Here is a 576,716-nt window from a genome sequence, read left to right as displayed (position 1 = left end):
ATCTCAGTAAGAGGCTACCTGGGGTCATATTCTGTATTAAGCAGTTTTAATTTGTTAAGACACTGAATTATGGCATGAAAACGAATTTATTTTTTATGGTTAATGTGAAGAAAAAATGCAATCACCCACAACTTATACTAACCGAGTCAAGAGTAAAGACATTTCGATGGAAGTGAACAGAATGTGGCTAAATACAATACATTTTGTTCAAATTTCAAAGAGTATAAGTTATAGAAAAATACAAGTAGAAGAAAATATTTACTTTTAAAGACATTCATTTGAAGATGTTGAATTAGCAACGAACTCAGAAGTAATGATTAGAGTGACTTTGAATAATAATCTCAATTCTCTGACCCTCACTTTCCTCATTGACTAATACTTTATTTTATTTTTAAAATCAGGTTAAAATGAAGTAACAGAAGTAGTGGAGCACCATTAAAATATTATGTTAGATAGTTTCTGAAAATTAATTTAGTTTATCAATAGTGATATGCCATGTGTTTGAGAAATCTTGTCTGAACCTCATACTAAACATGTTATCTATATTCAAGCAGAAAATAATCCTATTTTTAGTTAACTGTAATTTGTTGCTGAACTAGATATCTTGATGGTAGCTATCTTGTCATAGCTACTACCTTTTTGTTTCTCATTCTCTGTTCTCTCAGATTTTTCATCCCTAGAGCCCACTGCTCATTTCTAATTCCAAAGTCCTATGGAAAGGTCACCAATTGACTTACACTGATAATCTATCCAACTGTGATCCAATTAGCCATGTTCCAGATCTAGTTCATGTTTTGCATGATGATTACCAGGCCCCTACCAATGTTGGTAAGAGGGAATGGTGCTAGAGCTTTAGAAGGATTTTTTTTGTAGTGGTTGAAAGTTGGGGCTATGAAATCAGATCATCTGGATTGGTTTCCTGACTTTGCTGTTTCCAAGCTATAGGAATTTGGTCCAGTCATTTAGCCTTTCTGTGTCCTAGTTTCCTAATTCATGAAAAGGGATAATAATAGCCAAACTTCATGGAGATGTTGTGGAGATTAACTAAATTATTCATGGCAAATGCTGTGTGAAATGTCTGGCATATAGTGAGGACTCTGTAAATGGTGACTGATATTGTCATCACCATAAACCGGGGAACATTATTTAGATATTAATTTCTTTGTTCTTTCACACTCTGTTTTTCTTACACTGGATTAATCACATTAGTCATGTGTTAGTATTCCCTTTGTATTACAGTAATAGATGCAGAAATTATTTTCACACAACTTGAATTTTTGCCATGGGCTTGAAGGAATTAATAAACTTGAAGAGATAGTATTTTCAAAGACAAAATGGAGAAAAAGATTCCCAGAGATGAAGAAGCATTAAAGAAATGGAAGTGTATATTTCTGCTACACACATGCTTCTTGGATATCTTCCTAGGAGTGAAATAGTGGAGCACAGAATACAGTGGGATTCATCTTTTTAAAAAAAATTCCATAATATTTTCCCAAAATTGTTCTGTGGATCTAAACTCACATAAGCCACTTATAAAAGTCTTTCACTTGTATTCTCTTCACCTTTTGGTATATCAAACTCCTATTTTTCTAATCCACTGGTTGTTAAGTGGCCTCATTAAAGCCATGATTTGTGTTTCCCTCATTACATACTTTCTCATATGTTTATTGGCCATATGTGTTTTCCATGGCATGGAATGCCGATTTATGGAATGATATTCTAACCATTTAGCAACTGACACAGGAAAGGCAACAACCAATATAAATAGATACCAGAACAATCACAAAAGAAGCTAGATATAATGGATAAGGAGCTTATATTTTTGGGTACTGGCTGAACATTAACCCAAGATTTTCATGGTCCCCCCTCTCCGTTACCTATAGTGTAATATGCATTACCTATCAATTTTGATCAGGCCTTTGTATGACAGGTACTCTTTCCTAGGTGCAGCTTACTTGTTTCCCCACAGATTTTAATTTTACTATAGTTAAATTTAGCAATATTTTATTAAGACCCATGGTTTGGTGGTGTTGTTATTGTTGTTTTTATCCTTTGTTTAACAAATCTTATACCAAGGTCTAAAAGATATTCTTCTTTATTTTCTGCTAAATATTTAAAACTTTTCCATTCGATTATTAAATCTTTAAATGATCTGGGTTTCAATTCTGTGCATATGTTTGAATTCCGTGCCTATGTGAATTCTGTGCATATGTGCATAGCATGAGATTTATTCTCCTGCTTTTTTTTTCTTAATGGATAATGAGTTTTCCTATTTGTTTAGTCTGTCCTTTCCTCAAACATCCCTGTACCACTGTATATATATATATATATATATATATATATATATATACACACACACATACATATTATACCCTCATTATTTAATTGATCTTTTCCTATACTCATGTGCCAATATCACAATCTTAATTACTTTAGTTTTAGAATAAATCTTGATATAAGATAGGGCAAGTCTCCTGTAAGAATGGTCTTTTATAGCTTAGGAATTTTGCTTTTTAATATTAACTTTAGAATATACTCTTATAATTCTGTCTGAATTCGTATTGCTATTGTGGTTGGAATTTTCTTATAGCTATGGATTATTTAAGGGAGATTGACATCTTTATCCAATCAAGTTTCTTTGTACAAAGTGAGTCTTAATTTGCTTAGGTCTTCATTAGCATATTTCAGTAAAATTTCATAATTTTCTGCATATAGATATTCCAGACATTTGTTAGCTTGAAAAAGCCTAACAATGTAAAAGGGTATGATTTTTATGATAATCTATATTTGTGGAGTAATGTCAGTATAATACAATGAGAAGCTGGGATATTTTCATTGGTTCTTTCTCCATATTTTTTATACACTCTCTCTGAGTATTGTTCATGTTTTTTCAGTTTGAAATCTCCCTTCAGAGTGTTATCTACATTAATTATATCTCTCCTTAAAATTCTGTTGCATTGGTATTTTTAATATTTTTTTAAAGATTTTTACTTTTTTATGTAATCTCTACCCTCAATGAAGAGCTCAAAGTCAGGACCCCAAATCAAGAGTCACATGCTCTACTGAGAGCCAGCCAGGGTTCCCATGTATTTTTAAATTTTTAAGTTGAGAGTTACACATCTCTCTATCTTTCTAGTTTCTTCAGTATCTTAAGTAATGTTTTTCAACCTACTGGTTACAGAAACTAATACCTGTTTTAATAAGTCTTCCTATTCAGGGTGCCTGGGTACCTCAGTAAGTTAAGCATCCCACTCTTGATTTTGGCTCAGGTCATGATCTCATGGGTTTGTAGGATAGAGTCCTGCATAGATAGGACTGCACCTACAGCACAGAGCCTGCTTGGGATTCTCTTTCTTCCTCTCTCTTTGCCCCGCCGCCACTGGTGCATAATCTCTTTCAAATAAAAAAAAAAAAAAACATAAACATTTAAAAATATATAAGGCCTCCTATTTAAAGATTTTTGTCATGCGGTATTTTATCTATGTAACTATTACAGGCCTGCTAAAACTTATAAAACACTTTAATTGCTTTAAAATAATTATCCTATACTTAAAAAGTACTTGTTCATTTAAATGAAAAAGGCAAAAGACAAAAAAAATCTTAAACTCCAAATATCTAAGGACAGCCATCATAAATTAAAATATCATCTAAGTGGTTTATCTATTCGTATTTAGTATGTCTTCTGAAAAGTATATATTATATACTTACTTGAAATATGATTTAAAAATATATTTTAAGCAAGTCATTAGTTGATGATTAGATTGATTAGATGACCACTTATCTTACATGTGTCACAATTTATTTAGCCCATCCTTTATTGCTGGCTAGTCAAATTATTCTAAGATTATTATTTAATGATTTTTAAAATCTAAGAAATCTACAGGAAGAGTTTAAGAGTCTCCTAAATTTCAGTTTCTCACACTTCTGGATCTGCTGATTGAATCCGTTTTTGTAACCATTTGTCTTAATCAGTATGTTTTAATTATAAAGTTAAAAATTTAATTCTAAAAACTAAATTATTAAAAATTATACATTTTTATTTTTACTTTTTTGTATTTTGATCTTTTACTTTTCCAATATTGTTTTTTACCTAGGAATATACTATTTTTGTAAGATATTTAAATCTTTAAAATACCTTAGAATAATAATTATTCTTTGTATTATTTCTGGATATTTCTTGAGAATTTTATTTTTAGATCATTTTAATTTTTATCGCTCTTACTCAAGTGCTTATTACATCAGGAAACAATTCATTTTGCATGTATATATTTAAATTGCTTTTTACTGAATTGACATTTTGTTTGAGTGGATCATTTTGAGTTTTCAATGTAGTCTAGTATGCCACGAAAAATGATGATTATTTTTGTAAAACGTTCATTTATTTATTTTGAGAGAAAGAACACATGAGTGGAGGAGGGGCAGAGAGAGAGGGAGACAGAGAATCTCAAGCAGATTCCACGCTGTCGGCGGGGAGCCAGATATGGGGCTCTATCCCACAACCATGAAATGAGCTGAAATCTACAGTCTGATGCTTAACTGAGTGAGCTGCTAGGGTGCTTCCCCAAAATGATGATACTTTCATTTCAGTGGCTTATCATGTGTCTTTTTAAATTATACTGATTAATATTTTCAGTGTAATGTTTCACAATAGTTTTAGTGGGGTCAGACTTGTTCTAACTTTAGTATGACTGCTTCTAGTGTTGCATTTTTCAAAGCTTCACAGTATTGTTATTTTAAGATAGTATTCATTATCATTTTATACAAGTATCCTCCAATTCTCAGTGCTTAAGATGTTTAATCAGAAATAACTATTGACTTTCATAAAAATAGCTTTTCAGAGATGATAGTGGTCCCTAATATCAGTTCTCCATCATGGTAATAAAATCTTTGATCCTTGGTTTTCTGAATAAGATTGGTATATCTTAGCACACCTCTGTGTATGACACTGTGACTAAATACAGGTCTTAAAAATATGAGGTAAAAGGTGTGTACACAACATCCAGTATTCTCCCTTCTTCATGCAGTCATGTTGCATGTTTTTCCAGTGCTGCCTGTACCTGCATGGAGTCAGGACATGATAGATCCCCCATCATGACCAAGAGTCTTATCTTAGAGAGAGCCACAACTACAGCTCTGAGATGTGTGCATCTTGACTATTCCATGCAAAAGAATTTTTTTTTACTATTTTTTAGGAATATCTTTTACAATCAGCTATACTCATATCTTAATAAAATACTATGGGTCTTTCTTAATTTTATCTATTGATTTATGATATATCCTAAGAGATTTCTTAGATTCCCTTAGGTTAATTTATTATTGGACTCTTGGAATAAACATTTACAAGTGATGGTCTATATTCCTTTGCAAAGTACTGTCCTCATCTTATCACTTATAAAGAATCTCCATAGTTGCTATTATCTGTAGGTTTTGTTAATGTGTATAGGGAAGGTATGATTTTAATAACCAAATAACACTTGGTGCTAGTCAGCACCAAGAAATGTTACATATTTTCTTCATTCTGAAAATGTGTAAATACCATAGTCATTATGTTCAATAAGCTTTGCAAGAATGCAGCTTTTTAAAATGTCTAGCTACAACACTTTCTGTGGAAGTATTGTCTTGAAAAAAATTTTTATCCATATATAAATATACTATAATGTTCATATGATTTTTGAGTGAATTTTCATAACTTAAAATTTCCTGGAGTAAACAATTTATCAGAAAGTCATTTTTCAGTGAATCAGACATTTTAGTATAATCATATTTTTATCATTTTGTAAAATGTTATCATTTGGAAAAAATACACTATTTAGGGACAAGTATTATATCAGAAGTTTGTTATAAAATTTTAAAAACCAGCAGAAAATAAAAAAAAATAAAAAAGATGATAATTGTTATCACCATTGAATTTAGGGATTATGTTATGATGATTCATTTAAAAATTAATTCTACTTTATATATCTGTATTAATATAGGTTACATATAGATACAGTTACAGATATAATCTAGATACAGGTAGATACAGATAAATACTATCATTATAAGAAGAGAAAAAATAATAGCAGATTTAGGATCAAAAAGAATGAGAGCACATTACTTTGATCCCAGTTCTTCTGGTTAATCAGGCATTCTTCCAAGAGTTCTAATAAAGTACACTTTGTGACATGAAATAGTCCTTAACATTCATTTTCCTAAATTATTACATGTATTAGATGTTGCAACAATGTTGTGCAACAAACTGCCTCCAAATTCAGTGATTACCAAAAAGAAAAAAAAAAAAAAAAAGGTTCTCTTTCCTGTATCAGAGGGTAGCCTTTAACTCTACTAGTCTAGGTGGGAATCAGATGGGCTGAGCTATGGCTATGGGTTAAGTTCTGCTATACTTGTCCCCTCATTTTATTTGAATCAGTGACTACTTGTGACTTAGTCTTGTTATGGTAAAAGGTGCAAGTGCAAGAGACCTAAGTCCTACAAAAATATTTACTGACTCTGTTCTTAATATTTCAGCTACCACTTCTTTGCCAAATCAAGTGACCTGCCCAAGCTCAGCATAACTGGAATGGAGAAATATACCCAAACGTCAGTAGCAGTAAGTAGGGCTGAGCATTAGGTGAAGGAATGCGTGTAAAAGTGAAGGGTGGTGAATCTTAACTCCTGCATTATTTACACTTGCATATTTTCTCTTAGTTTAAGTTACCTTTCATTGATTTGAAATTTACTTTTTTACTTTTTTAATCTCAATTTTTGATTAGCTTTGCAAGGATTTGAACTGGTAGCTCTTTAAAATTATTATTTGCTATCTTATTCAAAATTATATGATTTTCCTGTCATGTAAACAAATTTTTGAATTGAGCTTCATTAACTTTCTGTATTTCTTAGAATTGTAATCATTTAAAATATTAACTAAAGTTTTCAATTCACTACCTATTTTTTCATTATCACTTATTTAGTAATAAAAATATTGAAATTTTTCCATTTTCCCTTAATTACATATTTTAAAAACTGCATTTTATATGTTTAGTAACTTCTGTTGGGTCATTTTCTAGTGTTCCTAATTTAAGTATGGACTTATTCCTTGGAGCAAGATTTATTATTTGCTTTAAGATATAATTGAGTTTGATTTCCATCTCCGGCTTTGTTTTTGTCATCCTGTATAGCTGAAATGTAATGTTTGGGCAAATCTCCATTCAGGATCCCCCCTTTTATCTCCTTTTCCTTGGCTTGCTTGTAACTTTTACAAGGCTTACATTAGGGCGAGTCATGGGTTGATGATATAGCTGGATTGATCATTTTCATTCCTCCACATTGAATTAATAAGTGTTCATATTCTTGTTTTGTCCAGACATTTTCCATTGTTAACAACCGTTCTGGACACAGAGAAATTCTGCAAAACATCCGAAATCATTTGGGTAGACATGGCACACAGCCATTTTTAATCTCAGCTGAAAATGCTTCTGTTGTGTCCTGATGTGAGGGTGGATGCTGTTTCGATTTTTTGTTTATTGAGCAATCTATTATCCATTATTGTACTTTGGCAAAACCTTATAACCTACACAATCTTTTCTCTGATGGGTTCATGGAAAAATAGTCTAATTATGAAAATGATATATGGGTCATTAAATATTTTATTGCTCTTTATAATTAAAGTTCTAATAAGAAAATAACTTTAATAACCATAGAGGTAATTATTTTTAATAATAATATTATTCACATTACTTATATTTTAGCATTGTTTTTTTATCAAGTACTGAAAAATATATTAATATCCTCTTCTGCTGTTTTGTTATGGTTACAATTTTTTTAGGAATTTAGGTTTTCCCTTATATTTCAGATGAATGTTATTAAATGTTCAAAACAATTTTATCTTCATTGCATATTTTCAAAATGGTCTCTCTTCTTTAGGTTGAAGCCAAGGTAAGGTTTATTGTTGTCTAGCTTCATGTATCCTAGTGTTAATTGAAAAATGTTACCTTAGTGCTTATTTGTCTGTCAGCCTTAGCTATTGGTTGTGAGATGGACTTTTGTCATGATCTGTATCTCTACAAGAAACTGAGTGGAACATTAATAGATGATTCAGTGAAATGCTCAGATACCAGATACCATTTTTTTTTCAATATATGAAATTTATTGTCAAATTGGTTTCCATAGCAGATACCATTTAAACTTCAGACACCAATATTTGAAACATTCACTAATACTGTACTCTAATAAATCATAGCTTTTATTTTATACCCCGAATGACTTTTACTTGTCCACATGGACAAGTAAAGTTATGCTTCTTCAGTAAATTAAATCAATTATCCATTTATTCTCATCTTGATATTTGTGTTTAAACCTTGTCCCTACCCATGTATTTTACAGTTCCGTTAATTTGTTTTCCAGTCTTTGGTGTAAGACATAGTGACATTAATTTTTATTATTTATTTATTTATTTATTTATTTAAATATATTGTCAAGTTAGCTCACATACAGTGTATACAGTGTGCTCTTGGCTTTAGGAATAGATTCCCGTGATTCATTGCTTAGATATAACACCCAGTGCTCATCCCAACAAATGCCCTCCTTAATGCCCATCATCCATTTTCCCCTCTCCCTCCCAGCCCCCCCCCTCCCCGCCATCAACCCTCAGTTTGTTCTCTGTATTTAAGACTCTCTTATGGTTTGCTTCCCTCTCTGTTTGAAACTATTTTTTCCCTTCCTTACCCCCATGATCTTCTGTTAAGTTTCTCAAATTCCCCATATGAGTGGAAAAATTTGTTATCTTTCTATGCCTGGTTTATTTCACTTAACATAATACCCTCCAGTTCCATTCATGTTGTTGCAAAAGGCAAGATTTCATTTTCTCACTCTGCCAAGTTGTATTCCATTGTATATATACGGCATATCTTCTTTATCCATTCATCAATTGACGTATATTTGGGCTCTTTCCATCATTTGGCTATTGTTGATAGTACTGCTATAAACACTGGGGTACATGTACTCCTATGAATCAGCACTCTTGAATCCTTTGGATGAATTCCTAGTAGGTCTATTGCTGGGTTGTAAGATAATTCTATTTTTAATTTTTTGAGGAACCTCCACACTGTTTTCCAGAGTGGCTGCACCAGTTTGCATTCCCACCAACAGTACAAGAGGATTCTATTTTTCCACATCCTCGCCAACATCTGTTTCCTGAGTTGTTAATTTTAGCCACTCTGACCAGTGTGAGCTGGTATCTCAGTGTGGTTTTGATTTGTATTTCCCTAATGATGAGTGACGTTGAGCATCTTTTCGTGTGTCTGTTGGCCATCTCGATGTCTTCTTTGAAAAAGTGTTTATTCATGTCTTCTGCCCACTTCTTCAATAGATTATTATTATTTTTTTGGATGTTGAGTTTGGTAAGTTCTTTATAGATTTTGAATACTAACCCTTTAATATGTCATTTGCAAATATCTTCTCCCATTCTGTCGATTGCCTTTTCGTTTTGTTTATTGTTTCCTTTGCAAAAATGAACTATTGGGACCTCTTCAAGATAAAAAACTTCTACACATTAGTTTTTAATTGTAAGTATATTTAGATCAGCTTTTCTTTCCTACACTTCCCCCTTCATTCTTAATACATTTTCCCCTTCCAAGAACTCTAATGCTTTATTGGTTTAATACATCTGATTGTTTCAGAGACATCATGTTGTCTTTCCTTCACAAGATATACTTATTAAAGTTTGTCTGAATAGACTCTTTTAAAGGATAATGGCAGTTCATCTTTCACATTAAGTATAAATAGTCTTAGTAAATTGTGCTCTGGAATTATATATATAGGACCTATTATTCTGTATATTCTATGTATTAATTTTAAGACAGCAAAATTATTTTAAAATTGCAATACCTTATTTTTCACTTAGGCTTTCATAATTATTTACTACCCACTAGTAGTAAAATTAAAATCCTTAACACAATTTTCAACACAATTTTCCTGACTTTTAATATAGTGTTTAATGAACTGGTAACAAAATAGTAAAAGCCAATTTTGACCTCAGTCCTATCTTTCAGTGGGATACGCCCTTTTGTCAATTGTTAACAGAGTTTTTGGTGTTTAAAGTCAGGCTGCCTTGTAAATGCTCTGGGATCATGAAAAAATAACCCACACACACAAAAAAGCAAATGTCAATCTTAAATTGGTGACATATGTCACCTCAAAATGGCATTCATGTGACCTAAAATAATTAAAACAGATTTCCCCCAGTTTAATATAAAGGATGCATGTCATAGGAAATCCTGTATTGATGAATAAATTTATTTGGTATATGAGGGAAAGAAATGTCTTAAAGAATTATCCTGGAGTGATGGTCCTGGTTACATGCCTTCCACAATTTTTCAGTAATATATTGGTAATTGATATCTTGTCCAAAAAGAACAAATGGCATAAGAACAGAATTAAAAAAAAAAAGGCAAAACAAAACAACAGTCACAAAAAGGTATTTACATAATAGCTCATTAGAAGTTTTGTTAAATGACCTGGGCATTATCCCTCACTCTGGCCTCTGTGTACCCTGAGGCCAATAATTTACAGTCTAAAAGACTATTTTTGTACTGGAGGAATCATAAAAAACTAAAATCTTTAGTCTACTTGCATGGTTTTATCCTGAGATATGTGGTTTAACATTTAGAAAGCATAGTCAGAAAAGAGATTATTACAACAAAACTGTTACCACCTCAGATAGTTACTAATATGCTATATAATACAACCATTGATTAACGTTAAGATTTATTTGGTATGAATTGATATGACTTTTACTGGTTGACAGGTTTACTGATGGCTGATCAGAAAGTCAGATCATCAATGACTCCTTCTACTTGTTGCAGTCAGTACAGGCTCTGACCATCCATTGCTTGACAATTAATATTTGTGACTGTTACAATAATGACAATGCTTGGGTTTACTATTTAACCCTATTAAAGAGGAGAGAGGAGACTTCTCTTTCAACATGCAAAGTAGATTTATGACCATGGTTTAGTGGAACTCTGAGGGCTCTTGGGCATTGCCCTAGAAGTGGTTGGATAAGGTAGATCTTAAAGGGTGTGGCTATATTGTGGCATTAGAGAGGTCTCAAGCATCAGAGCTCCATTCTCGGTAACAATTTTCTGTTTTCCACTGGTGAAGCAAAAACATACAGAAGCCATAGGAAAAAAGATCAGGGAAACTTATATAAGGTTTCCAATAACCATGTTGCATCAGCTATTAGAGATCCTTCCTCCCTTTCCCAAGCAGAGATTGGAATCTCCTAGACCTTTCCAGGTCCCCAAAGAGTCAAATAAGATTTAACAGGGCCTGAGATGCATCTTCCTGTCAGTCCAGTCCTATGGTCTCTGTATTGGACATAAATTACTTAAGCACAATTAAGAAATGCAATATTTGTTTCGCAATAAATCTGAGGGTAAATGATGTCTACTTCATTTATTTGGCATGTACTGAATTTTACTCGATTCAACTACTACCTAGAAAATAACAGGAATGATTCTGATTCAAAAGCTCAGGGTATGGAAATGAAGAAAGTACTGTTAGGTAAAGAAAAAGATACAGGAGACAGTCTATAATGACTTGCATCATCTGAGCCAAGGGATGTAAGTTATGCTCCCGGGAAGTTCCTGCATATGTTTATCTCTCTCCAGGTTCACCACATGCCATGCCCCTTTCAGACTCAGTCTCTGTGTAGACATCTCCACCTCTTTGCCACTTCATCTTCGTTTTTATCGCCCTTAGGATAGCTAGAAGATTGGTACAGTCAGTGAATTCTGTTTATATACTGCAGTAATGGGACATTTCCAGTAATAAATGAAAAGCCTTAAAAATTACCTCATCAGTCTGGAAGATCTACGTATACCACGTGAATGGGACCCACCCTTTTGCGGAAAGTCAGTACACTAACTCATACTCTTTCACATGAGATTAAAAGACCTGGGTCTTTCAAGTTCGTATTCAACTGAGGTCAGAATGAATCAGTGTAAGAGTAAAGAGGGAACAGGAACAAAAATGCTAGATATCCACTTGTCTGGTTAAGTTCCTTGTGTGGATGAAATTTTGGTAAGGATATGATATTTAGATATCCAGGGAGGTAGGTGCTTTCCTCTTCTTTAAAATTAAAGGATTTTGAGTACCATCACAGTGGACTTGTAAGTACCCACATTACAAGTGTAGGATACCAAACTCATAGAATTTACAAGGAATAGTGTTATTTCTCCAAAGAACTCAGTAGCTCGTACAAGTAATCAGCTCAACTGATTTATTATTCAGTGTGACTTAAAATTAGATAGAAAAAAAAAGCAGGGCATGATTGTTTGCCCATCTATGATTATATTGAATTTTGTGCATAAATCACATATTGTTAGCATGTGCCCATTCAGATAGATGCTTTTGATCTTATAGAATATACTGCATTTTAGATTTAATTTTTACATAAATTCCAATACTATTTAAAAAATATGCCTCAAGGGGCGCCTGGGTGGCGCAGTCGGTTAAGCGTCCGACTTCAGCCAGGTCACGATCTCGAGGTCCGTGAGTTCGAGCCCCGCGTCAGGCTCTGGGCTGATGGCTCAGAGCCTGGAGCCTGTTTCCGATTCTGTGTCTCCCTCTCTCTCTGCCCCTCCCCCGTTCATGCTCTGTCTCTCTCTGTCCCAAAAATAAATAAACGTTGAAAAAAAAATTTTTTTTTAAAAATATGCCTCATGATCTATATAGATGCTTTGTCTTTTTTCAGAATAAGGCGTCAAAATCAGATTTCTCTGATTAATTGTTACATGTTATGAATTATTCATCATTTATTCATTATAAACCAAATAGGCTGATATTAGAGAATTCATAAAACAAGGTAGTGATGTAACACTAAATCAAAGACAGCCAGTTTAAAGGCCCAGTTACTTTGCTTACATGTTTCTTATTCTAGAGATGATGTCAACTGGTACTCCAACATTTGTATCAAATAAAAAATCAGATAGAAATTTACTATACTATTTTTCGTATTGTAGTTTATCATGTACTCCAAATGTCACACTTCAAAATCCACTGAGCATATAGCTGCATAGAAATAAGATAGCTCTCTAAGCCAGAAAAGTATTTTAAATAATTGTATAAGTGTTTTATGAGCAGTTGAATTTCTGGTTCTTTTTGCTTCTCAAGTGAAAAATTGTACACCACATGTTTATTTATTGTTTGTTATGCCTAAGTCATTGATTTTAAAGAATTTTGAAAGTACTTTTCTAATAGCAGCATAAGAATGTGTACTGTCTCCTAGGTTAAAGGTTGTGTGAGCTTCAATGTGCAGACTCAAGCCTGGGAAAGCTACATACACAGAATGGGGCTGGGGCTTAGTAAACTGTTCTTTTCAAGAAGATGACTTTTAGGGGCACCACGAGGGGCTTAGTTAAGCCTCCAACTTTGGCTCAGGTCATGATCTCACAGTTCCTGAGTTCAAACTCTGAGCCTTGCGTGGGGCTCTGTGCTTACAGTGTGGAGCCTGGAGTCTGCTTTCAGTTCTGTGTCTTCTTCTCTCTGCTCCCTCCCCTGCTCATGCTCTGTCTCTCTCTCTCAGTCAATCAATCAATCAATCAATCAATAAACATTTAAACAATTAAAATAATTTTTTTAAAAAGATGGATTTTAGGGGCACCTGGGTGGCCCAGTTGGTTAAGCATCTGACTCTTGATTTCTGCTCAAGTCATGACCCCACGGTTCATGAGATTGAACCATGAGTCAGACTCTAGTGAGAGTGCGGAGCCTGCTTGGGATTCTCTCTCTCCTTCTCTCTCCCTGTCTCTCTCCCTTTCAAAATAAATAAGTAAACATAAAAAAAGATGATTTTACACACTAGCAGGGTCAAAGGGACAGGCAGGACCCTGGGGAATTCTAGACATGCAACTTTTCAGAGAAAAAACTTCATTGACATGAAAACACTCATTGGTATGAGTATGCATATAGGCATAGGTACCAGAATGTATTTATATACTATCTCATTTCAAATAATTTGAGATTGCCTAAAAATTGTATAGTATACAGATTATTCAAAAATTGATTAATAGTTAAAAATTATTGAGCAGTTACCAAATGGTAGGCATCAATCTTTATGTGAATTAATTAACTTAATCATCCCCAAACTCTAGGAGGCTAGTGGTTTTAATGAAAACTTTACAGATCTAGAAACTAAGAACTAGAGAATATATGCAGCTTGACTGATATTGTTCAGTTGAACATTTATATTAAGATTGCTGAAAGGAAAATACATAATTATAAAACATTATTTTATCTTATTATAAGAATTTTGATAACAGTGAAGACGTGGAAACCCTTGATAACTATTATGTTGAAATTTGGATTTGGATTAGTTGTTTAATGTCATGCCAGCTCTTCAATGATTTTAACTTGATGATTTTTAAAATATTTTGATCCAAATTTATAAAGTATTCTCAGTACAAGTATTGCTCCCACTAGTCCTGTCCACTATTCTTACAAAGGGGGTCCCAATATGTATTTTCCGTGTATTCCACTAAAGACAGATCCCTTTTCTTTGACATTTATCATAGAAGAAGTAATTTTTGGCTTCCCCTTGTAAAGAAAAAGAAAAAAAAAGATTCCAGAATAGATCACATTCCATCTCTGCACAGCGAAAGTACAAGAGATACCTGCTGAATACAAAGATTTACTTCAAATAATAGTTCTGAATTTCTTTCAATAGATGTCCAATAGGCAATAGATCACTCTTTTTGAAACTACATTCCCTGAGTAGCTAAAAGGTTTCAGAACTTGCCCCTTTTTTAGTTATGAAGTTCAGCTTTCATGTAGAATTCTATTTGAGATCAAATTGAAGAAAGGAATTTACTAATGAAAAAGTTAAATAGCTTGAAATCATCTTCCACATTCTCTGAAGATGGTGATTGGAATGTCTCCTGCCTTGAATCTACTCCTAATGCCACCTACACTCCTCTCCTGAGTGAAGCAACCGCCAGTTTTCTTTAGCAGCTGAGACTTGCAGTGTGAAAAGGTAGTCACTGATGTAGTGAGGTCTTTACTTTAAAAGTTTTGTAGGTTCTTTGATCTCTGGATTATGTAGGGTTTTAGGAGCTGAGGGAACACTGAGAATGAATATCTGAATGCAAGGCTTCTGGGAAGGCCTTGGCTCAGAAGCCCCTGGACTTCACTGGAGAAGTGGGATATTTTCCCTTTTGGTATATCTGGTGAACTTCGGTCACAAAAAGCTGAGAGGAAGCAAATCGGATGGCCTGAAGGTGCCCCTGCCAATTAGAAACGGGCCCGAGAGAGGAGAACCTTACTCCTGGTATCTATAAAATTGATTAAGGATTAATTATTAACCTAAGGATTAAACCATTGATGGAGAGATCATTGTATCTCAAGCCATTGCAGGATATTTGCAACCTTAGGTACTAGGGCTGCTCCGCCCAAACCCCAAAGAAAAATAATATATATAAGTGCTCAAGAAACACTAAACAGAGTTTTTGGGAAATGTCACTAATGATCACAGCAGATAAAGTTCAAGGGGAAAATAACTTGATCATGCACAGAAATTCAAGGACAGCACAGAAATATTTTCTGCAACTGAAATATACACTCTATTTTTTAAAATGAAAAGATTAATTGAAGGGGATGGTCACGCTATGGATACATGATTTGAAAGACTTCAAACATCAAATGGTACTTGTGTCTCAAAGTACTAAAATAAATACAAATAATATTTGCCACTGAATATGCATTTCTTTTCTCCTTAGTAATGGAAATCTCATTTTATTTAAAGTCAGAAAGATACCCATTTTAGAGATTATTTTCCCCAGCTTCTATGTAGGTAGGTATGGGCATGTGACTCAAACTGGACCAGTGGAATGTAAGCAGAATTGTGTGGGATAATTTCTGGAGTAGAAACATGATGACCAGAGCCTCAAAATACAATCTGACCATGAAAGTAAAAACTGACATTAGCATGATAGAAAATGAGCCTGGCTCCCTCAAGACTCTAGAGTATTAATATCTGAGCTGAACTACCTACCTTTGATCTTCTTTTATGGGAAAGAGAAATGCATTCTATTTTATATAAGAAACTGTTCTATAGCAAAAACCATTTGGCCTTATACTGATGACAGTGATAGGAGAATTGTAATAGACTTGGAAGAAAATTTCAAGGGACAATAGTGTGAAAAATCAATCTTGTGTATGGAAAAAAATGGGAGACAGGAAGATGTTTATACATTATAAAAGATATTCCAGCTTCAATCTTGGCCATTTTATTCTCTCCGCTTCCACTCTCTGTCCTCTTTGCTCTTTTCTTTCTTCTCTTCTCCCCTCCTCTTCTCTCCCTGCCCTTCATTCTCTCTCTCTTGGACCAATCATCAACCCAAGGCTTAATAAATTGTGACCATACTTTCTGGCTATAGGACACAAATCACAGCAATACATACCATTTGGTGAGACAAACATTTTATAAACCTAGGCTTCACCCAGATGGGCTATAATTATGGGGCAAGATTCAGATGAGGATGAGGTCAAATAAATCTAATAACAGAAGAATTTCAGAAACAAGAATAGAGCTTTGTAAGAGCAGTCTTTGAGTCCCGTTCTTCTTAATCACATTCCTATGCCACTTCCCTGAAGTTTTATTCATTCCAATGAGTGGTGTTTTATATGTGAAATCTTTTCCCTCTTCAAAGTGATTTAACCATTTCATTATTTTCACTTTTGTTCTCACTCATAATTTACCTGTATTTTATAATCGAAAATTTTATTGACACATTTATCTTTCAATTAACTGTAGCTCAGAATCAGGGCAGTGTTGTTCCTAATGCCTTCTTTGGATCTGGCATATAATATATTACATACATTCTTTTAACAAAATAAGAGATGACATCAAAGAGGTTTGAAGCAAAATGTAGAGACACATCCATGAAACTCCAGCTCAGGAACAGAACTCCAGGTTTTGAAGGGAATAGTAAAGACGGTAGGGCTCCACAGGGAAAGGACATAAATACAAGTCACAAAATATAAAGTAGGGGTTTTTGTAGAGAAGAGTGTAGAAATCCAAAGTCTGCGAAGAAAGTTTGATTAACTACTGAATCATGTGAATGCAAAAGTAGAGTCATTTAGAACCCTTTTACAAAAGGACAGTATCGATTTCAAAAAATTCCAACGGGCTGAGCTTAGCTATAAGATTGGCAAAAAAGAATGCTACATGTGACTAATTATGAGCAGAAGAAGTTAGAAATAGAAATAAAATACTAGGACCCTAAGAAATATAGATCCGTACAATAGAGAATATTCCCTCTTTTCCTATTATATTAAGGTTTTTTTAAATAAGAATAACATAATTTAAGCCTTAAAATGTGCAATATGTTTCTTTTTCCTGCAACATATTTTAATTCAAAGTGAACCAATCATAAATTCTTATTTTGACTCTCATCGAAACATCCACCTGGAGGGTTGCCTGGGTGACTCAGTTGGTTAAGCAGCTGACTTTGGCTCAGGTCATGATCTCAGTTCACGGGTTGGAGCCCTAGATCGGGTTCTCCGCTGCCAGTGAAGAGCCCACTTAAGATCCTCTTTCTGCCCCCCTCCACCTCACACATGCATGCTCGCTCTCTCTCTCTCTCTGTCTCAAAAATAAATAAACATTAAAAGCTATAATTACCTGGAAAATAAGCTTTTTGTGTGTGACAAAGTACAGAAGGCTTCATACAATTAAATTACTAAGAACTATAAAGAAATACTGTTGCAAGCCCTAATCAACATTAATTACATCCATAAAAATTTTCTCACTGTTCATTGTAATATTTCCCAGTGTAATTGCTGCATGGCTGACTAGTAGAGCATGGAAATAAAAGCAGATTTAAACAAAATAAAGAAAGAAAACCACAAGTCTAAAATGGTTCAACAGATAACTGCAACTTAGTAATCATATTTATGTTATTGAGTTTGTTACAATAAATATTTTTATATCTTGCAGTGTATGATTTAACATTTACCTGATACAAGCCAAGTTTAAAATTAGCAGCAGAGATTTCAAACATGGAAAGATTTTGTTACTACAGTAACATATTTAAGCACCCTAAAGGGAACAAAAACTTAAATATCAAGATATTTGATAAAATATAATTCACAAATTAAAACAATATGTAATTATGCAACCTGGATGTCTTGCTGTGTTTTATTTAAGAGAATATTAAAACCAAATAAAACTGGCTAAATGGCTGTAAAGAGGGTGTGCAGTGAGGTTTTGAAAAACAGATTTGATTAGACTTTAGACTGGACCTGAGGTCAAGCAGAATAAATTAATGAAGATTAGAATAATTATTTATCATTAGCAATTTTCATGACTAAAAATAGTTTTTCATTCCTGTAAAACACTGATTCTTACAATTCACTGAGACTTTTAGTGATGTCCTTTCTAGGTTTTTTTGCTTTTTGTTTTTGTTTTTGTTTTTTTACAGGTAAAGTATAGAGAATGTATATATTTGCACATACACAAGTGCTTTTATTTCCTAGTGCCCATATTTGCAGCCCCTTGTTAACAGAATGCTCTAAAGGCATGGGTACCGTCATCTGAGTATTCCCTGCAGGTGTCTGTCCCCAGTCTCACTCTCCTTCACATTTCCATCCAGAATAACAGAGGGAATTCATTAGGTGGTTGTTTGACATTTGATGAATCTCACATGTTGAAAAGGCAATTTTTGATGCGACTGAATCTAAAAAGTATTAAATGTACATCAGACATTTCCCTCTTCACTGGCATTGTCACACTTCTTCAACCAGTTTGAAATAGACAATATACTGTTCTTTACTTTTGGCATTATCAGTATGTTTATATTTTTTCACTCTTCCCCACCTTCTTTCACCTGTTAAAAAAAAAATATCACACCATGGCTGGGGCGCTTGGGTGGCTCAGTCGGTTGGGCGTCCAACTCCAGCTCAGGTCATGATCTCACAGTCTGTGAGTTCAAGCCCCACGTTGGGATCTGTGCTGACAGCTCAGAGCCTGGAGCCTGCTTTGGACTCTGTGTCTCACTCTCTCTCTCTGCCCTTCCCTTGCTCAAGCTCTGTCTCTGTCTCTCTCAAAAATAAACATTAAAAAAAAAATCACACCATGGCAAGCTTTTCTATACTTGCCATTTTCAGTATAACAAAACATTATTTTTATTACCTCTTAGTTTGTGTACATTTAAAATGACTACTTTTTTTTTAAATTAACGAACTGCACTAATGATCAGGGAATAGCAGAAAGATTACAGCTTGAAGTACATGTATCTATGTGATGTGTGTGTAAATAGACTCTGTTTTCTTAATCATTGAACTGAATGACATTCATTTACTGCAAGGGACAGTTGTTTCCTAGTGTTCCCACTCAGATTTTAAATCAATAGATAAGTTTCCTTGTCAGTGATTTGTGGTTGGTAATGGTGATGGATGGTACCAATGACAATTTGGGGATTTTTCATTCAGTCTCTAAAAGCATGAGAGTAGACAGAAACTTGCTGAAACAGCACTTGCAATTTAAAGGATGACTCTGGGTAAAACCACAGAGTGCAATAAGAGCCACTTTGCATTTTATTTAGTGAGCATTACACTCCTAAAATATAGTTTAATCTATCTTTTAAAAAGAGGCATAAATAACTGATTAGATCAATGGGTAACATTTTGAAAGTTTTGATAAACCAAAACAAATCCTCCTTTCTCTGAAGGACTCATATAATAGATTGATAGACTTCGCATCAAAATAAGTATGGGAAGTGTTTAATTCCATCTGATAAATGTTGAGGCAAATTAGAATTGATTAGAAGATAAACAGCATATTATAGACACACTCCGTCTTCTTGCTCAGTCTCACACTTAAATTTTCTTTATTACTCTATTAGAACTTATTATCTGCATACTTACTGCTTTGAAGAAATGGTCTTTGCATATCTACACTAAAAAGTCTAGGTTTAGCATTTGATATATTTATCTATTAATATTTTCCTTTTTCCCCTTGAAGCATAGAAACACTTACATCAAATTAATTGAATGAATGTATTTCAAACCTAAAGTTTAATGTCACATCACAAAGGAAGGTGAAAGGAAAATTACATTATGGAGATAGACCTTCCTGTTCTGATAAGTGTTGAAAGAACTTTGAAAACCCAAATGGTAAGATCTCAAGAGCAGTTTATTATCATAGCAGTAAATATTAATATATTCATTTTTCAAACTCACTTTTCACAAAGTTTTTGCTACCTCCCATTATAAGCACAAGAGTCATTTCTACTAATTTATGTACTTGACAGATATATGTATCCCATAGTACAAAGCATTGTTTCCCAATTGTGTGTACTAGATGTGATTGGAAAAGGGCTCTGTTGTGCAGTAAGTTGAGAATGCTGTTTTCTGCTTTACAGAAGTTCTCAGAATGTTTAATATGCTAATTTTCATTTTGAATCTCAAAATATTAAAAAAAGGCATTCCATGTGTCATAAAATTTGTTTGGCCAAAGGCATTTCACTTGAATATTTTTGTGTGAATGAACTTGAAGAAATGATAAGAATTTTGAGCTCAGAGTAATAAATATAAGGCTTTTAGTTTTAATTTTAAATACTCCCTAGTTTTACTTATATTTTTACATGTCAAGTTCATATGTTATTACAAAAATCTTGAAAAGTGTAATTTAGAAAAATAATTCTACATTATTACCACTTAGAAAAAAGTAACAAATTTTGGTTTTTATTTTTGTCATTATATATACTCATACTCACATCCACAAACACATTTAAGCTTCATTCACTCAGAGAAGCTTCATTTATAATAGCCTCAAATGGGAAATAATCCAAATGTCCATCAGCTTGTGAAAGGATAAACATATTGTCATATATCTCTATGATGAAATACAGTTTGGGAATAGAAAAATAAATTTCTTGGGGTGCTTGGGTGGCTCAATTGATATAAGTGTCTGACCCTGGATCTCAGCTCAGGTCTTAATTTCAGGGTTGTGAGTTCAAGCCTTGCACTGGGGCTTTTTATATATACATAATATATTATATATATGTTTTATGTATATAAAATAAACTTCTTGTGTATGTAATAACTCAGACATATATCAAAAGCATTATGCTAAGTAAAAGAAGCCAACAGCAAAAGATGTCCTGCCATGAAATTATTGTGACAAGAGACAGCATTTGTGAGTGTTGAGGTGAAAAATTGACTGAAAAGGGGCAATCTCTTTTTGGGGGAGGTATTATAAATATTCTATATCATGACTGTGATATTGTTAATGATTGTGAACATTTGTCAGAAGTCATAAACTTATTTACTTATTATTGGTTATTTTTTTGTAAATTGACCTCAAGAGTGATGTTCTATTTAAAAAATAAATTCTTTTTCATGTGGCAGACCTTAGCAATGCATCCCCTATATCCTGAACTCCTATTGTACCACACAGAGAGTTCTTTTTATTGTATTTACTTCTGTTCTAGCCTTTTGAAAAAAAAAAATGTTTATTGGTCCCCACTAGGTTGGCATTTTATTTATTTATTTATTTTTTAAGTTTATTTATTTTTGACAGAGGCAGAGTGCGAGCATGAGCTGGGGAGGTGCAGAGAGAGAGAGGGAGACACAGAATCTGAAGCAGGCTCCAGGCTCCAAGCTGTCAGCACAGAGCCTGCCGTGGGGCTCGAACTCACAAACTGTGAGATAATGACCTGGGCCGAAGTTGGATGCTTAACCAACTGAGCCACCCAGGTGCCCCTAGGTTGGCATTTTAAAGAACGAAAAGTGTTCCATCCATCTTTCTATGCCTAGAAAGTTTCCTGGCAATAAATAGTCCCCTAACACTTCAGGGAATAAGTAACTCAAAGAAGGAAGTATTTGATGGCATATAATGTTGTGCTTATTGGAATGATGGATTGAAATTCCAGAGGAGTTTTAGAGATCTCCAAAGACGTTATTGAGAGAACAGGACACACTAGTTAGGTGTGGTCAAATACTTATAATACCGAATTGTGAAAACCCATCTCAAGATTTGCTACATTGTTACAGTTTCTTAAAGTGTATATATTTATTTTTGAGAGAGAGAGGGTGTGAGAAAGGGGCAAAGAGAGGGCAAGAGAAAATCCCAAGCAGGCTCCATGCTGTCAGTGCAGAGTTCAATGTGCACCTCAGTCTCAAGAAGAGTGAGATCATGACCTGAGCCAAAATCAAGAGTTGGATGTTTAACCCACTGAGCCACTCAGGTGCCCCAACGCAATTTTTAATGAGGGTCTACTTAAGTGTATTTATGATTGAAGGGAAATGTACAAAAACTTTGTTACTCCTTGAGAAATATCAAGAACTAATCCTAGAATTTCTATAACAACAAGATACTGTTTTAAAAATAATCTTAAATAATAAATAAATAAATAAATAAATAAATAAATAAAATTTGTCAATGAGCTTGAAAACAAATGCAACTGTTTATGCAATGATATCAATTGCTTGATATATCTAAATTCATCTCTCCTCAGGCCAAAGATGAAATCTGGTTAAGTCCAAGGGTCAGCATTTGCTTCTAGTTTGTTCCTATTTCAGAATGAAGAGAAATTGTTTTTCTATTTTCTCACATATATGAATGCCAGTTTAACATAGATTATGTATGTCCTTAGTTTTGCTCAAGGTTAACCTTTAAACTTAACTTTGCTTTATCAGAAGAATAACATCCATAATATTAACAACTATGGTAATGAATTTTTGTGAGCACAACACAAGCAATTACAGTTAAGCTATATTAATAATGTAAAATTGTATACAGTGGTTTAAATAAACATGTGTACACATGTATATGTGTATGTGTATATGTATGTATGTGTATATATACATATATCATAATAATAACTAATAATTATTTAACCTGAACTTACAAGGCACATAGAATATACCACAGTGTTATGTGCTATAAGCATATAGCAAGGGAATATTTTTAAATAGTAGCGAAATTATTTTTCATTCTGGATAATTTCCCTTCCATTTCATTGCTTTTTGCTATTGAGATGAGGCCATTAACCTGAGGCTTATTCCCATGTGGACTGAAGAGAGAGATGGTATTTGGAATAAAAAATGTCTTTCTTTGGTTTTGGTTTTTACATACAATCTTTCTAACCTTAGTAAAATAATAGCTTTAAATTTCAGAAGAAGAGAGAGAATAATGTTCTTGAGACCCTCAAATTCAGATTTTAAATATTAAGAACTAGAATATAAAGGAAAGATCAATGAAACCCATAACATAGGAGAGCTGAAAAATATCATACAAAATATATTTCTGCTTCATTGGGACAGTTCTGGGGGAAAGTCCCAAAGGAACAAGATGTAGAATGACAAAAAGTTAACTCATGGGTTTTTCCACCCCTTAGGTTAGAAGTTATTAATATACGGTGCAAATATCCAGATATATCTCCGGAATTTGGTAGTACATTTTTTATTTATTTATTTATTTATTTATTTATTTATTTATTTATTTATTTATTTTTGAGACAGAGAGAGACAGAGCATGAACAGGGAGGGCCAGAGAGAGAGGGAGACACAGAATCCGAAGCAGGCTCCAGGCTCTGAGCCATCAGCCCAGAGCCCGACGCGGGGCTCGAACTCGCGGACCGCGAGATCGTGACCTGAGCTGAAGTCGGAGGCTTAACCGACTGAGCCACCCAGGCACCCCCCGTACATTTCAACTCTTTAAAGTTTGCAAGGTTTTCAGAAAATGCTCATAGTTTTTCTTAAATCTAACATGGCATATTTATGGGAGAGTACCAATGGCTGTGGAAGGTACTAAGTAGATTGGCCTGGTTAAAACCTTTTTAGGTTACACATTCTCAGTGTAGAACAAGCTGCAGAATGTTGTCCCTGGAACCCCAAGGGAAAAGATTTTGTGATCAGAAGAGCCATGGATTTGGAAGGAGGTGACTACAGAGTACAGGGATTTCCCAACTGGAGTCAATAGCAAGTACACAGTAATTAGCAACAGTGTTTGGCCCCCAAATGCAAAAGGCCTCATGGGACTTGGCACAAAACAGTATATAAAATGCAGAATGCCCAGTTATTCATTTGACCAAGATCTATCAGAGGGAAGAAAAAAAGGAAAAAGCAAACAAATAAAAAAGGAAGCCAAAGAATGTAAGCCAGGTAGCATTAAACACTTTAACCAGAGTTCAGGGAGAACCAATAACACTCAGCCAATATCCATGTGGACGTGACAACTTCTCTTTGCTGCCATTGAAGAAAGAGGGTCAGGGTGGACCTCTTGAAAGAAGGAGGCTTCCAGAGAAGTCTTTGTTTTAAGCAACACACACATACATTTAAGCAGAATGAAAAAACATTCCTGCCATTAGTGAAAATGGAAGTCTGAGATCAAAAGAGTTGCAGGAAATGCAAGTTTGGCCTTATCTGATTTCTGAATGTATGATTATTAAATAAGATCCTTACAATAAGCTTGACAAGTGAACATCCTCTTCCTCCTGTTCTTGATACAACAAACAGCAAAAGTTCAGACAGGTTGACTGGTTTTCCTAAAGTATCAATGCAAAGTGAGAGGCAATGACAAGATTAAAATAATTCCTGCCAGGCTCTGAATTGTACACATTTCAACTGCTTCTCAGTGTCTTTTTCTCCACTTTCTCTCAGCAAAGAAGCTATAATTAGTGGCTATGCTAACATTCTGTGATCTTTCCACTCTGTGGAAATATCTGACAGAATCTTTGCAGTAAAATTATTGTAAAAAGATTATTTCTGCCTGCTTTCATTAAGCCTCAGGCTATGTGGTTTGGGATTCAAATGATCATGCAAAGACAAGAATGCCTTGGATAGTTGGGATTCATATTTTGCTTCTAAGATTTACTGTTTGGAAATCTGAATTTATTTATTAAGTCTTTGACTTTCTGGGGCTATAAACCTTGCATAACACCTCTGAGACTTAGGTTGGTTTTTTTTGTTATTGTTGTTTTACTCTGCAAACAGAAGATGACCTGTCTATTCCACAGTCATTACTTGGAATAATGAACATTATTTAGAATAATGTATGTAAATGAGTTTTTGTGTGCTTTCTTTCTATATATATCATATATTTACGTATATATATGTATTATGTATTTATGTATATATAGGTATTATGTTTTTTTTAATTTTTTTTAATGTTTATTTATTTTTGAGAGAGAGAGAGACAGAGCATGAATGGGGGAGGGGCAGAGAGAAAGACACACACAGAATCTGAAGCAGGCTCCAGGCTCAGAGTTGTCAGCACAGAGCCTCATGCAGGGCTCAAACTCATGGACCATGAGATCATGACCTGAGCTGAAGTCGGACGCTCAACCGACTGAGCCACCCAGGCACCCCTAGAAGTACTATGTTTTTATTATATATGTGTACATATATATATGTATATATATACACATATATATATACACATAGGTATATATATATTTGTAAAAATAAATATATATACTTGTGTAAATATGTGTGTATGTATTATATATATATATTTGTTTTATATGTATTACAATAATCCAAACTTGCTTGGTGGAGTTAATCAAGCTAAATAGTTGAATATATTGAAAAAGTAAGTATCTTATGAAAATTATTTGAAGATACATTTCACTTATAGAAATCCATAATATTAAAGAATAAATTGCGTGAGATAGCCATGATATATTATAATTAATTTACACTTATTTGTATACAAATTATATGATAATTAAAATCAGTACCATAAGTTCTAAATATGTAGAACTTATTACAAAGGACAGATTTCAAGTTTACCTGAGTTCAGAAAAGGCCTTGTAAAATATATACTCTCCCTTGAGGCCTTACTGCAAATCAGATTCCCACAGCACCTGTAAGACAACTTGTTAGCTCTCTGAATGATATTTAGACTAGTTCTAAGAACAGTGTAAAAGTCTATTAACAAAATAGGTAAATCCTACTTGAAGCCGAGAAGTTAGATTAAACAATCACTAGGGTATCTGGCAAGTCCCTTTATTACATTATTTCTGTGCATTGTTTTTATTTTACTTAGAGAAGAGTATAAAACCTTTGAAGATGAATATAAGCAATGTATTTTCAATTAGTGAAGTTATTTTCTAAATAAGTATAGACTGAAATTCTAATACATTTAAAGTGAATATATGAATTCAGAATTTGTCTAAAATACAACTAAGAAGAGTAATTTTGTGTTTATGTCCTATACTTCCAGAGTTTACCACAGTTTCTGACAAAGACTCAAGGAAGTTTTTTGTTGTATGAATAAATGAACAAATAATTAAGCCGCCTTTCGGCATTTCTAATTTTAAAATACTTTACAATAAACACCATTTCTTCTGTAAGATCATATTCCTATTCTTATTATTGTGGATGATATTCAGGACCTTACTTGAGAATAAAAAATAGATATAGAGTAGGGCCCATGCCCTGGAAAAATAATAGACATCCAAATTTTGGTTATAAAGTCCTTATGTCTTCTGCTGCTTTCCCTGCTCTATATTTACAGATTTACTTTTGTAACCTCACTTTCTCATGTTGGAGATGAAAGTTTTTCCTTACCCTTCAAGATTCTTCTAGCTTGTCTAAGAATTAACTTGACATGAGAAGATTAACAGGAGAAAACAAACAAATAAAAAAAACTCCACAAAGTTTAATTACTTATATACCACAGCCCAAAACCAAAATTGAGATCTTAAGAAACGAGCAAGGCCAGCAGCATTTATATTTTTTGGACAAAAAAACATAAATCTGTCAGGATTTGACAGGACAGCAAAAGCTCTTTATGTTCAGGAGTTTCAATTAGTAATGAATTCTATGCAGAATTATTTGGGCTTGGGTATTAAATTAGTAAAAGTAACAAGGTTTGCTTATTTGGATTTCCTAGGCCCTAAATTCCCTCTCTTATGATAAGAATGTCTCTCTACCTCCTCATACAGGGATGGTACCTTTATATGGGAGATTTATTTCCTGTTTTCTAGAGACAACGTATATGTATGGGAAGGAGGTCATAGTGTTTTTCTTGCAGTATTTCTTAAATAAATTTAACTCAAAATAATCACAATGCCAACTGGTCCATTTTGAGGTAGACTGCCCTAGGCCTCTACCCTCACATGGCTCCTTAAAGAATGTCAAAATTTGGGGATATATATATGCAGGTCAATAAGCATAATTTGAAAAGCCAAGCATAAAGAAAGTTGTACATACCTCTTTTCTTCTTAACACTTAAATAAGATTACCAACGTATCATTTATTAATCTACCATGGAAACATTGATTAGGAATTAGTGGAATAAACATTGATTTAACTCATACTATTTGACTAAACTCTGATCAGTTCTGGGTTACAAGGATGAAAGTCATGGTACTTGACTGAAAGATTTTAAAAATCATGTAGATCATATAGTTAAGTGTGTCAGTTATGATACCAGTAGGAAAAAAGACAGCACACTCACACAGGGTAATTGAGGAAAGATTAATGAAGTTTTTCTTTAGAAAAGTGTATGCAGGTCTAAAGGAAAGCAAAATGAATGATTTGCAATGATAGGGATTCTGTTAACTTTAGCGCCAGAGGACTGAACAAATGGACTAAATAGTTACTGAAATCTAGAGAGACTTCTAACGTCCAGAAGAACCAAGGCCTTCAGCAGAGAAACATAGACACTGTAACTCTGTGACCTGCCAGATATCCTTATCATATCCTCAATTTCCTGGGGGAAAATATCAGAATAGGCTATCTGTTTTCTCTGTGCCTCCATTAGCTGAACCAAATAGAAGACAAAGAGCAAGGGAGTTCTAGTAGTGCAGCTTATAGAAATGAGCTCTCCTTGGTGTAGAACACAGTGGAGGAGGTTAAACAGTTAGTTGGAAGGGATACATGGACAATATCCAATGATTCAAGAGAACAAATAATTGTAAGTTCTATGTGATAGATTTTGTAATGGAGATATGGAAATGATGGAGATTGTATACAAAAGAGAGTGCATCAATTCTTATCCTGAGATTCAGGGCAAACTTTATACTTGAAGTCATATATTCATGGCATCATGGTTGAGGGATATTGAGGACAAGCTCTGGACAAGACAGATGGCAGCTACATTTGTAAGGCTTATAAGTTAGTAGTATTTGGAAAGCTAACTGTTCTTGATTCTTCTTCGAATAAACTCTCAATATCTGTGCCCAGTATTCTCACCATTGCATAACTACTGTCCCCTGGAACAAATTAATTTATCTTCCAAGTGAAAATGGGGGTAAATTGGTTTCATAATTTTCATATTTTATTCAACAAAAATGTTTCTCAACACTGTTGTTTTGGGGAACCATGTACATGCATGCAATATAAGGACGGGGAATAAATTTAGCCTGCCCTCATAGAGTTCACATTTTCTCTGGCTTCTTTCCCATAATTTTCCATTCTTTAAGTAAAGGAGTGGCTGAAAAATTCACAAATGCATTTAAACCATGATATGTTGGCAGTTTTAAATGAGCATGATGAATCACATTTGCTTTAGGCTATGTGCAATACTCAGTCATTTTCATGGTGATTGTCTGGAGATGAGCTTACTGTGATTATTTCAACAACTCTCAGCACAAAAATATGATGGTGGGAATGAGAGACCTGAGAATATCTTTTCTGTACTCATTTACCACTGGATAAGGGAAAGGAATATCAGAAAATGGCATACATATTCATTTTGCTTCTCTCAAATTTATCATTTTCAGACAGAGAAAGCTTGCCAGGTATGTTTCTGATTATCCATATTGGTTTTAATTTCAGGTGCTAAATACTTTAACTTCTTCCTCTAAAAATGTTTTTATTTGCGTGTGCTTGAAACACAATGTTATGTTAGTTTCAAGTGTATTACATAGTTCTACGTCCACTTCAGGATATTTTCTTCCTTAAAATTTCGTTGAGGGGGCGCCTGGGTGGCGCAGTCGGTTAAGCGTCCGACTTCAGCCAGGTCACGATCTCGCGGTCCGTGAGTTCGAGCCCCGCGTCAGGCTCTGGGCTGATGGCTCAGAGCCTGGAGCCTGCTTCCGATTCTGTGTCTCCCTCTCTCTCTGCCCCTCCCCCGTTCATGCTCTGTCTCTCTCTGTCCCAAAAATAAATAAACGTTGAAAAAAAAAAAAATTAAAAAAAAAAAAATTTTAAAAAAAAAATTTCGTTGAGGATTTATCTGTTTTGGGAAAGATGCATGAGCTCTAATGTTGATTGAACACTGTAAACAAACTACATGAAATGTTACCGAAAAATGAGATTTGTAGTTGCCTTGCAAAAATATTATGATGAGTATTCTCTTTTTAGTTTTTTTAATATTTATTTAGAGAGACAGAGGGAGAGAGAGAGAGAGAGAGAGAGTGAGCTTGCATGCATGCTAGAGCATGTGGGGAGGGGCAAAGACAGGGAGACAGAGGATCTGAAGCAGGCTTTGTGCTGACAGCAGAGAGCCCAATGCACTCACAAACCTTGAGATCATGACCTGAGCTGAAGTCGGTTGCTTAACCTACTGAGCCACCCAAGCACCCCTGATGGGTATTCTTTTCAATCCATTTTTATCCATTTGCTTTAATATGAAAAAATATATATTCTTTTATGTGCATCACATCTCACATAATCTACAGGGCTTATTCCAGATTTTTCTATCACAGTAAGACAAAATTTATAATAATACAAATATAAGGGATACATAAAGTTTTCATTTACCAAGAATTGACTTTTACAAAATGAATATATTAGGAATGGACTCAAATAGTGAGTAGTCATTATTTTCAATACCGTGTCTGAGAGTTTAGTAATGCTGGGTCTTCCTTTGTAGTTTTCTTTATAGGCTAAATGTTTGTATTTCTTCTGTTAAAAAGTGCTAAAGAGAAGTGGGGCAGTAAAACTTAAATAATATATCCAGAACTCTTACAGTGTTCCTTTTCAAAGTTCAAGCTTACGCATATTGAAAGCTGTTATATTTGTAACTTTAGTTTGGGAAATGTGTATGGGGACGTACACTTACATATATATTTTTTTAATTGTCCAAGTAAACCATTAATATATCACCATAGCTAAAATCAAAATGATAAATAACTATAAAGAATGATGTATGGATTTAATCTTCTATTCTCCCTTTCAATATTGCTGTCTTTGGTCATCTGTTTGTTGTGTGTGTTTCTATTTCTTTTTCACATGTATTTAAATGCACATGTACGTTTGTGTGCATACTGTTTGTTCTCTTTTATTAAAGAAAATGTGTGGTGATATGCTATTATTCTATGACTCATTTTTTCCTAACAGTACATCTGCAATCTTTCAAAACTTTGTCTCATTCCTTCCTATGCACACATAATATAAATCCTAATATTAATAGATTGGTATATTTGTATGCATAGAATGGCATCACTATTAGTAAACGTGCAGATTGTTTAAATATTTTTAATGACATACTTGTCATTACATTTTACAATTACCATTTAGCTGACAAATGAATGTGAGACAAAGAGGTGATATGCAGTTGAATTGTAATATTACTTAAAGAAAAAAGGACTACACAAAGCTAATTGTCTAAGCTTTGTTTTTCATTTCTATGTTTGTGTTTTGTCTTTCTTTGCTGTCCATATTAGTCTAGTTAGTGATTTCCAAAATTTGCTAAGAAACACTTCATTGTTCTGCAGTAAAATAATGGGGGGAATACGTTTTCAAATTACCTAAGAAACAGGGGGAAAATGTGTGTTTGTATGTGTGAGTATGTAAGTAATTAAATGAACAAGACTGAGTCTCTTTGTGAAAAGATGTACCACCTGTCATGAATTCCTTTGACTTTAAGCTATAACCGAAGAAAGGACAGAGAAGACGCTAAAAACAGTCTTGTATTATAGGTAATATAGTCAAGAATTGTCCTTTATTACAGAACTCAACTATCTTCCCCTGGTTATTGTATTTAAACCTGGAGCTGAGGTTTCTCTGTATAAAGGACTATAGCTTTACACATGATCATCAAAGTCAAGTGGGGTTAATTCTAGGATGGCTTGTAATCTTCAATATGGCTTCTGTGAGAACAGTAGTTTTGTAAAATTTGGAATAAAAACACTTATGTCATAGGTCACCTGGGTTTCTGACCTGCTGACTACCTCCCACTGGGTCACCAGGACCTCATGGTGACACAATAAAACTGGGATAGTATTGGCCGCCAATTAAACCAGCTAGAAATTTATAATAACTGTTTACGTAATCCAAAGTTTGTAACTATTTTAATCTCTTAATTTTGTTTTGAAGTTTTTACTTTTGGATTAAATCTTGAAAAATACAGGGAGAAAATAATATCTCAGGCCTAGACTCTCAATTACAATGTGGATGCAAATTTACAGATGTTTCCTCCTTCTAAATCAAGATTATAAATGAAGAAAGTCATTCTTTCATTCATATACTAAATTAGTCTTGTAATGCCCAATCCTCATAAGTTAGTCCAATGAGTACAGTGATTACCCAAGGCAATGGAAACAACAGATGCAAAGCCCAAGAATTTTGAGAGAGTACAGGACATTTTAGATATTAAAAGCATTTGGTATTTCTAGAGTGAAGTGTGGGGATGATATTGGAGGTGTAGTCAGGTCCAGTCTGGTGATGTGTTAAAAGAGTTTGGACTTCCTTCTGAACAATGAAATCACTTAAATTTTATGCAGGAGAAAATCGTGCTTCTCCCTAGAGAGGGAATGGATCTTAAGTAGAACGTTAACTGCAGGTAAGTCAAGTTTTGAAATTACTACAGGAATTCAGTAAAACTTGACAGTAGCATTGACTCAAGTAATATCAGGAAGATGCAGAGAAACGTTTCGAGACCTTACCAAGGACGGATGAATTTAGTTTACTTTTTGATATTTAGACAAGTATTAAATGTGTCAGTGGTTCTCTTAGAGATACATATTCTCTTTTCAAACCGTAAAAGTGTTTTCTAATGATCAGACTTACTAAGGGCCCTGGGAGATGCAATTTAATTGTTATTGTTCTTTACCAATCTAGAAAACAAATCAAGAAAAATTTTCTTAACCAGGAAAAAGACTTGAATTCTTTAAATATACATTACTGCATCTCCTCTACTTGAGAATTCCAAATGCTATGTTATTATAACTGTTTTGAGAGAAATGTACTATGACTGGCATTTTGACTATTAGATTCCAGATGCTTGTGGGAACTCAAATTACAGCAGAAAATAATGATCTGAATCAATTGAGGGCAACATTCAAAGTTCACAAACTTCATCTCTAAAATGAAGAAAAGAATATTCACTTACAGTCTCTTTGCCATGTGGTCAGGATGAATAAGTCATTGGTTCAAAGATGCTGGTAAAACAAAAATTGTTTTGTGATAAATGACAATAATTGTATTAGTCAAGACTACTAGCTTTTTCTGTACTTGAAGAAACTTTTGTTGTTAGGATTGCTGAAATAGTTTATTTAATATTATTTAAATTCTGGCTAATGAAATAGCAGCCTGAATTTTTATAGCAGTGTGAAATAAATTTCTTTAGAAAAATCCAGTGGCAGTAAGTACATGGAAATACAGTACTTTTTGTTCTTGAAATATGTAAATCAAAGCAATGTGAATAAATGTTATAGTTGTAACATAATCAGGATTTATTTCCAATACCAGGCTTGGGGCCAGCTATTACTAAAATCATATTGTCGGGCTAAAGCCTCATAAAATCATTAATAATGTTTAGAACTTTAATTAGAAATATTATAACTTAGGCATATTAAAAACATTTCCAGGTACAAAGTTTTTTCCTAAGTTTTTTCAAGTTCTTTCCAATAAAGATAATTTAAAGGCGTGGAACTTCATGGTCTATACCCCCAGATGACTTTCTACAAACTTATGTTATAGTGTGGCTTTATAACAAAGGGTGTCTTATTATCTACAAAGCATATTTTCCTCTTGTGTATATCATTATTCTTTAGATTAATCAACATTCATTAAACCATTATCTTTTTTTAACATTATCAATACAGTGGAATATTTGTACCTTCTTTTTAGTGTATTGAATGACTACATTATTGATTTCAGATGCTTGAAGAATCGCACATTTACTCTAAAGGACTCACAAATGAATTTGTCCCATCATCAGTAGCTACTTATGTCATATTGGGGGTTAATAAACTATTAAAAAGTGTTTCTGGTAATCAAAAACAAAATGTTAGGAACTATTGTCCTAAAATTTCATTATCTTCATCACCATGAAGAGTTATCCCCCAATACCCATCTCTTTTTCTTCTTTAGTGAAAGAACTACATTATTTAGTTGAGAACAATAATGTCCAGAAGAAAGACAACATTTCTTCTACTCCTTTACAGCTAGTTATTACAAGGTTATCAACTACTGGTCAGCAAAGTATGTATGTTAGCAGACTTCAGGAAGTTCTGTCTAGAAAGTCAATGCAACCGTGAATGGTGCCTACAGTTCCCTACTTGCTTGCCCTAAACTGTGGCCCGGAATGTGTGTGATTGCTAATCTCTAAAGCAGAAATCACACAATGTAGATGGAGCACCCAATAGACAGAAGCGGATCACTAATGATACCACAGAGCTGCCCTAAATTGCCTAACCAGAGATTTCTGTACTGGTAAAAAGAAACACTTCTAGCTAAGACAAGGAAGCTTCTATTTTCTTCTCGCAAATGATAGTAGTAATCTTGCCAGTCTCTGGAACAATGCGTTTAGCTGAAATAACTTAAAATCATGACACAAATTTCTTATATAAAAAAAAATATTATCTTACCAGTTGAAGTCTAGAGGTAAAATTGGAACTTGGCATTGTATGATCAGTGGCTTGTTGATGTAACAAGGGGTCAGGTTTACTCAGTCTCCCAGCTCTGCAGTATTCAGCTCTGCTCCATATCAGAGGGAATGCCTCTTCATGACCATCAGATAGCTACCAGTGGTGGTTAGGGCTGAATTCTTACTTTTTCTTGTCAAACAAGGGGAGTCAGGAGGAAATGAGGGATAAAGACATTTTGCTCAAACTTGTAATATAAAAATTCCCTTAATCTGCACCTACATAAGCCACATTCCCCCCATTTTGAGTGTCAGCAGTCACCTGGGACATGTTTTTTTTTTTTTAATTTATTTTTTATTTTTTATATTTGAGAGAGAGAGAGTGCGAACGGGGGAGAGGCAGAGAGAGAGAGAGGGAGACACAGAATCAGAAGCAGGCTCCATGCTCTGAGCTGACAGCACAGAGCCCAACATGGGGCTCAAACTAACAAACCGTGAGATCATGACCTGAGCTGAAGTCAGAGGCTTAACTGACTGAGCCATCCAGGCGCTCCCCCCCGCTTTTTTTTTTTTTATTACACCTGGTACATGTTGAAGACTGACTGGCTAAAACTAACCAGCATCTATATCTGGAGCTGTAGATGAGTTTCCTTTCCTCTCAGTTACAAGGGGAGACACAGGTGTCTGAATTGATTTGTGTCCTACTGGGAAAAGAGTTATGTCCTTATTTCATGTCAGTGATAGTATATTAAAGATTGCTTGCCATTATCTTGAAGGTTCAAACTAAGCAGGATATTTTTGAGAGCTTTGAACAACTGGAATTGCAAGAAAATGAAGGCAAGCAGACTTAATTACACTTCCAAGTGATTGGCCTTTGAAAATACCTTTTTCAATATGAAGTATTGACCCTTTAAATAAGCAGATTCTATCAAACAAATCTAGACGTTTAGAAATTTCAATTATGCTCCTAATAGTTTATGTTGTGTTATGTCAATATTGTAAAATTCTGACGGTCTGTGTTTGGGTTCAGTATTAATTTCCAATGAGAATGTTTATAATCTTTTAAGTGAAGCAGGCATGTATGCAAGTAGCTATAATCAATATGCGGTGGAAGTTTAGAAAAGAGAAATGTTCAGCATGAACTGAAAAATGTTTTATGTTGAAGGTGAGACTTGTGATGAAGAGAAGTCACATTTTATGACATAGAATATTGGAGGGATTGAAAAAGAGGTTTTAAGAATAACAAGCAAGAACAATAACACAAACATTAAATATGACAAGCTTTTCTTACTTTCTAGTTGCGTGTTTACAAACTTAGGCAAAGCAATACAATGGTATTATTATTAATTATTGTTAAACTTTAGTAATAACTGTACTACTCCTCATGCTTGCTGTTTATCTAGCTCCTGTGCCATATCAGAAATTGTGCCAAGCAATTCACATTTATTTCCTTCAGACTGTACCTGAAAACAACCTTAAAGAATGATTTTGTATCTTCATTTTACAAATGGATTCTCTAAGACTTAGGTAAAATTACATTTCCAAGTATTCAAATGAAAAGCTAGAATTTCTGTACAGAATTTCTGTACAGATTTGTTTAACACTAAACAACAACTTTGTTGTGTCCCAGAAAAAAATATTTACACTAATTTATTTAGTGTATTTATTTAATTTCAATAGTCTTACTAAACAATTTTATAACAAGCATTGTGTTTTCTTTGCAGAATTAGGAAACACATTTTTAATGTTTGATATTAAACTATAAAGTGAAACACAGCTTTGACTCTCTGATGTATAATGAATCATTTAAGTGTATATTATTTCTTTAATTTAAATTAAACTTTAAAAAATTAAAACAGCTATTTTCATTTTACTGTCAAAGTAAATCTTTACTCTAGAACCTAAATTGTATCTTAAAACTTGGAAGCACCAATGTTTTTCTGCTAAGGGTTAATTTAAAAATTGCTTTATTAACAATTTTCGAATAGGAACATAGTATTTTTCTGTTTGAGATGTAAAAACTTTACTGCTGAAAATAATAGTAAAGGACATGAATGAGTGCAGAATAAGAACATGGAAATTAATATTGAACCCGAACATATGCCATTGAACCCAAACATAGGATATTTATAATATTGACATAGCACAACATAAACTACTAGGAGCATAATTGAAATTTTTAAATGTCTAGACCTGTTTAATAGAGTCTGCCTATTCAAGGGGTCAATACTTCACATTGAAAAAGGTGTTTTCAAAAGCCAGTCACTTCAAAGTGTAATTAAGTGTGTTTGCCTTATTTTCTTGCAATTCCAATGATTCAGAGCGCTCAAAATTTTCTGGCTTAGTTTGAACTTTTGAGATAATGGCAACCAATCTTTAATAACACTCACTTATGTCTTTTGTGCTTAAAACGATCAAATGCAGAACTCAGTCACTCAAAATTTGATCTTAAGTAAGTCCCCCTCTCCTTTTAGGCTTGAGGGCAATATTCCTTTCCAGTCAAACTTTCTAGACTAAACATACACAAAACAGATGATGTGTAGCAAATTCTCTCCAGTGCATCAAAGTTAACAGAATCAAACACGAGAGAGGGAGAGAAGAAAGAGAAGAAAAAGAGAAAAACTTAGTTTATCATTTAACTATATAAGAAAGTACCAAACTTTTCCAGATGTTTGTACAATCATCATATGAGAGTATAGAGCTGCTCCGAATTCTCATCAATTTTGGCTATCTGTATTTTTAATTGTCACCATTCCAGTATTGCCACTAGTTTTGGGTGGGGCCATTTAACTTGCATTGGCCATTGGTATGTGATTGCCCGTGACTTATGCCATGTAAGAGCTGATGGTTGAAGAGCTGAGTGTGTATTCCAGTTCTCCTTCCTTTTTCCTCTTCCATAAGAATAGTATGTTCTAAACAGGAGCTGCTCCCTCATCCTAGATTCTGGAATGAAGAAGATAATGTGGATTCCAGGCAAAGTATGGTATAGAACAAAGCCACATCCTTGGGCAAAATCACAGCCTAAGACAGAGCCAGGGCCAAACAAGAACAGATGTTAGTTAAAAATAATCTCTGTTGTTGCACGCTGCTGAGATTTTGAGGGTGGTTTGTTATCTCAGCCTATCATAGAAAAGCTGGTTAACATATGATCCATGAGGATAAAAAGGTGTTCCAAGCCTTTGGCAAGAAGAAATTAAAAAATGTTGAGCATCCATTTCACACTATCACATTTGAAATGATATGAAATTCTATGGGGCGCCTGGGTGGCGCAGTCGGTTAAGCATCCGACTTCAGCCAGGTCACGATCTCGCGGTCCGTGAGTTCGAGCCCCGCGTCGGGCTCTGGGCTGATGGCTCAGAGCCTGGAGCCTGTTTCCGATTCTGTGTCTCCCTGTCTCTCTGCCCCTCCCCAGTTCATGCTCTGTCTTTCTCTGTCCCAAAAATAAATAAACGTTGAAAAAAAATTAAAAAAAAAAAGAAATGATATGAAATTCTAATTCCAGCTTTCGAAAACATACAAAGTATAGAATACTGAATAGTCTTGAACATGCTAATAAACAAAAAATTAGCAATCTGTTTCTAGGTGTTTACCCTAAAGAAATTATTTTACATGGGCATGAGTAAGAAAAAATAGTCCATAAGGCTTTTCTGTATTTGAAAGACATCATTTCCCTAACCAAAGACATTAATTTAACTACAAGAGTAAAAATTAAGGAACAGTATGTTGAACAGAGCCTTTCTCATAGAATTGATTTTTTTCATTTTACATTCCTTTCATTTTATCTCTGTCTCCTTTCAAATCTTCTGAATGTGGACAGCTAGCATGAAGGAAAATGAGAGACCTTGACCACCTTTTCATTAGCAACTCTAGGCAGTATTTTCCATGTTTATTATTTGTGTCCTGTAATCCAGCCAAAGGAGGAACAGACAATTTTTTTTGTACTTTGCCCTTTGTAAAGGTAAGGTAAGGATTGTTGCGACCTCCCAGTCAGGTGCAAGTTCCATTTGCTTGTAAAGGATAAAATCTCTGCATGAGAAACAAGAGTCTATTTTGGAGATAAATTTAGACCTATTCCACATGATAATGCATTCCACGTCAGGCTGGATATCTGACAAATGTGTGACTATAAAATATGTTGGTTTAAAAACTATGCTGATGAAACATATGTTTTCTGTAAAATCAGAAAATTGTGCAAAATTAATTAAATCTCAAAAAATTCCATCTGGTTTACTGTTGAAGGTATACTTTAAAAAAATTAAAATCCAGAAAATGTGTTAGCTTTTTGTAAACATTTTCAATCTGTTAATGTCAGTGATTAGAAATGTAACAATTGCTGTTAGTTAATACCTAAGTAAGGTCCCCTTTTTTTTTTTTTTTTACTTTTTGTTGATAAAAGTAACTTATAGTTGTTTTCACAGATAGAGGAATGGGGATACTCTTACTCTAAAATCCATAAAGAGTAGTTAAAAGATAAAAGGAAAAAGTCACTCTGTTCAGTGAAATGAATGAACAGATTTAATCCCAACTGCACACTCTGACCACACATGGTCTGAGTGAATGGGTCAGCTTTTGTTCTTCTCCTTTGTTTATTTTGCTAGTAAATTCCTCTCCAACTGCATCCTAATTCACTAATGTGGCTCAAGTACATAGAATAGTGCCTTGTACATCAAATACCTTCAGTAAAGATTTGTTCAATGATTGAATAAATGCAAAAGGTTTCATATAGTATCATAAGAGAAAGCACCCAAAAAGTAGCTATCACAAACAGTTATTATTAGTCTAATTGCATAATTTTCATTAAAATGGTATTATATTAGTATTAGAAATTCATGAACTAGAAATTCATTTTCTAGAAATAAAATGTAGCAGATACGCTTGAAATTGAAAATATTTTTCCACGTGTGATATTTCTGCAAAAATAGAAAAGAATTCTTGAAATATTTTCGTCTTGAAATTGCTTTCTGCTAATTTTATACATAATTATTAAATTTGTTATGAGCTTTGATATATAATTGTAAACATGTAAATAATTGTTTGCATTTAGCAAATATTATATAGATGTACATATATGTGTATATATTATATACACATAAACTTCTAAATATGGGTTAAATACTAACAAGTTAAGTTTTTTACAAAATAATTATATTGAATAAAACTCTTAACTTGCAGTACGTTTCACATGCAGTACGTTTCATATTAGTGCAATGTCCTGTGTGTGCTTCTATGTTTAGAAAATATAGCATAAGCAAAGTAGAAGCTTTAGATTCCTGCAAATGAACCATTTTCAGTCTCTTAACTCCAATGTTTCTAACTCAGGAACTAAAAGAATTACTGTTTAGGTACATACTATCAACAACCAATGAATGGAAACCAATGGTTCTACCATTTACTTCTATATTTAGCATTTTCCTGGCTGCCTGGACAATGAAAAGTCCTGGTCACATACTGTTTTATGGGCAGAAGGGTGCATAATTATTTAAGAAATATATAAATAATAGATTACAAATATATAATATATAAAAATATATATTTATATATATAATAAATAAAATATAATTTTATTATTACAAGAAGGCAAATAAAATACTTCCAAGTAGGCAAACATCATATTTTTATTTTTTGTATTAATATACAAGGCTACAAGTAAGTGATACCTTATATAGATGACTGGATTGTCTGCACCAGAACAGCTGTGTTACAGCCTCTGCTCTGATTGGTCTGAGTCAATGACGTGCTGACTGTTAAACATTTTTAATGTCACTTCTTTAGGTAACTAATATTCTAAATGTTTTCGATATAACTGAGACTTTATTGTGCAATTAGGTCTATTGTGTGTGTGTATATGTGTGTATGAAGACATTTGTTTGAAGGAGTGCTCTGGATTTTATAAAAGAGAGATTAAGAAAGGTCATTTGCAAAGTGGGGTATTATAATTTCAGTACAATAACTGCTTGGAAAATAAATTGATCTAGTTGTTTATAATTCCTGCCCATTATTATTTAACTCAATCTCTTTCTCTTTGGATTGTATATTGTGGCTGTCAAAAGGCCATTAAGCTTTTAATGCATATTTTTTCTTCATTTGCCAGATACCCTTAATCACAGGCAGTACTGGAGGAATTAATTGCAAAATTAAAGTAAAAGAGAAAACCACTGATAGAACATTATTAAAAGGGATAAGAAGAGTCATTATGAAATATTAAGGCAGGAAGAAGTAAGGATTTGAAATGCAGCTCTGTCTTGTATATTCTTCAGGGCAAATCTTACCTCTGCCCAAGGATTACATGTTCTGTTATATACTGATTATTAGTTTTAATAAAATATGGCATACACATAGGTCATAAATCTCATCTTATTTTTAAAATTTAGAATATTTTAAACTAAGCAAGTTAGGGAAGATTTTAGTTAAGATAAGGTAAGATCTAATTTAGTTGCTATGTTACCAACGTGAAAGGATATTAAATAAAATTGTGTGCTATCTCAATGTGTACAATTCTTTTTTTTTTCTCCAATGTGCACAATTCTTTTCAGAAACAAGTGGAACTTGAGAAGTATATAATTCCAGGCAAGTGATGAAATAAAACAAAGACAGACTCTGAACACATGTGCAGTGTTTCTGGAGAGATGATTATAACTAGAGCTCCACAGACTCTCAGAGGAATAGAGAGAAAGATGAAACTAGAAGGTGGAGCTTATAGGTGGAACTGTAGTAATTTCACCACTCCCAAAATAAGCGTAGTGAAGACCAAGGCATTCTGATCCCATGAAAATCTGCGTTGCTAAGTACAGCTCTGAGCACAAAGAGTATGTTTTACAAAGACTTATTGAGTGAATAATTTGTTCATTATAGGTTTTAGCATACATATATTATGAGGCAATATTATAAGTATACCTTTGTTTTCACAAACGTTAAAAAGTTATATATGTATAATACAGCCATATTATTCACAATTACATAATCACATGGCTAAAACCACATCTACAAAGAAAAGTGGTTATATATAAAGTGGCCAAGAATAAGAAGAGTAATCTATTTTAGTTAGAACCACAATACTGACCACCTACTCTAAGGAAATTTCCAAGGTTTAAATGAAGGTTATCAAACACTTTCTTAATAAAATAATTTCCAGTTTGAATAAAGTTAAATATAATTTAACATATTTGTATCATTAGACTCCTTACTCCCACTGACAGTATTTACAAGAGATTAACAGGCTATCATGTAACATAATTAAATAAGTCTAAGCAGAACAGAGAATTATAAATAAAATATAAAGCAATTTTGAAACTCCAATAGTACTAAACTTTTTTTTTTTTTAGAAATGAAAAAAATGTAATTTCCCTTTAATGGGTTTCCAAATCTTAAAGTAAAGTGGATTTAAAAAGTCCTGTTTTTCATTTGTGGAATGAATTTTGATGGGATAAGGTGCATTTTTTCTTTTTTTCAGTAGGCTTCATGCCCTGTGAGAGCCCAATGCAGGGCTTGAACTCACGACCCTGAGATCAAGACCTGAGCTGAGATCAAGTAAGACGCTTAACTAAGTGAACCAGGTGCCCTGGTTGCATATTTTTAATACAGATATTTACAGTGTATAATTTTGAAAAATACTAATGGGCTAGAGCAAAACCCAAGTCAAGTAGATATCTTATCTACAATGTCTGCATTGCTCTCATTTGTTATTTCATCTTTCAAGAAATACTTCCAAATTTTAAGCAGCATCCTAGATTTTATTTCATTAACCAAAAAGGAAGATGGCTCTGGAATATTTAGATTTGTTTAATAAACAAAAAAATGTGAGTGACAGAAGAGTTTATTTGTATGCAGAAATAAATTCCCAAGCTATACACCCTTTCACTTGTATCAGCTGTTAACTGTCTATATCAAAACTCACAGAATTAAGTATTACTTGTCTGTATCAAAACTCACAGAATCACCTTCACAATCATGGTCAAACCAGAGAAATGTCAAAAGATATACTTAAAATATTTTATCTATGGGTTTATATGTATATAGATTTCCCAAGTTTGAAGTGAATCCTTTGGACCAAAGACCTGTCTGGGAAACTCTATCTGTAGTTTCATGAGTATCATCTGCAAAGGATGGGAATTGAATTTTCAGAAATCAGCATCTTATTATTTAATATTAATGAGACATTTAGCATCAGGCTTTTGGGAATGATCGTGATTATTTTGTGATTGCTGGCTTATGTAAACTTTTGGTTTCCCCTGGATGCTGAAGTACTTATTTAAAATTGCCTCACTTGTTGCCATCATAAAATGTAACATGTCAATCTTTGAGAATGCTGTGAAAAGTAATTAGTTTTAGACTGTTAAGGACATTAAATTGAAAAAAAAATCAAGAATGACAAGAAGTATTATTTATCTTAATTTATATGAATTTGCAGCAAATAAGAAGGGCTGCTTTATTATGTGTCAATTAGGATTCATTCCTACGAGTATAAATCAGGTTTTGATTATCTTGCATATCAGGTGAGGAGAGCTTTCAAATTTGCAGCAAGGAGGAAGTTTGTTTGTCAGGTTTCTCTGCCTTGTCTTTTTAAAGTTATTTCTTGCAACATATTGCAAGTCAGGGCTTTGGAATACATTAGTTAAACCCTCTGAGACAAAGGATTAAATCCAACAGTTGAAACAGTAGAAATAGGACTAACATTTCAATGTGAAAAGTATACAGGATTGAGCAGTATATTCAATTTCCTTAACAAAAAAACTAGTTGGATTAAATTCTGTCCCATAATAAATAAAAACACTTCACTCAAAATTGATTTTTTTTATATATTTCCACTTAAAGGTGAATTTAACTGTACGTTTTCAGCTGACTTTGCTTCTGTTTCTGAAACAGCACAGCTTTCAAGAATACTTTTAAGGGGAAATTAATGCTTTTAGCTGTGTGTATTTTGATGACTCAGCAAGAATACTGCTGAGTGCATGACACTTTCTAGAGCTCAAATCCAGTATTTAATGAAGTCTTTCCTAATCTCTTGGCAAGAGGAAGAATAACTGAATGTTCTCCTAAATTAACAACATAGGAAAGTGGAAGATGGTTCTTCCTTTATTGTGATTTCTACTCAGATATATTTATGTTTTTATGTATAACTCCAACATATTTTAAAAAGATTTTACAATCTACTTACAAATATTGGATATTGATAAAAATTTTTCTTCACCAGCAATATTATATAGCTATGGGAAATTCCTTTATTTTACAAGTAGACCAGTTATTTAAAATGATGATTCACACTCTATCGTTAAAGAATCAATATTCAAATTTTTACTAATATTGCATATAAATTCCTTGATAGTTGACTATACATGCTTAAAAATTTTGTCAAATTTTTAGCATCTCATGAAAACTGGCATGTCTAAGATAAAACTATAGTATTGCTTTATGTAACACTTTTATTTGAATTGAATGTGAGTCATGTTTGGTGACCACTTTAAATGGAATTGGAAGGCTTTGTTTATATTCCACTTAGAATAATGGCAATCACCTCCTGTATTAGACTACTTTACCATGCAAAGTATCATTTCCATTTGCTTTAAGTTTGCTTTCATGTATCCATTCACTCACTGAGCATATACTGAATACCTTACTAAAACAAAATACTATGAAGGAGACATACACATGGCTAACAGACACATGAAAAGATGTTCAATATCACTCATCATCAGGGAAATAGAAATCAAATCTGCAATGAGAGACCACCTCACACCTGTCAGAATGGTTAAAATCAACACCACAGGAAACAACAGATGCTGGCTAGGATGTGGAGAGAGGGAAACCCACTTGCACTGTTAGTGGGAATGCAAATTGGTGCAGCCACTCTGGAAAACAGTATGGAGGTGCCTCAAAAAGTTAAAAATACAACTACCTTATGATCCAGCAATTGCACTACTAGGTACTTACTAAAGGATACAAAAAATACCTATTTGAAGGGGAACATGCACCCCAATGTTTATAGAAGCACCATCAACGATAGCCAAATTACAGAAAGAGCCCAAATGTCCATCGACTGATGAATGGATAAAGAAGAGGTGGTTTATATATGTATATGTATTTGTATGTACACACACAAACACATACACATACTTACATACATACATACATACATACATACATACAATGGAGTATTACTCCGCCATCAAAAAGAATGAAATATTGCCATTTGCAATGACTTGGATGGAGCTAGAGAGTATTATGCTAAGAGAAATAAGTCAGAAAAAGTCAAATACCATATGATTTCACTCATGTGGTACTTGAGAAACAAAACAGATGAACATAGAGGAAAGAAAAAAAAATAGGATGGCAAACTATAAAAGAGCCTCTTGACTGTAGAGAATAAACTGAGGGTTACTGGAGGGAAGGAGACCAGGGCAATGGGCTAGCTGGGTGATGGGCATTAAGGAGGGCCTTCATTGCGATTAACGGTGTGTGTTATATGTAAGTGATGAATCACTAAATTCTATTCCTGAAACCAGTATTATACTATATATTAACTAACTAGGATTTAAATAAAAACTTGAAACAAGAACAGCAAAACAAAAATCCCAGAATGATATTAGAGTGCATGCAAATCTGTGTCTAATGCTGTCTTGCAGGGATAAGAAGAGTAAAATATAAGCCAGGTATTTATGACTTTCCAGGTTGAGCAGAAGTGCAATGGATAGCTCTGTGAAGGAAAAACAGTAATGAAACAACTGGAAGAGTATGAGGAATGAGAAGACTTGAGGGAGAGGCTGGTAAAATACATCTGTAAGATGATCAGGAATTCAAGAGATAAGTTTCATACCTTGAGCCTTAATGGCCATTTGTTTTCTTCTGTTCTTTTTACCAGTAGCAACTATTTCAGGACTTTGAGATGAGGAATAGAGGGTGGCAATATTTTATGAACTGTTCCCTCCTCCTCCTCCTCCTCCTTCTCCCTCCCCCTCCTCTTCCTTCTTCTTCTTCTCCTCCTCCTTCTCCTCTTCTTCTTTTAGTAATAGCAGCCTTGTGGAGAATGAATATGAGTTGAGGAAACCACTAAAAAGAGAACTGGAGAACTTGTGTGAGGCTAGGGTATGCTATGGTTTAAAATATATAAGAAAAACCACCAGATAATTTGAGATGAACAAAAAATAATAATAAACCAGTAAAGAATATTAAATGTTCTGGAAAATAAGAAGAAAACTAGGAAGGGTAATATTGTCTCTGAGGCAAAAGAAATTTTGATCCAGAAGGAGTTGTTGCATAACGTACTTAGTTAAGTAACCTACTTGCCACTTAAAAGTCAACAAAGGTGCTTACAAGAGAAACCACTGGTCTTAGGAAATAGAACATTGCATAAGACTACCACAGGAGACATTTCCATAGAGAGGTAGGGGCTACATGGCTATTGAAGCAACTGAAAGGTGAAGAAATATAAACAATGAATATGTATTATTTCAATAGATTTCACAGTGAAGTGCAAGTGGTAGGTAAATCGATCTTAAAGACGACATAAAATAGAATGATGTTGGATTTTTACATGAGGGAGATTGGAACGTGTTACTAACTGAGAGGTGAGAGAAGGAAAGGTATTAATGCATGAAGTGATTACTTAATTGCTTGGATTTACAAAAGCTAAACCTCAAAATTCTAAGTCTGTAAATTGCCTAAATCTCACTTTTCATTACTGAGCATATGCACTTGTTATTAAGAGGAAAGGTATCCTGAAAATAATTTACCCTAAAATATACTTGTATATATTTATGTGTCTGTGTGTATGTGGGTTTCCATTCAGACTTTTATTTATTCATTTTTATTTTTTTAATGTTTTTATTGTTTATTCATTTCTGAGAAAGAGAGAGAGAGAGAGAGAGAGAGAGAGAGAGAGAGCCCAAGCAGGGGAGGAACAGAGACAGGTAGAGGGAGACACAGAATCCAAAGCAGTCTCCAGGCTCTGAGCTGTTAGCATATAGCTCGACACGGGGCTCAAACTCAAGAACCATGAGACCGTGACCTGAGCCGAAATCGGAAGCTTAACCAACTGAGCCATCCGGGCGTCCCAACCAATCAGAATTTTAAAATATAATTTATAGGGGCGCCTGGGTGGCTCAGTCAGTTAAGCTGCGGACTTCGGCTCAGGTCATGATCTTGCGGTCCGTGAGTTGGAGCCCCGCGTCAGGCTCTGTGCTGACCGCTCAGAGCCTGGAGCCTGTTTCGGATTCTGTGTCTCCCTCTCTCTCTGACCCTCCCCCGTTCATGCTCTGTCTCTCTCTGTCTCAAAAATAAATAAACGTTAAAAAAATTTAAAAAAATAAATAAAATATAATTTATAGTGACTTCATGAGGATCTTGGATATTATTGTAGTGCACATTATTAGAATAATGTTACATTCTATACATGCAAGACTTGTCTTTGTTTTAAGAAAACATCTTCCCCCCCCCCCCCCCAAAGAACAAACATTAACCATTATATTGGAACTGTTTAAAGAGTTTCTGTTGGGACACCTGGGTGGCTCAGTCGGTTGAGTGTCCGACTTTGGCTCAGGTCATGATCGCACAGTGAGTTTGAGCCCCGACGTTAGGCTCTGCACTGACAGCTCAGAGCCTGGGGCCTGCTTCACATTCTGTGTCTCCCTCTTTCTCTGCCACTTCCCCACTTGTGCGCGCTCTCTCTCTCTCTCTCTCTCTCTTTCTCTCAAAAATAAATAAATAAACATTAACCAAATTTTTGAAAAGATAATAGAAACTAAAAAGTTTCTGTTAATTTCCCATATTTGGCTAAAGACAAATGTTTACTTTCACTTGACAGTAAAGATTCTCTAAATGAAATACATATATGTTTTAAAAACTTGAAACACCTTTTCATGAAAAGATTGGAAGTAATATTCAGATTTTATTTTATGGGAGAATATTTTTCACCCACTGGTTAATGATTAACTCAAAATAAATGGTAATCATAGCTTAAATTGATATTTCCTAACATAAGGTGACTGATAGCTATTTTAAAAAAAAGACTGAGTGAACATTTTCTTTCCATGCCACCTATTTATGTCAAAAAACATTTTTAGAATATTTGCTGTGCACACTGAAAATACAAACTTATGCTTATATTCTTTCGCAAAGAGAAATCTGTTAAATTGTTTCAATAACCGCATTGCTCCTCAAGTTTATATGAGCTTAAATATGGTGAAGTCTTCATCTGTAACTGACTTTTTATTCATGATTGATGGGTTTGGGTTTCAGTGTAATGAACTCGTACCTACACTGAAAGAAAATAATTTAGTTAACTAGCATGATACCCAATTCTTTCACTTCTTATCATGTTCCAATTTATATCATTTAAAAATTAAGGACTTTCTCTTCCTTGCCCAAGATTTAGAAGAATCCTCCCAGTAGAAGTGAGATTATGTTCATCAGTAAAAACAATTGTCGGGATGTGTTTGGGAGAAAACAAGCAAACATAATATATGTCATTTACTTATCTATTTGGTTTAGCTTCTTTTATTGTTTTAGAAACAGTTTTACAAAGAAATTCTGAATACTGTATACAATAACAACCAATATTGCCTTATAGTGAATCTTTGTCTTCTCCTCACCTTCCAGGTGAAGCCATATCCATGTGATAGTGGCAAAGAGGGCAAACCAAACAGCAGGTTTATTTGTAGCTCTGACTCTCCTACCTGGATCCAAGGAATAAGAACTTCTACCTTCCATTCCTGCTCCCTGATTTCCTGAACTCCACTTCCAGCAGCCATGTTGTGGCATACACTGGGCAAGAGTGACTTTAAATTACTATGTGTCTTATTCAATTCCTTTCATAAGCTTTCTATGGTTTTCAATGTACCGATCTCTTACCTCTTTGGTTAGGTTTATTCCTAAGTGTTTTATGGCCTCGGGGGCAATTATAAATGGGATTGATTCCTTGATTTTTCTGTCTGCTGCCTTATTATTAGTGTATAGAAATGCGACCGCTTTCTGTACGTCGATTTTATATGTGATTTTGCCGAATTCATGTATCAGTTCTAGTAGTTTTTGGTGGAATCTTTTGGGTTTTCCATGTATACTATCATGTTGTCTACGAAGAGTGAAATTTGACTTCTTCCTTGCCGATTTGGATGGCTTTTATTTCGTTTTGTTGTCTGACTGCTGAGGCTAGGACTTACAATGCTTTATTGAACAACAGTGGTGAGAGTGGATATCCCTGTCGTGTTCCTGACCTTAGGGAGAAAGCTCTCAGTTTTTCCCCATTGACGATAATATTAGCTGTGAGTCTTTTGAAAATGGTCTTTCTGATCTTGAGGTATGTTCCTTCTATCTCTACTTTCTTGAGGATATTTATCAACAAAGGATGCCGTATTTTGTCAAATACTTTTTCTGCATTGAGAAGATCATATGATTCTTATCCTTTCTTTTATTAGTGTGATATATCATGTTGACTGATTTGCACATATTGAACCAGCCCTGCAGCCCAAGAATAAATTCCACTTGATTGTGGTGAATAATTCTTTTAATGTATTTTGGATTTGATTTGTTAGTATCTTGTGGAGGATTTTTGCATCAGGGTGATTGGTTTATAATTCTTTTTAGCAGGGTGTTTGGTTTTTAAATCAAGGAATGCTGGCCTAATAGAATGAGTTTGGAAGTTTTCCTTATGTTTCTATTTTTTTGGAACAACTTCAAAAGAATAGGTATTCACTCTTCCTTAAATTCTTGGTAGAATTCCCCTGGGAAGCCATCTAACCCTGCACTCTTGTTTGTTGGGAGATTTTTTTATTACTGATTCTATTTCTTTAGTGGTTATAGGTCTGTTCAAATTTTCTATTTCTTCCTGTTTCAGTTTTGGTAGTTCGTATGTCTCTAGGAATTTGTCCATTTCTTCCAGATTGCCCAATTTATTGGCATATAATACTCATAATATTCTGTTACTATTGTTTGTATTTCTGCGTTGTGGTTAGGGATCTCTCCTCTTCCACTCATGATTTTATTTATTTGGGTTTTTTCCCTTTTCTTTATGATAAATCTGGCCAGGGGTTTATCGATTTTGTTAATTCTTTCAAAGAACCAGCTCCCGGTTTTGTTGATCTGCTCTACTGTTTTTTTTTATTTCTGTATCATTGATTTCTATTCTAATTTTTTCCCTTCTTCTGTTGTTTTGGGGCTTTATTTGTTGTTCCTTTAGGAATAAGGTTATCCTTTAGGCATAAGGTTATGTTGTGTAGCTGAAGACCTTTCTTCCTTCTTTAGGAAGGCCTGGGTTGCTATATACTTCCCTCTTAAGACCACTTTTGCTATAATCCAGAGGTCTGGGACTGGATTGGAATAAGAAATGTTGTTAAAATATTGATTCTACCCAAAACAATCTACACATTCAGTGAAATTCTTATAAAAATAACACCATCATTCTTCACAGACCTATAACAAACAATTCTAAAATTTTTACGGAACCAAAAGAGACCCTGAATAGCCAAAGTAATGGTGAAAAAGAAAATCAAAGTTGGAGGCATCACAATTCCAGACTTCAAGCTGCATTACAAAGCTGTAATCATCAAGACAGTATGGTACTGGCAAAAAAAAACAGACCAAAAGATCAATAGAACAGAATACAGAACACAGAACTATACCCACAAATGTATGGCCAACTAATATTTGACAAAGCAGGAAAGAATATCTAATGGGAAAAAGACAGTCTCTTCAGCAAATGGTACTGGGAAAACTGGACAGAGACATGCAGAAGAATGAACCTGGACCACTTCCTTATACATGCACAAAAATAAACTTAAAATGGATGAAAGACCTACATGTGAGACAGGAGACTATCACAATCCTAGAGGAAAACACAGGCAGCAGCCTCTATGACCTCAGCCACAGCAACTTTTTCCAAGACATGTCTCCTGAGACAGTAAAACGAAAGCAAACATGAACTATTGGGACTTCATGAAAATAAAAACCTTCTGCACAGAGAAGTAAACAATCAACAAAACCAAAGGCAAATAATGAATGGGAGAAGATATTTGCAAATGACATACAGATAAAAGGTTAGTATCCAAAATCTATAAAGAACTTATCAAACTCAACACACAAAAAACAAATAATCCAGTGAAGAAATGGGCAGAAGACCTGAATAGACACTTTTCCAAAGAAGACATCCATATGGCTAACAGACACATGAAAAGAGGCTCAAGATAATTTATCAACAGAGAATACAAAACAAAACCACAATGAAATACGACCTCACACCTGTAAAAATGGCTAAAATTAATAATTCAGGAAACAACAGATGTTGGCAAGGCTAAGAAAAGGGGAACGATTTTGCACTGTTGGTGGGAATGCAAACTGGTGCAACCAGTCTGGAAAACAGGATGGAGGTTCCACAAAAAGTAAAAATAGAACTATCCTACGACCTAGCAATTGCACTACTAGGTGTTTATCCAAAGGATAAAAAATGCCGATTCATAGGGAAACATGCACCCCAATGTTTCTAGCAGCACCATCAACAGTAGCCAAATTATGGAAAGAACCCAAATGTCCACCGACTGATAAATGGATAAAGAGGAAGTGGTATATGTAAGATACAATGGAATAGTACTCAGCCATCAAAAAGAATGAAATCTTGCCATTTGCAACAACATGGATGGAACTAGAATGTATGCTAAGTGAAATAAGTCAGTTAGCAAAAGACAAATATATGATTTAATTCATATGTGTAATTTAAGAAACAAAAACAGATGAACACAGGGGAAGGGAAGGAAAAATAAGATAAAAGTAGAGAGGAACGCAAACTATAGGAGACTCTTAAACAGATAACAAACTGAAGGCTGCAGGAGGGGTGCATGGGCTAAATAGTGGGAGGATGGGCTAAATGGTGATGTCAATGTCCTAATAAAATTGCTTGAAAACAGTGATAAAGTTTTAAAAGCAGCCAGAAGAAAATGAAATCTTTACATGCAAAGAAACAAACAAATATAAAAAGTAGTATATATGCCTTGTTAGATTTTATGGAAGCAGAAGACAATGGAAGAGAATCTTAAAAGTACTAATAAGAAGAAAACAAAAGCAAACACAAAATCAGTCAAGCTCGAATTCTATACCCAGAGAAGATATATTTTGCAAATGAAGACAAAAATTCTCAGGGTTAACTCCCTCTTCCAAATGCTACTTATTTCAAAGTTAGATTAGTGAAATATTGATTGAAGATATGTGTTTGGATTAACAACTAAAAAGAATATCAGGAATTTCGTGGCATGTAAGGCTCTCTATCCTGAGATTCACACCATTTTCTTTTCTCACATCACTGGGGCTCATAAAGACGAGGACCTCGTTTAAACCTTTCCACAGGACAGATTGCCAGACAAAGTAAATGATAATATCAGGTAAAATTGAATTTCCAGACTAAAAAAATAGACATTTGTAGAATAATGCTATCTCAAAAACTGTTCAAAAGAAAAAAAGAAAATCAACACAATAGAGAATATATATCAAGTGAACTAAAATTAGTAGAAAGAAAAGACCTAGAATTAGAAATAAATACACACAATGTAAGAAAACAGGAACAGATGCTAGCAATATCAAACAAGAATAAGAAGTTTTTTTTTTTTAAATCAAGATAAAACAATATGGGAAGTTATTTAAAATAAAGCATCACATGGCTAAGTGAAATAGTAGTATAATATCAAAACAGCACATTAGTGAGGTAGATGATCAGATTAAGGAATTTTAAGAAGGAAGCACGAAGGGATGTAAAAGTATGTATAAAACATGGAGGGTATAAAAAGGAAGTTTCAATTCCTTGGTCGAAGACTTCCTAGAAGAAAAAAACGAGTAGGGGTGATGGAGAAGGAATTTTTTTTTTAAATAAATAAATAAATAAATAAATAAATAGCCATATGATTTTAACCTTTGTTTAAAAAAATTCCATCACAGTTCAGTGAAAATATATACTTGGTATATGGGATTACGGTGGGAAATATTGACCTGAGAGGAATTTGTAATAGAGAAGTAGGTGAAAAGATACCAAGCATAGTTACTAGAAGTACCCAGTTAAAGTACAAATCCAGAAGAAGCTGTCCAGGTCACCCAAAACTGGTGAGCAATGAGAAAAAGAAATTAAGGTAAGAGGGACAAAGAAGGAGAAAAAAAAATCTTCAGAATTGGGATATGGATTATATTCTATTCCCAATATGGTAACTGTATCTAATGGTATAGGAGGGTATGACAAAGGAGAGTTTATCTTTAACTCTACCAGGTGCCATGGACATGATCCACTTCTGGTGTTCCTGCGAATAGAATATAATTTTATAGTAATCTCTGTATAATAAAAAATATAGGAATTTAAATAAATAACAATGAGTGAACTCCACATTGAGAGAGTATATGAGAAGTAATTTAAGAGTAGTATGCAATATAGACAGCAAATGAGATCATGAAAGAAAAACATTTCTCTGAATAAAGTTTTAAAAAATGAACTTGGATTTGAAAGCTTCAGAGAAGAAAGCATAACATTTCTGTATCCCGATGAAGAACCCCTTCTTTCAGGCATTAGAGCCTTCCACTGCTTGTTACCCAATGTCGGAAAGCTAGTATATATTTGTTTTCTATCTGTTTATAATGGTGGGATAATTCATCTAGTAGTTAACCAATTATGGAAGTCTCAATGAAAATTTTTAAGAGAAATGAGTGGAGAGGCAAATTTTAAGAGGCAACTGATCAATTCTGACCTGTATTCATGAGTGTTTCATGCCAGTAAAAGTTTGTCCTGATCTGATGTCACCCAACCCCCTCACCAGCAGTTAGGTCTAAGATATTTTACATACATCTAATTTCTGTGATAAAAAGATAGCAACTAAAGGTTATATCAAGCAATGCAGAACAAAAATGATTCTTTAGGGAAGGGAATTTCTTTGATATAGAGGAAATTAGTGTTTATCTCAAAGCAATGGAAAAGAAATGCATAGCAAATTAAAATCGACTTTTTCCAATCTACCTTTTCCTTCCTACCACCTTACCTTCCAGGTTGTACTCATTCATCCGACGCCATTTCAAGTAAATCTTCTTAGATATCCTCAAAGAGTTTTATTATCTCTTTGTGCGATCCATGCCCACTCTTCTTCAACACTTCTCTAGGACTGATTTTGGGGAGGGAGATGACAGCTTTTCCTAGTTCACCATTGTGGCAGGAAATTACCGTGTTTTTGTTTTTTTTTGGTTTTGTGGTTTGTTTGTTTGTTTGTTCTTGTTTTCGTTTTTTCGTAATTTCTTTTAATATTTTTTCTATAGCCCCTTTTAAAATCAGCCTGTTTATATTTCCCCAAAATTCATATGTTGAACTCGTAACCTCAAAGTGTGCTGATATTAGTAGGCGAAAGTCTTGGGGAAGTGATTAAGTCTTGAGGATACAGCCCTCATGAATGGGATTAGTGCTCTTACTAAAAAGGCCTCAGAGAGCTCTGTCCCCCTTTCAGCCATGTAGGGATCCAGTGAGAAGTCAGGAACCAGGAACAGATCCTCCACGAGAACATTAGGATGCTGACATCCTAATCTTCGATTTCCATTCTCCAGGACACTGATCAAAAAATGTTTGCTTATAAGCCACCCAGTTTGTAGTATTTTGTTATAGCAATTTGAATAGACAAAGACAATGCTCAACATTCTATTTTAACTCCATCCATCATCCATCTTTGTAGATTTCTTTCAGCCTGCTACTGCAGTTTAACTTTATTTTCACAATGGTTTGCAACCAAGAAGAAGTGGTTGGCTAAGCTTTCAATAAAAAGGACTTTTATGCAGAGCATGACTTTCCCAAAAGATACATGGTGAGGTCTGAGTCTATCAGGAGATTTACTATAGATGTACTAGCATATGAATATTAAGAAGTAAATTTACATTGGGGCACCTGGGTGACTCAGCCGGTTGAGTGTCTAACTTCAGCTCAAGTCATGATCTCATGGTTGGTGAGTTCAAGCCCCACATCGGGCTTGCTGCTGTCAGCCTATCAGTGCAGAGCCTGCTTCAGATCTTCTGTCCCCCTCTCTCTGCCCCTCCCCTGCTTGTGCTGTCTCAAAAATAAATATTTAAAAAACAAAGAGGATAATTTACCTTTAAGCATAAGTAGTATTTTAAGGCACTTTTGAGGGAGAATGACTGATTAAGTTGACATTTTAGACAGATGTCTCTGGATTGTATGAAAAATGATTTGAGAGGAGCTGAATTAAAGAAAAGAGATCAGGAGGCACCTGGGTGACTCAGTTATGCGTCTGACTTTGGCTCAGGTAATGACCTCATAGTCCATGAGTTCAAGCCCTGCATCGGGAACTGTGTTGACAGCCCAGAGTCTGCAGCCTGTTTCAGATTCTGTGTCTCCCTCTCTCTCGGCCCCTCCCCTACTCGTGCTCTGTCTCTCTCTCTCTCAAAAATAAATAAACATTTTAAAAACTTTTTTTAAAAAGTACTTCATTAAAAAAAGAAAAGAGATCAGTTAAGTTGATGAGTGGTCACATGTAGTTAAAGCAAAAAGATATGGAAGAATGGATTTAATTTCTGAAAAATGATTGATTAATTCATCAGAATTTGTCAATGATCAAATGTGAAAAATAAGGTAGAGAGAAAAACAAAAATAACCTTTGTGTTTTTAATTTGGATATTAGGATGCATAAGGGAGGTATCATTTGAAATAGAAAATACAGTACTTTTTATTTGTTGAGTTTAAACATCTGTGGAATATACAGGTAGAATCTTAGCCTTGTGGTTGCAGGTGGAAATTCAGATAATTTTGAGTTCAGTTATGACTCCCAAAGGATGTATATTAATGATCTTGCTATCTTATCAGGTTATTATTACCTAATCTTACTCTCTTAAATTCAGTATCCATTTTTTAAATGTTAAAATAGATAAGAGGAGATTAATGTTATACTTTCGTATTAACTACAACCAAATAAAAATATTTTGTATTTCTGTAATGAAACACCATTGTTTATGGTCCAAGATGAAACTAATTTAAATTTAATTATCTTGGTGTATTCTGGGAAGATGGCGGCGTAGGAGGACGCTGGGCTCACCGCGCGTCCTGCTGATCACTTAGATTCCACCTACACCTGCCTAAATAACCCAGAAAACCGCCAGAGGATTAGCAGAACGGAGTCACCAGACCCAAGTGCAGACGAGAGGCCCACGGAAGAGGGTAGGAAGGGCGGCGAGGCGGTGCGCGCTCCACGGACTGGCTGGAGGGAGCCGGGGCGGAGGGGCGGCTCCTCAGCCAAGCAGAGCCCCCGAGTCCTGCTTGCAAAAGCGGAGGGGCCTGACGGACTGTGTTCCGACAGCAAGCGCGACTTAGCCTCTGGGAGGTCATAAGTTAACAGCTCTGCTCAGAAAGCGGGAAGGCCGGAGGACAAAGGGAGGGTGAGCTGCGGAGCCCCCGGACAACAGAGCTCAGTTTGGCGGGGAACAAAGGCTCTCGCCAGCGCCATCTCCCCCGCCCATCCCCCAGCCAAAATCCCAAAGGGAACCGGTTCCGGCCAGGGAAATTGCTCGCTCCGCGCAAACACCCAACTCTGTGCTTCTGCGGAGCCAGACCTCCGGCAGTGGATCTGACTCCCTCTGGCTGCCACAGGGCCCCTCCTGAAGTGGATCACCTAAGGAGAAGCGAGCTAAGCCTGCCCCCCCTGCCGCCGTGCACCTTGCCTTCCCACCCCTGCTAATACGCCAGATCCCCAGCATCACAAGCCTGACAGTGTGCAAGTAGCCCAGATGGGCCACGCCACCCCACAGTGAATCCCGCCCCTAGGAGAGGGGAAGAGAAGGCACACACCAGTCTGACTGTGGCCCCAGCGGTGGGCTGGGGGCAGACATCAGGTCGGACTGCGGCCCCGCCCACCAACTCCAGTTATACACCACAGTACAGGGGAAGTGCCCTGCAGGCCCTCACCACACCAGGGACTATCCAAAATGACCAAGCGGAAGAATTCCCCTCAGAAGAATCTCCAGGAAATAACAACAGCTAATGAGCTGATCAAAAAGGATTTAAATAATATAACAAAAAGTGAATTTAGAATAATAGTCATTAAATTAATCGCTGGGCTGGAAAACAGCATACAGGACAACAGAGAATCTCTTGCTACAGAGATCAAGGGACTAAGGAACAGTCACGAGGAGCTGAAAAACGCTTTAAAGGAAATGGAAAACAAAATGCAAACCACCACGGCTCGGATGGAAGAGGCAGAGGAGAGAATAGGTGAACTAGAAGATAAAGTTATGGAAAAAGAGGAAGCTGAGAAAAAGAGAGATAAAAAAATCCAAGAGTATGAGGGGAAAATTAGAGAACTAAGTGATACACTAAAAAGAAATAATATACGCATAATTGGTATCCCAGAGGAGGAAGAGAGAGGGAAAGGTGCTGAAGGGGTACTTGAAGAAATCATAGCTGAGAACTTCCCTGAACTGGGGAAGGAAAAAGGCATTGAAATCCAAGAGGCACAGAGAACTCCCTTCAGACGTAACTTGAATCGATCTTCTGCACGACATATCATAGTGAAACTGGCAAAATACAAGGATAAAGAGAAAATTCTGAAAGCAGCAAGGGGTAAACATGCCCTCACATATAAAGGGAGACCTATAAGACTCGTGACTGATCTCTCTTTTGAAACTTGGCAGGCCAGAAAGAATTGGCACGAGATTTTCAGGGTGCTAGACAGCAAAAATATGCAGCCGAGAATCCTTTATCCAGCAAGTCTGTCATTTAGAATAGAAGGAGAGATAAAGGTCTTCCCAAACAAACAAAAACTGAAGGAATTTGTCACCACTAAACCAGCCCTACAAGAGATCCTAAGGGGGACCCTGTGAGACAAAGTACCAGAGACATCACTACAAGCATAAAACAGACAGACATCACAATGACTCTAAACCCGTATCTTTCTATAATAACACTGAATGTAAATGGATTAAATGCGCCAACCAAAAAACACAGGGTATCAGAATGGATAAAAAAACAAGACCCATCTATTTGCTGTCTACAAGAGACTCATTTTAGACCTGAGGACACCTTTAGATTGAGAGTGAGGGGATGGAGAACTATTTATCATGCTACTGGAAGCCAAAAGAAAGCTGGAGTAGCCATACTTATATCAGACAAACTAGACTTTAAATTAAAGGCTGTAACAAGAGATGAAGAAGGACATTATATAATAGTTACAGGGTCTATCCATCAGGAAGAGCTAACAATTATAAATGTCTATGCGCCGAATACCGGAGCCCCCAAATATATAAAACAATTACTCATAAACAGAAGCAACCTTATTGATAAGAATGTGGTAATTGCTGGGGACTTTAACACCCCACTTACAGAAATGGATAGATCATCTAGACACACGGTCAATAAAGAAACAAGGGCCCTGAATGAGACATTGGATCAGATGGACTTGACAGATATATTTAGAACTCTGCATCCCAAAGCAACAGAATATACTTTCTTCTCAAGTGCACATGGAACATTCTCCAAGATAGATCATATACTGGGTCACAAAACAGCCCTTCATAAGTTTACAAGAATTGAAATTATACCATGCATACTTTCAGACTACAATGCTATGAAGCTTGAAATCAACCACAGGAAAAAGTCTGGAAAACCTTCAAAAGCATGGAGGTTAAAGAACACCCTACTAACGAATGAGTGGGTCAACCGGGCAATTAGAGAAGAAATCAAAAAATATATGGAAACAAACGAAAATGAAAATACAACAATCCAAACGCTTTGGGACACAGCGAAGGCAGTCCTGAGAGGAAAATACATTGCAATCCAGGCCTATCTCAAGAAACAAGAAAAATCCCAAATACAAAATCTAACAGCACACCTAAAGGAAATAGAAGCAGAACAGCAAAGGCAGCCTAAACCCAGCAGAAGAAGAGAAATAATAAAGATCAGAGCAGAAATAAACAATATAGAATCTAAAAAAACTGTAGAGCAGATCAACGAAACCAAGAGTTGGTTTTTTGAAAAAATAAACAAAATTGACAAACCTCTAGCCAGGCTTCTCAAAAAGAAAAGGGAGATGACCCAAATAGATAAAATCATGAATGAAAATGGAATTATTACAACCAATCCCTCAGAGATACAAACAATTATCAGGGAATACTATGAAAAATTATATGCCAACAAATTGGACAACCTGGAAGAAATGGACAAATTCCTGAACACCCACACTCTTCCAAAACTCAATCAGGAGGAAATAGAAAGCTTGAACAGACCTATAACCAGCGAAGAAATTGAATCGGTTATCAAAAATCTCCCAACAAATAAGAGTCCAGGACCAGATGGCTTCCCAGGGGAGTTCTACCAGACGTTTAAAGCAGAGATAATACCTATCCTTCTCAAGCTATTCCAAGAAATAGAAAGGGAAGGAAAACTTCCAGACTCATTCTATGAAGCCAGTATTACTTTGATTCCTAAACCAGACGGAGACCCAGTAAAAAAAGAGAACTACAGGCCAATATCCCTGATGAATATGGATGCCAAAATTCTCAATAAGATACTAGCAAATCGAATTCAACAGCATATAAAAAGAATTATTCACCATGATCAAGTGGGATTCATTCCTGGGATGCAGGGCTGGTTCAACATTCGCAAATCAATCAACGTGATACATCACATTAACAAAAAAAAAAGAGAAGAACCATATGATCCTGTCAATCGATGCAGAAAAGGCCTTTGACAAAATCCAGCACCCTTTCTTAATAAAAACCCTTGAGAAAGTCGGGATAGAAGGAACATACTTAAAGATCATCAAAGCCATTTATGAAAAGCCCACAGCTAACATCATCCTCAACGGGGAAAAACTGAGAGCTTTTTCCCTGAGATCAGGAACACGACAGGGATGCCCACTCTCACCGTTGTTGTTTAACATAGTGCTGGAAGTTCTAGCATCAGCAATCAGACAACAAAAGGAAATCAAAGGCATCCAAATTGGCAAAGATGAAGTCAAGCTTTCGCTTTTTGCAGATGACATGATATTATACATGGAAAATCCGATAGACTCCACCAAAAGTCTGCTAGAACTGATACATGAATTCAGCAAAGTTGCAGGATACAAAATCAATGTACAGAAATCAGTTGCATTCTTATACACTAACAATGAAGCAACAGAAAGACAAATAAAGAAACTGATCCCATTCACAATTGCACCAAGAAGCATAAAATACCTAGGAATAAATCTAACCAAAGATGTAAAGGATCTGTATGCTGAAAACTATAGAAAGCTTATGAAGGTAACTGAAGAAGATTTAAAGAAATGGAAAGACATTCCCTGCTCATGGATTGGAAAAATAAATATTGTCAAAATGTCAATACTACCCAAAGCTATCTACACATTCAATGCAATCCCAATCAAAATTGCACCAGCATTCTTCTCGAAACTAGAACAAGCAATCCTAAAATTCATATGGAACCACAAAAGGCCCCAAATAGCCAAAGGAATTTTGAAGAAGAAGACCAAAGCAGGAGGCATCACAATCCCAGACTTTAGCCTCTACTACAAAGCTGTCATCATCAAGACAGCATGGTATTGGCACAAAAACAGACACACAGACCAATGGAATAGAATAGAAACCCCAGAACTAGACCCACAAACGTATGGCCAACTCATCTTTGACAAAGCAGGAAAGAACATCCAATGGAAAAAAGACAGCCTCTTTAACAAATGGTGCTGGGAGAACTGGACAGCAACATGCAGAAGGTTGAAACTAGACCACTTTCTCACACCATTTACAAAAATAAACTCAAAATGGATAAAGGACCTAAATGTGAGACAGGAAACCATCAAAACCTTAGAGGAGAAAGCAGGAAAAGACCTCTCTGACCTCAGCCGTAGCAATCTCTTACTCGACACATCCCCAAAGGCAAGGGAATTAAAAGCAAAAGTGAATTACTGGGACCTTATGAAGATAAAAAGCTTCTGCACAGCAAAGGAAACAACCAACAAAACTAAAAGGCAACCAACGGAATGGGAAAAGATATTTGCAAATGACATATCGGACAAAGGGCTAGTATCTAAAATCTATAAAGAGCTCACCAAACTCCACACCCGAAAAACAAATAACCCAGTGAAGAAATGGGCAGAAAACATGAATAGACACTTCTCTAAAGAAGACATCCAGATGGCCAACAGGCACATGAAAAGATGTTCAGCGTCGCTCCTTATCAGGGAAATACAAATCAAAACCACACTCAGGTATCACCTCACGCCAGTCAGAGTGGCCAAAATGAACAAATCAGGAGTCTATAGATGCTGGAGAGGATGTGGAGAAACGGGAACCCTCTTGCACTGTTGGTGGGAATGCAAATTGGTGCAGCCGCTCTGGAAAGCAGTGTGGAGGTTCCTCAGAAAATTAAAAATAGACCTACCCTATGACCCAGCAATAGCACTGCTAGGAATCTACCCAAGGGATACAGGAGTACTGATGCATAGGGGCACTTGTACCCCAATGTTCATAGCAGCACTCTCAACAATAGCCAAATTATGGAAAGAGCCTAAATGTCCATCAACTGATGAATGGATAAAGAAATTGTGGTTTATATACACAATGGAATACTACGTGGCAATGAGAAAAAATGAAATATGGCCTTTTGTAGCAACGTGGATGGAACTGGAGAGTGTGATGCTAAGTGAAATAAGCCATACAGAGAAAGACAGATACCATATGGTTTCACTCTTATGTGGATCCTGAGAAACTTAACAGGAACCCACGGGGGAGGGGAAGGAAAAAAAAAAAAAAAAGGACGTTAGAGTGGGAGAGAGCCAAAGCATAAGAGACTGTTAAAAACTGAGAACAAACTGAGGGTTGATGGGGGGTGGGAGGGAGGGGCGGGTGGGTGATGGGTATTGAGGAGGGCACCTTTTGGGATGAGCACTGGGTGTTGTATGGAAACCAATTTGTCAATAAATTTCATATAAAAAAAATAAAAATAAAAAAATAAAAAAAATGAACAAAAAAAAATAAATTTAATTATCTTTCATAGTAAGCATGAGAGCAGGAAGATATTACTTTTCAGATAGCTAGTGTAAAAATTATTTTTATTTATATTAAGAAATATTCTATTTTTCTGAACATAAAGGGACAGCCATTTTGAAAACCTTGTAACACAGGTCACCAACAACCTTATTCAGCCAAGACTTCCAATCTTCTCATCTATGGATCTTTTTCATGTGGTCCTTAAGATGAAAAAAAAATTATTATAAATTGGTTAGGCTTTGATTCTGCTTCCTGACATATAAAATGGCCCCAGAAGCCAATGGGAAAAAATTTAAAACCTATATAATCACATGTAGAAAATTGAAAGACAGTATACCATGAAAACAATAGTGTTTACTCCATAACATAAATATGGTTTCAAAGGCGAACTGCGTTATTGAAAGGTAAGTAAACCACAGCTCTTTTCTTTCTTTCTGCATGAGAAAATCTGATGGAAAATAACATAGCTGAAAAGGGATAGTGCTCTATTAAAAACATTTTCAAGATTCCTGTCTCTTTAACTTCAGTCCATCCTGACACAGCATACCCTTCAGAATAGACCCTATTATGACTTTTCTGACACTGTGACATTACATCTTGCTTCCAGCTGTTTTGAATATTCCAAAAGAATATTTTTAGAGATAAGATACAATTAGTAGTGCCAGAAACTCTCTCCACATGTAGGCAGCATAGATTATAGCTGAAGAAAGGTGGGCCAATCATAGTTTAGCTGTATCATTATCTAGGCCTCAGGGATAGCTACAAACCTGAGAATCTCATTGACAATTTAGTTACAGAGGACTTTGTTATGAGTTTAAATTGGCCAGGATAATGTACATGACAAGTCTTTTTAGCTAAATGTTTAAGCTCCTTTAATCACAGAGTATGAGGAATAATTCCAGTATGTTTAGAAACTCAGTCTGGAAGAAATACTGCATTTTGCAATGTATTCTGAGGGCAAAAGCTACATGACCAGATTAATGAAAGCAGACAAGCAATATTCCTATATATTCAGAGTCAAAAAAAGGTTTTATTTCCTTCTCCCTGCCACTGAAGTAGCTTGTCAATGAAAGAATAAAAAAATAAATTAATTAATTATTTTTAATCTTACATATGAAGTTATTTGAAACTACAGTGAATACATTTACTGCTTATCATCCACTGCTATTCCTTTAAACTCCCCTAAACTCTGCAAAAATTCATCTAGACATTAATTCAAGAAAAATTTAAACAATTTTGGAATATCAAGGAATATTAAGAATAGAGTTATTAGAACAGGAGACAAAAACTCTACTTGTATTTTATATCTTATTTTCTTAGGATAGGAAATGCAGCAGGCAGAAAACATTAATGGGGAAAAATGGAATTATTGCTAGAAGGCTTTGTTTTAAGGGCCAAGTCCATAATTTACTAGCTGCTTGCATTCAACAACACAATTTCTAAAAATCATAACTTGATTTTTATCAGAGTATTGCTGTGAAAACCAGGCAAGATTCTGAAAGTTCTTTTCGATAACAACAAAATGTAGAAATTTAATTACTATTAACAAGTATTTTTCCAAGTGCCAAAGGAACATTAAATTTCCATTATACCTTATTTCCTAAATTTCCTATTCATACCTAAATATCCATTCCACCTTATAATGTTGTTTTTTTTTTTGCCTTTCTTCTATTATTCAAATACAATGTGTTTTACTGGTTACAAAAAATTAATATTAATTTGCAAAACATTACTGCTTATTTAAAAACTTGGGAGGATTTTGTTACCACTATCATATTTGGAAGCATTTTATTTCCTTTTTATTCCTTTCTTTCTATGATATAAACCTTTCATTAGTTGGCTAGGTATTACTTTTATGAAATTCTATTAACACTGCTGGCATAATTTCTAGGCAAGAGATACTTATAAAGAGTTATCCTTGTGTTATTCTTCTGCAATGCTTGCCCCCACCAAGTAATGCAATAGTTTAATGCAGTGCAATAATGGCAAATTGCAAGTGTTTTTATTCTAGTTCTTGTGAAAATAAGTGCAGCTTATATCGAAAATATCCCCTGGAGATTGTCTTGGAAAACTTTTATTTTTTCTGTTTTATTTTTATCATGTCCTTATAGGAAATGGCAGTAATAATCATAACAATAGCAGGCAATATTTATTGAACATATACTATGTGTTCATACTCTTCTAAAGGCTTTGTATATATTGCTCATTAATACAAAAGACTACATGATAGAGAACCAAAAACTGAGGTTTAGAAAATTTAAATTACTCAAGGATATAATCACTTAAGAGAGAGGATTTTATCTAAGGTCCGTCTGATTCCAGAATCCTTGTGCTGGTAATGACAGACTGGCACGCATAGGAGACACATATCTTTAATGGAATTGAAATGTGATTGGTGGAAGTTCATGAACACATAGATCAAACTACAAGGGTAGTAATGCTTTATCTATCAAATTGAGAAAGGCCAGGAATTTAAAAAATGTGTTATATCAAATTTACCTTGAGTATGATATTTCGATATCTTTCAGCATATTCTATTTTAGTACTGTCCCTCTCGTCTTTTTCTATCTTTAGAATTTAGTATGGTCCTTGCCACGATGAGTAGTCAGTAACTGTTGTCAAATCAGAACTTGATGTGCTGGTTGCTCTCATTTCTCCTGTGAGAAAAATACAAAATGTGCTGAGGTGGATAGAAGGACAACACTAAATTGAATACCTACTAAATTGCAAGCACATGTTACACATCATTGCATTTGGTTTGCATCACAGGCAGTGAGGTGGTTATTTTGAAACCTCATGTTATATGATGAGTCATTTGCTTAAGCGAGCACGTTTGGCTATTGAAGGAATCAGGATCTGGATCCAGGTCTGTTTAATTACAAATCTAATAGTTGTCCAAGTAGTCTACACAAACTTGTAGGAGTTAAAGTGTTTCTTTGCCTCACTGGCCTGTTTTTGTCTCTATGCCGTAGCTGATGGAAAGTTCACAACCCTTTATTCTTCTTTCAGGTGACGGACATTTTGAGGATAGATGGGAGGGTAGTATCCTTGATGCACGCACAGTGATCTCTCCCTACAGTGTACATATTTCTTACTTTTGCTAACATGGAAGACTTTCATTTGTGGATGTAGCCAAGTCAGCTTTCCAACTTGAAGGTCAGAAAATCAGACTTGTCTTTTAGAAATGGGTCTGCCTGCCTCCCTCAGCTTTGCTTTGCTGATAAGGCATGATTAACTTTCACAGAATCACCTACAATGATTTTTTTTTTTTTACCCATTTCAGTAAAAATAAGTCAAATAATAAGGGGTTTTGGTTATATTTTCTGAGAGGATTTCCACAATTATTCTACTCATGCCTAGCAATAACTCCCCACCCCTTTTTCTTTCTTTTGGCTCAGGAGTCACATTTCAGTGAAATATTCAGAATATCTAATTAGAAAAGCAAACTGCTTTCATAGATGTGAAAAATCTATGGCATATTTTCTCTTGGGATATAAAATTTAAATTACTGTGCTGAGGTATGTGATTCTTGCTCTTTTATAATAAGCAGGTTATGTGCTAAAAAGAAAAGAGCAAAAATCCCTGAAGATTGACCTTGGTTTGGAAAGTTTTTTTTTTTTTTTTTAATATACAAAGTATCATGCTATACCATGTAATTTTATGGAAATTTGATACCAGGCCTTATTTAATTTATACACTAAGTTATGGTAACTCTAGGCTTTCTAGTCTGATTTATGCTGGAGGAACTGTGGGAAAAAAGGACATTATTTTGTGGTCATGCTCAGTAATTGCTACATGCTGTAAAGATTGTGCTATGGTAAATCGAAATAATTACAAAGTTATCTATACAATATGACATGCTTTTTATTCTCCTGGGATGGTGCACCAGACCAGAAATTCTAAAATTTCACTTAAGCTGATAATATCCCTCCAATTAATTGTGAAATATATTATCACCAGACAAGAGAGAACACCAAAAGTGCAGTGAAAGAACTATGTCCTAGATTTGTGAAGCGTATGATGGATGAGAAAAGACTCACCTTGCCTGACCCAGGAAAGTGCGATAGCTATTAGGATATATGGGAACTTGTCATTCTGTATCTTATATTAACTAATATGTAATATATGTGTCTCTGGAGAAATTTCACACAAGAACAGTAAAATTATGAGACACTGTCAAATCTAGCAGAGCAAAGGTTGTAAAAAATGATTGTTCTAAAGATTTTTTCTTTTTTTCTTTTTATCATTTTTACTGATATTTCTTTCACGTGTTTGCCATTACTTACACCTGCATTACTGATTACTTAATTGATGAACACATTGCTTTTCCAAGTGTTTATTGATATTTCATAGGTCAAAATAGGATACACAAATTTTCCCATTCTTGATGACAACATATGGTATAAATCTATATGTATATATATGTGTTTATATATATATATGTATATATGTGTGTGTGTGTGTGTATATATATATATATATATATGTATATATTTTAGAGAGAGCATGAATGGGGGAAAGAAGCAGAAGCGGGGAGAGAGAGTGAGCATGAATGGGGGAGAGAGGCAGAAGGAGAGAGAGAGAGAGAGAGAGAGAGAGAGAGAGAGAGAGAGAGAAAATCCTAAGCCAGTTCCATGCACAGCATGGGGTTTATTGCAGGGATCGATCCCATGACCCTAGGATCATGAACTGAGCTGAAATCTAGTGTTGGGCACTCAACCAACTGAGCCACCTAGGCACCCCAACATCTATATTTAAAGAAATATTTACCTGGAATCAAGCTAAATCCAATGGTAAAATAAGTATTTAGGTACACACACACACACACACACACACATCCAATGAAAATTTATTTATGCGGTCCATATCATTCCTTTCCTCCAATGCCCATTTCTGGGCATGAGATTTATAATCATTACCAAGGTTTACAATGCCTGTCTCCAATCACACCTTCTTCCTCTCTTCTCCATTTCTATGGTTCATCCAATCGTGTTTTTTCTAATGGGTGAACATGCCAATATATTTCCTTCCATAATATCTTGGGTCTTGCTGTTCTCTCTGCTTGGAAAACCCCACTCCAAAAGTTTATATGGTGTGTCCTTCCTGTCATTCAATTGTCAGTTCATCTACTACTTGCTAAGATACACCCAACTTAAGTTTGCCTTCCATCATCCCATGACATAATTTTTAAAAAAAGAATTACCGTTATGTATTATTTATAGTACTTATCACTATCCTACATCCTCACCTTTGTTTTAGTTGTGGATACACAATTAGACTTGAGTCTAACACAACACAAAGCATTAAATACTTATATCAGTCGCTTTATGTCAGTAATCATTGATGGACACTAAAATGTGTAAGCAAAATTTTGATGAGATACAGGAGAATTATGGAGACTCAATCTGTCCCCTCACAAATTAATTATTGATCTCAAAGAGACAAAATGTCACATCACCAGTAATAGAATAGACTGGAATTATGATCCTCCTGATATGATGCACTGAGAAGGATCAAATACCATTTTGATGTTGCTTCAGCCAGAAATGTATAACCTAAATCTAATAATGAAGAAACTCCAGATATACCCAAATTGAGGGACATTCCACAAAATTGGGTTCTGTAAAGTCTTGAAATACAAAGAAGACTGAAGAACTGTTGCCAATTAAAGTAGATTTAATTGAAAGATAACAGTTTTCTAAAGAAAATACGGATACTGAATATTAATCAATTTTGCCTTTGGTTGGCTACCCTGTAGACCAGGACTGGTAGTCCAATATGAGAAAGCGAAATAATTGAAGAATTGCTGGCAATTAATGGATCTGACAATTATTTACTGGGCGCATTTGCTTATCTCATTGACTTCAATTTAACATCATCAAAATGTAATTAAGTTCCAAATAGAATGTATGTTGAAAATTGTGGGAGACCACGTGTTTTCGTGCATGAGGAGGTAATTCTTCTCTCATGGAACTTAGAATATACTTCTTTTATTTATCTCATCAATTATTACAATCTTATAATCGTAATAAATTGTATGCTGTTTTTCTCTTTGGAAACATTGAAGACTAATTAGTTTCAAATTCTATGGTGTGTGATATTTGGAATCTAGAGTTTCATTCTAAAGAAGATGGTAGTATAGTGGGAACGATAAGTAAGATTATTAACCATTAAATAGAAAGCCCACTGAAGTCGATGTCACTGCCAGCATCTTCTTCTGCAAACATTTTCAGGTCCTATAGGCCTGTTTCATTTTTTCTCATCATTTCTGATACTAACTGACAAATCTCTTGTTGGATTTTTAAGATTAATGGATCAATCATTATGTGAATTATGTACATAAAGAACATATACATTGCTCTCACATTTTGTCTCATTTCATCCCAGGTAAATAGTTCAGAGTGAGAGACAAAACTACAACTTGATCAAGTGCTTACTGTACAAGATTTCAAAGACCTGAGCTGAAAGATTTTTCTGAAAGCAGAGGCTTGATTCTCTAAGACTAGTGATCATAAAGCAAAAGAAAGGGCAAGAAGCGAGGTCAGAAATGGAACAGGGTGAAAAAAGATGCTGAAGTACCTTCGTTGAACCCTTTTTGCATCTGGACCTAGAAAAAGTGACTTAAGCTCACTGAAGCCAACCATCAAGCAGAGATTGAGAAGTGGCCTGGAAAGCGTCTGAGAGTGTTGGGTGGTTTAAGAGGTAGCAAAGCAAATGGGAGCAAGTCTGTAGCAGTGAAAGGACGGGTCACTTTTGGTCTCAGAGCTACTAAAGAATCCTTAGGATGAAGAGGTGCTGACTCCAGATTAGTTAACATCTATAATGAGGACAATTAATCAGACACTAATAGGCATTACATTGACATGGATCAGTTCCCACAAATGTAGAGCAACAACCAACTTCATAAATCAGAATGGAAAATATCTACATGAGCTGCCAAAGAGATTTAAAAAAAAACATGTTTCTCTATAACTTCTTATTATGACAAAAATGTATGCTAATATTTCTATTACAACATATTTAAATTTAATTTTTATTTAAAATTTGTTGTGTTTCGATGAACAGACTGTTAACTCCCACTAGGCAGAGAGGGAGGCTTCTGCCTCTTTTAGAATCTTTCACAGTGTTTTAAATTTGTTATATAGCCTTCTAACTCTCCTCCTTATTCTACTCTTTCCTCCTTTAACCTGTTCTCCATATGGCCCAGTAGAATAATTCTTTTAACACATGAATGTTTCATTCCACTCTCTCTAATTTCAGATTTCAGGTGTAATGATCTACACTTCCTATTTTGACCTGGAGGTAGGGCAACCATATAATTTATCATTCAGACCCAGGGCACTTTTGAGAGAGAACAAAGAAGCCATTGAAAATTGTGAAGGCGGGAGACTAGGAAGATGGCGGCGTAGGAGGACGCTGGGCTCACCGCGCGTCCTGCTGATCACTTAGATTCCACCTACACCTGCCTAAATAACCCAGAAAACCGCCAGAGGATTAGCAGAACAGAGTCACCGGACCCAAGTGCAGACGAGAGGCCCACGGAAGAGGGTAGGAAGGGCGGCGAGGCGGTGCGCGCTCCACGGACTGGCGGGAGGGAGCCGGGGCGGAGGGGCGGCTCGCCGGCCAAGCAGAGCCCCCGAGTCCGGCTTGCAAAAGCGGAGGGGCCTGACGGACTGTGTTCCGACAGCAAGCACGACTTAGCGTCTGGGAGGTCATAAGTTAACAGCTCTGCTCAGAAAGCGGGAAGGCTGGAGGACAAAGGGAGGGTGAGCTGCGGAGCCCCCCGGACGACAGAGCTCAGTTTGGCGGGGAACAAAGGCGCTCTCCAGCGCCATCTCCCCCGCCCATCCCCCAGCCAAAATCCCAAAGGGAACCGGCTCCGGCCAGGGAAATTGCTCGCTCCGCGCGAACACCCAACTCTGTGCTTCTGCGGAGCCAAACCTCCGGCAGCGATCTGACTCCCTCCGGCTGCACAGGGCCCCTCCTGAAGTGGATCACCTAAGGAGAAGCGAGCTAAGCCTGCCCCCCCTGCCGCCGTGCACCTTGCCTTCCCACCCCAGCTAATACGCCAGATCCCCAGCATCACAAGCCTGGCAGTGTGCAAGTAGCCCAGACGGGCCACGCCACCCCACAGTGAATCCCGCCCCTAGGAGAGGGGAAGAGAAGGCACACACCAGTCTGACTGTGGCCCCAGCGGTGGGCTGGGGGCAGACATCAGGTAGGACTGCGGCCCCGCCCACCAACTCCAGTTATACACCACAGCACAGGGGAAGTGCCCTGCAGGCCCTCACCACACCAGGGACTATCCAAAATGACCAAGCGGAAGAATTCCCCCCAGAAGAATCTCCAGGAAATAACAACAGCTAATGAGCTGATCAAAAAGGATTTAAATAATATAACAGAAAGTGAATTTAGAATAATAGTCATAAAATTAATCGCTGGGCTGGAAAACAGCATACAGGACAGCAGAGAATCTCTTGCTACAGACATCAGGGGACTAATGAACAGGCACGAGGAGCTGAAAAACGCTTTAAAGGAAATGGAAAACAAAATGCAAACCACCACAGCTCGGATGGAAGAGGCAGAGGAGAGAATAGGTGAACTAGAAGATAAAGTTATGGAAAAAGAGGAAGCTGAGAAAAAGAGAGATAAAAAAATCCAAGAGTATGAGGGGAAAATTAGAGAACTAAGTGATACACTAAAAAGAAATAATTTACGCATAATTGGTATCCCAGAGGAGGAAGAGAGAGGGAAAGGTGCTGAAGGGGTACTTGAAGAAATCATAGCTGAGAACTTCCCTGAACTGGGGAAGGAAAAAGGCATTGAAATCCAAGAGGCACAGAGAACTCCCTTCAGACGTAACTTGAATCGATCTTCTGCACGACATATCATAGTGAAACTGGCAAAATACAAGGATAAAGAGAAAATTCTGAAAGCAGCAAGGGGTAAACGTGCCCTCACATATAAAGGGAGACCTATAAGACTCGTGACTGATCTCTCTTTTGAAACTTGGCAGGCCAGAAAGAATTGGCACGAGATTTTCAGGGTGCTAGACAGCAAAAATATGCAGCCAAGAATCCTTTATCCAGCAAGTCTGTCATTTAGAATAGAAGGAGAGATAAAGGTCTTCCCAAACAAACAAAAACTGAAGGAATTTGTCACCACTAAACCAGCCCTACAAGAGATCCTAAGGGGGACCCTGTGAGACAAAGTACCAGAGACATCACTACAAGCATAAAACATACAGACATCACAATGACTCTAAACCCGTATCTTTCTATAATAACACTGAATGTAAATGGATTAAATGCTCCAACCAAAAGACATAGGGTATCAGAATGGATAAAAAAACAAGACCCATCTATTTGCTGTCTACAAGAGACTCATTTTAGACCTGAGGACACCTTTAGATTCAGAGTGAGGGGATGGAGAACTATTTATCATGCTACTGGAAGCCAGAAGAAAGCTGGAGTAGCCATACTTATATCAGACAAACTAGACTTTAAATTAAAGGCTGTAACAAGAGATGAAGAAGGACATTATATAATAGTTACAGGGTCTATCCATCAGGAAGAGCTAACAATTATAAATGTCTATGCGCCGAATACCGGAGCCCCCAAATATATAAAACAATTACTCATAAACAGAAGCAACCTTATTGATAAGAATGTGGTAATTGCTGGGGACTTTAACACCCCACTTACAGAAATGGATAGATCATCTAGACACACGGTCAATAAAGAAACAAGGGCCCTGAATGAGACACTGGATCAGATGGACTTGACAGATATATTTAGAACGCTGCATCCCAAAGCAACAGAATATACTTTCTTCTCGAGTGCACATGGAACATTCTCCAAGATAGATCATATACTGGGTCACAAATCAGCCCTTCATAAGTTTACAAGAATTGAAATTATACCATGCATACTTTCAGACCACAATGCTATGAAGCTTGAAGTCAACCACAGGAAAAAGTCTGGAAAACCTCCAAAAGCATGGAGGTTAAAGAACACCCTACTCACGAATGAGTGGGTCAACCAGGCAATTAGAGAAGAAATCAAAAAATATATGGAAACAAACGAAAATGAAAATACAACAATCCAAACGCTTTGGGATGCAGCGAAGGCAGTCCTGAGAGGAAAATACATCGCAATCCAGGCCTATCTCAAGAAACAAGAAAAATCCCAAATACAAAATCTAACAGCACACCTAAAGGAAATAGAAGCAGAACAGCAAAGGCAGCCTAAACCCAGCAGAAGAAGAGAAATAATAAAGATCAGAGCAGAAATAAACAATATAGAATCTAAAAAAACTGTAGAGCAGATCAACGAAACCAAGAGTTGGTTTTTTGAAAAAATAAACAAAATTGACAAACCTCTAGCCAGGCTTCTCAAAAAGAAAAGGGAGATGACCCAAATAGATAAAATCATGAATGAAAATGGAATGATTACAACCAATCCCTCAGAGATACAAACAATTATCAGGGAATACTATGAAAAATTATATGCCAACAAATTGGACAACCTGGAAGAAATGGACAAATTCCTGAACACCCACACTCTTCCAAAACTCAATCAGGAGGAAATAGAAAGCTTGAACAGACCCATAACCAGCGAAGAAATTGAATCGGTTATCAAAAATCTCCCAACAAATAAGAGTCCAGGACCAGATGGCTTCCCAGGGGAGTTCTACCAGACGTTTAAAGCAGAGATAATACCTATCCTTCTCAAGCTATTCCAAGAAATAGAAAGGGAAGGAAAACTTCCAGACTCATTCTATGAAGCCAGTATTACTTTGATTCCTAAACCAGACAGAGACCCAGTAAAAAAAGAGAACTACAGGCCAATATCCCTGATGAATATGGATGCCAAAATTCTCAATAAGATACTAGCAAATCGAATTCAACAGCATATAAAAAGAATTATTCACCATGATCAAGTGGGATTCATTCCTGGGATGCAGGGCTGGTTCAACATTCGCAAATCAATCAACGTGATACATCACATTAACAAAAAAAAAGAGAAGAACCATATGATCCTGTCAATCGATGCAGAAAAGGCCTTTGATAAAATCCAGCACCCTTTCTTAATAAAAACCCTTGAGAAAGTCGGGATAGAAGGAACATACTTAAAGATCATAAAAGCCATTTATGAAAAGCCCACAGCTAACATCATCCTCAACGGGGAAAAACTGAGAGCTTTTTCCCTGAGATCAGGAACACGACAGGGATGCCCACTCTCACCGTTGTTATTTAACATAGTGCTGGAAGTTCTAGCATCAGCAATCAGACAACAAAAGGAAATCAAAGGCATCAAAATTGGCAAAGATGAAGTCAAGCTTTCGCTTTTTGCAGATGACATGATATTATACATGGAAAATCCGATAGACTCCACCAAAAGTCTGCTAGAACTGATACATGAATTCAACAAAGTTGCAGGATACAAAATCAATGTACAGAAATCAGTTGCATTCTTATACACTAACAATGAAGCAACAGAAAGACAAATAAAGAAACTGATCCCATTCACAATTGCACCAAAAAGCATAAAATACCTAGGAATAAATCTAACCAAAGATGTAAAGGATCTGTATGCTGAAAACTATAGAAAGCTTATGAAGGTAATTGAAGAAGATTTAAAGAAATGGAAAGACATTCCCTGCTCATGGATTGGAAAAATAAATATTGTCAAAATGTCAATACTACCCAAAGCTATCTACACATTCAATGCAATCCCAATCAAAATTGCACCAGCATTCTTCTCGAAACTAGAACAAGCAATCCTAAAATTCATATGGAACCACAAAAGGCCCCGAATAGCCAAAGGAATTTTGAAGAAGAAGACCAAAGCAGGAGGCATCACAATCCCAGACTTCAGCCTCTACTACAAAGCTGTCATCATCAAGACAGCATGGTATTGGCACAAAAACAGACACACAGACCAATGGAATAGAATAGAAACCCCAGAACTAGACCCACAAACATATGGCCAACTCATCTTTGACAAAGCAGGAAAGAACATCCAATGGAAAAAAGACAGCCTCTTTAACAAATGGTGCTGGGAGAACTGGACAGCAACATGCAGAAGGTTGAAACTAGACCACTTTCTCACACCATTTACAAAAATAAACTCAAAATGGATAAAGGACCTAAATGTGAGACAGGAAACCATCAGAACCTTAGAGGAGAAAGCAGGAAAAGACCTCTCTGACCTCAGCCGTAGCAATCTCTTACTCGACACATCCCCAAAGGCAAGGGAATTAAAAGCAAAAGTGAATTACTGGGACCTTATGAAGATAAAAAGCTTCTGCACAGCAAAGGAAACAACCAACAAAACTAAAAGACAACCAACGGAATGGGAAAAGATATTTGCAAATGACATATCGGACAAAGGGCTAGTATCTAAAATCTATAAAGAGCTCACCAAACTCCACACCCGAAAAACAAATAACCCAGTGAAGAAATGGGCAGAAAACATGAATAGACACTTCTCTAAAGAAGACATCCAGATGGCCAACAGGCACATGAAAAGATGTTCAGCGTCGCTCCTTATCAGGGAAATACAAATCAAAACCACACTCAGGTATCACCTCACGCCAGTCAGAGTGGCCAAAATGAACAAATCAGGAGACTATAGATGCTGGAGAGGATGTGGAGAAACGGGAACCCTCTTGCACTGTTGGTGGGAATGCAAATTGGTGCAGCCGCTCTGGAAAACAGTGTGGAGGTTCCTCAGAAAATTAAAAATAGACCTACCCTATGACCCAGCAATAGCACTGCTAGGAATCTACCCAAGGGATACAGGAGTACTGATGCATAGGGGCACTTGTACCCCAATGTTCATAGCAGCACTCTCAACAATAGCCAAATTATGGAAAGAGCCTAAATGTCCATCAACTGATGAATGGATAAAGAAATTGTGGTTTATATACACAATGGAATACTACGTGGCAATGAGAAAAAATGAAATATGGCCTTTTGTAGCAACGTGGATGGAACTGGAGAGTGTGATGCTAAGTGAAATAAGCCATACAGAGAAAGACAGATACCATATGGTTTCACTCTTATGTGGATCCTGAGAAACTCAACAGGAACCCATGGGGGAGGGGAAGGGAGAAAAAAAAAAAAGACGTTAGAGTGGGAGAGAGCCAAAGCATAAGAGACTGTTAAAAACTGAGAACAAACTGAGGGTTGATGGGGGGTGGGAGGGAGGGGCGGGTGGGTGATGGGTATTGAGGAGGGCACCTTTTGGGATGAGCACTGGGTGTTGTATGGAAACCAATTTGTCAATAAACTTCATAAAAAAAAAAAAAAAAAAAAAAAAAAAAAAAAAAAAAAAAAAAAAAGAAAATTGTGAAGGCATAACATAATTAATGGGTATCTTAGGGAAACTGAATGTGTGTCCTTTCCAACCTCATCTGCTGACAACCTCTGTCATTCTGGTGTCACTTACCTAGTAGCTGCCATGTTGTGGGCATGCCATTGATAAACAGCTGTTAAATATACGAGTGAATAAGTAAATATATTTTAAGTCTGTGCTGAAAGACTATGGATTCCAATTTTCCAAAAACATCACTTAAGTTATTTTAAGCTCGTCTTCAGAGTCTTTTAAATTTATTTTTATACTTTCCCTCCAGACCTATATTTATCTATGTGCATATTAGTTTCTTTGTTTCCAAGTTTTTATTTATTATTTATTTATTTAAATCCCGCCCCCAAGTTTTTATTTAAATTCTAGTCAGTTAACATCAGTGTAATATTGGTTTCAGGAGTAGAATTCAGTGATTCATCAATTACATATAACACCCAGTGCTCCTCACAAGTGCCCTCCTAGTTTCCAAGGCTGCCGAGTGCCGCAAGCTGAGGGTCTTACACAACAGAAATGAATTATCTTACATTTCGGAAGGACAGAAAGAAGTCAGAGATCAAGGTGTCTGCACAATTTGTTGCTTTGGAAAACTCTGAGGAAGAATCTGTCCCATGCTTCTCCCTAGCTTCTGGTGATTTGCTGGTCATCTTCGGCACTCCTTGGCTTGAAGCTGCATCACCCAATTTTGCCTTCCTCCTCACATGGCCTATCCCTATATAATTATCTGTCTCAGTGTCTAAATTTACCCTTTTAATAAGAGCATAATTATATTGTAGACAAACAAGCAAACAAACAAACACACAAAGAAACATGGTCATATAGGTTTAAGGCTTACTGTAATGACCTTAACCCATAACTTGATGACCTGCCAAGTCCCTAGTTTCATATAGGGCATTACTCACAAGGCCTGAGGTTAGGACTTCAACATCTTTGTGGGGACACATCAACCCATAACAATATGCATACAACTAGAGTATTTTTTTTATTTTAAAAATAGTTAATCTTGATAAGAAGAACCGTTGGAGTCAGGGAAAAGTTTATTATGTGCTATTTTGCGCCGGAATCCTTTGTTTGCAAGCCTCAGATAGCAAAGTAAGACTACATTTATTTTAAATAAATATGTTTTCATATGTGTATGCGTGCTTTGAGTGTATGTATTTTGATTTAGGGGATCCAAGTAGTAAAATTAGCTTCAAGTAGAGCTCAATCCAGAAACCGTCAATCTGTAGCAGTCGACAAGGAGGTGAAACACAGCTCCTTCCTTATTTAAGGCTGACTGAAAGGGGTACCTGGGAGGCTCAGTCAGTGACCTACTTTGGCAGGCCATGATCTCATGGTTCATGAGTTCAAACCCTTCATCAGGCTCTCTGCTGTCAGCACAGAGCTCACTTTGGATCCTCTGTCTCCCTCTCTTTCTGCCCCTCCTGTGTGTATACTCTCTCAAAAATAAACTTAAAAAAATAAGGCCAACTGAGAATATACTGTAGTCCTAAGGCTATTGAGACAGCTATAACTTACCTCTTTATTAGGAGATTTTCTGTATGTTCCCTTTTGTACCAGAATTTGTGTATTTGTATACATGGGTACACTTTAGTTTCATTAAGATACTTGCAGAGTTATCTTTAATTATGGCAAAAGGATTACCACCAAATTCTGAAATAAGACCTTAATAGGTTTTGAAGGGGAAACTGGGAAAATAAGGCAATACACCTGCCTTTGCTTGCGTATTTCCTTGTAAGCTGGTCAAAGAAAGACATTGTTTTTATGTGTGTCCTCTGCATGTATTTTCATGTGATTGTGCCAGGGGTCAGGGAGTGGAAGTGGGATTTGATGGTGCACTGTGGATTACTGGGGTGTGAGAGAGTACAGAAGAAGGACATAAGTAAGATAATAAGAAAAGAGGAACAAAATACAGATAGGGAGTGCTTACACCAAACCTCACTGGATTGATTCCATTTAGGACTGTTTCCCTGAGTTCTAGGCTGTGTTATATATGCCCCATGGAGTCACATCATGCATGCCATCTCTGATTTGAAAGCTTTATAAAGGGGAAGCAAATTAGTTGAGGGTAAGGAGACCTTTTTTTTCTCTCTCTCTCTCCCTCTGTCTCTCTGCCTCTGCCTCTGTCTCTCTCTCTTTTTTCCCCCAGCTGCCTCGCCCTCATTACAACTGGGCAGTACCTTACAAAGAGTAGTGGCTGGTAATTGCTTATAAAATTACATTTATTAATTAGTGTAAGCTTTCTTTTTTTTAAGTTTATTTATTAATATTGAGAGAGAGAAAGAGAAAGAGAGAGAGAGAGAATCCCAAGCAGGCTCTGTGCTGTCAGTGCAGAGCCGGACGCAAGGGCTTGATCTCAGAATCTCAGGAAACTTGAGATCATGACCTGAGCTGGTATCAAGAGCTGGAAGCTCAACCAACCAAGGTACCAAGGCTCCCCAGTGTGGTCTTTCTTAAGGAGGAATTTAAATCTCATAAACTCCTTAAAATTAAAATTTTGTGTCACAATATTTAGTTGTTTCCTTAAAAATTACTTACTAACAATTTAATTAAAGGCCACACACACACACACACACTCCCAAGCATTGGTGTGCTGGAAGCAACTTGTACTGTTATTAGAGCCAGAGCTGTTTGTCGAATTGTCAGATATTTGTGGGACAGTTGTTAAACACAGCTATTATAAAATTTGCATGAAATAGGTTATACTTAAAACAGTGATGATAAATACTCAAAATCCATCACTTTATAATTATTTCCCACATACTGCTCAAAAAGACTGCAGATTCCTTAGTAAACATCACGGGTAGTAACTTCAAGAGCTCTGATAATACATTGAAATTCTCACCTGTGATGTTCACTAAGGAAGTTCCAGAATGCTCCACAGGAAGTATCGTGATGCTGTGAGCTGGATGACTTGAGGGTAGGCATGGGAGGAATGATGTGTTTGTTTTTCTTTATTGTTTGTTTTATGTCTACAAAAACAATTAGAAGAAAGCACAGAGAGTTCTCATACACCCAGGCACACAGATTTCCCTATTAGGACAATTTTACATTAATATCCTACATTTGTTATCATTAATAAGGCAACATAGATACGTTATTATTAACCAAACTCCGTAGTGCGTTTATACCTCTTTAATTTTTACCCATTGTGCTTGTTCTATTTCAGGATCCCACTTAGGATACCACATTATGTTTAGTAGTCATGTCTCCTTAAGACTCTCTTTCCTATGACATTTTCTCAGACTTTATTCTTTATGACCTTGACAGCTCTGGAGTACTGGTCAGTTATTTTGCACAGGATGTTGGCCTACTGGAATTTTTCAAGTGCATTTGTTAAGATATGGCTGGGGTTATGAGTTGGGAGAATGCCAGAGTAAATTATCACTTTCAACACATCATATCAAGGTTATATATTATCAACATAATTTATGGTTTGATCATCTCAGTGTCAGTTTTGCCACTGTAAAGTTATTCCTTTTTATCCCTTGGAATAGTGCTATTCCTTGAAAGGAAGTTGCTATGTACTGCACTGATCTAAGAAGTGGGAGCCATGTTCCTCCTGGTTTAACACAGATTTTCTACATTAATTTTTGGAATTTTTCTGGATGGCAGAATTGTCTTTTATGCATATTTATTTATTTATTTTATTATTTATTTGTATCAATATGAATTCATTGATATTTGCGTATTTTATCCTTAAGATAATAATACAGTATTGTTTCTTTTATATTGTTGCTCAAATTGTTGTAGCTTTGGCCATTGGAAGATCTTTCAGATGGCTCCTGTGTGCCTTTGACATATCCTGATCAAAGTGTGTGTGTGTGTGTGTGTGTGTGTGTGTGTGTGTGGGTGCATGTGCATGTGCTTACACTGAGCCCTCCTTAGTTTCTGACACCACATGATACTCTAGGCTTATCTTGTGTGTTGTTTGTTCCAACATTAGAATTAGCCATTTCTCCAAAAAGACCAGTTCCTTTTATTGGAGAATGGTATTAGAAAAATAAATTCATGTTAGATGTGCTTAGCTATTAGGCCACTGTTTCTTTTAAGATCTCTCAATGGACAGAGAAAAATATAACTGTATTTATACTAACCTGTGTATATACAGCTATCTATGTCTCTAATCACCTGTGTCTATTTTAAGCTAAAAATGACTTCACACTAATGTTTCCAACTCTAACCAATTACTACCTGGATCATTTTAGCCTCATTCACTTGCTGAAATGAGTTGTTTTATAGTTTAGATACAAACAAATTTTGGTTTTTATTTCTAAATGAGGTTTAAAGTACCTAACTATGGTATAAAGGGTTCAGTTATTGGATGTGACTGAAGCAGTTAAAGGAAAAGACAGCCTCAATATCACAAATACATATTTTTTTCTTTAAAAGTCCATAAAAGGGGCCAAAAGTTACTTGGCGGATCACATTGAGTACCTAAAATTATATGATAATAACCAGAATCCCAGAATCTTAAATATAAGAGAATCCAGACTGGAACACCATCTCCACTACTCAAATAAACATTATTTTTTTATTTTACCATTTAGGAAACTGGTATCATACCACACAGAAAACCTGTAAATAATAGATACTAGTGTATAAATTATTCTGTGTGTATAAATATATATATGTATATATATATTTAAATATATATATATATAAAATATGTGTATGTATTTGTGTATGTTCAGGCAATTGTGTGTGTGTCATTTCAGAGACTGTGCCTTATTTCAATAATTCTTAACAAATCTTTTATCATTTTTATAAATATTATAGTTACTAATTATCAAGCCTCCCCAGTTATAATAATATAGGAATACACAGTTTTATCTATTACAGTATTTTGATTATCAGAATAAAAAAGGTCAAGTAAGGCCCCTAGAGAACCATAGATTAGAGAGGATTATTTCTGCCCATATGTGCTACATACTTAATGAGCAGGATTTACTATGGGGAAGTAAAATATTTGGACTCGAAATTAAGAATTTAATTGCATTAACACTTTAGTTCCTCTGGGCTATGGAGATTATTCTAATATGTAAAATATCAGCTACATCTGCAGAACAAGCTTTCCCCCTGTATGGTTCAGGGTATTAGGGGATCATGGACTTGGCTTGTCTAAACAAGAGCAAACAAGGAAAAATTAGCAGCCTTGTTTATTTTTATCTAGGCATTCACTGAAATAAGAAAATTGTGTATAAAAAGGCACTAAGTAGTAAAATGCTAAGTGATAGTAAGCAGCTTATATTTGTAAAGGGAAGGGAACCTATTAATTTTTCACAGAATAATGCATATAATTAAATATAAAAGTGGTTGTCCTGATTACAAAATAAATAATATATTTAATTAAACATTTTAACTGAATTTTGTCTAAATTATTTGGATTTCTGAAAACCAAGCTAAAGTGGAAAATTATGTTACTCTCATAAGATCTCATCTTCCTTATTATCATATAAAAATTGCATGCAGAGTAAAGATTATATTACTAGATTATTGAATCACTGCCTCTTTTAAATTCTTACACCTACTTCATATACACACACATACATACACACACACATACAATCCACATTTAGGAGAACGATATATTATGATATTGATTCCTTTCAGCCTAGAGAAAATAGCATGGAGAAAAACGTGAAATGGTGTACAGAACCAAGAATTGGAAAATTGAAACATTTTGTCATATGTTTATGAATCCAAAAATGAATAGGTGGCTCTATAGAGGGTCTCCGTGTTTAATACATATAGGCTTTATGTACAAAAACAGGGAAGCTGCCTACCCCCAATGTATCATCACCTCAGATTCATTGCCCTGAACAGCATCATACTTCCTGTGAAGCACCATAAAATTTCCTTTAGAAACTTTTTAAGAAAAAATATTCTAGGCGCTCCTGAGTGGGTCAGTCAGTTGGGCGTCCAACTTTAGCTCAGGTCGTGATTTCACAGCTCATGCGTTTGAGCCGAATGGAAGACTTGTGTTGACAGCTCAGAGCCTAGAGCCTGTTTCAGATTCTCTGTTTGTGTGTGTGTGTGTTTCTCTCTCTGCCCCTCCCCTGTTAGGGGTCTGTTTCTCTCTCTCTCTCTCTCTCTCTAAAAATAAGTAAACATAAAAAAGAAAGAAAAAAACTCTAAGGAATGCCTCAGAACTTTGTCTATATTAAACATTTCACATGGGTGGGCTGAGAGGTCAAATGGGTGAAGGTGGTCTAAAGGTACAAACCTTCAGTTATAAAATACATTAAGTCATGGGGATGTAATGTATAACGTGGAGACTATAGTTAATAATTTGTATTGCTTATTTGAAAGTTGCTAACAAAATAGGTCTTAAAAATTCTCATCACAAGAAAAATAAATTCTGTAACTATGTATAGAGATGGATGTTAACTAGACTTATTGAAGTAGTCACTTGACAATATACACAGATATTACATCCTGTTGCACACCTAAATTGATATAGTGTATGTCAATTATATCTCAATTTTAAAAATTTCACATTTAAAATTGGGACGATTTTATTTAGACTGTAGAAGACAGAATATACTAAAAGAGAAGAAAGCAAATATTACAGCTCTTCAGTGACCATAACTATGGTGTATGAAAGAAATGATCATTGTGATAGTTTCTTATCTGGAATTTCAAATTGTTTTCTGTTGTCTCTCTAATCAATCTCCTCCTCTCTGGTAAATCAAACCTATAGATGTGTTCTTTAAGATGAGACTTACAATTAGTACTAAACTTAATGCCTGACTGTGTCCTATATAAATGGGTTGTCTAAGTCTCTTAAAAGTATCAGTTTTTTTTGTGTTTATTTTTAATTGCCCCACCATAATTGGTCATTGTAACATAAGCCACATGAGTCCTTTGCCAAGTAAGAAAATTAACACCCACACATTATTATCCACATTATATTTATGTATTTACAATATTTCTATCGTGTCTTTTATGAAAGAGAATCTCAGAGTTTCCAAAATCTACTGAGCACTGATTGTAGATCAAAGTACTACGTCCCTCTTTTACCCAATTTTCTACTGGGTGTACTAGATCTAGAGTAGGACAGCATTAACTGGAAATGGAATGGAGATCAGGACACGGTTTCCAGGAAGTAGCTTTCTGGTCCAAAATTTTAAAGAGGGTAAATCTCATGTTAAGTATACTTTCCACAAACAAAACTAACACAACATGTAGACACACACACACACACACACACACACACACACACAGGGACTCAAGGAAACTTTTGGAAGTGATAGATATGTTTATTACCTTGAATGTGAAGATGATATCATGGGTGTATGCATATGTTAAGTGCATCAAGTTGTATACATTATGTTTTTGTTGTTTAACAACTATATCTCAATAAAGTTGTTAAAACAAAACAAAGTAAGAAGATATGGTTATGTAGAAATTGGCCTCTTTTGTTCTTATCAGAACCTTCTGACTTATTGGAAGATTACTAAAAGGAGGCTGCATTACAAGCAAGTCAAGACACACAAAACTTTTGATTATAATAGAATGCTATCTTAGTATTGAAAGTTACTATATTATTTTGTATTCCTCGTTCTAGCAGCCCTCAGTTCCTTCATTTTTTTATATTGTCCTAACTTTCCCTTAGGGATGTACGATTTACATTCTCCTTGAATAACATTAAAATTGTTGGTCATGGGGTAAGCCAATATATTTTTTCTTACATCATTAAGATGAAACTGTGGGCTCTATAAGTAATTATAGTAGTGGCACACTGAAAAAAAATTGTTTATGGTTTTTGCTACCCAGATTAGATTAAGGAAGTCAAATATCATTTTCCATCCTATACAATGTTGGTTCAAATTTTCTCTAAATTCTGTTATCTATTTCATACTATGAGTAAGCTTCAATACATTTTTTGTTTTAATTGAAAAAAAAATTCCTGACATATAAGGCCCAAAGTATCCTATAGGTGGCTCACTGCATGAACTGTGTTGAAACCTTTGAAGATTTGGGGCACTTGGGTGGTTTAGTTGGTTAAGCCTCTGACTCTTAATTTTGGTTCAGTTCATGATCTCAAGGTTCGTGAGATCAAGCCCCACATCGGGCTCTGTGCTGACAGCATAGAGCCTGCTTGAGATTCTCTCTCTCCTCTCCCTCCCCTGCTCATGCTCACTCTTTTTCTCTCTCAAAATAAGTAAAATAAATATTAAAAAAAAACTTTAAAATTTTAAAAATATAAATATGTAATTAATCATTAAATTTTTAATCAAACTCCTTTATTAAACTATCTGCTTTCCTGAATTTTATCTGCCATCAAGAAATCTTTTTCACAGATCCTTGGCTTAAGTTTGAAATATTTGGATTTTTCATGGACTTGATTCTTTCCTGACTCTGGCCAGTTCCCATTCTGGTATTTTATCCTATAGTTTTGTCCTTGGATTGGTGTTCCCTGTCTTAACTCCTTACTGTTTCCCTGTGACCAGCTGCTTGTACGGACTCTTTGGTGTTGACGCTTAACATTAATACCCATGTTTTGTTGCCACTGCTTACAACCTTGGCCTGTTCTCTCAGGTAGCATTTGGGACACCAGAGTCAATCTCATACATTTTTTTATGACCCTTTAAATAAATTCTAGAAAAGCTGAGCTCCTGGTTTATGGTTCTTATAAAATTCTCAAGCCTAAGTTAGTTAGGAAGAAAAAGAAAATAATCTTATGGATGGATTTTAATAGCAAATGGTAAAATAAATGAATTTACTCATTTAATAAAGCATACTTTAAAAATTGTTATAATTTCTCATCTATACATGTGGTACTAAAAGTAAAGGCCTGAGGCACCTGGGTGGCTCAGTTGGTTGAGGGCTGACTGGCTCAAGTCATGATCTCCCAGTCTGAGTTTGAGCCTCCAGTCAGGCTATGTGCTGATAGCTCAGAGCCTAGAGCCTGCTTTGAATCCTGTGTCTCCCTCTCTCTCTGCCCCTCCCCCCACTTGCACTCACTCTCTCTCTCTCTCTCTCTCAAAAATAAAATAAATATAAACCTTTTTTTTAAAAAAAGTAAACTCCTATGAGCAAAAAGTTTATCATGCTTTCATGAATACCTGTTCTGAGATGTATATGATATAATGGCAGACTCTTTGGATCAGACTGTCCTTCAATTCTTGAATCACAGTGAGCCAGAAATTTTAAGATGCCCACACACAGAAATTGATTCCTTATTAAATGAAATGTAAAAACCATACCTAAATTGTATCCAGATTGAATATTGCTTTAATTCCTTCACCTAATTTTTTTACAAGTGTTGATACTGTCCTGATCACTAAGCTAACAAAATGTTCATTCGTGGTTGGTAAAGGACAGTTTGAGGGTGGGCATGTTCTATAGTTGAATCTCCAAAAATTTGGAAGTAGTGTTTTTACTTGGTCTTCTGGGATCATTCCAGAGCTAAATCTCATTAGTCTTTGCTCAAGTAAAGAAAAATTTTAATGATATTGAACAAAAGGTTAGAAAGAAAGGGCTATCTAAGCAAAGGCAAGGCTTTTTATGTAAGTTTTCAATTCAAATGTAAAACACATAAAATGATAATGTTGCAAGATGAATTGCAGTGGCTGATTTACCAAACAATAGCCAAAAATTTATCAAGACCCTTGGTTCCTATAAGTCATACATTTAGGCTAACAGGAGATTCACTTACACATGATAATTCTTTCAGGAATAAAATAGTTAAAATGAAATTATATTTCTGAAGACCCTTCTTCATTCACCATTATATTACTATATTCACATCTTTATTAATTCACACATGATTCCATTGTTAAGAGGAGACATAAGAAATAAAGAAGGCAAATATGCAAATTTTATCTTAACGGCTTAGTGAAATAGTAAGAGAAGATGCCTTGGCCCTATCTAGCTTCTATCTAAGTGAGATGAGGAAAACCTCCATCCCTGCACCACCACATGCCAGCCATTACATATTATGAGGAAGGACATAAAATATTGCAGTTCTATAAAAAAGAAGTTAGCAGAGAGAAAACTGGATCTCTATCATGGACAATCAAGGACAGTTTGGATTGTTTAGGGGAGATAAATATATGGCAGACAATATAGGGACATCACTATGAAATACAAACAGAATGTGTGTGAGGTCAATAATGACAGAGAATTTTGCAGAACTTAGTAGTAGACCATACTCTCCCTTTATAATGTCTGATTCGGTTCTGTGCATCCAATTGCTCCTCTGGATGGATTGTCAAAGAGATGGTGACAGTTTGGGGACATCATCATATTCTAGTGCAATTATGGAATTTAATTTTAAAATTCTCAAAACCAACATTCCAAAGTGAGAATGAAGAAAATATTTTAAAGAATATATAACCCAATGGAATTTATTTATTGGTTAAGGAATTAAAGCCAAAGAAGAAATGAATGATCAACATTCTAGGAAGATAGATACTGGCACTGCATTTCTGGAACCACTTCGCTATGTAATAATTCTCAGTACACCGATAAAATGGATGAAAGTTAAAACTTAAACTTTTAGTTAGCTAATATTTATTAATTGACCAGCTTAGCATTCAGCAAACATTTTCTGCAAAGAGCCAGAAAATAATAAATATTTTAAACTTTGTGGATCATACAGTCTCTGTTGCAACTACTTAATTCTGTATTGCAGCATAAAACACCCGACACAAGATGAACAAATTGACATGTCTATTTTTCTGTAAAAGTTATAAACAGAGGCCATGCACCGTATTTCCATATATGGCCTAAAGGGTGCTATAGTTTGGCACCACTAGACTTGTTTTGTTGTCATTTATATATATATATATATGGCTATATTTATGGTTATATTTATATAAATGTATATATATGTTTATTTTTATATATAAACACTTATAAATATATGTATTTATGCCTACATCTTCTTAAAATATTATATTATAGTTTATTATATACTTTATATATATTATATACTATACATTGTATATACTGTATTATAATAAAATGTTGATTTTTTTTGTCAGTATGCCTTATTTTTACATCTGTCTTAAGGAAACACTTTTAGAGAAAAGTTGGTTGGCAAGATAGGATTTGTGAATTCCTACATTCTTTGGTCAAATATTATCTAAAAGCATTTAAATGCCATCATTATTTCCAACAGGCCCACTCATTAATAATACCAAAATGCACTTGGCATTATATATATATATATATATATATATATATATATATATAATTTTTAAACAAATTGCTTGAGTGAGGTAAGGTAATGATTTAGACCAAATGATTTTGGAGTTTTATGCTGCCTGACAGCAGCTGAGAAAGGTCAAAATCACTGAGTTTTATAGTTTGTGTTCTCAATTTAATTATATTTACACAATCAGAATTTCTACTTGCCTCATATTGTTAAGACAGTATGATATTATAGATATATAGACCAATGGAATAGAATACAGAACCCACAAATGGAATAGAATTGGGCCCACAAATGTATGGCCAACTAATCTTTAACAAAGCAGGAAAGAGCATCCAATGGAAAAAGACAGTCTCTTCAACAAATGGTGCTGGGAGGACTGGACAGCAACATGCAGAAGAATGAAACTAGACCACTTTCTTACATCATACACAAAAATAAACTCAAATGGATGAAAGACCTAAATGTGAGACAGGAAACCATCAAAACCCTAGAGGAGAAAGCAGGCAACAACCTCTTTGAACTCAGCTGCAGCTATTTCTTTCTCGACACATCTCCAAAGGCAAGAGAATTAAAAGCAAAAATGGACTATTGGGATCTCATGAAGATAAAAAGCTTCTGCACTGCAAAGGAAACAGTCAACAAAACTAAAAGGCAACCGACGGAATGGGAAAAGATATTTGCGAATGACATATCAGATACAAGGCTAGTATCCAAAATCTATAAAGAGCCCACCAAACTTCACATCCGAAAAACAAATAATCCAGTGAAGAAATGGGCAGAAGACATGAATAAACACTTTTCCAAAGAAGACATCCAGATGGCCAACAGACACATGAAATGATGCTCAGCCTCACTCATCATCGGGGTAATACAAATCAAAACCACACTGAGATACCATATCATGCTGGTTAGTGTGGCTAAAGATGCTGGCGGGGATGTGGAGAAACAGGAACCCTCCTGCACTGTTGATGGGAATGCAAACTGGTACAGCCGCTCTGGAAAACAGTGTGGAGTTTCCTCGAAAAATTTAAAATAGAACTACTCTATGACCCAGCAATAGCACTGCTAGGAATTTACCCAAGGGATACAGGAGTGCTAATACATAGGGGCACATGTACCCCAATGTTTATAGCAACACTTTTAACAATAGCCAAATTATGGAAAGAGCCTAAATGTCCATCAACTGATAAATGGATAAAGAAAATGTGGTTTATATATATAATGGAATACTGCTTGGCAATGAGAAAGAATGAAATCCTGCCATTTGCAGCCATGTGGATGTAACTGGAGGGTATTATGCTAAGTGAAATAAGTCACTCAGAGAAAGACAGATACAGATACTATATGTTTTCACTCATATCTGGATCTTGAGAAACTTTACAGAAGACCATGGGGGAAGGGAAGGGGGAGAAAAAGTTACAAACAGAGGGAGGGAGGCAAACCATAAAAGACTCTTAAACACAGAGCAAAAAACTGAGGGTTGATGGGGGGTTGGGGAGAGAGGAAAGTGGGTGATGGGCATTGAGGAGGGCACTTGTTGGGATGAGCACTGGGTGTTGTATGGGAGCCAATTTGACAATAAATTATATTAAAAAGAAGACCTGTCTTTTTATTTATCAGTTGGCATCTGACCAACTAACAACAAATCTATTATGGAATCATATCTACCTGAGGATATCCTTTATGGCAGCAATTCAGTAACTTACTTGAAATGAATAAGTATGAAGTGATTAATAAGCTAATGGCTCACTTTATAGGTCCAACTACCAGACTGTGAATATATACCATATCAGAAATGTTGGAAATTATAGGTACCTGAATATCACAGTTTTAAAAATCAGTTCTATGAAAACCATGAATAGCTGAATTAAATTAGACTTGATACCTGCTGGTGTAACAATCTGGGCCCATTATCCCAGCTCATTAGAGCTTGGTGTTAATGAGGCCAAGGTCAGGGGTTCATTCCCCATATGAGACAGCAAGCTTCATATAAAGACAGCCATTCTGTTCCATGAATTTACACTGTCCACCTTATTCTCCCCATATGTTTCATGAATAATTACAACTGGCCATAAGCAGAATAAGGAAATGAATGTCTAGAGCTCACTTCATCCTCACTACTAGTGGAAAGGCTAATAAACACATCTTTCTGAAGGAAACTGGATTATATTCATACTAAAGAATGCTGCATTGTATTAGTATACATAATAATAGATAGAGAACATTAATTTGGCCTGATGATTTATTCTACTTCAATGTCAATCACATTTGTCTGTGCACTTATTTGTCAATTATTATGCCATTTCCTGGGAATATAAAAATCAATAGGATTGCAATAACCTGACAGTGGGTGTAACACAAGATACCAGCTAAGTGCATTTCGGTATTATTGAGTGTGCCTATTGGAAATAATGATGGTATTTAAATACTTTTAGGTAATATTTGACCAAAGCATGCAGGAATTCCCAAATCTTATCTTGCCAATCAGCTTTTCTCTAAAAATGTTTCCTTAAGAGAGATGTAAAGGTAAGACACACTGACAGAGAAAATCACCATTTTATTATATTACCAAGGAGATTTAGGCTTCCTTACAAAGCAATATAGAAACCCAACAAAGTCAAATCACTGTGGCTGGACTATATTGGTAAAGAGTTAAAAGACCTCCTATACCTTCCCCACATTTCCACCAAAAGACTTAAATTCAAAGCTATTCATAAATTTTGCACACTCCTATCTCCTATCTGCTGAGTCCTAGGTGGTCTAAACAGGGTAGTACTGATTGGAGTGCTCCCCTGTCAGGTTCTAAGAAAGCATCAGATCAGTTTACCTTTCTAGTTGTAAGAGTTGGAGAGAAAAGAGAGACAGCCAAACCTGTTAATAACCATCTAACCAGCAGACAATGTAGGAGCAAAGCAGGCTCAATTAGTAACCTGCAATTTGGTTGAGTAAATTAAAATTGCCTTCTTCTTGAAGATAGGAAGAGTATAAGCTTATTCAATTTTCTATCAATTCACATTTTGGCTTCATTATGTCCTCTTTGCGTCAGCATACACTAGTCACCTAGCCACACAAAACGTTGGGAGCCTCAGATGTATTATAGGAACGATATCATGCATCAGATAACCAAGTACTTTACTAGGAGTGCATTAGTTCCTTTTCCTTCTCAGAATAGCAAATGTAAAATTTTGGGTTGTCAGAATTAAAAGAGGGAGATAAAGCTGGTGAAAGGGAATCCCTCAATGAATAGCTGATGTTGATCTAGATCATGATAGAATTTTACCAGAAAGGAAGGCTATTCTGTAAGGTGAATAAAAACATAAGCGAAGGCACAGTAGTAAGGTTGCATTGAGGTCTTTGGGGGAACATAAGGAACTTAAATTAAGTCATAAAATGCTGAGGTGGAATAAACATTGAAATTGAGCACTAAAATCCACAGAAAAGTGATCTTGTTCAGTTTTTGGCTTTAAATAGGAAGTCTGACATCCATAGTTCATACAGTTTTTCTAATATCTAATGTGCTGTAAGTGATGATTAATTGCCTAGCATCAAATTACAAACATATGAAAATATTTGTAACACATACAAAAATAGTCCTAAAATTATGAATATATATGAACTGTGCCTAAAGTAAACAATCATACCAGTAAACAGACTTTTATATACTGTAGGAATAGATCAGACCATGAAAGGAAAGCTTAATTTTCCTTTATATGTGTCTATTTTAGTTAACATAAAAATATGGCTTCATAGTAGCAACAGGGAGTGCTTTCAAATGTAATGTAAATTATGAAAAATGACTTCTAGAGGACGTACTACTATCACAGCCAACACTGAACTGGTAAAATTCCATTTTCTCTACATTGCTACAATCTGTGGTTAAAAGTCCCAGAATAGAATGTTTAAAGAGAATAGGTAATCAATACAATGTGCCACGGTTCTATCAAGACTTAGAATAAAAAGGTGGGAAGGCACAAGGCAGGAAATGCTGTGGCTTTATCTTATCTATGTCCTGGATGCCATCTCCCTAGGGGAAACTTGAATTGAAGCCTCTGAAGGAGAGCCTTTGTTTCTTACAATGTAGCTTAAGTCTCAGGAACAAACAACACCTTTAAAAAGAAATCTGAAACATGGTTCCTCTTATAATGATTTCCTTCAATACAAATTTTTTAATTATTGATTTTTGAGTTAAAATGCTACCGTCACTTACTCTCTCTTTTCCCTTACATACAGTCTAGATATGGTGAAATGAAATCAGCACAGAACATTGATTTGAGTCACACCTACATTTGTGTCCTTAGCTGGTAAGAGTGCAAGTATGGTAACATATTTTCAAGCATATTAGTGCCAAGTATCCCCACCATCACCACCAATTTGTTATCAGCTTACTTCCAAAGGAAACCTTACCCTTTCTCCCAGGGCTTGTGCCAGCTGTCTGACTCTTGGAACTGTCTCAGTGTTTGGACTGATCTCAGATAAACATGCATTTGCACTCCAAAGCTGCATAATGCATTCACTCTCAGCATGGGGACATGCAGCTGTTATATGCTAAGGGTGTTATTTATGTTCTTAACAGTTTTGAAAAATAAAACTTTCCTTCCAACGCTCAAATTATCCTTCAAAAATAATTCAAATCCTAGATTTGCCTTTTCGTCAATGAAGAATCCCCTTCTTTACATCTTTTGCAATGCAGCGTTGGTGTTGTTGCCAAAAGAATTCTGAGAAGAAACAACACCATTACATTTTCAGCAGAACACTTTCATAAGTGTTCTATAAGCAGCTAAAAAGAATCATGGTCCTGCTCAAAAAATGATTGTATTATGGTTGCATTAGTCACTTATGTTTAGTATATGATTTCCCTTCACCCATAAAGCCTGTCCCTCTGCAGAAGCTGGCAATAGGGAGAAGCTAAATACCTTAGAAAACAAAGCAGAATAAGAGGCTCCTTCAGCAATATTGTGAGCACATGGGGCAATCATATATGTACTGTCATGTGATGCATATGACGGCTTTTTCTACAACAAAGGCTTAACTTTTTATGGCAGGTTAACTCCAAAATCCATCTAATTGTATCTTTAAAATCTATAATGCAAGGTGTTTAATTTTGCCCTGGCGCACCCTCATTTTAGGTTCCACATTCAATTCACACCAGGATTCAGTTGCCTTCTTGCTTCTGTAGGTTTTCTGAGTTAACTTCTGAAATCTATGGAAGTACTTCTCCCATCTGTGGCATCTCTGAGTTTGGGTTCAAGGGAAGGAATCACAGGTATGTTTTAGTTAGACATTTTATCTGGAACACAGCCTTCTTCTTGCTAAATTGTCAGTAATTTGTGTCTGTTTTTATTCATCATTGGATTGGATCTTTCTCCTCTTAAAATTACTTTCTGTAGCTAGAAGCCAATGTAGAGTGGATCATCTATAAATATTTTGAACTAAAATTAATAAATGCTGGGGTTTTAAAAACTTCAGAAAGAAAGTCTAACTGGTAAATTATATTTGGATCAAAAGAATAACACTCTTATGTACAGCCAAGGCCATCAATGTTATCATACTAGAACAAGGGAACATGGAGACAAAATGCAAACAGACTTAAGGTGTCCCTGGGCTTTAAGCCATGCATATGCCTATGTGTTTCTGTTTGTCATGTATGTTGCATGAATATTTATGGGTCTTCCAATGGATTTTTATTACTTTAAGAAGGTTCTGTGAAATATAATTTCCTCATTCAATTGTAATTAATCACTAAACGTCTTGGTTCAGTAAAAATATTTGATATAACAAGATGGTATATGTATCTTTATTTATTCACAAACTCAAGATTTAACTATTATGCATTCAGACAGCAGGGTGGTTCAGTGTTTTAAATCTCCAAATGAAGTTGTGAATTAGCACACTATTGGTCTATCTTGTCTATGATAATTATCTTAATGTTACTGAAATACATTTTTCTTTATTCAATGTATCATTATCATTGACAAATGGTTCATACAATGTTGAGCTTCAGATGCAGGTTGATGAGGCCTTTGACTCTGTTTCTCTGCAGTTCTTATGGTATTGAGCTCATCTAGGTACTCTGGTTGAAGGATTGCACATTTCCTCTTTCACATCAATAGAAAGAAAAAGACCCCTGCTTCACACAATAATTATATAAAGGTCCTGAGTTTCTTTTCATTTGACCACAAGGAACGACAATCACAGAGATTAGGGAGTGCCATGAATTTACTGGCTTAGGCCTGGAACTTAGCCCTTCTTCACAACATTGCTGCACAAGGGGATGTGGAACTTACGCTAGTCAGAGCCCACTGGTGGAGTCAGGCATGGATGTGTTCTATACAAACTGCCTGTGTGTTTCCCAGCAGGGGAGAGGTAGTCCCTCAGAACTATAGCAGTGCACTATCAGGAAGGGGAAGCAGGGGATACTGGGTAGACAAGTAACAAATGTTCATTTTACCTGCTAATGGTCATCCTTCTTTGTCTTCTCCAACCTGCTTGATTTCCAGTAAAACGCACTACTAATTGTATCTTTCTACAGCACCGATATGATAATTTCATTTTCTTTGATGAAGTTTTGCATAACTTCCCATTGTTGATGAAGTAATATTCAAAAGGCCTTTTATAGTAAGAATCCAGTATATTTCATTATTTATTTATTTATTTATTTATTTATTTATGTATGTATTTTAAAAATATTTTTAAAGGTTTATTTATTTTGAGAGAGAGACAGAAATAATGAGCGAGGGAGGGGCATAGAGAGGGGAAGAGAGAGAATCCCAAGCATGCAGACACAATGTGGCGCTCGAACCTATGAAATGTAAGGTCATGACCTGAGCTGAAAACAAGAGCCGGGCACTTAGTTAACTGAACCACCCAGGTGCCCCAAGAATCCAGTATATTTTAGGGCATTATATCTTTTAACTGTTCCTGTACAACTTTTACTTTTCTTCACAAAATCTGGCCAGGAACTCTCACATTCCTATGATTTTATTCACACGGTGTCCTCATGCTTCCTTCTCACCTAGTGACGTCCCACTTATATTTTTATGTCTATCTCCATATCATCACCTTTGTGAAATCTCTCCTGACTCCATGGGTTTCCATAGTACTTTTACTTCCCTATAGTTCTTTCGTGTTTCCTACACTGCTTTTTTCTAGTATTGATTTGCTTATACATAGTTTTTATTCATGTGTTCTAGTCACTTTACACATAACATTACTATTTCTGTTTGGCATGTACAATACACATATAAAATACGTGCAAAGAAACAACTAGACATTAAATTTTCTGGATAAGTATTAATTCCTAGCCTTACTTCATTCCTTACGGACCTATAGAGATGATAACAGTATTAATGTATTAGACTATGGATGAAAAGCCAGCTACTGGCTAATTGCTGCTCTTATGAAGTTACAAAGATCCATTACTGACCAAAGTGGCTAAAACTTTCAGGCTGGACCAAGCCAAATGGTGTATGATCATTATAAATAATACTAGTCTATTAGTGTAGGAGAAAGATAACACTGCAATGCCTACAACATTTTCCAAGTTTGTTAACATATATCAAATATTCACAGAAGTGTCTGGCACATTTAGATGTTTAATAAATACAAGCTGTTATATTTATACTTTTATTATGAGATATACTGGTAGCTATGACCACCCAGAAGACAAAGACTACAGTAGATCTTTGTACAAAACAACATTATAACAGTTCACAAGTTATCTCTTGAGAAAAAAAAATACAAGGAAACATGGGGAATAATAAATAAGAAAACAACCACCTAAAATTATCTTATATATAAAATGGTATAAAGGCATAAAAAGGATGTTTAGAGTTAACTGTAACTAAGTAAGCATTAAGAGAAAAATCAGTGAATCATTTAATGCTAAACAAAATTGTTTTTGAAATGTGTTTGGTTATTTTAGCTATTCTAAGGCAGTTTTTTAAATTACATTTGAAATATCTAAAGTTAAGGAATATTAAAATATTAAGAGATAGCCCATAAATATGATATGAAAACAATATTGTTTTAATGGTATGTTTAGCCACATACCCCTAAATAACTATTAGGAGGGGAAAAAAAAGAATAAAGAGCATGAATTTACTGGTAAAGTCAAGCCAGGGTAAAAAAGGGTAATCCATGAAAGTATACACTGTTGAAGAGAAATCTTTTTCACTTATCATCAAAAGACAGAAAAAAATTATTTTCTTTTATCTTGAAGATTTCATTCAACCCAGGAACAGGAAAATAGGTCTAAGGGAAAACAGAGAGTTCATAACCATTAGATTTTGTACCGCAAGTACAATTTCAGAATAAAGCATTCTATTGTGTAGCTGAATTTTACAATTTTATATGAGGAAATATGAAATATTCATTCCTTTTTTTCTCATCCCCCAAATGAAACAAAGAGATTAAGACCTCACAGAAGACATACAGTTCTATAATTTTTTATTTGCAAGCTTACATTAAACTGATAACACTTCCCTCTGGACTATGTTTTATAATCTTGATAAAATGATTTGAATGGCCCCACAGTGATGCTGTGAGTTTCACTATAAAACAGGTTAATATGCCTATAACAGTATGCTCCTACATTCTCTAATAGCATGAGTATGACCAATCTATTTTTATTGAAATTATTTAATTTTGGAGGCCTGAGTTAATACTGCCTTGCCTCAGGAGGATAATATGATGTTTATGCTTAGGAGCCAGAGATGATAAATTTAGCCATTAGACTCAGCCTTTACATAACCATGCATTACCTTTTAGTTGCCGTGTTGCTTATCAGAGCCTTGAGCTATTTCTCTAAAAAAACAAATATATCCTACATTTACAAACCATTTTGTCCACGCTATGTTCTTAATTTGTGTATTAGAAGTCACAATATATTTAGCAAAGAAGGTAATTAATTTAGTAATACGTAAATATTACTTATTGCTTAAGTCCTATATGCCAAGCCCTGCGCTAACCTTGGGGAATCCGTAATCAAGAATGGAGATGTTTGATTCTGCCTTCACAGACCTTATGTCAGACAGACTTATGTGAGGCAGCATGCTAGGAAGTTGGCTCTCACAACATGGTGCGTTAAGTTAAATGCACTGGTAAAACTGGCCAGATTAAAGACTTGGGAAAGTCAGCAGCCACTGTTACAATTGGGATGTCTGAAGAAGCAGCTCGACAAAACTGATCTAGGATTCTAGAGCAGCGGTTCTCAACAGAGGAAAATTTTGTGTTCCCCTTTCTTCCCCCTAGGAAAAAGCTATTTGATAATACCTGCTGACAGCTTTTCTTGTCATGATCCAGAATCTGGCATCTAACAGGAGAAGACCAAAGAATTTGCCAAATTTTGTACACTGTACAGAAGAGTCTCTGACCCCCCATGCCCCAGTACTTGTCTCAAAATGTCAATAGTATCTAGATTGAGAAATCTTATACTAAAGCAAGTATAAAGAAATCTAAGGACTGAGCCATTATTTTGCTCTTTTGAATAGCTTCAAATTTAAGTTGCTCAATTTAGGACAATGTAAACAGAAGTATATTTTATCACCAGTAAAATGTCCAATTACTAAATACTAAATAAGGTGAGTAGTTAGTTTAATAGATGCCCTTTAACCATACTGCTTTCGTCTCTAAAACGTAATTAAAGGCATAGGCAATGTTTTGTTGTCTTTTGTTTTGTTTGCTATCCTTAGAAACTCTAGCTCACTGTTCCAGAATAACAAATTCAGAATGATCATAAAAAGTTCTAGGTGATTCCTTTACTATGTACTCTCTGTCTCTCTGAACTTAAAAAACTGTTGGAAGTTTCCCTTCTATTTGTCTCTGAACTATCGCTAGTAAACTAAATATCTTTTAGTGTTATTTTAACTAAACTAACATTTCAACTAAAATGATCATTGAACAAACATCCCACAATGGGCCTCATGTCTTGACCATTTAACGTCTTCTTCTCCATGTTGGCATATGCCCAAAGATATTCCATTCTCTTCAGTCAAATCCATAAGGATTACAGTTTTCCCCTATTTGGTTTTCAGTTGCTTGCTTGGTATTGCTAGCTGTTTCATTCAGTCATTGTACAGTCTTGTAAGGTACTTCGAGAGATGCTTTTGAACGATAAAGTACTGTACATGTAAAAGTGATTGCTGATTTTGTCGCCTACTTCCTGCAGGGGCTCTGACATGATAGAATGCCTGGCTTGTAGCTGCCAGTTATCCCTGCCAATCATCAGTCACAGTATATCTCTGTCGTCTTCCAATACCATCAAATTATGGCAGGTTCAAAACTTGTTTTTTTATAAAATCCTTTTGAGGCCAATTATAATTGTCATTCATATTTATTTCAGTTACAAAAAAGCATAAGTCTATGGAACCATTAATAACATGAGGTAGTATTTTCAAAAATTGGAGTAATATGTCTGACCTTGAAATTTCAATTTTTCCATCCATTTGTTTCTAGTTCTACAAATAATAGCAGGAAGGGGGGCGTATCTGTTGTAGAAAAAACTACAATAAAACAGTATCTTAAAATGAATATGTATTTTAAAATACTAAGTGCAAAGCATTGCATTAGATACTGAGAAATATTAAAAAAAAAATCTACTCTCTTGCCACACTGAATTGCCTATGATCTAGACACCAAGAAGCCACTTTCTCCAATGGCCTTTGACAGGTACAAAGATGGGATACTGAAATGTTGCTGCAGCATATCTCCACATTTTTTCCATCATTACATGCCAGCCAAAAACTGGCAAAATCAGCAGAATTAAGGGGCAGTTAAAAAGGGAGTTAAAAAATGAAGTTAAGAGGGTAAATCGAACTGATAGCACACAGAACATTGAAACTCATGCTAAGGTCAGACTTTTTCCTGAATTCCTCCTGATGGTGTCACTTAAATACATGAACAAGGGAAGGGCACTTGGGTGGATCAGTCGGTTAAGCATCTGACTCGATTTTGGCTCAGGTCATGATCTCACAGTTCCTGGGATAGAGCCCCAGGTCCAGCTCTGAGGTGAAAGGTGATTGCTGAGTCCTGAGCATGGAGACCGCTTAAGATTCTCCTTCTGCCTTTCCCCTGTTTGCATGCTGTAAAATAAAATTAAAAAAAAAAAATTTAAATGAGCAAGGGAGAAGGGTAATAGCTATCTAAATAGGTCTGTGGCCATTTTTCAACATGACCTTTGACAATTTTACATAACTTCTCCAAGCTTGGAAATGACATGGAACAAACACAATGAAAGCTGCTTAACACAAGTATTTAGGATTAGACACAGAAATAATAAGTATATGTGTAAGAAGAGAAATTATTATTTCAGTATGAAACATATTTTTCAAAATCTTTGGGTCACTGGCCAGCTGTGATTCTACCTAACTCTGTAAGCACTCAGTGCATATCTTTTCAGATTCTAAGAATGGCTTTGCCATCTATCCATATGAAGACTTAAGCAAGGAAGTTTGAGGGATAATTAAGAGTATAGTTTAGCCCATGTTAATATTGCAATTTTTCTGTTACGTTATTAATCAGTATCTAAATAATACTATTTAATGTCAAATAACCAAATGGGGGACATAAGCGAATTTCAGGGGAGTGGGGCACTAGTGTAGAGATGGTTTTTACAGACATGACCATACAGGAGATTGCCAAAGAGGTGAGTGTAAATGGTAAAGAACAAAGGAAAAATGAACAATTTCTGGGGCACTGTGCCAAGTGTAGAAGGCTACAAAAGAATTGTTCTAATACAAAAGAAATGGTCCAGAGAGGACTCAAAAATAGAAAAGTAAACCACTTTTAGAGGTTTCCCACTGTGAAATTTGAGTAAATGAAGGAAAAAAATGTAAAAAAATGAAATACTGCTAATAGTGTATTTGGTTTAGACACCAAGCCCTTCTCCCCTTGTTATCACTGTCATGTTCTGACCTCCTGGCAAATCACGCTTAGTCACTGAAAAACCAGTAACTCATTGATAGTTTTCCTGTTTGTTCACTTTTCTGCCATCATCATCAGCAAGCTCATAGTCATTATCAATAATCCATCCGATGGTCTAGCCTGCTTACTCCCAAGCTCACTGTTAGCCACTTTCACTCTCATTGTGCTACATCCACCCATTGCCAGAGTCATGTTTTGGATCTTGCCATCACCAGAAGCTGCTCCATTTCAGAAATCTTTACCTCTTATCCCATCCTGGGATAATAGTTCCTGTAATAAAATCTAAAAGTAAAGTTCCCTGAGGCGCCTGGGTGGATCAGTCAGTTGAGCATAAAACTCATGTTTTCGGCTTAGGTCATGATCTCAGGGTTGTGGAATCAAGTCCTGCATCTGGCTTTGTGCTGACAGTGCAGAGCCTGCTTGGGATTCTCTCTCTCCTTCTCTCTCTCTGCCCCTCCCCTTCTTGCATGCATTCATTCTCTCTCTCAAAATAAATAAATAATAAAAACACTAAAACTATAAAAATAAAAGAGTGACCCAAAGTTTTTCTGTAACAATGAACATAACTAAAGCAAACTTGAATTGTTTTATGGATAGCTTTATAGTCCTGTGTTTCTAATAAATTATAGCTATTGTAATTTCAATTGTTACTATTATTTATTGTTATTGTTGCTATGTTGCTAGATTACTATGGCTAAGTCTCTGAAAAACTTTTTATTGTTAACATCTTACTAATTTTCTAGTAATAGCCTGTATTACGGATTTATAGTTCCTTTTGCCCAGCTATTAGGGCTTCTGGTTTAGGACCAGAACCACATCTTATAAAGGCAGTTTAGTACTCAAGCCACAGTAATATTTTATATAATATTGCAATGTAGTCCCTGATCCAGTGGGTGACCTGGTTCAGTTCTTTATTGTAAAGTTTATGTCTGTGTCATTGTAGTTTGGCAGCTACTTGTCCAAGGTGACAGTTTTCTAACAATTTTCTAACTCTAGAAAGTCTAATTTTTCAGTTTATTTTCTGAAAACAGTGAGCTAAGTCCTGTTCACCTGTCTGAAGCTACTACACAGGGACCAAACTATCTAAGCCTTGCACCTAACGGACTGGTGGCCTTGACCTCCTGACTGTTTGGCATTTCCTCCTGTTTACAGTTGGCAAAGATATCTGTCTTGCATCTTAGCTAAACTTATCATTTTAGAGAGTAACTACCCTTGCTATTTCTTGGGAAGTTACAAAGCCACTTTATACTTGCAACATCCACAGAATCTAAAATATAAAAACAAAACCAGCAGCTCAGCAAAATAACTATTTTTGATTCGTAAAGGAATTATTCTCATGGATTCTAATGAAAAGGATGTTATGTAATGTGGGAAGATAATGTCAACAATAGTAGAACATTAAATGTAGCAGGATTCTCAGAGCACTTTTCTTATAACATCCACCAGTATCAATCACTGCCATCACATCTAACCACAATCCAGAAAAAATAAGTAATTTTGCAAGAGGCCTCTAAGATGCTGTTAGGGTCCCCAGTTTTCAGGGCACTACATAATTCTTGGAAAAAAGATTAGTGTAAAACTACCACAGGAACAACTTAGTGAATTTGAATTAATTTTAAAGACATGCAAGCTTGTTTTAAAACTATCTGCTTCTTAAAGATAAAATGTTCTTCTCATATTTAAGGGAAACTGTACTAATTCAGTAGGTTATATAACAGGGTTTGGTTCTTAACGAGTACCTGAGTTTCTTCCAAGTCACTTAATTGATGAAAATTTCAGCTAATTACACCTTGATTAATTTATCCATTCTTATTGTGGATAGGTCATGTTTCTCTAGAATTCATTCCTGGCTTTCATGTCACCACAGGGAAGCAAATTTCATTTGGACATTATTAATTTTCATTTGTACCATACTTTGCTGATAACACATTTGTTTGCACTATAAATGAAGTTTTCTGAGGTATTCCAGTTCCCCATTAGTGGCCTTTAGCTTTTTGAAGCACAGAAAAGCTTGATGATTTTTAAAAATAAGCACAAGAGTAAAAATGGAGTATTTGAAATGGGAAGAATATTGCTATGAATCTCAAATCTTAAAGATATATTGCTGTCACACAAGATCACCTCTATGTGCATCCTTCTCCTTGTTTTCTCCAGAAGTATTTTTTATATAAATTACCTCTTGTCAGACTTGTATCATATTTTATTCCCTAAAAGTGTTTGGCAGACCTTGCAGTTGTAATAAATAACAATCACAAGATATTGCTAAAAATAACCAACTACAAATTTAAGTGTTTAACTAATAGACTCCTCCTTAAAGACTAATGCTCTGTTTTCCTAGGTTTGAAGTTTGAACAAACTTGAAGTTAATTTAAAAATATTCATTATTATTTTGGCAGAAGCAGTTTATTTTTTTGTGAACTGAGGGTGATCAGTTTATTCATCCTTAATTCGTATGATTCTATTTAGAATTTACTATTAGAAGAATAAGGGCACCTGGGTGGCTTAGTCGGTTGAGCGTCCGACTTCAGCTCAGGCCATGATCTCATGGTTCGTGGATTTGAGCTCTGTGTCGGGCTCTGTGCTGACAGTTCAGAGCTTGGAGCCTGCTTCGGATTCTGTGTCCCCCTCTCCTTCCCCCTCCCCTGCTTGCACTCTGTCTCTCAAAAGTGAATAAACATTAAACAAAAATTTTAAGAAAGAAGAAAAAATACATTCTCTTTGTAAAAACCTAAATTTTATTAACATTGAGCACTCTCCAAATCTTTACATATGAAATAAGGAGTACTTACATGTTGCTACTTCATTTTCCTACATCTACAACCAAATTCTAGAAGGGGTAACACAAAAATTTGGGGAGAGATAGTAAGAAAAATGGCATTTTCTTATGTTATCTTATGTTTTATTTTATCTTATATTTTATATTTTATCTTATGTTATCAACTGTTTATTCTTTATCTGCTAACTTGACAGCTTTTTATCTATTGGGTTATGAAGAATGGGTTACCATGATGTTTAGTTGTTCTAAAGTAGCTTTTTCTAGTGTCTCATGGGGACCTCTAAACCCATGGATGTATTTACTGCCTCCAGATTTATTTAAATACAGTATAACCTTGGTTTGTGAGTATAATTCGTTCTGTGAACATGTTTGTAATCCAAAGCACTTGTTTATCAAAGTGAATTTCCAAGAAGAAATAATAGAAACTCAGATGATTTGTTCTACAACCCAAAAATATTCATATAAAATGATTACAATACTGTAATGTAATACAAACAATAAAGAAAAAACAAAATATAAAGAATAATAAACAAATTAACCTGTACTTTCCTTTGAAAACCTATATGGCTGGTGTGAAGGAGACAAGAGAGAGGATTATTGTTTAGGACAACTTTCACTATCACTAATGGGATCACTGCTATTGGCTCAATGGAATCTTTTTCTTTTCGTGCAACTTTAACAAAGAACTTATCCAATGACCTAGAATGAAGCAAAGCATTCCTAAGCTTACTTTTGTATGGGTAAGCAAGGGATTGTACACAGGTGCTTTGAAGTGACAAAAATCCCTTTTTTGTGCTAGTTGTGGGCAACTTCCCACATTCTGAAAAATCAGTGATTTCTGCCAAACACCGCAGCCTGAGACTGAGGAGCCGAGCATGGGAGAAGATCATCCACAACCCCACAACAATGGAGAGAGAGAGGGAGGCGGAGAGAGAGAGAGAGAGAGAAAGAGAGAGAGAGAGAACCATTGGCTCAGTTGTGATCATGTGACATTTGGTGTCATGTACTACTCATATTGCAGGAATTTGCTCATTTATCAAGTTAAACTTTATTGGAAATATTTGTTCATCTTGCGGAACACTCACAGAATGAGTTACTCTCAAGCCAAGATTTTATTCTTCCAAAATAATTTTTGAGAGAAAATCATGAGAACCTAGTTATCCTCAGAGTACAATTTTGTAATATGTATTCAGGTGGTAAGTAGATAACTTTCTCCTTTTTTTCCCTAGATACCAAGTGATAGGTTCTCTTGATCAGTTTGCTTTATGTCAAGACCACAAGCCTCTATTATTAATTCATTACAATAAATCAGCTCTTATGGTGAGAGTAGAAGTTTCATATCTCAAATCCCAAATTGAGCTAAGAGTCTGCTTCTAGAAAATACAGAAATATGCACATCAAAAGTATTTTTTTAGTATCTGTCTATTGGATGTTGGCTTCTTTTCCTTTTCCTTTTTGTCTTTAAGAAATTCTATGGTATCCTACATATTTGGTCCATATTTGTGCCTACTGCAAACATTCACTGGGAAGGTTTTATGTATAAGGCGCAGTGCAGAGTGATGGTGATGTGGACACAAGAGTGATCCAGCCTAGCTTGTAAGGAGTTCTCATCCTAATGGGGAAAAAAAAGGCTTCTGAATAAACACAGAAAACCAAATAAAAACTTAAATGCAACTCAGTGCATGCTTTTATAGAGTTGTGAAAGATTCTATGAGAACAGAGAAGTAACCAAATTATGCCCCCTATGAAAATAGGACCATATTTTAAAGTTATAGTACCAGTTTGCCCTAGATGCACAGTTCACCTTCATCACTACATATACAGACTCTGAGTAGGGGGAAAAAGTACAACTTAAGCAGAGTCATCTACTTAATTAGTACCAATCCAAGGCTTAAATACTGTATTAAAAGTCCTCTTCTGCAGCAATTTTTACTACATTTCTTTTTTTTTCAAAGATGTGTTAAATTCAGTTTATGTTTTCACCAATGAAGAGGCACTTCCAATTTATCTATGGACAGATTTATTCTTTTTCTTTGAGTAAAGGTTAGCATCATGAATTTTAAAATGATTAGTAGGTATTTATAATGGGAACAAATTAGTGCTAAAGGAACAATCAGCATTGTGTTTACTCTGTGATTACAATGTCCTGATATGTAGCCAGTTATTTATTTATGACTGAATAAAGTGAATAGTTTCAGGGACCCATATTGTAAGAACTAAACATCTAGTAGTACTATCATTAAAGTCCCATAAAGAGAGGGTAAGAGACTACAGCTGAAATTTCTTCATTACTGAGGAAATAATGGCTGAAAAATTTGTAATTTGGTGAAAGACACAATCCAGATCTAAGAAGTTGAGCAATTCCCATACAAGATAGACCCTGAAGAAATCTATGCCAAGACATATAGTATTAAAGTCTTAAAAACAAAAGACAAAGAAAAAACTTGAAAGTACCCAGAGAGAATTGATGCTTTTCTTATAAGAGAACACAATTTGAAATGACACTTGATTTCTTACCAGAAATCATGAAGGCCAAAAGAAAGGGGCACACTATTTTTCACATGTTGAAAGATAACATTTCCTGTTTTTCAGGAATCAAGAGTCCTCAGATGAAAGAAAACTAAAATAATTTAGTTCTACCATACTTACACTTACAAATTGGCTGGAGGAAGTTCTTCAAAGGAAAACTAATGATAAAAGAAAAAATCTTAGAGCATCATACAAGAAAAATAGTAATATGAATAGTAAAGAATAGTAACATGAGCAAAAAATAGACTGCTCCTTTCCACATGTTATTTTTTAAATCATATTTGATGATTAAAAACATTTTATACTCAAAACAATGATATTTAAAAGTGGGGAAGATAAAAGGTAGAGATAGCAGTGAGAATTCCACACATTATTCAAAAGTATAAAATATTAGCATAAATAGATGATTGGTTATAAATCACATATATATAGGGTAATACTCAGAATGACCAGTATAAATGCTACACAAAAAGATATACTCAAAAACACTGTAAACCTTGGGGTGCTTGGGTGGCTCAGACAGTTGAGTGCTGACTTCCACGCAGGTCATGATCTCACAGTCCTTGAGTTTGAGCCCCACATAGGGCTCTGTGCTGACAGCTCAGAGCCTGAATCCTGCTTCAGATCCTGTGTCTCCCTCTCTCTCTCTGCCTCTCCCCTCCTCATGTTCTGTCTGTATCTCTCTCAAAAATAAAATAAACATTAAAAATTTAAAAAACAACACTATAAACCTAGGTGGATTCTTTAAAAAGTTTAAGTCACTACAGAAAGACAAGAAAAGAGAAGCAGAATAGTGAGGCCATAGAAAATGAATAGAAAATAAAATAATAAAATGGCAGACTTAAGTGCTAATATATCCATAATTTCCTTAAAAGTAAATATTTGAAATACAGCAGTCAAAACATATTGGCAGAGTAGATTAAAAAAATAAATAAATAAACAAAACAAATGCAAAGAAACTTGGCCCAGTATATGCCGCTTTAAAAAATCCACTTCATATTTATAACATTGGTTGATTGAAAGTAAAAGAATGGTAGAAGATATACTAAGCAAATATTTAAAAAAGAATAGTTATATTAATATCAAAATTGATTGCACAACAAATAAAATTATTGGAAAGCAGTACATTATTGTATAATGATAAAAGGAAAACAGTTTGCCAGAAAGACATAATGATCTTATATGTGAACACATAAAACAAAATAGCTTGGAAATAAATGAAATGAAATGGAGAGAAACATACAAAACCACAATTATGACTGGGGACTTCAACATCTCCTTTTCAGCAGCTGGTAGAACCATTAAATAGATCAGCAAAGATACAGAAGATGTCAACAACACAATCAGCAAAAACAAGATCTAATTGACATGTATAGAACAACAATGTATAGAATACACACTTGTCAAGCAGCCCTGGGACATTCACCATGAAATACCATATCTTGGGTTAAAATACAATTCAACAAATTCAAAGTAGTTTACACTATGCTGTGTAGGTTCTCTGGCAGTAATAAAATCAAACTAGAAATCAATAGCAGAAATATAACAGTAGAATCTCAAAACATGTACAAATTAAAAAAATATACTACTAAAGAATCAATTGGTAAAAAACAAAGAAATCTCAAAGGAAATTAGATAGATAGATGATATATAGATGATAGATAGGTAGATAGATAGATAGATAGATAGATGATAAACAACAAAAATGAAAATGAAATGTGGAATGAAACTAAAGTGGGTGTGAGAGGCAAATCCATAACACTAAATGCTTACATTTAAAATGAGTAAAACTTTCAAATTAATAATCTAAGTTTCTACATCAAAAAAAAGGAAACTAGAAAAAGAAGAACAAATAAATCCAAACAAGCAAAAGAAAGAAAATAATAAAGATAGCTGAAATCAATATAATTGAAAATAAGAAAATAGACTGATTTAAAAAAGTTAATTCTTAAAAAAAGTAATCAAATTGAGGAGTCTCTGTAAGACTGACAAAAATTAAGAGAGAAACACGAATTACCTATCTCAGGAATGAGATTGAGGATATAACTACAAATCCTGCAGCCATCACAGAGAATAAGGGAATAAGGGAAACAGTTTTATAATCATCAATTTGAGAGCTTAGAAAAAAGAGACAAATTTTTGTCCACACACTACCAAAATCCACAAGCTACCAAAACTCAATAAAATAGACAATATGAATAGCCCTACAACCATTAAAGAAATTTTGATTTAATTTTTTTTGATTTTAATTTAATTTAAAATCTCATAGAGAAAATATTGCACTCAATTGGCTTCACTGGTATAATCTACCAAACTTTTCAAGTAGACTTGAAAATAATTTTATGCAATCTCTTCCAGAATGTAGATGGAAAGCTTTCCAACTCATTACATGAGGCAAGTATTACCATGACACTAAAACAAGACAGACAGTACCTAAATAAATAAATAAATAAATAAATAAATAAATAAATAAACAATAATGATGTAAGCCAATATCTCTCATAAATTTAGATGGAAAAATTCCCCCAAATTTTAGCACACAAAATCTAAGAAATATGGCCTTTTGTAGCAACGTGGATGGAACTGGAGAGTGTAATGCTAAGTGAAATAAGCCATACAGAGAAAGACAGATACCATATGGTTTCACTCTTATGTGGATCCTGAGAAACTTAACAGGAACCCATGGGGGAGGGGAAGGAAAAAAAAAAAAAAAGAGGTTAGAGTGGGAGAGAGCCAAAGCATAAGAGACTGTTAAAAACTGAGAACAAACTGAGGGTTGATGGGGGGTGGGAGGGAGGGGAGGGTGGGTGATGGGTATTGAGGAGGGCACCTTTTGGGATGAGCACTGGGTGTTGTATGGAAACCAATTTGTCAATAAATTTCATATATATATATATATATATATATATATATATATATAAAAAGATAAGCTTGGCAAAAAAAAAATCTAACAATTTATAAACAAAATACAAATGACAAAGATGTGCAATACTTTTTACCATTCAAATATCAATCAAAATTAATAGTATCAATAAAGTAAAGAAAAAAATCAGGGATTCCTGGGTCGCTTAGTTGGTTAGCATCCAACTATTGATTTTGGCTCAGGTCACGATTTCCCAGTTTCATGAGATTGAGCCCTTGGTCGGTCTCTGCACTGACAGTGTGGAGCCTGCTTGGGATTCTCGCTCCCACTGTCTTTGCCCCTCCCCCATCTCAAATTAAATAAATAACCATTTAGTAAAAAAGAAGAAAAATCACATGATTTTATCGGCTAAGATAGGCATTTGACAAATCCCAACAACTGATTTATAAAAAAAAAGTTGACCAATTAGCAATAGAAGGGAATTATTTCAACTTGATAAAGAACATTTTTAAATTGCCCTACAGTTAATATACTTAATAAAGAAAGATAGCACATGAAAGGTGAAAAATTAAGTATTCCTCTGTAAGATCAAGGATAAGGCAAGGATGTCTGCTTGCATCATTTTCATTCAAAAGGACCTTTCAAAAGGACCAAAATGAGATTAAAGGCATACAGATTGGAAGGGAAGAGACTAAACTCTTATATTTGCAAATTATATGATTGTTTAAGTAGAAAATCCAGCAAAATATCTACAAAAGTTCTCCTATGATAAGTGAGTTCAGCAAGGTTATGGGATACAAAATCAACACAAAAGAGCGATTGTATTTTTTAAGTTTATTATTTTGAGAGAGAGAGAGAGATAGAGCATGAGTGGGGAGGGGCAGAGAGAGGGAGAGATAGGATCCCAAGCAGGTTCCATGGTGTCAGCCTACAGCCTGATGCTGGGCTCCAACTGACGAAACATGAGATCATGACCTGAGCCGAAACCAAGAGTCAGATGCTTAACCAACTGAGCCACCCAGGTGTCCCAGAACAATTGTATTTTTACATGCTAAGAATGAACTAAAAATTTAAATACAGAATAATAATAATTATTGCTCCAAATAAAATAATATACTTAAATACTTACAATATTTAAGAATCTGTATGCATGCTGAAAATTTCAAAATACTGATGAAACAGTTAAAAGAAGACTTTAATAACTGGAGAGCTACAATGTGGTCATGGATTGGCAGTTTCAACATAGTAAACATGTCAATTGATCTATATATCTAATGCAATTCCTATCAATATTTCCATTTAACTTTTTGTAGACACAGACAGGCTTACTCCAAAATTCACATAAGAAAAAAAAAAACAAAGAAAAAAAACCCCACAAAATTTACATTGAAAAACACAAGCCATAATATAACTAAATCAGTCTTGACATAGAAGAATAAATTGAGAGGAATTCCTTTGCTTGATATTAAGGCTTACTATATAACCATAGTAATCAAGACTGTAAAGTATTGATGAGAGGACAGACACAGATTAATGGAAAACAATGAAAACCCCAGAAACAGACTTGGTTATGATGGACTGATATTTTTGCCAAATTTTAAAGCTTTAATGGTATTTCATGAGAGAAAGGATAGCCTTTTCAACAAGTGGTATTGAGCAAATGGAATTCTGTAGGCAAAAAAACAAAAACAAAAAACCCAACCCCCCCAAAAAAAAGGAAAAAACAAAAGGAACCTTGATCTAAACCTCACATATACAGAAAAATCACTCAAAATGGGTCATAGCCTTTGAGTCCTGTAAAACTTTAAGACAAAAAATATGAAACACTTTGAGAAACTATGAGTAGGCAAAGAGATATTAGACCTGATGCCAAAAGCTAAAAGCATTTTCAATGACAGAAAAACTGATAAATTGGACCCCATGGAATTAAAAACTCCTGTTCTGCAAAAGCTCAGGAGGGAAAAATGAAAAGACAATCTAAAGACTGGTAGAAAATATTTGCAAACATATATATATATATATATATATATATATATATACATATACACACATATATATACATATATATACATATATACACATATATATACAACATACATATATACATATATATATGACAGACCACTATCTAGTGTGCATATATATATATTATATTATGTAATATATATTATATTACATATATATGTATATATGTATAATATACATATATGTATTACATATATATGTATAATATACATATATGTATTACATATATATGCATATATGTATAATATACATATATGTATATATGTATATATGTATAATATATATTATATTATGTAATATATAATATATATATTACAAAACAATATATTATGTAATTATACAACGTATAAAAATTCATATAAACACTAAAAAGGGGAAATAGAGTGATAGAATTGCTCCATTCAGATAAAGACAATTAAGAAAAACAGTAAGCAATTTATATTTAGTATCTCAGAATTTCTAGCTGATAAGATATATAATGTGCTTTCTATTGGTTGATAAAAGACAGTGTTGATTAGCCCCACTTAGCTCTCTCCAAAGCTGGGCTTTGTGGACTGGCAGATAGTTTATTTGGCATGATTGTGATGCTTTCTCAAAGAAACAAAATCTAAATCTTTTGGGCAAATGAAATGAGGAACTCGCCCTCCTTCTCAGGTAGATCATGTCTCAGTGTGAAGCAGATAAGTAGTATCTGTTGAGAAAGAATCATTAAGTACAGTTCCTTGTAAAATATTTTGGAACCAATATACTTAGAATACTTCTAAGCCACAAGTAAAGAAGAGCCTAAAGGGACATTTATGGTTTAGAAATATATGTATTTTCTAGAAGAAAAAGAATTTAATAAGATATTTCGTTACTACCATTCTCACTCCATATACATGCCCTATACACTGCACCAGCATATTTCAGGTGAGATTTTAATCAACTACATTAAAATCATTTAGGATACTGGTTTTAAAATGCTGATTCCTGGGTGACTTTCAGATTCACTGAACTTGAATTCATGATTTTACTTTATGCTGTTATGTTTTGATGGTGAGTATGAATTCAGGAACTTGTGTGAAACAAGCCCAGCTAGAACCAATGTCAGCATCACTGCTATTTTGTTTTTGTTTCTGTTTTTTGTTTGTTTGTTTGTTTGTTTGCTATGATGGTTTTTAACAATATGCCTCTTTTCTAGAAATTCAGGTTGCATGCTCAAACCTACTATTTGTATTTACCCACAGGGGCATGTTTCACATGCTCACTTGCCTCTAAAGTTTCACTAATAACTTTCAGGAAGAAGAAGAAAAACAAGGAAGGTAGAGAAACAGTTGTTCTTTCATGAATTGAAGATCTCTTACCGCTCTCCACTCTTCTCATAGAAACAAAAGCAAAGGGAAATAAAAATGTCTGTCTCTGCTGCTGCCAGCAGATTGTGCCATGAAGTTTCTGTTTCACTGGCTGTTAGTCACACACTGATACAGATTCTCCCTAGTATGAGCTCCAAATATGTACTCCCAAACATCCTTGAAGCTGTGAGGTACCTAAATCTTATTTCCTGGCTATGTGCATTAAGCAATAGTGCATCCACTGCATTTTGAGGTTGTTTATAAAGATCCACGTAATAGAGAGGTGTCCACTGCTCCCTGTACTACCTGGGTGACTGATGAGGTGAAGTGGAAAGTGGTTAGAATCTAATATTTGCTTCCCTTCAATCATTCAGCAAATTGTCTTGAGTGTCTACAGTGTGCCTGGGAATATATTAAGGTCTAGAGATGAAAGAAAAATAAAATACTGCTGTCCTTAAGGATATGGCAAGTTTTATTGAGGAGACAAACAGGAAGACAAGTAAAATACAGTGTAGAAGTATGAGGAAGCAATTGGTGTTAAGGGAGTAAAAAGAGAGACAGGAAACGGCCTCCAGGAGCAACAGCCCAAGATTGGAATATAACTTGGTGGAGTGATCATAAATAAGGAAGAGAGCTCTCAGGTCTGGACACATAGCAATCATGTGAACCTTATGCTAAGTAGTTTACACTTTATCTTGAGGTTAACAGGAGCAATGTGATCCTATTTGCCTATTAGCTAAGGTGCTGAGGCTGAAGTTATGGAAACCAGGAGGGAGGATGTAGCAATAAGGATAAGAGAAGTGAGTGGTTTCAAGAGCTGTTAGTGACGTACAATTAAAAGGACTAGTGATTAATAAGATTTGGTACTTATGAACAATAAAAGTTAAGAAATCCTCATTTTCTCTCGGGCATTTGAGCAGATGGTTGTGCTTTTCATGCAGTTAGGTCACCGTTGGAAGACAGATCACAAAGGTAACATTGGAGGAGTTGCAGTCCTGCAAAATGCCAGGTCCTTCAGTACTTGGACCTGGATTCCAGCAGGCCCCTGTATAATCAGGGTCATTCTCTGCCAAAATGCCCAATGATAAAAGACAAGTGGGGAAGAATGTGTACTTTATAAAAAGTGGAAGCTGAGAAAGTTTTAAAAATGTCTAGGTACAACTTATAACATTAAATTATTGATTTTGCTTGTTTTTACTTTGTCCTCTAAAGCCAACAAATAACTTTCAAATAACTAATATGAAACATATTCTAAGACTTCTTCATGGAAAAGACTTATTTACTGATACCTTTTTCTCTCTCTTTTGCTTCCATTACACAGAGATCAACTGCATTGCCCATCTCTCCTAAATAAGATTAGGATCATAGGACTGAGTACTGGCCAATGATATATTAGCACAAATGATGTACATGGATTCTAGGCTTGCTCCATAGAACTCTATTGTGTACTGTATCTTTTTCTCCTTTGAAATTCCATAATGATCTTGAACATCATGTGTTAAAGGTAATGGTCCCATAAGATAGAAGGGGCTAGAATGCCTAAATTACTGCAGGAATAGAGCCCCCTTGCAAATCACAGTGGTTTGTCACATGATCCAGCTACTAGGTTAAGCCACTGAGATTTGGGGGTTGTTTCAAGCAGTCAGCATTCCCTGACTGATTTAGTTTCGAAAATAGGAATAGTGTCCCACTGTTGCAAAAATCTTCACTATACAACATTGTTTTTGTGAAGAAACTGAATTTCAAAGCTGGAAGATTGGTATTCCATGTTACATTGTGGCAAAACTTTTAGTGACATCATCACCTGCAATAATAACCTGGAAGAAAGTTCATGCCAGGAGCTCTAGGGGAAGTGGTTGGAAAGAATTAAAACCTTATTGTGTGCTGACAATTATTAGCTATATTTGACAAGAAGGATTTAAGTTCAGAGACCGATACACCCAGTACACTAGAAAAGAGAAAGGAGTCCAGAGGAGAAAATAGTCTGGGGATTTGTGGCATTGAAGTCTAAGAAAAAAATCTGTGTGCATTTAAGCAAAAGAAAAATGAAATAAGTTTGAGAAAACAGCAAAGGCCTATTAAGATCCAGGATTTTTGTTTTTTTACTCAAACTAGATAGCCTCGAGGTAGCAGCCATTCAGTTAATAGAGATAAATGTCAGGCAAGGATGCAAAGAATATGCAGATTTAAGAAATATGGCTATATAAGTGTTTATATGTGGTTATTGGCACCAGGAACCAACTGGAAACAAATAGATCAGGAGCCCATTAAGTTCTGAGGAGAATTATATTGTCAAAGGAATTATAGTCCACTTTCTAACATTCTATTTAAAAAAATCCACAGCATCCAAGACCCATTCCAAATGCAGTTGAAGCAAATTCACTCTCCCCACCCCCCACCACACACACAGAAGTACAGAGCTAGGATTTATAAAAACAAGGGAGAATATGTCTTTTCAAATAACTGAAGCAGAATTAATCAGAGAACATCCCCCACTGCCAGCACAGGGACCCAATGTTTACCCCTAAAGATCCCACCGATTTTGTGGAACTACTGAAAGCCTTCTCATCTTCTTCCAGTTGGAAATTTTGATGACAGTTTTTTATTCCTGTATACCATAACATATTGGGGAGATTTGGGGGGATACTTTTGAGATCATGGGTTGATCAAACCAAGAGGAATCACATTCTGACATTGTGGTAAAAGTACCACATGTTCTCCTAGAGATCTAGGACCATGACTGAATGCAGTTACTATATGCTCGCATTTTAGGTTTTCTCCATTGTTGAGGAGTCACTGTGCTCCCTACACGGAATCAAAGATGAAGTGGATATTTGGTGGCCCCAGAGCAGACTGGCAGGGACTTCTGGTGCTAGATCAAGTCCACTTCTTTCTCTGATTCATGGACTGAGCCAGCCTCCGTTTGCCTGCTATTTTCTCTTCCACTTTACATTAGACACCATGTAAAAGCAGGTGGTGCCACAAGGTGGAAAGCATCTTGTCCTTGATTGCAAGGAGCTGAAACTCTTTGCAATCTACCTGGTAAACTGACTGAAGCCCCAACCGTATGTTATAGATATTAACCTATCCTGATAAACGTATTCCTTTCAGGCAGCTTTCTGATCTCAACTAGATGTGTGGTTTAGAGACAAACTTTTATACAAATGTCAGTTATTGTATTTTTTCCCCATTACAGTGTTCACTGATATGTTTGGTTAATCAATATTTAGAGATTTTCCTAAAAGAAAAGACATTGAAGAATGAGGTTAATAATTTTCACATAATTATACATTAAATATCTAATATGCCATTAATTTCAAGAATGAGAATTAGCCAAATTAATATATTCCTTTAATTACATTAGGTAATTAAATCTCACAGTTTAAAATGATAATTAGTACATTATTCATGTAATAGCCTTTTGAAAATTGCTCCTTTTAGATCAGAACAAAAAGTATAGTATGGTTAAAAGAAAAAATTAAGGGTGGCCTTCATTCTTGTCTGTTACTTGCCAATTTTGCAACTATTAATAAGTAATTCTTCTCTCATACCTGGTGTTCACCTATATTAAAAATGGAATGAGAAATACCTATTTTTCAGTGGTTTTGTAATGTTTAGATAATTTCATCAGTGAAAAACTCCTAGCCTTACAGATATTCAACAAAAAGTACCCCAGGAATGGTTACAATTATAAATCAAATTAATTTTTATTAAAACCATCCCCCCCCAAAACAGATGCAGCAATGTTGACAGTGTGAAATTACAGATAACAGTGTATTTGTTTAAAATGTGAGCTTTTGGGATAGGATGAAAATGATCCATTCAGAATCAATTCTGCCTATGATATGATAGTCCACATTTTACCCCTAATACTTTGCACTAATTTGTATCCATTAAATAATTTATTTGTCTTACAGTATTATTGAACAGTTTTATGTGTGCTAGGGATTTTCGTCAGAGTTTAAATGTACATTTGGGAGTCATCTGACGAGAAGTGATGATCGTTAAAAAAGAGAAAGGATGGGATCACTGAAGCAAGAAATGTATAGGGAAGAAAACAAAATAAAAATAGGACATTTAGAGCCTAGTAATGAAAACAGGATGTGAGGTGCCAAGGATGTAGGAAAAGTACAAAATGATACATTCTTACCAAAGCCAGATGAGCTTTAAGAAATAGGAATAAACAACAACAACAAAAATCAAATATGGCAGAGATTTTATGGAGCATAAGAAGAAAGATATCAAAAAGGCCAGTTGTATGAATGTTTCACAAATAAAATTACCTTTGTGAATAACAAGAAAAATACTCTAAAAAATGTATACATGTTATGCTTTTCAGACTTCTACGCTATCCTGGAATTTTCCCCAACTGCTCCAGACCACATCAAGAGGGCCATTTTGATAAGTGTCAGTACTGTATATTATACTGTAAGCATATACTCCCTTTTCAGGATATTACAGATTTGGACTTCTTCTTGACTCTTCTATTTTCTCATCACTTGCACATGTATTATTAATATATTAATTATTAATTTCCAATTGATGGAGACATTTTACCCTTGGACATTTGGCAAAATCTGCACATATTTCAATTATATTTATGAAACAAGGATTATTTCTTTTTTGTTAGGGTCTTTATAAGCAACTTTTATAATCTGCCCTTTCTTTTGAAGGTACAGATTCACATACCACTGCAGAGTCCTTTTATTCTGTTCTTACCAAAAATAAGACACCCAAGCAAACAAAAACACATTTCCCCAGTTATGATTTAGAAGAGCCACCTATTATTATTATTTAAAATTATATTCTGTGTCTCCCTGTCTCTCTGCCCCCCACCCACTTCCACTCTCTGCTCTCAAAAATAAACATTAAAAATTAAAATTATATTCATGCGAACACTGAAACTTTTGAATTAATATTTGACTTTTATCAAGTGTATATAAAAAGTAAAAGTAAAAAAATAATCTGAATTTATGAGAAGAAGCATTTTCCAGCCCTTATTCTTTCTTCCTCCAATTTCTGTTTAGTTACTTGTTATATTATATACCTCATATTTCTAAATGGCATGCTATGTTGCTATTTATTGGGGGGGTGTTATTGTTTTGTCTTTTTTGAAAATATTTTGGTTGTTGTCTTAGTACTTCTTATTATAGTGGATTTGGCTCTCTTATAGTACCACTCTTAGACCCAGGAAAGTGAGACTGTTGCCTTTGTCCTGCACTTCAGTGGGCCTCATGTTTTGGAGTGCCTTCCTCAAAATTGTCTAAATGACTTTCTTTGCCTTGGACTCACCTGAGCCAGCAGTGCCTTCCAGGTGAGGTACTTCAAGCCAGGCCCAGGTCTCAAGTGAACATAGGTCTCAGTTTCTCCTCTTCATGTTTTTTACTAATCTACATTTGTGTCTAAGGTCTATCAAATGCCCCACAGTTTCAGGACTCATGTTTATAAAGTTATCTCAGGACCCAAAGCTAGACCTTGTAGTATAAGGCTGTCCAGGAATATAGATCATGCTTACTAGCTGAAGTGGTATTTCTTTCTGGGTCGTGGGACTTTGAACTGCTAGATTAGTCTGATGCACTGATTTTCGATGACCTTCAGCGCTTTGGGCTACCAATACTCTAGAACCCTGAACCTCAGGATTGAAGGTCAACTTGGGCTTGAGCTGGAGGGTGTGATTGCATTTATCAGCTCTTGCCTACCTATGCTTGAACCCTAGTACTACCTCTGGTTTACAGCTTCTGATAGTGGTGGGTGGGACCCACGGGGAGGTTACCTTGTACCTCTTCATGCTCTGCATCAGGGGCCAGACAGTTTATTAGGAGTGGCCATCCCTATATCTTCTGAGAGTCTTCATAAATGTTGCTTGGCAGTTTCAGCAGGCCCTACTGATCAATTTCCTCTCTTGCCTCCAAATTATATGGTGCTGTTGTGCTTTCAAGGGTTGGTCATAGATTTGAAAAAAAAAAAAAGACAATTATCACATCAATAGCACCACCCACTTCTCTCACATTTCCTTGCCTATTGTCCCCACTGATTGTTATGTGGAAGGCAATGGTGTCATCAACATTGAAAGAGATCATATTCTAGGAATGAAGGGACTGGGGCTTAAAGAGTTCAAAAGGACACTTTCAAGGACTGAAAACAATCTGACATTTTTTTCTACTTCAAGCTAATAAGTTAGTTTGCTACTATTTCAAGGATGACGAAAAACAAAACAAGACTTAGGTCAGAGATAAAAGTCTTTATTACTTATAGCCAGAAGTGTGAGTAAATGCATATTTATGCCTAGTCATAATTCTGCCTAGTCATCTAATTCTCTGCCTAGTCATCTAATTCTGACAGGATGCATAAAGAAGACCAGATAGCACCTGCACACACATGGACTGCAGACTTTTTGTAATCAGCAGCAAGTATCCAGGCCCTTTGTTCCAAAGGCAGACAATGTTTCTATCTCCCAAGATAGCTTAATACTGTGTTCTATATCTACGACATAAAATTCCAAACAGCAACTTTGATACAGAGGAGAAATTTTTATTTATGTTTTCTTTTCTTTTTTTACATTTATTCACGTTTGAGAGACAGAGAGACAGAGCACCAGTGGGGGAGGGGCAGAGAGAGAGGGAGACACAGAATCCGAAGTAGGCTCCAGGCTCTGAACTATGAGCACAGAGCCAAATGCAGGGCTCGAACTCACGAACCGCGAGATCATGACCTGAACGGAAGTCAGAGGCTTAATTGACTGAGCCACCCAGGTGCCCCTATGTTTTCTTTTTGGGTGAGACTTGCATTTGTGGTCAGCATTAAACCAAGTCAGTAGTAATTGTTGGGAGAGTCATTACATATCAGTATTTATTGGCAGAGACATAGATGACATAGTATCATGAGTAAAAATGTAACCAGTATTAAATAATCGGTATTAAAGACATGTAGATGCAAGAAGGTTTACATTGTTGCAATAAAAACGGATCCAAGGAGCCATAGTATTGCAAGTAATAGTAGTGTTGCACCATTTTCTTGTGTTACAACTATGAAATTAACCAGGAGGAACACAACTGAAATTAGATAAGAGTAAGATATTTGATAGTAAGGAAAATAAAGAGATGGTTCCTGGACCTGAGCAAGTTCTTCAAGTGCACCAATTAGATGGTGAACAGTATGTAAGTACTCATTATGTAAATATTCATAGACTGTAACATACATGGGTCCATGAATTGTATATTGCCTTATTGTTTTATTCAGTCAAAATTAATTTAGGTGCATTCATATATTTATCATACTTACGATATTTGTTCCCACATCGTGAGTCCTCCATTATAATGTATTTTCTTCAGTCTGAAGAACATTTTTAAGTGTTTTCTTTATTGTGGATCTGTTGGTGATAAAGTCTTTTATTTTTTGTCTGAAGTTGTATTCATTTAACCTTCATCCTTGAAAAGCATATTTTTGTTCAATTTAGAATCTGAGGTTGGCAGCCATTTTCTTCAGCATTTTAAAGTTGTTACAGTATATTCTGACTTCCATTGTGTCTGTTGGGAATAAGCTATCGGTATAAATTATTTTTCCTTGAAGCTAATCTGTATTTTTGGTTGCCCATAGAATTTGGCAACCAAATTCCTCTGATTTCCAGGAATTTATCATGACATGCCTAGGTGTAGCTATATTTTAAGTTATTTTTCTAGGGGTTTTCACTGATTTTGGAATCTGTGGCTTGATGTCTTTCATTGGTTTTTTAACTTTCTCACGAAATACATCGTCAGACTTTACTTCTGCCCCCTTCTCTCTACTTGCACCTATTATGTATATGTGAGAGCTTCTCCTGAATCTTTTCTGTCTGTTACTTTGATTTACTCCTTTATTTTTTCTTCTTCCTTTATTCTAGACATTTTGTACTGATCTAGTTTTGTTCACTCATTTTCTTTTATTGTACCTAGTGCAAACTGAAATACATCCTTTGAGTTCTTAGATTCAATTATTTAATTTAAGTTACAAGATTTTTTTTCTGTATGTATTCTTTTCTTTCTGAGTTCTTTTCCTGATGTAAATATTGTTCTTTATATCATTTGACAAAATGATCAGAGCTTTTTAAGTCCTGGCAATAATCCCAACATTGCATTTCCCTGTGTTGTTCATCTCCTTTCATTACTTTTGCTGGTTTCTATTTATGTCTTTAACCTTATTGTCTTATTGGTTATTATTAATTTGGGTGGGGTATTACATTCCATCATTGTAGGAATAATTGAGGCCAAGGATGATATTATCTCCCACCAGGAAGAATTTAAATTGGTCATTATAGATGATTCTCATGGCTTTCTCCATGCTCTTCTGACTGCCCATTCTCTGTCCCACTTACTAATTTCCAGTATAAAACAAGAAAGGAAGGGGGAGATGTATATATGCACACATGTGCCCTTTTAACTAAAAATAAACCTACAAGGAAAATCTTCAAAGAAATAAAACTAGTGCAAAAAAAGTTCTAAGCTTTGAAGTAAGGGAAAGATTTTCTAAAAAAATTTTAATGGTTGTATTCATTTTTGGGAGAGAGAGAAAGAGAGAGAGAGAGGGAGAGAGAGAGAGAGAGAGAGAGCGAGCACAAGTGGGGGAGGGCCAGAGAGAGAGGGAGACACAGAGTCTGAAGCAGGCTCCAGGCTCTGAGCTGTCAGCGCAGAGCCTGATGTAGGGCTCGAACTCATGGACCACGAGATCATGACCTGAGCCGAAATCAGATGCTGAACTGACTGAGCCACCCAGGTGTCCCATCAAATAAGGAAAGATTTTTAAAAAGCCTGGAGAGGCAATAAAATCATTTATTTATCTAAGAGAAACTTACAAATTGAAAACACATACTCATGCAATTGCTGGATTGTAGTGTAGTTCTATTTTAACTTTTTGAGGAATCTCCATACTGTTTTCCAGAGTGGAGGCACCAGTTTGCATCAACAGTGTGAGGGTCCCCCTTTCTCCACATCCTCACCAACATCTATTGTTTCCGGTGTTGTTAATTTTAGCTATTCTGACAGGTGTGAAATGATATGTCATTGTAGTTTTGATTTGTATTTCCCTGATGATGAGTGATGTGGAGCATCTTTTCATGTTCTTTTAGCCATCTCTATATCTTCTTTGGAAAAATGTCTATTCATGTCTTCTGCCCGTTTTGTAAGTAGATCATTTATTTTTGGGGGGTTGAGTTTGATAAGTTCATTATAGATTTGGGGTACTAACCTTTTATCATATATGTCTTTGCAAATATCTTCTCTAATTCCAAACCTGCCTTTTAGTCTTGTTGATTGTTTCCTTTGCTGTACAGAAGCTTTTTATCTTGATAAAATCCAATAGTTCATTTTTGCTTTTATTTCACTTGCCTCCAGAGACATGTCTAGACCTAGTAAGAAGTTGCTGTGGCCGAGGTCAAAGTGGTTGCTGCCTGTGTTATTCGCTAGGATTTTGATGGTTTCCTATCACATTAAGTCTTTCATCCATTTTGAATTTATTTTTGTGGATGGTGTAGGAAAGTGGTCCAGTTTCATTTATGTGCCTTTTGCTGTCCAGTTTCAACACCATTTGTTGAAGGGACTGTCTTTTTTCTTTTCTTTCTTTTTTTTTTTTAATTTTAGAGAGAGAGTGAGAGAGTCAAAGGGAGGGAGGGAGAGAGAGAGAGAGAGAGAAGAGGCAGGGGGTGGGGGTGGGGACAGAATCCTAAGCAGGCTCCACATTCAGAGCAGAGCCTGACACAGGGCTCGGTCCCGTGACCCTGGGATCATAACCTGAGCCAACAATCAAGAGTCAGATGCTCAACCCGCTGAGCCACCCAGGTGCTCCAAGACTGTCTTTTTTACATTGGATATCTTTTCTGCTTTGTTGAAGATTAGTTGACCGTATAGTTGTGAGTTCATTTCTGGGTTTTCTATTCTGTTCATTGATCTATGTGTCTGTTCTTTTCTTTTTCTTTTTTTTAATGTTTATTTATTTTTGAGAGAGAGACAGACAGAGACAGAGACAGAGACAGAGCATGAGCAGGGGAGGGACAGAGAGAGAGAGAGAGAGAGAGAGAGACACTGAATCTGAAGCAAGCTCCAGGCCCTGAGCTGTTAGCACAGATGTGGGGCTTGAACCCACAAACCATGAGATCATGACCTGAGCTGAAGTCAGATGCTTAACTGACTGAGCCACCCAGGTGCCCTCTATGTGTCAGTTCTTGTTCCAGCACCATAACTATCTGATGATTACAGCTTTGTAACATAACTTGAAGTCCAGAATTGTGATGCCCCCAACATTGCTTTTCCTTTTCAAGATTGCTTTGGCTATTTGAGTATTTTGTGGTTCCATACAAATTTTAGGATTGTTTATTCCAGAGGATACAAAAATAATGATTTGAAGGGATACATGCACACTGATGTTTACAGCAGCACTATCAACAATAGCCAAATTATGAAAATAGCCCAAATGTCCATCGATTGACGAATAGTTAAAGAAGTTGTGGTATATGTATACAATGGAATATTACTCAGCCATAAAAACAGAATGAAATCTTGCCATTTGCAATACCATGGATGGAGCGAGAGTGTATTATGCTAAGTGAAATAAGTCATCAGAGAAAGACAAGTACCATGTGATTTCACTCATACATGGAATTTGAGAAACAACACAGATGAACAAGGGGGGGGAAGACGAGAGGGACAAACAATAAAAAGACGCTTAAGTATAGAAAACAAACTGTGGTTTACTGGGGGGGGGGGAGATGGGTGGGGTGATGTGATAAATGGTAATGGGCACTAAGGAAAGTACTTGTGATGAGTACTGGTTGTTGAATGTTAAGTGATGAATCACTAAATTCTACTCCTGAAACTAATATTACACTATATATTAAGTGACTGGAATTTGAAAAAAAACTTAAAGCAAACAAACAGGATAGTATCTAAATAAAAGTAAATAAAAAATAGCAAGAAAAAATGAAAACAATTTTTAAAAAGGGTATTTTTAAAACACAACAATTTATGATAGAAATAAGTGTATATGGGGGTTCCCGGGTGACTCAGAGTTAAGTGTTTGACTTCAGCTCAGGTCATGATCTCACAGTCCATGAGTTGGAGCCCACATTGGGCTCTGTGCTGACAGCTCACAGCCTAGAGCGTGCTTCAGATTCTGTGTCTCCCTCTCTCTCTGCCCTCCCCTTGCTTGCTCTCTGTCTCTCTGTCTCTCTGTCTCCCTGTCTCTGTCTCTGTCTCTCTCTCAAAAATAAACATTAAAAAAAGTTAAAAAAATAAGTGCATATGTTTTAGACATCAACAAATATGGCCTCTACATATACACACATATATAATGCAAAAAAGTCGTAATTTCATTATAAATTGGGAAAATCCAAATAGTATGTCATATTTTGATACACATTTCAAAACATGATAGATGAATATAGCAAGGTTATGTGAGATTTCATCTAGTTAATTTAACACCCATATAATATCTATACCTATAAGTGCAAATTCATGTCATTGAAATAAATTATTGATTACAAATTTCATCTCTTTCAAGATATAAATATAATCTAAATTCCTTTAACCACAATCAAATTAGAAATCTTGCAATCTATTTTATTTTTGCTGGTAAATATTCTCTGTCCTTTCCTTTAGAAAAGATTATACCTGCTGATTACTTAATTGCAAATTTTGCTATTTGATTTGCTTTGGGGAATTATGTACAAACAGAATTGATATGTGACATTACAAATTTTTGAGAGTTTCAAACTTTACATTACAGACTTTTGAGAGTTTCCCCTAGCTTTATTGGTATGTAATTGACATATAACATCATATAAGTTTAAGGAGTGTACTGTAATGATTTGTGTATCAAATCACATGTATATTACAAAATGTGTATATTTGATACACATGTATATTGCAAAATGATGACCACAATAAGGTTAGTTAACACATCAATCAACTGACAGAATTACTTTTTCAGTGTGTAATGGTTAGTCTCATACAAAAACAGCAGTCTACAACCTCTTAATTGTTGGCTTTCTCTTTTCGGTATAAGTAGCCATGAGTTCTTATCCTCAGTAATCAAGGAATTTAAAAAAGTGACATTTATCTCAGAATCTACTAGTTATTTGAAAAACATAATACTTATTTCATTTAAAAATCTAATATTTTTGAGATAAGATAAATTTCAAATAGCATAAACTCTTCTATATTTCGATAGATGATTGTGTTAACAATTTTTGTAGATGGCTTATCAAACTCAACACCAAAGCACATGCCATTTATTGACCTTAATACAGTACTAAAAATCAGACAAATATTTTGTTCCCAAACACTCATATTTATTTATATATTTATATAAATTTCTGATTCTTATCTATAAAAGCAAAAAAAAAAAAAAAAACCAACCAGGAAATCAACTATCTCTTGAAGAAACAGTTACTTTGGTTTTTTCCCTATTAATCTAAAGTTATGCTTATGAGGGTTTTAGGCAATTATTTAAAATATTGCCAACAGTTTCCTAGTTACAGTATGTTCTGTTTTGTAAACCATGAATATCTGCTACACTATATCAAATTGTAACCTGAAAACAAATAAAAATATACTTTCAAAGTAAGAGATACCAAAATGTTGGATAATTCCTCAAGGCATAAACAGCATGATTTGAATTGCTTCATGAATGAAAGATAATTTACTGATAGGTATCAAAATTTTAACTGGTTTTAAAAGTACCACATTTAGAGTTAAGAGAGATACTCACAGACTAGTAAGTAAATACTTGTGAAAAAATTTAAAGAAGGTAAAAGGAGAGAAATATAGGCACATGTGAAACCAATTCTTATCATTTTTCAACACAATAAATATACTTTAAATAATCAATTAACTAGTATTAACAAAAGTACTGATCCAGTATAGCTGTTCTTGTAAGTCAATTTTAGGAATACTAACTACTTCAATGAACTTTTTTCAAATAATTAAAGGATTAACTAAGAACTAATCACATCCTTTCAATTTATTTCACTCAACAGGGGTGTTGGGTCACAGTTGTTTAAAAGGAGACTATTAGAGGCTCTTTTTGCCTCATTTATTTACAAACATAAACAGAAATTTTAAAATGGATTGTAAAGCTTAGAAAGAAATGCATGAAACAGTATGTTCATTGGTCCCTGGATAAGGAGAAACGTATTAAACAGTAATTAAAAAATGGAATTCTTATAATGTGTTGAGCTGTTTATTCTTAAATAAGTTTAAAGTCTTCAGAGGAAAAAAAAAAACATTACCAAAGAGAGTGATAACCTTAAGGTTAAAGAACCTTAGGGTACAGATTCAAAATTATGGTGTATATGGTTAATACTATCAGAGGGAAAGAGCTTATGAGCATGAGATAAAATAACTCTTCTTATTAAAGAAGGGCCCATTAATGAGATTAAGTAGTATTTTATCATATTCTTTAAAATACTCCCCCAGTTCCCATGTTGGGTTTTGGCTTCTCAAATAGCTTTTCTATTTGTATATGTTCCTATATACAAATTTGTATATATTGTCTACATTTTAATTAATGGAATGAAGTAAATATTTCATTAATTAAAGGGAAAGCATTATCATTATTTGTTTGACATTTCCTCTTTTATCAGTGTCTTTTCACTTATTTTTCTATATTTTATTTTATCATATGATGATTTGCCTCAGTTCAAGTCCAAGATTGACTACTGAAGTAATTATGTTAATAAACATATGAATATTTATTTTATTCTGTTATGGATTTGACTGTACTGAAAAATTGATGATTTTGCTTCACTATAGCTAGAGAATTTAAATCTATCAAGTATCTAAATATTGGTAACTCTTCTGGGATAATAGGGACTACATAGAAAATAGTAAATGTAACAAATAAATGTCCAGGTAAAATATGACAAGTATTAAGATATTTTATACCCCCAGGGTGCTTAGGTGGCTCAGTCAGTTAAGCCTCTGACTTTGGCTTAGGTCATGATCTTGCACTCCATAGTTCGAGCCCCACATCGGGCTCTGTGCTGACAGCTCAGAGCCTGGAGCCTGCTTTGGAATCTATGTCTCTTCCTCTCTCTGCCCCTTGGCTCTCATGCTCTCTCTCTCTCTCTCTCTCTCTCTCCCTGTCTCTCTCCATCTCTCTCTTTCTCTCTCAAAAATAAATAAAAATTAACAAAAAATTTTAAAAAAGGATATTTTATATCACCCAAACCTGTCACCTTGCAAATAACTAATTAGAATATATTCAGTGTCAACATGGATATGAGGAAGTAGGGAGTTTTGAAATTAGACATTTTATTTTACAATGGAATGGTAAGGTGGTAGGAAGTGAAATAAAAGGAGTGTATATACAAATATGTAAAAGAATAAAGAAATGACAAAAATGCAAAATGCATTACAAATGCATATATTCTCCAAATAGAATAATATGAAAAGAAATTGTAGGAATTTACGAAAATCAAAAGATGGAGTAAATAATGCAAGATGTCAAATGTTGAATTATAAATATTTTACAGAAATGCAGCATGAATTTTAATAGTAAACTGTTTAATTTGTTGTAAATTAAATATTTCACTAGACCCAAAAGATTGGTGTTCAGAAATAAACATGCTATTTTTCCTATTAAATAATCTATAAGAAAATTTGATATTTGTTTTAATATATGTGCAAATTGTGTTATGTAAAATCATGTTCATAAGGAAATAAAAATATGTAATAGACACATGAAACAGAAAAAATAGAATTCAAGTTGTTTATAATACTCAAGAAATTATTAAGAATCATGGCAACTATATTATTCCTGGAAGAGTTTGATATTGAGAGCGATTGATAATTGTTTTTCTCTATAATCTGTCTGAAGCATTTGAGTTTAAAATTAAGGTATAAATGGACTACATGATAGATGTTAGATTAGATAGGTGTATAGGTAGGTGATAAAGATGATAATTAGATATTACTGTTTCTTTTTTTTTTAATGTTTATTTTTGAGACAGAGAGAGACAGAACATGAATGGGGGAGGGGCAGAGAGAGAGGGAGACACAGAATCGGAAGCAGGCTCCAGGCTCCGAGCCATCAGCCCAGAGCCCGAACTCACAGACCGCGAGATCGTGACCTAAGTTGAAGTCAGACGCTTAACCGACTGAGCCACCCAGGCGCCCCAAGATGATGATTAGATAAATAAATGGATGGGTAGATAGATCAGGTGACAGAGCATTCTCAAATAATTTTATACTTGAAAAACCCATTATTTTAAATAGAAAATTTGATCAGTAATGATGTGGTGCTGTTCATCACTTCAGGTTAATACATTTAATCACTTGTTTGTCAAAAATGATAAACAGGTCAATAACTTATAGTTTATATTCACAGGAATTTGAGTACAATATCATTTGAACAAATTATAATTATCTTAATTATACTTATAATTATATAATATAATTTTATAATTATCTTAATTATAATTATAATATAATTATATAATATAATTATATAATAAGATAATTATAATTATCTTAATTATAATTCCTTTTTAAACTCATATCATTTTTTCTAACTTGAAATCAAATAAATTATGATAGCATAAGTACACAGATGTTTAGAATAAGATATAAATTTAAATATTTTCTAGTTATATGTAAGGTTATTAAAAATATGAGGGACACATTAAAGCTCTGAATAGTCCAATGAAATGCCAGTTGTCATAAAGCATATCTGTTAAGACTGATCGTCATAATCTCCTTGCCACTGGTAAAATAGGAAACAAACAGTATCACAACCACAGCCTTCAATATTCACGTACATTGGAGACAATTGTGAATATATACCTTAAATCACAATTCAGTCCTCTATTTTAAGTTCCTTACTTTATCATGAACAAAATCCAGGGAGTGAATTGATTCATTGATTAAACAGTGATTCATTGACTTTATACTATGTGCCTGATACTAGGACAGATGGTGTAGTTAATCTTATGAGATGAAAGGAGCTTTTCATGGAAGACAATGTTTTGGAAAACAAATAAATAAATAGATAAATAAGACTAGAATTTTATCAGGCAGGTGTAATGGTGATGACATATGCTTTGCAAAAGGAAGGGCAGGAAAGGAAGTGTGTGGGGGTTTGTGGGAAAACTTAGGGATAGGACATCTGTGGAGATCCTCAGGGAGATCATGTAGTTGCTGTGATTTTCATAGGGGGTTTCAGAAAAAAAACAAACAAAAACTAGGAAATGAGTCTTAAATATTAAAACTTTTCAACCTAGTCTGTTGAAATATTGAAACAAATTGAAATAGTTTACTATACAATAAAAAAATGTTACTATAGTAAACTCATATATTCTGAAAGTTTTCACAATAAATTTTATAAAAGAGTCAAATTTTTAATTTTCTGAAATTAATTTAAAAAACTCTCAAAGGAAAAATAAGTTATAATTTGAACTCATCTGCTTTTAGGACTTTCTTTATCCATATAACATTCTAGTTTTTGCAGTGTGCATGCACACAAGTCTGTGTGTGTGTATGTGTGCACATTTGCTCTGACTGGCTATCCTGCTCTTTATGGAGAGGTCTTCATTTCTTTTTATGTTAGGTATCCAAGCTCTTCAATCATAGGTAAAATATCGCATAGCATGTATATAGCATTGGACTCTGGCCAGTTCTCTTTCTATAAGTCAGTTTAAGAATCAGAATTATCTCTTCATTGTGTCCTTATTTTATTCTGGCTCCCATTATCTATCAATACTTTAAGTAATGAGTTCTTGGAAATTGAAGGGCACAGGGATATTAAGCAGTGTATTTGAATTTAAAGTACTTAAATGTAAAACATGTTCCAAGCTTTTATATGAGATTACCATCCAAATATACGTGGTAAAGACTTTACAGAAGCCAAACTGAAACTGATACAAAGCCATATTAATAAAATGTTGATCCTAAACACACTATGGGTAGATTAAGGTTTTCAATAAATCTGTGTTGCTTTTTGTGCGATTCACAACAAAGGGCTGCTTCTATTGAAGCTTATATACAATATTGATATCAACAAAATTTTGAGGACCAAAGCTTTCTGTCTGCACTAACTCAGTTAATGCGTAATAACAAGGTGTATATAGCCTCTCCATCTTTGTTGGTTTGATACTTTTGATAACATTACACAAGATATTTTAAAGGGAAAGCGAGAGGATGGACAAAGGACTTTGCTCAATAAGGTGAATCCATACCACTGACAGGTTTTTTTGTAATATTCCTGACAGCTAATCGAAGTCCTAGATTATACTGGTATTGTTTTATGAGGAATCAATTTTATATGACTGTGAAATCAAAACTTAAGTAATTTTAAATGCTATGTAATGGGGAATATCATAAATTCTCATTATTTTAAGATTTTATTCCAAAAAATTGGTCTTTTTTAAAAATTTATTTTAGAGAGAGAGAGAGAGAGTACAAGTTCAGGAGGGGGGAAAAGGGAGGGAGGGAGGGAGAGAGAGAGAGAGAGAGGGAGAATCTTAAACAGGCTCTATGCTCAGCACAGAGCCTGATGCAGGGCTCGATCCCATGACCCTGGGATCATGACTTGAGCCAAAAATCAAGAGTTGGATGCTCAACAGACTGAACTACCCAGGTGCCCCCAAAGAAATTTTGATTATGGTAAAGACTTTAGGTTATTCATTTTCTTCCATCATCAGAATCATACAATTGCTTTGATGGAAAAATTGGAAGTAACTGCTTATCATAAAGTAAATCACAAAGAGTAGAAGAATGAGACTTGGAACACCTGGGTGGCTCAGTTGGTTAAGTGACTAACTCTTCATCACAGCTCAGGTCTTGATCTCAGGGTGATGAGTTCAAGTCCTGTGTTGGGCTCCCTGCTTGGCATCAAGCCTACTTAAAAAAAATAAGAGACTTGAGAAAGAACTTATTAATCTCTCTCAGAGAAGGGATTATGAAAAAGATATATAAAAACTACATACTTTGTTCTGAAGTCTCACAATTATTAGTGGTCCAAAACTTCAAGCTAGGTGTCTAATGTTAGGATTTAAAGATTCTTTTGATGGTAGGACACAATACCATGACATTTGAATAGATGAAAGACAGAGCTCTTTGAGAGAAGGCTGAATCCAGACCACACAGGGGGTTGCACCTGGAGACAGGGCTACAGCAAGCTAGAGCTGTAGGGGGCAGCTTAGAGTTGGCAAATCATGTGAGGTTCATGGGCTTTCTATGGATTGGTTTATTTGAATAATTTTGCAGCCTCTGCAACATAGGCTCTGTTCATTGTTGTTAGATTCTAGACTCTGAGGGTGATTAGGGTGGGTGCAAAATAGTCTGGTGTATGATAGCATTAGAAGGGAAGTCACTGGGTGTGGGCTTAATCAGTTGTTCAAATAGGTGAACGAAGCCAGTCCTCCCACCTGAGTCAGGACAGCTTTTTTTTAAACACTCTAAAAAATCACCTCATACCTGTCAGAATGGCAGAAACACAAGAAAACACAAGAAACAAGTGTTGGCAAGGATGCAGAGAAAAAGGAACCCTCGTGCATTGTTGCAAACTGGGGCAGCCATTGTGCAAAACAGTATGGAGGTTTCTCAAAAAAAATGTAAAAGTACAACTACTATAATATCGAGATATTTCACTACTGAGCATTCACCCAGAGACTATGAAAGCACTAATGAGAAAAGATATATGCACCCCTATGTTTATTGCAGTATTATTTACAATAGCCAAATTATGGAAGCAGCCCAAGTGTCCATCAATAGATGAATTCATAAAGAAGGTGTAGTATATACATGCAATGGAATATCACTCAGCCATACCAAAGAATGAAATCTTGCCATTTGCAGCAACATGATGGATCTAGAGAGTATAATGCCAGTGTCAGAGAAAGAGAAATACCATATAACTTCACTAATATGTGGAATTTAAGAAACAAAACAAACAAAGGAAAAAAGAGACAAACCAAAAAACAGACTTAACTATAGAGAACAAACTAATGTCTACCATATGGGAGGTAGGTGGGGGTGGGGTGAAATAGGGGAAGGGGATTAAGAGTACACTTCTCACAATGAACAATGAGTAACATACAGAATTTTTGAATCATATGGTACAGCTAAAACTAATATAACACTATAAGTTAACTATACTGGAATTTAAATTAAAAAAAGAAAAAGGACAATTCCCTCCCAAAAACTAATTTTAAAAACTCCTTTATTTACATCTAGGACCAATTCTCTCATCCATTATGTTGGTGGGATAGACATGATGCCAATAAAAGGTGAAGATCAAAAATCTCAAGAATTTAGAATCCGCGCATTAAACGGATTTGAATTAATGATTAAAGGCATGCTTTCAAATTTTAACATAACTGATGTCATAAATATTAAAATCTTTATGTACCTGGAAAAGGGAAACCTAGGAAATAATTTCCTTTATTTTCTAAATGAGCACTCTTAAGATCATAAGCCACATTTTTATTAACAATTTAGCATTTTTTAAAGTTTATTTTTGAGAGAGAGCATGAGTGAGCGAGGGGCAGAGAGAGAGAGGGAGAGATAGAGACTCCCATGAAGGGCAGAAAGAAAGGGAGAGAGAGAAGAGAGAGAGAATCCCACATAGGCTCCACACTGTCAGCACGGAGCCCTAAGGGGGGTTCGAGCTCACCCGATGTGGGGCTCAAACTTGAAAACTGTGAGTTCATGACCTGAGCCAAAGTCTGATACTTAACCACCTGAGTCACCCAGCGCCCCAGCCACATTTTTAATTTTTTTAAGTGTTTTGTGTTTGTGTTTAAAGATAATAATAATGAAGGACTCCTAATAATCATTGTTGCCATGTCCTTATAATTTTCATAGCTACCTATGGTAAAAATCATTTGTAAGCTATAAATTATTAACATATTTTACATATGTATACACATATATATGTATAAATATATATGTATGCATGTGTGTGTGTATATATGTATGAAAATAGGAAATTTTTCTCAGGAAGTCTATATATATATATATATATATATATATATATGCACACACACACACGCACACCACACACACACTATTGACTTCAATATATATATATATATATATATATATATTGAAGTCAATACACACACACACACACACACACACACACACACACACACTATTGACTTCCTGAGAAAAATTTCCTATTTTCATATCTGTAATGTTATTTAGTGCCAGATATGGGAAAATAGGTATATCTCTACTCATAACAGGAATTGATGCAATATAGCTTTTTCTTTTTTTTCTTTTCTTTTCTTTTCTTTTCTTTTCTTTTCTTTTCTTTCCTTTCCTTTCCTTTCCTTTTCTTTCTTTTCTTATCTTTTCTTTTCTTTCTCTTTCTTTCTCTCTCTCTTTCTTTCTTTCTATCTTTCTTTATTTATTTCTTTCTTTCTTTCCTTCTTTCCTTTTTTTATTAAGAGGCCAGTATTGTCTGACCTAGGCAGAATAAGTGAGAACAATTGGAAAAAAATTTTCTTTTTAAGATTCAGATTTCTAGGGTCACCTAGGTGGCTCAGTTGGTTGGGCATCCGACATCGGCTCAGGTAACAATCTTGCAGTTCGTGAATTTGAGTTCCTGTGTCTGGCTCTGTGCTGACAGCTCAGAGCCTGGAGTCTGCTTGGGATCCTGTGTCTCCTCTCTCTGCCCCACCCCTGTTTGTGCTCTGTTTCTATCTCTCTCAAAATTAAATAAACATTAAAAAAAGGATCAGATTTCTATAATTTAATTACTTTTTTATTTGAATCAATTGTTATAAGTTGCTTCAAAATTATGAAAATTAACTTCTCACAAAGAATAATTTTAATGGATAGTATCAGATTTGTGCTTTGTCTAATGTTTTAGGAGTAGAGGAAAATTTATAATCCTTTCCTTACTCATATACCCAATAACAGACTCATAATCAGAACATTCCCAGTGTAATGAATGAGGATGACTTAATGGTTAAAGCAAATTCACCCATCATAGTTAATAGAACTATAATATATAAACATTGGGATATATAGGTGTATAGGACTATCAACATTTGATCAAAGTTTGCCTCCATAAACAATGAGCATAGTTTAAGAAGCATCTATATCCAATCCTGAGTTACACTTATTTAGTTAACATTTTCCTCTACTATTAAGATTATAATAGAAAGCAAAACTCGGGGTTAAAGAAAATTCAGTTATTTTTAGTATTGTTACTGATTTTTACATATAGTTGGTTAATATATTTACTTAATCTAATAGGAAATAAAGATTACAACTTAAAATAATTAATTAGAGGGGCAACTGGGTGGGTCAGTCATTTAAGCATCTGACTCAATTTCGGCTCAAGTCATGATCTCACATTTTGTGGGAAAGAGCCCCATGATGGGATCTTCACTGGCAGCATGGAGCCTGCTTGGGATTCTCGCACCCTCTCTCTCTGCCCCTCTCCTGCTCACATGCACTTGCACACACACACTATCTGTCTTTCAAAGTAAATAAATACTTTAAATTTTAAAAAATAAGATAAAATAGTTAGAAACAATTATTCATGATAATGTAATGGTGGGTACATATCATCATGTGTTTGCTGAAGATCAAAGAATCATGAGAAACAAAGAGCAAAATTTAATGTAAACTACTGACTTTAGTTAATAATAATGTGTCAGTGTCAGCAAATGTTTTCTAACAATTGTACTACAGTTCTGCAATAAATTACTAGTCAGGGAAGCTGTTTATATGTTAGGCTGATAGGTATATAAAAATTCTATGTACTATCTGCTCAATTTTTCTGTAAATCCAATACTATTTTTAAAAATAAAATATGTTAAAAAAAAACAGAGGAAATGTGTTGAAGAACCATTGTATGTAAGCTGGAAGGGAATGTTAAGTGTTGAGTGTTCTAAAGGACCAGTCACTTTGGAAGAAAAAGATTATCAATTAACTCCAAACAGAAAAAGTTGAAATAGGAAATGCCAATTCCTAATAATTTCCTAGATTTTTAAACATTATGTACCAAAAACCCTGTCTTACGACTTTTTCACTTCTTTAACTCTAAGCACTATTCACATGATTTAATCCAATTGTATTACTTTACATTCCATCTCTCTGTACTTACAATTCCCAAATTTATATCTCTGGCCAAATAGCTGGAGAGGAATCTTGGAACAGTCTTTGAATTTTCTCTCTATATAATGTCCCACAGTCAATCTATTTGCATTTCTTATTAGCTCTACTTTTGAATCTAAAAATTTCTCACTCCCTTTATCACTACTACCTTCAGCCAAGCCACCATCATCTGCCTCCTACTTCTTCCTGTTTTGGCACTCGCGGTACAGCACAGCAGCTAAAGTAGCTCTTTCCAAATCCAATATAGATCTTTTCACCCTGTTCTGAAATGTCTCCCAATTACTTCCCCCATCTCCTCAGTAAAATCCAAATCTCCATATAATCTGAAAGTTCCAGTTTGACCTCACCTTTCTCCTCAAATTCTCTGACATCACTTCCTGTAATTCTCCCGATCTCTCCCACTCCTCTGATCCACTATTATCCTTGCTTTCCTTAGAATATACCAAATTCACTCATGACTTGATATTTTGTTTCTTCTGTCAAGAATGATTACTTTCCAAGAAACCACATGGTACCCTCTTTTTCCTGCTGCAGGGTCTGTTCAATGAGGTCATTACAAAATTATTTAAATAGCACCCTCCCTTTTACTGCCAACATCTCTTCCTTGCCTTATTTTTCTCTGTGGAATACACACACACACACACACACACACACATATATAACATACATATATATATATCATATATATATATACACATATGTATATATGATATATATATATATATATATATATATATAACATACTTATTTATCTCCTTTATCCCCCTACTATAATGAACACTTCATGAGAGAATATTATCATATTTTTTTAATTGCTATATGTCCAGTTCTTAGAACAGTACTTGTTACATAGAAGGTACTTAGCTATTTGTTGCATGAGTGAATTTTTGAATAAGTGAATAATAAACAAGGGTAGTGTATTGTGACTCCAAATTAATTCTCTAAAGAGATCTGCAAAAATTCAAGTATTTTCAAAACAATCCAGTGAATTTTGGGTATCTACGTGGCTTTCTCAAAAAAAATAAAAGAAGTTTATTAATATTTGAAAGACAATTCATGATGTGCCTGGGTTTGAAGTTCAGAATAACACAAACAACATAAAATTTATGGAGTATCCTATAAAAGAAATGTGGGGGTTGTACATTATTGAGGCAGATGACTCATTACTTTTTGGTTGCCTTTGTTTTTTAACATCACATGGTAAGAAGACTAAAGTCCATTGTAATTTTACTTTGAACTAAAATATTTTTCATAAAATTGACAAGTGGTTAAAAATGTCTTTGATAAAATCTTCAAATAAATATAGTACTGAAAGCTAGCACTGAATGTACAAATTAAAACAAATAAACTGCAAGATAGAACACCTCTCAATTTTCTATAAAATAAATTTGGTTAATAGTGCAGAATTTAAAAAATAACATATATATATGCACTATATATATATATACAGTATATATATATATATATATATATATATATATATATATATGTGTGTGTGTGTGTGTATCCTTAATATATATACTATGCCACTGAGAAAAAGAGAATATAAAATTTGATAAATGTAGGTTTGAATATCAGCTCTATTTCATATGAGTTGTGTGATCATAGATATTTATTCTCCACTCTAATTTAAGTGGATGATTTTGATAATCTGATGGCATATGCCCAGAAAATCGGTACTGGAAGTGTTGACCCTAATCCAACGAGTAAATCATAGTTCTCTTTTTCCCATTGACTTCCCTTCCATCTTGATTTTGCAACATTGAGTGCTGTGATTTTTACTAACATACATTGGGTTGCCGATAAAAATCCATATATTCTTAGATGAATCAATGATATGAAATATGACATCTATTGTATTCTTTTTAATGGATAAAAACCTACATATAGTAATTACTTACACAGCAGAATTTGTTAATAAAAATACATGAATTATTTGCAGTATAGTCAGCACTATTTTAAATGCACAATATCTTTTTTTTTCTGATAGATTTGTATTATGAAAAAGAAAGACTGATGAATTATTATAAACTTTACATAAAAGAAAAGAAGTGGTGGGAATGCATCCTAAAGTAGGCTTGCCATTATTTTTTCATTGCTGTTTATGATTTTTTAGTTATATTATTTTATCCTACCTTACCCATTCACTTGGATAATGTACTCTTGGTGGCCTTAGAAATTATTTAATAAGTATTTCTCTAAGTTTGTAAATACAATTGCATCAGATTTTGGAAGAGTGTAATTGATAAAAATAAGTATCTAAAATAAAATATCAGATAATGTACTTCTAACAAGAAAAATAATGTGCCTATTTTTTTCATTCATGATTAACATCCAGATAGAAATATTGTTAATTAGAATTATGTTCAAAGAAACCAACTCTAGGACAATTCAAGAAAATCCTTGCTAGTGAACACTGGCTTTGACTTATTTGTTGCTCAGAATTTTTCAAAAAATATGCAATTTTTAGAGATTTTGGACCAAGTCATTATATTTTCTTGAATTACTTATGCCCTTGGATTATCTCCCTTGTAATCCATGGAGTTTGAAATTTAATTTAAAGGAAAATTATATTTTGTCTTAACTCAAAAGGTTTTCCCCCAGGAGGTAAATGATGAGATGTTCTGACACAAATTTTAACTAATCCAAATGCCCATTTGGGAGAATATTACCAGTTAGGTTCTACTGGTTTCTACCACAAAGCTTTCACGCCTCCTCACTAAACAAGCAAAGATAGCACATATTGGCTCGTTACTAGTGTTACTATTATGTTAAAAATAGAGCTGGGGGCATGTGGGTGGCCTAGTCAGATAAGCAACTGACTCTTGATTTCCGCTGGGGTCATAATCTCCTGGTTTGTGAGTTTGAGACCTGCACTGGGCTCTTCACTGACAGTCCGGAGCCTGCTTGAGATTCTCTCTCTCTCTCTCTCTCTGTCCACCCCCCCCCCCCCGCCACTTGTGTGCTCACTTGCTCTCTCTCTCTTTCTCTCTCTCTCTCTCTCTCAAAATAAATAAAAACTTAAAAAAAATAGAGCCAAATTTAAATTCACTAGTTCTTAGTGAATCTCTACATGGTCATTAAAAGAATAACCACCTTGGGGCACATGGGTGGCTCAGTCAGTTAAGCACCAGACTCTTGATTGCGAATCAGGCCATGATCCCATGGTTCCTGAGAGAGAGTCCTGCATGGGGGTCTGAGCTGACAGAGCGGAGCCTGCTTTGGATTCTCTCTGTCCTGCTTTCTCTGCCCCTCTCCCGCTTGCACGTGCTCTCTCTCAAAATACATACATAAACATCAGGAAAAAAAAATCCACCTTACTCCCACTTCGCTCCTCTCTGACCCACTCCTGCACTTGAGTCTTCTATTTATTCATCAAATACTTCTTGAACAGGACCAGAGTAGTTATTGGTTTAAGAACAGATGTTAATATTTGAACCTCTAACTTGAATTACAGTAGTCTGTATTAGCTCTCTGTTCTATTGAAAAGAAATCCCTGATCATCTTTCTGTCTTTTTATGTCCCTTTAAAAAGCAATGAAATTTGCTCCCAGTTAGTTTTAAGTATGGTAAGATAAGTTTTTTAACACATTGGCCTTGAAGCATGTTAAACACTTGACATTTCCTAGTGTTATGTCTATTGGAAAAATATTGACATTTACTCTCAAAAACAATGTTTGCTACTGATAATATGGATAGTAATTTCAATATCCATCTTAAGAATGTATCAATTTCAGTTATATCCTAGTTTTGAGCAAATAGACATTATCAATAGAGAAAATGTCTTGCAGGTTAGTAAACTTACCTATTCTATAAATCTGTTGGTAAAAAGTTAGTTTTCAATCTTTACTCACCTAGCTTAAATATGAAGAACCATAATGCACTGGTGGGAAAATAATGAAATTCTATACATATTGACTTTTTTAATATGTCAGGAGATTTATAAACATCCAGAGGAATACTTAATGTTAAACGGTAAAATGTAATATATACAATGGCAATTTTATTTATGTAAACAAATAAATCACATATTTTATGAGCAAACATAAACTGTGCACACATTTACCATTTTGTTTTTTCTTTCCTAAAAACAATAAAACCATCTTGAAGTTCTATTTCCAACATTATATGATTTTTTTTTGTTTCGTTTTAAGAGCTTTATTGATAGTATAACCGACATAATAAGCTGTATATATTAAAAACATGCAATTTGATATGTTTTGACATACATATATACACCCATAAAATCATCACCATAATGAAGACAGTAAATACATTCATCACAAATTTCATCTTTCTCTTTTTTAATATACTTTTCAAGTTTAGTTAACATACAGTGTAATATTATTTTCAGGTGTACAATTTAGTGATAATATCACTTTTCTTATTCCTAGTATTGGTAGTTTAATTTTTTCCTAAGAAATCTAGCTAGAGTTTATCAATTTTATTGATCATAAGTGAAGTATTTTTCATTGATTTTTCTCTATATTTCTGTTTTCTAGTTTATTGATTTCTGTTCTGATTTTATTGTTGCTTTTTCTCTACTTGGTTTGGATTTAAGTTGCTCTTCTGTTTCTCATTCCTAAGTTAAAAGCTGAGGTCATTGATTTGAGACCTTTCTTCTTTTGAAATATGATCTTTTTTTAACTTAAAGTGACATATATATGATTTTCATATTGCCTAGATAATCCTAAAACCCATAATCCTCCTCACTATTTATGAAATATTTTCATATGATCTTTAATGTGAACTATTTGCTTATTCCAAAAGAAATGGTCAAAATATGTCCTTGAAATTACTATAAATTGTAATTTCTATATGTATAGTGGAGTATAAAGAGATTCTGACTCCTTTTATGTGAATTCCAGTATAATAAACAGCTATTTTTATAAATACAAAAATATTAGTGATTGCTGGGACATTTGTATTTTTCTTCCCTTAATTTTGTATATTATTTTTTTACGTAACAAGTTTTAATTTTTACAAAGACATATATATATATATTCATAATTAAATCTTTCTGTGTATTTACAATAAAAAATTTGAAAAACTATCCTCGCAATAGCTGAAGAATCTTTGCGATATTTTATCTTGTTGGTTTTATATTTTGTGTTTAATTATTTAATTACTTAAATCTAGTTGTTTTAGGAAAACTACATACACTCAACTTTCTTATTTTGCCTAATACCTTATTTTAAAAACACCATTCCATATAATGAACATCTTACCCACTCATATGTCTTTATCATGTATTAACTTTTGACTTAACCTATTTCATTTAGCTCTGGAAAGCAGTGTGGAGGTTCCTCAGAAAATTAAAAATAGACGTACCCTATGACCCAGCAATAGCACTGCTAGGAATCTACCCAAGGGATACAGGAGTACTGATGCATAGGGGCACTTGTACCCCAATGTTCATAGCAGCACTCTCAACAATAGCCAAATTATGGAAAGAGCCTAAATGTCCATCAACTGATGAATGGATAAAGAAATTGTGGTTTATATACACAATGGAATACTACGTGGCAATGAGAAAAAATGAAATATGGCCTTTTGTAGCAACGTGGATGGAACTGGAGAGTGTGATGCTAAGTGAAATAAGCCATACAGAGAAAGACAGATACCATATGGTTTCACTCTTATGTGGATCCTGAGAAACTTAACAGGAACCCATGGGGGAGGGGAAGGAAAAAAAAAAAAAAAAAAAAAAAAGGACGTTAGAGTGGGAGAGAGCCAAAGCATAAGAGACTGTTAAAAACTGAGAACAAACTGAGGGTTGATGGGGGGTGGGAGGGAGGGGCGGGTGGGTGATGGGTATTGAGGAGGGCACCTTTTGGGATGAGCACTGGGTGTTGTATGGAAACCAATTTGTCAATAAACTTCATAAAAAAAAAAAGATACTGTATCATGTTACAAACGCCAAATAATACTGATTTTTAAAATAGGGAAATTTACTGCTCACTTGCATAATAGTTCTTACATAAGCAGCTCAGAGCTGATATGACATCTCTATAATATTGGACACCCAATCTCATTATTTTGTTGCTCTGCTATCCCAAGCAAACAGCTTCATACTGAAAGTCTAAGACAACTATTTCAAAGAAGAGCTGTCAAGCTTCCTGCCTTTTAAGCGTACAACCCACAACCTTACGATTCACTTCTGCTTAAAATTCATCAACCAGAATCTAGTCACAGATATAGGTCTAGCCATAGAGAAAAACTGAACAACCATGTACCTAAGTAAAATTCTTGGTGTAAAGGAGAATCAGAGAATAATTTTTGGAAGGAAAAATAGTAATCTCTACCAGACAGACCGAATTAACTATTGTGGCTTTGTGTTTTGAAATCTAGTAAAGAAAATCTTTGCTTAATTCTTTTCAATACCATATTTATTTTCACTATCCCTCCCTCCATTTCCTCTGCCAGGGAAATTTTAATATCATTTAAAATAATATGAGTGGATATTTTATTAGATTTTTATAAATACACAAATTATTTTGGAAATAATTTATATCTTTAGAATAAGATGTATTCTAAGTAGATATGACTTAATATTTATTGAAGACCTATATGCAGCTCTTGGCAGTTTTTCCTCTTTTCTTTCCTTTTTAATTTTAGTTTGTTCATCAAAGTTTCTTACAATTTTTCTAAAATCATTCCTATATATATTTTTTGTTACTTGAGGAGTGAAAGCAGTTATTGTCAAAATTTAGGACAGCTATTGATATTTCTGTATTTAACATATATACTGCTATTGAATATTCATTTACCTTAAAATACCTCAGTTGTATTTCTTCATTATGTTATCCACAAATAATATTTTTTCTCTATTTGGATCTAATTTTTGTCTGGTTTATATCTCTTCACTTACTTAACTGGCAACCATAACTAATATTATGCTAAGTATTAAATGAGAAAGGTGGTATTTATTCCTCATTTTTGATATTATGAAAATGACTAGTTTTTAATTTTAATTATGTAAAAAACATTGAGATAAATGTATTATCTAAGAAAAGAAAACTGCTACTTATAATCTTAATACCTTTATCGAAAAATACGTATTGAATTTTATGTATTTCTCATGACTAATTATATAGTCAATTTTTAGTTTTTCCATTGACTTCAATATTGTAATAGATTTTCTTGTATGTAGCCATTTTCATGGAAAACATTTGTAGATCTTTTGTTATATGGCCCAGTTGTGCTTGTTAGAATTTTATTTCAAACATTTGAAACAACAGCTTTTGCTATTTCTGATCCATAGTCTTAAATTCGATTTTTGTTTGATTTCTGTCTTGCCACTAGGCCATAATGCACATGTATGGATAATGTTATTTGGAGTCAAAACAAATCACATACTTACTTATTGGCCTAGCCAACAACCTACATCCTGAGACTTAAAGCAGAAAACCAAAGGATTAATAAGGAATTAAAAGGGTAATCTATGTATAGCATGTAGACCAGATGTGCATGAAGAGACAGAGAAGCTAGAGAAATTTGAAAAACCCTGAGAATATGTCTGATTTAGAGACAAATCCCTCTAATGCATTGCTGTCCAATAGAAATATACTGAGACTAACTTGTGCAATTTTAATTTGCCTAATAACAGCATTTAAAAGGTAAAATAATAAACAGGTAAAATTTATTTTAGCAGTGTGTTTTGTTTAACCTGATATAGCCAAAATATTATTTTAATATATAATCAATATACAAGTTATTAATGAAGTATTCTTTCTCTGCCCCTCCCTCCCTCTTTCCCTTCCTTCCTTCCTTCTTTCCTTCCCTACTTCATTTCTTAGTATGCCTACAAAATTAGGTGTGTGTTTTAAATTTGTTAGACGTGGTAATGTGGACTACTACCTGCATTTCAAGTGCTCAATAACCACTTGTGGCTAGTGCCAACTGTATCATTTTAGGGTTTGACTCACAGGTATGCTTATCAATGTAATAGTTTACTTCTGAACCCATTCACATTGCTGTATATATTCAATCTCATTTATACCTCTGGGCATATGCTTTCAGAGGTTCAGAGTCTGGAAATAGCCTCCACATGAACTCCCAGATCTATGACTGGGATTATTATTTAATCTATAGATCACCTGGAGTCTGGCAATCATTGTTGGTTTTGATGGATATCTGTGAATTATTTTCACATTCCACTAAATATTTCAGAAATAATTCAGCCCTTGGGAAAGTGGATGTGAATTTCAATAACATTTCCACTTAGAAGCAGTTAGTTTCACTGAAGTGGTTTATTTACTACCTATTTATCACAAAAATATCAGAAGGAATCATCTAATAGGATCTTTCCTGGGACCTGCACCGCTGTAATGGGACATACCAGAAAACACTTACTGTGGCAAGATACAAATCCAATGTTAGCATTATTCATCTGAACACACACACAATTTACCTGTATGACTGTGCCCAAGGGACTCATAGTCCAGACATGTCCTCCATGTGAACTCACCACTAAGTACCCTCTAAGAGTTTTTCACCATTTTCTGTGCACCTAAATAATTAGCATAGCATGGGGATAATTCATTCTATGAAATGGTTTGGCAGAATTCTCCAGGAAATTTCTGGGTATGATATTTGGTCAGATTTCATTTTTTATCTCTCCCATTTTGAGAGACCTATGGAGTTCACTGTCTCTTCTTGTTTGAATTATGACATTTTCATGAATATTTTATAATAGAGGAGATTTTATGATACAAAATAAATATGACAACTTATGAAAAACTGCATTTTCAAAACTATTTTATTCAGATTTTCAAATCTAGTATAATAGACTTGGTATTCAATATTTTTTTGTTTTTTAAGTAATCATTCTAATTTTACTTTTTAAAACATTTTGTCTCAATTATCAATTCTATTATTGTATATTTTTAAAATTATTGTTGACCATATTTTTAAATTCTCCTTTTTTCCTTATGCAATTTTTCCAATATTTTATTAGAATATATTTTTCTTTCATCAGAAAATTTTATTTTAAATTACTACAAATTGAAGTTAATTTGTCATGCTAGATTTGTTAGAGTTTAGCAAAGTATTTTTGTTTATTTGTTTTTAATCCACCTATTACTTTTATGGAATAAATGCCTTTTTTTGTGGACTACCTCGGGGCAACATGTTGCAATACACTGTGACTACCAGAGATCGTATTGGTTTATGAACGTAAAACTTTCATATTTATCAATAATTTTGCATTTGGTTTCACTGAATATTGGTTTTGCAATTATTTATACCCTCTTTTACATGTTTATTTAAACCTTGATAGGGGCGCCTGGGTGGCTCACTTGGTTAAGCCTCCAACTTCAGCTCAGGTCATGATCTTGCGGTCCGTGAGTTCCAGCCCCACGTTCGGCTCTGTGCTGACAGCTCAGAGCCTGGAGCCTGTTTCAGATTCTGTGTCTCCCTCTCTCTCTGACCCTCCCCCGTTCATGCTCTGTCTCTCTCTGTCTCAAAAATGAATAACTGTTAAAAAAAATTAAACCTTGATAGATAATACCTATATATTGAGATAATATAACCAAATTATAAGTTTTAAAAATTGTTCTTTGTGGGGTGCCTGAGTGCCTCAGTTAGTTGCGTGTGTTACTCTTGATTTTGGCTCATGTTATGATCCCAGGGTCAAAGGATTGAGTCCTGAGTCAGGCTCTGTGCTGAGTATGGAGCCTGCTTGGGATTCGCTCTCTCTCTCTTTCTCTCTCTCTCTCTCTGTCTCTCAATCTCTATCTCTTTCTCCCCCCCCCCCCGCCTCTCTCCCCTGCTTGCCCTCACTCTCTCTCTCTCTCTCTTAAAAAAATTACTCTTTGTGATTCTAAAAAGGTTTTTAAGTTACACTTGGAAGTAAAAAAAGTTTTTTTTTCTTTTTTTTGCGGCTTTTACATTTTATAAGTTTTAAAATACTCTTTGATTTTAATTAAATTTTTCTTCTCTTATTTATACTTTCAAATATTTGCCTGGAAAATTATTTCCAATCCATTTGGGGAGCTCTTTTTTTTTAAATACTTTCTTTTTAGAAAATTTTTCCTCAGTTAGTCTGAGATTTGTCTTTTATTAGAGACTTTATCCATTTACAGTATTTAAAATTAATATATTTAGAACTTAATTTACACATCTACTGTATTCCTTTCTTACCTGTTTACTAACATTTGTTATGCATTATTTGCTATTGTGCAGGGATTTGGGAGATTTGTGAATATTTTTCATTCTGCTCTCTGACACTACTCGGTGTTAAAGAACAGAATATGTCATCAATTGCAGGAATGAAATGACTGTCCTCTCAGTTTAATTTTAGAAAGCAGAAAATTAAACATTTTTTCCAATTCTGTACTAAGAAGCTCTTTCTAATTATTTTGTGCCTCCTTTTCACATATTCAGGATAATAGTCATTTAAATTTTTTTCACAATTTATTCATAGTGCCTTACATTTTGTTTCTTGTTTAATCATTTTTAAAGGCTTATAGACCTTTCAGATCCAATATTTGTTATTTATAAAGAATTTGAATTCTATCCATCTTTTTTTTTAATATACATGTAGGTACTGCTAACATTCTTTACTCAGCTTTCCATCACTGGGTTTGAGGATATCCTTTAGGGCAGGTAAATAGGAGAATTTTAACTGCTTAAAATGATTTATCTAGTAAAGAATCTGCTAGGGCAATCTCTTTTTCTCTGTATGTAAGATACTCAATTTCTTGACAGTTTAAAGCAGTCTGTAAGCAATTTTCTTTTCTCTCCCTTTTCTCAGCTTTATTGAGATAAAATTGACATTTAACACTGCGTAAGTTCAAGGTGTTACACTGTAAAGATTTGATACATGTATATATTGCAAAATGTTTATCACAGTAAGCTTTAGTTTGCATGTCCCTTCCCTCACATAATTACCATTTTGTTGTTGTTCTTTTCTCATAGTAACTATCAAATATGCAATACAGTATTGTTACCTATAGTTACCATGCTGTACATTAAATCCTTGAAATTTATTCATCTTAAAACTGGAAGTTTGTACCCTATGACCAACATTTGCCTGTTTCCCACCCCCCGCCCCAACCACTGGAAAGCACTATCCACCAGAATATCTAAACTATACCCTCTGTTTCTATGTATTCAATTTTTTCTTTAAAGATTCCACATACAAGTAATACCATGCAGTATTTGTCTCTCTTTGTCTTGCTTACTTCACTTAGCATAATATCTTCCAGGTCATTCGTGTTACAGAAAATGGCAGAATCTTCTTTTTTTTATGGCCAAATTATATCACATTATATATGTTCATGCTTACATATGTGCATACAACATTTCCATTATCTATTCAACTATTTGGATATTTCCATGTCTTGGCTATTGTGAATATTGCTCCAATGAACATAGGAGTATAAATACCTCATTGAGATAGTGAAATTATCATTTTTGGATATATACCCAGAAGTGGGATTACTGGATCAAATGATAGTTCTATTTTTATTTTAACAAGACACCTCCATACTGTTTTCCATCATTTCCATTATTCCCATCAATAGTGTACAAAGATTGCCTGCTCTCCACATCCTTGCAAACATTTGTCACTTGTCTGTTTGGTAATAGCCATTCTAACATGTGTGAAGTAATAGCCCAGTGTTGTTTTGATTTGAATTTTCTGGTGAGTAGTGATGTTGAACAATTTTCATGTACTTCTTGGCTATTTGTAAGTCCTTTTTAGAAAAAAAAATGTCTATTCAAGTCTTTTGCATTTTTTTTAATCAAAGTTTTTGTTTTTGCTTTTGTTTTTCCTTTATAGGGAGAAACGTGAGCCATATATATATATATATATATATATATATATATATATATATAATCTTTTATCAGATATGTGGTTTGCAAACATTTTCTCCCATTCAGTAGGTTGACTTTTCATTTTATTTATTATTTCTTTTTTCTGTGCAGAAGATTCTTTGTGTGATATAGCCTGACTTATTTATTTTTTATTTTTGTTTGTGATTTTGATGTCATCAAAAAATCATTGCCAAAATCGATGTCAAGCAGTTTTTCCCCTAAGTTTTCCTCTAGGAGTTTTATGGTTTCAGGTATTATGTTTAAGTCTTTTTTTTTTAAGGAATTGTTATGCTCTCTTTTTTGTAATGTTCATATATTTATTTTGAGAGAGAGAATGGGGAGAGGGGCAGAGAGAGAGCAGAGGGAGAATCCCAAGCAAGCTCTGCGCTGTTAGCACAGAGCCTGATGCAGGGCTCATCTCATGAGCTGTGAGATCATGACCTGAGCTGAAATCAAGAGTTGGACACTTAACTGAGTGAGCCACCCAGACTCCCCTTATGTTTAAGTCTTCAATCCATTTCTATTTAATTTTGGTGGATGGTATAAGATAGGGGTCTAGTTTCTTTCTTTTTTTCTTTTCTTTTTTGTTTTTTACATGTAAATATCTAGTTTTCATTATATCTTTCACTAATTGAAGAGACTATCCTTTTCCCAGTTGAGTAGTCTTGGCTCCTTTGTCGATATTAGTGAACCATATAAGCATGGGTTTATTTCTATGCTCTCAGTTCTGTTCCATTGGTCTTATGAGGGTTTTTTTTTTTTTTTCCCCAGTACCATGCAGTTTTGACTACTGTGGTGTTGTAATACAGTTTGAAATCAGGAAACATGATATCTCCAGCTTTGTTTTTCTCAAGATTGCTTGGGCTATTTTGGGTCTTTTAAGATTCTGTATGACTTTTAAGATGTTCCTTTCTATTTAGGTAAAAATGCCATTGGAATTTTGGAAAGCATTGCAGTGAATTTATAGATGTTAATGAGTAGTATAGACATTAAAATAATATTAACTCTTCTAATCCATGAACACTATGAACACTGAATATCTGTTTATTTATTTGTCTCTTCTTTAATTTTTTTTCATCAGTGTCTCATAGTTTTTATTGTGTTGATATTTATCTTCTTTTGTTAAATTAATTCCTAAGTATTTTACCGGTTTCAAAACAAGTTTTTTTAAGTTTATTTATTTATTTTGAGAGAGGAGAGAGGGGGAGAGAGAGTGAACATGAGCAGGGGAGGGGCAGAAAGAGGGAGAGAGAGAGAATCCAAAGCAGGGTCCACACTGTCAGCACAGAGCCTGATGCAGGGCTTGAATCATGAACTGTGAGATCATGACCTGAACTGAAATCAAGACTCGGGCACTTAACTGATTAAGCCATCCAGGCATCCCAGTTTTGAAACTATCATAAATGGGATAATTTTTATTTCTTTTTCAGATAGTTCATTGTTAATATATAAAAATGTAACTGTTTTTTTACGTTGATTTGTATCCTGAACTTTGCTGATACTTTTTATTAATTCTAAGACTTTTTGATAGTATCTAGAATTTTCTAGATTCAAGATTTGATCATCAGCAAACAGAGGCAATTTTACTTCTTCCTTTAATTTGGATGACTCCTATTTCTCTTACTTGCCCATTGTTTTGGCTAGGACTATAAGTGTATGTTGAATAGGAATGTTGAGAGTTGCCACTCTTGACTTGTTCCCGATTATATAGAGAAAACTTTCAATTTTTCACCAATGAATAGGATGTTAGCCGTGAGTTTGTCATATAAATCCTTTATTATGCTGAAGTATGTTTCTTCTACTCCAAATTTGTTGAAAGTTTTCATTCCCAAAATGGTGTAGTATATTGTGAAATAATTTCCTATATCTATTGAGACTATCGTGTGATATTTGTCTCTCATTCTATTTATGTGATGTATCATATTTTTATTGATTTTTGTATGTTGAACCATTCTTGCATTCCAAGTATATATCCCACTAGGTCATAGTGTATAATATTTTCAATGTGCTGTTGAATTCAATTTGCTAGGTTTTTTGTTTGTTTGCTTGTTTGGGTGTATGTGAATTTTTTCATTTGTATTTATCAGGGATATTGGCCTGTAGTTTCATAATCTTTTTGTTGTTATCTAACTTTAGTAGCAGTGTAATATTGGTCTCATAAAATGAATTTGAGAATATTCCCTCATCTTCAGTTTTTTGGAAAAATTTGGGAAGTATTGTTGTTAAATCTTCTTTAAATGTTTGGTAGAATTTGTCCATAAGGCCATCTGGTCCTGAGCTTTTCTTTGTTGGGACATTTTTTATTACTAATTCAATCTCTTTATTCATTGTTGGTTGGTTGAAATATTCTATTTCCATATGATTCACACTTGGTAGTTTGTTCCTGTTACCCATTTCTTCTAGATTGTCCCATTTGTTGGCCTATAATTGTTCACAATCATTTATGATCTTTTGTGTTTCTGTGGTATAAATTGTAAAGTCTCCTCTTCATGTATAGTTTTATTATTTGAGAACTTTATTTTCTTGATAAGTCTAGTATAGATTTCTCACCTTTGTTTCTCTTATCACAAAGCTTCATTGATCTTTCTATTGCTTTGTGGACACTGTTTCATTTATTTCTGCTCTGAACTGTGTTATTTCCTTTCTTCTGCTAAATTGGGCTTTATATATATATATATATTTTTTTCTTGTTCCTTGAGAAGTAAAATTAGGTTGTTCATATGAGATCTTTCTCTTTTTGTAATGTAGACTTTTATCATTATAAATTTTTCTCTTACAACTACTTTGGCTGCATACCATAAGTTTTGGTAGGCCATAGTACCAATTTAATTTAGTTTCTTTTTGATTGATCTTTTTATTTCTTCTTTGGCCTATTTGTTTTTTAATAGTGTGTTTAATTTCTATATATTTAGATTTTCCAGGTTCCTCTATTAATGATTTCTAGTTTCATATCGCTACAGTCAGAATAGATATTCAATATGATTTCAATTATTTTAAATTTGGTAAAACTTGTTTTGTTATTTAGTATATAATTTTATTGCTATATCTTTTTATATACATTTATTGTCTACCTCTTTGTATCTTTACCTTATAAATGTGAGTCGTGAGGCACCTGGGTGGCTCCATTAGTTAAATGGCCGGGTCTTGATTTCAGCTCAGGTCAAGGATCTCATGGTTCATGAGACCAAGTCCCACATTGGGCTGTATGCTGACCATGCAGAGCCTGCTTGAGATTCTCTCTCTCCCTCTCTATCTCTCTGCCCTTACCCTCCCCACTCATGCTGTCTCTCTCTCAGAATAAAAAAAAAATGAAAAAATGTGCATTTTTGGCAGAAGTTTTGGCTCTTGTTTTTTTTTAATCCATTCTTTTAATTGCCTTATTTAAACATTTTTATCATTGTCATTTAATGTAAATATTAATAAGATTAGATTTGAACTCTTCTTAATATTTGTTATTAGTTTTTTGCCTGTGTATTTTGCTTATTGCTTAGTTTCTCAATTTTTCCCTTCCATGTCCTTTTGGATTATTGACCTTTTTAATGATAGTTTTGTTTTTTCTTCAAAGTTTACTTATTTTGAGAGACAGTGAGTGAGCAGGGGAGGGGCAAAGAGAAAGGGAGAGAGAGAGAATCCCAAGCAGGCTCCACAGTGTCAGTGCAGAACCTGACAAGGGGTTTGAACCCAGGAAGTGTGAGATCATGACCTGAGCCAAACTCAAGGGACAGATACTTAACCAACTGAGCCACCCAGGTGCCCCCAAAATACTTTGTTTTTTTAAACTTTTGCACCTTTAGCTCTAACCTTTTGTATTCAGTGGTTGCTCTAGAGATTGCCCTGTACATTGATGACATTTGATTCTACTTATAGTTAACATTGTAATATTTCATATAAAAAAAGGAAAATTTGAAACTTTATAGTCCTTTTTATTTCTGTTTTCCACCATCCTTTTTACACAGTTGGCATATGGATTTTATTTATATACATTTTTTATCCTCACCAGTCATAGATATGAGTTTGCCTTTAAACAGCCATATGCATTTTAAAAAGATAAGAGAAAAATTGGCTTTTCAATTTCTCAGATACTTACTATTATTATTCCTTTCTAAATACCTGAGTCTCACTCTACTATTATTTGTCTTCCTCTGAATAATTTGCTTCACCACGTCTATTATTGTGGGTCTGGTAGTGAACCTTGTTCACAAATTTTCCTTATGTGAATTTTTTTAAATTTATTATTTTAAGAACTTTTTTTTCTGGATATCAAATTGTGCTTTACAGGTACTTTTTTCTTGTTTTCTTTCTTTCAGCATTTGAAATATATTATTCCACTGTCTTCTAGTTTCCATTGTTTCTCATGAAAAATATGTGATGATTTTGTTTCCCTGTAAATATAGAATAGTTCTATACCTCTTATTGAGGTATTTTGTTCATTTTTTTAGCAGTTTGACTCTTCTTTTTTTTATACTTGAAATATATTTCATAATTATCCTGTTTTAGGTTTCTTGAACTTTTTGAATCTCAAATTTCATGTCTGTTACCACATTTGGGAAGTTTAGAACCATTATTTCTTCCCATATGTTTTGGTCACATTCTCTATCCCCTCTTTCTAGGGCTTAAATAAACTATGTATTTGATCTTTGATTGGTCTCACAGATCCTGAGAGTTGGTTTATATGTCTTCTTATAAATTTTTCTTAAAATTGGATAATTTTATTAATATGTCTTCAAGAGATGTCTTTACTGACATCTTTAGTCCTTTGGTGAGTTCATATGATTACTTTAAAATTTCATATATTTTTATTTCTAATATTTCATTTTTTGTGTGTGTGTACATGTATATACAGATCCAAATATATACATATATATGATATATGTATATGTAATAATATAATATATTCTATTTTTCTGCTGAGATTTTCTATCTTTTCATTCATTACTAATTTATCTTTCTTTAATGAAATAAGCATAGTTATAATGGTTGTTATAATGTCCAGGTCTGATAATCCATTATTCTATCATTTGAATTATTCTGATATTGAACTCTGTTGTCTTTTCCCTTCAGAAGTGTTCATCTTTTCCTGGTTCTTCATCCAAATTATTTTATTTATTTTATTTTATATTTATTTATGTATTTATTTTTGTCAGCTGCTTTTAGTTTGCACTGGATATGTAAATATGTCATTGAGTTGGGATTCTGATATATAATATTCTAAATTATATCAATTTTTTGCTGATGCTTAACTTTATTATACTCAAACATCATAATGTATAATACCTGTAGTGACCTTTGGTTTTAATTTTCTTCACATATATGTGGTTCAGGGTTACTAGAAATTGAGCAGAATTTGTGCTCAGAATTTAGCATTTCCCTTCTTTGACACTGTTCCTTCCAAAATACCTTCAATATCAAGTAGCTCTGGTTGTTTCAGACTCTGCCTGATTTTTCTGAGCAGAAAGATGTTAGGTTTTTTATTGGAGATTTAACTGTTCTCTTCTATAGTTGCTATGGCTGTGTCTTTTACAAGGAAAGGCAAAAAAAAAAAAAAAGAAATTATATCATGATGGTAGCTTTCTTCAACTTTTGAGTCCAGTCCAGACTGCTTTTGTTCACTCTAAAATTATTTGGTAGTATCAATTTTTGTACTCAGTCTAGAGTGTACAGTTGTCTATTAAAATGACTGTTAGTAGCCTATGCTTTGGATCAACTACAGAACATCCTGATTTATAGAATTTTGATGGATTATTATGGCTGTGAGGTGGGTGTCTGGACTAGGCAAAAGAATAGCAAACAAAGGCATGGGGTTTTAATTTAGGAGAACGGCAAGTGTAATGTTTGTAAAATAAGATACAATTGAGCCCTGAACAATGCATAAATTAGCGGTCTGACCCCCCATGCAGGTAAAAATCCATGTATGACCTTTAATTCCCCCAAACCTTAACTACTAATAACATACTGATGACTGGAAGTGTTACTAATAACATAGTCATTTAACCCATATTGTATATATGCATTACGTAGTGTATTCTTACAATAAAGTAAGTTAGAGAAAACAAAATGCTATTAAGAAAATCTTAAGGAAGAGAAAATATATTTATAATACTATGCAAAACTTCACATGTAAATGAACCCATGCGGTTCAAACTTAATGTTGTTCTAGTGTCAATTGTATCATATTATTATTATTATTATTTTATCATGAGCTATTATTTGCATGTATAGAATCCTATATTATAGAATTTCTGCAGTATAGGTTCCCTACACAGGTCAATATTCCTGTAGGATTATTATTCTTATTATCTTAAGATATTATTAGATTATATTAAATTATATTTATTGGAAAACAGGTATAAGACAGATTATAGATTATTTTGTTGGTGGGCAAAAAATGCAAGTTATTGAAATTTTTTCCTAAAGACTATGGCATGATCAGAACCATATTCAAGAAAGATTTTGCCAGTAATAATGTGTAGGACTCATTGATTTTATAATAGCCAGAGATCAATAAGTATAGGCAGAGCTAACTCAATAGTCCTAGGGAGAAAGAAGAATATGTACTAGAATATAAGGAAATAGAAATAAAGTCAGGAATGATCGAGTATCATATGGTAGATATGGGAGTAGTATATTTGTTCAGTGGCACTATTATAGTTTATGTTGCTAATACAAATGTTAATCAACAATTACACATAAAGTCTTTATATAATAAAACCAAAATTAGGAAAATACAAGGAAGTATTCATAATAATTCTCATATTATAGGCTGAGTGAAAACAAATGGTGATGACGTTAACTTAAAAATAGGAAGCAGACTATAGAACTAACTTACATTAAACCTTTAAAATTTTGCCCTCTGGTAAGAGCCCACACTGTTTAAGGTAGCCATTCCAAATGATTTGAAGTTATTTAAGAATGTCATGCTCATTTATGCCTTCAACATTATTTATAATGTTGGTATGATAATAGACTACTCTTTTTCATTTTTGAAGAACAATGTAAATACAATTATTACAGAACACTTAATTAGAATATCAATCAAAACTAGCTGTCTTCCATTATTTGCATAGGTCTTTGACAATAATTATATAACCTCTCATTACTCTCATTGATTAAAATATAATCAGATAATTTTTAAAACCTTAATCTTAATAGTCTTACAATATTTCCAAAGGGAAAATAACAGAACAAGATATTGAAAAATAAATGGATTGTAGGATAGTTTTATTTTTAACTTTTTGAGGAACCTCCATACTGTTTACCAGAGTGGCAAAATAAGTCAGACAGAGAAAGGCAGAAAACATATGGTTTAACTCATATGTGGAATTTAAGAACCGTAATAGATGCACGTAGTGGGGAGAAAAGAGAGAGAGAGGCAAACCATAAAATAGATTCCTAACTAGAGAGAACAAGGTTGCTTGAGGGGAGGGAAGGATGGGGGATGGATTAAATGGGTGATGGGTATTAAGAAGGGCACATGTTGTGATGAGCACTGGGTGTTATATGTAAGCACTGAATCACTAAATTCTACTCCTGAAACTAATATTACACCATATGTTAACTAACTAGAATATAAATAAACACTTGAAACTCCTCCAAAAGAAAAAAGAAAAAGAAAGGAAAGTCCTCCCACCCACTATCATTGCCCAGTGCAAATACCATATGGATTTACATAACTTTCAACCAAAATAGGTAGGAAATATATATTCTAAACTTATATATTTTCATTCCAGTATCATAAGTAAAATTTGATCATTGAAAATGAATATGCCAAATGCAAGAGTTCCAAGTCACTATTGCTTTTGCTACTATAGCATTCAAAACATAAGGACTGAGATATTTATAAAAAGTTTTTTATCTCTGAATTCAAAAAATCTATTTTTTCTTCCATGTGAGCAGCAAAGAACACTTTCTCCTTCAGATTCAGTTATGTTGTTTCTCCAGGATTGGCTGTGATATTGAGATACCATAGTTACTACTCATGTAGAATATTCTTTTAAATATAACTCTATGTAAAAATATGGCAAAATTGTATATTTCAATATAAAATGTTTTCTTATGCTCTGTCTCCTATTATCAGAGATTAAACACGAGCATCAAAGCCTACATGCACTCTTGATGACAAAATTACTTTTATAACTAGGATACAAACACAGTTATTTATTCTGTAATTCTTGAAGCTCCATCACTGAAACAGGCTTTGCAATCTTCCTTTAAAAAAATCTTTCAACTAAGAACATCTATAACAGGCTTAAGATATTTTCCCAGTATTGCATGCGACTTTAATTTTAATGTGGGTTTGAGGTTGTGCCTTAATATTATTGAAAATATATAAAGTATATTGATGTCTTGAGTAGGGTCAATCTGAATTTAAATTTTGGCAACATTTAGAGCACTGAGATAATTTTAAATTAAACTGTCAATATATTAGTCAATATGTTATTCTATAAATGAACGGACTATAGAGAACCTGTCTTGAAACTGCCTCTGCCTAAGATATAAGACTTAATCTTGTCCTTTGTCATCAAGTTTATGTTTTCAAAAACTCCTCAGAAACATTAGCATAACTCTGCTCTAAGACATGCTACTTTGAACAGAATTGTAAATCATTCTCCAAAATTAACATTGGGGCCAAAATATACTTCTACATTTATTATTTTTTTCCACTAGGCTTCATATTTCCTTCAGTTATCAAAAGTATTAGGCCTATCCCATGGTCAGAACAGTATTTATTTTTTCTATACTTTTATTTTAATTCCTTATACCTTCTTTATTAAATACAAATAGCTTTAAGTTTTAGAATCTACTTAATTATTAACTGCTCTACAGTTCATACCTATAAATGTATACATTAGGGAAAGACATATCTCAAATAACAACCTAATATAATCAATGAACTAAGAAAATAAGAGGAAACTAAGCATGATGTTAACAGAAAGAAGGAAACAATAAAGATTAGAGGAGAAATAAATAAGATAGAGAATAGAAAAACAATAGAAAACATCAACAAAATTAAAAGTATTCCTTGAAACAAAATTGAAAAAACTTTAATAGAATAACCAAGAAAAAAAGAAAAGGACTCAAATAAATAAAATTATGATCAAAAGTGGAGACATTACAACTGATACTATAGGAAAACAACAGATCATAAGAGACTATAATAAATAATTAGATACTACAAAATTGGGCAACCTAAAAGAAATGGATAAATTTCTAGAAACATACAACATACCAAGATTGAACCATGGAGAAATAGAATGTCTGGAGAGAGCAATAGGAGTAAGCAGATCAAATTAGTAATGAGAAACCTCCCAACAAAGAAAAGCCCAGGAGCAGAGAGCCTTGTGGATGAATTATACCAAAAATTTAAAAAAGAATAATGCCAATTCTTTTCAAAGTCTTCCACAATTGAGAGGACAAGACACTCCAAAAGTCATCTTACAAAGCCAGCATTACCCAGATACCAAAACCAGGCAAGGTCACCATAAGAAACGAAAACCATAGACCGTAACACTGATGAATATGGAAACAAAAGGCCTCAATAAAACATAGCAAACTGAATTAAACGGCACATTAAAAAGAAAATCATACACCAGGGTCAAGTGGCATTCACCCTGGGATGCAAAGATGGTTCAACACCTATAGATCAATAAATGTGATACACCACATTAATAGAAAACGAATGTACTTCAGCATAAAAAAGACCTTATGTGATATGCCCAGACATCATTCAGTGAAAACTAAAAAGCTTTCCCTTTAAAATCCAGAACAAGACAAGAATGCCCCTCGTTACCACTCCTATTCAACATAGAAATAGAAGCAATTAGCCAAGAAAAAGAAGTAAAAGGCATTTAAATTGTAAAGGAAAATGTAAAACTGTCTCTGTCTACATTTGACATGACCTCATATATAGAAATCCTACAGACTCCACCAAAAAACTGTTAGAACTAATAAATGAATTCAGTGACATTGCAGCATATAAAATTAATATACAAAGATCAGTGGGATTTCTATACATTAACAATGAACTATATGAAAAGAAGCTTTTAAAAATCTCATTTAAAACAAGATCAAAAATAATAAAATATTCAGGAATAAGTTTAACTGAAGAAGTGCAATATTTACACACTGAAAACTTCTATTGAAGAAAGAAATTGAGACAGACACAAATAAATGGAAAGTTAGCCTGTGTCCATGGGTCAAAAGAATTAATATTCTAAATGCCCACACTACCCACAGCCATCTACAATCAATGCAATGTCTATATGTTGACATTTTACCTTTCATTTTACAATTTCATTTGCAATAATTAGATTACATCTATGTGCACTGGGGATATCTTGACCAATAACATTTGGTGTGCTCATGTCTATAAACATACTAACTCTGCCTGTATATAGCTATGTGACTTACATCTTAATAGCTGAAACATATTTTCCTACATGTATATTCATAATTTTAAACCTATTTCAATCTTGTTACTTGAGGAATAGAAAACCAAGGTGTTAATTTACCAACTTCAGTAATAAATGCAAACTTCCCACTTAAAATAAAAATAGTGCATTTCAAACAAATAAATCCACTTCTTTATTAGTCATTCAGGTTTGGATTTGGACAAGACTGCAAAAATAATATATTTCACAAATGAAACCTTTTAATCCCTTAGTGCCTCAGTAGTTTTTTCACGGTCCTCCTTGGCCAAAAGAAATGTCTAAGTATTTCCTTTTTAAAGTACTTATGTCCAAAGGACATAATAATATTAATTTGTATGGTATGCAAAAGATGTGTTTTATTCCCATAAAATTTAAGTATAACATGGTGTCACTGTAAGTTTCCTGAGGTGCCATAGAGCTCCTCAGGACACTGTTTAGGAAACATAAATCCAGCCTCCCGTGTGTTTTTTGGTATAGATTGAGCAGCAAATATATACAAGTCTCTTTTGTAGGCAAATAAAAAGCCAAATTTAGTAGAAATCAAGTGATTACTCAATTTGGTTGTATAGGTATGCTTAGAATATAGTTTTCATGACATACAAGCCTGTGAATTTTTTTTTAATTTTTTTAACATTTATTTACTTTTGATAGACAGAGTGAGACAGAGCATGAGTGGGGGGAGGGACAGAGAAAGAAGGAGACACAGAATCCTAAGCAGGTTCCAGGCTCTGAGCAAGCAGTCAGCACAGAGCCTGGTGTGGGGCTCGAACCCATGAACCATGAGATCATGACCTGAGCCAGAATCTGACATTCAACTGACTGAGCCACCCAGGTGCCCCAAGCCAGTGAAATTTTTATATCAATCCATACGATCATTCTGACTAGTTCATGTATGGCTCTTAAAATACACTGTGTCATTATAAAGTATGTTTTACATATTTTTAAAATATTTATATTTTATTCAAATTAAGCTTTACCTCAATATTTTACAGTAACATGCTCATATAGTATTAGTGTATGCATTGGGTTGCATTCATTATTTATGGCAGTCCAAGTTCTTTAATTTGCAAAGGACACATTTCTGTTTGCTGACACATTCTCAGTAATCCATTTATAAATGTTGTTGTGGTTTTTCAAATTACAGCTGTTGTGCTTTGAACTGACCTTACTTAACTCTTCTTTAAACAACTAGAATTGGTTCTTTAAAACTATTTGCCTTAGAGAAGTAGTTCTTCTAGAATGCTTATTCTTTTTCATGTATATGCATCCTGTGTTTGTTTTGTTTTCTCTGTAGTAAGACCGAAAATGACCAAAGTATCTCATCAATAGCCTCCTGCCCATTTTTTAACTTAGATTTACTGCTTGACGCACTCCCATCTGCTTTTGAGCAACCTTCCTGGGTGAAACTCTTGGACTGCTTTCAACAACTTTTTTTTTTAATGTATATTTATTCTTGAGAGAGAGAGAGAGAGAGAGAGAGAGCATGAGCAGGGGAGGGGTAGAGAGAGAGAGAGGGAGACACAGGACCCAAAGCAGGCTCCAGGCTCTGAGCTGTCAGCACAGATCCCCATGAGGGACTCAAACCCAGGAGCCCTAAGATCATGACCTGAGCTGAAGTTGACACTTAACTGACTCAGCCACTCACAACTTTTCATTTCACCAGTCTTTTCAACAATGTTTTATTTAACCAGTCTGTCTCCTGCAGCAATAAAATTTAGCTTCGAACAAGAAATACACAGAAGCACAGAGTGAATGAGACAGCATAGTATACTAAAGATATAAATGGAATAGGAATCCACATGCCTTATTAGTTTTTCTATATTTTTCAAAAGTATTTATATTAATCTGAGCCTAAATCTCTCTACATTACTGTCCTAACTGTAGCCTGAATTGATTGGATATTTGACCTATAAGGTCTTTATTAGCTCTAACAATGTCTGATTGGATGGTAAATTGTTATATTCTTATAATTTTTCTGTAAGATATTATATATGAAACTTTCCTGTGGAATGGTTAAATATAGACCCTATAATTATTTACTACCAAAAAAGATGCTTAGAGACGTGTAATAGACTTTCACTTGAGTTATTTACTTAGCCTATTATTTCTAAGCCATTTGTCTCACTTGCTTATTTCTAAAGAATGGGCTTTGTTGCACTCTTCTGCCCATGTGGTTACCATCAGCAAATATGCTGTTTTTAAAAATGAATGCCATGAAGGTATTGCAAGCTATTAACTTTGGAGACTCCAACTATTTACTCCTTTTCCTTCTTTAAAAAAATTTTTTTTTAATCTTTATTTACTTTTGAGAGAGAGAGAGCAGGGGAGGAACAGAGAGATAGACACAGAATCCGAAGCAGGCTCCAGGCTCCGAGCTGTCAGCACAGAGCCAAACATGGGGCTCAAACCCACAAACCATGAGATCATGAACTGAGCCGAAGTCAGGCGCTCAACCTACTGAGCCACCCAGGCGCCCTTCCAACTATTTACTCCTAAACAAACTGACTTGGATAGGGGTGGAATCCTGTTTCTTGTATACGTGTGCCATTGCTTCTATACCCATTTCTACCACAGAAATGTTAAGTGTATATTAGACATAGTCTAATATAAATGTAAAACTCTTTACAAAAATTTTGCTCACCAAAAGGTCAAAGTGTAATAGCATTGCTTATTTGACTAATTTGTACATATATTAAAGTAATATTTCTTTGATTGAAAGTACTGCATCGCATATGAACCCTGAGAGTCAATAGTATGAATAAAAAATTGATTTAGCATCCATATTTGTCATGGTAAAGTTGTAAATTATGGAACATTACTTTTCCAGTTTTTCCCTGCTCTCCTTTAGGCTAGATATGGTCAATACATATACGTTTATAACTCTGATATTTGTATATTTCATCTTTTGTTAACATTTCTTTCCTTTTTCAAAGTTACTGTTGTATTTAAGCAATAATTTTCCAACTTTAGGACAAAAATCATAATACCGTTCAATTCTGAAATGTTCAGCTTCAAGTCTTTACAGTGTACTTAGTGCATGAAACACACAATTAGCTTGTTACTTTCTCTCAATTATCTGAGAGTCCTGACTTCAGAATGTCAAAGAATCCTTGTCCCAAATTTCACATTGACATACGTCTTTTATTAAAACTACTCCTTTTGTCATTTTATTTACTAAAGCATTAAGTACATCCATGTGTCTTCTGTGTGTGTGTCCGTGTGTCCATGAATCCAGAATATATAAGTATGCATGAAGTATGTTAGTTATTTTCATCCAATGATGGCAACACTAAAATATGCTAAAAATTCAAAACATTTTAGCTATAACATATTTTAAATATAATTTCTGTGTCATTCTTTCTCTTTGTCTCTTTTTCTCTGACTGTACTGCGTTATGTAATTCATTGTACCACTATTTATAGTTAAAAGAGAAGAAGGATAATCTCTGAGGCCAGCCTACCTGTTACATAGGGTCTTAGCTCCACACTAAAGCCTGAGGGGTGTGGCCTGGAGCACAGAAGGAAAGGAATTGATAGATACATGTGACACCTGCCAAAGTGGAAGCAAAGGAAATATCAGGAGCTTTTAATAATATTTTATTGTTATTTTTATTTTTAACTCCCTTATGACTAAAGGATTCACTGCTTTGTATCCTATATTGAATACAAGGATGGGAAAGAAGCATGTGTGTTTGTAGAAAAAGAAAGTGAAGTCAGAGAGCATGTGCAACTTGTCCAAGCAAGTAATTAGTAGAGACAAAATTCAGACTCGGCTTCTATTATATGACAACTCAATCTGTAATTAATAATTGATAATAGAAATAACAATAATACTTTAGAAATATTTATTGAATACTCACTATGTAGCAATTAAATTATGAATTTTCCAATTAAACAAACAAAAAAATTGATATTTTTAACTCCAAGACATTCCTTTTCTTCAACTAACCTGGTTTAATTTATTTTAACTTTTGAAGGCATTCATCAAAGTATATACTTCTGCAGATTTGCATAAGAAAAATGACAAGTGGGGCACCTGGGTGGCTCAGTTTGTTAGTGTCAAGTGTCTGACTTCCATTTAGGTCATGATCTTGTGGCTTGGCTCCTGGGTTCAAGCCTGTCTTAGGCTCTGTGCTGACAGCTCAGAACCTGGAGCCTGATTCAGATTCTGTGTCTCCCTCTTGCTCTGCCCCTCCCCTGATAGCTCTCTGTCTTTCTCTCAAAAATAAATAAACATAAAAAAAAGAAAAGTAAATAAAATAAATAAATAATAAACAAACAAACAAATAATTAAAATAAAAAAACAAAAAAGAAAAATGACTAAAATAATAAAATTGTGTGAAATTTAAACATCAATTTTCATTTTCACTTGTTTTTTTCATTCTGTTTAAATGTAGGGAAATTCTATTGTTTGAAAATTATTTTTGCCCACACTTCTTGTTTTTTTTTTCCTCTTAATGCCTGCATTCTGGTCTTTTTTGTTTGTTTGTTTGTTTGTTTATTAGCACTCATCTAGAAAGGGAACTAAGGGCATGAAAGAAACTTAAAAGTCCAAATCAGCCAAGTAAGTGTTTGTACTCAGGGCTGGCATGCAGTTTGGCACACACACTACCAGTGTGACTTTTGGCAATGCACAGCCATAGCACTCCACTTGGATAAAGCTTTAATTTTGAACTTCCTGACCACAAGTTAACATAGGATATTTCCTTCAGGTTATTCCATGCACCCACAGAATGGGCATTTTGATTTCCTCAAAGCAGTAACTTTAAAAAAATTTATTCAAAATCTCTGGAATAAAATTTTGAACTGTGACTAAGTAATTGATGTAAATGTAATTGGAAATCAAATCACTTTTAAAAACCATTACATGTATCAATTTACACGAGAAAGGAAGAATGCATAGCATAAGAGATCATCCAAGTTAGCATAATCATTAGCGCTATGGAGGCATTTATTGAAGTGGAAATAGGAGGGCTCCTTTAGTTGCCAAAGAAAAATCGCACTGTAAACAGTTAAACAGGCAAGGAATTCTTTATTCAATACTATTGCAATAGGGAAGAGAGACTTAACTCAACTGCCCTGAAACAAAAAGCTGGATGGATGACCCTGGAGTGAACTAATGAAAGAATACTGCAGACATTAGGGAAGATGCTAGCAGTGCTATTAAGCCATCAGTGTTTGCTAATTGCCCCTTATAAGCTGTTACCCTCCCACAGAGACTGGGATATAGGGTCACTATTTCCTTAGATGATTCCACTTCTGAAGGATGGCTCCCAGGTCTTTCAAAAAGACATTCCTGGGTTATAAATGTGGCCAGAGGAGGGAAGAAGATTTATATCTCAAAAGGCAAGAGAAAGAATGTTCTAAGAAAAGGGAGGTCAGGGGTTGATAGCCAGGAAGAAGCCTGACCAGGGTTTATTCAAGCTTCGTCAATATTCCCCTAAGAGTATTGAGATACTCTTGGTCACAGTGTATATAAAAACACTGAAAAAAGTTCCTGAAAAGATAGGGATCATTAATTTTAATCCGCAATTCAATAAAGTCTAGTCACTTTAACCTGATTCCACGACATCAACTTGAATTCACAGGTATATTATCTAATTTGACCTAAGCTGCATGTTAGTAGAACTTGATGCAGCCATATATAGGTATTTTTACTTAATAAGTCTAACAGGCAAAGTTTTGCTCAGCAGTCCATCCCTTGATTTTGCAAAATATACTTGTGTTTCTTTTTCATATTCATTCCACTGTCACCTGAGCAAAGACAAATACGTTCTTTTTAAAGATTTGTGGTGCACAGTTCAAATTACAATATGCAATACTACAGAATCTTCCAATAATTCAACAGCTGAAAATAACTTCAGAAATGTTATCCTTTGACTATTTATGTCTTTGGCAAAGAAAGTTCATTTAATACAATTACCTATTCTTTACATGCAATACATCAGTCTCCAAACTATTGTCCCTTGGCAGTAAATTGTAAATTCCAGGAAGCAGATTTTTTAAAAACTTTCCAAAGAAGATTTTGCGACTAACAGTAGGCTGTGGGCCATCAGCTATACCTAGGTGTCAACTCTTCTTTCTAGTGATAGTGAAGTAAATGAAGTCAGTAAGGTTGTCAATGGACTACTGCAACTTTAAATCCACTCCACAGTTAGAGTTGAAGAATTTCTTATCAATCCATAAACTTTTAAGTTATAGAAAAGAATGTTATATTTTAACTATAGAGATCACAAAATTGTTTTTAAAATATTTTTAAGTGAAAATAGCATTGATATATATATATATATATCGATATAGATATATAGATATACTTATATAATTAACTTATCTAGTTAGTAAGAATTTTTCACACCAAATTCACAAATACATGAAGAAGACTGCATTTTTTTTTATTGTGTAGGGTGGAACCCTAGTCAACTAAGCTTCAAGGAAAAAAAAAAAAAGGAGGAAACCTAGCTAAAAGTAATTTAACCCAAAGACTGAAAGAATGATATTATCAAAATATTAGCAAAACAAAGATTCACTAAACATGCAGACACTCTAGAGATCAGACCTCTCCTTCCCAATCCCCCATGGTATAGAGCTCTCCCTCTGCACCTGGGCATGTAATCATTGACATACTGGCTGGAAAAAGCATAGCATTTCTCCCTGAGTTGTTTCCCCCCATCGTATGGACATTCTAGGTTGTTTGCTATGACATATACTACTTATTATTTTTTTTTGAAAAATGAAGGTATAATAAGTGACTTGTCTCCAAAACATTAGTATTTCCCCACCCGGCCAGTTTGATTCTTTACACTGGAAATACGTAGTTTGCAGATCTTCCTCATGCATTGAGTTTCAGAATGACTATAGTTTCTATCATCCCTTGCTTTCAGGGCTCCTTTTTATCTATTCTCTCTCTGTTGCACCTTTGCCAAAGAATACTTGGTTCCATTGCCACTACAGTGACATACTAGGTATGTCATCTCCAAATTGTTACTGCAGAAAGAAAGAATTTAATGAAGCTAAAAGTAAGGACAGGGTGGATCTTGGGGCTAGGGCACACTGAAAGAGCAAAGGGGTCGCAGGCAATTCTGGTTGGATCAGAAAGTAGTTTCTGTGCATTTTGGTAGAGTGGGTGGCTCTTTATTGTTGTCATTTGTTTTCACTGTTTGGGATTTAAAGGCAGACTATGGAATCAGTCTTACTACTTGGATTAGGTTCACCTACTTGGTTTTGTTTCAGAGGATACTGACCTCTTAGACCAGGACTCTTTCTTTCAGATCAACATTGTCAATATACTATAATGAAACTTCATTCTTCCCTAGATGGTAATGATCAGCTCTGCATTTTAAAATTTTTATCAAGTATTTATTTCAAATCATCACACCTGGGGAAAAATATCTAGACAATAAATTCCAATTTTCACTGAGCAGCTTGCATGCCTTAAAATTCCTTATTTCTATATTATGATTTATGATGTATAATTTATGTTTATGAGTTAGAACGTCTCTATTCTCTTGCCAGATTTAGGGTCATGGACCAAAACTTGGATTCTCTTGAGAAATCTTCTTCCAATCATCAATGAAAACATAAAATAGCAATATTTTAACTGTAATTTTGTGTTTTTTCAAGAAACCATATATTAATCCAGTTTGGTCTAATAATATTAAAGAATTTGTTTAATATCTACCTTGTCCTTAGTATTTCCTAATGCTATGGAAAATATAAAACGTGTTATAAATATCTTGTACCAGGAAAGACCTCAGGAGACAAAAACATGAAGTAATGTATGTTTCATGCAAGGGAATTTATAATTGAAGGCAAAATTCAGAGAAGTGATGGAAGTGGGGGATAAATTCAGAGAATAAAGAAGTTAATAATGCCAGGATTAAACATTTATGTACTGGAACTATGAAAAGATTAATAGAACATAGGCATTACTCTTGAAGAACACATCACATAGTGTGCAATAAAGAAGCTGTATTATAATTGCAAAAGCACATGATAAATACAAAGGAACATAAAAAAAAACAATATGGTACAAGTTTCCTCTAAGGGATGTTACATAGAAGTATACAATGCAGTTAGTTTTGGAGGATGAATAGAATTTTTTTAGATAGAAAAGGCTTTCACTAAGGAGATTTCCTGCAGGAAAAACAACTTATGTAAAGGTCTAGATATATAAAGAAACTTACTTATCGCACTTTGGAAAAATTAACTAGCATGAGAAGTGTAGTGAAACCTAAACATCCGGATCCCATTCCTGTTGTGAAGGGAATTGTACACTGTTGTGAGGAATGTGGTCTTTTTAAGTAAGCAATGGAAAGTCATTGAAAGTATTAAGCAAGGAAATAATATGAACACATTTGAATTTTGTATAGCTATAGGATAAATTCTGGCTTCAAGAAGAATGGTACAACAGATAGAAAATCAGATTAATCCAACAGATGAGAGATAGTCAAAAACTGTATTCAGAAAGGTAGGTCAGAGTGTTGTGGAGCTACAGAATAGCCCTATAGCATTCATGCTTACTTTCCAGATGGTGTAAAATAATGGAGGTGAGCTAAATAGTGATACCCCCAAAATATCCAAATCCTTATCTGTGGAGTCTGTGAATCTGTTAATTTACATGGTAAAGGAGATTTTGTAAACCAGATTAAGTTAAGTATTTTAAAATGGTAAAAATCCTGGATTATCCATTTGGGCCCAGTGTAATCACAAGGTTTTATAAAAGGGAGGCAAAAGGATCAGTTAGAAAAAGGAGATGTGTTAACATAAGCAGAGGTTAGTGATGCAAAGTAAACCAAGGAATCAAAGCAGCCCATAGAAGGTGGAAAACTCAAGGTAATAATTCTGTCTTGAAGCGTCCATAAGATTCACCTTGATTTTGGATTCTTAGCTTCCAGAACTGTGAGAGAGTAAATATGCATTGTCTGAAACCACTACTTTTGTAGTTATTTGTTAAAACAACATTAAGAATAAATAAAGTAACCTACCCAGTAAGTGATACATTTAGGATTTGAAATAAGAATCTTCTATCAATACCATTGCTCCTTTCTGGCAACCTGAGACTTAATTTCCTTATACTTAAAGCAAGTTGATAATACTACATGATTTCTGAAGTCCATTCCAACTCAAAATATGTATGCTTATATAGGACTAGATTATTGTAAATGAGCAAGTAAGATTTTGTGTACTCTTTTATATATGTGACTTTTTAAAATGGTTAAAATATATTATCTGCAGCAAATTTCCGCTAGATCCCCTGAGACTCCAGATATGCTTACTGATTAACATATCTTCTTAAAATATGTAATTATACAAGCAGAAAAACACTGAAAGCCAGAAACCTGCTGTGACAAAAGGGAATTGTGGGTTCAATCAGTTTACATTTAGAATAACAGATTGTGAAACCACGGGTGGAAAAAAAGTCTCCTGAGCTAATTTTATCTCTAATCTATAATCCATAAAAAGGGAACAAATTATATGCAATCTATCACCTTTTAATTGAACTGTGAATTTAACTGTTTTAGAAACAATTAAATGAAATCCATTTGCACAATTATCTAAATGTATAGTTTCCCTTATGTGACAAAAATTATTGTTTTGTGGGGTGATGAACATGAACAATTAATTGTGCTGTTAAATATCAAAACCAAGTCTTAATATTCTACAAAATAATTTATAACCATATAATTATAAAATTATTGTGCTATGACTGCTTGGAATTATTAATGCTGAGGGTGCTTCTCTGAGAACGATTAGAACACAGTAAATAGTTATACCTTTGCAGCTTTAAATATTCATAAGTTGTACAAGGACAATTCAACAGGCACAAGGGACACTGTTTTTATCTTTTGAACTTAGATATTCTTAATATGCTAAATCCTCATACTGATCTCCATCAAGTTGCCTTTGAACATGAAACGATATTGGGGACAATTAGCTATTGCCAAATTAATATAACTAATTATGTTCTCATTTATCTATGTGCATAATTTATGTTCTGGTAATAATTCTGGGCTTAATGTTGAAAGGACTGGAACCCTAGAATGTGTTCATTTAAATTCAATCAATTTTTTTAAAGTATAATGAGGATAGAATTTGTTAGGAAGACAAATAAATATAAGGCACAAAATACAGTCCACCTGAATAATTAACTCCTCTATGATCTTCATAGAATAGAGTTCTTGATTTCACATACTAAGGTCATGAAGAACAATGTAAAATACAAGGTAGTCAAATTAAAACCTAAGAGAAAAACCAGATTTTTCAAAGTGTAATTTTCAAATATAGCACTCTCTACTAGCATCAAACATTATGCATGCTCTTAACAGTGGATGACATATTCATATCATTTACTTTATTGTCATATCATTGCTAGAGGTAATCAGTACGGCAGAATTTCTTTCTAGTGTCAATTTCTGTTCATAGAATTGGTTATTTGAGATATGCAGTATTATCATGATTATAATTTCACAAGTAATAAACAAGACCTGATACAATAAAAAAGATCTATAAACAGAGGAAGCTACACAAAGGGCAAACAGTTTCTATAAAAGAAAGATTTTGTAGCTTATTATCATTTTAATCAAATCCATTGGTTGGCAAGCATTTAAGATGAGAATCTTCTTGAGAACTCATCTTTTATCTCAGGAACATCCAAGAACATATGAAAGTCTTTTACCTGTGGAACATAGAGAAACATTTATACCCAGTGTACAATGAAACATAATGCATGTTTCCACGTTTTCTGATACCCTCCCCAGCATTCTCTAAAATATGTTTGAATATATTGGGGCACTTGGGTGGCTCAGTTGGTTAAGCGTCCGACTTCGGCTCAGGTCATGATCTCGTGGTTGAGTTCAAGACCATGTCCTGCTCTGTGCTGACAGCTCTGAGCCTGGAGCCTGCTTCAGAGTCTGTGTCTCTCTCTTTCAGCCCCTCCCCCGTTCATGCACTCTCTGTTCTCTGTCTCTCTCAAAAATCAATAAACGTTAAAAAAATTTAAATACATTTGAATATAAAGGGAAGCAGCTAATGATGCAAAAGCAAATGTGGAAAGTTTATATCACCTCTGAAGACAATCTTACTTTATAATCAATGACTAATGAAATGTATTGAAAGTATATGCCTTACAAAAATGACCAGCAAAGAACACATACAACCCTGGAATATCCACACCAAAAAAGAAAGTTACAATAATATATGACTTCACACATTCATAATTAAAGGTACATTCCACTCCCTATAGCCTCTGCCTTTTTCTAGCGATAAGACATTGCCCAAGACTATCCTTGTCACATGATGATAAGCAATAAAACTATATTGAATGATTAAATATCAAATTAATATTTCTTTCTTTCTTATTTTCAATGTGGAACATGCTGTTTTATTTGAGTGTTACCTTTAATTATACTATAAGGAAATTGGAAGACTCTAAGTTGTGACAGAGACTTGCTGTCTTGGAATTTGTCATGCAATAAGTGTTCTTTTGTGTCTAGCTTCTTTTGCTCAACAAAAGGTGTTTTTTGTTTGTTTGTTTTTATAATTCATCCATGTTGTTGCAGATATCAGTATATGGACCTTGTATTGCTGTGTAGGGTTCTACTGCATGAATATATGAATTTATCACAAGTTGACATTTGGGCATTTCCGATCTTTGCTTATTATAAATAAAGCTATTTTTATGAAGACTATTTATGAAAATATAATTTAATGTCTAATATGTAAGTATATGGGAATGGGTTTGCAGATAATATGGTAGATGATTTTTTTTAATTTTTTAAATGTTTTTATTTATTTTGGAGACAGAGAGAGACAGAGCATGAGCAGGGTAGGGGCAGAGAGAGAGAGAGAGGGAGACACAGAATCTGAAACAGGCTCCAGGCTCTGAGCGGTCAGCACAGAGCCCGATGCGGAGCTCAAACTCACGGACTGTGAGATCATGACCTGAGCTGAAGTCGGAGGCCCAACCAACTGAGCTACCCAGGTGCCTCGGTAGATGATATTTTTAACTTTGCGCAAAAATGTTTAACAACTTCCGGACATATTTAGACTACTTTACACCCCATGAAAAATGTATGAGTTTCGGAGCTCCCGGGTGGCTCAGTCACTTAAGCAACTCTTGATTTATGCTCAGGTCATGATCTCAGTTTGTGGGTTCCAGCTGTGTGCGGTCAGTGTGGAGCCTGCTTGAGATTCTTTCCCTATCCCTCTCTCTCTGCCCCTCCCTCGCTCATGCTCGCAAGTCCCTCTCTCTCTCTCTCTCACTAATAAATAAACATTTAAAAAAAGGTTATAAGAAATGTATGAGTTTTAATTACTCTACAAAGTTGTCATATTTAGTATTGTTAATGTTCTTCCTTTTCCTATTCTAGGAATGAGTATTACAATATATTGCAATTTAAATTTTTGTTATGCAATTATTATTGAGCACATTGTCATATGTGTATTGGCCATTACTATATCTTCTTTGGTGAATTGCCTTTTTAGATCTTTTGGGCAAGTTATAGTTTTGTGTGTGTTTGTATCATTGACTTATAGGCATTTTTACATGTTATGTATATATCTCATTTGTGAAATATAAGTCCTGAGGATATTTTGTCTTTCAGTAGAACTTACCTGTTCTATTTTTAATATCTTCTGGGAATTAGGGAATATCTTGCTTAAGTACAATGTATCATTTTTTCTTTTATGTTATTGCTTTTTGCTATTGTTCAAAAAATATCTTTGCTTGTTCCGAGATCATAATGTCATGCTCCTGTGTTTTCTTTAGCATATTAATGGCTCTGGTTTGGTTCAGATCCATGATCCACCCTGAATTGATTTAAAATTTTTAGTATCGAGACAGGACTCAAGGTTTATTTCCATATGTGTATACCTGGTTGGTCCAACACCATTTGTTGAATTGATTTTCCCTTCCCCGTCAAATTGCCTTAGTGCATATCTTGGAAATCAACTGATGATATATAAGCAGGTCTACTTCTGATTTTTTTATTCTGTTCCATTGAGCAATCTATCTATATTATGCTAATAAAATACTGTCTCAATTGCTCTATCTTTACAGTAACATGTAAACTAAATGTAAATCTGCCAACATTGCTCTTGCTTCTTAAGCTTATTTTGGCCCTTATAGATTCTCTGCATTTCTATATAAAATTTAGAATCAGCTTGTTAACTTTGACCAGAAAAAAAAGTCTACTGGAATTTTTTTTTATAGATTCTGTTAAAGCTACAAATCATTTTGTGGAGGATAGATACCTTAACAATATTTGCACTTGCAATTTATAAATGCCGTATGCGTCTGTATTTATTACTGTAGTTTAAAATATTTTTCATTCATGGTTTTTGTCAGTTCAGTGTAGAAGTCTTGTATTTCTTTTATTAGATTTTCCCCCAAATTTTAATAATTTTTGATGCTTTTGTAAATAATATTTAAAAATTTAATGTCCAAGAGTTTATTTGCTTTTTGACTATAGTAATAAAATTAATTTGTAGATAATAACATTGTATTCCTAGGCTTTGCTGAGCCCACTTATTAGTTTAAGATATTTTGTAAATATATGGGGTTTTAGACAGATACACAAACATATACAACATACATACATATGAACATATACATAAACATGCAATGAAATTGCATTTTAAGTTTTCCTACTCCTTTCTCATCTTTATACTTTTCATTTAGTTGTCTTTTTATGTACTAGATAATACTTTCAATGAAGTGCTAAATGGATATGATGAGAGTATTCAAATATTGTTGTCTCTAATCAGAAGGGTAAAGCATTCAATATGTTCCAATTAAGTATGATGATAGCTGTAAATATTTGTGGAAGCTTTTTGTGATAGAGAGGATACCTGAAAAAAATCATATGTGTATATATACATATGATATATCTTCGTATATATGTATGTGTGTGTGTAAGATATATTTTCCTTTGTGTATATTATCTTATATATAATTATAACCTGTAGCCTTATATATGCATGTATTCTTACATATGTGTGCTGAGGATATGAATGCATATGTGTGTATGTATGTATTTATTCTTAGCAAATTTCTCCAACATATATTCGTATATATAAATATCCGAAGTTCAATCCTGTGAAAACTGCTGGCCATTTTCTCTTCAAATATTTCTTCAGATCCTTTACTATTTAATCTCTTCTCATTTTCTGTGACTTTAATTACATATACTTTATTTATTTTTTTTTTAATTTTTTTTTCAACGTTTATTTATTTTTGGGACAGAGAGAGACAGAGCATGAACGGGGCAGGGGCAGAGAGAGAGGGAGACACAGAATCGGAAACAGGCTCCAGGCTCTGAGCCATCAGCCCAGAGCCCGACGCGGGGCTCGAACTCACGGACCGCGAGATCGTGACCTGGCTGAAGTCGGACGCTTAACCGACTGCGCCACCCAGGCGCCCCTACATATACTTTAAACGTGGTGTTGTCCCCTAGATCTCAGACCTACCCTATTTTTATGTGTATGTGTTTCAGTTTGGTTAATTTTTAGTGACACATTTTTAATGTTTAATTTTGAGACAGAGAGAGAGAGAGAGAGAGAGCGTGAGAATGAGAAGGGCAGAGAGAGAGGCAGCGGACACAGAATCTGAAGCAGGCTCCAGACTCCAGGCTGTTCAGCACAGAGCCAGACACAGAGCTCAAACCCACAATCTGTAAGATCATGACCTGAGCCAAAGTCAGACGCTTAACCGACTGAGCCACCCAGGTACCTGTCAAGTTCATTGCCTTTTTTATTCCTGTTGTACCCAGTCTCCTATTAGCCCATCAAATGAATTCATCCTTAAATATTTTATTCCTTTTTATAATTTGATTTTCTACTGTAGATGTCCCATATTTTTACACATGTTGCATAAATTGTGTACTAGGTTATTTAACGTATTTATATTAGTTTCCTAAAAGTTCTTTTCTGTCTATTCCAATTTCTGCATGCTGGCTTCTATTGGTCATGGTCTCATTTTTCTATTTCTCCACATATTCCGTGCTTATAAAAAAACATAGAGACTGAAGTAGAAAATATTTACAGTTTCACTTCTTTCTCTGTCGGGCTGTGTGGAAGAATAAGTCAATTTAACTCAGAGTTGAGTTAGTGTTTCTTTGCTTTCTGTATTTATTTTGATTCTGTTAATCACTGGCTTCAAATTCTTTGAGAGGGAATCAAAACTTTCTTTTCAGGCAAAGATTGGAATCTGAGTACTGGCAATACTCCAGTGATCTCTCTTTTCTTTACGACCCAGTCACCACCCTTTGGAGCTGCTCAGGTATTTTCTTTATGTACTTCGGGAAGGCTCTCTTAATCTCCTTGCCTTTCCACAGCCTTTATTGGGTACTGTATTCAGTTGCTGAAGACTTCGTGTGCTTACTGGGATTTGTCTCAGCTAGCTTGGTCTTTATACTCCCTTCTTCTCTCCTTTGCTCTGAGCTCAGCAAAGTCCCTCTGTTCCTTTGGAGGATCTCTCTCAGCTGTGTTTTTCTAGCCAGTCACTTTCACACAGCTGCCATGCACTTAGAAAGGGCCATTGCATTTTAGGTAATTTATTTCAATCTTCCTCAGCCTTCGGTGAGCAATTGCTGTGCATTCATTAAGGACTCTTGTGTACCATGTCAAGTTTCCGTGAGCTCTTCTGACCTGCCTTCAGTTCTCAATAGGCTGCTGCCTTCTTCTTGCAAGATGCAACCAGATATTTCTGTCAGCATTCCCACTGTGCCCAAAGTCTTTGACCTCCTGCTGACCTTCAGTTTGCAAAGACTTACCTTCCCAGGTTTGTTTGTTTGTTTGTTTGTTTGTTTGTTTTCCCCCTGAGTCCTACTTCCTTACATCTGCTTTTGATGTACTCCTGTTCTGCACTCAGTGAAGGTCCCTCAGGACAGCAGTCGCAAGTGAGTTCCTGTGATTGGGATTCTTAAGATTTCTGATCGGTCAGGGCAGCCCTGACATGGCCATCAAAAATTTGTTAAAAGTTACACTGGTGACTCTTTACCCTGATCTATACAGTTGACTCCTCAAACACTTAACTACTGATAGCCCACTGTTGACTGGAAACCTTACCCATAACATGAACAGTTGATTTTCGTCTATTTTGTATGTTATATGTATTATATATTCTTTTCTTACAATAAAATAAGCTACAGAAAAGAAAACGTCAAAAAATGGTAAGAAAAATACATTTACAGTACTTTACTGAATTGAAAAATATCCACACATAAATGGATATGCACAATGCAAACTTGTGTTGCTTGAGGGTCCGCTGTATACTGTCGGTTTCTCTTTGCACCATGCTTACAACTGTTAAAAGCCATAGACTTCTTTCTTGGAATTTATTTCATACTTTTTATGCATGCTCAGGTCTGATTTTTTTTTCTTCAGTGGATAGCTTGTCTTCATTGTTAGTGTGGCAATGATGGTCTCTTGCAAATTTCTATTTTCTAATCAGAATGGAAAGCCAAATGGTATGAGTTTTACCCTCTGCAATTTTTGCTTTATGGACTAAGTGCTTGAAAGAGGCGAGTATTATTATTTTATAGGTTCATCTACTATTAAGCTGAATTTTTTAAAAAAATTATTCCCACATTTATGATGCCTAATGAAATTATATATGCTGATCCTGGCATATAGCAAATGAGAACAATCTTGAGTAAATTTTTGATTGGAGAAACATAAAATTAACAATTTAATTTATTTGAGCTGCAATTAGTAATCTGTTGCTGGCTCTTTTCCCATTTTACATTCAGTGGCTCTTAACTTAATAAAATGAAATAAAACTTGGGCTTTTTATCTGTCATTGGGGCTTTTCTGTTACAGTCTATCAATGAAACACTACTACTGTTCTGCCTATATGTAATGACTTTCTCTACTCTTACTTTTAAAATACCAATTGAGGGGCGCCTGGGTGGCGCAGTCGGTTAAGCGTCCGACTTCAGCCAGGTCACGATCTCACGGTCCGGGAGTTCGAGCCCCGCGTCAGGCTCTGGGCTGACGGCTCAGAGCCTGGAGTCTGTTTCCGATTCTGTGCCTCCCTCTCTCTCTGCCCCTCCCCCGTTCATGCTCTGTCTCTCTCTGTCCCAAAAATAAATAAACGTTGAAAAAAAATTAAAAAAAAATAAAATAAAATACCAATTGATAATAATGTCCTACCATAGCGTATCATTAAAACCAATTATTAGAGGAAAAGAATCTCCCAAATATATATTACTAGAGACAGAGCTATTTGTTTTTTAATTTGCTGAAGAAGTAATGTATTTTCACATCAGTCAACTGGTAAAATTGTGCCCCCTTTCCAATTCCAGGCCTTACATTTTTTACAAGGCAAAGTGAAAGCTTTATTACCAATATACACCTAAAATCCATTAAAAGTCATTAGACTTTGCCCTCACACTGGTTTTTCTGATATAATTATGATCTTACCCTTATACTCTTACTCTATTAGATAGGAAAAATATTGTTTTAATATTTTCCAGTTACATTAATGTAATAAATATTCTTGCCATGATTAATGGGGGCCATTGATTTTACATTCAGACTCAAAATGGTTTTCTTATTTAAATGATGAGTGCCACTTTCCAAGAATGCCTTTGCTTATTGAAGGATAACATCTGAAATTTGAATTTAACCAAAGCAGACTGTACTATGAGAAAATAAGGCAAATAATAGAAATTTATTTTCTCAAAACAGTGTTTTTCATGTAAGAAGTGTAGAAACTTGATGATGCTTTAGGAACTGTCCAAATCAGTTCTCAAACTTTTGGTCTTGGATCCCTTCACACTCTTAAAAGTTAATTACTTTTACTTTTACTCAATGGTTACCATATTGAAAATTAAAAGGATTTTAAGTAACCAATTTTTATTTATAGTATAGATTTTTTTATAATATATATTTCATCCAAAAATAACAAGTTAGGCACATTGCATGTTAACAAAAGTATATAAAATATTTTCCAAAATATTTGTCTATTCTTTTAAAGTTTGACTTAATACACATTAACTAAAATTTCATATCTCCTTTTTCATCCTATGTATTGCAAGATCACACGTAGTATAACATCAGGAAAAGTCTACAGTGTACTCTTTTTTAATGTTCATTTTATTTTTGCGAGAGAAAGAGAGAGAAACATGAGCAGGGAAGGGGCAGAGAGAGAGAGAGGGAGACACAGAATCTGAAGCAGGCTCCAGGCTCTGAGCTATCAGCACAGAGCCCAATGCAGGGCTCGAACCCACAAACCAGGGGATCATGACCTGAGCCAAAGTCAGATGCAACTGACTGAGCCACCCAGGGGCCCCTACAGTGTACTTTTGAATGAGTGAGAGTAAAAAGGCAAATTATGTCTTCATTGAGCCATTGAGTAAAACACTAAAATATATTTGGGTAAGTACCTAACAGTTTGAAGATAATCTTCCAATAAATCTAAATGATTGATACCTCTGTTTATCTCTTACGGATTTAAAATTTCCCCAAAGGACTGGCACCATAAAAGTTCTATAGCCTGTTTGGCAAAGGTATTTGCATCATATAATATGATGTCTGTAAACCAATTTTGTTGTCTACTTTTTTTCTATTAGTTTAATATTTATATGGCTAGGACCAAAATGATACATTGTAGCATTTTTTACACTAAATAAATGTAGAGATTACATTTGGGGTAAGAATAAAATTATGTGTAATTTTTGATTCATCCCATCCTGGTGCATGACAGATATCGAGTCAATGTTTGACTCAGTTTAAACATCTATCAATTAAGACTTACTTGGTGTGGTAGGCAGCTTCTGACATAACTCCCAATGACATGCCCCTCCTAATATTTATGTCTTTGTCTTCTTCCTTTAAGTGTGGGCTGGACCTAGTAACTTGCTTCTAACCAATAGAATACAACGTAAGTGATGAGATATCACTTCTGTGATTAGGCCACAAAAGACATTTTCTTGCTAGCCCTCTCTCTCTCTCTTTTGCTGTTACTGTCTTGGGCCTCTTGCCTTGTCAGATTAAGCAAGTTGCCATGTTATCAGATGCTCTATTGAGAGGCCCACATCGCTAGGAACACAAGGACAGACAACAGCTTGTAAGCATCTGAGGTCTCATTCCAACAACCCACAAGAAATTGAATCCAGACAACAAACACAAGAGTCTAGACTTCCCAGTCAAATCTAGAGTTGACTTGCCTCTGTAAGAGACCCAGAGTCAGGAGATTCAGCTAAGACGTAGTCTGGTTTCCGACCCTTAAGCACCTGTGGAAATAATGCCTGCTGTTAATTTAAGACATTTAGTTTTTGGATAATTCATTATGTTAAGCAATAATAAATAATTAAAACAGTAAGTACTGTGATGGGGATAAAAACGAACGGGCAGGAACATTGCCCTAACATGCTCATAGACATTTAGAGAAGATAATTCACAATAAAGTTATTTGTAGTTTTATAAAGAACCAACTCAATTCTAAAAGCCAAATTGATAAAAACTCCTATTAATCAAGTTCTTTGAAAATTAAATATTTTACATCATTTTGTTTTTATCTTAAACTTTTAATTTTATGACATTTTTTACAAATAAGTGTATTTTAATATAATATGCTGTTATACTTTAAAGCTTTTGTCATCATTTTAGTATAATCTTCAACAATATCTGTTTATCCCCCACCCCTATCCCTATATCTCTATCATTTATCTACATAAATTTAAATTTAAAATATTTTTTATTTCCTTTGATCAAAATTGTTTCAGCATTTTAAAAGCATTTTCTGGAATTGGGCAGCATTAAAATTGTGATTAGTATGCAACAGACATATTACATTTTGGTGAATAATTATTGAATATAAATAATTATGAAACTGCATATTATTGAAGGAAACAGAGCTCATTTTCATATTATTTCACATATATAGTTGTTATTTATTATTGCTTGTGAGAATAAGACAAGATTCAGCATTATTAGCTGTTTTTATTTTCTATAGTGTACTTGTTAAGAAATCTGGCTGAAAAGAAAAAGTAGAAAGAACTGAAAAGGTTTGTTATGACCGTATCACTCAATTATTTGATCTCTTCCTATGTTATATGCCCCAAATTTCATATATCCTACTTGAGGACTTTAGAATTCAAATAATTAGAAACCACACAACTATCCAGTTATTATTATTCATTTTCTCAACCCCAACACTGATATTTCAGATTATACTTTTAGTCCCTAAAATATAAGCTACATGAGACAAGAGGATATTTTTTTTCTATTTTGTTCACTTATGTATCTCTATAGTAATGGCACCATAGTAAGATTAAGGACATATGAGAGGTTTGGATGCCTGGGTAGTGGCTCAGGTCATGATCTCGCAGTCCATGAGTTTGAGCCCTGAGTCGGGCTCTGTGCTGACAGCTTGGAGCCTGGAGCTGCTTCAGATTCTGTGTCTCCTTCTCCCTTTGCTCCCCCCATGCTCATATTCTCTCTCTCTCTTTCTCTCTCTCTCTCTCTCTCTCTCAGAAATAACTGTTAAAAAAATTTAAGAACAGAAAAGAAGTTGCTTCCTTCCTTCCTTCCTTCCTTCCTTCCTTCCTTCCTTCCTCCCTTCATCTCTTTCTTTCTTTCTTTCTTTCTTTCTTTCTCTTTCTTTCTTTCTTTCTTTCCTTCTTTCTTTCTGTAAAAATAGGAGAAATTAAGTATGGAAGGAAGTACTTTGCATTTTATCTAATGATTGGCCTTTTCTTGGGTGGCCTCTTTTATGAATGAGTACAGTGAAAATATTTGAAGATTGGCAAAATTAAAATGGTTGTGCATCCTTTGCCCTGCAGTGCATGGATAGTCTTGCATGAAGGCTAAGATTTCATTATGACTTTTTCTTTCTTCCCATGCCAAAAACAATTCACTGTTGAGATAATTCTGGGACCTATAAAAGCCTCTGTACTTTGTCAAACCCTGAGAAATTCTACCTAAGATCCTGAGATCTTTTAAATCGTTGATTTACGCCCCAAAATTCAAACAGAATTTCAATCCTCATTTATGTGTATCTCTTCTGGTACTTCCAGTCTTAAAATAATAACTGTATGCTATCAACTTAATTATACAAGCTGGAAATCTTGAAGTCATCTTAAAACTACAACTCTACAGAGTCCACTATAATAAATCATCATGCTAGATCTGTTTTACTACCTATTAAATTGGTAGACACTTCAGGCTTTCTTTCTGTATAGATCCACCAACAATGCTATATATTTCAGTAGGCAATATCTTTCCCTGGCCTTCTGTAATTGTTTTCTAATTGTTTTTCCTTCCTTTAACCTTTCTGCCATACTAATCTACCCTCCAAAATGTTGCTCATGTGGTTGATATAACAATCATTTTTGATCACATTCATTTTTTTTCTCAAAATTCCTCAATGGCCACTCATTATTTAAATGAGAAAAGCAACATTAATTAGCCTAACTTTGTAAGACTCTTCATGGTATGACCTTCCTGTTCTGACAGATAGTGATTTTTCATTGCCTTGGGTTTCCAGTAATAAAACAATACTCTCATCTCATATACTCATCTCTCCATTTACTCTGCCAGCAATACACAGCCAACAGTTTTTCCACAATGCTAAATTTCCTATGCATCTTCCTTGCTTCCCTCCGAACCCTTTCTAGCATTTTCAGTCACCGCCCCCCATTCACTCCATGCACTTTTTAGATAACAATTTTGAAGTGTCTGCACTGTGACCATTGCAATGTTAAACTAAGTCACTGTCTTGCCTTGAAGAAGTGTACAGTTTAATGACAATGGGTAATGTTTTTCTCCCGATTTTATTTATTTTTATTATTTTAATTTTTATTCATTTCATTTATACTTATATTTTAAGTCTCAACTTAAAAGGGTTCATCTTTTAGGTTAACTTGACCTTTTCAGGCAAAAGCAACTGTTCTTTTAATTATGATCAACATAGGTCTTTTAAATGCATCTAGTACATATATCATTTGAAATACTGCATATTAAATGTTTGTATATTTAATATCCTATTAGGCTATAAACATCTTCAAGTTGGTAATTTCTTTTTCTTTGATTTCCAATCCCATCTACTCTGAAGATTTCAGCATGTAGTATATGTTTAATAATATCCGCCAAATTAACAAGTGCTTGAGTGCCAATCCACTGAAAACTATCGATATATTTGGAAGCTGTTTTCTTTATTTTTAGATGATGTAAAAGTTGTTGGACTATGCTAACATGTAGCAGAATTTGATAAAAACAATGCTTTATTCATGAAAATCAGTTGCAACACATATCCACACCCTACTCAGTGTGAAAGGCTGTATAATTTGAACGGAACCAAAAGCCATCTAGTTGAACCGAAAGATTACACCAAAAGAAGTCTCATAAAATAGAATGGGAGGGGTTCCTGGGTGGCTCATTCAGTTAAGCACTGGACTCTTGATTTCAGCTCAGATCATGGTCTCATGGTTCGAGGGATCAAGCCCTGCTTTAAGCTCTGCTCTGGCAGCATGGAGCCTGCTTGGGATTCTCTCTCTCTTTCTCTGTCCCTTCCCCACTTGCATGCTGTGTCTCTCAAAACAAATACATAAACTTAAAAATAATAAAAATAGAATGGGAAAGTGAGATGTATGACCAGTATCTCCTGACTTCCAGGTCAATCAATGCTTTCCTTACTGAAGAATACTATTTTTCTTTTTGGTTCATAAGTCTCTATCTTCAGCTAAAGAACACCTTCCCCCCCACCCCCATCCTGGCTCAGTCACTTTACCAACTGTGGGAAAAAAATTAAATGGACATAGATTTGGCTATCTAGGGTATATTTACCAGTTCACAATGTGCTCTGTCTTCAGAAAACAGTTTAAAGTGATCACCATTGCTGCATAAATAGTAAGCGCCCCCTATGTAAATCGGCATTTGCTTTTCTGCCCATCATTGATTTAAGATTATTTTAATTCCAAAAAATAGAAAACTCAATTCAAACTTATTTAAACAATAAAGAGAATGTATTGACTCTTGTAATTAAAATTGCTAGGCACAGTTTGCTTAAGGCTCTGGCACGGTTTGTTTAAAATTCTCTGAAATTGTGATACCCCTGTACCAACTTCCTCTTCGAATTGGCTTCTCCCACTTTAGCAATTACAAGTCTCCAATTAACAGACCATCTTGTGCACAGCAAGATTTTCAGTGAATGAATCATGGATGGACTTAAACCCTCTAGCCAGGGATACCATGCACTAATCATTTTAAGTTTCGTTTAATTGGAACAATCACTATGGTAAGGGGAATGGGATTTTATTAAGTGATTTATGACTCACACAATGTAACTACCCCATAGGAAAATGGTGGAGTGAATGTGTAAATATAATTACAATAAACAGTATAAACTATCAGAGGGAAAAATTCTTTTCACTTATATGGTTAGAAGAATTGACAAAAGGTAGTTATTTAATATGTTGGCTACCATATACTGTATCCAGCTATGTATCTCATCAATTATTCTCCCTCTACTGGTTGAATCTTTCCATCAGCATGCAAAAGTGCTGCCATTTATCCCATGTTTAAAACAAACAAACAAACAAACAAACAAAGCTTTACTTTTTCCTCCAAATACTGCCTTATTTCTGTCTTTCATTTGATATCAAAACTCCTCAAAAGAATTTTCTCTGTATGTAATTCTAATTTCTCTTCCTTCATAGTTTTCTAAACCCATTCCAATAAAAGTTTGTCCCTATTCATTTTTTTAAATTTTTTAATGTTTATTCAGTTTTGAGAGAGAGAGAGAGCATGAAAGGATGAGTGGCAGACAGAGAGGGAGACACAGAATCTGAAGCAGGCTCCAGGCGCTGTGCTGACAACTCAGAGCTCGAACTCACCAGCTGTGAGATCACGACCTGAGCCAAAGTCTGACACTTAACCGACTGCACCAGCCCGGTGCCTCATGTCCCCATTCTTTTTTTTAAATTTTTTTTTCAACGTTTATTTATTTTTGGGACAGAGAGAGACAGAGCATGAACGGGGGAGGGGCAGAGAGAGAGGGAGACACAGAATCGGAAGCAGGCTCCAGGCTCTGAGCCATCAGCCCAGAGCCCGACGCGGGGCTCGAACTCACGGACCGCGAGATCGTGACCTGGCTGAAGTCGGACGCTTAACCGACTGCGCCACCCAGGTGCCCCTCATGTCCCCATTCTAATTAAGGCTACTAGCAACCTGTATGTTTCAAAATCCAATGGGCAATTTGTATTGCACATCTTACTTGACCTATGAGGAACATTTGATCAGGTTGAACTCTTCCTCTTTCATGAAATGTTTACTTTACTTGGCTTCCAGGACACTATAATCTGATTTTTCCCTACAAATGCACTAATTACTTTTTATTTTCCTTTATTAGTATTCTCATGTCTAAGAATTGTTAGTACAAAAAGACCTTGAGTCTTTTTTCTATCCATGCTAGCATTTTTTTCCATCTATGCCAGCATCTTGGTGATTTCATACAATTTCACAGTTCTAAACACCATCCTCATGATGGAAGCTTCCAAATAAATACATCAATAATTTGGTTTTCTCCTATTAGTCATAGATTAATAATAATGATATATTAGAAATATCCATTTAACTAAGTGGAATCTCAAACTTAGTATCCTTAACTTACTCCAAATTCAACTCTGAATACCCCATACAGAAAGAGGCCTGATATTCCCTATCAAAATATGGGAGAATTACATCTTTCTAATTATTCATGGCAAAAACTATGGCACATGTTTTTTTTATTTCTCTACTTATGACAAAACCAGATGTAGATCCTCCAAATTCCTATTTTTAAATGTATTTATTTAAATTCAAGTTAGGTAACATACAATGTAGTATTAGTTTCAGAAGTAGAACCCTGTGATTCATCACTTACATATAACACCTGTGCTCATCCCAACAAGTGCCCCCCTTATGTCCATCCCCCCACGTGCATCCCCCCCATCAATACTCAGTTTGTTCTGTGTATTCCAAGTCTTTTATGGTGTGCCTCCCTCTGTATTTTTATCTTATTTTTCCTTCCCTTCCCCTATGTTCATTTGTTTTGTTGCTTAAATTCCTCATGTGATTGAAAACATCTGATATTTGTCTTTCTATGCCTGAGTTATTTCACTTAGCACAATACATTCTAGTTCCATCCACGTTGTTGAAAATGGCAAAATTTCATTTTTTGATCACTTAGTAATATTCCATTGTGTGTATATGTGTGTGTGTGTGTGTGTGTGTGTGTGTGTGTGTGTGTACATGACATCTTCTTTATCCATTCATCAGTTGATGCACATTTGGGCTCTTTTGATAATTTGGGTATTGTTGATAGCACTGCTATAAACATTGGGATGCATGTTTGTATGGAACAAGAAAAGACCCTGAGTAACTAAAGTAAGGTTGAAAAAGAAAACGAGAGCTTGAGGTATCACGATTCCAGACTTTAGCTGCATTGCAAAGCTGTAATCATCAAGAGACTATGGTACTAGCACAAAAACAGACACATAGATCAATGGAACAGAATACAGAACCCAGAAATTGACCCACAAAGCAGGAAGGAATATCCAATGGAAAAACGACAGTCTTTTCAGCAAATGGTGCTGGGAAAACTGGACAGCAACATGCAGAAGAATGAAACTAGACCACTTTCTTATACCATACTCAAAAATAAATTCAAGGGCATGTGGGTGGCTCAGTCCGTTAAGCGCCTGACTTTGGTTCAGGTCATGATCTCACAGTTTGTGAGTTCAAGACCTGCATCAGGCTCTGTGCTGACAGCTCAGAGCCTGGAGCCTGCTTCGGATTCTGTGTCTCCCTCTCTCTCTGCCCCTCCCCTGCTCATGTTCTGCCTCTCTCTGTCTCTCAAAAATAAATAAATGTTAAAAAAATTTTTTAATAATAAAAAAATAAATTCAAAATGAATGAAAGACCTAAATGTAAGACAGAAAACCATCAAAATCCTAGAGGGGAACACAGGGCAACAACTGCTTTGATCTCAGCCTCACCAACTTCTTACTAGACATGTCCCCAGAGGCAATAGAAAGAAAAGTGAAAATGAACTATTGGGACCTCATCAAGAATGGGAGAAGATATTTGCAAATGACATATCTGATGAAGCGTTAGTGTCCAAAATCTATAAAGAACTTAACAAACTCAACACCCAAAAACCAAATAATCCAGTGAAGAAATGGGCAGAAGACCTGAATAGACACTTTTCCAAAGAAGACATCCAGATGGCTAAGAGACACATGAAAAGATGCTCAACATCACTCATTACTAGGGAAATACATATCAAAACCACAGTGAGATACTGCCTCACACCTGTCAGAATGGCTAAATTAACAGCTCATGAAACAACAGATGTGGGTAAGGATGCGGAGAAAAGCAAACACATTTGCATTGTTGGTGGGAATGCAAACTGGTGCAGCCACTCTGGAGAACACTGTGGAGGTTCCTCAAAAATTAAAAATAGAACTACCTGACTACAATCCAGCAACCACAGTACTAGGTATTTATCTAAAGGATACAAAAATGCTGATTCAGATTCCCATTTTTGGGGGGGTGGGCATCTGGGTGGCTCAGTCAGTTAAGTGTCCCATGTAGGCTCAGGTCATGATCTCACAGTTCATGGGTTCGGGCCCCACATTAGGCTCTGTGCTGACAGCTTAGAGCCTGAAGCCTGCTTCTGGTTCTGTGTTTCCTTCTCTTTCTGCCCCTCCCATGCTCACGCTCTGTCTCTGTCTCTCTGTCTCAAAAATAAATAAAACTTAATTTTTTTAATTCCCATTTTTTAAATTCAGTATTTGCTGAACTTTTTTGTGTCCACTGATCAATTAAAAAAATAATACTTTTAACTAAATTTTGGTTAACATTATCTCCTTTCCCCAGACCCTGAACATGCTATTTGTTACCTAATAAGAGTGGGAATTAGAGACAAATAAATAATAAATGAGGACTTTGATTTTAAAATGATGTTGTCTATTCACAATGTAAACTGCATCTTCAAGAGAAGTTAATCAGGGGCTCCCAGGTGGTTCAGTAGGTTAAGTGGCAGAATTCAGTTCAGGTCATGATCTCATGGTTTGTGGGTATCTGAGCTGACAGCTCAAAATTCTGTGTCTCCCTCTCTCTCTGCCCCTCCCCAGCTGTGCTTGCTCTGTCTCTCTCTCTCTCAAAAATAAATAAATAAACTTAAAAATAGAAAGGTTAATCAAAATATGCTTTAGAATTCAGTTACATAAAAGTTGTAAATTAGTTGTAGTTTGGGTTTTCAAAATCTTATTCATGAAATCATTAAAACAAACTGCTCCAGTGGTTTTTATCATTAATTAAAATTGTCAATGAACTATTTTTTAATGCTTGGTTCCATTCCCCAAATCATGCAATCAGCTTGTTCTTTCCCTAGTACACTTATGTAATTGTTTTAGTTAAAAGCCTACAGTTTATACTTTAGACAATTAAATGACACAAAGATGGATTGCTCTAAGCAGCCATTCATGGTAATTGAAACAGTGTCATTTGCAGCATGTACGAACTATTGCAGAAGTTTGAGCTCTGGGTGCATAACCTACTCTTCACCCTTTGTAGAAAAATTACCTGGTTCCTAAGAATATATTGTGTTCTCTATTCTATCTTGTGATTTTCATTTTCCATGAAAGCATGATGAATGCATTATATATAAATTCCCAGTCCTTCTAGTAAACGCAGGGCACAGCCATTAATTAAAATGTGACCATTCCAGTCTATAAAGCATAGCTTCAACCAAACTGGCAGATGTTACCTGCTTCGTCTCTCTTTGATCCAGAAGGTAACAAGAAAAATAATTAACCTTTTCCTCACTGCATCTGTACAATTTTATATCTCCTTTATAAAACACTTACATACACACACACACACACACACACACACACACAGTAAGCCAAACAATTACATGAGCAAATCAATACACTAGCGTGATATAAATGTAATCTTCATGTGAAAAACATATTATTAAACTTTACCAGTATAAATATCTGATATTCCAATAAGTATAGTTTAAATATATGTAATATATTACCATTAAAACACATAGAAGATTTTGCTACTTATGAGAGCTCATAAAAATGAGTCAATTACAAAAAAAAAAGAATCTGTCTTTAAAAAAAAAGGGGGGGGGCGCCTGGGTGGCTCAGTCAGTTAGGTGTCTGACTTCGTCTCAGGTCATGATCTCACGGTTCGTGGGTTCGAGCCCTGCATTGGCCTCTATGCTGACAGCTCAGAGCCTGGACCCTGCTTTGAATTCTGTGTCTCCCCCTTTCTCTGCTCCTTCCCCACTCATGCTCTGTCTCTCTCAAAAATAAATAAACATTAAAAAAAAGAATCTGTCTCTAAAAATGAGTCAATTACACATTTACATATATTTTAAAAATGTTTCCAGTAACTTAGGTAAACAGTTCAAATAAGCAAAAATTGCAAGTGTTACAATTTTTTCTGGTTCAGAGGCAGATAATTGCCAAATTTTTGCCTATAGCTGTTTTCACCTACACTTTAGTCAGATTCTACTAATAAAAAAATTGTATCACATTCTATTATTGTATAGAATTCTAACAAACTGAAGAAATATTATATCTGAATAATTTCATATAATGTTAGCCATGCTATTGATATTGAAATTAACAGCTGTCCTTTAATCACTGAAAACCAAATACTAGTTAACAGTAAGAAATAAAATAGTGGATTTTAGCTCTTCACCACTTATTTCAACTTTAATCCTATTGCAATTCTAATGAAAATGAACTGTATTAAGTTTTGGCCCAGAAATTATGACATTATATAACTTTATAGAAGTTTCTTTTTTTTTCTTTTGCATGTGAGTTTCTATCATTTTAATGATGCGTGAGAGAGTGAGATAGAGTGAGAATGTCTATGGCATTAGAATTTTTTTTTTATTTAAAAAAAATTTTTTTTCAACGTTTATTTATTTTTGGGACAGAGAGAGACAGAGCATGAACGGGGGAGGGGCAGAGAGAGAGGGAGACACAGAATCGGAAGCAGGCTCCAGGCTCTGAGCCATCAGCCCAGAGCCCGACGCGGGGCTCGAACTCACGGACCGCGAGATCGTGACCTGGCTGAAGTCGGACGCTTAACCGACTGCGCCACCCAGGCGCCCCAGAATTTTTAAATCAATTGCAGGTTTGTATTATTTTCCCCAAAATAGTTAGAATGTGAATCTGAAATTGTTGGTTGTTCCCAAATTTAACAATGGATTTTTAAATCTTGAAAATCTTGTTGGATGAGTTCTTCACATCCCAGAAGGAAAGAATGAATATTAAGTACCTTCTATTAATAAAATGTATAACTTACCTAACAATTAAATGTAAAATAATTATTTATTCTATTGTATCTCACTTCTTGAGATAAACTTAAAGCAGGCGAGGAACTAAATCCAGTTTTGTGAACTCTTATTCTAAGTAGATCTAATATCAAGAATGGTCAGTTCTGTCCAATGTCAGTCCTAGATAATAAGTATATCAATAATTAATGGCACTAAGTCTACCTGACTGTTTTTCAGTTTTTAATGATTATATTTAATAAATAATAATCTGGTTCAATTTTTTTTGCATCTATTCTTTTAGAATAATTGATGTCTCTCTTAACCTTCTATAGTTTTATTTTTATAATATAGTTTTACTTACTCATCTTCTGTCCTTTTTAAGAATATGGCGACTCTGAATTTTGACATAGACATTAGGTAGTTATTATACCCATGTGTTAATCAGTTCAGGCGGCTGTTATAGTACCGTGGATGGGGTGACTTATACACAACAGAAATTTATTTCTTGTGGTCCTGGAGTCTGGAAGTTTGAGAGCAGGGTGTCAACCTTATTAGGTTCTGTACAAATCCCTTCTGGGTTGCGGGGTTCTTGCTGTGTCTTTACATGGTGGAAGGGATGAGAAAGCTCTCCAGGGTCTCTTTTATAAGGGCACTAATAGTATTCGTGAGGGCTCTACTTTCATGGCCTAATCATATCCCAAAAGCCTCACTTCCCAACACCAGCACAGTGAGGGGTAGAATTTCATCATATGAATACGGGGACACACAAACATTCAGTCGAGAACAAGCCATAATTAGTTGTATCTTTGTAAGTATTGATTAATAGAAGTATGACACTCACTTCCTTAACTACATGTTAGGGATAAATAAGCCCCCATTCTCAGACTGAAATCTTGGGAGAAATTGCACTATCTCCAATATGCATGTTTCTTTTTTTATATATATTTTTTAACGTTTATTTATTTTTGAGACAGAGAGACAGAGCATGAACGGGGGAGGGTCAGAGAGAGGGAGACACAGAATCTGGAACAGGCTCCAGGCTCTGAGCTGTCAGCACAAAGCCCGACACGGGGCTCGAACCCACTGACTGCGAGATCATGACCTGAGCCGAAGTCGGCCGCTTAACCGACTGAGCCACCCAGGCACCCCAATATGCATGTTTCTAATTGATGAATGTGAAGGATGCCATGGCATAAGAGGGCTGAGCCGATCATAAATTGCTTGCCTAATACTTTAAGGTATAACTTAGATTTTCTCTGACTTTGTTGAAAAACAATGTCCAAAAGGGAAGCTTGAGACTGATCAAATCAAAGTCTAGGAAGGGCCACCAACGTAACATATCTTTCTTACCACCTCCCTCCCAGAGGATTTTGTTGCTGTGGCAATTTAGGCTTTGGATCAAATAAAGTTAAAGGGATGTGCAATTATACCATTTCTCTTTCTCACTTTTGCCTATAGCCACCCCTTTTTAAAGTGGATTTTACAAATTACCATTATTGAATACATGAGAGTGGGCTCTGAAAAAAATGAAACAACCCCATCTCAATGTGAAAAGCATCTTCTCATGCTTCATGATCCAGTTCTTCAAAATTTGAAAGTTCATGGACAATCTCAAGCTGTCCCTTTGTTTTCACCCTAATAACATAATATCACCCTTTGTTTTCTCCCTAATAACATATAGATACTTACCACATTGCATTAGTTTTATTGATTTATATGTATGTCTCTTACACTAGATTATAAACTATCATAAGGAACTTCTGTTTACAATTCCAAAAAAAAAAAAACAAAAACAAACTGATTAGCAGATGAAGGACACCCAGTAAATTTTGATGAAAAACCAGTGAATGAATGAATGAATGGTGAGATAATTTTTCTAACTTACTTTACAAAATAATTTTAGTGCTTTCTTATGAAGCATTTAACATCCCCATGTGCAGTGTGTCATTTTAATATTTCAGAATCTGCTTCCACTAATATGAAATAAGCCTTTCACTGAGTAAATACTGGTTGAATAACTCGAACAACCTTTGAAGCAGTTCATTGCAAACTATTAGGTACTATTAAGTGGAATCTTACTTCAGCCATATTTATCATGTTATTTTGAGTTAGAGAAAAGTCAGTGGACTGTAGTGGACAAAACAAATGAAGAATTTTCACATTTGGGATCCCACTGGATAATAGAATGATCATTTGTTTCCTACGTGGTTTTGCTGTGTCACTTACACATAATAAATACCATTCTCTCAATTGCTTAAATAAATTGTTAATTTGATGAAGACAGTTGCGTTAGGTGTACATTGTTACTGCAAATAAAGAAAATTCTGACATACAGTGAGGAAAACCACTTTATGGAAATGTGAATGGCTTCTTGAAATAATTTTACTTATACGGGGTCCATTTCATGCACAAAAAGATACTATTCCACAGTAACTGTGTCAAACAGTTTGAAAAATTACTTGAAAGCTGCTTTTGTTAAGTAATTCAAAGTTTTGCTTCACTATTAATTTTATAGTTAGAGGTTAAATTTTGGACTCCAAATAATGATAGATAATTTTAATAACATGTCCAGCCCTCAATATTCCTGACCAAAAACTTCCAGAGGTAAAAGTGAAAATGCTATAGTTCTCATATGGTATGAAAATTATGTAAAAGAAACCAAGAAAGTATGAATACACTTTCAGTTTTGATAGTAGGGAAAATTAGTTTTTTCAACAATAAACACACTCGCTGTTCAATATAGTAGTTGAATGTGATTGTATCGTTGTTTTGAAATATGTTTCTGTCTTTGTGTATATTTCTTTTGTTTTCATTGCCAAAGACTAAATATTGTTTGAATGGCCTTGAAGCAATGGTCATTTATATCTTGTGGGAACAGGCCTTTAGAGAATACAAGTGTATCAAACTGCAATGAAGAAGGAAACAATTTTCTAATCTCATATACAGTTCTGTATTTCCAAGGGCAATCAGATAAAACATTTGTGACCTTCTATCTTTATTTTTAAAAATGAACCATGATTGAAACATTTATATATAATACATTCTTTAGAAGAGACCTTGCTGATAACAGGGTTCTAAAAGATTGATGCTCAGAATAAAAACAATTTTGACCTTCAATTCCTAACTACACAATGCCTTTGAAAAGAAATCTTTGAAATTTCAATAAAAACTTTAAAAACCATATTTAACATATACAATATGTTGACTGGGAATATTGTTTTATTGCAAAGACAATATTGGGTAGAACCTATGCATGTTTGATATTTGCAGTTACTATTTAGTTCAGTAAAAAGTGTGGTCACAGACAGCATAGGCTGACAGCCAAACTTTAAGGACGCAATGAAACATAACTTCAGCATTGTGCTGGGGAAGAGCTACAGCCTACTGAGAAATGATAGAGGAAGAAGAAAGTCCAGCAGAGAGAGATAGCAATCAGAAAGAGTCCAGACTTTTCTGGCAGAAAGCTTTGGGCAAATTCCAGGTCCATGACAGTCAAAGAGGAACCAGAATATGAAATAAAGTAAAAAGCTTATGTGTTTTTAGAAAGAAAGAAACTGGAATCACAATTTCTTCAAAAATCCAACCTTTGAAATAGCCTTATATTATGAATGAAAAAAGAAGAAAACATTTATATGATATAATAATCCTTGTTACGAAGCCAATTTTTTTTAAAGTGGAAAAATTTAACTTTGCAAAGTAGCTAGTATTTCTCAAGCTCAAGAATCAGAGATCTACTTAATCATATTACATATCAACTATGACCAACCATATACTGAAGGACAAGATAACTAGTCAGTATGAAAGGTGGTACAGGTTGTAAATTCCTAGATTTATCTGTCAAGCAAAGCCAAGGTCAATCTTTACTGTTTTCTTGATAGTTCACTCGACTATACCTTTTAGAAGCAGGTCAGTTTTGGTGACTGCCATGATGGTAACCCTCATGTAAGGAAATTGCCAAACTCACAGCCTTGATTAAGGGAATGTCTCAGAGGGTTCTCTGGGGATAGGTAGTTATGTTTTTAATCACATGAAAAAGCCACCTTGGTAACAGCTGACTGAATCGGAAATGGTCCATCAACCCAAGGCAGAGAATCTATGGGCTTGGCAGTGGCCTGTAAGCACTGCTTGGCAAGAAAGCTTTACAAAAAGGGATCACAGTTTTAACTGAGCCAATCTCATTCTCTTCAAAATGTAAATTGGAGATGTGAGGAGAGAGAGAGAAGAGAGCTAACAGTGGAGATGCCTGGGTAGAAACAGAGAAATAGATTCTGAGAATGTAGCTGCAATACAGCAGTGACTAAGCAAACATGCTACTGAGGAGTTCAGAATACAATCTAGACTTTGGATCTTGTTTAAGTTGTTCAGTCTTTTAGCTGCAAATCTATCTTCCTGTCTTCACAAGTTCCTTGCAATTCCTATTGCCAACAAAAGTCTGACAATTGGGTTATTAGAGTGCATATCTCTTTTTTATAACATTGTTCTTACTTTCCTTAAATCCCATTACCGTTTTAGGACCCATTTTAGCACTTAAGAACCTGCAATTTTATTCTGTACTGTTTCATAACCTTACCCAAACCCTATCTTCTGTAGTGCATAATGAGTATCGGCCACTCCAAAATTCTCAGTAAGGAACCTATCACACAATTAAAAGATATTATGAAAATTCAATGATTTTCCAGCTTATAAGAATTTCATTTTTACACATAGTATTTACTTTGTTCTGCACAACATCTCTGTGTTGAAAGTAGAGTCTGATGATTCTTCAACATGCTAAGGCCAGAGATATTAAGGGTATACAAAGAAAATAAACTATCTCAAGGATGTAAGCACGGGTTTGCAACTCCAAACTCAAATCGAATATCCCTTCCCATACACCACCATTCATAAAATAATATGTATTCAATAAATTTTTAAATGTATATATTTAGAATTTAACAAGGAAAGGTTTTCAATTAGTAAGCTGCTTCCACATTCTTTCTTCCCATGAATTTTATTTTCTTACCAGTCTTATACTGAACAAAAATTAAACCACACTGAAGCTAGTTTGATGATTTCTAAGAAACTCACTGTGTGTTTATGGTATAAAAATGGTTTATATCTACTAACTTTTAGATATCTGAAGACACAGAAAAAACTGAAGGATTTACTTGAGCACAAAGCTAGTAGTGTAATCAGAATTAGAAAATGATCAACTCTTGAATTGTAACATGAATACATATCTTACCCACATGATTAGATTGAAGGAAATGTGATAGTAGGTTGGGAACAAATTTCTTCAAAGTTATAGAAAAATCTTATAATTGCAGTAATAATGAAAGTTTTTGATTTGCTTATCATTTGTGATAGAATGAATGTTTGTGCCTTCACCCTCCAAATTCATATATTGCAACCCTAACCTCCAGTATGATGGCATTAGGAGGTAGGGACTTTGAGTGGTAATTAGGTCATGTGGGTACAGCACTCATGAATTGGATTATAGTGTCCTTATAAGAGACAGACCAGCTTGTGATGCTATCTCTTGTGTTCTTCCTTTCTCCCTCCTACTCTTTCTCCGTCTCTCCCCCTTTCCCTTCCCATTTCCCTCTCCCACTCCCACTCCCTCTCCTCTCTCTCTGCCATATGAGAATACAAGCAGAAAATGGCCATCTGTAACCCAGGACAGAACCCTCACCAGACACCAGATCTGGTACTGCCTTCATCTTAGGTTCCCCAGGCTTTGAGAAATAAATGTTTGTTTTTTAAGCCATCTGGTCTATGGTAACTTATTACAGATGCCCAAGATGACTGAGACATCCATCATCTCAACTGTTCACATACACAGTCCTTGTTCTTTAGAAAGAGAGAAATGTTACGACATATGGATTATAAAAGAAGCCATATAGAACCATGGCTTCCCAAGAAATTTCATAAGGGCTTTTCATTCCCCACCCTTATATGTCTTAAGAAATTTCCATCTGCCCCTTCCATGATGCCCAGGTATTATGCCTGCTATGATAATGCAAAATAAACATAAACCCCTTATCATTCCATTCCACCTCTTTCCACATGTATTTTCTTGTGGGCAGTTGATCAGAAGATCCTCCTACATATAAATTCTGGAGAAAAAAACTGCAGTGCAATATTCGAAAAGAACTTTCCAGAATTGATAAGATGTCCTCCAAGAATTTTAGGTATTTTAGGGTGAGATGATCATGCTGAAGAGAAGGTGACTGATATAAATGTTGATGCTGCTAAAGTTTTAATCTGGAGCTTTTCCTTCTGAGAAAATCTAACCTTGCAATCCACAATCTATCTTCTGATGAAACCTTGATTAATCTATTCTGTGAATATTGATTGTTGTTTATTTTAGTGATGTTTGGTTTCTAAAACTGCAATTATAGGATTGTAGGATAATTGTATTTTATGTATACATTTCTCTTTTAAAATCTAAAAAATTGAAATTCTGATATTCTTACTGAATTGAATCTTCTTGGAGGACTTGCCATGTGGGTGAAAGAAACTAGATCCACACAACTTTGTGATTCCTTGAACGTGAATCTATATAATTATCCTATGAGACTCAATGACATTTCGGGAGCTGCATTTTATTTATTTATTTACTTATTATTTTTTAGTAAGTTACATTTTAAATGTCTTGGGTTTTTTTGGTAAACTTTGGAGACAACAGAAAGACAATGATAGTTAAATTTGTCTTATGTATTTCAGCTGAATAGTTTCCTCATTGTTTTTGACTGCATTCTGATCAGTATTGCTAGATATGCATGGGAGAATTAAATGTATGTCACCTGCTTTTACATGATAACAAAATATTACTTTCTACTGAGGGATAATTTAACAGCACCGAAGAATGTCTCTGTATGGAAGAAAGCTGGGTTTCACAGTTTCCTGTCACGATATTTGGTATTTTCAGATTAGTTTGCTAGCTCTGTGTATATGAGATCTCTGCAGTAGCTTTCAGAGAAGAAATAGCAGTGTTAGTGAATTGTAAAACCACTAAAGAAAACAAACCAGATTTCACCCTGTGTTGTATTATAAAATTCCTCCCCAATGTTATATAAAATGCAAATCTGACTCCATTCACTTCACCAAATGTCTTTATTTAAAATGATTTTATTTTCTTTATAAGAATAGATTTATAGAATAAGTGAGAAAACAATAGAATAAGAAAATAAAAATCAAAGGAGAAGACTGAATAGGCAATGAATCTGTTCCATTAATATATCTCTCTGCCTTGTTCTTGGTTTAATTGTTCTCTTCTGAAGCAACATTAAGACTACTCTTATTGATCCCATCTTGGAAGATTACTCAAAATGTCTCTGTCTAGGTAGTTAGATATTTTATGGTTGTTCACAATCTCTGTCTGAAAGCTACTCATGTTTCATTTGAGCCTTTTCATTGTGCAATTTATTGACCTTCATTTAGTTTTCATTAAGTTTATTCACCTTTGTACTCTCTATGATATCACTTGGTTATTTTTCTTTGTTAACTTCCATTCCTCTTCCCCCTTTCTGGCAAATACTTTTCCTCTAGCTCATTTCTTATTATTTTCTTCACTGTGTAGACTTTTTTGTTTGTTTGTTTGTCTATGTACTGTTGCTGGGAGTGAGAATGACTGAAAGTTCTAGCATCATCACCAGGAACACAGTATTATACCCTTTGTATGTCAGGAAAAACAAACAAAATCTTTATTTTATGCTCATGACTGTATCTCTATGGTAGTAACATTTCTGGATTGAAATGACCTAAGCATTAAAAAATGTGTTGTCCAAGTTAGAAGTAGCCCTAAATTAGATATAGCTCTTCTGCTTTGGAGTAAAAGAAATATAATCAACAATCTTCTGCCTCAAATTCTTCCTATATATTCATCAGATGAAAGTTTGAGCTGGACTCAAAGATTATACATAACTAGAATCTGATTGGTTTTACCCTGTTTTCCTCTCAACCTGACGGAAGAGTTAATGAGATCCAATAACATGTACTTGTGTATATGCTTCATTATTATTATATTATGCATACAAAATCAACATATTTATCATCTCAAATCCTTAAAGAGTGAGAAAAAAAAAGAGGATACTTTGAGATTAATTATTTTAAGTGATCTAGGTTATTACCTAGTTGATACTCTTATGCAAAAGCATACACATCTGGGGAATAACAATGTCAACATGGAAAAAACAGTTTACTATGTAACTTTGTCTATTGCATTTATTTGTTTTATACTGTATTTCACAGAGAAAATATTCAAATTATCTGTTGAATATAGATACAAATTTCAATGAAAAATTGTTTGATAAAACTCTGTCATTTAAACGTTCAGAGAAGATTAGATACAAGTTTGAGTGGTTGTGGTAGTACAATTTATTGTACGGAAGCTAGTGACTATCAGTGTCTCAGAGACCTCAACATCAGACACAGATGATTGACAGTCTATGTGTGGAGCTACATAATCCAATAATGTTTTCAGTTCAATACTGTATCATGCTATTGCAAAGAAAGAAGACAGGGGAAGTGTAAAAGCGTTGAAGATTCTTTAAAATTAGGAGATAAAGCATGCAACTGTTAAGATCCTGACAGAAAAGAGTTGGCACACTTCAGTGTGCTTGGGTGGATCAGTCATTAAAGCGTCTGACTCTTGATTCAGCTCAGGTCGTGATCCCAGGGTCATAGGATTGAGCCCTGTGTCAAGCTCTGTGCTGGGCCTGGAGCCTGCAGGAGATTCTCTTCCTAGCTCTCTCTCTCTGTCCCTGCTCTGCTCATGCTCTCTCAATCTGTCTCTAAAGAAAAAAAAAGGAGTTGGCACACTCAAATATTTTAATATATTGTAAGAATGAATATAGAATATAGAATTCTATAGAATATAGAATTAAGAGAACCAGTACAGCTTGGTCATGCACTTAACAACAGTCTAGACAAAACCACTGGTAGTTTATTTAAATTATTAAATATTTCCAATGTGCCTAAATCATGGAAATAGTTTAGTGCATAGGGAGAAATTATAGAGGTCATCAAGTGCAAATCTCATTGTAATGCACAGCATTAAAGCATTTCCAAAGCCAGCGCATTCTACATCAATTTTAATTATTATGACATCCTTTTTCATGGTTTGATGAAATTTCTCCTGCTACAACTTCTACTCTTTGCTCCCACTCCTGCACTATGCAGCCTAAGTGAGTTATTTTGTCCTCCAGTTGGGGAAAATATATGTAGAAATATTTACCCCAGAGTCAAATATTTGAGGAGTTAAGGCACTTTTAAACTCAAAACTAGTTTGAAGGACATGATAGTCTTTCTACCATTTCCCATTATTGGATATGACAAGCTCATTTGCATAGTACCTCCTCTGCTATTACTATAAACTTCCTATGCACCTAGTTAAGGCCACTTCTTACATTTGAAACTGCAAACTATGCTAGAAATTGCTCTAACATTTTTTTTGAAATTTTCTTTAAAGTTTATTTGTTTATTTTGAAGAAAAGAGAGTGTTTGAGCAGGGGAGGGACAGAGACAGGGAGAGAGAGAATCCCAAACGTGCAGAGGCCAATGCAGTGCTCAATCCCATGAACCATGAGATCACGATCTGAGCCGAAATCAAGAATCAGACATTTAATCGACTGGGCCACCTAGGATCCCCTCCAACATTTAAAAAAAATCTCTTAGGTGTCTTTCATTTTGTCTTTCTACTAAAGTATTCCCACCAGGCTGCAAACATACTGCTATCTCTCTACATTAATATACATGGAATACTTTGTCTTCCACTTCCAACTTCAACTGACTCTTACAGACACTCTTTTAGTCTTACTAACTTTGGATCAAACATTATTAAAATATACATCCATAACACTGTCTCCTATTCTCTCTCTCTTAAACAACTTCCAATTAGACTTTTGATCCTTTCTTTTCACCAAAGATATCAAACATATTCAATGTTACCATGTCAGATTCAATGGTCATTTATGATACTCATATTTTTTGACTAATCAGAAGCAGCGTTTGTCAAAGTTGATCTTACATTCTTTCTTTTGACACCCTTGCTTAACATGCAAGTTCCCATAACTTGTCATTTTGCCGTCTCTAATCACTTTCCTGTATGTATGTATGTATGTATGTATGTATTTTTTAATGTTTATTTTAGAGACAGAGAGGGGGGGGGTCAGGAAGAGGCAGAGAGAGAGGGAGACACAGAATCCGAAGCAGGCTCCAGGCTCTGAGCTGTCAGCACACAGCCTGACATGGGGCTTGAACTTACGAACCACGAGATCATGACCTGAGCCAAACTCATACGCCTAACCAACTGAGCCACCGAGGCGCCCCTCTCTAACTACTTTCCTGATCATACTGGCTTAATCTTCATACAGTCTTTTTCCTATTCCAACCTCCAAATGTTTGAAAGTTCTTGGGCTTAATTCCTGAAACCTGATTCTTTGGGTGTTTAAATAGCATCTTAATATATCTGAAACTTAATTCCTGATGTTCACCAACACAAAAATTATTCCTCTTTTAATATTTCTAGCTTCAGAAAACAGAGACTCCATTGTGCTCTAGCTAAAGTGCTCCAAGTCATCTGTCTCACATTGCCTCACACTCGCTGTCCACCTTTCCAGTTCTAAAGGTTATGACAAATGATACATTTACCAAATACTTGAGCATCAGTAATATGAATCTTTATCTTCTTAGGTTTTAACAAGTGTTTCTTTGCTGCTCACTGCCCAACCATTAAGTCAGTATTTTCTATTTGGATTGTCACTATGATAGTAAAAACACACTAAAATCAAAGTAGCTTAGTATCACAAATGTTATTTCTCACACAAAGAAGAGTGCTGTAGGTGATAGGTTCTCTTCCAACATGAAGCTAGGCCATCTATAACAAAAAACCCCAAGGGTTATTGAAGAAGGAAGGAGTGAAATGGAAATGGCAACCCACATCTTAGCTGTCGCAACTGAGAAGTGGCTTTCATAGTTCATTGGTCAGAACTAATCACATGTTCTTCACAAAACTGCAAGACTTGGAAAGGCCAGGTAGCACGTAGACACTGATGTATATGAACAATCCTTTCCATACTTATTTTTTGCCTTGTAGCCTAGTTTCCCTAAAAAGTAATAATTGGGGAATGCCTGGGTGGCTCAAGTCAGTTGAGCTTCTCACTCCAGCTCAGGTCATGATCTCACAGTTGGTGAGTTCATTCCCCATGTCAGTCTTTGGGCTGACAGTGTGGAACCTGCTTCAGATTCTCTGTCTCCCTCTGTCTCCCTCTGTCTATGCCCTTCTCCCACTTGCACACCCTCTCTCTCTCAAAAATAAACATTAAAATTTTTTAAGTAATAATTTTTACTTCCTAAGACTTTACATTTATATAATACTTAAAAACCAACTCAGACATTTTTTTTAATCCCTACTGAAAGTAGAAAGTTGCCTAAATTGGGTGCTTTGTAACTGTCATTTTGCAATTTGCCTTATTTGTATAAGCACGAGATATATTTTGAAAGCTTCAAATTGCTATCTAAAATGTTTCGTCAAAAGTTCATATTATTGCAAAAACGTGGTGGCTGATATACTATTATTTACTTTTTCAATAATACTGCAGTCCATATATAATAATGATTTGACATTAGTAGAAATCATTAAAATAATCTCATTAATATTCAAAAGTCTTAATTCTCTTTAAACTTTATATTTCACTTACCTCACAGACTTCATAGTAATCTAACATATATATTTGAGAAAGAGAAAGAGCACTCTAGTGGAGGAGGGGCAGAAGGACGGACAGAGAGAATCTCTAATAGGCTCCATGCCCAGCACAGAGCCCAAAGTGGGACTTGAACTCACCATCAGATCATGACAGGAGCCTACATTCAAGCCAAACACTGAAGCAACTGAGCCACCCAAGTGTCCCCACAGTAATGTAATGTACTTTTATGATGGTAAATCGTTAATTAGGTTCCCATAATATTTTTTGCAATAAAATAGGTAAATAGATGGAAACTTATTTACTTATGTATTTATTTATCTTTTTTGTTTAGATTTTTTCTAATGTTTATTTATTTATTTTGAGAGAGAGAGAGAGAGGGATAAAGAGGGAGCAGGGGAGGGGCAGGGAGAGAGAGAGAGAGAGAGAGAGAGAGAGAGAGAATCCTAAGCAGGTTCTGCACCATCAGCATGGAGCCTGATGTGAGACTCAAACCCACAAACCATGAGATCATGACCTGATCTGAAATCAAGACTTGGCTGCTTAACTGACTGAGCCACCCAGATGGTCCTTTTTTGTTTAGTCGTTAAATTTTTTTCTAGATTGAGTTACCATTAATATTACCATGACTAAACATTTGAACCTAGCATTTTAAAATACGGCAAATATTGATGTCTTAAATATAAAATACAGATGTTGGGTCCCTGGGTGTCTCATCATTTAAACGACTCTTGGTTTTGGCTCAGCTCATGATCTCACAGTTTGTGAGATTGAGCCCTGCTTTGGGCTCTGTGCTGACAGCATGGAGCCTGCTTGGAATTCTCTCTCTCCCTCTCTCTCAGTCCCTCCCCTGCTGTCTCTGTCTCTCTCAAAATGAATAAGTAAACTTAAAAGAATTTTTAAAAAATTAAAAAAATACAAATCTTATTAAAGATAAATAAGTAGAAAAAAATTAATAATATATATAAATAATTAAAAATAAGTGATATTATTGTATTGGTTTTGTATCACTATTATTGCTACAATAAAACATTCAGTATATTTATATTCTTGTTTTTGTTAGGTACTATTATTTAGAAATTGTATTTATGGGTATAAGTAGATGGGAACTAAAGGATTTCCAGGATAGCAATGGTATTCAACGTTTTCAGCTGGTTCCAATTCATGCCCTCTTCCCTTCTAAAAAAAATAGAGTAGAATTAAGTCAAAATGTATTGTTTATTTTTGATGATAAGCTGACAACAAATTAAGTCTTGTTATTTTTTTATTCTTGAAATAAAAGATATAAAACCATCTTGATTTTCAAAAAAATATATTACTTCTCCAGGGTTACTCATTGTGTATATGAGAAATATATCAAAAATATTTCACCGATACTTTTAAATCATAATGTATTATATTCATTTAACTTGATATAATCAGAAAGTGTTGGGAAAATTTTTTAACATTTTAATTACAATTTACAATTACAATTTACAATTACATATTAAATAATATATTATTTGTTTTTATGATTTTAGCTTTATGTCATACTTTTAATTCAACAAAATCTTATAGCTATGTATTCAGCTATAACAATCTTTAAGAAGTTCGATCAGTTCGGGGAAAATAAAAATCATTTATAATTGCATATGCCATTTGTACACAATGGAAAATGTATGCTGAACAAGCAGTGCTCATTGTTAAACCAAACATCAACTCATGAGTCCTTTTGTCAGAAAAAATATGATCACAGAAATTCTAAATTTCTAAATTTATGATAGAATAATAAACCAGCTAGGACAAGTAATGTAGGTGAAAAAAAGCTGATTCAGTCTGTTTTCATACTTTATTAAAAACTATACCTTAATACTTTGTTAAGAAATACAATGTAGGGGCGCCTGGGTGGCTCAGTCGGTTAAGCGTCTGACTTCGGCTCAGGTCATGAAATCGCGGTCCCTGGTTTCAAGCCCCGCGTCGGGCTCTGTGCTGACAGCTCAGAGCCTGGAGCCTGTTTCAGATTCTGTGTCTCCCTCTTTCTCTGACCCTCCCCTGTTCATGCTCTCTCTCTGTCTCAAAAATAAATAAATGTTAAAAAAAAATAAAAAAAAAGAAATACAATATATTTCCATTATTTAATCTGTAATAACACTGTATGGTATTTAACTCAAAGTTGGTATTTATGGAGTGAGGTCTACCATGTAAGGCCTTTTCTATGAAGATGCAAACTTGTGCATCAACCATAGATGTTTAACTTTTGGGTAACACGGCACAGATAGACATTCAAAAAGACACTCATTTCCTCTCCCACCTAAGAAACATTTCCATCCTGGGTCTATCCCTATATAATTATTTAAGTGACTACAATGGAATAAAACCAGAATATGAAAATTACCTTCCCTATTAAGCTTCTATAAAATAGATCAGTCTAATAATAATTGAATACTTTAATTTTTGAATATTCAGTGATACAATTAAAAGATAAAAGAAGGTTCCATTTTTTCACGGAATTTTTAAAACACAGAACTCATTGTTAATTCTTGTTACCTGAAATATGACTTTGATGGGAAGAAGCATCTTTATATTGCTTAGAATGTCAAAGAAGTTGAAATTTTATATCACACTGTAAAGCTCATTTTCTTATCTACTTGCTATGTAAAGTGGCTTACATAATGAATTCTACATAAAGTCATATATTTGTAGCAATTAAAGAATTTTGCAATGAGCAGAGAACCTATAGCATTACTATCCTAATTTTGCAGCTAAATCCCAAAAGAATTGAAATTTGGTTTCAGCTTTTGTTGTCACACAAACAAACCTACCTAAGAGATACATCTGTTGCCTTTTTCCTTAGCTACTTACCGTCTACATTTTAAAATGACTGTTTCCAGCAGTTATAATTATTTGGAAGAGGCTGACTTCCAATAAGTTGGATGCTGTCATAAACAGAAGACCCAAACTATTTAAAAAAATGACTTAAAATAATGAAATGGTTCTGGTGAACATTATTATAATACTAAAAATAAAACAAAAATTAAAAAAAATTATTTATTCTGTTCTTCTAAGTCACAACATCTCACATTGCATGCAGCCTCTAAAACAAATTCTGATATAACTTTATTCTTGACACAGAATTAAGCATATCCATGATTATACAGTCTGCTTTAATAGGCATTTTATTGTTAAATATCACCAGCTCCCAAGATTCTATTAGCAGAAATAATAACATTAATTTCATATTTAACTGATATCCATCTTATTGAGGGAAATGTACTCATTATTTTATTTGCTCATTGTGCTAATAACTTATTTCTGAATGTGTAATTTAATCAAAATGAAGGGACATATTCAAGCACGTCTACTTCAGATAATAGTTTATAATATTTTTTAAAATTTAGAGATTTTTTCTCTTTACTAATTTGGATTATTAAGATATATTGTTCACATTACAAAAACAGGATCTTAAAAATTGGAATGTTATATAATTAATAATAATCATTAATATAGAATATTTCACCTCCCTTAAATATCAAAAATTTAAAGAATCTAGTGTCTTTCTCTTTGTAAATAGATGGATGATAAATAGATAATCTTTCTATGTATATGTCTAGCTGTATATATACATGCATATATATGTGTGTATATATATATACATATATAATATATATACATATATCTATGTATACACAAAAAGAGAGAGAGAGAGAGAGAGAGAGAAATAATGCCTCATGTCCAAACTATCTTCCTAAATTGTGATACCTATTGTCAATCTCCTGAGCTAAGGTAATTTAAGAAAAATATCAATGATATTAATATATTTACTGATTGAAACCAAGGTACTCCTCTGGCATGTAATGTTGGTTTAATCTGGAAAAACAAACAATAAATGTATAAATAAGCTGGAAAAAGTTTTTTTAAATAGAACTTACCTTCTTACTTTATAGTATTCATTATGTGATTATTTGAGTGATCACAACTAAAAACATGGATGAGTTTAAAAAAAATATTTTATCCTGAAAGCTGGGTGAGACTTGAGGTAGAAATTATAGAATTTGAAAGGTTTGGTCTGAAAGGCTTTGGACAATGCCATACAGAAGGTACTTGATGGTAAAAGAGAAGTTTGAGCTGGAAACCGCCTTGAATGATCTGGAAAATAAAGGAGTTGGGGGAAAAGTACTAACCTGGATATGACCTTTAAGAAGGACAAAATATTTGTCTGTGTTTGGGTAGCAGGGCTATGTAATTAATTTTATCTACCTATCTATCTGTCATCTATCTATTTATCTATCATCTATCTATCCTCTTGAGCTGGTATTCAAGTAACATTGTGGCCAGAGAAAAACACAACCATGTTAATTGGTCTTATTTTAAATTCATTCCCAGAAACTTCAGTGGTGACTGGGTATTCTAATGTTTTCTTTAGTCAACTAACTTTCCTATTTTTCCCCACAGTGTCTTTTATCTCTTCAAATGTACTCTACCGCTTGCTTCTGCTCAGCTTTAGATGGTAGATGTGTTTGCAAATATCTTGATGATACAGAGGAAATTAGAAAATTAACACTTACATTTTCTTTCCTTTAAATCTATGAACTAGGCTGTGTCTTTTCCCTGGCATTCTAACTCCCTCCTGTGAGAATGAACAGCCATGTTGGTCTCTGAGGGCAATAACATATGTACATTAGATTCAACTCCTTTCTTCCTATCCATTCACTGTCTTTGTTTGTTTTGAGATATAATTGACATAATACTTTGTGTAAGTTTAAGGACTACAATATGTCTGTTTGGTACATTTTGTAATATGGTTACGACTTTGGCATTATTTAACTGACCTATCACATCACATAATTACCACTTCTCTTTTTGTGGTGAGAAAATTTAAGCTCCAGTGTCTTAGCAACTTTGAAGTATATAATACAGTATTGTTGGGTATAATCACTATGCTGTGCACAAGATGTCCACTTGTTAGAATGGCTATCATCAAAAAGGCAAGAGATAGTGCTGGAGAGTATGTGGAGAAAAGGGAACCCTTGTGTACTGTTGGTGAGAATGTATATTGCTTCAGCCATTATGAAAAACAGTGTGGACATTCATCAAAAAAAAAAATAGAACTAACATATCACCCAGCTATCCCACTTTGGGGTATATATGAATACAAGATATCAGAGAGACATCTGCAACCCCATGCTTATTGATTGCAGCATTATTCACAACAGCCAATAATTATTGACTTTGTACTTGTGACTACTCAGTGTTTCTTTGTCATAATTTGCTTTTCTCTTTCTCCTCATCCTCATCGGGATATAAACAGGCTTTAATATTGCTCACGTTGAGGGGAGCCTGGGTGGCTCAGTTGGTTAAGTGTTCAACTTTGGCTCAAGTCATGATCTCACAGTTTGTGGGTTCGAACCCCGCATTGGGCTTTGTGCTGACAGCTCAGAGCCTGGAGCCTGCTTCGGTCTGTGCCACCTTCTCTCTCTGTCCCTCCGTGCTCATGCTCTGTCTCTCTCTCAGAAATAAACATTTAAAAAAATTAAAAATATATTGCCCACGTTGAAACTAAACAAACACCAAAACCTTGTGTGAGCCTTTCTCTATCTCAGATACTCTACACTCTTCTGTTCCCTTTCAAGTAAATTTCTTCTGAGTAGTCTGTGTACAATCATTATGCCATCAATCTTCCCATTTCTTTAAGAAGATACTCCAATTTAAGGACACCATTCTCTTTTGTTTGCTCTTTTAGTGCACTGAACTCTCAGGCTCTTTTTCGTATCCTATTCATTTTTACCTGTAAATTTTGGTACACTGTGGAACTCACTACAGATCTCCTGTTTTCTCTATATAAATACACTTTCATAGGTAATTTCATTTGATTTTATGGCCATGCATGTCATACAAGTTTTGGATAAATACCAATTTATTTATCTCAGACTTTTCCTTAAACTCCTAACGTGTATGTCTGTTTACTCCACATACCCACTTAGTTCACAACCTTAAAATGTGCTCCAACCGCAGGCTTCCACATTCATTAATGACCATCTATTAGTTTAGTTCTTCAGTTTAAACACTATCTAGTCATCTTTGAATACTTTTTTTCTCCCATAAAGAATTCATGAACCAAGCCTGATGGATCTTTTTTTTTTCAAAATATATTCAGAATCTGATCTCTTACCCTCACCTCCACATTCCAACCACTGTATGTTCTTTGCTGAGCTATTATACTAATAACCTTCTAACTCCCCACTTGTCTACACACACACACACACACACACACACACACACACACGAGTATTTTCTGTATCTCACTCTAAATAGGTATACGTTCTCAACATGATAATGAGAGTGATTACTGACATAACATATAGCATCTGGGCTAAAAACTCCAATACTTTTCATCTCGCTCAAAGTAAAATGTAAAGTCTTTGTTATGCTTTGACTCCGTGATACTATTGATATTAACTCTTTCCACAACTTAATGTGCTTACTCTCCACCAGTCTCACAGATTCTTTGATGCTACTAACTACCCTAAGGACTCAAGGACATTTCATTCTTTTTTTTTTTTTTCATCTTTAATGCTTATTCCTAGATATCACCACTCAGACTTCTATTCTCCCAGATCTTTGCTCAAATATTCCCTTATCATATAGGTCTTTCCTGAACACTGTTTTGAAAACAAGACTCCCTGCACTCTCTCTGCTTTTATGCACAATTTTTGTTGTTTATAGCACTTACCATCATCTGACAGTATTGTGTATTTGTTTGGTTGCTTATTGTCTGCTTTCCCTTCCATATTATAAACACTTTGATAGTAAGAATTTCATCCTGTTCACTTTGCCCAGGATAAGACTTGGACATAGTAACACTCTATAAATGTATTTTAAATGAGCGAATGGATATGGATTAAAAAATAAGTAAGAACTTTATGTGAACAATAAAACCAAAAGTATGTACCAAGGTAGGGTCCTGGGTTGTTTAGGCAATGTGGACAAGCAGTGGAATCCTGGTGAGTGATGAATTCATTTTGAAGTACCAGTTTGAGTCCCATAGATATGCCTCTTGGTGCCCTTGTATTTATCAGAATCTAGGTATAGTGAATTCTGACACCAATTATATGGCTATGAGGCTGAAGAGCTATTTAGAGCACAGATGCTTCATTACTGTAAAGGATTCTATTTAAAATCATGATTTTAGACATGACAATAACAGTAACTTCAACATTATTGTTCTTCACAAATGTAGATGATTTTTATGGAATAACAGTTTACTATCAAACAAGAAATTCAGAAAACTAGTAATTTTACCTATTTTTTAAATATTTAAATTTTAACACTGTATTCCCAAATTTTAAGAAAGTAGCATAATAATTGGTAAGGAAGATAAAGTATTTAAAATAATGTTATGTCTCTATCTGTGTCTGTATCTGTATCTCTATGTGTATCTCTTTGTATAACTCTATAGCTATATCTGTATCTTTATCTAAATCTTTATAAAGAGCCTGGCAAATGTTAATAAAAGAGATAATTGGGATATTGCTGCAAACATTTCCTCTTCTAATTTTAACACATATACACAAATACAAAATAGCAAAGAAATTAATACACCATCACCAACCACATGCACACATATACACAGAAAAAATATGGCTAAAATTTCAGAATATGCATAGTTTTACTCTGTTTACCACTCTGAATACCAAGCAAATAATGAATTAAACAGAGAGGGGAAAAAAAGTAAAGAAGACATTTCCAAAATTCGATAAAACTAATAACCAGCCATAGCCTCAAACTGTAAACTAATAAAACTAGCTTTTAAATGCTCTGCTGTGGGGCATCTGGGTGGCTCAGTCTGTTAAGTGTCTGACTCTTGAATTCGGCTTAGGTTATGATCTCATGGTTTTGTGGTTTCAAGTTCCACGTCAGGCTCTCTCCTGACAGCACTGAGCCTGCTTGGGGTTCTCTCTCCTTCTCTGTCTGTCCTTTCTCCACTCTCACTGTCTCTGTCTCTCCCAAATAAATAAATGAAACAAACAATGCTCTGCTGTTTGGACAGATTAAAGGACAATGCTGAGTATAAATGCATTTTTCTGCGGCGCCTGAGTGGCTCAGTTGGTTGAGTGTCCAACTTTGGCTCGTTTCATGATCTCACAGTTCATGGGTTTGAGCCCCCCATCAGGCTCTGTGCTGACAGCTCAGAGTCTGGAGCCTGCTTCGGATTCTGTGCCTCCTCTCTCTGTCCCTACTCCATTCACACTTTGTCTCTCAAAAATGAATAAATGTTAAAAAAATAATTTAAAATGCATTATTCTGCAGGTTATATATAGCAATAAGAGTTTTGCATACATAGATAAAACATGCTGAACAGAAGCAAAAAAACTCTTGCCGTTGTAGGTGCATGTACGGGGAGATGGTAGATTGGATGCTGGACCCTGTATTTGCTAAATCTCTCAGTTTAACTGGAGAAACAGAGTATAAAAGGGGGGAGAGATGTGGAGTAGAAATTAATGGTTCAGCTACTAATTATTGTCAGCTGAATAAATCAGTGTAAAGACCCTACATGAAAAGGGGTTGGCAAAGGGGTTATGTTGTGAACTAGGAGCACAACCAGCTGGCGCAAAGCAGTCAAATCTCCAGGACAACAGGTAGTGAGAAAGTGAACTCAGTAATACACATGATCCCAGCAACTCTTTGTTCAAGCTTCTGATCTCTGCTCTTTGTCTAAACAAATCTTGGAGAAAAGCCATGCAAGAAAAAGCCATGCATGCATTCAAAAATAACTAATGATAATAAAGCAATCACAGTGTCACTATACCATATCTAATGCAAAGACAAAGGAAAGGAAAAAATACACAGAAACAGTTGAAAAAATATACATCAAAAATGACATTATAAAACTGAAGAATTATACATAATGTAACTGAGCAGTGGATAAATATTTGCTCCAAATATAGAAATATGGCTTTTCTGAAATAAAAGGTCAAAGAAGAAACTCAGGAGCCCAAAGAGAGCATCACAAAATAACACATTTGGTATCTACATATTCTTTTAAAGGAACATAATATGATACTAATAAAAGCACAATATCTGATACAATTATCAAAGAGTGAACAGTGAAAATACTTGATGTTCAAGTGAATGTTATTTTAGGCACAGTGCTTATACAAAATGAAAAATTTCTTCTCTCATTCACCATATTCACAGAAAAAAAAAGATTTATAACTTGTGTTTAATTTGATGGACTTAAAAGCATCTTATAAAATTCAGCATCTACTCCTAATTATAAAAAGAATAATATAAGATAAAGGACTTTGTATCCATATTTTACACAAACATGAGTATAAGAAACAAAAATATTTTTAAGGAGAAATTACTAATCACTCTTCATTCACACTTAGGTAAAGATGTTCACTATCGTCATGTTGTTTTTGATATTTCTGGAAATGCTTGCTTTAGCAAGTTGACAAGACAAACTCTAAGGAACATTTCTATTGGAAAGGGATAAGACAAAGTATCATCATCTTCGGATATGTTTATATACCCGAAAACCAAAATAATCATAAAATGAATTTCCTGTTTTCTCCTGAATTATGTGAATATATTTTTTAAAATTCTTTTAATTTGCCTATTGGAATTCGACTTTTACCTCTTACAGTAGATTGAGAATGGTTGCTCTAGACATTACAGTATAATTCCAAAAGTTTTCATTATATTCTCAAAATTAATATTAAACCAAATATGTAAAACATAGAAATATTTGGTCAAACAGCACAAAATGCTTTATTTATTTATTTTTTTTATTCTAGAGAGAGAAAGAGAGCATGAGTGGGGGATAGTGGCAGAGTGGGATAGTGGCTCAGCATGGAGCCCGAGTTGGGACTTGATCTTATGACCCTGGGATCATGATCTGAGCCAAAATCAAGAGTTGGGCACTCAACTGACTGAGTTACCCAGGTGCACAAAGCTTCTATTTGTACGGTTGTTTGGGGAAACTGATGTACAGAATCATGGTAATAATTAACAATGCTGTATTATATACTTGGAAGTTACTAAGATAATAGATTCTAAATGTTCTCAGCCCCCTCAAAGGTAATTATGTGGGATGATGGATGTGTTAACCAACCGTACTGTGATAATCATTTTTGTGATATATATGTGAGTCATATCATCACGTTGCACTCCTTAAACTTATACAATGCTGTATGTCAATTATATCTCAATGAGCTGGAGAAAATGAACAATACAGGTCCATTTGCTAATGCATTCTAACATCACTTTATTCATACATTGTCACAAGTATTACATCTTCATAACCTATTAATATCACTGGAAATATTATACATATTTCCTTAAACATTCATTTAGATTTAAAAAGGAATTAAGAAGATAATAGTTTTAAATAATTTCCATAAATATTCACTATATTCAGTGTTCATTTCTTCTTGAAGGTCTGTTTCTACTTGAAATTATTTCCCTTCAGTCTGAAGAATTTCCTTTACCATTTCTTGTAGTATACAGTACTTCTATTGGTGACAAATTGTCTTAGATGGTTTCAATCAGAAAGAGGTTTAATATTGCCTTCATGCTTGATGGCTATTTTCACCACATAGAGATTTCTGGGTGTTGGTTATCTTTTTTCAGCACTATATAGGTATTGTATCTTTGTCTTCTATCTTAGTGGTTTCTGATGAGAAATCTATGCTCATTTAAATCATTGTTCATTGTGGTAACGTTCCTTTTCTTTTTCTGGCTGCTTTCAAGAGTTTCTATTAACTTTTACTTTCATCAGTTTGTCTATGATGTCCCAGAAATAGCTGTTTTCCTATTTACCCTTGTTGGGGAATTTCATCAAACAGATGTCACTGCCAATTGCCCTGTGAGCTGGACCTGGGCACTTGGAGGCTCCGCACTGCCTTCCCCGTCCTTGGAATGTTGGTTCTGCTTGTCTTATCCCTGGAGACTGCTTCAAAGACATAGCTTGAGATAGTGAGGTGGTTGACAACACCTATATAGTATGTGACTAAACCCAATTAAAACCTCTTTACAAATTGTTAAGATTTGATGAGGGGGTATGGGATCCACTCACCTTGCTGTGGTCCACAATAAGCCTTGTATGTAAGTTCCCTTTGCTCATTAAAACTGCCACCTACCCATCTAGAATGACCTGCTTCTTTCTACAGTCTCTCCCTGCCCTCTGAGTACAGCACCATTTTCAGATTCTACTTGTGAAGCTCCAAGAGGGTTTCAAACCAACAATATTCTTTGGGTTCACTGAGCTTCTAGAAATTGTAATTTAGGGGCACCTGGGTGGCTCAGTTTGTTAAGCATCTGACTTTGGCTCAGATCATGATCTCACAGTTCACGGGTTTGAGCCCCACATTGGGCTCTGTGCTGACATCTCAGAGCCTGGAGCCTGCTTCGGATTCTATGTCTCTCTCTCTCTCTCTCTCTCTCTGCCCCTCCCCTGCTCTCTCTCTCTCTCAAAATAAATAAACATTAAAAAAAATTAGAATTTGTAATTACTAGAATTTGTGCTTTACTAAATTTAGAAAGGTTCTGGCCCTTATTTCTGGAATTTTCTTCTACTAATATGCTAATATTTGCTTAGGGCAAAGAATCTAACATTTAATATTTCAGCATTATTATATGTAATGTATTGGCTTTCAGACCCATCCTAATGAACCATGCCATAAGCCTGCCCCTCAAAATAAGGTAAACTAAATGTTTTTAGAGAACACCATGCTTTTCTGACAATATATGAGTTACAAAGACCCTCTGGCCCAATTACTGATGAAGGAAAATGAGATTAAATATGTGAAATTTGACAAGCCATTGATATGATTGATAATTATATCCTGGATAATCATATTTTAATAATTATTTAACAACCTACTCTACTTTTTTTTTGAGTTTTGATCTCCTGGGCAATAAAATAAGGAAAGAAGTGTGAAGGAAATAGTTGTCCTCCTGTTTAACTCATAGATTTTTTGTAATAATCAAATAAGTTTATGTATTTAAAATTATAAAGATATACATAAAAGAAACACAGCATTCAGAATCTTTAGAAATGATGATGTATTACTAAACATGTACATAATTCTTAGATTTCAAAACATCCTTTGAAAATCAGGTAGATTATTTACCTTGTTTACATTGTGTAGAAAAAATAACATCTCATCTAACATTTTGATAGTATCTTATGAATTTTTTCCTTATTTAGTTCATTTTAAAATTAGATTATTTTTCAAAACTACTGTGTTGGCTGTAGCATTTAAAAAAAAATCAGACATTAGTGCATAGCACTAAAATAATTTGTCTAGGTTATTAGTCTTTTTTCTCCTGATATATCAAGGCCAATTTTGTAGCAAACACACTTGGTATTTCCAGAAATAAATGGAAGCCCAGTATATGTAGATCAGCATTAATCACCATGGTTACATTACTTTTGGAAGCAGCAGCACGTGTCATGTGAATACACTAAAAACACCTCTTAGAATATTTGCTTCTTTACTTTATAATGTCTTTCTAATCTGGCTTTTCATTTACTGTTAAAACTTTCCTATGTCAACGTCCTAGGTTATCAGAGTAAAAAGTTCCAAAAAAAATCCATGGCTAAATTTTTATAAATATATTCATTATTTAAAATTAAGTTTGAATTACAAAGGAAATAAAGTTTTAAAAACACACAAATTTTATTTTCAACCTGTTTTATTCTATGTTCTGTGCATTCTTACATATGTTCCTCTTCAGTTAAATACACAATTTCTAGGGGCGTCTGTGTAGTTCAGTACATTAAGCAATTAAGAGTCCGACTCTTGATTTTAGCTCAGGTCATGATCTCATGGTTCATGGGATCAAGCCCCGTGTTGGACTCTGTGCTGATGGTACAGAGCCTGCTCAGGATTCTCTCTCTCCTCTCTTTCTGCCCCTCACCCATATGTGCTCATGTGTGTATGCTCTCTCTCTCTCGCTCTCAAAATAAATACATAAACATTTGAAATAATTTCTTTTTTTTTTTTTTCAACGTTTATTTATTTTTGGGACAGAGAGAGACAGAGCATGAACGGGGGAGGGGCAGAGAGAGAGGGAGACACAGAGTCGGAAACAGGCTCCAGGCTCTGAGCCATCAGCCCAGAGCCCGACGCGGGGCTCGAACTCACGGACCGCGAGATCGTGACCTGGCTGAAGTCGGACGCTTAACCGACTGCGCCACCCAGGCGCCCCATTTGAAATAATTTCTAATTGACATTTATAAGATAATATGTGAAGTGGAGAAGTCAAACATATTTCATAGTCATATAAAATATCATTTTAATGATTTTTTCATTTGATGTGTTACAGAATCTGATAAAATTTATATTTTCCCTTTAATAAATGCATATAGTCATAATATTTTGGATATGATTTCAATCTACTAACTTCCAGATCCTGTAAAAACATTTCATGCTCTCTTGTTTTGGATTTCAAGGGTTCTTTATCCTTTATACAGAATCACACAAAAACATAAGGTTTCACTGGAATTAACAGTCTAACGTCTGCTCTGAACCTTCAAATAAGTTTTCTTTAGAATCAAATCTCACTAACAGCTTATTTGGAAATAGCTGGAATGAATATGAATTCCTTCTGTTTATTACCAGGCATCCATTCATTTATTCTTTCAAAGGGGTTTAACTCAGTCCTTGCTATGTTCTAGACAATCATGAAAAGTTTACAAGAAATCAATTTGATATAACTCCAAGCCATTAATGGTGAGATAGAAGTCAGAGATATCATGATAAAAATTCCTAGGGCCTAATTCTCATAATCAAAGCCATCAGAAATCTAATGAGCATCTGATCACTACAAATATTATAGTGGACAAAATATAGATTGCAATAATTTTTGTTTCCAACAATAGTTAGCTATATACAGGATTTTAACTTAGAGCAGCTCACCAGTAAGAAAGATGATGTTAGTCACTTGCATTTCATATTTTGTTTAGAGTCTAATTAAAGTTTGAAATTAAATAAGAATTTTAAGACTTATTCTTTATGAATAGGAGATATGTTTCTACAAATATCTCATGAATGGAGGTAGTCAAGGTTCAGGTAACTGAATTATCAAAATCTTTGGCAGGATTTGTCAGCCAATTTCAATTCGTGTTAAATTTCTGTTCTTGACTTCTGCAGGCCTATATTTCCATTTTAGAAACAACCAGCTAATTTTTGGTAATTTACAATCACTTGATATAACAATTAGCAATGTGTATACTTGATCTAGTAAAATAAGCCAAATGCAGCAATCATTATTCAAGACAGCTTGTCAGGGATAGGGGTAACATCAAATCATTTACACTAAATGCATTTTTTTAAAGGATATCATTATTTAAAAATAGAAGATTAAATTCGTAGGTATATTTATGTTTTGTTTTTCATTACGGGAAAAAGCCATAATATTTTGAAACCTAAATAATATTTACTTTTCAAAAAAATCTCAAATAATGTCATACAAAAAAGAAGAATATATTGAATATATTTCCTATTGAAACCTCCATTTTGTTGATTGAGCCATAGTAACATATAACCATCTAATATTTTTGGCTTTTGATTATTTTATTTAATAAATACTCTGATTTAAAGTAATTTCTGAAATGTGTTGTGCCTTAGTGCTTTCTAGTTTGAATCCTTTCAATGTTTATTTACATTAGATTATTGATTAAATACTTTTACACATTTATTTCCTCTGTACATTTTCTATCTAGTATGAACTCTTTGAGGATCTTAACATGTATATTTTGGACAATGATTTTTCCATGTCAGTTATATCCAGAGAGGTTGTGGGGTTTGTTTTTGTTTGTTTTTGTTTTGAACTGCAAAAGACACCAAATAGCCAAGCAATCTTGAGAAAGAAGAAGGAAGTGGGAGGCATGGTTTCTGATTTTAAACTATACTACAAAGCTAAAAACTCAAAATAGTATGATATTGGCATAAAAACAGACACATAGATCAACAGAACAGAATAGAGAGCCAGAAATTAACCCACCCATAGAGAGCCTAGAGATAAACCCACCCATATATGGTCAATTAATTTACAACAAAAGAGGGGAGAATGTACAGTGGGGAAAGGACAGTCTCTTCAATAAATGGTATTGAGAAAACTGGACAGCCACATACAAAAGAATGAAATGGTATCACTATCTTACAAAATTCACAAACATTAACTCAAAATGAATTAAAGACTTGATCAAAAGACCCGAAACCATAAAACTCCTAAAAGTGAAACATAGGTGGTAAACCCTTGACTTGGCGTTGGCAATGATTTTTTTGGATTTGACACCAAAAGTAAAGCAGCAAAGGAAAAAAGTAAAACAATTGGGACTAGAAAACTAAAAAGCTTCTGTACAGCAAAGGAAACTACCAACACAATAAAAGACAACCTATGAAATGGGAGAAAATACTTGAAAGTCATATATCTGAAAAGAAATTAATGTCCAATTTATATAAAGAATTCATACAACTCAATGGCAAAAAAAAATCCAACTGAAAATTGGCAGAGGATCTAAACATATGTTTTTCCAAAGAGGACATACAAATGTCCAAAGGTACATAAAAAAGTGCTCACTATCACTAATCATCATGAAAATGCAAATGAAGAAAACACAATGAGATATCACCTCATGACTGTTATAATGGCTATTATCAAAAAGACGAGAAAACTCTTTTACCTTGGCCACAGCTGCTTCTTACTAGACATATCTCCAGAAGCAAGGGAAACAAAAGCGAAAATGAACTATTGGGACTTCACAAAGATTAGAAATTTCTGCACAGCAAAGATAACAATCAAAAAAACTAAAAGGCAACCTTTGGAAGGGGAGAAGATATTTGCAAAGGACATATAGGATAAAGGACAAATATCCAAAATCTGTAAAGAACTTCTCAAACTTAGACTCAAACAACAAATAACCCAGTGAAGAAATGAGCAAAAGAAATGAACAGATATTTCTCAAAAGAAGACATACAAATGGCTAACAGGGACAGGAAAAAATGCTCCACATGACTCATAATCACAGAAATACAAATCAAAACCACAATGAGATACTGTGTCACACCTGTTCAAATGGTTAAAATTAACAACTCAGGAAACAATAGATGTGTGAAGATGTGGATAAAGGGGAGCCCTCTTACACTGTTGGTGAGAATACAAACTGGTCCAGCCACTCTGAAATGCAAACCTCCAGTATGGAGGTTCCTCACAAAGTTAAATAGAAACTACTCTGTGACCCAGCAATTGCACTACTAGGAAGTTATTCAAAGGAAACAAAAACACTGATTCAAAGGGGCACATGCACCCTAATGTTTATAGAGCCAAATAATGGAAAGAGCTCAAATGTCCATCAATTGATGAATGGATAAAGATAAAAAACAAGGAAATCTGCCAATTGTGACAATATGTGTGGATGGACCTTGAGGGCATTATGCCAAATGAAATAAGTAGATATAGAAAGACAAACATGGTATGATCTCGCGTCTATGTGGACTCTAAAAACAAAAACAAAAACAAAGAAACAAAAAACCCCAAAAGCAAACGAGCAATTGAACTCGTAGATACAGACAATACATTGGTGGTTTCCAGATGTGGGGAGGTAAAAGTGGGCAAAGTGGGTGGAGATAGTCAAAAGATACAAATTTCCAGTTTTAAAATAAAGAAGCCCTGGGATGTAATGTAGAGTATGGTGACTGTTGTTAATAATACTCTATTATATTTATAAAAGTTGCAAGAGAGTGAATTTTAAAAGTTCTCATCACAAGAAAATAATTTGCAAACATGTGTGGTGACAGATATCAATTAGACTTATTGTGATAATCATTTTACAACATATACATATATTGAATCAATGTTTGTATACCTGAAACTAATAAATATTATATGTCAATTATAGCTCAATAAAAATAGGAAATATCATTATTTTAGAAAATACCTTTTAAACATAAATAAGAGTCTAGAGATGAAACATATAATGTATGAAATATAAAAGACACTGGATGGAATTTAAAAAATGAAAAATTACAGAGAAGGGAGTATGCAAACCTGAAGATAAATCAAAATCAAGAGGAAAAAAAAGTTTGAAAAGATTGAACAGAATCTCAGGGACCTGTTAGATAATATAAAACAGTATACCATACATGTAGTTGGAGTTGCAAAAGGAGAAGAGAGAAATCAGAGCAGGGAACAAAAGAATTTTTTGATGGTAGGACCAAATGCAATGGCACAATAGACAGAATGCAGAACTCTTGGTTACTTGCTTTGAACTAGAGAAGGCTGACAGAGAAGGCAGACTTAGCATATACACACATTATCACTACTGATTCCATGAATGTTAAAAGGATAATGAAGACATATATGAACAGTATGCCCACAAATTTGATAATTTTGGGAATACAATCAATTTCTCGAATACTTATATATGTGGATATACTTGGCTTAGTATATACTCATATATGTTTCTTTGATCTGTCAGCTTCCAAGGCCTAAAAACAACAAACATGATAGTAGCAATGAGTATAGTTGGCTATTAGATTTCCATTTCTAATACCATTCTCCAATGAAAGGAATCAGGACTCCTGGATGAATGGCTGGTTCTCAAAACGGAGCAGGAAAAATTCAGGGTAAGCTTGGAGCCCCTTGTTGTTCCAGAAAGTAAGGAAGTGCTAAGTAAACACTAGACACACACACACACACACACACACACACACACACACACACACAAAGTATATTACAGAGAAACTGAGAAGTTTCCCAATGGTCAAATATGGAAAAGTCTGAGCAAAACAAATAATGTAGTGTTGGGTTAAAATCCCAAGTATAACATAAATATCCAAGAGTCCATGTTGACATAAATAAATGACTGGGTAAATAAATAAAGGGGGAAAAGACAAATGTTTCATGAAGAAGAATCCCAAGTAATCTAAGATATTCTGTTCTCAAGGATTTGGCACATAACTCCCCATTCCCAAGTGTGACCTGTGCATCTTGATTTCTTTCCAAAGAGTACAGTATGGGAAGGGGAAGAGGAGTAACTACAATGGAGAAATCTGACAAATACTACTTTAGCCCGGTGACCAAGATTAACATCAACAGTTAATAAATCATGTTGATAGTATGTATCTTAGATGTGATATAATGAGAACAGCGGTTTTCCTATGTGATCTTTCTTTTAGAAAACTATAAAATCAGTATTATCATAAGGAAAACATCAACTAAGGGACAAAATACCTGCTCAAGTCTACTCAAAACTGTCAAGGTAATCAAGCAAGGAAAGCCCAAGAAAAATCCCATAGTAACAGGCTTTGAAAAAGACAAGACAACTAAATGTAAAGTCATATCCTGGATAGGATACTGGAACAGAAAAAGGACATTAGGTTAAATACTAAGGATATTTGAATTAGGTACAGAATTCACTTAATAAAAATGTCTCAATATCGGTTCATTCATTGTAACAAATGTACCATACTAATGTAATATGGGGTGTAATAATAGGAGAAACCGGGCGAAGATACATGTATATATATATTATTAAAGAAGGCATGAAAAATGTCACAAAATGAATATATTTATACATCACTTGAGAGAAGAATGAGAAATGTTTGGCTGCTAGTGAAGGATTTTCTTTATATATAAAAGTTGTACAGGGGCGCCTGGGTGGCGCAGTCGGTTAAGCGTCCGACTTCAGCCAGGTCACGATCTCGCGGTCCGTGAGTTCGAGCCCCACGTCAGGCTCTGGGCTGATGGCTCAGAGCCTGGAGCCTGTTTCCGATTCTGTGTCTCCCTCTCTCTCTGCCCCTCCCCCGTTCATGCTCTGTCTCTCTCTGTCCCAAAAATAAATAAACGTTGAAAAAAAAAAATTTAAAAAAAAAAAAAAAAAAAAAAAGTTGTACAGCATTATTAATCATATATATGTTTTTGTCTTCAATGAAATTTTATTATTGGTATTTTGACTAATGTGTTAAAATATTTCCATGGGACTGTGAGATACGATATCTCATTGCTTCTGAAAGGCTCTAATACTTAATGAGAAGACTGACATTTGAATACCTAAATCTGGGTCAGTTTATTTATTGATTTAAAAGTAATATGCACACAGAAAAGTACACACTTGTTAACTGTATGTATGGTGACTGCAATCTGCATTCACATCAAGAAAAAGATCGTTACCAGCATTCCAGAAGCCCTTTTTAACACTTTGAAGGAAGATGTCAGGGGTCATAGAAGTCTGCATGAAGAAAATAATGTTTGACTGGATCTTGAAGGAAAGGTGAATTTTAGAACCTGGATATGAGACACAGTAGCAGGGACATCATAGGAACAGATGATTAAATGAGCAATATCACCCATATGCATTTCATCTGCTAGACTCTTTAATACACAACGAATATGCATGCTTTCAAACTCAAAGTCATTTTTTGGCTAATTTCTTGAGGGCTTTGATATTTGTATTGTATTTTGTTTGGTAGACAGGGAAATTCTAAAATGTTTTAAGTTGGGAAGTGACCTCCTCTAGGATAATGCATCATAAAAATTGCAGAGTGGATTATCAAGAAACAAGAGGCAGAAAAACCTAATGGAAGGCAATTACTCCTTAAAGTTCAGTCTCTGATGCCTCCTAATATGGCCACTAGTACCAATAACCCTGTCAATCTTGTATATCGTATTCTACAGAGTGTTACATGCCTTTGGGAGAATTTGATATATCTTCTCATCCTCTCTAAACAAATACATGCAACTCTTGAGAATGTGTCTACAGGTGCCCCTTCCATACCCCTGACTCACACAGCTCTAGATAAAAGTGGATGATAACTTTCTTTTATCAAGAGGATTTTCCTAGTAAATAACGCATATAGTACACATAAAATTATAGACATGAATCCTAGAGAACACAAGATATTCTTTAAAATTCTCTCATGGTGCAATAAGGGCTATTATGAAAAATATTACTTGAAAGAAATAGACAAACTACACAAGAGAAGCCAAGAGAAGCAAATACATATTTATACAGTTTCTTCTATGTGTTTTGCATGATTCTGCCATGGAGAATACTAAATTTTAAGACCTAGTCAGTCCTCGGGTAATTGATGAATGGAGAAGAGATCCAGTTATAGAAAACGACTATGCATCGTGCATCATTTTCAAATGTTATAATTGATTGTATAGAAGCGTAGAGGGGTAAAATATATCTGTGAGGCATCTGAGGAGTGGTATAGAATAGAGGTAAAGGAGCAGCATCCCAAAGTAGTGGAAAGGAACATGGAAAACATTTTAGGTTTGAGGAAAACATGGAGGAAAAAAGCATTTCCACAGAAAAAGGAGGAAAATCATTGCATCCAAGAAAGTTATTACCCAACGTACACAAAAAAATTCGATAAAAAACTTCATCAGGACAAAATATGATATGATGCTGATTTTGTAGAATAGTATCCACAGTCCAAGGCTGTTTTTGGAGAGAAGTTCTGGTTGCTTTGCACTCATATTGGCTATACCTTTAGAAAAACAGCTCTAGGTATCGCCAACAGGAAGAAAACCATGGATTCCTTTTATAATCAACACACTGCCAAAAAACACATCAGGTGTTATTTGTTACATAACTCTTCTCTCATTTAGATGATTAAGTAACATGTAAGAGAGAGGAGCAGATGACATTGCTTCCTCTCATAGCAAAATGTCTATTTAGTGGTTGTAGCTACTATAATCTTGGAATCACATAAATGGTACAAATCTTGTTATATCTTGGAGACTTGAGAGATTTTATTGATGTTAATAAGCTTAAGGCCTTATAAAAGCCATGCTATAAATTTCTTCCTGCTTAGCTCAACTGGATATTCTTGTGTAAGAAAGAATTTGGCTAGCCCTGTCCGTAGTTCCTGGGAGGTGGCATCCAGATCCTTGGAATTTCCTGAGTGACAGGAAATTATTAGAAGCTAGAGTATGAATGTAACTATGTGACTAATGATTCAATCAAGCATGCCTCTGTAATCAAACTCCAATCAAAACTGAACACTAAAGCTTGGGTGAGCTTCCCTACTTAGCAATCCTCTGCATATGGTCACACATCAATATGCCAGGATGGTTACATATCCCCACTACACAGAGATAGGACAATGGAAGCCTTTACATTTGGAAACCTCCCAGACCTCTTCTTTTGGCTGGTTCTAATTGATATCCTTTTGCTATAGTAAAACTGTAATCATAAGCATAGTGTTTTTATGTCTCGTATAAGTTATCCTAGTGAATTAACAAACCAGAGAGGGTAGTGGAAACTCCCAAATTTGGGGCTAGTTGGTTTGAAGCAAGGAGAGTCCTAAGAACCCCCATCTGGTAGTTGATGTCTGAAGTGAGGGCAGTCCTCCTGTGAAGGACTATGAAGTTTGGCCTGACTCTGGTGGTTTTTGCCAAAAGTCATTGCAAGTATTTTTAAAACAAAATTTATAAAAGATACTCACTTTTATCAACTAAAATTTTTAATTCCTTCCTTTTTCTCATCTTGCATCATTACAAAAAAGGATATTATCAATCTATCAATCAGCCACTAATTTTTTTTAATTTTTAATGTTTATTGTTTATTTTTTTGAGAGAGAGAAAGAGAAAGAGAGAGAGAGAGAGAGAGAGAGAGAGAGAAAGTGGTGGAGGGACTGAGTGAGAAGGAGACACAGAATCCAAAACAGGCTCCAGGCTCTGAACTGTCAGCACAAAGCCTGATTTGGGTCTCGAGCCCATGAACCCTGAAATCATGACCTGAGACAAAGTCAGACACAACCGACTAAGCCACACAGGCACCCCTGCCACTAATTCTTAGTACATGAGTATTTCTTGATTTCTTTCTTGTGGCTTATATAGAGTATCTTGAACAAATAAAATTACATTGAACAAATTTATTTTTAAGTGAAAGGCAAGCATCATGCATTTTAAGACAGAGAACTCACTATTAGTACATAGCTCTGCTTAATAATTAAAGAAATAAAATAATAAAGACTCCAATATTAGCTCATCTTGCATAATTTTGAGGAAAACACATCAACCATATCAGCTTTGACTCAGATACCACATTTTATTCAGAGAATCTAGAAAATGGTCCCAAGTCTAATTAAAACCACAGAATCAATATAAGCATTTAAGAACTCTATCTCCAAAGCTGAATCCAAAGGCTAGAGTTAAGTTCAATAAGTTAACTGACTTGTATTTCAGCTGTGATTCTCAGTATTAAAATAGTGTTGAATACACTGTAACCCGCAATCATGCTTCCTCCTTCCATCCACCTTCACACTCCAGTGACCAGAATGCCTTGACAATTTGCAAATTGATAGACACTTTCTTAGACTGTTGTTATTTTCTGATGACACAAAAGTGCTTCCCTGGCCAAAAATAGAATTAAACAAACTACACGAGCAACCTAAAGACATGCAATTCAACGTTTCTGTGTAAAATAATACAGATCAACTCAATCTTTTTTTTCTATAAATGTTATGAAATTAAAACTGCTAAGAAAAAAGTAATTGGAACACTAAGAACTTAAACTGTGCATAATTTAATTGAACTCTTTTAGAAATTATTGAGCAGAAGTTCAAGAAATGAGTCATTTAAAATATGCACTGAAAACAATGCAAAACAGTAAAATGGCATTAGGTCCAGCTGAGGTAGAGTTATTCAGAACATCTTGTGAAATCTTACTCATCACTTTCAGATTAAATTTAGATTTGAAACACACTTAAAGAACAAGCTATATTTAGAGATATAGTAATAGCCACAAAACCTGGAAGTAAATAAGCTTATTTAGCATTTATGTATATAGGAAGTAAAAGGTATTTTATTACAAGTAGAGGAAAGTTTGCTAGTCTAAAAAGAACTAGACTTTTAAGTCAGTAAAATAAGAAGAGAAAAACCTTGTAAAATTTAATGTCCACTAAGTGATTTGAGAATCAGCTTTCTCTTGCCAAATATAATCATATTACTTTAGTTAGAGGTCTGCTGCATTTTTAAATATAATGAAAGGTGAATATTGAGATAACCATTAAAAATAGGAAGATATATTTTGACTTTGGAAGACAAGCAAAACTTTGCATACATTTTATAATCTACCTTTCAACTAATTTCTTGCCTCCCTCCCACATAAATCCTAGTCCTCAGGAAGACAATCCCCTTAAATATGCCCTGTGTTGTCAAGCTTCATGCTCTTGCTAATCGAGTGGTCTCACCTCGATGAAGTTCAATTCCTTCTTGGAATTTGATAAAGGATGTCTTAGAGTTGGATAGGGGGCTGAACCTAAATGAAGGGATCCCTGTGGCTGAGTTCCACTCTCATTATTACAGTCTTGCCTACAGAAGCTCAAACTATCACCAGAGAACTCTGTCTACAGCTAATTGATCCAGGAAAGTAAGGGCACAGCAGTAGGAAATGGTGATACAATCTTTAGAATAGAAGGAGAATTTAAAAGTATAAACTTAGGAAGATATCAGACATGATTTAAAGTTATCACACACAAAAATGTTTATGGTAATTATGCTCATTGAAATGTGAGCCATTTCTACTATCCTAAGAAGAATAAAGTGCTTGAAGTCTGAGTCATTTCAACATTTACCAATTTTAGTTTCTAATTGTACAAGGAAATATAAAATGACTTCATACATTTTTATTCATGTGTTAAAAATCGTATTTAATTCAATTTAATAGGGAAAATAGATAGATGAAACAATCAGTTCAAAGGAGAAGTCAGGAAGCACAGGTTTGTATGTAGTATAGACGGTTGAAATTATGTATAGATAGACATAAAACTGGATTTCTTCATGCAAGAAGGAGAAGTAAATTCAATATCCCTCAAATAATTGATTTGCATGTCCAGAGATGAGAATTATTTTGCTTTGCTGTAAGTTTCCTGCACCATAAAGATTTATAAAATAGCCCACCAGTATAGAAAGGATAGAGTCACCTATAAGAGTATGTTCTAAACAATGCAGTTTTCCAATAAAGATATCTAGTGTTTTAGTGGGTCTTTTTTTTTTTTTGCTTATTTCAATTTTCATTGCAATGTCCCTTTTGTAATTAAAAATATTTCAATGGAAGATTAATTATTATCACAAATTAAAGCTAGTTTCATTAGATTTGGCCTCATTATTTACATAGGTGCAGCCAGAATGTTTATATACTAGATGTGTCTTCTTAAACTTGCTTTGCTAGAGGTTTTTAATAAGGAAACAGACTGGACTTAGAAAAGATCCCCTTATTTACTCTCTTCATTCTAAGAAGACAAATCCAAAAATCTCTGTCTACCATATTTTCACCTGTGATACCTATAAATTTAGGAGCATTCTTTTCAGAGTCCCTAAAATACTCAGGTCTTGCCAGGTAGAATGTGACCTTTCTCAACACTTATAAAGCTAGGACTTTGCAAGCCATGCTAGTTTTTCTGAGAGGGATTTATGAGTATATAAGTATTGGCTCCAAATGGAAGACCTTAGTCCCTTAGTTTTTCCTGATTAAATGGGCACCATTCTCAAATGTGATATTACATTTAAAGCCTTTGTTGCATAACCTACATTTTCCATTATATTCTGATCAAAAGAAAAAACTCTTATTGAATCTATGGAAATAAATATATTGAATATAAAGAGACCCAAGGAGAGTTTCTGATTTGGGAAACGGGTGGTCAGTTAGAATAAGGTATCATTTAAAGATGTTTCATTTAAAAAACTGAGTCTACTAAGTGGTTATGATTTCCTTATAGCTCAGGAAGCATGAGGAACATGCTTGGAAACACATTTGGAAAATAAAACATTAAAGTAACATCAACAATGTACCAAACAAGTTAATATAATCATCCTTTATCAGTCCAATCAATGAAGTTGTCTGCTTCTTGAATAAAAACTTCTGGGAAATCCTTCATGTGTCCACTGGAACAGTCTGAAGATTTTCTAAATGATACCATCAGTGTGGCCTATCCTAAGAGTTATTCTTTGAAGTGTCAATATCTTGAAATATCGGGTACAGTCCTTTTTCACAGGGCCCTATTTGTCCTGTGGAAGACAGTCTTCTTTATTGAAGACAAATCCTGGCTTATAGCTGATCGCAGAATTTTTATGGAAGCATGAGAGGAGAGCAAATCCTATCTGTAGGTGACAGAGGTTTAAGATGTTGTGATGAATTTATCTGTAGTTATTTCCAAATGTAAAAGTTCTGATGAGAGTGATGACAAGACTAGTGTTACTGACAAAAAGATGTGACAGTGTCTATGGCATATGAAATAGGCTGAAGCCATTTCAAAAAACATTTCAGAAAAGAAATATCTAATTATATTCCAAAGAACACAGAGAGTACTTAATCTCATTTCAAAGAACACAGAGAGTATGTAATCTGATTTATGAAAATGGAATAACATAATTTTTAGAGAGGAAAAAGTTGATGTATAACATGCAATAATCCTGACACATTACATAAACATCTATAAGTTATACTAAATTACATTATAAGTACACACCAAGAATATAATTAGAATATTAAGGAAAGAGAGTCAACAACACTGAAGTAAGGCCTCGATATTTATATTTTTATAAAACTCCATGGTTAAGTGTAATGTGCATTCTATAATTGAAAACCACTAGCATAGAAGATGCTAGAATCAAATTTTCAAAGTAAGGCTAGTAAACATTTTGACTAACTGAAATTTTGACTTACAATACTATGCCATGGTTGCCTATTATTAGCACCAGCTCTGAAAAATATAGGAAAATTTTATTTTTATAATTTTTAAAGTTTATTTAGAGAGAAAGAGAGACACAGAGAGAAAGAGAGAGAATGAGCAGGGGAGGGGAAGACAGAGGGGGAGAGAGAGAATGCCAAGCAGGCTCCACACTGCCCATACAGAGCCTGATGTAGGGCTCGAACTCAAAAACCATGAGATCATGGACTGAGCCAAAATCAAGAGTCAGACACTTAACAGACTGAGCCATCCAGGCACACCAAATACAGAAAAATTTTACTGAGTGTTCATGGTAACTATATCAGTGTTTTCTCTGAGTTTAAAAGATATAAGAAGGGAGGACATTGACAAATCTCTAGGGACTCTTATAAAGCATACCAGTTTAAATTGCTATCAATAACATTTTCCCTATACATACGGCTCTAACCTAAGGAAAGTTAAATACATCTTCTGATCATCTTTTCCATTCAAGTTCATCAGTAGAAACATATCAAATAGGTGTATTTCTAGCATCCCTCTCTTTATAGTGTGAAAGAGCAAAGCTCTGTGATTTTATTCCAGGGGACCATGGACATTATCTCAAAATTGATCTTTGATACAAAAAAATTATTTCTTTTTTATTTCATTTCATTTCATTTCATTTCATTATTTAATTTCATTTCCTGTCCTTTGTTCTATTGTCAGGATCTAATCTGGAAAAGCAAAAAAAAAAAAAAAATTATCAGAGGAGATTTGGACACTTGATTAAAATAGAACCATGAGTATTTGAGAAACAATACATGCTTACTTATTTTATTAATGTGATCATAAAATATTTGAGAGTAAACATACAAAGTAACATATTCATAAAAAAATTAGCTCTTTCTTGACTGAGATATTGTCGTTTCTTTAAACTATCAAGGTCATTAAGTGAACGCAAAGAATAGGCAATTACTATGGTAAAACACAGAATCTAGGCAGATCACACAGAAAAAACGATTATTCACTCATATTGAAAAGGCAATAAACAACAAATCATGGAAACAGCCCACTAAGATTTTAATACATTCCATGACTTTTTAGACTTGAATATTATAAATAAGTAAATAAAATTCATTTTCAAATGCAAATAAAAAAATAAAATTGATATTTTTTGCTTTGTTCTTTATGATAGTCATTCATACTGAAGACTTACTTTTTTTTTTATTTTTTTTAATGTTTTATTTATTTTTGAGACAGAGAGAGACAGAGATGACTGGGGGAGAGTCAGAGAGAGAGGGAGACACAGAATCTGAAGCAGGCTCCAGGCTATGAGCTGTCAGCACAGAGCCCGATGCAGGGCTCAAACTCACAGACCGTGAGATCATGACCTGAGCGGAAGTCGGACGCTTAACCGACTTAGCCACCCAGGCGCCCCTGAAGACTTTAAAATACATCTCAGAAGCCTGTGAATTTATACTGATTCCATAATACCAAAGATTATTAATATATGATGCATTTATTGCTGCTATATTCATGTGAACCAATCAAAATTTTTAACATTCTATTTTAGTTTCAACATATAAATAATGTTTGTTTTTCCCACAAAGACAAAAAACTGGGGGACTACATTGTCAAAATTTTTGACAATATACAGGGATCTGGAGAAAAATGTGTGCGTGCACAGGCACACACACACACACACACACACATCTTTTCTTTTTATTTATTTATTTTTTAATTTTTTTTCAACGTTTTTATTTATTTTTGGGACAGAGAGAGACAGAGCATGAACGGGGGAGGGGCAGAGAGAGAGGGAGACACAGAGCCTGACGCGGGGCTCGAACTCACGGACCGCGAGATCGTGACCTGGCTGAAGTCGGACGCTTAACCGACTGCGCCACCCAGGCGCCCCTCATCTTTTCTTTTTAAAGTAGAAAGCGAGCATATGCAATTTTACTTATTTGTTTATTTATTTATTTATTTATTTATTTATTTATTTATTTTTATTTCTATACCGCTATTGCTACCAAGTTTAGACTCAACCACTTACATTGATTACAGCTTTTAACAATGTAATTCACTATCAGTGGGGTGGCTGACTTCCTCTGATTTGTCTGGGTTTTACCACTGAAAGTCCCACATCCAAGACAAGAATTCTCTCAGTCACAGGCAAATTGGGAGGACAGAGGAGGAACTGAAAACCATCTGTCATACAGCACCAGCATGTTAGCAGACTCACAGAACTATTAACACAAGTTTCTACACCTACAAACTTCTCAAAATGACAAAATGAATACGTTCATGAACATAACTCAAAGATCTAGCCTTTTTGTAGTATGCAAAAATAAGATGCAAAATCATGTAACTTAAGAACTAGGCTTGGTAATCAATGTTCCCATATTCTTTATTACTTAAAAATATTCTCAATATCCAATGATTATCTATTAACTGAAGATCAGTCCAACATTTCAAGTTATCTAAAGATGAAAATTGTCTTCAAGCTGACCTATTACAAAATATAATTATTGCTGATACTGAAAAAAAAAAACCTGTCAAAATGTTTATTCAATTTAGTTAAAAATCAATTTGCTTTTTTGTCATATTAAAAATTAATAGGATGAATGTTACCTTATGTGACCACTAAACTTGTATGTGTTTAAGAAAAGCATACCCGAATAGATTTGTATTACACCTGATAAATCAGAGGAGGTATAGCTGGGGTTTTTTAGCTGTTTCTGTTAAACTAAAATTAAATTAGCCTTGTTTGCCAAAGTTTAATCTAATTTATGTGAACCAAGATTCATAATTTATTTCTAAATTAGTACTTATAAAAGTTAAAGTATATTTAAAGCACACTTATGTTTTAGAAATTAAGTTTCCTTATATTTCTGGGAATTTTAGGATTATTTAATTTACATAAACAATTGTTTCCCTAAGTCATTCCAAACAAACTCTTTTTAATTTAACAGACTTTGTCATCTATGTTATTAATAACCTCTGGAAGAACAAAAACATTACACATTCATTTAATTAAAGATAAATGCCTTTCTGAATTACTGACACACAGACTAACAAACACAGAGAGGTTTTAGAGCTTCAATTCCATAATTTCCATCATGGGTCAAATGTGAATAAAAATATTTATTTTACCAGATATCAAAGAGCTCACCTCCAGCCCAGTGGCATAGGATTCTCAATTGATTTAAGTTTAAGTGGATAAGTAAACAAACAAAAAAGACTAACAGCAGACATTTCATTGCCTTTCATCCAACAGAGAATAGATGTCTATGAATCCTTATTACATTTAACAAATACTCAGAGTATGAAATCAGATTCCAATCATTGCTGCCACCAATGTGAATAACTTAAAAATTAATTAACAGAAACAAAACCCCAAACTAAAGCAAAATCAAAGCACATTATAGAAAGGAAAATTTTTAATTAGAAAACAAACAAACAAAAACAGGTTCTATCACCACTTCGGATTCACCATGTGGCCAAGAAGTGACAGAACTTGTCTTCAACTGCTCACATGCAGTGAGTCTGCCCATGTCTCATGGTTGAATTCTTTCAGTATCTTGGTGGAAGACCTCCCAAATAGGTAATAGATATATTTTTCTAGTTTTATGAAAATATAATCGACATACAACATTGCATAAATGTAAGGCATACAACATAATGATTTGACACGTGTATATATGGTGAAATGATTACCACAATAAGTTTACTAACATACATTACCTCACATTTAAAAGTAAAATATGGGGGCACCTGGGTGGCTCAGTCGGTTGAGCGACCGACTTCGGCTCAGGTCATGATCTCGCGGTCCGTGAGTTCAAGCCCCGCGTCGGGCTCTGTGCTGACAGCCCAGAGCCTGAAGCCTGCTTTGGATTCCAGGTCTCCCTCTCTCCTTGCCCCTCCCCCCAAAAAACAAATAAGGATTAAAAAAAATTTTTTTTAAGTAAAACATGATTCTTATACAGATAAAACATAAACACCTGTAAAAGATTTAACTTCTTATTAAGGAGAAAACTTGGCAGATATCACAACCAATGCCACAATATTTGAGTGTAAATGTGTTGTATATTAAAATATATCACATAATGTGCTTATAATGATATTTTGTAGTTAACGACATTTATAAATTAATGTTTCTCTATTTTTCAAATTTAAATTTAATTCAGTTTTATATTTTACTCCCAAAGAGATGTTTGATCTTGTTGTGTGTATCTTTCAGTTTGGGACAATTTTATCTATGTCCTATATTCTTTTATTATCAGTGACTTCAATTTTCCTGTTAGTGACCCACTTGAAGTTGAATTTAAAGTTATCAAACTCTTATCAACAAAACTAAAAGGCAACCGATGGAATGGGAAAAGATATTTGCAAATGACATATCAGATAAAGGGCTAGTATTCAAAATCTATAAAGAACTCACCAAACTCCACACCCGAAAAACAATCCAGTGAAGAAATGGACAAAAGACATGAATAGACAATTTTCTAAAGAAGATATCCAGATGGCCAACAGATACATGAAAAGATGCTCAATATCACTCCTTATCAGGGAGATACAAACCAAAACCACACTGAGATACCACCTCACACTGGTCAGAGCAGCTAAAATGAACAAATCAGGAGACTATAGATGCTGACAAGGATGTGGATAAAGGGGAACCTTCTTGCACTGTTGGTGGGAATGCAAACTGGTGTAGCCAGTCTGGAAAACAGTGTGGAGCTTCCTCAAAAAATTAAAAATAGATCTACCCTATTACCCAGTAATAGCACTGCTAGGAATTTACCCAAGGGATACAGGAATGCTGATGCATAGGGACACTTGTACCCCAAGGTTTATAGCAACACTTTCAACAATAGCCAAATTATGGAAAGAGCCTAAATGTCCATCAACTGGCGAATGGATAAAGAAGATGTGGTTTATATATATAATGGACTACTACTTGACAATGAGAAAATATGAAACCTGGCCATTTGTAGCAATGTGGATGGAACTGGAGGGTATTATGCTAAGTGAAATAAGTCAGACAGAGAAAGACAGACAGATACCATATGTTTTCACTCATATGTGGATCCTGAGAAACACAACAGAAGACCATGGGGGGAGGGGAAGGGGAAAAAAAGTTACAGAGAGGGAGGGAGGCAAACCATAAGAGGCTCTTAAATACTGAGAACAAACTGAGGTTTAATGAGGGGTGGGAGAGAGGGGAAAGTGGGTGATTGGCATTGAGGAGGGCACCTGTTGGGATGAGCATCGGATGTTGTATGGAAACCAATTTGACAACACATTATATTTAATATAAATAATGTTATCAAACTCTTTAATCCAGAAGACATTTATTTCCATTCCTCTTTGGGTACTTGTAAGTATGAACAAAACCTGGACCTGGCCATTCAGCATAACTGCTGAATTGACAAGATTTCACATTTTAGTTTTCTCACATTGGACCTAATCTTCATACTCTATATGATGATTGAAACTCATAGAATGAAATCTGGTACATATTTCCAAATTCAGCCTAGTTAACTGAGACACTTCTGCATACAACCTCATATACTCCTTTGCCCATGTGGGTTAAAATCAAACCTGGAAGGTGACTTTTTTTCTCTTAGAACCATGCCACTAATCTCAGTTCTACCATTGCCAGTAATGGTCGTAGAGCCACACAAAGATAGACTACAAGCAAAGACAGCAAGGAGAAGAGAATATTTTTTAAAGAATACCCATATCTAACTCGGCTTAAGACTATTTGACTTGAACACTAGATACTGGAAAACTGCCAAAGGATGAATTAATGGAGTCACTTACTGTCTCAGTTCCTGGAAAGCATATCACAGAATCCACTGCACCTTTACTAATGGCTATAGTTATCTACCTGTTATTATTTCTCAATTTCACCTTGTTTAACCCAATAAATAGAAAACAAGTTGGAAACATTGAAATATTATTCATTTCAACACACATTTGTTAATAGATATTTCTATGTAAACACATTTTATTAAAACATTTTCTCATATATTACAAAATATAGCCCCTTTTGCTTATGAAAAATGCCCACCATATAAGTAAATTGGAAAAGCCAATCTTGCTTCCAACCAACCTCATTTAGTTAGGAAAACTCCAATTTAAGTAGGTATACTAATTTTTAACTTAAATAGGTACACTAATTTTTTTTAAGAAATTTTATAAAATGCATTGAAAACAAAAGTGTTTTATGACATATTGTTGAAAGCATTCAAGCCATGATGAATATGTTTTAACAATTAAATTGAGCTGTATAATTTGTCATCTAAATCCGAACAATTATTTCATTATTTTGTGAAAAATATTAAAAATAATAAAACAAAATTGAAAGCAGAAATGAAGCTGAAAGAAAAATGCAAAATTATTGTATTGGATTAATATAATGAAAATACATTAGTTCTTCTTTTTTAAGTTTTAATTTAAAATCCCAGTTAGAAGGTGCCTGGGTGGTTCAGTTGGTTAAATGTCCAATTTTGGCTCACATCATGATCTCAGGGGTCCTAAGTTTGAGCCCCGTGTCGGGCTCTGTGCTGACAGCTTGAAGCCTGGAGCCTACTTCAGTTTTGGTGTCTCCCTCTCTCTCTCTGTGCCTCCCCTGCTCACAGTCTGTTTCTCTCTTTCTCTCTCAAAAATAAATAAACATTAAAAAAAATTAAATCCCAGTTAGGTAACATACAACGTAGCATTAGTTTCAGGTGTACAATTTAATGATTCAACACTACCATATAACACCCAGTGATCATCACAGCAAGTGCCCTCCTTAATCCCAATCAATTATTTAACATAACCCCCCCACCCACCTCCCACTCTAGTAGCCATCAGCTTGTTCTTTATAGTTCGATGTACGTCTCTCGGTTTACCTCTCTCTCTTTTTTCCCCTATGCTCCTTTGTTTATTTCTTAAATTCTACATATGAGTGAAATCATATGGTATTGTGTCTTTCTTTGACTGAATTATTTTGCTTAGCAAAATACTGTGTTTCCATCCATGTGATTGCAAATGGCAAGATTCATTCTTTAAAAAAATTTTTTTTTCAATGTTTATTTATTTTTGAGAGAGAGAGACAGAGCATGAGAGAGGGAGGGGCAGAGAGAGAGGGAGACACAGAATCCAAAGCAGGCTCCGGGCGCCAAGCTGTCAGCACAGAGCCTGACATGGGGCTCGAACCCACAAACCAAGATCATGAGCTGATCTGAATTTGGACGCTTAACCAACTGAGCCACCAGGGACCCCAAGATTCATTCTTTTTATGGCAAAGAAATATTCTATTACACATATATGCGTATAATATTAAATATTTATATTAAATATTAAATATAAATTAAAATTAAATATAAAATAGAATATATTCCATTATATTTATATATATATATATATACACATGTATATTCCATTATATATATGTGTGTGTATATATTCCAAAATATTCCATTATATATATGTATATGTATATATGTGTGTGTGTATAAATAAAATGGAATATAGATATATATATTTCATATATACATATATATATATGATATATGTTCCAGATACAGTAGCTGGATCGTAGGGCAGTTCCATTTTAAGCTTTTGAGGAACCTCCATAGTATTTTCCAGAGTAGCTGCACCAGTCTGCAATCCCAGCTACAGTGCAGGAGGGTTCCCCTTTGTCCACATTCTCACCAACTCCTGTTTTTTCCTGTGTTGTTAATTTTAGCCATTCTGACAGTTATGAGGTGATATCTCATTGTGGTTTTGATTTGTATACTGATGATGAGTGAAGTTGAGCAGGTTTTCATGTGTCTGTTAGTCATCTGTAGGTCTACTTTTCAGAAAATGTCTATTCATGTCTTCTACCCACTTTTAATTGAATTATTTGTTTTTTGGGTGTTGAGTTTTATAAGTTCTATATATATTTTAGATACTTACCCTTTATGAGATATGTTATTTGCAAATATCTTCTCCCATTTCAAAGGCTGCCTTTTAGTTTGCTCGTCTTTCCCTTTGGTGTGCAGAAGTTTTTATTTTGATGAAGTCTCAATAGTCTAGTTTTGCTTTAGTTTCACTTGCCTCCAGAGATGTGTCTAGTAAGAACTTGTTATGGCCAATGTCAAAGAGGTTACTACCTGCATTCTCCTCTAGGATTTTAATGGGTTCATGTTTCACATTTAGGTATTTAATCCATTTGAATTTCTTTTGGGTATGATGTAAGAAAGTGGTCCAGTTTCATTCTTTTGCATGTTGCTGTCTGTACGGTTGAAGAGACTGTCTTTTTCCTTGGATATTCTCTCCTGCCTTGTCAAAGATTAGTTGGCTATATAGTTGAGGGTTCATTTATGGGTTTTCTGTCCTGTTCTATTGATCTATGTATCTATTTTTGTGCCAGTACCATACTGCTTTGATCACTACTCCTTTGTAATATAACTTAAAGTCAAGAATTGTGATACCCCCAGCTTTACTTTTCTTTTCAGGGTTGCTTTGGCTCTTCGGGTTTTTGTGTGTGTGTGTGTAGTTCCATACAAATGTTAGAATTTTTTGCTCTAGCTGAACTCTGTGAAAAAGGCTGGTGGCAATTCCTAGGTGTCTTATTGTTTTTGATAACTGTAAATGGGATTGATTACTTAATTTCTCTTTCTACTGCCTCATTATTGGTGTATAGAAATGTAACATATTTGTGTACTTTGATTGTATATCCTGTGAATTCACTGAATTCATGTATCAGTTCTAGCAGTTTTTGGTGGAATCTTTCAGGTTTTCTATATCGATTATCACATGTCATCTACAAATAGTGAAAGTTGACCTCTTCCTTGCTGATTTGTATTCCTTTTATCTCTTTTTGTTCTCTGGTTGCTGTGGCTAGGACTTTTGCATTAGTCCCTTTTTTGAGGTTGAAAGTCATATCTAAATTGCTATAATTTCTGTTACATTCAAGTAGCAGTGTTAAAAAAAAGATAGTTTAAATCTAATTAAATGTGCTATACACTTTCCAAAAAGAGAGCATGCCTTGAAATTAAATAATTATAGTTAGCATTTTCAAAGACTGACCTTAAAATATAATTTCCTCTTATTCTAGTGTTACTCAAAATTACAAACTATGCCAGGATGAAAATCACACTTATTACATGGGCATTACTTTTTCTTTGAGACATCTGGCATTTATTTATTTATTTATGTATGTATGTATGTATGTATGTATTTTACTTAATTCTATTTCGTAAAGAAAGGGACTATATTTGTTATATATATATATAACTTATAGTGGAACTTATTTGCTTTCAGTAGAGACCACAGGGACTGCCAGAATGGGAAGGTTTGTTTTCTTTCTCTTTTGTTTTGTTTGTTTGTTTAGTCATGAGATGTTAAAGAACATCTCACAGAGAAGAGCAAGAGATTAAATTATAAAAATGAATGTGAAAAGTAATTGGTCGATAATTTAGGACATCTGAAACCCTAAATGGTAATTAATAGCATTTCCTGAAACACATCAGATTATCACATCTTCATTGTATAGTTTTAAAAATCTTGTTAAAATCTCTTCAATAAAGGTCTTGTACCTTGCTTGCTTATTCATTGCAACTAATTTTTAAAACTAATGAATTACTGTCCACCCTATGTAAATGACTAAGCTGATGGACCAGTTATCCCAAGATTATTATGAGATTGCAGATGTAATTGTGTAATTTTCTTCCAAAGTAGGAAATGATCTTTGTCACATCATGGGAATCTTTAAAAAGAACATTTGAAAACACTATGCTATATATTTTTCTTTTACTTCTCCAAATGCAAAAGTGAATGAAGAAAATACTTACAGGATTTTAGATGTTTATATCACCTATTAAAGTGAACTCAAATTTCTATTACGGTAGGGATTAATTTCCTTGACAACTTCTGGGTTTTGTGACTTTCCAGACACTGGCCGGAAATGATGCTGACTGAAATGACCTCATGCCGATATCAGTACAGTGCTCACCATCAGTAGTGCCACTAACATTTCTCTGTCTTTGAATCATTGACTTCTTCTTTGGCTTTCATACCTGAAGCCTGTTTTTTTTTAATGTTTTTATTTATTTTTGAGACAGAGAGAGACAGAGCATGAGCAGGGGAGGAGCAGAGAGAGAGGGAGAAACGGCATCCAAAGCAGGCTCCAGGCTCTGAGCTGTCAGCACAGAGCCCTACGCGGGGCTTGAACTCATGGACTGTGAGATCATGACCTGAGCGGAAGTCGGACGCTTAACCGACTGAGCCACCCAGGCGCCCCATAAAGCCTGCTTTTTTTAAGTTTATTTATTTATATTGGGGGTGGGGGCATGGGCAGAGAAGGAGCAGAGAGAAAGAGAGAGAGAGAATCCCAAGCAGGATCCACGCTGTCAGCACAGAGACCAATGACACAGGGGCTCAAACTCACGAACTGTGATATTATGATGGAGGCAAAACCAAGAGTCAGACACTTAACTGACTGAGCCACCCAGGTGCCCCATATCTAAAGTCTTTTACCTTGCCTGTGATTATTTTACTTGTACTGTGATTATTGAAGTTAATAAAAGTACTATCTTTACCTTTATAGGTCATATTTACAAGCATTAATTTTCAAATTTAATATAACTATTTTAAATGAATTTAAATATAAAATTAATCATTATGCAGAAGGTGAGTTTTTAAATAAAAGAACATTAGTTAGCTAGATGAAGTAAACATGAGAGTATTCCTTTTTCCTTCATTCATCCACTCCTCCCTACCTTTATCTCACAAAGTTCTACTGTTTACCAAGGCTAGTGTATGAAAGATACAAAAGGAAAAAAAAGTAAAAATTGGTCTATTGTGTTAAGAATAACAGCAGTCAGGCACAGCAATGCCAAATTCAAAATCTAGACTTTACTTACTTTTTTAAAAGTACATTCACAGCATCTACAATACTTACTATTGCATATTTCGGTATTTGGTTTTAGACCCACATTCCAAATGGCTTTTTACAGCAGGTGTAATAAAATAATTGTAAAGACATCATATAGCTGAGTGAAAATGTTAGAAATGTAATAATGAAAGACAGCCCAAAAAATGATAGTTAAGCAAAATTGGAGGTAATTTTTTTTTAGACAAAACTGTGCATTGAAATTACACACACACAAACACACACACACACACACACACACACACACCCTGGTTCCCAGATCCCTCCCAAACATTTACCAGAATCACCTTCCAAATAAACTACTTGTAGTCAAATAAATAAATAAATAAATAAAAAGATAAAAAAAAGAATGAGCTAAACTCATTCTAACAAAAAATCAGCCACCAGTTAACTTACTATTAACCAATGTTGTTGACTTTGGAAGATCAATAGTTTGTCAGAACCAACTCAGTAATCAATTGATTAGTATGTGTACAAGAGCCCTCCCAAATCTCTAGTCTTCTCTGATCTTCCTATCTTTGTCCCTCATGGACTGAGTGGTATAATAAAGATCACAGGCTTTTCTTTTAACATTTCCTGCGAATACATTGTGGAGAGAAAGACTGGAGTTTTGCTGTAGAATAGTGCTTGACCTAGTCAACCATATTATTCAAAGGAGCTCAGAAGTGGAAAGATTTTATACTCATTTCCATGGTTCCTCCTCACTTATATGATATTGGGTTCAAAATCTAATATTTTAACTTATATGGTGTTTGTTGTTAGTCAATAATTTTAAAATAAGAATTTACTAAGATCTACCCCCAACCCCAAGAGCACACTGTACACACCGTATGTTAGCCAATTTGACAATAAATTATATTTAAAAAAATAAACTGAAATTAAAAAAAAGAATACTAGGAGTATTGTTATTGCCAAACTTCATTACAAATAAATGCTAACTCTTTGGATTGGCTTGCTATATTTTCAAGTATTGAAAGTAAATAGTATTTTTATTCTAAAGAGATGTCTAGTTTTACAGTACTTTTGAGTAAAGTTATATATCAGGTGCCATGTGGTAGGTGGAATTCTAAGATGTCCGACAAGATTGCTGTGTGCAAGCCTGTGTACTTCCTTCCCCTTGAGCTTGGGAAAACCTGTGAACATGATGTGATGTCATTCCCATGATTAGATTACTAAATACTTGACTCAGAGTTATTCAAAAGGGATATTATGGGTGGGTCGGACCTAATCAGGAAAATTTTTGAAAAAGAGATGCCTTTACTGCTGCCCTTGAAGATGCAGCTTCCATGAGTTATACAGTTTCAAGGTAATGCATTCTTCCAAAAACATGTGAGCTTAGGTGTGCTCCAAGACTCAGATGACACCCCATGCCCTGTAGATACCTCAGTTTCAGCCTTGTGAGACCCTGAACAAGAAAAAAAAACCTACCTAAGCCTTATCCAGACTTCTGACCCACAGTACTGTGACATAATAATTGTCCTTGTAAGCCAGGGAGAATGTGGCAATTTGTTACACAACAAATACATATCTTAAAAAAAAAAGAAGCTTAATGAGATGATTTGGGTCCAAATCACTATTTATTGTAGTACTAAATATCAAATTTAGAGGAATTGTTTTCTTTTTGTAGGAAAGGGGTTATAGACTTTTGTAGCTTCTTCAGTATGAAAGGATGCCTGGAACATACAAAGAAAATTCACACATACACACGCGCACACACACACACACATAAACACAGTCTCTCATATACATTCACAAAAAAACTAAAACAAAATTATATTGGAACACATTCATTTGTTTTCATGATTTAACAAAGCTGGTACCATATTTACTTCAGATTTCTTTTCCATTTTAACTAGTATTCTATGCCAATTTGCAAAAAAAAAACTATAGCAATTTTAAAATATTGTTTTACTGCATATATTTATGAGATTTACCACCATAGGAACTGGTAGCCACTCAGGAAATTTTTTTAATAAATAAATTTCTTTATTTATGTTATTTAAGGGAAGATAATTACCACAGTAAATATCTGAATATTTCCTTTATGTGAAATGAGATTTTTATTCCTCACTGAATATATAAAATATCTTTCTCATAAGAGTGCTAAGATTTGAATATCCTAAACATAAACCTTCATTGTACGCACTATATTTCAGTAAAAGTTATGGCCCTTATATATTTTGAGATCTTATGTGTCTCATCTACTTTTATGCCTTGTTCATATTAGGCACCCAATTATTGCTGGCTGATGTCTATTTGAGCCTGTATTTACTTACCTCTTTTTATTTAAATATCTTAATGAAACCCTCAAAACACATATGAATAAGATAAAGGGACGGGCCATTAATGGCCAGAACATTTTCAGGGATTTTGGAAGATAAATACAAAGAGAAAATAGTAACCTTACAGTGGAGAAACATGGAAGTTACCACATTAGAAATGCAATCAGCAAAACTAATACTACAAACAATAAGATATAGACATAGTATGTATCTCTGATATAATGCATTGAAAAAGGCAAATTGTTTCTTCTTGTCAAAATGAATAGCCTCAGTCTAATCATGAGAGTACATCATACAAACACTAATTGAGGGACCTTCTGCCAAATGAATTGTCTAGACATGTTAGAAGTGTGAAGTTCATGAAAGACAAAGAAAGGTGAATCACAGATTACATATCAAAATATATTAAAGATATGACAACAAAAATGCAACTTGGGATCCCCCCCCCCAAAGGGTATTTGTGGGAAACTAGAAAATTCAAATAAACTCTATAGATTAGGTAAAAGTTTTGCAACAAAGTTAAAGGTCTTAGTTCCTGAAATTGTATTATTTCCATGTAAGATGTTAACATTAGGGAAAGCAAGTGAAAAGTACATAGGAGCTCCCTGTATTACTTTTAAAACTTTTCTAGAAGTCTAAACATACTTCAAAATAAAGAAAAAATAATGCAGGGGGCAACTTTCTGGAAATCAATATAGAACACAAAGAGTAGTCTAGATACATTGTGATTACATTTCTATTTCTAAGAACAAAGAAAGAATATGTAAGTTTCTTGACTGAAAACCAAACGGAGCCAAGTAAGATATCTTAAAAATAGAAAAAGAACCAAATTAGCACTACTTCATAAACATGAATTCACTAGTTACTTTTTAAAGAGTTGTGAAGAGAAAAACATGTGTTTTTAAAAATATATACTTGCAGGCAACCTTTCTGCAATAAGTTTCTAACTGCTTTCATGATCTCATGCCATACAACCCAATTTCTTCTCTTCCACTATGTTATTTCTCAAACGCAATTTTGTTATTTTATTAAAGTCTTTCCATTTTACTATTGGCCAAAAGTCCAGTGTATCAAGTCATTGTTATATGGCTCATTCTGTGGACAAAGATCATGACTTGTGGCTGCCCAATGAATGAACACACTTTCTGTGTGCAGAGAATTTCGCTATCCTCTCTTCATGATAGTGCTGAAAACAAACTGTCCAACCCTTGCTTTCTCTTTCATGTTCTTCCTCACCCTCCTTTGTTCTGTCATATGTGACCATTATCTGCTAATGAGATGGACTAACTGTAATTACAAATCTGAAATAAATACACCAAAGAAACAATGATACTCAGAATCTGTTCTGCCGTGGATGGTGATAGCCCCATCCCTGCTCCACAAGGCACAGTAGAAATAATTGTCAGAGAGCCCAGGGCCCACTGTCAGGTGAGTTCGTGCTTGTGCTCAATGGCAGCAGCAGTGTCTTATCAGACAAATTCTGTCTCTGACTCTGCTGTGTCCGGACCTGATTGTTTAAGCCTCCCAAAAGTTTGGTACTTTTAAAAATACATAATATCTGTTATGAAAACATCCTTCTCTGCTTGCATTAGCCTGATTTTGCTTGTTGCTTGCAGCTAAGATTTCAGACTGTTTTAACTCTCCCCATTGTGCTTCTGAAAGATACTTCTTCAGAAGCATGTCAAAGATTTGAATTAGCAAAAGCATGTGCTCAAAATGTGATAAAAACTGTCATGACTTAGAAACAATGGCTCAGGTTTAAAGTGAATTACCCTATTTTCTCTATATAAAACTTACTTTTCCACATTTTATTTTAATATATTTGAAATACAATTAGCATGTGAATTAACTTCAGTATTTTTCAAAAAACCCTTTGTAATTACAATAATGGCAAAATAAAATTTTGATAGTATCTTATTGTAGCAGGATTCTTGATCAGAGAGTAGTGAACTAAGGCTTTTCTTTCCAGGAAGCAACTTTATTCATGCCAGCACCACTCAGTTGGGTTTGCACCCAAAGAACCGAGCCCCAAATGCCACATGGCATAGTTTACTTAATATACATTTTACTTCTTTGTCTCCCATATATGGTAACATACAAAACATGCAGTCTGATTAACTGGTCTCATGTTACAAGGTCATGAGGGATGCCATGCACTCACATAGCCAGGTTGTCTTGAGTTTGTTTTGTTGTTGTTGTTGTTTTTCATTCCTTAGGGAGGGGACCTACCACATTACTAGCAGGGAAATTTTGTGTATCTGTAACAATCCTGACTTAATGTCTATATAGTTTCTGTGTTTTGTTTTGTTTATTGTACTCCATAGGGCTCTCATACTGTCGTTCCTTTCAGAATACTAAGTTTGTACAACTGCTTAGTCAATAATATACATTCATTTTTCTAACCTTGCTAACTGTAAACACTTAGCAAAAGGACCTTAATTAGTAGGCCAGAGGGAAAATAAAATAAAACAAGAAGTAAAGGAATGGATTTTTTAAACATAATGTCTACAATTTGACACTAAATAAATTAAAAAAAACATTTTTAATGTTTATTTTTTGAGAGAGACAGAACATGAGTGGGGGAGGAACAGAAAGACAGGAAGACACAGAATCCAAACCAAGCTCCAGGCTCTGAGCTGTCAGCACAAAGCTCAATGTGAGGCTTTAATTCACAGACCGTGAGATCATGACCTTAGCTAAAGTTGGACACTTAACCAACTGAGCCACCCAGGCACCCCGACACTGAAAAAATTTTAATTGAATGGTTGTTGGGACTACTAAACCTGGTTTCTTTATTTATTTAAACCAAAATCTATGACCAGGAAAATAGAGGGATAACTATTTCCCTCCAGGTCTGCTTCTGTGCTGTCTCTGGATATGCTTACCCAGGTAATTTAGTTCAAAATGTATTTTACTGCCACACTGTATTTTTTGGGTAATTCTCAAATTCAGCTCTTTCCAGAATTTCTTATGTGGGAAAATTTACTTCTTTTCTGGATGCAGATATTTCTTCTGGATTAGCAGACCCTGTGCTTATTTTACAGATACCGTTCCCCCCATTTTTGTCTCTAATTCCTTTTGTATCTATCTCTCCAGAATTCACAATTTCAGTCTAACCTGTACACTTGGCTTCCAATATATTTATTATTTGGTTAATGCTTAAAAATTTGCTGTCCTTTGGTAAAATCTGATTGAGTTTCATATCAGATTGGCAAATGGACCTCATCTTTCCAGCAAGCAAATAACCTCTCTGACTCATACACTCCTTGGATCCATTATATCAAGTTCTTCAAAAGCTCAGAGATTTTTTTGTGTTTTCTTATTTTAATATTTCTTCCATTTTGTTTGTATAGTATTTCACTGTATCTTATTTTTTATATAGATAATATAGCTAATCCTCAGATCAGTTCAAGAATTTAGACCATAGTACTAGATAAATTAGAACATTTCTGTGGGCATGGATTATTTGCAGCACTGGCCATGTATCATTCATTGCCCTTGGGATTTTCAACATCACTATGAAATAAGTATTGCCTTTACTTATTTCTTGGTGTTGATGAGGATAAAGATCTTTCCTAATTTTTTAAATTTTTTATATTTTTGAAAGAGAGGGTGCAAGTGAGTGAGGGACAGTGAGAGAGGGAGAGAGACAGAATCCCACACAGGTTCCACACTGTCAGCACAGAATCTGGAGCTGGGCTTGAGCTCCCCCAATGCAGGACTGGATGCTCACATACCAGGAGATCATGACCTGAGCCTAAATCGGATGCTTAACCAACTGAGCCACCCAGGCACCCTATGAATATAAAGATCTTAAAGAGAATGAGTTTCTTGAACAGAGATAAGGGGTAGATTTTCTTTTTTAATTCCAAAATTTTCTCTATTTATTTTCTACTCTTCCATGAGGATCAACTTCCACAATCTGTCTCAAGGACTATGAAGAGTCGGTCAACAACCATCACTCAAACCACACCAAGGAAGTCTACTTTCACTGTGGTGTAGCACAACCCGCCAAATAAAATCAAAGACATAGGTTTTGAGAGATAACAGACATTCTTGTTTTTCTTAGAAGCAAGCCCCAAATTTAGGCCTCAGCAGACCACTTAGTGTTGGGAATCTACTTGGTCAGAGATACCTGGAATCCCAAACTAATTGAAATTTGCACCTCTTTAGACTGAGATAAAAGGATGGGAAAAGAGAACCATTCCTTGGGAGTCTACCTTATTACAGTAAGAATAATTTATTTCACTACCTACTAGCATAACCTAGATGATTTCATGCTGATTTCATACTGCATCAACAAGTTTGCCTAAAGAGGATTCTGTGCAGTGGGGCTTGTGGTAGCCCACCACACTGTTGTTCAATGTCTAAATATTTACTTCTCACACAATTTTCTCATTATCTCATCATTATAAAAGTGAAAAGAAATAGGGTCACTTGGCTGGTTCAGCTGGTAGAGCATGTGACTGTTGATCTTGAGGTCATGAATTTGAGCCTCATGTTGGGTGTAGAGATTACTCAAAAATAAATAAATAAATTAATTAAGTAATTAATTAATTAATAAGAAAAAATGTTCTTCTACCAGCCTAGTTACCTAATCCCATTCTGAATTTTAAAAAAATAAACAAATATCTTTGGGCCCGTGGGTGGCACTTGATTTGAGAATCTGACTCTTGATTTCATCTCAGGTCATGATATCAGGGTCCAGAGATCAAGCCCTGCCTTAGGGTCCACACTGAGCATGCAGCCTGCTTAAGATTCTCTCTCTTTCTCTCTCTTTCCTCCCCTCTGTCCCTTCCCCACTCATGCACACACACTCTCTCTCTCAAAAAAAGTATGTATCATTAAATATTTTACAAATGGTAGTATGCTATTACTGTACATATTCATTAATGCAACATATCTTTAAAAATCCAATATCTAAATGATTATATACTTATGTAATTATTTTAAAGGTTTTCTAACATTGCAATTTATAAAAATAGGTATAAATATTATTAATTAATGCTTTCCTACTAATGAACATTTGACCAACTGTGACATTAATTTCCTTTTACATTGAAAATTTTCTATGCACCTGTTTGTATATATTGCTACATGTGGTTGGAACTCATATTTTTTAATAAACTAAACTCCAGGATTTTGAAAATTGTCTCATAATTTAAGAAAAAATAGTATATGTTAGTTTAGGCTTGTAATTCCAGCATCTTTTTTTAAATTAAAATGTAAACTTCTTCTAGTGAACAAAAGTATCCCTACCCGAAATAAATGGCATTTTCTCTTCAGTTTATCAGTTCTACCCACTTGCCACTGTCAATTTTAAACATTTAGCTATATCATGTAGTTATTCTTTTCTTTTTAATTTTTTTAATGTTTATTTATTTTTGAAAGAGACAGAGCACGAATGGGAGAGGGGCAGACAGAGAGGGAGACACATAATCTGAAGCAGGCTCCAGACTCTGTGACTTCAGCACAGAGCCTGACGTGGGGCTTGAGCTCATGAACTGCAAGATCATAACCTGAGCTGAAGTTGGACACTTAACTGACTGAGCCACCCAGGCACCCCAATCATGTAGTTATTCTTACAAAAGTTGTCATCTAGTATCCCAAAGTCATAATTACAGAAATTTGAATGAGAATATTCAATAAGTAAGTGATTCTTATAAACCCCTTGATATCAATCAATTGAGTTTCAGCTTATTTATTTAACATTGATAAAATAGTTTTTAAAAAATAGTTTGGCAGTTTTATCAAAGAATAGTATAAAATAGAGTTACACTGGAAACAAGAAAGCCATGGAGGAAGAGATTTCCATGATGTACCTTATAGAGTTCTCAGAGCCTAAATAAAAGATCTGCCCAAACCTAGAAAACGAAACAAAACAAAACACTAAATGAAGTTTAATTTACACTCAAAACTTTTATCTTCATTTAGGCAAAAAGTATTAAATTTTTATTATATGAAAGAAGAAAACATGGCATCACCAAGAAATAAAGGGAGAAGCTATCAAAATCAAGTTATCTCCTGGTTTTTGATTAAGGCATTATGTTAAGGCATCTATTAATATCTATTACATATTTTAATAGAAACTATTTAAAACGATGAAAATAAAGTATCTCCTTAAAGTGTGCATTTAATTTAAATATTATTTGATAAAACTATCTTACTTTTTGAACACGCTTTTTAAAATTGTTTTCAGAGCATACAGCAATTTTATATATTATGTTGTATTGTCTTTATACAAGGCTGGTACGTAGGTAATGAAGGTAGTAACTGCTTTTCACAAATGAATTAACTAATATACTTAGATACTAATTTGTAATAGCTTATTAAAAACTAAAAATAAAATTAATTGTTTTCGGAGGAAGGATTACACCATGTGTTTTGTGCACTCAGCCCTCAAAATTTGTCAACAAACCATTTCATCTCTAACGATAAATCACTTTTTTTAACTTTTCGTGTTTTTTTTTAAATTTATTTCAATTCCAGTTGGTTAACATATGGTGTAATATTAGTGTCAGGTGTACAATATAGTAATTCAAGACTTCCATACAATACCCGTGGTTCATCACAAGTGCACTCCTTAATCTGCATCATCTTTTTAAGCCCCGCCACCACCTTCCCTCTGGTAACCATCAGTTTGTTCTCTAGTTAAAGGTCTGTTTCTTGGTTTACCTCTCTGTCTTTTTTACCATATGCTCATTTGTTTTGTTTCTTAAATTCCAAGTATGAGTGAGATTATACCGTATTTGTCTTTCTCTGACTTATTCAGTATAATACTCTCTAGTATAATACACTCTAGCTCCATGCTCGTTTTGAAATAATTTTAGACTGGGGCACCTGGGTGGCTCAGTTAGTTGAGATCCAACTGTGGCTCAGATCGTGATCCCACAGTTTGTGAGTTTGAGCACCACATTGGGCTCGCTGTTGCCTCGGATCCTTTGTCTCCCTCTCTCTGCACCTTCCCTGCTCCTGCTCTCTTTAAAAATGTAAAGAATAAAATGAAATACAATTTAATATAATTTAATTTAAAAATAAAATAATAATAATTTTAGACTTACATAAAATTTAAAAATAAATTATAAATAATTGTTATATATAATGACTTTTAAAATATATTTAATTTTTTAGAATAGTTTTAGGTTACAAGAGAATTTCTAAGATAGTACAGAGATTATTAATACCTGGAAGCTAATTTCTTCCAGTATTAACAACTTATATTATTGGTATGGTGCATTTTTTATAATTAATGAACCAATATTGATACATTATTATTAAATGAAGTACATCCTTTATTCAAATGTCCTTAGTTTTTATCTAATGTGCTTTTTCTTCCTGGATCCCATCCAGGAAAATACATTACATCTAGATGTCTTGTCTCCTTAGGCTCCTCTTAGCTGTGACAAATGACCAGACTTTCTTTTCTTTGATGACCTTGACAGGTTTGAGAACTAATGGTCAGGTTTTTGTAGAATGTCCCTCAATTGGGATTTGTCTTATATTTTTCTTATGATTAGCCTGTAGTAATGTGTTTTTTGGGATGGAAGACACCCGAGGGAAAGTGTCATTTTCATCATATCATATCAAGGGCACATGCTATCAACATGACATATCACTGGTGGTATAAACTCATCACCTGGCTGAGGTACGCTTTGTCAAATTTCTCCACTGTAAGGATTACTTTTTTTTTTTTACCCCCTTTCTACCTTATACCATTTGGAAGGAAACCACTATACACAACCCCCACATAGGAAGTGGGACATTATGCTTCACTCCTTAAGGGTAGAGAATTTACACAAATTATTTGGAACTTTTCTGCCCAGATTTGTCTCTTCATCCAGTTAATTAATTTCTTAAATTACTTATTTATTTAGTATTGATTTCTAAATATTTACCATTCGGGTTTAACCCAGTACTATTTTGTTTCATTATTCAAATTATTTCAGCTTTGGTCATAGGAGGCCTTTGCAGTTCACCCTTTGACATAACCATCAATATTTGTTGTTTCTCAGCTTTTCTTTTCTTTTTTTGAGGTGGGTTGACTTCTTCATTTTTGGGATACTACAAGATAATTAAGGTAGTAACTCCTTACTTGTATATTTTCTGACTGGTTCTAAAATCAGACTGAATCCCACGAATGTTTGTGTTTTATAACTTTACTATGCTTTATCACCTCCTCTCTTTCACCTTCTTCCTCTCTACAATGCTTTTAACAATGTTTTTAATAATCTGCCCAACAACTTCTATAATGTACTTCTCTCTCTCTCTTTATACACACACACACACACACACACACACATATATGTATTCCTCAAAATAAATATCAACATTTTTATTTGAATTGAAAAATACCATCACCTAATCTGCAGACCTCCTTCACAATTTCAAATCATTCCTTTATTAACTTTTACAGCAAAATTAATATTTCCTGGTTCATTATCTAATAAAGAAACACTCATCACATTGATGTGATCATTCTTGTTAGTGAACTTATATTGGGAGCAGTTTCACAGTTGTTTTTGGATTTCGTTTCTTTTTTCTTTTTTTTTTTGTCATTGATGACCTTGCATTTTTGAAATATATGAGCTTTTATTTCATGGATTGCCCTCCAATTTGGGGTGGTCTTATTTTTCCTCATGATAAGATAATGGTTAACAATTTTGTCAAGAATAGCACAGAAGTAATGCCTTATATCCAGAGTTACATGATATTGATTTGGTTCTTTACTGGTGATACTCATTTCAATCAATTGGTTAAGGTAATACCTATAACATTTCTTAACTGTAAATTTACCATTTTTCTCTAGGTAGTTAAAAACTACCATATAGCGAGATAACTTGAGACTATGTTATTTGTACCTAAATGTCCATTTACTAGTTTTAGCAACCATTAATGATTTTTTTGTCCTGAAACTCATTAGTATGATGATTTACAAATGGTGATTTTTAAAAATTCCACTAATCTTTCAATATTATGAATTTCATTGTAATGAAGAGTTTTCCTTCTCTTCTATGGTTTTGTTAGATTATATCAGTATGGACTTATGGATTGGTAAAAATTAAATGGTTTAAAAACCAGTACTGTTTAATTTTAATGTTAGATGTTGCCCTGGTTTGTGAAGTGGAACCTCATCCAAAATACTTTGTAAATATTTTAAGATGTGAGTTGATTGGTATATAAGTAATAGTATCTCAAATGATTTCCAAGAAGATAGAAAAACAAAACTATCATCAAAATATAAATCTTCCTCTGTTCTATAAATCAGTAAATGTTTGAACAACACAGTAAGAATAGAATGTTAAGCCAATTTTTGACTAAAAATAATTGCCAGAAAATTTTTAAATAATTTTAGTCAACATAGGTATACTAGCTAGAAGAGTAATTTTCTTTAGTTTTCTTTTTCTTCGAAAACAATCTTAAATGGATTGAGATAATAAAATTAGATTTCAACCTGAGGCTACGTTTTACTATGAAAGCTTCAAATGAGGGTTGCATGAGTTTCTTCAGCCTGTGTTTATCAAGCTTAAATTTTTCCAGACTTCATCTAGAAATGATTCTGCATAGTAACAATTTTTGAACTTGCCTGGATATCTGTAATTTCTGAAGGTAATCATCACTCCTGTTTTAGTGCCTCCCTGCTGTGTTCAATGAGTTAAGAACAATAGGTGATGAGGGCCAAATAATTAATTCTCTATTAGAAATCTGAGTACTTTTTTCTTTGTTGTTGTTTTTGTTTGTTTAAATTGATGTACAATTAAATGATTATGACAAAGAAACCATGGAGAATCTTATACTTTATTGCAAAAAAAATGTTTATCAATTTTCATCACTTTTATGTCTTTGATATTATGACCAGTGTTCTGGTTGAATATTATAACAAAAATACAAAAGTAAAAGTTTGGGAGATATTTATCATGTTTGTTTTATGTTAGACTTTCAATAAAAATATGTGTTATTTTAATAGCTAGACCCTCTAGAAACAAGACATCTGTTCTTATAAAAATAATTTCTAAAGATACATATTTATATATAATCTCAATATTTTTAAGCAACAACAAAAATTATGATAGTCTCGTGAGTCGAAGAAATATGCCTCCTGTAAAGCTTGAACTTAATCTAACTTTTCCTGAGGAATGTTGAAAGATGTGACTAATAATATATATACTATCAAGAGCAATCATCCATGGTTTCTGATAAAGAACTAAGAGCAAAAGGTTAGAATAAACCTGGTAAAAAATGTCAGAGTATTTCAAATGTAAGTGAAATCATATGATATTTGCCTTTCTCAAAGAAACAAAAACAGAAACAAAGTCATAAATACAGAGAACAAACTGGTGGTTGCCAGAGAAGGGGGCGGTGGAGGGGTGGGCAAAATTTGTGAAAGGGATTAAGAGGTGCAAACTTCTGGTTAGAAAATAAATAAGTCATGGAAATGAATAGTACAGAGTAGGGAATATAGAGGAAATAATGTTGCAATAATGTTGTATGATGACAGACAGTAACTGCACATAAGAACTTTAACATTACATAATGTATAGAATTGTTGAATCACTATGTTGTGTACCTGAAACTAATATAACACTGTATATCAACTACACTTCAGTAATAAAGGGAGAAAATGAAGGGAGAAAAAAGTCAGGGTGAACTCAATATAAAATACTGACCAGCATAACTACTATTTGTTAAAAGTAGTGTAATATGGGTGATGGGCATTGAGGAGAGCATTTGTTGGGATGAGCACTAGGTGTTGTATGTAAGCGATGAATCACAGGAATCTACCCCCGAAACCAAGAGCACCCTGTATACACTCTATATTAGCCAACTTGACAATAAATTATATTAAAAATAAATAAATAAAGCAGAGGTGGGAGCAAAGAGGGAAAAAGTAGCATAATATATAACTGTAGCATAAACTCTATATAAATAGAGCTGTAAATTCACAGCAGGTTTGTGGGCACTTTCTCATTATCTGCATGCATTCAGGTTGTCTGCTTGCCCAATAATAAAACCGGTTAATTTGACATCTATAAATTAGTATGTTCTTTGTCTGTGTATGTCTTCTCTCCCCCTCTCCCCCACCCCACACATTTCATGCAAACTTACTCTTAGCAATTGGAACCTTTAAGAATTGTGTGAATTATATTATACTATGGTTTTGGGTTTGTGAAGCCAAATCAGAAACACAATCACTTGGAATTTTTTTCTGAATGTGCATCCGTAAGATGTCTACCATGCAGTCATTCAATGATGCATGTTAGGAATGCAGTTAATTTCAAAGTTTTCTTTTGCTTAAATATAAAGTGTTATTGATGACTATTCTGTTCTGCATCACTGATAAGGCAAAGAATGGTGGGGAATGTTGGTAATCATCTGTTTTCTGATATAGACTACTCAGTGAGATTCTTTAATGAAGCTTCCAACTTAGAGATAGGGCCACAAAGTTGGTGTTTCTCCCTTTGCCTCTCAGAACTCCCAAGCAGTAAGGAGAATGAAAAAGAGACATGTAAACTTTATCTTCAGTGAAATCCAGAGAAGCCTGAACCTGCAAGCCACAAAATAGAAAAAAAGATACGTGAGAAGGAGAGATTATTAAGCCAAAGAGTTGGAGAAAAAAATGCCAATAGCTGCTATTCTCAGAAAGCTCCAACATAATACACCTTTCACAGGTGAAGGGTGAAGGAGAAGTAACAGAACCAGTATTGCAGTAGAATTGGGCATATACTCTTTACATGAGCTCCCCTGGTTCCGCTCTGGTCTGCAATGCAGAGAAGGCAGCGATAATTTAAAAGGTATGCAGACAATCTGTAATTTCAGAAGTAGTGTAGCTATTGTATATGGTATTGAGGAGAAGAGATAAATGGCAATGAGAACATTCACACAATTTTCTATTTCCATTGGCTAATTCCATTCAATTATACAAACATGAAACATTATAAAGGACACAGCTTGGGAAAAAAAAAGACTTCAGCAATTAGAAAAGTAAATTGATGCCAAATAGATAGTAAGAATGTATCAAAAATGCTGCCATAGAGCAGAGATTGGCAAACTTTTTCTCTCATGGACCAGATAGTAATAATTTTAATTATGGGGGTCATATAGTCTCTGTTGCAACAACTCCATTTTGATATTGTAATGCAAGAGCTGTCATAAACTATACATAAAAAATGGGAATGGCTGTTTCCCAATAAAACTTAATTCATGGACACTGAGACTTGATTTACATAATTTTCACATATCATGGAATGTTAGTCTTCCTTTGAATATTTTATTAAAAAAACTAATGTTTATTTTTTAAAAAGAGAGAGTGGGGGACAGGCAGAAAGAGAGGGGGACAGAGAATCCCAAGCAGGCTCCCCACTCTCTGTGCAGAGCCTGATTTGGGGCTGGAACTCATGAACTGTGAAATCATGATCTGAGCCTGAGCTGAAGTCTGTTGCTTAACCAACTGAGCCACCCAGGTGCCCCTCCCTTTGAATACTTTTAAGCAACACGAAAATGGAAAATGCTATAGGCTATAAAAAAAAACAGGCGATGGAAGATATTTGGCTTGAAGGCTATAGTTTGCTCATCTTTGCCATAGACTATATAAAAATCATGAGCAAATATTCTTTCAAAAGTTAAGTACCAGTGAATATATCAAAGTCCTTGCCAATATTAAATAGTAGCATAAAATAGAGACATTAAAAAAATGTCTTTAAAAAAAGACATTTAAAAAAAAGTAAGTAAATTTAAGCTTGTAAAGTTCAGGAAAGAATTGTAAGAAAAATATCATATAAGCATTATGTAAACATAGTAATGGTACAAACAAACATAAATATAACTTGCTGAGAATATTAAAAGGCATAGATAAAGTTTTCATAGGAATATGAAAAGTCAAGAAAAAGCAAGAAAAAGGAGTGGGGAAGTAGTAAAGAAAAATAATGGTTATGAGGGTCTAGGTAAACACCATAAAGAAAGAATATGGAATAATGAGACAGGAAAATATTTTTGTGATGATACAATTCTGGTAAACTTTCAAGGGCAGAACGTGGAGGGTCCAATAGGTCATTATGGTGATTTTCGCTCCTACTTTATTAAGATAAAGACAGCACTCATTGAAGCTAGGTGTTGGCCAGAGCGATTGAAAGGATGGAATGACATCAGCTGAAATCCAGAAAATAGTAATCACATTAGTTGAGGGGGGAGGGGAAGATAGGAAGCTAACTTTTCAAATGCTTATTTGTGCATATATATGTTCATATTTTATTTTTAAGGTTTATTTACTTATATATTTATTTTAACTTTATTTTTTATTTTTTTTTAATTTACATCCAAATTAGCATATAGTGCAACAATGATTTCGGGAGCAGATTCCTTAATGCCCCTTACCCATTTAGCCCATCCCCCCCCTCCCACAACCCCTCCAGTAACCCTCAGTTTGTTCTCCATATTTATGAGTCTCTTCTGTTTTGTCCCCCTCCCTGTTTTTATATTATTTTTGTTTCCCTTCCCTTATGTTCATTTGTTTTGTCTCTTAAGGTCCTAATATGAGTGAAGTCATATGATTTTTGTCTTTCTCTGACTAATTTCACTTAGAATAATACCCTCCAGTTCCATCCACATAGTTGCAAATGGCAAGATTTCATTCTTTTTGATTGCCAAGTAATACTACATTGTGTGAGATATATATATATATACCATGCCAAGTAATACTCCATTGTGTGATATATATATATATATATATATACCATGCCAAGTAATACTCCATTGTGTGATATATATATATATATATATATATATACCATTTCTTCTTTATCCATTCATCCGTTGATGGATATTTGGGCTCTTTCCATACTTGGCTATTGTTGATAGTGCTGCTGTAAACATGGAGGTGCATGTGTCCCTTCAAAACAGCACACCTGTATCCCTTGGATAAATGCCTAGTAGTGCAATTCCTGGGTCGTAGGGTAAGGTAGTTCTATTTTTAGCTTTTTGAGAAACCTCCATACTGTTTTCCAGAGTGGCTGCACCAGCTTGCATTCCCACCAACAATGCAAAAGATCCTTTTTCTCCACATCCTCACCAACATCTGTTGTTGCCTGAGTTGTTAATATTAGCAATTCTGACAGGTGTCAGGTGGTATCTCATTGTGGTTTTGATTTGTATTTCCCTGATGATGAGTGATGTTGAGCATTTTTTCATGTGTTGGTTGGCCATCTGGATGTCTTCTTTAGAGAAGTGTCTATTCATGTCTTTTGCCCATTTCTTCACTGGATTATTTGTTTTTTGGGGTGTTGAATTTGATAAGTTCTTCGTAGATTTTGGATAATAACCCTTTATCTGATATGTCATTTGCAAATATCTTCTCCCATTCTGTTGGTTGCCTTTAAGTTTTGCTGACTGTTTCCTTTGCTGTGCAGAAGATTTTTATTTTGATGAGGTCCCAGGAGTTTATTTTTGCTTTTGTTTCCTTTGCCTCAGGAGACGTGTTGAGTAAGAAGTTGCTGCGGCCAAGATCAAAGAAGATTTGCCTGCTTTCTCCTCGAGGATTTTGATGGCTTCCTGTCTTACATTGAGGTCTTTCATCCATTTTGAGTTTATTTTTGTGTATGGTGTAAGAAAGTGGTCCAGGTTCATTCTTCTGCTTGTCGCTGTCCAGTTTTCCCAGCACCACTTGCTGAAGAGACTGTCTTTATTCCATTGGATATTCTTTCCTGCTTCATCAAAGATTAGTTGGCATAGGTTTGTGGGTCCATTTCTGGGTTCTCTATTCTGTTCCATTGATCTGAGTGTCTGTTCTTGTGCCAGTACCATACTGTCTTGATGATTACAGCTTTGTAGTATAGCTTTGGTTTTCTTTTTCAAGGTTGCTTTGGCTATTTGGGGTCTCTTCTGGTTCCACAGAAATTTTAGGATTATTTGTTCTAGCTCTGTGAAGAATGCTGGTGTTATTTTGATAGGGATTTCATTGAATATGTAGATTAGTGTGGGTAGTATAGACATTTTAACAATATTTGTTCTTCCTATCCAGGAGCATGGAATCTTTTTCCATTTTTTTCTGTCTTCTTCAATTTCTTTCATAAGCTTTCTGTAGTTTTCAGTGTATAAATTTTTCACCTCTTTGGTTAGATTTATTCCTAGGTATTTTAGGGGTGCCTGGGTGGCTCAGTCAGTTGAGCCTCTGACTTCGGCTCAGGTCATGATCTCACAGTCTGTGAGTTTGAGCCCCGTGTGGGGCTCTGTGCTGACAGCTCAGAGCCTGGAGCCTGCTTCGGAATCTGTATGTCCCTCTCTCTCTGACCCTCCCCCGTTCATGCTCGGTCTCTCTCTGTCTCAAAAATAAATAAACATTAAAAAAAATTTTAAAGAAGCATGATATTAGATTTATTCCTAGGTATTTAATGGGTTTTGGTGCAACTGTAAATGGGATCCATTCCTTGATTTCTCTTTCTGCTGCTTCATTGTTGGTGTAGAGGACTGCAACCGATTTCTGTGCATTGATTTTATATCCTGCAACTTTGCTGAATTCATGAATCAATTCTAACAGTTTTTTGGTGGAATCTTTTGGGTTTTCCATATAGAGTATCATGTCATCTGCGAAGAGTGAAAGTTTGACCTCCTCCTGGCTGATTTGGGTGCTTTTATTTTTTTGTGTTGTCTGATTGCAGAGGCTAAGATTTCCAATACTATGTTGAATAACAGTGGTGAGAGGGGACATCCCTGTCTTGTTCCTGAACTTAGGGGGAAAGCTTTCAGTTTTTCCCCTTTGAGGATGATATTAGCATTGGGTCATTCATATATAACTTCTTTGATCTCGAGGTATGCTCCTTCTATCCCTACTTTCTTGAAGGTTTTTATCAAGAAAAGATGCTGTATTTTGTCAAATGCTTTCTCTGCATCTATTGAGAGGATCATAGGGTTCTTGTCCTTTCTTTTGTTGATATGATAAATCATGTTAATTGTTTTGTGGATATTGAACCAGCTCTGCATCCCCGGTATAAATCCCACTTGGTCGTGGTGAATAATTTTTTTAATGTATTGTTGGATCTGTTTGGCTAATATCTTGTTGAGGATTTTTGCATCCATGTTCATCAGGGAATTTGGTCTATAGTTCTCCTTTTTAGTGTGGTCTCTGTCTGGTTTTGGAATCAAGGTAATGCCAGCTTCATAGAAAGAGTTTGGGAGTTTTCCTTCCATTTCTCTTTTTTGGAACAGCTTCAAGAGAATAGGTGTTAACTCTTCCTTAAATGTTTGGTAGAATTCCCCTGGAAAGCCATCTGGCCCTGGACTCTTGTTTTTTGGCAGATTTTTGATTACTAATTCGATTTCCTTACTGCTTATGGGTCTGTTCAAATTTTCTGTTTCTTCCTGTTTCAGTTTTGGTAGTGTATATGTTTCTAGGAATTTGCCCATTTCTTCCAGATTTCTCATTTTATTGACATATAATTGCTTATAATATACTCTTATTATTGTTTTTATTTCTGCTTTGTTGGATGTGATCTCTCCTCTTTCAATCTTGATTTTATTTATTTGGGTCTTTTCCTTTTTCTTTTGGATCAAACTGGCTAATGGTTTATCAATTTTGTTAATTCTTTCAAAGAACCAGCTTCTGGTTTCATTGATATGTTCTACTGTTTTTTATGGTTTCGATAGCATTAATTTCTGCTCTAATCTTTATTATTTCCTGTCTTCTGCTGGTTTGGGGTTTAATTTGCTGTTCTCTTTCCAGCTCCTTAAGGTGTAAGGTTAGGTTGTGTATCTGAGATATCTCTTCCTTCTTTAGAAAGGCCTGGATTGTTATATACTTTCCTCCTAGACCTTCTTTACTGTGTCCCAGAGGTTTTGGGTTGTGGTGTTATCATTTTCATTGACTTCCATATACTTTTTAATTTCCTCTTTAACTGCTTGGTTAGTCCATTCATTCTTTATTAGGATGTTCTTCAGTCTCTGAGTATTTGCTACCTTTCCAAATTTTTTCTTGTGGTTGATTTTGAGTTTCATAGCCTTGTGGTTTGAAAATACTCATGGTATGATCTCGATCTTTTTGTACTTAGGGCTGATTTGTGTCCCAGTGTATGGTCTATTCTGGAGAACATTCCATGTGCACTGGAGAAGAATGTGTATTGTGCTGCTTTAGGATGAAATATTCTGAATATATCTGTTAAGTCCACCTGGTCCAGTGTGTCATTCAAAGCCATTATTTCCTTGTTGATTTTTTGATTAGATGATCTGTCCTTTGCTGTGAGTGAGTGGGGTGTGGAAGTCTGCTACTATTACGGTATTACTATTGATGAGATTTGTTATGTTTGTGATAAATTGATTTATTTATTTGGGTCCTTCGACATTTGGTGCATAAATGTTTACAATTATTAGGTCTTCTTAGTGGATAGACCCCTTGATTATGATATAATGCCCTTCTGCATCTCTTGATACAGTCTTTATTTTAAAGTCTAGATTGTCTGATGTAAGTATGGCTACTCTGGCTTTCTTTTGTTGACCATTAGCATGATAGATGGTTGTCCATCTCCTTATTTTCAATCTGAAGGTGTCTTTAGGTCTAAAGTGGGTCTCTTGTAAACAGCATATAGATGGATCTTGTTTTCTTATCCATTCTCTTACCTTCTGTCTTTTAATTGAGCATTGAGTCCATTGACGTTTAGAGTAAGTATGAATTTATTGCCATTATGATGCTTGTAGAGTTGGAGTTTCTGGTGGTGTTCTCTGGTCCTTTCTAGTCTTGGTTGCTTTTGGTGTCTCTCTCTCTCTGTCTCTCTCTCTCTCTCTCTTTTTTTTTTTTTTTTTTGTCTTTTCTTCCCTCAGAGAGTCCCTCTTAAAATTTCTTGCAGGGCTGGTTTAGTGGTTACAAACTCCTTTAATTTTTGTTTGTCTGGGAAACTTTTACTCTCTCCTTCTATTTTGAATGACAGCCTTGCTGGATAAAGAATTCTTGGCTTCATATTTTTCTGATTCAGCACATTGAATATATCCTGCCACTTCTTTCTGGCCTGCCAAGTTTCTGTGGATAGGTCTGCTGCAACCCTGATCTGTCTTCCCTTGTGGGTTAGGGACTCTTTTTCCCTTGCTGCTTTCATGATTCTCACCTTGCCTGAGTATTTTGTGAATTTGACTATGATATGCCTTGCTGATGGTCGGTTTTTGTTGAATTTAATGGGGGTCCTCTGTGCTTCCTGGATTTTGATGTCTGTGTCTTTGCCCAGGTTAGGAAATTTTTCCACTCTGATTAGCTCACATAACCCATCTAGCCCTATTTCTCTCTCTTCTTCTTCTTGGATCCCTATGTATTCTGATGTTGTTCCTTTTTAATGAGTCACTGATTTCTCTAATTCCTATAACGTGCCCTTTTTCCTTAATCTCTCTCTTGTTTTCTGCTTCATTATTCTGCATAAGTTTGTCCTCTATATCGCTGATTCTCTGTTCTGACCCATCCATCCTTGCCGCCGTGGCATCCATTCGTGATTGCAGCTCAGTTATAGCATTTTTTATTTCATTTTGACTAGTTTTTACTTCTTTTATCTCTGCAGAAAAGGATTCTAATCTATTTTCAACTCCAGCTAGTATTTTTATTGTCGTGATTCTAAATTCTGGTTCAGACATGCTTGTATCTGTGGTGGTTAAATCCCTGGCTGTCATTTCTTTGTGCCCTTTCTTTTGGGGTGAATTCCTTCATTTTGTCATTTTAAAGGGAGAAAAGGAATCAATGAAGTAGAAAAATTTAAATTAAAAATATTAAAATTAAAAAATTAAAAACACATGCACACAAAAAAATGGAATAAATGATGCTAGTTCCTAGGTGCGTTTTGGTCTGGGTGTTGAAAGTGGTTTGACAGATTAGAAAAAAAGGGGTGGGGAGGAAATCTGAAAATTTGAAAAAATGAATACGCTGAAGTAGACTAAAATGAGATGACGTGATTAAAATAGAATTTGAAAAACTTACACAAAAGTAAAGAATATAGTAGAAAAAAATTAAAGAATATTTTTAATAATTAAAAAATAAAATGAATTTTTTCTGTTTCTGTAGTCAAGAAAAAGAAAACCGAAAAAGAGAAAAAAGAGGAAAAATAAGGAAATCGTTTCAAAATTAGAAAAAGTGAATACACTAATAGAGTAAAATAAAATGAGGAAAGTAAGATAGAATTTTAAAAAATTTATATAAAAGCACAAAATATAGTAAAAAATTAAAAGAAAAATATTTTAATAAAAATTGAAAATGAAAATGGAATTTTTCTCTTTCTTGTTCAAGAAAAAGAAAAGAAGTGGAAAAGAAAAAAAAAGAAAATTGAATAGATGGACCTGCTAACAGATTGAAATAGGACTGAAATTACTTCATTTTCCCATAGAAGTCAGACTATGAAGCGCTTTATGGTCCATAAACTAAGCAGGCGGAGAGACTTGTGTTCTTGAAGAGCCAAGTTGGCCCAGTTGGACTAGGCTCAGTGTAATGGCTCTGTTCTCCACTAGATGGCGCTGCTAGCCTACTGGGGTGGTGTTTGGCGTTTGTAGGTGCCTATGTGCATGCGCCAGAGCGGTGAAAATGGTGTCATCCAGCTACCCAGTCTCTAGTATCAGAACTCTGTTCTCCCCGATCAGCAATTGTGCACCCCTCCTCTGTCTTCAGCTTTTGTCCACTCCCCACCCTTTCACTGTCCATGACCACCCCCCAGGCAGTACCTCTCTCCCGAGTTTTGTCTTAAATGTGGCAGTTTTCCCCGGCCCCTTACATCTGAAGGACTTCAGCTTTGACCCATAGCGCCCCTCTGTGGGAGGGTCTCACCGACCAATGGACGATTGAGCAATGGCTGAATATCAGCTGCACCCAGGAACGCTCACCGGACCCTGCTGCTGCCGGTGCTCCGAGACTGCAGCCAGGTGCCAGCCACCCAGAAAAAGTTCGCGAGACAGTGTAGCAGCAGTGTTTCAGGGATTATGGAAAATCACAACACACATCTGGCACCAGGCTTCACCCTTAAAGACCTTGCCCCAGCAACAGCGAATGTGGCCATCTTCCAGGGTCTACTGGGACCAGTCTCTACCAAATGTCCTTCCAGCAGTGGAACCGCTTTTCTCCATGTGTCCAAAAAACCTCCCGGACCCCACTCCATTCCTGGGGATTCGCCCTTCCCAACAGAGCATTGCCAGGTATCGAGCTGCAGACTTGCAGCCTTGGCACTCCCCTTGTTTACAGTCTTAATAGAATTTAAACCCTCTCCTTTCTCCCTTCTCCTTTCTCCCTTTTAGCTTAGTCCCTGCGGCTGTTTCCAATTTTCCACTTTCTCTCCAGCTTCTTTTGGGGAGGGTTGATTTTCCCATATTCTCCCCACCCCCATCTCCATTCTTTCTCTGCCCGCAAAAGCACCTCCCTTCCCACAGCTTCTCACTCCCCAAGTTCACATCTCTGCACCACGTACCTGCTGAATTCTGTGGTTCAGGTTGTGCAGATTGTTGTGTTAATTCTCCAACCAGTTTTCTAGGTGTGCAGGATGGTTTAGTGTTGGTCTTGCTGTATTTCATGGATGTGAGACACACAAAAAACCCCCATGCTGTTCCGCTATCTTGGCTCCTCCCTATATGTTCATATTTTAAATTCATCCCATGAAATCATGAAATCCAGTTAGGGTCATTTCTTTTTTGATAATACTTTATTGGAGAAAGAATACTTTGAATGGATGTTGCCTTTGAATATTCTATTGAAAGGAGTTAAAATTATAGAATGTCAAAAAACCATGGAAACTGAGCCAATATATATGACTACTTTTTAACACGATAGTGATTTAAAAAATATTGTCAATAACATGAATGTTGGCAATAAGTCATTAAACACATTTAATTTCCACAGATAACACAGCCATTGAAAATATTTATTCTTGATGAGTTTATTTGCATATTTTTATCAAAATCAATTTTATTAGAAATATTGTAAAATTTCATGTAAAATCTATTTCTTGAAAATCACTTACATTTTCTAAATGGATGAGTTTAAATCAACAGTAAGGGCATATTGAATCAATACATCTCATATTTAAACAATGTCACCTAAAAGTATGAACAATAAAACTTCTGAAAAGTTTTCTGTTACCTATTGATCTTAAAAATCATCCCATAATGACATTACAGGTGCCATTTAAAATAGAGAAAACTTTAGATTGATGAGATTTAAGATAGTTCCTTTTACAGAAATCCCCCTTCATGGAAAGTAGAGTAGTAGCTTGTTCCTACTGATATTTTAGAGATATTGTTTCTACTGATATATTAGAGATAGTATACATTGAACAAAGGCATAATGACAGACTAAATTAAGATAGATTGAATGGATAAATAAATTAGTAAATTTTTGGAAATGAATTTTAACTCAGGTAACAGCAGTGTGAATTCAATTTTTTGCAAAAATATAAACTTCAAATATGGAATTTCCAAAATAGTAATATGCTAAGATAATGGAAAAATAGATTAGATTTTGTTAATTTTTGCCTATACATTTTCTACAGATCTCATTCCTTTTCAGTAATATTTTTTATAAGATTATTAAGGAATTTTCTTTCTCTCTCTCATTTATAAATCAGGAGTGTAGAGACCTATCTTTTTTTTCTTTCCATCATGACTCTTAATCCAAATAGGTGATTTTCACATAAAGATTAACAAATTATAATTCTAAAATAAATGCTTTTTCTGTACCAATAATTAAAATTTAAGAAGACATTTGGCATTTAAAATTGCATTTTGTGAATTACACAAAATTACACAATTGTAATTGTGAATTACAAATTGATTTTGGTTTTTAAAATTACCTACTTACCCCCACAATACAGATTTGGGGTATATATCAGTTTAAAAATATTGTGGTGTGTTAAAAGCATGGTGTATAAAAATAAAGATCTCTTTTTATAAAGTCAAAATCTATGGGCTTAAAATATAATTAGAGAAAATATGTCACCTGAAGCTTAGATTGTTATGCTTGCTAGTGTTAAAATCCAGAGAAAAATTAATAGTAGCAGAAGTCTATGTTGATGGCAGAAGCTCTTTCAAGTTCCCAGAATAATTTAATAATAACATGACTAAGTAATTTTTGTTTTTTAATGAGGACCATGTTAATGATCTGGAATTTCAAATACATCAAGTATCAAGTATATGCATTGCAAGGAAACAAATAAAATATCAGGTGTGTGTGGAACTAGCAATTATAGCAGTGGGATCTAAATCAAGTCATATTGACAAAACACTGAAAAATACAGCATATTGCTTAAATGAGATTACACTTAAGACATCAAAGCAAAAGGAAAACATTCAAGCAGTTTAAAATACATTTGATAGGAATTATGTTTTCTAAGTTGTGTACATGAGTAGCCTGAGAAATAATACCTGTGGTTCTTATTTTATCTTGAGTATCTCATATAGTTATGCTTGGGAATTTAAGCAAAAATATAAAGAAAATAGGGATTCAGTGCCTGACGGTCTGTACACTTTTAGCTTCCAATTTTATTAGCAGGCCTAATATTTTTCTATACTAGTGCTTTTTAAAAACATATTTATGACAACTTAGTTTTTCAGCAAGATGATCCACTATGTCATATGTGCATTATTTGGAGGGAGAAAAGACCATTGCATTGGGGAAGGAATTTAAGCTATTTCAGAGAGTGAAGGGAAGACTGTAATCTAGCACAGCCTCGTTGACTTTTGATGCACATTTAGATAAACTCTTAGCAAAATTGGGCCCCTCTATTGGGACTATTGAGTCCCTCCTAAGAAACATGATTTGTTCATTTATTGGTACAATAGTTTGAACCTTTCCTTCTATTACTTAGACTTTTCTCTTTAAAATTATTTATTTGAATATGACACTATGATTCATCATTGATAGATTCAGAAAAACAATACCAGTATTTTATTGCATTATAACATTGGTCCCAGGAGAGTCTGAGAGTCTGGATTCATTTATTAATTCTTCTCCCATGTCAAACTGTCTCCAGAATCTAGTTCCATGAATTAATGTATTGGAAAGCATTTTCTAGCCCTGGTAATAACACACTATTTTCCAGTACCTATACTTTTTAAATTCCATCTTCACAATCCTGAAATTAGATTCAAGGTAATACAATCTATCTACAAATATACTTTAAAAACAAATAATAGGGGTGCCTGGGTGGCTCGGTCGGTTAAGCGTCCGACTTCGGTTCAGGTCATGATCTCACAGTCCGTTAGTTCGAGCCCCGCGTTGGGCTCTGTGCTGACAGCTCAGAGCCTGGAGCCTGTTTCAGATTCTGTGTCTCCCTCTCTCTCTGCCCCTCCCCTGTTCATTCTTTGTCTCTCTCTGTCTCAAAAATAAACGTTAAAAAAAATAAAAAATAAAAACAAATAATAGAATTGTAACACAAAGGAGAAATATGATGAAATACAGTTACAGTGAACTAATATGTATTCAATATATAAATGCTTGGGCAAAACTCCACAAAAGACATAATGAGGTAGTCAAATGCCTGCATCAGTATGCAGTTACCATATGAAAGATCCACAATTTCAACAAATGTGGACAGATATAGGTTTGTTGTATTGGTGACTCTCATGCAGTAAACATTGCTATTCATGGCATGATGTTTTTAAAGATAAGTATCCAAAGAATACTCTTAGCTATAGTTCATTGTATTTGTTGTTTCTTTAAAAGATCATTGATTTTTAACAACTGGGCAAAATACCCTGTTTATTGTAAAATGTGGCTAGACTATAAACTTCAATATACATAAACAGACTGTTCACTGATCTGAATGTCCAGCAGGACATATGAGAGTCACATGGGTTGAGGGGTGATTCTTTGTTTTACATGACATTCTGTAGTCCTCCCTGTAGGTTTCTGCTCAAATCATTGTGATAAAAAAAATGCCACTACTCAAAAATTGTCTGAGAAATCCCGGGCAAGAAGCAATAGCATATGTGCACCTGCCTTGCAAGATGTTTTGTGGATGAGGTCTGGGGATAAAGACAGAAGCACTGGAGAGAGCATGGAACTGTCTCTTGAAAAGATACCAGAGTGAATTTATGCTTGTGAAGATAGAAGATGATGTTACCAGGCTGAACTTACAAACAAGATATTCTTGAGAGAGAGGGCCATCAGCAGTGCTTATTTATGGCTCAGATGACAAGTTTGGGCACAGTGGGACATTGATCAATCTCTCTATTTCTCTGAGGAAACTCATGTTGCTCCAACACAATGACAACAGAAAGGAATGAAGTATTCCTCTGGTGCAGAAAGGACATTGTGGCCTTTAAGAATGGTACTCTAAGGGAGCTAGTACTCTGGGAAGAAAATTGGGCATTCTATAGTCTAAAGTGACTCCATAGGGTATAGAAATGAAAGAGAAAGTCAGAGAAAAAAGAACCTCAGGAATATCACAAAATAACTGAGAGAGACTTTAAACTAGCTTGAGGAACATTAAGCCAATGACAATTGAGTATTAATGCTAATATGGTTTCATATATACTAGAAGCTGATAGTTTGGATAAAAATTCCAATAATGTTGGTTTAAGTAATTAAAAAACCTATTAATTTCTATTAAGCATCCTGTGTCCTCAGGAGATGAATTCTGGTGGATGTTCTCCCACAGTACAACAAACAAAACAAGTACAAACAAAATCCCTGTACCCTAATTCCAGAGATTTTAAAATCCATATGATAACAACAACAACAACAACAACAACAAAAACTCGGTAATGTAATAATACCTGTTTTATGAATGAAGATTAAATGGGTCATCAGGAAATATTTAGTGTCTCTGGAAAAGATGAACATAAAACTAGATCAAGGAACCATGTGGGGAGTGCCAAGCTATGAAGTCTAAGAGTGATATGACTCAGAGAACATGGAAAGTTGTCTGAGAAGGTCCTAATGCTTTTCACTTAGAACTTGTACTTGATCAACAGACAGTAGGAACTGTTAAACAGATGGCAGATCACGGAGCAGGGCAAGGAGATTGTTAAAATACATAAATTAACAAACGGCCTAGCATCATGCCTGGTACTGAACATAATTTCAATACATTGAATTAATGAAATATATAGTATATAAAGATGATTTTGGTAGCTGAGCATTATATACATTGTAAAGACTTTTTTTTTAATTTTTTAAGATTTATTTAAGTAATCTCTACACCCAACATGGAGCTTGAACTCCCGACCCCAAGATCAAGAGTCACATGCTCTTTCTACTGAGCCATCCAGGCGCCCCAGCATTGTACACTTTGGAAGGAAGTTACTATGTACAGAACACGCCTAAGAAGTGGGAATTGATGATCCCCCTCCTTTGGAGCAGAGTTCTACTTAAGTTGTTTGGAATTCTATTTGGGAGATTTGCCTACATACATACATACACACATACATACATACTCTTTTCCTCCATTTATTTATTCATTCCGTCATTTATTTATATCAACATGAACTTATGAATACATACTTTATACTTTGACTTATATATAACCCAATACAGTTTTACTTATTTTCTTGCTCAAATTATTACAGATTTGCCCGTTGAAACCTCATTCAGTTGGCTCTTGTATCCCTTTGACTTAATTCCATCAACGTGTGTACGTCCTTGTGTGTGTGTTCATCCATGCAACGTGTAGGTGCCAGGACTTTCTTAGTCTTTGGCATTACAAGATGTTACAGGCTTATCCTGTATATTTCCTGTTCTAGTTTTAGAATCAGCCATTTCTCCAAGAATCTCTGGTTATTTTCATTGGAGAATTGTATTAGAAACCAAGGCACTAGCTGTAAGGTGTCTTCTTTTGATGATAATTAACACTCGTGTCTCACATATAGCTGGAGTATAACAGGCAGCTCTCGGGACGATCCAGAGGCTTTTCTGGCTTTTAAACACTGCAAAATTCACAGACGTGCTATAATCTTTGATTTAAAGCTTCTTCTGGTTATTGAATAAATTTCCAGGTAGCTCCTGTTTTAGAGAGTGCTACATAGTAGCTAAGAACATGGGTCGCCAGAGTCTGAATTCCAGTTACATCACTAAATGGCAGGATATTCAATCTATGATTCTTTCCTTACCTATAAAATAATAATATCAATACTGTCTTAGTTGTGCAATCATAAGGATTAAATTATACATAAAATTTTAGAACCTTGCCTTGTATATAGTAAGCAATCTATATAATGCTAATATTATCTACATACTTAAAGCTAAGAATATTATTATTTGATTATATTAATATAATATATTAATTATTAGGAGCTAGACCTAGACGGGTATATAAACACTCAATAGTGGTTTATTTTCTGTTTTGATATTTATTCATCCAACATGTATTTATTGGGAGTCTGGGGAGCTACTGGAGATACAATGATAAACAAACAAAAAAAGCCTCTAAAATGAGGATTATGAAGAGTTCTAAGTTAGGTTTTTACCTACTTTTTGTTATGTACTACATTCAATATTTTAATCTATTGGCTTCTCATCATCAGTAGGACATCTAAATTGTGATCCCCAAAGGTACTTGAATATATGATGACTTGGAAAAATGGCAGGATAAGTCTGGATGCGAGGCACCTTTATGTTTTAATTTTAATTTAACAAATTTGCACACTACAGAATGCAATGGTTCTATTATGGACATATATTGTCTTTCCACTTATTTCTTCACTTATTTCTAACAGGTAATGAGAGTCTAAACTTTGGTTAATGAATTTTCTTATTAATCCAACCTAAAATAACTAACAAATTCATCTAATTAATTTTGAGTCTATGAATTTTTAAATGGATAAAAATATTGTATTTTATCAGCTCAAATATTGGACAAAAAAACAAAATAAATTTAAATCATGTATTTGACTTCACCAATCAATTTAAACAACTGAGTGCTCAGTTAAATCAGTATTCTAATTGGGTTTGTGTCCACAGCCCTGAAATCTCTGTCCTGTCATTAAAATCTTTTTGGAAGCGTGGGCTTGAAGCACATTTCTTGGTATACTTATGTATATATCTGACCTTTTAATATAGTTTCCTTTTAATTTGCTTCATTTGTCTTATTTTATCTCTTTCGGTTTTTCTATTTAGTCTCTTTTAAGTTAAAATGTTTACACCTGAATTTTTAATATAAGACCTCAGTTCAGAAAGTGTTCAGGGTAGGGGGCTGGAGGGACTCAAGCTTGGGTAGTAAAGGGCAAAACTTGACAAACAAGTTTGTCAAGCCCCTGGAGGCTACACAGCACGTTTTGACCTTCTTTCTAAATCTCCTACTTTGCAAAATTGGTAATATTGTTATTAAAAGAGGATTCCTTTTTCGTGTTCTTTTTATGGCCTCAGTTTCATTAGCTTTCATTTCCCTACATTGAATTTCAAAAGCCACTTAGCTACCCAGGCTCCTCGTTTATCCAAGTCATTCCGATTTTTACTATTCAGCTCCTTTGCAGTGATTGGCTCACCTCTCCTTTCCAAAAATCAGCAGATTTCCTCACCTAATGCACACTCTTTGTACCAGGTCGCTGTGCGTGCTCCCATCCCCTGACAGTGCCTGTGAAACACTCCATCTCCCAACTGCTCAGCAAGTTTTTAAATCCACTCACAGATTAACCTTGACTAGCCTATATTTTCTAGTGACTAGAACTCAATAGAGTTCTTCTAAGAGTGAGATAAATCAGGGATCAGTTTTTGTGTCCTAAATACTGAGAATTCATTCTCTTCATTTTTTTCCCTTTGCTGCTCAAGAGTTGTTTATCGAATTGTGCTGAATGTACAATCTTATTAGGTATTAAAATACACAGATACACACATACACATACACATTAAAAACTTTCCTTCATCATGACTCCACAAAAATTTGCTTGGTTTTAGAAGCAGAATATATTAATTAAATCTTTTAATGACTTACCATTCAAATATTTCTTCTATTCAGACCCATCTGCCACCTATTTAGGGCACAGCAGGTTGTTTCCCAGCCCATTTTAACCAGTGACTTCATCTGAAGAGCTATTTTGTGTGTGTATGTGTCTGTGTGTGGGGGGGGGGGGGGGCGGGGGGGGTTGGTCTTTGTTTTTAATACATCTTTCCCATTTTTAAAATTACACTATATTTGGTTTGATAATTTCAAAAGAATCATAATAATGCTAATGCATTGGACTATAGACTTAAAATACAATGTGTTTTACAATGTATTTTAAAAAATATTTTTAGTGAATTTGTAACCCAGCTTCAATAAATCTATTATGACTTATTCAAAACAATGAAGTTTTAAAACTGCTGCCATCAATTAAAACAATGAAGTTTTAAAACTACTGTCATCAAAACTCAATGGCTATTTAATTAGTGTGATATACCACCAGCGTGCTTTATTTTAGAGAAGCATGGAATAGGTTATTGGTGGACTCTACAGAAAAAAACATAACCCCATATGTAGCCCCTTTTTAATAAAATATCAATTTTTGTGTAACTTTGTAGAGAATGTATTCAGGCTTTTGCTTCCATACATCTACTTCAATATGGTTCTCACATTTCAAATACTCAATTTGTATTAAATGCAAGCATGCATATGGTATTTGAAGAGCCCTCTGAACTCGCCTTCCTATACTCAATGTGAATTTTATGTATTGGCTGTTTCTCACACATTCCACATGCTGTCCCTAACCCATACTTCAGTTTTATCAATGTTTATCACTTTTTTGCGCATGCTTTTTGGTGTAAGCATGGGTTTTTGTGTATTTTGCTTCTCTTACGTTATGGAAAACTTTAAAACAATTATATGACTTTAAAGTCTTTATATTTGTGATCCTACCATTTAGATAAATATAGAAATCATTGGGCATGTCCAAAGTTCTGACACTTAAGCCTTAATTAGATCCTTTTTAAATATAACCTGCGGGGGGGTGGGGGGGCGCCTGGGTAGCTCAGTCGGTTAAGCGTCCGACTTCGGCACAGATTATGATCTCACAATCTGTGAGTTGGAGCCCCTCATCGGGCTCTGTGCTGACGCTCAGAGCCTGGAGCCTGCTTTGGATTCTATGTCTCCCTCTCTCTCTGCCCCTCCCCCACTCATGCTCTGTCTCTCTCTGTCTCAAAAATAAATAAAAACATTTAAAAAAATTAAAATAAAAAATAAATAAATATAGCCTGCCATTTGTATTCACCTATGGATATAAAAACAGAACATGTAAAACACTCTAGAAATATACTGTAGAGAATTAGTTTCCTCACTATAGTAAATGGCTTTCAGATCCTTTATACAACACATGAGGTGCCCTGTGACTAAGTATCCAATGAAGGCTTTTCTTATACCTCTCTTTGTACTAAAAAAAAGAAACCCAGTCAGTTTTTTCTTCACTAAATGACAATTTTTAATCATCTCAATTTCCTTCAAACTTTAGATTATTTTATTTCATCAAAATAAATGTCACTGTATTTCAATTTTGTATCCATGTATTTACATGTCTGGTCACAAGATGAACATCTAATTATAATGTGGCATTATTAAATGGAGTATTGACTTAAAAGTGGGGTTTATGGTGATTAAGATGAATAGATGCCTCTAAAGCAAATTGATTACACTCTAAATAGCTGTGCACATTTCAAAAAGGGGATTGCTCAAGCTAAAATATAATCTCAACAAAAGCAGGTCCATTTACAGATTCTATCCTATTACTTTGTTTGGAATAAACATGCAAATAATCACCCTAACCTGCAATGAAGTATTTTATGGGATTCATAAACACACCCAGATCATGACCTGGTGTATCATTTCTGACTATTAAAAAGCTGGTTCATTTTCTGACTATTTCATCTTGGGAAATGGGCAGCTGTATCCAGTAATAGCATGAATACAGCAGACATAAAAACAGTTCAAAATATGCCTTGTTGGGGCTTACTATAAACTTCAAATAGAGTCGCATTTTCCTTCATCCATTTCTACATGGTGCTTGAATATGTAGCAAAGTTTTGTTAATAAAATCACTGGGAACTTAATATGAGAAAACCTTAAACTATTCTTCCAAGTATGTGATGGCTCAGATTGTTTTTAGGTGCACCAAATGGTTCAGCTAAGTAAATATTATTTAAATAAATATTTGGTCTAAATAGCTATACAAAGTGTGTTTCTCTGATCAGTTATGCATCACTGTGGAGTTTGCTGGAAATGCAGAATCTCAGGTTGGTTTGTATACCTTCTGTTTCAGAGTGAGCATCGTCAAAAGATCCTGTAGATGATTCTGATGCATGTTAATGTTTGAGAAGTCCAGGTCTGTTTGATTATCATGTAATTAGAGTTCAAACCTAAACTGTATTTTTCCAAATCAACATCGTTCCCATTCAACTGTGCCTGTGTACAGCTAAAGAGAGGATGACATCAGAGGTTTGTATCTTTTAACATATATTTAGTCGGAATGGCTTAAGTACTAGGATGAGCCAGACTCTGTGCTAGGTTTGGACTGTGCAAAGGTGGCAAGAAATCAGCTCATGCACTGTAGGAGTGCCATGTCTGGTGTAAGGACAGATAGAGAAATAATGGCAGTTTGGTGTAACAAGCTGGAGTTGAGAAATTCACTTCCACGTTGCAAAGCGATTTTAAAAAGAGGTAGAAGAAATTTCATTGGAAGGCCTGTTTATACATTGCCTTCTAACACTAAACAAATCTTCCCAGATATTTGACAGAGACTATGTTTAGCAAATTGCACTATCAACCTGACTTATCCATACATCTGCATATATATGTATATAGTGTAATTTATATATAACTAAAATATAAATAATCTAACACCTGCATTTTGTATATTCCACACACACATTTTAAATTTACATTTGCACATAACAGACAGGGTGATTAAGAACAAAAAGGCAAAATAATTACCCCAAGGTCACAGGATGAGTAACAAAGCTAGAAATCAAGTTTATTTATGCAAATAAACGTTTTCCTCACTAGATCTAACAAGAAAGCATTTAAGGAATTGACTTTGTAATATTTCCTTCTTTTGCAACAGTTAATTGTTGTTGTTGTTATGTTGCTGACAAAATCTTTGATTTAGGAACGGGCATGCTTTTTTGACCATGTATAATATAGATGATCAGTTAATCTCATTGCGGACATACCATAATCATGACTTAAAAGTACTTTCTTGAAGACATTCATTTCAGTGGAAAATTAATGAGAAACTTAAAATCATCTTCAATTGTTCTGAATTCCACGATACTGGACCTATAATCTTTTAAAAATATTTTTTAAAGTTTCAATTTTATCTTTTATTTCTGATCAGCTTTTGAAACATCAAAAGTATGGCTTTCTATATATTAACTTTTTAGGGAGATTTTAACTGGTTATATCCAAGTAGCAATGGTGCAAGCTTGAGCAGTTGAGCCCTACTAAAGGAGCAGATGGCCTGTCTGAGATTTTGCAGCTCAAGTAGTAAAGCCTCATTTAAAAGCAGCCAGAAACCAATGGACAGTGTTCAAACTCTGAATGCAGAAGAATAAACACTTTTTCTAGGGTTTATTTGGAAAACTCTGTGACAGTTGGGCATCTGGATATGGTAGAAAGAAAAAAAAATGTAAAGCTATAATTGAATCCTGTCCATTTGAATTAGATGATCCATTCTCTGTAATTAAGACTAAGTAGTGGGTATCTGTCATGAGCCAAATTAATAGAAATTAATTCAAAAACCTTGGAAGGGACATGCCATGCTGATCTGTGTAGCATGACCCTGAAGAGGACATTTTATTATATGAGTAAGATTTCATTGTCAAAAAGAAATGTCACTCTGGCAAATGCTGAATAAGGCAAGTAAGTTTTTCAGAGGGTAAAGTGCTTATTAATTAGATGTAAATTAGCATGCTGAGGGTGCCATTTGATAAATGACTGCTTCCCGAAAACTAAATGGTACCCTCTTGTATGGAAAAGTCACTCACTCAAGGGTGAGGACACTACTTTTAAAGACCGGTCTATTTCTTTTGCAATCTTGTTTCCTCCTTAGTGTAAAGAATGGTGTAGTGCGGTTAAAATACAATCGTTTTAGGTTTGTGAATGCAAAACTGTGAGGAACAAATCACAAATGGTTTGTAGTAAAGATTCTAAGGAATGTTAGCTTAGTATCTTTACTACAAACCATTCATGATTCATCCACAGAGGTGGAGACCAGGAGGCTGATCCAATTAATGATATTGATATACCATAGTTTCTAGAAGCTTCACAATCATTACAGGCTGCAGAATGAAAGGCTCTAGAAGCTGTGGTTCACACAGAACGGTTATGTATCTGTTTATGCAATTCTAATGGACTAATCACCTGTTTTTTTTTATTTTTATTTTTTTATTTTTGAGAGAGAGAGAGTGCAACTGGGGGACGGACAGAGAGAGAGGGAGGACAGAGGATCCAAAGCATGCTCTGCACTGACAGTTTCACTGCGGACAGCAGCAAGCCTCATGTAGCGCTTGAACTCACGCCTGTTATTTTTTGCGTTATTATTTCAGCTTAGCTCTAGCAACATTATACTCATATTTTGTGTACTAACAATTATCTGCATGTGAGAATGAGATAAATTAGAATATGATTCCTGCCTTTAAGAAACCTTCCAAGAAACAATCCTCATCTACTGATTTTGGATCCTAGCCTGCATTTTTCTCCCCATTTTTACTTTCTCTTCAGCTGTGCCTTCTGATATACACTTATTTTATCTTTTTAAAAATAATTACGGTATTTTAAAAGTTTTTTCAAGCTTTGTTAAGATATTATTGTTATATAATATATGTAAGTTTAAGGTGTACAATGTAATACTTTGATCACTTGTGTATGTGGCAAAAATTACTATAATAAGGTTAGTTAACACTTCCATCCCGTCACATAATTTCTATTTTTGTGTGTGATGGTAACATTTAACATTTATTCTCTCCACAACTTTCAAGTATATAATGAGGTATTTTTAATTATAGTCACCATACTGTACATTAGATCCTCGGAAATTCATGTTATGCCTAGAAGTTTGTACCTTTTGACCAACATTTCCCACTCCCCCCGGCCGCTATGAGTTCATCTTTTTTTAGATTCTACAAATAAGTGAGAACACACAGTATTTGTCGTTCTGTGATTTATTTCACTTAGCAAAATGCCATCAGTGTCCATCCGCGTTATTGCAAATGGCAGGATTTCCTTCTTTATTATATGTAATATTATTCAACCATAAAAAAGAAAATGTTATATATACATAAATATATGTAGTATTTTCTTTAGCCTCTCATCTGTTGATGGACAGGTAGATACGGCTTATGCTTTGGGAATGCATATATCTTTTAGTTAGTGATATCATTTCCTTCAAACATAAACCCAGAAGTAGGACTGCTGGATCATATGGTAGTCCTATTTTTAATTTTTTGAGGAGACTCCATGCTGTTTTCTATACTGGGTGCTCCAATTTACATTCCCACCAACAGTACACAAGGGTTCCCTTTTCTCCACAGCCTTGCAAAATGTCTCTTCACAGCCTTGCAAAAAGTCTCTTCTACTTTTGTTATAGTAGCCATTCTATTAGGTGTCAAGTGGTACCCCATTGTGGATTTGATTTGCATTTTCCTGATGATTAGTGATGTTGAACATTTTTTCAGGTACTTGTTGGTGTCTATATGTCTTCTTTTAGAAATTTCTGTTCAATTTCTTTGTCCATTTCTTAATAAGAGTTTTTTGGTTTTTGGTGTTTTTTGGACATTAACCTTATCAGACAGGTGGTTTGCAAATACTTATTTCTCATTTCATAGGTTGCCTTTGTATTTTGCTGATGATTTCTTTTGCTGTGCAGAAGCTTTTTAGTTTGGTGTAATCCCACTTATTTTTGCTTTTGTTGCTTGTGCTTTTGGTGTCATATCCAAAAACTTATTGCCAGGACCAAAAAATCAAGGACTTTCCCCTATGTTTTCTAGTACTTTTAGAATTTGGGGTCTTACATTTAAGTCTCTAATGCATTTCCTAGTTAGTTTTCGTGAGTGAGATAATATAGTCCAATTTCATTCTTCTGCATTTGGCTAACCATGTTTCCCAAAATCATCTGGTGAAAGAGATTATCCTTTCCCTATTGAGTATTCTTGGTTGAAAATATATATGGGGGTTATTTCTGGCCTCTCTATTCTGTTACTTTGGTGTATGTGTCTATTTCTTTGTCAGTACCATACTGTTGTATTTACTATTGTATTATAGTTTTCATATTATAGCATTGTAATATAGTTTGAAATCAGCAATTTTGATCCCTCCAGCTTTGCCCTTCTTTCTTAGTATTGCTTTGGTTTGTCAGAGTCTTTTGTGGTACCATATAAATTTTAACATTGTTTTTTTTTTCTATTTATGTAAAAAAAATTCCATTGGGATTTTGATAGAGATTGTACTGAATCCAGAGACGGACTTTGGGTAGTATGGACATTTAATAATATTAGTTCTTCTGATCCAAGAACATGAGTTATCTTTCTATTATTTGTGTCTTCCTCAATGTCTTTCATCACTATCTTATAATTTTCAGTGAAAAACGTTTTATCTCCTTGACCTGCAAGGCTTCTTCTGAAAAATCTGCTGATAGCCTTATGGATATTTTCTTATATGTGATAGATTTTTTTTTCTATTTCTACTTTTAAAATTCTCTCTGTCTTTGGTTTTAGACACTTTTATTTTTAATTTACCTAGGAAAAGATCATTTGGAGTTGACATTGGGGCAACCTATTAGTTGTGTGTAATTATGTATCTAAATCTCTCCCCAGATTTGTGGAGTTTTCACCCATTATTTCTTTCTTTCTTTTTTTATTTTACATTTATTTATTTTTGAGAGACAGGGAGAGACAGAGCACAAGCAGGGGAGGGGCAGAGAGAGAGGGACACACAGAATCCAAAGCAAGCTCCAGGCTCTGAGCTGTCAGCACAGAGCCCAATGCAGGTCTCGAACCCATGAACCATGAGATCATGACCTGATCTGAAGTCAGACGCTCAACTGACTGAGACATCCAGGCACCCCATAGCCTTTATTTCTTTAAATAATCTTTCTGCCCCCTTTCTTCCTCTCTTCTTCTCTGGGATTCCAATAATGCATAGATTGCTCCTTTTAATGGTATCCTATAATTCATATGGGATCTTCTCATTCTTTTGTATTTTTTTTTCTTTTTGGTCCTCTGGAAGAATGATTTCAAATAACCTGTCTTCGTATTCATTAACTCTTTCTTCTGCTTTGTTGAATTGGCTGTTGAACTTCTCTATTGAATTCTTCAATTCAATCACTATATTCTCAACTCTTGGATTTCTGTTTTGTGTGTGTGTGTGTGTGTGTGTGTGCTTTCTCTATGTTTGTTAAACTTCTTTTGTCCATGCATTTATTTCTTAATTTTGTGTAGTTGCATATCTTTGTTTTCTTATGGTTCACTGAATTTCATTAAAAGGATTATTTTGGGGTGCCTGGGTGGCGTAGTCGGTTAAGCATCTGACTTCAGCCAGGTCACGATCTCGCGGTCCGTGAGCTCGAGCCCCACGTCGGGCTCTGGGCTGATGGCCGAGAGCCTGGAGCCTGTTTCCGATTCTGTGTCTCCCTCTCTGCCCCTCCCCCGTTCATGCTCTGTCTCTCTCTGTCCCAAAAATAAATAAACGTTGAAAAAAAATTAAAAAAAAGGATTATTTTGAATTCTTTATAGTTTGTAGATCTTCATTTCTTCATGATCAGTCATTGAAGTTTGATCCATTTACTTTGGTGGAGTCATGTTTCCTTGATTATTTATTATCCTTGTGGTCTTATGTTGGTATTTGCATATTTGACAACCAGCCACCCCTTTCAGTTTTTATGGCTTGGCTTCAATAGTCAAAACTTTTCACCATTCAGCTTGTCCAGTTATTCTGATGGGTCATCTGATGGTGTCTGGGAGTGGGCTGGCTGTGGAAATCCTTGGGTGGCCTGGTGCTGAGGCGATCAAAACTCTGATTCTATGGTATTGACCCTGACACTAAGTCCAGTTGTGATTCCGGGTTCATAGTGGTCTTGTAGCTTGGCTTCACAGGCGATGACTGGGAGCCTGAAGTCACAGAATCTACCCAGCACTACAGGAGCTAGATGGTGTTGGGATTTGTTGGGAGATTGAGTAGGTGGAAGCCTGCTGAAATCCTGGTGCCATAGGAGCTGCCCAGTGCCATGGGAGCAGGCTGGTGCTGAGGTTAGCCAGAAGCTTGAGTTCATGGGAGTCAGCTGGTAACCTGGGTTTGTGGGTGCTCATTGGCAACCTGGGGCCACAAGAGTCACGTGGGTCAGTGCAAACTGACATATTCTGAGATGGATTGAATCTTTGTATGTTCAGAAGCCCTCTCAGAACTTGGAGCAGAAGAAGCCACTGGGTCACCTGGGGCAGCTGGGGTTGACTGGTGCCCAAATAGGCCAGGGTCCTGGATACACAGAGGTGCCTAGGAGCCTGGAGCTGAGGAAGCTGCCTGGAGCCGTGGGTACTGCCTGGATCTGCTAAAACTGGCAGGCATCAGGGTAACTCAGTGGCCTGGATTAACAAAGTTCTACTGGGGCCAGGTGACAATTCTTTATACTATCTTTGTCTCACGTTTTTGTCTTTTTGACCTCTGATCTCACTTGCTGTATTTTAATATTTCTATCTCCAGCTTCCTGTCTCACTGTCTTGCCCTCTTACTTCTATTCTTCCCTCCCTCTTCCAGCCTATTTATCCCCTTCCTTTGTTCTTTACCTCTTATTCTTTGTCCACTCTTGAACACTCCCCCTCTTGGCCTTCCTTTCTTTACCACCACCCCTGCCCCCTTTTGATGTGTATTATCTCTCTGTTGTCCTCTCTTTATCTGATCTTCCTAATCCGGGATGATTTTTATCCCAATCATCCACCTGTTTTAAATATCTTATCATGGGTGGACTAAGGAGTAGGGGTTCATTGCTATCTTACCTATCTAAATATGTGGAACACAGGGCCCTGGTTAGAGTTTTGTTGCTCTTTTTGTGTATTTTGTCACTGTTTCTTGTTAGGTGGAACCTATTATTGCTGCAAAATTATATAGTTTTACTTTGTTTTGTATAATGGGGAAAAAACAACTAAATTAACCTTCTTGTTTATTCTTAAATATAGTGTAACTGTCTCCAGGTAGTTTGGACCAATTGGGAGGTCACCTGGGTAGCTTAGATGAGCTTCTGACTTTGGCTCAGGTCATGATCTCACAGTTCGTGAATTCCAGTGCCGTGTCAGGCTCTGTGCTAACAGCTTAGAGTCTGGAGCCTGCTTCAGATTCTGTATCTCCCTCTCTCTCTGCCCTTCTCTCTCTCAAAAGTAAATAAACATTAAAAATAAACCAATTTGTAAAAATTGCCCCAGAGAAGGGAAATATAAGGGGGAAAATGCCATTTCAACTCGTTTTTCTCCCCTTCTTCCTGGACTGTGAAATAATTCCAGATCTTGAATATTGGTGGAATGCAGATGAACCTTGTACAATTACACAGAACATCTAGATACCTACTCACTACTCCACAGTTTGAGTTCATCCACATTTCCCTTAAAAATGATGACTTGTTTAGTTACACAATCTTGGATATAATTTTAAACAAATTTCAACACAACACATGAAAATTCAAATATGAGGATATCTTTGTAAGATTGAATTTACAGGTTTTGTTTCAATATTTCCTAAGGGTAATCAATTCCTGATTAGCTACATTACTGTAATTAGTTACATTGTTTGATAAATCTAACTTAATTAATTGAGATCATTTCATATTGAAATTCCAGGGCATGACAATTTTCTTTTGGTAATCTTATAAACGTATTGTTATCTTTCATTAATTGTTCCAAATACTTCTCCCATGAGTTAAAACCATCCCTTGGGTTCATAACCATGAGAATATTTCAAAGATAAGGAAACTATGCCTGAAAATTCAGTGGAATAAGTACCAGTGGTGTTAAGGAGAGCATGTTAGACTGGCAGACTGTTAGGAAATATAGAAGAGTACCATTAGGACATGAATGGAAAACTAGTTGGTGATGAAGATTTAATGAGATATTTTTCTTACAGTTCTGAGATTTTATAATTATTTGGTTTACCTTCCAAATGGGAACACTCAGTAATCATTACTTTCAGTAGTCAATTCGTGCTTAAGGTTTCAAATTCAAATTAGAAGTCTGAATACAGACAATTAATCATGTATGTGTATGTGTGTCTACTTACTTTTATAATTTTATCAGCTGTTTCTACTCCATGTCTAGGTAAAATTGTCATCTTAATAAATTAGAAAGGATAGGGAGAAGTGGAGAATGAAAGGAAGCTTTAGAGGATCAAAAGAAGCTTTGCTAGAGGGTCCTTTGGGGACCTAAAAGACAATATATAAGAAATTGTCAGTTTTTCTGATTTATATTGTTTCACTATTCTGGGATTTTCTATTTGTCCTGGTATTCCTTTACTTTTACTTTACATATGTAACTTTTAGTGTCAGTGAAATCTACATATATATATGTGTGTAAAAAAATAAAATGTGTAAAAATATACATGTATACACACACATATATATGTATACATATACATATATATCTATGTGTGTATGTGTGTGTATACAGGTTGAAGAAAGGATTAAAAGTTGTGAGCAAGAAGAAGAATTGCACAAATTCACAAATCCAAACTGGTTAATAGTTTTCCTTTGAAAGGTTTTTAATGTATTGGTTTGAAGTATCCAGTGTAACAAAACTTGAATTAGTTAAGCTTCTTTATTCTCCTTTATAGAGTAGAACCTGTACATATCACATATATTTGAAATTAAAACACATTATCTTTCATTGTTCAGTAGTTTGTTTCCTTTCAACTGTGGTAAAGTATATAGAACATAAAATTTACAATTTTAACTATTTTAAGGGTATAGCGAATGTGCCCGTGAAAGCAAAGAAAGGGAATAAGATTGGGCCGAGCGAAGTTGCACTGTAACGCAGTCTCAGTAACAGCCTAAACTCACTCCATAGAGCCCTCTGTTGCTGTCCTGAGCTGAGGAGAGAGGCCAGGCTTTTATATACCTGTAGCTCCTTGTATTTGGATGCACACTACCCTGAAAATGGGGTGGGACCATGGACCCGAGGAATCTCTGCAGCCAAATCTGACTGTTAAGGGCTGTCTTGTGGCGACGATCCCACCAGTAAAATAAATTATTGTTCTAGAAATGAAGGGGCATCTGAGAAGCACATGACAGCCACAACCTCAGCATTTTCCCATAAAGAATGCTCATTTGAGCTAGTAACAGTGCAAGATAACCAGGGCGAGCATTAGTAACCATGATGTAAGTTAATACTGGAATTTAAAGTTTACACTACACAAGAAGCTTATTTATTTTATTAGATACAGTATTAGTTATGTACCACTAGCAAAGAGAGATAATGCAAAAGCATGTACTTATTACTTTTTAACTTGTAATACATGTAGGAATGATTTTGAGTAATTCGATGCTAAGTACAAAGTGGCACAGAAAACAAACAAACAAAAAAACAGAAATAAACTGATGAATATCTGATGATTGACAGGGAAGCTCAATTTCCTTGCTGTGAATTAACATTGACTCTAGCTAATATATGCATTTAAATGTTTGTAACGCCCCTTAGTATGAGGTAACTCCGCAGTAAGATGGCTCATAGAGATTTTTCTTTGTCAATTATCTTTATTTTTTCCACTTTTTTGTACATTTTTGTGTACTAAACCTTCCAATAGTCTCCTGCTGAGAAATGAAGGTAAGCACAGTAGTGGATCATGTTTTTGACAGCCCAAAGCTTGGTGACCCATGCACAATATACTTCCCTGCCACCTTTTTGTCAACATCTTGACAAGGGCATCATGCATTAAACAGAAACATTCACACTCTAACAATCTAATGCTCACTTTTCTTGAAGAAAGTGTGTAAAAAGGTATAATTTTAACACATCACAATCATTTCTGACTACACAGTAGGCAGTTTTGTTCATTGTAGTGAACTTCTTGAATGCAAATACATCAATCAGAAAGTAAAGTGTTCTGAGCAATAGAGAAATGTCTTTGAAAGATGTATTGGTTGACCTCTACATATCATTGTGGCTTAACTAAACCAGGTGTTTTCAAGCATCTCTAGCTACAAAACCCTTTCATTAAACAAAGGCTTAAAATAGAGTTATCTATCTATCTATCATCTATCTATCATTTATCTGATCTATCTAGATGTAGTAATTTATCTAATTTATCTATATATAGGTCTCTCTCTGTCTCTCTCTTTGTCTCTCATCTATCTATCATTTATCACCTATCTATATATCTAGGGTTTGGATGCCAGTTCATTTACCTCTCCCTCCACACCAAGCATAACTAAGACTTTAATCACTGAGGATCCTAACAGCACTCTAAGGAAAATTTTGAAAATTTTCTAACTACTGTCAAAGTTTAGAGGATATTAGGAGATTAGATACATTCCTAACCCCCCAGTGACCCATTATGAACATTTATTTTAGCACTTAACATCTTAACATCTGTATGAGGCTAGCTTATACATACATATTATCTCCCTGTCTATATTTTGATTCAGAATTATGTCTTTTTTTATTTTCTAAATATCTCTTTCTACATTAACTGAATAAGTTTGGCACAATTGCATTGGATAGAACAGAACCAAATTTGATAAATATTATCTTAATATGGCTATCAAATCCTTCATAGGAAATAAAATTTCTGTATTAGTATTCTAGCTATAAAATCCTAATACTTATGTGGAGAGAATATGAGCCAAAAGCTGTAATTACTATATATCAGAATCTTTTCTTGGCCTTTTACTCTTTTTTCTTGGCCTATAAAGCTTAATATCTGTCTGGGGTACAATTTCCTCAAGGTGATAAGTCAGACAAGAATATCATGGATGAAAGGCACAGGACAGCCAAAAGGGGAAAAAAGGATATACAGTAAAACCTTGGTTTGTGAGCATAATTTGTTCCAGAAACATGCTTATAGCCCAAAGCACTTGTATATCAAAGTGAATTTCCCCATAAGAAATAATGGAGACTCAAATGATTCATTCCACAACCCAAAAATATTCCTGTAAAAATGCTTACAATACTGCAATATACTACAAAATAATAAAAAAGTACAAAATATAAAGAAAAATAATTTAATCTGCACTTACCTTTGAAAAACATTGTGGCTGATGTTGGTTTTAAATGTTTTATATGTTTTAAATGTTTGTATAAAAGCAGATCCTTAAAAACAAGTACATATGCAATGAAACAAAAACTTTACAATTAATGACAGCACTTTTGTTACTATTTTGTATTTCATCATTCCTCTTGAAAAGCTGTTTGGCTCCAACAGAGGTATGCCAACCCACACTATGAAGGACCGCAATGGCATTTATGTAGACTTAAGACTGTTCACCAGTTCCTCCAATAAACATTTATGAAGCACAGAACATTTCCAGAATTTTGCATAGAACATGAAGAAGACTGGGTGCACACCCCACTGAGATTCTGTTTAAGTTTTCTCAAGGAAACTTACTATTCCTCACTGTTCAAGGAATAGAGAAAAACAAAGGAATCCCAAACCTAAAGGACTGGGCTTCAGGAAATTTAGCTTCAAAGCTATTTACTTTACAGAGGGTAGCAGCAAGTACTTAGCTTCATGCATATGAAGTACAATTCAATTTCTAAAATGACAACACCGAATTGACATTGAAGACTCCGTTGCTTTTGTTTCAGATATTCTGCTTATGTGTGCTTTATACTGAGGCTGCAAACTGTTGATGTTGAAACTCTTAATGTGCTGTCTTTGAGTTAAAGCAGACTCATTTGAAAGCAGTCTGCAACTTGAAAAATTTAGTGTCTTCCTTAAAAAAGTTATTTTATAAATATAAGCCTAGGACAGACTTGGTCAATTTGAAAAAACCTCTTACACATTTATGTAATAAGTATGTGGTCTACACACAAATTCACATTATAATACCTCATTCAAATTTTGATGCCATTGAGTTCAATGATCTTAAAAAGTCAAATATGCTCGGGGTGCCTGGGTGGCTTGGTCGGTTAAGCGTCTGACTTCGGCTCCGGTCATGATCTCACGGTCCGTGGGTTTGAGCCCCGCGTCGGGCTCTGTGCTGACAGCTCAGAGCCTGGAGCCTGTTTCAGATTCTGTGTCTCCCTCTCTCTGTGCCCCTCCCCTGTTCATGCTCTGTCTCAAAAATAAATAAACGTTAAAAAAAATTTTTAAAAATAAAAAAAAGTCAAATATGCTCATCCCCTTTCTTAGAAAAGAGTATGAGAATAAAGAATCAAAAATCAATAGGAAAATTGGAATTTGACCTAATTTATTTTATTTTTTATGTTAAGTACCAATAGATTTTCTTCTATACCATTAAGCAATAGCAAGAAGAATGAATACCAAAAATTCAAACTTTTAAATTGTTCTCATTTCTATGACTTGAAAATGCAGTAGTTATTAAGCATTTATTCTATAAAAAAAAAATAGATAAAGTTCCACCCTGGCTTGGTCCCAGGTCACTACTCTGGCTTGGCTCTCACCGGTCTTGAGGAAGGATAAGCCAGGAGCAACTGAGCCAAAAGGAACATCCAGAGAATCATTGTCATCACAACAAGGCTAATAATGATAACAGCTGCCAACAGGAAATACAACAGTGATGATAAGGGTGCCAAGCACTCAATAGTTTTGTTGAGTCTTGGAAGTTATGCATAAAATTCTGTGTGATCACAGTGTTGTACCACTGGGAGAATATGGTGTGTTTAATCATCCCTCTGGCATACTCTAGCTTGTTTCTTCTTTGTCAGTGTCATACTTGCCTAGTCTTTTAAAGATTTCAGCTCTAAGTAAGAAAAAAAAAAAAAACAATGAAAAAAATGTAAAAGCCTGCAATTTTGCAAGGACTGAATTTCTAATGGAATGACATTATAATAGTTCAGTTTCAAGCAATGGTAACAGTTAAAATTAACCAATAAACCTGACAGCACATAGAGCAATCTTTAAGTACAAGTAAATTCACTACTAGCTGTCATCCAGGCACAGAAAAGCTGCATTGCTAATGCTCTTTCTGAACTTAATTCAATATTTTATAAAACTATGTCTCTCAAAATGACAGCAAGCAATAAGGAGCTGCATAATGTTTTACTTTCACGATTTAAATGGGACATTTTTAAATGAAAAAAAAAATCCCTGACTCAAATAAATGATATAAACCAGCAGTTTTAATTGCCTTTGGCTGAATATAAAACTAAAACCTATAAAGCATTATTATATGGTCAACATTTATAATGATAAGCTCAAGAAAGTCAGTGTCATTTACATATGCTTTTAAGAAAACTGTGAGAGTCTTTGAGCACGTTTATGATTGAGATTCGAACAGAATTTTGGGGCCAGTAAAATGGCAGCTAGCATAAAAGAGTATGCTAGTAATAAAGCAACACAGGCACTCATATTCCTATGAAGATTCAGTTGCCTATGCTCAGAAGAATGGTTCTAAAGTGTGTGCAATATGGCATATAGGAAAAAACCTTATAGAACATTAGATGTGTTTCATGTTAAGATGAGCATAGAAGGGCATGCCGGAGTGTCTGTTCAGGAGTAACTGAATTATATAAATTAACAGAGTATTGCAGCCCATTTAACTGAATCTTCTATTTAAAGGTGAGGAACTTAAATCCTCCAAAAGCCAAATTATTTCCCCCCAAACTCACAAAATGGTACATGAAAAAGTAATCAAGTCTGAAATGTTTTTTAAATTATAGGTATTTATTTATTTAAAAAAATATTTATTTTTAAATAATCTCTACACCCAACATGGGGCTCAAACTGACAACTCCGAGATCAAGAGTTACATGCCCCCCTGACTGAGCCAGCCAGGCGTTCCTGATTTCTTCAATCTTAATCCTTAACATTTTGCATATATAACTCGTGGAGGGCTAAAATCACAATGCAATTCATTCAGTGAATATTTGCTAATTTGATTAATTAAACTGAGGGCTAACTTGAAAAATACTGTATAGAAGTTAGATGGCTGGTAAACAAATACCTGATTTGTTTTCTTCTTGAGTTTAACGTTACTCACATTTCACTTACATCTAACGTAATTGACTGCTTCACGATTTTTTAAAATTTTATTTATTTATTTTGAGAGAGAGAGAGAGAGCATGAACAGGGGAGGGGCAGAGAGAGAGGGAGAGAGAGGATTCAGACTGAGCCAACCCGGTGCCCCGCTGACAGCTTCAAGATTTTTAAATCACAATATTGCTATCAACAAAATGACAATAACCTGATGACGTTTCACAGATCAATTTCATTTGCCACACAAGAGATTTGATATTATCAATATACGAAAGAGAATCATGCGTATAAGACACTTTTTTTTCTAAATTTTCGTTTATTTCATAAATCTCCATATTTATACTCATCCCACAATCAAGGCATATATATACTACTACATATAGTGGATTGGATATGACAGGAATAAGAAGTAACTACTTTTTAGAGGGACGAGGGAAAAAGTTGTTAAATATATCTGTTAATTCTTGTATGCCACTACAAAGTCTTCCTTGCCTCTCTCCATGGACTGTTGTGATAGCCAATCACACAAAAGACTTCAATCTGTTTCATGCAGGTGCAGTGTGACGGTGCCTTCTCCCCGGACCCATATGGCATACAACTAGCTTCTTGCTCTGGGTTTCTCTGATGCTGTAACATGCGATGACTAAGGAAATCAGCCCCGTGCTGATAAACAAACATCCCTCACACATGTACAAACTCTATTTGTGGCAGAATTAATGTTCATAACTTGACCAATGAGGTCCTGGAGTCAACAGATAAGCAATATCCCCCTTTTCTGTTGTTCTGAGTAGAAAGCCTGAAAACACGGTTCACAGTTTTCTCCAAAGATCTCACAGGGTCAGGTATCAAGGGACTGTATCAGCTAACTTTATAACACACCTTTCTATTGACTTCTATATGACTTTTCTCTCTTGTACTTGCACTTCCCCTAGTTCATTTCACAATCATCTTCTTCATCCCTTACACTTGATGTAACAAGTAACAGTTCACAAATACGCCACCTGTGTTAATGCCTGTGTCTTAGGCTGTCTTCAGGAGAACCCAGACTAAAACTTGGAGATTTTTTTTAATGTGACTAATTTTACTTACTATGGTTCACTCATAACTATGGTTATGGATAGGACCAACTTAAGTACCCCTAATTCAAATGGGAGTTCCAGCAATGTACATCTGTACATACCATGTACATTCTGCACACCATAGATCTTTGCAGTTATTCATGGAAAGTTGAAATGGCAAATATTTATGTCAGTAACACCACAGTTCTATTTTTAATTCTAGTAAATTGACAGAGTAATTCAGGCATGGAGAATTATCTGAATGTGTTGTAGAACTGTAAACAGGAAACTTTCAATTAGTGGATTTTTAATTGGACTCAGCTGCAGCCAGTGGCAAGCATACTGATAATATTTGTAGTTACCTCTAGCTATTAGGAAATACCACCACTAGCATTACCTTATTTGACTGCAGTTTTAAGCACAGGCAACTGGACCTTTGGAGTGTATGCTCTTTCCCTAAGATATAATGAAAAATGCAGCATTAGAAATTGACCTCCAAATCCTATTCTCTTGCCTTTAAATCATATCACTCTTTATGTTTGCCATCTGCTTAACTCTATAGCTTTGTTAAGAAGACCTATGTGAACTGGATGGAGCAATCAATTAATAGTGCTCATTGGCTAATTTATGATTATATATTTGCATCATCTACACATGAGTAGATATACCATTAAAAATCTGTGCTTGAACACAGTACACTTTAACTGAAAATATTTTCATTTATATGTAAAATTGATCTGGATAGTGTTTGAGCTAACAATGACTTGTTCTTAATTAGTGGGTCATGTGGTGAACTCAAGTAAAATTTGTTCACATGTTCTACTCAGCTACGGTACACATTGGATACATTAGATAACGAACTGCAAAGGGAATATAACACCTTAGCCATAACTCACACTGTAAGCTTTCTCCTCCAACTGCATATGAATTGGTTACTCTTCATGCCAATGGAAAAAAACAACAACAACACTGGTATTCTTATATTCAAAATTTTGTTCAAATGAAATTCCAATTAAAAAGAAAAATAATTGGGGTGCCTGGGTGGCTCAGTAGGTTAAGTGTTCGACTCTTGATTTAGGTTCATGTCATGATCTCATGGTTCATGAGTTCAAGTTCCACACTGAGCTCCATGCTGCGCCTGGAGTCATCTTGGGATTCTCTCTCTCTCCTCTCTTCCCCTCCCCTGCTTGTGTTCTCTCTCTTTCTCTCTCTCTCAAAATAAGTAAATAAGCATTTTGTAAAAATCTATTTTAAAAAGAAGAAAAACTAAGAACCTAGTGGAAATAGGAAAAAGTATGATTTATTGCACTAAAATTTCTAACATTTCAGGGCTGATTTCCTTAGGTAGATTCAGATTATTTGAAGATTATTTTTGTGATTACTGTCATACGCAGACATCTATACCTAAGTATGGCAGCATTTACAATGAGTGACCTGGCTGTTAGGGATTAGGGTAACAGATAAAGGTAAACTGGGGACATGCTGAACAGATTTTATTCTCCACTCTTGTAGTTTGAAAATGAAAATGTTATCTTGGAGAGAATACACAGAAATCTAATTTGAAGATATTTAAAATATATCCTTTGGCAATTTAGCAGTTGTGAGTACCAAGTGCTCCTAATTATATTCTCTCTGCTACTTAAATTTACTCTTGAAAAAAATATAATCTTTTCAGCACTTAGGACATTTTCTGACTAAGCAGATAAACATTGGGCTGACAGATCTAAGTTTCAATACATAAAGGGAAATGCTATGTATCATCTGCTCCCTTCCAATTCATCCTCTGTGCTGCCCCACGGGAAATCTTGCCAAATGTGGATATTACCCATTTTATGCATTTCTTTAATATTCTTTAATTATTTAACACAATAGAGTTGCCAACCACATATCTTCTCATATGGCATTCAAAAATATTAATTTTGGTTCTTTGGAATGATGTGACAGGAAGGGTTCTGAGGCCATAGGATAATCAAGAGAAAATGTGCCAGTTTTACTTAATGATATCTGTTATATAAAATGGAGCAGGAAATCTGAATACTTTTAAATGTGTATAGGGCAACCTGGATGGCTCAGTAGGTTGAGCGTCTGACTTAGGCTTGGGTCATGATCTCACAGTTTGTGAGTTCGAGCCCTGCATTGGGCTTGCTGCGGTCAGTACAGAGCCCACTTCAGATCCTCTGTCCCCCTCTTCCTCTGCCCCTATCCTGCTCATGCTCTCTTCCTCAAAAGTGAATAAACACTAAAAAATAAAATAAAATAGTGTAAATTTGTGGTTAGCAGCTCTCTGGCAAGCCTTCAGCTTTAGCTCTTCCTCCTCCCACTGTCCTATAAACACGTGACCATAGAGTTCTGAGAAGCTCTGAGCTTTTGTTACTCAGGTTCTTCATTCAGCTTGGAGTTCTATGCACTGCATAAATCAGGCTGGCCAGCTTCTGTACCTTGGAAGAATGAACCTCATCATCTCTGCTACAAATAAGTCTCCCCTGATTTATGTAAGCACAGTCAATTCTGCTTCTTTGCTGCTTCTGTAACACTTCATTCATGCACTCATTTATTTATCCTTCTTTTACTCAACAAATATGACATCCATAAATGTGGTAGTCTATGCAAGGAACTGTATGTATGATTGTGAATAACGTAGAAATACTTACATGAATCTGTTTAGACAGTCTTATACAGCTTAGGGTTTCTGTTAAATATTTACAACTATATTATGGGCATTTATTTACTTCTGTCTCCTATATTAAAACACAAGATCTTTGGAAGACTGATTAGAGCATATATTTATTTGTATTCTGAGGATTTAGTATAGTGCCTGATATAACGTAAGTGTGTAAAATTTTTTAGTGTGACTACATTGATTTAATAATACATTGGGAGAGTAGCCCCTAATTGTATTTATTTTCTTCAGCTCAGTTACCCATGCCTGGATTACATACTTACATGACTTTACAGTACAAGGTCTAATGTGGATCATGTGGGGAAAAGGTGAGGAGGCAGGTCTAGTATAGTGACTGACAAATCCTAATGTTAACACCAGGAATACTTATTACCAGAAAAGGCACAATATTGTAACCCATTAAGTAAAGAAATATGAGTCCTTTGTTAGAAATTGAAATGAGTCTTTTTACTTAAAAGTATGACTTCAAAATATTTTAAGCAATTTTAAGCCTTTAGAAAGAAAAATAGATAACTGAGAAATAATATATAATGTATCCAGAGAAAAATAGTAATATTAATCTATCAACAAACGTCAGTGGAGAAAACTCAACTCACAGCTTCATATTATCAATATGCTTTCAAAACATAGGAAATGTCTATTTATAGGATCTAAAATTGAACACAGATATCTCTTTTCCATTTTTCCATTTAAGGCATTTAAAATACATAAAGTACTATATAAAACAACTTAATAGAACTGGATCTGTCAAACTTCAGACTCCTAAACTGTTAACATTATTAATTAATGAATTATTAGATTATGCTGGTTTTTTAATTTAAGCTTAAAGGTATAGCATGTAAAATAAAACACTGCCACTTAAAGCACCATACTTTGTATAAAAGAAGCTTATTCTTTAACGCATTTCATTTGTTTTTACTTCATCAAAATTATTTTTAATTAATTTGTTAGGAAAAGGATGTTGATATAAGATATATGAAGGGCCAAGATCATGGGAAATTTGTAGACTGTGTCAGAGTAGAAATTGACAATGTTAAACTTGAACTATTTAATGATTTCCACGTCAAGCAAAACACTTTGAAATACAAAATATATCATCAATTACAAAATGTTAGTTTTATAATTGTCAGTGAATTGGTTGTTTGTACCAAGAACATGAGATATAGGACAAAATTACAATGCCAAGTAGGGAGATACATTTTGCATAGTTATAGGTAAATGTAGGTGTAGGGATAAATATAGGCACAGATATAGATATAGTCACCATCGTACATGTGGATTTAGATATAGAGGATGATATAGGTACATATGTAAAATGTTTACAAGCTTTGTCTGTTACACAAAAATCTATGTAATATCATAGGTCACTTATTTCAAGGCACTCCTGGTACACAATCCCCATAGATGGCCTCAAAATTTGCTTACTATAGGATTGCCTCCTAAAATATATGTATGGTTTCTATTAAATACGTAAGATTGAAAATATTTTTAAAACTAAATTTACATAATTTATAAATTATTTAGCCATGAGCTATATGTCTGCTTATTAAATTTTTATGAAACCTGTATCACACATTTTAGAAGGTCCTATTTCCTTGATCAATTGCATGTGAGATATTCCACAAGAAAGTTAATGCTTTTGAGTCTTGTTGCTTTGTGTCAAAAGTGGCAGGTTTGGTCCAGATGATCTGCAACATCCGTCTAACTGATAATGTAAAGTTTTACTATTCTGTTAATGTGATTGGCTGAATTCATGAATGACTTTTGATATTTGTGAAGGGGAAAATGGTGTTTGTTTCTGAAATTTTTGAAAATTCATATAAAACTCCACTCCCCCGTTCTCATTCTCCTTCTTTCTCTGTAATACTATTCATGGTAGTGACAAGTCCCCATGAGACTTCATATTTCCCCTTCCTCTTGCACTTATCTTTTACCATTGACATCGCTCTAGAACATTTTTAACTTTTAAAAAAATTTTTTTCAATGTTTATTTAATTTTGAGAGACAGAGAGAGACAGAGTGTGAGTAGGGAAAGGGCAGAGAGAGAGGGAGACACAGAATTCCAAACAAGCTCCAGGCTCTGAGCTGTCAGCACAGAGCCTGATGCGGGGCTTGAACCCACAAACTGTGAGATCATGACTTGGACCGAAGTCGGATGCCCACCCGACTGAGCCACACAGGCGCCCCATAACTTTTTTTTTTTAATTCAGGATGTCTCTGTATCTCAGGCTTCCTGATACTGACTGAATCATGTTATAACTCTTGTTGCTGTATAGTTACCAATATTGACTCCTTACACTTGCAAGAGCATCCAGGTTTGAATGATCAGTTGCATAAATGCTCTATCAATAAGCCTTTATTTTTAAATTTCACTTTAAATAAATTACCCAAATCCTGGCAAGATGTTCCTGCCACTTCCTTTGTTTCACTGAAACCAACTCCACTTGAATAGAGATTTATTTCTGACACTCTCCTCAGAAGAAATGCCTTTCCCTCATAAGGCTGGATAGACAGGAGAAGAGTTGATATTTTTTACCTTTGAATTGCCACTTTCAGGTTGCTCTACTGTCCTATAAATTTCACAGCTGTGAGGCTCAGGCAAACATCTAAATCTATACCATCATTCTACCTTTCCACAGTAGTATTATCTCCTAACACTCTGGTTTCTCTCAATTTTTGAAAGATGGGTCCAAGATGGGATCCATTCCTGCTGACAGACTGACTGTGGTCTGGATTGCCCAGTTTAGAAGCCTAGCCACAGAATTTGTCACCCTCACAAGAGGAGATCTTATTTTCACTCAATTATTGTGAAATTATTTCCAAACTCACATTTATAATATTAATTCTCTCAGAAAGATCCCAAGTCTAAAATATTGAATTATAATACCAGGCACTCTGACAACAAATGCACATATTTTTTTCACTGTCTTGTATTTGTTTCATTTTGAGAACATCAAGCACAATACCCTTCCATTTTGTCCTCCTGTTTTATTTCTCTCATCTCCCCTTTTCTTTCTTTCCACATTGGTTCCATTTCCTCAACCACTGTACAGTTTGGTTAAAGGTGAATTTGAACACCAGCCTCTTCAGGTCATTCAACTATTCTTTTCTCTTCATATTCAACTTCCCACTCTACAATTGCTTGTTCTTTTCAATATACAAATGTACTCAAGCATCTCCCCAAACACCAAAACAAAAAAATAAAAAGGCTAGTATTTCATAGCCAACTCTAGCTATCTTCCTTCTTCATTTTATTCTCAAATTTCTTAAGAAAAATAACTATCAGTGGATCCATTCTTACCTCTTTACTCTTCAGTATACATCTCCATCCCTATAACCTTTCACTAAATTTAACACAACCTAAGCCACTTCTTATCTCTTGATTACTAAATTCGGTCTTACCTCTGGGCTGTATTTGATACAGTTAATCACTTGCTCACTGAAATCTTCTCTCTGTTTCTCTTTCCTTAATTTGATTATATCACGCCTGCCCATTGCTTCTTAGGTAATTTTATGGAATTTCCTACTTTCCACAACACTTGAAACTCAACAGTTCCCAGACTTCTGTTGTCAGTCTGCTCCTTCTTCTTCTCATAGTCTTCTGTTAAAACTGTACATTTCATTCAGAGTAAAAGGCAAAGTCTTTACAAAAACCTACAAGGCTGTTCAATGCTGTGATCCAAAGCTACGCTTTAGGATAAAAGTAGTCATTTCACTCACTGTTGTTTTCAGCTTTCCCATCTTCCCAGAAAGTGCCCCGAGGAAACAGTAGGCACAGCACACCTCCTATGACTGGATACAGGAATATGACATCCTAGTAGCCTTCTCAAAGAGGAACAACTCTGAAGGGCCTTCCCACCACCAGTGCCCCCCTCCCAAGTTTTCCCCACGCATTTAACCATGCCTCTTAGCTTTCCTATAACAGATTTTGGTCCTGAGAGCACTTGCTAATAAACTTTCTGTGTGCTAATCTACATCTCAAAGTCTGCTACTCAGGGAACCCAACCTGTGACATTTGGAACTGGAGTTATCTTAGAAACAGGTGCTTAAATGGGATTTTGGAGTTGAATTACCCACAATAAGGATTCCTTCTGGTGGAAGCACATACAATGCATACAGCCCCTTAGTAAGGTAGCATTATAGTTGTTAACACTTTTACAGTATCAGATTAGAATGTTTTACCAGAAAATAGAAATGCACTAGCAGGATATACCAGACATTGTTTAATTCGGGAGAAATAGAAATTGTGAAGACAGTTGAATTAAATGTGGTTGTAGGGGAAAGTGATACTTTAAAAACTGCGTATAATTAATAATAAACTAAAAGCTTGTGTGAAAGCTAGAGAGGGCCCTTGACAGCTTGTAGAGAGACTCTAATCTCATGAACCTAAAAGGCAAAGAAAGCTGAGCTCGAGAGATTCTCAACACAGACAGATCTGCTATGCCACGGTCAGGAAAAAAACTGGGAAACAAATTGGACCCTGGGACATGGGATAAGCATATGTAGGATGAAACACTTGGGTTGCACTCCTTCCTATTGAGGGCTAACACTTTTACCTTGTTTGAAATGATCACAAGCCTCTATCCTCCAAGACAATATATGCTCCTTCAGGATATTACCTTCACTGACCTTCTGTCCACTTATCTATAGCTTGGGTCAAATAATATAACTGACTGCTGAGACCTACTAAAGAAGGAAAGGGGCAATATGAAGAAGTTGCTGGAGGATCAGACAAGGGGGTATATAAAGGACCGGATGCTGGGGGTGCCTGATCAAAGAAGGCAGCTCACAAAATTAGATGAGGAAGTCTTTATTGATTTGGGAGAAGTCTCCTGATACACCGAATTAAATGCTCTGGCAATAACTCAAGGAAATGATGCTAACACACTCTTAAAAAGGCTGTTGAAATGATCACGCTCACTAAGGAAGAAAAGTCAGACTTTCGATAGAAGACAGTGAAAATGGGGACAAAAAGCTTCACAAAGTAGTCATGGTATTATACATATAATGCATAAGACTGAAAAACCCATATTTTGACTACATGTTTAGGAGAGTCTAGAGGAAAATATTTAATAAATAATTAAGAAACCTACACTGATATAACTAAGAATAGTAGTGAAGCTCTTTTGTGAACCAGGTGGCAATAGGCTACACACTTCAGGACTGGACTAACTAACAGTAATATGAGAATAATTTGACCCTGGAGCTAGAGGCCAGAGAGCAACACTTAACCCTTAGTTGCCAAGTAGGTATAATTACGGTAACGGACAGCAAGATTAGAGTGGCTACCAAGGATATTAACATACCAAGAGCTACGGTGGTACATAAAGGAACCCTGCATCCACAAAGACTAGACAAATGGGAAATTAAAAGAGTATCCCTGAAAGAAGTTGGAAGCAGAATTTCTGGAATTAGAGACAAAGGAGATAGGGGAAAATGTTCTCTAGGAAATGAGCAATTTATGTGGTGATTTTTTAAATCATTTGACATCCCTTGATATTTTCCTAAAGGCATAGAGCAAAGAAAGAATTATTCATTCAGGAAAATCTACTAAATGCCATTAAGAACAATGAATCTGTGGCATCTTAGCCCATGGTTTCCTGTCTTACCCCATAACCCCACCCCCAGCTCCATTTTACTGTCAGCTCCTAGTTCAGACTATAGTTTTACTCCTGAAGGAAAAGGCTGCCAGCAGTATTTCCATCCACTTTCTCTTGCTTCGTGTTGCAGGAACTTTATTCCAGGCAGACACTGACCTGTTCAGCAGCAACCATAGAACAGAAGTTTTTCTTCAGACGTCTTGGATCAAAAATACTGGGGACATGATCCTCTTACTACTAACTTGCTCACAGGTTGGAGACTGCATGTCAGGAAGAGCAAGCCAATTTGATAAGCATCTGAAAATCCACCCATTGCTTATTCACAGATTAGGGTAACACCCTGGAATAAACAGTCCCCATGCCCCAGCTCTGATACAGTGGTGAAGGGATTCTTTCCAGAGGTAAAGACAGGTCATAATATGAAGAGCTCTGTGGTTCTGGGTGAGGGAACTGACTTATTTGGAACAGAACATGAAGACTACTTATGTAAAAGTATTATTAAAAACAATGGGAGATCTTGGTGGAGAGTAATTAAGAGAAGGCTGCAGTTCCATGAAACAAGTCAAATGAGTAACCATAACTTTAATAGAGTAGTTAGGGAAAGAGGCACTCAAGAGTCCTCCTAGGATCACATTCAAATCCAGGAGGCTGGAAGGCCGTGTATATGTGCTAAGCTACACCCACTCAGGAGCGATGAGAGCAAGACATGGGGCAGACTTAAAAGCATTTCCCAGGTCTCATTCAGGTCCATCAACTCAGAAGGTAGCCTCACAGGTACAGGTGAGGTACACCTCATGGTGAATTCTCTGGGTCTATACTTATCACTTACATATATGATGGTCATATATCTGATCTCCAAAATTATAAGTGGAATGGCACAATTCCCACATTGGTTCCTTGGCTGGGGCTGGTGGGGGGTAAAAAAATTTACAGTAAGAAATGCCATATTGAAACCTCTGAAATTGTTTTCTCTTCTTTTCTCAGCTTGGCCAGTATACTGTATCCCAAGGGAAATGAAAGACTAATGTTACCCTAAAAACCTAAAAGATGCAGAGGTGATGATCCCCATCACATTTTCATTTAACTCATCAGTTGAGCCCTTATAAAAACCTGAAAGATGCTGAAGAATAACTATAAATACCACAAACCAAGTAGTAGTCCTAATATCAAATGTTCAGACAATTGTAATGTCTTTGTTACAGCAGATTAATATGGCTTCAGGTACATGATATGTGGCTATTAATCTGGTAAATATGTTCTTTCCTATCAGAAATGTGGATCGAGGGGAACCTGGTTGGCTCATTTGGTTAAGCGTCCAACCCTTGATTTTGGTTCAGGTCATGATCTCACGTTTCATGTGTTTGAGTCTCATATCAGGTTCTGGGCTGACAGCATGTAGTTTGCTTGGGATTCTCTTTATCCCTCTCTCTCTGCCCCTCCTCCACCCTGTAAAAATAAATAAATAAACATTAAAAATGAAATGTGAATCAAAAATAATAGAAAATATATGTTTATGTGGCCACCACTGAACATGTACACATTGGATTCCTTGTACCAATGGATTAGCATACAAGAAGAAAAATATGACACCCATCAGGGATAGCTGACACTAATTATCAGTATAAGGTAATGCTAATGTTACACAATGGGGCATGGAGGGATATGACTCAATCTTAAGTGATTCACATAGGTGCCTGTGGGTATTCCCTTGCTCAATTTGATGGTAAATGGACAAGAGTCTTGCTCTGAGAACTAGAAGAACCAAGGTCTTAGACCCTTTCAGGGGTAGGGCTCTGGGTAATTCTAGCATGTATGCTCACTGGTCCAACAATGATGCTGGTAGACATTGAGGGTAATCTGGGATATATAATAAAGGATAGAGATTTTGTTCATCTGCTGAGACATCAATCAAGTTCATCTGCACTGATGTGGGCTTAAGTTCATTTCAATAACCTTCTTACATTATTTCCCCAGAAAATGTTTACAGTAGAGTACTGAAAGATGCTCCTAGAATACACATGAAACAAGAGAATATCTGAAGACTACAAGATTTGCATTATTGTAGACACTGTGCTGCACAGCCTTGATTTCCCCCTCAGGAAAGAGGGGTTTATTCTTCCAACTGCTGGAAAAGTATTTTTGCCTGGCAACTTTCATATGTCAGAATTCCATAGGAGGTACCTCAGCTAAAGAGAATTGCTTCACCCAATGTCACATTCTAGGGAAAGCCAGCATCCAATGAATGGCTGATGTGGGGATATAAAGCAAGTCTTGCCTTCAATGAAGGACTACTCTGATGGTCCATGGCAGCTTTCCCGCTCCCAATAGGGTTGGCCAAACCCTTTTAGTGACTGCACCACAGCCCAACTTCTGTTCAATTCTGATTTTGTCACTTAAATCATACAGATGTTTGTAAACATCCTGATAAATATCTGTCTCTTATCTCTATCTTATTTTCAGATTCTCAAGGATCTTAGCCTGTGACAAAGTCACCCCTTACCCATTTTACTTTTTAACTTATTCTGTAACACTTTCTCACTTGTTCACTCTGTCCCAATCAATTGTACTTCCTCCCTGCCCTCCTAGAAAGAAGACAGGAATATTCCAATTTAGTCTTTTTCAGTGTCTTTAACATCTGAGGGACTTTCCTCCATCAGCAATGGACTGCTAACCAACTTAGGTCTCTGGTAAAATTGTCATTTCTCAATTTGTTCTACCCTGAATATCCCCACCCCACACACATACACTCACACACACAAACACATACACACAGCCCAAGCAGGCACTCCTAAATCCCTTTCATTCTTTTTCATTCCCAAAGAATTTACCAACTTTTAATAAACAGTACATTATCTATTTATTGTATTTATTGTTCAGTTTTGCTTCCACTCAAAAAATATAAGCTCAGTTACCTGTCCAAATTATCACCCATGATTACCTTTCCAAATATGGATCTCCTTTCATACTTCTTATATATTAGTAATGCACTAATCTATCTGGAAAGCCAGTAGCTATCCTGAGGCATATTTATTTATGTCAATTACTCTTCCAAATTGTCCCCAAATTATCTTCAATTCCATAGTTATTTTCTTAACATTAGCTCTCACATATTTCACGGATTAAATGTGTTCTAGTTGCTCTCTTTGATCTCAAATTCAAACCTTTACTAATTCTTTCTGTACAGACGGAAATGTCCGTGTTGACTCTTACCATTTGCCTGCTTAAAACTCAATCAAGCCAAATCTTTTCTCTTGCTAACTCATCTGTTTTTCCCTGAAAAAGTGTGTAATCTCATCGTGTATCAATTAAGATGTCTGTGGCTGCAAGAAACTGATAGCCAAATGTAGTTTAAAAGCTAGGCATTTCATTATCTCTCATAATACAAATTTGGAGATGATCGATTCCATGTTTAGTTCAGCCATTCAAAAATATCAGCAATTACCCAAGTGCTCTCAGCTTTCTGATTTATCATCCTTAGCAGGTAACTTTTTGTTCTTAGTTTTGAATCCCCATGCAAAGAAGAGTCACCACATCACATGAAAATAACCTATGGGAAAGATGAGGGAACAGCATTAATAGGGGCCTGCCCTCATCTTATCAGGAAAAGTAGCCTTTGCTAGTAGACATGTGTAGCTTCTCCCTCACATCTATCACATGCCTATATCTACATACATCATGTACAGGGGAGATCAGGAGTGCTAAAATATGCTTAACTAAAGACTTTCAAAAATTCTTCTGACAAATTTTGGAAAAACACTTATTTTCCATTATGATCTTGATGAAGAAATACTTTAATATTATTCATGCATCTGAGACATTCTATATATAATGTTATTATGTATTATAATATCAATACTGATACACAATATATATAGATACAGAATGTCAATCTAATATATATATAATTGGTACAATATTATAATTGATTATACTCTGTATTAATATATTATATATGATAAAATGTTTTATAATATATATTTATTTATATGAAATTCTAATTTATATATCCTATCCTATCTACTTTAGTTAAATGCTGATCATGATCCAAACAAATGTTTTAACAACTAACTGAGTAAATACCTGTGCTTTTACTAACAGTGGGAAAGAATCAAACTGAATTACTTCTGGGGGGCAGGGGTAGAGTGGAAGAGTAACTTCCTGGTGTATGCCCCCATGCACTTTGTTGCTTGAGTGGTATCCGAACAAAATGGAGGTTCTTTGAACAATGAAGAAGGGGGATATTGACTGTTAGATAAAGGAATCTACAGCACAAGCTGGTTTTTGTATATAACCTATATTTTTGTTATTTCTTGGTCTATCTTATTAAAATCATGTCAAGGTCTACAAGCTCCCCTTTCTGTAAGAAGTTGTACTTGATTACCACAAAATGGATTAACTGTCTTTCTTGTGGTCTCTCACAGTAAATTTTCTTTATCTTGATCGTGTCTTGTATGAACCTTTGGTGTAGTTGTTAGTCTAAGGTCATACTTTCTTTTTGTTGTGTTCTTTTTTACACCAGACTGTGAGATTCTCCTGGCTTTAGCTATTGTTTAATCATTTCTATTCTCTTACTTCCTAATATATATATATATATATATATATACATATACATATATATATTCTCTCACTTCCTATATATATATATATATATATTTGATGTTTCCTGGATGATGGAATTAATATAATTTGAATAAACCTTCAACATGAAATATCTAAATTTTTCATAATTTTACTGTGTGTTCATAGTGGACACTTTAAAGTATAAAAAATAATTTTCTTTAAATATGGATAAAATTTTAACTTATAAAATGATGCATACCAAGTTTTCTGTCTTGATATACTAAAAAGTGCATTGGTCATAGCAGCTCTCACTAAAAAACTTCTGATGTGTAAAATGAATTAGCTATCATTTTTGTGGTCTCTCATGCTATATTTTTCTTACTTTGACTATGGTCTGTTTGTATGGCAAGTACTATACGGAAGGGAGAAATAGAACATTATTTTTACAGTAAGATGTTTATATATCATGAGGAATGGGAGGAGAGAGATATCTGGAAATGCTCAAAATCAAGCCTTTGTTATATCAGATACATCACAATTTCATATTCACAAACACCTTGCAATCTTCATATATTGCAATTCCAATACATATGTGTGACTTACTTTTTTGTTTTGTTTTACTTTGTTCTAATTAAAACCTGAACAAATGTATCAGTTCTTACATTCTGAAAACCATTTTCTTGAAATTTTAGAATGGCTTCACTTTCTGGAATAATTTATATTTGATTTAATAGAAGTTTAATACACAAATATACATGTACATATAAGAGAATTTTGTGCATTGAAAATAACATGCACTGACATGGTGTAAATAGGGCCAGTTAATTAACTGGCATTTTGTGGCATTTGAAGTTATGGAAATGAAGCAAATATCTCTGCCTTCAAAATGTCTAACACAATTGTTTTATTTTTTAAATTAGTTAAATCAGAGTTAACTAGAAAATTAAAATGTCTGAGTATACCTAATTACCTAAGTACTCTGGTGAGTTGGGGTAGATGCTGAAGAAAATAATTGGTCTTAATTATATTCAGAATTCTCTAAAAAGAATCAGTACTTAGTGGTAGCTATGCTTTGTTCAAAGACAGAAATTGAAATATTTATTGGATGGCTTTTTTTCTTGTGGATTTTTTCCTCCTACAAAGGGAAAATGGACTAAAATAAACCTTTTTTAAAACTGGGTTAGTGTTGGGGAGCCTGGGTGGCTCAATCGGTTGAGCATCCAACTCTTGATTTTGGCTTAGGTCATGATCCTGACCAGGGGTCATGGGATTGAGCCCCACGTTGGGTTCTACTCTGAGCATGGAGCCTGCTTGAGATTCTCCTTATGCCCCTCTCCCCACTTCCTTCTCTCTCTCTCTCTCTCTCTCTCTCTCTCTCAAATAAAAAGCAATAAAAAAAATTAGTATTTACTTATTTTCTCTGTTTGACATCCTTTTATGTATCTATTTTTTATTCAATATAAGCAATATATTTTAAATAAGTAGACAGCTGTCATTGCCAAAATATTTTCATGTATGAACTTCAATTAATAGATAACACAAAAGTACTTATTATACATCTTTGTAAAAACAAAACTTTATTTTGCCTAGAAATTCCTGCGGCAACACATGACAAAATGTATGACATATCTAATCTTTCAATAAAAATTATCTTTTCCTATATCATACTCTGTTTAACAAATATATTGAAAAAAAACAAATATATTGAGGAATGGCATAAGACAATGGTTCTCAAAGTTTTTGAATTCAAAAAAATATGAACAAATTAAGGGAGTGTAGAATATAACTGCCAAAATTTCTTTTATTGGATCAAATAAAAAGCAAAGCAAATAAATGTTTCAAAGAAGAGAGGAGGCAAACAAGAAGGAAGGAGAAAGTGAAGGAGAAATGATGAAGATACAGGGAAAAAAAAAATGTCATGTACCAGCATTTGGATCACCAGTCAAGGAATTTGTTGGCATTTTAGGAATTTCATCTTGGGGTAAAAGAGAAACCTTCAAAAAGTTCTGCTCATTTGGAACTATTGCTAAACAACAATGGAAATACTGTCTTCAAATATATTTATATTTATATTTTATTTATATATATATTTATATATGTACTTATATATTTATGTTTTTATATAAGAAATATAATACAGATAAATATTACACTTTTTCACATATCACAAGTCATCATCAAAAAACTTTCTACTGTGAAACTTTGTGAAATAAACACTACTTCATTTACTGAAACTACAAATCACAAGTTTTGAAGCATATTTATTTGCAGATACTTTATAGGGCACAACAAAAAGATACAGGCAGAATTTGGAATTGTTTATTTTGGGGGAAAGAAATTAAGAAAGACAAGCAACAAACATATAAATATCTCTCCCTGATCAATATATGATTAAGTATAATATATGGTTTGGTACACAGACTCACCAATGAATGGGTCTGAAGAATTTTCACACTTTGTTAATGACACTGGGAGGCCATGTGGAAGGAATTAGGTGGACTAAAACTTCCTCAATAAGACAATATCTGGAGAAGTAATATTTTGAAAGGAAAGAGATAAAAACCATTTAGATGATAAGTAGGGATGTTAGGGATCATGAACTCTTTCTATCTCCAGCATCACCAAGAGTGAAGAGTGTCTCTAAGTATTTCTAAAGAAAACTGTTCCTTTCCTGCTCTAAGCCTATAATTTGCCACATTAGACTAGCATAACTTAACATTAAAAATGATCCATTTTTTCCCCTTCATTCTGATTTGATGCCATGTAACAAACTTTCTGATAGATCTTGTCTTCCGATATATTCTTCTACAGGGAGAACATTCACTGATCACTTGGAACTACCTTACAGTCACTCAAGCAGTTTGAACTTACATTGCAAAAAAGCCAGTTTATTTCATTTGTATCTGACTTTCATTTGTATCTGAACTTGATGTTCTCTGCCTACTAAGATAAAAATCTTTCTGTTGGCATAAAGTAGTAACATTGAAAACACACCTGTGTAATAGTTGTTTTTTTGGGGTGTAAAGTCAATCTCTTAATAATTGAAATTGACGTTAGCACCAATATTTTACAGTTGGGAAATTTAAATTCCAAGGCATGAAGATAGTGCTTAACAGACACAAAACAGGCTGAAAAGCAATAAATTAAACCCAATTGCGTTTGATTTCAAAGTCTACCTTTTGTTTCTACCATTTGTTTCACATGACCTTCTCATACTTGTGGTACTACTTGCTGACATAGTATGATAATTAAAGTTTACAATATGCTCTTTAACAGTACAATTTCATTATTTTTATGTGTTTGATAGTTTTGGTTTAAATGAATTATGAGTTTGCAAGAGGGCAAGGAACACATATATACTTGTACATTTTCTGGTGTGCTTCCTGAGGATTTAGGCAAATGGTCATAACCTAATGTGTACCAATTGGTGGTTTTTTGCGATTTCAGGACATTTTGTGTCACTTAAACTCAAACTCATTCTTTTTGTTTTTGTAAGCTATAATGCCAAATAATTGCCTTGCCTCAACTTTTCACTTACAAACTAGTTATAATTGCCTTGCCTCAACTTTTCACTTATAAACTAGTTATTTTTTACCAACTTTAAATATAATTTATAGAACAAAAGAAAAAAAAACTTCACAAAGGGTAATTCACAATGAAAGCCATTTATCATTATGGGGTAATTAAAATTTTGCAGCTTTTTCTCATTAGCCTTTTCCCTCAACTTAGTTTCTATTGATTTTGTCTCAAATAATTGAGGGAAAATTATTACAAATCTTATGCACTCTTGAATACCAAAGCCTAATTACTAAATTTTAGCTCCTATATTCATCAGATTTACCTGTGCTTGCCATTATTTTTCTCTCTTGTAATTAGGTTCTGTCCAATATCATCAACTCATCTTAAAGACTGGAGGAAAATTCTTGTGTTAATTTTTTTAGTTCTCCATCAGATAAGCAAAGAGAGTTTAAAAAACAAAGAAACAAACAAAAAACCAAAAAGTACTGTCTTGAGCAAACAGACAATAGCCTAATATTTTGCGCAAATAAAGAACACTTACTACTACTATACATGAAGAGTTGCAAGTATTATGAAATACTTATGTTGCAAGGATGTTTAAATATTGTCTAATATAATTACACATCTACAGTTGGAGTTCCTTCTAACATCATTACCAGGTCTATCCTCGATTCCTGGTTGAATACTTCCAGTGTCTGGAAAAAAGTTCTTTCAGAGAGCTAATTATAACAGTTTATAGCATAACAACCTATCAGACTACCTTAAATAAATAGAATTTTAATCTTTGTTTTTCAATTTTATGGTTTCCAGTCAAATGGATGTGAAACTTCAAAATAATTGTAATATAATTATGTTACTAACCTTCCTATTAATACCAGAATTTAAGTCCAAAATTGAGCTACAGCTATTTTCCTTATAATAAAGTGACATATACTCATGTACTCATCAAATGTTTGTTGATGTTTCCAGAAGAAAAAATGCTCAGTCTGTTACATAAAAATTATTCATGTTTGAATGACAGTTTTCTGGTCTCCATAGATGGTTTCAGAGGGATTGTCACCTCGTCTCTTGCTCATTGTAACATCAAGCACGAAATCTGGTTTGTATCAATAATATACACAGAATTCACAACTGGGCTTTTACAAATTTGGTATAGAAACTGTGGGGACAATCTAAACGGTGAACTCTCATTTCCCTTTTTATCTCTGCCTTCTTTACTCTTCTTTTTGTGGGTGGCTAGAAGGGAAGAAAGAAGTATTTGGATATGAAATCTACAGTGAAATTTCTGATGGAATAAGGAAACTGACCTCAAGGTTTAGAATATGACAGATAAATATACATATATTTATATTTATATAAATATATATCTTTATAGATATAAATATATATATTTATCTGTCATATTCTCAAAATATATATATATATTTTTTTTTCTTCATCATGTTCTACAGAATAATTCGCTTAATATTAGTCATGTGCTATGTTTTCTGTTTGATACACATTTCAAAAGACAAAGTGTACCTTGAGTTGTTGTCTGGAAATGTTTTGCAAACTAAACTAAAGGGGCATTGTTTTGGTTAGCAGAAGTATGAAATTGACCAGGATTTGGATAAAATGCTCTGAGGGCAATACAAATGTATGCAATGTGGCCATGACCTATAATTTATTTTTTCAAAGATTCTCAAGGAAGAGAAACACACTGAAGAGGATATGAAAGTTAGGTATTTAGTATTATAAGTCAGTACAAGTACCATGTAATGGTTTACACAGAGTTTTCTATCTATCTATCTATCTATCTATCATCTACATATCACATTCTATTAGAGCTACTGACAATCTAATCTTCCCTACCAGACTATGAGCTCTTTGAAAGTTAAAATTTTCCTTTCTTCCATTACTATATCCACTCCTTGGCCTAATGTCATACATTTGAATAGAACTAAAGACTCAATATACCAAATGCTCCTGAGTAACTGCTTGTATAAATTGAGTATTTGTATCTATCAATTATTTGCCTCATTTGGAAAATAACAAAAATTGGAATACATAAATATGGTAAGTCGCATACCATGTCAACTCTTTAAAATAATAATATTGCCCTTATTCCTCTAAAAAGCAGTATTACAGCAATAGCATTAAAAACAATACTGAATTGGGGCGCCTGGGTGGCGCAGTCGGTTAAGCGTCCGACTTCAGCCAGGTCACGATCTCGCGGTCCGTGAGTTCGAGCCCCGCGTCGGGCTCTGGGCTGATGGCTTGGAGCCTGGAGCCTGTTTCCGATTCTGTGTCTCCCTCTCTCTCTGCCCCTCGCCCGTTCATGCTCTGTCTCTCTCTGTCCCAAAAATAAATAAATGTTGAAAAAAAAAAACAATACTGAACTTAGATTAATTTTTTAGTTGTATTTTTCAATTAGGTACCTTTAATGTTCTAAAAGGAAAAAAATTTTGAAATCATAATTTCTCCCCCAAGTAGTTTATTTAGCAAAACACACACACACACACACACACACACACACACACAAACTTTTTTTACACTTACTTACACAATTGAAAAGAGACTGTAATATCACACAGTAAGATAATGATGGAAGCTTATAAATGATTTAATTTGGACATTTCACCCCCCCATGAGATCCTCTGTAAATACTAGCTACAGAAATGATCAAGCTTGACTGCATATCCTATATCCAGGATGTTGCTGACACACTGATTAATAGTATTTGAGGAGAACTATTAGCTTGAATGATAACATAAGTTAAGTGCATTTTCTTTTGTGTTTTGCATATAGAAGTTCAGCTGAAGACAAGAAGCAAGGTGCCCCATTATTTGCGGAAATTGGAGGAGACTTAGTTCTCCTCTTAAATTAAAGCTGCAGTAGCGTATTAAAGTCTTCCAGATTTTCTGTTATTACATTCATATTAAAAATTATTTTTTTGCCAGAAAATGTTCTTGGAATGCAAAATTCAAAGCATTTACAATCCTAAGAGTTCTAAAACATTACTGTATTTTCTTATTACTGACTAAAATGATGTTTAATTTTGAATCACCCGTGAATGACAAGCATTTGTGGATGTAATCTTTCTAGAGTCACCTTGAACACCTTATGTTTTAATCTGAAAATATATCCTTTAGCAAATTAGAAAAGAATCACCCCAAGGATGATGTGTGTTTGGGCTTATGTGATTTCATTGTAAGTTCTTTACAAAATATTCCTAAATCAAGCTCATACTTAGGAATTATAGTGCTGAAGACAGTTTTACAGCATCTATATAATTGTTCTGTAAAACGGATAACATTTTTTAATTTAATAATAAATGGACTAAAATTCGCTTGTAAGTGATTTCCCCACACCTCTTTCTATTTTTCTTTTTGCTAATAAATAAACTTTGGTGTCACTGTCTTAAGCAATAATATACATTGGATATGATTTCAGTGGTCAAACTCATTAACCTTAAAAATGGAGTTGAAATGGAAGCTAAACCAAAATAAAACTTACCAATAGCATATGATTGATCCTTTACTTTTTGGTTTTGCTACATAAATAAAACATGCTAAATATACATTTATTATGTGTCAAACATGACTTTGGAGAGTGTCCTCTATGGTTATTCAGTAGCAAATACACAGCTTTGTGGATCTATCCAGCTTACCTGTCTCTACCATTCTTTCCATTGGGTCTGTGGCAGTAACAGTTTTTCATAAAAACTCAGCTTGTGAGTTATGATCAGAATTCTTCTATTATGTCATTTAATTTCACAAAAATTCCTTTCAGCTGTTTTTCCTTGCGGCAGTAAGATTTTCCGTGTATGAGGGGTCACCTTCTCAAAGTTTAAGAGCTATTTATGTTCTAAGTATTTAACGAGTTTGGTAGCCTAACATTGGTAGTTTTCCAATGATAGCTGAAAAGCATAGCTTTCTGGAGGAAAATATCAAACTGCACGGCTCTCCGTTATCATTTTATGCTTAGAAAGCTTGTGTGCATTAAGATTTCTAAAATAAACTCAATTATTTTCACCATTAATCACTTCTACGCTCCATCGAAACACATTATTTATGACTAGAGTTGTCTTAGCGTTACCCCAAATATTTATTGTGAAGCATATGAAAATAGCTTTACTCTTGAGAAAAGTAGCTCTTCTCCCCTTTTCCAGCCTATTAGTGAGAGATTTCTTTGTTGTTTTTTTTTTTTTTTTGAAAGTAGATTTCCTGCAACTCTCTTCCTCAGGGTCAATTTTCACTTACTTTACCTTACAATGTTGGTAGTGTTACAGGATGTTTCCCAGGGAAATTCTATTCATTATCTTCTGGAGATAATGTAGCTTAATTCATAAATGATGCTAAGCAGGCTACTCAGGCCAGGAGAGATTTGAGAGCAAACTTTTATGAAAGATTATGAAAAAAGGCTTAATTCAACTAATAATAAATTGTATCTTCGCAAAAATGGGGACATCTTAGAGAATAAATTGAATTCATTAAATATATGGAATATCAAATTTGAGGGAAAAGGAGTTCTGCTTCTTTGAATTTATTCCTTGTAATTTTTGTGACCAGAGCCAAGTCAGAACTTGAAGTCATTTCTCTCTTTCTCTCCCTCCCTCTCTCTCTCCCCCCCACCCCGTCTCTGTCTCTGCCTCTCTCTCTCTCTCTCTCTCTCTCTCTGTTGGCTTTTCTGTTTGTTTTGTTATTCTCATTTTTTTGTTGTTGATTGGTTGGTTTTTAACCTCAGGAACAGAGAGTTGTTAATCACACTACTTAACTCACAGCAGATTGTTCAATTAGTCCATTCTGTTTAAAGACTTTCACAGGTTTCATTAATTGTTTATTCTCTCTTAACAGAACTCTTCATTTCCATTCCCAAGCCCATAAGCAACATCCTAATTGGGAAGTTTGCTGTATGGGTTCACAAAAACATAGATTTACTTTTATTCATTCACTTTTTAAAGAAAATGAACAGAGAAGTGTACGTCATCAATATACCCATTTAATCTGCTCCCAGATCAAGAAATAGGATACTAACTGAAGCCTAGGATCTCTCATCATTTCCATTCCAGTCAATATCCTTCAAGAGTAGGATACTCAATACTGATGTTTATTGGCACAAATTAGATTAGTCTATTTTGGAACTTTACATATGTAGAATCAAACAATGTATACATTTTGTGGTTGGCTTCTTTCATTCCCTTAGTTCCTAAGATGTGTATTTATAGTTCATTAATTCTCATTGCTGTGCAAAATGTCATTGCATAATATAACAAAATTTACTCGTGGGCATGTTGGCTGTTTTCAACATTTGGCTATTACAGATGCTTCTAAGAACAATATTGTGTATGTGTTTTAGTCCCAATAAGTACGTATCTGGGGGAAGTTGTTCCTAAGAGTAGAAGTGCTGAATGATAGTATACGTATATATTCAGCTTTAGTAAATAATGCAACATAGCTAGCCAAAGTGGTTGTATCAATTTTCCTGCCCCTAAGGAGTACATGAGAGATTTAATTTCTCCTCATCTACAAGAACATCTGCTATGATATGCCTTTTTTATTTTAGTTTGTCTGATGTGTATATGTGTGTGTGTGTGTGTGTGTGTGTGTAGAGACAGAGACATACATACATACATATATATACACACAAACGTATATGAATGTAGTTAGCTTTTTTATTTGAGGGGTTATTTAAATTTCCAGTTCATTCAAGAGTACCTGGGTGGCTCAGTCAGTTAAGTGATTGACTCTTGATTTCGCTCAGGTCGTGATCTCATGGTTCATGAGACTGGGCCCCGCGTAGTGTGCTGCACTGACAGCTGACAGCATAGAGCCTACTTGGGATTCTCTCTCTCTTTCTCTCTCTGTCTCTCTGCCCCTGTCCAGCTTGCATATGCTCTCCCTCTCTTTCAAAATAAATAAAAAAGCATAAAAAGTAAATGTCCAACTCATTCAATTCAGGGGTTAAATCAGCTGCTAGAAACTGACACTACCACAATGTCTTGAACCAAGTCATCCATAGATTGTAACACAACATAACGACACAGAGTCTATAGTTATCCAGAAGCAGCATAGAAGTTTCCAAGTATAATTGGAAAAAATAAGCCAGCAAACCTTAATTCAAATTTAAAATTTAAAAATAAATTTGTTACATTTTAAAGTAGATATATTACTATTATGCTCCCTTTTAGTTTTTAGTCTTTATATTGTAATGCACACATAATGTAAGCATATGATTCATTAGTATTGAAAACTGAATAAAACCAATGAATTCTTCATTCCAATATAAAACATTTCAATAGCTGTAGAAAGTTGCACTTCATCCCATTTTGGTCAATCCCCATCCCTCAAAAGGTAAAGATTGTTTTGACTTTTGTCACCATGGATTAGATTGCCCTGCTTTAGAATTTCATATACACGAAATCGTATAGTACATATTGTTTACTTTCTTGTATCTGGCTTCCTTTATCAACATATGTTTTTGAAACTCATCTGTGTTTTTGAGTGTAGCACTTGTTCATTGTCTTAAATTGCTAAGTAGCACTTCAGTATTCTGACATACAAACATAGCATTCTCCTCTAGATAGATATTTACACTGTTTCTTGTTTGGGGCTATGATTAATAAAGCTGATATAAAAATTCTTTTAATGGTCTTTTTTTTTTAACCTAGAAATAAAATTACTGACTCCTAAAATGTACATTTTTTTTTTATAAGAAACAACTAAATTTCCAGGGCGCCTGGGTGGCTCGGTTAAGCGTCTGACTTCGGTTCAGGTCATGATCTCACAATTTGTGAGTTTGAGCTCTGCATTGGGTTCTCTGCGGTCAGCACAGAGCCCACTTCAGATCCTCTCTTTCCCTCTCTGTCTGCCCCTCTCCCACTCACTCATTTTCTCTCTCAAAAATAAATAAACAAACAGAAAAGAAACAACTAAACTTCCAAAAAACTGTAGCATTTTGGGTCTCCCACCAACAATGTATGGAACTTGTAGTTGCTCCCGATGTCCTACAAAAATAATATATGTATTTATTTTTTTAAACTTTTTTTAACGTTTTATTTATTTTTGAGACAGGGAGAGACAGAGCATGAACAGGGGAGGGTCAGAGAGAGAGAGATACAGAATCTGAAACAGGCTCCAAGCTCTGACCTGTCAGCACAGAGCCCGATGCGGGGCTCGAACTCACGGACCACCAGATCATGACCTGAGCCAAAGTCGGATGCTTAACTGACGGAGCCACCCAGGCGCCCCGAATATATGTATTTATGATATATATATCATATGTATGTACATACATATATAAAAGTAACAAAAAATCATATATGTGCATATTTATATATACATTCACACAGAATATAGATACACATGTATATATGTTAAATTAAAATAAATTAGACATTTCACCAGTCACATTCTCTGATAATAATTAAAGACAGGAAATACTAGAAAAAATACTAAAAAATGTCACCTCATTCTTTTCAAGTTTATTTACTTATTTTGAGAGAAAAAGTGCAAAGGGGTAGGGGCAGAGAAATAGAGAATCCCATGCAGGCCCTGATGAGGGCCCGAACTCACAAACTGTGAAATTATGATCTGAGCCACAGTTGGATGCCTAAGCGACTGAGCCACCCATGAGCCCCTAAAAAATGTCATTTCTTAGTACTTATGAAATGGTGTTGTATATAAACTCTGTATCAGAAACTGAAATTAAAAATTACCTACTAATTAATGACATTATAACCCATACATCTAATGACCATATTAACCAAAAAGTTGGTGGATAGCAGTTAAAAATATAACCAGAAAATGATTTATAGCTTTGATCTTCTGAATTGACTCATTCATTAATTTTTAATGCTATTACTATTAAAAAAACACTGAAAAATCATCGAGCTAATTATTCATTTTAAAGAGACCAAGGAAGAAACAACTAAACAAATAAAGACTACAAAAGTATAAGAAGAAATAATTATCAAAGCTAAAGTTCACGTAATATTGAAACAAGAAATAATAAACCAAAGCTAAGTTTTTGAAAGGTCTGAATAAATGAATGCTTAGCAAGCATGATCAAGAAATTTTGTATATATTTCTTCTGTGAATGTGAATATGTTCAGGCCGTTTTATTAATAATCTACAAATATCTCAGAAAAATCTAAATACCTATATCTATTGACTTATCAATAGCACTTTCAGAAATATAGTCATATATATAAAGCACTCATTTAATGGACATATGCACAATGATCCTTATGGCAGCATTGTATGTGGAAGCATTAAAAAATAAATGATTGAAACATTTATGATGTATCCAACCTAGGGAATTTTATGCAGTTATAAATAGAATGAGCTAGATCTATATATATTTTCTTATAGGAAATCTATTATGTATAGTTAGGCTTAAATACATAGTTGCAGACTAATGAGTATATTGTGATTCTATTTTTGAGAGAAATAACTTTTATCTGTATGAATTTTCTATATGTTTGCATTTGCATAAATAAATTTTGGAAGGACACAGGTTGAAATGTTAAAATATCTCAAATCAGAGCAATGGGATTTAGGGAAGTTGTGGCAAGATCATTAACTTTTTAAATAAAATCCTGCAATGCCTGGTATGTTAAAATAAACAAGCAGCAATCACGTGATTTTAAAACCAGTAAGTAAAAGTAAAACAAAGCATTTTTTAAGAGTGGAAGAATATGTAAAACTGAAGTCCCCTGCCTGAAAAAACTGAAATATTATGGGAGGACATAGAAAAAATAGATAATCTATTTTGCTTTATCTATACTGGAAAGAAAATTTAAATTTTTTTAATGTTTATTTATTTTTGAGAGAGAGAGAGAAAGACAGATGGGGGGCAGAGAGAGAGAGGGAGACCCAGAATCCGAAGTTGTCAGCACACAGCTGGACGCAGGGCTCAAATCCAGGAACCATGAGATCATGACCTGAGCTGAAGTTGGACGCTTAACTGACTGAGCCACCCAGATGCCCCAAGAAAATTTTAATCAAATGAAAACTGAAGCACTGAATAATTAAAAAAGGAAATAATGTCACATATTTTATTTTAGCTTATTATTTTTTTTTGCAAACACTTTATCTTCTTTTTTTCTTACAAGTTTTAATTTAAATTCTGGTTAATTAGCATGCAGTCTAATATTAGTTTTAGGTATAGGATTTAATGATTCATAACTTACATACAACACCCAGTGCTCATTACAAGTGCCCTCAATACCCATCGCTGCTCCCACTTCCCCTCCAGCAACCTTCACTTTTCTTCTCTATAGTTAAGTCTGTTTTATGGTTTGCCTCTCTCTCTGTCTCTCTCTTTTTTTCCCTATGTTCATCTGTTACATTTACCACCTCTTCTCTCTTCTTTATCCATTCATCAGTTGATGGACATTTGCACTGTTTCCATAATTTGGCTATTGTGGATATTGCTGCTATAAACATTGGGATGCATCAGTATTCTTTGGGTGAATACCTAGTAGTACAATTGCTGGATCTTAGGGTAGTTCTATTTCTACCTTTTTGAGGAAACGTCATACTGTTTTCCATGTTTCTATTTTAAACTTATAGTGTTCTTCATGATCAGAAAAACTATATTCCAAGACCCTGAAATATTTTGTACTTATTATAGGAACAAATTTAACATTCTTAGAGAGTAAAATATGAAAACCCAAGTATATACCCAAGTGAATCTCCTTTGTCCTCAATAACTTCTCTAGAGACACTTTTTAGATACACTGTATCTTAATTCCACCATGTTAGTTAGAACAGTCTTTTGTAATATAAACAAGATGAGATGAAGACTGTATAATGGTTAAGTCAAACTGTTAAACAATTATTTACTCATTGGCTTGAAGAGAGATCCCAAGTGGTACAGCACAGAGAAGGACACTGTTTTTAATGAGAAGTTTGATAAGAATGTGGGTCTGCATCATCATATTTTAAATCAAGTTTTGTGTCATTAAAATTTCACATGCTATATTTGCTGGTAGGATCATAGAACATGTGTAATTATATATATCCTATATAATATATATAGGATCTTATAAATGTTTGATCTACACGTAGTTCTTTCTCAACACACATACTTTTTAAAAGTAAATATTTATTTATTTTGAGTGTGAGAGAGAGTTCATGAGTACAGGAGGGGCAGAGAGGAGGGAGAGAGAGAATCCCAAGCAGGCTCCATCTTGTCATTGTGGAGTTGAACATAGGGCTTGATCCCAAGAACCATGAGATCATGACCTGAGTGGAAATCAAAAGTTGGATGCTCAGCTGAGCTACCCAGGCACCCCTAACATACATACATTTTTCCCCTAGAATTTACCGTAAATATTTTAGTGTCAAATTCACCAAAGGATATGCTTTGTATTTTTCTTATGTGATCATTTAATTTGACTAAAACTTTCAAGTCTATGAAGTGAAATTCAGAGTGATTTTTAACAAAGATGAAAGAGGCTATTTTTGATATATTTAGATTACATTATCCTAGATGGAAAATTAAAACTCAAGTGAAAGCTTCAAGTTTTATTAGATACAATTTATATGGCTATACTATATAAAAGAGATTTATAGGGTGAAAACACTGTACACATTTGGGTGGACCTTGGTGATAGAACCTATCTAAAAGCTAGAACTCATTTCATTATAGATCCCTAAAGTATAATTCATTATATATTAAAATAACAACTAGAAATAACATATAGTCATAAATAAGACATTATGCCCATGAATTATGGCACTAAAATGCAATATATACCACTGTTAAAGCTATGGTGTAGCTCTATAAGTACTCTTGCTAAAAAAAAAAAAAAAAAAAATTCTCCAAAATCTATATTTAATGGAAAAGAAAAACCAACGTACAGAACAATTTATATACTGAATGTCTTTTTGTTGCTAAATATAACGCATACACATACACACTCATATATGTATATGTCCACTTACACAGCTAGAATTCTGAACATGTTAAATAACAAACTATTGATGGTTTACATTTCTGGGGAGTAGACTGTGTTACAGAGTAGACAGGATACTCATTGTATATCATCTTATATTGCTTAAATATTTTATAATGGCATGTGTTGTTATTAATACAAGATAAACTAAAAGTATATACAAAGTACATGTAAAATTTACCCCTCAGATCTAATACATTTCTAAAGGTCTGTGATCACCTAATACTAAAGTACTGACTACATTCAAGCTATATGGTTAAAGCTGTCTTATTCTAATCCAATAATTCATTTTTTTATTTGTATTCAACTTATAGCCAACTTTATCATTCACTGTATTTTCTATAACTTTTACCTTTATATATTTCTAAAATTTCATGAAAATAGATTGATTATGAAATTATTTAATTTTATTTTTTATTTTTTTTTAATTTTTTTTCAACATTTATTTATTTTTTGGGACAGAGAGAGACAGAGCATGAACGGGGGAGGGGCAGAGAGAGAGGGAGACACAGAATCGGAAACAGGCTCCAGGCTCTGAGCCATCAGCCCAGAGCCCGACGCGGGGCTCAAACTCACAGAACGCGAGATCGTGACCTGGCTGAAGTCGGACGCTTAACCGACTGCGCCACCCAGGCGCCCCTGAAATTATTTAATTTTAATAATGACATACAGGCTTTTTATTTTTTCAAGGTTTTAAGGTTTTTATCTTTTAAAGGTTTTTTAATAAAAGATCATTTTCATATGCCTACATCTCTCAAATTATCAAAAATCCCTGTCTTCAAGATACTCATAATGTTACTGGTCCTCTTTCTATATTATTTCACAGTACTTTTTATATTAATAATATTTACATTACTATTTACATTTTGAACAATTTCTAAAAGTGTATTAAATGTATTTCATACAATTTCATAAGTGTATTAAATGTATTTATGAATATTCCTACTTCTAGTACTTCATACTAAAAGTAGCTTAATTTCATATTTATCCTGAATTATAGCTCTGACATCACTGGTCTTGAATTGCTCAAGGAAACTGATCATATTGTGGGGGAATAAGTAAAAAAAATGGCTATTTAAAAGTTTTAAAAATTGTTTTAAATGTTTATTTTTGAGAGAGAGAGACAGAACACAGCACAAGAGGGCAGAGAGAGAAAGAGAGAGACTGAAGTAGGTTCCAGGCTCTGAGCTGTCGGCACAGAGCCCAACATGGGGCTCCCACCCACCAACCATGACATCATGACCTGAGCCCACGTCGGACGTTCAACCGCTTAGCCACCCAGGTGCTCCCACATACTAGATATTTTGAGGGTTTGAACAGATGTTTGCTGTTGGGGCATGTTAAGATATGCAAATGGAGATATTGAATAAGTAGTTTAATATAGAGGGGTGGAGTTCAGGGTGAGTTCTGGGATGGAGGTAATAATTTAGGAATCGTCTACAGTTAGATAATATTTAAAGTTTATGACACTAGATGAGATTGTCAAGGAAATGGGTATACACAGTAAAAAGAAGGAAAGACAAAAATTCCCTGGGATATTTCAATGATTAAAAGTTAGCAAGATGGGAAGGATATAGGAAGGAAACTGGCAGGACCATATCATGGCATTAGGAGAGTTTAGTTCCCTGTGAGCCAAGTAAAGAAAATATTTCACAAACAGATGTTTCATAAACATAGCTGTGTCCAATTTGTATATGGATCAAGAAAGATGAAGAATAATATGAAGCATGGATATATAAATGTGCAGACAGGATATTTTAAAACCTTTGAGGTTAGAAGCATTACAAGTTTGAAAAGCTAAAATGTAGGTTGGCCATCAAACATAGCTCACACATATGCTGAATAATCATAATCTCTTTATTTTGGGTGTACTAGATAAAGTTGATATAGTGATTTATAAATAAATGTAGTAAATCATACATCTAATTTTTTCCCAGGAGGCAACAATCTGGCAGATATACAATTCAGAATTGGAGTATTAAGAATTGAAAGAGAAGTGGACAATTCATAGGGATATTTTCTAAAATGTCCTAAGCTTTCTCACAGCCCTCTTTGAATAAAATCTTCATAAATATTTTATGTAGAATGTTTATAGTTCTTCCAAGGATGAATAAAGTCAAGCATGACCTCAAATCTTTTATAGTAGAGTTGAAAGAACAATTTTATTTCTTTCTAAGAAATCATAGACATGGTAAGTATATTAAACTAATGTTCAGAAGCAAGAATAAATTTTCAATCTTATCAGAAATGAGTTGAGACAGATTTTTCAAAGCATCAATAATGTAATTTCTGTCAACTAGAGTATGTTGTATTGAGTATATCAGGAATATAGAACAATAAATTTGAGCATTACTCCATAATAACACTTGAAACCATAATGCTGAATATTATTAGTCATGTGTAGAGTATGGATAGTAAAACAAATGGTGCTAATAATTGAGACCTAGGACAGGATTCTGGAGGTATCATTACTGATAGTGTAAGAATAATTGGAAGAGTTTACAAAACCACACTTTTAACAAAGGCAGTGTGTAAAATAATTTCTCCATCCATTTTATTTTAATATAAGCAACAGTAAGGCTGCAGAACTATGGAATAGAAATAAAGACTTTGAAAACAGAATTGATATGTCTCAATTTCAGTCACACACTTAAAAAATCAAACATATGTTTGCAATAATTAACTAATAAGAAACAATTTCCTAAAAGAGAAGTGGTCAAAATATAATAGCATCACTAAGAAATGATGTGTTTAAGGTAATTCTTCCAGACATGACTTCATTTGCAAACACCTATAATACTTATTTCAATATATATGAAATAAACAAGCCATGACTAGAATAGTTTTTCACAAAAATTCCAAAATGTTATATTTCATAAAACAGATTTCATATATCTGTGCCATTAGATACACTTACTCCAAAAAATGTTCCCAGTTTCTTAAGCAGCCAATTAGTATTTGAAAAAGACAGTCACTACCACTGAATATAAATGAAGGCATGTATGGGGTTGGCACAGAGGCTTAACCTTTATGTCATAGCCCCATATACCACCCAATGCAATTCTTATGAGAGGAATATTTTCTCCTTTTAATAAAGAGGTTAAAGGGATGTATTAATCATCAATCTCCCCTGAAAAAAAATTATAAAACAATAAAATCTCAAATTAGAGTTGTAAAAATGGGAGCAACTACCTCATGCAATAACAAAAAAAAAAGGAAAAAGATAAAAATATAGATTCAGAAGAAATAGATTAAAGATCCAAATCCCTCAATAGCCCCTTCTATGACTTTGGTCTACTCATATTCCTCAGGTCTTAATTTCCACATTTGTAAAACAGAAATACACTCTTCAGAAATATTAGAGGAGACTTTGATTTTGAACTCCTATGGGACTTCTGAGGATTCAGGTTGGAACTACTGCTGTTGCCTCCCCTAATAATGAATGAGGAACAGGGAGAAAAAAAAAAGTGACTCACAAATTCTCTGCCAGTATTGGGAGTTTCCTGATCTGCTCCTTGTGTCAGAACTAGAGCACTTCTGGAGCTTTCTGTTCATGTTCATGTCCCACTTCTGCATTCAGGCAGGGGGATACTGGAAAAGAAAAGCAGATAGTGGTGTAGGGAGTGAACTCACTGTTGGCTTATTGGCACTCACTTGTTTATTGAGACCCTACTATAGGTTTCTAGGTATTAGCAATTCAAATTTTTATAAAATTTGCTCTTACCCTGCAGGGAATGAAACCATACATTATAGGATATCCAAGGAAAAAATTCCAGTATGTTGTATAGAGGATTAAATATGATGTTTCTTTAAATTATTTATCCACACATTTAAACTATTATAATTCATAAAAATTGCCAGGAGTAAGATAATGTGCTAATAAAAATAAATTTTAGATAAGTTGAAAAACAAATTCAACTAACTAAAGAGTCTTTATAGGATAAACACATAAAACTAGATACGAAAATGTCAAAAAATAGAGGCATGGGTGAAATATGCTTGACAAAACAGGAAAATAAAGAAATGAAGGGAGCAAAGAGGGATTTTACTGTCAAAATAGTATTTGTGAGCAAAATAATTAAATGGGAACAGATTTTTTTAAAGAAATAACATTCTTCTTGTAAGTATACTGCTTTTTCACTGTCTACTTGTTTAGAAAAATTATCAGAATGAAATTAGTAGTGATGACAATCAAGATGTGATTACTTTTAAATGTACTTACATATTAGATATTTCCAGATTTGCATGGCACATGAATTCCAAAGAACTCAAAGCATTATGCAGCAATTTCTATGTAATGTTTTTAGAGCAAAGGAGCAGCCATTGCTTCAAAGGTCTGCAGGAGCAGACAAGAGTGTTTTTATATGGATGACTTCATTTAACAAATATTATAAAATTAAGACTTAGAAATCCCTTTTGAAACTCAGAAACTGAAAAAAAAACTTGAAGGGTTGCCTGAAAGATAATCTGCTTACAATTAGGGAAGATTGCACACATAACAGAAGGAAAACTTGTGATTTTAGTGATGCGCTCCCTCACCCTTAGCCAAAGAAAAATAGAACCCAGTTTCTGATTCCTGTGTATTTGCATCTCTTATTGCTAGAAAAGAGTATTTATTACACATCTGTAAATCAAATTTCAGTTTAATAGAAACTATTATTCCATATTATATTGGAACAGAGCTGACATTTTCTGTGATATGTAGGAAGCCTTAGAGACTTGAAAACTATGGCTTGCAGGGGAGGAAAAATAATTTTTTCTCAACTTTTCTAGATTCCTAGCTGAGACCTCCCTGTAATAAAAGATTAATAGGAGAAAAACAAACAGAATTTTAATAACATGTATACCTCCTGTATACATGGGAGATAACCAGGAAAACTAACTCCTCGAAATGGCCCAAATCATGACCTGAAATGCCATCTCCACATAAAGATAAAGATGTCGTAGGTGTGGGAGGCTATCAAAAAAGTACAGCAAACAAGGGTAAGGTTGTTATGTAGATTTAGGGCCTTGTCTTCTCTATTGATGAGGGTTTCTAGAGCTTTAGTCATCCTTCTCTTTGGGTTACGGTGAAGGAGACACTATTACAAATGGAGTTTTTGGGGGTTCCTGGGTGGCTCAGTTGCTTAAGCGTCTGACTCTTGATTTCCAGTTAGGGCATAATCTCATGGTTCTTGAAATCCAGCCCTTCCTTGGGCTGTGTGCTGACAGAAAGGACCCTGTTTGTCATTCTCTCTCTCCTTTTCTCTCTTTGCCCCTCCCCTAGTCATGCTCATGTGTGCACATGGGCCGGCTTGTGCATTCACACTCTCTTGGTCTCTCAAAATAATTAAACATTTAAAAAACAAACAAATGTAGTTTTTCTTACAAATGTAAATGTCTCTTACAAGAGAGTAACCTCTATTCACTTTGCAGAGCTTTTCTTATGTCTGCTGTTTCTTAAAAATAATCAGCCTAAAATAATCCTTATGCCAAAGAGACATATTTTGGGGTGGTAAATTCTGCTCCCTTTCGGACTATAGCTACATACACATTCAAAATATCATCTTCTCTAAATAAACTAAGACGGTATTCTGACCAAACACAAGTTCTTATTTTTAAGTCATTTCTGGCATGAGCTTTCATTTCAACTGAAAACGCTCTCAGAATAATCTCCGGCAGTTAAAAATAACATATTTTAAAACAAAGTCCAAACTGTTGAAGAACAAACCACATGCAGCTATTCTATTATTTAAAATTACACCTGCTACAGTTCTTCCTTCATATGACCCCTTCATATCCTCACCCAATATAAATAAACATTATTTCAGTTAAATTCTCTCTCATAGACACACGTAAACAAACATACATAAAAGTTAGTGAAATTCAAGTCTTCTATGAAAAACATATGCTTTTTATAGTAAGAGTATACATTAAATATAATATTGAAAAATGCATATATTATCAAAACCAAAAGTATTTGTGTAGTAAGAAAAACCAAAATCAATAATATATGAAGACATAAACTTGGTAATAACCATCACTAGAATATTGAAAAGACATATAGCACATGCAAATGGTGTGTTACTTAATAATATTTTGAACTAAATATTGTATATACAAGAATTTATACAAATAACTGTAAAAATGATGTGACTTTTCTTCAAGAATATATATCAGAATAGAAGCCCTAAATATCACAGGAAAAGAAACTAAAGAAAATACAATACATTGATACTGTTGGGGAGCAAGAATTCCTATTCTCTCAAAGGTCCTTCTAGCTGGACTAAGAATCAAATTGACATAAGACATATTAACAGGAGAAAATCCAATTTAATAGGTGTGCATACATCAACTAAACATGGAAATTCCAAGGACATTCAGGCAAAATGAGATATATGTGTCATTCTGAACTAAGAAGAGGGCTAGGTAGAGGTCCAGGATTTGAGAGGAAAGGAAAGCACTTCAAAGGGCTATAAGAAGAGATCTTGGTAATTAGTTGTTTGTCCTGCCATACAGATGAGTCATTTAGATAAAATTTATCTCTGTTCATAGCTCTTATTGTGGGGATATTAAAGACCCCCAATTTAGATCCTTCTTTGTAGTTAAGAAGGACCAAAGTTTCTTTTGTGCCCACATGGTTTCAAGTGTCTTTAGCTGTAGCTCTAAATAATCCATATGTCAAAATGGCACATTCTGGTTGGGGGGGGGGGGAGGGGGCGGGACTATCCTAAACCCCTTCAATACAAAGGATATTTGTGCAATTATTATTATTATTCTCAGTGTTGTAAAATATTTAATAACCTAAAAGAACATTTATAGTGTACAATTAAATACAAAAGAAGCCCATAAAATTGTTAAGTGGTTTAATCTTAAATAGTAAAAATACATTTCCATTTGGATCACATACAGTTGATCTTTGAACAATGTGGGGCTTAGGGACACTGACCCCCCCACACACACACAATTGAAAATCTGTGTATAAATTATGAATCCCTGAAAACTAAACTACGAATAGCCTACTGTTGACCAGAAGTTTTAATGATAACATAGTCGATTAGCACATATGTTGTATGTTTTATATACTGTATTCTTAAAGTAAGATAGAGGAAAGAAAATGCTATTAAGAAATGCAAGAAAAAGAAAGTACATTTACAGTGCTGCACTGTACTTATTTTTAAAAATCCATGTATTAAGTGAACCTGCACAGTTCAAACCTATGTAGTTGTAGGGTCAACTGTAAAAACTATAAATGTGTTTGCAAATAACTATAACAAAATATTAAAGCATATTTTTGTTTCACATTCTCTATAGTAATAATATTACTTACTGCAATGTTATAAATTATTAGAATAAAGAATTTTGAGGATATCAGCCCATGGACAATTAAGATTTCATGGTATTTCCCCCCATAATATGTATACTGGCACAATTCTACTCATAATTCTATTAATCTTTAAATTATAGATCATATTTTGAGTTTATTTTAATAATTTCTATTAATAAAATACTTGGTTAAAGATACAGACACACACAGACACACACACACACACACACACACACACACAGCAGTTTATAAAATGATCCCTCCATGTACTGTATTACCCATTAAAAGTACCTTGTAAAAATATGATAGTTTGATAACCAATAAGGAACTCATATATGAAGAATATTTTCACTGTGTATAAAAACATAAATACAACATCTCTGGGGGAGTTAATGGAGTAGCAATTTATGATAATGACCCCCAGATTGATTTTTGCTCCCACCTTTAAATGAAATTTCCAGGGGCACCTGGGTGGCTCTGACTTCAGCTCAGGTCATGACCCCACGGTTGTCATGAGTTGGAGCCCCACGTCTAGCTCTGTGCCGACAGCTCAGAGCCTGGAGCTTGCTTCGGATTCTGTGTCTCCCTCTCTCTCTGCCCCTCCCTCGCTCACTCTCTGTCTCTCTCTCTCTCTCTCTCAAAAATAAACATTAAAAAATTAAAAAAAAAAAATACGGGCGCCTGGGTGGCGCAGTCGGTTAAGCGTCCGACTTCAGCCAGGTCACAATCTCGCGGTCCGTGAGTTCGAGCCCCGTGTCAGGCTCTGGGCAGATGACTCAGAGCCTGGAGCCTGTTTCCGATTCTGTGTCTCCCTCTCTCTCTGCCCCTCCCCCGTTCATGCTCTGTCTCTCTCTGTCCCCAAAATAAATAAACGTTGAAAAAAAAATAAAAAAAAAATTGAAAAAAATATAAATGAAAATTTCCATCTTTTTTTGCTGATAAATTGCTTAGGGAATGTCACCACTAAGGCAGCAAACTCTTTTTCTTCAAAGTCAGAAAGCAAATTACAGTCTTTCCAACACAGAATCTGAAGCAGGCTCCAGGCTCTGAGCTGTCAGCACAGAGCCCAATATGGGGCTCGGACCCACAAACCTTGAAATCATGACCTGAGCTAAAGTCAGACACTTAACCAACTGAGCCACCCAGACACCCTTGTACTTTTCTGCTTGTATTTTTTTTTTCGATGTACTCATGTCACTTGACTTGAAATTTTAGAAACTCTACATCTTGACGTATGAAAAGTGTTAATTTTGTATGGACTCCTGTATCATCATGTCTTATTTCCACATTAATGCTATAAATGGTGAAATATTGGTGTATTAGAGTGAAACAAAAGCACGCTTATTTTAATAACTGATACAAGAGCTCTACTTTTATAAAAACTGCAAAGCTGCTGATGTTGCTGCTGTTGTTTTAAGAGAAAATTAGATATCTATCAATGAAAACATTGATGATATTATCTGTAGGGACACCATAAAATATAGTTACACTGCTCTGGAAAGAACTCTAGTAAAGGCTATGCATGGCAAAGGAGAGACAGACTAACCAACGTGCTGAGAAGCTGGAGCATGACTGAAATGGAATGAGACTATTGAAAAATCTTCAGTGGCAGGAAGCAGATGGGCAATAGAGATTCACTCAGGACTATTTCACCTATTCATTTATGAATGTATCATTCATTCATTCCAATTCAGTGGTGTAAACCTCTCAATAAATGTCTAATATCTATAGTCACCGTTTGGAATAGGAAGGAAAAACTCCAATGTCTAATATAAGACATATAAGACAAAAAGTGAGAAAAAGAACTAGTATAAAACGAGATGATCCATAAATAGAACTTATAGGAAAACAAGAAATCAGAGCCAGGAGACGTGTAAGCCTTACAGCGAGTTTCCCTCAGAGAGATCAGATGTGGCATGGCACGTAGAATGATACTTCAAACCATATTTAATATAAATATGAATGCATAGGATGATTTGTGTTGACATCAGGACTTTATATGCTGTTAGTTCACTGGTTATAAAGAAAACTCCTTCTCAAATAATTTCATTTAAACTTGCCTTATACATTATAATATGTTTTATCTGTGTACCATGTTAAAATTGTCTCCTAAAGTGGTAGTATTTTACATTTTGTTATGCCTTTTAATTGAATTCTACCCTACTCTACTGAGAAGCTACATTTAAGCACATTTTTGTTTAGTGTTTACATGTAAAATATGTAATTTTTAAAAGTTTTTTTTTAATGTTTATTTATTTTTGACAGAGAGAGAGGGAGAGAGACAGAGCACGAGCCGGGGAGGGGCAGAGAGAGAGGGAGACACAGAATCCGAAGCAGGCCCCAGGCTGTCAGCACAGACCTTGACGCGGGGCTCGAAATCACAGAACGCGTGATCATGACCTGAGCCGAAGTCGGCGCTCAACCGACTGAGCCACCCGGGCGCCCCATAAAATATGTGATTTTCATATTTTTATAGTACCCTATTTCTGTTGAGTGCATTTCCTACATTTTGCTGATTTATTTCTTACCTCTGGTAATTGAAACTGGCTGTAAATCAACTGTTATATCCTCTTGATAATTCTCATTAGAGATTCACTCATTATTTAATCTCATAATCTTGCCATTTTTGCAATTAAAAAAATTTATTATTTGTTTTTAATCTCATGAATCTTTATTTGCTTTTAGTAAAACCTTATATTTTCTCCTCTAAAGATTTTTTTTTATATACAAAAATTAGTCAGAATTTAAGAAGAGGTAAATGAATTCAAAATATGTCGATTATGAACTAGCTCAGTAATAAAATAATGGCAACATATTTTCATATTATATAAACAATTTTTTTTTTCAACGTTTTATTTTTTATTTTTGGGACAGCGAGAGACAGAGCATGAACGGGGGAGGGGCAGAGAGAGAGGGAGACACAGAATCGGAAACAGGCTCCAGGCTCCGAGCCATCAGCCCAGAGCCTGACGCGGGGCTCGAACTCACGGACCGCGAGATCGTGACCTGGCTGAAGTCGGACGCTTAACCGACTGCGCCACCCAGGCGCCCCTATAAACAATTTTTAAAGGAAGATATTTATCTAACTTAGGAATACAATAAATTTTGGGTTTTGCTTTGATATTTGACTAAAATTTTCAAATAGATTTCAAAGTCAGCCTCTAGAGACCTCAGGACACAATGCCTGTTTCAACATTTTATATAGCGAGGTTTTTTCAGAATGCTCTTTCCCTTGCCTTTTAAAACTGAGTTTTATGAGCTTCGGTGTGTCCACCCTAGAACTCAGCTATTTTCCATGTCTTGGTAGCTCAGTACATGATGATAGTGTCCATTATCAGAAGCAATATGAAACCCACAGTTTCTGGAGAACTACACTGATCCACACATTAAAAATTACTATAAAAAATAAGAAATACAAAAGCATCTAATACAGAGGTTAAATGGGCATTAAAACTGAACAGACATTTTGCAGAGGAGAAAACACATCACAGCAATAAACATGTAAGAGATTATTAATCTTAGTAATAATCAGAAAATTAAGTTAAATCAAATGATATACCACTTTAGATCCATTTATTGACAAAAACAATAACTTTATGATAATACCAAATGTTGGAAAGGATATATATCAATATAATCTCTTGTAATTGCTAAAGTTAGGATAACGGGTACTGACACTTTTAAAAAATTTGACTTCTCTAGTGAACTAAATACCTCACTTAAGACTCAACCAATTCACTCCACGGTGTCTATCCAACAGAATTCTTCATAAATCTACAGCATAAAAAAATGCAGAGGGTCGTTCCTATGAAAAATTCTATGTTATTGGATCTGATAACAATCCAAATGCTCATTAAAAGGACAGAGCACAAATAAACATCAGCAAATTCAGAGAATGACCTATCACACAGTAGTCAGAATGACTGAACCATACCCAGAGGAAAAAATGGGGAATCCTAACAATATACTATTCAGTGACATATTTAAGTTCCAGAAGATACGTGGCATAATGCCACTTTTATAAAATTAAAAAAAAACCCTAAAACACACAATCATGTTATGTGGGAATAAATGGTAAAGAGAGTGAACTATTTAAAATATAAATCTAGGGGCGCCTGGGTGGCGCAGTCGGTTAAGCGTCCGACTTCAGCCAGGTCACGATCTCGCGGTCCATGAGTTCGAGCCCCGCGTCGGGCTCTGGGCTGATGGCTCAGAGCCTGGAGCCTGTTTCTGATTCTGTGTCTCCCTCTCTCTCTGCCCCTCCCCCGTTCATGCTCTGTCTCTCTCTGTCCCAAAAATAAAATAAACGTTGGAAAAATAAAATAAAATAAAATAAAATATAAATCTAGGGAATGATAATCAGAGGGTTCAGGATGATGTTGAATTAGAAGGAGAGTTGAGATTTTCATAACTGCATGTACACATATGTATATGTGTGTATTCATAATAATTTATGCATAGCACTTATATCTTTCATTGTGATACATGATAACTAGATATGTTAATTTGTTATATCAGATAAAAAACAGACAAACAAACAGGGACCAAATGATCATAAGAATTATAGTTAGTCCAATTATGTATAATTAATATCCAGAAATAAAGCTTTCTTTATCATTTTAATCATTTATAAAATAGAAAGAAATGGAATTATTTCTACTTAATACAAAAAGAAATTAGCTGAAATAGGCTTCAGTAATTTTTAATCTATTAGCAGACAAAACAATAAAGAATATTTAGGAGTAACAATTTTAATGAATTGTTATTACTTTTAACTTTGAAAATGAGATAAATATAAGTTGAAATGAGCTTGAAAATTTTTTTAATTTTTTTTTAACATTTATTCATTTTTTTTTTTTTATAATTTTTTTTTTCAACGTTTATTTATTTTTGGGACAGAGAGAGACAGAGCATGAACGGGGGAGGGGCAGAGAGAGAGGGAGACACAGAATCAGAAACAGGCTCCAGGCTCTGAGCCATCAGCCCAGAGCCTGACGCGGGGCTCGAACTCACGGACCGTGAGATCGTGACCTGGCTGAAGTCGGACGCTTAACCGACTGCGCCACCCAGGCGCCCCAACATTTATTCATTTTTGATAGACCGAGAGAGACAGAGCATGAGCAGGGAAGGGGCAGAGAGGGAGACACAGAATCTGAAGCAGGCTCCAGGATCTGAGCTGTCAGCAGACAGCCTGACGCGGGGCTCCAACTCACGAACTGTGAGATCTGACCTGAGCCGAAGTAGGACGCTCAACCGACTGAGCCATCCAGGAGCCCCAAGCTTGAAAATTTTTAAATAAGTGCATGTAAATTAAAAACAACTGATTACTCATGAAACCATTGTAGAGAAGTAGAGGTTACAGTCTAATATAACCAAAAAAAAAAAAAAAGAGTAAAAGAAACAAAGACATAACAGAAGATGAATGAAATAAGAATAAGACTAAAAGATACACACATTTATGATTTATGGATATATGTATATACAAATGGTTATATATATATATATATATAGCCCTCTAAGTCAGGAAGTGGTGAACTGTACTCTGCTCTTTTTGTGACAGGATCTGCAAAGAAATTTGTTAAATACGCATAGAAACCAGGTGGAATAGAATATTGATACCATTAATGTAATCTATGGCAAATGGAATTATATATGTAATTTGATTTATTACCTATTATTTTAGTAATTCAGTAACATTTGGTAGACACTTACTAAACAAGAAGAAAGAAAGGAGCGTGGGGTAGTCAAAAATAGCACCATTAAACTGCTAGATAGAAACAAATAGAAATAAAGGGAGATTTTGTTCATGGTTTATGTACCCAGCTAAATACTAGCTAGGTTTCCAGGAAGTACATGAGGGTAAGGGAAGATTAAAGAAATCAGCATGGAAAAATAAGTGAAACCTAATAAAAATAGGACTGAAAGTTAAGTATCCATACTCACTAGATTAGAAAGACAGTTTTCAGGAAATAGATAAAATATGTGTCTTCTTTAAGGATAAAAAAAAAGCAAAAATGGTTGGTATGGAAATCTTGTCAATGTCCAAAAAATTGAATTTAGGTTTAATTTGCTTGAGAACACAAATGGTCAATAATAATAATACTTTATTTGTGTTATTATAAATATTGAGTTATAACATTGTTGTGGTCTAAATATTAGAACTTTTAGAATTTTTAATTTTTTGTTTTGATGTTTGATGGAATTAAAGGTCCTTTGTTCAAAAAAAAATTACAGCAGCACAAAACTTCCTCCACACCTTTCTCATTTTTTCTGGCTTAACTTCATATAGAATGATTATATAGAAAACTTTCAATGGTAATCTATAGAACATAGCAAAGATTTTTTTAACTCTGCAAGTACTCTGCAAACCCACGAGAGATTTACTTCAAAATTGGGCTTGATTTGCACTCTCTTCTCCCTTTAATGGCATTCTAATTTGAATGAATTTTCCTATGTGGGAAAAATGATTTTTCTTATTGCAGTATCATGCCTACAACAGTAAGCATTTATTTTGCTAGTGGGTTTGCAGAGCAGGTCAGGCCTCTCCTTTCAGACCCAGAAGGCTTTTCTGGCTCCATTTAATGTGTCACCCTGGCACGCAGGTGCCAAGCACAGATGCTCATTGTAATTGCAAAGGTGCAAGCAGGCAAGCAGTAACCGTGAGATCTCTTAAGCCCTAGACTTGGCACTGGTACACTATTTTATCCACATTGCGCTAGCCCAAGGAAATCACAAATCCAAGCCAAAGGTCAAGGGGCTAGGATGCACACTTTTTTGGTTTGTTTCCTAGTTTGTTTTGAGAAGGGACTGCAAAGTTACGATGGAGGTCAATAATCCAACCTACCAGACTCTACCTTTTCAGGCACAATTATCATCCTTGCCACATTACACCATCCTCATCTCAAGGCCCCCACATTGTCATCACCTGATGACATCTCAGTGTTTGAGGGTTCTGATCTGTTCAGAATCAGAATTTGATTTCTACCAGTTTGCATCTGATACATTTTGGCACCTTTTTGTTATTTGTGTGCACACTAAAAGCTATGATTCCTTAGAGAATTAACTCATTTATCGTTATGTAACGTTCGCCTTTGTCCCTGGTAATTTTCTTTATTCTGAAGTGTGTTTTATCAGAAAATGATATAGCTACTCCAGCTTTCTTTTAGTTTTTTTTAACTCATTTTTAGTGGCATCTTTGTCTTCATCTCTTTACTTTTAATCTATGTCATAACATTTAATGTTTTTTTTAATGTTTATTTATTTTTGAAAGAAAGAGAGGCAGAGTGTGAACAGGGGAGGGGCAGAGACCCAGGGAAACACAGAATCTGAAGCAGGCTCCAGGCTCTGAGCTGTCAGCACAGAGCCCCACATGGGGCTCAAATTTATGAACCATGAGATCATGACCTGAGCGGAAGTCAGACGCTTAACCAACTGAGCCCCCCAGGAGCCCCTATCTATGTCATAACATTTAAAGTCAGGTTCCAGTACACAACATATAGTTGCTGTTTTAAGCACTCTAAATATCTCTGCTTTTTAATTTACGTATTCACATCATTCATCTTTAAAGTGATTATTGATTTAGTAGGTTTGATACCTACCATGTTTGTACCTTTTATATTCATTGCACGTGTTTTGTTTATTTTACTTCACTTTGTTTTCTACCTCCTTTGGTTCTGAGCATTTTATGTGATTTAGATTTATCGCTTCTCTCTTAGAATATCATGTTTTCTTTAAAAAATTTAGTGGTTGCAATGTATTTTGCAATATACATTTACAATTAATCTGAATCCATTCTCAACATAGAAAGTGCAAGTACTTATTAATGAGTATTTCCAGTTCTTCCTTCGTGTCCCCTACAGCATCATCATTCATTTCACTTATTCATATACTATACTTACACAATATATTATTGTCCTTATTACTTTGAATAGTTTTATTTATAAATTGGATTATATATTATATATAATACATATATAAAGTAGAATGATGAAAATATTTTATTTTATTGTATTTTATTTTAATTTTATTTTCTTCTCTGATGTTTTACCTTTTATGTAGATGAATTTTTGACCTCTAGTATTTCCCTTCCCTCAAAGAAATTCTGTAATATTTCTTGTAATGCAGATCTACTGGTGATGAATGCCCTGTCTGTGTTTGTCTGAGAAAGTACTGTGCACATCTGAAGAATAATTTCACTTGATATAGAATTCTAGGTTGTTTGATTTTTCTTTCCACATTTTAAATATTTTATTTTCCCCTTTTCTTGCTGGCATGTTTTCTGACAGGAAGTCCAATGTAATTCTTATTTTTGTTTCTCCATAGCTCAGTACATATACTTTTCTCCTCTGGTGGTTTTCAAGATTTTCTCTTTGTCTTTGTTTTTTTTTAATTGACATGTCAGGTGTAGAATTTTTTTTTTCTTTTTAGTATTTATTTTGCTTGATGTTCTCCTATATTACTGAAACTGTGGTTTGATGTGTTTCATTAATTTTGTAAAATTCTTAGCCATCATTATTCAAATATTTCTTATGCTGTTATCATTATTCAAATATTTCTTATGCTGTTATCTCTGCCTTCTTTTGATATTCTGATAACATATATGCTATACTTTTTGAAATTGTCCCACAGTTATTGAATATTCCGTTATGACTTATTTCATTCTATTTTTCTTTTTGCATTTGAGTTTGGGAAATTTCTATTAGCATATCTTCAAGCTTACTGATTCCTCCTTCAACATGTCCACTCTACTGATAAGCCCATTAAAGGCATTATTTACTTTTTTTAATGCTTATTTATTTTGAGACATAGAGAAAGTGAGGGAGGAAATCCCAAACAGGCTCCATGCTCAGCACAGAGCCTGATGTGTGGTTCAATCTCATGACTGTGACCTCATGACCTGAGCCAAAATCAAGAATCAGATGCTTACCCTACTGAGCCACCTAGGTGCCTCGGGCAGTCTTTACTTCTGTTAATTTTGTTTTTTGGTTTTTGGGTTTTTTTAAAAATAATTTCTAGCATCTCCTTTTGATTCTTTCTTAGAATTTCATCTCTCTGCTTACATTATACATTTGTTCTTACACGTAGTCTGCTCTTTCCATTAGATCCCTTAACATTAGTCATAGCAATTTCATATTCTTGGCGTGATACTTATGAAATATCTGCCATATCTGAGTATGGTTCTGATGTTTGATTTGTCTCTTCTATCTGCTTCTTGCCTTTTAGCATGTCTTATAAAATGTTGTTGAAAGTGTGGTAAGTTGTGTTGGGTCATAGCAGCCCTGGTGATGTTTTGATGTGTGTGTCTATGGAAGGGGAGCAAGTATCCTATAATCCTGTGATTTAGTCTCAGTCATTAGCGGCCTGTGTCCCTCAGCTATGACCTTCACAATGATGTGCCATCTTTTGTTGAACGAGGAAGGCTAAATGTATCTGGAGTTGGGTATTTCCCTTCTCCAACATATAGTAAGGCTCTAGTAAATCTTTTCCCTGCTGAGTAGGCCTTCCTTATAAAAAAAAATGCTGGGAATATTGAAAAATAATTACTTTTCCCTTGTTACTGCCAGAAACCAAGAGATTTTCTTGGCTTCTCCCCATAAGAACTTGCTGGAGTTGCTGGAGGCAAAACCCATGAAAATGAAGGGGCTCCCTAAAACCCCAGTACCCAGGAGTTTATCTTTCACTATTATACACTCCAGCCTTTCGACTAGCCTCTAGCAACTAGTTATGTTACCATTTAATTGTTCCTACCAGTCTATGGCTCCAGTGTTTTTTTCTTCCAGTAAGTTGATATGGCATGTAATTACTTGTATTTGCCCATCCGCGCAGATTTGGAAGCAGAGATTTCCCCTGTGACTTTAATGCTCTGAACAAGAAATGCCATTGATTTTCATCTTATTCAGTATTTGTCTTATTATAAGAAGGATGTAATGATTTCCAAGACTTTTACATATGAGAGGTAAAACTGGAAATATTCAGGTTATATCTTAATGGTCAGGCCTCTGATTTACTCTCTAATCAAGGCAGTGTTTCAATGTGATAACCTTTACCAGTAAATGCAAGTTCTACATTCTCTATATTTCATGTATATTCTAGTTGCAAGCTAGCAAGTTCTTTCCTGAGCTTGTCTATTTAATGCAGAACCTAAGAATAGCAAAATCAAGCTTTCAGTATTCTGCCTGGACACCATCTTGTTTAAGTCCATAATTAATTAAATTCAATTTCTGTATTACAGGTTCTTTCAGATGACAATTTTGTCAATGTTTCAAAACTACATACATTTTCTTGCAATTTTTCCAGGCATCTGCCATCAACCTCAAACATACTGTTGTAAGCTTTAGACTTTTGTTGTCGATTCATTCCATTGCTAGGTATTAATTTATGCATTTGTTGGCTCCTCCTGCAAAACAAAAAACTCCACCAACAGTGCAAAAGAGTTCCCCTTTCTCTTCATAAAACAGTATGGAGGTTCCTCAAAAAATTAAAAATGGAACTATACTATGACCCAGCAATTGAACTACTAGGCATTTATCCAAAGGATACAAAAATGCTGATTTGAAAGGGCACATGCACCCCATATTTTAGCAGCATTAGCAACAATAGCCAAATTATGGAAAGAGCCCAAATGTGCATCATTTGAAAGGATAAGAGATATGGTATATATAGAGATGTATATGTATATATACATGTATATGTATATGTGTATATATACATATACATATATACACATATACATATACACCATGAAATATTACTCAGTGATCCAAAAGAATGAAATTTTGCCATTTGCAACAATGTAGATGGAACTAGAGTGTATTATGCTAATCAAAATAAGTCATCCAGAGACAGACAAATATCATATGATTTCACTCATATGTGGAATTTAAGAAATACAGCAGATGAACATAAAGGAAGGGAAGGAAAAATAAGATAAAAACAGAGAGGGAGGCAAACCATAAGAGACTTTTGAATACGGAGAACAGCCTGAGGGTTGTTGGAGGGGAGGAGGGGAGGGAGATGGGTTAAATGGGTTATGGGCATTAAGGAGGGCACTTGCTGGGATGAGCACTGGGTGTTATATGTAAGTGATGCATCACAGGATTCTACTCCTGAAACCAATACTACACTGTATGTTAACTAACTTGAATTTAAATAAATAAAAATTTCAACGTTTATTTTTTTTTATTTAAATAAAATTTTTAAAATACCTCAAAAATCTCTGTAGCATAACAAACACAAAAAAGTATGTATATGTTCACTAATCTGATTCATTTGGAGAAACTCTTTCAGTTCAATTTGGTGGGTGGGGCAGATGGGTAACTGATTAGCTATATTTCAATTGGGATGATGCTAGGGCCCAGATAAGTGGAATGACACATACAAGGGAAAGGGTTTTCACACAGTAATATTTTTGTAAAGATACAGACAAATATACTCCATTTTGTGCATTGGGTCTGGAAAGTTACATCACAAACTGTGCGGGCATGAAAGGAGCAAAAAATTTCAGCCATAAATTCCATCTTAAAAAAGTAGGCAGTCATTGTATCAATCTCTTAAGTTTACTGTGAGTTAATATATGCCAAATACCTTGGACAATTTCTGGCATTTGGCAAATGAAAATAAATCCGCTATTATTTTAAGAGGTCATTTTAAAAGGATAGTATGAAGTAGTCATGGAAACTGGACTGTGTTTCTATTCGTTTATTGTGCTAAGCTAATGAGTTTCAAACATCTAGCTGCCTTTAGGGTTTTGTTGTTGTTGTTATTGTTAACTATGTATTGGCTTATAATAAATGGATATTGGACTTATATTTGGATAAGGAGCATGCAATTCTTACATCATGTCTCATGAATTACTTTCGTTTAAGGCAACCTCTGAAATGGGAGAAAATATTTGCAATCTATATAGCTAATAAGGGGTTAATCTCCAAATTATATAAAGAATCCTTACAACTTAAGAGTTGAAATAAACAAAAAAACAAATAAACAAACAAAAAACTAACCCTGATTTAAAAATAGACTAAGGACTTGAATAGACATTTCTACAAGAATGACATATAAATGAACTACAAGTATGTTTTTAGAATGTTCCGTGTCCCTAATCTTCAGAGAGAAATGCAAATCAAAACCACAGTGAGATATCACCCCACCTGTCAGGGTGGCTATCGATCAAATAAAAAAGACAACAGGGGCGCCTGGGTGGCTTGGTCGGTTGAGCGTCCGACTTCGGCTCAGGTCATGATCTCACAGTCCGTGAGTTCAAGCCCTGCATCGGGCTCTGTGCTGACCGCTCAGAACCTGCAGCCTGTTTCGGATTCTGTGTCTCCCTCTCTGTCTGCCCCTCCCCTGTTCATGCTCTGTCTCTCTCTGTCTCAAAAATAAATAAACGTAATAAAAAAAAGACAATTGTTGGTGAGGATGTAGAGGAATTGTAACCCTTACATATTGTTAATAGGAATAAAAAAATGGTGAGACTGCTATGGAAAAGAGTATGGATTCTTCAAAAAATTATGAATAGAACTACCACATGAACCAGCAATCCTACTTCTGGATATATATCTAAAATCACTGAAATCAGGACCTCCAAGAGATATTAACATTTCTCTATTTATTGCAGTATTTTCACAATAGGTTAGATGTGGAAACAACCTAAACATGTATTGACAGATGAATGGATAAAGAAAGTAGGTGGAGACACTGAAATACTATTCACCTTTTAAAAAGAAGAAACTACAGTAATATGCGACAATGAGATGAACCTTAATGAGGAAATTGTGCTAGGTGAAATAAGCCAGCCACAAAAAGGCAAATACTATATGATTCCACTTGCATGAGTTATCTAAAATAATCAAGTTCATAGAATCAACGAGTGGAGTGGTGGTTGCCAGGAGCTTGGGGATAGGGGAAAATGAAGAGTTACTAATCAATAGACATAAATTTTCAGTTAAGCAATATGAATAAGCTCTAGAGATCTACTGTACAGAATTGTATCCCTGGTCAACGATAATGTAGTGTACACTTAAAATTTTGTTAAGAGAATAGATCTCATGTCAAGTATTCTTAATAAAATAAAATAAAATAAAATAAAATAAAATAAAAACAATATTAATAGTATGGATCCATTGTAATATATTCAAAAAAACACACAGTGAATCTTCTTAAATGTTATATATCAACATGTACAAAGTCAGTTAATGTACCATAATCTTCTGTGATGATTTTCTAGATGGTAAAATTAAAGAGTAATTTAATTAAAAAAAAAAAAGGTAGAGCAATTCTTTGGTTTAACAAAAATGAAGGATAGAGAAATCCAGTTTGGCTACATGGTTTTCAAACAGAGGAGTCAGGGTTGGGAAGATTCAAAAATTAAGTGACCAAAGAGATGGAGAAGGAGGAGGAATATGCATCTGAAACTATTTTCCTAATCTGAATTTCTGTATTTGACTTTTTGTATACAAATCACTTACACTGAATGCCATAGTGGACTTTTTCTTTTAACAGATGGAACATTTTTGACAATTTTAGTAAGAGATTTATGCAACATTCAGTATTCTTAAGTTATTACTTTATTTTTAAACTTTTAGATGAGATCAATGGAACAGTATTTCATAAATATTGAATGTAATTGTAACTACATAAATGTATGCAGTCTATTTTGAACACTGTTTTGACCCATTTTTTTTAACCATACATTGTGTCTAACATTTTTCAGTTTCTATTATTGGTCTATTCATTTATCATTTGTCTCTATATTAGAATGAACATATTCACACACACACACACACACACATATAAAACACATATACATATACATATGTATATATGTATTAATACATATGTATTAATATACATATTAACCCATATGTATTGTATTAGTTTACATAATAGAATAATGTAATAATTACATTATTATACATTAATAATACATTAATAATGTAACAATGCATACATACATATAGATACATGTTTATGTATGTATTAAATATGTATTAATATACATATTAACCCATATGTATTGTATTAGTTTACAGAATAGAATAATGTAATAATAAATATAATCTCTTCATGTAATTTCATATCTACTACCGATAAAAAAGTGATATGTATCTAGGAAATCTATTCCCTGATAATGGAGGGTTATCTCATTAACACAAATATGTATGTGTACATTCATCCCTATTTTTCTTCCTGTTTTTCCTCTTTCTTCTTCCCTCTCATTCAGTAGGAAAGCACTTTACCTCAGAGGCAGAATATTTGAGGAGAAAAAAGATAATCTTTGAGTTACTTTGTGGAGAGGCATATGCAGAGTATATTGTACAGAAGCAAAAGAAAGAACACACTTTGAATGCACACAATAACACTGCCCATATTCTTGTTTCATTGTTAACACTAAAAATGGCATTCTTGATATATTATACTAATCTTCTAAATAATATTTACATTTAACAAATCTATGCAGTTATTTCTTGTTGAATTGTGGCCATATTTATTAGTGATAGTTGTGCTGTCCCACATAATAATTAAACAGGTTAATGATATATTAACTCATTTGTGAAATAATGACCAAAGTTCTCGAATTTCATTCCTTGCTGTCAGATTTGTTAGCCTTCCTTCTTTACTGCTAGTAACTTTCCTCTTTCCATTTAATGTTCATCTTCTAAGCTTTGTAGATTGCGAAGTATAATAACTAATCATTTTGTGGTTATTTCTAGATACAAGTCGGCTTTGAGTTATGGTATGAAAATTTATTCAGCATTTGATTGTTTAGAAAATTTTATTGTGACTTTTAGTTACATTTTCACCTTTTACAAATGGACATTGAGTAATTTTTGTTTGAGCCTATAGGAGAAAACAAATAATTCATTTACTATTGAATGATGAATAAACATACTTCTTTTCTATATAGAAATCTAGTCTTATTGCATATGTCCCCTAAGGGAGATGACTTTGAACAATGAAGAAAAAACTGACAAATTTAGACAACTTTTGGTTAACTTCTCAGCTTTTTCCCCCCTCACTGGATCCTAATACATAGTATAAGCAGAGATTTGGTTATATACTCTCGGATCCCCCTACACTGGGCACTAGAATCAAATCAGTCAAGTTATTTATTTCTCTCTCCTTGTTAATGGCAGATTTATTTATTTATTTATTTATTTATTTATTTATTTATTTATTTTTCTAAAAGCTGAGACTGTGCCTTTTTTTAGGATCCCACTTTTGTGAGGAAAAGAAGTCCTGTTTCCAATTTCCATCCTCACAGAGGCCATAGCCTTGTTTCCTATTCCTCAAGAGTCATTTCCGTGAGATTTCTTTAATAATGGTGACGTAGTCTATTGTAGGCCAGCCACTTTGATGCACTGGACAAACATTCAAAACCATTTATTTAAAAGCAAGAGAGAGCTCCTTAAAATGTTAAGATCTAAGACAGAAGGGAAATGTATCAACTTTTTCAAAGAAGATCACGTTATTTTGCAACTGTATATCCTATAGTATGTTTTTTAAAGCTTTAACAATTAAAGAAAACTAAGATGAAATAAAAACGTTTTCATTTAAAGTAGACACCACTAATGTGATAAGGTAAATTACAGTTGATTAGATTGAAAATGTCTATGGTGGGGGGAGGGGGGAGATGATTTGGGTGTATATAAAGGTAGGTTTCTTAAGGAAACATAAACAAGAGAAATAAGGAAATAAGCCCTTGAGATGGAAATAATCTCTTGAGAGACATACATGTTTACTCATATGATTGGCTTCCCTGTGGCAATGTATAAATCTGATTATAATTGGTGATTGATAATAGTTATTCCCTCGGCACTCCTAAACAAAAAGTAATGTAAGACAAGCCAAAAGAAAAAAAAAAAAGAAAAGAAAAAGAAAAACAAAAAACAAAGACAAAACTGAACAAAATCACTCCAACATCGACATCATTCCAAAATATACTATTTTTGCTTTTGGTTGCTTTTAAAACACTTAAAATACTTCAGTGAGCAACTTATTACTGACAGAAAGCTCTATTTAGCGGAAAATTATTCTTACTCATAGAAATGACATTTTAGTTTCAGGCTGCCGAAGGGAGTTTTATTAGTATGTCGTTAATCATTGCCTTGAGGGTGACACCTGGGAAAAATGATTTAGTGGAGATTAGAGCACTCAAATATAACACTGAAAATATCCACTTTATTTCCATTGGGGGCAGTGAAATATATTTCAGTAAATAATGACATTGGTAAACATTTAAATCAGCTAGAGATTTAAGTCATTTTTGTGTAATAATGCAATTAACTTTATTTTTCTTATTAAATAAAATGACTTTGGTCAATTGGTACATTATTAAATACATTTTTAATGTAAAATTATTGATTATTGTATACTAAACACAGAAATACTGTTTATTTTGAGTTATTTTTATTCTCAAACTTTTCTATTTCTCTTCTTTTATTAGAGAACTTTCTTATAAAACTCAATTTTTTCAAATAGAATTTAAAATATAATTTTTAAATGTTGCCTTATGGTCAAGTTATTATAGTCTATTTTTAAATTTTATCATTTTATTATTATTCATTACCATCATTTTATTTATTTACCATCAACTACTGATTCTTTAATATATACCAACCTTTGTCTTCACAATAAAATGTGGAATAAAACAAACAAAAAATTCTTATCCATATAAAGTTTACAGACTCCTGGGAGAAATATCTATTAATCAAGCATTCTGACAAACAAATTTAATTTTACAACTATTGTGTACTAGATCAGCATAAATCAATGGTAGTTAATGATAAGGAATGTACCTTTTATTCTGAAATTGTGTTTGCATTATTTTGAAATGGACAAATGTCTTTTGTGAATTAAATATTGATGTATATAGATATTAGCTTTTTTAAGTTCTATTTACATTTAAAAAAAAAAACAAAAAAATAGTTATCCTATGTTGACTCCTTCTCACCTTATCCATACACCATGAAATCCAAGTTCTGGGAATTAATGATCATGTTAACCCCTATAATCAAAATCTTCGCTTTCAAGATCATCATCATAAAAATACCACTCACTAAAGAGTAATTGTTCTATGTCCCATATCCTTAAATGCTTCAGTGACATTATATGTTGACCTATAAAACATGAGGTATATACCTACATTACATTATGATGAAATAGAAGTTTGGAAACTTCAATTTTATGATCAATATTACATAGTATGTGTATAAACCTAGATTTTTCCCTTTACTAACTATAATCTCTATGACTTATTTTAATTGTTATTCATCATTATTGTTATCATACTTGTCAATAAATGCATTGAAATTCAAAATATTAGTTGGAATGATGGTAAGATAAGTGTTCCTGACACTAATTATCTATTGTTCAATCATTGATCACTGGATAGATCTATCTTCTACCTACCATCTGTGTTTTATCTATGTCTATAAATATAAAACTCTGATTCTCTCTCATATTAACTTAATTATAGTTTCTTAAAGGAACATAGCCATAAAGAAGCCATTTTAAGTTTACATAATGTGCAGAAAATAGGGATCATATTAGGAATCATTTAATTAATAAGAACCATATTTCCTATCTGAGTAGTTATAGCTATGTCTTCAAAGACTTTAGTGCCTAATGCATGCAGGCCTTGTAATTGTTTTCTTTGGCACCATTTGTCACTTTCCATTTCTTATTCTTTCTTAACTGGAACAGGAACATCAGGAGCAGGGTGAAGGATAAGTATAGAAAACAATGGTAGTACTGGCAAAAGTTTCTCTAAGACACAAATTCTGTTCCCTGAAATATTAATATTTCACTGGTCATAATTATAAACTGGCTCTGTAATGGTGCATGAGGAAGAAAAATGTCCTACTGAGTCAGTAAGTGTAGACTGGACACTTCACTTTGGAAAATGATTCTGCTAGGAGCCATTCAATTTGAGTAATACAAGTATTTCAGCTGTTTTTAGCTCAGGGGATTTAAAATACAAGATGTATTTGCCAAGATGCTCAAAAGACTAAGAAAGAGGGGAGAGAAGAATTTTAGTATATTTCTGTAAAATATAATACAAGTACTTGGGGTTTTGCAGTTTGCTCTCTTTGATTTAACAATGAAAGCTATATTGAATACCACACACACCAATAAACCATATTCAGTATATTTTGAAAATACTGTCAAATATTTTTATATTACAAAATATATTTATAATGTGAGATATGTTGATTTAAAATTTTAGTCTAAATAGGATTCTAAATCATAACTATTTCTTTTTTAAGTATATTTTATTGTCAAATTGTTTTCCATGCAATACACAGTGCTCATCCCAAGTGCCCTCCTCCCTGTCCATCACCCACTTTCTCCTCTCCCCCACCCTGAAACTACCATTAGTTTGTTCTCAGTCCTTAAGAGTCTCTTATGGTTTGCCTCCCTCCCTCTCTGTAACTCTTTTTTCCCCTTCCCCTCCCCCATGATCTTCTGTTAAGTTTCTCAAGATCCACATATGAGTGAAAACATATGGTATCTGTCTTTCCCTGTCTGGCTTATTTCACTTAGCGTAATATCCTCCAGTTCCAACCACGTTGCTACAAATGGCCAGGCTTCATTCTTTCTCATTGCCAAGTAGTATTCCATTGTATATATAAACCACATCTTCTTTATCCATTCATCAGTTGATGGACATTTAGCCTCTTTCCATAATTTGGTTATTGTTGAAAGTACTGCTATAAACATTGGGGTACATGTGCCCCTATGCATCATCACTCCTGTATCCTTTGGGTAGATTCCTAGCAGTGCTATTGCTGGGTCATAGGGTAGTTCTATTTTTAGTTTTTTGAGAAATCCACACTGTTTTCCAGAGCGACTGCACCACTTTGCATTCCCACCAGCAGTGCAAGAGGGTTCCCGTTTCTCCACATCCTTGCCAGCATCTATAGTCTCCTGATATGTTCATTTTAGCCCCTCTGACAGGTGTGAGGTGGTATCTCATAACTATTTCTATCTTCTTATGTTTAATTTCTTTATTGAAGAAACTGTAAGTATATAACACATATGTTCCTTTGTCAGTATATGTACCTGTCTATTTCTTTTTTTTTTTTTAATTTTTTTTCAACGTTTATTTATTTTTTGGGACAGAGAGAGACAGAGCATGAACGGGGGAGGGGCAGAGAGAGAGAGACACACACAGAATCGGAAACAGGCTCCAGGCTCTGAGCCATCAGCCCAGAGCCTGACGCGGGGCTCGAACTCACGGACCGCAAGATCGTGACCTGGCTGAAGTCGGACGCTTAACCGACTGCGCCGCCCAGGCGCCCCTGTACCTGTCTATTTCTATGTCTGTATCTACATTTGTCACTTATAGAGTTTTAAACCAGATAGGTCAACAATAAGGAAGGTTAATAATCACAAAGAAATTCTTTACAAGTTGTGTAGGATATATTTTCACAATGCCTAAATTAGATTTTGTATATACATTCCCAGAACTTCCTCACTCCACCACAAGCACACATTAATGCAAATACTAATTCACTGAGATGTCAGAAAAACAAAATTCCAGTGATCATGGAAGTTTTTTAGATCTAATTTTTAAGTCATTTAAAAGATAATTTGGACTGAATGCAACACATTCAAGGAATCCAGCATTCTAATGTATTCAGATAAGAGGACATATAAATAAATTGTGTGAAGTAATATAGTCAAATGAATATCCAGAATTTAATAACCTCCAACTCAATTAATCAAGAGAATATTAAGTACTGAACATGTTAAAATTTAACTGAATCCGTTTTGCTTATGATAAAGGTCAGAGATTCATTTACAGCAGCATTATCTCTCAAATATGAAACTTTACATGGATATACTCTGTTCTTAGACAGCTGCTGAATGTTGCTACAGCAACCAGAAAGGTTGAAAACAAGGATCAATGCAGTCAAAAGTAGGACAGCTAAAGTTAAACCATGTTTTGGGAATAGGTTTGCTGTTCTTATTGCAAGAAACATAAATTGGCCTGCTAAGTTTTTAACTAAGAAATGCACTTGTTCTATAATATAAAAAGCAATTTTATGATTCATTTAGTCATTTCCTTAGATACAACTTAACATATTTTATAATTGTTATTTTCAACATGAAATTGAATTAACTCATTTGCATGTGAACGACTTCATATTACTAAACTGAATCTCCACCTCCACAAGGTTTGATCAGTAATCTGGTGTGCGTATTAAATAAAAACTAATACTTTCATCATGTCCCAATAATAAATAATTAATCAAGAATTAAATACACACTGACTTAATTCTATGTCTGTTGGATGCTGTAACAAAAATATGACATTTACTTCAAATTTTAAACTCACACTCTGTAACTTCATTCTGCACTGTTCGAAGAATTAGAGAATCATAGAAAGAAAATGTAAAATAGCTTAGAGATCCCTCTTAATGTTCTGCCACCAGTTAGTTGCATTTAGAAATAGCATCCTGGTGTTCTGCGTGACATTTTTTTCATGAAGTGTTATTGGCAAAATGTGGCATAAACAATGACATTTCAAGATCGACGTATTTTATTTTAAACTTGTACATGTTACCTATGGTTATGAATAAGTTACAATCACATGAGTTCCCCAAACTATGTTTTTAAGTAGACAAATAAATATTTTTTCTGACTGACTCCAGAAATCTCTTACTATACTAATGACCAGTTCTTGAGTTACATCTGACATATACAATCATACGTACACATTCAAGCATAAATCTGTAAATTTATAGAACTGTCACTATAATCACAAAAATTAACATATTTATCACTTACAAAAGTTTCCCAGTGCCCTTTTGTAATTCTTTCCCCATGTCCGTTTTCAGATCCTACTACTCCCATTCTTAGGCAAACACTGCTTTACTTTGTCTTAGATTAGTTTTGAATGTTCTAAGACTGTAATAAAATTAAAATTATTCAGTCTGCACTTACTTTGGTCTGGATTTTTAAACTTGCAACTATTTTGACTGTCAGTCATATTGTTGAATGTATCAGTTTATTCATTTTTGTTGCTGATTAGTATTTCATTTAATGGCTGTATTACAGAGTTTATCCATTTATCCATTGAAGAACATTTGGATGCTTTCCAGATTCAGGCTATTTCAAGTTGATATAAATAGTCACATGCCAGTTTATGTATGGACATATGTTTTCATTTCTCGTCAGTACATAGGAAGAAGTATAGGAACTGAGTGATATGGTAGTTGTATATTTTAACTTTTTAAGTAATTACCAAACAGAATGGAGACCCCAGAAATAAACTTACACAGATATGGTTAATTATTTTTCAACAAAGGAGCTAAGAATATACAATGGGAAAAGGATAGTCTCTTGAATAAACCGTGTTGGGAAAACTGGATGGCCACATAGAAAAAAATAAAACTGGACCCCATCTTATACCATATTCAAAAGTCAATGCAGAATGGATTAAAACTTAAACATAAAAGCTAAAAACATAAAAACTCCTAGAAGAAAACATAAAGGATAACCTCCTTAACACTGGTCTTGGCAATGGTTTTTTGGGTGAGACCTCAATAACAAAGGCAACTACAACAACAAAAAAAGGGGACTGCTGGTTGGCTCAGTTGGTTAAGTGTCCAACTCTTGGTTTGCATCGGGTTCTGTGCTAGCAGTGAAGAGCCTGCTGGGATTCTCTCTCTCCCTCTCTTTCTGCTCCTCCCCCGCTCTCTCTCTCTCAAAAATAAATAAACTTTAAAAAAGGCAAAGAGAGGCAACAAGAGAAAAAATAAGCAAGTGGGCCTACATCAAAGTAAAAATGTTCTGTGGAACAAAAGTGTTCTGCAAAGGAGACCATCAATAAAATGAAAAGGCAGTCTAAGAACTAGAAGAAAATGTTTGTGATTATATTTGTAAAATATTCGATATGAGTTTCATATCCAAAATATATAAGGAAATCATACAACTCAATAGAAGGAAAACAACCCAATTTAATAATGGGTGAAGGACCTAAATAGTTGTTTTTCCAAGGAAGACATACACATTGTTTATAGGTACATTAAAAGGTTCACAAAACTAATCATCAGGGAATTGCAAATCAACACCATATTGAGAGATCACCTCACATCTGTCTCATGGTTATTATCAAAAAGCAAGACATAACAAGTGCTAGCAAGGATTAAATAAAAGAGAACCCAGGGGTGCCTGGGTGGCTCAGTCGGTTAAGCGTCTGACTCTTGGTTTCAGCTCAGGTCATAATCTCACAGTTTGTAAATTCAAGCCCCATGTCAGGCTCTGTGCTGACAGTGTAGAGCCTGCTTAGGATTCTCTCTCTTCCTCTCTCTGACTCTTCCCTACTCATTCACTCTTTCTTCCCCTCAAAACAAACAAACAAACAAACAAACAAACAAACAACAAGCAAACAAAAAAGAGAACTCTTGTATAGCATTGGTGGGAACGTAAACTGGGACAGTCACTATGGAAAATAGTATGAAGGTTCCTCAGAAATTGAAAATAGAATAACCATATGATTCAGCAGTCCCACTTCTGAATATGTAGCCAAAGAACAAAATCATCATTTTGAAGAGAGATATCTACACTCCCATGTTCATTGCAGAATAATTCATAACAGTCAAGGTATAAAAACAGCCTAAGTGTCCATTGATGGATGAATGGATATATAAGACCTGGTATATAAGTATAATGGAATCCTATTATAGTTCCTGTATACTTTTTAAGAAAGAAAGAAACCTTGTAATTTGGGACAACTTGAATGAAACTAGCGGCATTATGCTAAGTGAAGTAAGCCAGACAAACAAAAACACTGCATGGCCTCACTTATATGTGGAATCTAAAAATAAAGTCAAACTCATAGAAACATTGATTAGAAAAATGGTTACCAGAGGCTGGGGGATGGGGCAAATAGGGAGAGGTTGGTAAAAGGGTACAAACTTTCACAATGTTGTACATACAAGTTTTCTTGTGTCTCTTATTTTGTTATTTAAAAATTTTTTTTAATGTTTATTTATTTTTGGTAGAGAGAGTGCGAGCAACAGAGGGGCAGAGAGAGGAAGACACAGAATCCAAAGCAGGCTCCAGGCTCTGAGCTGTCAGCACAGAGCCCAATATGAATCTTGAACTCATGAACCTTGAGATCATGACCTGAGCTGAAGTCAGATGCTTAACCAACTGAACTACCCAGGTGCCCTTAAGTTATTTTGTTTTTTAATAGTAAGAACATTTAACGTGAGACCTACTCTCATAATAAAATTTTAAGCACGCAATACAATATTATTAACTTTGGCTTATGTTGTACAACAGATGTGTAGAACTTAACCATCGTGCATATATCATCACATTGCACACTTTAAGTAACAAATTTTGCCAATTTATACCTCAATAAAGCTGAAAAAAAGAAATTGCCAAACGGTATTCCAAAGTGTTTGTGCCAGTATACATTCCCACCAGCTGTATATGAGAGGACATAAAAATCTGTATATTTTTATTTGTTCTTGGATCAAAATTTATCTTCCTCTGATTTTTAATGAAAAGATTACAATCAACCAATTTGTTGAAGTTTTCTCATGCATGGGTGAATGACATTTATCTTCTAGTGGATTCTTCCAGAAAAATTTATAAGTGCAGAATTAGCTGATTAATTTTACAAATTCTTAGGCTACTGCCTAAGTATACAAAATCTTGGCTCAAGTTCTATTTCTTTGAGTTTCTCAAAAATGTTGTATTAATGTTATCTTACTTGGTTATTTTTGAAAAGTCCTCCAAGCTGATTTTTCTTTCTATTGCAAATAATTTGGTCTTCTCAACTGGAGGCTCTGTAGAGTGTTCTTATTTAGTTTTAAAGATGGAAATTTATTAATATATCTTGGATCTGGGTCTTTTTAATAAGTAGATTCAGTCTTCTTATAATTCTAGCAGCATTTTAAAATTATAGTTTAAAATCAGTTATTCTCTTCCTGGGACTGCAGTTTTACTGTGTTGAACTTCTTTTCCCTATCTTCCACATTATCCTTTTTTTCCTGTAATATTTCTTTATTTTTATTTTCTTGGCTATTGTATGCTTTTCCTCAATATCTTTAATTATCTTTTTCAGTTGTGTCTATCCTATCTGGCATCTTAGTAATTTTTATCTTTATATTTCTAAGAGAATTATATTTCATCATTTTCTTTCCTGTTTTGTGACTTTTCATATTGAAATAGTTTCAGATTTATAGAAATTTATAGATTTTTATAGAAATTTATAGAAAAGTAGTTCAAAGAGCTCCTGTATACTCTTTACTCAGCTTCCTCTAATGGTCTAGTTTTTCTAACCTGTGGTAACTAACATTTAATTCAATTTAAGAAATTAACATTGGAATAATACTATTAAATAAACTTCACACTTTATTGGAATTGCTCATTTTTCCATTAATATCTTTTTTCTCTTCCAGAGTCCGATATAACATAACCCCTTAGTCTGCTCTAATATGTGACCATTTCTTTATTTTTATTTTTGATATCTTTATTGAGCTTCAAAACTGCACATATTTAATATATACAATTGATCAATTTGCACATAATGCATACACCCATGAAACTATCACTACCACCAGAGAAAAGGACATATTCATCACCTCCAAAAGTTTCCCTGTGTCTCTTTTTTTAAAAAAAGATTTAAAAACAATCATTTGGCTTTTTAATGATAAGAACATTTAACACGAGATCTACCTAGTTATCAAAATTTTGAGGTGCACAATACAGTATTGTTAACCATTGGCAGTATGTTGTACAGCAGACCTCTACTTATCCATCTTTCATAACTGATGCTTTATATTAACAGAGCAATAACTCCCAATTTCTATGTCTTTCCTGCCTCTAGCAAACACCATTCTGTTTTCTGTTTCTAAGAGTTCTACTATTTAAGGCACTTGATATAAGTAGAATCATGCAATATTTTCCTTCTATGACTGGGTCATTTCACTTATCCTAATGTCCTCCAAGTTCATTCATGTTTTCAGAAGTAGCAGAATTTCCATTTATTTATTTATTTATTTATTTATTTATTTATTTATTTAGAGAGGGAGAGAGAGAGAGTGGGGGAGGGGCAGAGAGAGAGAGAGAGAGAGAGAGAGAGAGAGAGAGAGAGAGAGAATCCCAAGCAGGCTCCACACTGTCAGCACAGAACCCCATGTGGGGCTTGATCTCACAAACTGTGAGATTATGACCTAAGCCTAAACCAACAGTTGGACACTTAACTGACAGAGCCACCCGGGTGCCCCAGGATTTCCTTTCTTTTACAGAATGAAAAATACTTCATTGTATATATGCCACATTTTCTTTATCCATTTATTTGTCAATGGACATTTGGATTGTTTTCATACCTCGGTATGGTGAATAACGTTGCAATAAACATAAGAATGCATATATCTCCTTGAAATCCTCATTTCAGTTATTTTAAATAAATACCCAGAGGTGGGATTGCTAGATCATATGGCAGTATTATATTTACATTTTTGAGGAAACTCCATATCGTTTTCCATAGAGACTGCACCATATTTATTCCCATCAACCTTAACATTTTTGAAGTATATTTGGTATTTTGTAAAACGTGTCCCAATTTGGCCTTGCCTGACGTGTTCTCATTCTTATCCTGGTGTTACACATTTTTTTCGAATAATACCACAGAGCTGAAGTGCCCTTTTCATCACATTATGTTAAGGGGCACATTAATATTAACATGATTCACTGCTGGTGATATTACCCTTGCTAATTTGGTTAAAGCAGTGTCTGCCAGTTTCTCCAATGTCAAGTTTGCCATTTTTTTACTTTCTTTTATTTTCTTTTTGTCAATTTTTGTCTGTTTTTGTTTGAATTTTTGTATTTCTAATTTGAGAGGATTTTCTTTTAATATCTGTAAATGATTTTTTAGTGATGTTTAATCATGTTAGGGCATGGTGAGTATTTCATGCTTGGTTATGGGCAGATTTTTACCATGTGAAGTATTTTAATTTTCTTTTTTTATTGTATCCATATACAATCTTTTTACAGTCACTATTTTCCTTCATTTTGAAATATTACATTTTTATAGACTTTCAATTATAGTAGTATTCAGGCAGCTGTGAGTGTTTGAGGTTGCTTAACTACTAGTTCTCAGTTGAAAGCTTTTCTCCTTTGCTGGTACAATCAACATTATTCTTGTTTGCCTGTGATATGTTATAGACTTTTAATTTTTTTTTCTCTTCTTTCCTTTTTCTCTTTCCTACACAGTCTCCAATGCCTTTCTCTCTCCCACAAATTTATCCCACTTTCTCCAAAAATGGTGCTCTTCCCACACTATCATTGAGAATTTCAACCTTCTCTTTACTAAAGAGACTCTGTAGTCCCAATCCATCCTCAGGTTATTGGAGCTGGCCTGCTAAATTTGGGTTTATTTTCCTACTCCCGGGTCATTTGAAACTTGTAATATTCTTTGTCTCATTGTTATGCTTCAAGTGTGTGTAATAATATATGGTTTCCTAGTTGTTTTAAGTGGTTTTATCACAAAATGCATGAAAATATTCAGAGTTTAGAGGCTGTATTTATGTGAACTCTGGATTTCTCATTGTTTTGTTCTCTAACAATAGAAATTCTTTTGAATATAAAAAGAACTATTATAATAAAAATAATCATGATACCTTCTGGATGTTTCAGAATGTGATTATAAAGAATAGGCTTTAAACATAAACTTCAAGGAACTAGTTTGGAGGGGAAAAAAGATGATTTTCCAGTCTGAGTTAATCTTCACAGGTTTTCACATTTCACACATAAAACATTAATATGTTTCAATCATCTTATTAATCATTTTCCTTAAAGTTTCCTGCTAGAATAGAGAAAGTAAGTAAAATTGCAAATAAAAATTAGAGTTTTGTTTTTTAGTTTATTGCATCATCAAATATTCTTTAAATTGAATGATCTTGCAGGATTTTCACCTTTATCTCTACCTAGTCCACATCACTATGCAAGCTGGCTTATTTTGAGGGACACTTGTATGAGCATAAAATATTATATGGAGGAAAATTATCTTCTGCTAAATTTCGCAGATGCCTATCTTTAGTCTTCATACCTATAACTGTAATTTAGTCCGTAGCTATCAAAGGGGCCCACAGAATAATTTTATGGCTTTGAGACTCTTGATAAAAGATATCAAAACCTGATTTCCAGGGTGTAGAATGAACAATTTCAAATTAATCTACAGTTTATGTTTTTTATAATAGATCATGATACTATGCACATTAATTACTAAAAGCACTCCCTAAACTTGTTACAGAATGTGAGGTTATAGTTCATTATTAATTACATTAAATTCCATGGTAGGGGTGCCTGGGTGGCTCTGTCGGTTAAGGGTTTGACTTCAGCTCAGGTGATGATCTCATGGTTTGTGAGTTCAAGCCCTGTGTCAGACTCTGTGCTGACAGCTCAGAGCCTGGAGCCTGCTTCAGATTCTGTGTCTCCCTCTTTCTCTGCCTGTCCCCTGCTAAAACTCTGTTTCTCTCTCAAAAATGAATAAACATTAAAAAAATTTTAAAAATCCATTGCAAGTGTCCAAACCAGGTTTATTGTTATTAATTTGTCTATGATTTCACACACACACACACACACACACACACAAAACATTAACTTGACATCTACTATACTTGGTTTAGAATATAAAAATGAGTAGGTTGCATGGGTGGCTAGTCAGTTAAGGGTCCGACTTTGGCTCAGGTCCTAATATCATGGTTCATGAGTTTGAGCCCCATGTTGGGCTTTGGGCTGACAGCCCAAAGCCTGGAGCCTGCTTCCAGATTCTGTGTCTCCCTCTCTCTCTGCCCCTTCCTCATTCATGCTCTGTCTCTCTCTGTCTCTCAAAAATAAATAAACATTCAAAACAAAGAAAATAAAAATGAGTGAGTTATAGTCCCAGGATCTAGGACTGGAGTTAAGCCAACATTCTATTTCAAGAGAGACTTAGAGCAGCAATCTGGTTGAATAGGAGAGAAAGGAGACTTGTCTGGAAGCATAATTTACTTGACTTTCACCTATTTGTATTTAGGCTATAGTTTTATTTGCAGCAAACTGGGGCACACAGGTAAAAATTAGGACCCAACTAAGACCATCTGACTTCCCAATTTGCACCAACAAACCACATAACCACTACATCAAGGATTTGTAATGCAAGGAATGAATAGAAAGGAAGAAGGAATTTGGAATTCAACAATCTAACAAGACATAGTAGAGCAGAAGGTATTAGAGAAGAATATCTTAGTCTTCTGCAAAAAGAATGATCATATTGGGGCTATGACCCATGGAAAGCAGTTACCCAGGCATGCTATATGGAATAGAATAATAGCATTCCTGGTGGGAGGAATAAAAGTAATCCAGAAATCTAAAAAAATCCTCTTCAGAAGAGGAATATTAACTATATCTTGTATATAATGTGTGGGAGAAAACTGGGAAGGTAAAGAATTAACAAATACCATAGGGATTGCTGGCCATATTAGAATTATGACAGCAAGCAAGGTTTTAAGCAATAGAACATGAATCATATTGATATCTGAGAATAACCACTTAGGCTAAATTATATAAAATACACGAGAATGTAGACAAAGATGCAGAAAGTAAAATCTGTATAACAATCCAGAAAATGATAATGCCATGTTATGTAAGACAATAATATATAATGTTGAAATCAAGTATTAGAAAAAGTAGGAACACTGCATATCCAACATGTAGAACTTTTAAGAATTATTTTAAATAGTAGGCTCTAAATTGTTTTTGACATAGTAGTTTAAGCAGAGGGCATGAGTGGGAAAAGCACTTGTACAGTGGATCTTATTGATGCATACTGCTCAGATAGAATTGTGTCAAAACTAAAATCAATACATTGAATGGTATTATACTAATTGTATATAGTTCATAAAATAAATGTTATGACAATCAAAAGCATACTTATATGAAGAGCCATATTTTTTTATTGCGTTACAGATAATGAAATAATCTGCTAAATCAAAAGTAACACAATGAGGATGGCTCACTTGAGTAACTAACAATGAATGGTGTTAAAGAGAAGTCATTTGAGATAATCACTATTATCTGTGTACCTCAAAGGAATGAATAAATGAATGAAGCAAACAGTATGCTTGTAAAACAAATGCATTTATATGTATAGAAATCTCTTGAGTAGCATGAACTATGTATTTATATTAGAGATTTTTTCTTTTTAATGACATTTTCTCTATTTCCAATTCTATTTCAAACATCTCAAAAATCATTTCCTCATTCAATTTATAACTAAGTGTACCTAATTCATTAGCCTTATGAAAACTGCTCTCTTTCTTACCTCTCACCTTCCATCTCTAGTCCCTTGATATGTTAGCTTTCACCAGCTTCCTAAAGTAGGCCATTTGTTTCCCCTAGAGCTTGCAAAACAATATAAAATAAATGAAAGATTGGCATAAGAGAACACCTGTGCAGGAATGCGATAAAAGCAGGTAGTCTGAATGAATAAAAGCATAGACATATTGCTCACCTTGCTTCCTTACATTTTCAGAGAAAAATAATATATTAACTGGCCTGATAAATACCAATCCTTGTAGAGAATAAATACCCTTTTATTTTTCTTATGCTTTGAGACATTTTCTTGAAAGGGAATATAACACAATACAATTAAGATTTCATAAGAAAGAGAATCATCTTGCAACCTCTGTTCTTTATTTGTAATCAAAAATATGGCAAATAAAGGCTAGTAGTGTGATTAATTAATATTACCTGAATTTTCTAAGTTGAACACTTGGAATAGGACTTAACATTTGTTTTTATACTTTCTTCTAGGTTATATTTTCTTCAATAATGGATTTTTGTAAACAAAGTAAATAAAACTATATGGCACTAAATTGGACTTTGTTCTAGAAGGTGACATCTGTAAGGTTTTAGTTGCAATAAGACTTTTGTTGAGCGTCATATATATATATATATATATGTATATATTAAATATATATGTGTGTGTGTATATATATATATACACACACACACACACACACACACACACACACACACACACACATATGAACCCGAGCAGATGTTTCTCCTTTGGAATGGTAGGTTTGGCTATGCATATGAAATTGTTCATTTTTCCACAGGTAGGTGCCATGGGATTTTGTGAACCATCTAAGCCATCCTGAGAGACCTACACTGAGGGCATTTGAATGCAGAGCACTGCTTCTTTTAACTCAGGTGATAGGTAAATAATTTTTTCATGTATTCCACTTGTTATAGAAAAGGGAGATGGATTAGACTTTTATAGTTTAAACACAGCTGTCTACAGGGGAAAAGAAAAGAACATATTATCTACCACGCTTATTTTCCATCAAGTGATCCTAGCATCTTTACAAGCACAGAAAAGTATATCTCATGGGGCCTGTCTACACACCAACCTCTCAATTGCTGTATATCAAATAGGAAAGATACAATCTTTGCTTTCATGTGTGAGCTTTTTAAGTTCTCTATTTAGATGTTGTTATCTAGTGTAATTATCTGGTATAATTCACCTGTGAGTATGCTCACTAAATATGTGACACATGAACTACCTTTGCCTCTTATGTACTCTAAGTATTAATCAATCTATGGCCCAATAAACTTAGATAAGACATGAAAATTTTCATCAGCACCACCCTCTATGTAGTCACAAATTGTCAGTAAGTTTCAGTACCCAAGATGAAACAGTTTTTATGCTATAATATTGAATTAAACAGCCAGTAAGAAAAGCTTCAAGATATACTGGGTCAGGCCACACTGGATCTCTTAAAACATCATCATTCCTGCACCAAAAAACAACTATCAGTATAGCTGGTCAGCCATAGACATTGTTAAGAATAGCAGCCAGTTGGGGCACCTGGGTGGCTCAGTCAGCTAAGTGTCTGACTTCTGCTCAGGTCATAATCTCACAGTTTGTGAGTTCAAGCCCCTCATCGGGCTCTGGGCTGACAGCTCAGAGCCTGGAGCTGCTTTGGATTCTGTGTCTCCCTCTCTCTCCTCCCTTCCTCTACTCGCATGCTCTCTCTCTCAAAAATAAACATTAAAAATTAAAAAAAAAAAGAATAGCAGCCAGCTATTTTTACTGTGTTCATTTCTGGATTATACATGAAAATTTCATTATGTTTGGAAAGCTAAATAAAATAAAATATAATAAAAAATTAAAACTCATCATCTATGATTCCATTATACTCTTGGCTAGTTTATTAAAACTGGTTCCTGTTTATAAATTGATATTGTTTCTCTAGCACTTCCATTACCCCTATTAGACTCATATAAGTTAGAACAGGAAGTCTGCCCTGGCTTGACATGTAAATAGGTTACACTAAAGCTATTACACTGTTGTATGTACTTATATCTAAGTTAGGTAGAAGAGCCAATCAGAACTGGGGCCATCAAAACATTCAGAGAAATAGAACTTAAGTGCTAAATTAATTTGATTTGGCAAATAAAAGAATAAAGGAAGGTAAGGCATCATATATAATACAAGAATAAAATATGTTACAAAATATCCTCACAGATTAAGGAATTTGAAAATGAAAGCTCCATGGAACAGAAATCGACTGCAAAAATATAAAAGGAGCTATAACTTTAAAAGTGACACAAATTAAATCTATAATTAAATGTGCTTATCTATGCTGGTTGCTCACTTAAATAAAGGAGTATTCATTTGATCTTCATGCTAAAAAAGACAAATGACCTTAAAACTGACCCCTCCATGAAAATGTAGCAAACTTGCTAGCCAATTTAATGATCTCTATAATGAAGCCAAAAAGTTATAATCTCTCATTAGATGTCACCTATTGATTTCTGACTCCCATGATGACAATAATAGAGCTTAGAGAGGTTAAAAGACAAAAGTTCTGATATAAGGAAAATGAACACTTCAGAAGTATCATCATTGTAAGATCCTGAGGAATAAAAATGATATTGAGCTAATCAATTAATAATGTTGGCATTTATTTTCTCCCATAAAATGAGAAGGATGAATAAATTGATCCTATTCATTGCATGCTCCCAATCAAGCCCATGGAAATTTCATATTTCCCTATTTTTCTAATATCTTTGCTCCACATATTCCAGTTCCAAATTTAATGAGTTCAATTAGTGGTTCTATATAAAGGCAGCAACCAAAGCTTAATCAGCCAACATTCTCTATGTCTTTCCTAGAAATTTTAGAGACATACACAAAATCATTTTCTTTAAAAATTTTGCTATAAGTTCATATTTTATATGTACAGGATAATAAAAAAGAAAAAAATAAAATTTTTAAATGGGCAAAAAATCCTAAACAGGCATTTATCAAATAAGATGTACAGATGGAAAATGCTGTAATGGAATGGAATGTACAGATGGAAAATGCTGGAAATGTAGGAATATGCTCAACATTTTATGTTATTAGGGAGTTGCAATTTAAAACAATAATGAGATATTGCTATTGGAATGGCTAAAATCCAAACACTGACCACGGCAAATGCTATAAGGAGGTGCAGCAACAAGACCTCTCAGACATTTCTGGCAGGAATGGAAAATGGTGCAAACCCTTTCAAGACACTTTGCCAGTTTCTTGTAAAACTAAACATACTGTTAAGATAGGATCTAATAATTGTGCTTCCTGGTATTTACACAAATGAGTTGAAAACCTGTGTCCACACAAAATCTTACACATGATTGTTCAAAGAACCTTTATTTAGAATTGCCTAAACATGGAAGCAACTAAGATGACCTTCAGTAGGTTAATGCATAAACTGAAAAATACCTTCGCAGTGGGATATTATTCAGCAATAAAAAGACATTAGCTACCAAGTCACAAAAAATATGGAAGAACCTTAAATGCATATTGTAACTGAAAGAAGCCAATTTGAAAATGGTACATACTGAATGAGACAATGTATATGACATTCTGGAAAAGAAAAAAAAAATCATAGCGATGTGAAAAAAACTGGTAGTTGCCAGGGTTGGGGTTTGGGGAGGGAAGGAGAGATGAATATGTAGAACACAGGACAGGGCAACTATCCTGTATAACACTGTAATAGTGGATATGTCTAATTATAAATTTAACAAAACCCACAGAATGTACCACACAGTGAATGAACCCTAATGTAATCTATAGACTTTAGTAAATAATGATATATCAATATTGACTCATAAATTTTAACTAATGTAAGATGTTAATAAGAGGAGAAACCACAAAGGGAGAAAGGTCGTGAGAGGAATGATAAATGGAATTTTCTATACCTTCCGCTCAATTTTTCTGTACACTTAAAATTACCCTAGAGTAAGCCTATTAATTAAAATAATAACAATGATGATGAAGATAATAATAAGTATTCTTTCTACAATCTGCAGTTCACAGGGGCATTTTTTCTAGTCTTCTGGCCAGAAACTCTATTAAGTTTTTGCTGCCTTTAAGGCTGTCAACTTTGCAAGGGGCTCACCCTGGATCAATGCCAGAAGAGAAAGTAAGAAAAAATAAAAATAAAACGAAAGAGAACACTCTCTTCTGTATGAATCACTTAATTCAAATTCCCTCTCTCCTACATCCCATCCACCTACTTTGCTTTATTTTCAGAGTCTTCAAATAGTTGACTTTCAAATTCTTAATTTTTGAGAGTTGTTATTGGCAAAGGTAGACTATACCGGGCTTGTGCCATCTTGGTAAACATCAGAAATCCCACCGCATTAATTTTAAATGTCTCACTTAACCACTCACTCATTAGTTAATTGTTTTTCAATGACAGAAAAAATAATGCATGGGCTAAATTCTGACAAAAAGATATTAGCAATGTCCTTGAACATGGTTCCTTGGGGGAACCATACATTTAAATAATACATCAAATAGTCATTGTGATGATAGGATATTAAGGCAACATATAAGATGGTATTCTCTATCACAGTTTATATTGATATTTTTTACTCATAGGCTCAGATTTAAATTATTATATACTATATCATTGATTTCATTTTCATTTTCATCAGTGAGTCGTTATTACTATGAAAAGTATATTTGAACTTCTGACTTTTAGGACATGTTTCTTCTGAAAAGGATGATACCTAAACAGATCATTATATTTTTTTCTGCTATACATGACCATGGATATTGATAAATTTGTATTATAAAAAAATGAATTTTTGTACCAGATGGCTTAACTTCTTACATAACTTTATAATATTGTAAAATGTCCATACGTTTACAATATGCTCAGTTTAAAAAATGTCCATTTGGGGCGCCTGGGTGGCGCAGTCGGTTAAGCGTCCGACTTCAGCCAGGTCACGATCTCGCAGTCCGTGAGTTCGAGCCCCGCGTCAGGCTCTGGGCTGATGGCTCCGAGCCTGGAGCCTGTTTCCGATTCTGTGTCTCCCTCTCTCTCTGCCCCTCCCCCGTTCATGCTCTGTCTCTCTCTGTCCCAAAAATAAATAAACGTTGAAAAAAAAATTTTAAAAAATGTCCATTTGAAGGAAGTATAAAAATTACATAAAATTAATGAGGTGATTTAATTCTAAATATATTCAAGATGGTAAAGGATTCCTTATGTGGTATTTCATACAAATTTGATGTCTACTTAATTTTTTAAATTATTTTTTAAATTTATCTTTTATTGAAATTTTAGTTAACACAGTGCAATATTGGTTTCAGGAGGAGAATTCAGTGATTCATCACTTACATATGACACCCAGTGTTCATTACAACAAGTGCCTCCCTCTCCTTAGTACCCATAATGCATCCAGCCCATCTCCCACCCACCTCCCTCCATCAACCCTCAGTTATTTCTATCATAAGATACTCTTATGGTTTATTTTCCTCTCTTCTCTACCCGCCTTCCCACATGTTCTGTTTTGTATCTTAAATTCCACAAATGAGTGAAATCATATGGTATTTATTTTTCTCTGATTGACTTACTCTGCTTAGCATAATACTATCTAGTTTCATTTAAGTCATTGCAAATGGCAAGATTTCATTCTTTGGATGGCTGAGTAATATTCCATTGGGTATATATACCACATCTTCTTTATCCATTCATCAGTTGATGGACATTTGGGCTCTCTCCATAGTTTGGCTATTGTTGATAATACTGCTATAAACTTGGGGTGCATGTACTCCTTCAAATCTGTATTTTTGTATCTTTTGAGTAAATATCTAATAGTGTAATTGCTGGATCATAGGTAAGGTGGTTCTATTTTTATTTTCTTGAGGAACCTCCATACTCTTCTCCAGAGTGGCTGCATCAGTTTGTATTCCCACCAGCAGTACAAAAGTGTTCCCGTTTCTCCACAACCTTGCCAACACCTATTGTTTCTTGTGTTCTTAATTTTAGCCATTCTGACATATGTGAGTTGATACTGTGGTTTTGATTTGTATTTCCTTGATGATGAGTGATGTGGAGGATCTTTTCATGTGTCTATTAGTCACTGTATGTATTCTTTGGAAAAGTGTCTATTCATGTCTTCTCCCCATTTCTTACCTGAGTTTTTTATTTTTTTTTATTTTGGGGTGTTGAGTTTGCTAAGACTTTTATAGATTTGGATACTAACCCTTTATCTGATATGTCATGTGCAAATATCTTCTCTCATTCCATAGGCTGCCTTTTAGTTTTGTTGATTCTTTCACTGTGCAGAAGCTTTTCATCTTGATGAAGTCCCAATGGTTCATGTTTGCTTTGGTTTCCCTTGCCTTCAGCGATATGTCTAGTAAGAAGTTGCTGCAGCTGAAGTCAAAAAGGTTGCTGCCTGTGTTCTCCTCTAGGATTCTGACAGTTTCCTGTCTCACATTTAGTTCTTTCATCCATTTTGAATTTATTTTTGTGTATGGAGAAAGTGGTCCAGTTTCATTATTTTGAATGTTGCTGTCCAGTTTTCCCAACACCATCTGTTGAAGAGACTGTCTTTTTTCATTTGGACGTTCTTTCTTGCTTTGTCCAAGATTAAATGACCATATATTTGTGGGTCCATTTCTGGGTTTTCTATTCTGTTCTATTGGTCTATATAGACCAATATAGTCTATTGGTTCATATTGGTCTATATGTCTGTTTTGTGCCAGTACCAGACTGTCTTGATGATTACAGCTTTGTGATATGGCTTGAAATTCCGAATCTTGATGCCTCCAGTTTTTTTTTTTCTTTTTCAGGATTGCTTTGGTTATTTGGCATCTTTTGTGGCTCCAGACAAATTTGAGGATTGTTTGTTCTAGCCTTGTGAAAAATTCAGGTGGTATTTTGATAGGGATTACATTAAATGTGTAGATTGCTTCAGGTAGTACAGACATTTTAACAATGTTTTTTCTTCCAGTAGATGAACATGGAATACTTTTCCATTCTTTGTGTCCTCTTCAATTTCTTTAATAAGTGCTCTATAGTTTTCAGAGTATAGATATTTTACCTCTTTAGTTAGGCTTATTCCTGGGTATCTTATTATTTTTAGTGCAATTGCAAATGGGATCAATTCCTTGATTTCTTTTTCTGTTGCTTTGTTATTGGTGTATAGAAATGCAACAGAGTTCTGCACGTTTATTTTATATTCTGTGACTTCACTGTAATTATGTATTAGTTCTAGCAATTTTTTGTTGGAGTCTTTTGGGTTTTCTATATAGAGTATCATGCCATCTGCAAAAAGTGAAAGTTTGATTTCTTCATTACTGATTTGGATGCCTTTTATTTCCTTTTGTTATCTGATTGCTGTATCTAAGACTTACAGGATTATGTTAAATAGTAATAGTGTGAGTGTATATCCTTGTCTTGTTCCTGACTGTAGGGGAAAGGTTCTGTTTTCCCCCATTGATGATGATATTAGCTGTGGGTCTTTCACATACAGCCTTTATGATGTTGAGGTATGTTCCCTCTATCCCTACTTTGCTGAGCATTTTTATCAAGAATGGATGCTGTATTTTGTACAATGCTTTTTCTACATCTATTGACAGGATCATATGTTTCTTATCCTTTCTTTTATTAATGTGGTGTATCATGTTGATTGACTTGCAAATATTGAACCAGGCTTATAACCTAAAGTAAATCCCACTTGATCATGGCCAATAACTATTTTAATGTACTGTTGAATTTGATGTGCTAGTATTTTGTTGAGAATTTTTGCATCCATGTTCATCAAGGATATTGACCATAAAATTCTCCTTTTTAGTAGGGTCTTTGGTTTTGGAATCAAGGTAATGTTGGCTTTATAGAATGAGTTTGGAAGTTTTCCTTTTATTTCTATTTTTTGGAACAGTTTGAGAAGAGATTTTTGATTTTTGATTTGGTTTCTCTCCTGGCTATGAGTCTGTTCAGACTTTCTATTTCTTTCTGTTTCAGTTTTGGTAGTTTGCAAATTTCTAGGAATTTGTACATTTCTTCCAGATTTCCCAGGTTGTTGGCATATAATTTTTTCTAGTATTCTCTTATCATTGTTTATATTTCTGTGGTGATGCTTGTGATCTCTCCTCTTTAATTTGTGATTTAATCCATTTGGGTCTTTTCCCTTTTCTTTTTCATAAGAAATAAGTAAATAAATAAATGAATAAATATTAAAAAATTAGTTTTAAAGCTATTTAAAATAAGTAACCTATATGATGCCATATTATATAATTTCAAACCAATGGCTCCCATCAATTCTTTTTATTCATTTGTTCCCTTGTGCAAAATATTTTGTAATATCTATTATGTTTCTGATATAGTTCTATGTGCTTTGTGTAAGAACTAACACAATATATGAGTCCTATTATCAAAATTATTACATACTAGAATAGGAATATAAGTGAATATATGAGAAATGTTGAATGAGTGTTATAAAAACCAAGTACTCATATTCAATTATTATGTGAATTTTGCAAAATGGATTTTACAACATGGGTAATTTAGTAAAGACATGAAAAAATAAGTAAAGAATGTTATGTATATACAGGAAGTGAAGGCAGATAAATTACCAGGAAGTTCTAACTTAAACAGACTTGGGGGCGCCTGGGTGGCTCAGTAGGTTAAGCTTTTGAGTTCAGCTCAGGTCATGATCTCCGGGTTCACGGTTCCAACTCTGCTTCCGGCTCTGTGCTGGCAGCTCAGAGCCTGGAGCCTGCTTAGGATTCTGTGTCTCCCTCTCTCTCTGCCCTTCTCCCGCTCATTCTTGTGTGTGTGTGTGTGTGTGTGTGTGTGTGTGTGTGTGCACGTGTGTGTGCGCGCGCACGCCCTCTCTCTTGCTCTCTCAAAAATAAAGATTAAAGAATTTTTAATAAAATAAAAAAAAACAGACTTAGAGGTGGACATATACAAAAACATATTTGGCTACAGTTCAGATATTGTGACAGTAGATATATATTTGTGAGCCCAGAGCAACCGGAGCAATAAGCCTTTTTTTGCAACTCAACAGCTTGAAGGAAACCTACATATAATGGGGACTGTTTATGAATAAGAAGTGTCTTGAAAATGTAATGTTTATTTTCAAAATAAAAATTAGAGTTAGTTTAACATTTATTTATTAATTTCAATGTGTTTAACACTGTCCTAGGATTTTTTTTGGTGGGGGGAGGATGGTTATTATTATTATTATTATTATTTTATAAATCTGAGAGGTAGGAGCTATTATTTCACTTCTAGCAACAAATGAGAAACCTGAGGCTCAGAAAGCATAGCCTGGAAGTTAAACATACGATTCTAGAACCAGGTGTCCATGTTCAAAAACCAGCTCTGACAGGGGCACCTTTGTGGCTCAGTCAGTTAAGAGACTGACTCTTGTTTTTGGCTCAGATCATGATCTCATGTTTGGTGAGATTTAGCCCTGCATCAGGCTCTGCACTGACAGTGTGGTGCCTGCTTGGGATTTTGTCTCGCTCTCTCTCTGCTCCTCCTCTGCTTGCACTGTAAATAAATAAACGAATGAATGAATGAATGAATGAATGAATAAATAAATACATAAATACATAAATATTTTCAAAAACCCAGCTCTAATAATATGTGTGTGCTCTTTTCAGGTTCCGTGTATGCGCTGGTGCCTGGCAGCTTTAGAGGAAGAGCCCTGTATTCAGGGTAAACCTGGAGACAGTGCATGTCCTGGTTGGCCTTGCAGTTGCCAGTTTTCTGAGATTTAAGATCATAATAACCATGTGGTAGCCTACTCAAATTTCAGATTCTCAGGTCCCTTTTTTGTTAGTTTGATAGTGGTGCTCTGGGGAGTGACTCAGGAATAAATGTTTCAAAAGTTTACAAGTAAGTCTATGATCAAGAAAACCTGGACAACTCATGTGTAGATGACACAATACCCAAAGCTAATGATTATAGACATTGACTTTGTCTATATGCTAACAAGAGTATTATGATGAGTGCTTGTAAGACAAAAATTCATAATTATAAAATCTGGAGTTATAATGCCATTAAACTCTATTTGTATGAGTCTGAACATTTCACCTTAAATATTTATTAAAATTCAGTTTGTGGAGTATAATTTAAATGTGTTGTAAGAAAGAGGCACATTTTCACATGAAGATCTTATTAAGGTGAAATTGTATTCTGCTCCATCCGTGTAATGTGGCACATCAATATCTTAAGCAATGTAGAACTTTTACATTTAATGTCTTCACTAGGTAATGAAATGGAATATAGAAATATTTTTACAGGTTTTGAGTCTCTTTTTTTCATTCAGAACAAAGTTGAGATGATGCACAAGCATATTACTGCAGCTATATCACAGCACATAATAAATGAACTCGTATAAGGATAGATAAAAACACCTCTTGATAGTTTTCTCTGTCAGCATGTTAAGAGATTATTGATGGTAGAAATCTAAAAGAAGCTTAAGAGCAGCTAAGGAACCAAAAGAGACAACTGAAATGAAAAAGAAAGCTGTTCCAATTTACTTTCCACAAACTGGTGGGCAACGGAGACTATGTCAAAGTAAGGTTATATCAAGAAAGTAAATGCCTCTGCCAAAATTAGGAAAGGTAATACTTAAAATTAATAAATATTATTTCCATTAATACACATCATAAAAAATGAATAGATATATGGTAACAGAATGCGTGTTAGATTCAGCTCTTCTATAATACTCAAATTTTTGTATATTAGAGGGCTAGAAATTTTGATATGTAATTAGAGATTAAAATGCACAGACATTAGGCAATTGGGCGGCTTTTGTGATAAAAAGAATTTACATAAAGGAAACAGAATGGGCTAATATTTTCTATGAAGTAACAAAGAAGGTATTTTTTCTTAACGTTTATTTATTTACTTAAGAGAAAGAGAGGCAGACATACAGAGCATGAGAGGGGGAAGGGCAAAGAGAGAAGAAGACACAGAATCCAAAGCAGGCTCCAGGCTCTGAGCTGTCAGCACAGAGTTCCACACGTGGATCAAACTCACAAACCAAGAGATCATGATCTGAGCGGAAGTCATATGCTTAACTGACTGTGCCATCCTGACACCCTGCAACAAAGAGGTTTCAGGTGGTGATTTTGAGTTTTGAAGTAACTTCTATAATATGACCAATGGATATGTTTAAAACTTTATCCTCTTACCCTATTTTAATAGTATGACTTCTGGTTATATTCATTTCATCACAATCATTAGAGAAAATAAACTTGGTAAAATCCCAATCCCATTATATTATAAATGGATAATTTGTTATGTTAATTTCTGAGAATATACAACTCGAAGTTGAACTCTATTTTTAAGACTGTGTATACTTATGAAGGCATTATTTTTTTTTTAAAAAAAGTGTATATACAAAATAAAGATAAATCGGTTTGTTTCCGAACCTGGAAATAAAGAAAAATGTGCTTTGAATTTTATTTTAATTCTAAAAAGAATCAAGTTGCTATTAGGAGAGACTAATAAATAGATTACTTGTGCCTGATCTTTGAGTCTTCAAAGGAAATCATTGCAAATGATTTCATTGCATTCAGCAGTGAACAAAGGGAACGTAGCAGTAATTTACTATAAAAAGCTTGGAGAGTCCTAAAGAAATTACTTTCCTTTGAGAGATTTGTATCTAAGATTAGGTCATTTACCATCTAGAATAAAGAACATCTACCTAAAAACACATTAAAAAAATACAGACTTTGAATATGTGGAAAAGATTACAGTGGAAAATGCATTGAAAACAATACATGCTTTCTGACTTATTTAGCTAAGCATAATACACTCTAGCTTCATCCATATAATTGCAAATGGCAAGATTTCAGTCTTGTTTATGGCTGAGTAATATTCCATTGCATGTACATTATGTGTATATACACACATTTATACCACTTCCTTATCCATTCATCAATCGATGCACATTTGTGCTCTTTCCATAGTTTTGGTATTATTGATAATTCTGCTATAAACTTCAGGGTGCGTGTATCCCTTCAAATCAGAATTTTTGTACTCTTTGGGTAAATACTTAGTAGTATCATTGCTGGACCTTGTAATTCTATTTTTAAAAATTTTTTAATGTTTATTTATTTTTGAAAGAGAGAGAGTCAGAATACAAGTGGGGAAGGAAGGGGCAGGGAGAAGGAGACACAGAATCCAAAGCAGGCTCCAGGCTCTGGGCTCACAGCACAGAGCCCTACACAGGGCTCCAACTCACGAACCACAAGATCATGACCTGAGGTGAATTCGGACACTTAACCGACTGAGCCACCCAGGCACCCCTGGTAGTTCTATTTTTAACTTTTTTAGGAACCTCTATATTGTTCTCCAGAGTGGCTGCACCAGTTTGCATTCTCACCAACAGGGTAAGAGAATTCCCCTTCTTCGTAGCCTCACCAACATTTGTTGTTTCTTGTGCTTTGTGGAATTTAAGAAATGAAACATGAACGTGGGGCGGGGGGCGGATAGAGAGAGAGAGACAGACAACAAAACCGACTTTTAACTATAAAGAGCAAACTAAGGGTTGGTGGAAGGAAGGTGGGTTAGGGGATGGGTTAAATGAGTGATGGGCATTAAGGAGGGCACTTGTGATGAACACTGAGTGTTATATGTAAGTGAAGAATCACTAAATTCTGTCTCTGAAACTAATATTACACTATGTCTTAATTAGCCAGAATTTAAATAGAAACTTGAAACAAAAAATAAAAAATAAACAACCAAAAATGGACAAATGGTGTGTGTGTATATATATATATATATATATATATATATACACCATTTATATATAATTTATATATATATAAATTAATATAATACCAATTATATATAATTTATATATAATACAATATATTATATATAATATATATTATTATATATATATTATTTTTCCTGAAGGAAGGGCTAATGGATGGGTTATTGTGATTTGTCCCTGCATATTCAAACTTTGAAAAGCAAAACTAGAGTTAACTGATGATTATTTACTCAAAGATGGCCTTTGTGTCAAATTCTCACATAGAAGTGATAATGTAGATGCTTCTATTAGTTACATGGTAATACTAATAGATGTACTGGTTAAAGATTGCCGGAATTATCACCTGGAAAGCGTTTTCGTGCAGTAGCACTAGAGTTTGTTGAGGAATGAACATAGAAACACACAACAATTTTTGCAATTGTTATAATTATAAGTCTTGAATTGAATAAATCATCCTTAAATCCTACAGCTTCAAAAATGTAGGATTTTTGAATGTACATATATTCACTGTATGTACAGTGAGGTTCAGAGCATTTACAGTGTTTTTTCTGGAGACTTGGTATTCTTTGTTATATCTGATATTTTGAAACAATATGGTCTGCAGATTTTCATCTTTTCTTTTAGCTTTAAAGACAAAAGCCCTTGTCAGAAAATGCAATTGAGTTAAATACTGAATCCTTTCAGGAACCAATAAATAAATCACAGCAGCAAGAATTTCCTTTGTAATTCTTACCTAGTTGGGCAGGGTCAATATTTGGTTTTAGTGTTTGACCTAGTCTCTCTCCTTCACCAAGTGGATTATTTTTTCTGGTTTACAGGTTTTCCAAGAGCAAAAGTAATCATCCCAACCAGCAGCCACTTAAATAAAAAGCAGACATCCCTTAAACCAGAGTTACAATAACTATATCACATGGACAAGCCAAAGATTCCCAGTCATGGTATAACATTTGGGCCTTCTAAAGCAACCCAATCATTACTGGAGTAAAGAATCATTGTTGATCTGATATCTGACATGTAGAATGGGCAAGAAAAGGAAATGAGAGGCAGATATTTTGTGTTCTGAGCTGTTGTTCTGGTGAGGAAAAAAAATTGATATTCCCGAGGTAGGTTTATTCCAACCGGTTTTTTTATTTAAAACAAAACCACTTCACTTACCTTGTTTTGCATATGCCAATTTATAGTCTCTTCAGAATTAAGAAATTGCTGTAAAAATGGTGTTCAGCCAATTATCTGTTCGTCTGTCTAGGGGAAGTAATTGCTTCTCTAATTACTAACAGGTGAGGAAGGCCAGCAAAGCTTCCACTTGCTAGCCTTCCTGCACCTGGGAACTGCTTCTGCCATTAAACATTAATAATCTTCTGCTAAAAGGAACCAGGAAAATATCATTCACTGTAAGTACAATCAATCTCTTTCTGTCTCTCTCATATTTTAAAAATCTTTTGCTGGGGCGCCTGGGTGGCTCAGTCGCTTGAGTGTCCGACTTTGGCTCAGGTCATGATCTGGCAGCCCATGAGTTCGAGCCCCGCGTCGGGCTCTGTGCTGACAGCTCAGAGCCTGGAGCCTGCTAAGGATTCTGTGTCTCCCTCTCTCAGCCCTTCTCCACCCATACTCTGTCTCTCTCTGTGTCAAAAAAATAAACATTAAAACATTTTTTAAAAAAATCTTTGGCTGAGTCCATGCCCCCAGATCTCCTCCTCTATGTTTATTTTAAAATTATACTTCTGTAAAATTGACAAAAGGTACCTGTGGAGGACGTCACCAAGAGGACGTGAACACCAGTTGACCTGTTAGCTGGACCAGGACGATCAGAGGCTTCTTGTCCCCTCCCCTGTCCTCTGAATATATATCCGTCCTAATAATCCCATAATAGCAGATGTTTCAAAGATGTAGATTGAGAGAGTAAGATGCCGTTGAAACTGTACTAAACGTGTGTCGGAACCCAGTTAAAACCTTTATATGAACTTTTAAGTTTCTGGTGGTGGGTTCAGAGATCTGTTCATCTTGCGGCCACCCAAGACAAGCCTCCTATACAAGCTTGCTTGTGTTATTAAATCTGCTACCTACCAATCTGAAGTGGTCCACTTCTTTCTTCTCTCTCTCAGAGACCTCAGCATATGAGGCAAATTTCGAATTCACCCAGGGAGTTCCCAAGGTTGCAAGCCAATAGAACTCATTTCTGAACCACTACCATTTCTCTCCTATAGGGCAATATTGCAACATTCCTTCCTTAAGGATAACCACCAACGTCAGTGAAGTGTGTATTTTTTCAGGTATTTTTCTTTCAACATATTTATTTAAATATCATCTATCTATATATGTGTGTGTATATGTACACACACATATATATACATATACACACAACTTATATATGTGTACAACAAACACACTTTTTTATATTTGTATAATCTTTCATTATGTATTTGCATTACTTTTTATGAATAGGATAAAGTCATATGTATCATTCCAAAACTTTATCATGTGAAAATATGCCATGGAGATCATTCTAAGTCAGTCCATGTAATATTTTCTAATCACTACATAATATTGATAGGATGGATACAGCACATGTAACAGTTCTTCAATTGGTTATCATTAGGTTATTTCTAGTTACTTATTAATATATATATATATACATATATATATATACATATATATATATACATATATATATACATATATATATATAAATGGCTGTAATGAGCATTTTTTCGGTAGTTATTGTGTATGTGAGCACATATTACTCTAGAAAGGGGATTCATAATGGAACTGAGTTAAGAAATATATACAGTATATATACATATATATTACATTTTATTTTTATTTTATTTGAGAGAGAGAGAGAGAGAGAGAGAGCACATTAGTGAAGGGCAGAGAGAGAGAGACAGAAAGAGAGAGAGAGAGAATGTTAAGCAGGCTCCACACTTAGTGCAGAGTCTTACATGGGGTTTGATGCCATCACCCTGGGATAATGACCTAAGTCAAAATCAAGAGTCAGACACTCAACTGACTGAGCCACCCAGGCACCCCTATATCAACGTATTTTTTATTTTATTGTATTTTTAAAAATTTTTTAACGTTTTGAGACAGAGAGAGACAGAGCATGAACGGGGGAGGGTCAGAGAGAGGGAGACACAGAATCTGAAACAGATTCCAGGCTCTGAGCTGTCAGCACAGACCCCGACACGGGGCTCGAACTCACGGACCGCGAGATCATGACCTGAGCCGAAGTCAGCCGCTTAACTGACTGAGCCACCCAGGCGCCCCTATCAATGTATTTTTTTAAGACTATAATTTCTTGCTTTTACCAGTGTGTATGGGATTAGCCATATCTTTACATTTTCACCAAACTTCAATGTGATAAATATAATTTATTTTAAATTTCTCCTATTTGAGGGATGAAAAATATTCCTTTGCTTATTTAACTTTCTAAATGACTATAGGGATTAGAAACATTTGTATCTTCTTATTAGGTACTCATATTTCTCTTTTTAAATTTTCTACTCATACTCTTTGCCCATTTTGTCTTGTTAATGTGTACATTTTATTGCATCTTTGTAACTGAGTGTTGTACGTATGTTGAATAGATTCTGGACTTTTACTAGATGTACTTAGTCATCTGAAATATGACTAAATTTTCTGTATGGTTCATGCATATTTGAAAAGAAAGACTGTTTTGTGTTTAAGGGTAAATAAATCTATCTAAAATAAATATATTCTGCTAAATAAGTTTACAGCCACATTATGCATATTCTTACACTATGTAAGACCAAAGGTAATCTTGAAGGGAGTTGTTGAAGATAAAGGTCAGCTGTAGGAGAGTAGTGAAATTTAAAAAACTGCTGAAGGAAATGGTAGAACAAACAATGAAGAACTAGATTTTGCTTGAACATACCCACACAAATGTGTAATGTTTGAGGTCCATAAGCAAAAACCTAGCCAAAGAATGCATGTAAAACAATGTGTGGGGGTGCACAGGAGAACTTAGCAATATTATAATTTATTAAAATGTATAATGGCAATGGCCCAGCCACTAAAAAAGTGTAACCAAGTAATTATGATTGGCATCAATAGCAAGAATCACGTCAGTGTGAAACACTATCTTCTGAGATAGGGAATCTGCATATACTTGTAGGACTAGTGAGAGGAAGTAGTAATATATTGCTGATTTGGAATACCAATCCTAACACATTTTCAGACTCAGATAAAAGAGCCTAACTGAAAAAAAAGAAAAAACTGTGTGAGGAAATGAGGTCTACATGATTAAATATGCTTAGCTATAGGGAGCTGTGAATTGTTTTCTTGTGCATCTTTATGATAAAGGGACTGAAATTCTCAGAAAAGTCCTCTCTTGGGGCAGATAGGAATTTCATAACTCCAAAAAGAATAAAAATCATGCCCATGCTTCTAGTAGCCCTGTGGGCTTTTGTGAGTAACAAGACTGTGACTTTGTGTAAATGATGGTAATAATACTGGTTTGGTGAACTTTTTCCCTCCTGAAATAAGTTTTGTGCTATTGTGCAAGCAACTAAGTGATAGACTCTCTTGAGCTTCTGATTACAGTCTTCTTGGAATATTCTCAGTATGTCCTAGCAAGAGAATTATAAAAGCCAAATTTTAGTACTGCTAGAAATTGAAACATCCATATTTACTGCAAGTTTAGAGTTGATCTAACTAAAGTATTTCTGTGTTTTAGGTAGAAATACAAGATGGAGGAAGAAAAAAAGCATTGAAAGAAACCCAAAATATGTAATAAAAATGTGAAAAAATTCATTGCAGAATCCAACCAATAATTATTATAAACATTCAATCGAAAGTCAAATTATTTATTTTATGCACCAGACTCTTTTTTTAAAAAAACAGTGAAATTATCATGTGAGAATATTTGTCAGCGAATTTTCGGAAGATTTTAACCTCTGCCAATGAAAATTGAAAACTGGCTCTAATAGTTAATGAATTCTCACAAGAGCCAACAAAGTATCTGTTTTACATATAATTGCATTTGTATCTTACAAATCTTGGGCTAAATTATAGCTATCATTTCTCTTAAACCTCATCCAAAAATAGAACTAAATTGCCTCAGGTCTTTTTATTATAAGCGCAAAATACACATTTATTTTTCTCCACATCTTGTAGAGGGCTGGAGGCCAATGGGAAAGGAAAAAAAAAAATATATATATGTATTCAAAGATATTTGAATAAACTTGCTTGTATCTCTATCTGTTTATACTGTGCTTGAAATAATGAAATTTCACAGTATAGAAATTTAAATAGCCAGATAATTATGCAAATAGTTACATTCAGGTATGCTATCTATCTAAAATCTATCAGATTTTTTTGAAGATTGTGTTTATCGATAAAGCTAAAGAATGAATAATGGGGAGCATTATCTTCTCTCTGTCAAAATGCATGTTTTAGGAGGAGTAACCAGTTGAATATAATCAATTCAGTGCTGGGAGCAGCTGCAGTATGCTTTATGGAACACCATAAATTCAAATTAATTAATCCAAAATGAATTACAAATTATTTTTGTAAACTACACATTGATCCTTAAGGGTTATTTAAACAGCTGAACTTGATGTCATTTGCCCCATCTGCCACAACAGATGCTTTATTCCAATATGAATATTAAATGAATTTTGAAGGCAATTTCCATAATTGCAAGAAACATTTACAAAATGAAGAAAAGATGATAGGTTTTTTTGATGATTGGAATACTTTTTAAATATATTTTATCATGAAAGGTACAAAAAATATAAAGCATAACAGAAACCTAAGTTTAACTGCAGAACACAAGGACATAAAGTACACTTCATAAACATAATTTTAGTATCACGCTTTTCTCACAGATTATTTAAGCACTTTGACACTACACATTAGTTATTCTTACAGTATTTTGATTGAGTTTACTACCTTCTTTCCAATTTCCTTTCCAATAAACTTTCCATTTCAAGTTTATTTACCATGTTTTTTTTTGACTCATATTTTTCTTTTGATTTTGATAGAACTTTTGGAGAAAATCAGATTTGGCATATGGTTACTCAAAATCTCTTTTCAGTGAGAAAATCCTCCAAGTCTCATATTACCGTATTGGATTCCAAGGATTGTTTATAAACTGAGAGATTTAAGACATTGGGTGAACAAAAGCTGTAGAATGAAGGGTATAAGGTGAATGGATTAAAGAAATACATGTGAAGAATAATTTCTATATGAGAATAGATTAAGGACCAAGGAGCAATTGTGGAACAGGTGAATAAGGAGATATTAATTGCAGCACTGATGGTGCTGGTAGTGATTTGGTCATAAGTTCTTTTCAATCGCCAGGAGAAATGATAGCTATAATGTGATAGATGAGCGCTAGGAAGTATTATGCAACAATCAGAAGCAACAGAATAGATGTAAGATAGCAACAGTAATAATTATAGCAACAGCAATAATTTAATAAATTATTAAAATACAGTGCTTGGTGACAAGAGTAGAAAGCACAATGTAAGTTTCAATGTATTTATTTTTATTCTAAGTACAGTTATATGTTACTGTTTCTATGCATTTTTGGTTTCTTTGGATACCATATAGTTTTTATTTTATGTTGTTGTTATTGGACACAATGAAGATACTTGGAAACATGGATCCTTTTGTGTCTTGCTTTATTATAGAGGACCAAAGACTTGTTTAGTCTAGAGCTACTTATTACCCACAACTGAGGCAAGATCTTTTTGAGCATCTCATTTTGAAATTTCTCAGTATTGCTGTTGGGAACAGGCACTGTTTATGGTCTTGTGGCCATACTACTACTGCTAATCCTTTTGGATGATTCTTTCTCAAGCACTGAGTAGTTCCCTCATGTGCATTTGCTGATCAGTACTCACCTGAATTCTTCAGAGGGCCCTCTGTAGTTTCCTGGGGTCCCTTCTTTATGCAGCTGTCCCCTCTCTGATGTTCTGGTTTGTGAACTCTAGCCACCTTGGCCTCCTTGGATTCTCAGCTCTATCTCTTTAATTTGGGGAGTCTGCTATGATCCACTTGGGTTCTCCCACTATGTCACAGGCAGGAAACTCTCTTAAGAAAATGACCTTGGGCAATCACAAAGCTCACCTGATTTGTTCCCAGTCTTTCAAGGATCACTATACTTTGTTTTCTGGTATCTAGTGTTCAGATAGTTGTTGTTTCAAGTGTGTTTTCTGCTTTTTTTAGGTTGCTTCAGATGTGAGAGTAACATGGAGTCCATATTACTTAATCTTGGCCAAAAGTAGAAATTCTCCAGCTATAAAGTATCTAAGGCTTTTTAGAACCTTTCCAGTATTCAGATCCTAATAGTTTTTGAAGGAAAAATCCTTATGCCAGTCTCTGTATATTTGAAGACAGTAGTGAATTGAATCTAAGAGAAGTCAATAAACCCTAGAAGAAGCTATACCAAAGATTAGACGATTAGATGAACACATCCCCCAATACCAGTGACCTGACCAAAAAAAAAAAAAAGATACTTGTCATAGGGAGGGATAAATATTATTTACCTTAATCTCTAATGTCCTTTTACACAATAAAAATATCTCACGTCTACATGAAAAAGCAAGACCATGTCTATATGGCTGGCAGATTAAATAGTCCATAGGAACATATATGGAAACTAGTCAGATTTTGTAATTTAAAGTGTGGAGGAATTTAAACCTACTTAAAAATAACCATGATAATTATTTTAAATAATCTTGTGAAAGAATAACAAAATGCAAGCACAGAGAAAAATTTTGGAAAGTGACAGAAACCTATTCTAAAATTTACATAGACATGGAAGGTATAAAGAAGAGCAAAACAATACTGAATAATTAAAACAGCACTGGGAACTTAAATACCTCATTTAAGGATTCCTATAATGCTATACTCATCAAGAGAGTATGTTATTAGTATAGGGATAAACACAAAAGTCAAAGCAACATATTGAGAGTCAAGAAATAGCCCCACAGGTATTTAGTCAAGAAAATGTTTTAACCAAGACACTAGTTCAATTCAATGGAAAATAGAAAGATTGTAAACAAATGAAACACCTGGATACCTATGTGGAAAATTACTAGTCTAAACTGGCTACTCACCCATACACAAATACTACTTTCAGACGGACCATATACCTAAACATAAAAGTTAGAACCATAGACATAAACATAAAAACCAAAAGTATAAGTTTCTAGAAGAAAAGATAAGGAAGCATCTTCACAACCTTGGTGTGGACAAAGTTTTCTTAAACAGGACATTTAAAACACTCATAAAAGACAACAAATGAAAAATTAAATCTAATTTTATTAGAATTTTTCTACTGAGGCACCTGGATGCCTCAGTCGATTGAGTATCCTACTTGGGCTCAGGTCATGATCTTGTGGTTCGTGAGTTCAAGCCCCTCATAGGGCTTGCTCCTGTCAGCACAGAGACTGGTTCAGATCTTCTGTCCCCTTCTTAATCTCTTCCCCTCCTCCCCCTCATGCTCTCTCTCTCAAAACAAAATTGTCTACTGCAAATATATCTTTTCGAAAATGAATAAACAAGTTATAGACTGGTAAGATATGAATAATACATGCTCTGATGCACAATATATAAAGGATTCCCTCAAAAATAAAAAATGAATCTATTTAAAAATGTGAAAAACAAATAACAAAACAAGATGGAAAATAATCAAGTGTCCAAAAGACATAAACTAAGCTCAACACTATTAGCAATTAGGGAAATGCATTTTAAAACATCAAAACACTCTCTAATACCCTCTAACATGGCCAAAAATGTACACACGCACACACACACAATATAAAATGATATTGAATCAGTGTAACTAGGCACTCACACATTGCTGGACGATGCAGTCACTATGACAGTTTAATATAAAGCTAAAAACACTTACCCTATGATGCAGTACTTCTGTACCTGAATATGCTAAGTATAATGAAACGATATGTGTCTGTGTGTGTGTGTGTGTGTATAACTTACACAAGAACATTCATAGGAGCTGTATTCATAATATCCCCAAACTGGAAAAAACCCAGATGTGCATCAACATGAGAATACATAAGAAAAATTAGAGCACATTCACATAAGACTGTACCACATAGTATAAAAAGAAAAAAAGAGAGAGGAGCCAAGATGGTGGAACAGCATGGAAGTTTTTTGTGTGTCTCGCGTCCATGAAATACAGCCAGACCAACACTAAACCATCCTGCACACCTAGAAAACTGACTGGAGAATTAACACAACAATCTGCACAACCTGAACCACAGAATTCAGCAGGTATGTGGGGCGGAGAGGTGAACTTGGAGAGCCAGAAGCCGTGGGAAGGGAGGTGCTTTTGCAGGCCGAGAGAGGATGGAGACGGGGGGGTGGGGTGGGAAGAATACGGGAAAAGCACCCCTCCCCAAAAGCAGCTGGAGAGAAAGTGGAAAATTGGAAACAGCTGTAGGGACTAAACTAAAAAGGGAGAAAGGAGAAATGAGAGGGTTTAAATTCCATTAAGACTGTAAACAAGGGGAGTGCAAAGTCTGCAACTCCACAGCTCGATACCTGGTGGTGCTCTGGTGAGAAGGCCGAATCCCCAGGAACAGTGTGTGGTCCGGGAGGTTCTTGGACCACACAGGGAAAAGCAGTTCCACTGCTGGAAGGACATTTGGTAGAGACCATTGAAGCCACCTGGTCCCAGCAGACCCCAGAAAATGGCCACATTCACTGGTGCTGGAACCAGCTTGTTAAAGGTGAAGCCTGGCACCAGATGTGTGTTGTGATTTTCCATAATCCCCAAAAAGCTGCTGCTGCACAATGTCGCGAACTTTTTCTGGGGCTGGCTGGCACCTGGCCGCAGTCTCGGGGCTCCGGCAGCAGAAGGGTGCAGCAAGCATTCCTGGGTGCAGCCGACATTCGGACATTGCTCATTCGGCCATTGCTAGGTGAGACCCTCCTGCAGAGGGGCGGAACAGGTCAAAGCCTCAGTCCTTCAGAAGTAAGGGCCCTGGGGAAACAGCCACATCTGAGACAAAACTGGGAGAGAGGTACTGCCTGGGGCCTGGTCACGGACAGTGAAGAAGCGGGGAGTGGATGAAAGCTGAAGACAGATGGGTGTGTGATTACTTAACTGGGAAAAACAGAGTTCTGATACTAGAGACTGGGTAGCTGGGTGACGCCATTTTCACCGCTCCTGCACAGGCACACAGGCACCTATGAACGCCAAACACTCCACCCCAGTAGGCTAGCAGCACCATCTAGTGGAGAGTGGAGCCGTTACACTGAGCCCCACCCAACTGGGCCAACTTCCCTCTTCAAGAACACAAGTCTCACCACTGGCTTAGTTTATGGACTATAAAGCGATTCATAGTCTGACTTCTACAGGAAAATGAAGTAATTTCAGTCCTACTTCAATCTGTTAGCAGGTCCATCTATTCAATTTTCTTTCTTTCTTTTTCTCTTTTACACTTCTTTTTCTTGAATACAGAAAGAGAAAACGCTCATTTTTATTTTAAATTTTTATTAAAAACATTTTTCTTTAATTTTTATTACTGTATTTTTTACTTTTGTGTAAATTTTTTCAAATTCTATTTTACTTCCATCATTTTATTTTAGTCTACTTCAGTGTACTTGCCTTTTCAAAATCTCAAACAATTTCCTTTTTTTCATTCTTTTTCTTTTTTTGTCTTTTTTATTTCTTTTCTTTTTCTTGAATGCAGAAAGAGAAAAACTTCATTTTTACTTTCCATTTCTATTAAAAATATTTTTATTTAATTTTTTTACTATATTTTTGGCTTTCATGTAATTTTTTTCAAATTCCATTTTACTTCCATCATATTATTTTAGAGTACTACAGTGTATACACATTTTCAAATTTTCAAATGATTTCCTTTTTTTTAATTTTCTTTTTATCTTTTTCCTCTTTTCTGTTTCTTTTCTTTTTCTTGAATACAGAAAAAGAAAAAAATTCATTTATTTTTAATTTTTATTAAAAATATTTTTCTTTAATTTTTTTCTACTATATTCTTTACTTTTGTGTAACTTTTTCAAATTCTATTTTACTCCCATCATCTCATTTTAGTCTACTTCAGTGTATTCATTTTTTCAAATTCTGAAAAGATTTCCTTTTTTTTCTTTTCCCTCCCCCTTTTTTTCCTCTACTCTGTCAAACCACTTTCAACACCCAGACCAAAACACACCTAGGATCTAACATCATTTATTCGATTTGTGTGTGTGTGTGTTTTTAATTTTAATATTTTTTAATTTTAACATGTTTTTAATTTTTTTACCTCATTAACTCCTTTTCTCCCTTCAAAATGACAAAACGAAGGAATTCACCCCAAAAGAAAGAGCACGAAGAAACAACAGCCAGGGATTTACCAACACAGATACAAGCAAGAGGTCTGAACCAGAATTTAGAATCACGATAATAAGAATACTAGCTGGAGTCGAAAGTAGATTAGAATCCCTTTTTCCAGAGATAAAAGAAGTAAAAAATAGAATGAAATTAAAAATCCTATAACTCAGCTGCAATCACAGATGGATGCCATGGTGGCAAGGATGGATGAGGCAGAACAGAGAATCAGTGATATAGAGGACAAAGTTATAGAGAATAATTAAGGAGAAAAACAGAGGGAGATGAAGGCAAAAGAGCACAATATAAGAATTAGAGAAATCAGTGACTCATTAAAAAGGAACAACATCAGAATCATAGGGGTCCCAGAAGAGGAAGAGAGAGAAATAGGGCTAGAAGGGTTATGTGAGCTAATCAGAGCAGAAAACTTTCCTAACCTGGGGAAAGACACAGACATCAAAATCCAGGAAGCACAGAGGACCCCCATTAGATTCAAAAAAGCTGACCATCAACAAGGCATATCATAGTCAAATTCACAAAATACTCAGGCAAGGAGAGAATCATGAAATTAGCAACAGAAAAAAAGTCCCTAACCTACAAGGGAAGACAGATCAGGGTTGCAGCAGACCTATCCCCAGAAACTTGGCAGGCCAGGAAGGAGTGGCAGGATATATTCAATGTGCTGAATCAGAAAAATATGAAGCCAAGAATTCTTTATCCAGCAAGGCTGTCATTCAAAATAGAAGGAGAGAGTAAAAGTTTCCCAGACAAACAAAAATAAAAGGAGTTGGTGACCACTAAACCAGCCCTCCAAGAAATTTTAAGAGGGACTCTCTGAGGGAAGAAAAAAAAAAAGAGAGAGAGAGAGACAGAGAGAGAGAGACACCAAAAGCAACAAAGACTAGAAAGGACCAGAGAACACCACCAGAAACTCCAACTCTACAAGCATCATAATGGCAATAAATTCATACCTTTCAGTACTCACTCTAAACGTCAATGGATGTCAATGGACTCCTGGGATCTCATCAAAATAAAAAGCTTCTGCACAGCAAAGGAAACAATTAGCAAAACTAATAGGCAACTGACAGAATGGGAGAAGATATTTGCTAATGACATATCAGATAAAGGGTTAGTATCCAAAATCTATAAAGAACTTATCAAACTCAACACCTAAAAAACAAATAATCCAGTGAAGAAATGGGCAAAAAACATGAATACACACTTCTGCAAAGAAGACATCCAGATGGCCAACCAACACATGAAAAAATGCTCAACATTACTCATTATCAGGGAAATACAAATCAAAACCACAATGAGATACCACCTTACACCTGTCAGAATGGCTAACATGAACAACTCAGGCAACAACAGATGTTGGCGAGAATGCGGAGAAAGAGGATCTCTTTTGCACTGTTGGTGGGAATGCAAGCTGGTGCAGCCACTCTGGAAAACAGTATGGAGGTTCCTCGAAAAACTAAAAATAGAACTACCCTACAACCCAGCAATTGCACTACTAGGCATTTATCCAAGGGATACAGGTGTGCTGTTTCGAAGGGACACATGAACCTCCATGTTTATAGCAGCACTATCAACAATATCCAAAGTATGGAAAGAGCCCAAATGTCCATTGATGGATGAATGGATAAAGAAGTGGTATATATATATGTATATTATATATATATATATATATATATATATGTATGTATGTATATATATATGTGTGTGTGTGTGTGTGTGTGTGTATACACACACACACACACACACACACTCACACAATGGAGTATTACTTGGCAATCAAAAAGAATGAAATCTTGCCATTTGCAACTACATGGATGGAACTGGAGGATATTAAACTAAGTGAAATTAGTCAGTCAGAGAAAGAGAAAAATCATAAGACTTCACTCATATAGATGACAAAATAGATGAACATAAGGGATGGGAAGCAAAAATACTATAAAAACAGGGAGGGGAAGGGGGACAAAACAGAAGAGACTCATAAATATGGAGAACAAACTGAGCGTTACTGGAGGGGTTGTGGGAGGAGGGATGGGCTAAATGGGTAAGGGGTACTAAGGAATCTACTCCTGAAATCACTGTTGCACTATATGCTAACTAATGCAAATTAAAAAAAAATTAAATTCAGAAAAAAAAGTAATAAAATAAAAAAACATTTTGGAGACAAAAATAGAAAGAAAGAAAAAAAAGAAAAAAGAAAGTACTGATACGCACAATGACATGGATACATAAATGATCATGTCCTATAGGTAGGTAGATGATGATGAAAGATGACAGATGACAGATAGGAAGACATAGATAGACAGGTGTCAGCAAAGTGAACACTTAAGATCACTTTACTCATGCTGTGTCATCTTTTCTACATTCAAACCCACTCTAAACTACATATAACTAATATGTCTCCATCGTATGAAACTTGAAAATTCCCCCTGAATTTTCGGCAGTTCTGTGAAACAGACTTAATTCTTACTTTGTTCTTGGGTTCATATTAATAACTACACTCACTTCAGAGCACCCTGAGTTGTTGCTGTTTGAACTAACTCAAAGGATACAGTGGGACTTCTGGGTAGAATCCTGGTTGTTACTCTGTCATTCCACAGAAAAGCCATATCAAAAGGGAGTACACTAGATTAAGAAAAAAGTTTAAGATAAATAATAAGCTGAAGATAATTTCCAAGGAAGGGGTAGTGTTGGTTTGAAATACACAGAGGGCAGAGAGAGACTGCAGAGAGAGGCAGATTTCAGACCGTGGATGGCAGTTTTAAAAACAAAGGGAATTTATATACAAGGCTGGTTTGGGGCAGCATCAAGACAAGTAGATCTCCTCACCCACCTGCCAATATCATAAAAGTTTACACAGAGTCTTTAGCTGGGTTCAGTCATATATACTGTCCAGATACTCTCAACACCACATTGCTGTCTCAAGCCTGAGTCTTTGAAAATGGCTCCCTTGAAAACAGCTCCCACCATGGGAGCTGACAGAATGTACCTTTCAAGGAGGATGGGTGGTGAGGAGCCTCCATTGGCCAGGTCCAGCTTGAGGGTTGACCAGAAGCTATGTCTTCTCCAGGATCCTCAACAGTTTGGTTTGTGTGGATTAGAGTGGTTGTGGCAGACAGGGAGCCTGTGCACTAAGATCTACTTTCTCCTTTTCCATACTAATACACTTAAACTGTAATTTAGAGTTCCTAGCTGGAAATTGTCTTTTCCTGATCCCACAGCAAAATGAGTTCCCATTGACCATGCCATCCTTAATTGAAATGAAAAGAAATGATGTGTATCCCTACACTGCAGGATCCTTTAGAAAACAGACAAGACCCCCTGACTCTAACTTCTTCTTGCCTACTAGTAGGAACCTGGATATGACAGCAAACTACGTGTTCCATGGAAGTCCTTGCATCTTAGAAATGACATTTATTAAAGCCTCACTCTTTATTTTCATAAATAAATGCAATGAATAACAAATAAATGAATGCATAACTTTCCCAGGTCAACATTATAACGGGAAATGGGGCAACTTAGAAAAATAAAAATTTGCCCTGTTTGAATTTATCTGTGATTGAACCTATGTATATAGTATGTTTTTGTGGAATTAGGAAATTGTAAATTCAAACGTCAACCCAAGAAACAAATAGGTTTTTGATTGCTTTGAATTTTCTAAACCTACATTTCCTAATCGGTAAAATCAAGATAATATTTAGCTTTGAGATTTAAGAGAGTATCACATGTAGTTGCTCAAAACATTATAATCCTTAGGGTGCCTGGGTGGCTCAGTCAGTTAAGTAAATGACTCTTGATTTCGGCTCAGGTCATGATCTCACGGTTCCTTGGTTTGAGTTCCACATTGGACTCTGCACTGACAATGTGGAGCCTGTTTGGGATTCTGTCTCCCTCTCTCTCTGCCCCTCCGCCACTCACTCTCTTTGAAAATAAATAAATAAACACTTTGAAAAAACATTATAAATCTCTACCATTCTTCACTGTTGTGTGAATGGCTTACATTTTCATCATATTGATATTGAATACACACCCTGAAGGATCAAATGCATGCCCAATCATAGATTGTCACCAATGGAAGTGGCTGCAAAATGGCTGTGTGCTGCATTAAACAGCATGCAGGGTGCCAACAAGTTGATAGTGTGTTCTTCCTACCCCTTCATTACCGAGGCCTAAAAGTGCTTGCTAACTTCATACTGCTGAAAGGAACGAAGAAGAATGATTTGCTGCTGTTCAGTAATTTAAACTTTACAAATGGTACCAATCAGTGAGGACACTGCTGCTTATTTGAGTCTGTTACACCTGGTTCATGATTATAGTTTTTTACAGCCTCTTTTAGTAAACTTTACATTTGATACTTACTATATCTCACTGCAAAGTTACTCTTTGAATAAAACCAATAAAAGTATCACATCACTCATTTAAAAATAGGTATTGTCAAATTTATAGAAGGGACTGAAGAAAACATAGCAAACTGTAAATATCAATCAGCTCTAAATCTATAAACAAAACAACAAAATGAAAACCCCTTTTTATTTTGATGTATGTAGACTCATCATATATGCAGGAAACTTTTAAGAATAAAAATATTTGCCTTATGATGGGGATTAAGGCGTGCGCTTGTTATTATGAGCACCGGCTGTAGTATGGAAGTGTTGAATCACTGTATTGTACACCTGAAACTAATATTACACTGTGTGTTAACTAATTGGAATTTAAATAAAAACTTAATTTTTTTGCCTTTAAAGATCATTAAACCACATAAAAATATGGAGAAATTCTTATATTCTTTCAACTAAATGTGCTTTGGCTGAGTGTTTACAATATGTAAACAATTCTCTTTGAGACCCTGACTTGAGTGAACAAACATAAAATTTACTGAAAATAGCTCAAAGTGACTCAGTTCTTCTTCGGAAAAGAAATTCAATTGACTTCTTGGCTATTATCAAGATGAATGCTTCAGCTTTGAGCTTCACTACCTAGTTTAGATTTTGGTAAATGTAAGGTCATTCATTTTTGGAGCATTTAAGTATAGCAAGTTAAACGCTGTGCAATTCAGATTAAAGATACATATTACCTGTAAACCGAAATGTCATGCAGCAATTAAAGTGAAAAGAAACCTTTTATGTATTGGCAATCTATTTCTAGTACCACTTTAGCTATCTGATTTTTCTAAGGAACTGCAAAGAGCAAGATAGAGAATACTTATGCGGCAAGAATATTAATGTTGCATTCCAAGTGTTGTGAAATACGCTTCATATCCAGGTTTATAAATAAGTTATTTTTAATAACTTTTTAATAATATATATAAAGAATATATTTAACCCCTTTTGCCATGATTGTTTCCTGGCAATTAGTGAAATGAAAGGTGACAAGACATCTAAGTGAGACTTTACCTGTTTAACATCAAAAGAAATTTGTAAGATCAGCCACTAAGAAGTCCTAACAATATGCTGTATCAAATTATTACAGGAGAGAATATAGCAAAAATACGTGTTATTTTTTGAAAGCCTACCATATGGCAATCTCAGTGCTCATTCTTCGTGTCATCTCCTTGAAGCCTCACAACCTATGTTAGGTTAAGTATTTCTGCCACAAATTTACATACGTCTAAGGAACTTGAGGATCTTACACTGTTAATTACCTTCCCAGAGTCATGCAAAACATAAAACATCGTAAGATGATCTGGTACCCTGTGTTAATTCACTACTTATTACCACCTATGTTGCACAGAGCCTGATTTAGTACTGAAAAGAAAGTTTTAACTTTTGTGGCAACCCATAGCCAAAATGTTCTCTAATATGTTGCCAGGCCACTTTTTCCTTTACATTTCCTTCTCAGAAAGTATGTTTCATGAAACAAATTTCCTTTATTAGAACTTAATTTTGAGGGGTGCCTGGGTGGCTCAGTCGGTTAAGTGTCCGACTTTGGGTCGTGATCTCACAGTTCGTAAGTTCAAGCCCCATGTTGGGCTCTGTGCTAACAGCTCGGAGCCTGGACCCTACTTTGGATTCTGTGTCTCCTCTCTCTACCTCTTGCCTGCTCATACTGTCTCCTTCTGTCTCAAAAATAAACATTAAAAAAAATCTTCAGGGGCACCTGGGTCGCCCAGTCGGTTGAGCGTCCAACTTCAGCTCAGGTCATGATCTCACAGTTCGTGAGTTTGAGCCCCGCATCAGGCTCTGTGCTATTAGCTTGGAGCCTGGAGCCTGCTTCAGATTCTGTGTCTCCCTCTCTCTCTGCCCCTAACCCACTCACATTCTGTCTCTGTCTCTCTCAAAAATAAATAAACATTTTTAAAAAGTTAAAAAAAAGAACTTAATTTTGATTTTTTGGTCTTCCTAGAGCATTCCACAGAAATATTTTATTTATTAAGACTTTAATTTTTGAGACTAAACTGAGGGTTGCTGGTGGGGTGTTGGGTGTGGGGATGGGCTAATTGGGTAATGTGCATTAAGGAGGGCTCTTGTTGGGATGAGCACTGGGTGTTATATGTAAGGTATGAATCACTAAATTCTATTTCTGAAATCATTATTACACTCTATGTTAACTAGGATTCAAATAAAAAAAATAAATTTAAAAAGGGAAAAAAAGACTTTATTTTTTTAGGGCAGTTTAATAAGGTTCATGGCAAAAATGGAGGGGAAAGTAAAGAGATTTCCCAAATACCCCATCACCACACATGCATAACTCTCCCCCATTATCTATTCTCCCTCACTAGAGCAATTCATTTGTTACAATTGTTATTTTCATTTTCATTTACGTAAAAGTATTTTTAATTACCCTTGAGATTTCTTCTCTGACCCATGTTTTATTTAGAAGTGCATTATTTAATCTCCACATATTTTGGGACTTTCCAGTTACCTTTCTGCTATTGAGGTCTAGTTTAATTCCACTGTGGTCTGAGAGCAGTCACTGTTTAACATCTATTCTTTTAAATTTGTTAAGGTATATTTTGTGGCTCAGAGTGTAGTCTATTTTGGTGAATGTTCCATGGTGAGCCTGAGAAGAAGAATGTGCAATGTGATGTTGTTCAGAGAAGTAGTCTATAGATGTACTTTATACCCGGTCAATTGATGGTGTTGTTGAGTTTAACTCCATCCTTACTGATTTTTTCTGCTGGATCTGTCCATTTCTAAGAAAGGGGTGTTGAAGGTTCCAACTATGATAGATAGTACATTCATCTATTTCTTGTAGCTTTATCAGTTTTTGTCTCACATAGTTTGAAGATCTGTTGTCAGTAACATACATGTTAAGGATTGTTATGTCTTCTTGGGGAATTGACCCCTTTATCATTATGTAATGCCCTTCTTAACCCCTGATACTTTTCCTTTCTTTGATGTCTGTTCTGTCTGAAATTAATAAAACTACTCTTGTTTTTTTTTTTAAGTTTTAATGTTTATTTATTTGAGAGAGAGAGAGAGAGAGAGAGAGACAGAGACAGAGACAGAGTGCGAGTGGGAAAGGAGCAGAAAGATAGGGAGACACAGAATCTAAAGCAGGCTCCAGGCTCTGAGCTGTCAACACAGAGCCCAAAGAGGGCTTGAACTCATGAACCATGAGATAATGACCGGAGCCAAAGTTGGATGATTAACCCACTGAGCCACCCCAGAGCCCCTACTACTTTTGTTTTTGTTTTTGTTTTTTTGTTAGTGTTAGCATGGTATATTTTTCTCTACCCATTTGCTTTTAATGCATACATTTCTTATATTTAAAGTGGGTTTCTTATAGACATTTAGTTGGGTCTTTCTTTTGATTCACTCTATGTCTGTAAGTCACTGTGACTAAATCTATGTCATTTAATTGGTACATTTAGACCACTGATGTTCAAAGTGATTATTGATACAGTTGGACTAATATCTATCCTATTTATTACTGGATATTTATTATTACTGGATATTTATTTATTACTGGATATTACTGGATATTTATTATCATCCTATTTCTATTTGTTTACCCTCTTCTTTGTTCCTATTTTTGTATTCCACTCTTTATTATGTCTTTTGTGGTTATTTTTAATTTAATTTAATTTATTTTCTTTATTAGAGAGAGAGAGAGAAAGAGAGAGAGAGCATGAGTGGGGGAGGGTCAGAGGGATGAGATAATCTTAAGCTGAGCATGGAGCCTGACTCAGGGTTTGATCCCACCACCCTGGGATCATAACCTGAGCTGAAATCAAAAGTCATTTGCTCAACCAACTGAGCCATCCAGGCACCTCTGTCTTTTGTGGTTTTAATTAAGCATGTCGTGATTCCATGTCTCTCCCCATTCCTAGTATATTGATTATATATCTTTTTTACCTTTTTTTTTGGTAGTTGCTTTAGAGTTTGCAATACATATTTACAGTTAATCAAATTCCACTTTCAAATAACACTATACCATTTCTTGAATAGTGTTATTATGTTGTAATTACAAAATAATCCTCATTCCTCCCACATGTCCCTCATATCTTAGCTGCCATTCAATTCACTTATGTATAAGCATACATAAGCATATATATACATATAAGATATATATATATATAATCATACCTAATTAAATAATTGTTGTTATTGTGATGTTTATATTATTTTTTATTTTTGAGGTGGGAAATTTTACACTTCTTTTGGTCAAGATTTCTGTTTTCTTAGGTCATATGTTTAGAATGGGAACTATTGATAGTTAAGTTTATTAAGAATTGATCCATATGGCAAAAATAATTTTAGAAAGCTTACAACAATTAAGTTCCTTTGCCATATATGATTTCAAATTGAACATACACTTGCCAGGATTAACTAAATTTTCCAATTCTATAGACAACTGAATCTCACCTTTTAAAGAAATAAGGAAACATTTTCACAAGTTTTTTAGCTGTTGGTTTTGTTAATTATCTGTTCATGTATTCCTCTCTTTTTTCTTTTTTTAAAATGGTTCTCACATACAGGTGAGTTAATCAGATTAATCATATACCTAGATGATGGTACATAATATTATTACGAGTCCAATTGATGTCTCTATCATTTTAAATTTTATTTTCATTCTTTTTTAGCACTATTCCCCACTCTTATTCCTAGTCCTCCTCACAAAGCACTATTATAGTGTTTGGGCATGTTTCTTTTTATCTGTTGACATAGTTAGAAATTACAAGTATTTTTTATCCTTGTAATTGTATATGTAACTTACTTTACATAAATAGCATTGTGACTTTTTCTACCTTTTTCCCTCATTTACACTATAAACAAACTCTTTTTAAGGTATATTTTGCATTTATTCTTTTGTATTCTTTGTCTTTTCCAATTTACTTGTGTGGATTTAAAAAAGATACTAACTATTTTGGAGTGATATAAGAAATAAAAAACAATTTTAGCATTTGAAATAATTTTCTGATTTTGGCTTTTAACCTGTAATATTTGGACAATATCGTTATTGAGATCAATGTTCAGGAAATCTAACAAATGCATACCTGTCATGAACTGCATGTTTCTGTTCCTTCCCAACTCATACGCTGTACCCAGACAGCCAATACAGTTACACTTGGACATGAAGCCTTTAAGGAAGTAATTAAGGTTCAATGAGGTCATAAAGGTAGTGTTCTTGATCACATAGGATTACTGTACTTGTAAGAAGAGATGTCAGAGAGCTTCCTTTTGCTCTCTTGCACAAAGGAGAGGTGATATGAGCATTCATCAAGACTGCAGCTGCCTACAAGCCAAGAGAAGAGACCTCAGCATAAAACCTACCTTCCTGGCACCTTGATCTTGGACTTCCCAGCCTCTGGAATTGTAAGAAATAAATTTATGTTGCTACCCTTTCTGTGGTATTTTGTTATGGCAGTGAGCAGGGTAATAGACTTTTTTTAATGTCAGTATCTTGCTGAACCAAGTGTCATGAGCCACATTCTTCCACATCCAAACCCATCCTCATCCTAAACACTTTGGGGGCCATATCAATATCTACTGAAAAGGGTTTTCAAATTTTCTCATTTTCCCTCAGGATTCAGATAAGTGAGTTTCTTTTATCTTGGAACTGCTTTTATGTCATACATATTGATGCTGTAAAAAAAAGCATAGACTTCCCTGACCCAAATCAGGTAGGAATTGAACAATGCTTTCTTAATTTTAGAGTATAAATTATCCCTTTAATTTAATCTTTTGAGATTCATGGGTTGAGGCTCACTCGTAGCAGACACACATGAGATGCTGTGGAAAATTTAACATTGCTGGTCCATACCAACATCAGATCAACTGAGACAGTAGTGCTTTGATAAGAGGATGAGAATATGCATTCCTAATAAGGTTTTGAAGGTATTCTTACACATCTTAGGCTTGTAAAATTTTAATGATCATATAATCAAACTATTGGGAAATACATAAATGAAAAATATACAATACGCATAAATTGATTGATTTTTGCCTTTTAATAGTTTATTTTCCTAGCAAAATATATCCCCAATCTTATATATTTGGTGCTGCTTTCTCAGAGTCCAAAAGAAAATATTCCCCTATTTCAGAGGCAATAATCAGAACTACTTGAGAATGACAATATGTGTTTTAGAAGAACCAACTTTTTGTGATTACTATAATTCCCTGAAAGCATCTTTTATTATATATGCTTCTAGTATAATTTTCTGAAAGGAAATAAAAATGTAAAATTTTAACAAGGCAGGATAGACACAAAGGAAACACTAAATATTGTATAGAAACAAAAGTATAACAAGGTGGTGAAGAGACATACACATATACAATGTGGTATTTAGAAACCAAATGACATAGTTCATTTATGTATTGTACAAAGTTTTCCTAAACCAAACTTGGGATATTGTTGCATTAGTCAAATTACTAAATAGCTACTGTTTTCTAAATTATAATTCATTATCTTATTTTTTTTCCTGTAGAGTTTTTGGAATAGCACAAAGTTGCATTTCTAAACCATATAATACAAGAAGGATGTAGGTTCTTTATATGTCTTTTAGATGAATTACTTTGTTCTGTTTTTAGTAGTATGCCCTGCATAAGCTACTGATTTGCTTCACATTCCACATCCATTGTTACTTGGAAAAATGGAAATTACAGCCACATTTCTGCAGTGTGTTGACTCTCAGTCAAAACTTGGGATGATGTGCCTTACATAGTTGTGGCTGTTTATTTATTATATAGCTTCTTGTAAATTTTTGTGCAAAGTTGGGAGAGCTGTACCAAGAAATGAGAGTCAGATGTCACTGTATGATAGAATATCAACTTCATTCAATATTTCTATTATGAGTTGTTTGGGCCATAATGTATTTTAGGTGACCCCTACATCCTCAAATGCTCAGTAAATTTCCATGTGAAATCTGCATTCTTATAAACAAGTATCACCAGAGAAAATGTAGGTCATTCCAACTGTTGCCAAAGTGAGTTCTACCAATCAAATCTCACCAATTCTCATTTGATGTGCATTTTGCTCCCTAACATATGTGTCAGATAACAATTCTCTATAAAACCATAGTGACAATTGATTTGTTATTTTGTAAGAAACATAGATCATCAGATCATCTGCCAAAAATATCACTGTTTTATGTTAGAACTGTATCCAATTTCAGCAAAATGCACATTGACAGTGGCTTACCTAAAATAAGAATTTAAATTCTCTCACCTAACAAAAAGTTTGGAAGTAAGCAACCCAAGATGAATATGGCAGTTCCACTGTGCCTGAGATACTCATACATGGTTATTACTTTACCACTTACATCACTTGTTGAGTTTTAGGAAGAAAGAAAAAAAGTAAGAGGCAATTGGCAAGAGTCTGCCCCAGTGGTATTTTAGTGACCTATTTCTAGGGAGTGGGATAGGGGAAGGCTAAGGAAAGTCCTGATTTGTAGCATTTGCTAATTTCTGTGGTATAAGTCCCATGATGGTTAAACTCAAACTACCAGCATGATGCAACTAAATGTGGAACTGTGAAGAGATGGGCAAAATCTGTTCTTGCAAGCCAGTGAAATAATTGGCTTTACCACAAACCCTTGCTTGACTCTGCCTTCTTTTAAAGAGCTTTCTGGGGAACCACCACATCAAGCAATTCCAATTTATATCTGGTTGTTCAGAACTGTTCTACAGTCACCTCTAACTACAGAGAAGGCTAGAAAATCCTATTGTTCAAATATCAGAGGAGAGAGGAATAGCTGGTAAGCCAACAGTGTCTGCTACACTTGCCCATGAAAAAACAATAAACTAATATTAGGAATATTTCTGAGAAAGAAAGAGGAAAATTCAGAAAACGTAAATCAGGTTATTCTGTCAAGAAGCAGAGGCAGGCAACATTGAGAGGGTGCACACAGCAGGTGTATAATTCAGTGTTGAAATATTTCATAAGAAAACAATTAAATTCAAGTATATAAATATGTTAAGAATGAAAGTCAAGTTGCTGTAAAATATTTGTATCTGTAAAATACTTGAATAACAGAAAATATTCTCATTGCAAAAATTTACATTATGGCTATATACTTCTAATAAGTATATATAGAAATTCTTTAACATATGGGCACCAGGGTGTCTCAGTCAGTTAAGTATCCTACTCTTGATTTCGACTCAGGTCATGATCTCATGGTTCGTGAGCTCAAGTCTTGCAGTGGGCTCTGTGCTAACAGTGCAGAGCCCACTTGGGATGCTCTGTCTCCCTCTCTCTCTGCCCCTCCCCTGCTCGATCTGTCTCACTCTCTCAAAATAAATAAATAAACTTTTTTTAAAAGAAAAATTTTAACATAAATTTATTAATGTGTAATACTTTATAAAATGTAAATTAGTGACAATGCTATTGAATGGACTTTATACATTAAATTAGACTCCATATGTTCTCAAAAAATTAGGGAAGAAATGGTATGTATATACCAAGTACCAAAAATTCTTTTTATTATTATTTAAAAAATTTTTTAAATGTTTATTCATTTTTGAAAGACAGAGAGACAGAGCACAAGCAGGGTTAGGGCGGAGAGAGAGAGGGACATAGAATCTGAAGCAGTCTCCAGAATGAGCTGTCAGCACAGAGCCCATCGTGGGGCTTGAACTCATCAACTGCGAGATCATGACCTGAGCCAAAGTCGGACACCCAACCGACTGAGCCACCCAGGTGCCCCAAAAATTCTTTTTATTCTATTCCATTAGAATTCCAAGCCATCAGTACAAGATAAATATTCCTTGAGTCTGAGAGAGTCAGGACGATTCATAAATCCATTTTGTCCAAAGCACTGTTTTCACCTTTCATAAACATATTTTTTATTATTAATTCACTAATTAAAATGTATTATGTGTTAAGCAACTGTATCATGACAACTTAGAGTCTATATTGGAAGATAGCCAATAAAAAAACATTTAAAATATGGAATTCTTACCAGCTTCCGTTGCAAAAAGCTGAAAGACCCTATTACCCATAAAATAATTAGGCAATCATTAAAGGCTTAAATATTAAATCCTCAGTTAGTACTCATATGAAATATAGCTTTTACTCAAGTATAAAGTCATAGAAGAAGATGAAGTACACAGTTACAATTACATCATTCCTCCTGTAATAATAACACCATCCTCTTTGTACATCTATAGCCACATACATCTATAATTAGTAATGCTATAGCAAAAGTTTTGCATAAATCTGCTTCTATGTTATTACCCTATTTCCCTCATATTCATAACATTTTTGCTTGTTTTCAGTTCCTAAGTTGAGAGACTATATCTTTTTAAAACTATAGTCCCAATATCTATAACATTTCTGAAATTGTAGTAAGTGATTGAAGATGAATGTTGAACAAATGAATCAAAGACTAAAAGAATTGATTGGTGAAAGGTACTGAAGTTCTGTATTGACAAAAGGCAAAGTGAGCTGGCAAGCAACAGATAGCCCAAGAAAGAGCTTTCAATAACTAATAAAGGAAAGAGACACTGACTCTAGTATGATTTTGGACTCATGCCATCCATATTTCTCATTATACATCTCGTGAAGACTCAATTATTTATGCTAATGGACTCTGTGGATAATTTAAAATAATATACTAGTAAGGCAATGAAATACATATTTGTCGTTCCAAAAGAATATGAAGGGCCCATGTGCTAGGAATTTACAATTCATTAAAACATTGAAATACACCTTGACAACCTTACTTAAGAAAAGCTGGAAATACATATAGATTTATATATGTGCTTAGATTTATATATATATATATATATATATATATATATATATCCCTATATACTTTTCTATCCTCTACCTATATAGATCTTTTCTTTTTTTATAACTTAACTTCAAAAGGACAAATATCTTTTCATTACTGAGTAATAAATAATGCTAAATTGAGCTGTCCTAAATCTTTCATGTTTCTTCCTGAATCTTTTAAGTTAGAGTTCATTAAAGCTACTGGCCTTTTCCTGGTAAATAGTAGCTATTTTAACTAATTCTTTATTCAATTAGGAAACATCTTTAACTATATACTAAGGACTGGAGAGACATTCGACAATTTTTAAGGGAAACTATCCTACATTTTAAAGGGCTAATATTTTCAATAAAAGAGACACGTTTACAAACAAATGAAGACATGGCAAGTTCAGATGAGCCACCAGAAGGTATGTAGACATAGATGAGAAGAGCACATGAATTTCAGAACAGGCATCTTCACGTGACTTTGGGTATGAAGCTAGATAGAGAAAATAGTGCCTTATTTGTTTTTTAAAGAATGACAGCAGGCAGATTGGATATGACAGAATTTTTCAAGCATATTGTCTTATGATGAATTCCTTAGAAACTGACTCTAAGGAGACCGTTGCATACAGAATATTTATTAAAGAGTGCTCCTGAAATACAGTCCTATAAAGAAGTAAGAAGGGCAAGACCGGGAAAAGAGAGAATTTGACTCTCAATGACATGGCAGCTGAAGCTTCAGCCAATCCTATATATGGAGTGCTAGATCCCAGATAGTCAAACTTGCCTCCAATTCATTTTTGCACCAGTCATGCCACAGGCCCCTCCCTAACAGAGGGTATGATTTCTTGAAGCAGTTCTCTATGACTGGGGCAGTTTCTACTGAGAGAAGTAGTTATAATATTCCCAAAGGATGGGGGTTGGACGTGTTGGCTATGAACCGAGGATCTAGATAGAGTGCCTTGTTATATAGCATAGTCCATCTCCTATATCACTCAGATCTACTTATAAATTTATCTGAGTGGACAACCATTCTTCCAAGATTCTGAATAGACTTTTTCCCTGGATAATTTTAAAAGAGAAAGACCACAGCCATAGTTTATATCCAGGCTATAACTGATACTTATCATTATCTCCACATTTAGTTTATCTTTCCACTGCTCTACGTGATTTGCCCAGGTTAAACCAGTCCTTCAGCCTATCATCCACTTCTCAGGACATTACTACAATACTTGTCCATAATAGTATTTAAATGGGGCGTGGACAGGTACATTATGGATCACTAAGCACTAAAGATATTCTTTCCTGTCCTCAATGTATAGAAGCAGACCCACCTCCTCTGAATAGATCAATTAATTAAGCAGATTAGTATAGTACTATTCCCTTACTCTTTGTGTGCCTTGGCATGAGGAGCATGAGCTGAATGAAAGTCATAGCTTAAATTTCAACAGCAGTTTCTTGGGTCTTCCATTGGAACTGTGCCCTATCTGGAAACCAGTACCTCTACAGCCAATGTCATTTCTAATGGCAAGAGTTCATTCTTTGCATGGCTGAGTAATAGTCAAGTTCATGTGTGTGTGTGTGTGTGTGTGTGTGTGTGTGTGTGTGTGTGTGTATTCACCTCTTCTTCATCCATTCATCATTCAATGGACATTGGGGTTTTTCCATAATATGGCTGTTGTACATAAAGCTATTATAAACATCAGGGAGCATGTATCTCTTTGAATTAGTACTTTTGTAATCTTTGGGGAAATACCAATTGCTGGGTGATAGGGTAGTTCTATTTTTAACTTTTTGAGGAACTTTTTTTTTTTTTTTAAATTTTTTTTTTTTCAACGTTTATTTATTTTTGGGACAGAGAGAGACAGAGCATGAACGGGGGAGGGGCAGAGAGAGAGAGGGAGACACAGAACCGGAAACAGGCTCCAGGCTCTGAGCCATCAGCCCAGAGCCCGACGCGGGGCTCGAACTCACGGACCGCGAGATCGTGACCTGGCTGAAGTCGGACGCTTAACCGACTGCGCCACCCAGGCGCCCCAAATTTTTGAGGAACTTCTATACTACTTTCCAGAGTGGCTGCACCAGTTTGCATTCTCACCAGCAGTTTTTCCTATAAGAAATTACAGTTAGGCATGAGCAGTGAGGAGGAATTTTCATGAAGTGAAGATACAGTATTCTACAGAAAATTCTACAATAGTTTATAGTAACTTAGACTGTAAGCAATGCAGACACCACTTTAATCCACTAGGATATTTTATTAGACTACGATTTACTGTGGACATAATGATGATGATAAGTCATTAAATAAATTGAAATTATTGAAACCATTATTTAAATTATTTTTTACATTTTTTAACCAGTATGCTTAAGATACAAAATATAACATTTTAAGTTTTAAGTGACTTAATCTCCTACTTAAACAAAGCATGTCGTTATCCAGTGGTGAAAAATTTTTAGATAGTTTTCTTTCGATCTACAGAAATGTGTATCTTTTCATAATCAATGCAGTGATCAATACATATATATATATTTAATCATGAACTGTGTATTAATGATATAATGGATAAATATATCTAAAGTGAAAAACATTATATTACAGTAAAAAATAAAAAATTAGCATAACTAAACAGCATGATGTTACATTAAATAAAAATAAATATCCATATGTTCAGATGACTGACAGCTAGTTATCATGGCAGGTATCGAACCAGTTTGAATAAACAAGTCCTAAGTACCATCTTACTTCCATGTCTTCTTACTTGGAAGAAAGACACAAATGATATGAATTCAATAACTTTCACTATTATTCTGATATCTGCCTTCAAATCACAAGACTTCAACCATTGAAACAGGCTAGTAAGAAATTACTGCAAAAGAAAATGGGAATTTAGGACCCACTGCATGATTTATTTGAAAGACTATTTCAAATACCAAAGACTGTACTATTGCAAATGTTTTCCCTTTTAAATCTATTTCTATCCTGTTACAGAAGAATAGTAAGTAAGTAAATAAATAAATTAAATAAACAGAATTTCGGTGAAGTTGACAATACAGGCATTTGGCAATTTTCTTCACGATTTATATAAAAAGCAGAGTTTGAATGATTTTCTCTGTGTTCACTAATGATGCTTTTTTCCCTATTCTTTCATTGTATGAATAATAATTCACCATAGAATCCATTTAAACAAATGTTTACATAAGCATAATCTTAATATGAAATTCTGTAATAGTTTTCAAAAATTCACAGTATGGATTAAAAGTCCCTTTAATTACTCTTCAATAATTATTAATCAAGCTCCAGGCAAAGTAAATGAATAATACTTGTGTTATATGTGAAGAAACTAAGATTCTATGAAGATAAGCAAACATTAAATGCCTGCACAAAAAATATAGGAATTACTGAGCCAAACTATAAATCTGACTCAACTTTTCATCTTCTTTGCACTCTGAGAATTTCTATTAAAACATAGTGCAATAGAAAGAAGATATTCTTTGTGGACATTACTACCCAAGTTTGAATATTGGCTCCAATTCCTAGCTAAATAAAGTTGCTAAATTTCTTTAAAATTTTGGAATACCAGTTTGCTTTTTTCTAAAATTTTGAAATACTAATAATACTTCTCTTGCCTTACGTTTTGAGGATTCAGTAAATTTTGCATGCAAGGCACTTAATATACAGTGCATTCCAAATACCAGATGGTTAACACAGGTTACTGTCATAATGACACGGTTAGGTTCTGAAAGTCAAAGGAAGGTAGACATATTATTCGATGGAAACCAGTTAGGTAAGAGATCAAATAATGTTTTGTCAAGTGTCAAGCATTTAAAAAGATGTGGGTATGATTATCTATTCAAATGTATATTTACATACTATAAATAATATAGTGTGCACACTATACTAATACATAGTATATACAGTATATAGTGTGTGTATATATGTACTAAACAACTTTTTATTTAGTATATAGGTATATTATTTTAAATATAAAGTATATATGTAATTTTTATGTAGTATGCAATATATATTGTATATACATATCATATAGTATGTGTATGTATATATATCTATATATGATATATATGTACACACTAAATAAAAAATTGTTTAGTCCTGGAGCACCTCGGTGGCTCAGTTGGTTGAGCGTCCAACTTCAACGCAGGTCACGATCACAGGGTTCTTGAGTACAAGCCCTGTGTCAGGCTCTGTGTTGACAACTCAGAGCCTGGAGGCTGCTTTGGATTGTGTGTCTCCTCTCTCTGTCCCTCCCCCACTCACGCTCTGTCTCTGTCTCTGTCTCTCTCTCTCTCTCTCACAAATAAACATTACAAAAAAAAAAGTTGTTTATTATGTTTGTGTGTGTGTCTCACTCAGAGGGGAAGAAAGGAAAATTGGTATGGTCCCTGTTGTTGAAGCATCTTCTGAGCAGGCAGCTTCCAACAACTTCAGTTTAGTATTTCGATATTAAAAAGAAAAACCCTCCAGTAACACAATTCAAGACAAAAATTTCAAGAATTCTCTCTTCTTTGACCTAAGCTTTGAATGGCATGACCTAAATATCTTAACACTTAGTGTAGTTCTGCCTAATTTTTATCATGTGTGACAGTACACTTATCTCTTTTCCCAGTCTATTGCTAAACAGCCTGTAGCCATGCTAACTAAGAAAGTGACAAAATGAGTTTATCCTTTGTCTCTGTGGAGCTACCAGAGAGTATTTATTGACGGTTGGATATCACAACTTCTGTGCAACTGAAACCAGAACTGCAAAATGTCTTCAAAATACCTAATACATTAAGTTAAAAAAGATTTCATAAACACATCACTAACGAATATCCGTTCTCTGTTCAGAAACTATTAAATAAAAAGTTATTATAATCACAGCACTTGAAATTCCAATTATAAATTTACATTTCAGTAAGGACATTCTGTCTATCCCAGTGGCTGTTAAAAAAAAAAAATCAGACAATATCTGCTTTCACAAAGCTGTCCCATAAAATGTTATTGGATATGTAAAGAAAATAGATTAGCCTTGGTGTTTTTCTCTGGATGGAAAATTTTTCTTCTTACTGGCAGCAATTCCTTTAAGATTTTCTTCCAAAAATTACCTCTAAGGACTTGTACAGATTGTGTTGCAGGCAATTAAGTCTCTGAGAATATAAACATATTTTGAAATATTGCAAAACAAGAAAAACTCTAAACAACAATAAAACACCACAGTTAAGAAATGTACTGATTTATGGCCTTTTGGACTAGAAAGATAGATTTTATACCATGCTCTAAAGGTTATAAAGTTAAATCCTGATGACATTTGTGTATCACTTCAGTGAGATGTAAGTTTAAGTAGATGCAAGTTTAAGATAACGCAAACATTGTCATTCTATTCATAATAATACATGGACCATATATTCAGAATGCTTAATTGTAGAAAAGATAAAGAAAGTAATTTAAAGTTAAATTATATACTATAATAAAAAAAAACTGCTTGATATTATAAATGCCTGTGGTTACCGAAACAATGATTGTTTTGGGAGACCAAAAACTTGTTGATGTCTTAAACGGTACAGTCCATATGGAAATGTGTCTTGCCACCCAGGATAGCCATTGACATTGCCAAAATTGTTAACATCCCACTCCCTTTTAAAAATTTACAAACAGGGGTGCCTGGGTGGCTCATTTGGTTAGGTGACTGACTCTTGATTTAAGCTCAGGTTATGATCTCAAGGTTTGTGGGATGGAGCCCCGCATTGGGCTCCACTTTCACAGCACAGAACTTGCTCAGGATCTCTCTCTCCGTCTCTCTCTGCCCCTCCCTACCTTGGCTCTCTCTCCCTCCCTCCTCTCCCTCCCTCTCTCTCTCTCTCTCAAAATAAATAAATAAATAAAAACTAAAAAAAATTAAAAAATAAAAATTTGCAAACATGTTCTTGTATCTCTCTTCCACTTTAGATTTGATAGTTATTAACATTGTTCACATTTATAAAATGTACATTTTATATTATTGATTTTTGAAAGATGATTTTATATGATAAGGGAATTTTGTTGTTTTATGCTGCGAAAAGGAGTTTCCTAGCATTGAGATGACAGGATTGCTATTCAGAATGATTCGGCTTTCTTAATGTCTCCAAACTATGTTATCAGTTCACTATAAAGATGGGTTTTATTATTAACTGTCAAGTCCCTCTAATAATTTTCACTGATTGTTTATAGTGGAAGATTTGCTAAAGTTGAATCTAATGCTTCTAATCACAGCAGTCCCATCCATTTCTAAATTTTAATAATTGGATCACTTTTTTAAGCCAAAGGAAACTTTCATATGCCAACAATTTTTGTTTTTGTTTTTCTCTATTATCAGAATTTTAAGCATTAGATTCTGAAACCATGAGAAAATAAGAGTTTCTGCCTCAGGGAGACAGTCCAAAAACGCCCCCGGGGAATAAAAATTCAACCAATACAATAAGCTATCCATACTGGTAATCACTCTAGAAGCAGGTGTATCCATCGGTTACAGTACAGTAATCTCTGAGAAATGAAAGCAGAGTAAGGTACTGAAGCTTAGGTCCTAATGCAAGATGGGTGTTTGTTACATACCAGACATGAGGGGTGATGTCCTTAGTGAACTCTAGGCATCTAGTCAACAAGAGAAAGGCACCCGTTTATCTCACTACAGGCACTATACAGCAGAGGAAAAGGAAAACAACAGAACCCCATATTTATTCCTTCTGACTTGTGATACAAGGACAGCTAAAAATGCTCCTATCTCTGTGTTGTAATCGTGGGAATGCAGGTAGGGTTTAATGCCACCACATTTTAAAATCAGATATAGATATAGACATACAGGCACATATTCACAAGTTTTTCTCCAAAGCATTTTCACAACTATTATCTCCTTTGACCTTAACAACAAGTACACTTATTTTTCTGTTTTGGGACATAGGAAACAGGAATTCAAAGAGGCTAAGTTTGCTCCAGTTCACAGAGGGAGTTGAATAGAATTTATGTGTTCCAAAATCTGAAACTTAATGCTCTTTTCATCACATGTCCCTGGATGTTTGGCAGGGACACACTCACTAATGATAACTATTATATCCCCCAAAGAAGAGTTTCCAAAGAAAAATATTCTACAAAATTAGAAGTTAAATTCCTGTACAAGCTTCTAGATCTCCTCTATCATTTTGATGAAGTCTAATGAGTTAGGATGAGCAAAATTTCATGTACAATGAATTTTAGAATGCATAATTTGAATAACTATTCACATATTTTTTAGATAGCCATTAGGCTAGTAATAAGGAGTACCCTTACTATTCTTCCCTCATTCTTTTTTTTTAACGTTTATTTATTTATTTTTGAGAGAGTGCATGTGGGGTAGGAGAAGAGAAAGAGAGAAAGAGAATCCCAAGCAGGCTCTGTACTGTCAGTGCTGAGCCCCATGTGGGGCTCGATCTCATGAACCATGAGATCATGACTTAAGCTGAAACCAAGAATCAGACATTCAACCAAATGAGCCACCCAGGCACATTCCCCCCTATTTCTGATATTTTTCCTTATGTATTTTTCTCCATTTTCAAAAAACCTCCCTTTTTCTCTCTTTGGCTTCACTTAAACAAATCAGCTGATATATAAAGGATAAAAAAGAAAAGGTAAAAACAACAAAAAAGAAAAGGAATATTAATATTTATTTGGTATATAAGATATGTATAAAGGAATATATGAAAGAGAAGACTTCAGACAATATCCATTGTGGAAAACATAATTAAATTAATGCAATTGAAGCATTAAAAAAGTACTAAGTCTAGTATTTCATTCAACAAATTTAACTAAGTGCTTATTATTTGTTTGGCATTTGACTAGGACCTGGGTTAAACAAAGATAGAAAGACAACCCTGACTACTAATGGCTTACTATCTATTAGGAGTGACATTGAAAACACAAGCAAATTTTTTTTAAGGAATAGTTAGGTATGATATATAATCATATAAGTATATGGGAATATCAACCAACCATTTTTAGTAAATGTCTTATAGAGTATTGAAACTGGCAAATTGACTTGAGGAAATAGCTAATTTTGGAAGGTATTAAACCATTTAGAAAAATTTTGAAAATAGCTTGCATTATATATTTAAATAGTTAAAACATGATCTAATTAAGGATTTGATAAGTTAAAATATTAATATGCAAATAATATTATTTATTTTCATTTTATTTTAATGTTATTTATTTTTATAAATTTACCAATATTAACAGAACTGGGAACAGGATGTGGTCTAGGTGGGACAGGGAATTCCTGAGGAATCTCTTGTGGAGAACCAATGTAAGAATGTAGAGCAGTGGCGGGGGAGAGGAACAGTCTAGGATTGATTATTCAAAACAAAATATTTTTTAAAAGAAATTCCAGGTTGGATTTGAAGAATGCTCCTTTGCCTTTTCTTTTTTTTTTTTAATTTTTTTTTCAACGTTTTTATTTATTTTTGGGACAGAGAGAGACAGAGCGTGAACGGGGGAGGGGCAGAGAGAGAGGGAGACACAGAATCGGAAACAGGCTCCAGGCTCCGAGCCATCAGCCCAGAGCCTGACGCGGGGCTCGAACTCACGGACCGCGAGATCGTGACCTGGCTGAAGTCGGACGCTTAACCGACTGCGCCACCCAGGCGCCCCTGCCTTTTCTTTTTAAAAGAAGTTTACTTTTTTATTATTGAGGAATAATTGACATATAGCATTATATTAGTCTCGGGGATACAATATAATGGTTTGATATTTGCATACATGCAGAATGATAATTGAAATAAGTCTAGTTTCCCCCGTCACATAGTAAGTTACATAATATATAATACGATATTGACTGTAGTCACCATGCTATACATCCCTCTGAGTTACATATTTTATGACTGGAAATCCTTACCTCTTGACCCCCTTCTCCTATTCACCCACCTCCCAATTTTGGTCTCTAAATACATTCAGATACTACCTGTGCAGTGAAGACAATTGAGGAAGTACACAGTGGATAGAAACAGTCAGGATACCATTGAACTGGGAAAGTGCTAGAAACAATTTAGTGTAACTCAAAAGACCCAGGAATGATCACCAATACATTCTATTTATCTAAAAATTGATCATGATAAAAACTATGTGCTTAGTTGCTACTATGAGAGAGCACTGTGATCACAAACTAAGACTATTTCTAATGTACACAGCATCTGTATACACTACATATTTTATCTTAATTTTACAAACAAAGAAAATATATCTAAGCACACATGGTTCCAGAGCCACTATTCAAATCCAGGTATACTTGACTTTACTACTTAGCTTTTAAATGTGTTCACTACACCAAGTAGTAAATTTTAAAATAGGTTTCTCACAGACTTTACCATACTGAGTCATATCAATGACAATATATTTTCTGAAAAAAATATTGAGCCATATGATCAGATAGAGTTATTTTTTTTGGAAATTCCCTCCCATATCTATTTTACATAATTATATTATATTCTCGTATTTTCACGGATATAAATGTCACTCCTCCTTGGGTACAAGAATATATTTTTACCTAAGCTCTGACCCCATCACCTTCCTCTACAACTGAACTTGATCTATTGGTTAACTTCTCACACTCACACTGAACAACAGAAAGTCTTATTTCTATGCATCCTTCATCTATAAACATAGTTAAGGCTTTCCTTAACTAAGAGCAAAGAAAAGAGAAATATTTAACCTGTCCCCACACCTAGTTAATGCTTTAGTAGTTTCATTCTGATCACAGCTATGTTTCTTGAAATGGCAGTCCATATTTCTATCTTTTCTAGCTCACCCACTGAAAACATGACTTTAATACCAAACTTTCTGTTTAAGTTCCTTTTTTATAATTCAGTGATGACCATTGTTTCAGTACCACTCTGACATCATCTTGATGTGGCATTCTACATTATAACCCTTCATTCTCTCTGAAAGGAAATCTCTTGGAATCTGTAACGTCAGGCATTCCTGATTCTCTGAATTTCTGTACATCTTCTGACTCCATTTCCCAAATGATCCCAATTTCTTTAATTTTGTCCACTTCCCTTGCTCAGATATTAGACACCCTCCTCTTGAGTGCTGCAAACTTCCCTGCGTGTTTACTTGCATTACAAATTTTCAAAGTAGGATAAAGTGTATGCACCAAAGTAAAGTCTGTCTGCTTTCCCCCCCCTTCCTTTTCTATCAAACAAAAAAATCATCCTAGTTGACAGGGAAGAGGTCAAACCATGTTCAAAATAAGTGAATAGAAAACGTTTTGAGGTAGAGTTTCAGTTTATTAGCTCTAACTATTTCACAGCAATTGCTATTCTAACTGAATGTAAAAGATAAAAAATAAAAACAGAAGTTCAATTTTTGCCTTCATGCCAGATAAATTTGCTCCACTGTATTGATACTGCTCACTGGAACATGAGTGATACACAAAACAAACACAAAAAGCAAATAATTCAGTATTTTTGTACATAGACTTACTTTTCAGATTTTAGCATGCTGACAAAGCCAGATCATACTGACAGTAAAGTGTTTGGGAAAGAATTAACATATAAGGGCAAACAATAGAGAAGGATTTACTTTAGGCTTTTTCTAAAACTATGGGCCAACTTCCCAGAGAACTTTCATATTAAACTATCTGCTCTTTTCCTTTTTTCCCCCAAACAACTGGGGCATTCTATTCTAAAATAATTAATTTGAGAGGGCGCCTGGGTGACTCAGTTGGTTAAGTGTCTGATACTTGGTTGCAGCTTAGGTCATGATCTCACAGTTCGTGAGTTTGAGCCCCACATCCAGCTCTGGGCTAACAGCTCAGGGCGTGCCTGTGACTCTCTCTCCCTCTCTCTCTGCCCCTCCCCTGCTCCTCTCTATCTCTCTCTCTCAGAATAAATAAATAAAATTAAAAAAAAATTTTAATATAATTAATTTGAGGAGCACCTGGGTGGCTCAGCCTGTTAAGCCTCTGACTCTTGATTTCAGTTCAGGTCATGGTTGGCAGGATCAGGCCCCCTGTCAGGCTCTGTGGTGACAGCATAGAGCCTGCCTGTGATTCTTTCTCTCTCCCTCTCCCCTGCTCATGCTCCCACTCTCTGTCTCTCTCAAAATAAAAAAAAGTAAACTTGAAAAAAAAAAAAAGCCCAAAGTAATACATGCTTGTTCCACTTGGAAATGTTTAAAATATGCATATTTAGCTACAAATTTGGCAATTTGTTTCTCCTATGTTCTTTTATTTAATCTCTATTGCCTAAAAAACAAAATTGTATTAGCCAAACTGCCACTTTGGGTCACTACACAGTGACTCAGGAATTCTTTAGGTCACAAAGAAATGCCATTTAACCATTTCATATCCTGTTCCCTTTGTGTTTTTCTGAGTATATTCCTCAGCTGCACTTCCAAAATGCATACCATACATCTATAAATTGGAAATTTAGATTAAAGTATTCAATCCAAAGAACCACTTCTGTTTGATTGATCTTCATAAAATTCAGGATGTCATCATACATACATACATACATACATACATACATAACTCAAATTTGTGACCTTACAAAAAATATTCCAAATATATAATAACTTAATGAAAAGCAATGAATCTTTGGATTCTAAATCTATGAGCTAAAATTCATTCAATGGATTTTTCTAGGTCTGAAGTTCTATTGAAAGTTCCTGATATAACTCCATTCATCAAATGACATCTCAAAAATGTTGTTTGATACAAATAACATATGTACGACCTAATATATTGTCATTATCCAGATTCAGTTGGCCACATATATTTGTGGAATGAAATGCTGTGATTAGTCAATTATTCATATGAATAGAGACCTGTTCCATTTACCATATTACAAAAATACCATTTCTGAGTTAACTAACTTTAAAAAATCACATTCCAAGGATTTCAGGCAGATTATTAATATATGCATAAAAATTGGAAGTACACATTTAAAGATGTCAAGGTGATGATAAAATATAGGTAACATTTTTTTTGAAGTTTATTTATTTATTTTTGAGAGAGGGGGAGAGAGAATCCCAAGCAGGCTCTGTAGTGTCAGCATGAAGCTTCATACAGGATAAACTCGCAAAGTGTGAGACAAAATCGAGTTGGACGCTTAATAGACTGAGCCACCCAAGTGCCCCAGGTAACAAATTTTTAAAATTGTTATATCTTATCACATTACATAGCCTGTACAGGTGGTAGAGTTGAAGTGAAATCTAACTTGGAGATAAAATAAACATGTTTGTTTAAAATTATCATATGTCACGAATATATTTATATATATAAAAATAAATATTTTAAGGTATAATTTAATATAGATTTGTGCATCCATCACTACCATGTTTAAATACAACTTTTATAATACAAAATTGCAGAAGTGATATTTGTAGTTTATCCTTTGAAGTACTTAACAGTTCACCTTTGCTGTATTGTACATAGAAATTATTCTGTTGTTTGCCTATTAGTAACAATATCTAAGAATGAGTTTAAGAATCCACTTTGGGAGTAATATGCTTTAAATATATACCACATAAAGGTAATCAAAACAATTTCTGTCCCTAAGGAGCTTTACAAATTCCAGTCTTTCCGGATGACTGCCTGAGATAATCTCCCAGAATAATGCCCTCATTACAATATTCTTTTATTAAAAATAAGACAAACATCACTATTGATTTTCGCTCTCCAAATTTTGTAAAGTGAATAACTAGTGGTATAGCCTCTATTCAAGGCTGTGCCTGATTTTCTTTGGTACTTTTTCACTCACTAATACACACTTAAAAAATAGTATGTGTGATAGCTTTCCTAAAGGATCACTACACATGGTTTAATTATATCCCACCTCAAATTCCTTCCTCAGAATTTGAAGCTGATCCTTTTCTTTCATCCCCAACAGTAGGTGTTGAGAAAGATAATGTTTCCTTCCATTAATAAAAGTATCTGATAAACTTAATAGTTAAAGTTAGGTGCTAGCCAAGTAAGCTATAAAACTGTCATCATGATTTTGGAAGTAAACAGTGCATGAATGGACCCATTTCCAAAGTATTCGGAATGTAGACACAGTCTGCACTGTTTAGAGTGAAGGTGGAGTTGGAACAGGAGAGGAGAAGAGACCAAAGAAACTGACAAGGGTATTGACTACAGCAAGTACCAAGGAGATTTATGTACCCTAAAAGCATTCAAGACTGCTAAAGCCCAGCTAGCATCACATAGAAAACTGATGATCATGAATTAAATGGGTCATGGGTGACTGCAATCTAAAAGGTTATCAGTGCAATAGTTTTAACTGCCTTTTATTTGTGGGGCTTTAGAGGAAATGTATTTTTATATGAGCTTTAATATGATTTTATTTGGAATGCAACTTTATTCTCCAAAATATAATTTACTACTATATGCTAATTTTGCCATTACTGGTTAATTATATATTAAAGAACTTTTTTAAATGTTCTTATTAGCAAGTGTTAAATGTGTTCTTTCTTTTTATTAAGCTTTATTCGGGTTACATTGAAAGGATAATAAAGCATATTGCACAGCCAACTCATAGAATTTAACCAAAAGCAACTCATAGTTTCAGCAAAAACCTAAATATTCATTCAAACTTACAGCCACATAACTGTATATTTTGGGTTATATGTGACAGAAAATTAAATAGATTCTTCTTGAGGTAAAATGGAATGGTGAATTAAAAAATTTCTTATGTCTCATCTTGTTTAGGATTCTCACGATTACCCCTATGTTCAGAAATTTGCTAGGAGAATTCAAAGGATTCTCCATATAGCTGTAAGCATGGCTAGGATTCATTACACTAATATTTTAAGGATACACATCCAAATCATAAGAGAAAAAGACATAGGTGAAGTCTGGAGAAATCCATGTGAAAGCTTCCTTATGTTTCCTGCCTCCCACGAGAAGTTCCATAGAGCATACTTTTCCTCCAGCAACACAAATGCAGCAACATATGTACAATAGCTATATTCATGGAAGCCCCCTACAGATTCAGTTGCCAAGGTTTTTGCAGGGGTCTGGTCACATAAGCACCCTCTGTCTAGCGGGTGCCAACATTCCAGATTCCCAGAGGAAAGCAGGTGTTCAGCATAAATCTCATGTTCACCATTACCCATATTGTTTACCCCATCTAGGCAAAGTGAGCCACTTTTGTTAGTTAAATGTTGCCTGGGAACACTCTAAGAGCTAACTTCACAAATACAGTAAAACCTTGGATCACAAGTAGCTTATTCTGAGAGTGTTCTGCAAGACGAGCAAACATTTCTAATAAATTTTAACTTGATAAACGAGCAATGTCTTCCAATAGTATGTGATGCTGAACATCACATGATCACAACTGAGGCAATGGTTCTTGAAATTTGCTTTGATATGCAAGTGCTTTGGATTACAAGCATGTTTCCATAATGAATTATACTTGCAAACCAAGGTTTTACTATACCAGACAAGGGCCATCCTTGCAAGCAGGCCTTTGTAAAAGAGAGCAAGGAGTCTCAAGTCTGCTAATTCTTTTTTGCACACCCACGAATTTTAGGTTAAATATATAAAGTCCAGAGACATCTTAATTGTCCAATTTAGATGTTTTCACTCTACCCTAGTTAAGCTAGACATTAGAGCTAAGCAGTCGTAGTTTCCTATGGATGCTGTACAAATGGACCACAAATGGGTTACCTTAAAACAACAAAATTCATTCCCTCACAGTCCTGGAGGCTAGAAGTCTAAAAACAGGGACATGATCTTTCTCAAGTCCTGAAGGAAGAAACTGTTCTATCCCCTTCTTTTAACTCCTGGCATGACTGGAAATCATTGACATTCCTTGGCTTACAGACACATCACTTCATCTGGCATCCTGCATGTGTGACTGCATCATTGTGTCTTTTTTCCTTTTGTATGGGCATCAGACAGGTTGGGATAGAGCCCACCCTATTTCCAAACTAGGTCACATTCACAGGCACTGGGAGTTAGAAGTTCAACTTATTTTTAGAGGGGACTAAATATTCTGAATATTCTCAAGGTCTGTTTCACTGTAAAATAGCTACAAAATGTACTGTTTAATTCATTGCTAGCCACTAAATGAAACAAAACCAAACAAAACCAAACAAATAGAGTGAGAGTGAAAACAGGCTTGAGAGCGAAAGAGAACTGGAACCCCAACAGTGTACTGATAGATGTAAAAGGGTAGGATCCCCTGAGGACACCAGTGCTACAATTTCATGAGTCTCTGAGAAGGTAGCAAAGTGAAGGAAATACATTACGAAGGCAGAGGTCCTTACAGGAAGACAAACACACACACACAGTCTGCTTATATATATATGTATATATATATGATATATTTTATCATATATGGTATATTTGATATATAATATGTATATATGATATATATGTGATATTATATATATACATATATATATATATATACACAAAATTTACAGAACAGATTATCCTTTTTTTGTCCTTATAAAGATGGCCTAATCACATGATTTGATTTGTATTTATTCAAGCTTAAGATGTCTTTCTATCTTGGAGCGCCTGGGGTCAGTTAAACCTCCAACTCCTGATTTCGGCTCAGGTCATAATGATCTCACAGTTCATGAGATCAAGCCCTATGTCAGACTCTGTGCTGACAGAGTCAGCAAAGTGCAAAGCCTTCTTGGGATTTTCTCTCTCCCTCTCTCTCTCTGCCTCTCCCCTACTCTGTCTCTGTCTCTCTCTCTCTCTCTCTTTTCCTCTCAAAATAAATGAATAAATAAATAAATAAATAAATATTTTTAAAAAGATGTCTTTTTGTCTAAATCTAGAGACTTGACTCTTTCATTTTATATTATTACCACTGATAGGTACATAACTCAAGACTTGTTAAAATGACAACTAATTACTCTGGGCTCTGCATACCAAAAACCAATGTCGAATTCTATGTAACATCCTAAAAATTCTTTTAATTAGATTAGGAAAACAAAGACTTGCTCCCTATTTTATTGAGCTTGTATATTAAGGAAAAAGACAAACAGAAAAAGGAGTAAGAGGAGAAAGAGGAGGAAGAGAGAAAGGAAGAAACAGAGGAAAGAGGAGGAGGAGGAGAGAGACAGTAGCAGGAGGTGGACAAACAGGTGGAGAAAATAAATATGATTCTCTGATAGAGACCACATTGAGATGGGAAAGGGCTGTTTTACTGTTGATAATTATTTTTTGGTGTAATTGCCTATCTTTCAAGACAGAGTGCAAATCTTCCTGCTAGCAGAAACTATACCAACAGAGCCTATCACCATGCCTCCTATGGAATAGGCACTCTTAAGAGATGTTTTGATAAAGTAAATGCAAGATGGGAAAGAACAGATAGTAAGTGTAGGTAATTTGGCCTAAAGACCACATGAGGAATACAGGAATAATATTTGTTGAAATGCTTTGTAAAGTTTTAAATTCAACACAATGGAAAATTGTATTATCAAGTGTTGCAAAATGTCTTATATCTACCAAGGTTTACTTTGCGGTTTTTAATGTAAAATATTTAATCCCATTTTAAGAATATTTAAAGGTACTATAAAGAGTATCTATTTTAAGCCAACTAAGTTGTGAATAAAGTTCTAATTAGTAAATTTTAGGTTTTAAAGTTGAGGCAAAAATTCTAAATAAAAGATATGAATGGAGCAGATTCCACATGACCCGTTAAAAATTGTACTATTACAATTAATATTGTATTTTTTACTTTGCCTGGGTCAGAGGCTTTTGCTGTGGCATCAGAATCTGAGAAATGACTTTTCCTTTTAGTGACCGAGTATCTTTTAGTATCCTTTCTACCAAATTCCATTTTATCTCTCCTTTATTTACTCTTTATCACAATAACATCAGTTCTCAGTCATGGCCAAGTGTATTTTTCAAACTCACTGGTGGCTGAAGCCACTATTTTCCCTTTCCCCCTATGTGTCAGGAGTTGAAGAATGGCAGTAGATTTCCTCCTTAATTTTCCAGTACTTCTTTCTGTACTGTTGAATCATATAAGGGAACAGCAGACAGGATTCAGGCTGCACTGAGGAGGGAAATCATTAACTGAAACCCTTCGCTGTACTAAAAGAGTCTACAGCAGTATTATAAGAAAGACTTATTTGTTTCTCTTGCTTAGCAGTTTATAGTGGTCCTTTTCTATATTGGGGAGAAAATCTGTTGTTACATAGAAAAAACAAATTTTGGCAGCACTTTTCAATATTTCAAATTACTTTACTAAAGTAGTTGTAAGCACCATCAAATTTTCTTTTTCCCTTGATAGCCAGAAGCAATTTATATTGTCCTTCTCGGATTTTTCACAGATACTTCTTCACAATGGTCATGCAGTTTGGAAGAAAGCTTTATTACCAACTCAATGTTTTTCTTCCCCCCCTTCCCCCCCCCCCCCCGCCACTTTTTCTTGAAGGAAGAGTTTAAAATCTGAAGGCTCTCACCAATTTTAAACATACCGGTTTCCGCCAAGGTAAAAACTTTCTATCTCCCATCTCCAGATGTATGTTTCTTCTCATGGACTAAGATAGTGAATTAAACATTGATATATCAACAATTTTGGTAGTTAAGAAAAAAAATTATAATAAACCTGAAGTTACATTATAAGAAATAGTTTTATGTCAATGAATTCTTTACTTTGACTTACACTGAGGCATCAGCATATTCTCTCTTCCATAACTCAAGTACAAAAAAGGCATATTAAAAATTGAGCCAAATTTCCATGCTAAAGTAAGGAATGGCTATTATTATATTTGCGGTAATTTTTTCTCTGTCCTTTTGACTAAAATGAGTCCACCAACGCTTTTTTGTGTAAATTTTTTACTTCTTTTGCATATATATACTAATGAATGTAAATATATGAAAACATTATGTTTTTTTAAATTAGAAAAAAATCTTATCAAGAATCCTATTATAGTGGCAAATAATTAATTTGAAAATATAAATTGCTATTCTATTTTTTACTGATAGAAGCCTGCTTTGATAAAACATTTGCTTAGAAAACTTTATATGGCCTGGCGCTAGAGAAAATGTAGAATCAATATATGAAACATATTTAAGAAAAAATGTGGAGAATTGAAGTGGATAATTTGATAGAAAAAATAATAAAACTTATTGAGGGGAATAAAAGTTTACACAGAAATCATTTTATTTTTTAGTGTAGGAATCACAATGCTCCATCCATGCTGACATGTGCCTAAGCTCATAACCACTGAGTTTCTAGTTAACAAGCTTGACAAAATTGCCCTAGCTGGAAAAGAAGGAAGAAGACCAATTTTACACTCAGGAATTCTGCAAGCACTTCTGCCTCCATAGGGTTTGGCTTGGGTTAGAGGTAGGCTTATCACACCAGCATTTCCTTTATAACAATATACTTTTAATATTGACAAAATAACTGCATCATTTTCAACATAAATTCCTGGTATTTCGTCAGCTGGTCTTGGTTTCTGTTTCCCTAAAAACAGAGCCTGAGGCAAGGATTTGGCAATGATAATTTATCTGGGAGTTGGTTCTAGGAATCACAAGTGAGGAAGCAGAGAAAAAGAGAGTGAGGAGAAAGACCAACAAACAGTGCACTGATGAACAGGTTTCCCCTGCAGACAATGGGAGTTCAATCTGGCTAGGCAACTCGGAGCAGAATGTGCGTCTTCATATTATGAACTTAAAAGGCAGATTCATTATTCTCTAACTTTGGTGCCTGATGATACCCAGCCCTTAGGCTGAGCAAGGCTGCATGGCTACAGAGAAGCTTTCATGATTAAGATTATTTGTTTGGTTTTGTATATATTTTATTTTTATACATATGATACTTCATTCACAATATATATCTAAACTTACCAGCCAAACCAAGAAATTTAATAATTGACAAATTATAAAAATTTAATGACAAAAATTCCCAAAATGCTCTACTTTGAGAATTTTACAACTAAAAGTAGCACAAGAAACACTCGTATACTCTTTACCTTGAATCACCAATGGTCAACAGTATGTCTCATTTATGTTATTTCTTGCAATAGTATTATTATCGCAACCCAGAAATTTAACAGTATAATCTATAACAATACGACAATATAATCCACTTTAAAGCTCATAACTTTAATTTACTCAAATATCCCAAACGGTGTTTTGGGAGGGATATCTTTGACTGAGGACCCAATCAAATATCACTAGTGACATTTGGTTGGCATCTATTTTTAATCTCCTTTACTGTAAAAGGATCCCCCAAATTCTTTTATCACACTGATATTTTTGACAACTCAAATCAATTATCTTGTACAATAAGTCAAAATGTCAAATATGTCAAATTTTCCTGATGGTTAACTCATAATAATGGGGCGCCCATGTGGCTCAGTCAGTTAAACATCAGACTCCGGCTCAGGTCACGATCTCGCAGTTCATGAGTTCAAGCCCCATGTCAGGCTCTGTGCTGACAGCTCAGAGCCTGGAGCCTGCTTTGGATTCTATGTCTCCTTCTCTCTCTGCTCCTCCCCCACTTGCCCTCTGTCTCTCTCTCAGAAATAAACAAACATTAAAAAAACTTTTCACTCATAATAAGATTCAGGTTAAATATTTCTGGAACTAATATAACAGATTATCTATGTACTTTCTATTGCATCTTGGCAGAAGTTTTATAATCTTAGTTGGTTTCATAATTAGTGACCCTAAATTGGATCATTTGGATAAGGTAGCACTGCAACATCTCTCCGCTAGAAATATGTTTCCCCCTACTTGTAATCAAGAGATGAGAAATCTTTGTGGGATTTCTCCTTGTGTTTATGAGCATGCAAATATCCTTTTCCCTAACAAATTTTTACTCAATGATTTCAGCATCCATTGGTTACCCTTACTGAAAACAGTTAATTACTTTGGTAATTGCAAAATAGTGATTTTTTAGTTTTGTCATTGCTTTCAGATTCATTATGCAAACTTTCCTAAGCAAAGAAGTGCCCCTTCTCTACTCTTTGGGTGTCATTAAGTGCTCATGAGTTCTTTGGTATCCTGTAAAGAACTGTGCAGGGTCTACAATTTAACAGACTCTGGCAAAACAAAACAAAACAACACAAAACAACACAAAACAAAACAAAACAGGAATCTCTTTCTCTTTCTCAAATTCTCTCCCTTCTCCTCCTCATCCACCCTTCTCCTTCTCTCCTTCATTCTCTCCCCCTCTCCTGCTCACCTACCCACCTCTGTCTGTCTTTTGTCTGTCTTTCTTTCTAACACCTTTGTGCTTTCTGGCACATTAAGGTATTGTACTTTATACCGTTCCTTCTCCTGACCCAGAGTTGTCTATTTCTTTAGAGAAGTTTTGATTCTTTTAGTAGAAATGGCATTTCAAAGTGAAATTCTGGACGTTAGATTGTCTCATTCCTCTAGGCCTTTTCAGTGACAAACTCTTATGTTCATACTGAATCTTACAATTTAAATCCAATACCATATAGTTCTTCCACATCTCATAGATTCCATATTTTTATATACCGTCTCCCAAAGTAAAGAATCTCATTCCAATAATGCCAAAACGCATGTCTGCTCTATCCTATAATACAAATAGAAAATTTCCAGAATGGCTACTCCAATATCATAACAAACAATTCTACTAAGAATTTTTCAAGGTTCCCTTGCAGCCTTCCACTGTACCAAAAGGCACCTGTGAAAGAATGCACTATTAAAAAAGAAAAGGCAGGACACCTGGGTGGCTCAGTCCATTGAGCCTCCGACTTCAGCTCAGATCATGATCTTTAGTTTCGTGGCCTTGAGCCCCGCGCGTTGGGCTCTGTGCTGACAGCTCAGAGCCTGGAGGCTGCTCTCTCTCTCTGTCTCTCTCTCTCAAAAATAAATACACATTAAACAAAATTTTTAATAAATATTAAAAAATATTATATCCAACAAGTATAAAAAAACAATGTCAGAGCAACACCTAACTTTTATAACCCACTGTAATGCATCTATTTAGATAATTTTTTCTTTGGCTTCTGGTTTAGTCCTTTTTGTATTTTTTGTAATCATATATCTACATATCAATATTGCAATATATTTTTCCTTAACTATATATCCTATAGATTTATTTATTGGGTGATAGAAATCTTCCTATTTTTTTTTTACATTTTTAAAGTTTTTATTTAAATTCCAGTTAGTTAATATAAGTGTAATATTAGTTTCAGGTGTACAATACAGTGATTCAACACTTCCATACTACACCCGGTGCTCATGATAACAAGTGCACGCCTTAATCCCCATCACCTATTTCATCCCCCCTGCCCCCATTAACCATTAGTTTTTTCTCTATATATGGTTAAAAATTTGTTTCTTGGTTTGCCTCTCTCTTTTTCCCCTTTGCTCATTTGTTTGTTTCTTAAATTCCACATAAGAGTGAAATCATATGGCATTTGTCTTTTTCTGACTGACATATTTTGCTTAGCATAATACTCTTTAGCTCCATCCATCTCATTCCTAATTTTTTTTATAAAGCGGAGAAAAAGAATGGCAATTCAGTTGTCATTATTGTTACATATCAACTATTAGTTATTTTTAGACTTCTAATTGATTCTGGAGGCCTGTGTTTGGTTAGGGCTGTTTGATCAGCCTAATTGATCAGCTCACTGGGCTGCCTGATTCTGCCCAGTGAGTTGGGTTTTTAAAAGTTTTATTCAATTTATTTAAACCAAAAAAACCCCCAAATTTTCCCATCTCTCCTACCCTCAGGCCTCGCCTCTTGCAACCACCAATCTGTTCCCTGTATCTATGAACTTATTACTATTATTTTTAGATTCCACATACAAGAGAGGTCATACAGTATTTGTCTTTCCCTATCTCACTTATTTCACTTAGCATAATGGCCCTCACAGTCCATCCATGTCTTATGTGGTCTTTATCCATTCATTCATCAATGTGCACTTATGTTGGTTCCATACCTTGGTATTGTAAATAAGGTTGCAGTGAGCATGGCGGGGGGGGAGCACATATATTTTTGAATTAGTGTTTTTATTTTTTTTCAGATAAATACCCAGAAATGGAATTGCTGAATCATAAGGTAGTTCTATTTTTTTTTAAACTTCCGTACTATTTTCCATAATAGCTATACCAATTTACATTCCCACCAACAGGGTACAAAGTGTTCTCTTTTCTTCACATCTCTCACCAGCATTTGTTATTTCTTGTGTTTTTTGATACTAGCCATTCTGACAGGTGTGAGATGATACCTCACTGTGGTTTTTTGATTCACATCTTCCGGATGATTAATAATGTAGAAAATCTTTTTATGTACCTATTAGTCATCTCTATGTCTTTTTGGAAAACTGTTCAGAACTTCTGCCCATTTTTTATTTGGATCGTTTGGTTTTTGTGGTTGCTGACTTCTATAAGTTCTTTATATATTTTGAATATTAGCCTTTATTGTATATATAATTTGCAAATATTTTCTCCCATTCAGTAAGTTGCCCTTTCATTTTGTTGATGGTTTTCTTTGTTGCGTAAAGTTTTTTAGTTTGATGTAGTCCTGTTTCTTTCTTTCTTTCTTTCTTTCTTTCTTTCTTTCTTTCTTTCTTTCTTTCTTTCTTTCCTTTGCTTTTGCTTTGGTATTAGTTTCAAAAAAGTATCTCTGAGTTATGTCAAAGAGCTTACCACCTGTTTTCTTCTAGGAGTTTTAAGGTTTCAGGTTTTACCTTCAAGTCTTTAATCCATTTTGAATTAATTTTTGTATATGGTGGAAGACATATCCAGCTTCATTCTTTTGCATGTGGCTATCCAGTTTTCCCAACACCTCTAATTGAAGAAACTACACTTTCCCCATTGTAGATTCTTGGTTCCTTTGTTGCAAATTAACTAACCATGTACATGTGGGTGTATTTCTAGGAAGCAGATGATAGAGTCTTTTCAAATTTTGACTGCTTCATAGAATAAAATTTAGTAAATAAATCATATTTAAAAAAATTTTTATCAATGCCTTGTGAATGGATGGATACTTATGTGGTTTTCAATATTTTGCTATTTCAAATAATACTGTATATAACCTGTACATAACCTGTCTGTGTGCTATTTTATGTGTGTTGTGGTGTACTTTCAAAACAGGATTACTAGGCCAAAGAATCAATGCCTATATAGCTTGATTAGATAGTGTTAATTTTTTCTCTATAGCGATTTTTAATGATCAATGAATCATATATTGTGTATGTATTGTAAGAAGCAAAATGTAATTAAGTAGATGATGTTTGGGTATAATTAAGAAGCAGGGAAAATAAATCTCATAACATTTTTTTTTAACAAAAAGTAATACTTGTACTTTAAAGGTCTGATATGTGTGTATGTTTGTGCAAAAATGTGCTATAAGAACGTATAGGGATTTGGGGAACTCAAAGGTAATTTGGATGTTAAAAAAAGACATGAGGTTATAACTGTTTGCTTTAATGTATAATATCTTTTGGGAATTAAGTTTTGAGATGTGTGTCCATTAGATAAAATATGATAAATAGCCTGAAGCTTTAAGAGGACACTTTATAAATATCAGATAATAAGTAAATATACTTTTTTAGAGCATTTATTTAAGTTATCATTAAATTTAAATCCAACTAATAATAACTTGCTTCCCTGCTTATTAAGAACTATGGTAGCTGCATTTTATTGTAAAATAGTGATTACACTGTATTGTATAGGATTTTATGCCTTATTTTGCTAATTTAGTGACATATTTGTGAATATAATAAAGTACTTAACCTTCATTATGAAGGCAATTTTACCTAGACTTCAGTTAATTGTGGAAAAAAGGTATTTTGTACATATTTTTTGATGAGTGCAAGTAAAATTTTCAAAGAAAAACACTATTATAAAATATAAAATTTAACCAAAAATTAAAAGTATTGTGACTTGAGCTTTATTTTCCCTTTTAAATAATTATCTACAAAATCTCATAATTCATATTTTCCAGAACTGTGTATATGTAGTTATGTACAGACAGAGGTCTACAATGTACGGCAAAATAGCAAATTATTTAGAAGATATACAGCTTTTAAATTCTAACAGACGTTAAAATGTTATAAGACAAATTAATAATATTTGTATGTCTTTAATGCAAATTTCATTTACCAAAAGCCAAAACCATTCTAGCAAGTCAGTTGTAGGTATTAACTCCTAGAGATTACTAATAATGTTTTTTATTATAATAGCATTTTATGGTTTACAAAGCAACTTCTCAAGCATTACTTCATTTATGCTTCTCAAAAAGCCTGTGAGAATATAAAATTGCATTTTCGTTGTGTGGATTTCATTTATGAATAAGTTTGATTTCTGCAAATGTGTAATCAAAATGTAATACTTGACAATTTCATTCTTCAAAATCTATGATAATCTGACAAAATTCAAGTTGCATCACTACTTATGTAACTGATTCTTTTGCAAACAAAAAGGAATTTATTTGATGAAAAATCTGCATAGATACAGTTCTCTTCCCATTTTCCAAGTTTAGTGGTAAAATGTTCCTAACATCCTAATTTGCTTCAGATTGCATTTTAAGATAATCCATAATATGACCTTAAAAAATTGAGAATGAATAAATTATTTCTTAGATCTCCTAATTACAGCACAATTTTAGTACCAGGGCATTAAAACAAAATATCTTGAAGCTGTTAGGCATCTAAAGAAGGCAGTTTCTGATGAGGTTAAAATTGCTGCGTATTAAATCTTGTGGTATGAAATAAAATCAATCTCTATTTCATCATTAGTAGAATGGTAGTTGAATAGCAATCATTATATTCAAAATGTTGGTAATTATGTAATACTTTCACATAACATACTTTCTAATATTATTATAAAATAACATGAGCTGGAACACTTTAATTTTCACTTGTATGAAGCCAAATTATCAGAAGAATGAAAATAATTCCTTCTAAAGGCAAGTTCAAGGAAATCCTAATCTGGTATATACTTATTTCCTAATTATAATTATAATATTGAAAGTAAAAACATGTTTTTTGTAACATGAGACAAGTTATAAGAGAGACCTACGTTCACAGAAATGTAAAATTTACAACATTCATCTTAATGCTTCACTTTCCGATAATATTCAATAGTACATTTATAGAATTTTGGACATGATAGTAAATAATTTTATCTTACCTTAAAATAGAACACAAGGATATCTTTCTAAGGACAATGACTATCTCATTGGGCTAAAATTTTATTGCTTTTTGCACATGTGATAATTAATCACCACTGTCCTAATTTTTCTAATAAAATAATACATAGACTATTGTCTTTTTTATTCATTCATTATCACAGAATGATAAGGCCAAATGCAATGTAACATGCAAATATTTTACTTGAATATTTTAGTGAGCTTATCTTTAATATGATTTTTTTAAATGTTAAAAACATTTTAATGGGTACATCTATTTTTTCAATTTTTTAATATAAAATTTATTGTCAAATTGGTTTCCATACAACACCCAGTTCTCATGCCAACAGGTGCCCTCCTCAATACCCCTCACCCACCCATCTCTCCCTGCCTCCTCCAATCAACCCTCAGTTTATTCTCAGTTTTTAAGAGTCTCTTACGGTTTGGCTCCCTCCCTCTCTAACCTTTTTTTTTCCTCCCTTAACCTCCACCATGGTCTTCTGTTACGTTTTTCAGGATCCACATGAAAGTGAAAACATATGGTATCTGTCTTTCTTTTCCTGACTTATTTCACGTTAACATAACACTCTCCAGTTCCATCCACATTGCTACAAAAGGCCATATTTCATTCTTTCTCATTGCCAAGTAGTATTCCATTGTGTATATAAACCACAACTTCTTTATCCATTCATCAGTTGATGGACATTTAGGCTCTTTCCATAATTCGGCTATTGTTGAGAGTGCTGCTATACACATTGGGGTACATGTGCCCCTATGCATCAGCACTCCTGTATCCCTTGGGTAAATTCCTAGCAGTGCTATTGCTGGGTCATATGGTAGATCTATTTTTAATTTTTTGAGGAACCTTCACACTGTTTTCCAGAGTGGCTGCACCAGTTTGCATTCCCAACAGTGCAAGAGGGTTCCCGTTTCTCCACATCCTCTCCAGCATCTATATTCTCCTGATTTGTTCATTTTGGCCACTCTGACTGGTGTGAGGTGGTATCTCAATGTGGTTTTGACTTGTATTTCCCTGATGAGGAGTGACGTTGAGCATCTTTTCACGTGTCTGTTGACCATCTGGATGTCTTCTTTAGAGAAGTGTCTATTCACGTTTTCTGCCCTTTTCTTCACTGGATTATTTGTTTTTCGGGTGTGGAGTTTGGTGAGTTCTTTATAGATTTTGGACACTAGCCCTTTGTCTGATATGTCATTTGCAAATATTTATTCCCATTCCATCAGTTACCTTTTAGTTTTGTTGACTGTTTCCTTTGTAGTACAGAAGCTTTTTATCTTGATGTAGTCCTAATAGTTCATTTTTGCTTTTAATTCCCTTGCCTTTGGAGATGTGTCCAGTAAGAAATTGCTGCAGCTGAGGTCAGAGAGGTTTTTCCCTGCTTTCTCCTCTAGGGTTTTGATGGTTTCCTGTCTCACATTCAGGTCCTTCATCCATCTTGAGTTTATTTTTGTGCATGGTGTAAGAAAGGGGTCTAGTTTCATTCTTCTCATGTTGCTGTCCAGTTCTCCCAGCACCATTTGTTGAAGAGACTGTCTTTTTTTTCATTGGATAGTCTTTCCTGCTTTGTCAAAGATCAGTTGGCCATACATTTGTGGGTCCAAATCTGGAGTCGCTATTCTATTCTATGGGTCTGTGTGTCTGTTTTTGTGCCAATACCATGCTGTCTTGATGATTACAGCTTTGTAGTAGAGGCTAAAGTCTGGGATTGTGATGCCTCCTGCTTTGGTCTTCTTCAATATTACTTTGGCTGTTCGGGGTCTTTTGTGGTTTCATACAAATTTTAGGATTGCTTATTCTAGCTTCAAGAAGAATGCTGGTGCAATTTTGATTGGGATTGCATTGAATGTGTAGATTGCTTTGGGTAGTATTGGCATTTTAACAATATTTATTCTTCCAATCCATTAGCACGGAATGTTTTTCCATTTCTTTATAACTTCTTCAGTTTCCTTCATAAGCTTTCTATAGTTTTCAGCATATAGATCCTTTACATCTTTGGTTAGGTTTATTCCTAGGTATGAAACTTGAAATTAACCACTGGAAAAAGTCTGAAAAACCTCCAAAAGCATGGAGGTTAAAGAACACCCTACTAAAGAATGAATGGGTCAACCAGGAAATTAGAGAAGAGATTAAAAAATATATGGAAACAAATGAAAATGAAAATACTACAATCCAAAGGCTTTGGGATGCAGCGAAGGCAGTCCTGAGAATAAAATACATTGCAATCCAGGCCTATCTCAAGAAACAAGGAAAATCCCAAATACAAAATCTAACAGCACACCTAAAGGAAATGGAAGCAGAACGGCAAAGACACCCCAAACCCAGAAGAAGAAGAGAAATAATAAAGATCAGGGCAGAAATAAACAACATAGAATCCAAAAAAACTGTAGAGCAGATCAATGAAACCAAGAGTTGGTTTTTTGAAAAAATAAACAAAATTGATAAACTTCTAGCCAGGCTTCTAAGAGAAGGGAGAGGACCCAAATAGATAAAATCATTAATGAAAATGTAATTATTACAACCAATCCCTCAGAAATACAAGCAATTATCAGGGAATACCATGAAAAATTATATGCCAACAAACTGGACAACCTGGAAGAAATGGACAAATTCCTAAGCACCCACACACTTCCAAAACTCAAACAGGAAGAGATAGAAAACTTGAACAGACCCATAACTGCGAAGAAATTGAATAGTTATCAAAAATCTCCCAACAAATGAGTCCAAGACCAGATGGCTTCCCTGGGGAATTCTACCAGACATTTAAAGCAGAGATAATACCTATCCTTCTCAAGCTGTTCCAAAAAATAGAAAGGGAAGGACAACGCCCAGGCTCATTCTATGAAGCCAGCATTACTTTGATTCCTAAACCAGACAGAGACCCGGCAAAAAAATAGAACTACAGGCCAATATCCCTGATGAATATGAATGCAAAAATTCTCAATAAGATACTAGCAAATCGAATTCAACAGCATATAAAAAGAATTATTCACCATGATCAAGTGGGATTCATTCCTGGGCTGCAGGGCTGGTTCAACATTCGCAAATTAATCAATGTGATACATCACATTAATAAGAGAAAAGAAAAGAACCATATGATCCTGTCAATCGATGCAGAAGAAGCATTTGACAAAATTCAGCATTCTTTCTTAATAAAAACCCTCAAGAAAGTTGGGATAGAAGGAACATACTTAAACATCATAAAAGCCATTTATGATAAGCCCATAGCTAATATGATCCTCAATGGGGAAAAACTGAGAGCTTTCCCCCTGAGATCAGGAACACGACAGGGATGTCCACTTTCACTGCTGTTGTTTAACATAGTGTTGGAAGAACTAGCATCAGCAATCAAACAAAAGGAAATCAAAGGCATCAAAATTGGCAAAGATGAAGTCAAGCTTTCACTTTTTGCAGATGACATGATATTGTACATGGAAAACCCAATAGACTCCACCAAAAGTCTGCTAGAACCAATACATGAATTCAGCAAAGTCGCAGGATACAAAATTAATGTGCAGAAATCAGTTGCATTCTTATACACTAATAATGAAGCAACAGAAAGACAAATAAAGAAACTGATCCCATTCATAATTGCACCAAGAATCATAAAATACCTGGGAATGGGTATATCTAAATAATTGCTTGGTATCCAGTGATTTGGTGAGTCAGAGGGAGAGATGATTTTTTAAAGTTTTGGAGTTGCTGGGTAGGAACAGAATGAGAATGTAGCTGTCATATTCCCAAAATTAATGAATCACTGGGTACAATGGAATGACGGAAAAAAAAATTAATTAATTTGAATTCATTAATACGCATCAATATGTTTGAGAACTTTGGCTGGAATTGAAAGTTACTGATCGGGAACTTAAGGCATGGCTTTGCAAATGGAAGAAATATTATGTGCTTATTTACTTTTTGATAAAGAAGATCTAAATGTATTTACAAATAGAGATGAAAGGGTCAATCAGAGAAGAAAATAAGTTTATAAAAGGCACATAGCTTCATGATATCAAGGTAATAATACTACCTACCTCAACCACCCATACCCCCAAGCATAGAGATCAAGGCATTCTACCTATACAGATGCTTGTGACTAATGTTTCATATGGTGTTAATGACTGCTGTGTATTGTTGCAAATGCTTTCAATTTCTGTCTCATGGAGCGCTCAAGAAGTAACTTTTGGGTCTCTCAGAGCACTGTAAAAACAGAAATGTCATACACCTACTGCAATGTTGTATATGGTCCCTCCCATGTCAGACTCACATTCATCAGAGCAGGGCCCCAGTTCTACTACCTTTCATTGATTTACTTATCCTAGTTTAGTTTAGTTTAATCCATTTATTTTTAAATGTTTATTTATTTATTTTGAGAGAGAGAGAGAGGTAGCAAAGAGAGGGAGAAAGAGAATCGCAAGCAGGCTGTGCGTTGTCAGCACAGACCAGGATGTGGGCTTGATATCATAAACTGTGAGGTCATGGCCTTAGCCAAAATCAAGAGTTAGATGCCTTGATGAACCACCCAGGTGCCCCATGATTTATTTATTTTAAATACCAAAGTATTCTACTATAGTATTTGGCACAAAAACTATGTTTTAATTATGAAAACAAAGTGTACAGATACTTTCTCTTAAAGCATTTATAGTCATGCAGAAATTCCTGAAATAGTTAACACTGACTAAACATAATCAAATCAAGGTATACTTAATATCTCTATATTAATATATTCATTATAACTGTCAGTTGACTCCATGCAGACCTCTGCGAAATCCCATACACAGGCCGACACTGCCTCTCTTTTTAAGAGAGCTAATAATAAAAATGAAAATTTTATCAAATACCCTTTATAAGTAATTATACACCAAGTTAAATTGTATCAGAATTACCATTTTCTTTAGATCATGCACATGTTTCCAAAGGACAGAATATAAAAATGAGAGAACTAAAAGTTCTGAGACTGATTATTGGAAACCCCAATATTTAGGGTTAGAAGTAGGGCGTGATGAGAAAAAATTGAATTACAAATCATAAAGTTAAAAAACAAAATAGAATAAATACCTTGGGTGTCCTGAGGAAAGGGCATTTGAGGAAAAGCTTACTAATGGTATCCAGACTCACAGAATAAGAACTAAAAGAGAGATTTAGTATCTCTAGTGTCTTTTATTTAAATTGATTGAGGTGGCATTCACATAACATAAAATTAACCATTTTAAAGTGAACAGTTCAGTGGTACTGTATCTCCTTTTACATCATAAAATCTGAGAAGCAGAAAAGATTTTAGATATTATCTACTCTAGGGACAGGTGCCAAAAAGAATTTTTTTAAGTTTATTTATTTTTGAGACAGAGAGAGAGAGACAGAGATAACCAGTGGGGGAGGGGCAGAGAGAGAGAGACAGAAGATCAGTAGCCGGCTCTGTGCTGACAGCAGAAAGCCCAATGTGGGGCTCAAACTCACGAACCAGAAGATGATGAGCAGGGCTAAAGTTGGACACTTAACCAACTGAGCCATCCAGGCATCTCATGAAATTTTTTTACTATGTTATGGAATATGCTATATTAAGCTTTTACTTGGATATTTCCTGGGGGTTCTAGTGTTTACTTTTCTAAACATCGATGATTCCCTAGAGGTCAAGCTAGCTAAGATTTTCCTTTTTAAAGTAAAAACCCCTGAGTAAAACCTGGCCTGGTGAGCAAAAATGCCTCCTTGAAGAATGTCCCAACATTGAAAATCTACCCACGGCTGAACTTTAGATCAAATTAAGCCTCAAACCTTAGTCAATAACCAATTATGTTATTTGTCTTCTGTCAAGCACCCAGTTTCTCTATGACCATTTATCTACCTCTTAAATTAGGTTTGCAAGATAAAATACAGACATCCTTTAAATTTGAATTTCACATTTTGTTTATTTTTTAAATCAGTTCTTGTTTTTGAAAGTTTATTATTTTTTTAGTATTCTCTATCCCCAACGTGGGGCTCAAACCCACAACCCCAAGATCAAGAGTCTCATGATCTTCTGACTGAACAGCCAGGTGCCCCTAATGTGAATTTCACTTTTTAAAAACTACTTGTAAAATAAGCTTTCCCAAATATTGCATGAGATATACTTCTAGCAGTCCCCCATATCCTTGAGGATTTATGTTCCAAGAACCCTAGTGGATGCTTCCAACCATGGATAATTGCACAACCTATATATACTATGTTTTTTTTCCTACATATATGTACATATGATGAAGTTCAATTTATAAGTTAGACACAGTAAGAGAAGATTAACAATAATGCACACTAAAATAGAAGAATTATAATAATATATCATTACAAAAGCTTTGTGAATGTGATCTCTCTCTATATATATAAATATTGGGTTACTGTATTCAGCCTTCTTCATGTGATGATGTGAGATGACAAAATGCCTACCTGATGAGATGAAGGCAGGTGAATGATGTAGGCATCATGACGTAAGGTTAGGCTACTATATTAACTTTCTGACAATACATCAGAAGGAGGATCATCTGCTTCCATACTGCAGTTGACTGTGGCTAACCGATACCACTGAAGAGGACATTATATACACTGAATAATTTATGTGTTGTTTGAACTTTAAATTTAACTGGGTATCATGTATTTCATGTGCTAAATCTGGAGACTTGAATTAAAACTGAACATAAGACTAGACTTGCTGTTTTTCTTTCCTCCATTTTCTTTCCATAGGAGATTCTTCTGACTGCCCTTTCTCTTGCCTCTTTAAAAGAATTGAGGGGGACTGCTGATGGGAAACATCTTTTTTCCTTAATCCCTTTTCTCCCTTGGTACACAAATTAAGAGCACCTTCCATTTTTAAGTACTAAAGACAAAAGCCTCAGTGAAACTCAAGAAAATCTCTGATTTCTGAATTTAATTGCAATAACAGCATTTTTCAGTTGAGTTCTTTAAAGAATTTCTTTTTTCCAAAGTGATTGTCAGTAAGACATACAGATTCTTTATGTGCAAAATAATTTAAATTGATGCTTTCCCGTGCTTAGAAAGTCTGTTTTGTTGTTGTTGTTTGTTTGTTTGTTTGTTTTTTCCTGTGACCAAGCAGTTAAGTTTAATTCAATAAAAGATATTAAGGAGTCTAAGTGTGGATTCATTCAGGCCTCATTTTCCAAAGAGCTTTATTTGCAAATACTTGACATTTAAATATTGTTTTATTTCTCTATTAGTTTTAATTAGTTTTTTTAATTTTTTTAAAGTTTATTCAATTTTGAGAGACAGAGAGAGACAGAGACTGAGTGGGGAAGGGGCAGAGGGAGGGAGACACAGAATCTGAAGCAGGCTCTAGGCTCTGAGCTGTGAGCACGGAGCTCAACGCGAGGCATGAGCTCACAAACTGCGAGATCATGACATGAGCCAAAGTTGGACGCTCAACAGACTGAGCCACCTAGGCACCCTGCTATTTCTCTATTATTTTTAAAACCACAGAAGAGAGAGGTGTAAATAATTCTTGTTGCTAAAAGCCCAACACCATACCAACTCCTCCTCTCCCATCCATCTACAATTTTGATGAATTTATGCTGATGCAATACAAAGGTTCTGAACCTAGGGTTGGTTGGCTAATGGATCTCTGATCCCTTTGACAGTGTGTAAAGTTTAAAACTATACAACTATGAGTATGTCCCTGGATGAGAAGGTATAATGTTGGCAAATTTTCGAATTATTCAGAGATCCACCTGCTTCTTTCTTTTCCCTGCCAGTCTCATTCAGCTCTACCTAGAATTAGTGAAACACTTCCTACTTCTCTTCTTTGCATATTTTTCAAGTCATCTTCCACATGAGTAGAATGATAGTTTTAAAACTACACTACAAATCACTGAAAATGTAGCTCAAGACCTTCAACTAGTGAACAAAGATCTTTATGATTTTGTTCCTATTTTTATCTATCCTCTTGTTATAAAATTCTTCCCATTTAGTTTAATTTCTAAGTTATTAGACCACATTAGATCTTACAAATCAAGTGTTATGAAATATGTACTATTCTTTTGTTTATAGTATAGTTGACACACAACATTCATTAGTTTCAGCTATACAACATAGTGATTCAGTAACTCTATACCTAATGCTAGGCTTAGCACACGTGTAGCCACCATCTGTCACCATACAATGCTATTACAGTACCATCAACTATATTCCCTTTGTTGTACCTTTTATTTCCGTGACATAATCATTCCTTAACTGGAAGCCTGTACCTCCCTCTCCCCTCCACCCATTTTGTCCAACCTCCAAGCCCTTTTCCTCTGGCAACCATCAGTTTTTCTGTGTATTTATAGGTCTGAGTCTGCTTTTTTCTGTTTGCTTATTCATTTGTTTTGTCTTTTAAATTCCACATATAGGTGAAATTGTATGGTATGTGCTATTCTTGAACTTTGAAATATCACTAATTGAGGAAAAGTAGTTAGGAAGTCCACAAATTAGATATGGTTCACCAGGGTCATAATACATCAAAATTGGCATTAGACACTTTCATTGTATTTATTTAATGCACTTCTCCCTGAAGGAATACTCTAGGGGTGCCAGGGTGGCTTGGTTAAGCATCTGACTCTTGGTTTTGACTCAGGTGATGATCTCACAGTTCATGGGTTCAAGCCCTGCGCCAGGCTCTGTGCTGACAGTGTAGAGCCTGCTTGGAATTCTCTCTTTCTCTTTCTCTTTACCCCTCCCCCAGATTCTCTTTCTCTCTCTCTCTCTCTCTCTCTCTCTCCCTCCCTCCCTCCCTTTCTCTCAAAATAAATAAATAAACTTAAAAAATACTCTAACATGTTGTCAGTGTAAATGTACAAGAATGTTTATATCATCATTATTTATAGTGGCCCAAATCTGAAAATAACCCATTGTCCATTAACAGTAGAATGGATAAATAAACTAGGAGGCTGGCTCAATGGAATATTATATAGCAATGCAAACTAACGATCTGTTACATACAACAACATGGATAAATCCCAATGCAAAATGCTGACCAAAAGTATTCAGTTTCAAAAGAGTATATGAATTGCTCACTTACATAAATTTCAACAGCAGGCAAAACTATTCCATACTGTTAGCTACCAGGAGAGTTTTTAATCAAGGGATCTTCAGAGTCACTCAAAAACACATTCTAGTCAAACTTATGTATTAAATATGTAAAGCCCAAGGTCCTCTTTACCTATAAATCTTACTTTTTCTTACTTTTGAGTTTTCCCATGTGCTGCTATTCTAAGAGGAACGTTCCCCCTCTGTCTATATAATTAGACTTACATGTCTCTAGAACTTATTTTTTCCAGTTTTTCTTGTTTCTTTTAGTCTAGGTTCCATATCCTTCCTCAGACTTCTATGGCATCCTGTGTTTTCTTCTATCATGACATTTATCTCAGTGAATTATAATGGTATATTTTTAGATTCATGACTTTTATAAAAATTTGTGCATTTGCCTGGGTATCTAGTTCTCTTCTGCTCAGGTTTGACCTATGCTGGGTCAAGTTTTGAAGACGACATATGTACATATGTATGGATATGGATATATAAGAAATAGAATAATTCCTAGATCAGGTAATAGAATTATGGTGACTCTAAATTGAAAATAGGTATTCACAATATCACCAAAAATAATTTTTGCTTTTGTCTTTTCAGTGTGTTCAATAAATTTCACAAATTATTTTATGAATTATTTTTGCTGAAAATATACAGGTCCTTCTGTATACAACATTTTCCACACTTTTGCATTTATGGAAAACTTTGAATATTTGTTTCAAGCTTCTTTACATTTTAAAACAAACGTATAGTGCCTGTTCGACAGGATTTTATTATATATTATGTCATTTGGATTCATGATAATTCTCTTTGGCAACTAAAAATCAAGGATTTGTCTAAAATATTATCACATTATCCCTATATCAAATATTCTTTGTACAGGAGTGCCTGGGTGGCTTAGTCAGTTGAGCATCTGACTCTTTAGCTCAGGTCATGATCTCATGGTTTGTGAATTTGAGCACCACATTGGGCTCAATGTCGTCAGCAGGGAGCCTGCTTCGGCTCCTCTGTCCCCCTCTCTCTGCTCTTCCCACACTCACACTCTCTCAAAAATAAACATTAAAAATTAAAAAAAATCTGTGTACAGAAAAAACAGAATTGTAAGTGTGCCAATGGTTACCATTTTCTAGATTGCTTTTACTTTTACTGAAAAAGTAAAATTACTCAAATTTCTTGGAGCAATCTTTAAAATCCATCCTTTTATCCTCCTATTTGAAACCAGGCACCAATTGACCCTATCAAGAAAGAAAGAAAGAAAGAAAGAAAGAAAGAAAGAAAGAAAAAAGGAGAGAAAGGAAGAAAGAGAAAAAGAAAGAAAAGCAAAACAAGAATGAAAACCCTGCTTTGTTTCACTTTGCTACTCAGTGTTATTCATTTAGACTGAAAATGATTTAATAGTTTCCCTCATTTGACAAAAATCACATTTTTAGAGTATAAATCAAACATAAGATGAAAGAAAATGATTTCTGTTAACATTTAAAAATCAAGTTCATTCATTTAAAATAGTTTTCTTTGGGGTGGCCGGTTGGTTGCTCAGTGGGTTAAGCATCCTACTTTGGCTCAGGGCACGATCTCAAGGCTTGGCTCATGAGTTTGAGCCCTTCATTGGGCTCTCTGCTGTCAGCACAGAGCCTGCTTCGGATCTTCTGTGCCCTTCTCTCTCTGTCCCTCACCAGCTTGTCTCTGTCTCTCAATAACTAAATAAAATAAAATAAAATAAAAATAAAATAAAAGTTATTTATCTTTGTTATTTATTAATGGCACAGTGCTCCTTGTAAATGCTTATATTTGACCCAATAAAAATTACCTCCATGTTAATGATATATGAATTTGCAAAGGCTGCTTTTTGATATCCTCCTACTCTACACTAAGAGCTGTCATTATTTAATGGTTGAGATTCGTAATCTAGTTACAAGACCATTTTATACTTAACTTGCTTCCTCAGGATATATTATTTTATGCTTCCAAATCTGAAGATCAAAAACCCAGTATGAATGTCAAAGCCATTATTCAGGGCACAATATCACATAATATGTATCAGCATGCCTGCAGAGGCTAATCAGTTATAGTTTGTTAAAGTTACCAAATACGGTTTGTTTGAGATGAAGTTCATGTGATGAGTATGGAAGAGTTGAATTTATGTGAAATAATCACTGAACAATACTGGAGAAAACATATAATGTCTGAAATCTCCTTCTTAAATCTGGATTTTTGTCTCTTAAGCATACTGTTTTTCTAGTATTTAATTCTCACAAATACATCTTTCTCTTTTATCTACTTGCCTGTGAATTACCTGTGAATGCTGACTTAAACTGTTCTGCTCACTTTATATGTGAGTTGGGTTTCTACAGATGTAAGAAAATGAAAACAGCATATCGTTTTATAATTTTAAATAAGGTGGAGTAAGCTGGATTGATTGTAAATTTATATAATGGCTAAAACATTTTATAACTAACTTAAACTTTGTTAAATTTCTGATCCTGTTATAAATTTAGTCCTGTAAACTCCATGTTTGTTTTTGGTTACAGAATTAGATTTAATGTTTATAGCTTAACACTTGACTATAAATTTTTACTTATAAATACTCTATTGTGCATAGTCTATGAAGTGTTAACATATCAAAATATTAAATAAAGGTTTTTTTTTTCATTTTCCCATTTCCTGGCATCTGATCTAGTCCCTATTCATTTAGAAGAATACATTGATTGGTGGGAAATTAAGAATGATAGCAGACATTTAAAGAAAAACAGCCAATACACAGTTTTTCAGAATCAAAATAGACTCAGAAATCCAAGATTAAAATACTAGTGTATTAGTTTTCTAGGGGGACGATCACAAAATAATCACAGTCTGGGGGGCGTAAACAACAGAAATTCATTTTTCAGAGTTCTGGGGTACAGAAGCCCAAGATCAAGGTGTTGGCAGATTTGGTTTCTCTTAAGGTCTCTTTTTCCTTAGCTTGTAGATGGCCATCTTCTCACGTGTCCTCACATGGCCTCTGCTCTGGCCTTGTGCATCCCTGGTGTTTCTGTGTGTCCAAGTCACCTCCATGCATAAGGTTGCAGTTAGATTGGATTGGGCTCACTCATATGACCTCATTTAACCTCAATTCCCTTTTTTAAGGCACCATCTCCAAAAACAGTAACATTCTGAGGTACTGAGGGTTAAGACTTCAATCTATGTATTTGGAGGGAACAAAATTCAGCCCACCACAATGTGCTGAATGAAAGCACTTTGTGAGTATTCATGAGTGAAGTCCTAGCTAAAACAACAAAGTGGAAGAAGGTAGAATCTTCCATTTCTGACATTCTGTAGTCCAGGGAGGTATATGTGTTCCCTGGGATAGGACAGGGAAGCCAATAAGAGAATTTCTGGAAAGATTCATAGTTTTTCATGCCTGAGAAGGGGCTTGTAGTTGTTCCTAGGGAGGGAATTGGGCATTAAACCTCCAGTAAATTTTTAGAAACATTAGAGTAGAGGGGTTTGGATCAGTTTCCCCACTGAAGATCCAGGGAACAATAAGCCCACTGATGAAACCATAGGGCAGCCACTGTTCTAGGACACTCACAATACAATGCATAATGGCTGGAGGCAGCTTCACAGAAAGTTTTGCTCCTAAGTCATTGGTTAGTCATTTCCTTTTTGTCCCAAATAAAGGCAAAGAAGTTAGCTAGAGAAAGTGATCCGTGGTGTGACAGGATGACTCAATAGCAAATAGAGTGGGAGGTGGATGTCACATGAGGCAAGACTACTTAATCAGATGACAATATATCAAGATTCTGACTCCTGCAGACTCCAACATGAGCATATGCTGATGAAAAGTAGCCAGAGATGATTGTACATTTTGGCAGGTATCAGCAGAAGATGGCCATGCACCCGGTGTTTTCCCAAAAAACAGTGGCAGAGAAATCTTCATATATTTGAAATGAATGGAAAACCACTACATTCTGACACAATTTCCTTTCAATAGCCTAAACATTTAGTAATTGCTAACTAGACAGAATAGCGGCTTCAAGAAGAGATTGAGATATCAGGGCACCTGGGTGACTCAGTCTGCTGAGCATCTGACTCTTGATTTCAGCTCAGTTCATGTTCTCACAGATCATGAGATGGAGCCTCGTGTTGGGCTTTCAGCTGACAAAGCGGAGCCTGCTTGGGATTCTCTCTCCCTCTCTCTCTGCGTTTCCCCTGCTTGTGTGCACGCTCTCTCTCAAAGTCAATAAATAAACTTAAAAAAAAAAGATGTTTTTTGCATACATAAATTCATGGACTCTGAATTTTTATCTGGTAGACATTTGTTTTTCAAAAGATAATTAAGGTATGCATGTTTGTATGATACTTGGGGTAGGGTATAATTTTACAATCTTTTTTCTTGTCCCCACAGCAAGACAAATGAATTGTTACTATGGTTTTAAACCTTAGACTAGGCAAAGTTTCAAACTCTACTTTGTAAGACATATCTTTTTTTAAATAGAATCTGAGCACCTAAAGTTGTTTAAATAAACAACACAAAAACCGTAAATATACTGTGAGGAGGCAGGCAAATATTTCACATAACATGTTTTCAGTGAACAGATACCAGAAGGAGACTAAGGATGTAGGCACCTTCTTGTCAGTAGAATAATGAAGATTTGATAGCATGTGAGGGGTAGATTCAAGGTTAGGAGAGGACCCAGATAACCTTGACCTCAGAAGAAAACGAACAGTAAAATAGAAAATGCATCTCGAACTCTTCCACTACCTTTCTGCCTTGCTTAGACACTTTCCTCCCAAATGCACAGATCATAAAAACTGTCAGCAATATGCACCTGAATAATGCATCAGGAGATTGGAAGTTACTAAAAGGAAACAAAAAATCCCAAACTGCTGAAACAGCAATACTACCTACCATTACTGAGAGTGTCAGTTTATGACAGAGTTTATTGGTAGTTTCTGTTACTTATGTGAAATAGTTCATAATTCATAAGGAAACATTCTTGCTTATTTGTCCCACACAATAAAATTAACTTAATCGTTAGCACAGGGCCAGGTACTGATGGGGTAGTTATTGTATCAGCTTTGTGATCTTAGACAGACTTAATATTATTAGCCTCAGTTTTATCATCTATAAAATAGGGGAAATGTTAATTTGAGAGGTCTGCTTTTGAAATTAAGAATTTAATTGCCCTTAACAATATAATTAATGTTTCTTAATTATAACATCATCTTTACAAATTTTTAGGCCACCATTTCTGGTGAGGTTTTAATATTACAAAAAAATGTTTTCAAAGGGGACAAACTTTGTGGCTGGGATAATTTATACTTTGAAATTCTTAGGTAAATTTCTCAATTGTAAATAAGAGCTGAATATATTCTGCACAAGGAAGTTGATTTGGGAGATAAGAGCTAAATATATAAATTCACATTAGTGTATTGCTTTAAATACACTGGTTTGATTAGGCAGAATACCTGATAACATTTGCCTATTACTTTACAAGAATTTCTTAAAATATTGTAAATATAAATTCCCAGGCTAAAAATGAGAAAAAGAGAAAAAGCTGGATAAAGTCCTAGAGCCAAGTATCTATAATTGAATACTAAGTTTTCTGAAATAAAAGAGGGTATAGAAATTAAATAACCTGGTTTTCCTTCGTTTTTAAATCTTAATTGTTTGGGGACTGTCATATGATATAGTTAGACTTAGCAATTGTAACTTTCCCTATGACTAGTTTTCATTGAACAGCACTATTTTAATGAACAAAATAATTTTACCTACAGATTAAGAAAAATATTTTCCAAACTTATTCAGTGCTATTGTATTCAGAATAGAATTTTAGTCCCTAGAAACCAGGGACTTATGCCTAATTAATAGACTTAAGTAGAATCTATTACTTGACCATCAAATCTCTCGAATACTCATATTTAAGTAAACATTTTTGATTTGTGCTAACAATTAAATTAGAATGAAATCCAATTAAAGTTCAATTAGCAATTTAGAGATTTAGATTTGCAGAATGTGCAGTGAATTCTAATCTTCTTTCAGTGACTGATTGATTCATGTGCATGTTCAGAATATTAAGCTCTTACATGTTCCTAATAGCATTTTTATTTTCACATGCAGTGCGTATGCTGAGTTAGTCAATGCTTTCTAATAAGTCTTATTCTAATAAAAGCAAACTGGAACTGATAATTGGTGTTATAATCAACAAACAAAATAAATCAATCTAAGTGAATCTCACAATTCTCTTTTTTCTTCACTTAATATAATTATGATAAAATATTCTGATGTGCTCCACAAGCAATCTGTGTGTGAGCTGCTTTCTCTGTGACTACAGTGACTATTAATAGAATATTTTGTAGAAATAGCAAGATTTTTTAAGCTAGCAATGTAGTTTATGCGAGAAAGAGGATTCAAACAAAAGAATAAGCAGAGATCTATTTGAAGGAAAAAATGAAAATTCATTATTTATATGCCAAATAACATAAGACTTATAGGATGCAGTCTTCAAAAATGTTCTCTAAGCAAAATTCTCCTTAACTGTGGCCAACTTTTATTAGACTATAATAACATATTGCAAATCTATTTTGAAGTCAATCAAACAAATAGACTGATACATAGTCTGACCACATACAAAATATCTGAAATCATGACTAAGTCAAAATTCAGACTATTTAGTTGTTGTACATCAGTTTACAGCATTACATGGTCTATGTATGGAGGTAGAATAGTGGATGATCCCATGCTATAAAACCCCAAATGCCCACTTTGAAGGCAATTCCAGGGTTATGGTGATTCCCTTAGCAACAAGTGCTTCAAGCAGTGTGTGCCTTGCAAATTACTTCTAAGAAGTATCTGATATTAGGAGCCATGCCTCATGACACAAAGCAGTCATCCACTCAGGGGATAAAAAGAATAAGTGCTTCTCAAGTCAGCAGTTAGGACCTCAGCATCAGAAAATCGGTCAGCATGATCTCAGTACTTAGTCAGGAACCACAGGGAGGATTCCAGTACCAGGGAAGAAAAGAAAGCACGGTCTCAGTTCCAGGGAGGTAGGCAAAGGCAAAAACAAATCAAGGGACTAAAGTGATTATTGATTTCAAAAACTAAAAAATAAAGTAAAACAGAAAGGAATACCCCTGTTGACTGACTACTTCATTTCTGAAAAATTCTGCAACTGCTCTGCATTATTAGCTATCAGTAGTCCCTGGGGCCCTGTACCTTTTGTAAGGCATATAGTATGTTTATTAAGAACATAAAGTCTGGGACCACATCGCCTGACCTTAAATCTCACCTCTGTCACTGTCTAGCTGTGTGACTTAGGCAATATACTTTAACTTCTCTGTGCCTCAATGTTGTGATCTGTGAAAAGAATATTATAATAATAGTATATCTAAATCATAGAGGTATTGTAATGATTTCGTTTGTGAACACAGATAACATGCAGAAAACAATACATACCATATTTAAAGTTCTATATTAGTTCTTTGATAGTAACAATTTCTTCACTGGGGTGAAGACTCTATTTTTTTTAACTGCAATTTTAGGTTGTTAGAAAGTTGGGAGTAATTATTGGTTAATGTCATATCTAAAGTCAATTTTATGTTATCTTTAAAGTAAAGACAAAGAAGAGGGAAGTTTGAAAGAAGAAAAGAAAGTATAAAGTGTATAAAGAAAGTATAAAGTATAAAAGAAGAAAGTAAAAGTTATCTCTGAGCTTGACCATACCCAAATCACTGGCCTGGATTTGAAGGTTGACCAGAAAGATAACTTGGAATTGACTTAGGTTCTTTTACTTTGTTTTACTACCAAGTCATGGTACAAGCTGTGCAAAGGACATGTTCAAGACCAAACATGCCTGTGAGTGGAAGCAGTCCTTTAACGCATCAGCATTTCTTAATGAGCCACAGCCAAAGTTCAGGGGTCAATACAGCCAATGTGGAGTGAGATATCCTCAGGGTGAGAAGAACCAAGAATGATGAGCACATTGTCTTCCATAACACTAGGTTGTGGAAGGCCTTGTTAGCACTCAGGGATTCATTCTATTATGCAAGGAGAGTGTTACTTTGAATAAAGGGAAAGGAGAACTTTGATAGGAATTTAGTGGGATCTAGGGAGAAGGACTTAGAAATATGATCTTCGAGAAAAAAACCTAAAGATTTCTGATTTGACTTTCATTTTAAAGTACTCTGAACAAAAAATAAAACTTAAATGGCTGAACCTGATACAGAGTCTGGACTAGATTATCATTGTGAAATTTCATAGTGCTTTTAATATTGACTTTATTACATGTTAATTAGTTCATTTTAAATTGTAAAGATAGGGGCGCCTGGGTGGCTCAGTTGATTGAGTGTCCAACTTCAGCTCAGGTCATGATCTCATGGTTTGTGAGTTTGAGCCCTGCATCGGGCTCTGTATTGACAGCTCACCCAGGACCCCGCTTCAGATTCTGTCTCCATCTGTCTGTCTGCACCTCCCCTGCTCACACACTATCTCCCTCTCTCTCTCTCTCAAATATAAATAAACATGGAAAAAATAAAAAATAAATAAATGGTAAAGATAACTGCAAATAAAAGTATAAATTTATAAAAATAAAATATAAAATTACCAAATATGAGGTGAGCCTTCTAAGGTCCTATGGAAATATTCAAAACTTATAATGTCAATATTCTACCATTTTGGACTTTATGAATATTGCCCAAACTCACTGTTACATCACAAGAGTTAAAACTGTTTTAAATTAAAACATTTAAATGTTTAAAAAATGAGGAAATTTATCACTTTCTATAAAACTTGTGAAATTTGGTTAAAGTTTATCATAAATACTTCCAAAATGAAATAATAATATTTTAAATACATGAACTAAAATTTTAAATCAATATTTTGCCTTACCAAGGAAGATATACCGATATGAAAGCAGCCCAAGTGTCCTTTGAAGGATAAATGGATATATAATGGAGTATTACACACTCATAAAAAAGAATGAGATCTTGTCATTTGTGACAACAAGAAGACTTAGAGAGTATCATGTTAATTGAAATAAATCAGAGAGAGAAATACAAATACTATATGATTTCACTTATATGTGGAATATAAAAAACAAAACAAATGAATAAACAAACAAAAAAGAAGAATCAAACCTACTGATACAGAGAATAAACTGATGGTTGCCAGAAGGGAGGGGTGTCGAGGATGGACAAAATGAGTGGGAGACACAGGCATCTCATTATGGAATGAATAAATCAGGAGAGTATAAGGTACAACAACATAGAGATTACAGTCAGCAATATTATAATAGTGTTGCATGGTGACATATGGTAGCTACATTTGTGGTGAGCATAGTATAATACAGAGTTGTTGAATTGCTGTGTTGTATATCTGAAACTCATGTAACATGTGCCAGCTATACTCAAATACCTATTAGAATGGTCAATATCTAGAACACTGACAACACCAAATGTTGGTAAGGATGTGAAGCAATCGATATGGAAGAATTGCTAGTATAAATGGAAAATGTTATGGCCATTTTGGAAGGCAGATTGGTAGTCTCTTACAAAAGTTACATACTCTTATACCATCGAGCAATTGCTCTCCTTGATATTTACCCAAAGGAGCTAAGAACCGAGGTGCACACAAAAACCTGTACAAGAATATTTATAGCAGCTTTATTCATAATTACCAAACTTGGAACATACAAGATGTCCTTAATTACTTAACTGGTTAATAAACTATGGCACATTCAGAGAGTGAAATATTATTCGGTGTGAAAAACAGATGAACTACCAAGTCATGGAAGACGTGAAGGAATCTTAAATGCATATTACAAAATGAAAAGAAGCCAATCTGAAAGGCTACTTAACTGCATGATTCCAGCTACATGACATTCTGGAAAAAGCAAAACTATGGAGAGAGTAAAACGATCAGTGGTTGTCAGGGGCCGGGAAGGTGGGGGATAAATAGAGCACAGAGGATTTTTAGGGCACTGAAAATACTCTGTATGATACCATAATGATGGATACATGTCATTTTACATTTTTCCAAACGTGCAGAATGTATAACACCAAGAGTGAGTCAGAATGTAAAAAAAATATATAAATATAAATATAAATATAAATATAAATATAAATATATATATATAATTCTGGTGAATAACTGAATAACATTGATAATAGGGAAGCTGTGTATGTTTGGGGGAAGACAGTATATTGGAAATCTCTGTACCTTCCTCTCAATTTTGTCATAAACCTAAAACTGTTGTAATAAAAAAAAGTCTTAAAAAAAAAGAACATAAAATATATCATGAATCCAAATGTGAATTTATTTTTCTTTTTCTCTAAATCCAGTTCTCTTTCCCTCTATAATTCATTTTGTGTGTGTGTATGGATGAATAGAGCTCTCTTTTTAAATTTGCTCTCTAACTTACAATTTACCTTAATATACATAAAGGAAAAATATAACACAATATTACTTTACAAATATGTGGGGATATATTTATATATATAAAGGATCTTATATTTATATTTGTGATTATAGTAGTGATTATGCTAAGTAATAAGCCAGTATATGTTTTAATTGGAATAAGGTAGCTAATATTGGACTTATAATTATTCAACTTGAGTGTGTGCTGTTTTTTTTAAGTTTATTTATTTTAAGAGAGAGAGAGAGAGAGAGAGAGAGAGAGCACATGCAAATGAGCAGGAAAGAGGCAGAGAGAGAGAGAGAGGGAGAGAGAGAATTCCAAGCCTGAAGCAGGGCTCAAACTCATGAACCATGAGATCAAGAGCTGAGCCAAAATCAGGGTGCCTGGGTGGCGCAGTCGGTTAAGCGTCCGACTTCAGCCAGGTCACGATCTCACGGTTCGTGGGTTCGAGCCCCGCGTCGGGCTCTGGGCTGATGGCTCAGAGCCTGGAGCCTGTTTCCGATTCTGTGTCTCCCTCTCTCTCTGCCCCTACCCCGTTCATGCTCTGTCTCTCTCTGTCCCAAAAATAAATAAAAAACGTTGAAAAAAAAATTAAAAAAAAAAAAAAAGAGCTGAGCCAAAATCAAGAGTCAGATGCATTAACTGACTGAGCCACCCAGGTGCCTGAGTGTGTTTTAACTGAATTTACGGCATGTGTAATTTTATTGGGGGGAAAAATGAGTTGATAAACACTAATGAATTTTTGATTCATTTAATATTAGAAAGTATTAAGAATAGAGCTAACTATATGGGAGAACAAAGAGCTGATTATAAAAAAAGGCTTTGGCTTTATTTTTTATAGCTGACTGCATATAATATGAGTGTAATGTATGAAGCTGTATCTTCCATTTTCCTTTCATTTGGTAAAGTTTCAGACAGCTGTAATTTTGAATTTTTGTAATTTTGAATTTTTAATAATGCAATCCTGGCAGTAAGAATGGACTGTGTCACTGTGCTAACAAAGACTTGTTGTAGAACTTGAAAGATAACACACTTGGAAATTCTGAAATAATACAGACTCTGCAAAAACTTGGAGAGTAAGCGAAATAGCCTCAGACCAATACAATGTGGTATCTCAAGGCTACAATGTGGCTTGCTGTTCTGTTCATCCACTTGTCATAGACTATGCCATTTTCCTTACAAGTTAATTATTGATGTCCTTAAGGCTCTTTTCTAAATACAGTACTGTGTTTCTTAGTGGAAAAAGGATTTGTTTTTTCATGAAAATATTTAAAATTAAAGCCAGAAATCAGATTGTGTTCTACATTCATTAAAGGACTTCATAATCATTTCTAGACATCAGCAAAAAGTTCTAGTCCAGTTTATTGTCTATTTAAAGGACAAAATTGATAGGCTCCTAAGACTATGAAAAATAAGATAGGGATTCTGATTATTATTTTCAATAATTTCGACCACTTAAGTAAATGTGGTTCAAGATAGATGCAAACATTTTAAAAGAAAATCTGATATTCAAATAATCCCAGTAAGGAAGACAATGCATCTTCTCAAAACAAGCAAATACACTCATACTGAGAAACCTCTAATTTTAAATGAAATTTTCAGAAGTTGGAGAAAGGACACCTAGCAGGGAATAAAATATCAGAAGTAACCTGAATCTATAAATATAAGAAAGATCTGGACTTGAGCAAAATGATTAGAACCATAAAACTATGTTTTGACATTTTTACCGAAATTTCATATACAATTGGAAAAGTAATACACACATGGTTTTTAGTAATAGTAAACAGGACAGACACTAACCAATAAAAAAGAAACCCAATTTCTTCTGTGCCACAAGTCTTCCGGACTTCTTTACACAGAGGCAAAACAAAGCTGCTTCTTGCCTGAGTGCCCTTCCCGGTTCCGATCCGGGGTGCTATTTCCTTCTCTACCACAAGGAGAACCAATTGCTTCCATCTCTTCAGGATCGTTCACAGTTTGAAAGTAAGTTTCTCAGCTTCATCAATCTTGGCTCCAGTCATCCTCTTGCTTCTATTATTACCTTCGACTTGGAGTTGAGGAAAAGAGCCATCCATATATGATAAATCACCATTTTGTTAGGAAAGCCAGAGGTCTTTCACCCAATATATAGATCAATATAAGGATAAATTACTATTTCATAATATCTTTCCTACATATTGAATAAGTGAACATGTTTTTACATTTATTAGTGTTTTATTTAATTTCTCAGAGTAGAACTTAAAAGTGTTCCCTCCCCTAAACTGCTTCACAGTTCTCAATTTTATTCCTAGGTCTTCATACTTTCAAAACTATTTTAGATATTTATCCCTTTATATTTCCCAAATTGTTATTGTGTATGTACAATATATTGTTTCAATGGTTATTTAATAATGACTGTCGGGTGCCTGGTGGGCTCAGTTGGTTAAGTGTCCAACTTTGGCTCAGGTCATGATCTTGTGGTTCGTGAGTTTGAGCCCCACGTCGGACTCAGTGCTGACAGCTCAGAGCCTGGAGCCTGCTTCGGATTCTGTGTCTCCCTCTCTCTACCCCTCCCCTGCTCACAGTCTGCATCTCTCTCTCAAAAATAAATAAACATTGAAAAAAAATTTTAATGAGTGTAAAATAAAAAGATGGAAATTCAAATCTAAAAGAAAATGGTATGTGAAGCCTGGGCCAGAGAGAAAGAAAGAAAGAGGAAAGGAAGGAAGGAAGGAAGGAAGGAAGGAAGGAAGGAAGGGAGGAAGGGAGGAAGGAAGGGAGGAAGGGAGCAAGGAAGGGAGGAAGGGAGGTAGGGAGGGAGGGAGGGAAGGAGGAAGGGGAAAGAAAAGAAAAAGAGAACAACAACAAAAAAGCAAGCAAACAAGCAAGCAAGCAGGCAGGGAAGAAAGAAAGTTTGATACACAATCCCAGAGGGATTTCCAAAAGCTAAATACTTCTACCTAAGAACCAGAATATCCTTGGCAGCAAACATTTACTCTCCCCATTGCAGATATATGGGGCTAAGGGGTTGTGAGCAGAGGTGATGTTTTTTTACAAAACGTGTAATTGCTGGTTTAAGACTTATTATTCCTTTCACTTCTGCAAAAATCAGAAAAGAGTCGTGATGGATGATAGTACCACAAGATCAATGGAGCCTGAGTTCTTACACAGAACAGTTGGCTATGGAAAAATTTTTGTAATTACAGTAAAATTTTATTGAATATAAATTAATATATTTGTGTTAGGTTATTGACATTTCTGAAGTTGCTAAGGAGGCAAAAAGTAGCTTGTAATGACTAATAGAGCAAAGCAATTAGCCAGGTAAAGTGCTCCAAAAGCTGATTATTACCTGTATTCTTATGTAATGTCAATTGCCCTTCTTGTTGCATCATATAAGAGGATACATGATACGTATACACACATAACATCATTGATGGTGTTAACCACCATCACTTGTTTAACACAGTTTCCTAAGTTTCTCCACTGTAAAGTTATTATTTTTCCCTTTCCCTACGCTAGTTTTTGAAAGTGCCAAAAAGTCAAGTCCACCATCAAGGGGAAGTAGAGGAGGAGAAGCCCAGCTCTGGATAGGGGGTTGATATATACCTATATAATAGGAAATGCTTCTGTAAGAAATATATAATAGTTTTATAAGTTCCTAGTTTCAGTGTGCTAATATTTTGTTAAGGATTTTTACATGTATATTCAGGGGTGATATTCACTTGCAGTTTTCTGTTCCTGAGATGCTTTTTTCTAGTTTTGGTATGACAATAATACTAGACTCAGAATAAGATGTTGTCATAGACTGAATGTTTGTATCCTCCCAAAAATCACATGTAGAAATTCTAATACCCAATATAAGGGTTATATTATGGTTTGTTGCTTAAGCCATCCAGTCTATGGTATTCTGTTATGGCAGCCTGAACTAAGACAGATAAAAGTATTTACTGCTTCAATATTTTCTGAACAAATTTGTGTACAATCTGTATCACTTCCTTATTAAATTCACAATGAAGACACCTGGGTCCAGGCTTTTATTTGTTGAAATATTTTAAATTACTAATTCAATGCCATTACTTTTTAAAAACCGATTGAGATTTTCTATTCATTTTTAATTAGTTTTAATAATTTGTATCTTTCTAGGAATTTTTCTACTTTGGTTAAGTCATCTACTTGGTATAAATTTGCTCATAATTTTCCCTTATAAATATTTTAATTACTATAAATTAGCTAGTGATGTTCTCTCCTTCCTCGTTTTTTAAATGTCGTTCCTTTTTTTTCTTAATCATTCTAGGTAACAGATTATTAATTCTGTGGATTATTTCTAAGAATAAAAGTTCAGTTTCATTGTTGTTTGTCTATTATTTTCTGGTTTTTATTCCTTTTTAGAAAAAATCCTTATTATTTTCTTCTGTCTGCTTGCTTTGGTTTTACTTTGCTCTTCGCAGTTCTTAAGGAGGATGTTTGGTTATTGATTTGAGGCCTTTTTTCTTTTTTAATAGATTCACTTAAATGAATCTATTCTTGTTTCCTCTCAATATTTCTTTTACATTTGACAAATTTCCTTCAGTTTAAAATACTGTTGCGATTCATTTTTTGACCTGTAATTTAATTAGAAGTGTGTTCAAGGTTATTAAGCCTTAAAATGTCTAATCTACTGTTAATCCAATCCAGTGTATGTAGTTTTTTTCTGTAAAATCTGATTTGGACTTTTGGCTCTCCTCCATGCCTCTGCTAAAATTTATGAACACACAGAATACAATGATAATAATTATTCAAATGCTCTTCTGTTAAGTCTAAGTTCTATGTCAATCTGGGTTGATACCAGATTGATTAAATTTGTTCCTCATGGGTTTTATTTTCCCTTGTCTTTGCTTTTTTTCACTGGATTGCAGAATCTGTGAATTTTATCCTTTTTTGTATCCTTTTTAAAATTCTCCATAATTGAATTTGTATTGGAATGTTTTTAAGTTATTCAGAAACATTTGTTGGGTGGGGGGGTGGAGTTGGTAGAGGCAGGACTAGAGTAATAATCACCTAGGGCTCATTATTTCCATTCTGCAAGCTCCAGATAATGCCCTGTGAAACATGAAATTTTCCAGCCTGACTGGTGAGAAGAGGCAAGTTTTCCAACCCAGGGTGAGCACTAAGCATCCTTTCAGGTACGTTTTCTGCAGCCTCTTGTAATTGCCTCACATGATTTGGAGAGAGAAGGGCAGCTTTGTAGACTTCAGCGTTCTGTCTCTGCTTGGCTTCTCCTAACCCATAATATATCTGGTTAACTAACTCTAGCCAGTGTATCCTCACACTTTCTGCTCTGTCTCCTCAGCTCAGGGAGTTGGCCTTGCTCTGCTTGGTTTGACTTCCAAGTGTCATGGACTGGACCCCTTTCCAAATCAGCAAGGTGTGACAGTCATAGTGATCATCTTATTTGTTTTCTATCTTTGGGGGATCACTGATTTTCATGAATTCCAATGTCTTGAAAACCACTGTTTCATATATTTTATGTTTTGGCTGTTTCAGACATGAGGGTATATCCAATTCTTTTAATTTATCTCAGCCAGAAGCAATAGTCTATTATTTCTTTTTAAGGATATGGAAAATTCTGAGGTGAAACCAGTGGTAAGAATCATTGAAATTTTAATATTTCTTCCTCCAACTTTCAAGGGATTAGATTGATGGAGATCCTTAATTAGATTAATGCATATAAATATATACGCGGGTGTTGATGTATATATGTAAAGTAGTCATGTGCTGCTTTTTATGTGAGACAGATTGTTAGATGCCAGTAATACCTGTGAATGTATGAATGTTTTACCATAAAGCTGAGTTCCCTATTTTCTTAACCATTTCTTCAGAAAGAAGTCATCAATAATGATCCTACTCATACTTGATGCTTAAATAAACATCAAGAATACCAAAGTAAATATTCCTCACTTTGATCTGTTTTGCCATATAAATTGGGAGGAGGTGACAGCCTAATCATTGTGTGAGCTGCTTTACATAAATTATCTAGCTTAATTACTGTAACAATCAGTGAGGTAAGTTCTATTAGCCCCACTTTACAGATGAAGTTAAGGCTTAAGGCGGTCATGTGCACACAGATAGTACATTTAAACTTTATTTCAAACTTAGGTCTGGCTGACTCCAAAATTCATTCTGCCTCTAATTACAGTATGTTCTTCCTATTTATAGATTATAAAAGCACATGGAATTTCATTTCTTTTCGATTTGCATTCTTAAAGTAATCTGTCTCACAAACATACATAACTATAGGACATTCACATAAAGGTGCCAGTATTTTTATAGGAAGAAACACTCAAAGCCAACAAAAATAGTTTTGTATTAGATGTATGGCTATTCTTTTGGTGGATGAAATTTGATAAAATAGCAAATGCATAGACATCAATAGGGCCAAAAGTATGTTTCTGGAATTAATTATTTCTTTAATATGTTTTGCAAAGGAGAACACTTACTATTCCTGGTAACTCATTCAATTCATTTTGGTTCTGGGTAACAGGTAACATAGTGCATATTACATATTAATGTAATTAATAATTCATATTACTAATTTAGCATACATTTTGCACATTTTTTAAAAATTTATTTATTTTTAAAGAGAGTGAGAGATTGAGAGCACACATACAAGAGCAGGAGAAGGGCAGAGAGAGAGAGAGAGAGAGAGAGGGAGAGAGAGAATCCCAAGTAGGCTCCACACTGTCAGTGTATATCCTGACTCAGGGCTTAATCTCACAAACCTTGAGACCAAGACCTGAGCTGAAATCAAGAGTCAAACGCTTAACCGACTAATCCATCCAGGTGCCCCTGAATGTATTTTTAAACTAAATTTCATGTTTCAGCAATACTGAAATTTTATGTTAAAAAATATAATTTTATTTAATAGATTATTGAACAAATAAGATAATCCATTTAGGATTTAATTTTCAAATCTATTATGGCAGAAATTTTGCTAGATATTCCTAATATCCACTCCTTTCTCCTCCCTTACAACAGAATAAAAAGCTGCAGTATGTAGTTGGATACATTTATAGTGGCTAAAAATAATGGGTGTAGGCGTACAGAGATACAGAAATAGAGGTGGGATTGTTTTGTGGAAGGTCATAAAATGGGGAGCACTTTCTACCCCATCATCCATTTGGCTGTTTGGCTGTACATAAAGTGGTGAAATCTATCAGTCACTGAGAGAGTTATGGAGGCTAAAACAGTAATGATTCAACTGCCCTTAACACAAATCCCCAAAAAGAGTAGCTTCAGCAGAGCATTTCTCTCTCATGTGAAATTTTCTAGAGGCAGAGTTCCAGGGAACAAGGTTTTCAATCTGGCAAACTAGATACTGCTGCTAATCACTTTCATCCTCCATAATCTGTGGCTTAGAAAATTAAATAGAAATATCACTCATAGTACAAAATTATTGAGAGAATTATGCAAGGAAAGATAAGGGTATTGGGGACAGGTCTAACGGACCTAATGTTAAAATAATAATGCCCCTAAAATAATAAAATGACAGAAGTAATATAAATAGTGAATAAACTAGGTCTGTCTGGGTGGCTCAGTTGTTTAAGCGGCTGACTCTTGATTTCAGCTCAGGTCATGATCTCACAGTTCATGAATGTGAGCCCCAAGTCGGGCTCTGCTCTCATCACAGAGCCTGCTTTGGATAATCTATCTCCCTCTCTCTGCCCCTCCCCCATTCGTGCTCACTCTCTTTCTCTCTCTCTCTCTCAAAAATATATAGACATTAAAAAAATTAAAAATAGTGAATAAAGTAATTATTAACATTTTTGTGAACTGAAGCAAAACCTTAGTATGAAATTTAAAAAGACTAGGGGCACCTGGGTGGTTCAGTTGTTGAGTGTCCAATTCTTTGTTTCCACTGAGCTCATGGTCTCATGGATGTAGGATTGAACCCCATGTCAGGCTCCACTTGCTGATCTGTGGAGCCTGTTTGGGATTCTCTCTCTCTCTCTCTCTCTCTCTCTCTCTCTCTCTGTCCCTCCTCTGCTTGTGCTCAGGCCCACTCTCTCACTCTCTCACTCTCTCTTTCTCTCAAAATAAATAATCTTTAAAAATAAAAAAATAAATAAAAGGACTCAACCTGTTCCAGGAGGGATTGTTGTTTTAAAAAAATCCACTTAGACATAGTGTGATTAACTTTCCATAATTCAAATACAATAGAAAAGAATGATTTCTATGAAAAAGAAGTCTAATGCTCATGCATACTTGATTCTCCTTTTCTTCTGTATCTTTGGAGGTCCAGAATTCTCTGCTCCTCAAAACTGTGGTGTGGTTGTATGTGTTTTTCAGGACAATGAAATATAAGCAGACATAAAGCATCTCACTTCATAGTGTAAGTATTTAAAGTTCTCTACTAACTACCTGTTGTTCTCCTGCCCTAGTGACTGTGGAAGTACATGTTAATATGGAGGTGCCACATGATTAAGCAGACTGGAATACAGAGGCAACACATAGAGGGCAACAGCTTGGACAATGACCCTGATGCTCAGATGGTGGCAGTGAGTGAGAAACATACCAATGACATAAAAATTCATTTGTGATTTAAGAATGGTTTATCCGAACAGTCTTTAGCCATTGTTTTCAATATTACTTTGTATAATTCACGCTAGTTTACAGATACGTATTACCAACTTTGCTATCATAGTTCCTTATATTCCATTTTTTTTCCTTGAGCTTTAGTTTCCTTTTGCTTGAAATAGATCCTATAGATATGGGAGGACTTTTTTTTTTGTAATTGTTTTCTCTTCCACACCACACCAACAAGAATCTATGGGTAGTAAATTCTCAGTCTTTCTTTAAAAAGATGTTTTTGGGGGCGCCTGGGTGGCGCAGTCGGTTGAGCGTCCGACTTCAGCCAGGTCACGATCTCGCGGTCCGTGAGTTCGAGCCCCGCGTCGGGCTCTGGGCTGATGGCTCAGAGCCTGGAGCCTGCTTCCGATTCTGTGTCTCCCTCTCTCTCTGCCCCTCCCCCGTTCATGCTCTGTCTCTCTCTGTCCCAAAAATAAAATAAAAAAAAAAATTTGGGGCGCCTGGGTGGCGCAGTCGGTTAAGCGTCCGACTTCAGCCAGGTCACGATCTCGCGGTCCGTGAGTTCGAGCCCCGCGTCAGGCTCTGGGCTGATGGCTTGGAGCCTGGAGCCTGTTTCCGATTCTGTGTCTCCCTCTCTCTCTGCCCCTCCCCCGTTCATGCTCTGTCTCTCTCTGTCCCAAAAATAAAAATAAACGTTGAAAAAAAAAATTTAAATAAAAAAAAAAATTTAAAAAGATGTTTTTGTATGTTTCCCACGTTTTAAATATCATTTACATGTTTTTCAATAACATTTTTAAAGATAGAAGAATCTCTCACTTATATTGGTATTAACAAGTCTATTGCTGTTTCTTTAGAAGTATCTTTTTCTTCACTCTGGTAAAACGCAGATTAACGTCTGTGAGACAGAAAGAAGACTTCTCCATAAAATCCAACTCATGAAGGGCAACACACATGGACATGAACCCCATTTACCAGACCTGGATGGCATCTGTGCACATATGCACCAAGGCAACAACAAATCTGGCTCAGGTACTTGCTTGCTCTGTTTCCTGGTTCACTTTCTCCAATTTCATTGGAATGCTTCCCAGTGTGATTTCTTATTTGTATTCCTCAAGATTTGTGCTTTACATATCTCATTCATGCCTTTTGTCAACACCAAATATATTGTCCTTATCTTTTGAATGTTGTTCAATTCTAATTTTTCTATTCTTGTCCATCTTTTGGAATGATATTAGTCATGATTAATTTTTTAATTTCATTTTATCATATCTCTTAATCTTTTAAAAAAATTATTTCCTATCTCCTTATTTTCCTGTATTCAGTTCTGAATATTTTCCTCAGTTTTATCATTTAAAATATATAGTCTCTCATTAGTTTACTCTAAAATGCAGTTTACAGTATCCCTGGTGGTATTTCAAATTTCAGTGAGGTGATCTTTATTTCTAGATAATTTATGTAACTCTTTAAAAACATGGAACACTTTAAAAATAAAATATTATCTATTGGAGTTCCAGTTTACTTATCTGTGTTTTTAGTTATTATAGGTACACACACACACACACACACACACACACAAACACACAGAATTTGCATGTATATGTGTTTGAATCAGTGAAGAACGTGTAGGAAGCCAGAAATGTCACTTCAACCCAGCAGTGACAAGGAGCCCATTCCCTCAGGTGTGACTAGAGACAGAACAGGAAATCTTGACTTCCATCCCTCCCAGGCTACTAGATATCTAGAACAACCACTAAAAATGCTATAACTCAAAGTAGATCATGGACTTATATATAAAACATAGATCCATATTTTTTTTAGGAAACAACGAGAGAGAGAGAGAGAGAGAGAGACAGAGAGAGAGACAGTGAGAGAGAATCTATGGAATCCAGGGCCAGGTGAACAATTCCTATATTTGACACCAAAAGCACAAGAAAAAAAAAAAATAGTAAGTTGAATTTCATAGTATTAAAAACTTTTGCTCTTTGAAAGACCCCATTAAGAAGATGCAAATAGAAATTAAACAGCAAAAGGAGATATTTGCAAAACACATCTGACAAAGGATTAACACTGAGAACATATAAGAACTCTACAAACTCAACAGATGGTAGCTACACTTGTGGTGAGCATAACATATAAAAAAGTTTAATCCATATGCTGTATACCTGAAACTAATGTAACATTGTGTGTCAACTATATCCCCCACCCCAAAAAGGAAACAATTTCCTTTAAAATGGACAAAAGGCATGAAAAGACATTTCACTGAAGAGGACATATAGATGGAAAATAAAGCACTTGAAAAGAGGTTCAACATGCAAATTAAATCCACAATGAACTATCACCATGCACCTATCAAGATGGCTAATATATAAAAAAAAATAGTGATAATAGCAAATGATGGCAAAGATACAAAGAAACTACATTACTAATGCATTTCTATTATGTGTTTATAACATTGTACATCCACTCTGGAAAAGCAGTCTAGCAATTTCTTTCTTTCTTTTTATCCCAGCTTTATTAAGGTATAATTTCTTTATAAAAAACTGCCCATCTGACATATTTCACTTAGCATAATGCCTTGTAGATCCATTCATGTTGTCTCAAATGGCTTGACCTCACCCTTTTTAGTGGCAGTATAATATTCCACTGTATTCATATGCCAAATCTTCCTTGGCCATATATCTTTTGATGGATACTTAGGTTGCTTCCATGTATTCCCTATTGTAAAAAATGCTGCTATAAACAAGGGGTGCATATGTCTTTTTGAGTTAGTGTTTTTGTTTTCTCTGCATAAATACCCAATAGTGGAACTATTGGATTAAATGGTATTTCTGTTTTTAATTGTATGAGGAAACTCCATACTGTTTTCCACAAAAGCTATGCCAATTGACATAGCTACCAACAGTGCATGAGGGTGTCTTTTTCTCCACATCCTCTCCAACACTTGTTACTTTTTGTCTTTTTGATTTTAGCCATTCTAACAGGTGTAAAGTAACATTTCATTGTAGTTTTGATTTGCATTTACTTGATGGTTAATAATGTAGAGAATATTTTTAGGTACCTGTTGACTATCTGAATGTCTTTTTGGAAAGATGTCTGTTCACATTTTCTGCCCATTTTTCAACTGAATTATTTGTTTGGTGTTGAATACTTTAAGTTCTTTATATTTTTTGGATATTAACCCTGTATCAGATATACCATTTGCAAATATCTTGCCCCATTCTCTAGGCTGCCATTTTATCTTGTTGATGTTTCCTTTGTTTTGCAGAAGTGTTTTAGTTTGATGTAGTCTCACTTGTTTGTTTGTTTGTTTATATTTTTGCCTTTGCTTTTGGTGTTAGATTCAAAAAAGCATATCCAAGAGCTATATCAAAGAGTTTACCACCTGTTTTCTTCTAATAGTTTCATGGTTTCAGGTCTTATATTCAAGTTTTTAATCTACTTTGAGTTTATTTTTGTGTATGGTGTTAGAAAGTAGTCAAGTTTCATTCTTTTATATTTAGTTGTTCAGTTTCCCCTGCATGATGTATTGAAAAGACTATATTTTTCCCATTATATATTCTTGCCTCCTGTGTTATAGATTGACCATATGATCTCGGGTTTATTTCTGGGATCTCTATTTTATTCCATTGATTTGTGTTATTTTTTGTGCCAGTACCATACTGTTTTGATTACTACAGCTTTGTAGTCAGACTGAGAAAGACAAATATCACTGAGAAAGATAAATGCCATATGATTCCACTCATTAATAGAATCTTAAAAAAAAAGAAATAAACAAAAAGCAAAATCATACCTACAAATATAAAGAACAAACTGATGGTTGTCAAAGAGGAGGGGAGTAAAAGATGGGCAAATGGCTGAAGGAAGGGGGAGATATAGGTTCTCAGTTATGGAATGAATAAGTCATGTGAATAAAAGGCAAAGCTAAGGAATACAGTCAATAACACTGTAATAGTGATGTAATGGGGCAGATGGTACCTATACTCGTGGTGAACATAGCATAATGTATACGCTTGTCAAATCACTAAGTGTACACCTGAAATAATGTAACATTTTATATGAACTATATTAAAAAAACCTCTGCACATTATTAATGTAAACAGCTCATCGAGTTTAAGCATATGTATGCACTCTTGTTTCCATCATCAAAATCAAGGTAATAAACATATTCATCACATCAAAAGTTTTCTTGTACCAGTTTTGTTGTTGTTGTTGTTAGTTTGTTTTGGGGGTATTTTCTTTTTTGTGGTAAGAACATTTAACATGATATCTACCCTCTTTTAACAAGTCTTTTAAGTACACAATACCTTATTGTTAACTCTAGTAACTCTTATGAAACTATACACACAACCATCATACAATCCAACTATTGCATTATTAGGCACTTTTCCCCAGGCAATTAAAGACTTAAGCTTACCCAAATATCTGTACATGAATGTTTATAGCCACTTTATTCATAACAACAAAAAACTGGAAACAATGCAGCTGTCCTTTAACAGGATAACGTTTTAACAAGCTAGGATACATTATGCCATAGAATACTATTCAACAATAAAAATGAATGAACTATTGATACATGAAGTAACCTGGAAGTCTCCAAAGAATTAGGTAAAAAACAAAACAAAATAAAACAAAACAATCCCAAAGGGTTACATGCTACATGATTCCATTTGTGTAAGATTCTTGAAATGACAAAATTATGGAAATAGATTACAGCTTAGTGGTAACCACATTTTAAAGAATGAGTGGTAGCAAGAGAGACTCTATGAATTAAAGAGCAACATCAGAGGGGCACCTGGGTGGCTCAGTCGGTTAAGCGTCTGACTTTTGCTCAGGTCATGATCTCACTGTTCGTGAGTTGAAGCCCTGCGTAGAGCTCTGTGCTAACAGCTCAGGGCTTGGAGCCTGCTTCAAATTCTGTGTCTCCCTCTCTCTCTGCCCCTTTCCCACGGACACTCTGTCTCCCTCTTTTTCTCAAAAATAAATAAACACTTTTTAAAAAATTTTTTAAAAAGAGCAACATGAGGGAACCTTATGATAATGGATATATTCTGTGTCTTGACTATATAAGTGCACTATCCTGGTTATGACATTGTACTATAATGCATGTGAATTCACAATTATCTCAAAATTAAAATAATAAAAACCATTCATTTATACATGCATGACTATGAAAATATGTATCTTGTGCAATAGGTATAAAGCTTTTCCTCCTCCCCAAACACATGTCCAATATAGCCACAGGTTCAAACAAAGTGCCCTCTTGTCTAGTTGTCAGATCTTTCTTCTTTCTGAGACATGAAGCTTTATCTCATATTTTCTGAGTTAAGCTATGCATTTAAAATAGTTTTTGTTCTATTTTATTCAACGTGTTTAGGTGTCTGTAATGAGATTTTTTTCCACATTATCATAGCCTGTGGATTGCTGGATTTGGGTGACTATAAATACATTTTTTTACTTGAATTATTTATTTTAGAATTAAATTTAAAGAAAAATAAACTAACAAGGATGTGACTATTTGTCAGTGAAATTAGGTTACTATATTTTTTCATTTTTCTCAGCTTTACTTGGAAATGGTATTCTATTATTGATACACATTTGTGATAGGACTAGATAATAAAAGGTTTTCAATTTCCCAAAGTTTCTAAAAGCTCATGTCAAATTCATGATAAACATTCCCATCATGAAAGGTTAAAAATATTCATTTGTGAGTTTTTAAAAGTATTTCTCTTTGAGTATGTCTCAGTAAAAGGAAAAGAGGCTTGATCTTGGAAAATTGCATTAACCAATTTTTCAAAACATAAAAGGGAAAAATTAACAGAAATGAGGAAAATGGTAATTTAGTGTGTACTTAAATGAAAATTTGAACTTATTTTAAGAATATGGAAATATTAAGATGCTCTTTAAAACTATTGTTAATTAATACAGTGGTCTTAGAAAATGTGAAAGCTTGTACTTTATACCTACCTAATCTAATACACACCAATTTCATTAATGTTTCCTTCCCAAATGCCCATGAAAATTATTACATGTTTCCATTGCTACTCTAGAATATTAATAGAATAAAATATTGTTTGGATAAATGATCTAATTTTATGGTGCACCTTATTCTAGAAGGTGTGGAGACATTAAAAGAAATGAAGGACCTGCTTGTAAAAGCTGCATGATACCTATATAAAAACAGATATTAACCTTGCAATGTATCTAGCTAATAAGCAGATGATATTTATGCTATGATTCAACTATAATATTGATAAGAGTCTTCAGTGTGTTATTTGGAATATTGACATGTATATTTATTTAATGTCCACTTTGTATATTCATATAATGATTATAACTATATCATGATCTTAACGGACTTGTTTTAACAGTTTACTCTCTATCCTTTGAATTTCTAAGCATCCCACTGAAACTAAAAGCAGATCCCAATTAGAGGTGTGACTTTGAACAAGAAGAAAATGTATTGATTTCTTGTTGTGTAATAGACAAAGGCTAGAACTCAAAGAGAAAAAAAAAGAAGCATACTTTCTGTTCTTAAGGAACTTATAGACTCCTGAAGAGTCTAGAAGGGTCTTGTTTTTGTTTTTGTTTGTTGTTGTTGTTGCTGTTGTTGCTGTTGTTTTTCTCCTACTACATATCACTCAGGATCCTGGCTGATGTATGGATAAAAATGGTTGTTTTAGGGAAAGTTTAAAAAGTAACTATTCACACAATTTGCCCCAAGGTAGAGGGAATCTATGAGGTAAAGCAGTAGAAACAGGAAGTCATTAACCCACTGGGCTTCAAGCCAGGTGTATGGTATGTGTTGGATAGTTAGTTTGTGCAAACACACCCTGAATGCCCCTGTTAATTACTATCTTTAAAATGTAGAGATCACGTCCTCCCTGTATATTCTCATCAAACAGAACGTGTAGAGAAACATGTTCAATGTCCAAGGTCAGGGGCTCCAGGGGTGGCCAACCTGGAGCATCTCCTTTATAAGGAAAAGTCTCTAGGTGCAGGCCTTGATCTCCTTGGACCACTTACTATACAAGGAGGGGCAGGGCTACAAATAGCTGATAGGCAAAGTCGCTAGGCTGTAAGAGCCTGCTGTATGTAGATCCCAGTGGGGAATGCTTTGTGCAGTTGGCTACTCCTGGACTCCCTGTATGTAAGTTCCCCCAATAAATCTATGTCTTGATCACTGTTTCCAGATCTTTTTTTCAGCCTCGCCTACCCTCAGCTTACAGTCTGTTAGGGTGCAGTGACCTACTAGGGTAAGAAGAGAAAGCAGTGGCTGGAACTCAAAATCAGAGATAGCTGTGTGGAGAGGACTGCATGGCTGAAGCTCTGCCTTTTCACTGGGGGCCTCAGCCAGACTACTGTGACCCTGCCTGTGTGCAGGAAGCAGAGGAATACATTTTCAGATCCCATTCACCTTCATCCTCCTAATACTCTCCATTGAACCCAATGAAGAGCCAGAGGGCAAAGAAGTTCACTAATGTAAACCATATATAGATCAACCTCTCATGACACAAAGCAGGGAAGGGAAAGGTAGAGAGTGGACCTGGAGGGGTAAACAAAGATACCCTGTACTCACTGTGATGCACTAATGGTCTTAATATGCTTCAGTTAGTAAAGATAGCTCTGTGTAGTTTGCTTCAAAAGGTAAGAGTAGCTTTATGGGTCTCTGGGATTCTCTTATTGTCTGTTTACTTCTCCTTAACCAACCTTCAACATTCAACCATATACAAAACCAGATTTAGATTATTGGTCCAAACTAAAATAATTTAATTTCACTCCCTTTTTTATTATTTAAAAAAATTTTTTTAATGTTTATTTTTGAGAGAGAGAGAGACAGAGAGACAGGAGACAGAGAGAGAGCATGAGTGGGGGAGGGACGGAGAGAGAAGGAGACACAGAATCCTAAGCAGGCTCCAGGCTCCAAGCCATCAGCACAGAGCCCAACATGGGGCTCGAACTCACAAACTGTGAGATCATGACCTGAGCTGAAGTCAGACACCTAACCGACTCAACCACCCAGGTGCCCTTATTATTTTTTAATGTTTGTTTATTTATTTTGAGAAACAGAAAGCACAAGCAGGGGAGGATCAGTGAGAGAGAGAGAGGGAGAGAGAGAATTCCAAGTAGGCTGTCTACACTGTCAGCACAGAACCCCATGCAGGGCTCAGTCCCGTGAACTCAACCTAAATGAACCATGAGATCATGACCTGAGCCAAATCAAAAGTCCAACTCAACTGACTAAGCCCTGTATGTGCCCCTTCACTTCCTTTATTTTTAAAATTGAGACAAAAATTATATCCGGGCTTTATTTTGAGGTCAAAATCAAATGAGGTGTATGTAATACGTTCACAGCACCACTTACCTCACCCAAGTCTGCTATCATAGTGCTGAAGGAATACAGCCTAATTTTAATAAATGATAGCATCATTAAGAATTAAGTAAATTAATCTATCAGCAAGTATATGAAAGATAGATGACCTTTGAATTAAATTTCTTCCCTTTCTGTACTGGGATAATACGCAGTTTGCTCAAAGTCATTTTGTCTGGTTGATATATTTCTGTATCTCAATGTCAATTTCATTTATGAATATTTTATCTTAACAGAAGTTAATAAATGTATAACTGGATATCATTGAAGCCCATGAATGAATGGCATTTTAGGGTTGAAGAAAAAAACAATGGGTAAAAGTCCTTCCTTGTTCTGTATTAAATAGCTTCAAGGCCTTAGGTAAACAACTTATACTTATAAATTGTCATAAATCTAAATTTGGAAGGCCAAAATGGACAAATATGGCATAAGACAATATTATTAAAATATTCTTTCTGGAGTCAATGAAGTCAATGCACTAGAATTTTGCTTTTAATGTGAATATAATGGTTTAAGGCAGGATAGTTTTTATGAAATATAGATGTAATGAGCCAACATGCACATACACACACACACACACACACACACACACACACACACACACCCTTAACAATATTAGGGTTGAGGGATATTAATTTTTTTTTAAATTAATGGCAAAATTAGTATAGAGTCAAGAGACTAAGCATGTATGCAAGTTGAAACTCTCAATTCATTTTCATGTTCATGGGGCTTGTCAAATATGAAAATTACTACATGTCATTTAAACATTTTCAGAAATAAATACATAGGATTCCATTTTATTTTTTCTGCAATGCATTTGGGTAGTTTAGTATTTCAATTATTTCTGACATGTTACATGCCAACTAATATCTTACAAAACTCGTCTGGAATATTATATCTTTCCTTAGGCTTTTTCATTTGGTTTTATTATTCATTTTCATTCCCCAATATATTTGACATCCGAAGTGCTATAACTGTAATTTAAAAGGAATCCATTTGTGACAGTAATAAAAATAAATTCTTGTATTTGGACAGGATTTTATAACTTTAAAAGAATTTTCATCTCAAATAAATATTTTATCATATGTTTATAATAAAATATTTTTATGTATTACCATTTTTTCCTGCACAAATAATTCTAATAGACCCAGGAGTCTCCAATGTTACTACCTTCATTTATTTCATTCTTCTTTTATAAAAGAATGTCTCTTCTAGAGACATGGCTTCTGGACTTTTTAAAATATTGTAGGTTCTTCAATATTTCTACTTTTACAGAAAAACATTATCCTTAAGATTGTGCTTCATATTCCCCCCTTACCTTTTGCTTATATGTAAGAAACTATTATTTAAACTATAGATAACCTACTATCTTCCCTCCTATAATTGTTTTTTTTTTTTTAGTGAGAGAGAGAGAGAGAGAGAGAGAGCGCACATGAAGAGGGAGAGGCAGAGGGAGAGAGAGAATCTTAAGCAGGCTCCATGCCAAGCATGGAGATCAAGGCTGGACTACACCTCCCAACCCTGAGATCATGACCTGAACTAAAACCAAAAGTCGGACGTTCAACCAACTGAGCCACCCCAGGAACCGTCTATAATTTTTTTATTGACCCAAAAAGTTCTGTTATTTCCAATCAAAACATTGTTTTACTCAGTCCCCTCCTCTCCATACACATTTTTTGTACAAGCAATGACTCTTGATGTGAGATAGATTGCAGTTATTTATATTTTAAAATATTTTATAGCTTTTTTCTAGATTTTGTATGTCCTCTGTTCACTTGAAGGTGATTTCATATCCTCCTTCCCCATTTAATCAATTCCAACTCTTGAAGTATAGGTTCCTACGACACCTCTTTAGTAATTTCCTTCCTGTAGTTCCTATTGGATCTTTAATACTTAGCTTCTATGTGGTCATTTTTATCATTCTGCACTTTTTTAAAACTTCTCCCAGGGTGCCTGGGTGGCTCAGTCAGTTGAGCATCAGTCCAACTTTTGATTTTGGCCCAGGTCAGGATCTCAGGGTAGTGAGGTAGAACCCTGGGTGCGGAGCCTGCTTAAGATTCTCTCTCCCACTCTGCCTCTCTCCCCTGCTCACTCCCTATCTCTCTCTCTCTCTTTAAAATAAAAACAAAAAAATTGAAAATAAATAAATACATACATACATACATAAATACATAAATAAATAAGAAACTTCTGCCTACAGTGGAAGTCTCACCTCCTTGGATCTCAACATTAGCAAAAAAGAAATTGGCTATTCCCTACACACTTTTCTTTTCCCCTATTTTTTTCTCTTGTGACTCAATTGTTTCTAAAATCTTAAATAGCATCATTGGAGAAATTTGCTGGAAAACAGACCAAAGAATCCATGACATAGCTGCAACTGTTTGATCTGGGGTAAACCACTAACGTTAGTTACATGTTATTCTCTCACCTGTTTCTTCTTTGTGTTTCTACTTCCTTTTGCCCATGTTTCCCCCCTTCAAACTCTCTTCTGAGTCTGTCCCTGGTTTTATAATAACATCTTTTTCATCTGTGTTTAAAATTTTCTTGAGTAAATAATTGAGTTGGTTTTGCTCTACCTTAGATAAATTTATATGCTACATATCTTAAATAGTCTCTCCAGTGCTCCTTTTATTTCCAGGATGATGTTATTTTTAACTCTGAAACTGATAAAAGACTCTAATATCATTCTTTCATGGTCTGTTTCAAAATCTGCTTTCCTAAAATGATTTGCATGTTATTGAGTACCTGCTGATGAAAAACTGTGTAAGATTATTTAGAAGGATGATTTCTTCAGTCTTTTCATTTTAATTACTTTGAACCATTGACTGTGAGATAAATGCTCATATACTGGAGCAGTCTGGTTGGGATATATCATTCCATGACCTGTAACCAAAAGTATAGCTTACTTAATCAATTTTTCTTTCTTACTTAGGTTTTTGTTTGTTTGTTTGTTTCCTTTTTTTTGTTTTTGTTTTTGTTCACCAAGCAGAGCAAGCCTTTCAGGGCCATATAAATGCTCACTTATGGTCTTTTCTATATTCACATTTGTGTAGAGTTTGTTAATGTTAAGAATTCCTGTTCCTGGGGTTTCTGGGTGGCTCAGTCAGTTAAGCATCAGACTCTTGATTTTGGTTCAGATCATGATCTCACAGTTTCATGAGCTTGAGGCTGCTTAGGGCTCTGTGCTGATAGTGGAGAGTCTGCTTGAGATTCTCCCTCTCTCTCTGTCCCTCCCCTGCTCGCACTAGGTCTTTCTCAAAAGTTAAAAAAAAAAAAAAAAGAATTCCTGTTCTTATTGTTCTTTATGTTTTGATTATTGGTTAATAATATTTACATATAACATTTTATTCTAGTGTTTATTTTGCCTGTATCACTTCTGTACAAAGCAGTAGGGTTTGAAATTTCTCAGTCCTTGCAAGTACTTTGTGGAATTGAGCAGTTAAGGGAATCATATTTTAATGTTTTATTGTGTTTCCTTAAAAATCTTATTTCTCCTTATGTCCTAGATTTATATATTTGCTCTCTTCTTGTAATTATCTACAAGCTCTTGTTTTCTTACTTTTTTTTCCAGTAATAAGCACATGATTTACCTTGTGACTCATATTTTTCTAAAATCCTCATCGACATGGCCAGATAATAAGATTAATAGAAAGGAAATCAAATGTTATAAATCACATTGATACATGGAACAACTTAATACTGGGTTCAAATCATAAAGCAGAATTCATTATGTATTATTTTCTTTCATGTTTTTGCTTTGTATTTTCTTTGCCTATATTTACCTAATGTTAACATTTCATGCTCCTATTGTTCCTTATCTATTGTTATTGATTAGTGCATACATTAAATAATCTATATTGTCTAAAAATAACATTAAAAAATGGCTGTAGGAGGAAGTGAGATTTCTGTCATGAGAACACTTGATATGGTGATTTGGGACAGGATTTTTTTTTTTTTTTTTTTGGTACAAATTCTATCTTCATGACTTTGCCAAGATGATTATTTTCTAGAATAATCCTGGATGGTATAATGCAATTTCTTCCTAAATACCTCTGATAATACCTATAGCTATGTCAGTGCTATATTCCAGTTGTTCAGTTTTATTTATTTTTTTATTGATGCTGAACATACGCAAATCAGAAAAAAAATATCCACCTTTGAGAAGGTTTTCTTTATTATGGGAAGGATCATGTGAATGTTTCTCTTACCTCGATAAACGTGAAATAAGAATACTCCATTATGGTATTCAAAGATTGAAACTAAGTCTTTTGTAATTTTATCGAAGCTGTCATTCTCCAATTTCCATTGGAACACAGAACACAGATTAAAAAGAGGATGTGAATAAGAAAAGCTATGGCCTCCTGAGAGAAAAACGACTGATGCTACAATCCTTGATTTCTGTGATTTGAAGTTAAGAAAATCTTTCATAAGAAACTTGAGTGTTTCTAGAAGATGAAATTCTTCTAGAAGGAATGAACACCAAAACCTCAGAAGTGTAACCGATCAAGAAAAAAAGATGCTTTCTGACCTTAGACTTGGAATCAGCACAAGTATCTCAGAATACTTATGAAAAATTGATTTTACATATCAGGTGGATTATTCCATTCGGGACACAGACATTTTGGCATTATGTCTGACTTTCAAAAACACAAAATTAAGTAGAATCTATAAAATAGTCATATAGCAAAGGTATTAACTGATACGTTAAGTAATAATACCATAACTAACAATCACAGAACCTCAGTGGCTTAAAACAAGCTTTATAACTACACAGGAACTGCTGACTGGCAGGGAAGTCTGCTTACCTTTACCACTTAAAATGTAAGCACACAAAGCCTTTCTGTCAGCACATGCTACAATGATTTCCTCAGCAAAGGAATAAAACAATGGAAAATTATCATCTCTTACATGCTTTCATCCTGAAGTGACAAGTATCACTTATATTTCTTGCATTTCATTTTTTCAAAGCAAGATCTATGGACTTACCTAATTTCAAAGGTGCAGGGAAATTCAAACCTATGTTGTATTTTGAAGTAGAGAAAGCAGAAAAGTGGGTTATCAGCACTAGTGACATTTGTTTAATATAAGACAAAGTGTATTTTATTTATTTGTTTATTTACTAATTATTTATTTGCTCATTCATTCATTCATTTTTAAAGTTTACTTTACTTTGAGAGAGGGAGCATGCACCGGGGAGGGCCAGAGAGAGAATCCCAAGCATGCTCTGCACTGAGATGAGCCGGATGCCGGCCAGATGCAGGTCTCAAACCCATGAACCCATGAGATCATGACCTGAGCCAAAATCAAGAATTCGATGCTCAACTGACTGCGGATCCCTGGAGCCCCAGCACTGGAGACTTCTCTAAGCATTACATCGGTAGACATTTTGTAGTCACTGCTTCACGTTTTGCCTACTTACACTCATAACTGACTAGACAGCATTTAAGTTCCATTACAGTGATATGATTCAATGAAACTGGAAGAAAGATCCAACAACTTAAAAATTCTATTTCATTTTTTAAGTACTTAATTTCCCACAGTTTCCCTTTTGGCACTAAATTTTATTTCCCATACACTTAATTCCCTATCACATACAGTGACTTATGGTAAGGCATCAAAAACTTTTTAAATTGTTGCTTAAAATAAGAAAATAAAGGGGCGCCTGGGTGGCGTCGTCGGTTAAGCGTCCGACTTCAGCCAGGTCACGATCTCGCGGTCTGTGAGTTCGAGCCCCGCGTCGGGCTCTGTGCTGACTGCTCAGAGCCTGGAGCCTGTTTCCGATTCTGTGTCTCCCTCTCTCTCTGCCCCTTCCCCGTTCATGCTCTGTCTCTCTCTGTCCCAAAAATAAATAAACGTTGAAAAAAAAAAGAAAATAAAATAATTTAAAACAATGACTAAACTCACATTCAGTTTGGGAAAAATAATGATCGACATTGGAAACCTGTTTTTTTTTTTTTTCAAAACGGCTAAATTGTTGGCAGTTCAAATATAGATGTGTAGATTGGTAATAACATGCACACAGGCGTTGCAGGCTTAACAGGATACAAAAGTAATTATTTAGAGAATCAATATTGGAATCAAAATAGTCATTGTCATTTCACTGTTAAGAGACACTTAATTATTAAGATCACTCAGATTTCAATCTGCCTTATGACCAAGAGGACCTTAAAGTTCTCCTCAGATTGACTAAACTTTATAGTCTTCTTGCTGACAATAAACCCCTGACTCACTTTTTCTCACCTAATGCTTGTAGAATATTTTTCTTCATCTTTGAAATTTAAGTCATTTAAAAAGTCTCTTGCCAGTTTTACAACTCAAGAATGTTTTTCAGGGACCTGGGAGCCAACTCTTTGAAAGGTAATCAGCAAGTAAGATAGTTTCCCTATTTCCCAGGGAATTCTCTTTGGGAAGGTAGACGCCTATCATAACAATAGGAAAAAATTTACTTTTCCTTTGGGTAATACCAATTAGTGGAAATGAATGACCAGTGGTCTCCCTCTCAACACAGAGTTAAAAAATCTCCTATTATTCTATTGACCTTGTAGTAAGATACTATTTACTCTGACCCAAGAATGATACATTGTGGTGTCCAATCAACTCCAGAATGATCCTTCTTTAATAACAGAGGTGTATCAACTTTACTAAATTTTTCTTTTGACATATTTGTTAATTCAACTCTTTTAGCCTCTATAAAAAAGAGATGTTCTGCCTCAAAATATTTAGTCTTTAATTGAAACCAGACAAAATGATTACATAAAGGACTTCTAACTCTACATTGGCCTGTCTTGAGGTTAATAATTTATTTCAGAGTTTCTAATCAGACACCTAATCTTAACCAAATCAATAGAGTAGATTCCTCCATAAACAACATTTGAAACCCAAAGAGAAAACCAGGATTCACCTCTCAAAAGCACCTTAAAGATTTTTGGCACTAAAATAATCTTCTCCAAAGATAGGGAAAACATCTGGAATGTACATGACAATATGCAACTAGAATTGTTTACAAATAAAAGAGCAGTGCCTGGATGGCTCAGTTGATTAAGCATCTGACTTCAGCTCAAGTCATTATCTCCTGGTTCATGAGTTCCAGCCCTGCATCAGCTCTGTGCTGACAGCTCAGAGCCTGGAGCCTGCTTCAGATTCTGTCTCCCTCTATCTCTGTTCTTCCTGCTCTCATTCTGTGAGAACTTGTTTTAGAATATTTATTCTACTCTCTTCTTAGGGAGCATGGATATTAGTGTAATAAAAAAGAAATGCTTTCACTTTTTTAAAGTTTATTTATTTATTTTGAGAGAGAGAGACAGAGAGAGAGACAGAGAGAGAGAGAGAGAGAGCGCGCGTGTGTGTATGTGTGTGTGCAGGGGAGGGGCAAAGAGACTGGGGGAGAGAGAATCCCAAGCAGACAGAGCCCAATGTGAACAGTGAGATCATGACCTGAGCCAAATCAAGAGTCAGATGGTTAACCATCTGAGCTATACAGACACCCCAGAAATACTTTTACTTTTAAATCAAATGCTTTACTTATCAAATTTAATTAAATTTAAGTGTTTAAATGGAAATGATTATATTAGGGGCGCCTGGGTGGCTGAGTTGGCTAAGCATCTAACTCTTGGTTTCGGCTCACCTCATGATCTCATGGTTTCCTAAGTTTGAGTCCCACATTGGGCTCTGTGCTGGCAGTGCGCTCTCGCTCTCTCTCTCTCTCTCTCTCTCTCTCTCTCTCTCTCTCCCCCCAGCCCCCCCCAGCTCACGCTGTCTCTGTCTGTCTTGAATAAATTGTTTGCATACCTGACCGAGCCACCTAGGCGCCCCTCTATCCAATTTTGAAAGTGGACAAGGTTCATAATGGAAGGGAAAGAAAAGAGCTAGAGAGTTAGAGCATAGGTGTCAAAGCAAAACTGCTTGGAGAAAGTTAAACAAGCAATCAATTTATTCAAGGTTATTGCAATAAAGGAGACAGACTAGAATGAAGTCTGAATTCAACTGTCTTGAAAGGGCAAATGATAGGAGGTTTTTTAACTGTGTGTCTCTCAAAAATTAAAACAAAAAATAATTATTTACAAATAAAAGAAAAATTTAGCATAAGAAAAGTCTTCCTAATAATTATGTAAAATTAGATAAAGTGTAAATACAATCATATAATACACTGTGAAACTTTTTTGTTACCTATTACAATATTCACCTAAAATTACTTTAGGATGCTTATATTGTGATAATCTCACTTAAATCTATGAAATCTTCTAATTTAGGATTATATATCTTAAACACTAGAATGTATTTGGATCTATAAATGTCTTCTATCACATATCTTATTAATGGCCATAAACTCTCTTGATCATTCCCTAAGGGAATTTATGTCAACAAGATAATCTGTTCTACTTCAGTGTCTTCTATAATCATGATAAAGTTCATTAATATATATGGCTCAACTATGTCTTTTAATACCATTCACTCCTATGACAGAGACATAGTGCTTATCAAATACGGCATGCTCTGGTTAACATTTCCCAGCTTCCTTACAGCTTGATGTGGCCATGTGACAACTCCAGTTTATGAGCTGAAGTGTGCCACTTTTGAGCCAATGCATAGAAAGCCAGTGCATGGCTTTCCCACTGTCTCTTTTGTTCTGGTGACCAAAAGAGCACATTTTAGATGGTGCATCTACAAAATACTGGCAGGCCTCTATCAGCAGGAGTATCTGAATGGCCACATGGAGCAGAGGCCTCATAGATGCGCACTGACATGTATTGTGAGCAATAAATAATTCTTGGTTGGGTTAAACGACTGAGACTTTTACACTTTTTGCTCATGTAGCATATCCTAGCCTATCCTATAACTCCTTGCCTAGGGCATTTGCTCAACCTCAGAAGTAAATTTTCATAATTTTTCCATGTGACACCCATTCAGAGAGGTGTGGACAATGACCTCCCTAAATGTCTTTTTCTAGTTAAGCAGCCTTAAAACATTAGTCAAATTTCACTAGGTTATGTTGTTATAACAACTCCCAAATCTCAGTGTTTGCAACTACAAAGACTGATTTCTCTCACAGGATACCTGTCAGCTTAGCTGCAGGGTAGCAGTGGCTCTGATACACGGGTCTTCATTGAAAGAGCAGACTCTTTAGGGACAGTAGGGCTGAGAGAAAAAAAAAAAAAACACAAAAAACAAAACAAAACAAAAAAACGGAAAACATTGCAGGAACCACACATGGATTTTAAAGTTTTTGCTCAGAGTTGACACTTGTCATTTGCACAGTCACTTTCAAAACCAAATGGTCAGTCCTGGCATAAAGGGAAGAGGAAATATAATCATTTCACAGGGAGAGGCAAAAAAATAATTGGGATCAATAACAAAATACACCACACTTAATTCCTTTCATGGTGTCCCTCCATGGTACATTACCTAGTATTATACTTGGAACACAGTGGTAAATATTTTGAGTCAATGGCTTTTTCTCTCTCAACATTCTGCTAACTCAAATGCTATTGTTCTTTGAAAATTTGCCTCTTAAAAACAAATGTATTTCTGCAGCTATTATTTTTAGAAATACCCTTGCCAGTGAACAGAATAAGCTTTAAAATTCACTCCTTCTGGGCTATACATTGTCTTTTAATGAAACAAGATTATGTTAACTTTTTAATCACCCAAGATCATATTATATTACTGACTCACATATAATTCCAAGTTCAACTTAAAAGCTTAACATTTTGTATTCTCCTCAGACTGCTTTCCTGCCTTTAAATCATTCAGCCTTAAGAACAGAATGTAACATTTGTCTATGTTAAATTACATCAGTTAGATGAAACCCATTTATCCAGACTTTTTAGATTTTTTGGCATTAGGCTTCTGTCGTCCAACATATCTTGTTTAATTGTGAATCACAGCTTTCCTATCCATTTCCATGAACTCCACATTTGGTAGCAGTACAAAACTGAAGACTTGTATAAGTGGTGTACAAATAGGAAACTGTCATACTTGTACAAATAGAAAATTCTCCAAAAGATGACATCAATCGAATATTGTCCCAGAATGCTTTAGATATGGTTGCCCTAATACAGCTGCTTTTCTACACCTGGAATGTAAGTGAGAGAGTGAATACGAACCTCAGAAATTTGGTTTACTGTTAACACCAGATGCCCTAGACATGACAGATTTTGTTGTCTATTGAAGAATTTTGGATATGTCTTTTTTAAAAACCTATTGGACAAGAAAAATGTAGAGGAAGGAGTTTGGGGTTAGAGATGCATATGATGTTTTATTTTTTTAAAATTTTTTTTTCAACGTTTTTTATTTATTTTTGGGACAGAGAGAGACAGAGCATGAACGGGGGAAGGGCAGAGAGAGAGGGAGACACAGAATCGGAAACAGGCTCCAGGCTCCGAGCCATCAGCCCAGAGCCTGACGCGGGGCTCGAACTCCCGGACCGCGAGATCGTGACCTGGCTGAAATCGGACGCTTAACCGACTGCGCCACCCAGGCGCCCCGCATATGATGTTTTAATGATCACCTCTGTATTTTTGTTTATGGAATAAGGTAATAATCTGATCTAATTTTGCATTTGCATAGCCCACTATCTGAATGTCACCCACAGAATAATCCATGATTTTACACTGATTTGTGATATCTTTATGCCATCTCTGTCATTATACTGTTAGGTAGAAGGAAGCATGTATTCACAGGTTCCAGGGACCAAGATGTGGACATCTTGGGCAAGGGGGAATTATTCAGTCAACCACACTTTTATCAACCTATTCAATTTTGCTTTATGCAATGGCTTTTTAATCAAGAGAACAAAGGTGCAGAAATATGGAATCATGCTGTCTTTTGTAATTGTCTACATAATGATCTTTAGTGGCACTCTTTCTGTGAATGTGTGTATTTGAATTATTGCTTGGCACCACTTGTTTCCAGCTTTGATGAACTTCCTTGCATGTTTCTTGTAAGACAAGTCTACTCCTAAGAGATTCTCTCAGTTTTTATCTGGGAAATCATTTAGTTTGTCTTCATTTATGTGGATCTCTTTGAACTTATCCTCCTTTTTATCTTCCTTTCATATATCCCAGATGTGTAAATTCCTTATCAATACATTTGTGTAGTTTTCAGCAGTAATTTCATTCAATGTTTTTTCTTCTCCCTTCTCTCCTCTCTTTCTGATACTACCATTAGCTGTATTTCAGTATGATAACCAGTATCCCTAATTTTCCTAAGGCTCTTCTCAAATTTTTCATTCCTTTTTTTTCTTGGTTTATTTATTTTTGAGAGAGAGAGAGAGAGAGAGAGAGCACAAGCGAGGGAGAGACAGAGAGAAGGAGACAGAATCTGAAGCAGGCTTCAGGCTGTGAGCTGTCAGCTCAGAGCCCAACTCAGGGATTGAACCCCAAAACCGTGGGATCATGACGGGAGCAGAAGTCAGATTCTCAACTGACTGAGCCACGCTGGTGCCCATCATTTTTTTTCATTCTTATTTCCCTCTCTGCTTTGGTTTGCATGCTCTCTATCTATCTATTCTCAGTTCACATATGTTTTTCTTCTGTCAGTTTTTATCTACTTATGAACCCCCTAGTGGGTTTTTTCAGTTATTTCCTTTTCAACTCCAGAATTTCCTGTGTTCTTTTTTATGACTTCTATTTATTGATATTCTCTATTTGATGTGACATTATCATCATACTTTCATTTATTTATTAATTCATGGTTTTTCTTTAATTCTATAACTTGTTTATAATGGCCATTTTGAAATTTTTCTTTTCTGATAAATCTGTTCACTCTCATAAGAAGTTTCTGTGGCCTACTTTTTTTTCTTTACCCAGTCTGTAGGTTACATAATATTGTTTATCTGCATGCCTCATAATTCTTTGTTACAAATTGGACATTTTAGGGCATGTGGGTGACTCGGTTAAGCATCCAACTCAGTTTTGGCTCAGGTCATGAGCCCTGAGTCAGGCTTCTGCGTTCAAAGCGCAGAGCCTACTTGGGATTCACTCTCTCCCTCTCTCTGCCTCTCCCCTGTTCTCTCTCTCTCTCAAAAAGAAATAAATAAACTTAAAAAGAAAAGAAACTGGTTATTTTATAGAATATATTTTAGCAACTCTGGGTACCAGTCTCCCATTCCTCTGAGCCTTGTTATTGTTATTTTCATGTGTATTATTTAATGACCCACTGAATTATTTTAGTGAAGTCTATTTCCCCTCACACAGAGTTAGTTCTCCTGTGCTCCTCAGGGGTGCACCATTTTGGGTACACCCACAATCACCTGGAGATAACAGTGGTTTGGTGAGGCTCCCTTACTCTCTTTCCCTTACCACACTTATCTGTTGAACTCCATTAATTTCCAGGTTATTGCTCAAATATTTCAATAATGCCCTGGGGCATAGATTTTTCTACCAACTAACTCAGTCAGATTGTGGTTCTTTTGATGGAATGTTTTCGGTGGTCAGTGTTTGATATTGTTCTGACCCCAGTACGGTTCCTCTCTATTACCCCACTCCCAGTCACTCTCTTACACACTAGCAAGTTGATACTTTACCCTACATCCTAAATGTCCTCCCAATTACATTTTGCCACCACAACCTCTATTAGGCTTCATCTCCCCAAACTCTGTTGCAAATGAAGATAGTTCCTTTAGAAAGGGATTAGGAACTATGTATTTCATGGCCTCCTTCTTTCCCCCTACCTCTACCCTTACCAAGTCTCTGGAGCATGGGATGAGGACAACGACAAACTTGTCAGTGAGTGACTGCCTTACTCTAGGTGCTAAGCACTTGTTGGGAACTTGATGGGAAGCCTCTCAGCTTGTCTCCATTGGTATGGAATTACTGTCTCATGAGGTGGGGCAAAGACAGGGCCCCAGTATCCATAATGAGGAAATACCTAGTGGCGAAAGATAGGATCTCCATTCCCTGAGTGGGAGCTGGACAGAAGAACTGAGCCCCACTTCTCAGCTGTACTCACTGGGATTTAGCTTCAGCAACAGGCAGGACAATTGAGAACTGGGGAGATGGGGAACCCTGTGTTCTTGGAGTGCTTTTCTGTCTCTCTGACTTAGAAGGTAGGTAGTAAGGGATTAGTCTCTGTTCAAGTACCACAGATTCCCTCCTTTCCTACTAAATTACTAAATTTTCATAGGTTTTCCTAATTTTCCTTTAGAACCATTTCCAGAGAATTAAATTGTTTTTTCTAGAGTTTACATCAGTGTCACTAGAGAGTTAATCAGCAGAACTCCTCATGCTATCATGCTGGAAACTGGTCTCCATTAATGGTATTTTCATAGTTCTCTCTCTCTCTCTCTCTCTCTGATCTCTCTGTTTTCCCATACCTTTTCCTCTCCCTCTTCATCTCTTTCAACTTCTCTTAAACTTGCATATAGAGGATATTGTGTTGACTTATCTTCTATTCTTCCATAAGAAACAGTCCCAAAGCAGGTATTATATGCATAAAGTATGTATCTATACCTTGTCAATATATCTGATTTAGGAAAAGAAAGAGGAAGGGAGGAAGGAAGGAAGGAAGGAAGGAAGGAAGGAAGGAAAAAAGAAAGAGAAAAAGAAAGACAGAAAGAGGAAGGGAGGAAAGGGAGCAAGGAGAAAGAAAGGATAGAGGGATGGAAGAAGGGAGGGAGGCTGACCAAATCCAGTGAGAAATTTGACTCCTGTTGTCATTACAAGAATGAGTCCACTTTCCCTATTCCCCTCACATCAGAGCATTCAGATACAGGCCAATGCCAGTGTTTTATTCATCCTCACTTTCATGAATGTGAGAGACTCATTCTATGTCCCAGTTTCATAAAGCTTTTCTGGTTCTAATTTTTTAAAATTGTTTAAACGTTTATTTATTTTTGATAGAAAGAAATCGAGTGCAACGAGGGGAGGGACAGAGAGAGAGGAAGACAGAGAATCTGAAGCAGGCTCCAGGCTTGGAGCTCTCAGCCCAGAGCCCAACGGGCTAGAACTCACGAAATGCAAGATCATGACTTGAGACAAAGTCGGACACTTAACCAACTGAGCCACCCAGGCACCCCTCGTTCTATATGCACACTTCATGCAAAATATTTAATTCCTGTTATCCAACAAAATGAAATAGCTTACGTATCTCTGCTAGATTCTAGGCCCAGAGCCCAGCAGTTATGTAACTTCAACTTCAGGTAATATTCTAGCTTTCAGGAGAGTACATCCCTTTGAATTAGCTTATTCTTATATTTTTTAACATGCTATGTGTGGAGAAGATGGGGAAATCTCACAAATAAACTTACAAGACTTCTGGATATGAAGTTATGATTTTAGTCTTCCTCAATCTAATTTTTTTTTTAAAAATGCAAGCTTTCTTCAATTAATATATGTGATCTGGTTTAAAAAAAAACTTGTAGGAACTTTGGAAATAGAAGAATGTAGTGTGCCTACATCCTTTTCTCTCCAGTGGGATTTTTATACCCCTTTTTTGTTTGTTTGTTTGTTTGTTTGTTTGTTTTTCTCCTTTTGTTTTTTTTCCTTTCCCATAAAATGCCTTAAATAGAAAAAAATTTACTGACAAGTTTTTTTTAGCATATTATTAACAGATTTTCTTTAATCCACGTCAAATCCAATGATTTACTTCTCTTCATTTCTATGCATGTATCCTCCTCACCTTACTCCTCCACCAGTATCATTAAAATGGTCATTCATTTTGTCATCAAAACACTTTATTGACCTAAATTAATCAAACTATCTACTCCTTTCACATATTAAGCTTCCTTCTCTACTTCTAGCATCGGCTTTCCTTGGGGGATGTTGACTCAGTAACTTTATAATTCTACTTTTCACAAATGAAGCATAGAGTAATTAACAAACTAATTCACAATTTTATTCTATAATCTGAAATGCCTGTTATATCTACTATTTATATTTTATTTCCAGGGACACTTTATTAAATAGAAATTTATTCCCTTTAACTTTCACTGTTGAACAAGCAAGACTACTTTCCAGAAATATTTCTTCCGTTAAAATAGCTTGCACAGTTTTGATAAAAAGGTCTAAGCTATAGTCATACAGACCCTAACAATATTAACTAAACTTAAAATTTAAATGCTTTACACAAGTTATTTTTTAAATCCTCCCTGAAACCTCACACAATAGATGATATTTCTAAAACCATGCTCAAGATGAGTTAAGGCTTACAAAGAATGAGTAATTTGCCTAAAATCATAGAAGTTAAATTAATTGTCAAAGTCTTTGAGCATTATTATGTCACATCAACTACAAAGTTTTTGAGCTACAATTAAATGTTTACACTGGTGTACTTTGTATAATTTAATTTGTATTTACTTTAATCCTTGATTATATTCTACTTTATGGTGAAACTATATGTGTTCATGTATTCATTATTCTTTTAGATTGTGCTCCTCGTAAGGGCAGAAATCCCCAGAGTCTGCAACACTGACTTGAGGTGGCTGGAGTCACTCTGTAAGAGTTAAATGAGTCTTCAGCATGAAAGACATTTTAAGACTATTGTTAATTAGCAGCTTAACTACTTTCTAGCCTTGTGGAAGTTGACTAACCTTTTTCTTCATTTGATGAAGACATTAATTTCATCATTTTGGCCTCTTTCTAATTTGTATAATTATGAACTCCCTGCCCAAATCTAGCCTGAAGCTTTGGTTGGTTAAATATGTTTTGTAGCTCTCCCTAAAGAACATTAAAGAGGCATCCTTGGAGTAACTACTAATCAATTATGGGTAAGTGATGTCCAAGGGCTTATATCCTTATTCTTATAATCATTATATGGATTTTTAAGATATCTATAATTAGGAAAACTATCTAACTGCATGTTCTTCCACTCACAACCATAAATTTCTCTATCCATCTACCTATTTATCAATTCTCAATCCATCTACCTATTTAGCCTCCTTGACTACCTAACCTCTCATCAATTATCCATATTTATATCTGCAAAATGATTGATCTATCAAACATCTATCTTTCTAAGAATAGGTATAAAAGCACATTAATTTTATTTAACTATAAAAACAAAATATAGGGGCGTCTGGGTGGCTCAGTCGGTAAAGTTTCCGACTTCGGCTCGGGTCATGATCTCACCGCTTGTGAGAGAGCTCCGTATTGGGCTCTGTGCTCACAGCTCAGAGCCTGGAGCCTGCTTCGGATTCTGCATCCCTCTCTCGCTCTGCCCCTTCCCCGCTTGTATGTCTCTGTCTCTCTCCCTCAAGAATAAAACACTTAAAAACAATTTAAAAAATAAATAAAAACAAAATATAAACAAATATAGTATTTATTTTTTTCTCACTTAAAAGCGTGGGAACCCTCATTCTATTCATTATGAAGCCAGTCCCAAAGGTCATTAAAGTTTCCATAAGGTGTATCGCTGTCTTGTTAGGACTCTCTTTATCTTGTTTGAAAAGTCACTGTTAATATGTTAACCATATAAACTTACATGATCTTAAAAGTTACGAAGCTTCATAGCTTGTATTCATAGGGAATAGGAATTTTTACTGCGACTTGTAGCCCTGGGAACTAGGGTCAAACTTCCCAGGTGAAATTTTCCTCTGAGGTGGTTTTTCTGTATGAGATTCTGTATGGGAGTAGGGTTTTTGTCACTCATTCCTCAGGAAATCCACAAAATTTGTGAATAATTCCCAATTCTTGTTCCATATTCAAAAAACCAATCATTTTGCAAAGAAGTTTCCACATTTAGTCTTCCAATAATTCCCTTCTATCACTTTCCAATCTGGGAAACTCTGTCTAGTTTTTCTGTGAAGAACTTAGAAATGATATTGATATCTCTTTCTTGAGTGAAGGTTAGAGTAAGTCAATTGGATGCTCAGGTACATTAGGTTTTGTTCTTATATAATCATTCCCTGATATGTCTACACATCAATATATTAATCCATATATTTTGGATTAATTAATACAACTCATCAATAATGTCTTCTATGTAGTATTTATGTATGTATGAGTGTATACGTGTGTTACATGTAGCATTTCGTGGAGATTTAGAAGGGCTAGGGAGAGAAGGAACTAAAACACTTAGCCATTGAAGTAAAGAGAGTAAATGTACTTGTAAGTTATTGGGTCAATGTGCATAAAAAAAATGAAGAAAATGGAAGTGGTTATCAAGAAGAAGAGGAGGAGAATGAAAATGTGACAGTGGAAAGGATGGTGGCTAGAATTTTGGTGATGTAAATAGGAGTTTATAAAACAGTGGCAAAGCAAAACAAATACATTTATATTACAACAAAGAGAAAGTGGTTCTCACCCTGGACAAATGACTGAGTACTTAGAAGTTGATTTGGGAAACCACCAGAGTTGGGCAAGGATTTGTACATGTGTTCAATAAAAGGAACATTACCAATAAAATGGACTTTTTTTTTTTTTTGGGACAGAGAGAGACAGAGCATGAACGGGGAAGGGGCAGAGAGAGAGGGAGACACAGAATCAGAAACAGGCTCCAGGCTCCGAGCCATCAGCCCAGAGCCTGACGCGGGGCCCGAACTCACGGACCGCGAGATCGTGACCTGGCTGAAGTCGGACGCTCAACCGACTGCGCCACCCAGGCGCCCCTAAAATGGACTTTAAGAATTGGTGAATGAGATGTTTAAATCAGTCTCAGCCGGAAGAAGATAAACGGTAAGGGCTGCAATTTTTAAACCAAATTTGTAAGATTTATGTGTGTGCATGTGTTTTATGCCTATGTGTATTAGTATTCTATCGCTTCATAAAAAAATGACCAAAAAGTTAGCAGCTTACAACAATACAAATTTATTATCTCAGAGTATCTGTGGTTCAGAAGTCCAGGCGCAACATAATTGCATTCTCTGCTCAGGGTTTTGCAGGTTTCACTTAAGGTGTTGGTCTCATGTGAGCTCATTCAATGAGTTAGTTTTACAGCCATAAAACCCGTGACAGCTTCCATCTTCTTCAGGATGAGCAGGAGAAAATTAAATCATTCTTTGAATGTTTCCTTAAGTTTTAAGGGATCCTGCCTGATTAAATCAGATCACATCCCTTTTGATCAAATCCAAATCAACTGATTTGTCATCTTAATTACTTACATGAAATCTTTTCGCCATGTAACATAGCATAACTACAATGTGAGACCCGTCATATTTACAGCTATTGAGTGCACTTGAGGGAGGAAATTATACAAGGTATCCTCCCCAAAGGATGGGATTCTTGGTGGTCACTTTAGATTATTGCCAACCACATTGATTGCTCCTTGTTGCAGACACTGTCAATGTCCCTCCCATGTCTCTCAGTATTCACCATCATTCTAGTTTAGGTTCACTTATTGGGTAGATCAGAAGTCCGAGGAGTTAGCACTCTCAGTTGCCGCTTTCAATGAATAATGAACAGGAGTTGAAGTACAAATATACCCATTTTTGTGGCCCTTAAATATAACTAATCAATGTCCCAACTGTTTTCCAGAGGTGTTGAACTCTAGTTATCTATAGAGATAATATTAATAATACACCCAGTGTAAGTTTTCTTCTTTTTGTCTCTTTTTCTCACTCCTCTTAAGGGTTTCTTGGGATCACCTCCCAAACAAACCACTCACACTTACATTCTTATTCAGGGCCTGCATCTGGATGTATCCCAACCTGCTTCAGTGAACTAATGTTATTTCATTATAAAGCACACTATGTAAAAATATATATATATGTATGGGAGTGTATATAATACATACTGTACTAAATTATATCTATCTACATATATATCAGTCTACATGTATATACATCTACCTATATATACTACATGTATTGATCTACATATATCTATCTACATATATAAATCCATTTATATATATACTATGTATATTATTCATATATGAGCATAGATATATATGCTTACGATTTTTCTAAACAAAAAAAATTTCTTTTATATGTTCCAAATATGTAAACTTTTATTCTGTTTTTTAAAAATTTTAATGTTTTATTATTTATTTTTGAGAGAGAGACAGAGAGAGAGAAAGAGAGCATGAACAGGGGAGGGGCAGAGAGAGAGGTAGACACAGAATCTGAAGCAGGTTCCAGGTTCTGAGCTGTCAGCACAGATCCAGACATGGGGCTCAAGCTCACAAACCACAAGATCATGACCTGAGCTGAAGTCGGATGCTTAATCGATTGAGCCACCCAGGCTTCCTTGTAATCTTTTATTCATAATAAAGCCTTTATTTTTATATAAGGTTTGATTATCAGTATATGCATAATTATTAAAATATTTAAGCTACTTAGTGAAACTCTAAACAAAACCAATATTCCCATCATATTAAGTTAGTATCACATATTTCAACATTTCAGTAAGAGGTACTTAATGGTATTATACAGACCATTGTTTCACATACACATATTTTACTTTACACATATTTCTCTACTAATTTCATCTTCAGCTCCTCATAGATTAGAATTTGATTGTATCTGTGCCTTGCACAAAGATCTTCATATATATCTATTGATTAAGTGGTTATTCTTGTAGCATTAAGTACATCAGTTCATATATTTTCATATCACTTATGTTCCCTGCTTATAAAGGTATTAATTTTTTATTGTTTCTTAGGATAATTTATAACCTAAGATAATAAATTTATTTCCACTCTGTCCTAAATAGTTACTAGATATCACTTATGAATCACTTTCCTGGTGATTAAAGAATTGCCCAGACTAATATGCTATATGAAATAACTATAATGTAAATTGCATTTATAATAAATTGGTCACATATTAATACTGACATAATACTGACACATAAAAATATATAAAACATTTACATATTTAAATTATATAGTATATTTTAATTTTTATTATTTACTATTTTATACTATATTTATCTATATTTTCAGTGCTATTAGATGATAGTGATTTAACCATTCTGGTAGTTTTAAACTGCCATCAGTAGTTTAAAATAGCAGTAGTACAGTTCGTGCATAAAAGTAAATATTTTCTACTATACACAGTTACAATATAGATTTGTATAAATACCAATATGAGTTGGTACACAGTATTAAAATATTTAAAAATTAACTTGATATTTGTAAAGAAACAATCTCCAGTGTCAAATTTCCATGTTTGCATATTCAGGGATATATTATTTCTGATTTTGTCATGTGTCTTAGTTACATATAATATCTTCTTTATTTTTATTTTTTCAAGTTTTTAAATGTTTATTTTTTTGAGAGAGAGAGAGAGAGAGAGAGAGAGAAACAGAGTATAAATGGGGAGGGACAGAGAGAGAGGAAGACACAGTATCCAAAGCGGGCTCCAGGCTCCTGCTGTCAGCATAGAGCCTGACGCAGAACTTGAGCCCATGAACTGTGAGATCATGACCTGAGCTGAAGTCGGATGCTTAACCGAATGAGCCACCCAGGTGCTCCTAAAAAAAATAAAAAAATTTTCATGTTTATTTTTGAGAGGGAGAGGGGGAGAGAGTGAGAGAGAGAGAGAGAGAGAGAGAGAGAGAGAGAATGAACAGGGGAGGGGCAGACAGAGAGGGAGTCACAGAATCCTAAGCAGGCTCCAGGCTCTGAGCTGTCAGCACAAAGCCCGATATGGGGCTTGAACTCTTGAACCGTGAGATCATGACCTGAGCCGAAGTTCGATGCTTAACCAGCTGAGCCACCCAGGTGCCCCTAAAAATTTTTTTAATGTTTATTTTTGAGAGAGAGAGAGAGAGAGAGAGAGAGAGAGAGAGAGAGAGAGAGAGTGAATGGGGGAGGGGCAGACAGAGAGGGAGTCACAGAATCCTAAGCAGGCTCCAGGCTGCAAGCTGTCAGCACAAAGCCCAACATGGGGCTTGAACTGTTGAACCGTGAGATCATGACCTGAGCTGAAGTCAGATGCTTAACTGACTGAGTCACCCAGGTGCCACTTCTTTATTTGTTTTAAATGAGAATTTATAGAAAACCAAGAAAACGCACAGATCATTGTATATTTCCTTCTTAAATTATTTTTAAATGGTTTATTTGTTTACTTTGAGAGAGAGTGTGAGCAAGGGAGGGGCAGACAGCGGGAGAGAGATACTCTTGAGCAGGCTCAGCACTGCCAGTGCAGAGCCCATTATGGGGCTGGGGCTGGAACTCAGGAACCGTGAGATCATGACCTGAGCTGAAGTCAAGAGTCGGTTGCTTAACTGACTGAACTACCCAGGCTCTCCTGTATATTTCCTTTTAAACACATTTTAGTGAAGCATTCAATCTATATGTGTTGTACCAGTTCTAACTCCTTTTAGAGCACATCTTTTCAAAGACTTCTGTTCTTACTATCTTAAATTTCTCTTGCCCAATGGTCTTCCTCTTTTTATTTCCTTAAATATTTTTTAAGTTTATTTTTATTTATTCTGAGAGAGAGAAAGAGAGCAAGCAGCGGGGGGCAGAGAGAGAAGAAGACAGAATCCAAAGTAGGCTCCATGCTATCAGCACAGAGCCTAGCGTGGGGCTCTATCCCACAAAGCATGAGATCATGACCTAAGCCTGAAATCAAGAGTTGGATGCTTAACCGACTGAGCCACTCAGCTTCTGCCTCTTGCATTTTTTTAAATATAAAACACACATATAAAAAGATGCAGAAATCTTAGGTGTAGAGCTTGAGAATTTTCAAAGAATGAACATAATAATCACTCTGATCAAGAAGCAAAGCATTACCAGAATGCCAGAGCCCCGTTTCAGTTGCTTCTTTTCCGCCACAGGCATTGTCCTGACTTTTATCACCATAGATTAATTCTGTATATTTTTAAAGATGCCACGTATATAGACATACAGTGCATGCACCTGGCTTCTTTCACTTAACATCATGTTGCTGCAGGTAGATGTAGTTCAATCATTTTCAGTGCTGCTCACTAATTCATTGCATGAACGTACCACACTTTCTTTATTCATTCTACTACTCCATGAAAGTATTCAAAACTTTGCAGTAGCCAATGATTTATTAAACAGTACACCAAAAATGTTTTTCATAGAGAAAAAAGTGTATTAAACTACATTAATCTAAATGTAGTTTAAACTACATTTAGATTAATGTAGTTTACATTAAAATAAAATTAAAAAAAACTTTCGTTCACCAAAAACAAACCATTAAGAGATTAAAACATTTTTATGAAAAACAAGGGGAGAAGGCACTTGTAATAAGTATATGTGACAAAGGACCTACATACAGAACATACAATGAACACCTATTAATAAGTAAAAGTAGACAACCCAATTGAACACCATCTATTATACACTTTACACTTTTAAAACTTTTTTTGTTGTTTTCTAAAATTATTGCTCAAAATCTCAAATTTACTGGTGATTTATATGAAGGACCTATCAAAGCTATACCTTCCTTTGTGAAACAAATTTCAGAAAAAAAAATTGGATTTCCCTAACCATTCTTAACATCCTCCTTTACTAAGATTATTTTATTTCCTTTGAGTCACAATGTAACTCTAAATTCATAATGTGAAGCTCATGAGATTCAAATCAGAACAGGCTAAAACCCAAGACACCCTGGCTTATAAATGTCAGGTTATCAGTAATGAACTTAAAGCTTCTGCTGTGTATCTGAGAGCAGAGAGGCAGCCTTTCAGTGTGTCTTTTAACTAGAATTTAGAGCTGGTGCTGCCCCTTGTACTTTCTCTTCAGCTCTATTCAGGACAGACAACAGAGCTCTATTGTTTCCCATGAGTATATAGAAACAGGGACCCTGTTATCTTTATTGTTCCCAAAATTCAGTGGTATGGAGATAATTTTGGTTTACCAATATTTTGTCCTTCTCAAAATATTTAATCATTAATGTCAATGTCATTATTCCACAAACAATAATTTCATAAAGCACTCAAATAGTCAAGTAAAAATCCAGGTAGAATACTTGAGTACATCTGAATCACTTAACTGTTTTTTGGGCTTGGTGAGATGCAAAATAAATAATGAAATGGAAAAATTATACCTTGAAACAAATTTGGCCCAATGTTTACTGCCATCTAAGTATCTAAAATAGACTTTATAATTGTTAAGGACTCCTTTTTTCCAGTAACTCTTAAAATTAGTTGAAAAAATAGAATTGATTCAGCAATTTATTAAATCTTCATTGTATACACATTGACTATTGAAATGATAATTTCTAGTTATATAATTATTTGGGGGAAAATAATAAATCGTGGGAAAGGAGATAGGTAGATTAAAATGAGCATAAAGTCCTGATACATTGTCCAAAGAATGGATTTTCCTACTAAATAGCAAAGTGCTATAACAAGCATATAAACTAAAACCTAGTTTGTATCAAGTGTATACACATAAAATTTTTCCAATATGATCTGTAACAATATTTCATTAGTGGTATTATCTGTAACCATTTAAAGTTAAGTTTAGAGTTTATCAGTTTTAAGTATAAACCTGAGCTTCAGGTTTGGAATATAAATTTATTAAGCTTATTTATTTATTTTTGAGAGGGAGGGTGGGTGGCAGGGGCAGAGAGAGGATCCCAAGCAGACTCCACATGGTCAGCATAAAGCCTGACACAGAGCTCAAACTCACGAGCCATGAGATCATGATCTAAGCCCAAATCAGGAGTGGGACACTTAACCAACTGAGCCATCCAGGCGCACCTTGACTGATTATACCCGAATGATTAAGAGTAATGGATCTAATGCTTGTTAACTTCCTACTTTGCCCAAACGGTGTGCTAAATGCTGTGCATTAATTATTTTCTTTCCTTCTAAACTAGATCATTAAGATCGTTATTCCTATTTCATAAAGTAAGAGACACAGAGGCGAAGAAAATCCTTTGTTATGCAGTTAGTAAGGAACAAAATTGATATTTACACTCAGCTAAGTTAAATTTCAAAATACAATCCAATCAAGTTTTTTAAAGATGATCATTTGACTGGCTCAGGGAGTGTAAAAATACTTAAAAGTATTATAAAATATTACAAGCTGGGTTTCTCTGTAGTTGATATAGATACTTGAATTAACACATTACGGTCCTTTGCCCATTGCATTTGACCTGATTTACGGGGGGGGGGGGGGGGGGGGAATAGTAAGTTTGATATATGTACTAATAACCAGGTAAAAGGAAAAAAACCTTTCTCTACGTTATTATACTCTTTAAGTAAAATCATTGTGAAAGAAATAATGAGTGCATAAAACTGTAAAAGTTTAACAGAACTTCAGGTTCTGACTAACACATGAATATGAAACAAACCTTAGTTTCTTTTCTCATCTGCATGGGCTCCTTGACAACACACTGTTTGCCACAGGTCATTAACATACAAATCTCTATAGATTTAAAATTTGATTTGTATGCTTATGTTGTTAGGTATATAGGTCATTAAATGAACTTTAAAAATAATGTGCAATATTCATGTCTATTCTGAAAAGCTTTTTGTTTTAGGTATGCGTATTGCATTCTGCCTCTACCATTACCCATTCCCAAAATAACAAAACAATCTATTTCTGATCAAAACCAAAGTCAAAAGTTTGGCTTAATTAACCAAATAACTAAAGACTATTTTATTATTTTGTGAGGATTATCAGTCTTAGCCATAATATTTCATTTTTCAAAAATAATCTATTTAATCTCTATAATCTAAAAATATGTACATGGTTTTACTATAATAATAACATGGGAGCTAATGCACAGTCTGCCATGGTCTACCAAAAGGCTGATTAATTTGCAAAGGGATATGAATTGATATTTATTTAGTAGCAATGTTTTGTTAGGTACTGAGAATTAGCTCAGTAAAAATTAGCTGTCTAATTTTATCTAATACTCTGACAGCCCTATAAGACATGTGTTATTTATTATTGCTGCTTGTAGCCATTTATTCAATTAACAGTTACTGCCCTAATTAGATACATAAAAATGATAACTCAAAATGCTCTTTTGAAACTGGAAAATTTTGGCATTATTTATTCTTTGTTTCTTAGAATTGGTAATATCCTCATACATTAAATAAGGTGAGAGCCCCGAAGAAGACTGTTAGCAAACCAAGTCAGTGTACTAAGTCAATAATTGATAATAAAATTATAAAGTATTTATTTTTGGAATATTATAGTTCTATAGTCTAGATTTTAATTGATTTGCAAATATTTTGAAGGATTTATTCTCTCTGTATCTCACACACACACACACACACACACACACGGGACATATTTTTTTCTCTTACATTTCAATCACTACTAGTGGTCTTAATTTTATATAAGATAGCAACAACCTTCTACTGAAATACATATGCTATGAAAACATATTTTCACCACGTGGCCAGAAAGATGTATATTCAAAGCCTTTTTAAAGAAAATCAAGATACAATTTATCAAGATGTATGAGCAGCAAGAACTTTAATTGCTGGCTTAATAAATTTAATTCTTCTAATATTAAAAAGCATATAATTATTAGAAGAAATTGACAGACTAGAAAAAGGGAGTAGAAAAGGGACAAGAATGGCCAAATATATCCTGAAGAAGAATGAAAGCTAAGAACTCTACAGGGTGTCAGAGATGGAGTTAGCAAAATCTACATTGAAATAAAACAATTAAAACAGTACAGTATTGTTATAAAGATGGGAAAATGGATCACTGGAACAAGATAGAGAGTCCAGGAAAGGTCATATATGGAAGGTCACCTGATGTATAACAAAGCGACACTATGATGCAATAGGGAAATAATGGTATATTCAATACAATATGTTGGGTCTATTGGATATTTTTATGAGAAAAAGTTTTTCTTTATATTATATCATGAACAAAAATGGATTCTTGGTATAGTGAACATCTAAATGTGAACAGCAAACAATAAGACTTTTAAAACATTAGACACCATCATTATTTTCCGGGGTAGGCCAAGAAATCTTAATCAAAAGCACTGACCATCAGTAAAAAAAAATAAATAAATAAAATAAATTAGACATTAATGTTAAGGAGTTTTACTCAGCAAAATACAGTGTTAGAGTGAAAAACAAGCACTGGATAGAAGAAAATATTTACAAAATATATACCTAACCAAAAACCCTCAAATGTTTCCAGGGTGTGTGTGTGTGCTGGCATAAAATTCACAAATTAGTAATAAAATTAAAGTCAAAGCAACATACAATGAATAAAAACTATAACAGGCACTTCATAGAAGATGTTGAATTTCAGTTAAACTCATATTATTCCAGGAATAGAAAAAGAAAAGTCATACAATACCAAGATTTGGAACCAAGAACCTAGAACTTTCAGGCACTGAACAGTGGGAGTACAAAGTGATTAGTACCGGGCTTTGCCTTTTGAAGTTGAATATAACTCCAGGATCTGATATTTTCACTCAGGACTATCCCAACAAAGATGGCTATGTGCTCTCTAGAAGACATGTATTGTAATATTCATTTCAAAACATTTCATTATAGCCCCAAACTAGAAATAAAACAAAGTTCTATCAGCTTTAGAATGGTTGAAAGAAGTGTGGTTTCTTTCTACAATGTAATACTAGGGTATTGAGAATTAACAAATTACTACCGTACAGGAATACATGGATAATTCTCACAAACAAGATTTTTAAAAAGGTATAGAAGACATATAAAAGAGTACATTTTATAGAAAATTGATTGCAAAAAATTCAAAAACAGGCAAAGTAATTTAAGGTTGTGGATCTCAGGATAGTTTACCCTAGGGGTAGTGAAAGAAGGTGGTAACAGAGTCCCTTCTGGGGTTCCAGTAATGCTCTACTTCTTTGTGTGTGGTAGAGATTTGTTCACTTTGTAGAATGTAATTGACTTATACAGTTATGATCTGTGTACTTTTATTCTCTGAATGTTATACTTCTATAAAAAGTTAATAAAAATGTTATTACCAAAGTATAAGAATACCCCCCAAAGGCCTGAAACCTGAGCTTACAAAGAGGATTGTATACTAGGTAAATTTCTCCATTTTATAGTAAATATTCAGACATATTGTAAGCTTATTACTGGTTATGTACCCCGATGAGAAAGAGGAAAATTAGCCAGAGTATCCAGAAGTACTGAACAAGTCCCAAGAGAATGGTAAAGGGAGGAGTCTTGAAAGAAGTGATAGAATCCTCAGTCTGATTTGCAGTTTTCCTTTGTCGCCAGACACCTGCCAAAAACTTCAAGGTCAAGGAATCATGTACCTCTGATTGCAGTTTCTGCAATGTCTTTAGGTTTGTTGGAATAATTTAGCCACTTTATCATCAACATTTGCAACCTTTGCACAAGAATGGTCTGAATATTTGCATTTATAAACATTAGAAATAGCAAATAGATATGAAGTACATAAAATGAATCTTAAGAAATAAAATTAAAATATGAAATTTCTTCAGGAAAGAAGTTGTATTTGCAACAAATATGACTACCCACTTTGAGTGGCAACAGATTTAATTCTTTGTTTAAACACGTATCCAAGAAATGTATCTCTTTAGGAGCACTTAATTCTAATACTATATAAAATAAAATAACTTCAGTAGCCGCCTTGCATGGAGAAACTTGTTACTGTATTCTCCCCAGCCATCAAAGCCAAAGTCAGAATTTTCCATACGATGAGTGGGACATAGCTGTTTACATTGGTTATTAGTGACAATCAGATAAATTTGTGGCATCATATTATAACCTAATAGTAAATAATCCGTAGTTGGATTCTAGCCAGTGGTTGTGAATAACAAGAAAGGATGTCCCTTCAAGTTAGAAGCTTTCAAGGGTCCACTCAGTTGTGGGGGGTCCAGGCTAAGGAGCCTGTGATTCACAATGGGACCCTAGAGAACAGGAGGGCTAGATGTAACCACTAAGGAATTGTACTAATCGTAACAGTTGATAAAAAGAAAAAGAGAACGGGACGTGTGTATTGTATGAAGGATCTGGGATGCTTTTGGGTATCAGAAAAATGGCAGACTAAATTCAGATATCATTCATTGAGAAGTTGACACAATGGACAGGATTGTTGCAGGTCCTGGGAGGGACTAGGGCCATAGCAGAAGGCTTCCAAACTGGAATAGGAAGGACTGAAAAAGCTATTGGGTGCACACATATGCATGTATGTATATGCACACGTGATCTTTTCTGTAAAATTTTAGAATTATACCTATCGGGATGCATTTGCTGACACAATTGCAATTATCTCAGCATCAGTTAGACAATTGATATTTTATTTCCAGCATTACCATTCTCCTTAGGACAATCTTTTTCCTATCTAATATTTTCAAATGTTTCCATCAGTTCCAAAGCACTATGTTTCATCCAAAGCAAGCTAAATTTTCTTTGAGTCTACCTTGTTCTTTATCTAAAGAGCTAACACCTGAAAGAACATCTTGCCTGTGTTTAGTTGAGAAAAAAAAATTTTTTTTTTTGTTTCTGGGGAATAAACATCTTGTTTTTCAGTCTCTGGGCATTGTGAATAGCAGCTTGAAAGAACAACCTAAAATTCTCAACACTAAATTAAACATATAGGCATGGCCAGATGCAGTTACAAAGGCAAACTCTGCCAGGAAATCTCAGGTGCTTCCAAAAACAGTCCAGCTGCTGCAGTGTCAATATTCCAAAGCAATTGATGATAGTCTAGGTATGAACGAAAAGTGAAAGGAGAAATTCACATGTAATATCGCCTTTCCTGTTCTCCTTCAGAACTCCAAATTTTTCTGCTTGTCGATTCTTATGTACAAGTGGGTGTTCATATGCAATGCTTTCCCTTTAGGCCTATTCAGAGCAAGGGCATATTGGAGAGTGGCTTTTGTTATATTTAATATCACTGGATTGTGCTTTGAAATCTAATAATTCCAGGATTACTGTGGCCAAATTAGGAGATTTGAATCTTACACTGTTTCCTCTACAATTAACCACTGAATACATAAAATTCACTTACCCTTTTTTTATTTTCTCAGCTATGAATCCATGATTCTTGGATTTTGGAAATAATGGTCTATTCAAAAAAATTTAACACAGGATACCAGCATACATTTCTAAATTTTATTTTTATTATTAACGGCATTAAAACCAACCAATATATGGGACTATTAATTTAAGCTCCTGCTCACCTCTTAATTTCTCATATTATACCCAGTCAGTCCATAAAATCAAAAAGCAAGTTATCGCAAAACAAGTCAGTGTTATGGAATATTTTCTTCTCAGACTTACAGAAATGCCTCTAGAATTTCACTCATCTCCTAACTAGTAGCACAAAATTATCATGGAAGCCCTCCACCTCCCTATTTTGCTGTATTAGAGAAAATACAGATCTGACTGTGAAGTAGGGAGAAATCTTCAGTGTTAAATAAAAGTATTCTCTCACATATTAACTTTTTTTAATGTTTATTTTATTATTGAGAGAGAGAGAGAGACAAAGCACGAGCAGGGGAGGGGCAGAGAGAAAGGGAGACACAGAATCTGAAGCAGGCTCCAGGCACCAACCTGTCAGCACAAAGCCCGACGCGGGCCTCGAACTCACGAACTACAAGATCATGACCTGAGCCGAAGTTGGACACTTAACCAACTGAGCCACCCAGGTGCCCATTCTCTCACATTTTAAAGTTGGTTTTCAAATACACTCAGGATAAAATGATCTGAGACAAATTATTAGAAACCTGAATTAAAATTTTTGAAATATAAAAACAAATGGTATCCATATTACATTATGATTTTATTTTTGCCAATGTTTTCATTTTCTAGAATATGCAAATTGTAAATTCATTCAGCCAGTACTACGTATAGTATCTATATAAGCCAGACGCAGTTACAGACCAGAAAGCGTACCATAATAAAAAGTTGTCAGGCTGGGGTTTTGTCAGGTTAAGTTAATAAAAATAGTCTTATTTTTTAAAATTGTTTTTTAATGTTTATTTATCTTTGAGAGAGCGAGAGACAGAATGTGAGTGGGAGAGGGTCAGAGAGAGAGGGAGACACACAATCTGAAGCAGGCTCCAGGCTCCAAGCTGTCAGCACAGAGCCCAATGCAGGGCTCAAAATCATGAACAGTGAGATCATGACCTGAGCCATTCAGGCGCACCAAAACAATGCTATTTTTAAAATTATGCTTCTCAGTAAATACTTGAAGTCTCTTGGATGTATATGGTCTTAATGTATTTCTAATATACCCACGTAATTAGAAAATATGTTAAATGAAATCAAAGTTGTTTTCAAAAGTGGCTCTGCAATTAATAAAACTTTTAAACTTATAAAATTTAAAATTACTGTTTGTTCCCTCAGCTACAGTGCATAATAAAATGCTCTTATAGCTTCACTCACACATGATTCTGTTAAAGTTAGTTGTTTAGAGTGGCCTTCCTAAAGAGATTGCAAGTTTTAGGAGGTCAGGAGAAACTGATGCCTTCATGAGTCTATATTCAATTTCTAGGCTATTTATAGTCACATAGTAAGAGTTCACAAATATTTTGTTAGACAAATGGCCTTTTAACATTTATCTTTAAGTTTTTGAGACTTTTTGATCTTTTGGTTATTTCTTCATGTTATAAATTTTTTCTTGCTCTCTGCTATATTATCAACTCAAACACATGCCATATCTCATGTTTCCAAACACGATTTACTTTGGTCTATTCATCCTGTCTCTTTTGAAGACAGTTTTAAAGCACACAGCAATTTAATAGAAAAGTTCAAAATATTTTGAATGGTAATCCCTTCCGAGGTGTTCTATACAGATTTTTAAACAACCATCTATAAAATGGTTATAAACGCATATTCTTGATAAAGCAGCAGGGAGCATATGTATATATTTTTGAATTGTAATACAATAAGAAGTAGAATGGAAGGATTTAATAGTATTCTTCAAAATGCTCCATGGGCACATTGCCAAAATACTTAAGCAAATGGCTTTTTGTATCCTTTTCTACTGAGTCAATATTAGTAATTTTCATAACAGCATCTTATACAGTCAAGAGAGTCATGAAGGCATTTCTGCCATGAACAGAATGAGTTTATATGGAATATTGATTCTTCATGTCAAACACAGCTGGAATGTTTCACCAGTAATTTTATATCTAGCATACACAGTAGCTTCCCTATCCCTCATACCTAGTGAATCAGAATAAAAGTGATTAATAGGAGCCTTAGAAAGATGGTACTCGAAGGCTGGGTCCATGCAGCACCAAGGGAAATGGAGAAAATGGTTACTAGTCATCTTCTAAAATACTACGCAGAGGACAAACCAAAGCTGCCTTCCTTTCCAGATGCTTTCCGGGGAACAATAATCCACTTCTAAAGAGCCAGGTCACTGTTTCTTTCCCTTGATCCCATTGCAGATCACTGTAGAGCATGCCATTCTCTGTGATGGGATTAGGCATCTGTTACAGACAGATGGGCTACCCTGAGTAACACATAACAGGTAATAGCAAAGCAGAATGGATATTCCCCAATTCTCAGGGTTGATTTAGTTGGATGCTCCTCCTATGAATACGTTGCTAAATTTTGCAGGAGTTTAGTGCATTTCAGAGAATCATCATGCTTCTGAGGACAGTTTAATGGTTTTTAATGCTTTGAGGTGTATCAGAATTTCCTGATTGCTAGTTTATATTTCATCTTCAGGTTTTCTTTATTATTTGCCTATATCATAATCATTATATAATTCACATCTTACGGTTTTGTTTTCATGGGACCCTTAAACTATTCAGATTTCAAAATCTTAGTTTTCCTTTAGACTTAAAGACAATGTGAAGGTGAGGCATCCTATGATATGTTCTCTGGCATCTTCAGAACCTAACTTGTATAATTACATAACTGCTTCTTTATATAACTAAAACCCTAATACCACATTTTCTATTGAAAACTAATAAACTAATAAACATTGAAAACTACTAAATGGATTGCCAGATTGTACTTAAATGTTATGTTTAGTGGGTATATTTATATAATACATGTATTTAAAATACATATTGAGATATATATATTCAGTAAATGTATGTGACAGTTATTTATATATATGATATATAAATATTTATGATATATATTTATATACATATATGATACACTGATCAGAGGTTTTAGAGTTAACAGTTTAAAGTGACTTTGAAAACTTGTAAATAAGGAAGTTCACTTTTTACTTCTGTGTTAATAAAATGCAGAACTGAGTTTGGGATAGAACAGAAACATATGAGTGGCCTTCTTTATGTTATCTACAAAAGCACTTCCAAAGATTTTAAAGTGTATGAGCTTGGGAGAAAAAAACAGATCCACACTTTTTTTCAGGCCTTCAAAGTTTGAGGTCATCTATTAGCACTGATAAAATACAGCATTGTGACTAGCAATGGATTATCCCAATTCCTTCCACATTACCCTGTTTCATATTTAGTGAATATTTATCACCATTTTAAGTCATGTAAAGATGAAAATTCAGTGTGAGTAGGGAAAGAAAATAGATATTAGGCAACATTTTCTCTGGTTGCCAAATTCTAAATTCCCAGCGGCAGCTCACTCTTTGAGGGAGAAATAGAAGAACAGTCACAATTGTGTTACCATATGACAAACCGTCACTTCATGAGAAATAGAAGGTATATTTTGAATCCAAATTCCATAGGTATTTCGTGTGTTGACCTTAGAAAAACATGTATAGTTTGTCATACCCATGACATTATAGAAACAAATCTACATCTAGTTGAATATATTTAGACCTGTGAATTTTGTGCTATAAAAGATAGGAAAGGAAAATGGTTGTGACATATGTAGCTATAGAGAAGTATTTACATTTTATTAACATGTAATACTTAACACTTTAGACTATGCTAAGATACAAACCCTAATGATAAGTGTACTCAATTTATTGAATAAAGAGTTCATGATAGCAAATGAAAGTCTTTACTTTTAAATTGAAAATATTAATAAGTAATTTTTGAAATTGTGAAAATAATTTTAACTGTCATTGTTTTGAAATTAACAAAAGTATCTTTCTGGGACAGATATCAAAGGTATATTGACAGTTTCTCCAAAATTTAATTATTAACGAATAGATAACACTAAAGCATTTATTATATGACAGACACTGTTCTATGCACTTTCCAGATATTAACAATTTTTTTGAACACTCCTATGAGATAAGTGGCAATGTTATTATTTCCTTTTATAGATGAGGAAGTGAGTCAAAAGAGAGGCATTAAGTGACTTACCCCAGATAACAACAGCAGTTAAGTGTCAATGCCAAGTGTTCTCTGTGGTGATACGTCATCTTTTATTTTTGAGTAATTTTTAAAAGATACTTTTATGGGTTGAACTGAGTTCCCCAAAAGGATATACTGAAATCCTAATCTCAGAAGATGATCTTTTTCAGGGGTGCTTGGGTGGCTCAGTCTGTTAAGCATCCAACCCTTGATTTTGGCTCAGCTCATGATCTCAGGGTTCCTGAGATCAAGCCCCCATCAGGCTCACTGCTGACAGAGCAGAGCCTGCTTGGGATTCTCTCTCTCCTATCTCTCTGCCCCTCCCCCTGCTCACGTGCACATGTGTGCATGTGTGTGCACTTTTCCCCTCTCAAAACAAATAAAATGAAAATGAAAAGAATATTATCTTTTTTTTGGAAGTAGGGTTGTTGCAGACTAATTGATTAAGCATCACACTTGAGTATGGTGAAACCCCAATCCTAAATGACTGGAGTCTTATAAAAAGAGAAGAGAAACAGACATAGAAACTACAGGGAGAACAGAGCCATGTGACAATGGAGAAATTGGAATGGTGCATCTACAAGCCAAGGAACACTGAGGATTACCAGAAAATACCAGAAGCTAGAAGGACAGATTCTCCCCCACAAGTTTCAGAGGGAGTATGGTCCTACTGAAATCTTGATTTTGCACTTCTAGCCTCCAAACATGTGAGATAATTATTTTCTGCTGTTTTAAGCTAGTTCATTTGTAGTACTTTGTTACTGTAGCCATGGGAAACTAATACATTCACTGACTATATCAATATGCAAAAACAGGGAGAAAAATGTAATAAAAAGATAGGGAAGTGTAACCTTCAGAAAGGTGGAGCTTAAATATGGGCAAGGGTCTATATAAAAAAAACTTTGAGGCTTTCAAGGGGCTAGTGCTTCTTGCTTTATAGATGACAGCTTGATAGATTGATAGATTACTAGGAATTAAGACACATTCAGTTTTGAGAATAAACTTACAGTTTCCAAATATGCTTTGCTGAACCACTTCAGGTATCTAATTCAGCCCCACATATGTATACAACTTAAACTAGAAATACTGAGATTGAAGACAGCATGTCTTCTCTTTGATGAGGACCTATATTCAGTGCCTAGCAGACGGCTCTACCCACCAGGACTTCACTGTAGATAGGGCACTATTCGTGGTGCTGCTATTGTGATGGTTCAAGTTTAACACAGAAAATGTGTCTGAGTTTCTTCCAGTGGAAAAGATGGCACTTATTTTTTCTCTCTCTCTCTCACTTTCTTTTATAATGGGTTGCAATCAAATCTGGGTAAACTTTGACATGGAGAGAGACATCATCTGTCTAGGATTCTTATGAATGACAGGATTGTCCTAGACTTCCTCCTTTTAGGCCAAGGTGGACTTTATGCCCTCACTAATATAACATTATACTTTATTATATAATATTGACTGTTTTTCTTGTAAGATATGGAATAAGAGAAGTATGTCTCCTTTTAACCACATTCACTAATAATGCAAATATTAGGAAATGCACTGAGGTAAAAATTAAGAGAATGGGCAGGTATACAATGATTATGGTTTGGAAAACTCAATATTGCCAGTTTTCTCCCAAAATGATTCAAAACAATATCATTCGAAACTCAGAAATCTTCTTTGCAGAAATTGACATTGATTTAGAAAGTTATCCAAAAATTCAAATAATCCAAAAATAGTCAAGAGTCTTCAATTTAAGCAAAGTTAACAGAGTTAACAAGTTGATTTCAATACAAGGCAGAAAGCTAGAGTAACAGAGACATTGTAAATTTGGGGAAGGAAAGGAAATATATCACTGAAATGAAATATGGAATACAGAAATAGACATACATGATTTTTATAAAAGTTGTTAAGGCAATTCAATAGTAAAAGGAGCACCTTTTTAAGAAATAGGTCTGGAACACCTGGATATCTGTATAGAAAAGAAAAAGAATCTCACACTCTAACATACTTCAAAGGCAAAAATTCATGGTGTATCATGAACCTAAATAAAGCTAACACTATAGAGCTTCTACAATATAACATAGCCAAACATGCTTTGACCTTGAGGTAGATTTCCTAGCTTCACAAAAGCACTATCAATTAAAGAAAAAAGTTGAAAACTAGAAAGCATCAAAATTAAAATATCTGCTGATGCCACTTTGGCAAATCAATCGGCCGGCTGATGAATGAGATAAAATGTTTCACATTTGATGAATATTTGATGAAGGAGTTCCTGAATGCACAAATAACTTCTTCATATCAGCAATACAAAATTTAAAAAATTTTTGAATAACACATCAACAAATTCTGCTTGACCTGCCCATTTTCCAACTGCCTGAGAGCTCAGGCTGGTGTCTTGGGTCTCCTGAGTATGGGCCAACACGGCCAAGGGTGGCAAACAAAGGACCATGTGTGTACAAGGTTAACAGGACTACTGGGCAACTGGCAGCCAGTGGTCGCTGGAAACTGGGCTGGCGAAGGCATTCTGTCTCAGTCTCGCTGTGCACCTACACTTTGTCAGAGTGTTCTGATAAAAGCACACAGGGGCAGTGGGCCATAAGTGTGGCTGCCCATTGGCTCCAAGCCTTGTGAAGGAGAATGGTGTGTGTGGTGCTGGCACCACTTTCCCTTCAGAACCCTGCAAGTTAGTTATGCTGCTCATGGATGACCTGGGGATACTTTTCCCAGTGAAGCTCCATAATGCCCAGCAGTCTCTCCTGCATGACATCATATGCATATCTGATCAAAACCTGATTGATTATGCAGACATTGTCAGAAATCATTTACAGTCAGATCTTCTATGGTTTTGAACTATTTACCAACAGGAAGGATTCCCAGAACTTTATCAAGAATCATCACTCAGTGTTTTAGATGTCCTACCATTCTTCATGGGGTGTCGTTTAGTTTACCTGGAAAAAATTGGGAATGGACCTTGAGATGACTTCTCTCATCTCCAGAACTTTCTTAGTGGCTGTCTGGCTGCTAGAGGAGAACAGACCCACATCGCTACCTCTGACACAGAGTGAGAAAAAAAATGCAGACTCAGATCCCCTGTCTCCCTTTCATGGGTGGAGATAGATGTCCATTAGGAGGAGTGGAGTTCTTTATCAGGATCACTACTATAGTGAAAGACCAAGGGGTGCTTGGGGTTCTGAAATGGATTGACAACCAACTTCCTGAAGACAATTCCTACTTTGGAGTTATGATTATCACCTTTGAATTCTGGAGGAGAATGTGTCTCTATCAAAATGGTTACATTGTGTCTCCTCCGAGTTATAAACCAACCCCAAGCGTAGATCAGGGTTTTTGACTACAGGAATTAAAGAAATTATTTAAAAACTGGAAAACTAATCTAAAAGTCTGAGTCTGTAAAACTGAATGGAACTAAAAGTTCACTCATTAGAGGTGTATTAGAATCATAAATAAATATATTCTTAACAATATACTTATATAGAGAAGACAAGAGGGTAGGTGCTCCCATCTGCTGTTCTTAGAAATGAGAAGTTTCAGACTTCTCTGATTTCCTCCAGCCTAATGTCCCAACAAACACCTGCACTATGGAAAGGTTTCACAATAATACTATCTCATGATGGTATTGTGACAAATTTTATTACAAATTCCTAGTAGTAATTTAACTTATAACGGACTTTATGAATAGAAACCAGATGCCAGTGAAAGAACTCTACCATGATACCTGAAGGCATCATGCAATTGAAGTAGAAGTAGCAGATAGCATGCCACATGCCCATGGTGGCAGTTGATGCAAAGCTTGCACAAGCCAAGGAGGGCTCATTTCATACAACTTGACCCAAGACTTTAAATATTCTTCTTGAACTCATATTCTTTCTTGACTTCTGAGTGCACATATCAGTGGAAATTATGCTGTATCAGAAACTAAGTGAAATATAGTAATAGCTAAAATTTTAGAGCCACCTTTTATCTAGGTATGAAACATCACAGGTTTAGACTCTTCCTTTTACAAAAGCAGTTTTTACAATGACTGGCTAATTAAGGCTCAAGTCCATCTTCTGATTGATTTTTACTCATCAGTTATGTACAGTTCAAGTAGCCTGATTTCTTTACATTTTTAAATGGTCTTGCATCTTACTTAGCCTGAAAACACATTATTTAGATAACTTAGATTATTCTAAAAATAGGTTCTGATAGCCTAGAAACATTCGAATGGACCTTTTGACAAATAAACCAAAAATGGAAAAAGAAAGTAATTGATGAAACATCTCAGGCACATTGGTACTAGCTTTTTAATCAAATCTCAGGATTTTTCCACCTTGGGATTCTACATAATTTATAAAATTCTACCTTTCAAATGTTGCACATATATATACTTTTAAAGTATCGATAGAGACTATCAAATTATCAATTTTCCCATCCTGTTAAAATATGTGTATGTACATTCAATTAAACTATGTTGAAATTATTTTTCCTATTACACTTATTTTCCAAAGGGTTAAAAAACTTCATGCATTCATGAAAATAGGTACACAAATGGACAAAATCACATAAAAATATGTTCAATAACAGTAGTCATTGGTAAAAATGAAAAATGAGAGTAAGATACCATTTCACAAACTCTACAATGGTTAAAAATAAAAAATCCTGACATTACCAAATGTTGGCAAAAATTTGAAGCAACCTGGATATTTATATAGTGATTGTGAAAATAACAATGCCATCTTGGAGAACTTTTTGGTGATTTCTTAAAAAGGTAAACATATAGGGGGGTCTGGGTGGCTCAGTCATTTGAGCTCCTAACTTTGGCTCAGGTCATGATCTGTCAGTCTGTGAATTTGAGCCCCACATCAGGCTCTCTGCTGTCAGCACAGAGCCTGCTTCAGATCCTCTGTCCTCCTCTCTGTCTGCACCTCCCCAGCTCATGCTCTACCTCTCTCAAAACTAAATAAACATTAAAAATAAAACTTAAACATGCATCTGGCCAATTTTTTCAGCAATCTCATTTTAAATATTTTCCCAAGAGAAAGGAAACATTTCTGCCTACTGAAATGCTTATGGTAGCCTTATTAAAAATAGTACAAAAAGAAAAAGAAAAAAGCTATCAAGAGGATATTGTATAAATACACGTTTTAGTATACTCATATAATAACAATATCAATAATATAATATCAAAATAATATCAAAATATCAAAGAATGAACTTCCGATTTATGGCAGCAACATGGATTAATCTCAAAATTATTATATCGAATGAAAGAAGTGAGACTGAAAATAATGCATCATTTCCAATGGCATTTGTAAATTCTAAGAACAATGGCAACTCAATTAAAACATGTGGCAGAAATCATAAAGTGGTTACCTCTTAGAGTTAGGGTTTGAGGTGGGTGAGAATTGACTAGAACAGAGTACAAGGGACATTTCTAGGTGATGGAAATGATTTATATCTCTATTGAGTGGTAATTACATAGATTTATAAAATTGCCCAAGCTCATCAAGTTGAATACCTAAGATCTATGTATTTTATTGTATAAAATTATCACTCACATTTAAAAAAATCAAATAGAATGAGTATCTTCTCCTATATTTTTATCTTAATGCTATACCAGCGTCTACAGCATGATTTAATGACTATTGGGAGAGTGGTAAAAATAATAATTTCTCTGTATCCTTAGCTACAAAGGGGTGACTTTATTAAAACAGATAACGTATAATGATAGCTGTTGGTGCTTTGCACTTGTCCAGATGAATATCATCCACTCAGAGCATTAGGAATACAACTATTACTCTGGAGGCTGTGCTTGTCAATTTTTCATTCATAAGGCAAGCCTAGAGCTCAAGTACCACTTTACCCAGTTAATCTGTGCCTTATGACTTGCTTGATTTTGCTATTCAGAATTCTATTAATTTTTCAAGTATGCCCAAAATAAATAGCCAAAGTAGGCTTGCTACACCAAAAGGAAAAAAATATATAGTTCTATAAAAACGTTGTCCCCTTCACTCAGCATTTTAATTAGAACAAGAAGAAAACAAGAGCTTAGCTAAATTCTGGAAGAATACACAGATACATTAAGGAATTTATGCAATTTTTCTGGCACTGGTTCATTATTTTCCAGGCAGGCAAGAGCCTCAGTACAGCCAGAAAAAGCTCCCAAATGGGACTGGTTAGGCACGTTATATCTTAAATAACAATTGTGCCCTGCTGTTGGAAAGCCTCCCAAATGTGACCAGTGGGGAACATTAGATCTTAAATAACAACCATGACTCTCCATTTAGAAAATAAATCAGTGTTTAAAAGAAACCAGTCTATGCAAGTACACTGTGATTAAAATTAAGTGAAATTAAGTGTAGTGTGATTGGATAAATTTTTTTTTAGGAGTTTGTCCAAAATGGCAATTGCTGGTGTGACCAGGCTAAATGTACTTCCTTGAGACATTGCGCATGCAAGAAATGTTCTGGCCACTAGGTATCTTAAGGGTTTTTAATTCTATAGTATTTGCTGATTTGCACTGAAGATGTTATGCAGGTTGGTTATATTGAATAAAATATTCATTTGCATATAATTATTGATTATTTGTTGCTTAATCTAAGCTAAATACAGAGATTTTGAGATCTTCACTCCTTAAATCTATACATTTAATATATAGAAGAAATAATAGATATTAAGATATAGAAGAAATTAAGATATAGAAGAAATCTATACAATTAAGATATTATTATCTTCAGTTATATCTTCAGTTATGTGGACGATTTCTTCTGAGAAGCTCAAACTTACTAATATGTGATCAGTATGATTTTCCCTTTTCAAAGTGATAGCGATCTATAACGAGTGTATGAAAAGCATACTTAAATAATCTCAAATCAATGGGGGTATAATTAAAGCCCCTTCCCAAACAGCAGGTCTGGGAATGCTGCATTGCTTATGTGCTGGACATTGCATCTGAGGTTGATGCAACTCATGTAAAGTTGTAATTCTAAGCATGAGCAGATCCAAAAAGCCTCTGGGGCAGTTGTACCAAAGTTCCCATCTAATAGCTATATATCTATGAACTCCAAAGAGTCACAGACTCCATTTACTTAAAGCACTATGAAGGTGAACTTTATTGAAGAGAAGAGTATATAGTAGGAGTTAGGGACTATTGGATTTTTTTTCATGTCTTGATGTTGTCCAGTTGATGCTTGAGTGAGGACAGAAGCACCATATTCACCATACAATGCACCCAGTTAAAACTCAGCTTACTAAGGGAAAGCATTACTCCAACAGTAAGTCTGAAGAGTAAGACTGAAGACCAGAAAAAATCATTTTGATTTGTGAGATGACAATGTAGGGACTAAATATAGGCAGAATACACCAGAGGGGGCTAAGAGACACTAGAATGAACTAAAAACCAAAGATTTGGAGTCTGCTTAAGAAAAGTCAACTAGAAATAGGAAAATGTGACAGCTCCTAGAAATAGGCTTAGCTAACTTGGCACTTTGTCTGACTTTGTCTCATTGGCTAATGTTCTCTCTATTGGTTTTGAGTTTCCAGAGCACTGATTATCTTTGTTGCTACTATATCATGTTTTCCCTGTCCTGTCTCTACACTTCACAATCCCATTTTTTAAAAAAAAAATTTAATGTTTATTTATATTGAAAGAGAGAGAGAGAGAGAGGGTGTGAGAGAGAGAGATAGTGCTCGAGTGGAGAAGGGGCAGAGAGAGAGGGAGACACAGAACCTGAAGCAGGCTCCAGGCTCCGAGTTGTCAGCACAGAGCCTGATGCGGGGCATGAACCAATGAGCTGTGAGATCATGACATGAGCTGAAGTCAGTCACTCAACCGACTGAGCCACTCAGGTGCTTCCACAATTCTATTCTTTAGTGAGGCCATGTGAAATTCATAAGTGTCCATGACATCTTTCTAAAGAACACTATGAATAAGAGCAATGTCTAAAAACCTCAACCTGATAATATAGCTGAACTGTTGCGTTTATGAATATAGGATACCACTAACAGATGGGCAACCATAAAGAAATGGATAAATTCCTAGAAACATACAATCTTTCAAGACTGAATAATGAAGAAATAGAAAGTCTGAATAGACTGATTACTTGTAAGTAGATAGAATCAGTAACCAAAAACCTGTGAATAAACAAAAGTCCACAGCCAGACAGCTTCACTGATGAATTACAACAATTACTCAAAGAAAATTTAATATCTATCCTTCTCACTCTCTTCCAAAAAAATTGAAAAGGAAGGAATCTTTCCAAGTTGATTTTATTAGGGCAGCATTACCTTGATACCAAAACTAAACAAGGAAACCACAAAAAAGAAAGAGAATTGGGGCATCTGGGTGGCTCAGTCTGTTAAGTTTCAGGCTCAGGTCATGATCTCACAGTTCATGAGTTTAAACACATCAGGCCCTCCACTGACAGCTCAGAGCTTGGAGGCTGCTACGTATTCTGTATCTCCCTCTGTCTCTCTGTCCCTCCCCCACTTGTGCTCTGTCTCTCAAAAATAAATAAACATTAAAAAATTTAAAAAAAAGAATAACAGGCCAATATCCCTGATTAACATAGATGGAAAAAAATGATCAATAAAATATTAGCAAATCGAATTTAGCAATACATTCAAAGGATCATACATTATGATCAAGTGGGGTTTAATCCAGGGATGCAAGGGTAGTTTAATGACCACAAATCAATCAATGTGATACACTACTTAACAAAATCAAGAACAAAAATCATACGATCATTTCAATAGATGCAGAAAAAGTATATTACAACATTCAACATCCATTTATTGATAAAAACCTCAACGAATTAGGTTTAGTACCTCAGCATAACAAAGACTGTATATAAGCCCAAAGCTAAGGTGGGTGAAATGGGAAAAGGGGATCAAGAGATATAAACTTCCAGTTGTAAAATAAATAAGCCATAGGAATGTAATATATAGCATGATGATTATAGCTAATAATATTATATGGCATATTTGAAAGTTGTTGAGAAGATTTTTCTTCAAAGTTCTCATTACAAGAAAAATATTTTTGTTTGTAACTCTGTGAGGATGGTAACTACACTTAAAATGATGATCACTTTGCAATGTATACAAATATTGAATCATTATGTTGTATGCCTGAAACTAATATAATTTTATACATCAATTACATTTCAAAAATTAAATATCAAAATATACGATATGATATCTATGATACCTCATTATTCTTAAGATCAATATGCATAGTGCCAAACATTATGGAGAGGGAAAGAGATAATTATTGTGCATATAAAAATATAAAAATAATCTGATGAAGATATTTATTCTAGATTCTTTGGCACTGGGCAAATGCCCTGTATTAGAGAGGCAGTTATTTTTAGCATTATTTGACGGTATAAATCAAAGTTACCCTACAATGGAAAAGTAGGATTTTTCAAATTTCTATAATGACACTTTCCTTCTGTATACTCTTCTATGTGTATACTTATACACAAATATTATAGACATATTTCAATGATTTAATATCTATAAAATAAAATATAAAAAATAGAAATATCACAATATGTGAGAAAATACAAGTTATAAATTGATCAATCTCTTTATTAAAGATAACATTTCGTCTTCAACAAAATAATATTAATAGTTATCAGTTATGAAAAGAATGTAATTGAAGCTTTATTAATTTCAAAAATATGTATTTATATTAAGTTTATTCTAATACTTGATTTTAATATCTAAAATCACTGGAAAGGTATCTTATAAATATTGGTAAATTTAATTGAGATAAGCTTCACAAATTACAATACTCATTTTACTCTCCAATAATTACATTAACCATATATGTGTGTGATTTTGCAATAGCTTGCCTATAAATGATGTGATAAATGCATTTCACTGGTGGTTCTAGCTGAAATCTTAGAATATTTTATTCTTCATTTGATTTTATATTCTTTCTTTTTCTGAATTCCAGTTAAAGCAGAAACACTATCAATGATTTCACATCTTTAGTTTCTCCATATAATCCAGTTTTCATCAAAACATGCTTTTTAATTTAACATACACTTTCTCAAGCATGTCTTTCCTTTAGAAGGACATGAAAAAAGTAGTTCACGTATTTCATTATTAAAAATCATTGACAAATACCATAAAATTCCAACCTTCCACTCTATATTTAACTCTTAAAAACTCAAAAGCAGCGTAAAATATTGTATAAGCAGTTTTTATAAGGTAATAAAACAATACTATCAAATGGCTTTAAATACTATTAAAATTTTAGAGTTTACCTCTATATTTTGCTTATTTACTGACATAAATATCTTATTAATCATATCATGATTAGATATTATTATCTAATAGTTCAAGGTAATGTTCATCATTTTGTAAAATGTATTTATTTATATTGAGAGAGAGCTTGGAAGAGGGGCAGAGAAAGAGGGAGAGAGAATCCCAAACGGAATCCATGCTATCAGCATGGAGCTCCATGGTGGGGCTCAATCCCACAAACCCCAAGATAATGACCTGAGTTGAGATCAAGGGTTTGTAGCTTAACCAACTGAGCCACCAAGGCACCCACATCACTTTTAATAGAAGATGCAAAGCTTTATTTCAAATTATCTTCATAATAATTTGGATTATACTGCCTGACATCTCATCAGATCTTAATAGGTCATCATTGACTTTATATCTAAATTAGGTGATAAAAGATTTAGAGTATGAGACACCTCCATTCCTCTGTTTTTCATTATAGTCTTGGCCTCATTGTTTGGATGACCTTGATTATTGCTTGTGGCACTGACTAATGAAAGATTTTCCTTCAACACTGATCTTCAGGATATGAGGGGGTGGTATTTCAAACTTTTTTATGTTTTATATTTAAAGAGTCAGAATTAGGGTTAGGTCAGGGGTAGCTGACTATTTCTGGCTATCACCAATAGTACAGTAACATATATATGAACTAGTTTTGAGTCCTTTTCCTCTCTATCATTTACTCAAAAGAAACCCCACATTAGATCATAAGGCTTGGAGCACCTGAGTGGCTCAATCAGTTAAGCATCTGACTCTTGTTTTCAGCCCAGGCCATGATTTCACCGATGGGCTCTGTGTTGAAATTTTGAAGGCTGATTGGGATTCTTTCTCCCTGCCCATCCTCTGCTCTCTCTCTCTCTCTCTCTCTCTCTCTCTCTCTCCTATCTCTCTCTCTCTCTCTCTCTCTCTCTCTCTCTCTCTCTCTCTCTCTCTCCCTTTCTCACAATAAATAAGTAAACATTTTTAAAATAAAAATATTTAAAACTAAAAAAGATCATAAGGCTGAATTGGAACATTATCAGTGCAACATAGATAGAGAACATAGAAATCTGCACTTCTCTTAATGTGTTCATTTATGCCTTCTGGATCTGTTTGATATACGTTTTCCAATATACTATGGATTTTTGCTATACCCACCAACCCTAAAACATGTTAAGAATGTCCATTTGTCCCTAAAGTTAGCAACAGACATTTTCTGGATCCAAGTAATATAATAAGATCTCATTTGCAAATGGAAAATAATATGTCTCCAAAACTTTACAGGTACACTTTGCAACTCACCTACTGGTGTCTACCAAGAACTTTTCTACCCCAGCCACTTTTAGCACCTTCACATATGCCAAAGATAAACTTACAAACTAGACCCGCTGTATAACTCTTTCTTGCCCTGCATCATATTTCAACAGACAGCCTCACTTGCCTATTAAGTCAGAGCAGAATTTCCAGGTATTATGTATGCTGCTTACAAAGTCCAAAGAAGCCCATTATGCCCTATTATGTTGATGGAGACGTGAAGTGTAGCAACTTGTCCCTTATTTCAGAGGGAAGATCCTGGCATGCTGCAGCCACTTAGCTCCTAAAACATTCACCAATGTAGCAGGTTCTTAAATCTTCAATTACCATTTACCATAGATAGTAATTATGATGGTAGATGGTAATTATTTCCTAATAGAGCATCCAGCATATTTTATACTTTCTGCTCATGGAATTCAATTACCTAATATCATTAATATAATGGACTGATGTGATGTTCTGGTGAATATTAAGATGATCAAGATCTCTATGACTCTACTGTGACAAAGGCAAGTTGAAAGAGCCCTGAAACACTCTCATAAATTGGAGCTCTGCTTTCCAATTATAGTTTAACTGGTTTTGATTCTCTCTTCCTATTGGAATCAAGGAAAACATTTGCCAAATGAAGACATGTAGATCAAGTGATAGAAGTTTTGCTTATCTCTTGCAGTAACTGGTCACATTAGCTGTGGTGGAGCTATAACCTGACTAGGCACGCAATACTTTATAGTCATCTGCCATAACCCATCTGAATTTTATCAGTATCATCGAGTTAGTTGATGTGATGGGCTCGACCATAACTGCATTCTTTTTTTGAAAAATTTTTTTTAACATTTATTCATTTTTTGAGAGACAGAGAGAGACAGAGTGTGAGAGGGGGAGGGTTAGACAGAGAGAGACAGAAGCTGAAGTAGGCTCCAGACTGGGAGCTGTCAGCACAGAGCCCAACATGGGGCTCAAACTCATGAGCCATGAGATCATGAGCTGAGCTGAAGGTGGAAGCTTGACTGACTGAGCCACCCAGGTGCCCCCACCATAACCACATTCTTCAAGCTTTTGTCAATGGGGTCAATGTCTGCAATTTTTGGCAAATCTGTTATTTCTTGTGGTTTACTACCTTGACTTAAATGAAGGAAGGTTGTAGAAGTTTCCATTTAATCTCTTCAATCATAATGGTTGTTACTTCCCAGAATAGGGAACTAATCCTCACTCCACAGGTGAGGGTTACACCAATGTTTAAGTATATGTATCCAGATCTTATGTTTTTTTTTTAATTTTTTTAACATTTATTTATTTTTGAGACAGATAGAGACAGAGCATGAACAGGGGAGGGGCAGAAAGAGAGGGAGACACAGAATCCGAAACAGGCTCCAGGCTCTGAGCGGTCAGCACAGAGCCCGAAACGGGGCTCGAACTCACAGATCGCGAGATCGTGACCTGCGCTGAAGTCCGACGCTTAACCCACGGAGCCACCCAGGCACCCCAGATCTTATGTTTTTAAACCGGAGAAATATTCACAGAATATTAGAACATTCACAGATTATTCACAGAAGAGTGGCTGTGAAATAGCATTGGATCAGTTTTCCATTTACCACCTGGTAGACATAAGCTCCTACTTAATTCAAAGACTATAAGGCTGCTTTGAGTCTTTATTACTGTCAATTCAAAACTCTTATCTAAGAGATATGAAAAATCTGGCTTATTGCATAATTTTTCTAGCAAGTGTTTGTAGATTCTTTTTTGGAAATTTTAAATGATTATTTACTATGTATACATGCAGCAGAATTACAGGAACTTTCACAGTTCCTTTTACAGGAGAAACACATTCTAAACAATAGTGTCTGGGTCTATGAACTTACTTGTATCTGGAAAATGGGTAAAGAACAGCAACAGCTGATACCAGCTTCTCTTTGCCAGCATGAATTGTATTATTATCATTATGGAAATTGAGCAATATTCTAATTGATTAACACTCTATCTAACCATAGTGGCACCATGATCTATTAGTCATTACCTTAAATAGCTACAATTTCCATTATTCTGTGCTCCCTAAGAAGTATCAACTTAGAGCTTTGGGTAATTTTGTAAATAGGTGTGCCATACACAGTATTTTCAGGCTCAGAAAAACTAACCATCTGTGACCTACTCCCAAACAAAAAACATTTTGGGGATCATGATACATAAGATAGTTAATTAGGGTTAGTGGATTTCCTTGATGGCCAAAAACTGGAATACAAGAAAAAAGAATAGTGATTTTAGATATCTCAACATCTCAAGGTATTATTATTTAATATCTGACTCTCAGAATTATTGTGCTTTTCACAAAGCATGCTGTTTCTTCTAAGTCTCAGAAAAGACACAGTGCCCAGTTTAATATTTTTCTCCCACTCCCTCAAATTCTACAGTATTTTTGGTTAAATTAGCATATTTCCTAAAACAATGTTTTTTTCCATGATATTTCATGTATTATATAGAGATCTCTAATGTACTCATTTTATATCCCTAAATGAATTCACTTAGATATTGCCATATTATATTTATTTGTTCCCATTTTATTAAGCCTTGGCTATACCGTTTTTCAGCCAACTGTTTCTACCAGGAAAAATACACATTTATTCTTGAACTCATTACAGAGGAATCAAGTAAGTTCATCAGTTAACAATTGAGACAATGACTTAAAATAAAACCTAAAGCAATATGCAAATTAATGTCATTTAAAATTACAATTAGATAAGGTTTGCCATATATAATTAAAATCAAGTGCAAAATATTCTGTTCTTTATGAAAAATACATCTCAATTGCATTCTATATGATTTTTTTAGATCACCACATAACATTATAGAAGAAATTATTAATAGTGAGCTTATGTAAATAAATTTTGATTTTATTGCATATGGATGCTTATAAGCAGAAATAAATTTTATGATCCTATAATATATCTAGTTACCTGTGGCATTTTATAAGTGCAAGTTATGATTCATCTCTGTTGACACCTAAAAAATGCATTGTTAGATAGTTGCACAGTAATAAATTAGAGTTTGTTCTTAAAGAAAAATAAAATATTGAAGTCTGTGACAACTATTATTGCATTAATTTTGCAAATTACATCATTTACCAATACTATCTGATTTATGCAAACATTACCATGCTTTTCTTCCTGTATTATTGTCATTGCTTAATAATTTGCATCAGAATACATGAAACAGGTGTAAACATAAAGTGAGTATCAAAACTCCGTATAAAATATTAATAAACTCTAACATCAGAGGTCATTGGAAATACAATTACATTCTACCTCCTTTTAGACATTTCCATGTGTCTAAATCTCTGTACTCATTTCTATCAACCCCTCAAAACACACTTCGATTTTAAGCTCATTATGAAATGAGAATGAGAGAACAGAGGGTTACCAAAGGGGAGTTGAGCGGGGGTTGGGGGGGTGCTGGTAACATAGGTGAAGGGAATTAAGAGAACACTTACTTTGATGAGCACTAAGTAATATCTGAAACTGCTGAATCACTGCGTTGGACACGTGAAGCTAATATGACGCTGTATGTTAACTATACTGGAACTAAAATATTTTTTTAAAAAAGAAGAAATAAGACTTAAACTTGGAACTTTAAGACTAAATGTCGTATCAGTCACATAGTGAATCAGAAAAATAATCCTGTGGAGTAAATAAAGAGATCTGTCTGATGTTAATAAACCCCTATTTTTAGTAACTACCTGCTGACCTAATATGAGCCCAAAGTGTTCAGAACATTTCCATGTATCCTTGCTGTGATTGAAAATAAATGCGACTTTTAAAACATTTGCTATTGTGTCTGTAACTGTGATCACATAAAATGTAAAAGAGAAACTGAAATAACGATGATTAGAAAAGATGACAATAAATGCATCTGAAGTATCTTTCTCCTAAGGTGATTTTCTTTTATTTGATTTAATAATAAAGTTATTTTAATCTATTAATTGCTCACATACTAATAAAAGCACAGAGGCATTACCCATGTATTGCCACAGTAACTTTTTCAATATTTTGTGTGTGTGTTTAATTAAACAGCATAAAGTATCGTAAAACAGAAAACTGTCAGTGTGTGTACTTCCAGAAAAGAAGTATTTCAATTTACTTTTATCCTTAGTTGTTACTGACTTGTGGAATTTGAATATTAACCTTTCTCGTGTCTAGAGAAAAGAGATGTCTCCAGAGCTAACCATCTATTCAGTGGAAGGTCCATATGTATTTTGTGGGAGTCTCCAGAGCTAACCATCTATTCAGTAGAAGGTCCATATGTATTTTGTGGGAAATTTTGTAGCCCATACTTCCCATTAGGCACTATGGAAAAGTAGGCCAAAATGGAATTGTGTTATATCAGTGCAATGTAAGCCCCTAAGCTTCCCCTTCCTACCAGACTGTGATGTCTGTATGGTGAATCTTCATATTCCATATTCCTCACTCAAAAACAGATAAGTCACCAGCTTAAGTAATAGTTGACGTTTTAGGACATCATCCCAGCAATTGTCTCTTTGGTCTCGATGATGTCAAGTTTTCACCTTCTCTACTGGGATATTCTCATCAACAGACAAGAGTAGATTTATTGCTATAGTCTTTAAAAAACACAAAATAAAAACTCCTCTTTTGACTGTCTCATTTTTCCTTCCCTGTATGGAAAATCTCTTTTAGTTGTCAATGCCAGCCATCGTTTTGCCCTTTGTTCATCTTTCCTCTTGGTCCACTCCAGTCAAGATTCACTCCCACCTCTCCACTTGCTCTTATCAATTCAACAATGGCCACAACATGATAACTAAGTGGGCAATCATCAGTCTTATTCTCCACTGAGCTAACCTAGGCTGAGTCAGCTCTTTACTAAAGCTGGCTCCCTGCTAAGCTGGGGAAGAAAATGAGTCTCAAGCATAATGACAGACGTTTTAGTGCTCTGTGAAGTACATTCATTCCCTCAGCTCGTCTGTCATGAAACTATCCACTTAAACCTTCCCCATATGTCTTCGGGATGTTCCTCAAACAATAGAGAACGGAGATATGTCCCAACCTCTACTCTTGGGATGGACATTTCTGGGAGTCTGTCTGTTCTTCTGGAAGCATCTGTGGGCTCAAGCCTCTTTTGTTTACATGATCAATCTCAATAATGTACACTGTATTCAGTTTTTCTCTTCTCACTTCATGCACTTCCTATCACATCCTCTTGCTTATATTACTTTCCAAATAAACTACTTGTTTTATTATTAAACTACAGTGACAAATCCTTTTCTCAGGTTTTGTTTTCATGGAAATCTAAAAGTTTCATCTATATCTCTCCTCATCCACTAAATGTCTGATTAATGCATTTTTGTTTAATTCTGCCCCTTTTCTTTCAACACTAATACAAGTTCCATAAGGGAAAGATTATTGCCTATTTTGTCGTTATTGGGTTTTTTGTTGTTGTCTAGCACCTAGTAGACCCTAAGTTGTTAAATTAGTGCATAAAAGTAACACAGACATCAATATATCCTCAGTGCCAAAAATAGTAAAGCCAGACCTGTTTTACTATACAGGCTACTGAAATTTTGATGAAAAATTTAGTATTCTGCATGGAAAATTGAATATTGATAAATTACAGAAATAAAACACTATTTTTTGTTTTCACTTTAGTAATTCAGTACTTTTAAACCTTTAATAACTAAAATTGTGTTCTAACTTAGCAAGGTCTTATTCTGCAATTCTAAAATTTATATAAGCCAATAGTATTTCTATGCTTTTTTCTTCTCTTTATAATGATTTATCCAAAGACTACTAAAACTTTTGCTTACAGAATAAAATAAGCTTTATTTTGATACTGCACCTACCTCATATAATGTCTGTATAGGCAGTGTATTTTCATGAATACCCAAAAGAGGTTACAATTTTTTGAATGTATTATTATTATGCATTCAGGATTATTATTATATTTAAAAAGTATTGTTGCTAGAATGAAAGGATTATATTTAATTTAAATTTAAATTTTTGAGGGGTGCCTGAGTGGCTCAGTTGGTTGTATTTGACTCTTGATCTGGGCTCAGATTCGTGAGTTCAAGCCCCACCTGGGGCTCTGCCTCCACAGTGCAGAGCCTAGTTGGGATTCTGTCTCTCCTTCTCTCTGTCCCTCCCCCACTTGTGCACACACATCTCTCTCTCTCTCTCAAAATAAATACATAATCTTAAAAAATAAATTTTAAAATTTGATATTTGCCATAAAATCGCCCTTTGAAAAAATATCACATATATTTATGACACTCCAAAAATGTGGATAAATAAGTTATCCTGATACTATCAACACTATTGGCTAAACTAATTATTATTTTTTTGCCAATGTGATAGAAAAAAGTAGGAAATTTTAACTTACATTTCACTGATCACTAATAATAAAACTGTGTGTTAATATTCTATTTTCTGCGAAGTTTTGCTAATATATCTGCAGCCTGTTTTCAATGGTTTCTTGCTACTTGCTAGGAGCTATAATTGTCTCCGTTTTACTTAGGAAACTGATAGAAGTAAATAAATTTGAACCCAGTCACTTTAGCTCTAGAACCCACACTCCAAGCCATTATGTCTCATTTATCTTCCTCTAATCTTAAGGTCCATTTCCTATTTTTCTATTTGATTCTTTACACTTTTATTATTGACAGATTTAATGATAATGATAACTTTAAAAAATAAACAAAGAAAAACATTTTAAGAGATTTGGGGAGAAAAAAATTCTTGTAACTATGACCATATTTGATTTTTTTCTCCTCTCAAGAAAACCAAGTAATTCTCCAAAATAGTTAGAGTCAAGTTTTCTATTTCTTTATGGACATTTTCCCCATTTTTTCAGTGCCACTGTTTTGGAGCCCAGTGATTATTTCTCATCAATCTCTCTGCACTCCGCAGTCCACAAGATTCTGGAAACTATTCAGAACCTTGTATAATATATAAGTTCTTTTAAAAGAGAAAATTCCATCTTAAAATTCTGATCTGAGTAAATAGCCATACTTGATATCTTTAAAATTGTGATCCTTGTTGGTACCGTTTATCTTAAAGGTATAAACAAGGACTATATTATTTCACACTTAGAAGGAAGTTAAGTATGATGGTCTCTAGCAATCTTAAAAATTGGAAAACCCAAATGGGATGCATAACATTAGGCACACTGATTGATTCTTCATTGTTGTACTATCTTGTATTCAACTTGCTATCTGCTTACTTAAAGCCAGGGAGGGACAGATATATGGGCTTGGAGAACCTAAAGTTTATATATTTTGGAAGTTCTCATTTAAAAAAAAAAGATGTAAGTACAAAGTTAGATGCTAAACTAAATGCTTATTAGCAGTAGCAAAGAAATCACATCATATTATAGGAACCTTGGAGATAACAGATTCCTTTCAGAACTCATGAAAATTTTGGAAAAAAAAATTTTATATCGACGTGCTTCTAGAGTACAGTCTGGTTTATGCTCTGAGCCAGGAATACCATCCCAGCAATAGCTCTCACAGTGGCCCAAAATTTGTATCAGCTTTACAGTATATTTACTTCTGCTTAAAGCTAATATTAAAATTAACCCTTCAAGTTACTCAAATAAGCCTTAAATCTTGACTCAAGATAATCATATATATTGCCTTTCTGTGTCATCTACCCACATCATGTTATTATTTTTTCATCTTGTTAGGCAGTCTGGTCACAAGTGAAATATCACTTAATCAGAGGTCTTTTCTGATATCTTTTCTATTTATACTTGGCAAGCACTCTTTCCATAAGTTTTCCTAACTCTCAACATTTGCCATTTTGGAATAATATATTACAAAATTCATGATTAAGTAATTTGTTATTAGTCTTTTGATACAGGTGCTTTCTGCTATACATTAAGCTCACCATAAGATTCCCAGCTCCCAGTACATTATCTTGCACAAGGTGGTAACACCAAATCAGGATATTGGAATGAATTAATTGTTAGCAACAACTGCACTAAATACATGGCCCTTAGTAGGTCCTCAGTATATTATTCAATTCCTATACCTTTACCTGTCCTGATGCTCTGGGGATCTTTACGCCTTGTATTCTGCCCAAAAACTGTAATGAAGGGCTTTTTTATAATATAATATTTTTATCTCCCTCAACTACTCAAGGAGGCATAAGCCATTTAGAAAACTCTAAGGAGGCTATGCACTTCTTTGTTTGTACTAGCACCATTATTTAAATTTGAAAGATGATAGTGTCCAGCATTATGACTAAAAAGAGAATATGAGAAGTTTACCAGAAACCATGGACTATGTTAATGACAAAAACAGCTCACTGGGAAGGAGTGATTTGAATTTTACTTATTCTCTGAGCATGACACAGGTGTCCTCTAAGCCAAATATGTGTATATTTTCATCCATTTTGCATTATACATACTGCTGTTCCTTTCCATTAGCATAGATAATTGAGAGCTGACATACATATTTAAAGGCTTTTCTTAAACCACTTTGAAGTTTAATGATGACATTAAACTATTTAGAAAATGTATTTATCTAATAACTCATTAAAAGTGGTCCTACTGTGACCTTTCCTTTTGGCCTTTATGTCATCAAACAAAAACTAGCATATTTCAAGTCTGTCTAGTTATCAGAGGAGTGGAATTCACAAGAGAACAAACTCCAAATTTACAGAGAATTAGAATTCTTTTGTTGTGCTAAATGGAGTGCATCATTAATCTCAATGAACCTTAAGAGGAAATGAAGCTGAATCAAGATTGAGTAATGAAGAAAGCAGGAGAGTATGGCTTCCATCCTGAACAATTAATCAACATAAGACTGTTGCCAGATTTGAGAACTACATGGGATGAAATAAATGTTTAATAATTGATTTTCGTGTGGTTACACATATGTGTTAATTTTACTCATTTATACTTAAAACTTTTTCAAAATTAACAATGGTATCTCTTTAAAATAGTTCTATTTTGGGGGTTGTAGAATTTTTCCACAATGTATTCATAAATTGACAAAAAAAACTCTGAGAATGTAAATATTCTAATAGGAAGACAAATCTATGGCCATCAGTTACAAAAAGAAACTTAGAGGTCTTGAATAATAACTAGCTTTTAGAGAATTGGAGAAAAAGGAAACGAAAGTAAACTACTTCATTGTCAAGAAAAATTCCTGGCATAGTAGGTGCTCAACATGCAAATGTTGAGTGGATGCATTATAGAAATGAAAATTAAGTAGAGCAGTCCTACAAAATGCAAAGTAATAAGAAACTAAATCAAATTTAATTTTGTCAGAGAATCAGCACTGATGACTAAAAGTCTTGAGGACAAAATTTACCCTGTTTTGTTGGTTATAATAAATTCAGAAGCTGAGAGTGCTGTGTGTACAATGTTATCACCCGATACAAATTCAGTCTTAATCTGACCATTCTGCATAAGGCAGTTAGGGAAGTAGACACCTTTCAAGAGGACAAGCAAATCTTATTTTGAACTCTATTTCCAGCTCTTCTCCTTATGAATGTGGTCCTATTTTTTAGTTGTTCTGTATCTCAGGCTCAATGTCTGTTATTAACAAAACCTTCTTAATAACCAATCTATTACAATTAAGAAAAATCATGATTTTAGATGCAGGTCCAAATTACAGCAATTCTTTTTACTAATCCTGACTTTATTTTTTAATGATACCTTTGTTGAGACGTAATTAACATATAAAATTGACCCTTTCACAGTGTACAATTCAGTGTGTTTTAGTTTTTCTACAGAGTTGTGCAACTATCAACACGATCTCATCCCAGAACATTTCCATCAGCTCCAAAAGTAACCCCATCCAAAAGAGCACACACTCCCAATTCCTCCCTCCCTGGAAAACATTAATTTTTTTTCTATCTCCTGGAATTTGCCTATTTTGTTCATTTAAAAAAATTTTTCTTAGGATTTTCTAAATATAAGATTATGTCACCTGCAAATAAAAATAGTTTTATTTCTTTTCTTCTAATCTAGGTATCTTTTTTTCTTGCCTAATTTCTTTGGATAGAATACCCAGTGCAACATTCAGCAGTAGTGAAAACAAATACTTGCCTTATTCCTGATCTTAGGGAAAAAGCATTCAGTCTTCTGTCAGTAAGCAAGATGTCAGCCCTGGTTTTATCACAGATGTCCTTTAAGAAGTTGAAGAAGTAGTCTATCCCTAGTTTGTTGAGTGTCATTATCATGAAAGAGTGTTGAATTTTGATAGATACTTTTACCAGACTTATAAAGTTGATCTTTCCAAAGAAATTTTAGTTTAATTAATTTTTTTTATTGTCTTACTGTTTGTATTTCACATATTTCCACTCTAATTTATGTAAATTCCTTCTTTCTGCTGTCTTGGGTTTATTTTCTCTAGCTCCTTAGGATGAAAAATGAGTATTTGGATTTCATATTTTTTTCTTTTTCTTTTGTCATAGTTATGAACAGTATAGATTTCCCCCAACCCCCACACTGAAGCACTGCTTTAACTGCATTCCATAAGTCTTGGTATGCTATTATTTCCATTTTCGTTCATCTCAAAGTATGTTTTCATTTTCCTTCTGATTTCTTATGGACTTTTTGGTTATTTAGGAATATGTTGTTTAATTTTCACATACTTATAACTTTCCCAAATTTCTGTCTGTTATCAACTTCTGATTTAATTCCATTATGGTGGGAAAGCATACTTTTTAGGATGTCCATCCTTTTAAATTTAATAAGGCTTGCTTTATGGCCTAACATATAGCATATCCTGAAAAATGTTCTATATGTACTTGAGAATAACATGCATTCTACTGTTGTTGGGTGGCATGTTCTATAGATAATTCTTAGCTGTATTTCGTTTGTCTTCTGTTTCCTTACTGACCTTATGTATGTTTGTTATTTACATTATTGAAAGTTGTGTCTGGAATCTCCAATTATTATTTGATTTTCAATTCGTCTCTTTAATTATGTCTCCTTCACTTCATATGTTTTGGGACTATGTTGTTAAGTGCATATGTGTTTATAATTGTTATGTTTTCCTAATAGATTGACATTTTATCATTATAAAATGCCTATCTTTGCCTTTAATATTTTTTCTTTTTTTAATGTTTATTTATTTGAGAGAGAGCACACACATGTAAGCACACATGCATGAGTGGGGGAGGGGCAGAGAGATAGGGAGAAAGAGAATCCTAAGCAGGCTCTGCACTGACAGTGCAGAACCCCATGCGGAACTCAATCTCACAAGCTGTGAGATTATGAAGTGAGCCAAAATCAAGAGTTGGATGTTTAACCAACTGAGCCACCCAAGTGCTCCTCTAATATTTTTTCTTAATGTCTATTTTGTCTGCTGCAGCATAACTACTCCAGCTCTCCAACTCTCCTTTAACTTTCAACCCCTTTGTGTTTCAAACATTTTGTTAATTAAAAAAATTTTTGAGTATAGTTGACACACAATGTTAAATTAGTTTCAAGTGTACAACATAGTGATTCAATAAGTTTATACATTATGTTATGTTCCCCACAAAAGTACTTACCGTCTGCCACCATATAATGCTATTACAATATCATTGATTATATTCTATATGCTGTGCTTTTTATTCCTGTGACTTATTCATTCCATAACTGGAGGCCTGTATCTCCCACTCCCCTTCACCCATTTTGTCCATTTACCCCACTCTCCTCCCCTCTGCCAACCATCAGTTTGTTCTCTGTGTTTATAAGTCTGATTTTGCTTCTTGTTTGTTTCTTCATACAAATTTTATGCAAATCTTATCCAGTGAAACTATCCTCCAAAGGAAGAAATTAAGACATTATCTGAAAAACAAAAACTGAGGGAGCACCTGGGTGGCTCAGTTGGTTAAGTGTCTGACTTTGGCTCAGGTCATGATCTCGCGGGAGTTCAAGTCCCACATTGGGCTCTGTGCTGACAGCCTGGAGCCTGCTTCTTATTCCATGTCTCCTCTGCTCCTCCCTGGTTCATGTTCTGTCTCTCTCTCTTTCTCAAAAATAAATAAACATTAAAAAATTTTTTTTAAAAGAAAAACAAAAAGTGAGAATTCATTGCTATCAGACTGGTTATATAAGAAGCACTCTACGTATACAAATATTGAATTATTATGTTGTACACCTGAAACTCTATATATCAATTATACCTCAAAAAAAGTGGCAAAAAAGTAAAGGGGTAATTGAAGCTAAAATGAAAAGACAATAGGCATTAACTAGAATTCACACAAGGAAATAAGACTAGTAAATAAAATATATAGGTAGATATAAAATCCAATATAAATGTATGTTGGTTTGTAACTCATTCCTCCCCCTATCTTATTAAAATAACAACATAAAGTAATAATTATAAAGCTAGGTTGAACCCTATAACCCAGCAATTGCACTACTAGATATTTACCCAAAGGATACAAAAACTGACTTGAGGGGGCACATGCACCCCAATGTTTATAGAAGCATTATAAACAATAGCCAAATTATGGAGAGACCCCAAATGTCCACCGATGGAAAACAAGAGGTGGTGTATATGTATACAATGGAATATTACTCAGCCATCAAAAAGAATGAAATCTTGCCATTTACGATGATGTGGATGGAGCTAGAGTGTATTATGCTGTACAAAATAAGTCAGAGAAAGACAAATACTATATTATTCCATTCATATGTGGGATTTAAGAAACAAAATAGATGAATGTAGGGGAAAGAAAAAAAAGAGAGAAAGGGGCAAACCATAAAATTGACTCTTTATATAGAGAAGAAACAGGGTTCTGGAGGGGTGGTGAGTGGGGCAATGGTGACGTCAATGGGTGATGGATATTAAGGAGGGCACTTGTGATGAGCACTGTATATGTAAGTGATGAATCACTAAATTCATTTCCTGATTGTTCAGAAACTTAAAGACTGACAGAAATAAGAGATTAAGGCTTTCTTAAGCCTTTTTTTAAGCAGGCACAGACCTGCACATGCATGTGTCTTGCTAGCTCCAGAGGAATATGTTGGAGCATTTCAAAGTCTACTAGAGTCATTATATTCCCAGACTTTCCTTTTAAGATGTTTGCTGGGTCTTTTGTTTGGTTCCCTAGCATCACTGCCTCAGGCAGCTGCAATGGTAAACAATTGCTGCTGATTGCTTTAACAAACGTCTTGGAGGTAGGGATTCTCAGTGACCTATGAATTAGGTCAAATAAAGACAAGCTTTGTGAACGGGAATTTTTCAGAAAGCTGCCAGACAGGTCAACCAGTGACACTTTGGGGAGACAGGAATTTTGTGGGAGCTCCAAATCTATATTCTCTTTCCTTTGACTGTGAGACTGCTTTTTTTTTTTTACAGCCTCCATGGTTGTCAGGCTGTTGTCTCTACAGAGTAGGGGAGAAGGATATGAAATGAGGACAAATTAAAACACCATAAAGTTCACTGTTCTTACTGAGAATCAGCTATTTTTCTTTTAGAAAAACACACCTCTGTCAGGGAAAGCCTCTTTCTCTAACCCTCTCCCATGCTCTCTCTCAAAATACATACATACATACATACATACATATATACATACAGAAACAAACTTAAAAAAAAAACACCTTAAAATTTTGTAGTCCTCTGTTTACTTTTGAGAGTTCTGAAGAAGTTGATTGGCCACTGATTATTCAGTGTTCTCTCTGCTTTTAAGGAGGAATAGATTTTGAAGATCTTTACCATTGTGGAAATGCTTCTCTCTTATGCTTTCTCTGTCTGAGAAATACTTAATAATCTTAGAAAGTGGAATAAAAAAATTGTTGTGGAGATTAAATTTGATTATATTCAATTTTACATTTATATGTATATATTTGTGTATGTGTAAATCTACGTTTTCTTTGAATAGTACTAAAAACAGTAGATATTTTACATGTAGTAATAACACTTTTGGGTCTTTTTTATAGCTAAATATTGCCTATTGACCCACGTTTTATTTTGGGTGGTCTATAACTATTGGTCCTACAAAGGGAAAGCATAGCTTTCTTTTCCTCTTCATCTGTCAATCACCTACTTTCTACTAAATAAAAATAATGTATATGGCCTCCACCCCATTCCTTAACCATCCCCTGTCCACAATATATTTAAACTATTTTCTCAAGTGTTCCATTTGGAAAACACAATGATCATCTCAACTCTAATTTTATGTTTCCACCCAACAAGTATTTAGCATAGCTGATGTTCTACTTTCTGAAACTTTTCTGCTTTGTGTTCTCTATTTCTTCACATTTACATTACTCATATTACTGTAATGACTTTTCTGCCTCTACTCCTTTAGAAAAGGCAGCTCTCCCCTAAATCCTGGGTCTTAAGCCTCTTCTTTCACATTCTATATGACTTTCCCACGTAATTTAATATTCTCCTTGGCTTTAACTATTTTTATTCCCTTTAATCCTGCAATATATCCAGTACTTTATCCACTTATGCAGATTTAATTTAAATTTGAAACCGCCTTCTGTAATCTAGATATGGCTTACTTCTTTATATTTTTAAAGTACATGCCAAGATTTCTCCAATCTGAGGGCCAAAGTGCATGCCATCTCCTCTACTTGGAGTGACTTTCTCTTACTTTTTCTTATAGGTGTATACTTACCTTTCAGGTCTCCCTTTCAGACAAAAATCTTCACTAAACATTTTTGTAATTCTATCTAAGCGGTTTTCTTTTTCCAATTTGCTGCCATAACTCTTTTTCTTCTTCTTTCAAGTCTACATCTTGTAACAGACTTATTTACTTACAGATTTTTGTTTCCACTCAACAAGAAAGTAAGCTCTCTGAAGGTGAGGCTAAGTCTTTTCCTTACATTAGACACCACTGCCTAGCACAGTGGCTGGCAAAAGCAGTTACTTAATAAATCATTTCTGGTTCAGTAAACAAATAATCGGAGAGAATACTGAACTTAGAACCTACAGCCCTAGGTTTCCTAAGGGCCTTGATTCTTTTATGTACACAAGGGTGTCCTCTAAGGAACTCTACATATTCTTGCCATTAAAATGACTCTCTCTCTCTCAAAAAAAGTTACTCTCCCTAGTAATGTTTTTTTCAACTGAAAAATGTGGAGGGGTAGAATCATTAAACTTTGATATTTATGGCTCTCCCAACCTTATTATTATATAAACATACATATTCACTGACTTCAATCCTTGATCCCATTGCAAATCTTCCTGGCCTCTCTGTTTCCCTTTTTAGCACATCTCTATGTTGACACTGTGCACTGTATCTACTTCCCCCTCATTACCACCATGGCTGTCTGATTTTAGGCCTTCATCACCTCTGTTCCAGACTGGTCCCATTAACTTCCATTATCTTATCCATCTAATCAACATTCACATAATTTCCAGTGATGTTTTCTTAAAATATGAAACAGAATCCAGCTCTCATGTTTTTGTACTAGCTGTCTTCAAATTAAAATTCAAACTTCCTTAAATACTACTTGCAGACTACCATGATATTTTTGCAAGCTACTATTATTTCCCACTGAATTAACTCAGTTACTTGACATAATTCCACTAGAGGCTCTCTGAAATTCATTCTTCTCAAAACATACTGTTATACTTTGACTAATCCTTTTAAGCCAGAATGAACTTCCTCACTTCTTCATGTCTTTTGAAACATTTCTGTAACTTTAAAAAATTATACAATTCTCGGGGTGCCTGGGTGGCTCAAATGGTTAAGTGTCCAACTTCAGCTCAGGTCATGATCTCATGGTTTGTGGGATCAAGCCCCTTGTCAGGCCCTGTGCTGACAGCTCAGAGCTTGGAGCCTGCTTCAGATTCTGTGTCTCCCTCTCTCTCTGCCTTTCTCCCACTCCCTCTCTCTCAAAAATAAACATTAAAAAATTTTAAAAAATTATACAATTCTCATTGCTTCATACTCTAAGTAGCTGTTTGCATGTACTGTTGTGTTTTAAGTAATATCCTCATTGCATCTCACCAGAGGTGCATTTGTGGATCTGCCATAATTTGAGGTGGGGAGGTTATACTTGGAATATGCTCCTACTTCCAAAGCATTCAGCTATGGTTCATTTTTATTAACTTTCTATTCTCCATAATGTAATTTGGATATCGTAAGTATTGAATAGGAGCTTATTAGATGACTTGAGAGAATGTTATGCAAAACAAATAAACTAGCAAGGAGATTTGGAAAGTGTCTATGATGGAAAGGAAATAGTTTTGTATATCTATGATGATGAAAGTTTGAAAAGAAAAGTCAAAGTTATAGATGACCTGGCTCCTCTTAGGGGTCAGCAGGGAGTGAAGAAATCTGTCACACGTATCAGGTAGATCCAAACTGTTATGCGTATTCACATATTCACAGTATGTGTTCTAAGTTGTGAACATCTGTTTATATTTCCTAGAAGAGTGGAACAAACATGAGTTTGGGATTCAAACAAAAATATATTTAAATCATAGCTTAATGACTGGGAAACTAATTAAATTTTCCCACCTGTAAAAGTGGCATGTTAACTCTATCTCAGAGAACTGCTTTGAGATGTAAATATATATTATGTGAAAAAAGACCCGGCCCACGCAATTTGTATATGTGTGTAATGTAATTGTGTGCATACAGATGAGAGGTAAAGTGTCATAACTCTGAAAGTTAAGTGCTTTGTTACCTATTTTACTTCATGAATTGTGGGCAATTTCAAGTGAAAATGGATTTTCTCCTCTGACCCCCCCTTCAATAAAGTCTAAGGGATGGTAGAAAGTTCACTTGCAAGTTAATATTTGTAGATAAACCACTTAATTGGCTCAGTTTTCAGCAATATTGCTTGAAAAATGTCAGCAATGAAAACACTTAAGCATAGAATCAAAGAGACATCCCCCATCCTCCCTCATGAAGTCCATAGCTTTTGATTAAAACAAAAGAACCCTGTGGTTAGAATCCTGCATTGGGCTCTGTGCTGACCCCTTGCAGCGCTTGGAGCCTGCTTTAGATTCTGTGTCTCCAACTCTCTCTGCCCCTCCCCAACTGGCGCTCTATCTCTCTCTGTCTCTCAAAAATAAATAAACATTAGAAAAATAAAAACAAATAAATGAATCAATGATGTATTGAATGAATTAAATGTGAGAGAAAAAAAGCATGCAACAGCTTTACAATCCAAGTCTACCATCCTTTCTAGGAGATGCTACAGTTCCCCTTTCCGTAACTTTGTTACTCTGAGCTGAATCAAGTCAAAGTTTATTTCCCTCACTTTACCAATGAGCAATGACCCTTCCAGAATCAGTTTGTATTCTTAGTAAACAAAAGTGAAAACCACTCTGTCTATTTCGAGCAAAGATAAAATACCTTAAAGGGTAGTTGATAGGCTTAAAACTTATGGCCAAAACATGTTCAACTATATGATGATGCTCACACTCCTGACCTGGGAAAGAGATACTGCCACTAGAATGTCTACAGCCCTTGATGGCCAGCAGTTTCTGTAAGCTATCCCTCCATCACACCAAAATGTGTCACCCAGCGCTCCATTCTTTATTCACTTCTAAATCACATCCTCGCATGGGTTCATCTATTGGTGTGCTCTAGCTTCAAGAGACACTGGAAAAACAAGTTTCTGAATCCTACTGTTGGGAGGTAAGACTTTTAAAATTAGGAATTCTACTAATATAGAAGGAATTCCAAAAGGTGTTGGATGTAAATTAACAAAGAAGTTATGAAAATACTCCTTCACAAACAATAATAATAGTTGACAACTGACATGTACTGAGAGTGCTTTATATCCACACACTCTTTTTTTGTAAGTTCATTTATTTATTTTTGAGAGAGAGAAAAAGTGGGGGAGGGGCAGAGAGAAAGAATCCGAAGCAGGCTCCACACTGCCAGCGCGGAGTCCCATGCGGGGCTCAAACTTATGAACCATGAGATCATGACCCGAGCCTAAATCAAGAGTTGGACACTTAACTGACTAAACCACCCACGTGCCCTTCCACATGCTCTTTTTAAAACAACTCCTATTCCAGGTGCAAGAAATAAACTTGGATCCTTATATTACACCATATACAAAAACTGACTCAAAATGGATCAAAGACCTAATGTAAGCCCTAAAACTATAAAACTCTTAGAAGAAAACACAGGATAAAAGCTTCATGAAATTGAGTTTGGTAATAACTTCTTATATATGACTCCTAATGTACAGGCAACAAACAAGAAAAGCAAAAACCAAAGTAAAAATAAACAAGTGAGACTTCATCAAAACTACAATCTTATGTGCATCAAAGGACACAATCAATATATGCAAATTATGTATCTTATAAGTGGCTACTATTCAGGGTACACAAAGATCATCTATAACTCAACAAGAGAAAAATCAAATAATTGGGTTTAAAGATGGGCAATGGACTAGAGAAGTCACTGGAGAACAGATGTTTCTCCAAAGAAGATATACAAATGGCCAAAAAACACATGAAAAGATGCTCAACATCACTCATCATTAGAGGAATACAAGTCCAAACCACAATGAGATACTATCTCAGACCCATTAGATTGGGTACTATAAAAATAATCAAACAGAAAATAAGGACAGAATTCAAAGGACAGAGTAGTACCAGGGAAGAGAAAGAGAATTCAAAAAAATAGAGAGTGCCCCTGGAGGATTCAACAGAGTACTAACCAGCTGTGTCTATGAAGAAACTACTTAAGGCAGGGGGAAAGAATCACCAAAAAGGATTAGAGAAAATAGTAAAAAACAAGCAAACCAACCAAACAAAAACACTCCCATTTGGTGGGAGAGGCACCAATGATCTAACAGGTTTGCCACAAGATGGTAGTTATAAAAGGACAAAAAATTTGCATCCACGTTTCTCTGATTCACAAAGCCTCACACTCCCCATGAATGCCACTGTTTTCAGTCAAAGAGAATTAGAAACAACTTTTCAAATCTGTATCTTTATAAAGGAAGCATGTTGTGAGAATTAAGTTATTTTTCAGAATCCATAGAGAAGCTTTCAGTGTCACTTCTTAGACATATCTATTACATAAAAATGATTCATTACTCTTATTACCCAATTGAATCTCACCGGAATAATTGTACTTTTATGGAGCTCAATAAATTTTCTTGCTAGCTAATTTTCACAGTACTACCATTCTTTGGGGACTAAATGCTTATTTCCTAATTGCTCATAAGTTTTCTTCTTGATCTAACTCTGTACAACTGACAACAGAGAGCCCAGGTATTTAAATTCCTAAGAATAGACTCTCCTTGGAGAACCAAAATATGAAAGGAAAGATCACGGAACTGACATTGATCACAGTGCATTGTTATTCCTGAGAGTGAGAAAGCATGGCGTTTCTGAGAAAGTTCAGAAGCGGAAGCAGAGAACCTCTGCGGGTTTGTCTATTCAAGTTTAAATTACTTCTATATTCAAAAAAATTCAATAGAAAAGAACCTTCTTGACTCTACTCAGAAAGTGTTACAGATTTCCTGTAGTAGTATGTATTTATTGTTGACCTACAATTAGTCTTAAGGTTTATTTTCTCTATTGTTCTGGCTTGTATTGCTGGGCTCATATGTCGCAATTCTTACAAAATATTATCAACATTCTCTATTAACTAAAATTTCATAAAGCATCAAGTCAAAGAAATGGCAATTATAGTTTTCTAGATTTTTAAAGAAAATCCATTTTAACCATATGTATATCTAACATACATGATACTTGATGCTTGATTTCCTTTGTATTTTATATCAGTGTCATAATCACTCATAAAACATCAAAAGCCTCTTTCCTTAATATTCAAAGAATATTCTTTAATAAGTGAAGGGATATTACTTTAAATGTTGTTCATGATTATATAATATTAAAGAAATTAAATAAAACAGAGTCCAAATGCAGGAAAATTATAAACCCCTGCAAATTCTGTTTTAGTTTACATGTTCTCTTTAAGTCAGATGATAATGATTTGCTGGGACAACTAAAATTCTAATTTACTTTCACACTTATATTTAATTTAACTTTTTAAATGTATTTAGAACTATTCTATATTTCTGGTACTTATTATTCTAGTATATCTGTTTGGTCACTGTGAGACGTAAGTGAGATGATTCATCTTCAGAAATACCGAATAAAAGTTGTGCTGTCTAGTTAACAATAGGTTTACAACCTATTGGAAATATGTACCAACTCCCTCCCACACACAATGGAGTCTCAAACCCTTAGACACTTCACTTCCTGGTTCTTCTTCCCCTCTCTATTTCACGGGCTTATTTTTCGCCAGCTTTTGCAATGAGCATATGTCAAAAAACTGAAGTCTCTGCATCGCAAAATGTACATTTGTTCCAATCAGACTGCTTTTTGGCGGTACATTGACATAGGCGACTTCCAAGTAAAGTTGTAATCTCTGTAGTGTTCAGCCAATGGGCATCAGGGGAGGAACTTCACGCTAGGAGATACATTGCTGTGACTGCTGGAGTGTGCCTGTCCATCAGACACTGCTCTTGCAAGAATGTTGATTAAAGCTTCCCTTCACTGTGCTCGGAGTCTCCACATCCCTCCTTTGATTGGGTCAGTGGGCTTATTTCTCACAGTGACTTTATATATCAATTTTTTAAAAATTTGAATATAACTTGATACATTGTAATAACTTAAGAAAATGCTCATAGTATGATCTTAATGATGTGGAAAACAAAGGCAGAAGGAAATGGTAGATAAATTAAATTTCCTTATAACCTGCAGCCCAGTGATGAACATTTGAGGCAGAGTATAACAATTCTTCAGGAACTTCAGCTCAGGTCATGATCTTGTGGTTCCTGAGTTCAAGTCCATGTGGGGGCTCTGTGCTGACAGCTCAGAGCCTGGAGCCTGCTTCAGATTCTGTCTCCCTCACTTGCTGCCCCTCTCCCTCTTGTGCTCTGTCTCCGTCTCTCTCAAAAATAAAAATAAAATAAAATAAAAACATTAAAAAAGGAAATACAATTTCTTTTTTAGATATTTGAAATAATGTGTTCAGGGCTGTCTTTCTTTTCCACTCTACAAAATTTCCATCTGAATTTGATGTAATGGTTGAAGATTGCTTAGATTTAATTATTCAATTAAAGACCACAAGATTATGATATTTTATCATGTTTCCTCATTTGTTAACTAAAATTTGTCTATGAATAAGAACTTTCCCCACTGAACAATTTGGCTATCCTATGATAAAGCACTATCAGATCTTTGATTTTTCTTTTGTATATGTAGCAATGTTTAAAATAATGAGGCTGTTCAACAGCCTCACACAAACTCAACTAATGGATTCCTGTGGTACCTGCTATGTACTTACTGATTTGTACACATTTATAATTATTGTGTTTTCTGTTGAAAAGGCCAGTGGATGTCCTTTTAACTTCGCTATAAAAACTGTCAGACAAGATACCATTACTTTTTGGTAGCTTGAATGTGTCCACATACAAAGAACTGCAGAGCTTTATCATCCAAAAATCAATGCTTTATCAGAATATTAGTAAATGTTGCCTTTAAATCCATTTTACAAGCTATATTTATATACAATAAGTGTCAATATTTTGTTACCTTATTTAACTTATTTTAAATTTTACCATGAAAAAAACATGCACGGGGTCAAAACAACAAAGTTGATTTATAATATGCAGTTTTTTATTCTGCCATCCTACTCTACCCAAGTTCTGCCCCTACGCAATTGTTAACTTCAATGTGTAACGATGTGTATCAATGTCTTCAAATAATATTTTAACGTTTGACTTATCAGCTTTGCATATTGTATATTGAAAACCTGCAACCATATATGATAATCTAACTCAAACTATATCTCTGTTTACTTTCCTCCCAACTTATTTATTTTATTAAGTTTTTGGCTTTATACTGGCAATTTCTGTAACATCAGATATTTCTCCTTCTAATGAATTTAGGCAATACTATTCCTATACTCTTGATTTTTCATAATAAATAACATATTTCTTTCTCTGTAAGAAACTAAGGGTGATATCTGCTGTTATATAGCAATTGAGCAATGAATCTACTAATAGTTTGTATTTAGCTTAAGTTTACTGTGACTAATTTTATTTGATAGAGGACATGTTTATATTTGGAACTTGGCTAAATATTTGCTGATTCATTTTTGTCATTTTAAAATTAAAAATTTGTCCTACTTTGTGACCAACTTGCTTTTAAGTATTTATTTGAATATAACTCATTTTTTCTTTTTCCTTTTTTTTTTCTTTAGTTGTTCTGTCTCCTGTATCATTTCATTTTCTTCTACATTTTTGCTTGTTTTCATAAGTTTAGCCTGCTAATATAAAGCAAAACAACAAAAGTATAGAAGAACTTTTTTAAAAAATATAAAGGAGAGAGACATAAAGCAATAGGGGAAAATATCATTTACTCTGAAAGAGGTCATTAAGTCATTTCTGTTTCTATAAGAAGGGGAAATATACCTTTACTATTGTTATTTCAAAAAAAAATAATGGATCAGGAAAATATAACTTTATTATCAGTAGTCAGTAAATATTACGTTTTTCTACAGTTTCTGTGATAATACCAAAAAGCAGCCAAGTGATAAAAAATATTTAAAAATTTAATGTAAAAAGATTTTTCTAGCCATATATTTTTTTCTCTCATACAGTACCTGATTTTTTTTGTAATTTTTTTTTCAACGTTTATTTATTTTTGGGACAGAGAGAGACAGAGCATGAACAGGGGAGGGGCAGAGAGAGAGGGAGACACAGAATCGGAAACAGGCTCCAGGCTCTGAGCCATCAGCCCAGAGCCCGAAGCGGGGCTCGAACTCACGGACCGCGAGATCGTGACCTGGCTGAAGTCGGACGCTTAACCGACTGCGCCACCCAGGCGCCCCAACAGTACCTGATTTTATCTCCCAGCTCAGAAATGATTATCTCTTCAATTACTAATACTACATGGAACTATATTTTCACTTTAAGATGTGCCATGTCAGTGATATTTAATGTATTTGGAATGTATATTATTTTCTATCGCAAGGATGATTTTAAAGTTTTCTGTGAATTCCTTCATAGTAAGTTGTGCCCTACTTCTGTCATCAGGTAGACCCCAGGACCTGACTTTTACTGCCCACCTGCTTATACTCACTAACCTTGGTCTACAATTTTTCCTTAAGCTCTCCTTTCCAGCTTACCTCTTAACTCAGGCAAATGAAATCCAAAACCACCCCTCGGGTGATAGTAACTTCCCTGACAAGACCTCCAGCCAGCCCAGACCACCTAGACTTTTTGAGCTAAACTCCCTACATGTGTGAGTGCAGAAGGACCATGGACTGACACTTGGAATGACCAGCAATTACATTTACCTTATTATAATACTAAAATCTCTACCCAAGGAGAAGTCTCAGTGTATGTATAGATAGGCATGTTTCCTTAAGGCACTGAGTGACCTTATGCCCACTCTATATATAGGAAGACAAAAGTTCCTTATCTAAATATTCATCCTAACCCTAAATGAAAGGTACCTATTCACCCACTCCTGGGGCATCACAGCTTTGGAAGCTATTCCATGTGATCTTATTTGCTGCATATAGAGCTTATTTTGTGTGACAACTCCACCTGCTGTATCTGTGACTCACCAAGGAGAAAACTCACACTGGTTCATATAAAAGGTCAGTTGAGTTCTATAAAAGGTGAGGTCATAACTAGAAATGCCCTTCTTTTTACCAATAGCATTAACACTTTTAGTATAAAGTTAAAGAGCTTCTGTCCAGTTCAGTTTAAATTTCCTCTCTCATATCCTAACATTCTGATAATTTGTTAGGTAGGACATCACTTTGCTGCTTGTTTTTCTTCCAAAGTAATTTCCCCATCTCATCCATGAATAATGAATAAGAAAAACTTAAATAATTCAATGCATATCTGCAAAATTTTAAGTGGATTATGATCGGTCTCAAGCATATAGAGAAATTAGGATTTTAATATATGATTCCTCAATTCTGGAATTAACCTAATGGGTTTCAGTCAAAAAATACTCTATAGGAACTTCGGAGGAAATAGGAAAATCTTAACAAGGAGTATAACACAACTCTATAATTTACTTTTTCAAACTATGTCCTTGCCTCCTCCATGAAAACCCAAACTAACAAATCAACTCAGCCATTTTAGGAGAATTTTACTCCCTTCTCCCCACCCCGACTCCTTTTATTTTGAACGTGGCTGCAAAAGGCTAATACGATTTGGGGAAGACCTCCAGTAATATTTCTGTTCAAGTGGTAAGGATGTCCAGAGCTCTTCATTTCTGATAAAATAATGAAAGGTAGACCCCACTGACACTCAGGATGCACTGACATTTACAAACTATCTTTCCTATAATATCATACTTTTGGGGTATGTGTCAATAGTCCCTGAAAGGTCAAATGGGATGCTCTGTAAGGAGTAGGGGCCTGATCTGGATTGGAATCAAGAATTTCCTCTGTATCACAAGTTGAGCCAAATACATATATTTAGCCAAAATACAACCAAAAATATTAAACATTATTCAAATAATCTTTGATCTAAGAAATGGGGCAATTTCTCAGGGCACCTGGGTGGCTCAGTGGGTTGAGTGTCTGACTTTAGTTCAGGTCAGTAGCTCACAGTCCATGAATTCGAGCCCCACGTCGGTCTCTGTGCTGACAGCTCAGAGCCTGGAGTCTGCTTCGGATTCTGTGTCTCCTTCTCTCTCTGCCCCTGCCCCACTCGTACTCTGTCTCTCTCTCTCCCAAAAGTAAATAAACATAAAAAAAATTAAAAAAAAAAAAGAAATTGGGCAATTTCTGAGCAAGGCTATTTATCTTATAAACACATACTAGTATGACATAAACTGGCACATTCAAAGAATAAAATAAAAGATCTACAAGGCAGATAAGCTATAGAGTGTGCAGAATGGATATAAGAGCTGAGGTATTGGAGACAGGGATAAAGATTTGTGGCTATAGGTGAGACTATGATGACCTTGAACAAGTACACAAAAGGGAAGAAAAAATGAAAAGAATATATTAAAGAAAGTTTTGATAACCTTGGGCAAGAGAAATTAATCATCTCAGAAGTAGGAGTAAAGGGGTAAGAATAAAACTTGGATATTTTCCATGAAACTCTGTGAGATGAAGACTTAAAATTATTACCCATTGTAAGGGCACCTGGGTGGCTCAGTCAGTAGAACATTCGACTTCTACTCAGGCCATGGTCTCACAGTTTGTGAGTTCAAGCCCTACATAGGGCTCACTGCTGTCCGCACAGAGCCCACTTTGGATCCTCTGTCCCCTTCTCTCTCTGACCCTCTCCCGCTCATGCTCTCTCTGTCTCGAAAGTAAAATAATAATAATAATAATAATAATAAGCCTTAAAAATATTATTACCCATTGTAAATAAGAGTCACAGAGACAAGGAGTAGAAAGTGCTAATACAGGAATGGTTAAAATGATAAACTCTGTGTGTTTCAGTTGTTTCTGGGAGACCAGTAGATGGTGGGTCCATAATAGACATTGAGTGGGATATTATTTATTTTTTTATTCCAGATATAAAGCAGAAGGCGTAGAATAATGGTAGAGTAAAAATTAAAACTACTGGGATAAGCAGCTGAGAGAGGAAGTGCATATTTAAAAAAATGTTTTTAAAAAGACATATGAGGTAGAATAAATAGCACAGCTAAAATTTCAACCTCAGATAAGACCATTCGAATATTAAATGTCATATCTAAAAGCAAACTGACTATATGAGTCATTTATTCACAACTGATTTATAGAGTTTTGCATACATTAGATATAGATATGTGTATATGTATAAGTTTTTAGACTTTATTAACACTTTAATTATAATTCTGTTAGAAAGAAAGCTCTGTGGTTTTTTTTTTTTTGAATGGTTATGTTATTATACGGTATATGTAGTTAGTATGCCCAAAGTAAATAAATGGATTTTTTTAAACCCATGTTCTTTTTTAATCTCCAAATATTTGAGCCGGTGCTATTAAAGCTAAATAGTTCTCTGAGTGGGATACTCACCAGTTTCTTGGTGGGGTCCAATAGTTTCCAGCTCTATATGATATCAGCAGTACTTATGTACAATTTCTTGATTTGATACTTATTGACGTATACACTTTGTGCCTTCTATTAGTAATAAACTTCCTAAAAAGATTTTCATCCTGTTTTTCACATGTCTCCTGTTTCTTTAGTAATCAAAATGTATTAATTGTTTCACAAAGGAATTAAGTCACTGAAATGCTGAAGAGTTTGTGAAAGAGGTCCATTAGAGCTGCAGATTTAATGTGGATTGCTGTAGTAAAGCTAAAGAAATGTGAGCAATGAGCTGCCAGCAGTAATTGTCCAGCTTGTTGGTTTCAAAACCTAGTCTGCAAGAAGGAAAGCAGAGATGCAGAAGTACAAAATACTGTAAATATCTGTGTTTTTGTTCTTTCAATTTGAGGTTCTGGCACTCCTGTTCTTTTTTGGCAAAATTATGTTAGCTTCTAAATTTTCCTTTTTGCCTAAGTTCAGCTGGGTTGCTGTCAAATGCAATGAAAGACTCCTGAATAATACATAATGTCTCAACTGAAGGAAGTCCTCCAGGTATTGTTAAAATATATGTTAGAAAGTGGTGAATTCCAAATACATTTGTAGTTAAAAATTTTGTATTTCCAATGTTCGGAAAAGAAATCAGCATTCTTTATACCCGATGGCATGAAATGTTTATCCTGGCCTCAGAATGAATACATTACATAAATAGCATTTTCTATATATCAGTATATTACTCTCCTAAAAAATCCATCAAATGGACTTTGCATATAACAAAATTAATTTTACTGTAAGATATATCATTTTTAGAGTAAAATAATAAACATATTAATTTTAAATACACTAAACATACACATGCCTACCTCACAACCTGAGAATAATTATTGATCAATACTTTGAAGCTTCCTCTGTGCCTTTCAATGTATATAATCAATCTCTTCTAACTTATATCCTAGCCCCAATATGAAAATTACCATGAATTTTTGGTTAGTCATTCCTTTGTCTTTCTTTATAATTTACATGTACATGGTAAGGGTGTATATTATTAAATTTTCCCTTCTTATTATTTTATTAAATCATTTCTAAAGTGAAATCATAATATTAATTTATTTTAAAGGAGGGAAATCTTTTTAAATATTTATTTATTTATTTATTTATTTATTTATTTATTTATTTATTTTGAGGTGGGGGGAGAAGCACATGTGTGGGAACAGGTGAGGGGCAGAGAGAGAGGGAGAGAGATAATCCTAAGCAGGCTTTGCACTATCACTACAGAGCCCGATGCAGGGCTTAATCCCACAAACTGTGAGATCATGACCTGAGCCAAAATCAAGAATTGGATGCTCAACCGAATGAGCCACCCAGGTACACAAAAAAAGGGAAATCTTTACCATTTGTGACAACATGGATGGAGCTTGAGGACATTCAGCTAAATGAAATAAGTCAGAGAGAGAAAGACAAATACTGTATGATCTAACTTACATGTAGCATCTAAAAACAAAAAAGCAAAAACCAAACCCAAAGATACACAGAACAGATTGGTGGTTGCCAGTGTGAGGAGTATGGGGTGGCTGAAATGGATGAAGGTGTTCAAAAGGTTATAAAACAAATAAGTCATGGGGATATAATGTACAGCATGGTGAAAAAAATAACATAAGAATTATAATGTAATCATAGTATGTAAATCCTTCTTTGCTTTTATCATTTAACATCATGGTTTTGAGATTCATTCCTGCAACTGTAGTTAACCATTTACCAACATTTTAGTATCCTGCTTTCTGAATATAAAATTATTTATCATCAATTTGATTGTTGATGATTTTGGACTCATTCTAGTCTCTTGATAATAAAAATAATGCTGCAGTGAATATTCTCAAACATGTTTCCTTGAGTATATGTATAATAGTACCTTGGGTATGTTCACCAAGGAGCGGAATTGCTGGGACATGAGTGTGCACATGGTCAAGGCAATTATGCAGAACCAAATTGCTTTCAATAAGGTAACAGTTTATGCTCTTCATCTGCAAAGTGTAAAATTCTCTGTTCCTCCATTTCATTGCATAACACTTACCGACTTTAAACTTTTGCAAGTGGGAACGTAATATTATTTCAGGTAATTTTAATTTTATTGTCTCTGAAAACAGTGGGGCTGAGCATATTCTTATGTTTATGGAAAACTCATCTTTTCTGTAAAATGCTTATTCATATCTTCTGTCTACTTTTCTATTCCATTGTCTTTTTTTATGGATTTCAAAGTATTTTTTATATAATGCAAATGCTAACTCTTCATAATATGTGTCATAAATATCTTTTCCAGAAATGGAGTTCGTCTTTTCAGTTTCTGTAAGGCACCATTGGACTAAGCAGCTCATATATTTAAATTCAGTTTGTCAGTTTTTCATTTCTACTATTTTTTTCTGGTCTTGTTTATAAAGTTCTTTCCTACCTCTAAGTTATAAGGATATTATTCTTTTATATGGTCTTTAAAAGTTTTCATACCTTGGATTTTTATATTTTGGTTTATAGCTTATCAGAAATAGATTTAATGTATTGGATTGGAATACAAATCTCATTTCACTTTTTTCCATATAGATAAAGAGCTCTCCAGAATCATATACTGGATAGTCCTTTTACCCACTGATTTCCAGTGCAAGCTCCTCCATGTTGCAATTTTTCAAGAATCATAGAAAGTGTATTTGAGGTTTCTATTATATTACATTCGCAAATATGTATCTTCTTGTATCAAACCACAATGCCTTTGTTACTCTAATAATCACTGAATATAAGCTATGAACTTAGGTTCATTGTCCCAAAGAATGTCATATCTCTTCTTGTCCTTCTTCATTTTCATATAAATTCTATCATTAACTTATATTCCTCAGCAACCCTCAAAGAAAAGTATGTTCAGATCTTGATCAGATCTTGATTATAATTGCATTGATTTAAAATGGAATTTGTTGAGAGATGACATTGTTTAAGAGTATCATTTTCCTATTAATGAACATTGTATATTTATGTTAATGCATTTCAACAAATATTCATCAATTTCTACTAAAGTTTTTTTCACCTTTTTAGTTTGATTTATTCCTTTGTCTTACTTTTGTTTGTATTTTAAGTTCAAATTCTATACCAAATTTGTAACCATTTCTAACTGTTGCTGTTGCATAAAATTGTGATTTTTTGTGTGTGTGCTACTGACTTCATTGCCCCTTCCAATTTTTTATTACTTCTTCAACTGTAGCAAAACCCTAAGCTGTGTGTCTCATAGAAAATTCTATTTCTGAGGCATCTCTAAATGCAGGTGTGGGTATGGTACCATTTCTCCAAGGTTAGTTCTGAACAATTAGCAGAAATGTGGCACAAAGTTTCCAAGTAGTCTCTTTATTACGGAGAAGCCAGCCCTTCTCCCACTTTCTCTTATTCCTGCATTCTGAACTTTGGACTCAAGGACTAGACCTTCAGCAACCACTAAACCATGAAATAACTTGAGTCTAGAAGCTTCCCACTGAAGATGGCAGAGGGAAAAAAACATGGACAGAACTGGGCCTCTGACAATACCGAAGCTTCTATCTACACTTGCCTGCAAAACCAACCTCCACCCATCTTTCGTATGTGAGAATAAGTCCAAGTCTCCGTTTTTCCCAGGTGTAAGACTATTAACTCTTCCATCAATGGATTTCAATTGTAATAGTATCTGCACTTAGAAGAAAAGTCTGTAAGTATGACTAAAGTCAGGAGAAAAACATGGAACAAATATTCTTTTTCTCTTAAATTACAGAAGTCATTTCCAAATAAGAAAAACTAGAAGACTTATGTTTTCTAAAATGGCTCCACTTATGAAATTGGTTTCATTCATAAAAAGTACCATTAAATGAAAAAATGACTGGGACATGATGAATTGTTTTCTATAGAATCTCAACCAGTAGTAAGATTTCCCCTATGCTTTTATTATTGTTTGTATTAACCTTAAAACTCTAAAAATCAAGTGGAGACTTCCCATATTTTACTTCTCTTAAGGGAAAACATGTGTCTGTTATCAGCTAGCAGCAATGAAACATTTTCTTTGTCAAGAGACACTTGCCATTTTAAAGCTGTACAATATGAAGCATCATTATAAAATGAAGCATTCAAGTGTTGATGATCTGTTTCCTCTCTATTGACGACTAAGAAAGGCTAAAGTTGTGCAGCTGTTACATTCCCATGATGCATGTACTTTTACCTTTATACAAACTAGGCAACTATTCCTTTTGGTATGCATAAGCTCAGAAGACAGGCACAAAATACAGTTCCTGAAACATTCTTTGAAATTTTTTATACAATCCCCTCACCCTAACACTCACTGGTTCGAGAAAGAAAAAAACAAATAGATGATTCATGAAGGTTACACATTGCCAGCTGATACTTTTTACTAGCTGCAGATGGAGCAGTTTCTTCTTAAAGCAAAGTTCAAGTCTTCACGCAAACAACAATTAGAAAAGTTAATGAGTCTCGTTTTATTTAAACAAGTTTAGTTCAGCTGTGAGAAGCGCAACCACTGAGTATGTTATGAGACAACTGTATTTAATTAAATGTTGGTTTCACAAGAGGGCAGCTGAATATACTTGATTTTCCAGCATTAGATTTGTTTATACAGACCTTCCATTCAGCACATTTCTTTGTGACTTTCCTATTATGTTTTCATATTTATTACTTTCCTAGACCATCTCTCAGATTTGCTTATTACTTCAAGAAATATGTATTGCCTGCCTAATATGTGCTAACCACTGGTAAAACTCAGAAACACAAATTCACAGTAGAGTGTTCAATGATGCAAGACTTGAGAATCAGTATACCTTCTGAGTATCAATGTTATTAGAAGTACACAAAGTGATCACAGTAAGTCATGATTTTCATAGTATCATCGGACTATATTTCATAGGTAGGTATAGCATACTTTTAGATATTTTACAATGATTCTGGACATTTTAAAACTTAATCTGCCATTCAATCATTACAAACAATGCATTCCAAATAGAAATTTATAAGGAGATAAGGAGAAATGAAAACAATATGATCATACAATGATTTGGCCAAAGCTTTCCTATATAAGTCAAATTTTGTTTTCATTAAATTATATCTTTTATAGTATATGATAAATTATGTATAGAAAACTATAATTATGGACTACTTGGAAATATTTTTCTCTATTTTTAAAAAGTCTAATGAAACGTATGCAATGAGGTTTTATTTTATATCAAATGTATTAAGTGTATCCTGTATCACCCAGGAATTCGATAGATTGTTGCTTTAATAACCATGGATTGATGGATCAAATCTTATAAGAAAGTCAACATGTTAATGCTTTAACATGTTGATCTTGAATATTTCATAAATTGGAGATCACAGATACTGAAAACAATGGATTTTTCACCTAATTAAGAAACACCTTTCTAATTTTCATAGAATTTGAGACATACAAGAACCTATAAAAATAACAAGTGTTGATGAGGATATGGAGTAATGGGAACCGTTATGCTCTACTGGTAGGAATGTAAATTGGTGCAGCCACTACGGAAAATAGTATGGAGGTTCCTCACAAGATTAAAAATATAACTAGTATATGATCTAGCTTCTGGGTTTTATAAAAAAAAAAAGTGATAACATCAAGCCAAAGAGATTATGCACCCATATGTTCACTGCAACACTATTTACAATAACCAAGATATGGAAGCAAACTAAGTGTCCATTGAAAAATGACTACATGAATGGATAAATTAATGTAAAGAATATGTGTATATATGCACATATATTTGTGATGTATATGTATGTGATGTGTATATATATATATGTGTATATATACGCACAATATGTATGTATACACACTCACACAATGGAATGTGACATTTGCAACAACACAGATGGACCTAGAGAGTATTATGTTAAATGAAACAAGTCAGAGAGAGAAAAATACTGTATGATTTCATTTATACATATACAGGGCATGGAAGGAGGTTGTTTCCTCATAAAGGCCTCTGTTGCTCTTGCCTTGACTTTGTAATCTTAGGTATGGGCCTTTGTTTCCACACAGACATATTTGTAATGTTGTTCCAAATTTCTAATTCACTGTAGCTTTATTTGCTCACCTAAAAATATGAAACTCCTACACTCCTTCTAGGACTTCGTCATTGAATTGTCACAGCCCAAACTACTCCCCTGCTGTCTCCTCTAGTCTTGAGTACTGTGTTATCTTTGATCTGTCAATCTGCCAGATTGTGAAATACTTGCCTATTATAACCTCTAATATATCTTTCTATCCCTATTCAGGATGATTTTACTGTAGAATATTCTTGAATTTATTGTAAATGGCAACCTTTTTTCCTGGTTCTACTGCAGCTCATACTCATTCAGTATTAGCCCTGTTCTGCCTTTTGATCTTTGCCTTGGTGATCTTAGCTCAACTCACATTCCTCAGAACTGTTCCCTTGCTAAGATGTTGAAAGAGTAATCATTTCCACTCTTTATTCTCTAGTATCTGTCAGCGGCCCACATCAGCTTCAAACACATCTATGGGTTAGCCAGCACATAGAGAGCAAAGCCTTTGAGTTATAGAAACCAAGAACATTTCTTCATTTAATGTAAATCAATACTTACTAAAGATCTATTATGCTCAAGACACTTTATTAGGTACCTATTATGTTAGATAATACACCTGTGCTCACTGGATTTATCTCAATTTATTGTCCTTTTAGAAGATAACAGGTTTCAAGATCATTTTCAAAATTTACAGCATGTAGGAATGTTAATCTACCCAACTACCTAGAGAGTACCTGCCTACCAAAGAGTGTTAGTATTATATTTGATACTTTTGCACTTTAAAAGCTATAAAAGGCCAAAAGGAGTTGCCATAGGCAAAATATTTTAAACAATTCATGATATTGAATGTTTACAATGGCTTTGCTCTGTAAAGTCCAGGAAGCTGAGGATATAAATATCTCATGAAGTTATATTAATTATATAATATATATAATTATATATATTACATATATAACAAAATTTAATTTATTATATCTATTTCTAACATTTCAGTAAATGGCAAATAGCAATAATAAAACATTCAGAGTTGGGGATAGAGTTGAGGGAGAGAAGATTTTTACTTTGAATTTGTGTTGCTTGAATATTTTAAATAATATACTGCTTTATTATTTAGCAAATGATATACTACAATGAGAAGAAAACCAAGCAGTAAGTTCTTGATGATTACTTTATTTGAACACATAAAGAATTGATAATGTCCACTATAAATATCTGAAAATAAGAGTTACAAAAAGAATATTACAGTAAGTCATAATTCCATCAACCATTCTCCCATCCTTTTTCTTGACCTTTTTTTAAGCTTATAAATCATTGTGAGATTTTCTATGACTTTTATTCTTTATTTGTCACTCTTCCTCTTTATTTGTCACTGTTCCACCCATACTGAACCTATATTTTCTATTCATCTTTTTATATAAGTTCATCAACATACTTTGGCTGCTTTTATATCTCATTACTTTGAGTACAAAATAAAAATTCCAATAAAGTCTCTATAAAACTCTAAAGTTATATATTAAGGATCAGAGGTCTAACTTGTTACTTTAGTTCTCCAGTTAGCCACTCATCTCTTATTTTCTAACACAATTCTTTATCTTGTCTGTATTTGCCTTTAACAAATTTCTTATTTTCCATACCACTTTTGAGCCATGTCTCAATTTGAACCTTAAGACTGAGCTAGATTATCTATTTCTCTTAACCTTACCTTTTATTCAACTTCACTTGAAAGCATATATCTACCCTGGTTCCGTGTCCAAAATAAGAGAATTATTAGAAATCCCCTCATATTACACAACCCCAACCCCCATGATTCTTCTATATTTACCACTTATTAATTATTCTTATGCTTAAATTTTTAATTCAGGGGTGCCTGGGTGGATGGGTTGGTTAAGTGTCCAACTCCCAATATCAGCACAGGTCATAATCTCACAGTTTCGAGATTGAGCCCCACATCAGGCTCTGCGCTGGGTGTGCAGTCTACTTAAGATTCTCTCTCTCTCTCTCTCTCTCTCTCTCTCTCTCTCTCTCTCTGTCCCCTCTCGATCAGAAAAATAATTAATTTATTTAAATTCAATTATTGGTTTTAATGTAATAATATATTTGGGGCACTTGAGTCGCTCAGGCAGTTTAGTGTCGAACTTCGGCTCAGGTCATGATCTCACCTTTCATGAGTTTGAGTCCCTCATGAGTTTGAGTCCCACATCTGGCTCTGTGATGACAGCTCGGATCCTGGAGCCTGCCTTGGATTCTGTGACTACCCCCCCCCTCTCTCTCTCTGCCCCTCCCCCACTCACGGTCTCAAAATATTTTACAAAATATTGTTTTTTATGTGTCTCAAAAATATTTTAAAAATTAAAAAATTAAATGTAATAATATATTCAGCCAACAAATCTTTAAATACTATGTCTTAACTATGTACGAAGTACTGGGTGTACTCTGGTGAATGAAACAGACAGCACTTGATCCTGTGGAGCTTATAGTCAAAGGAGGAAGACAGCCTTTTATGAAACAAATACACAAAGTACTACAGACTATGATAAATGTTATTACCAAAACTAAAAATATTATCAAAAATAATAATGGGTAGAAATGAAGCACTTTACATTTAAATTGGAGAACATGATGCTTATGATGAGCAACTGAAAACAAGGTGATTCAGGAAAATCTGTAGAAAGGTTGAGGGGTGTGAGAAAAAAATTCCAGGGGAAGAGAGCAAATCATGTGACGTTCTTGGAAGCAGTACGCTGCTTAGAGGCCTAGAAAGCCTGAACTAGAAGCAGTCACAAGCTTAACTAAGTAACGGAGCAGAGAGAGGTTAGTTTAGAGGGGCAGCAAAGGCTGGACAATAAATTGCCTTGAAGACTTAGGTTGGAGTCTCATTAAGTGCAAGGAGAAATATTTGAAGGATTCTAAAGAGGGGTGTTTCTCTTCTCTCTTTCCTTTCTTGCTTTATGCATTTATTCCTTCCTTCTCTACTTAGCTAATGTACTTATGTACATAGCCAATTAGTCACAATTTCAACTTTCTGCTAATCAGTTAGTGGTTGGTTCAGCAGATCTTTTAGGAGAGTATTATTGATCACCTATAATTATATCATTAATTTTCTACTCAAATTGATCAAAGAGTTCTTAAGACATGAACTCTTGAATTACAATCACTCTTGTAACACCAAGCATCCCACTTTCTGTACACAGCTAATTTTGTTGGTCTGTGGAGAGGAGGAGTCTCAGTGTGCTAAGACTTCTATGAGGGAGTTTCTCTCTGATTGTTGAAGCCACAAGTCACATGAAAATGGAATGTCCTTAAAAGTGAGAAAAATGAGGTGTGGAGAGCTAACTAACCATATGCTTTCTGAAGGATTTTCTTGTCTATTCCAATACCTAGAATATGGTTCAGTTCTCTATTAGCTGAGGTGAATTGTGTCCCAAATGCTAAAATGATCTACAAAGTCATGTCAAGCTTGGTAAGAGAGTGAATTATTAGTTTGAGATAAAGCATTAGCTTGAGGCGGGAAAACATAAGAATTAATCTTCAACCCATCCTTCAAAGAAAAGTAATTAAAGCAAAGTAATGAGTGAAAGTACTGTAAATCTACACTGGAAATCACACACACACACACACACACACACACACACACACACACACACACAGAAAGCACAGCACAAATAAATTTAGTGAAAACAGACTGGCCAAGATGATGCTTGAAATTCTCTCCTCCAAACAAGGAAACTGTTCTTGTTAACCAAAGACTTGCGTCAGCACCCAAAACACAATCTCAAAAATGAGTAGGATCCCTGAAGAGTAAAAAACATAAAGCCACACTCATTAAAACAATGAATCAAATCGTCTCTTCTAGTCTTAGAGAAAGAATGAAACTGTATCTCACTAGGATTCTGAATTTCACAGCCAGCCTAATTGTAAGAAAAAGCACTCACACAGGAAGTCTTCCCAGGGAAATTAGGGCACTCACTAACATCAGAGAGACTGTTCATATGGCACTACAGGATTCTAATGTTCTTTTCTAATTGTAAAATTCTATATTTTCTCTGGAAAACAAAAATCAAATATTTAATGACATTAAAAGTATATTAGTTTTGCTAAACAAAAAATTAATAACAAGAAACCATTCTCTGTGCTAACGCAAATTGAAGTTCTCAGAAAAAATTCATTTTTTTATTTACCTCACACTCATCTTATTTCTTTTGCCCTTCAATTTTATTTTATTTCAAAGCACAACCATATTTCCTCTGTGTTTATTTTCTGAAACTATTACATCTATAACAGATTTAAGAGCAGCCCAACAATTACACAGTCTGGTAAAAAGGAACATTTTCTCAAAGATATAGCAAGAAAAGAAAATACAATCTGAAGAAATCAAGAAATATTGAATAAAAACCAGTAAACAGAAATCAGTAATTAGTGAATATGAGTAGGTAAGAATAAGGTCAACATTTACTGTCTTTTGCATTTATATTTGTCTCCCTATGTGTCATAGACCTCCCTATGTGACCTGTCATTCTATTCCCCAATTTGCCCTTTGTAGATTTCAGATCATTTTCTTTGTTTGTTCATTCAAGTATCAGTCATCTCCAATCATAAGCATGGTTTTTGTTACATATACACATACATATTCCATCCTGAAGCCTCTTTTTTCAAATAGTTTTCCACACTACAATTTGGATCTTTCTGAAAAACAACATCTTCAGTTCTTTATGTCTACTAGTTAAAGCAACTTCCCACTAACCCACCAAAAGTCTTCTGCTATTGTCTGTAATGGCTGACAGGCTTCTTTATGTTAGCAAGACAGGCTATATTTCTAAATGCATTAGGGAACTCAGACTTTTAAAAATGTTATCCACTACTTTAAATTAGTCTCCTTTTGCTTCTTTGTCTCTTAATTTCTTCCTTATTGTTATGCCTGCCAGTCATGTTAATTAGCAAAGCGTAATACCAGTCCCCACATGCTTCTTTCAAATACCTTTTATCTTATTTAATATTTCACATTATTTCTTAATTTAGCATGATTGCAACTGTATAAACTAACCAATGTCAGTGGGGTTTTGTAAGAAAATAGAAACTTTCTTTCATATTTCTAATAGCTACTCTAAAATGATTTTCAGTTGAGGAAAAGGTCACAGTTTTCTTAGCTCCATGTTATTAATAGAAATACTTTACAATCTTCAAAACTTGTCTTTATCAGCTTCTTAAGTGTCTTTAATTGTAATTGAATTTAATCTTACCTGTATTATAACTCCCCAGTCTTTGTATGGGAATATGAAATGGATAAAAAATAGACAAGAAATTCCTATTCAGTGGACATTTTGTAAACAGATATTAATCATAAAAATATTATGCGGTTGTATCATTTATATCTATCTGGTGCCACATTTTCATTTGCAAAACTTTTTAGAGGAAAATTTTGTAACAAATATATTACAAACAGAGTAATAACTGTGATCTATCTCTAAATGCAGAATCTTCCAATAATTAAAATGTACTACTGTGCAAGCCAGGTGCTCATTAGTACAACATGCATATTTAGCTTCTTTACATTTTTTTGTGTCTTAATTGGCAGCCATGGTTTCTCTTTTAAAAGAATACAATGAATATGAGCTTATCTGTACAATTACCTTTCATGCAACTTGTCATAGTAAAGTACATTATTTTAAATTAATTAGGGAGAGGGCTGATATAAATTAAGGAAAGACCTGTTTATAAAAGTTTTAAGTCATTGTATATCTAACATGTATATGCAAATGCATAGCATGGCAGATGATTTTATCTAAATGCTAATGATTTAATATATTGAAGTCCCACCTCCTTCTGTAACAAATAGATAGTTCAAAAATAACTAGCCAATTGTTTTTACCTAAATATCCTTAATATGTTTTATTTTCCTAAGTGGGAAAATATTCCTCCCCTAGTATTTGTTTACACTATTAATTCACTTTGTACATACTTTATTCAAAGACAGTTGAAAGATAAATGTAAATATAGTTCAGCTAAATTTTCCATTAAGACAAAACAGCCTCCACCAACTTTCCAAAAGCTTTCTGCAATGTTGGTAGCAGAGGACAACCTTTTCTATATGTAAAGCAAGCTCTGTTTCTAAGAGCATTAAAAAGACTTACACTCTCTCTCACAGTGTGAAGAAAACATCTATTCTGAGTTAAGATGTAATTTCAAGTCTCCCTGGTATATTGTGCCGTGATGTTCTCTTTCCTAATATACACTTTATCTTGGCTACTACATATCCTCAAAGCTTTTGCATTTTGAAGATTCTTCAACATTAACCTAAAGGGAAAAGACACAACACTAATCGCTATTACTCTCACTTATTGGAACCTTGATATTTGGGCCAGTTCTAGTTAGAAAATGTCTACACTGTGTTATCCCACAGTACGAATAATATCTCCTATATTTGATAATGCTCTCTAATTATAATGTTCATCCCAGCCTCCTCCTGAGCAAGTTGATTGAGTTAGGGATTCAAATTCATACGGATAATTTGAATTGTTAAAAGTGCTATTAACAGCATTTTGATAGGTATTTTTCCATTTTTATTAATGTGTGAGTTCCAGGGACACTCAAAGTTTTAAGTTACTTTAATTGAAATTTTATCTATTTAAATTTCATTTAGTCAACATGCATTTATTAAATATTTATTATATTCTAAACTATGATCTTGATGCTAGAAAATAAAATAACTAATAACTCAGAGATGTAGCCATTATGCTGTTCCTAATCTATAAATGAAATATTTGCAATTTATTTTAATAAGGGTTGTAATATTTATAAAGACATATGAGAGCAGAGAAGAGAAACTATTTAACTCCCTCATTTGGGAAAACTTGAAAAAATAAATGCCATTAGAACTAGGTCTTGAAAAGTGAGTTGAATTATGCCACGGTAAAGGGTATTTTGGGTGGCAAGGAGAGTGTGGTTAGAACACAGTCTGAAAACAGACTATTAAGATCTGGGGGTCAGATTGTAATGGGCATTCTATCAGTTAAATTGGTTTGGGCTGCAAGAGACAAACAGCATTTATTATCTCAACAAATAAGAGGCCTCAACAGAGGGTTTCAGGGTTGGCTTAGGGGCTCTGTGATGTAATCAAGGACCCAGAGTCTTGTCATCTGTCCACTCTGCCATCTTGAGTGTGTCGAGAATGTCTCTGCTATGGTTGTGAGATGGCTGCATTAGCTCCGAGCACCAGATGCTTCCATAGCAGTTGCATGTCAGAAATGAAATGGGCAGGAACAAAAAGGGCTTTCTTTTTCTGTGCTCTCACTTTTTATTAGAGGGCTGCATTTAGCCATGGATGGAAGATTGATCATTAGAGGTGAAAGTTTCAGGTCTTATTGTTTAGTTTTGTCCTCATTCAAAATATTATATTCACTTTCACCCATTTTAAGGCTTCTCTAGAAGTGCTGTATAAATTTGGGAAGATGAGCATCTTGAGCCCACTATCTAAAATATTCTTCTAATAGTTCAAAGAAATAGCAGATATAAAAACTGATGTAGAAGATAAATAGCTTAAAAACTGAATTAAGATTGCATAAAGACATATAATAATTTTCCCAAATTAATGATCTAATATCTTTTAGTGTCCCAAGTGTTTAGAATACTTTCTCCAAACATATTTATGCAACAGTAATTCAGAGGAGATGAAAGGAGAATGCAAAATAATAGGCTTCGTATTTTAAAAGGTGGACTAAATATTTATTTGCTTTCTCTATCTCCCCAGAGTTCAATAAAATATGAAAATATCCAAACAGATATTTTTTTCTTTTTAAAAATTGAAATTCTATAGACACTAGGAAATTAGAAACATTTAAAGGGTGCAGATAGTGGCTCAGAACATTTGAAAAATTCTTCCAGCTAGTAAAGAGTTTGGATAAGATTGGAAAGCTCTCAAAGTATAACTTTGGTCCAAGACAATAGGTTTGGTTCTTCTCAAGAGAACTCCAGAGTTGCTCCAACTTTGGAAATCGAAGTAGAAAACATAAATAACAAGCATGATCAGGCTGATACCCATTTGCAAAACTCACTCCAGAGCAGCATCAGAATAGAGAAGGATAGGGTGGAGGGAGTGACTTCCCTTTCTTTCCCATTAAACAAAGCCTTCGTTTAAGTTTTGATGACTTTTACCGTATTATGTATTACTTCCTGAATCAAAACATGAAGATCTGACTTGGTTGAAGAAAGTATAAGAGTAAGAAGTATTATTATTTCTTGCCAGTTTTCAAAATAATAAGTATAAAACAACTTGATTTCACTTGCTACTTTCTTAATTTAACCAGAAAAGGACAAACTCCAATTGATTGGACTTAGAGAGGTCCCTGGAATCTGAGTTTTAAAAACATACCAGATATTACTGATGATTTGTCAGTGATCCATATGAACTTTGAGAAACATTTACTTAATGAAAGTACTGGCTTCTCAGCTTAAGACTCCATCAACCTATGCTGCAGTTCTAGCTGATAAAAAGTAGTAACAAAGTAATTATATGGAGCGTTTAATTTTTAAATTAGCCACTAATTTAATATTTAAATTAGAACACTGAGTGAATGGTATGAATCAGAATGTAATATGTGTAAATATGGTAAAATATTTGAATCTTCCATGCGGTGAAAGGAAATACCATCAATACCATCTCTTTCAAATTCAAGATTCTCTTGTTAGTTTCCATTACTTTCTAAAATTTAGTGGTGGTTCTGAATTGTGATTTACCTATTTGAGGAAATGTGTTATAACCCATAGTATACTATAAATTCCATGATTGCAAAAATTATATCTAAATAATTTTATATGGCCATGACACATTTCCTCGTACATTTCAGGAGGTATTAATAACTGTCTATTAATTAATATGTATAACTATTTTTGCATGATATCTGTTGACTGTGTAGCTCTAAGAACACATTTCAAAATTTAAAAAAGTCAATAGCACTTTCTTAAAATTAGTTTGGATACCAGACATATAGGTTTATCATCTTGCACAAAAATAAGACTATCACCTAATGATATATAGGGAATTATAAGCAGAATGTGTTGACTCTTCACATTGATATTTAGAGAAACAGATGTTAAATATATTCCTGAAAAGTATGAAGTAATGATGAGTAAGTTATCATTCTGTTACTGAACAGAATTTATAATTTTGAATTATCAAAATTCTATAGACCCAAGTGACAGAATTCAATGAATTAAATTTCAAAATCTTCTCCCTTTTTAACTTTTCTCTAGAAAATTGGAAGTATAAAGGGAAAAAGTAATAGATTTAGGCACTGCCAAATCCTAGTGCTTAAGTGATGTTTCCCCATTTTTAGCTCTACTTTTAAATATATTTTATTCTATTTTTGTGTGGGTGGGTGGAAGTTAACTTTGGTCTCAAGCAAATTCTTAACATCATGTTGGCATCTTGGGCTTATGTCAAGCTGACAGTAGCTACTGCTGTGTGAAGCTATATAATACTTTTAGGTTAGAAATCAGGAGTCTAGTTGTTTGGGTAGTCTGTAGAAGAGGTAGGAAATGGAATATAATTGGGTTATATTCGAAGGTACTCTTAAAGTAATATATGAATAATCTTCAGTGTATGTTGTAGAGTATGTGATTTATTTGGAGGCAAATATTAGGCACCAGGGAATGAAATCTGTTATTATGAAGCTAATTGGTGTAAGCGATATGTATTTCAATAACATTGATCTTTTCTACCCTTGAAAGCCCAAATAACTATTGCTTGTAGGATTTATTTGACAGTTTTTGCCTTGAGACTTTCCATTTCTTCTATTTTGTATGTTACTCATATTAACATAGTTTATTATTTAAGTAGTAGTGCATTCATTTACATATTATTTATCTAAATATATATTTATATTTATAAATATAAATTTATAAATATATTTATATTTATAAATTTATATTTATCTAAATATATATATCTAAATACAATGCAAAGTTCTCAAAAGTAATGGTCACAATTTATGTTTCCATGTATCTACCTTTTTGCCTAACATAGTGACTTCCTATGTTGCTTGATTTCAAATAAGTTTATTGATTTAGTTCAACCTGTTTGCAGAATTAACTTATTTGAAACAAATATTTCTGTGAATATATTATTTAATGCTAATTTTAGCAGTAAAAATTTGGTTTCATGAACAAGCATTTTAACCAGAATTTACCAAAAGTATATAAATATCTATGCATCAAACATCTTTATGAATGGAAATATATAATTAATAAAGTTATAATACCAGTTTATTTAACCTTGCCATATTTGTATTAACTTAGCATATTTCTAGAGGAAGTCACTGTGATTCACTCTGTACTTTGTATAAGCCTAGCCCTTATCAAGCATGCAATGCAGTTTCCACGGATTGAATTTCTTAAATTTTTTTTAACATTTATTTATTATTGAGAGACAGAGAGAGACAGAGCATGAGCAGGGGAGAGGCCGAGACACAGGGAGACACAGAATCCAAAGCAGGTTCCAGACTCTGAGCTGTCAGCACAGAGCCCGACGCCGGGCTTGAACTCACAAACCGCGAAATCATGACCTGGGTCAAAGTCGGACACTTAACCGACGGAGCCACCCAGGCGCCCCACCATGGATTGAATTTCTCAATCAGAGACAGATATCATTGTGTCATCTTTATTTGCTTAGCTTTTTTGCACTTTAATCATTACCATGTGAAAAGAGGGATGTAAACATACCACATACAAATCAACAAACTGAAAGAGAAAAACTATAGGAGCATATAAACAGACATTGAGAAAACATTTAATAAATCTAACACCCATTTGTGATAAAAAAAAAAAAACTATCAGCAAACTAGAAACACAGGGGAATTTTTTCACCTTGATAAAGAACATCTGCCTGAAAATCTACAGCTGACATCATGCCTAAAGGTAATAAACTAGATGCTTTCTGCTTAAAAATGGTAGGCAAGGCAAGGATATTCCCTCTCACTATTCCTGCACAACTTTGCAATGGAAGTCTTAGCTAATGAAATACGACAACAAAGAGGCAAAAAATACAGATTAGGAAGAATGATTACAACTATCTTTGTTCACATACGATATGCTTGTCATAGACACATCATACACAAATAAAACAATTAGATGCCACTACATGCCTATTAGGATGACTAAAACAGAACACTAACAACACAAAATGCAGAGCAACAGAAATTCTCATCCGTTGCTGAAGGGAACACAAAATGGAATAGCCGCTATTCGTGTTAGTTTTCCAGCTTCTCATAAAGGCAAATCTTCTTGTCATATGCTACAATAAAAGTACCACATCAATGCAAAATTTTAATCACAAGAAAACTGGGTGGGTCAGTAGAGCAGGGGGCAGTAGTATGTGGAAACCCTCTGTGCTTTCATTTCTATTCTTCTATAAACCTAAAAGTACTCTAATAAATAAAATCTATTAATGTAAAAGAATTGCTAATGTGACTAGCAACAATGTTACTGTTATAGGCTCTCATCTAAAATGATTGATTTGAAGTAGGTCATCATCTGTGTCAAGTTCACACAACTTTAGACTGTTGGTACCAACGCATGATTAACTTCATGTCTGGCATTTATCAGGTATTCAGTCCACGTGTTTTACTTATGACATTGAAAATAGTCTCTGTTTATGATGCCTTCACCTTCTATTCCATTATTTTAATGATGAGTAGTTTCTAATAGAAGTATCTGAGAGTAAGTGAAATATTTTGCATGCTAGTTATATATTTCTTGGGATTTACTTTCGTTTCAGTTATTTAGATATCCATTCTTCTCTTTTTATATGCTTAGTGGCCTTTACATACAAAAACTTCACTCAGACTTTGAAATGATTGCTTAAGAGAGTATTTTCAGTCATCCTCCTTCATCAGCCTTGGATGTATCTATGCAAAAAGTGCTCATTTAAAATACTTTACTATCATTAATACCTTTCATAAAGATTTGTTTGATGATATTACGCTTAATCACTTTAAGGAATTGATGCTGTTAACAATTCATAAGGAAATTGCCAGACCAAGAATCTGAAATGTAAAAAAGGGTTCATTTTAAAAGTTTAAGTCTATAGTATTTGGCCAGGTTAATTTAAGTAGTGTTCTATAGGCCTTTAAAAGAAAACGTGAAAGTTTGTAACAACATATATTTGAAAACAGTTCAATTTTCCTATTAGGAATACTCAGTGTAGTCTTGTTTAAGAACAAATTGCCAGAGATACCTGGGTGGCTCAGTCAGTTGAGCGTTCAGCTCTTGATTTCAGCTTAGTTCATGTACTCATGGGTTCCTGGGACTGAGCACCACATTCAGCTCCGTGCTGAGAGCAGAGAACCTGCTTGGGATTCTCCCTCTCCTTCCCTCTCTGCCCCTACCCCTGTCTCAAAAATAAAAAAATAAACCATATTATCAGCTCTTGAATTTTGGGGTCAGACATATTTTAGATGATAGCTCTAAATGACTGAAGACTTTTAGGTTCCTATTTTCTGTTTCCAAACAGTACAGAAAATCATATTTGCTCCAAAAATATTATTTTGAATCTTTCAAAGTTGGTTTGTATTTGACTCCCAAGGAAAAACAAATGCTCCACAAAAAAATATATATATATTCCCCACCAAATAAATGAAAATATATTATATCATACTTTCACAAAAAAATTCAGCCTATATTTCCAGTAATTGTTTTATCTCTATCTTGGAATTTTTTTGAGGATAGACAGAGCTATTTTTTGTTGTTTGTTTGTTTCTGAACACAAAGTGCTGAAGTAGAAAGAATGTAAGATACAAACATACTTAATGAAAGATGTTCCTAATTAACACAAAAATCCAATGCACAAAGAGCCAACCAGTTCAAGGATAATGCTCTGCATACCGCACTGTGTAATTAGGAGGTTTTCCATTCCTTTTATTAGTATCTTCATTTCTTATTCTTTTTCTCTGTCTTTTCCCCCCCTGTGTGAGTGTGGTTTGATATCAGCGTTTTAAATTTTGTCTTGTGAGAAAGAAAACGGAGATAAAAACTATTAAAATTTACATATTCTTAAAATTGCTGTGATACTCTGGTAGATAATACGAAATAGAGCAAAAAAGAAGGTTGATTTTTTTTCATATAATACTTCATTTCATACAAAGTTAAGTATGTATTTTCCCTCTTTTATACTCCTAATATCCACTTTCACATCAAATATGAATAAAGGAGGTCATGTAGATACAGTGTTTAAGACTACCAAAGAAATGTAGTCATTAATTCAAAGTGCTGGAGTTTAAATTCGATATCAGCATTGTTATTTTCAAATAACAAGTATACATGGAAAAAAATATGCAAGATACTGTTTTGAGTGAAACTTTTCATTTAATGAGGAATGTGACCATTATTTTTGTAGGTGTTTTCCATGCATCTTTAAGTCTTTATGGAAGAGAGGATTTATGTTTCTTTACTGAGGAGGCTCCCTTCCTTTACTACTTATCCATTTAAGAAATTTTAAAAAGTATGTCAAATCAGATATAACAGGTCACAATCTGATCTATTTCTGAGATAGGGAAGCTGAAGATACTCAGTTTTAGAAGGTCTGCATTTCTGCTGTCTTCCTGCTAGGCTCTATTTACTCATGTTCTATATTTTGTAGCTGAGTAAAATCCAAGGAAGTTATGTTCCCACTCCAAGAGGGATGCAAGAAAGTTAATCATCCTCTGATTTTTTTTTTCCAGGTTCCCAGACACCTGATAACATCTAAGAAGAACCAGATCCCAACCATGTTTCTGGACGTTAGCTTTGAACAAACCTCAGCTGACACCGACATTAATAGCCCCTCCCTTTAATGATTTAGAAAATAATACCTATTATTCACCTGTTACTCACCTTTGATTGGACCCTACCCTAGATTCCTGAAGGACCACGTTTCCTGGACCCCTTTCCAATATAAACCCTAGGCTCAAATGACAAAGAGATGCATTCTCCTTTCCTTTCCAGTTCTCCCAGACACTCCAACAGGTATACATCTGTCATTCATGCTATTCAATACACTTTGCTTTCACTTCCTCCCAGTTTGCATTTTATTTCTATCCTGCACAAAGCCAAGGACCCTCTTGGCTGGTCCTGCAGGGTGCCCCTCTGGGTTCTCGGACCCCAGTCTGCCTGCATCATTTCCATAGCAACAACTTTTACTTTATTATAGTTTTGAAAAACAGTTCTGAGCGTCTGTTAAATTCATTTTAAAGATTCTTAAATGCAATACTTCACTTTTAAAAATCAAATGCACAAATCTTATTAGTAAATACAGATTTAAAAAAAAGTTACAGAGACCAGTAGATTCATAAGAGTCACAGGTTTGAGCAAATATTATGTGAGTAAAAAGCAAATATAATAAATCAAAAAAATTTTTAAGATCCAAGTATATAACTTTTTGAAAATTAATTGAATGTTACATAGAGGATTTGAGTGTGATGATGGAAGTAAATAGTAATTTAATTGGTTTTTGAGTAATAGTACATCATATTTTATTTAAACAGGAATGCTGTTCTCCATTCCTAATTTTATGTTTCATTAATTTTGCTCTTTTCTCATTATATCTTAGGTAATTTTATCATCCATGAAGTTTGGAAATGCTAGAGTTAAAATAAATGTGAACCTTTTAGTAGTAAATGGTTCCCAGAAAAGTCTCCTATTCATATTAATTTCAGTTTATAATAATAGAGATTTTAGGGAGTAAGTGTCCTGCAGAAATCACAATTCAGGGAGCACTCTATGAATTATAACATGCTCCAAATTCTGCCTCTGATGGGCATACCATGCACTTCAATACTCAGAGTAACCAAATTAAGGTAAAGAGTTAACTTTTAATGTTTATTTATTTATTTATTTAGAGAGAGAGAGGGAGAGAGAGAGAGAGAGAGAGAAAGAGACCATGAGTGGGGAAGAGGCAGAGAGGGAGAATCCCAAGCAGGCTGCACACTTAGCACAGAGTCCAATGCAGGACTGGATCTCATGACCGTGAGGTCATGACCCGAAATGAAGAGTCAGGTCCTTAACTGACTGAGCCACCCAGGTGCTCCAAGAGTTAATTTTTAAATTTCATTTGATAAGAGATTTGTTACATTGAAATATAGAAGATATTTAAATATATTATGTGTTGGGAAGGAATTGATTGAATATATTGGCTGAATTAAGTATGTAATGTTACAATTTCTAAGCCAAAGCAACGTAAATGTTTATATAAGTTCAAATTTAGTCAATATCTGTAAAAAAAAATGAAAATTAAATCAGTAAAAGATTAGAAAATCAGAGAGAACATGACACAAAATTTAAGAAAAATAGAAATTCAAAAGAAGCTGGGAAGGAGTTATGCTTCTGGCAATAGTGGAAAAGGGAGTTCAACTATGACAATGGGAACGATTGGGAAAAAAAATCTAAGTATAAAAAGTAGCACTATGGAACTAACAAGTCCGTGAAGACTCATATGACCTTGAACCTAGAAAGAGCAGGTCAGCAACCAGAACTATGTTTTCACTAGACCTCCACTTTTCAAGAAGGTAACTGCTAGCCAGAAGTAGCAAACAAAACACTTGAAATATGGATAGCACAAATTGAGCTGGGACATAAATTGAAAATGCATAGCAGATTTCAAAGACTTAGAAGAAAAATAAATTAATCATTAATGATTTTTATATAGGTTGTATGGTGAAATGGTAATGTTTTTAATATATTAGGCTAAATAAACTATATTATTAAAATTAATTTATCTGTTTTTTATTATTTTGGTGCGAATACAAGAATATTCTAAATTATATATGTGACTCACATTTCTTGCTTACATTATATTTCTATTAGTAGCAGTACTTGGTAACTTTGCAGATTACCACAGAGACATATAAAAAGCTGAGAAATTAGATCATGTTCAGCTGACTCACAGTGTAGACCAGAAAATATTAGAATTCCAAGCCTACCAAACAGAAAAAGCCCATTAGTAAAGACTACAGGGTTTAATTGGGACCACAAGCTCCTCTCTTTCTCTAGGAATGGAACTAAATTTCATTTCTAGGAACTAAAGCTCACCTTTGATTCACCTCACCCCTGAATGGGTTATGGAGAATTTGGATTGCAAGTATCTTTAGACTGGATACCTGTGAGAAGCAAGTATAAACTCTCTACTGAATTATAGTATGAAGCAGAGTTTCAATTTGTCTTTACAATTTGTGTTTTCAATATCAAGCATACTCAATCAGAAATAACCAAATGTATGAAGTGACAAGTCCTAACTTAAAACCAGGAGAAGCAATAGACAAAAAAGACAAACCAGCAAGAAATGCAGTAAAACATCATCTTCAGACACAGGCCTTAAAATAGTTAACCTGATTATGAAAAATGTATTAAGACATTATAATTAAAGTGGATACATTCAGGAAGAAATAGAGAGTTTACAGAAAAGTACAAAAAGTAAACTGAAGAAGTAAAAACTATGTGAATAAAATTAAGAGCTCAGTGGATGGGTTTTGTAGGTGATTAGATGAAGCTAAAGTGTTGGCAAATAAATGGAAATATAGATTAAAGACAAATATCCATACTGAAGCAAGAAGAGAAAAGCTGAAAAATATAACAAAGGGCAGAGATTTGCAGAAAAATATATGTGAGATAAAGAAATGAAGTGTTAAAAAGATATAACATGTTTGCAATCTAAATCCCACAAAAACAGAAAAAAAGAAAATGGAGCAGAAACAATATCTGAAGAGCTAATGATTGAGAATTTTCTGTAAGTGATAATATATATCAAGCAACAGATTTAAAAGTTATTCAAACCCCAAGCTCATAAATAAAAATAAAGGAAGCACACATCAATTGCTCAGAATAAAGACCAAATTTAAAGACTTATTAAAATTTAAAAGTCTTAAGAGAAAAAACAAAACTAACACTTACTTTTTAAAAAGTGATGGAAGTCAGAAGAAATGGAATAATGCTGTGGTAGGCAGAAACGATCCCTCCAAAACTGTCCTTGTTTTAACCTGTGAATATATTAAATTACATGGTAAACAGGAATTAAAGTTATAGATGGAATTATGTTTGCATATCAGATAACTTTAACATAGGAAGATTTTACTGAATTGTGTGGGCAGGACCCATGTAATCATAAAAGTCCTTAAGACTTTGAAATTACTAATTATAATAAAATATACAGGAACTACATCATCATGTCATAGATTTTTAGTAGAATTTTATTTTATTTTATTTTTTTTTAATTTTTTTTCAACGTTTTTTATTTATTTTTGGGACAGAGAGAGACAGAGCATGAATGGGGGAGGGGCAGAGAGAGAGGGAGACACAGAATCGGAAATAGGCTCCAGGCTCCGAGCCATCAGCCCAGTGCCTAACGCGGGGCTCGAACTCACGGACCGCGAGATGGTGACCTGGCTGAAGTCGGACGCTTAACCGACTGCACCACCCAGGCGCCCCTAGAATTTTATTTTAAAATACATTTCCCCACAAATCTAATGGTACAAATATGGGACATAAACATGTTGAACAAAGATTCTTCTTAAATAACAGAACCTTTCAAGTTTGTTCTTTCTGGGAATCACCAAACATTATTTGGCTGACATAGCTATGATTTTTTTATAAGAGATATAGTCAAAGAAACACTGAGTCATGAGGAAACTACCTTGCATTTCTCAATAACTGAAATAAGGAATTTTGAAGTTGTTGAAGGAAAATTAAATGAAATTTATTTGATAAATAGAATTTCTGCATCTTTGAGACATTCTCTTGTCAAAGATTTATGAATAGGATATTTTGTGAACAGAATATGAACCAGTTAGAATGAATGCAAAAAAGCAGTCAGTAAAACTAACAATAAATATAAGTGCAACAAAAATGTTTCCTAACTATGGTGAATGATCAATAGATCTCTAAATGGTTTAGCGAGCCATATGATCTAAGTCAGTAGGCTATTAAATGAGTAACAAATTACACAGCTTTCAAAAATCCAAGGATTAATGTTTGTGTACTCTCTGAAGTTAGTTTCATTGTTGCATGCATTTTTATGATAGAGAAGAGAAGAGTATTAGGTGAAATTTAGCATTTTTTCCCTATTGGAGTATATACTTCAACTTTAGTATTTTTTAAATACTTGTTTATTTGTTTATAGAGGGGCCCACATGTGCAAGTGGATGAGGGGCAGAGAGAGAGAATCCCAAGCAGGCTCCCTTCTCAGGGCAGAGCCAGACACAAGGCTCAATTCCATGATTGGGAGATCATAACCTGAGCCGAACTCAAGAGTTGGATGCTTAATCAACTGAGCTACCCAGGCATCTCTCAGCTTTAGTAGTTTCTTAAATAAAATTTAAAACAATAAAAAGCTGATAAGGGATTAATATCCAAAATACGTAAAGAATCTATATACAACTCAACACCAAAAAAACAAATAATCTCTTGAAAAAATGGGTAAAGAACCTAAACATTTTTCCAAAGAAGACTTACAGATAAAACAGACACATTAAAAGATTCTCAACATCACTAATCATAAAGGAAATGCAGGTCCACATATCACCTCATACCTGTCAGAATGGCCAAAATCAAAAAAAATAAGAAGTAACAAGTGTTGGCAAGGATGTGGATAAGGAGGAACCCTTATGCATTGTTGGTGGAAATGTAAATGGGTGCAACCCCTGTGGCAAACAGTATGGAGATTCCTCAAAAAGTTAAAAATAGAAATAGCATATGATCCAATGATTCTACTACTGAATATTTACCCAAAGAAAATTAAAATACTATTTCAAAAAGATATATGCACCCCTATGTATATTGCAACATTATTTACAGTAGCCAAAATGCAAAAGTAATCCAAGTATACACTGATAGATGAATGGATAAAGAAGATGTAGTATAATCTCTTGACATATGCAACAACATGGATCGACCTATAGGATATGATGCTGTGTGAAATAAGTCAGACAGAGAAAGACAAGTACCATATGATTTCACTTGTATGTGGAATCTAAAAAAAAAACAACAACCAAAAACCAAAAACCAAAAACAACACAAACAAACAACAACCACCACAAAAACAAACAAACAATCAAAAAGGAAAATCAGACCTATAAATACAGAGGACAAACTGATGGTTGCCAGAGGGGAAGTATGTGGAGGGATGGGGAAAATGGGTGAAGGGAAGTGGGAGATACATGCATCCAGTTATAGAATGAATAAGTTACAGGAATAAAAGGTATAGCACAGCATAGGGAATACAGTCAATGATATTGTAATAACATTACATACACTTGTGGTCAGAGTAGCACATAGTTGTTGATTCACTATGTTGTACACATGAAACTAATGTAACATTGTATGTCAACTAAACTCAAATCAAAAATAAATAGTTGCTCTTTTATTTAGTAATTTGTTTTTCTAACTAAAATAGAAAAAGGCATACACTTTCAGAAGACTATTTGAGTTATTTTTCTTGAACAGGAGTATATTTCTTCCCTTTTTCTAACGTTGTATGGTTACTTTCATTACACACTTTGCTTATTCTCTTGCTCCACGATTTCAGCTTACCATTTTATACAGAGCTTCACTTTCATTCTATCTTACTTTCATCTGAATACTACCCAAAGCCTCACCTGGAAATTCTCATTTTCCAAAGAATTGTCCATCCCCACACCTAAATTCCTACTACCAGTTGCTCGCCATCGATCCCCTTTATGAAGTAACTTCACGTTTTACTGTGAAGTATTTTAATATATCAACATTTGAACTTCAGTTCCTTTTTAAACTCAATGTCTCCACTGCAAGACTACTACTGGATTTAGTACAGAGTAAGCACTCTAGGTACATTCAGGTACAGATCAATCTTGGAAATCCTTGGAAGGATTCGGGACTTCAGATTTTGGAGGAAAAAGATATCCTGGGAGAATCCTAGTTTGGAATGTTATGTTTTAGACCTAGTTAGTCAATTAACTCTCTGTAAGAACCATCCCCTGCAAGTCCCACCTGTGCCTCAAATTCAGTAAAATGAGGAGTTTAACTTATGGCCTTACAAAATATGATACTTTTCCTTGTTTAAAAGGTAATACATGAAAAAAAAAGTAATACATGTGTTTAGAATATATGAAGAGGCATAGGATGCCAAAATGTAATGTATAATGTAAACACCCAAAGAGAATAAATGTTATCTTTTGGTCATTTGTATTTGAAAAATGTGATAACTCGCTCAGTACAATTTTTAACAGAGCACCTGTTTAAATTAATAATTCAATATCATCAATATCTTTTGAGCACATTGTTTTAATGGTTGCAAAATATTTCATAATGTACTTGTCACATCATTTATCTATAAATTTCCTCATAGGTTTTTTCATATTAATAATTCTGAGATAAGAAAAAATATTCATAAATCTTTCAATGTGAGATGATTTTCTTCAGTTATAGTCCTAGATGTGTTTCTTAATATATGTTGTTAAATTGTTTTTGATGAATTAACAAACCAAATGACAGAGTATAGTGATACCAATCTGATACACAATTTCAAACAGTAAACATTATTTTCATCTTAACTTACTACATAATTTGATAAATTTTAAACCTGCTTATCATTATTCTATTTATCATTTGATAAAACTTAGCAGGTAGTAAGTTGAATAAAATTTTACATATTTTTTCTAGTTATTTGTTCTTGCCTATTGCCCAGTTGCTCTCTAGAACTGTTTATATTTTTGATTCCACCTTATAATTATGTTTTGTAACTAATGTATTGACAAATTCAAATCACTATTACACAATTTTTCATTTCTTTTTAATTTATGGCATTTTGACATACACAGTTTTAAATTTATATTATGAAATTTATTGTTAGGTACTTACAAAAATTACAAATATATCCTTATAAAACTGTGTAAAACTTTCAATTCTTAAAATATAGATGTCCCCATTTCCTTCACTTTTCTAAAGGACTTAGCATTTAATATATACAGTTAAATTCATGGGAAAAGTTAACTTTTTGTTTTTCTAGTGTTTGAATTATTTTCTGCAAATAAACAAAACAAATACAAATTCCCTACCAACAACAGCAATAGCTAGGTGAGAGATGTGATCATCTACTTAAAACAGATTAAAAAGAGTCCTCATTATTTTGAATGAGTGATTATGTTATTGGAACAGGAATAAGCTTAGTTTTATTAAAATACAAGAAAACAATCCACACCCTCCCTCCCTACTTCTCAGTGATAGGAAGCAGGGGAAAGAAGAAAGAATCAGATCATTTTGCTATCAGCTTCCTTGGTATGAAGGAATGAATATAGTTGAATATCCCACAAAGGTTCATTGAAAACAAAGACTTACTTAACATAATTCTTTACACTTGGCTTGTAATACTCAAAAATAGACTCAAAAATAAATTCAGTTTTCCATTTATATTTTCCGAACTTAGGTAAGAGTAAAAACTTACTTTTAAGCTATATATATAGAGAGAGACTTAAGCTGTTTATATGTATGGTAAGTTTCCATATGTATAAATAGCTTAAAATTTAAATTAAGTCATCAAACTTTTAAATCAAATAGATCCTCTTTTCATACCTTGACAAATTATCTTCATGATCACCTGGAAGACCAAGTTCAAATTTAAAACTCTCTATTCCTCACATATCCATGGCAGAAATGGCAGCAAAGGGAACCTGGGTGTCTCAGTTTAAGTGTTCAACTCTTGATTTGGGCTTAGGTCATGATCTTTCAGTGGGATCTAGCCCCCTGTCAGGTTCACACTGGGTGGAGTCTGCTTGGGATTCTCTCTCTCTCTCTCTGCCCCTCTCACTCATGTGCACACGTGCAGTCTCTCTTAAATAAATAAATAAATAAATAAATAAATAAATAAATAAATAAAGAGAGAGAGAGAGAGAGAGAGAGAGAGAGAACTGGCCACTGCCTACTGGCTTCTACAGCCCATGAGTTTCATCTCTTCTTTTGCCATCCCACAAGTGCATATGGACGATCCAGCTGAAGCACCTGCTCTGTCTATGCCCCGCCCCTTTAAAATAGTCACTTTTTGACTACCCCTTAAGGCCCCAGATACAAATATAGCAGTGTGGTCTGCTTTTAGAAAGAAGGTATTAGGGAAAAGCTCATCGCAAGAACCAGAAACAGGCTCCGGGCCTTTAAAGAAAAGTACTAGGTATCTGGACCACACTCTACGACAGAGAGGGCTCTCCTCTAGATGTGAAGTTTCCCTTGGCCTGGTAACTTCTGACCCCATGTAAAAGGGTTCAGCCACAGAAGGTGAAGAGCAGGCCTCCCTAAAGTTCAAGATGCTCTTAAGTGCTGGTCTCTGTGCTTTGTAACCTTATACCTGAGTCTAAGGATGGCACTAAGATGAGGCAAAATAGAAAGGGGAAAAAAAGAAAGGCATGAGAGAAAAAAACACTCGAAAACTTCTTACATTACTCTTCCTTTTATTGGTTGTTTTCAATTACTGCAGTCTAAATGACATGTCTCTTAGAACTAAATGATGGAAATATGTTTAAAACAAACATATGCATAAAGTGTTTTAAGAAGCATGACTAATGTTTTTACATAGCAGTAATATCTATTGTCAAACATTTGCAGCTCTATCCCACTGATTAGCTTCCATTTTAAACAGTGACTTACATTCATTAGGGTTCTATTTTTCAAGTATTATGGTTTCATGCATAGCAATTTCAAAGCAACAATTTTTGGAAATATTAGGAATGGAATATTTCAATAAGAGATAATTTTGTTCATGCTGGTTTGCATGTGATAAGCTCTGTCTATATAGAAATCTTTACAAATAATAAGTCTATAATTTGGTAATTTGGTCTATAATACAAATTGCGAAGCAACCACAAAAGATGTATCTCCTATTTACTTCCTTGAGTTACAAATTATTTCTATCCTATTATGCTAATTGGGGCTGATATTTCAACTATTTTCTATAATAGAGAAAAGAAAATAATGATAAAACAAATGTGGTACATCCATACAGTAGAATACTACACAGCAATAAAAAAGAATGAATTATTGATGTTAACAAAAACACGGATGGATGTGAAAAACACTCTGTTGAAGGAAAAAAACAGCCAAATATAAAAGGTATACATGATATGATTCCATCCATGCAAAACTCTAGAAAACTCAAGTCTAAGTTATAGTGATCAGATAGGTGGAAGGGTACAGGGAAACAAAAATATTCTATATACTATTAAAGTGGTGGTTATATAGATGAATACATTTGCTGAATCCTATTCAATAATATGCATAAAATTAATTTATTTTAATAATGCAAATTACACATGAATATTTTAGAATGTTACCATTCGGATAAGATCAGTGCTATACATAATTACAAAGCAAGATCAATCCACGCCATTCCCCCTTTTTAAAAATTATTCCATCTTGATCCCTTCAGCCATTTGGAGTCTCTAATTGTTATGATGCCTACTGTGAAACCTGTTGTCCACCAGAAACAAACAATCAAGAAATCCAAACATTTTAAACCATTCTATACGGTAGGAGTGTGTTGACAGTACGGATTCCATCTTTGGCCTTTAATCTTGTTCATGTCAACACAATGACCTCCCTCAGAGCTATCTGCTCCAGGACACTTAAGTTTAATATATGCCCAGACCAGAATGACCAAGAAGCCTTGTTCTGATGTTTCCTAAAGTTGTTTAGGTTACTAGAGATAACATAGTTTCTTCTCCACTCTCCCCTCTGGTGCACAAATGGCTCCACAAGATCTGTAAATGGTAAATTCTTTCACCTCACCACAATGACCCCTGCACATCCCCTTGCTCTGCAAAATCTGTGGATTAAGATCTAGGCTTTCCAGAAGGAGAATACCTGCATAGTGTCAGGATCATCCATCCTCCCAGTTTCACCTGCCAGTACGTTACCCTGAATAAAACTATCAGAATGGTATGGAGTAGTTTGCTTCATTTTTTGGTCTAAAAGTGCCTTCTCAGTCTGGAGGATACTTTACTGTCCCTCCTCCACCTTCTAACATAAATCTTTGTATGTTACTATAAGGCCATATATTTTGGACATATTTAGGCTATAGTTTTGAATTCCAGTAAGCATATCTCTCTTTTACACTATGTTTTTCAATCAACTGTGAAATGATATGGGAACTAGAAAGATGAAAATCAAGAGTTGTTTTTTTTTTAATGCTATTAGCCAAATAGAAGATGACTGACCTTTTTCTCTGAAGTAGGCTTCTTATGACTTATCACTGAGTTCAAGCTTCCGAGTACACTACAAGTTAGATCAGAGTCTTAGAGAAGACCAATCTAGATGAAAGGAAAATTAGTGACTCCTACCTATCAAGTCCTCATAGAGAGAAAATGGAAAACAGAAGTCAAAAGTTTTAAAATATTAAAGAATGTCATATTCTAAGAAATTACATATAACAATCTTCTCTCAAGGGGAAGGCAGCCATGAATAGACAGAGAAGCTAAGACAAGAAAATGAACACACATTCCCTCACAGATCTAAGGAATACTTGTCTCTAAAAGCAAGATTGCACCTCTGTCTTCAGGGATCCCCAGCAGAAGTCAAGAGCTGGCCTACATACATGGAGAAATACTATTTCTCTGGAGGTGAGTATCAAGAAATCTCTGTTCAGAATAAGTCCACTCTTCTGAAGTTTTGTCAACAGAATTCAAAGATGGGTTAAGATCACAGTATTTTAGGCTTTCAACAGTGGAGGTCAAGAGAGTGTCCAATTGCTCATACAATTAGAATAAAGCTTCTGCCACAAACAGTTGAGTCAGGAAGTCCCAGGCAAAGCAAGCTTTATACTATGGCCTAAGTTTTTAGGCTGAAAGCATATTCAGCAATGCGTACCAGAAAGAAAGAAGGAAGAGAGAGATAAGAAATTTCTCAGTTTCTCATCTATGGTACTGAAGACTAGAATATGACATAACATCTTTCAAACTTTTGGAAAAAAAAAAAAGAACTGGGATGCAGGAAACAAATATCCAGCTAAGATACACAAATATTCAGGTGGAAGAAAGGCACTTGAGACATTCTAGGATTCAGAAAGCATTAAATGTGTACCTTTTCTTTAAAAAAATTACTCATGAGTGCACTCCATAACTCATTTTCTAAAAATCTATTTTATACTAGCTCTTAGTTGTGCTCATATTATGCTCCCATTATTGCTAAAGGAAAAAATATATACTGTTCTTGGTTCTTTCTGCTTTGAGAGCATCCCATTAGTTTAATGCCATATTTTTCTTTGTGCATCAGAGGACCAGCCTCCTAAAGAATAGTTGGCACTGAAGTGAATGGACTTCATGTTCATCTTGGAAGAATAGATCAAACTATAGTATAAAGAAATAATTCCTGCCCCACCCAACAGGTGTTTCTTCACTGTTGCCATGCTGTGTGCTCATACATATGAATAAAATCTTATACATTGAGATTTTACTTACAGGTTTTACGTACTTTTCACTATGTGAGAATAAGTAAAAAATGGAAAATAAAGAGTGTGATCAGATAGTGGGTGGCAGTTATTGCCCTGCATGAAGTTGTTGAAATCAGTTACGAATAACATTCTTCAATACAATATTATCCAAGAATTGAGAGGGCTCTCAAATGGTGATGATGACTTCATAATCACAAAACATTCCTATGAGTTAGGTATAACATGATACATGCCCAATGAATTGACTTTGCATGGAGAACTCCACAGTAAGCTTCAATAAAATATGATGTGCATGGGGGTACATAAAATACATTGTGTATGTTTATAATGAGCTGTGCAAGGAGGACTAAATCTTCAGTGGGGATGAAACTAAAATTTTAAATAATGTTAAATATGAAAAAATAGGTATAAAAGCAAAATAAACAAAAATAACATAATTTTAGTTGTGTTTAGAGTTAGACAAATGAGAAAAACAAACAAAATAAACATTGAACTAATGTTTTTGGCGAGTGGTACAATGTTAAAGGTTAAGAACCCTTGATTTTCTAAACAAAAATTTTGCTGGCATTACATTCATGAAACAAAATATGACTTTGTTAGCCATGGATCTAATACACCTTCACAAGAGGAATCTAATAGTGGAAATTCCTCTGTATAAAAGTGACTTCAACTTTTTAGAGGTGCTCAAGCATATTCAAGCTACTTGCCTGGGTTATGGTGCAAAGAATTGAATAGCTACATGGCTGAACTAAATGACCTCCAAATGTCTTTCAAATTCATAGACTTAGGTATTTTTCAAAGATAAAAATCTCACGTATTTTTTTCTTCCCTTACTTCCAACTTCTTTAAGAAATACATATATTTATTGGCATTCATGTGGGACTCAACTAAAGGAAACATTATATCTTAACTAATGCCAGTGAATAAAATAAAAATACTTCAAATTGCTGACAATTTTTTCTAGCTCATAAGAACCAAAATGACAGAAGATATCATATTACTTTCCAGAGAAATTATAACTAAAGTATATCATTACTGTCATCTGATGCACTTATGGAAGATTTATTTATCTCTGAGGAGTTACACTGGTGACAACAGATTGAAATGGGTGTGGCCAGTGTTTATAAATGGGCTTGATTTGCTAGACATATGGAAGAAAATTATATTTGATTCATTCCAAAGTGTATCAAATGTAATGTGAATGACAACTAACCTCTTCCTAAAAGAAAAAGCCATCTGTATAAATGTAGATCTATTTTCAGTGAAAAAAGGAAAAAGGATGGTAAACTATCTCTTTCATCATGCTTACAACTGACCTTGAGTTAGTCTGCACATTCATTTATTTTAGAAAGTTTTCTTCCATTTATTTTCACCAAGTTATTGCCTCTGCTCTCCCCTCCTGCAAATACAAAGTAACCTTGTTATAATTCTGGAGATAAAGAGTACAATTTTGTTGTAATGGTTCTATTTTAAAGAGTACGCTCCAATCTATATGTTTGAATCCATGTCCTTTGTGCAATTTAATGTCGATTTCTCTTAAACCACATTTAAAACATTAAAATAAACCTAAAGCTGAAGTACAAAAGGATGTTCCATATTTATTGAGAAGTCTTTGTTCATTTCCAAACTGAAAGGAATTTCTTTTTTTAGATGAAAATAGGAAATCGATGTATTTAGGTTTTCACATTTACATTTTTTTAAGTTAGGACAGGATGTACTATAGAAAAAAAAAAGCTTCCATTTTTCTTTATATAAATTTTAAAGTTCGAAAGCAACTTGTTATTTTAGACAAACATACAGACGTCAAATTTTCCCTCCTACTACTAAACATTTAGAATACTTATAAACATCCATTAATGCAGATTGATCATCTGAAAACAAGTGAAAAAGCTGAACAAAATAGGTATAAATCGGAGGCACAGTATACATTTCAGCAAAATAGCCCATTATTCAACAAATAATACCTATTCCCCGAAATGATGTGAGAATCTATTTTTACTTTACATTTATGGAGAGGCTAATTTTCTAATTATAAGTTACAATCAAGTGGCCTCCAAAAACACTATATAGTCATATCACATATATATGGATCTCTTAGATCATATAAAATTAATGAAGGAAGTTGCTATAACTTATGGAAGTTAGAACCTTATTATTCTATAAAATCTAGCTACTTTGTTTCATGTGTGAACAGACTTTCAACCATTTCCAACATTTACTCTCAAAGGGTATCTTGAATATTGAAAAATTTGAAAATATTTTATGTTTCCTTTGTGCTTCCCCAACATTGATACCCAGCTGTATCATATGCACATAGATATACCTTTGGCTGAAACCAAAAAAGCAGTTTGGTCTTGGCATGCAAAGATTTTTTCTCTACTGTTGCCAAGATAAATATAGTTTAAAAGTTAATAAATTAAAGAAGTATATCTACTAGCCAACTAAATTAAAGAAGTGTATCTATTAACCACAGTAAAAATAATGTAAGTGACAGGAAGTTATTTTTATAAAAACATACCCAATTCTCTTTCTCGGTGTTGACTTAATTATATTCCTCACCTTGATGTTCTTCTCCTGTTCCTTAACTATTTATTTACTCAACAACATTATCATAATATTATAATATGTGTATATTAACCCTTATCAAGATCATTTACATGAATTATTATTTTACTTGCCACTTTAATATTATATATTCTTTAATCAAATATCAACATATATAAAACTGAACTCATTACACTGCTCCAAACAGACCTTGAAAATGTTTTGGTTTCATTGAAGACTTTTTGGTTTTGGTGTAATTCTGTTTGGTTTGTTGTAATTTATGCTATAATAATACACTCTTGCATAAATCCCCATTAAAGTCCCTTACAATGTGAGACATTCACTTCATATTTGCTAAAAAATAAATTGATGAATTGATTGAATAATATAGGTGAAACGTAGGCACACATAAAAGCATTTTCCACTTACTAACTAATCAATACTTTTCACATGTATGAACATGTTTCGCTTTAAAGATTATCGTGTTTGGAAATTTTAACTCAGCCCTAAAAGAGGAATATTTTATTTAATTATTTTCTAACTTATGATGGAAATTGAATGAGGATGAGAAAGAGAAGGTATGTTACTATCCCATGTTAATCTTTGTTCTTGTTATTATTACTCTAACATTATCAATGATGCTATGATAAAGAATGAAGAATGAACGAAAGATCCCAGGATCAGGTTTGTTTTGACTTGCCAGAATCTTAGAGTAATTTTAACATAAAAAGACAGTAAGTATCACCCATTGCAACCCATCTATTTTATGACTAGGAAAGTGAAGGTATGGAAATGACATTCTTTTTCGAGGAGCACATATATGTAAATATCACATGTCACTGTACAGTGTGGACTACTAGCAAATTGTCCCCTATCTGTAAAATATCCTTTACCATATATTGTTTTCACAAAAATATTTCTTGAAATTCCACCTAAGAAACTTATTTCAGGTATATGAATAAATGAGGCACACACATACTGACCTATTTCTTATAATTGTACATTTTAGGGGCACCTGGCTGGCTCAGTTGGTGGAGCATGTGGCTCTTGACCTTAGACTTGTGAGTTCAAGCCCCACAATGGGTGCAGAGATTAATTAAAAATAAAAGCTTTTTTAAAAAATTGTATCTTTAAATTTTTATTTCTGGTATAAACAAAAGTTTCAAATATAAACTTAATATGTTATTTTGTAACATAAATACTTTGAGAAAAGCAGTATCTACTATTTAGGACTTATCCAAGAAAGAGGGTATAATTTTGTCTTTGAAAAGTTAACAAGGAAGAGCAGAAACTTTAGCAGGAATGATTGAGTTGAATTTTTAACATATTTTGATATTTGGATCACATGAGAATCCATAAATTATGTACTACACTGAACTTTTGTTGAACAACATAACATATGGAAAATCTTTGATCTTCTGCAGGGTTTTCTCTTCACAAGCATCATATCATGTTGAAAAGCCTCTCCCTCCTAAGAGTCCAAAACAGCATTATTTTATGGCCTTATTCTATCGAAATAGATTTATATAAACTGAAAAACAAACATCAATTCCATGATCAGAAAGTCATAAACGATTTATTTTTTTTTTAAGTTTACTTACCTAATTTTGAGAGAGAAAGAAACAGTGTGAGCAGGTGAGGGGCAGAGAAAATACCAAGCAATATGGTGCTGTCAGCACAGAGCCTGATGCAGGGATGGGGCCCAACAAACCGTGAAATCACGACCTGAGCTGAAACCAAGAGTCGGACACTTAACCGACTGAGCCACCCAGGTACCCCAACAATAATTTTTAAATTCAATGGCATAAAACATATTTTTATTTAGAAAAATTAAATATCTGTCCCTATGTCCTTCTGCAAAAAAACTTCAAAGTCTTCTAGGTGTCTAAAGCTTCAAAATAATTCCTATCAAACTGCTTGGTCTCTGGTGGCTATATTAAGATTTAATCCAGTCCATAAAGACAAATAGCATCTTTCCTTGCAGGGAAAAGATGAACTGAATTCATGTCTTAAATATTCATCTTTGATTCAAGGTAATGGACAATATTTTATATCAAAATGGATAATTATTTACCTCTCCAAGCATCTTTGGTTACCTGACAACATGCAACAATTGTGTTACTACACAGCTTGCACACTCATAGTCCTCATCATTTGAATATTAAAAGTTTATATGGATCCAGTGCATTTTTCAAAGCACTACCTTAAAATGGTAATTAGTTTTCATTGCCAAACTTCATGCTTATTTATATATTTTAATTCTGAGTAAAGTATCTCTTTGGTAAGTTTATGCAAATACCTTCTGTCAAATGCAAAGAATTTTTACTCCTGTAGTCCTTGTTAAATACCTCCTTTGATGAATTTAAGGCAATAGAACAGGCACTGATAGAAACAATGAAAATATCATATAGTGTAAGCAACTTTTCTAATTTTTCAGTAACAAAGTAGTGGTAAAGTCTACTTGTGATCTGAGAAAATATACCTATTACGATATGTATACATTAACTTATTCAATTATCAAAAGTTATTGAGCCTCCAAAATGGAGCTATTATGATGCAAAATAAAATATATATCTCCCATTTTTAAAGATATTTCAGATGACTAGAAAACAAGATATATATTATTTAATTCAATGGAGTATGTGGATATATAAAATAATTGAGTTACATTTTAATTAAGGGGTGAGCCCTAAAATCAATACTTACATGTCAATACTATAAAATCAAAAACATTAAAAATCTCTTGAACCATTCATAAAATACTTTATACACAGTTTTGTGCAAGCTTTCATGTATGCAAAAATATAAGAAACTCTTGAAATGGTATAAAGGAATAAACAAGAAGTATGTTTTGCAGCAGATCTGGATGTTTGATCCATTCTCACTTTATGCCAATCGTGGAACAGATAAATAAGAAGATAAATAAAAAGATGGGTCAAAATTCTAAATTCCTTGTGGCCTTCAGTGTTTACAACATTCCATTTTAATGTTAATCCTAACTTAATTTAACATAAGCAAAAATTTTGTTTTTATAAGGATTCTACAAGTTGGGTGGGATTGGCTTTCAGGTAGGTTCAAGTCTTTTGGAAACTGGAATGTGCATGTATATCTATCAATCTCTCTCTTACATAGGCTGGGGTCAAGTGGGAAATATTCTTACTCAATATTTGAACTGATTTTGAGAGATGAGTAGGATTTAGCCAAGCAGAGAAATGAGCAGAAGCACTCACTAGGCAGAACATGCAAAGGCACCCAGGCATGAGGAGACACAGCATTGCCAAGGCACAACAAATCGTCCAGTGTGCCTGGGGCACAGGTGTGAGGGGAGACTGCCAAATGATAAAACTGGAGAACTAATCACAAAGCAGATTATAAAGGGTCTGGTATGCCAAGTTAAGGGGTTTGGATTTGGTCCTGAAGGTAACAGGGAGCCATTCATCAAACAAAACTCAACTCATTGTATGAAATTAAGAACTGGTAGAAAAATGAAAAATGGATGCTAGTACAGTTCATCTTCTCCATGTAATAATCAGTTTTTAGAAGATAAGGCATAATGTATAAACTTGTTGAATCACTATGTTGTGCACCTGAATTTAATATAATGTTCTATGTCAACTATACTAAAAAAAAGATAAGGTATATTAGCAACACTAAACATGACTTGTCTTCTTTGTCTATCTAGTAGAGAGGCTTCAAAGCAATGATACAGTCAAGAGTGAAATTATATTGGGTAATTCACAGTCACAATGACATATTAGAATATAAGAATACAGTGGTGCTGTGGGGGATGGGATGCATACAAACAAGATTCTTCAATTACAAACAAAATATTTGAAATATTTGAAACAATTTACACTTAATAAGTCATTGAGCTTTGCTACAATGTGTCTGATTGCCTCTAGATTTTCATATAAGTCCAAAATTGAGTTGTATGACCATTAAAATTAAATTGCTGATGAATACATAATATGGGTCAAATCTAGTATGCCAACATACATTACCTGAATTTTTATTAACATGATAAATGTAAATAAAAAATTACATATAAAATGGACAGATAAGCTTTTAACCCAGGCTCTCCTGTTTCTAACAATATGATCTTGATGTCAGTCTTTACTAACTGATATGAGAAAGGGACCAATACCCACCTTTTAATGTTCTTGAGAAGATTGAGTGAAATAACATATACAAAGATCCCTGAACAAATAACGAAAAAAAAATAAATCAGTATTTCATTAAATGTATTTTGAATGATAGGCACTATTAGTGGCTTTTGACTTAGTATAAATGGAGAACAGTACAGCCTTGTGGAGTCAAGAGAAAGCTTTATTGAAGAGGTAGAAATCACACACACATACACAAAATGCCTGAGTGATTTTTTAAAACTTATGTCATATTGTTAAGGTTATACTATACACAGAGAAAATCAATTGGGAAGTTGCTAAAAAGCAGACTAAAATTTAAAGAAGCTGAAAACTACTATAAAAGAAAGGTGGACTCTACATTGTCATTGTTACTCTTACACAAGTTACTGTTGTCGCTGCAAAATAGAGCTGGAAAGATTTGATCTTGCCATGAGTAACTATCTTCCCAAAGCAAAATGTTCACCCATGTGTAGTGAATTACAATGCCCCAAGGTACAACTTAGTAAATTGCTTCTTTTTTAGGCATTGACTGGAACCCCTGAAGAAAAATAAAATCATTGTGTGCTAGTGAACTCTGTGTTCCCAGACAAATTGTTTCCTATAGGATTAACGTAACAAAACAAACTTGTATGTCTATGGTGTATTATCCTTTTTTTCCTTATAATATGACCCAGAGATTTATAATTGCTTAAGGTCATACTTATCATCAATCTACCTAAAAGAGTTAGAAATGGGAAAGAGCATTATTCTTTTACCATTTAGGTATGAATTCAGTCACAGAGAAAGAAATCACCTGCATCAGAGAATCAGTATTAATAGTAAGTAATTTTACATCAAGCCTAGAGTACAACAGCTCTTAGAAACATTGTATGAATTAAATGAAATACTCTGAGATACTCTTGAATTTTATTTTATTCATTAAAACTTTTCATTCTTGTTTTCCACATAGTTTTGAGACTTAGTACTACCAGAAATGCACACAAAAAATGTGTACTTTGCAATGTTACAGGATTGACACTCTCACCTATGAAAATAAGGAAGCCTTTAGAGGCTTCATGATTTCCGTAAATGTACAATTTAAGATAAACTGTAGAATCTATTTTGCAATCACATTTTATTTTTTTTTAATTTTTTTTCAACGTTTATTTTATTTTTGGGACAGAGAGAGACAGAGCATGAACGGGGGAGGGGCAGAGAGAGAGGGAGACACAGAATCGGAAACAGGCTCCAGGCTCTGAGCCATCAGCCCAGAGCCCGACGCGGGGCTCGAACTCACGGACCGAGAGATCGTGACCTGGCTGAAGTCGGACGCTTAACTGACTGCGCCACCCAGGCGCCCCTGCAATCACATTTTAATGATCAAAAATTTATAGGCAAAATAACATAACTAAATATTAGAAATGTGATAATCAGACTTCTGAAACAACATGCTATAAAACACAATTGAACTTATACATAACCTTTTATTATGATTTATGTATATCTATAAAATATTATTACTTTTTAAAAATTTCATTAAGTTTTTATTTTTATTCCCACATAGTTAACATACAGTGTTATATTAGTTTCAGGTGTACTGTATAATGATTCAACAATTCTTTACACTGCTCAGTGTTCAAGATAAGTGCGCTCTTTAATCCCTATCACTTATTTCACCTATCTCCCCCACCCCTCCCCACCCCCGGTTCTCGTCTGGTAACCATCAATTTGCTCTCTATAGTTAAGAGTCTGTTTCTTGGTTTCTCTCTCTCTCTCTCTCTCTCTCTCTCTCTTTTTTGTTCCCCGCCTTTGTTCCTTTGCTTTGTTTCTTAAATTCCACATATGAGTTTGAAATCATATGGTATTTGTCTTTCTCTACTATTTCACTTAGCATTATACTCTCTAGCTCCATCCATTTTGTTACAAATGATGAGATTTCATTCTTTTTTCTTTATGTCGAATAATATTCCATTGCATGTATACACACACACACACAAACACACACACACACACACACACACACACACATATACCAGATCTTCTTTATCCATTCATCTACTGATAGACATTTGGGCTGCTTCCTTTGGATATTGTAAATAATCCTGCAATAAACATATGGGTGCATATATCCATTTGGTATTTGGGTAAATACCCAGTAGTGCAATTACTGGATTACTAGGGTAGTTCTATTTTTAAATTTTTGAGGAACCACCATACTGTTTTCCACAGTGGCTGCATTACCACCAACAGTGCACAAGAGTTCCTTTCCTCCAAATCTTTACCAACACTTGTTGCTTGGTTTTTTTTCTATTTTAGCTATTATGACAGATGTGAGATGATAGCTCATTGTAATTTTGATGTTGAGCATCTTTTCATCTGTTGGCCATCTTGACAGACTTTCGTTGTTTTTTTTTTTTGTTTTTTTTTTAACATTTATTTATTTTTGAGACAGAGAGAGACCGAGCATGAATGGGAGAGGGTCAGAGAGAGAGGGAGACACAGAATCCGAAACAGACTCCAGGCTCTGAGCGGTCAGCACAGAGCCCGACGCGGGTCTTGAACTCACAGACCGCGAGATCATAACCTGAGCTGAAGTCGGACGCTTAACCGACTGAGCCACCCAGGCGCCCCTTGACAGACTTTCGTATGAAAAATTAGTAGAAATCAATTCCTATAGTATTTGTGCTTGAATTATCTTACTCTTTAACATTTCCTTCTCTGCCCAATCAACCAAAATTTTCTAACTATCTTGATACCAAGTGATAAATAGAACACAAAATAATTGGGAAAACGTAGGATCTTGAAGATTTAACACTAAGGAACTCAGAAATCCTAGATTTTAATCCCTATCTGAGAAAATAGTAATTTTCTTGAGCTGTTAATGTGAAGACTACTTCATTCATTCATTCATTCAACTTTAAGGTAGTAATTCTTTCCTATAATTATTACTTATTTTGAACACACTATATACCAAGAACTAGGTTAACCTTTGGAGGACAAACAGGGAACAAGCCATGATAATTGCCCTGAAGATGTTTATAATACACTTAAGTAGTGGATCTTAAATATTTTTTATTGTTAATTCTGTATCTTATTTTAGTTACAATCCATCCTCTTATAGATGTGTAGTCATTTTATTAATAGTAATATTAATATCACCCAATTTTTAAAACTTACATTAAACAGTTAAGATAATCATTGAATAATATATTAAACATAACTTATTTATGCATGTTATAAAACACTTTTGTTCTTTATAAAATATTATTGGTAACATTTTAAAATAGGAAATTTTGACTATTTCATGACATTATAAAATACAAAATTAAATCTTGTGATATGATGATTCTAGAGTTTCAATCTAAGTTTATTTATTTGAAATTTTTATTTTTATTGACTTTCAAAACTTAATATTTAACTTAAAAATGATAAACAGACCTTCATGTCAAGCATGTGCTGTTGATGTCAATTACTAAATATGAATACTGTCCACTGATTCATTGAATCAATTACATAGGAGTTTAAAATGTTAGCTAAAACATTTCTACTTTTGATGATATCAGTTGGTTCCTGTCAAGATATCTGGAGGATATTGTATATACAAATGTTCAAAAAGTGAGCCAAAATCCAATGCATTTTTTCTTTCAATGATTTTTTCGAAAGGTTAATAAATTATATTTCCCAGTTTATTTTTAAAATAAATATGCCAGTGTGGATGTTTGGCACAGATTGCACCCTTGTATAATTTTTGACAGCTAAATCGCATAATACTGGAGACATACAAACATCTTTTACGTAAAAACATATATATGTATATTTTATGTATGTGTGTGAATATGTATACATACACATATTCTCTTATTCAGTTTTTTTCCCCCTAAAGAACATTTACTTGGTCATTCATTTTCAAAACTACACTTAGATTAGAAGGATAAAGTCTGGGCTTTTTAATGTAACATACCATTGATAGCTATTTGTCATCACAGGTAAGATACACAATTTGTAATATTCTTTTTTTATTTTTTTTTTAAATTTGTATTTGAGAGAGAGAGAGAGAGAGAGAGAGAGAGAGAGAGCGCGCGCGCATTTGCAGGGGAGGGGCAGAGAGAGACGGAAACACAGAATCTGAAGCAGGCTCCAGGCTCCGAGCTGTCAGCACAGAGGCCGACACAAACTTGTGAACCACAAGATCATGATCTGCACCGAAGTTGGCTGCTTAACCGCCTGAGCCACCCAGTCGTTCCTGTAATATTTCCTTTTTATTACAGAAGAAACATGAATGATTTTCATAGAGTTCAATAACTATTTTAAATTAGAATTAATTATTATTATTTGTTATTTTGGCATAATTTTAGCTTTAAAATATAGCTACTAAAATAGTACAGAGTTCCCTAATAGACTTGGTTTTTTGGGTTTTTTTATTTATTTTTTCCTTTTTCCACTCCAGGATCCAGTCCAGGATCCAGTCCAGGATCCCATCTCCCATTTACCTACCTCCTTCACATTCTTACTGTGGCAAGTTTCAGCCTTTCCTTATCTTTCAAAATTGGACACTTTCAAGGAGTATGAGCCATTATTTACAAGAATGATCCTCCATTAGGATTTTCTCATGGAAACCTACGATTTGATTGAGGTTCTCTATTTTGAGCTAGACTACCACAAAATTATGTGATATAAATATGATATAAATAAGTATTCTGATAGTTGATGTAAACTTCATCATTTTATTAAGGTGGTATCTGCTGGTTTCTAAACTATAAAGTTACTATTTTAATATTTGCCACTAACAAACATCATGGGGTACATTCTTTGATACTGTACAAATATTGTTTCCCATCAATATTTGTACAATAATTTTAGCTTCCATTGGTGGATCTTGCCTGCAACAATTATTACTGTGGTGCCCTAATGGTGATTTTTTTCTTTCTCTAATTCTGTTATACTTTTACTAATTGGAATGTTCTGTGAGGATCAGCTGTCCCTTCTTCCCACTGTATGCTTTTAATCAATTATTTATAACGATATGGACCCATGGATACTGATTTAATATTATGGATTATATTACAGTATGATCAATTTATTTTGTTGCTTAAATTGTTCCATCTTTGGCCATTGGAAGCTTCTTTCTGCTAGCTCTGTGTCCTTTCAGTGTGCCCCTAAACTTTTTGAATCCTTCCTACTACAAGATGCTCCAGACTCATTTTATATTTTCCCATCCACAGCACCAGGATCTAACAATTTTCCAAGAATCCTTGGTTCCTTTTTTTTTTTTTTTAATGAAATTTATTGTCAAATTGGTTTCCATACAACACCCAGTGCTCATCCCAAAAGGTGCCCTCCTCAATACCCATCACCCACCCTCCCCTCCCTCCCACCCCCCATCAACCCTCAGTTTGTTCTCAGTGTTTAACATCTCTTATGCTTTGGCTCTCTCCCACTCTAACCTCTCTCTTTTTTTTTTTCCTTCCCCTCCCCCATGGGTTTCTGTTAAGTTTCTCAGGATCCAAATAAGAGTGAAACCATATGGTATCTGTCTTTCTCTGTATGGCTTATTTCACTTAGCATCACACTCTCCAGTTCCATCCACGTTGCTACAAAAGGCCATATTTCATTTTTTCTCATTGCCATGTAGTATTCCATTGTGTATATAAACCACAATTTCTTTATCCATTCATCAGTTGATGGACATTTAGGCTCTTTCCACAATTTGGCTATTGTTGAGAGTGCTGCTATAAACATTGGGGTACAAGTGCCCCTATGCATCAGTACTCCTGTATCCCTTGGGTAAATTCCTAGCAGTGCTATTGCTGGGTCATAGGGTAGGTCTATTTTTAATTTTTTGAGGAACCTCCACACTGCTTTCCAGAGTGGCTGCACCAATTTGCATTCCCACCAACAGTGCAAGAGAATCCTTGGTTCCTTTTATTGAAGATCTGGGCGCTAGACATGCACAGTGCTATTAGAGTGTCATTGCTCAAAGACCCTAAGAGATACCTGTATCTAGCTGTATCTGGCTGTATACTAGCCAACACATTTATCTATCTATCTATCTATCTATCTATCTATCTATCTATCTATCTATTTACCTATTTACCTATCATAATCATCATTAATTTATCACATCTAGACTTAAAATATGAGTTCATACTGGGGTGCCTAGGTGACTCGGTTAAGCGTATGACTCTTGGTTTCAGCTCAGGTCATGATCTCATGGTTTCATGAGTTTGAGGCCACACCAGGCTCTGTATTGGCAATGGGGAGCCTGCGTGGGATTCTCTCTCTTTCTCTCTCTCTCTGTCCCTCCATGCCTCGTGGTGTCTGTTTCTCTCAAATAAATCAATAAAAATAAATAAAATAAAATATGAGTTCATATTGATACTTCTGATTCCAATCCAATACCAAAAATTTCATGCTGTCATCCTCCCATTTCTTATTTGTAACATTTTTCTCCATGAAAAACCTAGCTTTAATTGTATACAATATATTAATTATTTATTCAACACAAGCATAACATAAAAGAAGTTTCAGAATTTCTTACAAAATTTTTAACCACATTACAGTATTTATATACAGTTTTAAATCTTTTATCAGCTTTCAATATCATTTCTAAATACTATTTTTAAGTGACTTAGGTTAAGTCACTTGCCCTGTGTTGTGTAAATTATTTCACTTTGCCCTAAAATTAGAAATATGTGGTATGTGGTTTTGGTGATTTAATTATTATTTGATTTTTTTTTTACTACAAATATTAATTTGTTTTATCTCAAATTTTTTAGAGAGAAAGGGGGAGAGAATCTCAAGCACGCTCCATGTCCAATGTGGAGCCCAATGGAGGACTTGACCTCACAACCCTAAGACTATGACCTGAGCTGAAATCAAGAGTCAGATGCTTAACCAACTGAGCCACCCAGGCACCCCAGAATATTTTGATAGCACTATTGGATCCTGCTTATCTAACTCTATCATTAGAAGCATTTTAAAAATAATATTTTTATTATCCTAGCATTCAGTATTTCTCTCCACTCAGTTTTATTCATTGTTTTCTATTTGATGTCTGCCCTTACTATTTGATGCTTGTACAGTTTATTTTGCTTAATTTTAACTGGTTCAACTATTAATCCAAATAATCATTCTTCCTTATGGGCGTCTTAACCTGCCAGTTAGAACATAATATTTTTGTGTAAAAGTTTAATAGACCAAATTTAGGAAATCGTCACGAAAAAAATGATCAGCATATTCCAAATTTAATCTCTCCTCTTGTATTACTTTACTGGTGCTTGTACTACTGCTCATTCTGAATTTACAGAGTGGTTGGTCTGCCTCCTCACTTTTATCTCATAGTTTTAAACTGTAGGCCTTAGCACCAAATAAATAAATAAATAAAAGAGAAATGTCATTCCTTTGACATTTTTGGTGGAAAATCAAAAAAGACTATATACTATTTTATTTTCACATTTGCTGTGCAGAAACCCAGCCAACACCGAGCTTTTTATACATAGAGGAGAAATTAAATGTCCTTTCCAACACTGACATTCCACTTCTCTTTGTGCCAGTCGCTTGTTTACCAAAAGAAATATGTTGTCATATAAATCTCTCAATACAAGAGAATATCAAGTGACTAAGTGGTTTGCTCAGAAGAAAATGAATCCATTTCAGTGACAGCATTAAATATTTTTCAATCAATTCAAAATGTAGCATTGAAAATAAACAGGCAAAATGACTTAATTATATTGAACAACAAATATAAAAACTCAGGTCCTTAAACTGAAATAAAATGCAATTATATATATATATATTTCTCTTTACCATTTCTTTTTTTTTTTTTTTAATGTGTATTATATATGTAATTTTTTTTTTTTTTTTTTTTATTTTTTTTTTATATGAAGTTTATTGACAAATTGGTTTCCATACAACACCCAGTGCTCATCCCAAAAGGTGCCCTCCTCAATACCCATCACCCACCCGCCCCTCCCTCCCACCCCCCATCAACCCTCAGTTTGTTCTCAGTTTTTAACAGTCTCTTATGCTTTGGCTCTCTCCCACTCTAACCTCTCTCTTTTTTTTTTTTTTTTTTCCTTCCCCTCCCTCATGGGTTCCTGTTAAGTTTCTCAGGATCCACATAAGAGTGAAACCATATGGTATCTGTCTTTCTCTGTATGGCTTATTTCACTTAGCATCACACTCTCCAGCTCCATCCACGTTGCTACAAAAGGCCATATTTCATTTTTTCTCATTGCCACGTAGTATTCCATTGTGTATATAAACCACAATTTCTTTATCCATTCATCAGTTGATGGACATTTAGGCTCTTTCCATAATTTGGCTATTGTTGAGAGTGCTGCTATGAACATTGGGGTACAAGTGCCCCTATGCATCAGTACTCCTGTATCCCTTGGGTAGATTCCTAGCAGTGCTATTGCTGGGTCATAGGGTAGGTCTATTTTTAATTTTCTGAGGAACCTCCACACTGCTTTCCAGAGCGGCTGCACCAATTTGCATTCCCACCAACAGTGCAAGAGGGTTCCCGTTTCTCCACATCCTCTCCAGCATCTATAGTCTCCTGATGTGTTCATTTTGGCCACTCTGACTGGCGTGAGGTGATACCTGAGTGTGGTTTTGATTTGTATTTCCCTGATAAGGAGTGACGCTGAACATCTTTTCATGTGCCTGTTGGCCATCTGGATGTCTTCTTTAGAGAAGTGTCTATTCATGTTTTCTGCCCATTTCTTCACTGGGTTATTTGTTTTTCGGGTGTGGAGTTTGGTGAGCTCTTTATAGATTTTAGATACTAGCCCTTTGTCCGATATGTCATTTGCAAATATCTTTTCCCATTCCGTTGGTTGCCTTTTAGTTTTGTTGGTTGTTTCCTTTGCTGTGCAGAAGCTTTTTATCTTCATAAGGTCCCAGTAATTCACTTTTGCTTTTAATTCCCTTGCCTTTGGGGATGTGTCGAGTAAGAGATTGCTACGGCTGAGGTCAGAGAGGTCTTTTCCTGCTTTCTCCTCTAAGGTTCTGATGGTTTCCTGTCTCACATTTAGGTCCTTTATCCATTTTGAGTTTATTTTTGTAAATGGTGTGAGAAAGTGGTCTAGTTTCAACCTTCTGCATGTTGCTGTCCAGTTCTCCCAGCACCATTTGTTAAAGAGGCTGTCTTTTTTCCATTGGATGTTCTTTCCTGCTTTGTCAAAGATGAGTTGGCCATATGTTTGTGGGTCTAGTTCTGGGGTTTCTATTCTATTCCATTGGTCTGTGTGTCTGTTTTTGTGCCAATACCATGCTGTCTTGATGATGACAGCTTTGTAGTAGAGGCTGAAGTCTGGGATTGTGATGCCTCCTGCTTTGGTCTTCTTCTTCAAAATTCCTTTGGCTATTCGGGGCCTTTTGTGGTTCCATATGAATTTTAGGATTGCTTGTTCTAGTTTCGAGAAGAATGCTGGTGCAATTTTGATTGGGATTGCATTGAATGTGTAGATAGCTTTGGGTAGTATTGACATTTTGACAATATTTATTTTTCCAATCCATGAGCAGGGAATGTCTTTCCATTTCTTTAAATCTTCTTCAATTACCTTCATAAGCTTTCTATAGTTTTCAGCATACAGATCCTTTACATCTTTGGTTAGATTTATTCCTAGGTATTTTATGCTTCTTGGTGCAATTGTGAATGGGATCAGTTTCTTTATTTGTCTTTCTGTTGCTTCATTGTTAGTGTATAAGAATGCAACTGATTTCTGTACATTGATTTTGTATCCTGCAACTTTGCTGAATTCATGTATCAGTTCTAGCAGACTTTTGGTGGAGTCTATCGGATTTTCCATGTATAATATCATGTCATCTGCAAAAAGCGAAAGCTTGACTTCATCTTTGCCAATTTTGATGCCTTTGATTTCCTTTTGTTGTCTGATTGCTGATGCTAGAACTTCCAGCACTATGTTAAACAACAACGGTGAGAGTGGGCACCCCTGTCGTGTTCCTGATCTCAGGGAAAAAGCTCTCAGTTTTTCCCCGTTGAGGATGATGTTAGCTGTGGGCTTTTCATAAATGGCTTTTATGATCTTTAAGTATGTTCCTTCTATCCCGACTTTCTCAAGGGTTTTTATTAAGAAAGGGTGCTGGATTTTGTCAAAGGCCTTTTCTGCATCGATTGACAGGATCATATGGTTCTTCTCTTTTTTTTTGTTAATGTGATGTATCACGTTGATTGATTTGCGAATGTTGAACCAGCCCTGCATCCCAGGAATGAATCCCACTTGATCATGGTGAATAATTCTTTTTATATGCTGTTGAATTCGATTTGCTAGTATCTTATTGAGAATTTTGGCATCCATATTCATCAGGGATATTGGCCTGTAGTTCTCTTTTTTTACTGGGTCTCTGTCTGGTTTAGGAATCAAAGTAATACTGGCTTCATAGAATGAGTCTGGAAGTTTTCCTTCCCTTTCTATTTCTTGGAATAGCTTGAGAAGGATAGGTATTATCTCTGCTTTAAACGTCTGGTAGAACTCCCCTGGGAAGCCATCTGGTCCTGGACTCTTATTTGTTGGGAGATTTTTGATAACCGATTCAATTTCTTCGCTGGTTATGGGTCTGTTCAAGCTTTCTATTTCCTCCTGATTGAGTTTTGGAAGAGTGTGGGTGTTCAGGAATTTGTCCATTTCTTCCAGGTTGTCCAATTTGTTGGCATATAATTTTTCATAGTATTCCCTGATAATTGTTTGTATCTCTGAGGGATTGGTTGTAATAATTCCATTTTCATTCATGATTTTATCTATTTGGGTCATCTCCCTTTTCTTTTTGAGAAGCCTGGCTAGAGGTTTGTCAATTTTGTTTATTTTTTCAAAAAACCAACTCTTGGTTTCGTTGATCTGCTCTACAGTTTTTTTAGATTCTATATTGTTTATTTCTGCTCTGATCTTTATTATTTCTCTTCTTCTGCTGGGTTTAGGCTGCCTTTGCTGTTCTGCTTCTAGTTCCTTTAGGTGTGCTGTTAGATTTTGTATTTGGGATTTTTCTTGTTTCTTGAGATAGGCCTGGATTGCAATGTATTTTCCTCTCAGGACTGCCTTCGCTGCGTCCCAAAGCGTTTGGATTGTTGTATTTTCATTTTCGTTTGTTGCCATATATTTTTTGATTTCTTCTCTAATTGCCTGGTTGACCCACTCATTCGTTAGTAGGGTGTTCTTTAACCTCCATGCTTTTGGAGGTTTTCCAGACTTTTTCCTGTGGTTGATTTCAAGCTTCATAGCATTGTGGTCTGAAAGTATGCATGGTATAATTTCAATTCTTGTAAACTTATGAAGGGCTGATTTGTGACCCAGTATATGATCTATCTTGGAGAATGTTCCATGTGCACTCGAGAAGAAAGTATATTCTGTTGCTTTGGGATGCAGAGTTCTAAATATATCTGTCAAGTCCATCTGATCCAGTGTCTCATTCAGGGCCCTTGTTTCTTTATTGACCGTGTGTCTAGATGATCTATCCATTTCTGTAAGTGGGGTGTTAAAGTCCCCAGCAATTACCACATTCTTATCAATAAGGTTGCTTCTGTTTATGAGTAATTGTTTTATATATTTGGGGGCTCCGGTATTCGGCGCATAGACATTTATAATTGTTAGCTCTTCCTGATGGATAGACCCTGTAACTATTATATAATGTCCTTCTTCATCTCTTGTTACAGCCTTTAATTTAAAGTCTAGTTTGTCTGATATAAGTATGGCTACTCCAGCTTTCTTCTGGCTTCCAGTAGCATGATAAATAGTTCTCCATCCCCTCACTCTGAATCTAAAGGTGTCCTCAGGTCTAAAATGAGTCTCTTGTAGACAGCAAATAGATGGGTCTTGTTTTTTTATCCATTCTGATACCCTATGTCTTTTGGTTGGCGCATTTAATCCATTTACATTCAGTGTTATTATAGAAAGATACGGGTTTAGAGTCATTGTGATGTCTGTATGTTTTATGCTTGTAGTGATGTCTCTGGTACTTTGTCTCACAGGGTCCCCCTTAGGATCTCTTGTAGGGCTGGTTTAGTGGTGACAAATTCCTTCAGTTTTTGTTTGTTTGGGAAGACCTTTATCTCTCCTTCTATTCTAAATGACAGACTTGCTGGATAAAGGATTCTTGGCTGCATATTTTTGCTGTCTAGCACCCTGAAAATCTCGTGCCAATTCTTTCTGGCCTGCCAAGTTTCAAAAGAGAGATCAGTCACGAGTCTTATAGGTCTCCCTTTATATGTGAGGGCACGTTTACCCCTTGCTGCTTTCAGAATTTTCTCTTTATCCTTGTATTTTGCCAGTTTCACTATGATATGTCGTGCCGAAGATCGATTCAAGTTACGTCTGAAGGGAGTTCTCTGTGCCTCTTGGATTTCAATGCCTTTTTCCTTCCCCAGTTCAGGGAAGTTCTCAGCTATTATTTCTTCAAGTACCCCTTCAGCACCTTTCCCTCTCTCTTCCTCCTCTGGGATACCAATTATGCGTAGATTATTTCTTTTTAGTGTATCACTTAGTTCTCTAATTTTCCCCTCATACTCCTGGATTTTTTTATCTCTCTTTTTCTCAGCTTCCTCTTTTTCCATAACTTTATCTTCTAGTTCACCTATTCTCTCCTCTGCCTCTTCCATCCGAGCCGTGGTGGTTTGCATTTTGTTTTCCATTTCCTTTAAAGCGTTTTTCAGCTCCTCGTGACTGTTCATTAGTCCCCTGATGTCTGTAGCAAGAGATTCTCTGCTGTCCTGTATGCTGTTTTCCAGCCCAGCGATTAATTTTATGACTATTATTCTAAATTCACTTTCTGTTATATTATTTAAATCCTTTTTGATCAGCTCATTAGCTGTTGTTATTTCCTGGAGATTCTTCTGAGGGGAATTCTTCCGCTTGGTCATTTTGGATAGTCCCTGGTGTGGTGAGGGCCTGCAGGGCACTTCCCCTGTGCTGTGGTGTATAACTGGAGTTGGTGGGCGGGGCCGCAGTCCGACCTGATGTCTGCCCCCAGCCCACCGCTGGGGCCACAATCAGACTGGTGTGTGCCTTCTCTTCCCCTCTCCTAGGGGCGGGATTCACTGTGGGATGGCGTGGCCCGTCTGGGCTACTTGCACACTGCCAGGCTTGTGATGCTGGGGATCTGGCGTATTAGCTGGGGTGGGAAGGCAAGGTGCACGGCGGCAGGGGGGGCAGGCTTAGCTCGCTTCTCCTTAGGTGATCCACTTCAGGAGGGGCCCTGTGGCAGCCGGAGGGAGTCAGATCGCTGCCGGAGGTTTGGCTCCGCAGTAGCACAGAGTTGGGTGTTCGCGCGGAGCGAGCAATTTCCCTGGCCGGAGCCGGTTCCCTTTGGGATTTTGGCTGGGGGATGGGCGGGGGAGATGGCGCTGGCGAGCGCCTTTGTTCCCCGCCAAACTGAGCTCTGTCGTCCGGGGGCTCCGCAGCTCACCCTCCCTTTGTCCTCCAGCCTTCCCGCTTTCCGAGCAGAGCTGTTAACTTATGACCTCCCAGACGCTAAGTCGCGCTTGCTGTCGGAACACAGTCCGTCAGGCCCCTCCGCTTTTGCAAGCCGGACTCGGGGGCTCTGCTTGGCCGGCGAGCCGCCTCTCCGCCCCGGCTCCCTCCCGCCAGTCCGTGGAGCGCGCACAGCCTCGCCGCCCTTCCTACCCTCTTCCGTGGGCCTCTCGTCTGCACTTGGGTCCGGTGACTGTTCTGCTAATCCTCTGGCGGTTTTCTGGGTTATTTAGGCAGGTGTAGGTGGAATCTAAGTGATCAGCAGGACGCGCGGTGAGCCCAGCGTCCTCCTACGCCGCCATCTTCCTCTTCCTATGTCTCTTTACCATTTCTATACAGAATATTGTTTTAACTTACTCAAATCTGTACTTGGTTTATTGCTCTTCTCCATTTATTTAATTTTTTTTAGTGTTTATTTACTTTTGAGAGAGAGACAGACAGAGCATGAGCAGGGGAGGGGCAGAGAGAGAAAGGGAAACACAGAATCTGAAGTAGGCTCCTGGCTCAGAGCTGTCAGCACAGAGCCTGACGCGGGCTCAAACTCACTAACCATGAGTTCATTACCTGAGCCGTAGTCGGATGCTTAACTGATTGAGCCACTCAGGCACTCTCCTCCAACTTTTCTCCATTTAATGTAAGATGGTATTTTGAGGAGTAGAAGTAGCTTATGTACAACAGTGCCGATAAGATGAATTGGTTCAGAGGTACATTAAGTATTGCATATAAGGAATCTCTCTTCCTGAAAAGAGGCTGGGGCACTGAAGTTTGGAAATAAGGGGGTAAAGGAAAACATAAAGTTGGCAAATATATGATACGTAAACTTTGTGCCGTTACTCAGCCTTCCCCAACTACATTCTTCTTTATCTTGTCTCACAGATTACTTATGTGAGGTTGTCTTGCTCACTTACGGACTTCAGTAAAACAAACATCAGGCAGGTTTTGGAATCTAATTTCATGAACATTGAACAAAAAAGAGTATAGAAGACGGTTCCCACTTGGGATGTACCATAAGCAACAGGAAGTAAGAGAGGAGAGAGAGCCAGGAGAAACATGCTTCCTCCTTTGTCTTTAACCTGGTACAATGAGTGGTGTAGTTTCTCCTTTCAGTCCTTCCACAGCAACTTTGTCTGCAACTCACTGTCTCTTCAGGTAGACAGCATGATAATATAATCACACTGCTTCATATCTTTCTTTGCTTCATTTTTTTTTTCATCAACTCATTATCTTGGGCTTGTACATCTCAAATGAAGTGTTAGCACTTTAGTTATTAACTTGTGCTCTTGCTGAAAGAGGAGTAAGTTTAAGGAAGAAAATAACAACTCCACACAAATGAAATGCTATCTGTAGGTATCCCCATTTCTTTTATAATTTATTTAATTTCTTTTGAAAAAAAATGAGAAGAAATCTACTAAGAACTATAAATGGATGGGTAAGCAATTTCTTATCCGTAGTCAGATTGTTTCTTCACACGTGGTCAATCCAGTTATGTTTCGATTTACTGTTCGCTGGCATATCTTTTCCTGTCCTATTACTTTTCATTTATTTGTGTCTTTTGTATTAAAAATGGGTTTCCTGTAGGTTGCTTAGAGTAAGAAGTTTTATTTTTATTCAATCCAACAATCTTAATTGGTGTTTTCAGACTACCGTGTTTGATGTGAATACCAATATAGTTTTTTGAATTTATCATCTTGTTACTTGTCTCGTATTTGTCTCATCTCTCTTCTTTCTCCCAATCCTTCTTCTATTTCTCCCTTTTGCTTCATTGAATATATTTTCATGGTTGATTTTTTGGGAGTTTTACTTGCTTTTTACCTGTATCACATATTTTTTTTATTTTTACAGAATTCCTAATAATTGCTGTGGGTTTTACAGAATAAAACTTTAATATGTCATGGTTTACCTTCTAGCAATAGTATATAATACTTCACATACAGTATAAGAACCTTAACATACTATGATTCCAATTTCTTCTTCAGCTTTGTGCTACTCTATGTGCTATTTTATTTAACGTATGAAATCCACATGCCACGTTATTATTTTCCTTTAAAGACTTTTCTTATGCAGATATATAAAAAATAAGAAAAATGCTTTAAAATTTTTACCCAAATTTTTACCTTTTACATTGTTTTTTTTTCTTTTTAAGTGGATCCTATTTGGTTCACATTATTTTTTTTATCTGTCTGAAGATCTTTCTTTATTGTCACTGGCAGTACTGTCCAGCTGATGCATTATATCAGTTTTTATGTGTTTCAAATTATTTTCATTTCATTTTTAAAAGTAAATATTAGTAGCTATGTAATTCAAATTTATTCTTCATTTTCTATTAGAATTTTGGGGATTTTTTTTCCATTGTGTTCTGCCTCAAATTGTCAGCTGTTTTTCTAATTTTGTTTCTTTGTATATATGTCTTTTTCCTCTGAACACTTTCTTTTTTTTTTTTTTAAATACACTTTAAAGTGACAGGCATTTTTTTTTTTACATTTATTTATTTATTTTTGAGAGACAGAGAGAGACAGAGCACAAGAGGGGGATGGGCAGAGAGAGAAGGAAACACAGAATCCGAAGCAGGTTCCAGGCTCCGAGCTGTCAGCACAGAGCCCGACGCAGGGCTTGAACTCACAAACTGTGAGATCATGACCTGAGCCAAAGTCAGATGCTCAACTGACTGAGCCACCCAGGCATCCCACCGCTGAATACTTTCAATTTTTTTAACATTTGTTTATTATTTTGGAGAGACAGAGAGAGAGAGCGTGAGCAGGGGAGGGGCAGAGAGAGAGTGAGACATAGAATCTGAAGCAGGCTCCAGGCTCTGAGCTGTCAGCACTGAGCCCGGCACAGGGCTCCAACTCAAAAACCGCGAGATCATGACCTGAGCTAGAGTCAGACGCTTAACTGACTGAGCCACCCAGGCGTCCCTCCTCTGAATACTTTCAATCGTTCTCTTCATAATTGGTTTTCATCAAAGTAGTATGATGTACATTTGCATGGTCTTCCTTAAGTGTCTTCTGCTTGGAGTCCATTGGAAATACTTACATCTATGGATTTACAGTTTTCCACAAATTTTTGAAATGTTCCCAGCCATTATAGCTTCCCTTCTTTTGGGACCTTAATTACACTCATTTTAGAATATTGTTCAAAAATTCACTGATGGTCTGCTTTATTTTGATTGGTATTTCTTCCCCTCTATTTTTCATTTTAAGTAGCTTCTGTTGCTAGGGTTTGTGTTCCCTAACGTTTGATTCCATAGTGTAATTTGCTAGGTATATTTCATCTCAGTAATTTTTCATCAGTCTGAATTCAGTATGAGTCTTATGTATATCATCCGTTTATTTTCTTATATTCATGTTTTATCTTTTTGAACAAATGAAGCTTATTTATAATATATTTGCTTGCCTACTATTCTTAACATTCTTCTCATTTCTGGAATGGTGTCTATTAACTGATATATTTTGCCATTTCATTGGTTGTATTTTCCTACTACTTCACATACCTGATTTTGTTTTTTTTAATGTTTATTTATTTTTGAGAGAGAGAGACAGAGTATGAGTGGGGTAGGGGCAGGAAGAGAGAGATCCACAGAATCCAAAGTAGGCTCCAGGTTCTGAGCTGTCAGCACAGAGCCTAACTCAGGGCTTGAGCTCATGGGCCACGAGATCATGACCTGAGCTGAAGTCTGACGCTTAACCGACTGAGCCACCTCGGCGCCCCTCCTGATTTTGCTTTCAATCAAATGATAGGTATCGTGAATTTTTCTTTTCTTTTCAAAATTGTCATTATTTTCAGTCACTAACACAAGGTGAATTAGAAAGGAGATGGAGAAGGAGCAGCCAGTGAAATGAGATGAAGGCCAGGTGAGTACAGAATTCCAGAATCCAAAAGGGTTAAAGTAACAATTACAGTCTGTGACTAAACGCTCATGGTCGCTCATTTTTATCCTCTGTTCTGCTTAACCCAATCGATATTGGTCAGGCATCTCTCCTCCCTTTAGATGCCTGAACTTTAGGCTGTCTCCAAGACTGAGCACACAATAAAAAGGAGAATGTGCCCCTTGTCAGCTTATCCTGAGTATCTTCTAACAACGGGAGACAAATTTCCTGTCAAACCATAATCATGTTCTCCTTTAATTACCCAATGTCCCCTTAAAGTGTCTGCGAAGTATTACTTATCCCTTCTTATAAAATAAAAACCCTTTTTTCTGTTTTATTTTGAAATGCTTCCAGATTTCTGGAGATTAGAACATTCTCCCTAGTGCAATATTCTTTTGGAATAAAATTTCTATTTATTTAAACTCTGGATTTGTCTTTATTTGACAATTGTCTTTATATACAATTCAGTGTTACATGCAAATGTACCTACATGAGACGGTGAAAAGTAGTTATGATGGTATACTGAATCAATGTATGTGGCTGTCACCATGCATCCATTCAGCTCCTCAAATGAGCAGGCATTTTTCTTGACCAGAGGCCAACAACAAAATGTGTTAATTTGTTTATTATCTATGGATTCTTTCACAATTGACACAGAGAATGTGAAGCCTAAAATATTTACTATTTGATCTTTTAAGAAAAAGTTTGCAACCCCTTTCCTAGACACTCAAATGTATCTGGAAACAAAACAGTTTCCAGTCACAAAGAGATTTTGGTTCTCGTTTGCAATATCTATATAATTTTTATAAAATAAATCAAAGGATTTTCTTGAATGATTGCTTAAATATTAACTAGATGAAGACAGGAAATATGATAATTCATCTGTGTATTCTTATTCATCTAGCTTAATGCTTGTTAAATGTAGCCTTTCTGTTTACCAAAGAAAGAAAGGAAGAAAAAAAGATGAACAGAAGGAAGGGAGGGAAATAGGAAGATAGAAAGGAACACAGCTTTGATAATATAAAAAGGCAATTATTTCAAATATATATTCTGCAATTTGATATCCATTATGTAATTTTCTTGGTAGCATATTTACTTGTTAATCAAAATAGATTTTGAAGGGTTGTGAGTGCTTCCAATACACTCATGACCAATGGAGCATTATTATAACAATATCTACAGTCTGTAAATTTAAGGATAAAAATTTCTCTCATTATTCATATTTATTAGAAATTTCATGCCTTTTTGAAAATGTTTTTGGCAGTGTATATGTTATTTTTCTATTGATGTATTCAAAAGTAAATAATTCATTCCTTTTTAAACTATATTTTATGACTTGTATTTATTCTCTGTGTTAATTTTGTTTCTACTGTAATATTTTTAAGTATTTTAACACAAATTATTTGGAGCTTTGCCAGAGATGAGTATCATGAAATATTAATTATCTCATTAAAAATCCAATAAATCATTAAAAATAACTCCAGTAGAGATGAAATGAGTAAAAATACATCTTTTTAAAGATCCTCATTATGGAGTATACAGCACCCATAAAATTATGGGTTCTTATTCAAAAGTTTGATGATAGTGCTCCAGGGTCAACTCCCTAATTATATTTTGGTAAGATTAATATTAAAATCAATTTACATTCCAGGAGAATTTACTGAGTAGTGGAGCAGAGTTCTTAACGCAGGGTAATGCCTAAGGAATGTCAAACTGGGACAATAATTTGCTGAGGATAATTAATGAAATATAAGTTGAGGGTATCTTGCAAATTAATGGAAAAAGTTAAACTCACTGCTGTAATTTCCAGCAATATATGTATTCAGTTATTCAATTTACTTAAATTATTGCATTTATTATTTTTTGAAAACATGGAATTATTCTTTAAATTTAATTAATGTTAATTTTTATTTTCATTAAATTATGGCATGTAAGCTATTCAGGTTTAAAGCGCTGAAAGCATTTTGACGTCGTAACAATAATATAACAGTAAAAATGTTCTGCTTTCATTTCTTCCTCAAACCTCCCTTCCAAGAGGAAACCACTCTCAACAGTTAGACACATACAGGTGTGTGTATGTGTATATATGTTTTGAAGTTTACTGGCACATATTGAAAATAATATTAAATATTCTTATATCTCCTAATCTTTGCTTTTAAACTTAACATGAAATATTTCCATTTATTTCTGTCCTCTTCAATTTCTTTCATCAGTGTCTTATAACAGTTATTAATGTAGAGATCTTTTAACTCCTTGAATAAATTTAGTCCTAGGTATTTTATTATTATTATTTTTTTTCAACGTTTATTTATTTTTGGGACAGAGAGAGACAGAGCATGAACGGGGGAGGGGCAGAGAGAGAGGGAGACACAGAATCGGAAACAGGCTCCAGGCTCTGAGCCATCAGCCCAGAGCCTGACGCGGGGCTCGAACTCACGGATCGCGAGATCGTGACCTGGCTGAAGTCGGACGCTTAACCGACTGCGCCACCCAGGCGCCCCTATTTTTGATGCAACTGTAAGTGGAATTGTTTCCCTAATTTTTCTTTGTGATAGTTCATTGTTAGAAATGTAACTGGTTTTTGTGCAATGATTTGTATCCTGCAACTTTGCTGAATTGTATAATTGAAATTGGTAAGAGTGTAGAACTTAAATGGTCTTAATAAAAATAAAAATAAATAAATAAGTTAATTAATTAACTAGATGAGGATAAGTCCTTTTAAGATTTACAAATATGTAACATCACCATGATGTACACTGCAAATATCTTATAATTTTATTGGTCAATTATACCTCAATGAAGTTGATTAAAAGAGAAAAAAAGAAAGAAAGAAAGAAAGAAAGAAAGAAAGAAAGAAAGAAAGAAAGAAAAGAAAGAAAAAAATGATGCACTGAAAGATTGATTGGAAGGGTTTTGTTTGTTGGAAACAGAGGTTGTCATAGATCATTCAGAACAACTGAGTGAGCAGCCAGTTTTTTTCACTATGCAATCCAAAATGCAAATATTTTCTTCAGTTTCTACCTAAGAAAGAGGTAACTCCAATCTCCTGCTTTGTGATATATGCATCACAGTTGTCATTTGGAACTTGGAAAGTTGTATGAGATTATTTAACCTCTCTGAGTTCAGAATGTCTTTGTCTTTCTTGATTTACTTCACCTAAAAAAGAGATGGGAGGTAGTATTCACATGATTTCTTGGATTAAGTAATTTAGTTTTTGATCGTTGCTTTAAAACCTGATTCTATACAGGTAGAAATCATTCAACAAGTTATTATTGAAATCTAACTTATCCTTTTAAATGATTAAGTTGTTCTTTTTAAAGGGTGCCTGGGTAGCCCAGTAGGTTAACTGTATGACTCTTGGTTTCTACTCAGGTTGTGACCTCAAGATTTGTGGGTTTGAGCCTTGTGTCAGGCTATGGGTTGACACTGTGGAACCGCTTGGGATTCTCTGTGTCCCTCTCTCTGCCTTGCCCCACTCACTCATTCTCAAATTAAAAAAACAAACATTTAAAAAATTGTTTTATTTAATATGAAAATGCAAAGATTGGTGATGACAAGCATTTATTTTTTTGTTTTTACTTTATATATCTGGGAAATTTCCTTGTGCTTCCTTTAAGCTTTGACAGAAATAATTTTCTCACTGTTGTCTGTCACACACACACACAAACACAAACACACATAGCCCAATGGTGCCCTTATTATAGCACTAATTATGGTGGTGTTATATAGACTTCAAAAGATTAGTGGCAGGAAGTATTAGAAGAGTTATTTCTGATTCCTTGTCTCTTTATTTATCATATGATGTACAACTATGTTGTCTACTTCATGGGTTAACACTTTTAGTATGTTTGATATGTCAAAACAATATCTAAATATTTTTGGTAAAATTTCTGAAGCAGTATAATAAAAATTTTTGTTACAATTCAAAGAAATAGTTTCTTTCCAAATTTAGAAGTTCTTTTCCTATAAAATACACATTTTATTAGACTATACTAATTGATTTTCAGTTGCTCTTTAATGAAACAAACAAAAAAGGATTAAATTCAAAACTCCCATTTCAAAGTAAAAGAAAAGGGATAAAGGCATAACAGTACAAAAGTAGACTATTAAAAATATTTTCATGACCTTATATTGCATCCTAAATACGCAAATTTTTAGTCCCTACCTTGATTTTATTTCAGAACTTCTGTGACACAATTATGCTTTGAAGAATTTAAAATGTTTTTTAGGTTTAAAAAATGCACAAAATTTAACTTTGTTAAATTACCTTGAATAATGCCTTGCTAAACATATTTTCATAATGATATCATTTAAACAGTATAACTAAGTTTAGTCAGCAAAATATTTTGCTAGAGGAAACTGTGTAGGAAAATAGAGTGTTTCTTGTCATAAATGGAAAAGAGTTGTTACCATGTAATGAGATGCTAGATTCACATGAATCCATAATTTCTTACTTTAATTTAATACTGGCCTGGTTAGACAGAGAGAAGATGGTGGTGTAGGAGGACACTGGGCTCACCTCATTCTGCTAATCCCTTAGATCCCACCCACATCTGCTAAATAACCCAGAAAACCACCAGAAGACTAGCAGAACGGACTCTCTGGAGCCAAGTGTAGACAAGAGGCCCACAGAAGAGGGTAGGAAGGGCAGAGAGGCGGTGCGTGCTACACAGACTGTTCAGGGGGAGCTGGGGCGGTGGAGGGGCAGCCCGCCCAGCAAGGCGGAATCCCCGAGTCTGGCTTGGAAAAGCGGAGGGGCCAGACTGGGAGAGTTCTGACAGCCAGCGGGACTCAACATCTGGAATGTTATAGGTCAACAGCTCTGCTAGGAGAGCAGTAGGGCAAGAGGACACTGGGAGGGAGAGATGTTGAGCCCTGAAAGACAGAGCTCAGCTCCACGGGGGAAAAAGGCTCTGGCCAGCACCATCTCCCTCTCCCATCCCATGTGCAAACACCCAACGCTGCGCTTCTGTGGATCCATCCCTACAACGAGTCTGCCTGCCTCCCTCCTGGTGCTGTAGTGCCCCTCCCGCAAGGGACCACAGAGGCAAAGCTAGCTAAGCCTGCCCCTCCCCACTGTGCACCTTGCAGATCCACCCCGGCCAATATGCCAGATCCCATCAAAGCAGCACCACAAGCCTGGCAGTGTTCAAGTAGCCTGGACAGGGCCGACACCACTCTACAGTGAGTCCTGCCCCTGGAAGAGGGGAAGATAAGGTACACACCAGTCTGACTGTGGCCCCAGCGGTCGGCTGAGACAGACATCAGATCTGACTGTGGCCCGCCCACCAAAACAAGTTACTCCAGACAGCACAGACACAGTGCCCTGAAGTTCTACACCACCCAAGGACTACCCAAAATGATGAAACGGAAGAACTCTCCTCAAAAGAAACTCCAGGAAGTAGCAACAGCTAACGAATTGATCAAAAACAATTTAAGCAATATAACGGAAAAAGAATTTAGAATAACAGTCATAAAATTAATCGCAGACTTGAAAAAAATATAGAGGACAGCAGAGAATCTATTGCTATAGAGATCAAGAGACTAAGAAATAGTCATGAGGAGCTAAAAAATGCTATAAATGAGGTGCAAAATAAAATGGAGGCGACCACAGCTCGGGTGGAAGAGGAAGAGGAGAGAATAGGTGAATTACAAGATGAAAGTATGGAAAAAGAGGCAGCTGAGAAAAAGAGAGATAAAAAAATCCAGGAGTATGAGGGGAGAATTAGAGAACTAAGTGATGCAATCAAACGGAACAATATCCATATAATAGGAATTCCAGAAGAGGAAGAGAGAAAGGGGCTGAAGGTGTAATTGAACAAATCATAGTTGAGAACTTCCCTGATCTGGGGAAGGAAAAAGGCATTGAAATCCAAGAGGCACAGAGAACTCCCTTCAGACATAACTTGAATCGATCTTCTGCATAACATATCATAGTGAAACTGGCAAAATACAAGGATAAAGAGAAAATTCTGAAGCAGCTAGAGATAAACACGCTCTAACATATAAAGGGAGACCGATAAGACTAGTGGCAGATCTATCTACTGAAACTTGGCAGGCGAGAAAGGAATGGCAGGAAATCCTCAACGTGATGAACAGAAAAAAATATGCAGCCAAGAATCCTTTATCCAGCAAGTCTGTCATTCAGAATAGAAGGAGAGATAAAGGTCTTCCCAAACAAACAAAAACTGAAGGAATTCATCACCACTAAACCAGCCCTACAAGAGATCCTAAGGGGGATTCTATGAGTGAAATGTTGCAAGGACCACAAAATACCGGAGACATCCCTACAAGCATGAAACCTACACACATAACAATGATTCTAAACCCATATCTTTCTATACTAATACTGAATTTAAACGGACTAAATGCTCCAACCAAAAGACACAGGGTGTCAGAATGGATACAAAAAAAATAAATAAATAAGATCCATCTATTTGCTGTCTACAAGACACTCATTTTAGACCTGAGGACACCTTCAGATTGAAAGTGAGGGGATGGAGAAATATCTATCATGCTACTGGAAATCAAAAGAAAGCTGGAGTAGCCATACTTTTATCAGAAAAACTAGACTTTAAAGGCTGTAACAAGAGATGAAGAAGGCCATTATATAATAATTATAGGGTCTATCCATCAGGAAGAGCTAACAATTATAAATGTCTATATGCTGAATACAAGAGCCCCCAAATATATAAAACAATTAATCACAAACATAAGGAACCTTATTGATAAGAATGTGGTAATTGCAGGGGACTTTAACACTCCACTGACAACAATGGATAGACCATCGAGACACATGGTCAATAAAGAAACAAGGGCCCTGAATGACACATTGGATCACATGGACTTGACAGATATATTTAGAACTCTGCATCCCAAAGCAACAGAATATACTTTCTTCTCGAGTGCACATGGAACGTTCTCCCAGATAGATCACATACTGGGTCACAAAACAGCCCTTCATAAGTATACAAGAATTGAAATCATACCATGCATACTTTCAGACCACAATGCTATGAAGCTTGAAATCAACCACAGGAAAAAGTCTGGAAAACCTCCAAAAGCATGGAGGTTAAAGAACACCCTACTAAAGAATGAATGGGTCAACCAGGCAATTAGAAAAGAAATTAAAAAGTATATGGAAACAAATGAAAATTAAAATACAACAATCCAAATGCTTTGGGACGCAGCGAAGGCAGTCCTGAGAGGAAAATACATTGCAATCCAGGCCTATCTCAAGAAACAAGAAAAATCCCAAATACAAAATCTAACAGCACATCTAAAGGAAATAGAAGCAGAACAGCAAAGACAGCCTAAACCCAGCAGAAGAAGAGAAATAATAAAGATCAGAGCAGAAATAAGCAATATAGAATCTAAAAAAACTGTAGAGCAGATCAATGAACCAAGAGTTGGTTTTTTGAAAAAATAAAAAAAATTGATAAACCTCTAGCCAGGCTTCTCAAAAAGAAAATGGAGAGACCCCAAATAGATGAAATCATGAATGAAAATGGAATTATTACAACCAATCCCTCAGAGATACAAGCAATTGTCAGGGAATACTATGAAAAATTATATGCCAACAAATTGGACAACCTGGAAGAAATGGATAAATTCCTAAGCACCCACACACTTCCAAAACTCAACCAGGAGGAAATAGAAAGCTTGAACAGACCCATAACCAGCAAAGAAATTGAATCAGTTATCAAAAATTTCCCAACAAATAAGAGTCCAGGACCAGATGGCTTCCCAGGGGAATTCTACCAGACGTTTAAAGCAGAGATAATACCTATCCTTCTCAAGCTATTCCAAAAAATAGAAAGGGAAGGAAAACTTCCAGACTCATTCTATGAAGCCAGTATTACTTTGATTCCTAAACCAGACAGAGATCCAGCAAAAAAAGAGAACTACAGGCCAATATCCCTGATGAATATGGATGCAAAAATTCTCAATAAGATACTAGCAAATTGAATTCAACAGCATACAAAAAGAATTATTCACCATGATCAAGCGGGATTCATTCCTGGGATGCAGGGCTGGTTCAACATTCGCAAATCAATCAACGTGATACATCACATTAATAAAAGAAAAGATAAGAACCATATGATCCTGTCAATTGATGCAGAAAAGGCCTTTGACAAAATCCAGCACCCTTTCTTAATAAAAACCCTTGAGAAAGTCGGCATAGAAGGAACATACTTACACATCATAAAAGCCATTTATGAAAAGCCCACAGCTAACATCATCCTCAACGGGGAAAAACTGAGAGCTTTTTCCCTGAGATCAGGAACACGACAGGGATGCCCACTCTCACCGCTGTTGTTTAACATAGTGTTGGAAGTTCTAGCATCAGCAATCAGATAACAAAAGGAAATCAAAGGCATCAAAATTGGCAAAGATGGAAGTCAAGCTTTCACTTTGTGCAGATGACATGATATTGTACATGGAAAACCCGATAGACTCCACCAAAAGTCTGATAGAACTGATACACGAATTCAGCAAAGTCGCAGGATACAAAATCAATGTACAGAAATAAGTTGCATTCTTATACACTAACAAGGAAGCAACAGAAAGACAAATAAAGAAACTGATCCCATTCACAATTACACCAAAAATCATAAAATACCTAGGAATCAACCTAACCAAAGATGTAAAAGATCTGTATGCTGAAAACTATAGAAAGCTTATGAAGGATATTGAAGAAGACATAAAGAAATGGAAAAACATTCCGTGCTAATGGATTGGAAGAATAAATATTGTCAAAATGTCAATACTACCCAAAGCAATCTACACATTCAATGCAATCCCAATCACAATTGCACCAGCATTCTTCTTGAAGCTAGAACAAGCAATCCTAAAATTTGTATGGAACCACAAAAGACCCTGAATAGCCAAAGTAATTTTGAAGAAGTCCAAAGCGGGAGGCATCACAATCCCAGACTTTAGCTTCTACTACAAAGCTGTAATCATCAAGACAGCATGGTATTGGCACAAAAACAGACACATGGACCAATGGAAAGAATAGAGACTCCAGAATTGGACCCACTAAGTATGGCCAACTAATCTTTGACAAAGCAGGAAAGAAT

Source organism: Lynx rufus, unplaced genomic scaffold (assembly GCF_022079265.1).
Source record: "Lynx rufus isolate CCGP_SWC_20201006 ecotype Redwood Valley unplaced genomic scaffold, mLynRuf1.p SCAF_12, whole genome shotgun sequence".
Lineage (NCBI taxonomy): Eukaryota > Metazoa > Chordata > Mammalia > Carnivora > Felidae > Lynx > Lynx rufus.
The sequence above is the reverse complement of the archived record's forward strand: the minus strand, read 5'-3'. Positions refer to the sequence as shown.